The following is a 566778-nucleotide window of genomic DNA, read 5'->3' as shown; positions in this document are numbered from 1 at the left end:
ATTCTTGCAACCATGTACACTCTTCACACCAGCCACCAATAGTCCTATAGGCCTCCAAGTAAATGTTTCCCGAATTTTACTCCAATAAAATTTACATGATCCATCTCCATCGCCATCGCCATCGCCATCTTTCATCAATTGTCTAACTCATTTTTTGTTGTGACAAAAAAGGAGATCACATGCATGGATCTTGAGTGGCCGCCTGTTTGGCACCATTTCATTATTTCTATTAATTTCCAAATTATTCCTGCCCTACCATTAATTCTACTTTTGATAAACATGATCACCAATGGTGTACAGATGTGAGCCTAGCTAGCCAGTTCTCAGTAAAATTAAAATATGATGATGCAGTTCTACAATATTCTTATCTCGATGTGTGGATAATGATTCCCAAAGAATTTGAAAAGAGAAACAAGTTGAGAATCATGGGTCTCAAGTACTCTCAAGCAAGGATGAAAATATCGGTAATCATAAATATATCGGTACTTGGATTTTACTGATATATCGGATATATCAGCGGATATTTTAATATAAAATATCGATAGACAAAAAATTCATCAAAACTTATGAAAATGTAAGAAAAAAAACTTTTAAAAATGAAATTAGAAGTATAATAGACATTTTAAAATTATTTTGTTGAAGAAATTAATATACGTATGATATGATTTGCGATATTAAATTTAATTATATAGTGTTAGCTAATAAGAAATGTAAATTTTGTAAGTGTTGACTCATTATGAAGTTAAATTATTACAAATATACTAATTATGTGATTTAAATATATTACTATGTTAAATTAATTTACTCACCTCTATTAAAAATATATTAATTAAGTGTAAAAATGGACTAATTCAAATTCAACGTTATACTAATTTAAAAATGTACTAAATTAATTTATTCTCAATATACTATTATTACACTTGAATATCAAAATAAAATAAAATTATTAATTTAAAACTAAATTATTGCAAATATACTAATTATGTTATTTAAATATATTTATTATTTTTATTTAAAAATATTGGTACATTTTGATACAAAATATTTTTATTTAAAAATATTTATAATTTTATTTATGATTTTATATTTGTTTTATATTTAATTAGTATACAAATTTAATTATAAGATAATTAAAATTAACTTATTTATAATAATTTAATTTTTTATCGATTTTTCATCAATATATCTCTTATATATCCAACATATCTCCGAAATTTCAACGATTTTTTCTCATTTAGAGCCGATATTTTGCTTATATCACCGATATATCTGTGATTACCGATATATCGTCGATATTTACCGATATTTCCGTGATGATATTTCTTACCTATATATCGTATCCACCTTCTCCGATATATATCATATCGCTGATATATCCTGCTATTTTCTTCTTTGCTCTCAAGTAGCCATGCCTTTAAACCTTACCATTCAGATTAGCCCAACTTAAAGCTCAGCTTGCTCTGACACTTATTATCAATTCTACACTCTCATACAGAACCTGAATCAAAAGCTAGGTTATGTGATAGATAGGATTTCATAGGAGGAGAAATATTGTTGTTTAATATTTTGTTAATAAAAATATTTTGTGACGTATTTCAGTAAACTTTTCACTGTAATCTGGTGAGTAGTAAAACCTCCTTTTTTACAACTTCATGATTGAAGCAGATGCACCCAGAAAAGTAAAGCAGTCAAAATGGTTCTCTGGAATGAACCCTTCTTAATCATGGAGCTTTTACTTAGCAACCTGGTTGGGTTCAGTCTACGTTTTATCTCTTCCTCTCTGCTACGAGCCAGGACATAGCAGAATCTCACTCAAACCAACCAGAACGACGACTATCATTGTTTTAAGGCAGTACTGTTTCTGGCAGTTTCTGTATATTGTCTGTGATCGTTCTGAATCCAGGAATATCAGTACAAGCCTCTCTTGGCAGTACTACCACTCGTGTCTTTCCCTTCATCTTCTTCTTTCTTTTTCTTGTTATTTTCTGACATATACATTACACCATACACGTCACATTATCTTGCAGAGCTTCTGCAGCACGTGCTAAACAGATTAGATATCATCCATGATAGAATTCACAGGATCTCTGATTGCGGGGAGGCTTCAGGTCTTTTTCCATCCATCTCTGTCATGCACGGTAATTATGGGTACATATTTAATTTCTTGGTCTCATTTGAGACTGTCCCTCACTGATATGTCTTCATATATATACCTGCAATCAAACCCTGATGGTGACACCGGTAAGAGACATCCACTTTCTCGGAATCTCAACAGCTTTCATGGCTCTTAATTTTTTACTCCAATTGGCATCGAAATTCTTGAGGCAATCATGTACTACTCACTGTTTTAGCATCTTGTTTGTCGAGGAAATAGTTTCTTGAATATCTCAATCAATCATAATCATAAATAGTTCATCCAAATAATATCGCTCGACACTTGTACAACGACAGAATCAAGGATCCTTTTTATTAATTCAGTCTTTTTTAACCTCGCTTTACCAGCTTTCTAAGCCTCCAAAATCCATGCTACTATTCAGCACACCCTAATCATATATACAGTAATACTAGCTTTAATTTTCTTATGTTCATGCCACTATTTTTTTATTAAGATCCTGAGCTGTACGTAATTGATCAGCCGTGTCACAGACGATAAGGTGTAAAAAACTTAAGTGAAAAGTGACGTGGACTGAAAGCTGAGAGTGATCGGAAAGTTTACGCTAAGACTTTGTTTGAATTCTGAAAAGTTCTAAGAAAAATTATGAGAAAAACGAAGAAGGAAAAGAATAAAATAGAAAGTGAAAGAGAAGAGAAATTATGTTTGATGCTAATGAAATTTTTTTCCAAATTTTTTCTTGGTACTTTAAATGATTCAAAAAGAGCTTAAATGATATTATTACACAGAAATTTCACGAGAGAAAAAAAAAGGTGCATGCAGTAGAGATAAGCATAATACACTGTTAGAGGTTGGATGCTTGGCCAGCTCATCCTAGCCAATTTCTTGGTGCCATCCTCAAATTGAAACAAATCATAGTCCTTTTTGGACATGTCGTTATTTGTAGTAATATTACAATATTCCCTGCCTAAAAATGAATGTCATATGTCCAAAAAGATGTCACAAATTAATCTTTATGAAAGGGCATTTTGGCTGTAACCAATCGATTCAACAACGAAATCTAATGAAAGCTTGATTAATAATACATATTATGAATATTATAATATGGACAAAATCATACGAAACGTGTTGGGCGCCACATGGCCCACATCACATCCGTCATGGGATTTACCTTATGATTATTTAGTACCTTTTATGTTTCCATAATTGAACTTGTATTTTACCTAATCATTCCTTAATACATTTTGTTTTTCCATTAAAAACCGGTACATTTCAATACAATTCTAGTAATAACATGCTCTCAATAGTGTAGACATCATCGATTTAAGGGGAAAATTTTTTTGATGTTATATATGCACAAACTTCTCTCAATTATATAGATGTGTTTCAAAGTTATAATGATTTTTTGGGCTTAAATAAGATAATATTTATATAATTGAAAGCATATTATTACAAATGATATCAAAGTTGATCCCTCAATTTAATGTCAGCCTCCATAATAACCTATGAAGGGTGTTTATTTGTTTAATCTCACAATCTTGTGAGATACAATGAAGATACTGTGTCTATATTGAGGAAATGGGTGATTGTAATATCACGCATCGGAGAAGAAAAAAATATTTTAATTTTATGTATGTATAAGATTGATCACACCAAATAAAGTGTAAATCGTAAAACGGATCTCTAAGTGTATGTAGTTATAGCTTTAAAAACCTGGTAAGTTGAGTGTTGAACCTAAGGAAGTACTGATCTTGAAATGTAGGTAAAGTAGAGAGATTCAAAGAATAAAAGTGGAAAACTCTTTCTTGAATTCTTGTTTTCGGTAAGAAAGTTGTTGAAAATTTGATTAAAAAAAAATCTTAACTAATTCGTAACAAACGGGTGAGGAAGGATGATTCCTTAGGGTCTTTCCTTACTATGGAATAATCATTGTTATCAATATCTCATCTAGAAGTGAAACAAAAAAGAAATTATATTTCAACTTAATGAAATTTTCTTCTCTCATTTGTTTGTCAATACAAAGAATGAAAATTTTAAAAAATATATGTTTTAATTATCTTAAAAATTATATATATGAAATTTCATGAGAAATAAAAGTGCAGTAGAGATAAGCATAAGATATTGTTAGAGGCTAGATGCTTGGCCAGCTCATCCCAGTCAATTTCTTGGTGCCATCGATCCTCAAATTAAAACAAATAATAGTTCTTTTATAGATATGTCGTTATTTGTAATAATATTACAAAATTCCCTGCCTAAAAATGAATGTCATATGTCCAAAAAGGTCTCACAAATTAATCTTTTCTGAAATGGCATTTTGGCTGTTACCAATCAATTCAACAACAAAGTGTAATGAAAGCATGATTAATAATACATATTATGAATATTATAATATGGACATAATCATACTTAACGTGCTTAGGCCACACCATTTCCATCATGGGTTTTACCTTATGATTGTTTGGTACCTTTTATGTTTCCATAATAATTGAACTTGTATTTTTCCTTATCATTTCTTAATACATTTTGTTTTTCTATTAAAAATTGTACATTTTGATATGACTCCTTGTAATCACGCCCTCCCTCTCATGTAGTTATTGTTTATTGTAGGTCTAATAGGCTTTAAAAAATATAAAACACTTATACTTGATTAAGAGAATTTTATATATATATATAATGTTAGAAATTTTTTTCTCTGTCTAATATGGGATATTACAATCACCTCCTACATAAACACAAAATCTTTAACCTGACAAATAGAGGATCATATGCTCTGAATGGTGTAGACATTATCCACTGATCAAGAGGCTTTTATAGTTTTAAAATTTGTCAATGTAGTTCATATATATATGGGAAAAAGTTCATGAAAGTTGTGATTTCTTAAACCTAGATAAAACAATATTTATATAGTTGGAAGCAGGTTATTATAAATGATATCAAAGTTGATCCTCAACCTCGATATGGACTTTTGTTTGTATGACATATTAGAGATGTTTATTTGTTTGACCTCACAATCATGTAAGATACAATGAGGACATTATGTCTACATAAAGGGAAGAGGTAATTGTAATATTATATATCATATAGGAAAAAAAGTTCTCAATACTATATATGTATAGACTTTTTTTAACTATATACATATTTTAAATCCATGAGAGTCTATTGGACTTAGAAAGAACACACTATCTATATGGGAGAGAACAGATCATTACAACCGCTTTATCTTAAAAAATCATTCCAATGGGCCATTAGTAATTGTAGCAAATATTTTTCTGTATGTAAAATCTTCTCACTATATATATATATATATAATCTAAACTTTTTATTAACTTAAAAATATATTTATTTGATATAAAAAAAAAAAGTGCTAAAACTTTTTGAATAATTTACATTTATGTCTTTCTTTTTTTCACTTCTTTTCACCCAAGTTCATAAGTGACAAATATTAGAATAAATAATTATAAATTCCTTAATCAATATTTTTTATAGTAAATACATGATAATTTTACTTTTTTTAAAAAATAAATTTCACACTATGTGTGCTTAATATTGATAAATTAATTTTGTGATAAATTATCTAAATTATTATACCATAATCCAATAAAATAATTCATTTATTGTTTTATAAAATATTTTGTTATTTTAATCATCTTTACTTTTATCAATAATTATGTTATTTAGTGGGTGTTTAGTAAACCAACTTAATAACTTAAAGTGACCTAATAACTTAATTTAAATCATTAAACAAATTAAGTATGTTTGGTAAAATAACTTAATAATATGACTTAAAGTAAAAAATAACTTTAAGTAATAAATAAAAATAATTAATTTTTTCTTAAATCTATATCTTCATTTTACCTTTTTATTTTTATTTGTCATAATTACCTTCATGATATTTTTTACTATTCCACGACCTTCATTATTACTGAACCTCCTTTACCTTAATTATTATTTATGATAATAAATATATCAATTTGATAATTTAAAATAATTTTTAAGTTAATTTTATCAAATAACTTTATATTTAAAAGTAAAAAATTAAATAATAAATTTTAATTCAATAACTTAAATATAATTTAACTTAAAGTCAACTTAAATAATTAAATAATAAGTATTAAGTTTTACCAAACACCCTAAATTTCAAATCTCATTAAAAAAAAAAAAAAAAAAACTCATCTTTGTTTTCTTTTTTAATTTTTAGGTTACTTTTATTTTATTAAATATGTTAAGTTGGCGGGTTCTTCTCCGTAGACACAAAGAGCGTCAATAACCATCATTTTATCAGAAAAGCAATAGATGATGATGTAAACCAGCCATGTCAAAGTATCAAAAGCCCAAAGTTATAAAATCAGCCCAATCAGATTGTCAGCAACCCAACTAACCAAGGGATCCCAAGAATTGCTGAAGTTAGTCTCAAAAGCCCAAAGTTGTAAAACCAGCCCAATCAGAGTATGAGCAGCCCAATTATAACCAAGAGATCCCAAGAATTGCAATTCACCACCGTTAAGGAAAGGGTGAGATGAAAAACCAACTTGGTGAATGACAACAAGCATTTCGATTGTAAACCTCCTACAATTGAAGCAATGTGGTATTATTAACTTCTAAACAGAGCAATTCAATGTCAATCAAAGGGGTCCTCCTATTCTCGAAAAGATACCGATCAAAAGGTCGGCTTACATTTTGATTTTTTTGCTTTGTATCGTTGTTTTGTAATTGTTCTTATATCTTGATCTCGTTTATTTGTATCTACACCTAATGATTAGATTTTTTCATGTACTTTTAAAAGTGAAAATTGAAAATTCGATAAATACTTGTTTGGCAAGTTAGGGTAAACCAACTTTTAGTTACGTTGTTAATACCACAATGATCTATATGAGAAGCCATCTCAGCTCCACGTAATAGAACATATTGCCATGTGGTCCAACACCTATTTGCAATAGGTACTAAAGTCAACAGCATGATTTATTGGTCATGGACGAATGTAGTCCCTAAAGGTTTGTCATAGTGGCCAAATATGGTTGATCCATACTTTTCCTTATTTCCATATTTGTATACAATTTGTCCGCTATGGACCCACGTAGTCCCAAACATTTTATCATAGTGGCCAAATATACTTGAGCCATACTTTCCCTTCTTTACCCCAATTCTATACTTATGGTCCTGAACATTTACCTTCGTTTGTCATATGTAATAATCTTACAATTTCTGGGATTTGACCATATATCATTAGTCAGTGTTGATTTTTATTGGAAGTGCCAAATTAGAGATATGTTTTTAATCATTGAACTCATAGATGACAATTGAAGCACACCATGTTGTGGTCCTCATATAAATTCAAATAAATTTCCCTTGATTTTTGCATATTGTTTATGTATGAAACATAGTGGGCTAGGTTATATTGATTTTTTGCATAATTTTGATGTAGTTTGTATGACAACAAGCAATAATGAGGCAAAGCTCTCACACCCTACATCTGGAAATAAGATTGGTATAAGGTATAAATTGCTTTAAGCCTTACAGTTCTGAATTCACCTTTGTTGTTTAATACATGAATTGCTTGGAATATCGGATTGTTTTGTTCCTATCCTTATATCAATAGGGTGCATGAAATCTACCTCTAGGCTTCTCTACATTTAATCAAAGTGGAAATATGGCATCAAAAAACCTAAAAAGATTAACCGATCTAGTGAAATAGTGAACATGCCTATGATTTGGATGTTCTCAAATTGATTCCAAGTTGATGAAGTCATCGAAAGCATTGTGGTTCATCGACTTGATTCTTCTACCTGATCTCTCCTCACATGGATCTAGGAACAAGAAAAATGTGTTCTCTCTTTCTCCTTAAGGGCCTGAGGTTTCTCTTTAATAGTTATCTGAAAGACAGAATGACAAAAGTTTGAACCTTAAACCTATAAGAGGTTTTACATAGGGCTCTTTATGGCCTTAAATAACTTAATCTCAAATTATGTATGGATCACCTAAACGAATCTATCTAAATCTTAATTAATTAATTAACTCTATTAAATTCTAATTAATAAATTAGTATAATAAATAATAATAATAATAATAATAATAATTCATAAGATCTAGTACAACTTTACCGCTTTTATCAAAATAAAATGTGTCATCATGAATTAGGAGTATAAGTAAGGACTATTGGGACCCATAGAAAAATGTTATTTCCCTCATAATCCAATTTTAAAGTAATTCAAAATTTCATTAAAGAAAATCAACTACACTCTAATATCTTATCAAATTACAACGAAATAAAGTTTAGGTTCATGACCTACTATCCATTACATATAAATATCCATAATCTAACAAGGTAATACTATCAACCTGTCAAGATTGTTCTTCTAAAATCCACCTATTATTTAATTAATTAACATACTCTAACTCCAAAGAGTATATATCAAATTTTATTGAAGGAATTGTTATAACCATATTTTTCTTAATCATATGTTCTTTAGATTATCTGACAAAATACATTATCTCAATTCTATGAGATAACATGATGTTTATATTGAGAATATCTATTATTACTAGTCTCTATAAGGAATAACTCAATCCACAGGAATATATATATCATTTGGATCTAGAGCAAGACTATTGCCCTTATAACAAATCATAAAAAAAATGGGAAGATTGAAGACTTTTATGTTTAAGATTGAGAGAATAAAATACCCTTCAAGTGTACACTTCTCCACTTAAATACAAAAAATAAATAAATAAATAAAATCCCATAATTACTTTGTAATAACATCAATATACTAACATTTTTCCTAGAATAAAGCTAGTCAATTATAGTCCAAGTCATTTTCTGAAATGTCCCTTCCATTCTATGAAATATTAAGTTTGATTACAAGCATTTTATCAATAAGCATTCTTGTTATCCACCCATAGAGTAATCGATCAATTTCTAAATTCCTGATTTTTGATTTGTTGATGCTTTCATAATTGGTTTACGGAAAAAAATATTGAAAGAGAAGATATATTACTATCAACTAATTCGAATATGTCATAGTATTCAATTAAACCAATTATTTGGGTTTTCTATATTAGAATATTGTTTTGTATTGGTTTATCAACACAAAATGTCATATTAAGTGACGATTTGTGAAGGTTGATAGTTGAAGATGTAGCCATTAAAGTTTCCAAGATTTGTGATGATAGTTATAAAGATTTAGACCTTGAAATTTTCTAATAAAGACAACAAAAATTTAAAAAGTATATATATATATATAAAAAAAAAGAGAGAAATCCAAACCAAATTTCATGGATGGATTACAATGTTTTATAAATCAAAACCTAAATTGGGATGAAATGGAGTTGAATTGGCACTAATCAGGTCAAACCACCAAGCCCACTCATTGAAGACCTTTGTTTGCGAGCCCAACGTTCAACTAACTTTCCAAAGGACCACCTTTGGCACAGTGTTTTCCTTTGGCTCAACCGAGTTGAGCGAGTTGACTAACGCTTTCTTGAATGACATTTTTATAGGGTAGTTTGAGCCACTCTATTGCTGATGTGGGATTCAAAAGGGATAATGGGGATTGAACCTGGGCCTTCTGTGGTAAAAGCATCAAGATGTGTCAACAACTTTGTATGAAAAAAATATTTAAAATATATATGATATAATATAATTTCAAAACTTAAAAATAAATATAAAGATTTATGATTTATCTAATAAATATCAAAATAATACAAATAAAATAAGTAATAAATTTGAAAATAATAAAATATATAGTTATTAAAATCTAAATAAATTTAAATAATAAATAATTATAAGTTAAATATATTTAATAAAATTAAAAATACTCAAATTTTAATAAATCTTCACGTTTATCATTATCATAATTTAATTTATCAACATGAACAATGAAATGATGAAACGTGTTTAAATTTTTAATTTTTAATAATATATAAATTATATATTTGTGATGTTATAATCCAATCATTGAATTTTAATCTTTTTATATTTATTGATTGATTTGGTTATAGAAACATTGTACAAAATTCAAAATAATTAAGATTCATTTAATGATTCAATTGTTACACAATCACGGTGAATTTGGGTACATTGAACACTATAGAGAATCCAGTATTGGTTGACTTTTCCATACAATCTACTTTTTTTTGAATTGGAATTATTGTAAAAATTAAAACCAGAAATATTGATGATTTCTATTTGGAAAAAAAAAAAAAAAAACATTATCTACCCTGAATAACTATAGTCTCTATTGTTGGTGCATAGATCACAAAAGTGAGGTTCGTCCTGCTCTCAAAGTGGAGACAAAAGAAGTGTTTGGATATGACTTGAACAAGAAAATGTGATTTTGGGACTTGAACAATAAAATGTGATTTTGAAACCATGGGAGCATACTTTTCCTTGGATATGGGTGACTATTTATTCTTACTCAAATGTAACATCCCTTCAAGAGTTTTAATGGTTCTTTAATTGAGCTTGATTATGCATTATTGTGGCAATGATTGTCGGCCCAATTATCTTACCTTGATGAACCTTAAAAATTGATGTTTTATCTTTGTAACGATTGCATCAATCAAGGCGAATAATGGGTCAAAATAGCCTTCCTGAAACATAATGTTCAGAATGGCCTACTTTTCAAACAATTGTTCAAAATAGCCCTTTTGAGTCCACGTTAGCATACAAAGTAATTTTTTATTCTTTTTATTTTTTACTTTCCCAAACTTCAGTTGTATTTTTTCTTTCCCAATCCCAAACTTCGATCCAAGCTGCTCTCTTCCCCCGTGCTCTGCGTGTGGTTTTTTCGTTAAAAACCCTAGCCCCACCAGTGGGCCACTGAGGGAGATGTTGGAGCTACAACTTCCATCCGAGCTGTTCTCTATTCCCAGCCCGTGCTTATTTTTCCTTAAAAATCCTAGCCCCATCAGTGGGCCACTGAGGGAGACGTTGGAGGTTGAGGTTAGTGTTAATTTTTTTTCAGATCTGAGCTTTTTTTTATCATGTGTTGTTAGTATTTTTATTTTTCCCGTTGGATGCTGAGAAAAGTGGGGAACAAGAATGAAAACAGAAAGAAAAAAATTCTTGATTTTTCCCATTTCTCAGTTTTGATTTAGGGTTCTTGAAATTTAAATCCAATGGCACAACAGCAAAGAGACCCCTAAAACGGATCCAGAAAACACAGAGAGCAAAAGAAAAGCAATTTTTTTGGTTTTCCTTGGGGGTTTTGCATGGATTTTCTCGGAAATCAAACGAGGATGAATTTTCGCGGAAATCGAATGGGGCATGGATTTTCTCGGAAATCAAACGAGGATGAATTTTCCCGGAAATCAAATGGGGCATGGATTTTATTGGGAATCAAAGGGGGGTTGCAAAATAATAATAATAATAATAATAATATGATTAGATTAGTACCTACGAGGATTGAGAGTGGTAGAGTGAGAGAAGGGTTTTTTTAGGGATTCTCCCGGCTGGAGGGCAACTTTAGAAAAGGGGTTCTTCATGCCCGAGTGAGAGAAGTGGGTAGCCTTTTGATTTTTAGATTTAATAGAGTTAAAAAAAAAAAAAAAAACAAATCATGAGAACAATTTTATCTCATCTTAATAGAATATATTATAATTTTTAATAAAATTAAATATTAAATAAAAAAATATTAATAAAAATAATTTTATCATATTATTATTATGAAATTTTCCTGTGGAATTATTATTATGGGTTTGCTTTGGTATTGGTACATCAGCTTATCACTTTTCCTATGGAATTAACTAAATTTACTAAATTTATATTAATATTACTAAATTTTCCTATTGATATTAAGTAAATTACTAAATTTATAAAATATTTATATATTTGAATATTTAAATGAATAAATGAATATAAGAATTAAAGTTTGAAGGTGTAGTAGAGTCATTTTTATAAATATATCATATTTAAATACTTCACTTTTAAATAAATTTTATAAAATATAGTGTTATTTATTTTTATTTTCATATTTTCAATTGTTAATTTACTTAATATCTTGTTTTTGTTAAAAAATATTATTTAATTTCATAACAAGTCAACATAATACCACACTTATACGTGATGTTCATTAATCAATTATCAAATTTCAATTAGAAAATTTTCTCTTTATTTATCAAAAAAAAAATTCAATTAGATAATTGCTGGCTTTTGAATAAGACAAGGGGACCCACCCTAGTAATTGTTAATTATTCAAATCAAAAGGATAGTTGGTTGGTTTGAAATTTGAAACTTTGGAATTGGAATAGTTGTTTTATTGTTTGTTTTTTATATTGATCGGAAAAGTCAAAGTAAATACTTAATAATGGATGATAATAATATAACTATTGAAACCTTGGAACATCTTGATTCACTTGAGGTAAGCTAAGTTGCTAACTAGTCATGGTTTCACTTTTTATTTATTTTTCATCCTGCTTAGAACTCTTTGACAATGTTAAGTTTATCAAGAAACTTATTGTATCATCATGATCATTATAAGCCATTCAAAAGATGAAAATACGTACTTTCATTGACATTAAATTTCATTTGTGATTTGGTTGGTGATCTTTTGAATGTTGTGATTACATTTTGTGTGTAATTGATTGTTTGATATTTGACAACATTAGGATGGTTTTCTGTAATCAAATAGGCGGACTACTCAGCTAGATTTACCGCCAGTCATTCCGAGGGGTAGGCGGGGCTTACGTCGACCTAGATTGCTACCTCCACCACCACCTCTATTTCCAGCTCTAGCCCCATCACAGACAAATGTTCTTCATGTGTCACATGCAGTACCTGCTACAGTTAGAGAGGGGCGTCCAAAAAGGAAGAGAGTATCAGTTACACATAGGTTCTCTCCTTGTGGAGGCATATGAGATTATATATGTTTTTTATTTTCCACTATATTAATGCTTAGTGGATATTTTTTGTAACTTTAATTAAACTATTAAAAATTACATTTTGTAGTAGACTTTTTGTAATTAATTTCATTAACTAATTTTGTAAAAAAAATCTATATATGACAACTACGGGCTTAAGAGTATGTTATTATTTTGTTAAAGATAAATTTGTCATAATACAAATAAATTAATATCTTAAAAATTAACAAATTAAATATCTTAAATTAATAAATTATACAATTTTATATATTACTTATATGTTATATAAATTTATTATTTTAAGATTATTAATTTATTAATAAATCAAATATTCATTTATAATATCTTCTATTTATCAATTTATGTTTGTTGAAATAATACTAGATTTTTAAGTTTAAATATAAATAATTTTTTATTTAAGTATATTTTTAAAATTTCAATCATAAATTGTCATTTAATAGTTTTTAATTAAATTGGAAAGTAAAAAAAAAATATTATAATTGAAATCTCAGTTATTAACTACTATACTATTATTTCGATAAAGATAAATTTATCATAATATAAATAAATTAATATCTTAAAATTTAACAAATTAAATATCTTAAATTAATAAATTATACAATTTTATATATTATTTATATGTTATATAAATTTATTATTTTAAGATTATTAATTTATTAATAAATAAAACATTCATTTATAATATCTTCTATTTATTAATTTATGTTTGTTGAAGTAATACTAGATTTTTAAGTTTAAATATAAATAATTTTTTATTTAAGTATATTTTTTAAATTTCAATTATAAATTGTGATTTAATAGTTTTTAATTAAATTGGAAAGTAAAAAAAAATATTATAATTGAAATCTCAGTTATTAACTACTATACTATTATTTCGATAAAGATAAATTTATCATAATATAAATAAATTAATATCTTAAAAATTAACAAATTAAATATCTTAAATCAATAAATTATACAATTTTATATATTATTTATATGTTATATAAATTTATTATTTTAAGATTATTAATTTATTAATAAATCAAATATTCATTTATATTATCTTCTATTTATCAATTTAGGTTTGTTGAAATAATACTAGATTTTTAAGTTTAAATATAAATAATTTTTTATTTAAGTATATTTTTTAAATTTCAATTATAAATTGTGATTTAATAGTTTTTAATTAAATTGGAAAGTAAAAAAAAATATTATAATTGAAATCTCAGTTATTAACTACTATACTATTATTTCGATAAAGATAAATTTATCATAATATAAATAAATTAATATCTTAAAAATTAACAAATTAAATATCTTAAATTAATAAATTATACAATTTTATATATTATTTATATGTTATATAAATTTATTATTTTAAGATTATTAATTTATTAATAAATAAAACATTCATTTATAATATCTTCTATTTATCAATTTATGTTTGTTGAAGTAATACTAGAATTTTAAATTTAAATATAAATAATTTATTATTTAAGTATATTTTTAAATTTCATTCATAAATTATAATTTAATAATTTTTTAATTAAATTTTAAATTTAAATAAAAATGAACTAAAGCCGCATTTGCCAACCGCGGCTTTAGTTAAAAAATGAAGCCGCGTTTGGCAAACGCGGCTTTAGTACAAAAATGAAGCCATGTTTACCAACTGCGGTTTTAGTGCAAAAATGAAGCCTCATTTCCCAACTGCGGCTTTAGTACAAAAATGAAGTCACGTTTCCCAACTGCGGCTTTAGTGCAAAAATGAAGTCGCGTTTCCCAATTACGGCTATAGTGCAAAAATGAAGTCGCGTTTCCCAACTACGGCTTTCACTATAATGACGAAAAAAAAATATTTTTTTAATGATATGGCACCTACGTGGCATCAAAGAGGCCATTTTGAACAATAGTTTCAAAATGTGCCCGTTTTCAACATTAAGTTTCAAAAATGGGTCATTTTGACCCAAAACTCAATCAAGGCTCATTACCTGGTGTGCAATTAATCTACTACCTTGGAACCAAACGTACTATCCGCTTAGTCCTATGTTTCACCATCCAAACAGTTGGGTCATGGACGCAGACAAGGATAAGGTGTGGAATGGCAGTGAGGGGCCCACATCAATAATCTACATCCATTTAAAATAAAGACAATCATATAAGTTAAACAAAAATTTTAACAATTTTAAAATAAAAGATAAAAAAAAAGGTTGTTTCTTGTTCTAGTAAACATCTCTCAAGCGTCCACGTGTGAGATGCGGCCGGCGCCCTTTTTCTGGTAACCTATCACACTAGTCCGTATTTTTGTAATTTCTCCTAGCACGTGTTGGTTGAATTCTTCGAATATTTTTGGTACCCAACCCTCATACCCCTACAAAAAACTATAGCCTAACTGTGTTTGGCACACCAATTTATAAATTAGGCTAAAGGAATCCGCACCCAACAGGCCAAGAATAGTACACATTCCCTCATTTGCACATAAATGCAAATGCAAACGCAAACGTAAATGCCAAGCTAGTCTCATGAAAACTTCTTTGAGAAGGCTATGACCATAACGACCGTTACCCATAACAGGTTACATTATGTGGGCTAACTGAGATCAGTGCCTTCCACCGACCGCTCATTCTTTTGCATTGCTTTTTTATAAGACGACGGGTGACCTTCTTCTAAAACGGGAATTTAATATACATTAAATTTAGGGTAGGGTAAGCTTTTGTGAATTTTGCGACCCCATTGTCTCATCTCCGACTATCCCAACTGCCACTAATAATTTCCCAATAAAAGTGTCCTCTTTTTCTCATGGTTGGGTCGACTTCGTTATCCGGGCAGAAGGGTGTTGACTTCTAAACCGGAATCGTAATGTCTTTTCACCACGTCTCATCATGGAGTTGGGTTTCAATTAAAAAACCACCCCATGATGCCCTTTTCCTTAAATTGGGGAGAGAAATTCTTGATGAAATCCAAGAGCCATCATCCAATTTGTGTCACAAGACATCCTTGACGGTCACATTTCAATTTTTTATTTTGACTAATATTGTTTTACTATTTGCTGATTTCACAATCTTCTTTCCATGCTGGCCTCTCAGCTATTTGAATTTATCGAACATTTGGGATCAGTTTTTTAAAAGCTGTGAGGCTCTTTTTGTTCCGATAGAAGCTCTGATTGCTCCGCTGAGTTGAAACTTCCAATGGCCACTAAAAAAAATTGATAAAAAATCATTTTACTTGGTCCAAATTCTGCTCGCATTTTAGACCCGGAAACGAAGGAAAGGAAGGAAAGAAAATTCGAGCTAAAAAACAAATAAAATAAATTCTTGGCTCCAATTTCTTGTGAAGTTGGTAATAATATCCCTGTCAATGCCAACATAGAATGGATTTGTGTTGTGGAAATTGTACAATAACGTTCCTAATGGGTGCATGTAGATTCAAGGCGACAGGTTCCGTTTCTCCCAAGTTGACTAGTAAAAAGGCTTCTGGAAATTGCCCTTTTCTATGTTTTCTCCCTTTCATAAATGTTCCAAATCAATCTTCGAAAATGTAGAAGCTATGAATTCAAAAGACTTTTCATTGAATTTTACGATTTCCCCCTTTTGATCCTGCACGGTAGCTATTTGCCACCACCAATTATTTTATATAAATAATCATTGAATTTAATATGAACACCGACTGGATTATTAGACCACCAAATTAATAACAAACATATTTTATTTTAATATGGTTGATCAGTTTATTCTTTTATGAACTTAGAAAAATAATTAATAATTAATAATATTAATTACTAAAATTACTCCTTCTAGGTAAGCAAATTAATTTTGATGAAGTGAACACAATAAAGGTTCAAAAATATTCACCAAAAAAGTGATAAACGGATTAAATCAGCATAAAATTCCGAAAGGAAATGAAAGAATTCTTCGAAATAGGAAAAAGGAAAATAATAGGAATAAAATTCTCTTTTTATGTAAACTGTTATTAAGAAGTAATATTATATTACAGTGGTTCATCTCGAAACTGGGCGTGTTACACGTTCATAAGCACCGTGGGAAAAATCATTACAGCCCTATGAGTCCTTATCAAGCCATGAACTAAATAATCGGCTTTGATTTCAACTGGGAAGCTTGGCGTTAGCGCTTCCTGTGTATTAGGCTTCTTCATTTTGTATGGACACCAAATTATGTACAAGCAAGCAATTTTCTGAGCTTCAATCTCTAGCAATCACTCACATAATCTTGATTAGTGACTAAATCAATTCCCTACCAGCACTGATCCGTTTCCCAATTTCGGCGAGTATAGCCGGAAAATCCGGACATCGTCGGAGAAGAAATGCCGGCGTAAGATTCGATCGGCTGTTGCCGCATAAAAAGCGACCTGTCATAATCGGCGCGTTTCTCAGGATCAGAGAGAGTCGAGTAAGCTGCGTGGATCCTCATGAACTCATCGGCTGACGAATCCTTCCGGCTGATCGCAGCAACATCAGGATGACAAACTCTAGCCAATTTCCGGTACGCCGACTTGATCTCTTGACTGGTGGCGCCCATACGGATGCCAAGGATCTCATAAAGAGAGGCGCACGACGCCGTTTCGGCGAGGCTCAGGTAAGAGGGCCTCGCTCTTTCAGTGGAGGTGTAAACGGCGGAAACACAGGGCTGACGGTAGCTGACACGCGGCGGCGCCGGAGAAAAAGCTCTGCCGGTGAAGCGAGGAGATGGCCGGAGAAATGAAGGAGAAGATGCAGAGAGCATTATACAGTGTGTTAAAAAGTTATGATGGGAGAGCGGCGGGGAGGTGGGTTGACTATATATAAACGAGAGAGTAAAGATTTAACCATGGTTAAGTTTATGGACTTAAAACTTAAAAACAGAAAATAGAGTACAAGTGCTTATCCGGTGGCACTGTCGGGTGCTGCTGTGCTGCTGAGTCAGCAAACTGCTTATCCATTTCCATAATTCCATCGCCGGTTTTAATTGCGAAATTGCAACGCGTCTGACGTGTCCGTTCGCCCATTTTCCACACTACCACGCGGGTACAGCTGTTTATTTATCCTTTTTCTGTCTTTTTTGGATTTATTAGATCTTCGAGTGAGTTTATAATAAGATTCAGTTTGTCAAATAGACAATTTATTCACTTAAAGGTATGCACCGACGTCCAGAATTGGGTCTCCGTGGGAACGCGGCCAAATTTTCCCTTCATGCATGACCTTGTACACACTGCCCATACAAGGCCAATTGTGCCGACAACAACGTGACCTGAACAAAATGTCATACAATAAATTTAATAAACATAATACGCTAATTATGCGATTGGCAAATATATTTAATTTCGAAGCCACTTGTTTCCATCATTGAATTCGAATTACCAAGTCAATACTCACCCCAATACCCTCGCATCAAACAAACAAAATTTCCACTTAATAAATTGACTTTTCTGATTAAGTTACGTAGCCAGCACTTGTGGGTGCAGGTTGCTTTCACCCATCACACTAATTGATAGCAATTTTCAGTAATTTTTCTGGCACAAATGGTATCATCTGAGTAGTCTAAAAATCTTTAATGTAAGGAGATGGTGGAGAAGGAAGAAGAAAAAACAAAAGCAAATAAAAGTGAAGTGTGAACCACCCATCCAAGTTGAAAAGACACTAACAAAGAGGTGATTCTGCTCAACTTTATATCACCACTCGTCTCTTCGACAGCTTTGTCCGCTTTATAATCTTTTTCTTCTAGAGGGATAAAAAGTCGTCTAGCGTGGCTGCGACTAGGCGGCAAGTTGATGGTGCAACCCCTCTTCACATGTGGAGTTTGTGTATAAGGTTAGACATTCAATGAATAGAATATATTAAACAGCTTTAGGGGCAACTAAGAGATTAAAAGTCTTTTCATTAAGACCACGGACTTTGAGACTTTGGGGTTCTTCACTTTAATTATTTGTGTGCCCGCACCGCAGCCCACCTGCTGGCTCCCCCCCTCAAAAAATCTCTTGTTTGGGTGATCTTTTTCGTTCTTGTGCGGGGCCAAAAAATTTGATCCTGTGATGTACAGCTCGATTGAACAGTGCTACTATCCACTTCTGGTCACAGACAAACAAGGCCTTTCGGATTGGACCTAGCCACCAAAGGAACAGTGATTTGCTATGCAAAAAATGAAGGATTTTTGGAACTAATTCTCTCGTGTGATTATATGCACCATGACCATATTGTGTAATCCACACATAGAAATATACAAGATTTTAATATAATTTGACCGATCCTATTTACATCCATGGATAAAAGAAACTGTTTCATTGTACTATAAAGAATATTACAATTGAATTATAACTTTGTTCCATTCATTGAATGTTTTTCTTACTTTTTTATATAATATATATATATATATATATATATATATATATTAATTAAAATTTTGAGATACTTTCATCATACCATTGACTATATATACTATCATTTTAGTTTGCTAATTAGAAAACTGTCTTTTGTGCATTCTTAACCGTAATTTGACTATCAAGAGGTGCCGGTAAAAGCTAGTATCATCAACATTTTCGTAACATTGAATAATGAACCATTGAAGGTCTAGGATGGCTTTAACATCATTGTCAAGATGATATCTTCCATGGCGCATTGTATGCCAATTGAATATATCTATTTGTACATACGGCCGCCTTGTCATTGGAAATGACGGTCATCTTCAACTTCATGTGGCTGTGGCTTATGACATGAAAGTGTCTTGTATATTATCATCTTGATGTAATACCATTTCCTAATTTAACCATTTTAGGGATTTAATTATCCTGCCAACCCATATCATGAAGGTCAGCAATAAGATCCTAATTTTTTTATTTTTTTATTTTAAAAAGAAGATTATCCAGACAATGATCATAATCGTCCCCATCACACCATTCAAGAGTCAAGAACATTACAATCTCGATTTCTTTTTACATTGTTCTTTGTATGTTCATCACACAAAATTAAGAATCTGCATTTAATAAATGCTTAGTAATATTTATATAATAAATAAAATAAAATGTGTATAAAATATTTTTCATCCCTAATTGGGCATAAATCACCCAAAATAAATAAAATAAAATAAAAAATCTTTAGTCGTCCTGAGGGAAGTGAATCACTGAATCTCTTTTCTGCTTTATACTTTTATTCACATTTCTGATTTTCAGAAATCTATCTCTGGCTCTGGCTATGTATCAAGTCGTTTTCAATGGAGTACTTGTCTTCTGTCACCACCTTCACCTCCATCTTGTTGCTTTTCTAAACCAATCTCTTTCATCGTCTCTGATCATTCGTCTTACGCCACTTGTTTATGGATATCTATCAAATAATAGTAATAATGCAAAGTTTGAAGAAGTTGCTGAAGCAAACAGACCTGGTAGTAATCCATGAAATCATTGAGTAAGAATTCAGGTTGTGTAGGCCCATTTCCATTTCCCCTTATGTCCTATTAGGCGTCGTGATTGCTCCAATAAGGCCAGACTAGTTTGGAGCCTGTAAATGTGGAAATTTTAAGTATTGATTGGTGTGGAGTGTAGAGTCTAGAGGGAATATGCATTTACAAATGGGGAATCTGGGTGCTGATTTTATAGCGGAGGGGGTAATTGATAGGCTGTGGGTTAACGATTTTAAGCTTGGGTTGGCTGCCCAACCTGGGGAGTTAACCCACTCATTTGTATACTGAGATCACATCCCTATCAGTCATTAGGCCCATTTCCCACCCAACCTGTGTCGGACGCCATGTGCATCAGCTCATGGACCATGACCTCCAATTAAAGCACCCCATCAGCGATGACTATTACAGCTCCAACCACCATGGCCACGCCCTGTTGCTGTCACTGTTTTTGCCCACAAAACCCTCCAGGGCCTCCACCCCTTCTCTCCTCCGGTCAATGTTGCTCAAGTGTACAGGTGTCCTTTCTTCATCGAAACTTAAGGGGAAAATCACCGTTTGGTTTTTCTTGCGACGAGTGAATCAGAAAGAGGCTCTCTTGGGGTTTTCACTTCTCAGTTTTCAACTTTCTGTCGCAACGACATCCAATACGATGTCGTTTTCCCTTGCTCAGGCATCACGAAGTGTGAGTTTGCACGTTCTCTCTTTCCTTTTCGTTTTCTGAATTTTCTCTTTGATGATGTTTGGTGTTGCTTTCCTTTCACCACTTCATCAAAATCACAACCATCATTTAGGAGTTTGTTTTTTTTTTTTTTTTTTCAAAGGTGATAATTATCCTAAAAGGTCACCAATTTTAATTAATCTACCAAAAATAGCATAAAAGGATCATTAGGATTCTATTGTACATCAATGGATCATATTATACTTATTATATAAATACATTAATATTATAATATAAAAATATTATAACTATGATGCATTACACATGATCAAATTTTAAAACCTTATTTTGTTATCATCAAAATTGAGATTAACCAAACCTTGGTTTCATAAAAAACACATTTCTAATATGAATACTTTATTACAAAATTTAGTTATAAAGCAAATGCAGTACACCTACAATATAATTATAATAAATTTACGATATACTACGATACAACATAATTTAAAATTTTATGATTTTTTTTTAAGAAAACGGACACTCATAATGTGTATTAATATTAATGCCAATGAGGTATAAAATAGTGTTTTTAATACTAATACTTTTATTATAAAGTTTAATTATGACACAAATACATTGTTCCTACTACACAAATTCAACCTACAGCACATATACACTAACATTCAAACATATCATGGCATTACCTAATTTAATATCTCATGAACTTTTTTACAAAATTAAGAGTCGTGGGTTATCATGTCATATTCTTTAGCATCCAGCAAATCCGTATTTTTCACTTGCGTTCTCATTCGATGGTGAGACACGTTTTTTATTGGTGGAAAACTTATTTTTAAAAAGTTAGAATCGTCACTTATTTTAGTTTATTTTTTAAAAGAGATTATCTATCGGGAAAGTACAATGATAAGTCGTAGCACTCCTTTAAATCATATATAGTGTCTACAATTGAGGAAATTATGGTAATTGATTAATAAAACATGAATACCAAGAAAAGTAAGATACAAGTGAACATACAACATGAGATTGGGTAAAAAATAAATTACTTGAATATACAAAAATGATATAAAAAAATTTCACCTTCCAATAATTTCCAAGATTTCAATTTATATAATCTAATTTTCATAGTTTCAACTTCTCAAATAATTTTTAATTCTAATTTCTTTCAAATTTAATTTCCATTCCAATTCTTCAATTTAATTTTCAAAACTTAAATTTTCAAATAATTTTAAAAAATTCCAATTTCTTTCGAATTTAATTTCCAAGTTTCCAATCCTTAAATTTAATTCTTAAGACTCCAATTTTCAAATAATCTTTGAGACTCCAATTTTTAATTAAATTTCAAAAATCCAATTTTCTCTCGAACAGTTTTAATTCCACTCTGATTTTCAAATAATCTTCTATTTTTCTTAATTTTACATAAGCAAGAATGATTTTATATATATATATATATATATATAATTTTAAAACAATAGAATTTGTGAGACTAATTCATGAAAGATAAATTGAGCTTTGGTGGAAGCCCAACATCAAAGAAGTTTTACTTACAATAAAAATGAACTTGAGTGAAATGTCATGTGTGCCATTGGTGATTTCATATTCTGTTTGATGATGCATTGTGATATATTTTACATTCATTCTTGTGCACTAACCTCATTTCATGATAGCACATTACTTGCTTGCTGCCAAGGTACATATCCGCTCTCACTCTGACCATTCTCCATGCTTTGTTTTGGTTCCCAATGTACGATCATCTTTTGGTATCAACGTTTAATTAATCAATTATCACGTGTGCTTCATTTTATTAGTCAATACCTATTTTTAGGGGCTTAAAAGGGTATTATGGTTTTTACCGTACCTTCCCAATAAGTAACCTGACCCCTGAGCCCCGTTTTGATTTTTCACAGACCATCTTTTTAGAATAAGGAGTCACATTTAAGGTTTTCTTTCTTATTTTGTTTACCATTTTAAAAATAATAATAATAAAACAAAATAAGTGGTGACTCCTAGTCATTTTTTAATTTTGAATTGAAAATGATTAAGAAAAACTATTAATTATTTGAAACATGAATTTGGAAGTTTTCTTTTTGTGCTAATCAACACCACCTTGGTTGAGAGGCATTGGCTTAACGGAAAGAATGTCAAACTTGGGAGCCAAAAGACAACAGGTGAAACTAACTACCCCTATCGGTGCACAACAAATCCACATCACCCAAGTATAGAAGAATTTGGTGTCCTACTTCCTTTTGAGAGTGACATATATCATCTTTGGAGGCAACCTAGGAGCCACTAGCATTATCCTTTGTAACTAACCCAAGACTATGTATTTTATAAATAGATGAATAGAAAAGAATAAAAAAAAATGGATAATTTGATCCGAAAAAACTGCCTATGCGGGAAGATGAACAAAAATTTAGGTAGTCCGTTTGGTCATGTTTTTTAAAACTTATTTTAAATTTTTTAAATTCTTTAACTTAGAAACAAATTTTAGAAAATATGATTAAATGGAGTAATATTTAAATTTTATTTTTTTTAAATTGATAAAATTTTAAAACAATATTTTGTTTTTAAAAATAAAAAAATAAATTATTTTTAAATCATACTACTAAACATAACAAAAAAAAGCATCTTTCATATTAAAAGTTGAAATACATCTCAAAACTCAAAACTTTAGTAACTTAGAACTAAGGAATTGATATTTATGGATAAGAGTTTTCTATTTTTAGTCTTCATTTATTTACAATTTTATTAATTCTTATTATTATTTAAGCTTTTTATTTGTGGGTAAGGTTTGGTTGACTCTGGTACAAAGTCACAACAACCACTCTCCACTTAGCTATAAAATTAGGTTCATAATTGTAGATAAGTTTATCCATTTGACTTTCTTATTTTTCTATGTTTTATAATATGGTTTTTAGATAAACATGTAAAAAGATTTTCTCCTTTAATTTCGTGTGGAATATATTTATGTCATTATTAATTCAAAAGGTGTATTCTAAAGTTCAATCTAAAAATTGATTGACAAGGGTTCAGAAAAAGACTATGTCAAAAAATTGACTTAGAAATAGCTAAAATGTAAAAAATAATCAAATAGGTTATTATGTATTGAAATACAAAGGCTCAAAGTCCATCCTTTTTGTTATGGATCATCGAGAATTTGAAATCGTCATCCCACTGCTTGGGAAGTTGAGGACCAACAATGCAGGTGGTGATGGGTTCTCAACTCCTATCAGCAATTCATCCACGCCGAACATGCGTCTCCGCCTACCGTCGGAGCCCTACAAATGGGACAATTCACCGACTTCACGGGCACCCACTGTTCGATGCAGTCCTTGTGGAACATGTGCTTACATCGAGGCAGAACACTCACGCGCTCCCCATTCTCGTACTCACACAAACATATGGCGCAGGCCTGTAACTCATACGACGTCGTAGCAGCGCACGAGGATGACGGTCCGGGGCCGTATATGTGCACTGGTATGGCAACCACATGCTCGCGGCGGCGTTGTCCCGACGAAGAAGCGGCCGATGCGGTTGAGCCATGATGTTGTGATTCGTCACCGTACCCTCGGAGCCTTCGGATTGTGCAACTGACGATGAAGGCACCGAAAACAAATGCCATGCCGAAGCCTGCGACGAAGGCGCATATGGTTGTGGTCAGGCTTCTATAAATTGACTCCTCCGATGATGACTCGAGAAGCCTGCGAATTTCATCTACCGCGGAAATCATGGTTGAGAGATGGAATAATGGTTGCAACTCCCTCACGGTACATCAGTCTTAAGAGTCTTGGGCGAGGCCAAATTCTAGATATTCCAAAAGGTTATCAGATTGAAAAAGGTGACGGAAAATCTAATTTTGGGAATTTAATCCTATCATTTTTCTTTTTTAAATTTTTTGTTTTTATTATTTTTAAAATATTCTTATAAATACTTAAAATGAAAAATAACATTTATATTTAAAATAAATTATTTTTTCAATAAAATATTAAAAAAATTAAATTCACAAATTTAACATTATTTTATCATTTTTAATCAATTGATTTTATCCAAACTCGTTTATAATAATATAATATTTATCTTTTTCTCCTCTTTTTCTTTTTCCGTATCATCTTTTTTCCTTCCTTTTCTTTTACCCTTTATGGTTCGGTGGGATGAGTCATGCCATAAAATCATTGGTGAAATTATTATTAATACAAAATTAAAAGAAATTATTATAAAAAAATCTTAGATTTTAATGATGATAATCCTGGTAAGTGTTGATGATGATAGATCGAGAAAGGATATAAAAACGGTAATACCTCTGACATCGTATTAAAGGAAAAATTAAATACGAGATATGAACAGGAATACCTTTTAGCAACACAATTTTCCCAGAATCTAATAATCTGCCTGCATCATCAAAGGGCTACTACTAGATCAAGGCTTAGTGGGGAATCGAGGGCTTCAGATCCGTTCAGCCAAAACTGTCAGAGACTGACCAGCCGGCAAATAATTAATCACCAGCGTCATCTGTGCCTAGATTTTGAAGCAGCCCACTTGAAGTAACCGCAATTTGTTTCAGGATTAGACGCTGGTCCCTGCCATTAAAAGGGTGAATCAGAAGTTTTTGTTAGTGTGTACATATTCATGACTTTCCTTCTGCACTCTACATGTATAGAAGAGCAACTCAAAGGAAGAAAAAGCCTAGAAATACCAGTTTTCATCACAATTCAACCCAAGAAAAGCCTTCATCTCTAAACATATCAATTTTTTTTCTTTTTTGGATAATAAAAATTACAAAAGATCTCTCCCTTTAGCTATCTTTATAATGTCAAAATATCTATATGTTTCAATATTAACAGAGCAGCTCAAGAAATACTCGTCAAGTGAGTAGAAAATATAAAAAGCATGCTGACATAAATATAAACACAAGCATAATACCTCAGCCCGAGCACAGACATAAAACCTGCGTCCATGATTTGGACCAGGTTTCTTAGCTAACCGAGAAACACAGGGTTCACCATGGCCCTTACAAAGAGGTATGCTGTTCTGCATGAGTTGTTGAATCCTTTGCCACTCCACTAAAGCTATATCATTTTTATCCCTTTGCGGGGAACTGCCGGAAATTACCACACCTTGTTCCTGATTGGATGCACTAACATCCAACTCCACCATCTTTGAACTCTTGCTTTCATCATCACCCATAGAAGTCTTGTTGGGGTTCTGATTAGACTTTGACTCATCTGCCTGATCAAGTGACGCATCAGCTGCAGCATTATCAACACCATCTTTAACGTTGGAACTTTTCTGGAAAAATGACTTCAGAGAGAGTTGGGAGCATTGACTTTGTCTTGCTTTTTTCTTTGTTACTGTGCCAGGCGTTGATTTTGTTTGCCTGATTATTGAGGCGGTTATAATTCTATTGGAAGAATCACTAATGGAACATATGGAGGGCCCATCCAGTCTTGGAATGACACCTTCTGATTGCAGATTTGAAGAAGACAGAAAGTCGCCTGAAGGCAGGTCAGATATACAGCAGTCTTGGGATGATCTTTTCAGAATCTCACTGCAACTTCTAGTTGTAATATTTTCATCTGAAAATGAACTTGATACCTCGAAGGTCTTTACTTGCTCAGCCTTTTGTCTTTTCATTAATACTGATGCTGCATAAAAACAGTGACTACGTGAAAATTTGAGAAGTGTATAAAAAGGAAGCAGATGCAAACAAAGAACAGGACAGAGACGTCACACCAATAGTTTGCTGGAACCCATGAACCGTAGGAACATATCTAGCAGACAAAGATGGAGTACTATGCTGCGCAACATCAGGGATATCCATTAAACTCATAAAAACAGGAGCATGATCAGAACCTTCTAGTTTGATGCTTCTCCCTCCTTTCCACCTGTTATTGGAGAAACTAAGTGAAGGTTACATCCAAGCCTTTCATATGAACGTGCAGAGCAATAAACATGCACATTGTATTCATGAAACCAGATCCTGAATAATTTGACGAAGAATAATGAGAAACTACCACTCAAGGATTCTAATTGCAGTGAAATGCCTGTATTTTCTATTCAACATGAACCACTATAACTCTAATGGAGAAAAGGTTTCTCTTTTGGTAGAGAAAGAATAAGAGGAAACCCAAACCAACCCCAGCCAAAATCACCCGTTAATATTCATTGGAGAGGGCATTTGGAAACACATGCCCATTAACCAAACAAAATTATATCCATATGTTTACTTACTTTTGGTTTGACCACAAAGAATATTAAGAAACAATAGCCATATCCTTAGTGTAGCAGAAGGCATGTAAGGCTTAAAATTTGAGGCAGAACTTTAGGGCTTGTTTGTAAAAACATTTTTCTGTTCTTTAGAATAGAAAAGAGTTTTCTAACTTAGAGCATATGTTTGACAAATTTTTTACAGGAAACATTTACTTTAGAATTTGTTCTGAAAATAAGGTGGTTTTAGTTGTTTTTTGTGGAGTGCTCTAAGCAACAATTGAAAATATGAAAAATACTTCAAGAACATTTGCATTATACATAAGTGTACAGTACTTTCATGGAGAATAAGCTAAGAAAACTATTTTTCATATTTGAGTTCCCAAATAGAATTTTGATCTTGAAAACAATTGAGAGTTGATTTTAAGAATTATTCTTAAAAACTACTTTTTGATAATTGTTTTTGAAAACAATACCAAACTGGCCCTTAATATCTCAAATCCCAATCAAGTCTTACACACACATTAAGAGTTATTTGCATATACCTCAAGTTCTTTTATCTTCCTTCATGTGTCCTTATTCTTAATTACTTTTTACCACACATCCAAGATTTGTATGCTCCATCTGGATTAAGGAAAGAATGTGCAAAAGGAGGGAAGTGCAGAAAGTTACATAAAAGTGGATTCCTTCCAAGATCTATTTTTGGCATTTTTCTTTCCATTCCCTCCATCTTTTTGATACTCAAATCAAACCTTGATACCTTATATCACACTTTTTCTTCTAACACAATGTCATTCTCAAGATAAGATTGTGCACGTACATGTTTGTGTATGGTAAGAGAAGAGATGTGTACAGAAAATTGTATACACAGGTGTATGTGCCTGTGCTATCTACTAAACAAATTTGTAAACCCTAGTATCAAATCATTATTCTATAAAATTACGTGGTACCTGGGTTTGTTTCCAGGCTTCCATCGCTTAAACTGAGTCAATATGTCACATTCTTTAACATGGCAAGTAACAAAGATACGATCTTGCAGGCAATGGTCTTGATGTAAGCATGACCCAGAACTGAGAATATGGTCAATTCTTGACCCATAATTGAATTCCTCTGCACCTGTGCTCGATGACCAGCATGTGTATGCTTCTCTTCTGTAGAAAAATCCAGATGGGAACACAAAAAGGTGATTGGTGAAGAGTTTTTAACCTTTGTAGAAATAATAAATATTACCCAAAATTCAAGTCATAGAGAACAAACAACAAATTTTAAATGCTACAGCTAATGAACCAATATTACAAGACGAGAGCTTCAAAATTAATTCAAGTGTTCAGTGTATAATATAAAAACAACGCTGGTGAAATCCAAATTGAATCTCAATCCAAGTATCAGCCAAAAACCTGTCAGGATGTTTTGCTCTAAAAACATCAAAGAAAGGGCCTCCACATTCCACTAGCATAGATCTAAACCATCTCCTGAACCTACAAGAAGATTCATATAGTAAATCAAATATGTGAGAAAATACTATTAGGTTTTGCCTGTCCTAAGCCATATTTAAATCAATTGTAAAATAGAATACACACACACATATATATATATAGACACACACACACACATATATATAAAACAACTCCAAACATAGACACATTTGTGTAGGTGTATGGTTGGGGGAAGTTAGGGTTGAGGGTGGTAAAGGCACTACATAGAAATTTGCCAGCAACTTACTCATTCTTCTCAAAATCTGGTCCAGCATCACAGCGATCTATAGCAGCAGGAGCAATATTAAGATCACCAACAACAAATATCCTCCTCCCCTGCTGCTGGAGAGTCTCCCATCTTTTCTACAACAAAGCTTACCGATATCAATCACAGAGTATGAAGATGAATTATTATAACAAGACCCTCCGTGATGCTACAAAGGCAGCTAAAATGCACTTTCTTCATTTCCACAAAAACAGATGGCCATTCAATCAATGACTGACTACAGAAACAGGACATGCATCATTATTTAGAGGGAATATTATGTTTCCAATACAGTACTTATACATGTATGACTTACATATTTAAAAACAATGGAAGTGATCAAAAGTTAATAGATAAAAGCATAAGAGACTCTAAAAAGAAAGAGAGAGAGAGAGAGATGGTCATTAATTGTAGCAGATAAAAGGATTCTTAAAAGGAAGAGATGTGGTGTCAAAACTTAATGTCCTGAAGATAAAAAAAAGTTTCAACTAGAAGATAAAGGTTTCAAGTACAAAGAAAAGACAGATAACTTTGGATGCATATTTTGTGAAAGAGTTGAATTAAGAAAATAAAAATTGTAAATAATTACTCAATACTATATTATAAATTTTTGTTTGCTAATTTTTATGTACTTTATCAATTATTAAATCTAAATTTCCTTGAACCCTTAAGAATTTCTAAAAAATTATTATCTTATGCATTTGGCTAGGTCATTAATTTATCGACCATTTACTTATCAAGGTTTACTGTACTAAGTACTAACATTCTAGTGATTCATGCAACACCAAAAAAGAAGACAAATCCCAAGAAATTGCAATCCCTTAGATAATACAAATTTTCCAGAGTTAGCTACAAGTGCATTTAGGCACATGAGAGGCACATCATCAATTTGAAATGCTCACACAAGAAGTAAAGATATAACACAATTATTCATGCATAAACTTTTTAGTAAGTACAAATAATAACACCCAAAAACAAGATTTTACACAGAATAAAACTCTCAAATTTCACCGCCCATTATCTCAAATATGAGGAAGAATATTAGGCTACCTGTAATATCTGGAAAAAAGTGTGCTTAAACTGAATCCTTTCTGTATCCTCAGAGTCAGCTCGGGGCCCATATATATTGAAAAGAACTGGCCAATTCCCATAATCAGCTCCATTGAAAATTTACATACAAACTTAAAGATTAAGCCTTCTCAAACATGAAAACTTGAAACAACACCTGCAATACGGAAAATCATAGAGGAAACAAAAATCCAACTTCGAATCTGATATACCTTGGTTGACAGTAACACTAAGAATCAAGGCTTCAACAATCTATGTAGGCAATTACTTAAGATAGTGAAATTTAATCCCACGAACTATAATACAATATCCTATTTCGTGGTGCCTCCAGTATGATGCTTAATTGATCAATATCATGTTTAACTCACCAAAATGACCATGATCCGTGATAATGCAACGGCCCTCACTGTCAACCTTGAGAAGCTCATCTTTGGCAAACTCTTCAAGACCTTCTGCTTTTACAGGGATTTCATCCTTTCCAGTTCCAAACCCTCCAGACTTTTCAAGGAGGCCGGTGAAGCCTTCTTCTGCTGCAATTGGCAACGCCACTTCAGTGCTCGAAAATGCTGACTTCACACGGCAAAATGTTGCAACACCTACATAAATAAAGGATTAAAAATCCCGAGGATTCAAATAATTCCCCCAATACATAGACTCCTGCAAGCTAATTACAAATAACGGAATGAAACTTATAAGATAAAGCGACCATTGGATCCCAACTGGTGATGATAATCAAATGATACCGGTTTATGAGTAATGTGCACAAATTCTGGTCGAATCATTTTCACAAACACTTACCGGAGTAGCCCACCCGACCTTTGCTGTTCGTGCGGGTGCAAGAAAAGAAGGATTCGTATCCATCCGCCATCACCACATCTGCCGTCAGTTCATGCCTCGATAGCTTCGTCTCCTGCATTCGAAAACGATATAATTGATCCAAAACATGAATTTATAGAGTATCAATACAGAGAAAGAAATCGGAGCACCTGAACGCAGATGATGTCGGCGTCGAGGGAACTGAGAAATTTGAGGAGAGAGCCGAACTGAGAGATGCGTGGCCTTAGGCCATTCACGTTATAAGTCACTATCTTCATGGCACCATGAGCTCGCCGGAGATTGAACGTTACTCCTCCGATCACCGACGGACCAAGGTAGGGCTGCGAGGTATTCCCCTGAGATAAAGAGACAGAACTCGAAGCGACGTCGTTTAAAAGGGGTATTTAGACGACGTCGTTTCAGAATTGTCAAACACTTCCATCGTTTTCCCTTTACATCCCCAAAGTTTTGAATTATTACGCTCAATTCCGTGACTTGATTTAATTATCACGCTGACAAACCGGAGGCAACCCGTCAGGGGGAGGTTTCTGGTACAACAGCTACACCGTAGACCCGCGCCAAATTTGGCGTGGTCCCCACAAGGGTGAAATCCGAATGGATAAGAAACCACGTGGAGGGCACAACAATTGATCCAGATTGGCGCTGCCTCTCGTGGAGAGCACGAGGTGTTGAATGTCAGCGATGAAAGCCGCAGGAAACTCAGAAACCCTAGAATTGAGGTGAGAGAGTTATGATGGATCAGTGGAAAGCTGATGATTTCACGCAATCAGTTGCACCAGAGTTAGCCCCTTCCAATCCTCTTTCGTTGCCCTCCTCCAATAATCGCTTGCCGGAAGCCAGGTTTGATGATTTTTCTGATTTTGCCCTCTGAATTTTTCAGATTGTATTTGATGGAATGTATGGGATGAGGATGGATTTTTCACCCTCGCAAGTTCATGGTCATGAACGTTGATTCGACATTTGTTAAGTAGAATAATCCGAACAGAGAGTCAGGAGATTAGGTTGGATTTTAGGAATTACAAGTGCTCAAGTGAAGAATGTTAGTGAATTTTGATTTTACATGGGTAACGTGAGCATTATGACGGGACTAGAGAGACTAGAAGCTTGTCCAAGAGCCAGTTTGTGTCTGTAGCTTTATTCTTATTACATTGGATGTTTGTGTTGACATTTATGAAATGTAACTTTGTTGTGTTTGGGACATAGTTTAATTAGAATTTGGAAGTTCTACATTTTCTTCGAAAAAAGGCAAAAAGAAAACCCCAGCAAATTGTAACCCTACTTGGGTTTGCAATTTTTGTGTTTTTTTAGTGGATTAGGAAGAATAATTTGCTATTTCTTTACTATGCCGCTTAATGCTTTTCCGTGTTTTTTTTTTTGGTTTTTTAAATCTCTTTATTTGGGGTTTGCAGACAAAGAACTGAAGTGGAAGCAAAGGATTCAATTGCAGCAAGAAAAGTTCAGAAGGCAGACCGTGAAAAGTTAAGGAGGGACAGACTGAATGAGCATTTTCTTGAGTTGGGAAACACATTAGGTAACTGCTCCATACTGTAATTAGACTCACCAGTGACCTAGGGGAGGAAGCTCTCTGTTTGAATGTAAGGGTTGGATTGGGCTCTTTATGAAGGATATTGAGATGTTGGTTTCATTTGATTGAGATGTTTGTGCCATTTTAAGCATGAAACATATACATATGTAAAGGTTCTCATGCAATTATGAGATGATAAATATGGTCTTACCCTAAGGAGGAGCAATGCAATTTGAAGTTGGGAAGACATAAGGCCAATTGATTATTTATCTTACAAATACAAGGGAGGTAAACAGTTCAAAAATTCATGTTAACTTCAGACTGGTTCAACAAGAAAGCAGATGTAGGAATAATACTTAATGATCACATGTACTCTTTCTTATTGGTGTTTGAATGAGTAAAGCTTTTTTGTTACAATCTTGTGCTGATGCGCTATTGTGTCATTTTTTTTATTACCCTTAGACGGTGGTTTAAAAGAGTGCATCCTGACTATTGTGTTTCTCCAGAACAGCAATTCAAACTCTGCTCTAAGATTGCATTGAGCCCTTTTTCTTCCTTTTAATGCGTTTATTATAATGCTTTTGGTTCTGTTCCCAGTTCCACTTTGTCTCCTGACACTTGGTGGTGTTGCAGTCTTGGGTTTAACCATAAGGAAGAGAGGTTGCAACTTTTTCTTAGAATCTCTTCAAATTCAACTTCCTTCTGCTTTACAGTTTCCTTTATGTCAACCATGTTTGGCTTTAGATCTCTAGTTGCCCTCATGGGTTAGTAGCTTGGCCATCATCACCTTTTATTATCTTGTCTGAATTATATATTATTCTGCTAAATGTGACTAGCTGATCATCACCTGAGAAAATTCCCTGATTTCCAGGATCCATTTTTTCAAGTCCCTGTCATTCTCTTCAAATTGTCTTGTTTTTTCTGATCCTAATAGGTTCTTTAAACTAGTTAGTTTTGTTCATTTCCTTGACCATAGAAATTTCAAGTAAAGATCCATTCATCTTGTATTATGGACTGTGTTTACAGTCATTGTGAACATTATCAATGTGCATAAGTGCATCTGCCTTATTTGGTACCACCAATTTATGATTGATAACTAAGAGATGTAAACCAGGTGTCTGTTTATTGTGTTCATTTTATTCAGAGCTTGTGTTTGCTTATCTGTTGTCAGATCATCCCTCCAGCACTTGCTAGATCATTTGTTTGGCCTACGAAACATGAGTATTATCATTGTACAGTTGTGTTCCTCAACTGTTGCTATTCATAATCCTTCCTTAGAAAGTTTAAAGTGCTTTTATTTAACTAACAGAAAGTTCAAATGCAGACCCAGATAGGCCCAAGAATGACAAGGCAACCATCCTTGCAGATACAATTCAAATGCTGAAGGATTTGACTGCTGAAGTCAACAGACTAAAAGTTGAGTGTGCTGCACTTTCTGAAGAATCTCGTGAGGTGGTATTTCTTTAATGTTTTTTCCCAATTTTATTGGCCCATTTGGTCACCTGCCTCATCAGTTGCTAATGTTCTCTTTTTATTACAATCAGCTAGTGCAGGAGAAGAATGAACTAAGAGAAGAAAAGGTAGCTCTAAAGTCTGATATTGACAATCTTAATGTTCAATATCAGCAAAGGCTCAGGGTCATGTTTCCATGGGCTCCAATCGATCCTTCTGTTGTCATGGGTCCTTCACCCTATTCTTATCCAGTTCCTGTGCCTGTTCCTTCTGGTCCAATTCCCATGCATCCATCTCTACAGCCATTTCCTTTCTTTGGAAATCAGAATCCTAGTGGAATCCCCAATCCCTGTTCAACTTTTATTCCATATCAAACTCCTGCTAATCCTCCTACTGAAGTTCCATCTGCCCAATATGCATCTGCTTCTCATGTGTCAAGCAAACCAGATTCCAAAAGCAAGTCATCAGATCGTGAAAGGAGCAGCAACACTGAAAAATGCGATGAATCTAATGATGTGGCAACAGACCTTGAACTAAAGACACCTGGATCATCATCACAACAGGTTAGATTTCGCTTGATCTGTAACAGGAACCCATTGCAGAAACTCCAAGCACATTAAAGATAGAAAATATAACTGAATTTTGTGTTTGTGCAGGATTTGCTGACAGGGGAAAAGAAGGGCAAACAATCACAAAGGAAGGAAAGAAGTGCTACAGATGGAAGCTGTTCAAGCAAGTATTCTTCTTCTCAAGCTCTCCAGGACAGCTCCTCCAACAGTGTGGGTGACCTCCCAAAATCTGATAAGTAATTTCTGGTTGAATGTGCCATGGACCATCTCCAACTGCTAACCTCTCAAGGTAGCATTTGATTTGTTGTGACAAACTGGTACTAGCACTCTGGATTTGGGTACAACTGCCCTAAATTCCAATGTCCCTCCTAATGGGGTCTCTACTATAGAAGAGAGGAGATTGTTGTGCTACTAAGGGATAAAAGGGAAATACGTTGCTACTTGGTTTATCTTGGCATCAAGGAGGACTAGGGCAGATGGTGTTCCCCGTTTTGATTGGAACTGAATAGAAACAAAATATCTTCAGTCTGCCTTCACCCCCCTATAAGGTTGAGAGACTGCTAGTTGAAAATTACAATAGTTGGTCAGGTTGGATTCATCCATTTGTAAATTATGTATGTCGAAGGTGCCCAGCTCTCTAACACGTAAAACTTATCAGTTGTAAATTTCTTGGTTCAGTTGACAATGCCCACGGTCGTTTACCTCTCATGAATTTTCCCACTTGGGTTACCGAGGTGTTGGTTTTCTGTTTTTACTCTCCGAGCCTGGAAAAAAGGACAAAACAAAACAAGTAGGAAGGCTTTCTTCTGTTCAGAAACCATTTGGCCATTTGACAACTTTTAAAATCAATCCAGATACCTTATTTTCAGTTCCGTCAACAAGCCCAAATCAAATAATGGGGATTATTATGCCAATTTTGCTCGGATAAGCTGGGTTTGAGATCAGAATATGGAAGTACATAAAATGAATTCTAATACAACAAATTTTCTTTAATAATTTATTTAGTCACACGTTTAACATTTTGTAGGGCACAAGCAAATAACCCCTGACGGTAAGAAGGATGTACACTAGTGTAAACATTTTAAGCCATCGTGGTAGAGGAGCCACATGCATGGAAGTGGAAGTCATACCAACTCATAAACACCCTTTGTGTTCTTGAGGCCTTTGCGGATTCCCATCAGTGATTACTTGAGTTTCCAAACAGGCTCTTCAGGATTGTTATCAAGACAGACGCAGATAAGGGCACATACAGGATCGATTACAATTTTCAAATGACGTAAATCTGAGAAAACAAACCACAAAAGTGCACTCTCCCACCTCTATTCGCCCCTTTCTTCTCTCCCAACCTTAAAAAAACCCACTAACATCTAAATTTTCCGAGGATTCCGAAAACCAGATGAGCTAGGTACTTGTCGCGAACTAATACTTGCTGTTCTTAGAAGCCTTCGGAATTCTGCCAAGCTTATCCTCCCATCTTTGTCAATATCAGCTTCCTCTAGCAGTGGGTCAATTGAGCCTCTTAAGCCCGTGTGCTACACAGCAAAAATGAAGCAATCTCTGGTCAGGCCGTGTCTTTATGTCAAAAAATAATAAGATCACAAAAACCAAGCACATGAAGCTGTCTACAGGAAAAACACAAGATGGGGTTTCACCCCAGGGAAAACGGGCCAGCAATCACTCACCAGCTCCCAGCTAGTAAAGTTTTCATATTGCCAAAACAGGATGACAGGACTACTATAACACTTCCAAGCATTATTTAGCACATCAAATATACTGATGAGTGACTGACATCCCATATCAAGTGTTCAACTATTTAAGTATCTGGGTTTTGATTCTTCCATTTTCAAGTGAAGATATCCTAGTCAATAAATATTTATAGATCATACTGAAAATATATGTAAATATGATAAAAATAGTACCAGGAAAGTCTATAGAGGAAAACCTATATATTCTAATGTCGTTGGCATGAACCTATAATTCACGTATGGTATGCTTTGATAGGGATACATTATTAATAGTAGTTTATATGTAGTCTGTCTTTGACCAAAACAAGTCAACCAAAAACCTGAAACCCAGGTAGACTGATCGGTGCCCATGGTCCAATTGAATGATGCAATCCAGGTTCCAAAAGTCCAGCATGATTTGAAAGCAAAGCATATAACCTTTTTGCTTAGCTTTCATGGCCTATTTCTTTGCAAGATTTAATGGGCATAGATTTTCACTGGCACGGGAGAACAGAATTATTGGGATATCACTCCCACAAAAATAATGGCTTAGAAAACTACTAACACCAAAATCTCACCACAAATTTCTTATTTTTTACAAGAAACAATTGTTAAAATCATGTGGTGGATCGTTAGTGGCTGGATCTCAGCCAAAATCTGGACCTTGTCTCTTGTGTTCAGCCAATCAGAATGTACTAATTACTAAAAAAGGAATTAAACCCTTGAACAGTGTGAGTGCAGGATTGGGCTGGGTGGTTGGAGATTCAATATAAGGTATAAAACTCACCAGTTTAAGTTCCTCTGGGGTTATGAACCCATCCCTATCCACATCAAATTTGTCAAAAGCAGCCTGTGACCGCTGTCGCCACTTATCAGAGTCATGTTCCTCCAATTGATGCACGTGTAGAGTGGCTGCAACAAACTCGGTAAAATCCACAAGCCCATCTGTATTGCTGTCAATCTGCCTCAGGCAAATGGTAGCTCCCATTAGGATACCAGACCATAGAAAGGAAAAAATATCCACAACATAAAGAGGGAAGTAGGGTGATGAACATTTGTCAAGTTGCCAAATGTGGAGTAGGGTGTTCCAGAAATGTTGGTTTCTCTAGGAGTTCTAAATAACGCTAATGATCACCCTCCAATGATTCTTCCTTTTTTTTTTCTAGTGGGGGAAAATGGAGAAAACTCTATAACATTATAGATGAAAATTGCAAGGATGAAATGAATAATCAACTGACCAACTGGAAGTTTCTTTTTCTGGAAAATATATACTTACTGCTTGAAGAATCTCTAAAACTCGTGATTCCTTCATCTTCCAAGGAAGATCTTTAGCAAGGGCCTGTATAGGAAACATCTCTGTTATGAAAAAATGGAAAAAGAAGTCCCTGTTCATATGAAACTGACATTTGTTCAAGGATGGATATTAAATTGTAGAGTTGCAACATCCTAGGCTTGAGAAACAAAAGTAGAATTAGAAAGAAAAAAAAAAACCTGTCTCATTTCTTCAAGGCTAATAGAGCCATTTTTATCCACATCGATAGCATCAAATTGATCCCTAAGATCAGCCAGTTCCTCATCATCAAGCGTGCTCGCCAATGCCTATAGCAGGAGACATCATTTTTTGACCAGTAATGAAAACAATTATGTATATTCTGCCACAAAGATCTCACAAAGAAAACCATACCCTTAAAGCAAACTGTTTCAAGTGACTGTACTTGACAAATTCACGCATGTTGGACAGAACAGAAATATCAATCGGAATCTCAGAGGCATCTCCTCCTTCTCTAACCCATGGATGTGCTGAAAAAGTTATTCCCAGTCAGGATGCTAAATCAAACACAGAAGGCAAAAAACATAGAGGCAAACCATAACAGTCCAACATAGATCACATATAATAACCATAATGAAAGAACTTTGAAAGAAAGCAGCCTTGATAAAAACTTCAGTAACCAACACAAGAAGTATTTTGTTAAGACACATGTTCCAATTTCCAGTAGACTGTAATAATCATCATTTATATTCTCCAGGAGAAGAACTGGATACTCACATAGGGCCTGAGCAGCAGTAAGTCTTGCCCGAGGGTCTTTCACTAGTAACTTCTTTACAAAATCTTTAGCACCATTGCTTATGGTTGGCCATGGTTTGCGGCGAAAATCAGGCTTGTTCTTAAGGACCTGGATGTTAGGCAGACCAATAAGCATACTCAGGAAGAGAAAAAATACAAGCACAACAGAACATCCAATATAGAGGGGGAAAAACACTCAAGAAAGATTTCATCGACGAACGTAACATGGCTCAGGAAATGAATGGAGAAAATGGAAACAAAAAACCTTTGTAATGGTGCTGGTCTAATTTTCCTTTCATACAAAATGTACCGAAGCTAAAAGTTTGAGCGTAAATAGTGAAAGATAATTGTTGGCTGAAAAAAGAGGTAATTTTGTGAACAAATTAACATGTGAGGCAAAGATTGGTACAAGCCTATAATGTACATGCAACTTTATACCAAATTAAAGAAAAAGTAAAACAACCAGTATTAGTCCCAGGGAAAACAGGAAAAAAGATAGTCAGTATCCAAAATTAAGAATGCACCGCACCTCCTTGAAAATTCCATCCTCAGTCTTATCCCAGAAGGGGCGCTTCCCACAGAGCAAAATGTAGGTAATGACACCAATACTCCAGACATCTGATTCAGGTCCCGATTTCCGTCTCAATACTTCAGGAGCAACATAGTAGGCACTACCAACAATATCTTGAAACTTCTTCCCTGTGTTTATTCATATTCAGTTTTTCCAATTCAAAAGCTAGAAGCATATGTTGTAATTGTTTGAACAACAGAAACCCATGAAAATATGGATTTCAAAGTCCATATATTGAGAAGGCGAAATTTCACTTACCAGGCTTTATGAAGTCTGATAGACCAAAATCCGTGGCCTTCAAAGGCGAGTCCTCTTTGGTTGACTTGAAAAGAAAATTCTACATGCGATAAAAAAATGTAAGGGAAGCACCATTAGGCATAATGGCTACAAATTAAAGCCAAAATTTTGATGTGTGCCAGCAAACTTCATTATACCTCTGGTTTCATGTCACGGTGTACCAGACCATGTAAATGACACTCAGCTGCAACTTTGAGCATCTGCCTTACAACTTTTGCTGCATCTTTCTCACTATAACGGCTATCCTTCCTGATCAAAGAAACAAAGCAAAGATAAGTAACACTGTATTAAATAATAATGTCCTAAAGATAACTGTATAATAGAATGACAATTCTGCTGTTATTGAGAAGAACTATAATCAAAATTTAGCCACAAAGATGTGGCCAAAGATGCACCACAGAGAATCCATTTTACCCCAGGAACAATAAAATTATATCCAAGAGTTGAAGATTCTTACTTGGCCAATATCCGATCCAACAATTCACCACCCTCACATAACCTAATAAGAGATATTAAGAAACCACATTCAGGAAAATGTTGGTAGTGATATAACAGACAATAATTTTGTGAAAAAAAAAAAAAGGATAAGTAGACAGAAGAGAGAAATAAATGTACTGCCAATACAGAGAATTAACAAAAGAATAGATAAATTAATAGCACACAAAGCAATCAAATGAATGGCACAGACAATTAGCCAAAGAACGATTTTAGTAAGAAGCTTCAAATCACAAAACATACTCCATAACTATATAGACATAAGAATCATCCTCAAATGCATTATGGAACTGAACCACATTCTCATGGCCGGTAAGCGCTTCTAATATTTTGACCTCTCGCTTAACGTCTTCAACAGCAATAGGAAGAATCATCTGCCATCAAATAAAACCATTTGCTGTAAACATGATAACAACAAAAATGCATAGAAATGTCAAAAAATTGAACAGAAACTAAACAAAACATTCTTTGCCCCATTTTAAAGATTTCATATCTTTATCATATCAATAACCCATATCAATTATAATGATAGAACTAAAGATTCCTTAACGGGATATATTTTGAGGATACTAAACAGGAGGTGAAGATATCAAGGAACAAATTTGGAAATTTCTTTCTCAGTTACAATTAATTGTTCTGTATGTGATTAACAAATTCATGTTCATCAGAGAAACCCAAGAGAAGAAAAACATGAAATTAAAATATATAAATAAATAAGTTAAAAAAAATAAAAAAATAAAAAACCCAAGCACAAAACAAGGGAGCTCCTTAAAATCTCGAGAAATATCGAGTCTTGTACCCATTGTTGACATCTGAGAACCTATATTTGACTACCAGTGTCTGTGCTGTTATCGGAATTGTCTGCTGTCTCCAACATACAAGGAATCCCCATATGGCTATTATATTGAGATCTAGGCCACGAACCCTATGAGATCCAGTAAGGCCTACTGAAGAAACAGTTCTCAAAATGCAGGAGAATTGGATAAAAACAAGCACAGTACATCCTCCATCAGCTCAGCAGGTGTCTAAATTAAAACCAAATTTCCAGAAATATAACTTGAACCAAACAGGAACACTGGAACAGTGTATCATTTAAAATTTGGGAAAAACAGAAAAAACCACCCAACCGAAGTGATCTACACACCAATTTTGAAGAAAGGTTACCTGACTATGAAGTTTGATTAGCGAAAGAAAATTATATGTACATGGAAAGCAAATTACCCTTCAAAGATTAAGCGATCAAGATCAGTTCCATTATGACAAAATCCTAATATTTTCCCTCCCCAATTGACTAGAGAAGACCTCAATGAAACCAAATCACCCGATAAAAAGGAAAATTTTCTGATTAACCCATTTTATCATCAAATTCAGGCTATAAAGTTCACAAAATCTCCAACGAAGTCAACCGAAAAATACAAAACCCAATTGGATGAAGAAGATGAAGAAGAAAAAGGAACCAAACCAGACCTTATTCTTCTCAATTCTCTTAACCGCAACTCGATCCCCATTAGCCTTATCGGTGGCGACATACGTATACCCAAATTGGCCGTGGCCCAACAACTTGCCGATGGTGTAGCGAGCATCAAAATCCTTCGCGTACCCAAAATCGGTGCGCTTCCCACAAGGGATAATCCCAGTCCCCCTCCTCCCATTGGCCCTATCCTTGACCTTCTGCGGCTGAGGATTCCTGTGTTGTTGATTTGACCGATTCCTGTCTCCCTCCTGCGGCTTCTTCTGCTGATTCTTATTGCTAGTCTTGGAGCTCCCTCTAGGGCGGGTATTCTTGGTGGCTGCGGCGTTTGCGGTGGTGTTGCTGTTGGAGCTTCTGACTTTGGTGGCGGAGAGGCACGCCCCCATGTTTTCCCTCAAAGATTTTCACAGATCAAAACCATCCAAAATTTCAATAAATACTAGCTCACCACCATAACACATACCCAGAAGAGAGATAACAATGAGATCATGTGAGGAAAGTCTACAGCAGATGAGAGGAAGAAGAGAAGAAGGTGATGGTGGTCTGGTGGTGGTCAAAAGAGACTTTTGAAGATTGAGAGAGAGAGAAGGAGAGAGAGAGGGGGAGGAAGGGGGGTTCAAAAGCTCCCCGCTATATTTTTTTTTGGACGGAAATTATTAAAGAGGACAATTTTTTTTCTTTTTCCAAATTTAAGTCCAAGATCACACCCCTTATTATTTTTAGTTAAAAACCTGGAAAATCCTCCCTTCTTCGTCACTTCGTTGATTCCCTCCATTATCATTCTTGTAAATCAAATATTCTTAAATTTCGCTAAATATCTTTAAAAATAATATTTTTAAAATTACTTTTCTAAACATATTAATTTGAAAATGCCAAAATGTGTTTCACTCGTGTGGAAAAATTACAATATTTTAATATTTTAATGTGTCGGAAGAGTCATGCGATACGGCTCGTGTTTTTACTTTTACTTGTACGATTTGAAAACGTGGAAGGCACACATTATCTTCGAGGCAGTATGTAGCTACGTTTTGCTATATACGGGTAACAAAAAAATCCTCTCAAGAAAGAAAGACATGTTTTAAAACTGTTTTTAAAATTTGCTTTTTAAAAATAATTTATAACTATTTAAAAAGAAAAGCATTTTTTTCAAAATTGTTTTCTAAAACAAATTTTGCTGCTGTCGGGTTTTCACACCTGGTCAATCTCACTAAAAATGAAAAGTATCCAATGACTTTTATTGCCTCTCTTTAGGCATGTGCGAAATTCCACAACAAGAATAGTTTTTTTTTTTTTTTTAAAAAAAAAAAAATTGTCGGAAAGTCCCCATAATTTTCCCTTCCAGTTCTTATTAATGATTCCGTTCTAATCCTTGTTTGATCAACCCAGAAATCGAGGCACCAAGGAATTGGGTGATACGCTGATTTTTATTTTTCATGCATTGTCCACGTGGAGAAAATGGATCATTGGGCTTATGATGAATATTTTCAAAAGCACCAATCAAATTTCAAAATGCTTTCATTTCAGCTTTTCGGCTTTTGATTTTGAAAAGTAGATGGATATCGGCACCCCCTTGCCCAATGGGAACTGGCTTTAGTAGTAGGATGTCTATACTTTCAAATCTTGGGTTGGTTCTAATTTCTAAGAGTGTTGGCGTAAATAATTAAATTATCTGTGGATATTTCAACTGATATGATATTGGGATAAGGAGCCTCAATGTGGACGGAGGATGTAGAGGGAACGGGCGGGCCGGTCATGTTCCACCCCTTTCCGTAGGTAAAACGAAATAATATTGGTCGAAGTATTCATTATTCAATTTCCCAATGCAACTAGTACATGGACTTTTTAGATTTTGATGTGGAAAGCTCATTCAATCTTCTACAATATCACCCAAATATGATACCCATTTGAACTTCCTAACTCCGCTATTGATTATTACACGTTCAATTTGGGCATTTGTTAGTGATAAGAATGAGATGAGTTTTTCGGATATTTGTTTAACATTTAATGGGATGGGTTTATAATTAAAATAAGTAAGTTAGGAATAAGTTAGGGCTTTTGAAATTTTTTTTCAAACGGGAGATGGATTTAAGACAAGTTCAAGTATTATTTTGTCTCGTCTTTTTTATTCTAATTATACATATTTCTTTCTTCAAACCATAAAAAACATCTTTATCCTTTACGACATTAAGTTATGCAATTGTGTCATTTTCTTTTAAAAGTTTTCCTCTCTTATAATTTTATAATCATATTTTCTTTTTTAAAATATCTTAAATTTCAATATATTATTTTTTTTTTATCATATCTACTGTTTTTAAATTCATAAGTCATACATATATAATTACTCTTTACTATAAATATAATATTCTCTCTAAATTAATAAACATTCATTAATTTGATAAATTAATAAATCATTCAATTATTGATAAATTAATAACTTCATTAATATAATAATTTTTTTAATCTTTAGCATATTATTTTATAAGACTATCTTTGGTTTTTAGAAATTATTAAAAAAAAAAAAATTAAGTAAAATAATTTTTTCATATTTGATTTCACTATAAAAAATAGAAAAAAAATAATTACAATTAATTAAAAATTTATACATTTTTAAGTTATTTAATATTTAAAAAATGAATTTAAAATCGTATATAAAAATAATTTATTGATTTTAAATCAATTTTTTATTTTTCTTCATTTTTTTTATTTTATTTTCCTTTTATTTCTCTTTAAACTTTCCAAAACTTTACATAGCGTAAAAGTTTTGGTACCTCCAATACTAATTTTGATTTTTAGCATAATCAAATCTTATTAGAGAGTCAAAATAATTGGAAATGGAACAATGTTGTGCATCTCCCAAACAAGAGTGGGGTATCTATCTATGCAGGTAGACAGACGTAGGAGTCGAGTGTTGACCAGGTCACGTTCCCTTTGGTCAAATCCGAAGGTGGAAGTTATCCTCTACGTATCCACACTGCAAATTAAATACATGCGTCTGCTGTCCATCCCCTTCCATTCCAAATGCATGTAGATTAGTAGTTGGGACTCGGAGGATGACAAAACCACCCTTATCTCTTTCGGCTTTACCGGTTGCTCAAAAGTCTCTTTCAAAATTAATTCACACTTTCATAACCAGTGCTATAATTTTCCAACCCCAAAAAAAAAAAAAAAAAAAAAAATTATTCTCCTTTTTGTTGATATCAAAACTGAAAATTAATATTTTAATCCATCAAAAAAGAAAAGAAAGTTTCTGAAATTAAAGTATTAATTAACACTTTTAAGTTTTGAGCAACTTAAAGCTTATTCTACCCTCAAACCGAGATGGCTTAAAACGTCATGTCCCAATGTGAAAGGATGCTTTGAAGGCGACAAAACGGAGAAGAAAATACTTAGAGGAAAAAATATATATTAAATGAAAGAAAAGACTTTTGACTTGACTCTCTATCCATAAAGATTTGTAAGGTAACTAATTTCATTTTATTTTATTTTTGGATGCAAAAAAGTGCAAAAACTTTCGGCCAGCGGCTACAGAATCACAGATCGTCCGTTACACAAGATTCACCAGAAAGCGGTGAGCCCAGGCGCACCTTCTAAGGATAAGATTCTATAAATTTTTTGCCTTTTTGACACTGTCTAATAGCCGACAGTTGCATGAGAAGACTATTCACTAGTCATCTTAAAATGGGATTTTCTTTTTCCCTTTTTGTAAAATTATTGGTAAAAGCATGGCAACCATCACATGTTGAACTGGTAGACATGCATGGAACACGTGGAATCATGCAGGCAGACTTAGAGCTAATTGTAGGAAGGGCTTTACAGAAAATGGATTGGTATGAACATGTGTTGGTGGGTTCACACCCAGCTTAACTTTAAAATATATAGGCACGTGTAAGGGAAGTAGAGGTGGACTAATGAAAATTGGGAGTCGGTGTGAATTTTAGAGAGGCGAATGCCAAATCCTTGTCCTTTAATAAGGCAACACGCGTCTCTTTTTTTTTTTTTTTTTTTTTCTTCCTTTCTTTCTTTTCCCCTTTCCTTTCCAGCGGTTTCACCGGATTTCTTTTTTTCATGCAACGGAAAAAGGGAGAAAAAGACATTCTGCCGGATTTTTGTAACAGATCAGCTCTAATTAGCGTGTAAGGAATCCCCTGCTTTTTCACGGTTACTTCCCTTTCCTCTCTCCTTCTAAATTTTAAACACTTGCAATGAGGGCAATTTCATGATATTACAACACGTAAAGAAAAATGGAAAATTCATTTTATTTCCCATTCATTATTATTTTGATATGATATAGTGTTTCATTTTATTTTTAATCATTATTTTTTTATATTAAGAAAATGTTTAGAATACGGTTTGATAATAATTTTAGAAAATATTTTTAATTTAAAAAATATTTAAATAATAATAATAATAATAATAATAATAATAAATATATAACAAAATTTAGGAAGCATTTTTAAAAATCTGAAAAATTATTTATAATGTTAAAAATTCACTTATAGTGTTTTTTAAAGAAACACTAACCGTATAACAGTAATTTTATGAAATATTTTTAACATAAAAAATATTTTTGAACAAAAATTAAAAATGTGTTTAGTAGTAATTATAAAAAGTATTTTTAACTTTTTTTATGTTAATTTTTTTTTTAATCTTTTATATATTATAAATATTAGAAACACTTCCTAAAATTACTATCAAACATGTTTTAAAAGTTTATTTGATAGTAATTTTATGAAGTGTTTTTAACACTTTTAATATTTGAAATTTTTTATTTTTTTAATATTAAAAATATTAAAAAAATTTCAAGTGTTATAAATATTAAAAACGTTTAATAAAATTATTATTAAATACACTATTATTAAATATTTTTTACATTTTTTTTCACACATTTAAAATCCGTTTGATAATAACTTTAAAAAGTCTTTCTAATCTTTTTTATAGTTAATTTTTTTTTTCAAGTATAAAGAAAGTGTAAAAACATTTTTATTTTAAAAAACACTTTTTAATTTTAAAATACGGTCAAATTTTAGAGCGTTGATTATCGTTGGGCTGCCTGCTGGAGTCCAACCATTGAATGAATTAGTACTTACCATATGGAGAAAATAATGATGGGCAAGGTTTGTTCAAATTTATGTATTAGTGGACTATACAGTGTACAGTGTGGTCACCGCCGGGTGCATTCACCAAGTAAATTATAAAAAAATATTTGTGGCAGGATGACGTGTAAACCCCTTTCTATTTTAATCAAGGTAAGATGATCTGTGACTTTCACAATATTATTGTGATGTGGCCTCCCACAGCCAGAATGGACCCGATATATAAAATTTTAATGAACACAATCATTGGTCCGCCTCCTCACACATTCACACGCCTAGCTGCCTCCAAAGTTCTAAAGGGAAAAACGGGTTTTGACTCGTTCAAAACATACCAAAAAATTAACATATATTTATTTTAAATTGACGAAGATAATACTGATTTAATAAATTTTAAATTGAAAAGAGTTTTTGGCTTCTACATGTTAATTCAAACCAATTGAATTCTACTTACATGCTAATAAAATAATAATAAAAACATATGATTAAGAATGGACACTCCCATATGTAAAATAAAATTAAAAAATAATTAAAATATAAAGATATGAGCAAGGGTATAAGGGGAATATAGTTGGTGTAAAAGAAAAGCCATGGAGAATATGAATCTATCAAAGAAATCACAAAAAGAACATGACAAAGTATCATATTCCATTCCAATCCAATCCAGTAGAACATTCAATCAACCCAAGTAAACTCTAACGAGTCTTAACTTATTTTAGTGAAAATTAAAATGACCAAATTTGCAGGGCCCATGAGGCCGTGAGGCCATCAGGCCATCAGGCCATGGCGCCATCCTCTTGTCACACATAAAACAGAGCATTAAAGTCTGAGAGGGCCCAGGCGACAAACCGTGGCCCCACTTTCATGGCAGAATGAAGAAAAATGACCTGTAACACTTGGATTAGGATAATCTTCCCATCCTATATCCCGCGGTAGATCGCCTTTTCAAAAGTGTATTAAGCTTGTGGTTTGAATCTCTCTTAAAAAAGATGAGCCCCCACATATGAAATATGTTAGAATACCTAAATCACTTGATTAAAAAGATCAATCATTGTCAAATTAAAAAGATGAGCATAAACATGTTTTATGTATCGAAAAGCTAATTCCTTGTATAACCTATTTAATAATTGAATTAGATTTTGTTTGAGTGATATGTTTAATTTATTAATTTGATATATTTATAATTCAATTCATTAAAAAGTACATTTAAAATAAGTTAAATGTGAGTTAAATAAATTATGATTATAATTGAGTTAATTAGTGAGATTATTAAATAAATTAATTCGAATTAAATTTGTATTATATTAATTAATTAAAAATAAACTTGTTTATTAAACGAGTTAAATTGATATAAATTTGATCAAAATGCAATTATACTCGATTTAAACTTATAAAAAACATATTTGATTCAAGTCGTGTAAGTAAATCGTATCAAACTTTATAATCTTTGATCAAAGTAAATATATATGTGATTAGGGTGATAATTTGTATTAGTGGGTTGTGTCAAAATCTAAGTATTCTATTGCATAATTCAACCCAAACTTGATACGAATAACAATCATATAAAAAACATAAATTTAAATACTACTTAATCATTAAACAGGTAACACATTGTGTAACCCATTTAATAATCAAGTCATATTTAATAAGCAGGTTGAGTTAGGTATTGTATATATCTATATGATTAAGGTCTCAATAAAACATATTTATGAATCAATTGACCTATTTATTTAAAAACAAATTTAAAATGAGTCAAATACAATTAAATTATTTAAAAATATAATGAGATTATTAAAAGTTCGTTTGAGAGTAATTTTAGAAAGCGTTTCTACCATTTCTAATATAATAAAAAACCTTTTTATACTCAACTCAAATTCACTAAAAAAGAAAAAAAGTATTTAATTGGTGTTGTGTTTGTGAATCGTCTCAAATTTGGCCCCCCCCCCCCCCCCCCCCCCGGCCTCAACGTGAGAGAATCATGACATTTTACCAAATTATAATGGAGGCCATTCCATCTTGGCTTCCACTTTCCATTTGATTAACTAGAAAAAGTAAAGACAGGACTTGGTCAAATGTGACCCATTTAGACATTCTTTGTTGGCTATTTAATTAATTATTTTCATATTAAAATAACATGGTGGAATCATACATAGATGCGAAAATTCCACCTATCACTTACTAGATTTAGAGACCAGCCTAGATTACCGGGTCTTAATACACTGCGTTACGCTACTTATATATATGCTAAATGACACATTTGCTTGTTCAATAATTTTTCATATTAGTAAATGCATTCTAGACTTAGATTTGTTCAAAGGGCTAGTCCAAGATATCCAATCTTCGGTCCAATTATACTTACAAAAGCAATTCTTATTTTTTATTTTAATAATATTTTCTTTTTATTTTGCTCGTGTTTTTTTTTTTTGATATATATATATTTTTTATCATAACATTTTGTACACTAAATCATACTTTTCATCCATTCATCACATTTTTTTATGGACTATACCTACGTGTTGTCAATCTTCTGCAACTACAGACTTGGGAAGGCCCAATTGGCGATGGAGTGGGTAAGAGGCCAATTTTCTAATTTGCTTCCTCGGCCCAACCCATTTTTTCGTATGCTTCATGGCCTTTTGAATACACCATTAGTGGCGCATTCAAAAGTATATATATATATATAAAGAGAGAGAGAGAAGGGCACAACCATAGGAGAGAGGAAAAGGTTGAAATAAAAATGAGCGGGTGTTAGGTAAATTAACTTAATAATTGAAAATGACTTAATAATTTAATTTAAATCATTAAATAAATTAAGTATGCTTGGTAAAATAACTTACAGTAAAAAAATAAGTTTAAGTAATAAGTAAAAATAATTAATTTATTCTTAAATTCACATCTTCATTTGTACCTCTATTGTTACTCAACCTTCTTTATCCTAATTATAATTTATAAAGAAAAATATATCAATTTAATAATTTAAAATAAATTTTAAATTAAATTTATTAAACAACCTTAATACTTAAAGTAAAAATTAAGTAATAAGTTTTAAATTAACAACTTAAACTTATTTAACTTTAAAGTCAACTTAAATCATTAAGTAATAAATATTAACTTAAATTTTATACTGAAAAAGTAATGGATTAAAAAAAAAATTTACTACCTCAAATTTTAAATTTTAATTTTTAAAGATTTAAAATAAATTCATACTTTTATACAAAATATTTTATTTTATATAAAAATTTATGGTTTCAAAAATTAAAAACAAAAAATATATTCCAACAAACACTAAATAAATAAAAACTCAAGATGTAAATGCACCAAAAATTTTAAGAAAGAAAATATAAAAATTATGAATTGGAAAACAAATGTGTGGACCCTGCATTTTTCATGTGTGTTCCCACTCGACGACATGACTCGTTCTTTATTTAATTTGTAAAAATTTATGATTTTTAGAAAAAGACTTGGAGTTCTCATTTATTTTTGTTTTATTTTTTAAGGGAAAAACAAAATAATAAATAAAAACTTTAAATGTGACTCCTGAAGGAAAAACAGGTCTGCGAAAAACAGAGTCTAGGTCCGGGAGTCAGGTTACTTATTGGGAAGGTACAGTAATGAGTCATATCACCCCTCTAAGCTCGTATATGTACGACCTCTACTAAACGAATTAAAGGAATTGTGGATACCAAGAAAAATAATCATGTAAATGAGTATGTATAAGTCATGGTGAAAATCAATATACATAAAAATAATGATGAAATCTAATTAGAAGAATATACAAAATAAATGACAAGAGAATTATGCAAAACGATTTATTGAACTAAAAAAATATTTCAAAAGAATCAGTTTTCAAGAAATTTCAAAGAATTTTGTTAAAAACAATTTTCAATTAATAATTTCAATTTATTTATTTATTTACAAAAAAAGGAGTCAAATTATTTCCTCAACTTCATTTGTATTCAATGTTCAAAAAAAGTTATTTACACTTATTGTATCAAAAAAATTTATTGTAAAATTTCAATTTGGCAACAAAAATTATTTTACTTGTTTTTACAAAAAATGAATGATTTTTTACAATTTTATTTTAAAAAAGTATTTGCATTTATTTTCATTTAAAAAAAGTGTTTTATACAAATTATTAAAAATATATATATAAATTTATTTGCAAAAGAATTTTTAATTAAAAATCAATTTTTAGGACAACTTTATTTACACAACAATTTTTGGACAATTTTTATTAAACAAAAAAAATTTTGGAAAATTATTGTTAAAAACAAATTTTCAAATTCTATAAAAAACAATGTTTTGGATTTTTCTAAAATCATTTTTTTTGAATTTTTATTAATAAAAAAACTTTCTTTTATTAAAAAGAATATTTTAAAATTATTATTTTATTAAAACATATTTACTCAATTATACCTCTTATTTAAACAAAATTTCTGGTTTGTTCAATATATAATTCTATATACACTCAATAAATATATATAAACGAATATTTACAAGAATTAATAAAAATAAAAACAAAAAAAGTGGGAAATAAAATGTGTACCCCGATAAGCTTACAACAAGTTCAATGCTCCATTTATAGCTTTTCGAGTCTCACTTTGTTCCATGAAATTCCGTGCTCCACGTGTCATAAATTTGTACTCAGCCAACAGATTTGTAGAATGAGCCCATGCAAAAACAAAAATAGTCCAAAGTAAATATCTAGAAATGTACAAAATCCTAAACAAATATTCAAATCCAAATTCAAATTTCGAATTAGTCCAATAAATTTCAGCAATTAAAAATGAGCCCAAATTTAAAAATATAACCCAAGAAAAATATCTCACATATCATAGACCATAATTTAAAGTTTTCAAATTAATAGTCAAAATATAAGCTCAATTAATCAAACTTAAAAATGATAAATTAAAATAAATCCAGGCTTAAATTTAATATCCCATAGTCCAAGCCCAATTTAATATGCAATCTTAAATCCACAACCAAAATCAACTCAATTTAATATGCAATCCCACATCCAAAATATACTACAATGTTATATCCTATCCAAATTAAATAATGAAAATGAGCATAATCATATAAATTATCAATTAATCTACCCTAAATTAGCTAATTCTAAATTAATTCACTAATAATATATTATCCCAAATTTCACATTAATTTACCAACAACAAATTAACCTAAATTTCATACTAATTAACAAAGTTCAAACATAAGGCCTATAAACAAATATAAATGCACAAACTCAATTTCAATAATAATTACTATTAAAATCAAATCAAGAAAAATAAAGAAAATAATAATAATAATAATAATAATAGAAAATGGGTATGATGGGAAAGTGAGAGAATGAGATAAAAGGGGAGGAAGTCACCAGTCAGACCAGTGATATTCTCGGCGGCAATTGATGGCTTTTCTAGGAAACAAAAAATAAAATAAAAATAAAGAAAGGAAAATGAAGAGTAGAAAAAAATGGAGAAATGAGAGGAAGATGGGAGCAGAAGGGATAAGAGAATTTTCTCGTGTGGTGCGTCTCTAGAAGTGGGGTTTGGTGGAGGAAGAAAAGGGAAAAAGATTGGAAGAAAAAAAGGCTAGGAGAAGAAGAAAAATAAAATAACAAAAGAAAAATGGGGGAAGAAGTGAGAGAAGAGGCGTGTGGCTGGAAATTGATGATTGGGGAGAGAAAATAAAGAAGAAAATAGGGAAACCCAAATGAAGGAGCCAACTGTGAGTGGAGTGTGGTGAGTAGTGCTGGGGAAAAAAATGAAGAAGAAAATAGGGGGGAGGGGAGAAGGGGGAGTTGGCTGCCTGAGAATAGGGGGGAGAACAACTAATAAAGAAAGAGGGAAGATAGTAGGGGGAGTGTGGTGACGTGAGGGTATGTGGAGAGGTACGGGAGGAGAAAGAGAATGTGAGTGGGGTAGGTGGGAAATGTAAGAAGAGAGAGAAGAGAGGAGAGAGAAAAAAATAAAAAAAAATTAAAAAAAATAAAAAATAAAATAAAATACAAAATAATAAAAATTAATAATTAAATAGTGAGTGTGTCAAAAACATCATATGTAATTGAAATTTAAAATCTAAGGACAAAATTGAATTCAAAATTAATGTAAAAATAAAATTGAGATAAATTTTGAGGTCTACAAAATGGTTGCCGAAAGAATACATTGTTTGATGCTAATATTATTTCTTAATATAAATTGAATTATAGAAACCAAATCATTGGAAAACTAAATTACACAAGTTAGAGTATCTAATAAAAATTATAAAAAGAGAAATTACCATAATAAAGAATAGCTTTAAGAGGGGTCCCAAGGAAAGAATGGGACGACCAATTGGAATCATTTGCATTATTATGTCTGCAAGTTTATTTTTTTAAATTATTTGATTAAAAGGATAAAATAATAAATATCCTTTTGTGGACCCTGTATTTCTTGTATGCATTTCTAAGACTCATTTTTTATTAGAAAATTTGAGTTTTGAAAATTGTTTTTGGAGTTTACACTTGTTTTGAAGGAAAAAACAAAATAAGAAAGAAAAAATGTGACTCATCAAGGAAAAACAGGTTTACGAAAAACAAAATATGGGTCCAGAGATCATGTTATTTATTGAGAAGATACAGTGATAAGCCGTAACACCCCTTTAAACCCCTAAAAATGAGTCTCTAATAATCAATTAGGGCAAACATAACAATTGATTGGAAAGTCAATGGATACCAAAACAATATTAATCTAAAAATAAATAAATGAACAAGAAAGGTAAAAAGTACTGTACATGAGTAGTGAGTTGATTGCTTCATGAAAACAAGGTTAATGAACAAGTACAGAATGATATCATATGTTGCAAAACAAATCAAAATCAATCAATATTTAATCACAGATGTTGGGTCTCACCAATACCCAATTTATTTTACATGAAAATGCTAGTAAATTTTATTGAAAATGAATTTTGATGACCTAAAAAAATTCTAAGGAAGAAAGAAAAGTTATGGAATTGAAATGATTTAAAAACATGATATATATATATATATATATATATATATATATATATATATATATATATATATATATATAAATCAATTTTTGAAGGCATGTATGAAGAATTAAGAGGATGGAAACATGTGGCCTATGGAATTGCATGGCCAAGGTGGCCATGCATGGGTGCAGAAGTGGGCCTGGGGAGGTGGAGGTTGGAAGTTTGTGGAACTTTGATGTGACGCATTGAGGGTGCATTCCTGTCATGCAGAGTACATGGTGCATTTATCTATTGTTCATGGACTGGTACAACTCCACATTCTCAAGGATCTTCCACTACTTTTCAACTTGATCTCCACAAATTTCTTTCTCAAAACCTCACTTGCAGAAATGCCATACCACCACGACAGTCCAGCAGTGTTGTTCCCACTGTGTTTGCTTAAGTGGTGGTTCAATTTTGCTCCTAGCCAATTGACTATTTCCAACCTCTCGGGAATATGCACACGATGTTCCTTACGACAGAATTGGGAATGTAAGTGATAGATTGAGCTGGGTATGTATCCATCTAATGATGAGAGGGAACTTGTTTCGAGTTCTTACTCAGGTCTTCAATGTCCAGTATTCTGCACTGCGCTATTTGATCAGAGGGTTCTCGGGATAAGACGGGAATTTGAGACTTTGATGGAGGCTTGGGAGGGTTGTGTTCAGGGAGCACGTGAGCAAGGTGGCCATGCACAAGGCATTCATGCACATTGAGGATGAATGAAACGGAGTTTGTTGGAGACAACATCAATTTCTAGCACATCAGATCACCAACAATCACTATTATCCTTTTCACCATTGACTAGGTTTTCACCATTAATTCTTATATTGGATTCTCCATGCCATCATTGATGCCTAACAGTTTCACATAAGTACAAGACCCAACTCAGAGTTGTCATTTCTCCTCACTTTGGCCAGCCAAAACTACTTGTAGATGAGCCATATCATGTCTCCTGCAACAACTTCTTCTGAGCATGGACTGTGCCACCATCGAAACTGAGATACTCAATGATAGCCAGACCTACACCACTGCATGAGTAAGATGTTCAAGAAAACTATGAACATAAATGAAGAAAAATTAAAAAGAATTTAAAAATACTTTTCAACATGGTTCTTTTATGGAAAAAAATGGTGAAAAAAAAAAAAAAAAGATATTTAGCTTTACACATTCAAACTGGACTTAATTTGAGAAGGTTATACACAAGAATGTGTTACCATGGTTCAAAGTCGTGGTAGCGTTCATTAACTCGGACGGTCCCGAGGCACATCGGTCTCGGTGTCTTAGCTCGATATCGTATGATACACAAAATATGATAATTAAAAATTACAAAAATATTATAAAAAATTTTAGAAAGATAAATTTAATTAAATAAGTTTTAAAAAATTAACAAATAAAATTTATTTCACATTTAACATTACTTAAACAATTATAAAGCCTTTGTAGAAAGCAATTTATAATAATATTAAAAATTTAAAATTATTTTATTTCACATATAATAATATTTTTAATAAAAGACATAACTCAATCATCAATTCCATTTTTAATTTTGATTAAATGATTTTAATAATGTTAAAATAATAACAAATTAAATGGTTTGAATAGATTGTTAATAAGAAATTAATACACCAAATATGCTACCATTACCATATAAAATAATGCACTACATATCATTTATATCACACTATTAATATATAAAACAATAAATCATTATCGTATGAAATAATAGTTTAAAAAATCAGTTAATATATTACGAATATCCTTTCTCCAAATACCCAATTCACACCCACGACCCTTTTTTCAATATCACCAATTCACTCACAAGATTCACCCACACCACGGTGAGATAAGACAAAAAAAGCAGAAACAGAAAGGCAACAACTGTTGTTGCATTCCCAACGGCACTACTGAAGGCTCTCCACATCCATTCTGCAATTAGTGATGTCCTCAACCTCCTCTTCTTATACACCTCCAACACTCATGGTTAGATTGATGCCTTTATTCTTCTTCATAATGGGTCATGAGTATTGATTGTTGAAAAGTTTTTCCTTTTGAAGGCAATCTTTGATTTTTCAGAGGTTTTTTAGGTTTAGATCTCAATTGTTGTTCAATTGCTATTATTTTGAAGTGGAAAAATGATTTCTTTTGGTAACTCGGAAGGTTCGACCTAGTCAACTCGGAAACCCAAATCAAGTCAACTAAGGTTAAAACGATTCTTGATTTGAGTATGAGTTTTAGATCGTATCGGGTATTAGGTATCAGACTCGACACGAAGAGGCTCGAGGTGGATACGACTAGGCCGATACTTTGAACCGTGTGTGTTACACATGTGTGACACAACTAAGAATTGATAGACTTGTATTTTAAAAATTGTGTCATATGCTCACTATTAAAGGACAATTATAAGGGACATGAAATGTCCCTATAGAGGAGATGGTTGAATGAGCACTTAGGGGTAGACTTCATTAGTGATACAAACTTAAGAAGTCAATACATGAGGATATATGATTGTGCATAGTGTTCCAAATTGTGGTTACAAAGGAAAAGGTAAGAGCACAAAGGAGGTGAATTGAAATATTAGAAGTTTGTCTACTATTATAATATTAATAGTTCATAAAATTGATGAGTTGATTAATGTGCTTTTAAACAATAAAAAGATAGCTAAATTGTAAGCTCAACTTAAAGGTGTGTTAAGTAAAATTGAAAGCCTTGAAGGAATCCAACTTTTTAGAGTTACTAGCATATTAGAAACTAGACACAACTTGTTGAGAGTGTTTTTCATCGTGACTAAAAAAAGAAAAAAAAAAAAAAGAAGAAGCAGGAGAAATTCTATGTTTTGTGAATTTTAAGTTACCATAATTGAATTCAAATCGAAATTTCACTTTCCTAAATTTAACTACTATCAACTTTATTGCCCAATCCAAGTAATTTCAATATCTATTTGGAATCAAAGTTAAAACTTAAATTTAAATTTTACTTTGTAAAATACAATTCAATTCCCGAATAAGAAATCAAATATATCAAAATATAAATATAATGTTGAAATCTTATTTTGTTATATTATCTCATAATTTTAAAGATTCTATCCCAATAAGACTAGTCTCATAGTGATAGTAAAAGTGTGGACCCCGCATTTCGATCTATCTCAATGCGTTTCCCACTTGATGGCGAGCTCGATTTTTATTTGAAAAAAATTGATTTTTATTGATTATTTGAAAAAGGACTTGGAGTCGCCACTTATTTTTGTTTTATTTTTAAAGGGTAAACAAAATAAGAAAGAAAAAACCCTAAGTGTGACTCCTTATTTTGGAAAAGGCGGTCTGTGAAAAACCGGATCGGGTTCGGGGGTCAGGTTACTTATCGGGAAGGTACGGTAAAGACCGTAGCACCCCTCTAAGTCCCTAAAGTCGGGTCTCTACTAATAAAATGAAGCTGACGTGGCAATCAATGAGGAAATCAGCGGATACTCAAATCAAACTTGCACATATGAAAATAAGAGCATGCATAGAGAATAATCAAAATGAGAATGAGTGCGTACCTGGACCTCTAGCGACAAATGCGCTATCATGAAGCAGGATCAGTGAACCATAAATATGTACATATACTTATACGCATGTCAAGAAACAGAATAAAATCAATCATGCATGACAATTGAAGCAATTAAATCAATCAATCAATCAATTAATTATAAAATCACCTATGTGGGGCCCCCACCAAAGCCCGTTTTATTTTGCATGAATTAATCCCATGAAATTCCATTATTTGGAATTACAGAATTTAATCCTTGCTTATTTAAAACATTTTGAAAATCAGAGGAATTGTGAAAGTCACTGGCCAAAAGAAAGAATGGCAGTGAATTTTATTTGAAAAGTGAATTTTTGAGACCTAAAGCCCTAAGGATGAAATTTCAAGAAAAGAATTGAAGTCATTTGAAAAATATTTGAAAACCGGAATTTATGGGATTGCTTTGAAATTAAAAATGGTGAAAGATGAAATAAAATAATAAACAACCCTAAAGGTGACCATGCTTTGCTGCTTCAGTTTTCTCAGTTTATCAAAATAATTATAAAATGGCTCATTGGGTGTGATACACAGATTCCTCCATGGATGAACCATCTCCTTCAGCTTGGGACAGAGGGCATCAGGTGAAGTATCAGAATCTAAATGGGGTCATGGCTCTTTATTCCGTGCTTTCTCACCTCGAACCACATGGACTGCATCAAAATCTTAGTCCATCCGCCCACTGATCTCTGTAACAATATTCATCAACCGTTTTGATTTCCATAGTGCATGCCATGACCTCTGAATATACTGGGCAGCTTCCTCTTCCCTTTATTGACTGGCTCCTTCTCTGACTGACAAGTCAATTGATTCACTTCTCCAGATCAAATGCACCGAGATGGGCGCGAACCGGCAACACACCAAATCCACGTGATTGCATGGGTTCATAGCACGACAGTAATTTTCTATAACGCCCCTTTCCCTTTGATCTCCCTACTTTCAGCATCCTTTCTTAACCATGACAACATCTTTAGCCACTGAGGAATGACTAGCAGCCAATGAACCATCAATATCCACCTCGCCAAACTCGTCATCAGAAAAATGTCTCGGCATGCATGGCATCCACTGCTCTAATTCAAAGGAACGTGAAAGTATCTCAACAACATTGAAAGTTCCTCAAGATATCCCTTCAAATTCAATGCCCTTGGAGTTTTTCAAGCATCTCAAAACTGCATCATAATCCCCAAGTTTGTAGACACAAGGTAATCCCATAGTTAAAGCATGAGATGGACGAGGCAATGTAGTGGCTGCCCGTGCTCCGCCGATGGTGCATATTCACGAGTAGCAGCTGGAAAAATGGCTTCCAAGATTATCCCTGACCACTACCACAGGACGAGGAAGAAGAAGATCGGATTCGCCTAAACACCAAACAGAGATAGGCTTCCGGCGCCGCCAACAGTGGCCATTGGATCAGACTGTTGAAAGTGGAAGGACATTGTCTGGTGGGCGTAAACTGGTGGCTGTGATCACAATGGAGCCAAGCAGGCACCGTTTTCTGTCATTCACGCACTTAACCTCATAGCAAGAGCCACAACTCAACCCATTGTTGAGCGGAGCTGTGCTCAAAGCTGCTGTGTTCGTCCCATAGATCAGTTCATGAGTGAAGTTTTGCTCTGAAACCCATTTGCAATCTTCACGTTTTACTTCATCTCCGACAGAACCTTGATGCTATCGCTGAAGACGCGAAGATTAATGACGGCAGACTGAGACTTGTTGGACTAGTCTTTGAGGTGCATGACGAGCAGAGAGGTTGGGATAGATGAACAGGGCTGGATGATGGATGATGAATAAGGAGTGGTGAAATGGGTATGAAAGAGTTTGAAGAGAGAGAAAAGGTGGTAATGTGGAATGGGTTTGATGGGTGCATGCATGGGGCATGAAGATGAGGGTTAGTATGGAAGTGTGGGTATGATGAGCGAAAGGGAGAGATGAGATGGGTGCATGGTGGTGTAGAGAGAGAGTGGTGGTAATAGAAATGGGTATGAAAGGTCTCGTGGGTATCAAACAATGGGTAGGATGGGAACTATAATTGATGCCTGGATCTCTGTAAGAGAGGTTTGGTTGCATAGTTGCCCAATGATACATAACAGTTCCACTAAAGAATACTCCCAGCAATTTGAGGCACCGCACACACATCGGATATTTCAATCATGACTCCTCTTGGTCTCGGAAACTCAGATTTTCGATATCAAATGGCATTCAACCCTCACAGTCAACCTAAATGCCAAATAAATTTTAACAAAACCCAGTGGCTTTGACAATCCCTTCACGGATTTCATCCTTCATGAAATTCTTTCATGGACCTTGATATTTCAAGTGAATCCAGCTTTGGTCATCTCACTGTAGATCGCCACATGCAGCTTAGTCCCAGTCACTCCTAACCTCACGACCTTTTTGATATATGTTCAGGGGAAAAACAGAGTAACCGGAGAGTAGCTCTTTAACATCATATTGAATCCATTTCATCATTTATCCATGGATACAATAATAGGTGAGTCGAACTAAAAGTATTTGCGGGAATGAAACATGAAATATAACAAGCTTTCAAATATTAAACCAAAGAAAATCATCAAGCTAAAACAACCCAACAAAACACAGTGAAAGTTGCAGAGCATGATATATGAAGAATAAAAATGTACTTGAAGACAAAAAGAAACCCCAAACCTGAAAATCTCTTCCTCAGCTGGGTGCTTTCGGCTGTAACTCACTGCTCCGCCTCGTGTCGATATTCAGCTCATAATTCTCCTCAATAGGTTCCTCAAGCAATCCTCCCTCCTCTCAAGCTACTAGCCTCTCTGCTCCAACCCCAAACCTCCCTGTTCTCTCTCTCTCCTCTAATATCTCCAGGCAGCACTCTGGTTCTCTCAGCTTGCTTCTCCAATAATCTCTCTCCGAAAAAAATATCTCTAACGGCCTCCCTTCTCAAACTTGCAGCCCAAGAAAGTTCAAAACCTCTGATTTGCTCTCTCTCAAACTCTCCTCCCCCTCTCACCCTGCAAGCCGCAGCCTAAAACCCCTCAAAATATCTCTAACGGACTCTGAAAAGCACCTCCTCCCCAGCTGCCAGAGACGCTCCTCCATTAACGGCTTCCAGATTCCCATGCAACGTGTCCCCTTTTGATTGGCTTCCCAAACCACTATTATGATTCTCTCATGGCTTCTCAGGTGTTGACACGTGGCTGACCAAGGCTCTTCCACATGGTAAAATTGAGCTGCAAGGTAGGAATGACCTAAAAGGGGGTCTACAAAAAGCTAAACCATGAATGAAAACATTAAGATGATGTTCGTTTTTTTTTATAGAATAGAAAAAACTAAAATATTTAATTTTTTTTATTCAGTTAAAAGTAACATGTTATATCAATTAACATAACTAAACTAAACATATTAATAACAAATTCATTTTAGTTATGTTAGTTGATATCAACAAATTATTTTTAACTGAATAAAAAAACCAAAATATTTTGCAAACATCACCTAAAACTAACGTTAGATATATAATAAAAAATGTTTGCATAGAACATTTGAGTGTTACACAACCCCTCAAACACAAGTTAGAGGCTCTTATCGCCTCACATAGACAATGCATGGGAAATTTCGATAAAAAAATCTCTTATAAAAAGACTCTATGCTCAGTAGAACAAAAATACTATTGGAAGGTCATCCGTGGCATATCTAAGATGTACAAGAGTATGTGCATGAGAAATTGAAAAAGATAAGGCATGAGTCCTTCGGGTACTACCCATACCATGAGCCATGGAAGAAAAAAAAGAAAAAAGAAAAAAGAAAAAAAGAAATAGAAAAGATAAGGACTAGAAAAATGAAAGAAATAGAGAAAACATGGATCAACTCGAGCAAGAGCAAGTAATCAGTTAGAAATATCTTGGACTCTATATTGGATGGACGTATGAAGTAGGAAGTATGGGAAAAAAGATGAGTGTTAATTTGAAGCTTTTTAAAATGGTGGCATGCAAATCAAAAGAAAATCATTCCAACGTCCATGTCCATTTGAAAGGTCTAAATGGGTGTTCAAGCAACCTTGTATCATTCAAAAAAAAAAAAAAAAAGTTCAAATCAAGATCCCATGATATTAATTTATTCTTAATCCTAAAGTATTTTAGATATAGAAAACCCTCCAAGGACTATGATTTTCAAAAGTTTAACTAGCAATCTTGAATAATTTGAATTATTTGGACATGAAAAACCGTTCACAAGTTTATTAAAAAAAAACAAGATAATTTAATTTCTAGAAATCAAAAGACTTTCAAAACTATAACAAATAAGTCATTTTTATCGGTAGCAAAATTAAAGACATCATTCACTTCTTAAATTCCTTAACTTATCTAATTTTATTATTTCAATTGTGAAACCAAGGTTTGATCAATCTTAATTTTGATGATAACAAAATAAGGTTTAGAATTAATGATTATATTTCAAGTGTGATTAGACAAGATAATTTCCAAAGTGACAATCATAAAGACAAATCAAGTCAAAGAAAAATCATTAAGAAGAAAAAGATCTCAAAGAGAAGTGTTTTTCAAGACCCAAGCTTCATAAGATCTCTTTATAAGATTGTTGATGCATTAGGATTTTATACATTACATTATTTACTTATGCATCAAAATCATCTAAGAGTTTTTCATTTTTTAAAATTGGATGATTTCATGTTTTCAATTAAAATCTTGTGTTAAATGTTTTCTAAACTTGTTTAAAAAATTTTAAGTTGAAAAAGTTGGTTATTAAGCCAAAAACAGCTCAACCGGTTGAACTAGATAAGGAATTGGTCGACCTCATCTCAATCAGTCGAGGATTGTAAAAAACATTCTCTCTCTTCCAGAATGGTTGTTTAATTGGTCAATGTTGAACCTCAACTGGTCGAGCTTCGGTTAAGGGGTGGTCGAGGTCCAACGGTCACCTGCCAAATATTAAATGCTAACGGCTAGTCAATCGGTTGACTCCTAGCTCAACCTGTCGAACCCCAACTCAACCTGTCGAACCCCCAACGACTAGTTTGACATTTTTCCTTTATAAAAAAGCTCTAATCTTCATTGTTTCAAGAGTTTAACCTTCCTAAACATTTTTTGAATATATTTGAGCCTTGAAAGAGTATTTTTTAGTGCACCATTGTTCTAAAACTTGTATATCATTAGTACACCATTCAATCCTAGTTTTCTTGTATTATTTAAACTTTAAAGTTTTGTACTAGGATTTTGTAAGATCATTTATTATCTTAATTTGTAAATCTTTGAGATGAAGAATCTAAGTGTGAGATCTTAGGGATTCTCAAGTGTGGGGTATCACTAGAGGGGTTATTTAAGAGTGAGGTATCTCTTGAGGTTTGTAAAGAGTGCTTGGAGTAAAAAATCCAAGAGGGTAGATTGAAATTATAATTTAATTGTATTGTTTAAAGTCTTGGTTTGGAAGTCTTAAATTAGTGGAATCTCAAGCTTGGGATAGAAGTTAGAGGAGAGTGGATGTAGGTCGAGTTGTGCCGAACTACTATAAAAATATTGTGTTTGCATTCTCTTTTTCTTATTCTTTTACTTTATATGCAATTATTTTTTTTATTGTTTTATTATATATTTGCATATAATTGTCTCTTGCATTCATACAATTTAAATTTGCAAAAAAAGACTATCACCCTATTAGATTGGATTAGCCTCATTTTTCTAACATCAATAAATTAATCTAGGTTCACAAAGTGTGAGAATAGTCGATTTGATTCCATTCAACCCATCTTAAAGTCACTTTTCCTTAGCAAAATTTTAGCCTATTTTTCCCATCAATATTACTTGTGAGACAACTTGGATATAGTATAAAAATTACCTTTCATCTATTTGTTTCAAGAAGGGGATATTCATATTTCTAATATTGCAAGTGATATTAAACGATATACAATTCTAGGCATGGCCAAGGTAACCTTTTCACTTCTAAAAATTTTAATATTTTTTTTTAGAATTGCAAGATTAAAAGAGAAAAAAAAGAAGAGATTTCATCCAATGTGGACAAGTGGGAGATATTAGAATTTAAATATTTTCACCGTCCATATGTGAGTTTAAATAAAAAGGAATGGAGAAAATTATCTATTTACTTTGCAATCTTATCTTTCATCAATAATATTGTTTATAAATAGTAAGCTCATTGGTGAGTCGATAATATTTTCTCCATAAGGTTTGAGTTTTTCTATCTCTCTTCTATTTTCTCCCGCTCAAATTCTTCTTGGTGTTCGTTTACACCCTAAATTTGGAGAGTACAGTAATAAGAAACTTTAGCAGTTTCTTCGATAAAAGAAGTTAATAAAATAATTTCATTAACTTTTTTTTACATAACTTATTCTCATAAGAGATCATAAAATAATTTTTTTCATAGCTTTGGGACATGAAATGTGCTCCATAAAGTTTTTGCCTATAATAAATATTTCATGATAATGATGAAGGTTACATGAATATCAAGTTTACTCATTTACAATAGACATCAACAACAATAATGATAATAATAAGAAAAACAACCACCACAACAATAACAATAATGATAATAATAAAAGTTTTGATTAGTGAAAATTTCAATTGAGAATGAACTCTAAGTTAGGAATAGATCAATTCAATAGTCACAATCATGGTTGAAAATTTCGGGATATATCGCCGATATATCCCTGAAATATTGGTAGCCACCGATAGAAATATTGGGAAGATATATCCGTGTGGACAATATTTCCAACCCTAAAAAATTCAACAATTTTGGCTTGTTGCAGGCGTTGGGCCTCAAACCCAGGCCAAAACAGCAAACTCAACTTGGGCTCACTATTGGGCTACATTACTTCCTCAATATATTGCATGCACCAAAATAACCATATACTAAAACCTTCATAAAACAAAATATTAAAAAAAAAATTAATAAACAAATTAATTCTAATTCTTTTATCTTTAAATTTCATTTAATTGATCACTAAAAATAGACAAAATTATTGTGATAATTTTCTTAACAAATTTTTTATATAATTTATATATTAATTAAATATAAAAAATATGAATATTAAATTTTTTATTTATATATCATTATTTATTTTATATTATTTAATACAATTAAATTAAAATGAATCATAATTTTAATATTAAATATATTTCAAAATTAAATATATCATAATCAAATATCACAATATTATTATCAAATAATATTTGATGGAATTTAATAATAAATATCAACTTATAAAATTCATAATTTTTTATCAATGCATACTATATTATTATCAAATATAATTAATTATATCATATGCATATATCATTTTTTTTATAAAAAAAACTTTAAAATGTTTATTATTATTTATTATATCATTTTTAGATTTTTTTCTTAATATTTTCATGAATTTTAATTAATTTTAGACTCATCGATATTTTGTATCAAAATATCTGTCGATATATTTTCGATATATCTATAAAATCAAAGTATCAATATATTTATAATTACAGATGTTTTCGTCTTGGTCACAATAGAGTTGAATCTAAATGGACCCTTACAAGTGGAATTTCTTCTCAATATAATAATATTTTTAATAGGAAAAAAGTGCATAAATGTATTAAAATATTATTTTCCAAACTTATTCCTATGTGATCAAAATTAGTAATTTTGATGCCAAAAAAAATTGAATAAAATTTTAATTATTTTTGGATAAATGTATTTGAATTTTCAAATTTGTGTTATTATTTAGGACACATTTCCCCATGCATTAAATAAAAATAAATCAAATAAGAAGGGCATCCAGAGGCCTCCTATCATGAAGATTGAACGGTACGTTTTTCGTAGCTGATCCTCACACGAAAAAGAGACTACTCCGCAGGTCCCCTGAGTACACACTACACATAGAACTTTGGCAGGAGAACAACAAAAAAGGAAAGGCCAAAAAACACACACGCAAACGCAAGCGGGACATGAAGAACGCAGTTGAGTTTAAACGAAAATATTCTCAGCAAGCTTGGGGGCCAGTTTGGATTGATGATCAAAATCATAAGACTGGTGATCCTTGACAGGCTTCTTTAGCCAGGGACGGTTGACGTCCCGGTTCATCTTCCTCACGTACATCTCTTGGAAGGTTATGGCCTCCTCCAACACTGCCTTCTCTCCTTCTTCTATCTTCAGAGGATAAACTATTGCTTCTGGTGCCGGATTTTGGAATGTTGCTATCGAAAATCGATCACAGTTGGAGTTGACCACCACTTGGTGTTCCGCGCGCTTGAATCTTCCATTGCTCATGAACTGCATGCATGCGTACGCTCAGTCAATCAGTTCAACGTTTACTCATAAATCAATTTGTATTACGAGCATCCCCTGATGAATCTCCAGTTTCATTATTTCAAAGCCATTTCTCGTGAATGAATGGAAATTATAATAACAGGGGGGAAACATAAATATATATATATAAAAAAAAAAAGGAAAATTATAGATGAAGACAAAAAATGACTTTAATTTGTAACAAAATATTTGTTTAATAGCTCTATTGTTTTAGAGGATATATATTACTTTTAATAAGGATTGGTAGACCAATATTGTATATAGAAACAGAGAACTTTAAGAGCTTAATTAATTGTACTCACATGGCCATGATCTCCAAGGTTGGCAACAAAAGCTCCTTCAACAGGCTGAACGGTGATCCAAGTCTTTCCACCATCCCTTGTAGCCTGAAGCCCACCCACCTGATCCTGAAGCAGCAGCGTGATGGTACCGGGATCCGTATGGCGCTTGAGTCCGAGAGTGAGGTCCGGTTGTGGACATTTGGGGTAGAAATTGACCAACACTGTCACGACCCAAATTCCGGGCGACCCAAAATTTGACCCGTGACCCCAGGTCAAAGGTTTGACCCTAAGGATTCCTCCTATTCCATGTTGGCAGTCAACCAAAACACTCTGGATTTTTTTTTTTTTATACATCTCACTAGAATTCTCATAAATTACAATATCCCAAAACTACTCAAAACAACAAGATTAAATAAATATTCATTATAGTCCAAAATAAAGGTTCACAATTAACAACTTAATCAAATAAAGCTTCATAGCAAATCCATGAGTCATAATTGCTAAAACAAATCCCCAAAATCCAAAAAGGAACACAATAACAAATAAATGCCACGCTCCACTAGGCCGCTCCAGGAGCATCCTGAAGTCCTCCCTGTCCCACCTGTGGATCCTCAGGAGAGATATCTGCATCTAAAAAGGTGTAACAAGGAAGGGGTGAGCATTTCCACATTGCTCAGTAGGGTGCCTAACACCCAAGGGGTTAAAGGGATTACTAAGTTCAAAGAATACGAAAAGAACACTTCAACACCACAGGAACAATTCAACAGTGTCAATCAAACCACATAGTTTAATATATATAATTTTATACCCAATTTCACAATATTCAACAATTACATGAATGCACATGAACGTGTGACACACAGTCATACAATGCACTATTGTTCTCGGGCTTTCACTGAAGGATACGCGTCCGCACCCAAATACACTCCCCATTCGGAGTCTTCCCGGGGTAAACTTTTGGGTCTTTCACCCTAGGGATCTCTCTCCCTTCTTAATTCGCCTCACACGGGCTTCCACTTCCCATCTCTATTTCATTTTTTTTTCCATTTCATACACTTTTCACAATCTTCATGATTTTATTTATTTATTTATTTTTTTCACATAACCATGATGCAATGAATGCCACAATTCCAATGTTCCTCAATAATTCAACAATCTCAACATTCCCCAATAATCCAATCAAACAATTTCACACATTACAATTTCCAATAATATCCCAAATAAATATTAAAAAAAATTGCATATCAACAATCTTGAGATTTTACCACACTTACAAAAGTTTTCAACCATTATAATAATTTCTAATATCCAAAATTAACTAACTATTTACCCTAAAATTTTCGAAAATATTCTAACCAATGCCTAAAAATTCACAAATCATTATATTTAAAATTTAACCCAAATTTTGGAATTTTCCAACCCATCTAATAATTTTTAACCTTTCAAAACAATTAATTATCAATCAAAATCAATTTCCCGAAATTCCAAAAATTCCAAACAAATCCCAAATATTCTAGAAAAATTCATACAACACTTATAATTCCTAATTAACTCAAAATGACAATATCTATAATTTTTTTCCAAGGGAAAAACATAAAAATTTAAGTTTTAGGGTTAGGGTCCCCTACCTCAGATCTGAAAATTTGACCGTTAAAAACAAAATCAGCCACCGCAGGCTTGTTCGTCTAGTCGAATAGAGTACTTCCTCCGAATTTGGGCCGAAACGGAGATCGTTTGGCCGTCCAAACGTCCGATCAAAATTCCGGCAAGTGCCCTAATTTGCACAGTGCCCTTTTCTGTTTCTCTCTCCCGCGTGCGTGCTACTGCCAGTTCTCTCCCTTTTCATTTTTTTTTTTTTTCTTTTTACTAACAGCCCAGCCCACTTCACATGGCTTTTTTAAAAAAAAAAACCACCAGCCCACTTGCTCCAAGCCCAACTCAAAAACTAAGCCCAATCCATTATTATTGTTATTATTTCTTTTCTTTATTCTAATTGTTTTATTTAATTTCCAATTCATTTTTCATTCATTTTTTTTTCATTTTAACACACAATTTTATTTATTAACACCAAATAAAAACTAATTTTCTCAATATTATTATTCATCAATTTAATTTAATTAATTAATTAATTTTTCTTAATTAATTCTAATTAATCTTAATTTATTTATTTTTCATTTTTCGTTTTCGTTTTTCGTTCCCGTAAATTTCCAATTTCTAAAATCCTAAGAATTTTCTATCCTAAGGCTGACATGGCATAAAATTTCAACTCGTTTAATTGACCGACGCAATAAAACGAAATTCACCAATCCGAAATTGACACGTGTTCTCCAAACGCTTTTCTTTTTGACTTTTCAACCATCACATAAATTAAGACTTTTCAAACTAAAATTGCTAACGTGGCATAAAATGCCCGGTCATTACATCCTACCCTCCTAAAAGAAATTTCGTCCCGAAATTTAAACTAGCTTACCTTAAAATTCGTAGAAGAGTTGCGGATAGTGTCGTCTCATTTCTTCTTCAGGTTCCCAAGTGGCTTCTTCTATCCCATGGTGTTGCCACCACACTTTGACTGCAGGAATCACCTTGTTCCTGAACCTATGCTCTCCAACTTCCAGAATTCGTAAAGGTTCCTCCACATAAGATGTATCTTCACTAATCTGAACATCTTGCATGTCCACTACCCAAGTTGGATCTGGAGTACACTTCCTTAGCATCGACACATGGAAAACATCATGCACAAGGGACAACTGTTGAGGCAAAATTAACTTGTATGCCACTGGGCCAACTCTCTTATCAATCTGAAATGGTCCCACAAACCTAGGGGCTAACTTCCCCTTATTCCCAAATCGAAATATGCCTCTTCGAGGGGACACTTTTACAAACACCCAATCCCCTTCCTCAAACTCCAAGGGCCTTCTCCTTTTGTCTGCATAACTTTTCTGTCTATCTTGGGCAGTCTTAAGTTTTTCCTTGATGAGTTGTATCTTCTCTGTAGTCTCTTGGACAATCTCAGGTCCCAATAAACGACTCTCACCCATCTCTATCCAACACAAGGGCGATCTACAAGGTCTCCCATAGAGTGCTTCATAAGGTGCCATGCCAATACTAGATTGGTAACTGTTGTTATAAGCAAACTCTGCTAAAGGTAAGTAATCTGCCCAATTTCCTCCAAAATCCAAAACACAAGCCCTTAACATGTCTTCTAAGATCTGGATCACTCTCTCTGATTGACCATCTGTCTGAGGATGAAAAGCGGTGCTAAAATTCAGTTGGGTGCCCAAAGCCCTTTGTAAACTCTGCCAAAACTGAGAAGTAAACTTAGGATCCCTGTCAGACACTATAGATACAGGTATCCCATGCAATCTCACAATCTCCTGTATATACAACTTAGCCAAAGAGTTCATGGAATCAGTAGTTTTCATGGCTAGAAAATGAGCTGACTTAGTAAGACGGTCCACAATCACTCAAACTCCATTTTTCTTGCTTCTAGTTCTTGGCAACCCTATCACAAAGTCCATAGTGATATTATCCCACTTCCACTCAGGTATAGGTAAAGGTTGCAACAACCCTGCAGGCCTCTGGTGTTCAGCCTTCACTTGCTGACAAATCTGACAATTAGCTACAAACTGAGCAATATCTCTCTTCATCCCACTCCACCAAAACTGCCTCTTTAAGTCTTGATACATCTTGGTATTCCCAGGGTGGATGGTATACTTCGCCCTATGAGCATCTGCTAGAAGTTCATTTCTCAACTCCACATCTTTTGGCACACACAATTTCCCTTTGAACCTCACACTCCCATCTTCATACATAGACCAATTTTCATCTATTTCACCTGCTACCAACTGGGCTTTAACCTTTTCTAAAAACTCATCATGAACTTGGGCCTCCACTATTCTTTGGATAATCATTGGTCTAGCTGATATGCTGTATAAGCATGGACCACGTCCTTCCTGACTAAGACATAGCTCAAAGTCCTCAATAACTGCATGCATCTCAAACTCTCTCAACCCCAAGCTAGACAACTGGCCATAGCTCTTTCTACTCAAGGCATCTGCTACAACATTCGCCTTCCCAGGTTGGTAATGAAGGGCAAAATCATAATCTTCCAATGTCTCCATCCATCTCCTCTGCCTAGAGTTCAAATCCTTTTGAGTGAAAATGTATTTCAAACTCTTGTGATCAGAGTACACCTCAAACTTCTCTCCATACAAATAGTGTCTCCAAGTCTTTAGGGCAAACACCACTGCTGCAAGCTCCAAATCATGTGCTGGATAATTCCGCTCATGCTGCTTTAATTGTCTTGAGGCATAAGCTACCACCTTGCCTTGCTGCATTAGCACACACCCTAACCCCACTGTGGAAGCATCACAATAAATGGTAAACAACTCTCCACTAATAGGAGCAGTTAACACTGGAGCAGTGGTCAATTTCCGCTTCAATTCCTGGAAAGCATTCTCACACTCCTCATTCCAATCAAACTTCACCCCTTTTCTAGTCAACCGAGTCATTGGTGCTGCAATTCTAGAGAAGTCTTCCACAAACCTCCTATAATATCCAGCCAACCCCAAGAAACTTCTAACCTCAAATACATTGGTAGGCCTTTGCCACTCCTGTACAGCTTCCACCTTTGAATGGTCTACTGCTATTCCTGCCTCAGAAACCACATGGCCTAAGAAGTTCACTTCAGTAAGCCAAAACTCACTTTTGTCCAACTTCCCATACAACTGATGCCTTCTCAAAGTTCCAAGGGTGGTCACTAAATGCTGCTTATGCTCCTCCAAACTCCTGGAGTAGATCAAGATGTCATCCACAAAGACAATCACAAACTGATCCAAGTAAGCACGAAATACCCTGTTCATTAAATCCATGAAAGCAGCAGGGACATTAGTTAACCCAAAAGGCATGACTAAGAACTCATAATGCCCATATCTCGTTCTAAAAGCAGTTTTAGAAACATCTTCTTCCCTAACCCTCAGTTGATGATACCCAGTTCTCAAGTCAATCTTACTAAAATACTTTGCACCCTTCAACTGATCAAACAAGTCATCTATCCTTAGAAGATGATACTTGTTCTTCACAGTAACTCTATTCAACTTCCTATAGTCAATACATAATCTTAGTGTACCATCCTTCTTCTTCACAAACAACACTGGGGCTCCCCATGGCGATGTACTTGGACGAATAAAACCCCTACCCAACAATTCATCTAACTGAGTTTTCAATTCTTTCAACTCAAGAGGGGCCATCCTATAAGGGGATACTGAAATAGGATCAGTTCCTGGGTATACTTCAATAGAGAAATCAAACTCTCTGTGCGGTGGTAAACCTGGTAACTCATCTGGGAATACATCCTGAAACTTCCTCACCACTGGAATTTCTGTAATGTCCTTCTGGGCTTTCTCCTTACCACGAAGGCAAGCTAGGAAATTTATTGATCCCTTCCTCAACACATACTGATAGCACGGATCGGACTGCGAAAAAGGCAAACTAACACACTTCCCTCCAACAAAACAAACCTCAAATCCCTCTGGCAAACAAAATATTATCCTGCGGCGATGACAATCAATAACCGCTCTATACACTGCCAACCAATCCATTCCCAAAATAACATCATACCCAGTCATATCCAAAATCCTCAAATCCACATTTAGTGCTCTATCTGCCAAGGTAATAACACACCCCTTGCATATTCTATCAACTCTAGAGTTCGTACCCATAGGAGACTCAATAAGTAACAAATTCTCTACCCTTTCCGATTTCAACCCCAATGCATTAGCACAAGATGCAGAAATGAAAGAATGAGTTGCACCAGTATCAAACAAAACACGCACCCAAGTACTATATACCAAAATCATACCTTCCACCAAAAGGGCATCCTCCTCTGGCTCTGTTGGGGTCAAGGCAAAAACTCTTCCTGCTGCCTGCCTTCCCCTACCTCTAGCATTCGACCCCTGAGAAGAGCGGGTCTGACTCGTGGTAGTTGTCCTGGTTCCCTGCGCTGCTGGGGGTAATTGTGGCATCTGATAGTAAGGCAACTGAAGCTGAGGGGGCTGGAAAGACACTACTGACTGTTGCTGAGAACTTCCCTGAGACTGAGGTCGAGTCTGCTGTGCGCCTCGCAATGGGCAAGCCCTCCATAAATGGTCTTCTGCTCCACAACCATAACATACTCTATTAGCAGCCGCCCTCTGAGCAATCTGCCCCTCTCCTGCATAGAACGAGGGACGCCTCTCAAACTGCTGAGTCCTCTGCCTCTGCTGTGGCCCCTGGGAACTTTCCCCCATTCTTTGTTTCCCTTTTCTGTCCCCCTTTTACTCTCGAATTTGGTTGGTTTTGTCAATGTCCTGTTCCACCAACAAAGCCCTCTTAACCAACTCAGAATAATCCCTTATTGCCAGTGGGACTAATCTGTTCCTAATAGCAGGCCTCAACCCCTGTTGGAACCTCCTAGCCTTTTCTCCTTCCTCACTGATCATCCCCAAAGCAAAACGAGACAACTCTGAGAAACGTGACTCATACTCCAGCACTGACATGGTTCCTTGGATGAGGTGCTCAAACTCCATCCTCTTGGCATGCTTAGCCACTTCCCCAAAATACTTGCCTAGGAAGATTCTCTCAAATTCCTCCCAGGTCATAACCTCAGTGTCATACACCCTTTTCATTGATTCCCACCAGAAATCAGCTTTGTCCACAAGCATATATGTTGCCAGACCTACCCTTTTTTCCTCAGGTATGTCCAGTCCCACCAAAATTCTTCTCATCCTCCTCAACCAATGCTCAACTGCTTCAGCACTGGGCTCTCCATTAAAAGATGGAGGCTGCATCACCATGAACCTCTTCATTGCTTCCATTTGGCTCATTACTGGCCTCTCAGTGCGGCTCCTCCTATGTGAGTGGCCTGAATCCTCATGGCCCTGGGTACCTCCTGCTCTCCTGGAACCTTGGCCTCTCATCAATTCAACAGTTTCTCTCAACTCTCTTCTTACTTCTCGGAGTTCTTCTCTAACTGTCTCCAACTCCTCATTCCTCTCTGATCTTCCTCCTCTGGTCCTTCCCGCCATTTCAAGTTTAACAAACCCTAATTCAATCACATTACTAAGGTGAGCAAAAATAAATTTCACATATACACACTTAGCAACTTCAACAATTATCAAAACTTTCACTTTCATACGCTCTCAATACATAATTAAATTAATCATCAACTTGATAATTAACACATACAAAAGTTATAACATCACAACACACATAAACACCCACAAACATTGACCCCAAGGTATTATCGCAACCTTGGCTCTGATACCACGCTGTCACGACCCAAATTCCGGGCGACCCAAAATTTGACCCGTGACCCCAGGTCAAAGGTTTGACCCTAAGGGTTCCTCCTATTCCATGTTGGCAGTCAACCAAAACACTCTGGATTTTTTTTTTTTTATACATCTCACTAGAATTCTCATAAATTACAATATCCCAAAACTACTCAAAACAACAAGATTAAATAAATATTCATTATAGTCCAAAATAAAGGTTCACAATTAACAACTTAATCAAATAAAGCTTCATAGCAAATCCATGAGTCATAATTGCTAAAACAAATCCCCAAAATCCAAAAAGGAACACAATAACAAATAAATGCCACGCTCCACTAGGCCGCTCCAGGAGCATCCTGAAGTCCTCCCTGTCCCACCTGTGGATCCTCAGGAGAGATATCTGCATCTAAAAAGGTGTAACAAGGAAGGGGTGAGCATTTCCACATTGCTCAGTAGGGTGCCTAACACCAAAGGGGTTAAAGGGATTACTAAGTTCAAAGAATACGAAAAGAACACTTCAACACCAAAGGAACAATTCAACAGTGTCAATCAAACCACATAGTTTAATATATATAATTTTATACCCAATTTCACAATATTCAACAATTACATGAATGCACATGAACGTGTGACACACAGTCATACAATGCACTATTGTTCTCGGGCTTTCACTGAAGGATACGCGTCCGCACCCAAATACACTCCCCATTCGGAGTCTTCCCGGGGTAAACTTTTGGGTCTTTCACCCTAGGGATCTCTCTCCCTTCTTAATTCGCCTCACACGGGCTTCCACTTCCCATCTCTATTTCATTTTTTTTTCCATTTCATACACTTTTCACAATCTTCATGATTTTATTTATTTATTTATTTTTTTCACATAACCATGATGCAATGAATGCCACAATTCCAATGTTCCTCAATAATTCAACAATCTCAACATTCCCCAATAATCCAATCAAACAATTTCACACATTACAATTTCCAATAATATCCCAAATAAATATTAAAAAAAATTGCATATCAACAATCTTGAGATTTTACCACACTTACAAAAGTTTTCAACCATTATAATAATTTCTAATATCCAAAATTAACTAACTATTTACCCTAAAATTTTCGAAAATATTCTAACCAATGCCTAAAAATTCACAAATCATTATATTTAAAATTTAACCCAAATTTTGGAATTTTCCAACCCATCTAATAATTTTTAACCTTTCAAAACAATTAATTATCAATCAAAATCAATTTCCCGAAATTCCAAAAATTCCAAACAAATCCCAAATATTCTAGAAAAATTCATACAACACTTATAATTCCTAATTAACTCAAAATGACAATATCTATAATTTTTTTCCAAGGGAAAAACATAAAAATTTAAGTTTTAGGGTTAGGGTCCCCTACCTCAGATCTGAAAATTTGACCGTTAAAAACAAAATCAGCCACCGCAGGCTTGTTCGTCTAGTCGAATAGAGTACTTCCTCCGAATTTGGGCCGAAACGGAGATCGTTTGGCCGTCCAAACGTCCGATCAAAATTCCGGCAAGTGCCCTAATTTGCACAGTGCCCTTTTCTGTTTCTCTCTCCCGCGTGCGTGCTACTGCCAGTTCTCTCCCTTTTCCTTTTTTTTTTTTTTTTTTTACTAACAGCCCAGCCCACTTCACATGGCTTTTTTTTAAAAAAAAACCACCAGCCCACTTGCTCCAAGCCCAACTCAAAAACTAAGCCCAATCCATTATTATTGTTATTATTTCTTTTCTTTATTCTAATTGTTTTATTTAATTTCCAATTCATTTTTCATTCATTTTTTTTTCATTTTAACACACAATTTTATTTATTAACACCAAATAAAAACTAATTTTCTCAATATTATTATTCATCAATTTAATTTAATTAATTAATTAATTTTTCTTAATTAATTCTAATTAATCTTAATTGATTTATTTTTCATTTTTCGTTTTCGTTTTTCGTTCCCGTAAATTTCCAATTTCTAAAATCCTAAGAATTTTCTATCCTAAGGCTGACATGGCATAAAATTTCAACTCGTTTAATTGACCGACGCAATAAAACGAAATTCACCAATCCGAAATTGACACGTGTTCTCCAAACGCTTTTCTTTTTGACTTTTCAACCATCACATAAATTAAGACTTTTCAAACTAAAATTGCTAACGTGGCATAAAATGCCCGGTCATTACAAACACCTTCTGGTCTATGTCCACACAGGCCTTAAACAAGGCCTCCTTCTCCAAACCCATAGCCTCAGACATCACCTCCAGCAACTTGCATGCCAAACCCATGAGCTTCTCGCTGTACTCCTTCATCACTGCCGTCAATCCCTCCGGCTTTTCCGGCCACATTGAGTAGTCCCTCTCCCGAAGTGGGTATGAGAAGTAAGTTAAAAACTCCCGCCAATTGTGCACCGCTTCTCCCTGTAATTGAATGGTTAATTCGAGCATGTTTAAATTGAAGATACAGAGAAAAGAGAAGACATAATTTTTCAATTGAGTTGTGGAGAAGAAAAATGTGATAGATGGAAGATTACTCGAAGGTGGCTAGAGACAAGAAAACCGCCTTTTTTGCTGCTTGACATGTCAAATCGAAGTTTCTCATCTGGAGGAAGAGCGAAGAACTCTCCAAAGAGACGAAACATCTCTGAAATGAGATGAGAATCAACGCCATGATCAACCACTTGGAAGATCCCCCACTCCTCACACGCCTCCACAATTTTCTGGCAAATGTCCAACCTACGGCCATCGGCTTCATCGATACCGGCGAGAGATATCACGGGAATGGCGTCGCTGAAATGGTTGTATGCCACCTTGGGACGCTCCTCCTCGTCGAGTACGAAACTGGGATGAAGCCTGGTTTGAGTCTCAGAAGGGAAAGACTCTACAGTTGTTGGCTCCATTGATGCTTATTAGAACTGAGAGAATAAAGAGAAAAAGACCCAGGAGAAATCTGGAAGAAGTTCTTATTAAATCCTCTGTTCTTTTCTTTACGGTGCAAACCTCAATATTTATACCACGTTTCTACCCACTAACAAACTTGCTTACATGTGTACAACACTGTAGGGACCCCTCCCCCTGATAAACACGTAGCGCGCTTTGCTATCCGGAGCAACTCTATCCAAACTCCCCAAAGAGGGACACATGGCGCGCTCCTCTATCCGGACTCCCTCAAGAAGAAGCACACGTCACTCGCGAATGTCACACCCGGACGATAACATATCCTATCCGGATCATTGACCGAAGTGAGCAAGTCTTGCTACATCATTCTGACAGCTTGCCACAGCCCACGTTCCGCTGCCTGCAGAGCGAAAGGACAGGAATGATGGCAAGTCGCCTCCCACGATCTCTGATAGTCATCTATAGAGTGATGATGACTCTGCCACCACCTAAAGGCATCATGACGAGCCAAAAAGTCTTCCCATCATTAAAGAGGGAGACAGAGCTTCTGACACTATATATAAGGACCTTCACACAAGGAGGAAGGTAAGCTTGCTATACCTAGAAAAAGGTCAACTGCTTAATCTCTCTAGACATGGCTGACAAAACTATCGTGTCCGGACATCTTTTGCAGGGACAATTGAACCAGAAATCTATCTTGGTTGAAAGCGCGCGTCCACTTGACAGTTACGTGGATCGTCGGGACGCAAGGCCTTAACAAACACTAACAGCATGACAAACCTATTTTACAATCCTAACAGTGCTGCATGCCTTGGTATTGCTAGCTAGATCCCTCATACGTACAGGGATGGACAAGTCTTAAGTCACAAGACAGGGTATCATGGGGACCTTTGGTGACGGTCCCACCCCATAGGTTTGGGATTTCCTTTTATTTATTTATTTTTATAAATTTTGGATCTGGCACCAAAAACCAACTCTAGTATCAATATCATAAGTATTGCCACGTGTACAAGGTGTAATAAAAAAAATTAAATTATTTATTTGTTTTATATATATTTTTATTTTAATTTTTCTTGTCAATTCAAACATCCAATTGAATTGAACCTAGCTTACAAATCCTTGATTAAACATAGCCGTTGGACTTGGAGTCCTTGATTGAATGCACATTACAAATCCCATATTTGTGTGTGCATGTATGATATATATATATAAATAATGTTGGATGAGGAAATTGTCGATATGATCAAATCACTTATATTTAATAATAACTTGTGAATTACATTGAAATCTAATTGTGGTAGACACCTATTAATAGAGGCTTCATTCCCTCATTCTATACATTCCAAAGTTGAGAGAAAAAAAGTGGTGTAACTCTTTAAATGAAAAAGGGAGATTCTCTTAAGAGTTACAAAATTATTATTCTCTAAGTATAATTGAGATTTGAGTTATGAAGAGTGAGTGTTTGTAAATACTTGTTATTTTTTCTCTGAAGATTTAGAACGACTTCATGGATGTAGCCTGTTTTGAGTGAACCACGTAAATTATGTATGTTGTTTTGTCTACTTTTATTTGTTATTATTTTCACATTGTTTATTTATTTATTTACTTCATTAATTTGGTGTTTTTGGGAGGTTTGTTTCCTATTCTCATACAAATTTAAAATAGAAAAATTGTCATATAGGGTGGGTTGAGTGTGATAAGGAACATGAAGGGTTATTTACTTTGATAAATCTTCAAAACACCTCAAAATACGAAAAGTTAAATATACCTTCGCACTTTTCATTTTAAAGTCAAACATAATCCTATTTCGTCTTTTCTTCATTATTTTCTTTTTCTTTTATTATTATTATTATTATCATCATCATTATCAATAACCTATCACATAAGAAAAATATTAATACTAATACATATAAATAATATAATAATTAATTACAAATTATTTCCAATAATTAAAAAATAAATTTATTATATTTTTTATTATAAAGATTTCATAAGAAAATATTAATTTAAAAAAAAATATTTTTCTTAAATAGATTTCAAAAATTTTGAATTGTTTAACTTTATAAGATAACTATAAAAAATTATTATAATAAAAAAATGTTTTTATAACACAAAATTTTATTTTCTAATTATTATTATTATTTTCATCATCATTATTATTATCAATAACCTATCAAAAAAGAATAATATTAATAATAATGCATATAAATAATATAGTAATTAATTATAAATTATTATTTTAAAAATATTATAAATAACTTAATGTACCCTTTGACTATTTCTCTTTGCTCTTTGCTTACTTTTTATGTTCTTTGTCTATCAATCCTATACAAATTATATATATATATATATATATATATATAAATTTTATAACTAAATTTTTATTATGTTATTCCATATATATAAATAATATTAATATATAATATTTTACAATATATTTTAATTTTTTAAAACATTATTAATTTCATAGTAAAAATTTTATTTTGTAAAATAAGTATATAAAAAAAAAACCTAATAAAAAAATAAATAAATTTATGATGTAGGAAATATGTATATCTTACATCATAACTTGAGATTAATGTATCATAGAAGAGATATAAAAAAATAGGTGGATAATAAATATATTACACAATTAATTTTATTTTTGGTGAAGCATCGGATATGATAAGTGAAATGATAACTTATTTTATTTCATCACCAATAAAAAATGAAATAAAATATGATATTTTTCTTTTATCTTATCTCATATTATATCCAATCAGATAATCATGATAATATATATTTATAGAGCCTTAGAGAGCAATCTTAAATCAATAATTTTATTTAATCGTAATTATACTTTTAAAAAAATTATAAAAACAAACTTTATAAAGATTCACTTTTTTAAAAATAAATAAATAAATAAATGATATGAGTAAAATCCCAAGAGATTCATCGCTGTGGCTCGTGATTCAGCTCCTGGCTGTTGTTTCTCCACGTCTCTGATGTTAATAGCGAAGTAGTGGGTAGGTAGGTACTCAAAAGCCCATTTTTCTTTCAGTTTAAGTTTTGGTTACTGATTAATGGGCAGGGCTATGTGCCATCCTTGCCCAGTGGCCCACGCAACAAACCATGGTCCCTACTTTAATGGCCCAACACCCAAAGTAAAACTGGGATAATTGGATCATCTCTTCCGTACTCTCTGTCGATGCATGAATCTTCATTCTCTTACCAACAACAACAAAAAAAAGGGGCTTTCAAGAGGGCCCGAAGATTTTTTTTCCAAATGAAACATGGTTTGCAAGAATTTTTTTTAAGTTATTTTTATTTTTAATTTTAATGAAACATGCTTTGTAGGAATGTTTTTCCCTTTTCTAATTTTTTGTTTTCTCTGAGTCTCAAAATATACATGCAAGGGATAAACTCCAACCAGCCATTATTTATAATATATATATATATATATAATTTTTTAATATTTAAAATAGAAATTAAATTACATTTCAATATTTCTTATTTAAAAAATAAAATTTCTTTTACGTTTAATAGTATTCATAATTAAAATATTCAAATTTCATAAATAATTTTTTTTATATAATGTTATTCAGTATATAAAAATAATTTATAAAATAATACATATATTAATATTATTTTATAAATATTTTTTTAGTTTTTTAACCATAAATTTAATTTTATAATAAAAAAAAATATTTTACAAAATAAATAATGTAAAAGAAAAAATTTATGATGCATGAAATATGCATATTCCACATCTTAGTATATGATCAATATATTTAATGCGGAAGGAATATAAAAAAAATGGTGGATATTATATTTTACCATTTATCGTATCCATGTTTAATTGAACATAAGATTATATAATGATGAGATCAATTATCTCATCACCAACCAAATATAATATAAGATATATGTGGACCCCGTATTTCGGCTCAATACGTTTCTCACTCGACGGCGAGCTTGATTTTTATTTCAAAAAATTGATTTTTATTTATTAGAAAATGACTTGGAGTTGCCATTTATTTTTGTTTTATTTTTTTAAAGGGTAAACAAAATAAGAAAGAAAAACCCTAAGTGTGACTCCTTATTTTGGAAAAGGTGATCTACGAAAAACCGGATCGAGTTCGGGGGTCAGGTTACTTATCGGGAAGGTACGGTAAAGACCGTATCACCCCTCTAAGTCCTTAAAGTCGGGTCTCTACTAATAAAATGAAGCTGACATGGCAATTGATAAGAAAATCAATGAATACTCACATCAATCATGTATGTATGAGAATCAAAATATATAAAATGAATTATCATAACGAGTGAATGCGTACCTGGGCAGCAATCTCGAATGCGCTATCATGAAATAGGGTTAGTGAGCAATGAACAAGATATAATTAAGCGCATATCAAGGAACATAATAGATCAAACACACAAGATAAGTAAATCAATCAAACAATCAATCAATCATGAATTCACATATGTGGGGCCCCCACCAAAGCCCGTTTATTTTGCACGAATCAATTCCATAAATCTCATCACTTGAGAATTATGAAATTTAATTTGTGACTTATTTTTAAAACGTTTTAAAATCTGGAAAATTATGAAAATTGCATGTTGAAGAGAGATAGCAGCAAACTTTATTAAAAACAGAATTTTGGAACCTAAGGAAACCTAAGGATGAAAAATGGAAAATATTTAAATTATTTGAAAATCGATGTTTAAAAAGTTATTTGCAAGAAAAGATGTCAGAAATTATTTTTTAGGGAGAATTGTGTTTTGGGCCCAGCTGGGCCCAAAAATTAACAAATGGTCCATCTATGTAACAAAATTAATAAGAAGGCTATGAGATATTAACTGACCAATATACCCTTCATTAGTTCCAAGTCAGCTGGTTGGTAAATTAAAGTGGTTACACTTGAAATGCCATGTCATGCTGACTGAAAAATCTCAAATAATGGCAAAAATGGTCACCACTCTCCTGCCCCTTTCTCTCCCTCCGTAAACACCATGGTTAAAGACGAAGCCAACTATGAATGTCCCCCAATCGTGCAGCCGAGGATTGTGAGCAACTCAGAAAAGCCTTCGCATGTATGTGATCATCATCATTCCCAAATCGAAATGAGGGTGGGTGTGATTAAATTTTCTGAGATTTTGATTTCATGTTGGTTCATTTGATGATGTGGTGGATGTTTGTTTACAACGTTTGAGGAAAGACGTCCGTTTTGATCTGGTGTTGGGGTGTTCTTAAAAAATTTTGAACTTACTAACAGCGTGTTTTAGGGTTGAGGGTGGGGTATAAATGAGGCTTTGATCATATCCATCTTGCCTCATACAAATGAAGCACAAGCTAAGTAAATGAAAGAAACTTCCAGTTAATTCGTCGGAAAAGATATCCTCAAAATTGGCATTTCAGCTGTTTGAAAATTCCTCACTTTATAATCTGGTTGTTGGGTTTATATTCTACAGAATAAATGGGTATGGTGCAGAAGGTGAGTTGTGGGGACTAGTTAGTGCACTTATGATGAATAGGAAACCAAATTGAGTTTCATTTTCGCCCTTTTCACTGAGCCATGACATTGGGAAGTGGTTAACCGACCCATGTGCAGTCATTAAGGTGTACCTAGGTCAATTTCCTGCAACTGTACAAGGCATTTACACTAAGTGTACAAGGCCAATGTACTAAATGTACAAGGGTGTACAAGGGCGTGTATCTTAAGGGTTTTCAAGTGATTTTGAAAAACTTACTGATTTACTTTTTCCAATCTTCGGGGACATTCCTCACACATATTGCTTGAATGGTGCCTCATTGCACGCATTTTATGTGATGACTACCATGTTAATTAATTTTATTAGCTCCCCTACTAATGATGCATATGAAGCAAAACGAGGCTTAACTTTTTCATCATTTTCCCTTATCCATGAGAGTGGAAGCATTGTTTTCCCACCCATATGCACTTGTTTGGTTGTCCCTATTATGGATTTCTCCAACTGTACAAGGCATTTACACTAAGTGTACAAGGCCAATGTGCTAACTGTATAAGGGTGTACAAGGCTACCTAACTTGAAGGATTTCAAACGATTTTCGAAAAATTCTTTGCTCATTTCTTTTTTCAAAGGGGGACATGCCTCGTACTCCCTCCTCATTTCCCTTTATACACATTCATTGGAATATGCTAGCACACGTATGATGAATGGGAACCTAAATTGGGTTTCATTTTCCCCCTTTTCACTGACCTATGACATCGGCGAGTGGCTATCCCACCCATTTACACTCATTCAGCTGTAGCTATGTCGAATTTCTCCAACTGTACAAGGCATTTACACTAAGTGTACACGGCCAATGTGCTAACTGTACAAGGGTGTACAAGGGCGTGTATCTTAAGGGTTTTCAAGTGATTTTGAAGAACTTACTCATTTACTTTTTCCAATCGTCGAGGACATTCCTCACACATATTACTTGAATGGTGCCTCATTGCACGCATTTTATGTGATGGCTACCATGTTAATTAATTTTATTAGCTCCCCTACTAATGATGCATATGAAGCAAAACGAGGCTTAACTTTTTCATCATTTTCCCTTATCCATGAGAGTGGAAGCATTGTTTTCCCACCCATATGCACTTGTTTGGTCGTCCCTATTATGGATTTCTCCAACTGTACAAGGCATTTACACTAAGTGTACAAGGCCAATGTGCTAACTGTACAAGGGTGTACAAGGCTACCTAACTTGAAGGATTTCAAACGATTTTCGAAAAATTCTTTGCTCATTTCTTTTTTCAATATTCTTTCAAACCTCCCTCCTTCCTATTTTATATTCCTTACTTTCGATGTCAGATAATGTTGCCTACCATGACAAATTAATTTCGAGTGACATAGTATCTTCTAAATGCCTTGATTTATGTAAGTGTTGTATGTGTGCATAAAAAATGGGAAGAAAACATCCAAGTTGTGACATGATGTCATATTAATTTATTATGAGTGATTAATTCCTACTGTTTCAAGGCACCTTGGAGGATGCGAGACTGACTTTACGTTTTTTGTTTTGTTCGCTCTCAGATTGAATTTTTGGTTCGCACGATCGAGAACTTTTATGAGGTGATGGTTGCTACAGCTGAGGAAAGCGAATGTGGAGACTACAAGGAACAAAACTGAATTAACATGTTACGATCATAGTTGTGTTAGGAGTTTTCAATTAAATATAAACAACAACAACATATCAATTGATATACATATTTCATAATGTTTTTTGAATTATTACCATTACTTAAGTCTTGACATAATGGACATGTTGATCTATTAGTTACTGTATTTAGAATCTTGAAATTTTATCTGAATGCATTATATAAACTGGATATAATTGGAAGGACCCCTTCCATATATGGTTGCATAATTGAAGTAACCCCTAGCCTTTATGTGAGGGCAGTGATAACTTTCGAATGGTGCCTTCTATTATCCCCTTCACCGGCCCTGTGTCAGGCCCTTCGGACATGGATCGAAGGCAAATCAAATTGAAAACTTAAAAAGCGATGTCATTTCAATATGCATGATTTCTAGTTCATAATTTAACCCCATTTAATGCAAAACCACAGTCATACACTGTTGACTCCCCAAGATGCAAGGAACTACGTGAGAGATAATGAGTGGGCCACCTCGACCGGTACACGACCGGGAAAGTGTAACCGGTCGACCGGTCACCTATCTGGACGCCCCGTCGCACACACCCTTGCCTGTAACACCCGATCAGATGGATCAGTTGAAAGATGGAGGTTGTACTATATCATACAAAAATTTTTAGCACCCACATAATTTTTTGACATACTTAATGTTTTGATTTTGGAAACAAATAGTTAAAAAAATTGCACTTGGGCCCCTTAAAATGATAATCATTAAAAATAATAATAATATTAATAATAATAATAATAATAATAATAATAATAATAATAATAAAAACAACTTCTCTTGAGTATGCCTTCATTGAACCCATAAATGAATTCATTGATTTTGCAACCAAACACCGATCACCCACTTCTCTGGAGAATTCATTTAATGCCCTTTTTTAGGACTTTTTTCTCATCTTGAGTTGCATTGCTTTGTTAGTTTATGTTGTGTTTTTTTCATTCCTTTGTGTTGTACTGTTTATTTCGTCATATCCCTCTTTGAAGGATAATTGTTATAGTTCAGCCTAGTTTTTGGTACTGTTACATTAGTTTTCTATACAATGAGTAGTCTGTTTCTATTTATTTTTTTAAAATCCCATTAGACCAACTTCCTGACAACACAAAGCTTCACCTATAATTTTCCAGTATTTATTAGAATGAGTTCCATCACACGATAATCCATTTATCACGCGTTAATCAAAGGCCATATAATACTAATAAAAAGTAAACGTATAATTCACATAAGACAAAAGAAATCATATATATATATATATATAGTCAACTGAAATATAGAGGAAACATAGACATATATAGACATAAACATAGACATATATATATATAGTCAAGTGAAATATAGAGTAAACATAGACAACAGAAACAAAGATGGCAATGATTTGCATCTACGTATGCTAATCCTAAATAGCTCTCGCTGCTATCACGACTTAGGAGGTGGTGGTGGAAACACCGATCGGATGTAAGCCATCATGTCCTCATGCTGACTGTCCTGGCGATCAAGCCTCTAGAGGATATGCGCAAAGGTAGCTTGCTGCTGATCCATGCGATCCTCAATACTCTGAAATCTCTGCTGCATACACTGGAATTGCTCGGTGAAGCCTGTCTGATAATGATCCATGCGATCCTCCATAGAGTGGAATCGCATATCCTTGACAATTGCTAGCTCCTCAATCCGAGCGCCCAGTGAGCTGATCTGAGCACCTAAATCGATCCAAGCCTGACTAGGTCCGTATGGAGCTTTATGAGGTGATGTATGCGCATGAGGTGGATCAGTGAATGATGGCTGCGAAGATGTTCCCGCTGTGTGCATTGCCTCAAACGTCATCCCCCCTGATACAGTCGGCCCCAACTGGCAGCCCTCGGACTACTGTGCATGTATATCAAACTCAGTCTGTGTATGCTCATAATCTCTCTGAGGGGCAACCCCACCCTCCATCTCCCCAATCTCCGCCTCCTCCTCAACGGCAGGCTGTGGTACTGGTCGCTCCACTTTCCTAATCCATGATCCATCGGGGCCCTTCTCAAACTTCATACGGGTCAACGATTGCTCATCATATATGTCATAACTACTTGAGGCCTCAAAGTCCTGCTCCTTGCTCAAATCAACCCCCGCATCCTTGAATACTTGTGTCAGAAAACGGCCATAGGGGAGAACACGTGTGGAGCTCTCGCAACATGCAAGCATGTGCATCATCATCACATATCCAACGTCAATCCGTCTCCCCGTCATAATCAAATCAATGATAAATGCCTCTAGATATGATACCTCATCTCGGTGGCCGCCTCGTGGCAAGAGAATGTACAGGATCATGTGGTGAAGGATGCGAGATCTGACTGTCAGGCTATGTGTTGATGGTTTGCCCATCCCCCGCGCATCAGCAAGGCCGCACATCCTCTGTATCGCCTCTCTAGGCTCGAAACCCGCCAGAGTGGGCCAACCCTTAGACTCATATACCCTGAGTCCGACTGGAGCGATGTCTAAAATGCGGCATATGCTCTCCGGGTCAAGCTTGATCTGCACACCTCTAACGGTCGAAACAATCGACCCTCCGTGTCCATATGTCACTCGTGAATAGAATGCCCTCACTAATGTCGGAAATATCGGCTCGGAAATAGTCACTAATGGCAGCCACCCCATACGTGCGAATAGTCCCTCAAAGTCGAAATGCTGTAGTTGGGAGAAATTAATATTTCTCCCTGGAACAACCTTCTTATGGGAAAACTTCTGCTTGTACCTTTGATATTCCTCCATTGAAGTGAAAAGACCGGTGTCAAACCTTGCCTTTCGGCGAGCCTCCGCCTCACCGGGCTGAGATGGCTCAGCAGGGCGCTTGCCCTGTGCCCTAGAGGCAGCCGTATCTCTCCTAGGCAGCATGAGAGAGTCAAACTGAATGGGACGACGGTGGTAGAGAAATAAACGAGCAGATCAAAGTGATAACAAACCGAAGCAAAGGAGATTGGCGCGCGGGAACAGGTGAGAAACCGCCTTTGACGCGCGCTGATCAAGGACCCCTTCCAATACACACGACCGACCTCCCAAATATCATTCCACACCCTTCAAAACCCACTCCGAAGCCATGAAATAGTTGCAATGCCGTTCAAAGTAGGTTTCCCACCAAGCTGAATACCCAAAACCCTTGAAGCCTGAGATTGTCAAAATGCCGCGCGGGGGGTATTTCAAAAGACAACCCCACGAATGGCTCGATCGCTCCACTCGCGGTTGACCCCCTCTATAAGTAAGAAGTCGAACAGTCGCTTTGGCTTGGAAAGTGTGAGAGTTGCTTTGGGGTTGGCTTAATGTTTATTTTCTATTTTAAATCTTATTATTGAATATAATAATATTGATTTAATGGATATTTTGTTTTTATTCTTAAAAAATAACATTTACCACTCCTAAATTTTTAAAAATAATTAAAATGTTACAAACTAAATTGTAAATAACCATTTTAGGATCTTGGACTAACTTAATATTTAATTTTTAATCAATTTCTTTATATTGGATACTTTCTATTAACATTAATGACCATTTTTTTAAAACAACACAAATCCTCTATTTCTTAGCATCACATTTTGCTTAAATCATAAAATACAACATAACGCTAACCTTTTTTCTCTAGCTATTATATGTTTTATCAATAATTACATACAAAACATCAATTTTTTCATAGCAAAAACAATGTCAAAAGTAGTTCGACCGGTCGAAGAAATGCGCGCCAGGTGAACCAACCGGTCGACCGACCCACTTAAACCGATTGATCCCCGGTCGCAATAGCGCTTGTCATTTTCTCTCTCTCCCAGTAGCTGTGTGTGACCGGTTGAGGAATCAGATCGGCCAGTCGAGTGTCGATCGATCATCGGTCGAGGTACGGTCGAGTGCATTTTCGACACTCTCTCTCTCCCAGTGGCTGGTTGTTACCGTTGATCAACCGGTTGATACCCGGTCGAATACCGGTCGGAAGTATTTTTTACATTCTCTCTCTCCCAGTGGCTGTATGTGACCGGTCGAGGATGGTGGCTTCCCAGTCGTGTGTACACCATTGACCGGACGTGAACCGGTCGAATACCTATCGCGGGTTTATTAACCGGTCGACCGGATGTGGTTGGCCGGTCGGAAACCGGTCGATATCCGGGCGCGACAACTGTTATCTTTTTTTTTTTTTTTAATTTTTTGTATGAAATTTTTCTTGCTGACGTAGTAGCCCTCAGACAGTCTCTCCTCCAAATGCAAGTTATCAAAGTGAAAATACTTATGTAAGATAAATGGATAATTTGTTTTTTATTTGTCAAATATTGGAATGTTTTGTTGGAAGGGGAATGCAATTAAATGGTTAAAGCAAGGTCATGGGACGGTTCGTGGGGTCGCCATACAAACACCTTCACACTGAATAAATTGTAAACGCTATGTACGCGTGTTGATGCATAGGTTTTTTATAGTTTGTAATGGCGGTGCCTTTTATTAGATGTTTTGAGAGAGCGAGGGAAAAAACGACTTCATCAGAACCTTCATTAAATATATAAGCCATAATATTCGCAATACATTGTCATGTGTATATACTTTTTCGTGTATAATGTACAATCAGCTTTAAAAATCCTCGTCACATCCTATTGAAAAGTGTATCTCAAACTACCATGAATCGATGCCGATGCACATTATGTGATGAAAGCAATAATCTGCCTAGTAGCTTCAATCTATACTTCTTCATCTTGGCCTGCACTCATTCATGTTTAAAAGACATATAAGGAAAGGTTAAATAAGTTGTCGATGCTATGCAATTTTTATATAAATGATGGCATAGTGAAAGCCTATATGTACATACCACATCGATCGATTTGGAGAGTCCCCCATTGGACCAGTTGTCCATGAATTTCATAATAAAAACGCCGCAGTCATTGCTAACACAAATAGTAATGTGTAAGAACTTAATATGCGTGACATGGGGAGTATAAAATTTGGAAAATGCTATGAAATCAAATTAAACTTAATTGTGGTAAACACTAACTCATTTGGTTGGCATGGTACGTCTGGCATGACAAAACTGTACATGTTCAAGTCTACAGCAACCATTTCTTTCTTGTCGGCAACAAGCAATAGAACAACCTTGGCCTTAAAGAAGCAAAGTAATTGACATTCAAACTTACAGTATGTTGTACAATGCAACTAATATTAGGGGAGTAGAAGGAACCTTACCAATTTTTGTTGTATTCCACTCATACAACTCCTTTTTCTTCCAGGCCGAGAATCCAGGAGCTGGATTCGCTTATTATGCAAGTCATAGACATAAAGTGTCCAATGGTTTTTGAAAAGGACCGGTAAGTAGACCTGCATGATGCCACATACAATGGATTAGAAAATATAATGGGTCAAGGAGATCAGATGATGCCACATAAAACATTGGAATGCAAGTCTGACCTGAGTAACATTCTGATACGAACCATCAAAGGCATACATATATGGATCAAAACGCGCAACAATTGCATCGTGCGTCAAATGTTTTGCATTGGAACGAATCACCATGTCCTGTATATCAGATGAAAGTACTTAATGCATGGAAACATGTGCAAACGTGTGGACATGTTATCATAACAAGGGAAATTCAGATGTAGTGGCCATTAAAAGCATTCATTACAGCTATGTAGGGGGAGAGAAATAGTTTTGTCCTTGATTCATCATCGAATTGCAACATTCGGCAAAATGCATCCACGACCTAAAAGAAGAAATGATTAAAATGTAATCGATATTCAGATTGACTAATGAGATGTTACATCACATTAAAATTTAAAATAATGCAAACTAGTGGAAAAATTGAAATATTAACATCATTGCCAATCCAACAATCTCCCTGGAAAGACGCGAGGTTGCCTCTGGTTAAACTTGTGTCGTGCATGGAAACAAGCTCCTCGCTGCCAACAAAACCATATATGTTAGGGTAATACCATTTGTTGCATGTGGAAACACTTGAAATTGGAGTAGTATATGATATAACATGCCTGGGGTCCAACTCTCCATCAAATACAGTTGCAGCTGCCGCTTTTAGGTCCATCTTTATGGCAGAATGTCAGGTTTGTGCCTGCGCTATGAATGGTGACAATACATTGGGAGCCATCCGATGCACTCTCCGTTGCCTCCCAATGCTATGGGATCGGGCCACAGTCATAGAACGCAAAGGTAAGGGGTCAAGGACGACTACTTCGTCATCAGCTGTTTGTTTGGAGTATTAACAGATTAGTTAACTGAACCCCAGTACAATTTGACATATTTTCTACCCACTAATATAGTAATGAATGTGCCCCAAAATGTTACCAATAATAGGTGGATGGCGAATAGGAGTGTCCGGTACTTGTTCGGTGCAATGGGGTTGGCATGTCATATCGGGCAGCGGGTGAATCATGCTCGGCATCGGGAAACTCATCCGCTGCATAGCCCGAGTGACCAGCAGTAGGTGAATGTACACTTCTTTTTCTTCGAGCATCCAATCTTTGGATCAGACCACGCATGATGCCAAGCTGGTGCTGAATGCCCTTTTGATAAGAATTTATTTGGCGTTTAGCTGCGTAGTACTTATCCAAGATTTCCTGTCACATGAGAACGAATTGGCATAGGCAAATTTAATTTCAAACTAGTTAAAAGAAAATTGGTTAGAAGTTATTAACAATATAGCAATGATAACCAAATTGTTATGTGATTCAGATGGACTCAATGCGGAAAGTAACAAGTAGTTTTAGCATACATTACTACTTGTCGGTCCACTGTCATCCTCGACATGTGTACGGGGCGGTGACGATTCATCAAACGCCTGCATTATGAGAACATCATGCATGTTAAGAACATAGAAACATTGGAGGTATTCAAATTGCATGTAAATCAATATACAACAAACTTCATGCCGAATAAATGACTACCTCGCCATGTCCAAAACTCCCAAACTCACTTATCTCAGCAGATAAGCGCTCCTTTATCAACTCATCTGACCATGTTGAGAGTAGGGGCGCTGTCATCGGAACATGAACGGAAGGAATTTTGAATTTCATTACGTAATGGAGCTGCACAATGGAAATAAACATATGTATAATTCTTACTTGTTGGTACTGATGTTAACAAATTCAAAGTTACCAATTAATGAATGTTAAAGCAGGCCAATACCTGGAGGAAAATAATGCAACCATGAACCCAGACGCTGTTCCCTTGCTTAAATCGTCTTATACCCTCCACAAGCTGGTCAACAACAAATTGGCCCCAATTAACATCATTTCTGAAACCATCTTCATGGATGGTATGCCACAAGTTTCGGCATCCATCAATCCTTGAGGTGGGGGCTAATAGCGTCGCACAAGCGTAGTAAATGAAGCATCTACGGAACTCCTCCCCAATAGGTAAGTTGAGGAGTCTCTCCTCACATGTGTTGAGGGTACCGAATGGATGATTAGACGGGGTAGTAGCAATATGTAGAATCCGGCCAGTCGTCGGGAGGCCAAAGACAAGGCCGACATCAGCAGCTGTCAGATCATACCTTCTGTGGGATGTAATCTCAATGCGTTTGTAGCCAACATTAAAATGGGCAATCAGCCATGTACAGATATTATGCCGGATCTCCTTGCAATTTAAGTGAAGAAGACCTCCAAATTGAAAGTCTCGAACCACGTCCAATTTCTCATGTGGGAGCCTGTTGCATAGTTTTAGAAACCTTGAAGATGAACAACGTGTGTATAATCTGGTGGACTGCATTGAAATGGTTGGAGGTCAGTAGTAGTTTACACATGAATTTTATATATGAAAAAATTAACATCAATAGGAATACGTAAGCGTTGTGAATAAAGCAATAAAATTGAATGAACAAACAAACATATTCATGTGGAATCATAATTTACGATTGGATGTTTATGTTATTCAATCTTTAACATAAAAAACAACTATAGGTCGTAAGTTGGGAAAAATATGAAGTATCCGAAATAACTTATCAATATTTAAAAACAAGAAAGAATGCATCACCTCCGTAGTGGCCATAGAAGAATGAAATGATTGTTGTAAGATTCAACCTTGGAAGAACGGGCACCTGGAAATGCATGTTATAGCAGTTAATGATGACCTGGAGAAACTAATAATAAAGGGAAAGGTCAATTGACTATTTGGACAATTAATCTGTTTGATTAATTTGGTAATGGTGTTCCATAATCATAGTTGTAAGGGAAAAATAAATGAAATACATAACAATATGACATTTTACGAAAACGCTTAGAGTTTGGAAGCAAACACGTGTATGATCGATTATCCAACCAGCAACCAGATAAATTACTAGATAATAACCATATGGACAACGTGTGTAACAAGTATATCTAATTGAGGACAAATTGAAAGACAATTTTTATGACGTCTTAGAAATTGATGGCACATTAAAATAGGTGCAAGCAGAAGATAATGTGATAAGAGGACTAATTCACAACTTGGAAATAAATATAGGGGAAGTCTCGCTTTATTGGAAAAAAAAATTTGTCACCCCTATACGTAAAATAATGTAACAGAAATTGTCATCCTTAATGAGGCTCCAAATAATAAATGCTCGATAATGTAGAGACAGAGATGGAATTAAATAACAACTAAAAAGAAACCACATTCAAAGTGCACTTTCAATTAAGTTGGTTATTGAAAGCAACTCTAAATAAGAAAAATTCCAAAATAGTGCATCGTGCCTATAAATAGGGCAATATATAAAAACGAGAATCAACAACCCCATACCATATACCATACAACAGCATGTATGGAATGATACAAAATGAGAAAATTGTACAACCAAATAAAATGCAAATGTCACGGCAATGGATTATTACATTTAGACCGGTTGTGACCTATTCCATTGCATCGAGAGCAATGAATTGCTCTCTTATGAAAAAACTGTGATTCAATGCGCAATCGTCGGGGTCTTCCTGGAGGGCGTCTCACATGAGGGGGTTGGCAAGCAGGAAAGGAGTTGCCCGCGCAATCTATAACATATCCTCGATCGTCACAAAGTTTCGGCATATTATGTGTTGGTAATGGTTGAAACTGACCCGAGTAAATCAAATCATGCATGGAGACATGAAAACATGGGTCAATATAGTCATACACGTCGTGTCTCAGTGTGCGGATGACAGCACATACGTGTGCACATGGCAAACCGGACATTTGCCATGTCATGCAAGTACACGTCCGTTGATTCATATCGACAACCAAATAAACCTCTCCAGTAAACACCTTAAACGTCCCTCCCAAATAGGGTAGCACACTAATCGGACCAGACCTCATGATATTTGACATTAACTTCTCTTCAGTTTTCGGTCCAACCACGCTCTTCCACTTTTGTGTATCACGCATTGATTACTACTCAAAACATGCTATTTTGTAGCTTGTAATTAGCTCTTTTAAACACCCTTGAGTAGTAATTATTACCTTTTAACCCAATTAACATGTTAGGGACCCTTGCAATCGTTTCTAACAATTGTGTTAAGTTTTGGTGCTTTTTGATAGCTTTATGCTCACCAAAGCAATTTAAGAATGAGGGAGAGCTATTTATAGTTCATGGCAAAGCTTTTGAAAGCTTAAATTTATGAAGAAATCAAGCTATGGAGCCTCATAATCCTTTGCCTTAGTCGTTCAAAGTATACAAGGAAGAAACAATGGAGAAGAGGAAAACAGGGGACACAGCTACAGTCTTTCATTGCACTTTTGGAGCACTTCCCGAAGTCCATTTTTTACATTCTATATACCATTTCAAAGCTCAGAAAGTCAAGAATCCAACGGTTCAAACCATGTACGATTTGGAGCTGAAATGAGAAAGATATGGCCTTCGGAAGACAACTGCATCAAGCTGAGGGACAATTTCGCACGATGGAAATCAAGGTGCGAATTCCTCAGTCCACTGTGCGAAAATTTCGCACACCTCAAATCAAAGTGCGAAATTGGAACTCCAGCGTGCGAAAATTGGATATTTTTGCCGACTCTTTTTCTTTTGATATTTTTGTGTCTAAATTTCCATTTTCTCCTTGTATTCAACCACTCATGTAATTCCTTAGCTAGGAAGTATCCAAGGAAGGGTAAAATTACCTTCCTATATAAATTCTCTTGTAATCACTGAAAATGAATCTTTCGGGGAGCTTTCTCCAGGAGACCAACTGATGTAAATTTGATATTTAGTGAAATACAGAGATCTCTTTTGCTTTCTTTTTCTCTCTTCTATTTTCTATTTTCTTGCAAGCCAAACACCCTCTGAGGATGTTTTCCCAGAGGATGAGAGGCTAAACATTTAGTTTCTTGGAGTAAAGGAAGCTAGGTGAAAAGTCCAGATTAAAACATGGAAAGTTTCTGTGCATTAAATTCAGGTAGTTGGAGTCCATAAATGGTTTTTAAAGCCAAGGTTTTGCCTTAAATCCCTTCGAATCACTTTGACTGGCCAATACATGGTAAGCTTAAGGTCTCTGTGGATGCTTATTGCTAGATCCATATCAGTCCATTAGTTATCATGTACGAGTCATTGGAAAGTGATTCAAGGTGATAGCCCATAGTGTCTTAAGCCATTAATGGACCTTGACCACCATCTCTAGTGACTTTTTATGGATTAAAACTTCATTGTCAAACCTATACCGGTTCGGGAAATAACTATAGGTTAAATCCCCAATGCGAGGAGAAAAATCCGGAATTTTCCACTTTGCATCTGGAACTTGAACCTAGCAACCTTTAGCTCCGGGAGACTTTCTTTCTTCCACTTTTTACTTAGTTCTATGTAAGTTTAGTTTAAATCACCACTTTCAAAACAATTTTATTTTCTTTTAAATTTCAAGTTTGTGCTAAAGGAAATCATCAGAATCAATTTCTAATTTAGAGTCTGTCACTGATAGAGTGAAAACTCATCCCTGAGTTCGACCCTAGAACTGCTATACTATAGTAGTTTTGCTACGCCAGTATAAGGTCATAGGTTTTATAAATGTTTTTGATTAAAAGACCCGGCTGGGCATCGAATCAAATGGCGCCGTTGCCGGGGATGGTGCCACAATACAGTGATACAACCTTTTAGAGGCTACTTGTGATTTTCATCACAACCAGGGTGAATTCCTTTTTCACTAATTTCATTTTCTTTCATTTTCCTTTTGTTAATTTTATTTTCATTTTCTTCCTAACTTTAACCTTTTCTTTAGTTTCCTTTTGTTTTTACTATTACAGGAATTGTAACTTGTGCATGCCCTATTGGATTAGGGACCAAGAGGGAAGATTAGTAAGGATTGAGAATCCTCAAGACACAGAGTTGGATATCTGTGTAAATATCATGGACTCTCCACCAGAGGATCAGAATTCTCAACAAGGTCAAGGGGGTAATCCCAATGCATACCTATCCATGAGGGATAGAATGCATCCCCCAAGGATGAGTGCACCCTCATGCATCCTGCCCCCACTTGAGCAGTTGGTTATAAGGCCCCATATTGTGCCTCTCCTACCAACTTTCCATGGAATGGAGAGTGAGAATCCATATTCTCACATCAAGGAGTTTGAGGAGGTGTGTAATACCTTTAGAGAGGGAGGAGCTTCAATAGACTTGATGAGACTCAAGCTATTCCCTTTCACTTTGAAGGACAAGGCAAAAATATGACTTAATTCTTTAAGGCCAAGAAGCATAAGGAATTGGGTTGATCTTCAGGCTGAGTTTTTGAAAAAAATTTTCCCCACCCATAGGACCAATGGGTTGAAGAGACAAATCTCAAATTTTTCTGCTAAAGAAAATGAGAAGTTCCATGAATGTTGGGAAATGTATATGGAGGCCATCAATGCTTGTCCTCATCATGGTTTTGATACATGGCTCTTAGTGAGCTATTTTTATGATGGAATGTCTTCTTCCATGAAGCAAATTCTTGAAACCATGTGTGGGGGAGATTTTATGAGTAAGAATCCTGAAGAAGCCATGGACTTTTTAAGTTACGTGGCTGAGGTGTCAAGAGGATGGGATGAGCCCAACTCAAGAGAGAAAGGAAAGTTTCCCTCTCAACAAACCCAAAATCCAAAGGCTGGAATGTACATGTTAAGTGAAGACGTGGACATAAAAGCTAAAGTGGCAACATTAGCTAGGAGGTTGGAAGAACTTGAATTGAAAAAAATACATGAAGTCCAAGCCATTTCCGATACCCAAGTCCATGTTATGCCATGCACCATTTGCTAATCATGTGATCATGTGGTAGATGAGTGTCCAACCATGCCAGCTGTGAGAGAGATGTTAGGTGATCAAGTAAATGTTGTGGGGCAATTTAGGCCCAACAACAGTGCATCTTATGGAAACACCTATAATTCAAGCTGGAGAAACCACCCAAATTTTTCTTGGAAACCAAGGCCACCTCCATACCAACCACAAGGCCAAACCCAAGTACCTCAACAACCATCTTCAGTGGAGCAAGCCATTGTAAACCTGAGTAAAGTCATGGGTGACTTTGTGGGTGAACAAAAGGCAATTAACTCCCAATTGCATCAAAAGATTGAAAATGTTGAGAGTTCTCAAATAAAGAGAATGGAGGAGATGCAAAATGATCTATCTCAGAAGATAGATAATATTCAGTACTCCATCTCTAGGCTTACCAACCTAAACACAGTGATTGAGAAGGGAAAGTTCCCCTCTCAACCAAGCCAAAATCCCAAGGGTGTTCATGAAGTTGAAACCCAAGATGGTGAGTCTTCAAATTTGAGAGAGGTCAAAGCTGTGATCACTTTGAGAAGTGGGAAGGAGGTTGATCAACCCTTGCCTAACGTGGAGCCTGATGAAGAACTCAGGTCAAAGAGACCCTTGATTAAAGAGAGCAAGAGCCAAGAAGAGAAGAGTGGGAAGAAGAGTGCATCCAAATCAAGCATCGAGGAAGAACCAAGGATAGTGATTAAGGAGGATATGATGAAGAAACATATGCCTCCCCCTTTTCCTCAAGATTTACATGGAAAGAAAGAAATCAAGAATTCATCAGAAATTCTTGAGGTTCTGAGACAAGTGAAGGTGAATATACCCTTACTTGATATGATCAAACAAGTCCCCACATATGCAAAGTTTCTAAAGGACTTGTGCACAGTCAAGAGAGGTTTACAGGTAACAAAGAATGCATTCCTCACTGAGCAAGTGAGTGCTATCATCCAGAGTAAGTCCCCAGTTAAGTATAAAGATCCGGGATGTCCCACCATATCAGTCAACATTGGAGGGACACATGTGGAAAAAGCTTTATTAGATTTGGGAGCAAGTGTGCATTTGCTCCCATACTCTGTGTATAAACAATTGGGACTAGGAGGATTAAAGCCCACAACCATGACCCTCTCTTTAGCTGATAGGTCTGTCAAAATCCCAAGGGGAGTGATAGAAGATGTTCTAGTTCAAGTGGACAAATTCTACTATCCTGTGGATTTTGTGGTGCTTGATACTGATTCCACTGTCAAGGAAGAAAATTATGTACCAATCATCCTAGGGAGACCTTTCCTAGCTACCTCCAATGCTATTGTTAATTGTAGGAATGGGGTGATGCAGCTCACATTTGGAAACATGACATTGGAATTAAACATATTCCATTTATGTAAGAGGCATCTTTACCCTGAAGAGGAGGAAGGATTCGAGGAGATGTGCTTGATCAACACTTTGGTTGAAGAGCACTGTGACAAGAGTTTAGAGGAGAGCTTGAATGAAAACCTGGAAGTCCTTGAAGATGGGTTCCCTGAACCCTTTGATGTGCTAGCCACAATGTCTCCTTGGAGGAGACGGGAAGAGATCTTACCACTGTTCAACCAGGAAGACTCATAAGGAGTTACTGTGGAGGACCCTCCAAAGCTTATTTTAAAGCCACTTCCTGTGGATTTGAAGTATGCATACTTGGAGGATGATGAGAAATGTCCAGTGGTAGTTTCCTCAACCCTCACTAGTGATCAAGAGGATAGTCTTTTAGGAGTCCTCAGAAAATGTAAGAAAGTCATTGGATGGCAAATTTCTGATCTGAAAGGGATTAGCCCTTTGGTGTGCACCCACCATATTTATATGGAGGAAGATGCAAAACCAGTGAGGCAACCCCAAAGGAGACTGAATCCTCACATGCAAGAAGTGGTGAGGAATGAAGTTTTGAAGCTACTTCAAGCTGGGATCATATATCCCATCTCAGATAGCTTGTGGGTGAGTCCCACCCAAGTAGTCCCAAAGAAATCTGGAATCACTGTGATCCAGAATGAGAGAGGGGAGGAAGTCTCTACACGTCCTACCTCAGGATGGAGGGTGTGTATAGACTATAGGAGGTTGAATTCAGTGACTAGGAAGGACCATTTTCCATTGCCTTTCATGGACCAAGTCCTTGAGAGAGTCTCAGGACATCCTTTCTATTGTTTTCTAGATGGTTATTCAGGGTACTTCCAAATAGAAATGGATTTGGAAGATCAAGAAAAGACGACCTTCACTTGTCCCTTTGGTACTTTTGCATATAGGAGAATGCCCTTTGGTCTATGTAATGCTCCTGCAACTTTCCAAAGATGCATGCTAAGCATCTTCAGTGATATGGTGGAACGCATCATGGAAGTTTTCATGGATGACATCACTGTATATGGAAGTTCTTATGAGGAGTGTTTGATGCATTTAGAAGCTGTTCTCCATAGATGTATTGAGAAAGACCTAGTGCTAAATTGGGAGAAGTGCCATTTTATGGTACAAAAAGGAATTGTCTTAGGACATATCATCTCCAAAAATGGCATTGAGGTAGATAAGGCAAAGGTGGAGCTGATTGTTAAGTTGCCACCTCCCACAAATGTTAAAGGAATTAGGCAATTCTTTGGACATGCCGGGTTCTATAGGAGGTTCATTAAGGATTTCTCAAAAATCTCAAAACCTCTGTGTGAGCTTTTGGTAAAGGATGCCAAGTTTGTGTGGGATGAGAAGTGTCAGAGAAGTTTTGAGGAATTGAAACAATTCCTCACAACTGCACCAATAGTGAGAGCCCCAAATTGGAAATTACCTTTTGAGGTAATGTGTGATTCAAGTGATCTTGCTATGGGGGCTGTTTTGGGGCAAAGAGAGGATGGAAAGCCCTATGTGATCTATTATGCAAGCAAAACTTTGAATGAGGCTCAAAAGAACTACACAACTACTGAGAAGGAGTTGTTGGCAGTAGTTTTTGCCTTGGATAAGTTTCGCGCTTATTTGGTAGGGTCCTCTATAGTGGTGTTCACTAACCATTCTGCTTTGAAATACTTGCTAACCAAGCAGGATGCCAAGGCAAGATTGATAAGATGGATTCTTTTGCTCCAAGAATTCAATCTCCAAATCAGGGATAAAAAGGGGGTAGAAAATGTGGTAGCTGACCACTTGTCCAGACTTGTGATAGCACATGACTCACATGGTCTGCCTATCAATGATGACTTCCCTGAGGAGTCTCTCATGTCAATAGATGTAGCTCCATGGTATTCTCACATTGCAAACTTTTTGGTTACTGGAGAAGTACCAAGTGAGTGGAGTGCTCAAGACAAGAGGCATTTCTTGGCTAAGATCCATGCCTATTATTGGGAGGAACCTTTTCTTTTCAAATATTGTGTAGATCAAATTATAAGGAAATGTGTTCCTGAGCAAGAGCAATCGGGAATTCTCTCCCATTGCCATGATAGTGCATGTGGAGGTCATTTTGCCTCCCAGAAAACAGTTATGAAAGTGATCCAATCAGGCTTCTGGTGGTCCTCTCTTTTCAAGGATGCCCATTCTATGTGCAAGGGATGTGATCGGTGTCAAAGGCTTGGTAAGCTAACACGTCGAAATATGATGCCTTTGAACCCCATCTTAATAGTGGATATCTTTGATGTCTGGGGTATAGACTTCATGGGACCATTTCCAATGTCATTTGGACATTCCTACATCTTGGTAGGAGTGGATTATGTCTCTAAGTGGGTAGAAGCAATCCCATGTAGGAGCAATGATCATAAAGTGGTACTTAAATTCCTCAAGGACCACATCTTTGCAAGATTTGGAGTGCCAAAAGCCATTATAAGTGACGGGGGAACCCACTTTTGCAATAAACCTTTTGAGACTCTTCTAACCAAGTATGGGGTTAAGCACAAGGTAGCTACACCTTATCACCCCCAAACAAGTGGCCAAGTTGAGTTAGCCAACCGAGAGATCAAGAATATATTGATGAAGGTGGTCAATGTGAATAGGAAGGATTGGTCTATCAAGCTCCTGGATTCCTTATGGGCTTATAGGACCGCTTACAAGACCATTCTAGGAATGTCTCCCTATCGCCTTGTTTATGGCAAAGCGTGTCATCTTCCAGTAGAGATTGAGTATAAAGCATGGTGGGCAATTAAAAAGCTCAACATGGATTTGACAAGAGCCGGGTTAAAGAGATGTTTGGATTTGAATGAATTGGAGGAAATGAGGAATGATGCATACCTCAATTCAAAAATTGCAAAAGCAAGATTGAAAAAATGGCATGATCAGTTGGTAAATCAGAAAAATTTTACCAAAGGACAAAAAGTTTTGCTTTATGACTCTAAACTTCATCTCTTTCCAGGAAAATTGAAATCCAGGTGGACGGGTCCTTTCATAATTCATGAAGTACACCCCAATGGAGTGGTGGAAGTATTCAATCCCACAGGCAATCAAACCTTCAAAGTTAATGGTCATCGTCTCAAGCCATTCATAGAGCCTTACAGTACAGACAAGGAGGAGATCAACCTCCTTGAACCACCACAACTCTGAGGGAAAGCAGGGTATCATGGCTAAATAAGTCCATGAATTTTTTGTTATAATTTTATAGTTATATCATTATTTTTATTTCTTTTTATTATAATTTTTCCTCAATCTTAGTTTATTTTGTCTTAATTCAAGTCAATTTTGATGATAAATTTCAGAAAAAAATCATGAAAGATGGGGAGAACTCTTCAAAAGCAAGAAAGGGGAGTAAAACCAAGGAAACAGAGCACCTGATTTCAAGGTGCGAAAATTTCGCTCACCTGATTCCAAGGTGCAAAAATTTCGCACACCCCAAAACCAAGGTGCGAAATCCTCGGTCCAAAGGGCGCCATTTTCGCACACCCCAAAACCAAGGTGCGTTCCTAACCTATTAAGAGTTGATTAATTTTGCCAATGTTCGAGAAAAGCTTAGGTTGGAGGGTGAGGATAGTTGTATATACTATATCCGGAAGCTAATCTCATTAACACTTAGCTTATTATGGAAGAGTTTGATTTGGAACCTTGAGAGTAGAGATTCTTTTGATACTTAATTGCATAATCTCCACTCTTTGTACTTTTTGTTTAAGTTTTAAGCTTTGACAACTCCTATTGCATTTTGAATCTTCATATCTTTAGTTCACCAGGTGAGATGTGTTTGGATATCAGTCATGCCTCTCAATTATTTTTTTGGAATGAATTGCATGACCTCTTTTATGTATATTATTACGTTTGCTTAGTTTTTCTCTCCTTAATTGCTAAGGGACTAGCAATATGTCGGTTGGGGGGAGTGATTACTACTCAAAACATGCTATTTTGTAGCTTGTAATTAGCTCTTTTAAACACCCTTGAGTAGTAATTATTACCTTTTAACCCAATTAACATGTTAGGGACCCTTGCAATCGTTTCTAACAATTGTGTTAAGTTTTGGTGCTTTTTGATAGCTTTATGCTCACCAAAGCAATTTAAGAATGAGGGAGAGCTATTTATAGTTTATGGCAAAGCTTTTGAAAGCTTAAATTTATGAAGAAATCAAGCTATGGAGCCTCATAATCCTTTGCCTTAGTCGTTCAAAGTATACAAGGAAGAAACAATGGAGAAGAGGAAAACAGGGGACACAGCTGCAGTCTTTCATTGCACTTTTTGAGTACTTCCCGAAGTCCATTTTTTACATTCTATATACCATTTCAAAGCTCAGAAAGTCAAGAATCCAACGGTTCAAACCATGTATGATTTGGAGCTGAAATGAGAAAGATATGGCCTTCGGAAGACAACTGCATCAAGCTGAGGGACAATTTCGCACGATGGAAATCAAGGTGCGAATTCCTCAGTCCACTGTGCGAAAATTTCGCACACCTCAAATCAAAGTGCGAAATTGGAACTCCAGCGTGCGAAAATTGGATATTTTTGTCGACTCTTTTTCTTCTGATATTTTTGTGTCTAAATTTCCATTTTCTCCTTGTATTCAACCACTCATGTAATTCCTTAGCTAGGAAGTATCCAAGGAAGGGTAAAATTACCTTCCTATATAAATTCTCTTGTAATCACTGAAAATGAATCTTTCGGGGAGCTTTCTCCAGGAGACCAACTGATGTAAATTTGATACTTAGTGAAATACAGAGATCTCTTTTGCTTTCTTTTTCTCTCTTCTATTTTCTATTTTCTTGCAAGCCAAACACCCTCTGAGGATGTTTTCCCAGAGGATGAGAGGCTAAACATTTAGTTTCTTGGAGTAAAGGAAGCTAGGTGAAAAGTCCAGATTAAAACATGGAAAGTTTCCGTGCATTAAATTCAGGTAGTTGGAGTCCATAAATGGTTTTTAAAGCCAAGGTTTTGCCTTAAATCCCTTCGAATCACTTTGACTGGCCAATACATGGTAAGCTTAAGGTCTCTGTGGATGCTTATTGCTAGATCCATATCAGTCCATTAGTTATCATGTACGAGCCATTGGAAAGTGATTCAAGGTGATAGCCCATAGTGTCTTAAGCCATTAATGGACCTTGACCATCATCTCTAGTGACTTTTTATGGATTAAAACTTCATTGTCAAACCTATACCGGTTCGGGAAATAACTATAGGTTAAATCCCCAATGCGAGAAGAAAAATCCGGAATTTTCCACTTTGCATTTGGAACTTGAACCTAGCAACCTTTAGCTCCGGGAGACTTTCTTTCTTCCACTTTTTACTTAGTTCTATGTAAGTTTAGTTTAAATCACCACTTTCAAAACAATTTTATTTTCTTTTAAATTTCAAGTTTGTGCTAAAGGAAATCATCAGAATCAATTTCTAATTTAGAGTCTGTCACTGATAGAGTGAAAACCCATCCTTGAGTTCGACCCTAGAACTGCTATACTATAGTAGCTTTGCTACGCCAGTATAAGGTCATAGGTTTTATAAATGTTTTTGATTAAAAGACCCGGCTGGGCATCGAATCACGCATATGGCTGTCCAACATGGCTACAAGTTTATCCATGTGCATTAACAATAAAGTATAAATTGTTTGGTGATGCTCTTCTCTTAACCACGCATTAAACGCCTCTGCAATGTTAGTTGTCATTTTATCCCAGCGCTTTTTAAGAAACTTTGACATTGCCCAATGTTCGGGATTGTTTTCCGCAACCCATTTTGCTAGGTTCTCATTGAAGCGCACAAGTTTTTCAAATGCCTCATTGTAGTCTATTTCCAACCTAGCATACGCAATGCTGTCCAAAAGTAGCAAAGCATCTTCTTTTCCTTTCTTTCCTCGAATGGTTTGCTTATTGAAGAAGGTAGAAAAGTTTTCCTTCACATGTCGATAACAATACGCATGATTTCCTGTCCCAAACAACTCGGAAACACTACGCAAGATTCCCTAATGTCTATCTGATATAATAACAACTTCTTTACCATCTAATACCCCTTTTAATTTATCCAAAAACCAATACTAGTCCTCATAATTTTTTGAACTTACCACACCAAGGGCTAGAGGGAACATTCCATCATCTGCATTATATGCAATGGCAGACAAAAGAGCTCCCTTATATGGACCGCTTAGGTGGCACGAATCAATAGCCAATACAGGTCGACACCCCATGATGAACCCTTGAATTGAAAATGCATGGGCAATGAACAATTGCATGAAGTGACCTTCTTGGGAAGTGTACTCCGCAATTGTGCCCGGGTTTATTTCTCTTAGCCTATGGCATAACCAAGGGAGAAACGTGTAAGAGTCGCGTGGTACTCCAAATATGCGCTCTTTTGCCTTCTCTTTAAGGTGCCATGCTTGGTTATATGTCAATTGAACCCCATGATCACGTTCAAAATCCTTACAGATTTGACGAGGAAGATAGTCTGGAGTGGTTCTAAACACATCTTCAACAACAACCGCACCTCTCTTTGAAGAAACCTTCACCTTAGATGAACACTCATCCTGAGCTATATGATTATGATTCACTTGGTAAGTATGAACTCGCAAGATGACATTTCCCTCGACAACGTGAGCTGTTATCTTCCAAGGACAACCATCAACCGAACACTTGACAGACATATGCGTAGGGGAATTTTTCTTGTACTTGTATTCAAACCTTCCACCTAATGACATTTGGTAAATTGCATTGCGAAACTCCTCGGCATTTTTAAATGTATGTCCCGACCCTAATATTGCCTCACGAAAACGAATCGATTCCAAAGGGATGTACTCAGTATCTGCAGAACGCGACGCAAAACCTCTTGATAGCATCATAGTGTTAGGAATTGGATCGCATGATGCATTAGAGGACGGGAATGTGATAGGTGGATCTCTGCATTGACATATATTAACATAATTAGACTACGTGATGCGTAAAATTGATATTCACAATTTTTTAAATAAACATTGATGTTAAAGTCCATTACCGAAATGCCAACTGTGAATTCGGGATATTTGCTTCAATGGCTTCCATATAGGGTAAGTCTACTAGGTATACATTTGCAAAGTCATCACTATGGGAAACCACGTTATGCAAATCATCCTCATCTTCTAAATCTTGGATGACTCTGGGATTGAACTTCAACGTGTAGTGCATCTTCATCACGTCAAGGGAAATGTCAAATTTCTCTATGATTTTTTTGGTGAAATCTTCAAATGCCATTCCTTTATATATGTGAATACCTTTGCTTCTTCCACCCAAGTATTCCCATTGCCCATCATTTTTTTGGACAAGTTTGCCACCCACGAAAATGTAACAATATATCATATTAGTTGCGTCCATTAACCTATACAAACATAGCACAAATATCATATTATAGATCAAACAATTATGCATATTATAGAAAATGGCCTTCATATTTTCTCTCATTTGGCCTTTTGCTTTGAAGTTCACACTATTACTAGTCGCCATGTCCAGATTATCACGCATCATTTATGCATATACTTTTCCAAATGTTACTTCACTTATTCTATTTTTCACTGGTTGGTCAACTTTTCCTCCGTTTTTTGCAGATTGCTATGACCCTCTAGATCCCAATAGGAACATCACAATTACTTTTCAGACTTATAAATGGACAGATCATGCCAATGTCATTCGTGTTTTGCCTCATACTCAATAGACAACTTCAAATTTAACTTAATTTCAATTTGCTTCAATTGTATGCTGAAAATAATATTGAGTTGCATGCATTTGATATTTAGCAATTGTGAATAGTAAACATGGAAAGAGGTATTTGGCCACTACAATGATTGTTGGAAACCATTCTGGATTTCAACGAGAAATCCCTTATTGGTTTCTTATGTATTGACTCCCTTAATATTGGATTTCAAAAATAGAATTAAGACTCATTAAACTGCCTTTGAACTGATCTGTTTCTTTATTTCGCATTTATATTCATGTTAGCTACAGATTTCATGAAGTTCGAAATGATAATCTATCTACACATACTAGGTATCCCACAATATCTCATACTAGAGGGTTCAAAGAACTTGAGTTTTTTTCGAAAATAGGTAACAGGCGAACTAGCGAACTCAACTAGACTGCCACACGAGGAAGTAAATATAATGCTCAATGATATAATTTGAACGAAAGGACAAAAAATATGTTTGCAACAAGAAAATCTATTTGCATTTACTTATCATATATTAGAATAAAATTGCACCTATAAAACTAACTTTTCAATTCAATATGCAATGCTAAACCAAACAAACATAAGTGAACCAAGTAAAATGCATGGAAAATCAAAATATATTTTTATGTCATCTTCAGCATCACAATTATCATGAATGGCAATCGAGGGTTCTCATATTCATGGAGAAACAAGTGAATCATGGTGACATCACAGTTTAATAAAAAGAAGTGATTTTTCCATGTCAAGGCTATCAATCATGTAAATCGAACACAAACATAATTATCTAAACAAAAACTTTTTTCATACCACGACATGCATATGCAATTAGCCCATGCGGATCCTCACTATTTCAAACTGTGAGCCATGTCTTAAAAACATCATAACCCACGCCATGTCTTAGAGCCAGTTACGGGGTTTAAGCTTTAAGCTTAAAAAAAATACTACTTTACCTGATGGTCAGAGAAGCTCCCTCCTCAATGCTCAGCACGGGACGACACCCACGGTGAGGATTAATGGCACACTGAAATCACCAGATAAATTTGGGCAATGTATTTGGGCTGAAATGAAATGGTCGGGATAGCCGAAATGAAGCATAAACTGAAATTGTTGAACCAACTAACCTCAACTCTCAACTACTTCGCCACGGAACCCAAATCCAGTGGTGATCGTCGACACCAATGGATTGACAGAGATGAAAAACTCCACCGTCTACACCTAAAATCGGATGGCCGGGGAACTCCAGATGAAGATAGGATTAGGGCATTCTTTGGGCGGAAACGAGGGAACACTCAGGAATGTGAAAACGCCTCTCAATTTTGGGGAAAACGAAATGGAAATCCAACGTCGATTTTGTTTTTAATCGGATGGTCGGCAAACTCCAGATGAAGAGAGGATTAGGGCATTCTTTGGGCGGGAACGAGGCAAACACTCGGGAATGTGAAAACGCCTATCCAACGTGGATTTTGTTTTTTTTTTTTCCATTAGCCAGCCAAAGGGCATTTTCGGCATATTATAAATTGTATAGCCTTCTTATCAATTTTGAGACTTTGACTGGGTGTTGGGCTTAATTTTGTTACATAGATGGACCATTTGTTCATTTTTGGGCCCAGTCGGGCCCAAAACACAATTCTCCCTATTTTTTAAGCCAAAAGATTGATGGAATGGGAGGTGATACGTGGCATAGGGATGACTAAGCAAGCCATGCAGACTAGAAATGCAAACTTGGGGCACCTTGAACACTGACTGCACATTATTCTACCTCTGCCTCTGAAGATGTTCCCTTGTAATTTCCTATATGTCTCTAATACCCTTCCCCAAGCATGAACACATGAATTACTCGATCTGCTGCTAACATTGCTGGAACCTTCCCTTGCATCAACATCTCGGCCATGTAGACTTGATCCTCAACTCACTTGGTATCCCAAACCTCTTTCTTGCAGTCATCAGCCTGGCATCACTATGCTAGAATCCCATATTCATTCTCAGGTTTTACACGCCAACAACCATCAGTCTTCACTGGTATCTCAGTTACATCTTCTCCGCAAGACACTTCCTAGAACGTTGGTTCATTTCCACAAAAATTCTAAGGTCAAAGCAGGCCATGTGATGGGATGAGGTGTTAGAATAGTCATTTGGTCTGGCAAATAGCATTGTGGGACCCTACTCACTCCTCCGCTTGTAGCTACTGAGTAGTCATTGGGAGTGACTATGAATACTGACATAAAGGAATAAACCTGACCCGTTGTCTGATTTATGCAATACCACGGTTTACCCACTCCATACTGGATTCAATACGTTTTAACAGGATTCAGCATTCAGACGCAAGCACAAGTGATGTTCGTAACTCTCGAGGGACATGCTGGCCACGATCAGCAACAACATAGAGACTTTCACATGAAGAGAATTCATCTGTATCCCAAGCATTTCTGGTGCACATGGTCCATTCAAACCTGAGGAAACCCCTGAAGATCTGAATTCTGTTGCTGATAGGATCAAAGGAAGCTTGGCACTTCTCACCATATAGAGCACAGAGAAGAGCAATCTTCAGATTTGACCCACACACGGAGATTCTGGGATGGACCTATGATAAGATCTTCACTCTTGGATGGTCCACTGCTCCAAAATCAGTTTTCCTAGGACTGCATATATTGAGCCGCGGAGTGCGTATGGGAGTATGACGCTATCAGATTCCAGGTCGCGGTGGCCACTCCTATTACTGAGTGAATACTGAATCAACATTCAGTTTCATCAAAACTGGATTGGCACGCATCAAGCTTCGGAAGAGACCCAAGGACAAGGGGAATGGTATCCAAATCGAATTCTTCTAAAACGTTGAATTTTGGATGAGCCACTTGAGGGATGAAGGCGCATGAGAAAGAGAGAGAGAAAGACATGAGAGATAAAGAAGCAATATTCCTTTGGTGAGGTGAACGGAAAGATAATGAAGGAGAAGTTATGGGTATGAGAAATGGGTATAGGCTATGTGCAGGATTATGGGTATGTGCATGGAGTTAATGGAATGGGTAATGGGGATGGGTGTGAAGAGTAATAGGAATAATGGGAATGCATGAGGAGGGTGGTATGGAGGATGGGATAGCATGGCAGTGGGTATGAGAAATGGGTATATGCGCGGGTAAGGATAACACGGGTGGGAACGTGATGATGAACTGTAGGCATGATATGGTAATGGGAGTGTGAAGGATAGCCTTGGATGCATGCATGATAATCACGTACACACGGGACCCATGAGCAGGTAAGAATTTTGGATTTCAATGGAGACTTTTGAGGGAACTTAGGGCGACGTGTTGCTCTTTATATTCTTTAACATTTCTAAGGCCTTGTCAGTCAACCCAACTTTCAGATACCCACTTGCTGTAGCTGAATATATATTCTAATCAACAGAAATATGGGGATTCTCCCCCATCCGATTCAAGAACCCTTCCATTGCAGAAATATCAGATGCCACAACATAAGCAAACACATGATTCCTTACTGTGAATGCATCACATGGAATTGCTTTCCTTTGTATTTCTTGAATCAATGCCTCAGTCTTGCCATGATTTCCAGTTTGAGAGTAAACGTGGATCAACATATTGTAAGGAAAAGATGATGTTGCAAAATTCATCTTTCTCATTTTCTGCATAGTGGCTTCTGCTTTCTACACAGATTTCTCTTGCACACAGCCACTGAGAAGAGCACCATACGCACTGGAAGTCTCTGCCTACCCTTGTCCATGAACCATGAGGATCAAGTCCAATCTGATTGCTGCCTCACTCGGAGTTAATGTGTAATACCGGAAGTCAGTCATACATGGAGATATCTCTTGGGCATGATGGAAGCGTCTGAACTCTTTCATGATCCGAACAAGTGATTGGAGTTGGGGTTTGCTAACTATTTGCCCTTCTTCTGTGCATTGATTGAGGAGTGGTGAAATCGAAGCCTTAGGGTAAAAAAAAACGATATCCTGGCCCTTGGGAAATTGTCACTCCTCCAACAACACAAACGTAACAAAATCATGGATCTGATCCCCAGAATACGTCCTCTACCACCATGGACAGCTTGAGAATCCAGACATATTAAGCCAATACCCTCTTCTTCACACATAAGGAGCAATCTCCTCATGATCAAATACTAGGAACAGAGGAGGGTTGCAAAAAAGAGCACAGAGCAGGAACAAAAAGGACTCATGAAAGCTGCGTTTCATATTTCAATTAACGAGCTTATGACGCAGAGGTGGATAAAAAAATTGGGTTTCAAATGGTTTGCAAAGAGATCGAAATTAAAACGAGATGCCAACAACTCATAAAACAGAGTCCAGAGGACAAGTTAGAAACCAAATGCAGGATGAGGGTGAGCGAACACAAGTATTGAAAGAAAATAGGTAGGATTTTCACCTGCTTGCATAGATATGTCAAGATAGAAACTCATGATAACCAGTAAACATAATAAAATGCCATGAACACAAAAGAAACCTCAGATTATATGAATAATACCTGTATCACCCTCTTCCAAGGCTATTCCTCTGTGTCTTTCTTCAAACAGCTTTCATGAACTCTCTCTAAACAGCTGAAGATATCCTTCTTCTGTTCACTTACCTTCTCAAAGATCTCCGCTCCAGACTATGGCTCCTTCCTTACCCTCAAAACTTTTTCCTCTCATCAAAAATGACGACTCCTCCCAAAATCACCCAAACAAAAGCTCTCTCCCTATTCAGATTTTCTTGACGCCTCCCTCAAGCAACCTCTCTGCCCATATCTCTTTTCTCTCCCGGATTTGCCCCTCCAACAATCTCTGCAGCAACAGCCACCCCCCTGCACCACTACTCTGCAACCCAAGCTTTTCTTTTTCCCTCAAAAATATCTTCCAACGGCCAGAAAAAACACCCTTCTCTCCCCTGCATGCAGCTGGCCATCCCTCCATAACAGAAAGCATGCTCCTTCTTCTAGAATCTTCCTCATCTTTACAGGTGTAGCTCTCCTATTCGTCCTCCAAATCCACTAATCTGATTCCACTAATAGCCAACCCGAAAGTGACACGTGGCCAAATATCCTGCAGCAAAACAAGCCCCACATGGGGGTCTACAATATAATATTCCTTTTTATACTTTATCCCATGTCATACCGCCCAACCAAATATCTCCAAGCTTTAAGGCCATTAGAGTATTGTTTATGTTGGACCAAGCCCACCTTAAAGTGGGCAGGCCAGCTTGTTAACAGATAAGCCTCATAAGTAATATAATACTTGACAACAACATAGCTTCATTCTAACAACATCACTAATAATGAATGGGGAAAGGTTTTCTAGACATACGTGTAGTAACCAAAAATATAAAAAAATGAAATAATATATATCATTAATTATCCTGTTGTGTCTAATTGTTTAAAGAAATATGATTTATATTATTCCAAAAACAATTTATTAATTGTATTTTTAAGAACATAAACTCTTTTTTCTTAGTTTTCTATTTTTTTTTATACTTTTTTTCATAATTTCTATACTTATAGATGATAAATGAAGATTAAAAGTTCGTTTGATAGAGATTTTAGAATGCGGTTTTAACTTAAAAAGTGTTTTTGAAAAAAAAAAACCTAAGGGCCTGTTTGGTTGCTGTTTTTGAAAACTGTTCTGGAAAACAGTTTTTGAGAACAGTTTTTAAGAATAGTTTTTGGTGTTTTTAAAAAAAAAATTATGTTTGGGAACTGAATTTTGAAAAACAGTTTTTGTTCTCAAAAACAAAAAAACATGTTTGGTTGAGTTAATAAAAAAAAAAAATTAGAACAAATAAAATAAAAAACACGTTTGAAAGATTTTTTTTTTCTTTTCTAATTAATAAAATATTTTCTTCAAGTAATTTTATATTATAAATTTATAAATAATTTTTAGATATATAGTTCATTTAAATTAAAAAAATTATTTATTTTATTAATTTAAAAATAAAAATATTTTTTATATATTTTTAAAATAAATCAAATATAATAAAATCATTTTTATTAATATTTTTTTATTTAATCTTTAACTTTATTAAAAATTATAGCATTTTCTATTAAATTGAGATAAAATTGTTCTCATGATTTGTTTTTTTTTTTTTATCTTTACTAAATATAAAATTCAAAATGCCACCATTCTCTCATCGGGCCTCAAGAAGCCCTTTTCTGAAGGAAGCCCTTTTCTGAAGTTGCCCTCCAGCCGAGAGAATCCCTAAAAGGCCCTATTTTCCTCTGCCACTCTCAATCCTCGCAGGTACTAATCTAATCATGTTATTATTATTATTATTATTTTTGCAACCCCCGTTTGATTCCCAAGAAAATCCATCCCTCATTCGATTTCTAGGAAAATTCATCCTCGTTTGATTTCCGAGAAAATCCAAGCAAAAACCTTGCAACCCCCGTTTGATTCCCAAGAAAATCCATCCCTCATTCGATTTCCGGGAAAATTCATCCTTGTTTGATTTCCGAGAAAATCCATACAAAAGCCCCAAGGAAAACCAAAAAAATTGCTTCTTTTTGGCTCCCTGTGTTTTCTGGATTTGTTCTAGGGATCTCTTTGCTGTTGTGCCATTGGATTTAAATTTCACGAACCTTGAATCAAAACTGAGAAACGGGAAAAATCAAGAAGAGGCCATGCGACTGTGCTAGAGAAGAGATGAAAACGGGAAGAAAAAAAAAAACACGGAGAACAAATGGTTTTTTTTGGTTTAATTTTGTTCTGTAAACAAAAAAAAAACGGGGAAAACAACATTTTGTTGTTCTCTAAACAGTGTCATTTTGAGAACACGGGAAACAACAAAAACAAAAACGACTCTCTCAACCAAACGAGTTTTTGGTGTTTTTTGTTTTCAAGAACAGAAAACAGTTCTTGAAAACACTAAACAAACAGGCCCTAAATGTTTGACCAATTTTAGAAAACATTTTTAAAATTTTGAAAAATCACTTATAGTATTTTTTAGAAAAATATTTTATAGCGATTCTCCTTAAAGCATTTTTAGAGAAAATACTTTGGCTAAAAATATTTCAAGTAAAAACACTACCAAGTCTATTTTATAAAAATGAGAAATAGTACAGTGAGAACCATAATTACAACTTGTAAACAAAGGAAAAAGTAAGAAAATCTTAATAAAATATTTTATAAAAACTAATTACAACTTTTAAAATATTTTTCTTCTATTTAACCATAGATCAATTTTTTTTATAAAAAAAAAACATCTCATTTAAAATTTTAAAGGTCCTACAAGCCTATTTTCTATGAATAAAACACCTATTTTTATTTAAAATGTTTTTAATAAAAGTATTTTTATTTTTGGAATAATCATGTATTCTTTTTAGAAAATATTATAAATGATTTTTTAATATGTTTTTAGATTTGTAAAAGAGTTTATTAAATTCTATCAAATAACTATTTTTTTAAAAAATAATTTTTAAGTTAAAAACGCTTTTTAGAATTATATCAAACATATTCTAAATAAAAAAAAAGAAAAAAAAAACGATGAAACCGAATTCTATGTGAAAGATGAAAATGGAAAGGAATACGAGGAGTGCGAAAGGGGGTCCCAACAGTCTAATAAAAAAGAACAGAAAAGGGTAAAAACAAAAAACAAAAGAAGAAGAAGAAAGGGCTTTAGAAATGGTATTAAGGGATGAGTGATGGCGCTGATGGGTAGGTACCATGGACCATGGACCGTGGACGTGTGGGGATGAAGCGGACATGTGGGTGCGGGGGTAGGTACCGCAAAGTGTGGTGAACCGGCACCAAAGGTCCAATTAGAATTTGATTGATATACGTATACCTATAACAAAAACATTAACTTCCTGCTGCGTGGGACACACGGAAAATGACTAGTGATTAAAAAGTAGGTTGTTTTCATTAACATCGTACATTAATACATTGATGTGAAGTTTTACTAAATATCTTTCTTTTTACTAGACTAGAAAGTGAATTAAAATAATAAAAAAAAGTATATGATAAAATTTCAAATAAATAAAAATTATGCATATTTAATTAAAACTTAAAAAAAAGGTGAATGGAATTAATCAAAAAAATTATTCGTCACCATTTATTATCAGATTATAAATCATCTTTTCTAGAAGTTATCTCAACTTGTGGTTCTACATTGATAAAGGATGGATTAATATAAGGTTTACAAGTGTTTTTATTTAAAATATTTTGGTTTTAGAAATATTCACAATAGAATCATTTATAAAGTGTTTTTATTAAGAATTATTATTAAAATACATTTAGGAATGTTTTTATTTGAAACAAGTAGTTTTTCGGATAATTACCCATCAAATCTTTCTCTATAAAGTATTATAATTAATTTTTCAAATTTGTAAAAGTATTTTATAAATTTTATCAAACATCATATTTTTTGTCCAAGTGAAAATGTTTTCTAAAATCATTTTCAAACAAACTTTTAAATAATTTTTTATTTTTTCTTTTTAAAAAAATGTTTTCCATATTAGACATATTTTCTAAATGCATTGTAAAACAAACTCGATTTTTATTTTTATTTTTTATTATTATGAACTTTAATTGGGATGAACACTACATTTTTTACATTAACTACTGAGTGTGACATGCAATTCTAAATGCTATATGGTTCAATATTAAAATTAGTTTTTAATTCTTGTTGAACATGTCATCAAATGATTGATAATTAAGATATTATTAACATAATATAATAATACTTGTTGGATCACCAAGTTTTTTTTTCGAAATTGTTTCAAAAATCAAAAATTGTTTTTAAAAATTTCTAATACTGTATAACTATTGTTTTTTTAGAAACAATTTTTAAAAATAAAAAGTGAAATAAAGAACAATTTTTAGAAAACAAGTTAAACTTATTTCCAACAATTTTTTTTTTTTAAAAAAAGAAAACATGGATCTATTTGATCATATTTTTTAAACTTGTTTTTAAATACTATTTTTAAGTTAAAAAAAAGTTTTTAAAAACAAGTTTAAAAAAACATACCCAAACAGGGCTGTACTTGTTTGGTAGGGATTTTTAAAATAGTTTTTAAGAAAGTTCTTAAAAGCTTCATCCAAAAATGAAGTCTTTAATATATTTGCTTATCTTGTTTTATTACTTATTTGAAATTGTTAGGGTATGTATAAATATTTCGTTAGTTTCTAACTCTAAAAAAAATGTTGTAGTAATTTCATTTAAAAAAAAATTATTTTTGAAAACAACTTATTTTTTAAAACAATTTGAGATTTTTAGGCGCTTTTTTTAATTATTATAAATAATAATTGAAAATATGAAAACTATTTGAAAATTTTTGTATTATAAATAAATGTATTATATTCAAGATGAAAATATCGGTAATCACGGCTATATCGGTACTTCGATTTTATGGATATATAGGAGATATATCGACAGATATTTTGGAAAAAAATATCGATAAACCTAAAATTGATTAAAATTTATGAAAATATAAGAAAAACTTCATAAAAATGTAATTAGAAGTATATTGATATTTTTAAGTTGTTTTATTAAATAATTTGATATATGTATAATATGATTTATCATATTTGATAATAATATCGTATGCATCGATAAAAATATGAATTTTATAAGTGTACATTTATTATTAAATTACATCTAATATTATGATATTTGATTGTAATATGTCTAACTTTAAAATATATATTAATATTAAAATTATGATCCATTTAATTCAATTGTATTAAACAATATAAAATAAATTATGATATATATAGTTTTTTAATATTTAATTAATTATTAATGATATTAAAAACATTATGAAGAAAATTATGTAATTTTTATATTTTTGGTAATCAATTAAAAGGAAATTTTGCATTTAATCATAAAATAATTATAATTAATTTACTCTTTAAATTATTCTTTTAATATTTTCTTTATATAATCAGTTTAACTATATATATATGTTTAATGCATATTATATAACAAGGGTGAGTTTGCCTGGATGGTTAGTGACTTGAATCATGTTTTTTTTTTTAAGTTTTAGTTTTTGGTTTCTTATTCTTATAATTTTATATTATTTAAGTTATTTATCTAATGCTTTTTATTTATATATTAATATTCTTAATTTAATAATAAAATAAGATAGTAATTTCTTATAAATATATTAAATAAAAAATAATATTTTTAAAAATATAAAGATAATTTTTAATAATTTTTAATTATATCTTTCATTCAACCACTATTTCAATCAAAGTTTCAATCCATAAATATTTTTAATTTATCTAACCCCAAAACCAAGAGTTGGCCGCATAGATATATAATGTTGGGTATTTATATTTCCTTAAAGGCTACTTTCCATTGCTATGATAAGATAAATATATTTTATGATATTATAGCCTATTGGATAAAAAATGTTTTACTGAGATATGATATTTTTAAATATTAAATTTAATGGACATGATATCCTAATACAACATATCTCATAGGATATATTATGTTATGTTTATATTTAATTTATAAAATAAATAAAAAATTGAATATTTATTATTTTTTAATTTTTTTATATTATGTTTGTTAATCATGTATTTATATATATATATTAACATTTGGGTTGGGGTAACCTGGTTGTGAGATGGACACTAAAGGCCCTTTTTCGTCATGTTTTTAAATATTTTATTCTTTAACTTAAAAATAATTTTAAAAAATATGGTTCTACGAGCTCATATTTTCCTTTTATTTTTTAAAAATAGACATGTGTTTTCCTTTTGTATTTAAAAATTGATGAAAACAACTTCTATTTGCTTTTTAAAAATTATTTCTATTTCTCTTTTTAAAAGTAGATTTTTTTTTTTTAATTATACGAACAATCATACTTTAAACTTTTTGTATTTTTTTTACATACCTTAGTAAATACAGGTATATAATAATTAATTTATTAAAGATGGTCCAAGATGAACAAAAAGACAATGCTAATGCTTATATTAATTATTGAAAAAAAGAAAAAGAAAAAGAAAGAAACAGAGAGAAAAGTACAGTGGGTGTAGAAAGAGGTACAATTGGTAAATAAACAAGCGCAAGTAAGCAGGAGGAGTGGACAAAAAGATTAGGCCAAAATCTGGTCAATGGGCTTGGACTCTAACTTGGCCTTCTCCACGTCTTGCAACTGCTGCTCCTTGGCCAACTTCTTGAGCCTAGCAAGCTCCAGATCTTTGCTCATCTTCCTCCTGTACATCTCTGCAAAGGTGATGGGTCCCTCAAGCACTGCCTTCTCTCCCTCTCTTATCTTCAGAGGATACACGGTTGCCTCCGGTGCGGGGTTTTGGAATGTTGCTATGGACAGTCTGCTATGATTGGAGTTCACCACCGCTTGGTGATCAGCATTCTTGAACCTCCCATTGCTCAGATACTGCACCATACCAAACCAATAATCACTCTCTCTTTCGGGTTCGGGTAGCATGAATTTGAATACCATATCAGGAAGGACTATTGTGGATGTTGACCACATAAAGAAAACCAATGAACAAGAGAATTTCTACCTTATCTATAAAATTAAATTAAAAGACAAAGACAAAGAAAAGATTAGCTTCAGCCTTTCGCCGGTTATGATGCTTACATGACCGTGGTCGCCAAGGTTGACGACGAAAGCTCCTTCAACAGGTTGAACGGTGATCCAAGTCTTTCCGCCATCCCTAGTGGCCTGGAGCCCTCCCACCTGATCCTGAAGGAGCAGCGTGATGGTTCCCGGATCGGTATGCCGCTTGAGTCCGAGGGTGAGGTCTGGCTGTGGGCATTGGGGGTAGAAATTGACCACAACCTTCTGGTCCATGTCCACACAAGCATTGGTCAAAGCGTCCTTGTCCAAATCCATGGCCTCAGACAACACCTCCAGCAACTTGCAGGCCAACCCCATGAGCTTCTCGCTGTACTCCTGTGTCACCGATCTCCACCCCTCTGGCTTGTCTGGCCACCTCGAGTAGTCCCTGGTTCGTAGTGGGTAGGAGAAGTAGGTTACGATCTCGCGCCAGTCTTGCACTGCTTCTCCCTGCAATTAATTTTGAAAGTAACCATTTGGGTTCCTCATGAAAGAAAATACATTTTCTTGTAGAAAGGTAAAACATGAAAAATCAGGCCAAGACCCAAGGGTAGTTTCTAAACAGGGGTTCTGTTTTTCAACTAAACAAAATTCAGAACAACTCTCCATGTGATGATGAAGGTATGAAGTGGAGCAAAAGAATTCAGAGAATTACTTGAAGATGGCTGGAAACGATGAAGCCGCCTTTCTTGCCACCAGACATGTCGAAGCGGAGCTTCTCCTCCGGCGGAAGAGCGAAGAATTCCCGAGCCAGGCGAGTCATCTCCGAAATGAGATTAGAATCAACACCGTGATTAACAACTTGGAAAATCCCCCAGTCCTCGCAGGCCTCCACGATTTTCCTGCAAATCTCATCACGACGGCCGCCAACTTCATCGATTCCTTCGAGAGAGATGACAGGAATTTCGTTGCTGAAGTCGTTGTAGGCCACCTTGGGACGTTCATCTTCGTCACGGACGAAGCTCGACTGAAGAGTCTTCTCGCCTGCAAGAGCCGTCAGTGTCGTAGGCGCCATGGACGTCGCCTTCTTTCTCTATCAGACCTTTACCTCTGGGTTGCTTGAAGAGAGCGAGTCAATCGAGATCGTTGATTTGGTGGTGCGATCAAAACAAGCAGCTGCGAGTGCATTTATACTCCGCCGCGGGGTTTGGTGTGGTAGCTTCAGCTAACATCACCCCCCGCACGTGCTCCCCCTCTACAATCTCAACTGAACCGTAGGTAGGAAGGAGTAAGATTCCCTATTTCCACTTCACACTTTCCCTTACCCAACTCCAAACACGTGATCACCTAACTAATGCGCCCCCTGTTTCTTTATGGCTCACAAGAAACTTGCTTACACTTGTCATTTACTCATTTGTTTTTCTTTAATTAAATATAAATATTATTCCATTTTCTCATATTTCTTACTCATTTTCCTTATTTAATTATCAAATTTCCCTATCACAATCCTACCTAAATTTTTCATCCAAAATCAGATTTACTTGATTTTATTTTTTTTCCATTTTGAAATTAAGATATCACACTCCAAGTCATACATTTATTTTTAAAGATATATTACCAATCGTCATTCTATCAAATTTCACTAAAACATTAGCAAGTGAAAATTTTAAAATAGAAACAATTTTATAAGAGATCAAAGACTATAAATGGATGATGAATGAAGAAAATTAAGAAAAAAAAATTGAATACCTTCTTTTCATTTATCCTTTGGATTTGTTCATAGTGTTTACATCAAAGCTATAAGATGCTCAAAGAAGTTTGAACTCAAAAAATAATGCATTGCAAGTTGTTGGTTTGTCTTAAATGAGTTATAGTAGTTATATTTAGAGCATTTTGTGAAAACAATAGTCCTTAGCTACATTTTTCATTCAACAAGTTGATTGGACGATTAATCACTCAAGTAGTTCTTGGAAGCAAAATATCAATAGATTGATCAAACAATTGACCGATGCCTCAATAGATTGGGGTTCTCATGAACTAGTTGTGCAATCAATGGCTATTGTCTCTCTCACTTTTAATCCTATATTAGATTGGTTGAGCATTTTGGTTAACAAGTCAACCATTTTAGTCCATTATTGATCAATTATACAAAAAAAAAAAATTACAAAAGTAACCTTTTAACAACTTCCATAGTTTGATTTGAGAACATAAATTGAAAGTCTTTTTAATGATGAAAATGCATATCAAATTTTGGGTTTTTATCCTTTAAAGAATCAAACTCTTTTTTTTTTTTTTTTGGAAAAATCATATCCAAATTCATTTTATAAAAATAGTTAATAATACATAAATGGGTTCATTTAAAAAAATATTTGAAGAATTATTTATTTTTATTTTATAAAAGACTTGGTTTTTAAAGTTCAAACATAATTATCCTAATTTAATAGGAAAAAGTCATAAGTAAGCCTTAATTTTTCTCAACAGCCATTCCAGGTATTCAACAAGTCTTCCTTTGTTTTTACAAAAAAACATTTTAAGCTCCTTTAATGGTAAAGGATGCACAAGAGATTAATAACAAATAAAATACAAGCATTTAGATGATCATTAATTTTAATATATGGCATCAATCTTCCTAGGATTGATAAAAAAATATTATCAAATCACCAAAGAGCAGCCTAATACTACTTCTCTCTCTTTTTATCATCAACAAAATGCCTCAAGTAAGTATGAAAAATGGGGTCATTAGTATAGAAAATTATATCAACAAAAAAATTGCACAAAACTAATTTGCTCGATATTTTTATGTCAAGCTCTTGGATTTCACTTTAAACCATAAAAAGTCTTTTAATTGAAACCTTGAACTATTAATTTAGCATCGTTTGATAACAATATATAGAAATTAGAGCTTAGACTTAATATATCAAAAAATAAAATAAAAATCGACGACCTGGGTGGGGCTCCGGTGTCTTGGGAGGCGGCAACGGTTAGGGTTTGGAGCAGGAATGGAAGTCGACAACCACCAGCGGCAGTGGTCGAGCTAAATTTTTTGCTTATAATAATTATAAAAATCAATTTTTTTATTGTTTATAATAGTTACTAAATTACTTTTCGTTTATAATAGTTAGAAAATTCTTCATGACATAAATTTTTGCTTATAATAATTATAAAATTCTAATTCTTTTATTTGTTTATATTAAAACATTGAATATAATAAAATCATTTTACATAATACTTTTGGTGAAAAAAATTATTTTATAATTTATTATTTAAAGAAATTATTTTGTTTTAAAATATAAGAAGAATATAAAAAACAATTGAGTATGAAAAAATAAAAGAAATGAAAAGAAAAAAAACAAAGTTTACTTGGGGTGGGTGGTTGGTGGGTAGAGATGAAAAGGAAGATAAAAATAAAAGAAAAAAGAATGCTAAATTGTAGAGTGGGGGGTTGAAAAAAAGAAAAAAAAAAAAGAGGTGCAATTGGGACGCGAGGTTGGGGAGGAGAGAGGAGAGAAAGGGGGAATGAATAAGGGAGGGTCGTTCAGGAATGTAAAATGTTGCATTAGTAAAAATGGTATTACAAATAACATTTGAGTTAATCTTTAATTTATCAAAGTCATCTTATCATCAAATTTGACACTTTAAGATCATATTCTTCAAGTACTATCTGCATGCATATCTCTATCACAAGGGTTCTTATGTAGGAAACTCTATATATCTACTTTGATAGAGGTGACATAACCAATACATACTCCATTGTTTTAAATCAAAATTTCCTTATATCGAGAATAAAACATTTGCATTCAAATACTTTAAAAATAATTAATGATGTTTCAAAAAAATTTAAAATTTTTGTAACAAAATCGACATTTTAAATGATGGAATAAGTGTCATGAGATTTTTATTTTCCTCTTAGGTGTTAACACCTAAACAAGAGGTCAAACTCAAATACCGATTATGAAGTTTGCTAACAACAAACTTATGTTAATCTCCTAAGAAGAAGTGAATTGGGTAATGATCCTTTCTTAAAATCCCGTTGATCTAAATCTCAAATTCAAGAAGAACAAAGATTTTATCATGGTTTGGCAAATCTTGCCTACATTCAAGCTCCCGATTTGCTTTTAGGTCTTGAGAATTTTTCTTATTCCTTCAAAATTCTTCTAACCAAAACTCAAATGCATACATGGTTGTTTAGATATAAGGGACCTCTGTAAGCTCCTTGAGTTATCCTTACACTTTTGAAAACCCTCCACAGCCTTCACAACGATCTCATAAGATTTTTTTTTTTTGGTCCATAATTACAAGAACAAATATGAAAAAATAATTGGCATTTTGAAGAGTACTTGGAATTGAATGCAATGAATAAAGTTTGTAAGTGGAGGTTGTTAAATGTATTATAAAAAGCTAAAAAATAAAAAACTCAAAGTAATAATAATTTGCAAGTTGTTGGATTATGTTAAATTAGTTTGATGGTCACATTTATTACATTTTGAGGGGGGGGGGGGGGAAAAAAACGCCATGCATATTTTTTGCTAGCCGTTGGATATTTGCATGTGTTCATTGGATGTAAAAGGTCAACTAGTTGAGCAATCGATTTAATAGCACCGTCATGGTTCTTCTCACAAGTCACAACTAAATTCTAATAGATACTACCATGGTTCTTCTCAATATCACATTAAACCTGTGAACCACTTGGGTCAATTGGTCAACTACTTTAATGAACCACTGGTCAACCATACCAGAAAAACATAGAAAAAATGTTGCATAAGTCACCTTCAAAAGCTCTAATTTGTTCAATCTGAAAACTTAATATCGAAAAAGTCTTTTCTAATAATGAAAATGCATGTTAAAAAAAAAATGAATTTTTATCCTTGAAATAATCATACTCCCCCTTTTTTTTAAAAAAAAAAAAAAAAACTTTTTTACAAGAGTTTTTTATTTTGTATTTCTTGTTTAAAGAGGGTTAGTTTCGTAGACCCAATAATTGTAATTGATTTTTTTTTTATCCTAATTTTTGACCAAATACTACCCTTTTCAAAAAAAAATTGCTAGCAAATCTATAAAAATTGTTTTTATAGTAACATTTTCACTCTTGAAGGCAATTTCAAGGGCAGTGAGCTGTTCGAATTAATCTGTTCAATATATGCACTGATATTTATTAGGTTTACTTTAGTGCAATATTTAAAAAAAAAAAATAGAATTTAAATATAAAATAAAATTTTTAAGACCGTTTGTATAAAATTATGGAGTTAAATGCCAAGAAAAATACTTTTTAAAATGTGGAAATTATTTTTATTTTTAATAAAATATTTTTATTCTATATATGTATCAATATACTTTTTATTCTTATATTTTTCAGGTTATTTTGCATAAATTGCAGGCTGATTGGAAATTGCCTTAATTATACTAATTTCTAAAAAATTGTTTACCATAAAATTTTAGGTCAGATGGTAAAAGGAGTTTTGAGTAAAAATAATGTATTTGAAAAAGAAAATTTTCCAAACTAAAATAATTCCCAAATTAATGCATCTCTCAGCCACTTGGATATTCACTTGTCTTTTTTGTCATAAAATCGAAATTACTAACATCAATTTTGAAACTTTTTTAAATATAAAATCATAGTGGGTAATTACTACAATTTTGGACTTAAATTTAAAACTGTAATCACTAACTATAATTTTAACCATTTGAAAAAAAATTCAAAATCGGAATTACCAACTACTATTTTATGAAGTGGATATTCGTATGATAAGTCACAATGGTTTGAGAATTATTTTGAAAATCCAATTACTTTATGAAATTTTTGTTTTAATTTTAAAGTAATCATTTTTGCCCAAAACTATGGTAAAAAGGAGTGACAAGAAATTCCAAAAAGTGTTATGGTAATATATGATATTATTGTTTTCCAAAAAAAAAAAAAATGATATTTCCTTATGCGATTGGATTTTTAAAAAAATTCAACCATTATTTATTTTGAAGGGGATTACTAAGTTGCCAAGCAACCAACTCGATAACCCAAAACCCTAGGAAAGCACTATTTTAAAATAGAAACCACAACGGCTAGTTTTCGCTAGGGCACGCTCTAACGGTCATATTACCGTTCCAACCCTAACATGAATTCTCTTTAAAACCCTTACTCTCTCTGCCCGAAAAACATCTCCATTGATTTTTTTTCTGCTTTCGCTTTCTGCTCTCCTGCTCGTCGGCCCGCTTTCCCGGTCAACCAAATCGTTCTACAGCAACGTCTTTCTTGATTTATCTTCCATGGAGACTCCATCATCCACAAGAAGAGTTACAAGGTCGCAAGCCTTGGCCGCTTCAAACAGCAACATTCCCATCTCAAGTGAGTGTGTTCTGCAATTTGTTTTCTTTTCAAATATTTTTTTTCTCGTCTTCCAAGCAACTGAAGATCGCTTTAAATGGGTTTGTTTTGAACACATTTTCATTTGATATTCATTCTCCAGAGAAATTTGAAGAATCTGACAAGGGTGTGAAATCAAGAAAAAGAAGTGGGAAACAACAAGAACGGTATGCGCTCGTCGATGTGACGAATGATTCTCCCATTGTTGGAGTTGCAATGGGAAGCTTGGAAACCCCATTGTCATCCATGGCAAAGAATAAGAGCAATCAAAGCAAGATGACTCCCGGATCTGGGGAGGCATTGCTTAGGGGTCAGGTGAAGACCCTGTTGCAGAAGGTGGAAGAAGAGGCCGAGCATTCGAAACTCTCGTTGGAAGGCCGTCCCATTCTTCATGTTCAAGGTCTCATCAGTTCCCCTATGCTTCTTGCCCCGACTCCGGCTAACACACCCCAACTCTTGAATCTTTCGGTGGAGCAAATTATCAACAATAGTGGGGTGATGCCTTCTCCAATGGGCCAAGAACTAATGATCTCCGAGGTTTGATTTGATTGTCCTAATTTAATAATAGTTTTTTTTTTAAACCAATTTATAGAGGAACATTGCTTTTTTCATTAAAATCAAATAAATCTGTAAATTTGAAAAAGGGCAATTTATTGAATGTCAGGTGGTCACTGATATTTTTGACGGGAAGAAGAAAGAGAATATTGAATCGGAAGCAAGTCCGGTAACTCGCTCTCTACTGTCCGATTTCTCTGAGAAATCGGAAATTTCTGAATCATCAGAGTGCAAAAAGAAGACATTCCAAGAGGACGATGATGCATCAGTTTGGTCTATTCAGGTTAATGCAAGTATCAAGGATGAAGACGAAGAAGAGGCATTCGAAGAAGAAGAAGATTATCGCGAAGAAATTGAATACGAGGAAGAAGAAGAAGAAGAATATGAAGAGAATGGAGGAATTGTTGATGAACTGTGTGAAGGAATGAGCAAGATCAGTGTGAATGAGAATGGAATAGCCGCCAAGTCTAGAGGGAAGCACACCCGATTTGTGTACAACAGTGATGACGAGCTTGTGGAAGAAGAAGAAGAGAAAGGTTCGCCAGGGGTTTTGCACTTGAAGGGTTTGCCAACACCAAAAGGAAAGCACCTGCGTTTTCCAACGGAAGAGTAGAAGAGAGATGAATTTCTTGATGTGTCTTTCTTGACACTTTTCCTATGTCCTTTTTAATTTTGGAATTTTTTGGGAGAGCATTTTCTTTTATTGTCATAAAAAGAAGAGAGTGCAGCAAATGTTCTCTGAATAAATAAGATGCCCTCCATCATCCCTTTGATTCATCTTTGTTTTCCTAATTGCGAAAATTCAGTCATATCTTCTTTCTTACCAAGAAATATAGGAAGTCACCTCAACTTTACAGATCTGACCTCTTTCTGCGAGAAAGAGTACTTTTCTTGCCGAGAGGGAGGAGGGGGGGGGCTTTAGATGTTAGCCTTAAAATCAGAAAGAATACTTTGAAGGAAAAACGTTACTGAACCTCCTAATTTCCTTCAAACTCAACAAAAAGTTGCTTTAAAGGCAGTACCAAACGATACCTTTGAAAGAAAAATATTTAGGGCCGGAAAGATTAAAAACGTTTTAGGGAATCTTTGAACCTTCGAATAAAAAATATGCCTTTTCAATGCTTTTTATTTTGCTTCACAGCTGGTGGTTTTTTATATATTTGCAAAAATTATGGGTCCCAATGGAAGTGGGTGAAGAAGGGTTACATCATCGAACACCTGAGAGAGAAGCAAAGAGAAGTCACAGCGAAGGGACACAGGATAACCAGTAAGCAAGTCGACGATCAGATCCAGGTTAAAAGTTGTGCCGGACTGGCAAGTGACAATCATGATGATAAACTGGATGCAATGCCCTATCATGCACTTGTATAAAGAGAGAGAGACTCTGTATGAGGAGAATAATATGATGAGCCATTTCTTCAATTCACTCTCCTAAAATTTACATAAATGAGCAGCAATTCCCACAATTCAGTTCATGTACATAAAATTTACAAAGGAAACTGCTAGTCTGACGGCAGCAGATATATATGTGTGTGTGGTTAAAACCAGGGATGCCATGTGGGATCCATCATGCAAAGGTTCCTTGGGGTCAAGGCAGCTTCAACCATCTCTGTCACACCCCTCTGGACCGAATGCGGTGGGTCCACAGCATTCTCCTCCTACAAACCAGTACAAGCAATCAAACAAACAAACACATATATTCAGTAGAATCATTTCGGTAAATGAGGATTTGGAACACCTTCTGACACCACCACTCACCTCTTCAGAGAGATACTGAGGGGCTATTCCACTGATCCTGCCAATAACTTGCTCAACGTTGGAAGTGATCTTGTGCTTGAAGTCAATAGGGTTCAAACTACCCCCTCCTGGAACAGGACCCAAAGGCATCCCAAGTGGTCTTCTCCAAGACCAGGAGAGTAGCTCATCACGGAAAAACATGGCTAATTGATGCCATAAATGCTGGCTTTGCTGCAATTCAAAATTAAACAAAAGTTATAACATTTATATATATTGATATACAATGGTTAACCTAAACGTTTGTCCATATATTGAGAAAATCAACATACATTCCTGTAGGAGAACTTACTTTGGGAGAAATCACAGCTTGAGCAGCAGCACACATGGCTGACACAATAAGGCCTTCTACTCCAAAATGGGAGAAAAATGCCTGCAAGTTCCTTGTCAAACGGAAAGGGACAGGTTCACTAAACTCAATCATACCATTCGCATCATATGCTGGATGGAAATCTGTCTGGAATATTTTTCCAGTGTTCTTAGCAAACAGTATCTTGTTTGGAGACCTTCCCCCTATTTGTAGCATGAACGACATGAAACTTGAAAGGGCCAACTGGATGGCAAATTGCTTTTTGAAAGCCCACATATGGTTACCGCTCAGTAGAGTCTTGTACATGTACTGGGACAATATGCTGTCAGTCACATAATTTTTTGTTATGTCGTTATAAGCTTGGAGACGGAGATCAATAACAGCTTCTGGTGAGATTTGACCAGATATTGCTTGGTTCAATTGCTCCTTGAAAAAGGTAATAGGGAGATCCGTCTCTCGATCATTTCTTGCACAATGGTTCTCATACACCTCAAGGAAGCTGCTGTACATTAAATCATCCTCTACCATGCGAACCTGTTCATGCAACCAACAGCAATTGATCATCAGACTAAATGTTTTATCTTAGATAAGCACCACCTACTGGCTTAGCTGTTCATTTATCATGTGCAAACAATGGGTCACACCTAATTAAATCTAAAAACAAAGATAAAAGTGTATCTTCAAGCAAGGGAAGGTGCACAATACATAGATGATCAATCCTAAGAATGAAACCATACTCCAGCATTGCTGGAACTTTGCTTCAATTTAACAAAAAGGTTTAGGGCCTTTTTGATGATGTTTTCAGTAACAGTTCTCAAAAAACAGTTTTTTAGAACAAATTCCTAAACACAGTTCTCAATTTTCTTCAAGAACAAAATTATGTTTAGTCAAATCAAGGTTTTTTACAAATAGAGAAACCATGCAAACCTACGTTCTATATTTCTCAAATAGCTCAAAGCAAATAAATACTTCTCCTATTAGAAAAGAATCAAACTAGTAAAAGGCATAAATTTTCACCTGGGACCAAACAGGGATAATAATAGGAGTGTGAATGCAGATATGGCGGCGCCTCGATTCCTTGTGCTTATCAAACATTCGGTTCATCACACGGAAAAGCTGTAGTATGCGTTCATCACTTCTCGCATTAGGAGTCAAAGATGTCTGGACAATAAAATGGCGTCGAGAACCATCAGAGCCAATTAGAGTCAAACGACGGAAACTGCTTCCATGCCTTCGAACAATCGGAATATCAGCTTCAACCCTGTCTAACTTTACTGTATGATCTGGAGCAATTTCCTGAAAGTTAATTTGTTCACTGTTTTAGACAAGCAGCTTAGTAGGCACCACCCAGAGGATATTTGTGATAATATGCCAACTTATGTTTATAATTCATGAGTGCAACCTTGTTTTAAAAATTTTAGAAGGTTCAAATATGAGGTTTTTTTTTTACAAGAACTTCCCTTCCTTTTTAAGAAGAAAGAGTGATATTTTCCAACTCAGTTCATTGCAATACTACAGAAACAGTTAGCTTATCATGGGTAAAATTGAGTTCTCATTTTGACTGGACTTATGCAACGCTAATTTACCTGATCCGTAAAATACTGTCCTGGAACCTCCACATCAACCACATGGAAGTCCCGCAACACCCTGCTTTCTTCTTCCAGCTTCAAGACAGCTGGAAACCGGTCCTCAACATTACTCTGGAGAACATTTTTCCAATGTTTCAACCTCTCTGTCAGCTCAGAAAGGGTGGCTGGGAAAGTAGTTGTGCTTTCAGGATCAAGATCACGCTCAAAGTCCTGTTTGTACTCTCTCACAAAATCAACATGCTTGTTCACGGCATCTGCCGAAAAGCAAGCCCTGCAAACACCAGAGAGCTCTTTCTTGAGAGATTGGGGAACCTCTGCTGTAGTGGCAGTTGGATACTTATAACAACGGTGGAGCAGAGCATTAACCACTGCTAAAAGTCTCTCCTCTGGCAGGGTAACAAACCTTGAACCAATTTCTGTGAGCAGGACCTGCATAAAAAAATTGTTTTGGGTACACCACCATCTTGTTGAGAATATAGTATAGCAAATAGAAAGCTATTTAGAAAGTTGGTTATCAAAAAAAGAGAAAGCCATTTAGAAAGCTATCAAACCAAAAAATTGATGGTTGATGAAGTCTAGAATCATAAAATTCTAAACAATGCACATAGAGAAGCTATTTTCTCAACAATCCAAAAATCAATTGGACTACCATGTAAAAATGGCAGGCAATAACATCAATCAAGAAACCAAATCCCCCTTTATCTCAATATCCACATTCCAAAAAAGGATTATGACCCCAGCAACAGTTTGCCTTGTAAAACATGAGCTATAGATGGGTAGAAAAATTATTGGAGAAGCAAGCGTCTGTTACCTCAAGTTCACTAGCCAAATTGGCGTGCTTGCTTCTAAGAGCCTCCATGATATCCTTGGCAGCATCAAAAGCACTGGCAGCAGAAGATACCAAACCAAAAGCACCATTACGCCTTAATGCATTTTGACCACCTTCATTAATGGTTGAAGAATTCTGTTGCATAGGTTGGTCATTCCCAGCATGTGCACTGCCATCCACAGATGATGTTCTTTCAGGTTCCTGTGCATGGGTGTTTCCACCATCATGAGATCCAATTCCACCAGCAGATTGATTCCCTTGATTAACTTGACCATCTGAGGTTAAGGCACCCCCACCATGACTCTGCACTCTTGCACTTCCATCAGCCAAACCAAGAGAACCAGCAGTAGTGCCAGAGACATTTTGCTGCATTCTTTGCTGAGCCATTGCAATTCTACCTAGTTCAGATTTATTTGCAACATCACGCCGTTCAAGCAAATATGTACGCAGCCAGTAGTACAAAGCCTGAGGTTTTGGAACAAGCAAAAATAAAGAATATTAATGAAAAAAAATAACATACTATATATATTTGTCATGACTTGCACAAATGCAAATTTAATACTTACCTGTGGATATACAGTGGCAATTTTTAGTAGAACAAGTTTGCAATGAGGAGCTTCTGTCCTCTGCAAGGAAAGTAATAGCTGCGGAATCCACGAAAGCCAAACCCAGTGGGGTACTTGCTCCAGGTACTTGTCAAAAGCTCTTCCCACAGGTTCATTGGGAGTATCAAAGCTGAGAAGATATAAGACACGGGCTAGATGGCTTCTGGAGTTAGGGATGCCAAATTTGATACCTTGAAGAAAGCAACTGACAGCATATTCTAACCACATCTCTTCGTGGGTTTCTTTGTAAGCCTGTAAAAGTTAAATAGCAGATTATTACAAGTTCAAGTCATAAGTAACACCAATAACATGTTAAGCAGATGCAAAGAAATACCATATCACAATAATTTCCCCAGCTTATCCATCCTTTAGGCAAATTCTTGAAAAGGGTAATGGCATTAGAATATGAAAGATTGGCATTTTCACATTCATTTAGCTTTAACAGGAAATCGCCTTTGAGACGAAAAATTTCTGCTTTGTGTTTCACAGGAAAATATTCCAGGTTCGTACTGTTGATCAAATTAAGCCCATTGGTAAGCTCTCCTTTCATCTCTAGGTAAGCCTTGGCTTGTTCTCTTATCTTAACAAAGGCCTCCTGCAAACATGCAACATAGAAACCAATGAGACAACTACAGTCGCCTCCCCCTAGCAGCCACCACCAAAGACAAAAGTAAATAAAGAAGTAATGTCCAAAAGAGAAACGAATATGTTATACTTTATAGTGAAAAATATGGATATAAGCTCAGGAAGGTTGAGAAAAATTTGCCATTAAAACCAGTGAAGTTCTTTAGCAGAGGAATGGGAGATGATTTGTTCCAACCTCCCCGAGCTGAATTTAGTATAGTTTTTTTTGTTTAAATTTCAGATACCTGCACTTCCATGGTTGAGTGTCCATACATCTTTTCAAGTATTGTCACACAAACATCATAAAGGCCCTGCTTACGAGCAATGTGAGCAAGTTTGTTCACATTCCATGCTTTGTCACGATAACCAAGATGATGAAGTTGTTGGTTTGTGTTAGCAAAATCCTTGAATGCATCTATTACAGCATTATACATCTCATTCCTCCATTGAAGCAAATCATACCAAACAGACATATTATCCCATTCATTAGGAGTTCTCAATCTCCAAGTCTCAAGGATATCCTTTAAATCTGCATAGAGACTACCATGTACACTGACGGCAGAACTTCCAGAATGTTTGTTTCCATTGGCAATGTCTACTAGAATTCTAGCGGATTCTTGGACTTCAACTAGCTGTTGGAATTGCTGCAAAAGAGGTATTCTAGCATGAACAGACATTTCAGGCAATTGCCACCACTGCTCTAAAGCAAGATCAACACCCTTTCCCATTATGTTTTCAGCATCTCCCACACCATTCACATTTTTATCATGAAGAGCAAAAAAGGCTTGGATCAGACGAAGCTTCGGGGTTTCTTCTACCTGGGCCTTTGGAATTACATGATCCTTCATGTATGCCCAGTCAGGCATCTTCCACAGACTATCAAGCAGAATTTCATAATTCTCTATACTCTTGCCAAAGTCTACCAATGCATCCCACTGACTAAGCTGAGTAGCACAATAAATCCATTGCTCTTCCCAAAGACACATCTCAGCCTTAGGCACAGTATTGTTGTAAGTGCCTTGAGTTGCCTTAACCATGGCTTGGTAGAAGAGGCTCTGAGCACGCTGCCAGTAACCATGCTGAACAAGTGAAAGGCCAGCCCTGGTTTCTGCAGTAATCGACCTTTTCTTCCACAACCCACACCTCATATCTTCTTCATTAAGCAATCGATAAAGCTCAGCCAGGGACTCAGAGCACTTTGTATCATTCATGAACAACATTACATGAGTCTCAAGCAGAGCCAATGAGATGTGCCATGCATTATAAGTCTTTCCAATATATTTAATCAGCTCACTAGGCATACGGGGTTGGGGATGGCTCAACTGAAGTCCTTCTAGAAGTGCTTGCACAACATTTGGTCTGTGGGCCTGCTGCTTCTTGTGATAATCTTTGGATAGGAGAGTAATCATTGGTTTAGCTAGTGTTACCTGTTCTTCCTTTAGTAAAGTCACCCAGACAATGGGAAACACCAATACCCACAAATGGTATGCGACATTTGCATCTGTATGAGCCAGCTCTCTCAATGGAATAACCAGATCAGCCACCTATAAGATAAAAGTTAAAAGTTAACCATAAATGCAATAACCGACATCCAGATCAAGATCTTAAATTCTAACTTGGTAGCAATGCAAGATGGTCTTCCATCATCAACTGCCATGCGGCACCCATAAAAGCAATAGCCAAAGGTTTAGTCAATTAGTAATCATAATCATTTTATTGCTGGCATTCATTTTGGTGGATCAAAAAACAGCGAAAAAAATGTAAAATATAGCACCTATTGATATATAGTAACACTTTGGTCGATGGTAATGTCATAGTGCATAAACTCTTTGGTGAGGACACCACAAGGGTTGGTATAACAATGGTAAAAATCTTGTATATATAGCTGACAACCATCTTTTTTTTCTACTGTTTTACTAACAGAAAGAGAGATGATCCAGAACTTCCAGGATGGCACCCTATATATTGTTGGGCTTCAAAATAAGATGATAAAAGGAAACATCAAAAGGGAATGAAGTAACCTGAAGTTTGCTCATTTCGTTCAGAAATTTTGACTGCTTGAGGACAAGGCCATCAAATGTTAAAGGAGCTTCCTCAGGACCTTCAGGAACATCAGTAACTTGGTGCTGCATCCCAGAATGATCTGGAAGAGAACCTGAGACCACAAGGGGTGGCACCCTAGCAGAGTTTGGAGCAAGTGTAATTGGTTTATCCTCGACTAGAATTGCTAGAAGAAGATCTAGCCCTTGTTTGAGCCAGAAGACATCACTCAAAGCTTCCCAATCTTGATATTGGATAATGTACTGCAGCCTTGTGAATAATGTCTTCCCAAGAGATTCATGATAAAGTGAAAAAAATTTCATCCTAACTTCAGGATCCCTTGCCCTTAAACCAAGCATAAATTGCCTTTCCACCTTCTGAAACACTTCTTGCCGTAGGGACAGAGGATATCTGGAGGTCAAGAAAATTATTAAATTGATGTCCTAATCAAATCATTTTATAAATTCAAAATAAATCACTCACTTATTCAAATCAGCACAAATTCCATAAAGAAGCTGAAGATATTTCTGGTCCCACTCTTCTAGAGCACTTGGAGAGAAGTTCTGCTTTTCAACTTGTGAAAGCTTCTGAAGAAAGGAGACTATTTCCTTTGAAGTAAGAAACCCACTTGAGGCACTTGAAGTTCCAGGCTTGTTGAAGACATCTTCAATCCAGCCCTTTACTACATCAAGTATGCATAGAAGCACACTGGCATCGGTACCTTTCTCAGACAACAATGCATTCAGGATCTGAGTTATAGTTCGTTTGCACTCCGGAACAAGCATGACCCTTTCACTAATTAGTTTCAAGACAGACTTTAGATTAGAGATAACTGCTCCGATATCAGCACCTTGACGAGAAGAAGTGACTGCAGAATCTGGATCTGTTCGTTGACCCTGCCACAAAGGATAACTTCCTTGACATAGATACAATGGAAGGGAAAGGCAAAACCATGCATAATGTATCACACCAAAAAAGAAGAGGAAAAATACAATAAAATTATAGAAGTTCCCTTAAATATCCGATAGATGCTTTTTAGAAAAAAGATATAAAATAATAAAATAAAATAAAAATATGAAGATCTTTTGCAAATCCCCTCAAGAGCAAAGTTAAAAGCTAAGTTTGAATGTCACAAATTGGATCCATGTCCAACTTAGCGAACATAATCATTTAAGCCAGATATGCTAAAATACATAAGACCTGGATGTGGGCATTTCAGATTCAGCCTGTATTGCATGTTCAGCAACTGGTCTTGTATCCAAAAGAAACATCATTCTATTACATTTTATAAACCCTTTTTCAGGTACTAATTATGTACCAACCCAGATTTAATGAATGAATTGAAGTTTGGTTTAAATAGGAGTTTGCTTGTAGTTTCACTTGAATAAACGATGCAATAGCTTATAGCCTCCTTTTTTAAAATTTCTTGACCGTTAAAATAAAGGGATACTTTTAATTACTGTTCATTCACAAAAATGGCTTCTGTCAAAGATCACACATATAAATTCCACTCCAAAATTTGCAAGACAAAGCTAACAGGAAGATCTTCAGGGTCAAATGCTTGGGTATAAACCATGAAACATACTCTGGTTTAGTGTTTAAGAGAGGCTCCCTACGGAAGGAAAGAAATTAAAGAATTTTCATGATTTTTTAAGTCCTGAATTGTAAAGTTTTAACAGGAAAACCTTTTCTTTAGGGAACCTCAGTGGGATTTAGGGTGATTGTCATAGATTGGCTAAATAATTTACAGGTTTGATGGTCAAATTTTCTTGTTTTCATTAAATATATCATGTGTGCACATGCATTAGCCTTCTTTTCTTTTCTCCATTAAGTTTCTTTTAGTTATTAAGGAATATAAACACACATAAAAACAATTAATGAATAGAATTTATAACCCCAAGATAACACAAGAACAGATAGCAACATGAAAAACAAATAATATGAGAAAATAGTGGCGTACTTGTCTCACATGAGAACTAGCCGATGTTCCCATATCTCGTGCCAGGCGTTGAAGGATGCGAACCAAGATATAGGGATCAATAAGGTTCTTTTGCACTTCAGTCAATGTTTTAATGACGAACAGCACAAAGCTAATTGAGTTAGCAGAGTTGTCTTCACCCGATGTCTGAGGAGCTGTAACAGAAGCAATCTGCTTCTGTATCAAATCCTCAACCTTTTGAAACAACATCTTCACATCTTGAGGTGTATTGGCTGCTTCTATAGGAAAAGCAACAAACACCATCTTCAACAGGGAGCACAATGACTTTCCAGCATCCAACATTTTGTACTTGAAACAGGGTTCAAGAATCTGCAAAGCATATAACTTAAAATAATTAATACCGAAATTTGGGTTGTTACACCATTATTTGTCAGGGAAAAGAAAATTGAGTGGCATAGGGACATACTTGAGAAATTTGATTGATGTTATTTCGGATGAATAAATGAGGCTGCTTCTCCAAAACCTTATTCATGACATCCAAGCCTTGTGCTAGAGCTGTTGATGGGTCCTTCGACTGAGATGGTTGAATGCTACTCAGCAGCTTCTCAAGATAATTGAATTTAACATTGGCATTTGGCCACACCTCCAAAGCTTGAGATAGTAGATCCAAAGCTTGTTTATACATAAGACTTGCTTCCTTGTCCTTGGGCTCTATGACCAAGGCTACCTATTACAGAAATCCAAATAAACACATGTGCCTTCATGATAATATGCTCTCAAATACAACAATCCTCCGAAAAAACCAAACATGACAATCCTTTATGCAATTGATCCACAAGATGATTTCAAAAATCATATTAAGCTCATATTAAAGATGCCAATATCAAACCATAACTAAATTTCATAAATCGCAAGTTATATCATATATCCAAGATCAAACACAAACCTTGGCACACCCAAGCAAAAAAAGGCAGAACTTGATACAAACTACAGACCTATGCATAACAGGTACACTCAATTCTTCCCTTCGAGCTTTGCTCTCTCGCACTTCACATCCATGTCCAATACTTGAACATGTCTATGTCCTTAGGACACCAATATAACTTGTGTCTTCAACCAGAAATTAGTCAAATTTAACCAGTGCAAGCATAAAGATATGCTTTTGTGACTTGGTGCATGCATATGCATGTATTTTTCATGTGCTTTGTTTCTCTTCTCATTTTCATTTCAACTTCCTCTGTCAGTCTAGTGATCATGTGTGAAGTGTAACATTGGGGAGTACATGCACATTAGAGGAGAAGAAAGATTTTAGCCCATGTACAGAAGCAAAACTACCATATAGAAACAAATCAGCTAAATATGTACTGATACGATGAACCGAAACTGAAGAAAAAACACACCACCAAAAGTAATTGTCTGGAAAAAGTCTATAGATGATGCTCAAGTACTGCACTTATCCAAGGCAAGTGTTGCAATCATATCTGTCATACAAGTAAATTAGTTACGTATGTATTAATATGATGATCCAAAAAGTACACCTATAGATGGTGCTCAACACCTCTCCCCCCACGTTCATAAAAACAAATCAGTTACATATGTATTGATATGGCTTCTCAAAAACTAGCACTGCACTTATTCGCACACTCTCTCTTAATTTATTATTTATCTATTTTGGCAGGCAAGGATGCAAGTGGGATATTACTGGGTTAGAGCTTCCAAATTGAACCTGTGAGGCTTTGGAAGCAGCAATCACAGACCTTATCAACAATCTAATTTGGTATTTTTTATAAATCCAACTCAGAGATGAAAGAACAAATAGAAAGAAAAACTCACCCTTATGAGAAAATTTATAATCATCTCTTCCATTGCAGCATTTGGCTTGAATTCCTCATCAGGCTGACCAGTGGATCCCGGGGTTTCTATGTTAGGAATAGATGAGGCACCACCAGGAGACATGACACAAAGGGATTGAAGGCCAGGTTCAACCTTAACTCGTTTACTTGGGTCTTCAGGAAATGTAGATGCATCCACTGGACGTTTAGGTTCAACTCCAGCAGACCCAGGATTAAATCCATCAGTACTCTGACAAGCTACATCATTATCAGTTACTACTTTAATTTCATTTTGCCTCTGCCTTTCCCACCCAACAACCAGTCCAGCAAGTTCAATAGCAAGACGCCTGTTTTCTGCTGTAGTGTTATATGGCAATCCAAGGCGGCTAAGAGAGTTTACCATCTGAGGTACAAATTGTGCTCTGCAGCTATAAAAGAGATCTGAGTGGCGGACAATGAGCTGGAAAATGTGAATCAAGTTAGGAATAGAGTGACCCTCCTCGACCAGAATTTTTTTGGTGTAGCGTATCCAAATTGGCATACGGGAATCTCCAAGAGGCAATCGCTTTGGCAGTGCTGGCATTAGGATATCAAGGGCCTGCTTGACCAGCATTTTATTTTCTGGCTGACAAGTTCTAAGAAGTGCAACAAAAACCTGCATTACATCACCATATTATTTTTTTTATGTGAAACTGAAGTGCTAAAAGAACCCACAATTAGTTACCAAATTGGACAAAAGAAGAAATATCAAGAGAAGAGAAGGTCTTCTAAGAAGCAAAGCAAAGAAACTAATAAAACAATAGATAAAACAAACGTATTACAAGATAACCCCAGGAAATGATAAGGAACCAAGAAGAAACAATAAACCTACTACATCAAATTACCTAAAGAACCTCAGTCAAGATTCATCTATAAACAACCCCTTGTGAGACAATGTGGTTCCAAATATGTCATGAGTTTACAATAGCTCTCAGGTTGCAAATATTGTCAACAAGAACACCATAAAACTCATTGGCCACAAAAAAAAAAGAAAAAAAGAAACCAAAACAAAAACAAAAACCAACCCACCATGATAATGCAAATATCAAAGTGTTAAAAGGCAGTGGAGGCACAACCCCTAAGGCTCACCTCAAGGCAAAGAGCTGGAAAGCAGCCTCACAGCTATAGCCCAAAGACAAGGGAAGTGAGACTTAAGCCTCACCTTGTTGAGATGTAGAGCCATACTCAAGGTTATTGAGACATAAGCCTCAAATATGCAATGTGTTTCACTAAGTTTTGGGCTTTTGCTATTGCCAGTCTTGCATCTGAGATTTTGGATTTTGAGGTTTGGGTCCTAAGTCTTGGGTACTACAAAGCTTTGCCGTGAAGAGTTCATTCAATTAAGTATTCATAATTTAGTGCTTAGAACCATGAATACTTGATACTAATAATTTAATATCAAAAAAATAATAATCCAACAATTATAATCATGGTTGAAAGTCACAGTATCAGTCACCGACTCAGCAAGCCCCGAGGCACATCGATATCAGGTGGTATGCAAAAAATTATAGTTTAAAAGATCAAAACAATTTAAAAAGATTACAAAAATAAATACAAATAAATAGAGTTAAAAATTAATAAAATAAACTTCTATTATATATAAAATTATTCAAATTGTGATAAAAGCATACCTTCACAATGATTTACAAAAATATTAAAAATCTAAAAAATTTAATTTAATCACTTAATTTTACATATGCATTATTGAAGATGAAAACAATAAAAAGTGAATTTATTGCTTATAAAAAAAATTAAATTAAATATTTCGAATTTTTTAATAATATTTTCAATCATTAAAAAAATACATCTAGGAATCATCTTTAAAAAAAATAAACATCATTTTTCTTTTCAAATATATTCTAAATAAAACAATTATAAAAATGGAGAATTTTTATTTGAATGAGTATATTCAAATATATCCATTTTTATATTAATATTCATTTCCTATTTTATTTATGTAAACCTAAATACTCATTATTAATTTACTATAATCCTAATTCCCATCAAATTTCCATTATCCATTTAAATACAAATATTCACCACATATTTCATTAACTACTTTAAAAACAAATACCCACCCAAATTTGTAATCCTATCAAATACCTATAACCTATTCACCTAGCAAACACCCATTCCCCTTTTTTGCACAATACCCATTTTCCCTTTAAAATGACAACTTTGAGCTCTCTATTTCTCTACACATTACTCATTTTTTAAGGCTCACAAAATAGCCCTAAAAAGATGCAAAGGGTCTGAACTCCCATACTTCTTCACTTTCATGGGTTTCGATCTTCTCCACTTATCCACCATTTTCGTTCCAACATTAACATTTTTTCCATCACCCATCACTCGAAGAGCTTAGTTTGGACATAATCTCGGGGCTATTTCAAAGTTTCTATGTGATTCACCAAGTTTATTCACGAGTCAACCAAATATTGGACTCGAGTATCGGTCTAGTACCAATCATGGCCGAGGCGGATACAACTTGACCGAGTCATACCGATCTCGACTGATATTTTGAACCCTAAGACTAAGCTCATACCTGGGGAGAGTGGAGAACTTGGAGGGGTTGGCCTTTGAGTTAGGCTACAAATTGAGTGTACTCCCGACCTCTTATTTGGGCCTTCCTCTAGGTGCCCCTCATAATTCTTTGGATGCTTGAGATGGGATGGAAGAGAGGTTTTGTAGAAGATTGACAATGTGGAAACGACAATATATTTCCAAAAGGGGGAGACTAACACTAATTAGGAATACTTTGTCTAGCTTGTTGATTTACTATATGTCTTTGATCTGAATGCCAAGGATAGTGAGATTAAGGTTGGAACAAATTCAAATGAACTTTTTATGGGGAGGAAGGACCAAGGATACTGTTTGTTCAAATAGAAGGAAAAAAGGCTTAGGAGTTAGGCGTCTTTCTTCACTCAATAAGGCCCTGCCATGCAAATGGAACTAGGGCATTACAACAAAAAAGGAGGTTTTCTAAGGACAAATTATAAGCAGAAAACATGGAGAAGAAGAAGAGGATGGTGTTCTAAGGAAGCGAGCAAGGGCTATGATGTTTGGTTACAGAAGATCATATGAAAATTTGTGGGAGGTAGTTAGTTGTAGAATATCCTTCTCTTTGGGCAATGGGAGAAAGGTAAAGTTTTGGATAGATAATTGTGTGGCAATGAACCTTTAAGTGTTTCTTTTCCCTCCTTAGTTGCCTTAGATAGTTCAAAGGAGGCTTGGGTGGTAGACTTGTGGCATCATTCTAAAGAAAGATGTGTTTGGACTCCTACTTTCTCTAGGCGCCTAAATGATTGGGAGATTAAGGTTGTGGAGCACTTCTTGGCAAGGCTACAAGAGGGGGCGACAGTTAAAGGTGGAGAGGACAAGATGTGTTGGTTGGAAACAAAGTGGAACTTTCTCCATCAAGTCCCTTTACTCTAGCATGGAAGTGGGGAGATTAAAGCCATTCCTAGTAGGTATTGTGTGGAATGCTTGGGTTCCACCTAAGGTGAGCTTTTTCACTTGGAAGGCAACTTAGGGAAAAGTTTTGACTCTTGATCAGCTACAACGGAGAGGTTGGACATTGGTCAATAGATGCTTTCTATGTCACATTCGCTAGGAGTCAATTGACAACATCCTTTTGCATTGTAAAAAGGCAAGGGTGATGTGGCAGATTTTGCTCTCTTTTTGGTATTTCATTGGTGATTCACTTCCCTATCAAAGAAACTCTATTAGATTGCATGGCTCATTTGTTAGGAGGAAGTGAAAACAAGTTTGCGAAGCAGCTCCTTAATGCCTTTTATGGATGTGAAAAGAGAGAAAGGGAGAATCCCTAATTTTTGTTATTAAAAAACTGTTAATAATACACATTAGACTTGAGTATGTATATACATGTTAGTGGGACCCACAATACAATAAGGAAAGAAAAGGAAAAGTAAAACTGTACACTATCTAACACTCCCCTTCAAGCTGGAGCATATATGTTATATGCACAAAACTTGTTACAAATGTATTTAATTCTAGGACCTCTAAGAGATTTAGTAAAAATATCTGCTAGTTGATCATTTGAATTGACAAAACTAGTCGCCACACATCCTGATGTAATCTTCTCTCTAATGAAGTGACAGTCAACTTCAATGTGTTTGGTCCTTTCATGGAAGACTGGATTGGATGCAATATGCAAAGCGGCTTGATTATCACAGATGAACTTCATCTATTCATCCTTTCCAAATCTCAACTCCCGAAGAAGATATTTCAGCCATATGAATTCACATGTTGCCAGAGCCATAGCTCGATACTCGACTTCAGCACTAGATCTGGCCACTACATCTTGTTTCTTACTCTTCCAGGATATTAGGTTACCTCCAATAAAAACACAATACCCGGAAGTGGAGCATCTATCTGTGGGTGAGCCAGCCCAATCTGCATCTGTGTAACCAACAACCTGGATATGACCTCTGTTCTCGTACAACACACATTGGCCTGGTGTGCTTTTGATATATCGAATAATGCGGATTACAACATCCCAATGGCTATCACATGGTGACTATAGGAATTGACTAACAACACTCACAGGAAAAGAAATGTCTGGACAAGTAATGGTGAGGTAGTTCAGTTTACCTACAAATCGCCGATATCTCCCAGGATCTCCTAAAGGCTCCCCCTGTCCTGATATAAGTTTGACATTTGGATCCATAGGAGTGTCTACCGGTTTACAGTCTAACATACCGGTTTCTTCCAAGATGTCTAAAGCATACTTCATTTGGAAAAGAACCACACCGGAACTGGATTGAGCTATCTCAATCCCTAAGAAATACTTGAGTTTCCCCAAGTCTTTAGTCTAAAAGTGGGTGAAAAGGTGTTGCTTTAGTTTCTGAACACCATTCTAATCACTGCCTGTAATGACGATGTCGTCCATATAAACTACCAAATAAATACACTGCCCTGAAGAGTTATGACGATAGAAAACGGAATGGTCTGCTGTATTGCGAAACATGCCAAACTCCTGAACAACAAAACTAAAACGATTAAACCATGCTCGAGGAGATTGTTTCAAGCCATATAGAGAACAGCGTAACCTGCACACTAAACCAGACTCCCCCTGAGCAACAAAACCAGGTGGTTGCTCCATATAAACTTCCTCAGCAAGATCCCCATGAAGGAAAGCATTTTTAATATCTAACTGATAAAGAGGCCAAAAACGCATAGCAGCCATGGAGAGCAATAGACGAACAGAAGCTATCTTGGCAACAAGAGAGAAAGTGTCACCATAATCAGAACCATAAACTTGAGCATAGCCTTTAGCAACTAAGCGGGCCTTAAGGCGATCAACCTGACCATTAGGGCTAACCTTAACAGTGTAGACCCAACGACAATCAACTATAGATTTACCAGAGGGTAAAACAACAAGATCCAAAGTGTCATTGGAGTGTAAAGCAGTCATTTCATCTACCATTGCCTGTCGCCAGCCTGGATGGGAAAGAGCCTTAAGGGTGCTCTTGAGAAGAGAAACAGAAGATATAGCAGAAACAAATGCAGAATAGGGTGAAGATAATCGATGGTAACTCAAAAAATTGTAAATGGGATGAGGATTACGAGTAGATCGATTACCTTTCCAAAAAGCAATGGGTAAGTCAGCAAAAGGAGGCAGAGCCGGGGCAGGAGAAGCCGAAGGGATAGAAAGTGAGTCAGCAGGTACCTCAGCCAAAGAATGAGGAACAGCGACACGATGACGGCGATGATAAACCTGAAGTAAGCGAGAAGGCACTGCATCAGGTGGGGAGCTAATGGGAAGGAGTAAAACTTCAGAAACAGGAAAAGACTCAGAGGTGGAGAAGAATGGTGAGTCCTCAAAGAAGAGGACATCAGCGGAGAGAAAGTAGCAATGAGTCTCAAAGGAATAACAACGATAACCCTTTTGAAGTCTGGAGTATCCCAAGAAGATGCATTTTGTGGCTTTGGCAAAAAGTTTGTCCTGTCCAGGAGTGAGAATATGAACAAAGCAAGTACAACCAAAAATACGAGGAGGAAGGAAATAAAGTGGTTGGTTAGGGAAAAGAAGGGAATGAGGAATCTAATCGTGTAATACAGATGAGGGCATATGATTAATCAAATAACATGCTGTAAGAACAGCGTCCCCCCAAAAACGAGAAGGAACATTACTATGGAGAAGGAGAGTATGAGCTGTCTCAACAAGATGTCGATTCTTACGTTCAGCTACCCCATTTTGTTGAGGAGTATGAGCACAAGAAGACTGATGAAGGATCCCATGTTGGGACATAAATGAAGTAAATGGTGCAAAAAAATATTCTCTGGCATTGTCATTGCGTAACACACGAATAGAAATATTGAACTGGGTTTGGATTTCAGAATAAAATTTCTAGAAAATAAAGAATAACTCAACTCGATTTTTCATTAAAAATAACTAAGTACATCAAGAATAGTCATCAATGAAAGTGACAAAATACTGAAATACTAAAGTAGACGCGGTCCAACAAGGACCCCAAACATCAGTGTGGACAAGTTCAAAAGGAGACTTTGCCCGATTATTCAAACGCTTTGGGAACGGGACACGAGTATGTTTCCCAAGCTGACAGGACTCACACGCAAGCGACAACAAAGATGAAAAACGAGGAACCATTTTCTGGAACTTGGATAGACTAGGGTGGCCCAGGCGACTGTGAATGAGAAGGGGAGCATCAGTGGAAATGCAAACTGCAGGAGTTGAAGGCGAGGTGAGGTGATAGAGGCTTTGAGACTCACGTCCTATGTCAATCGTCTTCCCCGTACTCCGGTCCTGCAAGGTCACAAATTTATTAGAAAAAGTAATAGAGCAGTTAAGAGTACGAGTGATTTTGCTGATGGAGATAAGATTAAAGGAACACTCAGGAGTATAAAGGACAGAAGTGAGAGGTAGAGAAGGGAGAGGATGTGTCAAACCAATGCCTTTAGCCACAGTTTAAGAACCATTAGCTAAGGTAACAGTAGATAAGGCAGAGATAGTAGTAATAGAAAAGAAAAGATACTTATTACTAGATATGTGATCAAAAGCGCCAGAATCTAGAATCCAAGGTCCAAGAGAAGATGTGTGGGTAAGACAAGCAGAAGCATTACCAGTCTGGGCAACAGAAGCATTACCAGTCTGGGCAACAGAAGCAACAGAAGCTGACTTGGTGGCCTGATAGCGGAGATAGTCATCATACTCACTGTCAGTGAGGGAAATACCCTGAGATGTGGAGGAACTCGGAGGCTGAGGCGGCTAAGGATCAGATGACTGGGCCACGTGGGCAGTGCGGGGAGGCCGCCCATGTAACTGATAACACCGATCACGAGTGTGGCCAAGCTTATTGCAATAGGTGCAATGAGGACGTTGGCCTTTACCTCAGTTACCACTGCGTCCTCCTCGAGAATTAGTTTGAGAAACTAACACAGAAGAATCTGAAGTGTTATTAGATGGCAAAGTCTGAGTGGAGGAGATACGGAGGAGGCGAGCAAACACATCATCCAAGGATGGAATGGAGGAACTGCCAAGAATCTGATCGCGGACGGTCTCAAGATCTGGACGGAGGCCAATAAGCGTAAGAACCATGAAGAACTTGTCAATCTGTATTCGTTGATCCCCAACATCAGTAGTAAGAGGCATCACGGTCAAGAATTCCTCCTTAAGAGAGGCAATTTGGCCAATATAAGTAGATAAATCCATGTCTTGTTGTCTGACATTGACAATAGAAGAAGCCACCTTATAAAGACGTTGGATATCATTCGTGTATAGCCCTTTCGCCTGATTCCAAAATTTAAAGCATGTTTTGTAGGCCCGAAGATGAAGCAAAATCTTAGGATCAACTGATTGTCATAACACACTACATAACTGTGCATCTATCTTCCTTCATTGTACTCTGTCAACCTCAGGGATATCCGCCTCCTGCGTAACAAGGTGATCCTCATAACCTTGACCTATAAACCAAAGCTCCACAGAGGAAGACCAGGACAAATAATTTTCACTGCCAACCAATTTCTCCGAAGTAATTATAGGAGATCCAGATATAATAGAGGAAAAAATGGAACTTTTAGTAGTCATATCTACTTATCTGGAGAACGAAATATGTTTGGATCAAAGAGAGCCCTAATACGACTTCAGATCGTGCCTGAAAGAAGAAAAAACCGAGGATCCGTGGCTGTGAGAGACCAAATAGTAAAGAAAAACAAATGTGGCACTACTAGAAGGGTAGAAGAACACTTCCTAACACATGTGCAGGGCTCGAGGTGGAGAGGAAGTCATCGGAGGTCGCCGGAAAGGCTGTTTAGAGGGCTGGCAGAGACAAAAAAACCATAAAAAATGCACTTGTAGGGCTCGGATGGCACAAGCACAGATGGAGAGTGGCTAGACAGCGTCAAGCGAGGCTGGAGGTGGAAGCGCGTGGTCAGAAAGTGCTCCACGCGCCGGCATGTGAGGTTCAGGCCGCCGGAGAAGAAACGTGCGTGCCGGCGCGTGACTGAGAATCTCCCTCCGATGCTTTGACAAAACTTGAAGATCTCCTCCTTGCGCACCTGATGGTATGGTCGGTGTCGGAAAAGGACTTCGTCGGGAAAAGTCGCCGGCGGTGAGGGTTTTCTGACGGCGATACGATTGATCGGAAAGCTTTAGGAAATGGGAAAGGTGACCGGAATGAAACACAGTCACTGAAAGGTTTCCCAATATTGATTCACGAATAAATCGAAAATAATTAGGTTTTTTTTTCTCCCTAGGCTCTGATACCATGTGAAAAGAGAGCAAATGGAGAATCCCTAATTTTTGTTATTAAAAAACTGTTAATAATACACATTGGACTTGGGTATATATATACATGTTAGTGGGACCCACAATACAATAAGGAAAGAAAAGGAAAAGTAAAACTGTACACTATCTAACAATGGATAATTTGGAAGGAGAGAAATAGAAGAACGTTTGAGAATATGGAACTCTTTGATCACCCATCAAAAAAGAAAAAGAGAATGTGGAGCTCTATGATCAAAGATTGAAAGTCCTGTTTCTATGTTGTTTGATTTCATGGTCCAAATTGTTTATCAAAGAAAGATCGATGTCCTTATTTGATTTCATTGATTGGTTGAGTTCATTTTGAGGGAGTAGTTTTTTGTTTTCCCAATCCTTTTTTAGGCACTTTTCAACGACTATTGTATGCATCATGTGTGCTTTGGTGTGCCCCTTTTAGCGTTTTTCATTACTATTTACTATTTATCTATCAAAAAAAAAAAAGAGGTAGTTTCCAAGGCTTTGTTTAGGTTGTTGTAAGCAGGCTTGGTTTACAAGCAAAAAGTTCATCGTAGGGCTTTCTGATTTTTTCTAGGTCTTGAGGGTGTTTTTTTATTTTGGGTTGTGGTTTGTTGTTTCCCTCCCTTTGCTTGCCTTATGGCGCATTTTGTATTACTCCATGTGTACTTTGTGTGCCTTTTCCAAGGGCTCTTAATATATATCTGCTTCATTTATTCATCCAAAAAATTAAAAAAAAAAAAAATTGCCCACAAGACTGATTAGCCTAAAGTCCTATCTTCCACCCCTTTCTTCTTAGGAATGAGAACCAAAAATGTTGCATTAAGGCTACATTCAATAGCCTTCGAATGAAATTTCCCAACTAGCTGCATCACCTCTCTTCCTACTAAGGCAAAGGAAACTTCCAAAATGCCACTGAGAAACCACTGTCTGAGCCTAGCATAAACTTAACACCCCACTTACCTACCAAACAAAACATCTCAAGGCTTTCATCTTTACTTGAAAAGTGTTCTTCTACCTTTCCGGTCCATGACAAAATACGGAATGGCATCATCACAAGTATCCAGCGTCACGTCACCAGAATCAGGGGGCAGATCTGAAATTCCAAACCTTGGTGGCAATGATTCCTCTCCTATTCTCATCACAGGACACAAATTAAATGGCCATAACTATTTACAGTGGTCACAATCTGTGTTGCTGTTCATTTGCGGTAAAGGAAAGGATGAGTACCTCACTAGAGAAGCAGTCATGCCAGAAACTACAGAACCGGGTTTCAGGAAGTGGAAGATTGAAAACAGCATGATCATGTCATGGCTTATCAATTCCATGAACAATGACATAGGCGAAAATTTCTTGTTGTTTGGGACTGCAAAGGACATATGGGATGCAGCCAAAGAAACTTACTCAAGTTCTGAAAATACTTCAGAACTGTTTCAGATTGAATCAGCTCTACATGACTTCCGCCAAGGAGAGCAGTCAGTTACTCAGTATTACAACACACTCACAAGGTATTGGCAGCAACTTGACTTATTTGAGACTCACTCATGGAAATGTTCGGATGATGCAGCAACATACAGGCAAATTGTGGAACAAAAGAGACTGTTCAAGTTCTTCCTAGGACTAAACAGGGAATTGGATGATGTTAGAGGCCGAATCATGGGCATTAAACCCCTGCCAAGTCTCAGGGAGGCTTTTTCAGAGGTTAGACGTGAAGAAAGTAGACAGAAAGTGATGATGGGATCAAAAGAGCAACCTGCCCCAACATTGGATGCCTCTGCCCTTGCGGCTCGGTCATTTAATAGTAGTGGTGGAGATCGTCAGAAACGGGATAGGCCTTGGTGTGATTATTGTAAGAAACCAGGCCATTATAAGGAGACTTGCTGGAAGCTTCATGGCAAACCTGCTGATTGGAAACCAAAGCCACGGTTTGACAGAGATGGCAGAGCACACGTGGCTACCAACTCTGAGAGCACCTCTGTTCCCGAGCCGAGTCCATTCAACAAAGAGCAGATGGAGATGCTACAGAAATTATTAAGCCAAGTTGGCAGTGGCAGTACTACCGGTGTAGCCTTCACTGCTAATCGAGGAGGAATGAGGCCGTGGATAGTAGACACAGGTGCTTCTGATCACATGACAGGAGATGCTGCCATTCTTCAAAATTACAAGCCAAGTAATGGTCATTCATCCGTCCATATTGCTGATGGTTCAAAGTCAAAAATTGCCGAGACAGGTTCTATAAAACTTACTAAAGACTTATATCTTGACTCTGTCCTCCATGTTCCAAACTTGGATTGCAATCTTTTGTCCATTAGCAAATTGGCTCATGATCTCCAATGTGTTACTAAATTCTATCCAAACTTGTGTGTTTTTCAGGACTTGAAATCGGGGAAGATGATTGGCAGTGCTGAACTGTGTTCCGGGCTCTACCTCCTTTCATGTGGCCAATTCTCCAACCAAGTCTCTCAAGCAAGTTGCGTACAGTCTCAGAGTATGTCAGAGTCTTTCAATTCTGTGTCAAATTCTAAGGTCAATAAAGATAGTGAGATTATAATGTTACACTATCGCCTTGGTCATCCTAGCTTTGTTTACCTTGCAAAATTGTTTCCCAGATTATTTATCAATAAAAATCCAGCATCTTATCACTGTGAAATTTGTCAGTTTGCAAAGCATACTCGAACAGTATATCCTCAAATCCCATACAAACCTTCGACTGTTTTCTCTCTAGTACATAGTGATGTGTGGGGTCCCTCCCGGATAAAAAATATTTCTGGCACTCGATGGTTTGTGACATTCGTTGATGATCATACTCGGGTAACATGGGTTTTCCTTATGAAAGAAAAGTCAGAGGTCGGGCACATTTTTCAAACCTTCAATCGTATGGTTCAAAATCAATTCAATTCCAAAATACAAGTCCTCAAGTCAGATAATGCAAAGGAATACTTTACTAGTAGTCTCAGTACTTATCTTCAAAATCATGGCATTATCCACATAAGTTCTTGCGTTGACACCCCACAACAAAATGGGGTGGCCGAACGCAAGAATAGACATCTCTTGGAGGTTGCCCGGTGCCTTATGTTTTCCTCTAATGTTCCAAACTATTTCTGGGGGGAAGCTATTCTCACAGCTACCTATTTGATTAACCGTATGCCATCCAGAGTGCTTACCTTTCAATCCCCACATCAACTTTTCTTAAAACAGTTTCCTCACACCCATGCCGCCTCTTCTGATTTACCACTCAAAGTATTTGGTTGTACGGCATTCGTTCATGTGTATCCTCAAAATCGTAGCAAATTTGCTCCTCGAGCAAATAAGTGCATTTTTCTAGGGTATTCTCCAACCCAAAAAGGGTACAAATGCTATTCTCCAACCAACAAAAGATTTTACACCACCATGGACGTCTCTTTCTTTGAACATGTCTTCTTCTATCCCAAATCTCATGTTCAGGGGGAGAGCATGAATGAACATCAAGTTTGGGAGTCTTTTCTTGATGGTGTACCTTCTTTTCACTCAGAGTCACCAAATCCTTCCCAATTCGCGCCCACTGAGTTGTCCACACCCATGCCGCCATCAGTTCAGCCAGCCCAGCACACAAATGTTCCTTCTCCCGTGACCATCCAGTCTCCCATGCCTATTCAACCTATAGCCCCACAACTTGCTAATGAGAACTTACAAGTTTACATCAGGAGGAGGAAAAGACAGGAATTAGAGCACGGATCACAGTCAACATGTGGCCAATATATTGACTCCAATTCAAGTCTTCCTGAAGAGAACATAGGTGAGGATAGGGCTGGAGAGGAGTTAATTCCCAGCATTGATGATTCTACTTTGCCAATTGCATTGAGGAAGGGTGTTAGGAGATGTACAGATCATCCAATTGGAAATTATGTTACGTATGAAGGGTTATCACCATCTTACAGAGCATTTGCTACTTCTCTTGATGATACTCAGGTTCCCAACACAATACAAGAGGCATTAAAAATTTCAGAATGGAAGAAGGCAGTACAAGATGAGATTGATGCACTTGAGAAGAATGGGACGTGGACTATCACAGATTTGCCGGTTGGGAAGAGGCCTGTGGGGTGCAAGTGGATTTTCACCATAAAATACAAAGCAGATGGATCAGTCGAAAGATTCAAGGCTCGTTTGGTAGCTAGAGGGTTTACACAATCCTATGGGATAGACTATCAGGAGACTTTTGCTCCTGTTGCAAAACTGAACACTATCAGGATCCTTCTCTCATTGGCTGTCAATCAAGATTGGTGCTTGCAACAACTGGACATAAAAAATGCGTTTCTAAATGGGGACCTAGAAGAGGAAGTCTACATGGAAATACCACCTGGTTTCGAAGAAAGTATGGCAAAGAATCAGGTTTGCAAACTCCAAAAATCATTGTACGGCCTTAAACAATCTCCTCGAGCCTGGTTTGATAGATTCACAAAAGCAGTCCTGAAGCTGGGCTACAAACAAGGTCAGGCTGATCATACTCTATTTGTCAAGAAATCTCATGCCGGGAAATTGGCCATATTGATAGTCTATGTCGATGATATTATTCTATCTGGAAATGATATGGGGGAGTTACAGAATTTGAAGAAGTATTTGTCAGAAGAGTTTGAAGTTAAAGACCTTGGAAATTTGAAATATTTCCTTGGTATGGAAGTGGCTAGATCAAGGAAAGGAATCGTAGTCTCTCAAAGAAAATACATACTCGATCTTCTTAAGGAGACCGGTATGCTTGGATGCAAACCAATTGATACTCCTATGGAGAGTCAGAAGAAACTTGGTATCGAGAAAGAAAGTACACCGGTAGACAGGGGGAGATATCAGCGGCTTGTCGGGCGCTTGATTTATCTCTCACACACTCGGCCAGATATTGGCTTTGCAGTGAGTGCTGTAAGTCAATTCATGCACAGCCCCACTGAGGAACACATGGAAGCAGTCTACAGGATTCTTAGATATTTAAAAATGACACCAGGGAAAGGCCTATTCTTCAGAAAGACAGAGAACCGTGACACTGAAGTATACTCAGATGCGGATTGGGCAGGAAACATCATTGACAGGCGGTCCACTTTCGGATATTGTTCTTTTGTCTGGGGAAATCTTGTTACCTGGAGGAGTAAGAAGCAATCAGTTGTAGCCAGAAGTAGTGCAGAAGCTGAGTACAGAGCTCTTGCACAGGGAATCTGTGAAGGGATTTGGATAAAAAGGGTTCTTAGTGAACTGGGACAAACGAGTTCATCTCCAATTCTGATGATGTGTGATAATCAGGCAGCTATAAGCATAGCAAAGAACCCCGTGCATCATGACAGGACCAAGCATGTTGAGATTGACAGACACTTTATCACAGAGAAGGTGACTAGTGAGACGGTCAAATTAAACTATGTTCCTACCAAGCACCAAACCGCAGACATCCTCACCAAAGCTTTACCTAGGCCTAACTTCGAAGACTTAACTTGCAAGCTGGGATTATATGATATATATTCTCCAGCTTGAGGGGGAGTGTTGAAATAATGCCAAAGTTAGGACTTTAATTTAGGAATAAAAAAGGAGAGATCATTTAGGATATTTCCTTATGATTTAGTTTCCTAATTTTAGGAGAGAATTAAGGTCATTTGTGTATATATATGTGTATGGTGTGTACCGATTCATTATCAATAAAGGAGTTCAGAAATTCTTCAATCTTTAATACATACATAGCATCAGCAACCTAAACCACATTGCTTCTACCACTCTTCTTGGGGTTTTTTTGGCAACATCCACATAGCTGACTCCTTCCATTACTAAGGAGGTCCCCACTGAACTTCTCATTGGAGCATAGACTCGCCCTCTCCATTTTTACCATCAAATTCCTCTATACCCAGCTCTCTCAACTTACTACCCATGATAGCTCATGTCAAACCACTTAGGAATAATAATGAAGTATCTTCCCCCCTCCACTTATAACAATGATCAAGGGTCTCTAGAAGCCAAGCCCGCACCCCTGATAGCCTTTACCTCTTTCCACTATCTGCACCTTTACACGCCCATTTACCCATCCGGAACACAGATCAAGGGACTTAGAATCAACAAAGACCACCTTCACTCTCTTCGATCTTCTTGCTATAGTATTTCAATGCTGTCTTGGGAGGAACATATCATCCTTCTTCCAAAGCCACCAATTGAAGCTAAGATGGCTTTTTTTTTATAGCTAACTTCATTTTTTTTAGGTGCATGAAATCAAACTTGGAAATAAAAATTTCTAGGAATGTAAAACCTCTAAAGGAGCAATCTAGTTTATTCTATTATTCCAAAAGATAAAACCAAAAACATAATGGCTTAAAGGTGATCATTCACCTAACATTGAACATCTTCCAAATGGAGGAAGAAATACCCATGGACTTTATTATCCTCTTGAGCTGGAAGCTTATATGTTCCAATCCACATGTAGACAAAAATCAAAGCCAAAGCTTTAGTTTCAGGAGAAATATTGCCAAACCAAATGAACAAAGTGGGGGACATCAGATATTTGGAAAAAAAAAGTGACAAGAAGATCTAGGAAAATAAATAACCACTCACTTTAGTGCACAAACTCAAGCCTATAAAAACTCAAAAGAGAACTTTTCTACAAAGAAGAGATAGTCATTTAGTCTTTGACAGAGTTATAAATAAAGTTGAAGTTGTCAATAAGATATGGTGCACTCGGACCAAGAAAGGTATTCATGTAGCATAACCAACAAGCTAAATTGTCGCTCTCATTTTCCTTACTGCAAATTGGAGAGGCTGTGGTAATATTCTGAATTTTTAACTCCAAATAAATTTCAATACTTCAAGGGCAGTAATAGCAAATTTCCAAAGGAGAAAATAGATATATTCACTATTTAGCAGATGCCATAAGCATTTGTTAGCCAATGGATCAAAAAATATGAGCTAATAAATTTGGGCATGAAACAGTAACCAATTGAAAAATACAAGGTGAATCAAATTTATAGCCATAAGTGTGAAGGCACCTGGAGTATAATCTTTTCTGGGGCCTGATATGCCTCCAAGAAGTGGCACACGTTGACAAATGCCCACTGCTTGCTGGCACTGTCTTCACGTTTGAGATGATTCCAGCCAAACTTGATAAGTTCTTTCCTGTGATGAACAAGATCATTTTGAAGATACTTAAGAAGCAAGGTGGCGAGCTGCAAAAGCTCTATCCTTAAAGGCTCATCATATTCAGCAGAAACCTATGACAGAGGCACCAAAAAGTTAAGGAATAAAACAGAAAACATGAATATGTCCAGGACTGAATCTGAAAATTAAAAGGGCAGAAGGCAATGGTAAAGAAAAATCATGACAAACTAGAAAATGAAACAAAACAAGAAATCACCTCTTCTGGAGGATCCAGAAGTTTGTCAACAATTGTCTTTATAATAGCAGGGTCAACAACCTCCCAACTTTGGTCATTCTGGAAAGCATGTGCTAACATAGGAAGAATGAGCATTTGCATTACAACAACCAAGTGATCATGACCAAGTTGTTTTGATTGGAAAAGGTTCAAAAAATGCAACAGAAGTATTTTCTTCATATTGGGTGGATATCCCTCGGCAACCTGAAAGGGAGGAAAATGATTAATGCACTATCAACAGACAAAATAGACAATAAAAAGAGGCCAATATAAAATAGTTAAGCTAAGGCAAAGTAAGCAGGGCATTCCAAAATTCACATACCTCAATGATATAGAACTCCTTCAGAAAGGTATAATCAATGCGGGTATGAAACAAGAAAATGGAGAGGATATCAAAAAGAACATTGACTTCATTTTTATCATGACGCAGATAGTTCAGGAAGCATTTGACAAGCCACTTGCTTTCTTTCACCTGGAGTTTGTCAATCATGTTTAAAATAAGATCAGAGGCACACATAAAAATGAATAATTATTCAAGGAAAAAACATTTGCTCATGATGCATTTTTCTAAACAATAGAGCAGCAAACAAGAAAGTTTTCTCTATTGATCACTTTTAAAACAATAGGGAAAAATATGCATATGCCTCACCAGTTGAAGCATGAAAGAGGTGCAAGATGCAGCCTTAACTAATCAATGTTTTGCAAGGCATATAAACAGGAAGAGCACCACCTAATTTCAAAAACTCAAGGTGTTCTATAATTGTCTTGACTCATGGTGAGCCTTTAGAAATCATTCAAATATTTAAAGTGAAGATGGAATGACGACAATATCTAACTGTATTTTATCTAATGGAGAACAAACAGTAAAAAAATTATTGTCACACAAAGCCTAAATAGCAATCAAACTTACTTGCACCAAGTTCAGCTCCTGTTCATTGTGTAAACGAGTGATTCTTGCTGGTGATTTCCAAACAAGTACTAAGGTATCAAACACAACACGATTACTCTGCAACCAGCCAGGCATCAGTTTAACCATTGTTGAAATAAGAGCAAGTCCCTGAAAATAAGCATCTGAATTTGCACTGGAGCTTGAAGATGGTGGAATAGAACTCTCAGTTTGAGGGGTAACGAGGGCTTCATCACCCGTTATGGCAGCAGACGGATTTAAAGATCCTGGGGTCATTGATGCATCAGATCTTGGTAAGAATTCTGGAAAGGCACTTGCAAGTATCTTCTTTGGTGACTTTGCAAGTTCTTCTCTCAAGGGCTGACCAGCATCCGAACGTATTATATACATGAACCTGAATTTTACACCCAAAAGAGAATAATACTGAGCAAAGTGTCAATTTGATGGAAGACACACAATAGCAATCCAGAAACTTAACCTCACCGCCTGAAGTATTTTGGTTGACTAAGTCGAGCAAGAAAATAGTCAACAGCAAGAGTTGGATATTTATTCAAAAATTTGGTGAGAGGAAGACGATATGGACTGTTAATCTCACTGTAAAATTGTCCAGGGGGAAGAGCCCCTTCCAAATCAATAGTCAATGTAACAAGTTCATCAAGGAACTGTGATGCGGCAATGGGAAGCAAGTGAAAAAGCTCAATAATAGCTGCATAGAACAGAAAAATCAACCATTACATCAAGCATGTGGTGCATGCATGTGAAAGCAACTATTAACAGTAAAAACAAAAGATTATTTACCTGCTGCAATTTTAGGTTCTTCACCAGCTTTCCATGATTTCTGAGACTGTGCAAGCTTTTCCGGTTCCAACCATTTCTTTAGGTGCTCTAACAACTTACCACCCAAGGTAACATTAAACCACGTTGATAGAAGTTCCAGCAGGCGGGCCAAACCCTGAAGAAGAGGCATGCTCAGATTTTTGGTATGAGCCAAGTTAACTAAAATAGGCCTGAGGCTACTTTGTAGAAGTTCCTTAGGCATCCTTTGTTGGCTGATAACCTAAAAGACAATAAAGCAAGAATAAGTTCCTTGAGAATTCAAAGGAAAAGGCACACAAAAAAATATATATATACACATTGTAAAAATCCAAAAGAGAAACTTAAGATACTTAAATTGTATGCCACAAGAATAGCCTACCAAGTCATATTTCCCATGTACATGTTCCTGGAAAAATCACCTTTTAATCTGACACACATAGGATAACTGCTAATAAAATGATGGGAGACCAAAATGGATGTATCATATGGTAATCCATAATTCCTCAACCATCCACTATTCTTTTACCAGTTAAGCATGTGTTAAGAGTAGAAAATTAAAGATCAACCAACCAAATCTACGAAGGAGCAAGAGAACTTATGGGCAGAACCATCAAAGCAAGGCTGCATTATAACAATTGCTGTCTGTGTTGTATACACATTATGATCAAAATAAAAAAAAGCACAAACTAAGAAGCTCAACCTGTCGCAGGCCCTCCTTTGCTACAGCAACAATTTCTGGAGTTCGACATGTCAAAGACTTGAAAAACATGGAAATGATCTTTGCGCGCAATTCAGAATGAGCTGGTGTTTTAAAATCTGCCCATGCCATTGCAGTGCAAAGTAGTTCAATGCAAGCTGTTCGAAGTTTATTTAGTGATGTGGCCACCTTTGGGTTCATAAACTTCACAACCCATACAGTTTCATCAGCCTCAGCTATTTGCAATGCTTCTTGCAGGAAATTAACCAATTCTTGAGACAACTTCAGAAGAGGGGGCCTCAAAGACAAGCAGAAATTCAAAGCAGTAACAGTACCAACCTGAATTCCATTGAATTAAGTTAGTGAAGAAAATTTTTGAACTATAAAGACAATCATGTAGGATATTTTACCTGTTGATCAACAGTTTTTAATCGAAGGGGCCGCATTATAAGAGGCTGAAGCAAAGGTTGATATAAAGGCTCAAGCAACTCAGATACCTCACTACCTGTCCTACTAGCCAAAAGTTCCAAACACGATTGCACATTCTTTCTCACATTAACAGATGCATTGGCATTGAACAATTCTGAGGCCAGATACTCAACAACTCCTTGAAAACTTTGCCTGCGGGTTTCATTATTTGCTTCATCAACATTATTCACAACACGAAGAACCTGTGTAAGCACCTGACTTGTCTCTTCCTGCTCTTTGTTAGCATAAATAGGAAGTCTTTTAAGAACATATACAAGCCCCCGTACTATTTTTACTTGAAAAAGGCATAAAGTCTCAACAGTGACCTTTCCAACCAAAGCACCAAGTCCCATAACACCTCCCATTTGTGCTTGCCATGTACTTCCATAGCAACAGTGTAAGAGACGGGGCAGAAGCTGCTCAAAAACAAGGATGCGAACACTTGGAGGTGGTGAATATACGGGATTCATTGATGGACTAGAGACAATCATAGGAGTACCAGGACCTCCTCTTGACATTAGCACATCAGCATGTTTTGACCGAGCAAGGAACAGAAGAGATTCTGCAAACACATTTAGTGCACTAAGAGCAGCTTTAGCATGGAGCCTATTTTCATCAGCTAGCACATCAACCAATGCGTCTAAAAATATCAAAGGATCCAACTCTTTCAGATTAGAACTTTTTGACCGGGAACTAACATTGGCACTAGATGAATGCATAGGACCCCCGCTAGAAGCACTCGGAATTGAAGTATTGGTTGAATAATCTATATGAAATATCATTGCAAAATGGCGACATACATTCACAACAAAATCGTCCTTAGGATCAAGGAGATCTGGTTCTGCACTGGCAGCAATTATTGTCATCAAAAGAATCTTGAAAACAGATTTCTCCGCCATAAGTTGAGTTTTTGTCTTTACACCCAAGTCAGCCTGCAACAGATTATTTAAAGAAATGGTGATGAATTTTATAGGATTATATATTTCATTTTTTAGTAACTCACACCAAAGTCAATCAGAAAAAACCTAACATCAATTATCAAGCAAATAAATGCCTATTCAATATTCAGTAAAGACAAGGGGAGTGTCTGTACATGTGCACAGCACACAAAGTAACAATACCAACAACAAAAAAAACAATAATAATACTTTAATAGGAGGGCTTTATGAGCAAAGACATAATCATAAATTATGGACAAGGGGACCAACAGAATGTTTCACACTAATGCCACTATATTCAAGATACCAACACCTTTTATGACTAAGTTCAATTTGGAATATATAAGTGAAGAAATAAATAACACATTACTATCATGAAAATACAAGATTTAAAAGAAGAAAGGATCTAGAAATTAAAACATTAACGGTTGTAGGTTTCACACACCAAGCCAGATGGCTGTACTAAAAAACGAACCTTTATATCTGATGAGTCAGTCCGGCGCCAAGAAGCATCCACAGAGGAAACTAACAAAGTTGACAATTGTCTCTGTGTAAATGCCTCTTCAGTAACAATTCCTGGCAAATTTAACTGAGATGCTAAGCATACACGAAGGAACTTTAAAGCTTGCTTTCGGTAGAACGCATCCATGCTCCCATTTTTGTGCATGACTGCTGCTACAGCAAGGTTGATGCAACGATCCAGAGGCACCAAAAACGGGGTCGAGGGCTCAAAAGTAAGAATCAGGCGAAGCCCATGCTCTGGGTTCTCCTTGCACTCAAGGGCAAGGGGCTCCTTGAGAAAGCGTCTGTTACGGCCACCTAATTTCCCAAGGAGCTGCAATGATCTTCCTCCCCAAGGATAGGGTGCTGGCCTTAAGTGAGACCACAAGGCTAAAATTACCTCGGACATAACATTTGCCATACTAGGTTCCAGGAAATCAGGATTCAAGCTATCCACCCAAAACTCAAGTGTTCTTAACCCTAAACTCACAAGGTCATCACCTCCCTTGAGACACAAAACTAGAGGCTTCATAAGGCGGGGAAGGAAAGGCAATAACGAACTTAAGCGTGAAGGCAAAGTTAAGCAAAGCTCAAGCAAGAGGTCCCTCATATCTTCTCCAGTAGGTCCCTCAAGCATACCCAACAACATATTTAGGCAGGGTTGCAAGGTAGGAATCAAATCTCGCAGTAGTAGTTCAAATTTTCCTCCTGCAAGTGCTCGAAACATTGTTCGGAGTAGTTGTATATAACCAAGGGGCCTCTCAACTTCAGTAGCATTTTTCATGCAAACTTCCATAATGACAGGCACATGAGGCTGCAAAATACGTTCCATATCTGAAGGGGCCTTGGGTACAGCTCCAAATAGAAACCGAAAGAGGTGCAAAACAAGTTTTGATGCAGGTGAATCTGGATGCTTCAAAACATCAAGTTTGCTGCTCACTAGGAAATTTACCAAAACATCTGCAAATGGGCGGAATACCTTAGGAGCTTGCAAAAGCGTAGAAAATATATGAACTAGCTGAGTGTTGCTAATCATGCACTCAAAAAGCTCTGGCATGCACAATGAGAACATGTCCATGAGATCTCGAGGTTCCATAATAGCCAAAATCTGAGAAAAAAGATTGAGCATTTCCCTCTCCTCATCCTTCTCCTTGAAGAGAGCTAAGCAGTGAACCCCACTCTTTAGGACACCAGATGCTTTCCACACCTATCAAAAATTGAAGTCAAACAAAGCTAGCCATGACAAGAACATATTAAAACTCATCATTTTGTGCTTAATACCTCATCTTCTCTCATCCCTTTGAATGCTTGAGGTGCTGGTAAATTAGATGTTGGTGAAACAAGCACCTGTTGATGTGTACCAAGTGTTGAAGGGGAAACCTGAACCATAGGAACCACCACATAAGGTAATGAAAATCACACCTACTAGTTATGGATGAAACTCATTTGGCGCATAGAGAAACCTGAGATCGGGGTAGATGCGCATGAGTGATGCTCCAGATAATAGTCTTCATTCCTGCAGAGCATCCAGCCATAGGTTGTTTGGTGTCAAAAACACGATTCATATAATAACAAAAAACATTATTCAGCGGCAATTTTGATTAGTAAAGGAAGAAATTTAAACAGAATACATTTGATACTTCATCTATGAAGTTACTAGAAATGATCTGAAAAAAGAATGGAAGAGGATCAAATACCCATGACCAAGGTCTTAATCAGATGCTTGCAATCACTGACTTCCTTAGAATGTTCCATAGGGACCTGCAAGTTCAGAACAGCCTGCAACCAAAATAAATGCTAAGAATGGTAATGGGGACCCTAGACAACCAACATAGTGATTTTAGAGAAGAATTTTAAGACAAACTACAGAACACTAAGTTGATTTTTGAAATCCAAGAAGTTGTCAAACCTGCACAGGTAGTTCAAGCTTGGACCTCAATGTGGCTCGATCTTTTCCCTCCTCGCCTTCTTCCAGTAGCTAAACCAAAACTGGAACTAATTAGTATTAACAAATTCATAAAAGCAAACATCAGGAAAAGGGACAAAAACCATTAGTGATACAACAAGAAAGGCTCCCAAAAATGGAAAGAAAGCCTTATCACAGGTACCTATTCAAATGTAGCCTTCACACATTAACATGCTAAAAAGTGACTTGTTCAACAATAAATGGAGATATGAGATTTTGCCCAACAATTTGGGATCCATAAATATGTAGAAGAAAAAAAATCGAGACTTTTGCATTTAACATGAAAGGGCAAACATATCTAATTTCGCACTCATTTTTCTGGTAGTTAAGTAGCACTATCATCACATTTGGACCAAGAACCAAAAATAAGAACAAATGCCAAAAATAATGGAATCCTATTATACACACTAAGGTTGGAAAACAGTGTCTGTGATTTGAACATTTCATGGACAATGGCAACTGTTTCCAAGAAATGTGTGGATAAACAAAAATGACCCTCTCCGTCTGCAGCTACCCTTCTTAGAGTCTAGTTTTCTGTATCTATATATAGCTCCAGAATCAAGTGATAACCAATCTCTCACTCTCTAACACAGTAGACCTACAGCATAATAAAGTCAAAGGCTAAGACAGGCCAATTGCTTAAATTAAATAAATTAACCACCAACTATGCTCCAGCTCAAAAGCATTCCCCGAAAAATTGAAAAATTAGAAAATCAATTTATCCATACAGAGGAAAGAAAAAAAAAACACAACAAGAAAACTGATTGGACGATTAAGATATGTCAAGTGATAACCAATCTCTCATTCTCTAACAGAGCAGGCCTACAGCATAATAAAGTCCAAGGCTAAGACAGGCCAATTGCTTAAATTGAATAAATTAACCACCAACTATGCTCCACTTCAAAAGCATTCCCCTCAAACAAAGACATGTACAAAGATAGAAATTTAATGATTATTCTTCATTGCAGAGCAATAGCAAGAGTTTGCAAGTAGGTTCAGGTAAGCCCATACTCTAAGCCAAGGGCTCTTTGAGAATAAAGAATGTAAAGCTATGTGGACAACCAGACAGTCAACCAAAAGTAAATTTTGAAAAAGGAAGCCAAGTTTGCCCTTAAGAGTGCTTTTGGGCAGCATTTGTGGGCAAACCTATGGGTATTGGGTCAAATCAAGAATTCCTGATCCCAGATTCCTTCACTAAATCAAGAGAGTAAACAACTACTGAAACTTAACTAAATGTCTAATCAGGAAACCGCTAAAGGAAGATAAAACTGTAAGCTGATCTGGTGCCACATAAGCCTACTCTTTTTTTACAATTAAATTGTTCATAGTCTACATGTGCTAACAACACTTGAAACATAGAAAACATTTTTCAGCCACAATTTATATTGAAACAAGAGGAAAGAAAAAAACAAAGAGTCAGAAAAATACTAAATGGAAACTTGAAGCCACAATCATAACATTTTGAAATTGTAATCAATATTGAGTACCTGAGGAATGGTGCGCTTGAAAGTACTAAATTTCCCAACAAAAGCATCCAAAATTCGCCCCTATGGAGTAGACATAAGAGTCGTTCCCAAAAACATTAATATAAATTCTGCAGTAATACTAGTTGAAGAAAATAGAGCATAATGATTAGGTTAATCCCCAGACCAGTAAAATCCTTGCTTCATCCATTGATGGTTGATCCACACCCTTCTCAAAAATTGGCTCCACCTAAAGCCCAAGAAGATAAATATCCATAAAAAAAATCGATCTAATGTTTGATTATAACACAACAAACACCTGACTTGTAAGAGCCAGGTCAGGAAAAAATGAAAATACAATATGTGGCTCGCTTGAAGAATGGGTAAGAATATGAACCAGATTCAACATCAACCGAGCACAGGTGGTATGAATGCTGAGTGATAATGAGGCATCATGCATATTACTTGAGAACAAGTAAATAATCCGTGATAACTGCATCACAATTATATGAATGTGTCAGTAGGCAAGAAATTAATCCAATAATGATACATGATAGCAACACCATAGACAAGTATCCGTTAGCAGCAACAGGTAAAGAACAAAAATAACAGCAAAGGATCAGTCCAAATGATTTTTCCTCCCTTTTCTGAAGAGAACTAGAGAAGAGTATACATTAAAAGGCCAGTAGAGGGCAAATCCTAGTAGACAGGAAGCATACAGAGACCAGTCAACCAGAAAGGATCAGTTCAAATGTTGACAAGGACCTCAAACAAGTAATGAAAAAAAGTTTTAAAAAAAAATGTAAAATATAAAAGCAGGAAAAGTAAAGTTGACAACAAAAGACCAGCAACAATGCCAAAGTAACACCCAGCAAAAAGCTCCAGTATTAGCATAGCCATGTGCAACTCAGCATTATTGAAATTTTAATTTAAGGGTTATTGATGCAATCATGATAGGCAGCAAGTTTGTAGTCTCAAAAGACAGAAAATCAGGCCCCTGAAGGAATACTTTAGGCTGATTGACTTAAGCTTTAGTATATTTCAGTTTTATAGCCTTTTTCTCTTGATCAGAAACACATATTTTGTTACCATTAAATTAACAAGTATAAAGAAGGATGACAAATCTTTCCCATATTGCGCAAACAACAATACAAAATAAAATCGAAAGCAGAAACGTAGGTCTATACTGCTCTGGAAAGCAAAACTAACTGCACAACTAAAGATGGTTGCAACATTAATCCAAAAAGTCACTCAAGACCACTAAGGGAGGTAGTTTTATAAATTTTCTTAATTTAGCTCAACAGAGCTTGCTGTGTTAGGCATACTTTAGGAATTTTGCCAAGTGTCGATTTGGAGCAGTTTATGATCTTTTTTTCTGTTCTTTTTTCTTTTTTTATAAGAAGAGTATTTGTATTAAAAAGAGGCACTAAAATAGCAGCCCATGATATACAAAAAAGATACACTCACCCCCTTACAGCTGAAACAAAAAAACTATCCAAAAAGATATGTAAGAGACAACCGCTCCCTCAAAGGGAGCCCACCCAATCAACAAAATCAATTAACGTCGAAGGACCATCTTTTATAAACATCTTAGTCTCCAACCATAATAAGTATACAAAAGAACCTTCTAGCCTTGGAATGGACAGCACGTCATCTTCAAAGCAATTCTATTTCTTGCCTTCCAAACTGTCAAAAAAATGCATAAAGGACCTGCTCTCCAAACTTTCTTGCTCTTTTTACCCACAAAAGACCCATTCCAACTCAAAAATGTTTCCCTAACCAAAGAAAGAAACACCCACAAAACTCCAAAAAGAGTAAAAAAATCTCCCACAAAGCCCTTGTCATTACACAATGGAGAAGTAAGTGATCTATGGATTCCTCATTCGTTTGACAAAGATAACACCTATTTGCTAAAGCCCAACCCCTCTTCTGGATTTGGTCCAAAGTTAAAGTTTTTCCCCATGAGGCCTCCCAAGCAAAGAAGCTTACTTTTGGCTGCACACAGGAATTCCAAATGATCTTCATTAGGAAATAAACTGAACAGTTTGGCTCTAAGGCTTTGTAGAGAGACTTTACAGAGAATTTGCCACTCATCATTGCCATCCACTACTCTCCAAAGTTAAAGTTTATGATCTTTTGTTAGGATGTCTTTTAAATCAGTGTAATCGGCTGGGACTAAAATGTTTACAAATATGTTGAGGTCCAAGTAAAAAACAGGTTTAAGTTACTTATGGGTAAAATAGCTTCCAGTTCCAGAAAGTTGGAGATGGAGTATGCATCCATACCTATATGCTGTGATAGGTTAGATAACGTCAGATTGGAGAATAAAAAGGTACTATTTTCCTTTTCTCCACCATTTTTTCTGTAGACATTAATTTTTTGGCTGAATTTATGTTGATACCCAGCCATTTTTACTGGGAATTGCAGAAACCATTTCCAAAATCATATTTTTGTAAATGTTTGGTGATAGTAAGGGTTTATATGAATCCATTATTGACTTGTGACCATCAGAACTTTTTCCGGGCTGCATAAATTGTTCCTGGTTCTGGTTTATATCACACTGCAATCCAGCATTAAAATCCATATGTTACGTAGTTATTTATAAGCACGGACTTTCTTCCTCTTAACTGTTCAAGAAAGTCCACCTCCTCAGTAACAACGAGCATTACACAGATTTTCTACTTTATGATTAACATACAAAGAGTAAAAAAATAAGCTAAAGAGAGATAGATACACCATGATGACCAATGGTTTCATATCAAAATACCAATCTGTTCCTATCCTATGCAATTATATATTTCAATGTTGTATCATAAAATAACATGTATTTGAATTCCAAAAATGCAAGATAACCAATACCAACAACAGCACATTCAGTGCTATCAAAGGTGATGGCGAAGGTTGCCTAGGCCACCAGGCGAGTTGGGGCAGATAAAAGTTGCCTCTTGAAGACCGAAGCAAGGCAGCTTCAAAGAGAACGCCTAGGAGTCACCTTGGGATAAGGCTTGAGGCATGGAGGCGGTTGCCTTAGACCATCACTTAAGATTAAAGATACTTGGATGAAATATTATATTATCAATAATAGCGACAATGAGATGGAGGACTATGAATCTTGGCTTGATAGAAGTGATGATAATTTTAATTTCAATGATGACTATGATGATGATACCTAAAGCTTCTCTAGGATGTTCATTCTCTTACTTTGTTTTTTATTCTAATTTTTAGATGTTAGGAAAATTAGAAATATACATTTTGATTAGATGAATTTCTCTAAACAATATGATATTTCTTATGATGTGAGGTATAACATTTAACACTTAGAATAATTATTACTATTTTGCTAATTTTATAAGACACCATGAGGGATGAAAAATTAATAGTATTGATTGTTGAAGATGATGCTTATAGTGGTCAAGTAGCAAATAGGTAAATATATGTATATGCTTTATTGCCTTGTTTTTCGCCTTTCGTCTTGGGCTAAAAGGAGTTCTATTGCCTTAACATTCCCTCTTGCTTTTGACAACATTAGGCACATCGAACAGCAAATAAATACTTCATATTAAATCAAAAGAAGCCCATAACATGTGATAAAATAACCTCAAAGCATGACAAACAGAAAGAACAAGTAAACACATAAACACCTGCAGCATCTAAGTTACAACCAATGCCTAATATCACAAGTCAAAGGGAAATAGAATAACAAAAACAGAATAATGTTGCTTAAAAATTCCCAGAAAAAGCAACACCTGTGATAATGAAAGGTCCCCTCGAACATGATGAACAATCTCTGCCAGTAGACTATAAGCCAATGGTCTTAATGTCTCAAAGCATGCCCGGCCTGTTCCCACCAGAACCCTATTTCAAAAAGAAAAAGGCATTGACCAGAAAATGCTTAATGCAAGAATGAGCAAAAAATAGACTCCTATTTGTATCAAAACAAAAACAAAACAAAAAAAAAAAAAAAACCAGAATTACATAAAAGACTTGTCAGGAACCCAAGATTACAGTCCTTAAAAAACTTCAACTAAAGCACAAAGATTTAGAAACACAGCAGTGCTGACTGGGCTTTCAATGTCTCTGAATTAAATGGTAGCTCAATGGAAATTGTACAAGTAGCCCTTGAGGCCAGGGTCAAGTGATAGAGGCCCAGGATTTCCTATCAGGAAAAAAAAAATGGAAACTGCACAAGTATGTTGCCTGAAAGAAGAAATCATGTGCAAACACAAATAATGAGTGTAAAAGAAAAAAATTCACCCCAACTAAGCAAAAGAGTTTATATCAGTCTCAGTTTAATTGAGGTTTTTCTTTTTTGGTTCCAGATCATTAAAACAAAGATGCAAAAAGTCTTAATCCGTTTTTTCCTTTTCTAAACTTGTCTCACCAACCAAACAGATCCATAAAAAATTGGATGTCTTAATATAACACACCCAATGAGTGTATGTTTGCCGAAGGAGACACTATCAACCAATTCTTAGTTTTCTAAGCATTTTCATGCAAAATAACAAAAATGAAAATCATATTTCATGTAATATGGAAAAACTACAGCCTCAGCCATCATGATCTCATCAAATATCCATTGAAACTTCTTCTATCTTGACCATAATATGATAGAGTGAGACTATAATGCACCTGCCTCTCATTGCTTTAAAACCTTCAAATTGATAAACACACCACTTGATTAATTAAATCAAGCATCTCCCTTCATGGAGAGATTGGTCACTCTTGAGATTGACTACTCAACAACAGAGCATGGGTGATCATCCAAAGGAAAACAAATGCGACAAACAATAGAAGACATGAAAAAAGGAAAGGGTACACGTAATTATTTAATATGATACAAGGAAAGGGGAGAAGATAGACAATTAAGGAGGAAATAATAGAAATCAACAATGAGAAAATATGGAAAAGCGAAAGCAAAGTGAATGTAAACCTACTTAATAGTTTTCTTTTCAGTAAAAAAATGTATAAAATAGCACCTAACAAAAAGGGGAAGTATACAAAAAGCACCTAAGGCTACAGCTATGCCCTTTTCCTTAATCCCTACCTAAAAAACCAAAGAAATCAAAGCAGGAGCTGAACATACAATCTGGAACAAGCGTACACAGTACTAAGGGTACAATGAATATACAAAATTAGATTTTAGCATCACCTCCAATCGCTTCAAATCCTAAAACATTTCCCATCACACTCTCTCCAAGTGAATCACAATGAACAGAGAAGCATGGGTGATGAAGTTCGTAGAGAGATGTCTGAGAGCGAGAGAGAGAGAGAACGAGAGAGACTAAGAGCGAGAGAGCGAGAGAGATCGACAGCGATGGGAATGTGCGACGCGCGGAGAACAGGAGGAAAAGGAAGACAAGCAGCTTCGGGGTGGAATCTAAGACGTTTGAGTTGGAAATGGTGGAAAGGGGAGGAACAACCCTAACCATAACGGAAAGTAAGAAAGGGGTATCGTCTTGGGTGCGAATGGGCTTGAACAGCGTAGGGCTTTTCATGGAAGGCCTTCAACAGTGCATCGAGGATATGAGGGTTGGAAGCTGGGAGAAGAGATGGAAGGAGAAGGGGCGAAGCCTCTCCCTGGTGCGTGTATCTAACAGGGCGGGCTGCTTCCTGCGGTTAGGGGTTGTCGATGTGGAGTCGAAGAGATACAGTATTTGTATCCCGAAGGGCAAAGGGAATAAGGGGGGTTGGACGGCGATGGTGGAAGCGTTGCGCCAGATGGATATCACTGTTGGCAAAAAGGTACAACAGGAAGAAGTGAGGGCTGTGGGAAGGCCGCGTCCGGAAATGGTGAAGGGAAGGTCGTTTGCGGACACGGTGAAGGGTTGGGGGGACAAGGAATCCAATATCATTCGAGTGGAGGTGGGACGGGAGGAGTTAAGCAGAAACTTTAGCAGGCTGGAGCATTGCTTGATTGGAAGCTGGAACCCTAGCAACGAAAAAGGGGAAGACTTGGAAAACTTGGGTTGGAAAATGGCAAAGGCATGGGGATTGAAAGGCAAAATGGGGATCGCAAGCATGGGTAAAGGACGAGCTCTACTGGAATTTGAGTTCGTGGAAGAAGCAAGAAGGGTTCACCTTTCTGATAATAAGGTGGTGGGAGGTGTTCAAGTGGGTTTAGAGCGGTGGAATCCAAGATCGGGGTGTATGGAAGAGGGAGAGGTAAGAAGGGAAGTGTGGGTGAGGATATTGGGGCTACCAGTTTCGCTATGGGTCCCATCGGTGTTGAGAAGGGTAGGAGACGCTTGCGGCGGGTTCTTAGATGTTGACCCAAAGACGGAGAGCATGGAGGATTTACAGTGGACAAGGATTCTGATCAGATCAGACGACGTGAACATCCCTGGGTCACTGGTGATAGGGGTTGAAGAGATGTCTTACTCCCTATCCCTATGGTGGGAGGCGGTGCCGGTGTTAAGGCAGGACGAGGGATGGAAGCGTGGTCTGAGCAATCGTCCAAGAGGGGAGGTTAGGGGTGATAAAGCTCCACGCGCTGGGTCGAGAGTGGAGGAGATGGTGGGCGCGGGGTTCAAGGCGCAGCGCCAGTCAGAGGACGGGACGGGTCGCCTGACGCAGGATGAGGGCTCAGCAGCAATGGACTCTCTGTCGCAAATGGGCCTGCTGCGGGGGCCCAATTCGCTTGCTGGGTCCGCGGGTTCAGGCCGGATGATGGATTGGGCTTTTGGGCCTTCATTAAAGTCAGGATATGAAACTCCAAAGGGGGATCAGATCGGGCCGCGGCAAATTAGAAGCTTGGGGCGGGCTGCAGACATTGGACTGGGCCACCTTCAGAAGGGGAAAGCCACCTTAACACAGGCCCATTTATTGGACAATGGGCCCCTTTTAAAAACTTACTCCTCCGGCCTCAACGGTAATAATAAAGATGCCATTATGGAGAATGAGTTCATCAGATGCAGAGAAGAAGAAATGGGGAGAAGACAGCAGACGGCCATAACATATCAGGGAGCAGAAAGGATGCTGGAGGAAGAAGCTGCAAGGTATGGCTTAGATGTCAATTTGGGGGGTCTCAGGGCACAAGGGGCTTCTTCCTCTAATTTCTTTTGTTTTGGTCGGTCTCCGGAGAGGGAGGGTTACGACCATTCTGGGGTGCGAAGGGAGGGGGTATTGATTGGAAGTGGGTCACGAAAACCAAATGCAGAAGAACAAATAAAGAGAAGGGATGGCTGTTGGGACTTGGTTGAGATTAATAGTGTCGATCCTCTGGGAAGAAGCTTGGGGTGGAATGTAGACCAGACGGAGTTCCAAGAGGGTAGTAAGGAAGATCAGCTGAATTAGGAGGAGAGTAGCCTGATTAAATTCAGTCATTTCTTAGGTTTTTCTACGGAAGGCTTGGAGAAGGAAATACTGAGCTTCTTGGGCAAAATCAGAAAAAGAAAGGAAAAGATTGTAGGTAAAGGCCTGTTGGAGGTCTCAAGGTTTGAAAGGGAGCTTAAGAGACTGGAGTGCTCTGTTAACTATGAGGGGGAATCTAAGAAGAAAGGCCCTATGCAGGGTAGAGGGAACCAGAAAGTAAGTGTCTAATGAATTTAAGAAATTTGAGTTGGAATGTGAGGGGTGTGAATGATAGGTCCAAGAGGAAAATTATTAAGTCAGTTATCAGGAATCAAAAGGTGGACTTGTTCTGTATTCAAGAGACGAAGGTGCAAGTGATGTCTGAAGAGATGGCGAGGAGTTTAGGGCCGGGGAGATTTCTTGATTGGAAGGTTTTGAATGCTAAGGGGACAGCAGGAGGTGTCATGATTTGTTGGGATAAAAGGTCTTTGGAGATGTTGGGGGTGGAAGAGGGCCAGTTTTCCATTTCCTGTAGATTCAGGAATGAGGGTGATGATGCAATCTGGGTCTTTACGGGGGTTTATGGGCCTTTCTCCAGAGAAGATAGGGAGTGCTTATGGGAGGAACTTGGGGCAATCAGAGGATTGTGGGAGGAGTCGTGGTGTTTAGGAGGAGATTTCAACACAACATTGTACCAAGCTGAAAGAAATAGAACTGGGAGAATTACTTCAGCTATGAGGAGGTTTGCCCAGATCATAGACGAATTAGGGCTAGTTGATATTCCATTGCAAGGGGGTTCCTTCACTTGGAGTGGGGGGCTCAATAATCAATCGCGGGCCAGGTTGGACAGATTTCTAGCGACTCCTAGTTGGCTAGACCAATACAGTAGGGTTCTTCAAAGAAGACTGCCTCGTCCAACATCGGATCATTTCCCGATTCTGTTAGAGGGTGGAGGGATAAGGAGAGGCCCGTCCCCTTTCAAATTTGAAAATATGTGGCTCAAAGCTGAAGGGTTCAAAGAGCTGATAGAGGGGTGGTGGCAAGGGATAGTGGTTAGAGGCAGGCCGAGTTACAGATTAGCGACTAAGCTGAAGGGGTTGAAACAAAGTTTAAAAACATGGAATAAGGAGGTTTTTGGAAGATTGGAGAAAAACAAAGCTGAAGCCCTTCAGCAAGTGGAGCGGTGGGATTCAGTGGAAGAAGAGAGGAACTTAACAGAGGAGTTAGGTCAAAAAAAGGAAGCTAAGGAGAGTTATGCAAAGTGGGTGTCGATGGAAGAAGTGCATTGGAGACAACTTTCTAGGGAACTATGGTTAAGGGAAGGGGATAGGAACACGGGGTTTTTTCACCGCATGGCCAATGCCCATAGGAGAGTCAATGCCATGGCTAAAATTAAGATAAATGGGGTGAGGTTCACAGAGGAACAAGATATGAGGGAAAGAATAGCAAATGCGTATCAGCAGCTCCTTTCGGAAAATCCGGGCTGGAAGGCGGATATAGGGGGTCTCTTATTGAAACAGATCAGTCCCTCAGAAGCGGATGGCATTGAGGTTCCTTTTTCTGAGACTGAAATCTACGCAGCATTAATGGGGATGAATGGGGACAAAGCCCCGGGCCCGGACAGATTCACAGTAGCCTTTTGGCAAAGTAGTTGGGAGATTGTCAAGGAGGACATTTTGGGTTTATTCAAGGAGTTCCATGATCAGAACTCTTTCATTAAGAGCCTGAATCATACCTTTTTGGTGCTGATTCCGAAGAAAGGGGGGGTGGAGGACTTAGGCGATTACAGGTCAATCAGCTTGCTTGGGGGTCTTTATAAATTATTGGTTAAGGTGCTAGCCAATAGGCTTAAAAAAGTTATAGGAAAGGTCATATCTCCTGATCAGAATGCTTTCATCAAAGGGAGACAGATTCTTGATGGTTCCCTAATCGCAAATGAGGTAATAGATTCTTGGCAAAAAAGGGGAGAGAAAGGTATAGTTTGTAAATTGGACATCGAGAAGGCGTATGATAGCATCAATTGGCAATTCTTGCTAAAGGTCGTGCAAAAGATGGGTTTTGGGTCAAAATGGATAGGATGGATGTGGAATTGTATCTCCACTGTCAAATATTCAGTGCTGGTGAACGGGGTCCCAGCTGGGTTTTTCTCAAGCTCAAAAGGGTTAAGGCAAGGGGACCCCCTTTCCCCCTACTTATTTATCATGGGTATGGAAGTCCTAAGTGTGCTCATCACAAGGGCCGTTGAAGGGGGATTCATCCATGGCTGCAGGATGTGGAGAGGAAGAGAGCAGGCTGTTAATATGACTCATCTTCTGTTTGCGAACGACACAATTGTTTTTTGCGAAGCTAAGAAAGAGGCTTTATTGCATTTGGGCTGGATCCTTTTTTGGTTTGAAGCAGCTTCAGGTTTAAAGATTAACTTGGACAAAAGTATGGTAATTCCGATAGGGGAGGTGGAAGGGGTGCTGGAAATGGCGGCTGAAATTGGGTGCAGGGTGGGGCAGCTGCCTACTATTTATTTGGGGCTGCCCCTTGGGGCGCCAAATAGGGCCTCTTCCGTTTGGGATGGGGTGGAGGAGAGAATGAGGAGAAGGCTTGCCCTTTGGTAACGTTAATTTTTATCCAAAGGAGGGAGAATTACTCTTATAAAGAGTACGCTGTCCAGCATCCCCTTGTATCAAATGTCGGTTTTCCGTATGCCTAAGTCAGTGGCAAGAAGGATTGAAAAGCTTCAAAGAGACTTTTTGTGGGGTGGAGCCAATGGGGGGAACAAGGTTCACCTTGTCAGATGGGAGGTGGTGTGCGCGGATAAAGAAAAGGGAGGGCTGGGTTTAAGGAAAATTACTCTCTTGAACAAAGCTCTCCTAGGCAAATGGATTTGGAGATTTGCGCGTGCTAAGGAGGAGCTTTGGAAAAAAGTGCTTGAGGCTAAGTATGGGAAAGAGGAGCTTGGGTGGAGGACAAGGAAGGCAAATGGGGCGTTTGGAGTTGGAGTTTGGAAGGAGATTCTGAAGGAGTCCACTTGGTGTTGGGAAAATATGGGGTTCAAGGTGGGAAAAGGCAACAGAATAAGGTTTTGGACTGACCTTTGGTGCGGTAACAATGTGCTGTCCCAAGGCTTCCCGAACCTTTTCTCCATGGTTGTCCATAGGAATGTCACAGTGGAGGAGTGTTGGGATCAGAATGTGGGTCAAGGAGGGTGGAACTTAAGGCTGTTAAGGGATTTGAATGATTGGGAGTTGGGCTTGGTGGGCAATCTCTTAGTTGAGTTGAGGGATTATAGTGTAAATTTGGAAGACGATTCGGTTTTTTGGAAGAAAGGTGAGGACGTGCTGTTTAAAGTCAAGAAAGCGTATAATGTTTTGGTAAACTCTCAAGGGCTGGATTTTCCTCATAGCAATGTTTGGGTGGACAAAGTCCCAACCAAAATTGCCTTTTTTGCTTGGGAAGCTACTTGGGGGAAGGTCCTCACTTTGGATAGGCTGCAGAGAAGAGGGTGGCATTTACCTAATCGGTGTTTTTTGTGTGGGTGCGAAGAGGAAACGATCAATCATATATTAATACATTGTACAATGGCAAAAGGGTTGTGGAACATCATTCTTGCGTTGTGTGGTGTACAGTGGGTCTTTCCAAACTCTGTAAAGGAGGTTCTTAGTAGTTGGAAAGGCTCTTTTGTGGGGAGAAAAAGGAAAAAAGTGTGGAAGTCCATCCCGTTATTCATTTTCTGGACTATATGGAAGGAGAGGAACAAGCTAGCTTTTAAGGGGGGTGTGTTGGCTTATCAGAAATTAAAAACTTCGCTTGTATACATTATTTGGGGATGGGCTAAAGTGTACATTGATATGGAGTCGAAATCCCTAATAGGTTTCTTGGAGTGGTTAGCCTCCAAATAGGGTTTGGGTTGTGTTGTTTTTTGTTTGAGGGGTTGGTAGCCTTGTATACTTCCTGTATGCCTTGAGGCTATTTGCCTTTTTATATATATCGTTTGCTTATCAAAAAAAAAAATGAACAGAGAAGCATAATCCTTCATGTGCACTTCCTATAATCTGACACAAAGTAGCATAATGGAACTGGTGGAGTGCATGATATATATTGTGAGCCCAAATCCTACAAGCTTACATTTTTAGAAAAATTGGTTGTCCAACGCATATCAAAGCCTCGTTTGGTGGGAGATCATGTGTTTGAACCTCACCACATGTTTATTTCTCCACTTTATTAAGCCCAAAGGAGGCTATTTGTGGTTTGTTTATCTATGGACCTGTGTGTGCCAATGTGTCTCTCCACATGCAGGTACGTTGCAGGTGAGGGAGGCTGTTGGAGTGCATGATATACATTGTGAGCCCAAAATCCTACAAGCTTAAACTTGTAGAAAAAGTGGTCTCTAACAGGGGGAAAAAACAACATAGAAGTAACAATTTCATGGTCAAAGTATTATGTTACTGAGAGAAGGTAAGAGCCAAGGCTACCAAAGAATGGAAAATGTGGCAAATGAAACCAATGATGCTCAATGAAACCCACTTATAATTCATAGTTAACTTTGATTTTAAGGTATGCTGCTATGCTAAACAATGCCAGGTTCACAATCAAATGAAAGATCTAAACATGTTTTTGATAGACAAACAAAGATACAATAAAAAGTGTGCCTAACAATTCAAAGGTAACCTTTACATCAACCCAAACAGTATAGTGGAAGTCCAAGTCTATCATCATCAGAAAGAATCCATCAAAAGGCTAACTTCAAATAATGTAGTTATCCAATCTTCATCTATCAAAAAAACAAATGCGGTTATCTAATCTTCATAGATGAAAACATTACCTCTCCTCCAAGAGTGTGTCAATCAAAGGAAATAAACCCCTTTTGAAATCTGTCCCAAGAACATGTTTCAATGCTACTAACAATTCCTGCATTGAGCATGTTTAGAAATATCAAGTCTTAACAGTACAAATGAAATAAGGTCAAGAAAGAATACAAAACAAAATCATGAATTACCTACCTTCCGAATGGAAACAGAGTCAGAACATGTAACAAGCAGGTTCACAATGCTTTTGCATATGCTTTCTTCATGCGGCCTGATATAATCAGCAAAACTCTTCAACAGGTAAGTTAAAAAGGATACTGTCTGCAGCAATTGAGAGAGAAATTAGTATGCATTAAAGGCAAATGCATAAGAAAATAAAAGAAAAGGCCAAATCCATAAAACTAAGTTAAAAGAAGTTTAACCATATCGATCCCCTGTTTTTAGTTTCAGTAGATTTCTTTCATGAGTAGATTTTTTTTGTTTTTTTGATAAATAAATTATTATATTAGATTAAAGAAAAGAGCCACCAGAAGACGGCCGAGTAAACAAGATAACAAACCTCCCTTCACCACCAAGGCTCAACCACAAGAGCACAGAAAGAACTTTAACATACTCAACCAGTACCCAGCCATTCAAAAAATCCAACTAAAGTCAGTGGGCACTCATTGACAAACAACTTAGCCTCGAATCACAGAAAACAAACAAACACCCTTCTCAGCTTTTGAATAGAAAAAACCTCATTACAAAAAGCAATATTGTTCCTGGTCTTTCCACACCATCCAAAACAAACACAAAGGGATTGCTTGCCAAGCCTTCCTTCTCTTTTTACCCACAAAAGAACCATGTCAACCCAGCAAAGTATCTTTAATCGACGAAGAAAGCACCCAAGACACCCTAAAAAGTACAAAAATCAGCTCCCATAAAACCCTTGTCATTTCACAATGGAGCAGCAAGTGAAATGCTGTCAAAACGTTATCCATATTCCTTAATTGGGTGTTTCTATCTCTCTGGAATAACCTCAAGCACCCCTCTTAAACTTTCCATCCCACTCCTTCCCACTCTTCTCTGTTACTCATTTCTTTCCATTCATTGTCCCTATACCTCTTATTCCTTTCTCTAACAAATGTTATCTCAAAGTTTCATAGGTCTTGCCATTCCAGTCCTAGGACTCGAACAGTCACAGGGCATACAACTCAGTGACATGGCATTCAAACTTTTGAGTATAATAAAGCCTTACACAAAGAACGAGGAAACCTTGTACAATAGCTAGTCAAAGAAACACACTGCACTACAAGCTACAAACTCATTACTGAGAAAGCTTCCCTCTCAATATCTTTTGAACTAGTGTAGTTAGATGTCCACAACATGGTTAACAAAATAAACTCCTAGGGAATTTGACAAATTTAACTCTCTTTAAATGCCACGTAAATTGAATCTATTTCCTAGAAGCATCCCCCACATTGACTATAGACCTGGTCCATAATAAGAATTCTAGCTGTGGGAATAGGAACAACTAATCTCCTACCTGGTGCTGATAAAATTTCTACTCAGCCGCAAACTGAAGGCAGGCTGAAAAGAAATACAAAACAGAAAACATAATTCTACTATTCAAGCCCAATTGATGACCAGCCTAATGCATTCCATAATCTCATCATCCCAAGAAAAACAAAATAAATAAATAAATAATGTTTCCCCAAAACCAGACGCAGTTTCATGAACAACCAATTTTGTACACTTTTTTTCTTCTTTTTTTTTTCTAATGATTGGAAAATAAAGGTATCATTGAGCTTCCTTCCCAAGCTGGTATTCCATCAAAAACACACCCTGGATCATGTAATTGTAGAGTACATTTGACAATTATCAGATTCAGAACAGGCCACCCATCGCATCAAAACAATACAAGTTGCCAACTTCCCCAAAACTATGTTGCCCACGTGGTGTTATTTACCACAAAGAGATGAATAACATTAAAACTTCATACTATAAATAAGATTGCAAATTTCCTTTTAGATTCTATTTCAAATCAAGTATCTTCATAACAAGCATTCGTTAAATAAATTATCTGACAATCATCGGTTCACAACAGACCATCCATTGCACCAAAAAAAATATTATAATGTTTAAAAAGGAGTCCCAACTAATGAACAACTAAAACTAATATAAGTCAACAACTTGCGCAAAAACTCCATTGCTCACATGTCATTGCTAAAATTGACAATGCTATTATATTCTTTATATGATTATGGAGAGGGTTGATTTTTAGAAGACCAAATCCTAGAACTACAAGCTGTTCACCCTTCTAATATTGAGAATTGAGCCAATACAGTTCTTAAATCAATATGTAGCAACAATAAAGATAATGAAGCACGTGCTGGAGAGAATATGGAGGCAGAGTAAGGTTCAATTCTACCTCCTAGAACTAGTAGTCTTAGGGCAATGGGTCATTTCAAAAGGCCCCAAGCTATTTTCTTATACACAGCGAATAATGTAGTGGAGTTATGTCTATATGAGAACATGGCCAATATGATATGGGCAGTGACATCATGAAAAAAGTACATGTCGAATAACCAGATTTTTCAGATTAGTCGGCTACCTTGAAAAAGCACCAGCTTTTTTCGATCCAACAATACACAAGTAACTAGAAATATTTTTTCTAAACATGTATCATATGGATACCAAAGTCCATATTCCACCATGTTAATTGCCATGCCCATTATGCTCACTATTATTCATTGTTTTTCCCTCGTGAATGTATGCCACAATGTCTCATATTAGCCAACCTTCAACAAGGAATGCATGGGCCACAAATGAATGATAGCAACACACAATGTTTACAAGAATCAAGTGTCCCAACTTGTATGCTAAACTCCTAACACCTACAAGAATTATAAAACTATAGTGTCAGACAAGCCTACGCAGAGAACAAATTCTCCCTCACAATCCATCAGTGCACTAGTGCTACTGCATCACCCTTTTATATGGACTCCAGTATAGCTTCCCACAAGTTCAAATTTGAAACCAACCCATGACAATCTAACAACTCACTCAAGCAGTTGGAGGAGAAGTTAGAGCAGTTAAGTAACCATCATAACCACCTGCCTACTAATGGGGGGGGATGCCAACACAATAGTTAGGTGGTAACATCGTTGCCCATAGAAGGCTATTAGTACAAATTTCACATAATTTTACCAGGTACACTCGATTTGAGGTGGGAGATAGGGAGAAAATCCATTTTTGGCAAGACTTGTAGTGGGGGGATCAACCTTTAGGTTCTCAATTTCATGACTATTCAAAATAGTCACCGTTAAAAACCTCTCTATTTCATCAATCCTTAGGTCTATTTATCCTTTTTCTTGGAACTTTAATTTCCATCATAACCTTTTTAATTTTGAGATAGAATATCTAGAAAGACTTATGTCCTCTCTTGCTCATTTGCAATTATACCCATTTGTTCTAGATGCGAGAATTTGGTCTTTATCTTCTTCAGGTTTATTTACCGTAAAGTCTTTTGATCTAGTTCCTTTTTTCCCTACTAATTTTGTTTCGAAATCTTAAGTCTCTTTTAAAGTTAAGTCCTTTATTTGGTTAGTAGCACACAAGAAGGTAAACATCAATGACATGTTACAATTAAAAGGACTCTACAAGGCCCTTAGTCTTGATGTTTGTAAGTTATGTATGAAGTATGGAGAATCAGTAGATCATCTCTTTTTACATTGTCCTTTGACGTTGGGATTGTGGTACAGATTATTTAGATTGACCAAGATGGACCGGACTCCTTCGAAGAGTATTTGTGACACGATGACCATCACATATAAAGGATTGGGAAGCTCTAGGAGAGGCCTAGTACTGCGGCAAGCCACTTGTCTTGCTTGGATTTGCGTTATGTGGCGGAAAGAAATGTTAGGATTGTTTAAAGCAAGGCAAGGACTTCAAAGATTCTTCAGGATACCATTCATTTCCTTGCTTCTTTTTGGGCCTCTTGCTTCACAACTTTTAAGGGCATTCCCCTTGATATGGTTCAATTTGATTAGTTATCAGTGTGTAGTTCCAAGGGTGTGCATTAGTAAGGAGAGGCTGCTATTTATATTTACCATATGGTTTATGTTATCAATTTGATATGGTTCGATTTGATTGGTTATCACGTTATATTTAGGTTTACTTACTACTTTGGAGGTTCCATTTGTTTAGCTTTTGTTTGTGGTAGGATTCCTCATCCCTTCTATTGTACTCCTTAAATCCTAATTTAGCATTTTACATTGTTGTTTCTCATAAATAAAAAAACAAAAAAAAAGAAAAAAGAATCACCTGCCTACCTTCAACCTTGTGCCATGAGTCCAAACAAGCCCTTGCTTGGTGTTGTGCATTGCAGTCCCTTGTCTAAGTCTGCTACCAACCAACTGTTGTGACTCGTCCCAATAGATGCATGCATCTTAATTGGACTAACTTCTCTACATGTGCATGCCAAGCAGCCCTTACCCTACTACCAGTCCATGTTGCATGTTTCATTTCATACTTATTGCACATCAGCCTTGAATTGGCTCAGCCCATGGCCTTGCATTATTTTTTCTTTATTTTGGCATGCCACCCTTATGCCTTAAGCTATATATGAGTGCAATGTGCCATCCACATGCCTTGTGCGGCATTGTGGCCATCAAGTGGCAAACACTAGCCACATACCTAATGCATCTCCTGATGACTACCAAATATGACTTTCTAAAACCACTTGATAACTATCAGACAAAACCGCACAAAATGACAAAGTGGACCAGCTGGTTATAAAATAGAGAAGATATCCAATGATGCTTCTATAGGACAACTAATCTGCTTCCCTCCTTTTCAAATCACTAAACTTCCCTTCCTAATGTTAAAACCAATTTTGTAGGAAGCTTGAAAGGCCAACAACTCCACCAAAAGGCCATAAGAAACCATCCACTAGTCCCCCATTTCTATTCCCATCATCAGGACATAAATACCATAAAATAACCAAGTCTAACCATCTTCACAATTCTTGAATTGGCAAGAAATAGAAAAAGATCCTACCTCCAAGTCTAGAGACTAATACTCAAAGTCCCATGTCACCTAAACACCACTAGCAATCCCCTTGCATCAAGGGGACCCATTGTAAACTCTGCCCCACCATAGAGTTCACATTTGTCTCCAGCAAACAGTCTAGATCATGTTTATGAGGGTACAAAAGAGTTTTTATTACTTTCCTTTTGTCAAATTATTTCAGCCTCAAACATTCCATGAAACAATATGAAGCTTTATAGTCAATCTTTGTCAAAGACCAATAGTCCACACCACCATCAATTGCTTTCCCTCCACAGCCATCATGGTTTTACAACGCTAAAACAATTTTTGAAGTTCTCTATCCTTGCTTGAGCTGGTTCCCACATCCTTTTTCTTTGAATTTGCAAGCCTATAGAGACTTCCCTTGCCTCAATATCCATCTAAATCTTTATGATATCTTTCTCAAACCACTCTATAGAAACACCGCCACTTCTGTAAAACCAAAAAAATTTCCCATTCACCCAAGAGCAAGGCTACATCCCAAAATCCCTTTCCATTTCCTGAACTGTTAAAGGAGTTACAATGGAGAATTAGGGGTTGCTGCTGAATAGACCCCACCATCCCCTACAGTTTCCAGCTTCAACCTTGGAGAAAAGTTCAAACCATAATTAAGGAACTCAACTTTAGACAACTCTGGTTGCTTAAGCTCTACTGCCTCCAATTTCCCCTCTCCTACTTCCTTGACCCAAGCATTTCACATAATGCCACCCAAGCCCAAGAGAGAAGAGAAGAAATTGAGAGATACACAAGAAGCTCCATCACCCTACACTCTATACCCAAAAGAATGAATTTGGAACAATCAAAATCTTTGTGTTCTTATCAATGAATAATTTTTTGGAAACAAATAATTTCAAAAAAAAGATCATTGTTCTGTGGCCAAGAAAATGAACATCAATAACTTATTCCATTGTCTGTCAAAAAAAAAAAAACAAAATCGATAACTTATTCCAACTTCCACAAATATTATTTCTTCTCTATTTTTGTGTCTGCAAATGAACATAGGACTTGAGAAAAAACAGGCCAAATTTGTTTTCATATAGGGGTCCTTTATTTAGACACAGACTTATGAGAGAAAGCTTCCGATTTTATAATTGAAGAGTAAGCCTATCAATAAATTAAATTAAATTGAAGAGTAAGATTGCAAGAAATTTATTTCTTTTAGGTTCTTTGGCACAAGGGACTGAAGTGACAACTGGTCTTTTATGAATTGAGATATTAGATGATATTGGGCCTTTGCCCGACAATTTTTGCTTGTTCCTTTCTATTGCTTCTTATTTACTTAATAAATTCCTGGTTCATAAAAATAGTAACAATAATAATAATCAAAAAATCCTATGTTCTATTTGGTGGTGGGATAATGTAGATATGGATGCAACACCAATGAAGTAGAGAATGCAAGGACTATGTGAACTAAAGTGCTCATTCTCCTTCACAATAGAAACAAGATGTCCAACCCACCATGAAATGATCATCTCCTGTTTTACACTATTTTTTCCTATTTTATTAACAGTTTTTATCTAGTGTGGTATGAAAAAGACCCATAATTCTAAACTATTAGCATTCACTATCACATGATAACTAGTACCACTGGCCTTCCACAGACAACAGATTGATATGTTCAATCATTTTATACAACAAAAATGCTAAAGGTCCATGTGGGTAGCAAAGTACTTTCTACCATGAGCTCAGATGTTCCGATACCTTGCCTCTGGCCTTTACAACCAGATGAAACAAAAAAAATCAGTCTTCCAGGAAACAAGATGGGAGAAAGTACCATGACTTATTATCATATCCTGTTTTACACTATTTCTCCCTATTTTATTAAGAGTTTTCATTTGGTGTGACCAGAAAAAGACACCTAACTCTAAACTAATTGCATTCATTCCCACATAATAAATAGTTCCACTGTGCTTCAATGGGTTTATATCACAATCCTTTTAAGAAATAAAAGTGTTAAAGGTCCATTTGGATAGCAAAGTACTTTTCCCATGTGTTCTTATACAGAGGCAAGGTGTAAATCAGCTTTTCAAGGAAATGGTTCTGAGAGAAAAACACACTTACCTTAACCTGTGCACCCTTCAGCTCAATGAAGTGATTCTTTAAGTGGGGATGGACCTTTTCTGGCCCTGGAACAGATATAGCAGCCACCATCAGTGGTAACAAGTGAGGTATGTTGGTTTGAACAAGCCGGCCATACAACTGAAATAGAAACATAACCACGAGGGGGCTCTCCGTAACTATCTTGAATGAGCGTGTGCTGGGGTTTAGCTGCCCAGCCCCAACATACCCTGTAGTAGTGGTAACAGCTTGATCTGAAACATCCATGGGCTTAACATCTTCCCCGCCCACTGGTACTGAAACTGGAACTGGAACTGGCACTGGGACTGGAACTGCTGCCCCATTTTCAAAGAAATGGCTAACGGTTAATCTAAAGTTCTGGTAAATTTTGCACACAAAGTCCAAGAATGGCTGAACTTCATTTTCAAGGGTAGGTCTGAAGTTTCTGAGGAGGTCAAAGATGATACGGATACAAATTAAGCCATTCTCTTCATTATCAGTGGTGAGAACTTGCATGGCTACCTTCAAGAGGTCCTGAACATAGGGACGGAGGACCTCACTGTGAGGAAGGCGATTGAGAACTTCGACAGCAATGTTCCTGAGTTTGTGTTCAGGGTTATCCGTTAATTGTGGCTTTGTAATTTGTAAAAGAATTACTGAGAATGCTCGGAAGTAACATTTTAGGAAATTCGAGTATTCTGCAGTGTGAGCAATCTCGAGACTGTCCCGAACTTCCATTGCCATCTGAAGCCTCGTTTGGATTGCTGTTTCGAAGAACAAAAACACATAGATATCAGCATCGTCATGGAGTCATAGTATGAAATTGAAGTATGTGTGGAGAGAGTCGGAATCTCAGTTTTAAAAAGAAAGATGAAAGCACTAAAATCATAAAATCACCGCTTCCGTTGGGGCTATTTGTTCATTAAAAAAGAGTGAAAATCAAGAACAAACAATTTCCCAGTTTAGTTGCTCAAAATGCTGGAAAAGAAGGTACACCCGATTTTATAAGTAGTTTTTCATCAACATAACGCAATGATACAAAGACAAAACAAGAAATGAAAGAAAAACCTTGTAGCACGGTGAATTGAATTCCCACTCTCTAAAAACCAAAAGAACAAACAAAAAAAACAAAACCCTCAAAACTATCTTGTTTCCTTCTTTTTTTTTTCCTCCATTTTTCTCAGAAACCAAACTAGAAGTGGAGAAAAAAATATTAAAAAAAAAAAAAAAAAAAGCAGTGTAGTAGTTGAGGTCAAGAGAGAGATAGAGGGAGTACGGAGGTCGGGCTCGACGAGATGCCGAGAGTGCTGTTCAAAATTCTGAATAGGACTCATCTTGCAGTCAAGAGTCCCAGAAACCCTAGCTCCGCGGCCTCAATAGCCGAACAACTCCGGCTCGATTTCAGACTTCTCTGTGCCTCTAGGGTTTCAGAAGATAAATCCCCCGCGCGGCTCTACGACTTGAAGACTTCTCTGTGACGGTCACTGACGCTTCTTTCGCGGGAAATAAGATTGTTTGGACCTGCCTACAACTACAAAAACTAGGGTTTGAAATGAGATGAGGATTTTTCCGGTGATCATTCGATAAATAGGTTTATTTCTTCTTCAGTTAAACTTTCCCTCCCCCTTTACCCTCCTCGCTCCGTCCGAGGTTCTGCAGAAGTCGAGACTCGGGACGGACGTTTTCCTTCTCTCTCATTGGGTTTGGGCCTATTTATGCTTTCTCCCTTTTTTTCTTTTCTTTTTTTTCTTTTTTTTCCTTTTTTTTCTTTTTTAATTTTATCGTTCGTTATAAATTTATAATCTGCATGGTAACGGGCCCGCGATCATTTTGGGCTGATCGGCGCAGGTGGCGGTGGTGCTGACGTAGGCATGATGATTTCAACTTTCCACATATTGGGACCCATCTTTTTTTATTATTATTATACAGTCTAATTATAATAACAAAGTTAATTTTTGGAATATAACATGGTATGCGCCACTTTATGAGAAGTTATGTTGCATTGTTGTTGATTTTTCTTGTTATTTAAATGCATTTAATATTATGTACGGTATAAGTAATTGTGGGAAAACAAAATTTCAATTGATATTTTGGAAATAATATAATTTTTAATAAAAAAAATTAATAATTGGAAGTTAAATTAGTGGATGCTTATTTAAATGTCCATCCATGAGATTTGAAAAATAGTTAATAACATTAATCATGTCAGATCACGTTGTATTAATCACATGGATAAAAACTTAGGTAATGTTTAGTATAATTTAATACTTATTATTTAATAATTTAAATTAATTTTAAGTTAAATTATATTTAAATTATTAACTTAAATTTTAATTTAAGTATTAAGGGATAACATTAACTTAAAATTTATTCTAAATCATCAAATTAGCATATTTATCATATGGTAATACAGGTTGAGTAACAATAAAGGTCATGGAGTAGCAAATGAGATCATAAAGATAAATAGGGTAAATGAGGGTAAAAAATGTAAAATGAAAATATAGACTTAAAAATAAGTTAATTATTTTTATTTTTTTAGTTAAAGTTGTTTTTTATTTTAAGTCATATCATATATTGTTTTATCAAATATATTTAATTTACTTGATAATTTAAATTAATTTATTAAGTTATTAAGTTGGTTTATCAAACAACCACTTAGAGAGGTATGATAGCTGAATTTTGTCATGTCAACTTGAAAAATATACTAATTTTGTCCACCCACTATGTTAAAATTTACTAATTTAAAAAAAAAAAGTTACTTTAAATAATTAAGTTAGTTGATCAAACAACTACTTAGGGAGGTCTGATAGCTGAATTTTGTCATGTCAACTTGAAAAATTTACTAATTTTGTTCATCCACTATGTTAAAATTAACTAATTTTAAAAAGGAGAAGGAAATGAAAACTAATTACTTTATTTGACCTCTTTTTGGTCATTTGCTTTAGATTGAATTAAAACAACAGAGGAATGTTGGAAAGAGAAGCAAAGATACTGAATAAGGCCTCTAATATTTTTCTTGTTTTTTTTTCATATATTAATGTATAAAAGTTTATAATTGTATACAATTGATTGTAACTGCTTTTAAGGTTAAAAGATGCTACTAGAACTACCCTCGACACCCCCTACCCCACAAGCACAAATGTTTGTCACACACAATAAGCTTGGACCTTAGTATTTCAAATTAGTTTGTGATATCGATTTTGTTAACACATCTACAATTTGATTAATAGTGGGTACAAACCTTACTTTAAGTTCTTTACGAGCTACCTTATTCTTTATAAAGCATATATCAATTTCTATATGACTTGTCCAAGAATGATATACTAGATTCTCAACTGGAGTTGTTGTAGATTGTCATTCTAAGTAATTGCACTTCATGGTAGCGATATTCTCTAGCTCATGTAACAAAGATTGCATCTAAGTGATGTTTGATGTTACTTAAACTAATGCTCTATATTCAAACTATGTGCTAGAATGAGCAACAACTCTTTCTTTTTTCCAAGGCCATGAAATCATATTATCACAAAAAAAAAAAAAAAATGTAGTAGCCACCAATGGAACAACGATCATCAATATCAATTTCCTAGTCAGCATCCGAATAGACGACCAGATCAAGATAAAGGGTTGGATGAAAGAAAAAACTAATGGTGAAGGTACCCTTGAAATAACATAAGACACGTTTGCAAGCTTGCCAGTGGAAAATGGTAGGTTGTTATTAATATTAACTAAGATTATTCATAATATAAAAGAGTTCAAGTTGTGTGATGGTGACATATTGGATAACATTGACGGTGTTACGATAAACAATAAGATTATAAATAAATAAATAAAAAATCACCATCTTCACAACTTAATTTCTTTACAGGGCATGCAGGAGTTGAAGCAAGCTTGGCACCAAACATTTTTGTCCATTAAGCAAATCATGAATGTACCGAGATTGACATGAGTGAAAACCAAAGGATATCTGGAGGGCTTGTATACTTAAAAAATAATGTAATGAGACAAGTCATTTCAAAGAAAACTATTGATGCGGATGATCAATGAGAGTATTGATTATGGAGGGATGACTATTAGTGACAAGGATGTCATCAACATAAACAAGTAACAAAATCAACATGGATCCCTTATTAAGAATTAATAAGAATGTGTCAACATGTGAATTACAAAAACCAAGATGAAGAAAACAATTCCGCAATCTTTCATACCAAGCATAAGGTGATTGTCTAAGGCTCTATAAGGCTTTTTGGAGCTAACAAACATAGATGGGCTTGGTGACATCAACAAACCCCTCCAGTTGTTGCATAAAGACAAATTCATTGAGCCACTCATGAAAGAAAACATTATTAACATCCAATTGTTGGATGTCCCATCCTCGAGTAACAATGAGACTTAAGACAATATGAATACTGGAAAGCTTGATCATAAGACTAAATGTTTTAGAGAAGTCAACCCAAAGAGTTTGATAAAACCCCTTAGCCACAAGCCTGACCTTGTGTTGTTGCACAAACATATTCAAATTGAGTTTCAATTTAAAAACCCACTTGATTCCAATCATTTTCATATAAGGTAGGTAAGGTATAAGAGACCAAGTATAGTTTATAGTTTAAGTCACATACTCAGACTACACAACTTGCTTCCACATGGGATAAGTCAAAGTTTAGGCAGCAAAAGTAAGTTATGTGGTATAAGGAGAAAATGTAATGGTAGCGAGGTAGAAAAAAATTAGGTTTGAATATGCCTGACTTAGAACGAGTTTGCATCTGGTGGGAATTAAAAGATAATGGTATGGGCACAATGGGTAGAAGAAATAGAGAACAAAAAAAATGAAGAATTCATAAGAAGATCCATAGGGGTTTGTAAGGTGGCAGGAGGGGAAAGAGAGGTTGTAAAGGATTAAGGGGTTGGAGAAGAAAGAACTATGATGGAAGACACAAGGAATGTAAGAATGTTAGGTAGGAAAGCATTATAAGCTCATGGAACCTATCCTACACCACAATCAATCAAATAAGAGCCTATAGAAGGGGACCTAAGAGAAGTATGTTCGGTGGGTGGTGAGGGTATAGATATGGGGAACAAGGGAAAAACATTGAACACATTGATATAGTGATGCCAAAATTGGGAAATAAAGGAAAAAGGAAAATTAGTTTAATTAAATATAACATTGGGTGTAATATAAACTCATTTAGATGAATCAAGGTGTTTATACCCCTTATGGACATCACTACACCCAATGAAAACACACTTCTTAGTGTGAAAGGTAAACTTATGGGTGTTATAGACATGAAAATTAGGAAAACAAGTACAACCAAAAGATTTGAGAAAACGTAATCAATTAGGGTGCCAAAAAGTTTATGATAATGATAAGACATATGTAAAACAAATGTAGGCAACTTATTGATGAGAAAATTTGTTGCATAGAAAGCTTCCCACCAAAAATAGAGAGGTAATTTTGCGTATGCCAATAAGGTGAGACCACACTTAACCACATGACGATGTTTTTGCTCAACACAACCATGTTGTTGGTGCACATGTGAGCAAGGATGACGAAAATGAATCCCATGTTTAAAAAAAATAAATGATGAAAAGGTTTCTACTCTCCACCCCAATTTGATTGTAAGGCTTTAATAAACAGGTCAAATTGTTTTTCAACAAACAATTTGAAAAGATGACAAACATTAAGAGCATCTAATTTAACTTTCAATGGATAAATCCAAGTAAATCGGGTATAGTCATCGACAAAATGTATATAATAAAGGAAACCAACACCGGACTTGATAAAATAAGCCCCAACAAATTAATGTGAACCAATTGAAGAGGTGTGATGGTTGTGGTTGGAGTTGGGGAAAAAAAAAAGGAAAATAATGATTTTTTCCAGATTGACATAAATTACAAAAACTTTGAGATAAGATTTTTGTTAAACTAAGGTTTGGTTAATCTCAATTTTGATGATAACAAAATAAGATTTAGAACTAATGTTTTACATTAAGTGTGTTTAAACAAGAAGATTAACAAAGTGACAAATACAAAGATAAATCAAACCAAAATAAACAATAAAGAAAACGAAAACCTCAAAGAGAATAACCTTTAAGACATTTCATAGGATCTCTTTATAAGGTTGTTGGTGCGATAAGTTTCTCATGCATTTTATTTTTACACCAAAAATCATCATTGTGCTAAAATGTTTTAAAATTCTTTTATACTTTGATGATTTATAATTTCATTTGAAACTTTGAGTTAAATATTTTTTAAACTTCTTAAAAGGGTTTGCTTAAGTTATTGAAGGTTTCACATCTAAAATTAGAGTTTTTAGGCAATTCATATTGTAATTGATTAAGGGTCCAAGGAATCGATTAAGTTGATTGGGCTCTACCAATTGAGGAGTGTTTTTACACACTCTCTCTTTCAGTAGCTTAGTGCTCTCGATTGAGGTTTTGCCTTTCTTAATCGAGGTCTAATTGAGAACTTGAACCCCAATGGTTACTTGTCATAAGCATTAATTGTTAACAACCAATTCAACTAGTTCACCCCTCAAATGTGCTTAATAGTTAGTTTGGGCTTCTCATTCTTATATAAAGGTTCCGATTTTCATTATTTTTTAGTTTAACATTCCAAAATCTTTTTAAAATATATTTGAGCTTTGGGGGAGTGTTTTTTAGTGCACCTTGTTTTAAAATTTGCATATTATTAGTGCACTTCAATCCTAATTTATATCTTTAAGCTTAACTTTGTACTAAGATTTTATAAGATAAAATTCTTTCTTGTAAGGGGAACTCAAGTACGAGGTATCACTTGAAGAAAAATCTAAGTGCGAGGTATCACTAAGTGTTTATTAAGTGTGAGGTATCACTTCGTTCGTGTTTATCAAATGCGAGGTATCACATAGTGTTTATCTAGTGTAAGGTATCACTTCAGGAGTTCAAGAGTGAGGTATCTCTTGAATATTTTGTAAGTACCCATTGGATCCAATTAATTCAATTGTAAAACTTGAAATTTTATATTAGAATACTTGAATTAGTGGAATCTCAAGCTTGACATTGAAGTTAGAAGAGAGTGAACGTAGGTTAGGTTACACCGAACCACTATAAAAATATTGTATTTGCATTTTCTCTTCCTTAATTTTTTTATTTTATATGCAATTACTTTTCATTGTATTTATTCTATATTTGTATATAATTGTCTCCTACATTCATATTGTTTAAATTTAAAAAAAATGGACTATTACCTTTAGAGTGACTGTAGCATAATTGGAAATATAACAAGATGGTATCAAACAATAAAGGTCATCTTTAATTGAACCGTGGAGCAGAATGTTCCCCAAGCTCTTGTCTTTCATAAAGTAATGATTCTATTGAAACTCAACATAAGCATTATTATTTGTAGTGATCTTATAAATGCTTAATAGATTTTTAGTAATTTTTATACAATACAAAATATTTTAAGTTGCAAGGTTTTAAGGAAATAAGGTAGAGAAAAATAACCAACATTTTGAATACACAAACCTTGACCATTGCCCACAGTAACCTTATCAAGACCATTAGAATAAGATTTGAAGTTCAAGTTGTCCAGATTATTGGTTATATGGTTTGATGCACTACCGTCAAAGTATCAAGATGGATTTGCTACTGTATTAGGTAAGGCAACCATAATAGCTAATGAATTACTTTACAGAAATTGAAAAACTTAATTAAATTTGTAGTAACAGTTTGTAGCAATGTGCCATTGTCGACCACAAACTTGACCAGTTGGGTGTGATGCATTACCTCTACCATGTCCATCATGACCACCGCCCTCGACCAAAGTCCTGGTTGCCATAAAAATTGTTACAACCTCTAATGTGTAATCTATTATTCTTATGAATATTTCTAAAGTCATGACCACCTAAATACTAGCTACTGTAAAATTAGCAAAGACATTTTGTGGATCAATTTATGTGCTATAATTCAAATGCTTAATACGGGTTTCGTGATTCTACAACATTACACACACTTTTGGTAGAGTGAAGATTTATGGTCGTGTTATAACTATGACAACCATCGGGTCATATTTAAATCTAACATCAACCAACGAATTCATTATAAGATCCTCATTAGTAAGAGTTGCTCCAAAATGCAACTAGATTGCATGCAATTGACCTGATATTGCTTATATACTCAACTATTGAGAAAAAAAACCTTTTTTTAGTTGTTTGCATTTGAATTCTCAACTGAAGTACCATTGTTTTTTAAAGAAAGGTAAAGAAATGCTCTAGAGCTTCCCAAACTTGTTGTGAAGTCGGATAACTCACAATTCGACCAACAATGCCTTCTCATATTGAGGCAATCATCCAACCAAAAATTAATTGATCTTGTCTTTGCCAATAAAAACACTGTGGATTTACTATTTGATTAATGTTAGAGGAATCACCTACAACACTTACAAACTCATTTGACCAATGTTTCATTCTAGTGATAAAACCATCAATACCATGACCTCTAATAATATGAAGGAATTATGACCTGCAAATGAGGTAATTACCTCTTTACAACTTGGTTGGCAAAGTGAAGTTGGGATTAGATATAAATGAAACAAAATTAACAAAGGAGGAAAACGCCATTGTTGGATTTGTGGTTATGGTTGGAGTTGCAATGGTGAACATGGTAGGAGTTATGATTCTAGTCTCATGGTACTCTGATACCATGATTGGATTCAAATACAAGAGAAATGTTTGAGAGAGAAGTAGAGAATGAAAAGAGAAGGGAGTGAATAGGGCCCATAATATTTTTCTTCATATATATATATATAAGCTTGTAATAGTATATGATCAATTGTAACCGTTTTTTATGTATATTGATTTTCTTCATGTCTTGAGTTGGTGCTTTATATCTAAGATTAAGAGATGCTTCTAGAACTAGTCTCAACATTAAGAGTAGGTTGGCCTCCACTAGTTACACTTTTCTTTTCTTTTTTTCTGTTATAACTAGGAAAGAGAAAGGTGCTTGATATTGCAAATTACCTCAGAATAAATTAAAAAATCATATGTAAGAACCATAGTATTTCGTGACTCATATAATTATATTTTAATTCTCTATCAACCAATGATGTGGTACCATTAACATGGTTAATGTTAAACTGTTTAAAGTCCAGGCCCAACATGGTACTCTTTCTACCACTATATTAATGTAGAGGTAGTTTCAAAATGAATAGTTTAATTTTTATTTTTTTGGTATGGAACACTCATGTTAATAAAATGATTTGAACTATTTATTGGGAAAATGGTTATTTTGTACTTTTAATTTAATTTAATTGTATCGAGTGTTTGAATTAATGACCTATGTCTATGTTTATAGTATAATTTGAGATGGATGAGATGTTTGATATAATAAAATATGTAAATGGATAAATTATAGGAGTTCAAACACATGGACTTAGTATTGTTTTTGGAAAATGCTTACAATATAAAAAACATTTTTGGATGGAGTTAGTATTGCGTTTAGGAAATGCTTACTGTTTAAAAAACATTTTTGGATGGACTTAGCGTCTATTTGATAGTGCTTTTAGAAAATGTTTTTGATATAAAAGGTTTTTGGAGAAAAAAATTTACTATTTGATAAAATTTTAAAAATATTTTTAAAATTTGAAAAATCACTTATAAAGGCATTAAATAGATGATTATCTAAAAAACATTTTTAGGATAAAAACACTTCAACTAAAAATATTATAAATCACGCTCTTACCATACATAACAATGCTAAGAGCTATTTAAGAAGAAAATGTTACAATATTTTAAGAGTGAAAATCTTGGAAATAAGTATTGCCAAAGCCTTAAGTAAATAGCCATGCAAGGTGAGGAAGGTCTAATTCAACCATCTCTAATGTGAAAAAAAAAAAATAATAATAGACTCTGTTTGGGAAATAGTTTTGAAATGAAAAACAATTTTTTAGGGTAGTTTTGAAAATTATTTTATGATGTTTTGTAGAACAAAATCTATTAGAAACTTGAAATGCTTTTAACTTATTTTCTATGTTTTTAAAATAATTTTTTTTGTATTGTTTTATTTTTAATTATTCTTCATATTTGTACAATTATTTTTTAAAATAACCTTTATAAAACAAATGAAAACAATCAAAATATGTTATTTGAAAACACCTTATTTTCCATTTTCTAATTGTCAAATGAGTTTTCCTTTTTTTTTTTTTTCTAGAAAATAAAAATTTGTTTTTAAAAAACAGTTTCAAACAAGGCCATAGAGTTACAATGACCTTGCAAAAATCCAAACATGTCTCTAACCTAGTAACACGACAAAACAAGGCAGAACAAACCCTAAGTAGTCCTAAAGAACTATTAAGGATGTCTTTGGAATGTGAGAAGAACAATGGAAATAAAATGGAAACGAGGGTGAAGTAGAAAAGAGAAATCAAAATCCTAGATATTTAGGATTTGTTTTTCACAATAATGAATTTTTTATTCACATGCTCATTCTAAGAAGTAATCTTAGCATATTAATGAATGGGAATGAAATTGATTTCTCATTTTCGTCCTCTATTCCAAATATGGCATAAGAGCAGAGCACTCCCTATTAAAAGACATGGAATCCCTAATATTCAAATAGGACAGAGCAAACAGGCAATTATGCCCAAGATGATTCATCAATTCACAAGCACATGGACCCAACAATGAGCCTAGAATCATTTTGAAGGGAAATGAATCAAAACAATGTTTATGCACAAACCCCATGTACCATACACAAAACCATAAAAATGAACCTTTTAGTAACTCCGAGAGCCAACACCTCCCTGGTGCTCACATACCAAATAAGAAAAATGCTGGAGAACAAGAGACAGATCCATTTTCCGACATTACAAAGCTGCGAGAGTTCTTGAAGCAAAGAAACAGATTGGATGAACAACAAAATAAGACGACTGAGTGGAGATCCCCCATTCTCATTCTTGCTTTTCCAACTCCCCCATTCTCTCTATTATTGCCTGCAAATTTCAGCATAAAACCAACTCCACTCAAAAGATAACTCAAAGATCTCACAATTCAAGTTTTTCTTAACATATTTTTTTCCTCAGACAAAATACAAAAAACTATGTAAAGAGTTATTTTAATGGAAATCTATCACTAAAACACATGGGGAATCCAAGCCATTCACCCAAGAGCAATAATGGCTGACAAAAACTGTGGTTTGTACAAAAACTCCAATTCCCCAGTGCCATACCACTATTTCCATATCAAAAATACTAAAAAAAATGCAATTAAACATTAGTTTAACGAAAGAATTGGACTTCGAAAAAAATACAAAAAAACAAAAACAAAAAGACAGACTAAAAAAAATAAAAAATAAAAAAGTAAAAAAAGAAAACCAAAACAACAGAGCACACACAACAGAAAAACACACACCTTCTTGCTTGTTTCCTGGAGCTCTCCAGCAAGAATGAACTCATCAAGTATTAGATATACCTATATGCAACGAAAGAAAAGCAGTGAGCAAATGGTGGTCTAAACACCTGGAAGCAAACCAATCTACACGTTATAGACATTATACATGGCTCTATTTTTAACTAAACCAAGCATTAAATACAATAGCTTTCTGAAATAAAATTGGAACAGGTATAGCCAACTATGATGCAAAGTAAAACCAGTTGAAGGGTCAAAGAAGCTGCCATAATGACCATGCATAAGTTAAATTAGCTAAACTTGATTAGAACCAATAGCCATGGCACATTCATTGGCTTTTACTGAGTAGAAGGTATGTTGAATATCCAACATAATTATGGAATTTGTTCAGAATTAGCTCAATTCCAACATGTTGAATGATTTTGTTTCAAAATTCCTTGTACTTCAGCTTAAATTTCCTTCTATGCCAATTATTAGATTACAGAATTTCCTTACTTCCACACACACATTCAATGAAATCAAACTATCAGTAGAGTAACCTTACTGCATCAATCAACTGAATAGGTGAATCAACAAAGTAGATCCAGCAGTAAGTAGCTTAGCTACAGAAAGCAATGGCCAAAGCATTTTCATTATGAGATATGAAAATGCATATTCTGATCCATGCTGTGCTTTTCTAAACCAACAATCTGAGAATGTCCGGGTATATGAAATAAAGTACTTTCCCCTCAAAGTGCATTCAGCATACACAAACTAATTTGGATACAAAACCGATCAAATAAAACATTGCAACACCAAGAACAGAAAATAAACGTATGTTTAGGAACTGTTCTCAAGAACAGTTTTTTTCATTTTTGAAAACAAAAAGAACATTAAACAAGTTTGGTTATCAATTGTTCCCAAAACAAGTTTTTGAAAATTGTTATGAAAATAGGATATTTTTTAAAATCATATTTTAATTGTTTTTAGTTTTTTTCACTTGTTTCCTAGGGGTTGTTTTACAAAATAATTGTACAAATATGGAGGAGAATTGAAAATAAAGCATTAAAGATAAAAAGTTATCTTTAAGAAATATTTGAAAATACAAAAAATAGGTTAAAGAACATTCAAAGTTCCTAAACAGACTTCTTAGAAAGTTTTAGGCCCTGTTTGGTAACCGTTTTCGAAAATAGTTCTAAAAAATAATTTTTAAAACAGAAAACTGTTTTATAATGTTTTGTAAAACAAAAGTCTGTTTAGGAACTTGAAATATTTTTAACCAGTTTTTAATGTTCTTAAATATGTTTTAAAAATAATTTTTATATTTAGTGTTTTATTTTTAATCATCTTCTATGTTTGTATAATTATTTTTTAAATCAACCCTCATAAAACAAATGAAAACAACTAAAAGATATTCTTTGAAAATACTTTATTTTCTATTATTAAAAACAAAAAATAGAAAACCATTTTTTGATTATCAAATGTGTTTTCTTGTTTTTTTGTTTTGGAGAATTGGGAGTTGTTCTCAAAAAAAATTGTCAAACAAGGCCTTCAAGTCTATTTCAAAAGTGTTTTTCAAAACAATTTTTGAAAACTGTTCTTTCATGTTTTGTAGAATAAAAGTTTGTTGAGAACCTAAAATGTTCTTAACTTGTTTTCTATTTTTTAAATATGTTTTATATGTAGAGTTTTTTCTTTTAATCATTCTCCATATTTGTATAATTATTTTTTAAAATAACCCTAAAAAAAAGTGAAAACAACTAAAAGATATTTTCTAAAAACACCATGTTTTCTATTTTTTGATTGTCAAACATGTTTTTCTATTTTTTTGTTTTAAAGAACATAAAATTATTTTAAAAAATAGTTACCAAACAGGATCTTAGACAATTGTTTTCAAAGTTGTTTTAAATAATGTCCCAAAACAAACTCTTAAGTGGTCAAAGATATGCCAACATATCTTTTCATAGACAACAAGTGAAATAATTAAGGACTACACTTTCTTGTAGTGCAAAGCCAAAGGTAGGGTAAGATAAAAGGAAGTTTTAGAGAAAGTGAAAATAAGAAGTTTGCAACATAAAGTTCAATTTTATTTCCAAATTCCTTCATGGAGACATTAGACTCCTATGCAATGACCCAAAGCAAATATTTCATGACCCTTTCTTGTAACTAAGAGAATTTGTATTGTGATAAAAAATGCTATGTGGGAGACCCTAATCTGATAAGAGTGTTCTGTCATGTCAACAATATCGATTAAGTGGGTGAGGTGGCTTAAATGAAACAACATGTCTATAGTAGACCTAGTTGATTATTTGGGCATTGTGTAAGGGGATGGGTTATTTATTTATTTATTTTTTGTATATTGCTTGCCTTGTTTTGATCTTGCCTTTCAGTGCCCTTGTATATGACCCATGTACTCTAATGCACTCTTTTTGAGAAGGCGCTATTAATATAAGATTTTTGCTTGCTTATCCATAAAAAAAATGAAAAACAATATTGATTAAGTGAATGATGAGAGCCCTTAAGTGCTATCATATCAATTACATAAGTTCAAAATAACAGATATGAAATAAGTAGGCAATATCCATTTATCATTCAATTAGGACAATTCAGAACCAGAAAAAAGAAGTAACCATAATTGCACTAACCTTGTGAAAGTTAAATACCAAATCTAGCTCACACACATTGCTGAAGAAATGGTCCAATATCTCAACAAAGAGATGGATGCACTCCAAATATGCTAACTCATTATCAGTGATATCAACACACAATGAGAAGAACAATCCAGCATATCGCCTGTAGATGACCTTGTGTGTACGGAACTGAAAGGAAAATTAAATCTCCTACTTAATCATGCTCAATGGACAGCTGCTACACAATGATTTAATAAAATAGTCACAAAGGACCCCCTGCTCTAAATCTCTGTGTATCTCATCTCAAACAAACAATGAAAAGCAAGAAAAACAACAGAAGTGTAGGTTAAAAGAATTGTTGAGTTAGTATATGAGGCAGTATGGTTCTCTCCCTTCAAGGCCCTGTTTGAATTGGGCCCTGAAAAGCAAAAAGCTCATATTTTTAAGGTAAATAAGAGCTTTATATATGTTTGAGTGATTCTTTTCAAAAAGAAAAAGTCTATAGAACTAAAAAAAAAAGTTTAATATAGGAGTCAGAAATTTGTTGCTTTCTTTAGAAGCTTGTTTTGGCTTATAAGGAAGTTGTTTCATTGATTGATGAAACTTTTATAACATCAATATCATGTCTTTAAAATTATAGCTTTTGGTTTCAACTTTAGCTTTGAGTTAAAGCCAAAAGCAACTTAAAGCTATTCCAAAACAGCAAACAGGCCGAAGGTATCAGGAAAACCAAAAAATTCCCCAATAATGTCATCAATAGGAGACATCTAAACAATGTCTCAGAATAATAGACACCATAAACATAACCAGGAGATGAAAAAAAAAGTAGAATCTTCAAACAACAATTTGGGGGTTTTAAAGTCATTCTTACCATGGAAATTTGAAGAATGCTCCATCAAAATATCACAAGAACCATCTACATAACCTACCAACTAATAAATTTTTCATCCTTCCAAATCTAGAAATGTGCAATACATTGAGCCTACACCTGCAACTTCTAAAATCGATAGAATCAGAATTATCCACCCCCTCCAAGCTTCTACCAAAAAGGGAAAATTCATGGTGTGCCACACCTTCCCTTAATCAATTCTTTAAGCTGATTACAACTAGGAACAATATATACAGCTAAGACTCGTTAAAGCAAAGTTGCCATCAAATGAAAAGGGATTATACATTGTCTAATGAAATACTGCATAAGAATTTTGCTGCAGTGAATTAAAAATTGCTTACCTCTACAAAGTTTGTATGTTTGGGATCTCTGTTGACCACCAACCGATGAACCTGCAAAGAATGAAAAATTTGAACCAAAGAACAACAAAATTTAAACCAGTTGAGAAAGAAAAAATAAATAAGTAAACAAAGAGAGAGATCGGAAAGAAGAAACCCACCTCGTATTCGACCTTGTGTTTCTCAGATTCCTCGAAAGGAACGTAGTACTTGGCTAATCGAGTCTTTCCCTGCCTGTTCTGCAACAATATGAATCGGATCTGCCACAATTTGTGGGAAAAGAAAAATCAGAATTTCAGGTTCCACTCAACATCAAATCCAAAAAGGAAAAAAAGAAAGAAAAAAAAGAAGAAAATTTACCATTATTGAGTAAAATTAAAATGGGGTTTTTTTTTTTTTTTTTTTCAAGCTTTGCTCTGTTATTTCTCTCCTTTTTTTTCCCAGGAAGCCAAGAACGAAAGCTTATTGTGACGGTTATTGTCAGGTCTGACCGTTGATTTGAATGAAGATTGGGGTTTTGACCGACTGTTCTTGACTTCTTTCCTTTTCTTTTTTCTTTTGAGATTCACAATGATGGGCCAGCATTGGGATGGGCTTGGTTTCGACCCGGCCCATGAGTCCGACCGGAGTCGGATGGTGACATTGGATCTAACGAATGAAGATGGTTCAACCACCGGCGTCACAGTCAATTAACAAAATACCAGTGAATTGGACGCGAAGAAAGTGGCCCCATGATTGCATTAAGTTTCTTTAACTAACCAAAATCACCCCCCGCCATTACTAACGACCTTTCTTCTCCCACTTCCTCCACTGTACATATAAAGAGAAATCCTTGTCGCCATCTTCATTCATCCACATCTCTGTGTTTGAGCCATTCACTGGGAAGCATGGAAAGAGCAGAGGGAGTTGTAGTGATGGGACGGGCTGAGATTGACACCAGGGCACCCTTCCGGTCGGTTAAAGAAGCAGTTATGCTGTTTGGAGAAAGAGTTCTTGCTGGAGAGCTATATGCCAACAAGCTCAAAGAGGTCCACTCTCATCACTCATGCACTCTCTATCAATCTCACTGAAAGTTGAAACCCCTGGTTCTAGTTTGAAATGAAGCCAGCTACTTAAACCCATGCTCTAAAACAGGGTTAACCCAGTTGGATATCAAATCTTACATTATTTTTAATTGGGTAATTACTTTATTATAATTTCATATAGAATAAGATAAGCTTCTTTCGTATATTAGGAAATAGTCACTGTGTATGATATTCATATCCATCTGGGAAATTAATGAGTCTAGGACAATATCTATGTAGAAAGAAAATGTTTCTTTATGGTTTATTTGAAGAAGCAGAGGAAGAAAGCCATTTGGGCCATTTAGCATTTTCCATCAAAATTGCATCTGTGTTGTCAAAATGAACTTTTCAATTAGAAAATCTTCAGTTTTTTACTTGTGAGAGATGGTGTGAATGGGGATATTTTTAATGCATCTTGGTTGAATTGATAGATGAGAGACAGGGCAGGTGAAAATGCACAAGTTCAATCCAGATATGGAGCAGTGACAGCTGAACTCGAAGAAACAAAGCAAAGCCTTCAGAAGGCCAGAGAAGAAGGTGACTTGATGGTGAATTGTCTCAGATCTCTGAGAGAAGAGCTGGAAGAAACAAAAAGAGAGCTAATCAAGTTGAAGTCGAGAAACTTTGATAAACAGCTGGTTGATCCCGAGTTGGAAGACCTTAAATTCATTGAAAATGCCACCAAGATTGAAATAAACACACAAACTGAAGACGCAGAGGAGTTCCAAAAGAAGAGATACGTCACATTTGCAAGTCCCCCTTCCGTCACTCGAATCATTACCAACCATGACAGTAGTAGTGAAGTACAAGAGAAACCTCCGCTTCAGAAGAAAGCGAAAAAGAAGCCCTTGATGCCCTTAATGGGATGGATCTTCTCAAGAAAAAAGAGAAGCCAAGACCCTTAGGCTTTAGCCCGACCCCTATCAGATTTAGTTCACGACATTTCCTTATGGGCTGCATGGGAAGAAAAATCAAGGCAATGCCTGAGGAGGGAGTGACCCAATAAAGTGGATGAATTGTGTTTGGAATTTTCATTCCTGTTTAAGGAAGATGTTTTGTCATTTCAATCATAAAAAATAAAAAAATTAACTGCGAAGAGTCAAATCAAATTGAACAAGGAATTGAATCGATTCAACGAAAGAAGAAGAACAGACCGACAGCAAATCCCATGGGAAGCATGGTGGGGATTCACCATCGCGTACCATGGTTTAAATGCAGCCTCCATCTCTGGCACTCCATTTGCTCATGTACCCAGCACAGAGGCCAGAACTCTGCGAGTGTAAATGGCTACGTGATGGGACTGTGGGAGAACATTAAACATTAAATGAAATGTCGTATTCCAACACCAACAAGAGGAATTCGATGGTCGGTAAGTCGGTTGAATTGAATAAAGATGTGGCAGTGAATGCATGAGTGTAAGCTCATTAACTACCCCAAATTAAATATATATGCACATGTTCCCATGTGAACTCTGCCGCCTCAGGACAAATTTCGCTAACTCCCTTCCATCCTTCAAGCCTTGGCTCATCAGCCGCATATATTTTAATATTTATATGACTACAAAATAATTTGTTTGTCAGATTGCGTTTAGAACCGAATCTCTCCTTGTAAGACATATTTAAACCGTAGTCTAAAAAAATTCAATTTTAAAATTCATGTCAGTTTCCAATGACATTCACCCCCAAGATAGGATAGCGTGACCAATAAAAAATATCATCTATATATTTTGGTAATTTATATCTTAATCTAGCCTCTAATTTTTACCATACCTAATTAAATTATCAAAAAGATGATTTTCTGATGAGTGTTGACTAACCACCGATTTTCCCGAGTTTCCAGTAGAAGTTTCTGACAGCTTGCGGTTTCTTTGTGAGTTCAGGGTCCCACACCAAACATCCTAATACAGATGTCAGAAGACCCATTTGATCATCATGATTAAACCATCAGGGAGAGCGGCCATTAGAAATTTTAAAAGAATGAAAAGGCAAATTACAAGTCTGCTCCTGTTATGTGGCAGGCTGTTACTGGATAAAACCTCCTAGGCAGAAAAGACGAAAGTTCTAGAGGCTCGGCCACAAGCCACATGCGTTACATATAGGCTTTCGAGCCAGTCAGCCAGATTATATTTGAAGCTCGCAGCCTCAGCCCAACCAATGCATATAGAGTAATAATATAAGAGCTGTCTCGTGGATTCTCATTCACCTTCCTACAGCCTATTAACAAAGACCAACGCCCACCGCCAAGATGGAGAAATCCAAAGGAAGAAGGAGGAACATGATGAAGAGCCACTTATGCATCCCCAGGCTCATGAGGAGCAACACCTCCTGCAAAAGCAGCAGCAGCACCACCAACAACCGGTTGTCGCCAGCGATGTCGCTTCTGGAACGTTTCCGGGAAGCGGTGTTTCGGTTGATCATGTTGACTGCTCTGTCTAAGGCCACAAGCCATAGTGGATCCCGCGACGTGCCGCGGTCTTACTACCCAAATGAACCCCACCACAGCGAAGCCGTTGCCGACTGCATAGAGTTCATAAAGAAATCTGCGTCGCCGGGGGATAACCGTGACTCCACTGCTAGCAGTTCCATGGATACGGCCATGCCCGTGCCGGTCATGTGATCATAGGTGGTATTTCGACCGTGGCTCGCAGTTTATCAAATTTGTCTGACCTTTTGTTTCCAAGGATGGTTATGCCCATTAATTCGCCTGGTGTGAGATGATAGATTGTAAATTGATGTGTATGAAATTTACAGGGGGAAGGAAATTAAGTAGAGGATTTTTCTTTCTTTTTTTTTTTTCTTTTTTCTTTTGTTGGTTATTGTTGTCAAAAGTGTTTCTAATTAAGTCTCTGAAAATGAAAAATCCAAGTAAAGGCTTGTTTGGATGAAAGTGTTAGAACTTATGCGTATTCCAGTGCGACACAGGTGGACTGTGGTTGATGTATTCTAATAGGATTGATGCAATGGATCAACGCACATGAAGTTGTATTAAAATTTGGGAGAAAGGGACCCACGTTTGGAACGGTAGATGAAACCGTCGATTTGCTGTGAACCATACTTTGTCGGCCAACACTCATGCAAACGTGACAGGCCCAGCTGCTTCGCCCATCCCATGATTTCCGATTCAATTTGAAGTGGACCGGCCCAACTCAATGTTTGATTGGACTGCGCCTAGGGCCCGGTGTTTTTGGGATAGTGGCACCCTCGCATTAAAATTCGGTTTCGTTCTTAGGGTGTCAATCTGTCGTGTCAGGATGAGTTTGTCGCCTTGAGGTAGGACTGTAGGAGTGCGACATGCGTTGGTCGGATCCAATTCAGGCTGTACTGAGCCAGTCAGCCTTTGGGTTAAAAATCGACCAGAGATCAGATTCTATTTGGATTTATATTTGGGAGAATCACGCAAGTATACGTTATTTCCAAAAAAAAAAAAAATTAGCACCCCAAAATTTGCTTTTCATGACAAGTACACAATGAGATCAAATAATCATTGAAAATGGACTCCAACCATTACCTTCCTACAATTTCAGAATTGCCCCTCAAACCAACGCTTTTTTCCACAAATGCCCATATCATATTTCAACTAATTTGAAATGGTCATATAAATTAACCATCTTTTTTCTTAAATGTCCATAAGTACCTCAACAGAATAATATCGAGTTGTTCATTTTTTTAATAAAAATAATATTCTAAAATTTTTTTTATTGTTATTAATAAATAAATAAATTACAATCTCTTTTAGATTTATTTGAATTTTTTTTAATCACTTTGCTCTTTACAAAAAAAGAAATATATACATATATATTGCAACTACCTAAACGTAAAATCATAATTTTGAAAATAAATAAATAAATAGAATTAATTTGATAAGGGTATAAAAGTTATTTTTTGCTTTTAAAAGTTTTACGTATAAATTATATATTTTTTATTTTCTTTATTCATAAAACCTGTTTACATAGAGATGGGAGGGAGATACAGAATGTAGGGCACCATTATGATTAAAAATTTGAATGTTTATGATGTTTAGGATCTGAAAATCAATTTTATGGGTAAAAATTTTAATATTTGAATTATTAATTTACATTTTTTAATTAATTTTGAATATTTTAAAGATCTCAACCTAAATTAGGGTTTATATATTTAACTTTTAGATCAAAAACTTTGAAAAATTATGAATATAGATTAAATTATTGATAAAAATAGGGAAAATCTGAATATTGATCATAGGTAGACCTAAACAACTAAAAAAATTCAAAATAAGTAAATAAATAAATAAAATGATAATGAAAAGTGTATAACCATTTGAAATAAAATAAAATGTGCTAGGTGATGGGTTGTGAAATAAAAATTAAAAATTAAAAATCAAGTGGGAAATGAAAGAAAGTTAAGACATATTTTAAAGTTAAGATCAACCTTTTGTAAAGAATTAAAACAAATAATATCTTAAGGTTTATAAATGAATTTTAGCTATAATAAAGGATAAAATGTTATTTTTATCTTTTTTTTTTAATTATTTTCTCTTCATGTGATTAACTCACGTTTGAAAATAAAAAGTGAAAAATTAAAATTATAAAAAAAATGAAACGATAATCTTTTATTTATATTACATAAACAAGTATATATAATTTTTGAGAAGTTAAACTTTCAGGTCTTGGAATACGTACAAGTTCAGAAAAATAATCTCTGTCACATGTACTTCAATGGTAATATTACCATAATTTCAAAACTATTCAACTTTTTTCTATTCTCGATCGATTATCTCAATTTTTTTTTTCTTTTGAATTTGACATGACAAGTTAAGTGGATCAAAACCGACTTATCAATTTTTTTTGCCTCCTCCGTGTTACCTCCGAGTCAAGTTTCACCTTATTTTTTAGGAACAATTATCTTTTGGTTTAATTGGATCGAAAAATCAAGATTTGACTCATAAAAGTTACATAATTAATGAAAATAATATGAAATATAAAAAGATCAATATACCCTTTAAAACTATTTTCTATCATAATATTTGAGAAATTTTTTTATCTTAATTTTTTTTAATAATTATTCTAAAAATTTATTATTTTAAGAAAACTAATTTAAAAAATATATATATTGTAAAAATATATCACTTAAAAAAAATTAATTTGACATATTTTCAGTTATTTTTTATATACATAATTTTAAAAATATATATTTTTCAAGACATTTGATTTTTAAATAATAATAATTCATTTTTATTTTTTTGGAAAATGGTGTATTTTTTTTAAATCACTAAATTATATTAAATTTTATTGAGGTTTGCAAATAAAATAAATTTAAATTAATGTTTTTCTACTTTTTTTTCATAGTTAATAAAGATCATTTTTTGAAAGATAAAAACGTCATATCCTTTTTCTCAATTTCCACACTTGCTCTAGGTCTTGAGCTTAAATAGTGAACTTATATTAATCAAAGCTTAATTTTTGAGTCCACTAGGTCCAAAACACAATTATCCCTATTTTTTAATATGTTGGCTATATGTTCTCTCTTGAAACCTTTTTAATTTCATTTTTTTTTTACCTTTTCACATTTTCATATGTATTTATTTCAATTATTTATAGACACTTTAAATACAAAATAATAATATATAATAAATAAATTTAGAAGTTTAAGACATAAGGCTTTCAATATTCATGCTAAATACAATATTTATTTATTTAATTAATAAATTTCACCATATTTAGATTAAATAAAAATATATTTATCATATTTATTTCATTATTTATATTATTTAAACTTTTTTAAAATTTCATGTGAAAATCAAAATAAATGATAAAGGTTTTAACTTTTTGCTAGTGTTTTTAATTTGACTATAGTTATAACCTTTTACTTAGTTAAAATATTAAAAAATTTTATTTATATAAAATAAAAATTTGACAGTAATTTTAACATTTTGTTTGACTAAAATTTTAACTTTATAAAAAATAAAAAAATAAAATGTGACTTTTTATGAAAAGTGTATTTAATATTTAATATTTTTTAAAAAAATTTATTAAGAATTGAAATATTTATGGATTGAAGTTGCACACCTTACAACTTACAAGTACTATAGGCAAAAACAGAGCACCCCTTAAAACACTAAGTTGACACATCTTAAAATAATGCATAACTTAAGTTGTGCATGTAAGGACTCTTCGTTGTATACTTAAGAAGCTATGTACTTCTAATACCACCCATGATGTACTCAACGTCTACAATAATAAATAAATAATGTGAAATACGTGAATATTATTGTGTCTAAATACCATACATCCGATCCTCATAAATGAGATAATTTTTATTTAAGAAAATATCACTTATGTCAATAGAAAGTTGTTGGAAAAAATATTTTCAAGTACTCGAGACAAACGGAAAAAAATGGGAAAAAAAAAAATAATAAATAGGTAAACAAAAGTAAAATAATAATAATAATAATGTAAAAAATACACTCTAAGAAATCGATACAACAAAAACAAACACCACCTTAGTTGTATACTTAAGAAGCTATGTACTTCTAATACCACCCATGATGTACTCGACATCTACAATAATAAATAAATAATGTGAAATACGTGAATATTATTGTGTCTAAATACCATGCATCCAACCCTCATATATGAGATGTAATTTTTATTTAAGAAAATATCACTTATGTTGATAGAAAGTTGTTGGAAAAATATTTTCAATTACTCGAGACAAACAAAAAAAGAAAGAAAATTAAAAATTAAAAATAAAAACTAAAAATAAATAAATAGATAAATAGGTAAATAAAAATAATATAAAAATAATAATAATAATAATGTAAAAATGGACTTTCAACAAATTTTAGGGACTACAGACATTAACTGTTTTTTTTTTCATAAATACACTCCAATAAATCAATATAACAAAGTTTAAGTTTTAAAAGCTAATCTATGTTTTATTTCACTAATGATTTTATATTTTTAACCTTTTAAAATTTTTAAAGTTTCACTCTTAAAACTCTAATTATTAAATTTTGTTTGATTATAATACAATAATTAAATAGAAAAAAAAAAATTGGTAAACTTCTTTTACCATTTTATTTAATTTAAAATCATAAAATGCCAATATGTATAGATATATTAAACTATTAGATTACATCAGTTAATGGAGTACAAATAAATTCAAGATCATAACTAAAAATTTTATCTTATATTCTTAATTAAAAACTCTTTTCAAACTTTTAAAACCTTGAGAAAATAAATTTTTTAATTTAAAAAATATTTTAAAATACATATTTTTTATACAAATTTCTATAGTTTATAAAAGAATTTTATTTTTAAAAATAGGAAAATATATAAAAAATACACGGGAGGGTATTTGTTTTTTGTTTTTTTAACTTTTTGTTTAAAGTAATTTGTTTTTAATCTTTAAATTGTTTATTTTTCTACTTTTTATGACTTATTATAAACTTTTTACCGAATAAAATAAAATAAAATATTTAATTTTTTTATATGAAAAAAATAACATATTAGTTTTATTTATTTTTTCATATTTAATAAAAATAAAATACTATAAAAACAAACAACTGAATACTTAATACTATTAAATATTAAAGTTCTATTTAAAATTAAGTAAAAAAACAAACTGGTTACCGAAAATATTAAAAAAATAAATTTTTGTATTATGAAAAATATTAGAAAAGTTAAAATATAATTATGATTAATTAATTTTTTTTATATATTTTAAATTTATTTAATCTTTATATGTCCTCGGCCTATACTTGTGGATTCAGGGGTACAAGAAGAGGGATGCCATTTGCTGCGCAAACCGCAACAGGAAATGCTATTCGTACAGTAGTGGATCAAGGTATGCAACGAGCAGAAGTCATGATAAAGGGTGTTCGAATAAGTAAAATAAAATTAAAATAATAAATAAAAATAATTTATTAATTTTAAATTTATTTTTTTATTTTTCTTTAAGTTTTTTCTTCGTTCATTTTCCTTCCCATACATTTTCTCTCAAAATTTTTTTTTGGAACCGAACATGGCCTAAGATAATCTAAAATATACTTAAACCCTGGGGTTTGGGAAAAAGGAATAGATGGAATGGAAGACGTTAGTACAATTCGGAAGTTAGCAGGGCTTTGCCGCCTTTATGCAAAGCTGTAGAATTCGAAGGCTTCACAACGACAAATCAAATGGCTGGTATGTGGATGGATTACCATTTCTTTACTCCAATCTGCACCCGCAGATTTGTTCTACAAATTTTTAAAATTTTTGAAATTATTTACATTTCGGTGTATAATTTACAGGAGGGCAGGGCCAATCAGAAAGAGAAGACAAGGTTGCTCTAGAGCTCACTGAAGAAATCTTTCAGAGCATGGAAGTTGGCATGGCTTTTCGTGATTATGTAATTTTACTACTCTAATTTGTTCTTTGTTCTCTCTTTCTCTCGTATTTGGGTTTTTATTCCATGTTTGGCTGCTCAGAATTGGAAACGCCTTCCATTCCCTCAGCCACCGAATATTTTAGGGCTTTTGTAATACATTCTTGTGGGGGAAATCACAAGTAATTGTTTCTTTGAGGATTTGTATTTTGCTTTAGGGCTCGTATTGACTGTGTAATCGGTTGCTTGGGGAGATTATGCTACAGAGCACGCTTTACTAAGGCTATATTTTGTTTCTGGGAAAATTTGGGGGAGAATGGGATGGGAAGAAAATATAAAAGAAACGAAAAAGCAAAGCAAAGAAAATAATTTGGTTTTAATTGGAAATGGATCAGTTTCTAATTAATTTCAGTAATATTTGATTTTTTTTTTTCCTCATATTTTTCTTGACAAAACTGAACATGAGACGAAAATTTTTCTTTTGACATTTCTTTTTTCATTCCTTAGTACTTCCTTGGAACCAAATATAGCTTTAAGTGTACTTTTAAATGCCTCTTTTACTCTCTCATTGCCATTTGCAGAGTGGTAGGATCAGTTCAATGGATTTTCATAGGACATCAAGTTATCTAGTGACTGCTAGTGACGATGAATCCATTCGCCTGTATGATGTCGCCACTGGAACGTATGCCTCTCAATTTTAGCTTATTATTTATGTATAATTTTCATTTTTCTTTATCAATTTAAGTCTCTTTGACCACACATTTTAGTATCAATTAAATCATAAGTTTCTATCATGGACAATGAGCTCACAGTGTGCTTGCATTGTATGCTGACTTGTCAAGAAGATGCAACGTTGATCATACCATGTATCTCCTTGGCACTGGGGCTTGGTTCCCTGTAAATGTGAAACTGGAAATTTTTGCCGGTGTTTCACAATTTTCTAGAGCAATGACAAGCACAGGACAGTATTTCAGTTTCTGGAAATTTAAGTTGAAACAAATGTGTTTACCAGCATTAGTGGAGGTATTGGCTCACATGTTTGTTATAGAAAGGTGAAAAGGATTGGAAAGGTTATGGGTTGTATTTTTGTATCTTTCTTTAGGATTTCTTTGCCTCATTTGATATTCTATTTGTGCTACATTTAACTTATTTTAGACTCAAATTTCAAGTTGGCTAGCTATTTCTTTCTATACCAGCATGAATTGTAGAGACACCTTCCTTTCATTGCCAGATGTTTGAAGACAATTAATAGCAAAAAGTATGGGGTTGATCTGGTCTGCTTCACTTCTGATCCTACAACAGTTATATACTCCTCAAAAAATGGTTGGGATGGTATGCTTATCAATTATTTATGTATTTATAGTTTAGTTAAAAGTCAGTTTTTACATGCTTAAGTATTAATTGGTTCAGAATCTTTGCGGCTTCTTTCATTGCATGACAACAAGTATTTGCGTTACTTTAAAGGTCACCATGACAGGTATGGTCACTGATGCAATTGACACATTTCTCTCAATTGGTTCAATTTGCTTATGCTGAACTTATCTTTGTGACGACAGTATCATTTCTCTGGTTGTTTTTAAGGGTTGTCTCTCTTAGCTTGTGCTCTCGAAAAGAATGTTTTATCTCTGGCTCACTTGATCGAACTGTTTTACTTTGGGATCAACGAGCTGAGAAGTGTCAGGTGGAGTCCATGGCATTTTGTTGGTGCTCAAATGCTGAAATTAATTTCATCATAAAGTGAATTTGTATTGTGTTTTCTGTACTCTAGGGTCTTTTACGTGTGCAAGGAAGGCCTGCTACAGCTTATGATGATCAAGGGTTAGTCTTTGCAATTGCATTTGGAGGATACGTAAGACTGTTTGATGCTCGCAAGTATGATAAGGTTGGTGATCAAATGATTGTGAAGGTTTAACATGGTTTAATCAATTTGGTGATCAAATGATTGTGAGGGTTTAACATGGTTTAATCAATAAATGATGGTTTAAGTGCACACTAATTTGGGTGAAATTTGAATCCTTAAAGGGTCCTTTTGAAATCTTCTCTGTTGGGGGAGATATATCTGATGCAAATGTTGTCAAGTTCAGTAATGATGGGAGGCTTATGCTTTTAACTACTATGGATGGACATATTCATGTACTTGATTCATTCCGTGGCACGCTTGTAAGCTATTTTCCGCCAACACTCAAGAAATAGCTTTTGTATTTAGTTTCCTTGAATTTAGCTGATGAAAATATTGAATTGGCAGCCTTTTGTCCTGTGAATTGTTCTTTCTAACGTGTCTTATAATCACTGCTTGTTTAGCTATCCACATACAATGTCAAGCCAGTTTCAAGCACTTCCACTTTAGAAGCATCCTTCAGTCCCGAGGGAATGTTCGTTATATCAGGTAATGCAATTGGCTTAACCAGTTCTAGGAGGAAAGCATCCGGAACTATTTCATTGGTCCCTTTTCCACTTTGTGTTGGTTGTTTTTTATTAATTTGTGTAGTGCATTTATGTTGTCTTGAGATCTCAAATAAGTTTTTTTTATACCAATCAGTATCAGTCTTTCAGTTTTAAGATGAGGCTTTGGAAACTACCTTCTTGGGGCAGTAAATGACGTGTGACCTGTGGTTCTCCTTAACCTCCACTAAAGGACTTAGGGGCTGATGGATTAAAAATATGTCATATAGCATATTTTGAGAAACCTTTGAGGTTGTTTTGCCTGGCATAAAAATTTATGCTTCATTGTCTAATATAAAAGAACTCCGTCTTGAGTTCAAGTGATTGTCAGAAACAAATTATTTCATTTGCAATCTTGTTCAAGCTGTGTCCAGTTTCTTGCCATTCTAGCATTTTTTCAAAAATCTTCTTCTTCTTCTTCTTCTTCTTCTTCTATTTCTTTATCTATATATAGATATGTATCACCATAGTCTGTTTCTGTTCACAGCAAAAACTGATGATGTCTTTTTGCTTAGATATGTTGTCTAGCATTTGGATCCAATTAAATAGAGACTTGGGGCTCCCTAAATTGTATTGCACTACACTGAAGAAAAAAAAATCAGCTTCATCGGGAAAATTCTTGCCAGTGTAACTTTCTTTGTTTCTGCTTGTTGGCAGGCTCAGGTGATGGGAGTGTCTATGCATGGAGTGTACGGAGTGGCAAAGAAGTATGTTAAATAAATCACATTCCTTTATGCTCTTGTATCTTTGAACTTAACCCCATTCCCTATTTCCCTTTGATTCTTTGTATTAAAGACTCATGATTAGCCTTTGGTTGAGCTGTGGAGCTCGTCCATAGGTCCAGTTAAGCTATGGTTTTGACATTTCCTTGTGATATCCTGTTTTTTTTTTCCTCCTCATAGGATATACAGATATCCTATGTAAATAGAATATATGGCTGTAGTATGTTTCATATCCAAGAAAGAGGAGCATGATATTGTTTTTGGAATACACATCTATTCCACATTTCATCTCACCTTCCATTTCTTTTCCTTTCTCTTCCTGTCAACCAAGTATTGCAGAATGCATAATACTTAATCTAGGGAGAGATGTGTGAAATTATAACTAGAAATGCTTTATATATGTGTGTGTGTGTCGATTTATACATGCATCTGTACATGTGTACATTCATATTTATGTCCCTGTCAGTGTTTATATATATGTTATATCTGCCATGTTATTTTGCTCCCATTGGAAGTTGACACTTAAACGCTTGCTTTTACTTTCTGTCCAGGTTGCAAGCTGGATGAGCACTGAAACTGAACCTCCTGTCATAAAATGGGCTCCTGGAAGTCTGATGTTTGTGACTGGCTCTTCTGAATTATCATTTTGGATTCCAGACTTATCTAAATTGGGAGCTTATGCTGGAAGAAAGTAGAGTTTCCATGTACAACCACCTTGTAATCCTAAGCGTGAGATAGTCAAAAGGTTCACCATCTTTTCTCATCCATTATTGATGAAAGTTTTGGTGGGAATTTCCATGTGCACCATTTGTTATCATAATACCAGTTGGCTTTGCAGGGGCAACATAAAGAACTGACTACAGAGGACTGTGCCCAGTACCATAAATTTATATGTTATTACACTAATGAGGGAGCCACTTCTTGAAATATTAGATGCTCCAGTGGCTTACCATCCTTGATAATAGCATACATTTATCAGAAACCCTGTTCTGGAGGCAACATCATGTACTTGAGGTACTAAAATGTGAATCCCGGCTTTAGATCTTCTACCTGAATCTGAGGTACTAATATCAACATTTAGCCTTTTGCTTGTATGGTTTTACCTAAATCTGAAGGTTTGCATCATCAAGATCTCTCTTCTTACATAAACAGCACTGTATTGTATTTCTTTTATTAAATTACAATACAAGTGTAAATCATCTATTAAATGCTCTTTTGATTCTATTACCTAATTCCGGTGTAGGCATGTTGGTCTTGAATCTCCCATGTATTAATCATATTAAACCTTATGTCCTGCATCAATAAGCAGTTTACCTTAATTGAAAAGTAAATGAATGTGTGTGTATATATATATACATATATAACTTGAAACACAGCAGAGAGGTGTCCAAAATGGCAAGCAAATGAAGCAACTGGTTATGGGCCTTGAAGAACTTACACCAGGGACATAAAAGAGTGATGATGCATATGATGCCTCACCTTACTAGTAAGGGAATTACGTACTTGGAGCCTCAAAAAGCTTTAAAGATCTCCTTGGATCTACCACTAAATCTCAATATATCTGTCTTCTAAGAAATGAAGCATAGTCCATATAATTTCCTCGCTGAGGCCTCTCTTTAGAGCTCCAATACCCTGAACGACATGAGGGTCTTCTCTTGCTATAGAGTGAAAATTTGTCAAACCAAATAAAGGAAGCCATCCATCCAAAATCTTCTTGATGGGGACCTTTTCAATTACTACTCTGTTCATACGGTGGCCTCGCACAGGGGAAAAAAGGTAGCTGCCAAGTAAATACAGAAGCGGCTGATTTTTGTAAGAGAAATATGCTGGTCATTGAACATCCATGTGCGTCAACTCCAAACAGTCCGGTGACAAAAGCTGCATTACTGCAGGACCCTCAAGATTGAAAAATGATCTCTTCTTCTGAAAGAGTAATGCTAAGTTATTTTCATTGATTCACCAGAGCGAACCTGTTAAATTCTCATTATTTCGGGTAAATTTTGTTTTCTTTTTTCTTTTTCTTTAAATTTTTTTTTTTAACCATAAAAATTAATACAGTAAAATGAGTGAAGAAGAAGAAGAAGAATGGAGCGAGCAGAATGGCAAAAAACCCATTGGCGGGGGGAGGGAATTGGGGCAGAGCTGATGAGGGGACAGGCAAATAATTTGCGACATTCACGATGTGGGGGGTTCAAACTCCAAAATATGTACGCTCCTTTTATCTGTAACGGCTGGAGTTGGGGTTTGGGTATTATTCAATTCACATACTTTTTCATCTCATCATCATTTTTTCAACACACACCGCCTTGTTATATTATATTCATGATTTATTTTTGGGGTTGGATATCATTGTAGTATCTTTTTCCCAAGTACTGTGCTGTATGATTACGATACCGATGAAAGCCCCTCACTGTAGCGTAGGACGCACTTACCTCACACCTCGGGGGGACCCATTTCAGTCTCTTATATTTAGGAATTCGCCCATATGTTTTTTCTTTTCGAAATTTGTATCCTTAATTATAGTAGGCAATTGGCAAGGTGTTTTTTTTTTTTTTTTTTCTTGTTAATATTTTTATGGTTTAAATTATTTCTGTTTTATGTCATTTAAAAAAAAGAAAAAAGAAAAAAATTAAAATCAAGGAATATATGTTTAAAAGAAGGTGATGAGACGTGTCAAATGCCCAGCAGGTTTAGAGTGAAGAAGTGTAGACTGTAGAGAGACATTCCAACGCCACCAACCCTTGAGCATATACAAGCCACAATTACTGTCTCTAAGTACAATTACTAAATAAAGTAATGAGCCCCAAAATATATGGCTAAAATCTGCTGAGCATGGAGGAATATTCAGGGGGAATCCGGGGACCTGCCGGCGTAGGAGTTGAGGCTAAGCTCAAGAGAAGTGCGGGAACTGGTCTTGGCGTCGGCGGGCCTGTACCAGCCGGAGTAGTAGGCGTCGGATTCGGGCTTAATGTTGCAAAAGCCAGTGATATCCTCAGCGTGCATGGGAAAGAGTGGGAGCGTTTCAATCTCCGGAGTTGCTTCTTCTTCTTGCTCTTCTTCGAAGCTTTCACCCATTGTTTTTCTCTTGTCAAAGAGTGCATAAGATGAAGAATATGGGTCCATGCCAACCCATTCGAAGCTCTGGTTTATAGATCCACCAACCCCACCACGACCACCACCTGCTGATATTGAACAGTCCTGGTCCCAAAGGAAGAATCATTAGAGAGTACAATAATGAAAGCTAGCTTCAAATCTCTCTCTCTGCGTTTCGGCTTAAAGAGAAAATGGGTTTTTTTTTTTTTTCATGAGCTTTTCCCTATATGTCTTGCTTGTTTACAAGAACACCAAAAGGATTCTTCCTTTGTATGGATGTTTTAAAAGGTGGAAAGTAAAAGTGTGTATGTTGTCTCTCCTTTTTATTGTTAGAGAAGAAGAGATCATTTGAGTTGGTGTGTTATTATATTTAGAACATAAACCCTACACTATTCCACACATGGGGATTAAACTTGGTGTCTCTTTCTTGCCATATATTCCAATTTAAGAGTGCAATCAAAGATATATATAATTAGAAATACAGTGACACTTATTATTGTGGTTACCAACTTCACCATAGTTTATTACTTACTGTAAAACTCCTCTCCACAGATCCATATCCAAAGCTTCCCATCTGCCCAACAGCAAGCACACTGGGTGAAGAAGAAGAAGATGGGGAAGATATCCCTGCACATCACACACACACACTGTCACTAAGAAAACAAGTAATATGGAATACCCAGAAAAGAAAATGAAACTTTTAACAAGAAGAGAGGAAATTGAAGAAGAGGAGAAGGGAAAGGATAGAGAAAATTAAGGAGTAAAATGGAGGATTTTTGGAGAGACTAGGTTCACCAGGAGTGGGAATGGTATGAAATTTGTTGTGAATGGGATCATCAGGTCTCCAACCGGCATTTCCAAGGGATCTTTGCATGGGCATATCAGTAGTGAATCGCTTCTTCTGCCTTTCACGAGCTTTATGGTTCTGAAACCAATAAAAGACGTTCTTGCCTTCGATCTTGCCGTACTGCCTCAGCCTAGCTGAGATCCTCTGAATCTGTTCAGCACTTGGGGACCTAACTCCATTGTTGTAGTAAAGGTCCTTCAATATTCTTATCTGGTCAGTTGTAGGAGTCCAGCGTGTACTGCTTTGCCTGCACAGAAAACTGCCTTTGCTGCTGCCGCTATCCTCGTTTGGCTGTTGTTGGTTTTGTTGCTGCTGCTGCTGGAGCTGTTGTTGAGGTTCCATGACAGAATGAAACAAGAAGAAAACAAAGGGAAGAAAACAAAATTCCAAGAGAGAGAGAGAGAGAGAGGTAGGTGAGGGTGCACAAAATGCTGAGAAGGGATGGTTATAATAGGGGGAGATGAGGGCACATGGAAGGATGTAGAGAGGATATCAGAGAAATATCTGGTAGAGAAGGACTGAAGTTGACAGAGTGAGGATTATAAAAGGGAAGGGACAAAAGAGGGCATAGAAAGGGAGGGTAGCAGAGGAATTACTTGGATGAAAAGGCATGACGAGGTATGATTAATGAGAGAGAGAGAGAGAGAGAGTGAAGCTGCAGTGAAATGTAGGTGATGAGAAGGCATGAAATGAAATGATATGTTGGATGGAAAGAAAGAAAGGAAGGAAGGAAGTGGGTTCTGAATGAATGAATGAATGCAATAAAATGATGTGTTGTGATTTAGAGTTCATGAGGGTTCTCCTTTTAATGGAGATATGGTCCTCTCTTTTTCCAGTCCCAAAAGCCAGACCACAAGATATTCTTGTACTTACCTCTTCCTCTCATGCTCTCAACCTTAAGTTTCTTCCTTTCTATGGGTCCCCTCCACACCATGCTACATGGGTCTACATACTGCGCTTTGAAACAACTTTTTTGAAGCTATTAACTCAGTTTACTTAACAAGCCCATCATTGCAGATGAAGAACTAAATTTGTGGAATATGTAAACAGAAAAGACTTGTTGAAACTTTGACTGCATATATACTCCAAAATTGCATTCAAATTAACAAATTAATTCCTTCCTACTGTGGACAGCATTCATAATATTGCTTATAGAAGGGAATCTTGTATCATGTCCTCTTTCCCTACAGTATGTATGGTTCTTATGGCAAAAGAATCAAATCTTAGGAAGTCCTGGATTAGAGGGGTGAAATGCCTTGGCTTCCATTAACAAGACAGCATATGGTAGGGAGAAATATATTCGAAAAAAAGAAAAAAAAAAAGAAAAAGAAAAAGAGGGGCAGAATGTTTAAAGAATTCAATGTAATCATGTCTATAGTCCTTTGTACTAGGGAGCACGCGCCCCAAAAATAAATGCAAAAGCAATTAATGGGGAAATGGTTTCTGGAGCATTTTGGAACCTGAAAAGCTCCATCATTCTTCCACTTTCCCACTGCCGCTTTCCATATCTCTTTCTCTCTCTCTCACAAACCCCAACCAGTCTCTGATCCAGCACTCCATCCTCCAATGAGCCCCTGTCTCATCTTTTGAAGAGCAATCCAATTTTCATAATTTTATATACGAGGATATCACCACCAAAAACTTCATTACTTGCATGCTTTGTTTGAGGAACCATCTTCCCTAAAGTTGAATATTCCACTTTTCAAGAATATTACCAATTGTCTCATTCCATGCACGATCATTTCCTGTGCCCCAGTCAGCCAATTTGGCTTGTCATCTATGTCCTTGAATCTTTTTATGGACTTCGAAATCGTGCACCCACAACCAAACGTTTATTATCGGACTTCGTACAACATTATGAGAAGCTACATATAAAAGATCAGTAAGAAATAGAAGAAAATTTTATTCAAAATATGTTTATAATGGGAAACTTGGAGCGCATGCCAATAAGCCATTGCAGCAATCAATGATACAAATTCAGTATCAATTCATCTCTGGGGTGAAAGAGTTAGGTTTTTACTTTCAAGTATACATGGTTTCTCATATTTGAAACTTAAGGTGAGAGAAGACTGAGGAAAAAATAAAAAGGGTTAGGGTTCTTTTTGTCCTTCAATGGAAGCTTTGTAGAAAAGTTATGGTGTTGAGTTCATTATTCCATCATAAATTAATAGAACTAGATGTTTATTAGGAAATTTTTATTTCCCATTTCCTTTTGATGCTACTTCCAGGCTTCCACAACATCTGCATGGTTGTTGTCTCATGTGGAAGTACAGAATTTTTGTTTTTACTATGAACAAAAAATTAATTTAATCGTTATTGTGACCCCATGCCAGAAAATTCTAGCCTTGTTTATTTATTTATGCATTGAATTGTCTATAAGAGAATGGGTAAATGGAAATATTCAATCCCTCCTTGAATTCAAGCTGTATGAGTCTCATTCCCTTTTTCTACAAATCTGACAGTTGCAGACTCTCTCTCTCTCTGAGAGTTCCAAGTTCAACTTTTGAGATTGCGTTATTTGTGTGATTTTGACACAACCATCATGAGATTTTGCTTTCCTTATCATGCATTTACATTGGTTTTGGGTCTCTCTTTCTCTCTCCCTCTCTCAGAGTTGGGTGTGGTTCTTGGAGTAATAGTCACAGTCTTGTGCTGATGAACAACTTAGACTTTGATTTGCCAGTGAAGCTATATCTGACCTCTTATCCAAAATCCTGAGCTGCTTACCTCATTGGAGGTGCCCTAGAGTGCATGCAGCCGCAGTGGTACACTCCCTTTTCTTTCGGGTAATCATCCTTTTGATGTTATTTTCTCCCCATATCTATAAAGATACATCACCATATCATTCCAAATCTCTCCCTCTCCCTCTCTCTCTCTCTCTCTCTCTCTCTCTCTCTCTTGCTTTCTTTCTTATTGATTATTAGAAAGAGACTAGTAACCCATATAGAGCAAACCCTAGCCAGAAGCTTTTCCTTTTTGTTTTTCATTTTTGAAACATTTCTTTACTGTGGTTTTGAAACTGAAAACCCAAACGCAGTGCTAAGGTGGCAAGGTTATCATGAGTGGAGGAAAGGAAGCACACTTTACTTAGAATGGGTACTCCCAAGTACGTATAGACTCTCCAATTCTCAAGGTTCTGATGGCAGATGTTACTTTCATGTGGTTCATTGCGTTTAATTTTGTCTTCAGTTATAGGGTTTTAGGGTGGACCCCAAGAATTTTGATCCCATTAGGATTTAAGCTTATAACTCGACTCTGATGTTGGACCACAACAACACCCAACAGGTAGTATTAACCTCAGATTTCTCTCTTCTGATCATGTTAAATGCTACCGCCCCCTCCAGTTGACTGAATCTCTCTTCAGGACCACAAGACGTGTGCTTATTTTTAGTTTCAACAATACTGTTCCTTGTAAAATCTGCTCACTACCATACTCATAAATATTGACTTCAATCCCTCCATTGAATGCACCAAATGCATATTAAAAATCAACTTACTGAAATGAAGTTCAAATTAATAATTAATAATTAAATTTTCCCATTTTGGACATACACGTTGTCCTGATAAATGACACCATATGATAATCAAGTCACGGGAAGGAGCCAGGAATCATAAATACAGATTACGGTTAAAGAACAACAGGATGGAAGGTGGGTTGTTGGAGTAGATATTTAAGAAGTTTGAAAGACTAGCTGCTACCTCTCTCTCTCTCTCTCTCTCTCTCAACCCCAAAGAAGTTGGCCTTTGTAATTATCATTAATACAATCTATTGGTTCCCAGGCTTTTGCAATAATCCCAAGTTCAAGCCTGAACCCAAAAAGCACATAAACGAGACTATTCAGACTCTGGAACCCTATGCAGTTAGAACTTAGGACATAGAACAAAACAAGTAAGTTCTGAATGGAGACATTTCCGGAGGGGCCTTAGTGAGGTAGACGTGCCTAGAGGCCAAGCTCCTTTGGAGGCTTTTCCTCTAGTCCAGTCTAGTCCATATTGCAACCTCCCAGAAGTCCATTGAACTTGTATGAAATGCAATCCAGTTTTGAATGACAAGTCATAATGGAGTAATTAATTTATTAAAAAAAAAAAAGGTGCAGTAACAAGGTGAAAGATAATTCAAACGTGAACAGTTTAAATGAGTAATGGTCTCAAAGCATGCAGCTTCGCAGGAGTTGATCAAACCATACACATTCCCAGATCTGAGCCCAAACTACAGTACAGGCCAGCTATATGATATCATCCTTTGTTTTCAAATCAAATCCAAACCTACCAGAGTTATAGGCACACAAGCTGAAGCTTACAACCATTGCCACTGGTCAGAGGCTCCAACTACTAAAACCAAATAAGCAATTCGTTTCCATATTGCTACTGCCCACTTCCAAATACTCAGCTAATTTCAGTTTTCACCTATGGAATAGGCAGCACACCGATATATTTCAAACATCTAAATAGATACACAAGATATAAATGAAATCGTGCCCTTCTCATTCATGCTCTTTCAGACTGAGAAAATGAAGGAAACTCAATTAACAAACTCCTCAGCAGTAGATTTTGCGTCAACAAACAACAATGTACTCTGCCATTATGACATATGCTTCAAGGTTAAATGCTAATGTTGATGCAACCATCAATCAGCCAAATTCATCCTGATCCTCCGCCTATTTGCAGGCCCTCTTGGAGCCCGACTTGAGTAGTGAGACCCTGAATGGTCACCTCTCTCCATAAAACCCCTCGCTTCTACACTACCCTCTCTTCTAACTGCCTGTCTGTTCATGCGGCGCTCTGGTTTTTGAGGATTTGATATCTTTGATCTGTCCATTTCATAGGATACTGGCTGAAGTCCTTGTAAATCAGGTTCAGGAAGATACCCAATAGGGCGTTTAGATTCATCCATTTTCCGGAAAGTAATTGATATCCTACAACAACAACAACAACAATAATAATGAGACAGGAAAACAGAGAGAATGAGAGTTACTAACCTAATTAAGCAACAATTGTGAAACAATCAGAATATCACATAGATGTTGAATTCATACCTTTTACTAGGAACAGCAGGCACACAATGCTTAGCTACATCAGCGCCATTTCCATTTAAGACAAGAACAGAACTGGAAAAAAAAAAGGTTTCTTACTTTAAGATTTAATGTGATAAAATTTCCAAGCATACATGGGAAGTAAAAACTGCAGTAAGATGAAACCAGAAAGAAAGAGGAATGTGGAAGAAAAGAGTAATCACATCATACTTACCCCACAGGCAAGGGAATTGCGAAGGGACCAACAAACTCACCAGCACCCAAAATCTTCAGGTTTGTTCCAAAAACAATATCACACTCACTGAGAAATGATACAGTACAAAAAGGCCGAACAAAATCATGGTTGTCGATGTGAGGAGGTATGCAATCCCCTTCTTCATAGATATTGACAATGCAACTGTCAGGCACACAGGATGGAGGAAGAACATGCCATCTAACCAGCCTCCTAATGATCACCTTGAAAAGAGGAGGTATAGGATCTACAACCTCATTTTGAAGGATGCCTGGTGGATTACCATTTTTATCCTGCCACCATAGCATAGAAATTTATAAGGCCTTTTTTTTTTTTTTCCCCTGTTTTTTCTTTCTTTCTTTCTTTCTTTCTTTTTTTTTTTTTTTTTAATTTTTTAGAAAAAGAAAAAATTATTATTATCTTTCAAAAAGGAAAAAGATTTACTTCATGATTCTAAAGTTGTCACCAAACTGTCAAAATTAAAAGTCAATGGTTTGAGGAAGAGACATTATTTTGGAGAGGTCAGAAAAGAGCATGCCATTACACCAATCAAGGCTGCTACCAGCCAGCAAAGGAAGTGAAGGAATTAAGGGTCATTCTATCATTTGGCAAGAAGCAAACTATTATAACTACCAGACCTCCAATGTAAAGTGCGATTAGAAATATGTAGGTTCAGCAACACAGATGGAACATGTTAATAGAAACTTACTGTTGCATAATTATAGCAGCAACCAAATTGGATAGTCACACGTCCCTTGCCTCTCATCCACTTTTGGGGAGCGGAATATGTGCGCTCTACAAGAAAAATTCAAATAGGCATGTGATAGTACATCAGTATAAGCATTCCAAAATGATTATTACAGAATGAAATAGAAGAATAAATAAAAAGGACCCTTTTCAAGAAAACAAATTCCAACCTACTTTAATGAAATATAAATTTGATCTTTAGACCAATAGAGCTTTATTTTTCCCCAAAACCACATGTATATGCAGAAAAACCAAATTCCAGGGTTATGTTAAATCATCGGTCATCTACTCTGAAAATTGAGAATTAAAGTGTATACCTTTTTTTCTTGATAGGTAAATAAGAGATTTATATCTTAAGTACTTCTTCATGAGAAAATAAGAGATTTAATTATTCTTTGCTTTGAAAATTAAGGTATCCATAAAATGTATATCTTAATAGTCTAGTTAAGATCATTTTTTTTTTGGGGTAGCAAGGAATTAAGCAATAAGTCACATAAAGAATCTTAGCCCTTGAACAGAATAGATATAAGAGAGAAAAGGGCACAGCAAGGACTTGTTCCAGCAAAAAACAAGGTGACAATCATCAACGATGATAGAAATATAATAATTGGGCTTAACAACAGCCTGCAGAGTAGATTAGAGAAGAACATTTCACATGATCGGATTGATCCTATCAGGGCTTCCATTATTGACATAATACATGGTAAGTTCAATATGATATGATATATTCTCAAGCATATAGATAAGATGATATATGCACATTTGACTATATGGTTATCAACAATTGTATAAAATCAAATGTGAACTTTTTTTTTTTATTAAAAATATTATCGTATTATTATCTAGAAGGCACCTCTAAAACTTTAGAAACCGTCTTTTGTTTTGTTTTGCCTTAATAAATAAGAAAGAAAAAAAAAATTCTATGGACCTTAAAATCTAATGTCATTTCATGGTTCTTTCTATCTTTAGTAAAATAAGATAAAGAGAGAATGATCCTACGTATGCTGTTGAAAGCATGCATGGAAAATTAAAGCTCAAGTATTATTACCATTCCATCACATATAGAGAATGTTCACCAAAAGAAATACATGTTATTCATGTGACTTGAAAGCTAACTACAAGCTGACAATGACTGTAGTTAGAATGAAGGCTTTTTCTCAATATATTAGCCTTCCCTTTTTGAGTTTTTTTCCCTTTTCTTTAATTAGGGTTTGGGTGGCACAATGATGAACTTTGAAAAATGAGAGCTTTGAACATTGAATATGGTCACATATGCATAATTATACTTTCACATGCTCATAATTTCTTTTTTGGTATATTTGTGGGGGACTTGTCGAGACATGGAAATTTCAGAATTATGATAATTGATATTAACTGACAGACAGTTTCACATTAGAGCTTAAAATTAGAGTTAAAAATTTATCTTTTAGTTCCTTATGTATTCAAATGTAATATTCTGTTTGATTTTTATTATAACTCTAGCATTTAATTTATATATATATATATACATATTCCATCATATGTAAGTAAGAATTTAGGTTACATTATAAATGCACTGTTTGGACAAATAGAAAAAATAGGTGTACAGTACACATTTATGAGTTGACAATTATGTAATTATATCACTCTAATGTATCTTGTAGCCATAAACAAGCAGGATGTTCCTTGATTGATCTGTTCTTGCAGACCATGAATGGGATAAATGATCCTTAATAATAGTTTATGACATGTTTCTTATAATCTCAACATAAAGTGTCAATTACTGAACATTTTTCACCAGGTATCAACAGAAGTAATAGATCTCTAGGATGAAATGACTAACCTTTCAATTGGCCATTCCTTCCCATCTCCTGAAGTTCATATATAAAGTCAACTATCCTTTTCTGCTCTGCTGCACTAAAAATACCCACATGGAGCTCAAGCCCATCAAGAATATTAACAAATTTCCCTTTAACTCTCTCCAGACAAATAAAATCTTTCTTCCTTTGGACATTCCTAAACCGAATATACTCTCTCTGTTCCCTTGGCAGTTCAGCCTTTCGTGGAACCTTTGAGACACCAACTTCCCCTGTTGATGAATTCTCATCAATGGACCGCTTGTTAGCTTCATGTTCCTCTTCCTCCTCGAGCTCGTCTTCCTGTGCCATATCAGCCCAAGATATGCGGGGACTAGGAGTTTCAATTGAGGGGGATTCAGACGCTAATTCACTTGTAGAAGCTTCAGGGACAGGTTCAGACCACTCGTTCACCTCATCTTTAAAACTCCCAACCGAATTCGTGTCAGCATCGTTATCTTTCCAACTGCCCAGCGAATTGGAGTCACAATTATCACAATGACTGTCAATGTGCTTCTTCAATCGCATAATATCTGGGGTCGAAACAGTTACATTCTCATCCTTTGGCAAATTTTCCGCGTCACCATGAACCTCTGCAACCCCACGAAAACATCACCGCAGATTCAAGTAAGAGAACAGGTACAGTCATCAGAAACCCTAAATTCATCTAAGAAACATAAATAACAACACAAACTTTAATCCCCATGTGCAATTTGCAAACCAAGAAAAGAGAAAAAAGAAAAAAAAGAAACCCTAATCGCTGTTTGGTTTCTGAAACAACATATCAATGAAAAATAAATATAAATTCTGAATTAAGTTTCTCGCCCGCTGAAATTGGAGAAAACAAAAAACCACCACCTAACAGAATGCAAATTACAAGATTTTACAAAAAGTTCAAAACTGCCCAATTATCTGGGCATCCAGACACTGGGAAAGAGCGTAGTACCAGGGCCAATAGAACGGATTCGATCGGAGAGAGTTTCAGCGCAGTGGTGACAGAGATCTCTAGAGAGGAAAGGAAGCCACGTGGTGAGGAACTCGGATGCGATTCTGAGTTCGGATCGCTGGTAACCCCGCAGGAAAGAGTCAAGGGTTTCCACCCGGGGATCGCTCATAGCTTTCTGAGGTAAGTCAACTGGGAGAATTGAATCTGCAGGGAATGAAGTAAAGACGATTTGCAAATTGTAAATTTGGAAGGATGACAGAGAGAGCGTGAGAAAGAAGAGGCCTAAGTCCTAACGCAACTGACTTGAAGAGAGAGAGTAATAATAAAACTTTGTAGTAAATAATGGATGTCGTTTAGTGGTTTACAAGAGGTCGTTTTGATGAAACACATGCGATTATTATGAATGTTTCCAATTGGTATGGAATTAGGAAAGCTTTCCTAATCTTCACTTCAAGCCCATCCAACCCCCACAACTTCCTTTATTTCTCCTTTTAACCAAACCTGCCCATATCATCATCCCTCCCCTCTACTGTTTTTCACTTCCATTCCACTCTTCTCTGCTATTAAATCATTTCAGGAAAAAGAAATAAAATTTAGTTAATTATTCCAAAAACATCTACATAGATTTTAATATTTTATGACCAAAAAATTTACGAGGGTCTTCATCTCAAGACAGGATATGAAAAGAAAAGAAAAAAGTGCAAGGAAAATAAAATAGGCAAGAAGTTTAAATTTTATTTTAAAATTTATTTATTTGGCAGTTTCGCAGTAATTCTTGAAGGAGACCAAGGGTTAAAAGAGTGGAAGCATTTGGGTCGTCGGACCCAGTAGAATAGGAGGAGATAAGACCCTGCAGGGTGTCCCATTCTCCATCTCAACCATCACCACCAAAAGGATAAAAGGGATCTCCTCCATTGGCTTCTGCTTTTCCTCCTCCTCCTCCTCCTCCTCATGGCGATGGAAACCAACCTCCTCCAAATCCCATTCCTCTATTCGAAATCATCTTCATCCTCCTCACCTATCCTTTCTCTCACAAAACCCCACCTCCAGATTTTCATCCGCTCTCAGCCTCATCGTCTCCGATCACTCACAGTTACTCCCATCAACAGCAGCAGTAGCAGCGACGTGCCGCCTCCGGTTCCGCCCCCAGTGACGCCGCCTGAGACCGTGGAAATCCGGTTTCGAAGAGGATCGAAAAAACGGAGACAGATGCAACAGCAGGATGGTGGAGTAGCTAACAAGGCAGCAGAAGCTTCTTCTACTACACCTCCTCCTAAAGATTGGAAGGACATGAGCATTACAGAGAAGGCGATAGAGCTGTACGTGGGAGAGAAGGGTGCGCTCTTCTGGCTCAACAAGTTTGCCTACGCTTCCATTTTCATTGTGATCGGTGCTTGGATACTCTTCCGCTTTGTGGGTCCTGCCCTCAACCTTTACCAGCTGGATTCTGCTCCTCTCTCTCCTTCCTCCTTGTTCAAGGGCTCCTGATTCATCTCCACCGTCCTTAGGTCTGTGTTTTTGTATAAATAGAAGTTTTTCTTTATAGGTCAGAGACGCCATCAATGAAATATGATTAGGGGTACCAGGATTATCCTATTAGCTCCATCAACATGCAATCCAACTACAAGGGCAAACCCTCTTATACAGATTTTGAGGCATTTTGATAAGGGTGTTATCAATCATGCAATGATTCCTAAAGAATGGAATGCCTATTAAGGCAAAAAAAAAAATATATGAGAGGTGACATTATGATTTATGAACTTATTTCAGAAACATAAACATAAAAAAAGAAGCAATTTTACAAATTTGTGCCTGAAACAAGCTTAAAGAAGCAATTTTACAAGTTCGTACCCAAAACAAGCTTTTTTAACATGGAAGTACTAAGCTGACTCTCACTCTCTCACACTCACTTGAAAACCATTATGCTGTTAATTACATACATGAAGTCCAAAGTATACTACTGTGTAACGGAACTGACAACCCAATAGAATAAGATGAGCATGTAGCCGCCAATAAGATACATAATGAAAATCGAAAACAAAGCCTCCACAAATGCCAACAGAAGTTTCGGATGGTTTAAAGCCTCCAAGTCCACTGGCTATGCAACGCTGACAGGCTGCGCGAGGGCGTCTCTTTGAGTTTTACACCTAGAAAAGAAAAGGCTTCCAACATTGAGGGCAACTTAAAATGAAATGATATACATATAAAATGCCAATAATACTCTTCAAAGTCCATGCTATAAACTCGGCCAATTCTTTGTATAATGGAGCGATGTTTGGCCAATAAACATTGAACTAATCAGTGCAATTCAAGTAGCAGTTAACGGACGACAACATGCTATTGATATATATGAGTGTCCGGTGTGTAGATGGGATCATTTGTGGAAATTTTTGAAAATATCCATACACCAAGAGTTTAAATGACATAAATAGACTCTCTTTTAAATAAAGTCATAAATACAACTGAATCTGCATTAAATCAAGTACTAACCTATTGCACTGGGATCGAGATGCAAAATTATGATTGTTGCAATTTGTGCACATCCAGTCCCCATCACGCCATTGCTTTGCTCTGCAGAGTTCATGGGCACAAAAACATTTTGGAATCTCATACCACAATATGGCGTGCACTTAATGTACAGATTTCAATATTCCTGATTTCAGGTGTGCCTGACCATTTTTCATGTCTGAGCAGAGTTTAAATGACAAAAACATTTTTTATTTGTTTATCCACAAATAAAGAAAAGGATTGTGAATATAAACACAGTTGCCGAACTTGATGGTAGCATTAGATATTCTCATGGATAACCTTTCCAATTATTCTAAACAAATAGAATGCATAATCTTACCCTTTCCCAAGGAGTGTAGGTGTTGTTGTTTGATGTGGGAACTGCATTGGCACTTGCAAATTTGGAGGTGCCACTGGGGTTACACTAGGATAGGGGGCATAAGCCACACCTTTTGGATCAACACTGGAACCTGCCAGTTGCTCAAATCCTGGGTATGATGGCTGCTGTCCATTTGCCTATACATTTAGTGGATGGAAGAGTTAAGAAACCGTGTTACAATAACAATTGCATTATTTTTACATGTGATACCAGAAAATGATCCTTTACATGTCCGGCATTCAATCTCTTGCTATCCCAGTCACGAACAAACTCTTCTGATGCTAATCTCTTCATTCCAAGTGCTTTATAACCCAAAACAAAGATACACAATCAGTTGGAGCCTATGGGGCTCATTCTAGATGTTAACCAAATTTTTTAGAAGAATAGAAAATACTCATGATAAGTTTGATTAACAGGAAATAAAAAGAACAGCATTTAAAACTTTTTAAAAAATGCCAGTAGTAACCATTTCAGGTGCTATGTATATGAGTTGGCACTTGCCATTACCAGAAAACAGTAAGGTTGGGTGGGGAAAGTTTTGTGACCATTGAACTTTGTAAAATTATCACTGTCCTCTATGTGAGCAAGTAATATTTGTATGCCTGCTCAATTCTTGTTTCTATTGATTATGTGGACCTACGAATAATTGTATGCTCAATACATGCACTTGGTGTGGAAGAGAATTCCACCCTGAACTGAAAGATGAAGCAGTCTAGGATGTCACTTTTCCTTCTTCAATGAAAGGAAAGATGAAGCGGTTGAAGGTATTTGCCCTAGCTTAAGTAAAAGGAAAATAGATGTTTAGTTGTGAAACCATAGATAGAACTTGAAGAAGAGGAGTTGCTATTGAACTAGGAAGCGCAGGCACAAGTTTGAAGTTGGAACAACAGTTCTTGTCACTCTTCTGCCTCTTAACACATTTTTCAAGACATAAACACTCTTTTAGAACCAAATCTTTGGCAAAAAAAATTAAATTAATAGGTAGGAAAATAAGGGAATTGGATCTTATTCCTTTCTTTTGTCTAGCAATTGAAATAATTTAAATAATAATGAATTTGAACTTTTCTTGCCTCTATTCTTGTAAATAAAAGGGTAAGATAGGAAAATGGAGTGAAGTTTGAAGTGTTAAAACAAATTCATCAAACCATACTCACATTTCGGAGGAATTCAAACATGCATTCAAAGCCCTCCAACATTCCCTCCCAAGTCCTTTTGATCATGAATTTCAGTGGTTCCAAACAACACAATTCAAAATTTTTAAGCAAATCCTTCCTCTCCCCCCACCAAATCTCCCCATCCCAAACATAGTTTAGCAAAGAAAAATAAAGAAGAATTTATCCTACACATTCCCCAGTCAACACCTCCAGACTTCAGATAAAAACCAAAAGAAGACTTCTAACAATAAATAATTATATATGGACAAATGACAAGAAACAAGAAACATTATGCACTATCTCTACTGACTGGTAAGCAATGTTATCATATCTCTAAAAATGGCAAAGCAACATGGTAAAGCAAAGTGAAACAAATAAATAAATAATCAAGGACAAAATAGAACATTTTGGACCTTCATATGGATCATGGAAAGATTAAGAGAAAGGAAAGGAACAAAAAAAGCGTAGGAAAATAAAAGATGAGTTAGAATTCAATAAATCTTTCTTGGATTCTCTTCTCCACTTCTATTCCCCCTTTAAAAAGTAAAGAATTTAGAAATGTTCAAGTTTTAAAATGATTTTAACCCTGTTTTGATTTCCTTTATATTCTCAATGGTAAACCAAACAAGAAAAGTTAAGGTTCGTGCATTTTTTTTCCTTTCCCTACTCTTTTGGAGGATCCAAAAAGAGCATTAACCATTAATTTTTTTGATAGGTACATAGAGCATTAACCATTAATAACATTGTTTCTTAGCTTATACATACAAATAATCCATAGCCATAATACAACTGTTATGCAAAGGAGTGATTTCCATGCCCAGAGAAGAGGGTGTACCTGGTGGCATTGAAGCATTGCATTTTTTGCACTGCAAATAAACAAAAGCAAGATCAGATATGTAAATAATGTGAAGAAACAGCCTACTGGAGCCTTACACTATTTGTTCTCAGTTTTTAAGAATTTCAACTCATTAGATGTCCGGATAGCTTGGGTGTACCTGTGCACGAGAAGAATAATTATGGAAGCCACAGTTGCATATCCAGTCACCATTGCGCCATCCTTTAGGAACCATAAGGAGCTGATTTGCATGGTTTGGAAATGGAAGTGCAGGGCTAGGGTTTCCACCTAGGGGCCATGTTGGAGCTGGTTGGCCTCCATATTTATCAGGACCTCCTACAGACCAGGTCGAGCTCAAAGGAAGTGGCTGCTGAAGAGCACCGTTGCTCATTAATCCAATGTTCATCTTTTGTTCGGGTCCTCCTTGCGCCCTGGCAAAATAATGCGCATAAGTTGGGAGAGAAGCTCCAGGCATTGCAATCGCTGGCATTGCTGCTATCTCCTTTGGTTGTCCGCACTTTTTGCACTTTTCTCGTGACGCATAATTGTTGTTAGTGCAACCTATTGATCCATTGCCATACACACCCAACCCAGAATCCAGCCAGGGAGAGGAAAAGGAAGCCAAGTATACGCACACCAACCAGCCCATCCCAGACCAAAATACACATACAAAAAACACAAACCACTCAACCTAATTGATAGCAAGTTCCTAATCTCAATTTGACAAAAAAATGTGCATATCATATAGGTAGCTCCATTGATAAGAAGAAAAGACAAGAATAGATCATGCTTTTGTTCACTAAAGCACTGCACATATATCAAATTATTGACATGGAAAACAGTTAAAAAGCATGGGTGGCAAATCGAAAGTATGACTAACCAATGGCACTCTCGTTCACATTCATTAAGTTCCCAAGAAAAATAAATTCTAAAGATTTAACGAAAAATAAGGAACTTTTAAAGCCAGTAAATGCGTGAATAACTAAAGCAACATTTTTCTTCTACTATAGTACCCAATTTTGTGGTAAGACAACAATTCATGAGTGCATTAAGCTTTCAAATACCCGTGTTTATATACCTAATTTATGAACTAGCAACAACAAGAATATTTTAATGGCCCTTTTTCGGAAGCTTATTAAGATTTCCACATAAAGCAATATCCCAATAAATGATCTAATAATAATTAATAATGGAGCCATTAAAGCTTTATAGCTTTAAAAGATCTTATGCACCTAAACACAATCAACCAAGGACATGTCTTTTTTACGAGGATGCTAGAGGGCTTCTAAACAACTAAATTTTTTGACAAATTAACAACTATAAAATTCAAGAATCAAAAAAATGTTTAGCTCATTCTCACAACAGTGTTATTAAAGTTAGTTTGTAGTTGTTCCATTCAAGACAGCCACAAAATATTTCGTGTGGGTAAAAGTCATAAGTACTTATTAAGCAATAGAAGAATTGGGATCAGTTTTTGGACACATACAATGTCATAAAAGGTTAAGAGAGGGCTACTCTCACAGCCATTTATCCACTCCCAGTGTTCATAGCGTTTTGAAGAACTTCTTTAATAATTTTTTTTTGAAATGGGGTTATTTTTAGGAAATGTAAAAATATAGAAAACAGAATAACTTTAACAATCGGAAACCATAAAGGATCTAATGACCAAAAAGTTGTGAACAGTTTTTGAATATGATGATTTTTTTTTTTTTCCCTATTTCATTTCCGACAGTGGGAACAATTTTCAAGAATCATTTAATTTTTACTGTTACAATCATTTTGAAGACAAAAAAGATTCACCTAGAATTGGAAACAGAAGATTAAGCACGATCAAATCCTTCATTTGGGTTTGCGGCAAAACAAGTCTCGAAACACTCAAAACCCTAAAACTCTAATTCCACAAAAACAACACCATCCAAATCAACAGATCCCGTGGATGCAACCTTGTCCAATAAATCCCACAAAACTCAAAATTCCAAAACAAACACATAGAGGGAGAGAAAAAAAGAAAAAAGAAAAGAAAGAAAAGAGAGCTAACCGGTGCAGATCCAATCTCCGATGCGAGGAAGCCATTTGGAATCGGCGGGGGTTTTGGTGTCGACGAGGAGGCGAGGCTGCTTGCATCGGTTGCAGAAGGATCTGAAGGCGTAGTTTCTGTTTCTGCATCCGCTGCACTCCCAATCTCCCTCTCTGCCTTCGCCCATGTCGTTGCTGCTGGTCTACCTGCGCGTGATATTTGATGTGGATTTCGAACTCGCAACACCTTGTTTGAAGACAAGGCAATCGAAAGAGTGGGGTTTTGTGGGAGGAGACGGACGCAGATTGGTTACAAGTTAAAATACCCAATGAAACATTGCTGGATTATTGGGCTCAACCTGGCTCCAGTCCATGAAGCCCAACTCGGTGTTTGAGCTATGATTGACGGTCCGGTCCGTTCACTCTACTTTCCTTCATGTTTTTATATTTTAAAGGCCTGCCAAGGATCGATTACAACTTGCTAGAGGCAACAAAAAGTGTGATGTTGATTTTATTTTTAATTTAATTTCATAAAATCAATACATAAAAATTAAAATTTTCTTCCAATTCATTTTCTCATAAACCAAGCACAACAGAGAAAAAGTAAAAGATAAAAAATATGAAAGAATTTTTTTTTAAGTTAATAAATTATTTTTATATTTAATTTTATTATTTTTAATAATGTTATATATTATTTTATAGTTATTTCATTTATTTTAATAGTTCCATATAAAGATTAAAAAATTTGAAAAAATTTGATTTGATTTTATTTTTGCATTGTAAAACCAAAAGAAAATCATTTTTTTCTATTTGTTTTTATTTAGTATTTTCTTGGAATCAAACATAGTGTTAGTGTTCAAATATAAATTTAAAAAATATGTAAATAATATTTATGATAATGTAGAAGCACATTATAATACTTGAAAACACTTTCTTATAAAAACAAGGGACATGTTTAAAAAGTGTTTCTAAAAACCGGTTTTTGTTCTCGAGAACATATAAAACACTAAAAAACATTTCATAGAACAACATAAAAGTATTTCTTTTACATTTGTGTAATGTGGGACAATGATTTAAGCATTTGTTTTCAATTGTTATATGATGGAGCTTGAGTGAAGTTTTCCCCATTTAGTTATGTATATAGGAGCAGGTAGAGATAAGCTTTTTTGCATTTTGCTTTCTCTCTCTCTCCTCCCATCCCAACATTTTTTTTTTGTATCTCCTTTTGTGGGTATGGAGTATGGAAGGAGGTTTCGGTTGAAAACATTTTGGTATACCTAACTAAATGGGGACTTCGAAGTGGAACAAAGAGAAGGAAATAAGAGAAAAATAAATAAATTAAAAGCAAGAAAAAAACGATTACGAGAAGAAGGGACAGAGACCTCATGCTACTAATCCAAGTAGCATTCAATCAACCAACAAAACATGTTTTTATTGTATTTGAGAATAAAAATGTGTGGACCCCGCATTTCGGCTCATGCGTTTCCCACTCGATGGCGAACTCGATTTTTATTTTGAAAAATGATTTTATTGATTAAGAAAATTGACTTGGAGTCGCCACTTATTTTTATTTTATTTTAAAAGGATAAACAAAATAAGAAAGAAAAACCTTAAGTGTGACTCCTTATTTTGGAAAAGGTGATCTACGAAAAACCGGATAGGGTTCGGAGGTCCGGTTATTTATCGGAAAGGTACGACAAAAACTGTAGCACCCCTCTAAGTCCCTAAGTCTGATCTCTATTAATAAAATTGAAGCAATCATGACAATGGATGAGTAAATCAATGAATACCCAGAATAAATCATGCACATGTGAGAATCGAGACATACATAGACAATGATTAGAGGGAAAATGGGTACATACCTAGGCAACGAGCCACCATACGCTATCAATAGAGAGGGTTAGTGCACAATTTAGGAATAATCTCAGACATGTCAAAGAGTAGGATAAATCAATCATATATGATAATCAAATCAAACAATCAATCCATCAATCATAAGGTCACTCATGTTGGGCCCCCACCAAAGCTCGTATATTTTGCATGAATTAATGTCACATATTCCATTATTTTGGAATTATGAAAAATTCATTCATGCTTATTAAAATCAAGAGGAGCAGAAGATTGTTTGAAAACCAGAGTGAAATTAAAACTATTTGAGAGAAAATTAGATTTTTGAAATTTATTTGAAAAATTGGAGTCTCGAAGATTTACTTGAAAATTGGAGTTTTTAGAGTTTATTTGAAGATCCGACTTTTAGAAATTAAGTGTGAGAATGAGGATTTTAGAAATTAAATTTGAAAGAGATTAGAATCTTGAAAATGATTTGAGAGTTCGGGATTTTTTTTTAAAAAAGAAAAAAAATTAAATTATGAAAATTGGGATCTTGGAAATTAAATTTTGAAAGAAATCAGAATTGAAGGTTATTTGAGAAGTAGAAACTATAGAAATTGAATTATAAAAATTGGAAATCTTGGAAATCATTCGAAGGTAGAATTTTTAGAAATGATAAATAAAATAATAGTGATGATGGTAGTAATAAGTGACGGGGTAAAATACGAGAATTGGAGTATGGGAAACTGAAAATTAAGTTCGAAAATTAGAGAATTTGGAATTTCAGATAACTAAATTTGGAAATCGGAATTTTGAGGAACTATTTAAAGACGGGATTCTAAATAAATGAATGGAATAATGATGATGAAGTAATAATGATTGGGTAAATAATTGCGGAAGTTAGGGGTTTCGGAAATTGGAAATTGGACTTAGGGATTGGAAATTTGATGAATTACTTAGGGACAGAATTTTAAATGAACGAACAACTAAATAAATAAATGAGTAAAATGACGAAAATAATAATGATTGCATAAATAATCACGAAGACTGGAATTTTGGAAATTGGAAGTTGAATTTAGAGATTTGGAAATTTGAAGAATTATTTAGAGGGGGCATTTTAAACAAGTGGATAAGGGGATGAGTGAATAAGTAAACAAATGGAATAATAACGATGATGAAATAATAAAGATCAGGTAAATAATTGCAAAAGATGGAATTTTTAGAGATTGGAGATTAAACTTAGAGATCGAAAATTTAAGAAATTATTTAGAGATGAGATATTTGATATATGAATAATTGAATAAATAAATGGATGAGATAACATTAATAACGAGAATAGTCATTAAACAACGGGACATGAACGGTGGTGTTTTTGAGACTGGAAATTAAATTTGGAAGTCGAGTTCTGAAGAATTGAACTTTTATGATTGGAATAAATAAATAAATATGGAATAATAATGCTAATTGACGAAAATAATATTTAAACGAATAAAAAATGAATAGTATAATTTTTGAGATTGAAAATTAAATTAGGATGTTGGATTTTTTTGAAGAGTTGGATTTTAATGAATGAGGCTTTTAAAAGAGAATAAATAAATACATACGAAATAATAGTAATAATTAACAAACACAATATTTAAATGAATGAAATTGAATAGTGGAAATTTTTGAGATTGAAAATTAGATTTGAACGTGGGATTAGAATTAAATTTTAATGACTGAGATTTTTAAAAGGTGATAAATAGATACATACGAAATAATAATAATAATTAACAATCATAATATTTAAACGAGTGAAATTGAATAGTATAAATTTCGAGATTGAAAATTAAAATTGGGACGTTGGATTTTTGAAGAATTAGAATTAGACTTTAATGAATGAGATTTTTAAAAAGTGATAAATAGATACATACGAAATAATAATAATAATTAACAATCATAATGTTTAGACGAGCGAAATTGAATAGTATGAATTTCAAGATTGAAAATTAAATTTGGGACGTAGGATTTTTGAAGAATTGAGCTTTAAATAATTAAATAAATATGGGATAATAATACTAATTAGTGAAAATAATATTTAAAAGAACAAGAATGAATAGTGGAATTTTTGGGATTGAAAATTAAATTTGAAAGTAGGGTTTTTGAAAAATTGCTTAAGGATCTAAGTTTTGAAAATAAGATTTAGTTCGGAATGTAGAAGATTCATTGAGATCAACATAATCTAATTGTATAAGGATTTTCACATAGGATGATCATGTGCAACTAAGGAAGAGAAGATAATATATGAATTATTTTAAGTTTTGAAAAGGATATTCAACCTTCTTTTAATTGTCTTTAAGTTGAGTTAATTAAATTGGTAAAAATAAAATAAGATAAAAATAAAAATGAATGAATAAATTAATAAATTACTAGATTAGAAGTTTAAAAACTTATTTGGAAATGAAGTAGCCAAATGGGCTATCCTGAAATGGGCATGGGCCATGAGAGTGATTGGCTTGAGGAGCAATGACGCCCTTCATCAGCAACTTTGGGCCTGGGCTCCAACTTAAACCCATACCCATCACCATGGGCAAGCCTAAGACTCCAAACTCCATCACAGCCCACTTATTGGAGAAAACATTGCCTTCCTTCAACATGCTTGGGCTGGGTTCCAACCCAAACCCAAATCCATCACCATGGGCAAGCCCAAAGGCTCCAAACTCCCTCACAGCCCACCTCTCCAACCGGGCATCATCAGCTCCACCAGCAGCCTTCTTGGCAGCCACCTTCAAGCCCTTTCTCTTCACTCTCCCAGGGCGACCGCCTCCAAGGGGGCTCGTGAGGGAGAAATCGCCATGCTTCCGGGAGTCCATCCTCACCAAGAATGAGGGTTTTGTGAGTTTGGCAGGAATGGAAAGATGGTGAGTGAGAGATGTCCGCGGGTATGGGAAAGACGAGTATGAAATGGATGTGGCGTGATGGAGGTGGCCTTGCGCATGGGACATCGTTTGCATGGGAATCCAGGAGTGTGAGGGAAATGGGTATGAAGACGAATGGAATGGATAAGGCACGGTGAGAGAGATGTTTGATGGGTATGGGAGGGTTTTGGCTGATGGAAAACGAGCATGGTATGGGTATGGTGATAATATAGAGAGAGAAGTGGGATGTGGGGATTAGTATGGGTGAGGAACAAGCATGATAGGCACGAAGGGTGCATGTGAGGGTGTTTGGATTTGATGGAGAGGCACGGGTGATGAAAGGAACACGGGTTCAATGGGTATGAAGGTGGGCATGGTGGGCTTGATGATAGAGAGAGAAAAGGTGATGGGGAAAGGAAATGAGGAAGCTGGGTCCTGAAGGGAGGTGATATGTACAGGCATTATGGAGGAGATGGCCATGAGCATTGTGGCAGTGAGGCTTGGCTGCGCTGAGCCACCGTTATGGGAAGAGGTTGTGGAGTACATGCTGAATGTGGGTTCCTGCATATGGAGCATGAGAAGAAGCAAAGCTAACTTCTTCATAATTGTGTTTCTGTTTTCTGGTATGATCTCTATGAGTAGGCGGCTTGGTGAAGTCTGTCAATGGAAGAACCCTGTCACTTCAGCTCTAGTTCACGTTGTGTTTTCCATATTGATCTGCTACCCAGAATTGATACTCCCAACCATCTTCCTTTACATGTTTCTAGTCGGGATATGGAACTACCAGTTCAGGCCGAGACATCCTCCACACACGGATACTGAGCTTTCATGGGTAGAAGCAGTTCACCGAGATGAACTAGATGAAGAGTTTGACACTTTCCCTACGTCTAAGCCTCAAGATGTAGTGATGATGAGATATGACAGGCTTAGAAGTGTGGCTGGAAGGATTCAAACTGTGGTGGGAGACATGGCAACATAGGGGGAGACGGCAAACATAACACAAGTAATGGAACCAAACGAACCCTCACAAACCTCATTTCATCGATCAATCCATGAACTTAGACATAGGAAAAAGCCAAAGCAGATTTCAAATGATTTCAAAACGAAATCAATACTTAAATGCCGATATCTCACATGAAACCTCAAAACAGAGGACATAAAACAGGTTATGGATCAAGCATAATGCAAATGCAAGCAAGCTCAAAGTTCCATAAAAACAAATGAGGGTCCCCAACAAACGCATTCGAACACCAAAATAGAATCTCAAGATATCCATAAAACACAATAAGATGGCACGAACATGGAAGAATCAACCTGTAGAAATAATACCTGAACCTCTTTATTTCGAGATGCTCCCCTCCGGCCCCCAAAAAAAACTCCTCCCCCATTTTTATTTTTATTTTAGTTTTAAGGGGTCTACAAAACGGTTTTTTAAAATTCAGTTTTCAAACTCAATTTTATTTTTAAAAATACCAAAGACTAATTTTAAAAATGGTTCTAAATTTTTTTTTTTTATAAATGTTTTAAAAAACTATTTTTAAAATATTTTTCAAACAAGTAATAAGTATTTAACTATTTTTGAAAATAAATTTTAAAAGTCTAGATGATTCAAAGTGATTTTTGGACAATCACTTGATTTTTCTTTTAAAAATCATCAACAATAACAAATAATGCATTGTCACAAAAAATGTTGGATGCTCAGCGCCTCCATTGTATCGTCACCAAAAAAACAAAGGAAACTTGTGTTTTCAGTATGTGATAAGAAAATCATATGCTTTTGGAACCCTAAGTATATGAAATATGAGATTTCCTTATTAATGGGGAAAATATTATCGTCTTCATGCACTATGTCTTGTTTACATTTTCTCTTCCTAGATTGCCCCTCAATGTCTCCATGTCATCAATGAGTCAACTTCCATGTCAACAAGACTTTTTGAAATTAAACAAGACACAAAAATTAGAATCCGAAAGTTCTCAAAAAATACTTGACCTGACAACACCTCTTATTTCCCAAATAAATTTTTTTTTCCTCTTTCTCATTTGGGAACATTTTCTCTCATCTTTCTGCACATCCTCACCTAATCGAACTAGAGAGACTACTTCTCAAATCCAAAATTTCTCTCATTTCAAAAAAGAAACCCTTAAAACTCCAATCTACATATTTATATCTTCTCCAAGAATATGAAACTTCTCAAATCTGAAACATAAAAAACACTCAACCCAGGAACCATCTCAAATTTCCCAAATCTGAAACTTCTTCATCTTAAAGGTTGGGAACATTTCTCTCTTTCTCTTGGCTTCATTACCCAGACAATCCCAAAACCCATCCAAAATTTCTCTGATTTGAGAAAAGAAACCCTTAATCCAAAACTCCAACCTACATTTTTCTTTTTTATCTACTTTCTTAGCAACCAAATGGAACACTCCATCTTAAGAATGTCCAGTTAAAAGCAGGCTTCAATAGGCGAAACTATGATTCAGATATTGCTATAGTAGAGTGTACCCAAAGAGAAAGTTGAAATCCAAAATATTGGCTTCCACAAAAAAATGTCTTATCTTTCTGTCATTCTATCTCATTTTTCCCTAACCCCTACCCGAAATTTGAAGGTAATTAATTTTCATTTATTGTTCTTTAGTATTTATTGTACCTTAGGTACTACCTTAGTAACCTTTAGGTACTACCTTATTAACCTTTAGGTACTTAATCTACCTTAGAATCTATCTTAACCGATCTTAGGTATTACCTTAGTTAAACTTGAGTACTACCTATGTGAAGCCTCAAAACTTCATTTGTGTACATTAGAGCATAACATTATGTGCACCTTTGATATAGTGGTGACTGTACCTTAGGTACTACCTTAGTAACCCGTACTTGCTTAATCTACCTTAGTTACTACCTTAGTTAGACTTAGGTATTGCCTATGTAAAACCTTGAAACTTCAGTTGTGGATATTACTTACTTCATTTGTGGATATTACTTACTTCATTTGTGGATATTACTTACTTCATTTGTGAACATTAAAGCATGACATTATGTGCACTTTTGATATAGTGGTGATTGTACCTTAGGTACTACCTTAGTAAAACTTAGGTACTACCTTAACCAACCTTAGGTACTATCTTAGTTAAACTTGGGTACTACCTGTGTGAAGCCTCGAAACTTCATTTGTGGACCAAAATAGTGACATCTTAAGTTAGCAAAATAAGTTTGGATAGAAGAAGTCATCAGTTGTGAGTGTATTAGTACTAGTTTATTCTAAGTGTATAGATCTAAATGATCAGTTGCTCAATGTCTAATGTTTGGTTTTCTTTTCTTATTTAGGACAATGTACTTTTGACTTACCTTGTTTAATAATCCCAACAACTTCTTCTACGTGGAAGGCAACCCATGTTGTAGAAACATCTAAAAGTTAGTAAAAACCATGCACTTAGATTGCCATATGTTATATTGTCCCGTTTTTTTTTTTTTTGGCATGGCTTTAGATATCTTACAGCACATGCATTATGCTGGCATTGTAACTGTTGATCCAGAATGCTAGCTTATCATGTATGGCAGGCACATCAAATGGATTTGTTTGTGCATGGTAGGCATACTAGGAATCAAGTGTTATTACCATTGGATCTTGTGGAAGACATGCTTTGAATTTTTGAGGCACGACCAATTGACATTTTTCTTTCTCTTATCGTTTTGTATTTTCTGAATTCTTCATTGTTTCTAAGGTCCAAGTTCTTTGATTTTGAACAACTTAATCTATAGACTTCTATATCCTACTTCACCGCACTACTTAAATTAGATTCCTAGTATGCACCTAAATTCTTCATAATTGGAAAGTTGAAAATTTTTACAAACAAACAACACTATTAGATTGGCAGACCTCAGTATCACAATAATCATTTTTTTCATTGTTTTTTATAGTAAGATTTTGTATTGCACCTAAATTCCTTTCATTGATTTTGAATGTTTAGTTGGAATATTGAAGCCCATGCAATAGTGAAGAAATCTTTCTGATTCAAATACATGATCTTTCAATTTCCAGGGTTTACAAGGTCTTATGTACTTGCACCATGAAAGACAAGTAATTAATAAGGACATAAAACCATCCAACCTACTGGTAAACCACAAAGATGAAGTAAATATCATAGATTTTGGTGTGAGTGCTATGCTTTGATTAATTAATGGGTTCGAGGGACACATTTGTTGGGGCTGATAATTACATATCAGTATGTGGTTAGATTAATTATGGTTCAAACTCTTGTAGTCTCATGCATGCTATACGTTCCAGAATTTGAAGTATGATGATAAACATTTTTGTTTTTGTTTTGTTTTGTTTTTTTTTTTTTTTTTTCGGTCTGAGAGAATTAAAGGCAACACTAGCAACTACAACAGTGATATTTGGAGTCTAGGCATGGTGGTAGTTGAATGTGCTATTAGACATTTTCCTTATATGCAATATGAAGACCAGAAAAATGGGCAAAGTTTTTTCGAGCTCTTAGAGGCAATCGTAGAAAGCCCTCCACCTTCTGCTCCCCTAAATCAATTATTTCTACAAATTTGTTCTTTTATATTTGTCTATTTCATTCCTACTCTTACCAGTGTTCCTCATTAGTGAATTTGAGAGTTGTTTTGTCAATAGGTTCATCTAGAGCAATCTATGTTGTGTAAACAATGATTTTGAATGTGTACCATTATGAATATCAACCCCCATAAAAAATGAGGTACAATTATGATGTAGACAGAATAAGAACTATACTAGGTCAAAAACCTGTTAATGGTTTTAATTTTCTTTATATAGTTTCTTATGCATCTAATGTCATTTTGTGAACTACAAGTTGATAATAATAATCACATAGTACCTATGAACACTACGAAAACCACATTACTAGACATTGATATTCATAACACATGTGCACAACCTATGTTAAAGTAGATGTTACAATAAGCAAAACACATGCTATAAAGAAGCCAACAAAGAAATTGATTACATATATATGTATATGAAACATTTTGCAAGGATTGATGATCGTCAACTGCATGTTCAAACTTTGGTTTGGCAGCTGATGAACATTCATCATTTCTTTTCCATCTTGGTTCATAGAACATTCAAGCTTGGATAACTTCCTTTCTAGAAGTATATGCTTTGTAAACATTCTTCTTATAAAGGAACACATTCTTTTGACATTCAACTCAGGAATTGTACACTCCATGTCTACGCCCAACAAACACTACATAGTATGTTTGCATGTTCGTCATCTGATATAATTGTTGTTGGTTAATTTCTAATAATCAATCAAGTAATGACTATTGCAAAAGATAGTATAAAACGTATATAATTCACACATGTATACCACATTTTAGGATAATAATAGTGATGGTTAACTAAAAAATTCAAAATATAACATGTCAAAGTTGCAAATGAAGTTTTGAGACTTCACACAAGTAGTACTCTAGTCTAACTAAGGTAGTACCTAAGGTCGGTTAAAGTAGTACCTAAAGTAGATTAAGGTAGTACTTAAGGTAGATTAAGATAGTACTCAAGGTTTGAAATATCGAGAAAGACAGATATATCGGTATATATTTTGACACAAATATCAGTGAGAAGAAATTTATTCAAAATTCATAAAAATGTTTAAAAAAAACCCTAAATAAATAATAAAATAAACAAGAATACACATGTTAAAGTTATCTTATAAGTGTAATTTATTAAAGTATGATGAAGAAAAATATCGGTAAATAAGAATATATATGTCTTAATAATTTATTATTTATGTTATCAAATTAATTTTAATATATAAAATATTATAATTTCATTATTTTTTTAATAAATTTATATTTTTAATTTTTTAAAATAAAAACATTCAAAATTAAATAAAATTAAAAGGATAAATATACAAAATTTAAAAGTAAAGTGATAATAAGTTTTAAAAATAATATTAATGACATAAATGGTGATATATTTAATATTAAAACTATAATTTATTTAATTTAAATGCATTCAATAATGTAAAATAAATTATGATGCATATATGATTTTTTTAATTTATATATTTTTATATTTAATTATCATATCAATGATATAAAAAAAAGACTTGTTAATAAAATTATAATAATAGTTTTTATAATTTTATTAATTAATTAAATAAAATTTAAAATAAAATATTTAGAATTAATTTAGTTATTCTTTTAATAATGAATTTTAACAAATTGATTGTGAATATACATTAACAAACACAATTGTGGCCTAAAGGTAATTGGGCTCAACTCCAAGCCTTTTGACTTGGAAAGGTTTTGGGTTCGAATCCCCTCCTATTGCAAACGCGTCCCACTCTATCAGCGGCGTAAGTGCAGGTGGCCACGTTGACTCTTTGAAAAATTGGAAAATTTCAAGAAATATCGAGGAAAATGTTGAAATGTCAACAATATTTCCGAAAAATTAAGGAAAAATCAGCCGACTGACTTTCAGTGTAAAATATTGTGTCGACCCCCTATGATATCCGAAATTTTAATGATATTTCGTTGAAATATCCCGACATTTTAAACACTGGTAGTACCTAAGGTACAGTCACCACTATATCAAAGGTGCATATAATGTCATGCTCTAATGTTTACAAATAAAGTAAGTAATGTCCACAAATGAAGTTTCGAGGCTTTACACATGTAGTATCAAATTATATATTTAATTTTAATTCTTCATTAATAATTTTAATTTTATATAATATATAAGTTATATATTATATATTTATTACATCACCGGTTCAACCACTGATTTGATTAGTGAACCGTGAACCGATAACTTTCTAGTTCAATGACTAGTCCGATTTTGAAAACATTGATTTTTTATGTTTCAGATTTGAGAAGTTTTAGATTCTTAGAAAGATATAAATATGCATATTGGAGTTTTAAGAGTTTTTTTTTTTTTTTTGAAATGAGAGAAATTTTGGATTTAAGAACTAGTATCTCCGATTCAGCTAGGTGAGGAAGTGTAGCGAGATGAGATAAAATGTTCCCAAATGAGAGAGATGAAAAGTTTTTGATTTGGGAAATAAGAGGTGTTGTCGGGTCGAGTGTTTTTTGAGAACTTTCAAATTCTAATTTTCGTGTCTTGTTTAATTTTAAAAGGTTTTGTTGACATGGAAGCTGACTTGTTGTTGACTTGGAGACATTGAGGGGCAATATGGGAAGTGAAAATGTAAACATGACATAATGCACGAGAAAAATAATATTTTCCCCATTAATAGGGAAATCTTATAATTCATATACTTGGGGTTCCAATTGTATATAATTTTCAAATCACAGGATGAAAACACAAGTCTTCCTAAAAATAAGAGTTTGGAGCCAAAGTAATTGTTATTAAAAAGCAAAGAACCAAAATAGTGCATATTTCAAAGTAATTGCCAAAGTAATTTTTTGAGTCGACATCAATAGTTTTTCTTTTACTTTTCTTTCCCATTCAACAGGACTTTTATCCTAAAACTCTTGTTTTTTTATTTGAAACCCTAACTATCATTTTCTCTCCTCACCATCTACGACTCCCACCATCTGCGACTCCCACCACCAGTTCCCACTAGCAGCGTCTTGCAATGACAGGTAAGTTTTTGAAGCAATTTATTTTTGGGTAAAATAATAGCCAAATGTTTGGGTAAGTGGGTATGAGGACACTAATGGTTCATGAGTTTGTTTGCCATCATTTTCCTCAGCTTTCTCACTAACCAAATGGAGAAAAATGAAACATTAAAAACACTGAAAATAAACAAAGAATCAAATCCTAAACAATAATTAACGTTTTATGCCCACTTTCCTTGCAATTACCAACCTCCTGTTTTATGCCCACTTCTATTTTAATTTTTTTTAAAAAAAAAATTAATTTCATTTATTTTCAATTTATAAGTGTTATTTCTAAGTATGTGACATATATATATATATTTATTTTAGCACACCCAATATTTAATATTTATATTCCATTAATATTTATTTTAGATTTCTCATTGTGGCCAACTTATTAATTACAAAATTAAATTAATTAAATTACTACTTATGAAATGATAATATATTCGTACATAGATCCTACAAATCTTATAATATTTAATAGAAAGAAGAAAGAAATTTGTTGACAGATCGGAGGGTTGGCCGCGTCCATCAACTCCCCTTGTGTTCGTCGTGGACGCTTGGATGAATGCACTATAAGGTTAGGGTATGCGTCTTTCCTAACAACAATTGTTTTTAGAAGAGTTGGTAGCGCCCGAGGTCCTACAAGTGCTATCAGAGCCGAGGTCACGGGTTCGAACCTTAGGGATGTCACTGGGGGGGGGGGATTGTTGGCAGATCGGAGGGTTGGTCGTGTCCATCAACTCCCATTGTGTTCATCATGGGCGCTTGGGTGAATGCACTATAAGGTTAGGGTATGCGCCTTTCCTAATGACAATTGCTTTTAGGAGAGTTGGTAACACCTAAGGTCCTACATGAACAATTGCTAGAAATGATATACTCAATCATTGACATCAATAGAGAGCTGGAAATGATATACTCGATCATAGACATCAATAGAGAACGTTTTCAATTAATTCTTAGTTGTAAGTATCCTATGAAAAGATGGAATAAATTCCAACATTGCCCACTAAAGAATGATAGTGGCGTAGCTTGAATGTTAGAAATGCATAACAGATTTGTGATGAATGAAATTGAGTTATTTGTTGAACAAGTACTGATTGACTTACAAATGAATTCACCAATTGGTAATTGCATACCTTCGTTACTTGGTGAAAATGATGGTACTAGTAATGTTCAAAATCCATTTACTTTTGAGCATAAAGTGAAAGAAGATGAGGAAAATGAAGAAGAAAGGCAATGTGATGATGACAATGTAGGAGCTGAGAATGTTCATAATGATGATAATCCTGATAGAGAATGTAATTCATCTTTTTTAGTTGTTCGTGAGACAATTGAAAAAAAACAAATGAGATATGTGGTTGTGGGGGGAGGGAGATGTAACTTGTCAAACAATTCAAATATAGAGGATCTAGATGACCCAATTGAATTATCTCCAATGCAATATCATTTGGCACCATCACTACAATTTGAAAATATTGAAAACATTGGTCATGTTGTATCAAGTGATTGGACCCTATGAGGAAACACTCTTACGGGATATCCAATCGAAGAGTTCACATTTGACCAAATATTTAATTCCAAATGAGATTTGAAACATGTAAAGATGTACTCTATTAATTCGCACCAAGAGTATATCGTTTTGTCATCCACAAAGAAATTGTTGGTCCTAAGATGTAAAAAAGTTGAACAGTCTCAATGTCCTTGGAGACTTTGTGCTACAGTTGTTAAAAAGACATCTTTATTTGAAATCAACAAATATGGTCATCTACCGTAGATGTTCATAGCGAAAGAGAAAGATTCCATCATGTGGGACACATTGAGAGCTTTTTTCATGTTTGTAGAACTATTATAGTTTGGTTGATTCATTTAAGTTTATATAAAATGTCAATTCAAATTCGTGATGTTATGTTATTCACTTGTTTCATTGATAATTCAAACAAATAAAACTCAAATGCATACTAAAACCTAAATGAAAGAAATTTTAAATAAACAAATTGTTACAACTATAACCTATTTTTCTTTTATATAATTAAAAAATTGTACATTTTAACTAAGACATAAGTTCAAATCAAACTTAATAAGGAAAAACCTAAAATCATAATCATTGACATTAATTTTCATATGAAAATATAAAATTTTAAAATAATATAAACAATTTGTTTTGTTATTTAAAAATTTTAAAATAATATGAAAAAAAATAATTTTCTTTAATTCATATGTGATAAATTCATAAAACAAATAAATATTTTATTTACCATAAATATTTAAAATTTTATAGGAATGCATATAGGTGAAATTATTTTCTCAAAATTTCAAGGAAAATTTGAAAAAAAGAAAAAAAAAAATTTTAAAATAGTACTAAAGAAAATTTTTGTTAAGGATAGTTTTAAAATCACAGTTAATAACCGTGGTTCTAAAAAAATTGTAAAATCACAATTACCGACTGTGGTTGTGGTTTTAAGGATATTTTTTTTATTTTTAAAACCACAGTTATTAACTATTGTTGTAAAGAAGATTTTAAAAATAATTTTAAAATCACAATACTAACTATTGAAAATTGTTATGGGATGTGGTTTAAAGATATTTGTAAAATCATAATTAGTAACTATGGTTCTAAAGAAAATTCTAAAACCATAGTCCATGATGGTGGTTTTCAGGATATTTTTCAAATTATAGTTATTAACTGTGATTTTATGGTTATTATGATAAAGAATATTTTAAAAATAATTTTAAAGTCACAATATGACCATTAAAAATTAAAATAGGGGGTGATTTAAAAATATTTTTGAAATCATAATTACTAATTGTGGTTTTAAAGAAAATTATAAAACTACAATCCATAACTATAATTTTAAGAATATTTTTGAAACTTTTAAAATTATAATATGGTTTTTTACACTAATGACAAAAAAAAAAACTCTATGGATGATTATATGGGTAGAAAATAATAATTTAATAAATATTTTGAAGGGGACAATATTCTCCTTACTTTTTTCTTCAAAAGGATAATTTTCGACTTAAAACTCTAAAAACAAGGCCCAGTCAAATGAAACGTGGCATGTGTACAGTCCTCTCGACGACGTGGCAAATAATGATTGGTTATAGAACCCGGAAAACGTACTTGCAGCCTTCGATTGTGAGGTGAAATACATGGACAAGCAATAAAAATCTTCCACTTTTTCTATTTTGAGCTAAAACGACGAATCGGCCTGTCGTTTTACGTGGTCAGTGCATGTATGACTTGAACGGTATCTGTGGCGGTTTGATCCTGCTGTTAGACGACAAGTTGGGGGCAATCCAACCGGAAAACTCGGATTGAAATCTCAAAGTGTCTTTTAGGCTATTTGTGCCCTCCAAATTGAGACCTGAAAATAGAGATTTTCTTAGGCCTGTTTGATCTCCGAGAAAAATTTTGGAAAAGATTTTACGAGGAAAATATTGGCTTCCAATTATCTTCTCTCCTATTGATCTTCCCTGGCTTTTCTCAGCAAACAAATAGAGTTTCGGGTTACAGCATCAATCTCAAAACCCTAAATCTCAATCCTTTTTTCATATACACTTGGTGTTTTCAGAGTGATCTGAGCTTCATGAATTGTTTCTTTAAAAATTGAAATATAAAATATTATTAGAAGCGAAGCTTTTATTTGTTTTTTGAGTATTAGATGGAAACTGAGCCAAAAAAGTCGAAAGGCTGGTGCTGGTGGATTTTAGTGTTAGCCATTGCGGCTATGGTGGTGGCATCGGCTACACTAACTATTTGGAGTAACGGTCGCCACTCCAAGGTGTCCTCAGTTCCAGATCGTCCGGGCAAAATTGCAGAGAACTATGCGGATGCTCTTAAGATTGCTATTCAGTTCTTCGACATCCAAAAATGTGTGCTATTATCTCTGTGTTTGTTGTTTTTTCTTCCTGCTCTGTTTGGTTTCTGAGAAAGTGAATCGGAAGAAATTTAATTTTGGGAGTTTAGGCAATTCAAAGTTATGGCATGTCTGAATTATCTTTGCTACTTTGCTACTTCGTTTTTGCAGCTGGTAAATTGGTGAATAACAAGATTGATTGGAGAGGTGACTCGGGATTAGAAGATGGACGTGAAGAAATGTTGGATCTATCAAAAGGAATGTATGATGCAGGGGATCATATGAAGTTTGGATTCCCCATGGCTTTTACTGCAACAGTGCTGTCCTGGGCCATTCTTGAATATGGAGATCATATGAAGGCAGTGAAGCAGCTGGGTAATGCCCAAGCTTCACTTAAATGGATCACAGATTACCTTATCAATGCCCATCCTTCCCCAAACCTGCTCTATGTTCAGGTTGTTGCAAACTTTTTACTCTCAATTTTGCGAGCCAAACAGTGGAAATGCTCTCTGAATTGCTGTGTTTTGTGTATAATTAAAGGTAGGTGATCCAGAATTGGACCACGAATGTTGGGAAAGGCCTGAAGCCATGACGGAGAAAAGGCCGGTCACACAGGTGAACACATCATTTCCAGGAACAGAGGTTGCAGCAGAGACAGCAGCAGCTATGGCATCGGCATCTCTAGTTTTCAAGAAAATCAACTCCAGTTATTCAAATTTGCTCCTTAAGCATGCCCAGCAACTGTTTACCTTTGCTGACACTAACAGAGGTTCTTACAGTGTCAGCATTCCCCAAGTGCAGCCATACTACAACTCTACGGGATATGGAGATGAACTCTTGTGGGCAGCTTCCTGGCTCTTTCATGCAACCAGAGATGAGTCATATCTCAGATACGTGACTCTACAAAATGGGGATGCATTCGCTAGATGGGGAACTCCCACTTGGTTCAGCTGGGATGACAAGCTTGCTGGGACTCAGGTATTTGTTTAGAATGCAAAATTTCGATCGTCTCATTCTTGAATATTTTTACATTTCCAGAAAGTAGGTGCGCAAGAAAAGATACAACAGTCCATTGTTTGACAAAAAATTCAATGATTTTTAATAGAGTGGATTGGTAATAGCCTATTATGATATCCTGTATAAAGAAAATTTTTTTTTAGGATATGTTTGAACTCCTTTTATAACCTTACCTACCTGTTTTAAAGCTTTGAAGATCTATTGGATCTAAAACAGATAATATTTACATAGTTAGGAGCAGGTCATTACAAATGGTATTGGTCTCCAGGAGAGTGATTGTAATTTCCCATATAGCCATGAGTACCAATTGGGACACTATATACATCCCACTGGAAACAGGCCGTTACAGTGACCCCTAATGGTTGGGGGCTTCTTACATGTTAACAATTTTGCAATTCCTCTCCAGGTTCTGCTGTCCAGGGTAAACTTCTTTGATACAACAGAGATCTCAGATGGAGAAAATATTGGCCTGCAGATGTATAGAAAAACTGCAGAAGCTGTTATATGTGGGCTTTTACCAGATTCGCCAACAGCCACATCCAGCAGAACAGACAGTAATATTCTTTTCTGATATTCCTTTCCAGGTTCTAAATTCTACTGATATTTTGCCACAAGAGCCTTTCATTTGATGGATCTTTCAAAACAAGTCCTACAATTCGAAAGTGTTTGTCTGGATCCAAAAGAGAAACAGTCAATCATAAAACACATAGAGCATCATATTTCTGTTTACTTCTGAAGGCAGTTTCTCCAGACTCCTGAGCCAGTGGATAATATCTTTCTGATGCAGGTGGCCTGATATGGGTAACCGAGTGGAACCCTCTGCAGCATTCCGTGGCTTCTGCCTTCCTAGCTGTTATTTATAGTGATTACATGCTTACATCCAAGACAGAAACCCTCTACTGCAGTGGGAAACACTACAAGCCAGCAGACCTTCGCAAATTTGCCATTTCGCAGGTATGCTCTTCATTGGCAACAAGGTCTATACAGTTCTCATGCATAACAAGCAGGCGCTGGAATTATCATTCAGCGTATTCTAAAACTAATTCCAACTTCTGTAAATCTATCTGTTACATTCTGAGTTTTTCTTGCTTCTCTTTGTATCTCCTCATCTGATGGAAAAAATACCTACAGACTGAGTATGTGTTGGGGAACAATCCCATGAACATGTGCTATCTTGTTGGGCATGGGAGCAACTACCCACAGTATGTTCACCACAGGGGAGCTTCAATTCCTGTTGATGCGGAGACTGGCTGCCACGATGGGTTCAAGTGGCTTGAGTCACTTGACCCCAATCCAAATCTAGCGGTGGGAGCACTAGTGGGCGGGCCATTCCTGAATGAGACCTACATTGATTCCCGGAACAACACAATGCAAGGTGAGCCAAGCACTTACAACAGTGCCCTCCTTGTAGGCCTTCTCTCAGGCTTGCTCACCAGTTCTTCAGTAGTATCTTCTTTCTCTTGATATGAGCCCCCGCCAGTGTATGAGGTGACTCTAACCTTTCTTTATAATGTGTAAATATGACCTGAAATTACTAAATTAGTGATGATTATTCTTCCTTCACCTGGACCCAATTGTCGATCATCTTTTTAGTTTATGCTTTGGATTCATGTTTGGAGAGAGTAGTGTGTCAGCTGGAAAAATATTGATTCATAACTATTATCAAGGTATGTTTCTTAACAAAAAATAAGAATATTTGAAATGATTTCGTGAAAGAATATAACAAAGGCAAGATGTTTAGAAAATAGTTTTTTTTTAAAACAAAAACAAAAAAGGCTCGTTTGGATGGAAGAATTTATTTTGTTTTTAAAAACAATTTCTTACTTTTATTTTATGAATTCAATTTATAATAATATGAAATACAAATTCATTATTAAAAAATAAAAATTAAATCTACAAGTATGGGTTAATGCTAAATATATATTTTTTAATTATGAAATAATTTTTTTATTTTAGTGAAATAAAAATTAGTATAAAATAAAAATAATTTTAATATTCATTTTTAATATAAGTCAAATAAGTACTTTAATTAATTTTTAAAATTTTTTATTTGACTATGATTTCTCATGCTTGTTTTTAGAAATTGTTTTTAAGTTAAAGAACCCAAAAAAGTTTTTTAATGTTTTATAAAAATAAGGATATTTGAGAAGTTATTTTTTGTAAAAGGATATAAAAAAGAAAAAAAAAACCAAAACAAAAAGACTTGCTTGGGTAAGTTGTTTTAAATTTTTTTTTTGATTTTGTAAAAACATTTTAAATTCAATTAATATAAAATTAATTAATTAAATTTAATTGAAGTCTTAGTGAAAATGAAAATAATTTTGTAATTACAAATAAATTTAAAAATAAATAGTAATATTATAATAAAAATATAAATTATATTTTTAGGAGAAAATATTCTATTTTATTATATGTTAGAAATATAAGAAAATTAATATCTTTCCATTTTTTTTTGTCAAAAATGAATAATACTAATTATAAATAGTATGTTATTTAAAATGAATAGTTAATAAAGTTTTACATTTTTAATGTATAGATGAACACACATTTAGTATTCTATATAATAATTTTATATAGAAGAGAAATATTAAAGTTATTTTAAACTGATTTTTATTCATAAATTTATATTATTAATGAGTTTATTATTTAATTTTTAAATTATTTTAAAAAATTAATAAACTTGTTAACAAAGGCAACATAATAAGGTTTTTTTTTTTTTAATTTGAAGTTAATTTGCTTAGCAAAAAAAATAAAAAATAATGATTTTATGCAAAAGAGAAATAATCAGATTGTGTATATTTTTCTATTATTTTTAAAAATTAATGAAAATAATATTTATTTGTTATATAAAAATTATTCATTATTTCATTTTGTTTTTAAAAACTGGAAAGAGAGAATAACAATCGAATAGTGTTATAAAATTTTTAAAATTGCTTTCTCTTTTTAAAAATACAAAATCGTTTTTAAAAACATAAAAACTGTTTTTAAAATCTCCGCAAAAACAAGCTCATTTTTTTTTATATATGTTTTAAAATGTTTTTTTTTTCCTAAAAAAACAGAATATCTTCTATTTTGTCCAAAAATCTTTGTGTTTATGATGTTTCTTTGAAGGAGTTTCTATCACATTAAAAAGGAATTATTTAAAATATCTTATTTTCCAAGCTTCCTATTTTAATTAAAATAATTTTTGAAATATAAGAAGCTTTAAATCAAGGAAAATATCATAAACCTTTTCTAAAATCTCGAAAGGGTATTTACGTAAATTGGGAGAAAGCACAGTGAACAAAAGCGACCCACCACCATCGCCATTTGCTCGTGTCACGCTTTTTAGTTCTACAGAAACGCGTGTTTGGACGAAGACGAACACCCGCACCTTCGCAAACACCCATTCTCCACAGGGAGTCAAACCCCATCGAACCTGCTTCGTTTCACTCACGATCACCAGGTGTCGTCTCTCCATCCCACATTATATTGCTGCGTTAAACCAACAAAATTTTTGATCAAAAAGTCCTCAATTGTCCATACTCGCACTTTGTTTTGTTCTGTTTTTTTTTTTTGTTCTCTGTTTTATTAACACTTCCGAAATTGCCAATTTTGTGACGAGTTAGGGTTTTGATCGGGATCAGGTGTGATTTCTTGGATTTGATTAGTGTGCGTTGAGCATATTCTTCTTACTTTGTGAATCTAGGGTTTAGTGAGTTCTCCTAGGGCCTTTTTTTTTTTTTTTTGTTTTGTGACCTTTGAGTTTTCAAATCTTGTTTCTCGTTTTCTTTGTGGCCTTTATTGTTGTTGGTGGTGATGTAGGAGATGATTGTAGAAGTTTTAAACCTAAAACAGCTTAGATTTATGATTTTATTTTTATTGAGTCGTTGTTTGGGATAAAAAAAGTTTTGTGTGGATGGTGTAAGTGATCTTGTTCTCTGAGCTTGTAGGAATGCATTTTGTTTTTATGAAGTAACAAAGTGGTGAAATTAAGTTCATGGGCTGATCAGAATTCCCCCCCTTTTTTTTTAATGGGAATTTGATGTTGTTATTACTAGTATTATGTGGAGGGTGCATAATTTTAACAACTGAGGTCTTGAATTTGGATATTCAAGACGATTCTCTAGTTGATATTGTTGGGGTTGTATGTTCCTGGATATGTGTTAATATCAGAGGCAAAATCTACAAAACTCAGAGATTTTTCCTTAATTTGCCACTGATTCATTGTAAATGTTCAAGGTTTAAAGTTTTTGACAGATTTTGTGTTTGGTCTGATGCTAATTCTCCATTTTGTATTTTTTGTTTGTGAATTTTTGAATAAGTGTGGATTCCGTTTGTATTTTGATCTTCGTTAATAATGGTGCTTAAACCAATTTGTATGATCTTTGATGACTAGAATGCAGACAGCTTGTACTGTTTTTCTTTCTTTCTAATGATATATTTGGAAGTTTGTATAGTTGTAACTTATACACGTAATAGCATAATGTAAGAGTTGTGACTGGATGTAGGAGTGATTGAATGTGCTTAATATGGCCGAACCTTGAACGAAAACTTTAGATTAGCATATCTCAAAAGCTTTGAATAGATAATACTTGTCTTCTTGCAGGATTGACACTTGTTTCTTTGTTTTCATGGACAGATATTTGAGGGCTGGTTTGCATTATCCTGCAACTCAGTCCTTATATTTGTGCCTTGATTGTTTTTGATTTTATGATTCAAAGTTCTGACATTGAGTTCTAACATTGTTTAGGGAATGACAGCAGAGGAAGATATTGACCTGTCAACTTTGACGTCTCAGCTAAGCCAAACACATCTAGTGTGGAAGAAGGAGATGGAACAGCGCCAAACCCAGGTGGATGTATTGCAAACAAAACTTGTGGAGGTAAGGGCTTGTATACAAGGGTCTGAGGAGGATTCAAAGAAGGAGTTAGATGTTCTTTGGCGAAGAGTCAAAACTATGGCTATATTATTGACATACTTGAAATCAAAAGCAAGAATCATGGCTGTTCCTCATTTGGCCCATACATCTTGTGGTATCAAACAATTAGAAGGGGTGGGGCTTGTTGACAAAAATGGCACACCATTGTCCAGTTGGTCTAAGAATGCTGATCTTTCTTCCTTTGATAGTTTAGATGATGAATCATGGCTTGAAATTCGTAAGCGGCATGGCTCCTTTGATGAACAAGATGGAGCTTATATTGGTGAAATACTCAAGTCTGTGCAGATGGTTGCTGATGTAATGGAAACTCTAGTAAAGAGGGTTATTATGGCAGAAGCTGAAACTGCAGTTGAGAAGGAGAAGGTAACTTTTAGTCAGGAAGAAATTAAAAAGAAGGCACACCAAATTGAAAACATGTCTTCAAAGTTAGAGGAGATGGAAAGGTTTGCCCTGGGTACAAATTGTATTCTAAATGAGATGAGGCAGAGGGTTGAAGATTTGGTGGATGAAACATCCAGGCAGAGGCAACGAGCTGCAGAAAATGAGCAGGAGCTTTCCCGTGTAAAGCAGGACTTTGAGTCTCTGAAATCCTACGTTAGTAGTCTCATCAGTGTAAGAGAGACACTGCTGTCATCAGAGAAGCAATTTCAAACTATTGAGAGGCTTTTTGAACGGTCAGTATAAATAGTTTTGCTTTCTATAGTTGAAATGAAGATATGCTATTTTTTTTATTATCAGGTGTTTTTTTGTGTATTGTTTGCATGGTTGTGTTACATCTTTGGTTCATATGCTAATAAATCTTGCTGAATTTGTATGCTTCACTAGCATATCTGTTGTTTACTCATGCTCTGTGTTCTGTATATGTTACATATTGCGTTCTTTATTGTGTGAAATCATATTATGGTGTGAATTAACTTGGTGAGGCATCCATTGGGGACTGTAGATTTAGCAATGAGAGAAAACTCATTGCATGGTCATTTGACTTTTCTCCTTGCTTGTTTATCATGAATCATATTTTTATTTTTCATTCTGATAAAAAAATGTTTTTATTTTTTATTCTGATAATTTATTTCTTTTGTATTTTTCGTTTTTATTATATTTCTTTCTGGAAATAGCACATCTGCAGCTAGTCTCCCAGTCTAAGAGACAAAATTTTCCGATTGGTTTCTTTCGATCTTTCAGATAACTCACAATGAGAATTCCTTAGGAAACCAATTGATTATTTCCTCTTTTCGATGATTTCTTTCATATGACCTGATAAATGTTTTAATAGAACTAGTACACTTCTCTCCAAGCTCAAATTTCATCTATTTGTAAAACTGAAATTACTGTTGAACTACTAATTTTCCTAAAAGCTTAAACTTATAGGATTTGGGCCTGCAATGTATATCATGTCCTTTAACTCCCTCCTTCACCTGATAAATGTTTCAACAGAACTAGTACACTTCTCTCCAAGCTCAAATTTCATCCCTTTGTAAAAATGAAATTACCATTGAACTACTAATTTTCCTAAAATCTTAAACTTGTAGGATTTGGGCCCACAATGTATATTATGCCCTCTAACACCTTGCTTTACTTGTAGCCTATTTTTTTTTTTTTTGGGCTTACATGGGAGCTTAATAAATTGGGAAATAAACATACGGTGGTGAGCTTGAACACATGACCTCTTACCAAGCTAAGCTTTGATATTGTGTTGAACTATCAATTTTTCTAATAGTTTAAGCTTGTAGAATTTGGGCTCACAATATATATCATGCCCTCTAGCAATTACTCCTCTCACCGTTTGCTTGTATTTGCATCACTTTGTTGCCTCTAAAAAAAATTGTGGCTTATAAGTGAATGTTCTTTTTGTGTTGCTTTCCTGTGTAAACAAGCTCATGATTGAGAGCACATGCTTGTTCTACTTTTCTCATGTTGCCACTGTGGAGCTGTCTGCTTGATTCCATATTGATACAGTCTTGCAGTTAGGACCCTTTTTGCTTGTTTGTGGGGTGTTTTGGGATTTTGAGTCTCACATGGAGGATTATTATCCTTCTTCGTACTTGGTCTTCTGTTGTTATAAAGTTTCTCTGTTTCCTGTGGGGAAAAAATGTTGCTATTGTATATGAACACAGTTCTATTCATAACCAGCTAGCCCTGTTCTCCATATGCCTTCTATTAGTAGTTATTTCATGGCAGGTAATCAAATTTGTAATTATCTTTCTTTACTTAAATGTTTTTGTTAATATGTGGCAGAATATCTGAGTATGCATTGAGTCTTCCAACCCTTTTAAATCATAATGCCTTAGTTTGAAACTTTGCAGGAATCTCTGATCCACAATTTCTATGTTTTTTATTGAAATTTAATCATTTCATTTCATTGATCTTGTTATATTGAAGATAAATTAATTATGTTGCTGAGTTATGTTATCAAATAACTGATTATTGTATCAAGGCTGTTTTGAGTAGCGTATCTGATGTTGCTTTGTTGAAGGTAGTAAAATGAATAATTCTTTTAAGACACGAGTGTAATAAAATGAATAATTATTATGTCTCTATGGCAAAGCCTTTTTGTACCCATTGCAGACATCCTGTGTACCTTGGTATATAGTCTTTTTGCTGATTATCTATAAATTTCTTGCTTATCAAAAGAAAAACAAAGAAGGAATAATTCAGGTAATGTCAAATATTTGCTCTTTAGTATTTTTAGATTTAATTTTGCTTGGATAAATAAAGCAATTTTCCTGACTTATAGTTGCTGTTCAAATTGGTGTTACAATGCTGACCCAGGTCACATCTCAATAACCATTGATATGTACCTTTTGAAGTGACTTCCTATTTTCAAACTGCTCCACTCCCCCCTATGCAGCCCCAAGCTGCAGAAGCTCCTTGTGAATTTGTCTCGCTATTTTAGGCCTTGGTATAACCATACCCAGCCTAAAATTGGGATTAGAGTTGATTCATAGATTTGTCGTGGTGAACTGGGATCTTTTCCAAATGGCATCCTGTGTTTCTGAGATTGGCTGAGGCTTGAACATTTAGGGTGGATTTATTCTTGGCCCAGCTGTGTATTTTGGCATCCTTTCTTTATGATATCCCTTACATCTTTTTTTTCACCTGCCAGATTGTGGCTTGGTGATAAGCCACACAATTAAGAGGCTCAAAGTTTCAAAGATCATCTCAATTACAGATCATATCACACTTTAGAGCCTGAACTTTATTCTTGGTCTTGTCTGGCACCATGAAAACCATGTTCTGGTTAGGTTTCGGCTCTGCCAGATTTGACCTGGCTTTTTGTATTGCTAGTTTGCTGGTGTTATGTTCCAGCAGTAACCACACCTTGCTCCAAGATTGTTATATTGAGGCCAGCATTACCTCAGGCAGAGTGTCATTCCAAGGCCATCTGGGGTGGTTGACTGGATATCTTGCAAGAATGCAAAAAATAGACCTCTCCATGATTGTAGTGATTTGTAAACCTCTTTCTCTGTGGTGGTTTCTATTTTTAGCCTTCCTCTTTGCAAGCTACTTTCCTGACTGATTTTATTATTTAATTTTGTTTGGAAGCAGGCTAGTTGCAAAGACAACACAGCTGGAGGGTGAAAAAAAGCAGAAAGAGACTGAAGTCCAGAAACTTATGGAAGAAAATGTGAGGTTGAGTGCTCTTCTTGACAAGAAGGAGGCCCAACTCTTGGCCATGAATGAACAGTACAAGTTAATGGCCCTGAGCTCTTCCAACATTTAATTTGGTAAAAATTATCCTTTGCGGTGCCTGTTGGCTCCCTCTGCAAGGTTGTTTGGCTAAAAGCCACCTGCTTGCTTTCTGGAGAAGAGTTGTGTGAGGAAATGAATGAAAGTGGATTGTGAAGAAGACTCCCTCGGATCTTTCCTTCAAAATGTAACATTGTGAAGAGCCTGCTGAGCTTTTATTATCTAGTGCTGTTACTCTCCTGTTGTTAAAACTTTGATTGGCATGTTAATCAATTAGTTCAGATGCCGTGTGCATCTTTGCTGAAGGTGCTTGGGATCTCAGTTAGGCCTGCAATGGTGTAGCTCTACCTTTTACCGAAGTGTTTACCCAAAAAAAAGAAGAAAAAAAAAAGAGGGAAATCTGTGTAAAGAAGTTTTTATTGACACCCTCTAATCTCTATAGAAAATAGGGATGAGAAGGTGGCAGCTTTTTGGGCTTGCGTTTTTCTCCACGCTACTCTGCCAAATGTCCACTGAGTTTTTCTAGACTCCCTTGGTTGTGGCTTTGACTCTTTGGCTTCACCAACCTTGGTTTAATCCACTTGGTGGGGAAATTGGACAGGTGGAGAATGTTTTATGCCTCATCCTCCCCTTATGTTAATTATAAAATTTAGAAAAAAAATCATTTTTTATTTATATAAAAAATATAATTAAGAAATGCATGAAATGATTTTACTTAGAAATGAAATAACAGTAATTTGGGAAAAAGGGGAAAAACATTCAAAGAATCTTATAAGTCATTGAAAAATGGTTTGAATTCATTGTTAAGATGATTCATTCCATATATTATAGAAACACAAAAAATAGGGGTTTGTTTAATAATTATTTTTGAAAATGGTTTTGAAAAATAATTTTTAAGAATTATTTTTTGATATTTAATAAAAATAAAATTTTGTTTAAAAATCTAAAATATTTTGAATATTTTAAAATAAGTTTTATAAATAATTTTTATGTCTAATATGTTATTTTCAAACATCTATATCTTTATATAATCATGTTTTAAAATATTTTTAAAAATAATTAAAAAAATGTTACATGCAAGTACTCTATTTTTTTTTTTTAAATAGAAAAGAATTTTTTATTATCATTTTTATGGAAAATCGTTCTTTGAAAACGGTTAACAAACAACAGGGCATAGAAATTTTAAACCTCCCAACTTTTTCGTATTTCAATGCAATTATTCCAACCTTCATTTCTTTTCAATCTTGACATGACTGCAGCTGTCCACCTTATTCTTTTCTGGGAAATACAGGCTTTGGTACACCAGTTTAATGGTTTATCATTTGATCAAATATCCCTAATAGTAATAACCCTTTATTTAATGGGTGGGTTGGTGGACTAGCGGAAGAGAATTGGAAAAATATAGTACCCACTGACCAAGCACACTATCCTGTGGTAACTCTCAAATGTGAAGATCCAAATCCTAATCCTAATCCTAAGGCACGAAAACGATTTTGGAACTGAAACCCTAATGGTATGAGTGATGGGTACCCTGGTATTTGAAGACCAAGTTGTTTAAATGCCTCATACGCCATCCCTTTCTTCCCCCAGGAATCAATCGGACGTCTCTGAATCCGCCATTAAACTGCAGCGCCTCGTTATGGGAAGATCTACTGACGATCCTGAGAAGAAGGTACTCACTCTTCTTTTACACTTGGTACGTCTGCTACTTTATGAACATTATACTTGTAACTTGGCCCTAGTTTTTAGGTAACACCCATTCAGTTGATTCATGTTTCTGGATTTTGCTATTTCGATCAAGCGACTGAAAATTGTCAAGATATTGGGATTTATTTCTGCAGGGAATGATGCCGTTTTTCAGCTGCATATGAATATGCTTTACTATTCTCTGTATCCTATTAAACAAGAGAGAGAGATGAAAGATTGGATTCGCTTAAGTTATTGAAAACCCAGAATTTAGATTCCTAGCTGCATAATAACCTTTTAATGCTGACTTTTGTGTAGATTCCGAACAGGAGACTCAAGGATGTTGAGATTTGCGTTCCAATATCATATGGGACAATCTCATTCTGGCTGGGTAGAAAAGCCAGTGAGTAAGTAACATCTTCTATGGATTTTGTTTGTCTACGCATGCTGCATGTTTGAATAACTTGCCCAAGTGTTTTTCAATCCTTTAGGTCTCAGTCGCATAAGTGGACTGTGTATGTTCGTGGGGCCACAAATGAGGACCTTGGTGTGGTGATTCGGCGTGCTGTATTCCAATTGCATCCCAGTTTCAATAATCCTATGAGAGTGGTTGACTCACCCCCGTTTGAGTTATCAGAATCTGGGTGGGGTGAATTTGAAATTGCTATAACCCTCTATTTCCACAGTGATGTCTGTGATAAACAATTAGATTTGTGAGTTGTTTTCTTTCAATAACATAATTTCTTTTTTAAAAATTTTCTCTAGCGTGCAGTTTTGATTGTTAATGGTGCCTTAATGCTTTTATAGGTTCCACCATTTGAAGTTGTATCCCGAAGATGAATCTGGTCCCCAGTCTACCAAGAAACCTGTTGTTGTAGAATCATACAATGAGATTGTTTTTCCTGATCCTTTAGATAGTTTTTTTGCTCGTGTAAAGGATCACCCGGCTGTAATTGTGCCCAGGCTGCCTGCTAGTTTTAACTTGCCTGCTCCTGGTAGAACTGCTTGTGCTGTTTTACAGACTTTTGCTTATATAATTCCTTGAAGTTTAATTTGTTGTATGGACTTTGGCAGTGCCAATAGAAAATGCCAAGGAAAAGAAGAGAGGTGATACCAAAGATCATCCTTTAAATCAGTGGTTTGTGAATTTCTCGGAGGCAGATGAACTGTTGAAACTGGCAACAGCACGTCAGCAGGTCATAATGGCTTTCTTGCCTAACCTTTTTCTGGTTTGAACATCTAGAATTCTTCATTATATCTGTACTTGCATGCAAATGAATATTTTGTGCACGGGTTGGATTGTAAATTGACGCTGACCTGAAACCCACCTGTTTCACCATAATTTATAGGGCTTTCTGTGCTTGAGCCTGATTTGAGCTGAGATTGGTTGATGTTTTTGGGGTCAGAGTTGACTCTGGCTAGGTTTGGACTATTCCTATCTCAACCAAGAGCCTGATTGATTCTGATTTAGAATAGGGGCTATTTGATATAAGGCGTTTAAACTTGGAACACCTTTGAAAACTTAGCCATTTTCCACTCCTCTTTCTGACTTCCAATGATATCCCACCTGCTTTTACATCACCATTTGATCTCTTGCCATGTATGCAATTAGAATTTATTGAAATGATGTATTCCTGTTGTATGCTGGCTAAATGTACATCCCAGATAACAAATCACTAAGTTTCTCATTTGAGGTGTTTTTCAGGATATGAGTTTTGAGTTTCATTCTATAGGCCATTCCTAATCACATCTGGTATCGATCTGTCAACATTAACATTGAACGGCCTCTTATGTTTATCTTGTATTGTGCATCAATGTTTTAGCATTTGTAGACTAGCGGAAAAAGTTTTTGACTGTGTTTGCAATGTGATAGGTGCAAGCTCATATTGTTAAGCTGAGAAGACAATTGAGCGTGATCGATGGACTGCCTCGGCCATTGAAACCAGCCTCTGATGAGTGAATGTGCGCATATCACGATAGAATTATTTGGAGTTTCCCCATCAGTTTGGAATATGTTTGATAAATGTTTTGAGATGTAAATATGTAGATTTGCTATGCTCTACAAACCTTGGGCCCATCTTTATTTTCATTGTAAATCCCTTCTTTTGTTGAGCTGACTGATCAAGTTTTTGTATCTATCCATGGTAGATGGTCATAGAGCATTGTCCTACTAGATATAGAGAACATTTTCCATTTTGATTGCTCTGCATGAGGCATTATTTTCTAGAGCTGAGAGGAATTTATTTACTCTCAATCACCTCTGGAATAATCCTTCATTCAGCAAACTGCTGTTATTAGCAACTGTATGTGCGATTCTGTGCTTCTGTTTGTGTGCTATTCTATGAATCTTGGTTTTCCTACCAAGAGAAAGAGGAAAGAAAGAAAGAAGAAAAAAGCTTCAAAGAGGGCATAATCAGGGAACAACTTGGGTGGTTTCAAATGAACCCTAACCTGAACTGAGTATTTAACAATTTTAATTAGATAATGATTTTTTATATATATAAATATATCCTAAATAATTAGGATTTATACTATATTATTTAATTAGTGATATTTAAACAAGTTAATTAATATTTAAACAGTTCATCTTATATAAAATTTAAAATAATTTATCATGTACCAAATTGTTGCATTAGATTAATGAATCTGATGTTGATGAGATTAAGAGATGTAATTTATTCATGTACAGAGTGAAATGTAAATTTTCATGGGTAAACTTTCTTTGGATTTTTCAATGTTGGGGTTTTTTTGTTTAGTTTTATTTTTTATTTCTTGGTGCAGTCCAACCTGAGTTTTAACTTGACTAACTCTTATAATCCAAGCCACTCAAACCTATCCTATATATTTTTCTTTAATCCAAGCTTTTATACCTTTTTCTTTTCTTTTATTGATTTTTGCTCGATACGACCTAACCCGAGTTTTGACTTGACTAACTCGTTTAACCTGATCAACCCGAACTTAACTCATATTTTTCTCTAATTCAAACCCAGCCTGATTTCAGCTTAAGCTTGAAAAAAAAAAGGTTTGAGTTGAACTCAGATTGGAGAACTTGGGTTATAAATAGGGTTGGATTGGATTGGAGATTGATGTTGAAAATCACTATCAACCTAATCCAAGTTGCTTGAGTGGCATCTGTCAGCATAATGAAACATGGGTCTTGCAGGTTTACAGGACCAGGAGTGAAGTTATGACTCTTACAGATGGTTTTCATCTCATATCATATGAAACGTTTCCTGTGGAATATTGGCTTGCATTTGTATGGCATGGGCTGCATGGAAATAGCTGTTGGCTCTATCTCTTTTTTCTTTTCTTTTTAGTTTATGTTTTTTTTTTAATTAAATTAATTTTATTTATTTATTTATTTTTGGGGTTGGGGTTTGGCATTGGCAAACGGTTGTTGAGAAGTCTATATGTGCTTTTGTCCATTATGTTTAGGGCTCAATTATGAAACAAAGTTTGTGAAGAATGTTGTAATGGTGGTGGAAGGTCATCTTCTGGTCTATGTTTTAATTTGTACTCCATTTCACATAAGGTGGGCACTCCATCCTTCCTATAAAAGTAGGCATCTTGATCAGCAATGAGGGCTTGCCAGGTCATGAAAGTGGTTTTAATTAAAGTTCAGTTTGATGTCATTCTTCCATTGAAAAAGCTTCCCATGAGACCTACAAGGGTCCACTTTCATGACAAATCTAAGATGGCTTCCTATACTTATCTGAAGCCCTTGAAAGCTTTGACAACCATTCCTACCAGTTTGTCTTAAATGCCCTGATTCTCCCCTTATAACCTTTCCTTCTTTCCTCTCTATTTCCTTCTCCAAATCAATCATCCTTTCACTCTTATTTTTGTGGTTCTATTTGGCATGCTAGGATTGATTCGGTCTATCTTGGGGATTAACTTTTTTTTTTTGTCCATTATCTACTCCTCATCAATGGAGCTAAAGCCAAGACCTAGCAACTAAAGACAAATAATGTCCCAAAACAGTCTTTGTATGGAAGATGCTCATGAGATACTCTGTTGGTAGATAAGTTTCTCTTTCTATTCCTAGATGCTTAGATTGGTAAGATCGAAGGTGTTGTAGGGAGTTGGGATGAGGTGATCTCTTTATATTATGTCTTGCTAAGAGTCTTTGGAGGCAAGAGTAACATGGCTTCCACATGCCAATCAACAGAGAGTCACCATCGGCCGAAAGAGAATTCCTTGTGTTGATTAGCTATGATGGTATCTGCCTTAGTGACATGGATTTGCTATCCACCAATTTCTATCATTCATATAACATGGAGGGAGCTGTCTTTGTAGACCATGGGCAGTGGTTGATTCTATTCTAGTCTCGTCTTCAGGACATTCTCTTGTTCCTTGCTATCTGGCTTGAGGTGGTAATATGGCATGTTTGACACACTAATGTGTCAACTCCACATAATTCACCCTCATGTGAATTGCTTCATATAGTGGAAAGGATGCCTGCTTGTCTGACCTCACTCTCTGTGGATGAGTGAGTTCTGACTCTAATGTGTATGCTGGACATGCCTTTAATGATAATGTCCTGGTGGTTATATATATACATATATATAAGGAATATATGTTACTTGGAATGAGAAAGAAAACAAGAGGTTAGCAGAGAAGACAGATAGACCAACTATACATAGCAGCCGTCTGGGGATAATAGCTTTCTCAGCCTTAGAACATGGGAAGGAAATTACTCCGGGTGATGGGAGCTAGGCTAGAGTTGCCAGTGGTGCTCATTCTCTGCTGATATATCTCTCTCCCCTCCTTTCAATTTTGATGGTCTAGGCTCTGGCAGCAGCACATGGGAAGTCAGCTGATGGTGTGACACCTTCTGCCTGTAACCTCTATCTTCAATACCTCCTACACTCTGTCTAAGATAGCTTTTATCCACAAGACCTATGGAAATTTTAATATCTATCAAAATAATGCTTCTTTCTTTAATGTGTTCAATGACAAATTCCATTTTGTAATTGCTACTCCATATCAGCATATGAAGGGGTCCAGCCACCATTAAATTATTCCTTCCGAGTAGACCCAGCATTATCAAATAGTGATTCTACAGAGACATGGTCTTTCTCATTGGCTCCTTAAGAGACCCTTTCTACTTTCTGGTATGGAAAAAATGGCAAGATTTATTGGTCACTTGACAGACAGCCACTGGAGGAGCCAAACCCAAGTTCTGTCAAGTGGAAAGCTACTAGCCAACTAGTAGAAACTATGAAAAAATTTTGGTTGCATAGTGGTCCATGGACCAGAAATTCATTCGTCAACAGAAGCTCCAATTACAATAACAATAACAATACAGGTCCATGATTTTGACACCCCATGATTTTCTTTCTACAAGGAATAGCTAATTCTCATTTGGACCTCTTCCATGCCCTCATTTAATAATGTTCTCATTATTAGTGGCCCAGAACCTGGTTGACCAGAACCAGCTCAGAGTTTGTTCTTTTTAAAATGGGTGACTTTGGTTCATCATCATCATTCCTCCCTTTATAATACTAGGTTACAAGCTCAATCTAATTGTTCAGTTGTTTTTATTATTCAGCTCCTAGTTAATCTGAAAGCTTTGCTGAACTGGGAACTTGTGTGGTTCACATGTTAGTTTTTTTATCACATGGGTTCCATGTAGTGATGGGGAAATTTTGCCTTCCTCACCAGCAATTGAAAAGTGACCCACTTTGACCTAAGTGGGTCAGTGTTCGGGTTTCAAAGCAGTGGATCTGTCCCTTTGTGCCATTTTAACATTGTGCCCCTAACTGAGAGAGGTTTCTCTTTTCTGAACTTAGATGTGTACTACCCTTTTTTTTCCCCTGATAATCTAGTCCATAGGTAGCTACTCCTCCCTTCTTCCAATGGTTGATTCCTAAAATTTTTCCCTGTTTGAGAGTTATGAGATGCCCTTTCTGCACTTCATGCAGAGGCTGAGAAGGAAAATAGTAATTTCTTTGGTCTTTATATTTACAACAATTTGACCAAAAGGTCCCTAGTCCTCCATTTTGATTGACATCAGGATGAAAAATAGAGTTAAATAAACAAACCAAAAAAGTTGTAGAAAAGAAAAATGATTAATCTTATAACTTATCTGCTCCTGACTTACCCCTTTGAATGATATGAAATTAGAATACTTGTGTCCAGTGCCTGTTGGTGAAGTACCTAATTGGAGGGTAAGGTGGCAACAGCAGCTGCTCAGGAGTGAAGGCGAAATTTAGTGAAATTATGAGTATCAGGGGCTCCCTTTTTAATGGATGTCTTTCCTTTCTAGACGGTTAGTTTTTATTGTTTGATAGCAAAAATAGAATATAGCAAAAATTTGGGGAGCTTCTTATTTGACTTATTAAGGAAATAAGGAAAACTTTAATGTAAATAATATTAGTTCAAAAACACAAAAATAAAATAATCCATACGACAGACTGACAATATTTTAAGATCAAATCACCCCACTATACTTTAGAGAATATTAAAGAGGACAAAACTAAATATAAATATATTTGGTTCCTAAAATATTTTATATTTCTTCACTCCTTGTAATTACATCTTGAACCACAAGTCTTCTCATTCTATCGAGTATCTTTCATTCTTTCTTATATCTCTATTGTCATATAATTTTTACTAGATTTATTTCTAATAACTTTCTTATTAAAAATATAATATTACAATAATATATAAACTTAGGAGATATTTTATATGATATCTTTTATACAAAATGAATGTAAGTTAATTAAGAATTTGGAACACTTTTCAACACTATTTTAGGAAGGAAGAAAAAAAAAAGAGCAACTAGTATCAAAGACAGCTGTTGCAACCATTTTAGCTCACTCTCATAATAACTTAAAGTATATTTGATAGTGATTTTTAATATTTTTAATATCTGAATAATAAAAATTTTCAGGTGTTAGAAACATAAAAAAAAATTGAAACGAGTTTTTAATATTAAGAAGATTATGGACTTCCATATTAGCTCATGCATCAACTGTTGGAAACCCAATTAAGTCATCCCATCCTTTAATATATCATATCAAGTAGTCATGACTCATGAGGACTAAAATATGGTACACTGTACACATAATACCATTAGTATCTCTTTTCTCCCAAGAGAAAGGCTTCACGTGAAATGTAGCGGAAGAGAGAGAAATATGGAAAGAATGTACGGTGAAAATTTTCCAAAAATGTTAAATGATTAAATGAAGATGAGAAGAAAGAGAGGTTGGAAATTCCTTCTTGGCAATTGGTTAAATGATTAGAGACAAAAATGTTAGAAAACTTGAAGTATATAGCTAAACCAAGCAGAGATGATAGAGAGAGAGAGAGAAAGAGGTCCCTGTTGTCTTTAGGAGATGGAACAGGGTAGGGTAAGCCCAATGGGGTAGGAACCTGCATGCACTTGTATACAGAAGGCGTATAACATCTGTGGTCTCTGCCTTGCCCCCACACTCCACATGATTTTGTTTCTCACTGTTTCTTCTTCTACCCCTCCCATAAATACCTCTCTAGCCCTCCGCTCCTCCCCCACCACCTTCACATCCCTCTCTCTATCCCTCTATCGCTCTCTCCCTTTTCCCCCCACCCACAATTCTCTTCCCCCCAGTCATCTCAAAACAGCATGGCTCTAAAGAAATCAAACAAACTACCTCAACCAGCAGCTCTGAAACAAATTCTCAAAAGATGTTCAAGCTTTGGGAAGAAACCTGGCTATGATCAAGGTAGCCTTCCAGATGATGTGCCAAAAGGCCACTTTGCGGTATATGTTGGTGAAAACAGAAGCAGATATATTGTTCCAATCTCATGGTTGGCTCACCCAGAGTTTCAAGGCCTACTCCAAAGAGCCGAGGAGGAATTCGGCTTTAATCACGACATGGGTCTTACCATCCCTTGTGAGGAAGTAGTTTTTCTCTCTCTAACAGCCATGATCAGATGAAAGAAAAGCTTTTCAAAGAGGTTGTTGGAGGGAGATGACAAAGATGAAGCTGAAGCTTCCTTCTTCTTCTTCTTCTTCTTCTTCTTCTTCTTCTTCCTCTTCCTCTTCGGATTAATAACTCAGTACTATAATGTTTTTGACCAAAAACCCCATTAACATTTTCCAGGGTTTCACGCCTGGTTGAGACTTGGGAGAACTAATATTGTTGAAGGAAATCATGGGAGCCTCCCCCATGTCTGTTTGATGGATCTCTCCTACGGTGTTTGGCCTTCTGTGTCTCCCTGAAGAGCAAGGCCTTCTCTTCACTTCTCACAGCTTGCATAGATTACAGATGTGTTTCTTCCTTGAGAGACCATTTCCAAATTGTAACAATCAACATGATTCAAGTGATCAGTTCTAATGATCTATTTTCCATAATCTGTACATTTTTCTCCTTTTTAATCTGGTATGCCAAGTTGTTTACATGTTTATGTATAGTTTTGAAGGAAAGAATCACTGGGAGAATTTTTTTGTCTGAATTTTTTAAAGGCTAGCTTCCATATTTTATATGCCTTGTTTATGTAAGGTCATTGTGATTCTTTCAATGGTTGGTTGGAGAAGAAAAAAAAAACCCATTATGGAAAATAACAAACAGCCTTTGAAAAGATTCTGAAGTGGTTTCCACTATTTAAAGAAAAATTGAAGGAATTTGCTTGAATTATCCAATCCAATCATAAAGCCGCCGGGGAGATGCTGACTGAATGGTGGGTATTAGAGATTAGAGATTAGAGATTAGAGACTAGAGACCAAAACCTTGCCATTCACCTGGCCAATGTGTATGTTACCTCTGGCTTCAATTTCTCTACTTTCCAATTTCACGGAGAGAAATTTTTTGTTCTCTCTTGATTGTGTTACCTAACCAATACGGAAAGCTAACACTTAAGGAATCTACAACAGTAGGGGAGAGGAAGCTTGAAGAGTCAAGTTTTTAGATTAAATTATCCAATCAATATTTATACTTTGAAACTGTTACTCTTTTTGTCCTTTTTATTGTGGTTGATGTTCATTTGTATTTTCTATTACTCTTGTTGTTATTAATTTTTTTTAAAAGTAGCTATCATGTTAATAGAAAGATTAAAAACAATTATTAAATCTTTGGTCTTTTTTTCATTACTTGATCACGGAGGGGTTAAATGATTTTTTTTTTTTGTCTTTTTTAAGATTATATTTGATAATAATTTTCAAAAACAGGTTTCTGTTTTAAAATATATATATTTGAAATAAAAAATTAATTTTTTTAAAACATCTTGTCTTGTAAAAACTGTTTCAAAAAATAACTATATAAATATAAAAGATAATTAAAAGTAAAAATTTATATATAAAAATTATATTTTAAAACATAAAAAACATGGTAAAGACGGTTTGCTTTGTTATACAAAACATTAAAGGGGAATATAAAGCAAAAGCTATTTTGGAAAAAAAAAAATAATACCTTTTTCTCTTTTTATACTAGAAGTTGCATAAAATAAATAAATAAAAAATAAAAAATATATATATAATATAAATATTTATTGAGGAATGGAAGACTAAGCCCTCAATTCATGTCCATTTGGGGCACATGCATGTGGGGCTCAACTGGCCCATTGGTGGAGCCCTTTGTCAGCATACTTAGATTTCACTCCTAATCCGTAGTCCATGCTGTCCTCCACCCCCTACTCTCAACTCTCAACTCTCAACTCTCAAACTCTCAACCAACACCTTGTTTGAGTATGATTATGATGATGGGTGCGATTAAATAATAATTGGGTTTTTGCTTAAGTATCTAGATTAATTAAAAAAATGATCCTAACAACAAAAGAAATGTAGAATTGTATGGAGCTTGAAAAGTAGGATTAGGGGACAGGGTTTTGATTGGGGTGGAGACAAAGCTCACATGTGAGCAGTAATCATCAACGGAAGACTCCATAATCTTTCACATCATCTTTTTGCTAAAGTATAATCCACCACCTCACAAGTCTCATTCTCTTAGCTTCTCTCTCTCTACTTTCCTTCCAATCAACAATATCCCCTTCTATATTATTAATTCTATCTATTATTAAAAGCTTTTCAACTAAACCTCCTCAATTTGTTCTTAAATCATGTGAAGAAAAGTTAAGACTGATGGTGTTTCTTAAGCTGTTTAATTATAATTTTTCTAATTTTAAATCTTGACCTATTAAAAAAATTCCCCAATTAAAAGCCACTAGGGATGACAATAGGACGGATTAAGGATAGGTCGCCTCCATCCTAACTTCATTCTATTTATTCAAAATAATTCTCATTCTCATTCCATTTAAAAAATTAAACAGGACGGGACAAGACAATATCCGAACCCGCCCCAAGTTTTAAAAAAATTCTCAAACTCGTTCGAAACCCGTTTATTAAAATTAAACCCCGTCCCATTAAGGACGGGGTGGGGCAAGTACAAAAAAAAAAAAATCCATCATATTATCATTCCTAAAAGTCATCTTGATAAAATCGTTTTTTCTTTTTTTCTTAGTTTATAAGTGAGCTTAAAGAAATTTATTTTTTCCTCTTTTAGAAATGAACTTAGAATCCGCTAAATTCAAAATGTAAAACTTCAAACTACAACATCTTTTCACGGGTTGCACGAACTTCCTCACTCAATCACCTTTCAAATCAAAATTTATATTTTGTTTTATGTCATGTTGTAATATCAAATGTTATATTTTTTTTTACAATATTAAATAGAATTTCTTTTATAAATACAAAAAAAATTAAAATCAATCAAATTAACTTTATATCTAAATTTTATATTTTATAACATATATATAAGTCCCATTACTTCATATTATCATCATTTTTAATATATTATTATTATTATTATAACTTATTTTTATTTTCTTATCCCATTATCTAATAATTTGAATTTCATCATATATATTTTCAATAGTACAAATGGGAAGTGCGGTTGGTGGATATATGGTACCTTATTTTTTTTCCTTTGTGGTTAAGGATGTGTAAGCTGTCATTATCCATATTAGCTTCAAGATTATTAATTATTGATTTGATATGATATTTGGACTTCCTTCCTAGCAGCCTAGAAAGGAGGATTTTTTATTCTTTCCTTTTCTTTTTGGGATTTTTATTGTGCCAGGAAAATGACATTCCACCATGCCGCAGCCTGTGCCCCTCTCAGTCCTCTCTTCCGCAGTTTCTGAAATTAGTGTTTCTTGCGACTGTACATTGTCGCTTCTATTTTCAATGAAATCTTTGCCGCCCCACAACCCAAAATCCTTGAGCTTGAAAATGAAAGCTACCTGATTTCTCCTCAGCCTCCCTCGCCTCTTCATCCATTCATTTTATGTATGTATAGATAAAGCCCTTGATTTATTTATCCACAGGCAACAATGCTCTCCCACAGCTCTGAAAAGTTAAAGAAGAGTTGGAAAAAGTAAGTTCGGGAAAATTAGTTACATGTCTATTTAGGCCTCATTGGTTTGTACTTTAGTCGATTAAAATTTTTGTGTGGGCTGTCAACAATAGAGATTGAGAGTTTTTCCAACTGGGTGATGTTATTTCTAGGAAATGGTTATTAATCAAGGAACATTCCAATTGATTATTTACCTTTCAGATCTTTCCAGAACCGACCTTTGTAAAAGTGGACTGAAGATGGGAGCGTAAAAATCCAACATGGAAGAGAGTGGAAAACTTAGATTTTTCAGACCTTGCATGGATGATATTATCCATGTCGACTACGACTTCCGGTATAAGCCTCTCTCTCCCCCTAAGTTGTTTGTTTGATGGGTGGAGGGACAAAGAGCAGCACATGTGGGCTGGGTGGGCTGAGTTGTGGGGCAGACGTGTTGGGTTCACAATTTCTGATCTCCCCTGCGTTCTACTTCAACATTTTTTTTGGGCCTCTCCTAACCGCACAGCTGTTACTCTATAAACCAACCAAACCAAGTGAAATGAAGAAAAATATCACTATTGTCTCCAACACAACTACACATTTTTAAGTCTTGATGTTCATCCTTGCTTTGTCTGGTGATGCTAGTACCCTGCTGGAATGATTTTTCTCCTCTTGCTTCACGTGTTTTCCCTTACAGATGCAGGCCTGGTTCCCTTCCGGAGACCCAATCACGTGGGTTTGAGCCAATTTGGAAGCTGGTGGGTCGAAATAAAAAGGCTTTGGTATCCCATGACTCATTTCAAAAAACCCTACAATTTTTATCCACACCATTTCGTACTTTCATTTGGCTGCCAAAATCATGATTTACAACCCAGAAAACATGGAGTTTGAGGACTAAACAAAGGAACATATGTGATGGTAATGTATGAAAAATGTAACTGGCCAAATCTAATATCCAGATACCATCTTAATTCTTGCCATTTACACAATTTAACAAAGGAATTTCCTATTGGTAGCAAGTGGCTATCCATTAAGCTAAGGAAAGTTGTACATCTTGGCTGATGCTGTGAACTTCTAAGCAGATCCATTTTACTTGAACTGCTATTTACTGCTCGGGGATGCTACCGCCCATTCCCCTTCTTCCCTCTTGAAGCAAAGAAGCTACTGAAACCACGGAGATGTTTCTCAGGCGCCAACATAGCAGAAGAGGAAGATGACTTTTTAGGCTTATTGTGATGGTGGCTTGGGCTTATTGGAGATCTTGGTAACAGGTTTGGTTCAACGTTGGATGGACTAGATGGAGAATTTGAAATATGCAGGAGCTTCTCACCCATGTCTTGTGTAGCTGTGGGACTAGCATGGAGCATATCAGCCTGGTAAAATTCACTGGAGTTGAAGACGGCTTGTTTCTTTGAAACACTATGACATGGTTTATCTCCTACTAAGCCCTCATTCGATTGAAGCCTCCTGCTATCCCGGGACTCAATGAACTTGCTTTGAGGTTGCATAGATTTCAATTGTCTGCCAAGAATGTCTATGGTCTGTTGACACTCTGCAAGCTTCTCTGCTGCAGCTGCTATCTCTCTCTCCTGCCATGCCAAAAAAAAAAAAACGAGAAAAATACAAAGAAGAAGAAAAAGAAAAAGATTAATTTATCATCATTCTTCTTAACAACAGAATGAGCCGAAGTTAGAACTCTACTAATATGTATACAGGAACAGGTTCAGAGACCAATATGAAAAGATTAGCCAAAGAAGCAAAAAAGGGAGAAAAATGCCCTCCAGTATGCTGCTTTGAATAGCATGCTCAGGTTTGCATTGGGCTCGGTTTGTGTGTTTTCTTTTTTGAGTACTCGGAGGAGCTTAAACCCAACTAATCAACTCAGAAGAGTTTCAATTTCCAAACTCCAACCTGAGTCACTCAGGCAGCTCTCCAGATGTCAGAAAATTACTTCATTGACAATGAAAAATTTTAAATAATTCAAAATGAGTATTGAACAGAAACCAGTACAAAAAGTAAACAGAGAATCACAAAGTAAGTTTGCAATTAAATGGTTAACCTCCACACTCTACGTGCACTTCTCATTTGTGGTCCATGAGTAAAGTGAATTCATGAAGTCACAATTTATTTTTATGATGACAAACTATGCTTATGAATATGCAACAAGCACGTGTTTTTATTCCAGTTTATTTTTATTCACATGATCAGTGCAACAAGGAATAAAAGAGCACTTGAAGTCAACTTCAGTTTAGAGAAAACAGTTCAGTTATAATCCATGCCTGTGTAGACTTCACATCAAATTCTGCAGCAGAAGATAGCAAGCTCATGGAATGGCTCTTGACCCTAAACAAAAGCGGAGCACATGGGGAGAAGTTATAAAGAATTCAAAAATCAAAGTGAAGCATTAACATATAAGCCATTTGATCATGCTACCAAAGATAAACCGATGGGATACTGCAGTATTACCACCCAACTGTACTACCCAGATGCATTGCTAAACCATAAATTTGAAGGTCAGTTCAATCCAAACCTTTGCAGTTGCTCTTGAAGATCCTCACACCTGGCCAAAGCATCCTGATGACTGTCCTTTTCTTCTTGAAGTTCATAATTTAGATTCTCCATTTTTTCTTGTAGACTGATCACCTCAGCTTCTAATTCCTGTGCATGCAATTCAAGTGATTTATAAGACTCTGTCATACATTTCAGCTGAGTCTCTGCCAGGCTTCTTGATTTTTGTGATAAAGCCAACTGTGATTTTAATTCTGTTAGAAGCTGCTCCATTTCCTTTAATTGCAACCTTGTGCTCTCAAGATCCTGAGTGCACCTAGCTAAGTCCATTTCCATGTTATCTTTACATGATTGCAGCAGTTCCAAATCCTTTAATGAGCATTTACATGATGAGAGATCAGACCAAAAACCTGGACTTAAGTTTTCTTCTTGCAGAATCTCAGGATCAGAAGTGGAATGAGAATTGTAATCACACCCTCTGGGAAATCCCTGTCTTGATGACTCATCCTTAACCACCTTATTCTCTAGCAAAGCAACCTTGTCAATGCAGTCAAAAGTAGTAGTTTCTCCTTCATGACCCTTACAGTCCAGGACACTAGATTTCAGCTCACTAGCTTTGATCAAAATATGAGAAAGACCAAGGAAAAATTCCACCAAACTTAGTTTGTTGAACAGGAATTTATCAACAGAGGTAGAGAAGTCCTCGATATTTTTAATTATCTCATTTCTCACAGTAGAAGTATCTGGAACTTGCATAGCTTCCTTGCCCAGAGATAATACAAATTGATGAATTTGGGAAACAGCAGCCACCAAATTTTGGTTTATAACATGTTCCTTACCTGTACAGGGTTTACCATCCTCACCCAACAAGATCTTGCTATCTTTGGTTTCCCTAGTATCTTGAGGACAAGCTTCCCAATTGTGTGAAGCATCATCAGGATGAGTTCCCTCATAAAAACAACTTGCCGACTGCTGATGCATAGAATCTTGTATATCCTGCATAGCACATTTGATCTCTTCCAAAATCTTACCCTTATCAGTGTCCGTGGTTTGAGACTCAAGTATAATTGAAATTCTTGATTGGAGTTTCAACAAGAGAAGGTGATCCACACAAAGACCATGTTCAATTGCTGAAGATTCCAAACAGGAAGAAACCTGATTTGGTGATGAATTTGAATCAGTTGGCCATTCAGATGGAAGGTTCCCACTCTTTGCAACATCAACTAATGTGCTGTGGCATGCAATATCACCCTTCTCATTATTTAAATCTTTTATGATGGAACTGACCCCATTAGAGTGATTTGATGAATGTGCCAATCTCTCCATCTCTAGAAAGTCATCCATTAAATCCAAATGATTCAAGTTATTGTGTTTCCTAGATTTTCCAAGCCTCTTGTTCCCCCTACAATGGGGGAGATCAGAGATCAAAGATGTTGCCAAAGACTCCACACAGCTTCCTTCTTCATCAATCCCATCTTCAGACGTTGAAGCTACACTGGCAGGATTGCTACCATTTTGACTTGAGGAACCTTCAGTAGGGACCCCATAATTTGATCTTGGAGAGCTTCTCTGTTGAAGAAGATCCTGTTGCGCTTCTAGGCTCTTAAGTCTGCCAGCTACCTTTGCACACATGCTTCTTGAAGTCTGCAGTTCATGGTTACGAGCAGCCAAAGCTTCTTTCAGCATCTTTGTTTCGTCTTCCATTGCCAATAAACGAGTAGTAAGAAACTCAATCTCCTTTTGGTTTTGCTGCAATGTTTCATTTGAAAACTCTGATAATTGAGACAAATGTAGGTTAGGACTCTTAACTGGAGTCCTTAGTCGAGGTTCATGGAAATTCTGGCCTAAATTCTCAACTTCCAGCTTCATCTGAGCCAATGCAGCAGGCCCAGGCAATTTCTTGCGGACGAGGCCACGAAGTCTTTGGCACTCTGCTTCCAGCTTTGCAATTTTCTTCCCACATTCCAAGTGTTGCTTGTTTGCAACTTCTGCTAACTTTATAGACATGTTCTTTTCCTCATTTCGAATATCAAGCTCCTTAGAAACTATATGCAGCTCATACTTCAATGAATTTATTTCTTTTTCATATGACTGAATGTTTCCCTTCAGATGTTCAATGTTGGCCTCTGCTTGAAATTTTTCTTCTTTGATTTTCATTAGCATGTTTGAATGATCTTGCAGTGACTTTGAAAGAGCAGCATTTTGAGCACTCGACCTAAGAAGTTCTTGATCTAAATCAACTATTTTTCCTTCAAGCTCAAGCTTGATCTTGTCCCATTGCTCGGTTTTAGTAAGAATTACTTCATGCAATCTCTGTTCATTTTCTTCCTTCACACATCTTACCTGCTTCATGCACTCTTTGAGAGCACCATCCAGATGGGAAGCTCGATCTTCAGCTGTAAGCCTCAAGAGTGTGATGGATTCAAGTTGAAGTTTCAGTGCGAGAGCTTCAGCATTAGCCTTCTCCCATCCTAAAATGCGATTAAGAACAAGTAAATTTCACCGGAGAACCTTTGCACAGAACAAAAAGGAAAGATCTAACTGCATTATGTGATGATCTTCAAAAAGGAAAAGGGAAATTAACTGAAGAATGAATATCATCCATCAATCAAAGTTCATTTATAAAGCTGACATTTTAAAAAAAAACAGAAACATAATTAGGAATAAGCAGGAAGGGACACATCAAATTTCCTTCCTTATTCCTCAATTTTCTCTTTCCATTATAGCAGGAGAGAAATATGCAATACCTGAAACAGCTTCTTCAGCAACTTTGGCATGCTGTTCAACTAGGCTTTCTTGCATAGTGATCTCTGAATGAGCCTCAGACAACTTTTTGTTCAAATCCTTTACTTGATCCTCCAATATTTTGACTTGTCCTTCCAATGTATTAACTTGAGCTTCAAACCCAGTCATATGTGTATACGAGTCCAAAGATATTTGAACATAGTTGACCTTGTTGTAGTTTTCCTGAAAATGAAGACAATTGAACAAGAAACAATTATCTTGAAGTAAAATGAAGAAGCAAAAGCTGAGAAGAAAAGAAAATCAGCTTAGCAAGTTCACACACACACACAAAATCCATAGATGCTGCAGTTGATGCGAATGTGGAAATGTAAGGAAAAAGTATCTCTTCACCCAGACCAACATAGCCACAAAAAAGGAAGGCAAAAATAAGATGACAACAAACTAATTTGGAAGAATGGATGCAAGAAGGTTAAAAAAAAAAAATTAAAACAAAAAAGGCATCACTCGATGTGAAGATCTAATTACTTCATCATCCTAACTTTGTCTTAAAAAAATGCATGGTTTTCCATCAACACCTCATTGCCTTCTTAATATCCTTCAAATAAAAACAAGAAAATGATTCCTGAAATCTAGATATTATAAACCTAAAACTGATACTATTACAAACCATTTGTGAAACTTGGCAATTAATGAGGCATTTGAGCTTTTGATGATATCCATTCCTAAGATTTGCTTAGTGGTGCTCTTAAGGACTGCAGAGAGCTTATGAAGGATTGGAACAGCCAATTCAGATACACTAAAGGAAATGCTTGGGCTGATAAGAACTGTCTCATTGCTCACACTCAATCCTGATTGGAAGGAAAACTCTTCTAAAACTTCTATAGGATGATAAATGAAAATCTGAAATTCTCTGTGGATTGAACCAAATAATAATAATAATACTAACAAAATTCATCGACATCTGCAGCAAGCAGAACTAAGAGATGAGTGAAGAATCCCAACAGGATCACTAAAATAGCACTGAAACTATATATGTCTCATTGAAATCCCAAAACAATTCAATGCCTCCTAAATAAGTATTCATACCTTTCTCGAATGTATAAATTGTATAAGAATAATAGCATATTCTCTTTTCTCATTTCTTTAGGATTAGTGTTCATGGGTGAAATATTTCGCAGCAACCCATGAAAGAAATGAGATAAGAAAAAAAAACTTAGAAGTGCACTCATGCTGTATCTGGTTTCCTTAATAACACTGGCATTACTTTTCAGAGATTTCACCCACATAATTAACTTTTTATTTCTTATAGATCAATCCATGCAAGATGCACCAGTATATCAAATTAGATTTCTCATGCATATTAAATGATATGACAAAAAAGAAAATATTCAAAAGTCATACATTTAATGAGGAAAAACTAACACCCGAATGATGAGGAATTAATTTAGTACATTTTTTAGGTTTTAGCTTCAATGAACAGACCTTATCACTTAGAGATGCAACTGAGGCCAAAGAAGCTTTATCAGAACCTGATGTAGCCGCTGTTTTCTCAGTTATGGTCTTATCAGATGTTTTTTTCTTCCAGGGCCAACCGCGGTCCATCTCAGAAGTCACAATGTATATTCTGCATTCAGAGCACAACAGTGTGAACTTGAGCAAGGAAAAGGGAAACAAATCAAACACAGAACACCCAACCACCCCCACACCTCCAAATAGAAAAAGAGAAAAAGAGAAAAAAAAAAAAAAAAAAAAAAAAAAAACAGGATTCAAGGGACAAAATATTCTTTATTTAATAATGACATCCAAAAATAAGTCTCAAGTAGCTAAAATACCATGGCAACCTTCACTAGACAAATGTTTATCAAAACTCCTCTATACTCTATAGTGCATGAATTTTTAAAATATTTATGATTGATCAAACATATTAATATTTTTCCATTATTAAAATTTAAAATAAAATAAAATTGAGGAGACTGCGACAATATATTGATAAAACTCTGAAAGCATAATATCAACAGGACAACATTTCATTTTATCACTGTACTGCTTTGATTTTAATCATCTAAATCATCAAAATTTTCCAAATCTCCTTTGCATTTTCTACCATATTAACAGAACACAAAAGCTAAATAGCCTTGTCCATACCGAAAGTTAATGCTGTCGAACTGCTCTCAAGGTATTTACAGCAATCCCCCTTCCTTTCCCTGGTTATCAACAAATCCAAATTAACTTTAGGTGGGGAAAAGGAACCAGAAAAATATAAAATAAACAAACACAGCAAGCAGAAACAGTGAAGCTATCCGTTCAGATTTCACACCTAACATTGAATTGTAAACATTATCCTAATAAAAAAGACAGCCAGAGCACGCCATTCTATGCAATTGAGAGTAATAAACAAGGCAAGGTTGACAAGAATTTGAAGCTTTGGAAATCTCAGAATCGTACTGAAGTTAGTTTAGTTTGTTCCCTCATAGACCCAATCCTATGTTCATGTGGTGTAACATAAGAGAAATTCGCCACCAACTATATGATCGAAGAGAAATAAAGATACACAAGAAGTTAAAAAACTAACACAGCGCGAAAGTCTTTTCACAACTTTCTCAGGTGCCAAGCAGAAAAGGGAAATGTGCCGCATTAGCTTCCACCAAATGCAAACTCAATGAAACCCAAAACAAATGAAGTCAAGAGAAAGATCAAAATCAACTACAGGAGCAATAAAAGAAGGAAAAAAAACTCCAAATCAAAGCAGAGTGATCACAGAAACCGTCAATACAACAAATCAAAAGCATTGGATAAAACAAAAACACCTGACATAACAAACTCGAAACGCTGACGCTGACGATTCCAAAACTCCACCCTCTGCAACTATGAATCATCCAAAAACCAATAGTCGATGTCAACTCCAAACTAAAACAGCAAACAAAACACGAAACCGAACATTGAACTCACAGCACCAAATGGAGATTATCGCACTGGAGAGAGAGCCACGATTTTGAATGTCTTCTTAACTGAGCTTTCTGGCTTTCAGATTACGAAAGGAACATGAATGTTTTTATATTTGTTTGGTCCTCTTTGTTACTTTGTATTTCTGCTCTCTTTAAGATGCCCAGACTCCAGAGTGAGAGAAAGGGCCTCCAAAGGGAACAAAAAAGGAAGACACGTCTCTCAAAATAAATGTAACGGAGTGAGATTACTGTTTTACCCTGGGGTTGGAATGCCATTACGCATGTACAGTTGGGTCGTGTCGTCGTGAGCTGTTTCTTCTGCATGGTGGGTGTATGAAATGACCAGTTACCCCCACATGATGAGTTGTTTTCTACCATCGCTCGCGCTAGTTTTGATTACCTCTCCAAAATCGAGACGATCACGACCGCTCATTTAAGAGACTTCTATGCATTGCTTGTCGGAGTAATCCAGACGTTCATTCACGTGGCCCGCGTTTTGCAGGGCCCAGGTGCGAGCACGTGCTGCTACTGTTTTTTAGTGAATTCAGTTGTTATGAATGGGTGGGTTTGGAGTCTGTGGACCCTTCTACCGTAAATCCATGCACATGCTCAAAGGAGAAATCCATGAGATTTATAACTAAATTCCGGCTGGACCCGGAATTTAGGCTCGCTAATAACGGGATTTTTTGAATTGGATGCCGGCACTGAATGCAGCATATCGCACCATGGCAGATGCTACTAGTGAGGAGTAAAAAGGAAGACGCTCTAAGCCTTGACTTTTTTAGTTTTTACAGTGGCCTCGGCATATGATTTAACAAACATTCATTTTCCTTTTGTTTTCAAATTTTGTGGGTGGCTGCGGCGTTGCGCCTGGTGGAGCCACAAAGCCAACGTCCCCATCAGGGTCAGCAGGCTTTTCAAATGGTGGGAAATGGGGAGCGCAGGCTAGGGGCGATAGTGAGAGGTTGTACGCGCCAGCGGGTCCCAGAAAAGGAGCTGCCTTTTGAAAACTACTTATGGCATAGGGAGCGTCCGTCCGCCTAGAACATGGAGACACGTGGTTCGTTCTCACTTTCTAGGTTTGAATTGCCTCTCATCTCATTTTCCCATTCTCGTTCAAAGGCTTCAGAGGTGTGGGTTCAGTCTGATAAGACAGGGCCTACTCAGACGGGTGTGCTGTACAAGTTTTGTTTGCTCTGGGGCCTTGGGCTGCTGGCTTTCTATTTTAGGGAGCGTGATATGAGGGGAAAAAGCAGGGGTCTTGTTCCGCACTGCAAGCACGCCAGTCATGACACACCCAAATCAGGAGGTCTCTGGGATACAATTTTGTGGAATGTCCAAGGAGCGGTTCCACGATCCTTTTTTCTTCAAATTATCATACCTTTCAATGCAGTTTTTTAATTTAAAAAATATTTTTAAATTAGTTTGAAATGTTTTTCAATGTTTTTTTAGGGTATTTTAAAAAAAAACTTAAAATATACAAATATATATTACCTTCAAAAACAATAAATTAAACACTATTATTTTATATTTGAATTTAAAAAAAACATATTATAAAAACAATTGAAAGCTGTTTTTATTAAAGAGATTCTTTGTTTGAATAAAATAATTTTAAAGACAAATCTTTTGCAATCCCTTTCTACTTGTAAAATGCTTTACACGCATTCCAGCTCCCCATGTCAAACTTTCAAATTGAGAACATGGGGATTAAGATTTTGTCTAACCCGAGCTGACCTAATTCAACTTCAGCTTGGGAAGAAAGGTTTGGGTTGAATTTAAATATATAATTGAGCAATTAAGGCTATAAATTGGATTAAATCGACTTCGAATAGATGTAATTTATTCTTAGATTGATTATCAATCCGACCCAATCCACTAACTTACACCTCCATGGATGAATAAAATCAATCATGATCTTTTTATATTTTTATGTCTTTATCAACTAATTAATACCATCTTAATTAAAATTTTCATATGTAATACGAAAAGACTATTATTCAAAGCAATGTTACTTATATTTTATTTCAAATTTAGTGATTGTGGTGTTATTTCTATTTTACTTGAAGTTTTAGTGATTATGATTCTTATACAAGAGATAACAGCTGAAAAAAAGATTTCTTCAGCTTTATATTCAATTACTTTTAAAAAAAATTCCAAAAGTTATATTTTTAGTGAAAATTTCTTATTTAATTATATATATATAAATTCATTTGAATGTTTTCTATAAGATTTAAAATATTTTTTAACATAAATTTTAATCTTTTGAGTATTTATTGTAATTAATGTCCAAAATTTACTGTTTTGTTAATGATAATAAAGCAACTATTAATTTTTATTTAAATTCATCATAATAAGTATATTGAATAATTTTCTATTCGATTCTATCACAATTTTTTGGTCCATAGCTATAACCCTGAAAGGTAACTCAATTGATTCGGTCTTGGGTTTGCTCTTTAATGGTCACCAGTTCAAGTCACCTTAAGGCCATTGGAGGCTTACCCGATTGTTAATTTTAGGGCCCTGTAGAATTAGTTGAGGTGTACGTAAGTTGGTCCGGATATCCACGGTTAGAAAAAAAAATGCAAAAAAATGGTTCACATCTATGTTAAGAAATATTCTTTCCATGTGATGGACATGAGACCAGCCAAGGACTGTAAGGAAGTATCTCTTATGGCCTGCTTCACATATTTTTTGTTAGGCCCCACTTCATTCACTTCAATGTACAAAAACTCTTATCTTGGAAAAAAAAAAGAACAAGTATTGATGAGTCCTGGCAAAATAGTTGATAGCAATTGAAGCATAGAGTAATTGAAAAGATATTATAAGAGGCCAACCAACAGAACGCAAGGAAGTGATATCTTATAGCCCATTTGTTATGAGATGGGAATAAGTACACGAAACCAACCAATAAATGTAGGGTCATCACTTCTTATAGCCCACACTTAACATATTTTTTTGTTGAACCCCACTTTATAATTGAATACTATCATCTTGGTAAATAAACATTGATGACCCCTAACAATATACTAGATAAGAATTGAAGAGCTATTCTTTCTATGAGATGGGAACAAGTACATGAAATCAACCAACAAATGTAGGGCCGTCACCTCTTATAGCCCACACTTAACATATTTTTTTGTTGAACCTACTTCATTCACCTCTCATCTTGGTAAACAAATATTAATGGTTCTAACAAAATAGTAGAAAACAATTGAAGGAATGAGTTGGTGATAAATGTCTCCTTTGAATATTGGTTGTAGATGATGCTTAAGTTAGGTTAATGTCATTAATGATGTGATTTTCAAGTTGTTTTTGTTAACAATACATAGTGTGCGATAAGAAATATTATAGGTTTTCAATTTTGGATGCATAAAAATATAGTGGATTAAAACCGATAGAGTAGAAAATTAATCAAGTAATATTAATTTTTATTTTCATGCATAATATACAAATGAAATATGAACTTGAGTCACTTTATAAACCAATGTAAGATCTTCAAGTGACTACTTTCACTTGATTGATCATTGAGGGAAAATATGTGGTATGTGGTTGCCCTCAAAATAATATAACCTTCAAAAATGTTTGGGAGTATGCCTTATGACCTTGATCGAAACTATAGATATTAGTTATTTCTTCTCACCAACGACCCTTTTAAAATTCATTGGATTACTTTTCAGTTATTCTATTTCACTATATATTCATTTAGTTTACCCTTATTTGAAAAAAAAAAATAGTGTTAGGAAAATGATTCAAAATCGTTCATAAGTAAATGAAAAATTGAGTTCAAAGTGACGCCTCTTTGGAAGAGACGTGATCTTTTAAAAAAAATATATTTAGTGCCTTAAGACACAATCCTTCCAACATGCATGTTTGGTGTCTCAACCCCCCACCCCCCCAATTATTCATTCTCCATTTAGTCAATCATCTTTCTAACATCAATTCGAAGATCTTCCTATAAATATTTGAAAGTGTGGAGGTGTCTAACTTAAGTGGTTGTTCTTAATCCTAAAAGGGTTAAAATAAAACCTAAAACCTTATGCCAATAATAGTAATACACATTAGTTCCTTCTATATAAATATTTATGAAAATACAATCATTAAATTAAGGAATGTCTTATTTTTTGAGAACCCTTTCCTTGTAAAACTACACTAGATAAAAGCAAGGAGGAAAATGTCGCAATATTTCGTATATCGGAGGGTATCGACATGACATTTCATGGAGAAATATGGATTTGAACTCCAAACCAAAAGGTTTGGGGTACACTCCACTTACCATCTGGGCAAGCTTGCCCTTGTTATATAATGTGCACTAAATTTATATATAGTTAAACTCATTATATAAAGAAAATATTAAAAGAATATTTTAAAGAGGAAATTAATTATAATTATTTTATAATTAAACACAAAATTTTCTTTTAATTGATTACCAAAAATATAAAAATTATATAATTTTCTTCATAATGTTTTTAATATCATTAATAATTAATTAAATATTAAAAATTTATATATATATATATATATATATATATATATATATATATATATATATATATCATAATTTATTTTATATTGTTTAACACAATTGAATTAAATGGATCATAATTTTAATATTAATATATATTTTAAAATTAGTCATATTATAATCAAATATCATAATATTATATGTAATTTAATAATAAATGTACACTTATAAAATTCATATTTTTATCGATGCATACGATACTATTATCAAATATGATAAATCATGTTATACATATATCAAATTTTTCAATAAAATAACTTTAAAATGTCTATTATACTTCTAATTATATTATTATGAGGTTTTCCTTACATTTTCATGAGTTTTTAACAATTTTAAGCCTATCGATATTTTTTTCCAAAATATCCGCTGATATATCTCCTATATATCCGATATATCCCCGATATATCCGTAAAATCGAAGTACCGATATATCCGTGATTACCGATATTTTCATCATTGGTTATAAATGTATCTTTTAGTGCAAATTGAAGGTTGATGGACCAATTGATAAGTACAATGCCAAATTGGTAGCTAACAATTTTAAACGAAGAAGAGGCTTTGACTTTTTGTGATTTATATTCATCAATCATAAGAATAATTTACATGATAGTGTTAATTCCATATGTTACATTACATAATCTTGAAATTCATCAATAGATATTAAGACAACTTTTTTTAAATGGTGAATTACAAGAAGAGATCTATATGAAACAACCCGAACAATTTGTTTTTCTTGAACAAGAGAAAAATGTGAGCAAGCTTGTTAAATCTTTATATGGATTAATGTAAACACCAAAATAATAACATGAAAAAATTAACAATATTATGATGTCAAATGGCTTCGAGATCAGTGAATGTGACAAATGTTTTTATGCTAAGCGCACACCGAATGGTTATGTAACAATAGATCTATTGTAGATGATATGTTAATTTTAGATAGTACTAATGATATCATTAGAGTTACCAAGAAATGCTGACCAATAAATTTGATGTGAAAGATATGGGTTTAGTTGGCATCATATTATAAATTAAAATCTCCAGGAAATCTAGTGAATGAATATTATCTTAATCATATTAAATTGAGACAATGCTTAGAGAATTTAATGAATATGAAGATAGTTCAGTAAAAACACTAATAAATTTAAACCTACACTTAGTTAAAAATATTGGTCAAACTATATCGCAATTAGAATATTCTCATGTCAGTCATGTAATGTTGGATTGTACGTAACTAAACATAGCATATGTTGTTAATAAATTAAGTAGATTTACAAACAATTCGAAAAAAAATAATTAAAATATGATAAGTAAGAGTATTAGATACCTAAGATATATTCTAAATTATGAACTGCATTAGACAAGATACCTTGTTGTACTTGTAGGATTTAATTATACAAACTAGATATTTGATATAAAGGACACCAAATCCACTGATAGATATGTATTCACAATAGGAGGAGGAGTTGTACAATATTGGAATAGAGCCCTTAAAAGTATGATATGATATGACAAGTTTGAAATTTATTATTTATTTAATGATATTTCAGTTTGACTTTTATCTATTTTTATATATCGTACTTTATGAACATTCTCACCTAGCATTTCTTACACTATACATGACTTGGTTGCATTAGGATTTATACAGAATATCCAAGTTGCGAGTTCTTTGCAAGTGGGTGCCTTGTTCATAAGAATTACATAGACAACCAATCATAGGTTATAGTGCACTATCTCCTAATTAGAGGGATAACTGGTATTGATCGTTAGGATGAGCTTCCCATAATAAATGTACTAGTATGTATAATTACAAATTAGATAGGATTGTGATAAGTTATAATACAGGTTATCAAATATTCATGATTTCACCAAGTTTATTGCGTTGTCTCTTAACTTTTGAGAGAATATTGAGTTTATGTCAAAGTTAGTAGTGACTTTGATCTACGAGTAAGATCCTAAAGTGATCATACAATCTCTATGGGTTGAGTTATTGTTGATGGAAGTCAATAATAATAATAAGTATTCTCAATAGAGATATAATGATATCTCATGGGATTGAGACAAAGTATTCCTTTGATTGATCCTAATGAGGTGTATTCATGTAAATTATGGTCATAGTAGTTCCTTAATTAGAACTTGACATAAGTTCTTTATGAACTAAGATATGTCAATTGATCACATAATAGAAGGATTTGTAACTCAAAGATAGTAAAGGTAGTCCTGAGAGATTGATAGCTTTCACTTTCAATTAGTATCATGGTGTATTTATATAAGGTATTGGAGTGTTATTAATTCTCTATAATGAAAAGTTGAATCAACTTTAAAATTGAATTATGAGGAAGTTAATATTGTCCTATGGGTCATAGTGGTTCTTACTCGAGCTCATATACCTTGTTTACATGATTTATGAGAATTGGATTGACTTTTGGTTTACTTATGTGCATGAGGGCATTTTCATACTTACGTAAGGTTGCATAGGAGGGTTAGTGAACGTCACCTTTGGATTAGGTTAATTGATTTATTAAATGATCCTATAAGGTTAATTAATCAATTAAGACCACTTTGCACTAGATTAAGTGACTCAAACCCATGTGGCCACCACACACAACTATAAATAGGATACCCTTATTTCCACTAACATTTTTTTTTCATTTAATACTTTTTTTTATTTCTTCTTATTCATTTTCTATTTGGTCATTTGTTTTTCAAGTCCTAACCCTCAACAGTAGTCAAACACATTCAATCAAATATTCAAAAAAATATAAATCATCAAGTAATTGGTTGTTTCTTATGATTAAAATGTTATTATTATGAAAAAATGATCGTTGTATCTTAGGAAACAATCACTTTTATACCATAAGCATCTAAACAGAGAGGAATTTGTCTTAATTAGAACATAAAGTCAATCTCTAGCCTTGATTAACCTATTGTCTATGAATTTTATGTTATATTTACTATTTTATTATAAAAATAGAAGTCCACTTATTTGTTGGTTTGGACAATGACCCTTTCATTCATTCTATCTCAACAAATCCATTATAGTCTTATGGATCTAATATTGAAATCTATAATATTTCTTATTTGACATTATGTATTGTTAACTATTTTGATATCAAAGCTTTCAACATTATACACACATATGTTGGTGTTGTGCCAACTTGATATAGGTCTATCTAGCTTTATAGGAGTCAGACGGACTTCTTCACTACACAAAATGATGTCCAGACAGGTGGTCCGGGTACGCTCCTTCGAAACTTAAGTCAAAATCTAGCAAAAGTGAATTCAATGCATTTGAATGGTTATATGTGTACGTACCTTTTTCATGCTTCTCGATGGGTTTTTATAGAACATATGACGCCCTCGTCACAATGTTGATTGTGCATTTATGCATGTCTTGCGTTGATGATAGTTGTCGTGGCGGATACTATGCCTTAATAAGGTAGTCAATGTCGTCATCTCAGTGCGAATTGGGCAATCATACTAAATAATAGTTGTTGATTGTTGTCATTTATTGGTTGTCGTGAAAGAATTTCATACCATGTTGTTGAATGTGCATTTACGTTTGTCAATATAGCTGATTGCGTGTAATGACGAATTAACATCGATTTTTGGGTGTAAATGTTGCTTAGATTGTTGCTCAGACATTGAGTGTGATTAATCACTTATTCAATGTCTGGAATTTCCGGTTGGGTTGGTTTGTTTGTTTGGAAGGTCCAATCAGCTTGGTTTGTCAATTCTGTTTGGTATTGGAAAAGAAGGAAATCTATTTTTCCTCTTGAGCCAGACAAAACTTATCTTGGTCCAAATAAATTGATCATAGACATATTATCTGTTTACCTTTAACAACCAAAGGGTCTTGAGCTTAGGAAGGACACATGGAGGGAAGCTTCCCACAACATATATACCATTATGTGTGAATATAATTATTTTATTTTGATAAATGGAAGGAAATTTGTAGTTTCCTACATTGTTAGTCTTCCAATGGAAAACTCTTGATGCCAATAAATTGGTTCATCTATCAATCTTTTGGCATATATTTGCCATATTAATAAGTCTAAATTAATTTGAGTATAATTAGACATGGGCATGGGTTATAGAAAATGATAACATTACTAAACTTTCATATTATGAAATTTAGAAGAGGCTTGTTTATAGGCTCATTTGTTGACTATAAATTAGGTATCGATACCATCCACTAAAATCATTCGATTTTGTTCAAAAAAGTGTTTTATTTCCCATTTTACTGAACATATCTTAAAACCTTAAAGAAACTACAGCACCTCTTGAACAATTTTTAGAAACTTTTATGATTAAATATAATTTATAAGAATTATGGTGTAAGTATAGGTTATGGTTAGGGATGGTAACATGGTGGGTATTTTAAGAACCCATTCTAACTTATTCAACCCATTTATTTGAGATATATATAAATGGTTTAGATATGTTTGAATATTTTATTTTATTTTATTTTTAATCAAGATGGGTTCGGGTATTGTCAGACGGGCATATGAAATAAAATTTTAATTAAATACCATTGGCTCATAATAGGCTCAAATTTCCTAAACATAGGCCCACAAAAAGTGGCAATGCCTTCAAAATATTTTCTCAACTTTCATTTGCTCAGAGCAGGAATTCAAAAAAGAGTTTTCCACCTACGTTTCTTTTGTTCTTTAAGGCTCTGTTTGGTTCCCGGAAAATGCGTGAGAAAGAAAATTGGGAGGAAAAATGGAAGGAAAGAAAAAGGGAAGGAAATGAATATAATTTTTTTCCACTTGTTTGGTTATCCATGGAAAATTTAAGGGAAAAAAAAAAATTCATTTTTTTTTGTTTGGTTAATCACAAAAAAAAAAAGTAAGGAAAAATGAAAGGAAAATAAAATCAACAATTTGTCTTAAATGGTTATCAATTTGTTGAATAATAAAATAAATTAATCCAATAAAAAAACTGTTGAAAAACGTGAATTTTTCGACATAAAACATTGCTCATAAAAGGCCTTTGCTATTATTTTTTTTATTAATAATTATAAGATTTATGTATAAAATTTTCATCATGTAATACAAATAAAATATATGAGTAAATAACTATTTTTTATTTTCAAGGGAACATTTATAGCTAATAAAAAGCTCTAAAAAAATTCAAAAGGATTTTCAAAATTAAAATTTAAAATATGTTCATATATTTTTACATGGAGAAAGGATTATTATATGCTGCATGCTACACGCACAATATATATATATATATATATATTAAAAAAAGAAAAGAAAAAAAAGGGTTAATTTGATGCACCTTTGTTGAAAAAAAGGGTCCTAATTGAGCACCAAAATGATACTTTTTGGGTGAGTTCCAAGAACACATAATACCCCACCAATTATTAAGTCTAATGTGTGTAGTCGGTTTTCATAATTTTGTATTTTATTACTTTATACCTAAATTTCATCATTTTTTAGCTAGGTGTTATTTATTTTTATTTTTATTTTTATTCAATATTATGAAATAATGATAGATATAGTTTTGAATTATGTTTATGAATTATTTTTTAAAACAGTTTCCTGTTTTATAAAATAAAAGATCAAAAAAATAAGTTTAATAATTAGAAAATAGAAAATAATTTTATATTTTTAAAAACATAAAATGATTTTCTTAAAATCACAAAATATGATATTTTTAAATAATATATTTGAATTACTTTCACTTATTTTTAAAAAAATTACCTTAAAAATAATGATAAATAATAGAAAAAGGTAAAATATTACATATAAAAATTATATTTAAAGTATAGTAAAAAAGATTTAAAAAAAAATTGGTTAAGAATAATTCAAGTTTCAAAAATTGTTTTAAAAAATAATTTCCAAAAATTGCCTTGGTTTTTTCTTAAAAAAAAAAAAAAATTGTTGGATTGTATAAAATTCTTTCTGACCTTTAACAGTAGCAAGGTGCTTTGAAGTCCTAAAGGAGAGGAGGCTGAGCAAAATTGATAAAAATAATGGGCACAATAGATCCCCCGATAAAATTTTCCCCCCCCTTTGCCCTTCTCTTTTCCTCTTATTTTCCTTGTTATTTTTTTGAGGAAAATAATAGGGAAAATATTACAATATTTTCTTTCATACTTTCCTTTATATTTATTTTCCATCTTATTTTCCATGTCATCCAAACTAAAGAAAACTATTTTCCTCTACATTTTTTTTCCTTTCCTTAGCATTTTCCGGGAACCAAACAGAGCCTAAATCTCTCGACTTCACCTGTATTCTAAGATCATTTCTACACATGTTGTTTCTTCCTTTAAACCCACCAAACTCCCCCCTTCTAAGCCCATATAAAGACTCTCCAATGAGGCCCAATTCGGCCTCTAACTCCTCGTTTTGTTACCCAAATCAACACTAGTTCGGGTAGTCTTGGCATAATAACCTGAAGTCCAAACGTGCAAACAATTCAAAATCTAGACTAAGCCCAGGGCTGCCCAATCAAAGGTTTGGGTCAGGCCCGAAATCACTCCATCATGGTGTATAATACGACGCCGTTTAAAAGTACAGTCACCCTATAAAAACTCTACCCTAATCGCCTCTTCAGCCCTGTATCATCAACCCAACTTCGCCGCCACTTGAGCTTCAGTTCCCGATCGCCATGGGGCGAGTGATACGAGCACAGAGGAAAGGTGCGGGATCGGTTTTCAAGTCCCATACCCACCACCGCAAAGGTCCAGCCCGTTTCCGAAGCCTAGACTTCGGGGAGAGAAATGGGTATCTAAAGGGCGTAGTCACCGAAATCATCCACGACCCGGGTCGAGGCGCCCCACTCGCCCGAGTCACCTTCCGCCACCCTTTCCGATACAAACACCAGAAGGAGCTGTTCGTGGCGGCTGAGGGCATGTACACGGGCCAGTTCGTTTACTGCGGCAAGAAAGCCACCCTCATTGTCGGTAACGTTCTGCCCCTGCGCTCTATTCCCGAAGGTGCCGTGGTCTGTAACGTTGAACATCACGTTGGTGATCGAGGTGTCTTCGCCAGGGCATCCGGCGATTATGCTATTGTTGTCAGCCACAACCCTGATAATGGCACCAGCAGGTATCTGATTGTTAATTATATTTTTTTGTTCTAATCTTTTCTTTTCAATTTGTTAAGTTTTTCATTGCTGAATTCTTCCTTCTTTTATGTGTAATAGTTCTAGATTTGGTTACATACAGGTAGATCACTGATTCTATAATTCAATTTCTACTAGTAAATGTTTAGGTTATGTTTGCCTCCTAGAAACTTTGAGAGAAAATGTAAGGGAAGGAAATATGTAGGAAAAGTAGAAGGAAAGAAAAAAAATGGAAATTAGATTTAAGATCAATGGATTATTTTTACACTTATTTTAACTCTTCAATATAAAGATTAAATAATTTGAAAATGCATACACATCTAATTAATTTTAAATATGCTTGATGACAATCCAGTTTGAGAAAATCATTTTCATTAATATTTTTTTCTTTCCTTGGAACCAAACATAACTGTGTCCTAACTGGTGTTGTTTGTTTAGAATTTGAGATTTGATATGTGGTTGGCAAGAAATTTGGGGGAGAAAAAGGATTTAAATCTTAAATTTTCTCTATCTTCTCAAAGAACTGCCTGATTCTAATGAACTTCTCTGTTGTTTCATCATCTTTACTAGTTCTTACGGAACCGTAACATGACATTTTTAAACCTTCTTTTATTGGCCCTCACATGTTCTTTATTGTAATTCTGCTTGGAAGGTTCATTTGCTTGGGAAGAACATGGCAACAATGAAAATTTTCTTTTCCTTTTTCTTTTTGTTTCCTAAATAGATGATACTAATTGAATTTATCCCCATGGTTCTTGTCGAAGAAGTAATCTTAGGTATATTCTCATCAGGGTGGTTTCTTTTATGATAGGATCAAGCTCCCATCTGGGGCTAAGAAGATTGTTCCAAGTGGATGCAGAGCAATGATTGGGCAGGTTGCAGGTGGAGGGAGGACTGAGAAGCCCATGCTCAAGGCTGGTAATGCTTACCACAAATATAGAGTAAAGAGGAACTGCTGGCCAAAGGTACGTGGTGTGGCAATGAACCCAGTGGAGCATCCCCATGGAGGAGGAAACCACCAGCACATTGGGCATGCAAGTACAGTCAGGCGCGATGCCCCTCCTGGCCAAAAGGTGGGTCTTATTGCTGCGAGAAGAACTGGTCGTCTCCGAGGGCAAGCTGCTGCCACTGCTGCCAAAGCCGACAAGGCATAGTGAGTTATATCTTGTTTGAATACTGTTTTTTTGGGGACTTCTACCTTTTATTTTTATCAATTTTCACCAAAGACAACTAGTAGTGCTTTATATTGGACATTTTGCTCAGATTTGAAGCTTTTGATAGGCATGCTACTCTATGTGGTTAATCGTTTAATGTGGAGAGATTTGTTTTCTTTTATATGAATGAATCAGTCCAAACACAAAGAACTTAATTTTGTGTAGAGGAACCTTAACTTGGGCTTATGAGCAAATATGCTCATTCCTCCAAAAGATGAACTACAGCCTGAACTGAAATAGGACCAAGGTGGTGCTGTTTTGGTACTTTATGGTTGGGTTGATGCATGTCCTCTAGCAGTGGAACATGTTGGTATGGATTGTTATTAAGCAATCATCTTTATTATACTTTATTACTTTGGAAAACTTGCCACCAAACCCACCCTAATGACACAAGCAGTGATGTAGGCAGCAATTGCAGTTGTGATGTCTGGTGGTGTAAGGTTGGGATCACCCTTGAAGAGGTGGTAGGAGTAGGATTAGCGCACAATGCCTTGGATCAAAATGATGTGAATCCTCTGAGGAGGTGTTTAGCACTTGACCCTGTAGATTGGGATAAACAAAATCAAACTCCCCTGCAAATGAACATTCCCTAAGGGTGCAATTTGGGCTGGTTGGCTGGATCTAACCTCAACCCAACAACGTTTGAGCGGGCCGGGGTAATCATTTTCAATATTGTTGAGCTTAGGTTAAATTTTTTCAATTTGAGCTCAATTTGGTTTGAGCTTGGATCGAGGTTCATACAACCCCATTCTAACCTGTATCATTTTTATAAGATTTATAAATATATTATCCTAAATGATCATTTCTTTTTAGATTTTCAAGAGAGAATATTAAACTATATTATATATCATATAAGTTTTTTTTTAGAAAGATATATAATTTCATTTTTACTTTTTTCTTGCCATCATCAAATTTTATTATATTTATTATTTAATTTTTTATATAAATATATTACAAAAAATATTATAAATGGATTTTGAATTGTTCATTCCTGTTATAATTCAAACTCAATTTGGACCCTGGAGCATTTGGACCTCATCATGTTGAGATGAACTTGTCGATGGCTAATCTCTGGTCAAGGTCCGACACAGCCCTAAATGGAGCCAGGTAAATCCTTGGGGCCTGTCGCCTGTGAGATCTTCCTCGTCGGATGCCATCCTTCATGTTAAGAGAGGGCATTTTTGATAGCTCAGTTGTGCCAAAGGGTGATTTGAACACCCTCTTAAGAATTCGAGGCAAAGGTAAAAAAATTAAAAAGAACCTAAAATAAGAGGAAGGATGAGATCACTTCACTTCTTGGCATCACGATTTCAATTCACTGTCATTAAAAGCCAAAATTTATTTTAACAATTTCTAAAGATTTAATTAAAAATATTTATTCACATATAAAATTAATTTTTTAAGGTGGTTCGAGTCTTTCAAAAGATAACTACTACATGTAAGATTCTTAGATGAAATCGATTCTCTTAAATTAAATGTAAAAATTAGATATACATAATTTAAAATTTTTAATAGTAATTAAATTTTTTCTTAATATTTGTTTTTGAAATTTTAAAATAATAAGGTAAATTACAGACTTGTCCAACCTCTGTTTGTAAGCTGCGGATTCAGGCCTTGGGCCCATTGGCCATAACTTCGATAAATTTAAATGGGCCTGGCTCACAGCCTGGCTCCGAACAATCGAAAATTGGGCAGTGGACACTGCTGCTGAAAATTCTCGGGAAATTTTGAAAAAGAAAGGGGAATAAATAAAAACTCTTCCTCGGCAGCTTTGGCCTTTGGGGGCAAGGCAAATGAAATGACGTTTTCGGGGAGGCATGTGTCTCTTCCTTACTCGAGAATCATATGCTCTGTTGTTTTAATCATTTTAACGGCCGAGAGAGCTGTGAGTATAAGATTTCCCGATCGGATCTCGGAAAGCGTGAAGGCTTCGTCCAATCAGCCTCTGAAAACGGCGGTTTTCGCTCTCGGAAGCTTTTGGAGATCCGAGGCCGTGTTTGGATGCTTGGATGGAGTTGTACGGACCACCGCGGGTTACGCCGGTGGATCCAAGGCCAACCCCGAGTACAGAAGCTGGGGCGATCATGCCGAGTCAGTTCAGGTTCAGTTCTCCTCCTTTTATTCTCTGGTTCATTATTTTGAGTTTGTCTTTCTCTTAATCTGGAACCCGGTTTTGTTGCTGCGAAAATGTAGGAAAAAGACAAGGTGAAGAAAGAAAATGTTGTCTTATTTTGGATTTCCAAAATTGTGAAAAAAAATTGACCTCTTTTAAGTGAAAAGAGTTGTTTGAGGCTCCGGGAATCTCAGCAACTGATCGGAAAAGCAGATAAATTTTTCGAACAAGATGGAAATATTCCATCACAAATGCTTCATAGGATCTCCTAAAAGAAAACCTAACATTGAGCCGGATCAGCGGGTTCATGAGTCATAACTAGGCCATAGTGGTGATGCATTATCCAGAAATTTGCCAATTCCTTGTTAGGTCGCTTGATACATTGTCCAGAAATTTACGAATTCCGTTGGTAGGCCGTAGTGTTGTTATATTCCTTGTTAATCATCTGCTTGCAACCTTCCATGAGCTGATTGTTTACATTTCTATTGTTATTCTAATTGAATCTTGCTTGCTGATAGACTATTGAAGTTTGCAATTTCTTTCCCGATATGTGCATACCCATTGAAGAATCTAAATCCTCAGCCATGGAAGTTTTTCATATTTTTTTTCTTTTAAATAAGTGAAGAGATGTAGAGTTTTTCCTTTTCAATTTGGTTTAGCAAAAGAAAGCCTTTGTCTTCGAGTCTCTAATTATTTGGGTTCATTTTATGGTGTAACAGTTCTTGTTATTTGAACCAGGAGGTTGCCAAAGCCATTCTTTTATAAGGTTCAGTAATTGGAAGGTGAATAAATCTGGTTTCAGGATAGATGTAGTTTCACTCTAGTTTAGCCAGTGTCCTATCTGAACCTTCAAAAGAAGTTGCTTGCCCATAAAAATTGTTAGTTCTGGCGAAAGGATTATATGTCAAAGGTCCAAGAGGATGATCTTTTTATAGAAATTTTCCATTTTACTGGATCTTTGAGAGCTTCCTTTCTTTTTCCATGATGGGGAGAATGCTGTCAAAGTTTGATTACTACCATATGTACCTGGGTCAGGGAAGCAATTTGCATAAGCTCATTCCAAAATCTGATATGATTCAGTTAGTGCTTTTTACCAAAAGAGAGAAATGTGCAAATTTTGAGCAGTACATGAGATTTTGGTGTTGTATTTGAATTCTTCTCATACCATATTTATGCCTTAGTAAGCAAATATATGGAAAGAGTAGGAATGACAATAAACCCCATTTCAATAATCTTTTCACCCTGATCTTCTTCTCTTTGTTTTTTTCCAGTGGGACTAAAATATATGGGTAATGTGTGTCAAATAATTGGCCCTAATAGAAAGAGCAGGCCTTCCCTTTTCCCCTGTCATTTGCTGATATAATCTTCACATTTCTCATCCTTTTGGCTTCCTTTTTCTTGCTTTTTTTGCATTATTATCATGGCTTTTATGGCAATAACATAACAAGGAATGGAAGAACAAGTAATTTCAGCTGGGACTTTATCATTGTTTAGGTTCAATGTAATATGCCCTATATTTATTTTCCTCTTTCCAAGTGGGTCAAATGCAAAGGAATGGAAGAACACCTTGGCTCCATTACTTTTATATGTACAAAGGTAGTGCGGTCTAAGTGATTTGATTCATCCATTGTAGCTTGATTAACAGTGTTTTGAAATGTGGCATTGATTGCTCAACAAAGAGATAGTCACCCGGTTGATTAACTATGTTTTGAGATGTAGAGTTGGTGGTACAAGAAATAGATAATCAACTAGCTAGCTAGTTGCATCATCAATGGCCCCCTTAAGGTCTAGTGTTCTTTTACATGCATAAATATGGATTGCCAAAATGCTGCAGTATTTCTAGTTCTTTAGTGACAATTTTTTTTAAACAACTAATTCATCAATGAAGAGTGGTTGGGCTTAGTGCTATCATTATTCTACCCAAGTGTGGTTCTTTCTCATGGCCAATTTCTGGGGAGCCTTAAGTTGTTTGTCCTGTTTGGCTATATACTTGGCCCAGAATTGTAATGCACTAGGGACCATCTGTTTGGTGCAAATTACATGAGGATTTCCAGAGGCTAATGTGCTTGTGGCTCAACAATTGTCTGGTGTGTAGTTTCTTTTATTTTTTATTTTTTTATGTTTTATTTATATTCAGTGTGATGAAATGGTGAAGCCTTAGTCTTGATGATTATGGGATGTGTGTGTGTGTGTTTTAAGGATTTTATTCTCATTGGTTGTGATTGCAACACATCATGTTCAGGCTATGCCATATCCCTTGCTGGTTCTAGTTGTCATTGGTTATCATCATAACCCTAGGAAGAATATTTCACTAATTTGCCACTGATCATCATTCTTATAGCAAATTTCACTTGTCACTTCTAGAAGATTCCCTATGCTACCTGTTGCCAGCTCCAAGTGCTTATCATGGATTAAAATATTGGGAATTTTGGTGAAATTTCAGTTGAAAATAGGGAGAGATATTAAGTCGAACTGAGTTTTGGTGATTTTTCTGATAAATTTCTGATTTTTCGACAATTTTCTCTATAAAATCTCCCCCATGTCAGCACAGAGAAAGGGGTCCCTTTTTTTTTGGTTTTAAAAAGGAAAGGGGCCACCTGGGTTTGAACCCAGGCTCTCCAGCATGCGAAACCATGGTTATTGCCCTTAGTGCAACTTGTTTTGAATCTGATTTAACTGATTATTAAAAATATAAAACCATTATGATAATCTTCTTAAGAAAATGAGATTTTTATTCTCTCTCTCTCTCTCTCTCTATATATATATATATATATATATATCATCATTTCTTTTCACATGTTAGGAGGTGAGTGTTTCCCTTTCTGTTTTTTTACATCTTGAGTCGCTATTTTAGCGTCTCTTCGTAATACAATACTTTTTTTACTTATAAAAAAAAAAAAAGCATTTCTTTTATATCCTTAAATATATCCAAACTAGATAGGTCATCATTTAGCATTAAATGCATTTTCAAGTTTTGTACATTATTATCAAATATATATATATATATATTTTATAACCAAGGAACCTTCTATGGCCAAGCCCTTAAGACTCTCCATGGGGAATCAAACCTCGGGGTGCTGACCATCCCGCAACAACCTGTGCCAGGTAAATTCAAGGTATCATCAATAATAGGATTCGAACCCAAGACCATGTGCCATTTATTGGGACCATACTTCCTAGTCGAACCCTAACCAACTCGGCTGCATATATATATATATATAATTTTTTCAATAAAGCGACTTTAATATGTGTATCATTGCTTGTTTTTATCATATCTTGGATTTTTTTAAAAAAATATTTTTATGAATTTTGATTAATTTCCATCCCATGAATATTTTTTGTTTGAATTTCCATCCAATATTTTTATAAAATCCAACCACCAATATTTCTGCAATTTCTGATATTTTAATCCTTGGTGCTTATTGTTAGGTCTAAGGAAAGAATTAAATCTTAGAACATCACTTGTGTGGCTTACTGGGACAATCCCTGGATTATGATAATTATTTTCAGGCTAATTGGGGGAATTACTGAATTCTGATGTTTATTTTCAGCATTGCAGTATTATTGGACATGGCTGTGTAGAAACATTTTGGAACAGAATTGAGTTAGTTATGTATAGCAATATACTGGCTTATGGATTATTTGTTCCTTCGATTATTTGGAAAATCTATGGAGCTGATTACTTTTATTTTTGAACTTGCATGGGTTAAAGGTGAGAATGATTGTGCACCAAAATTGAGATGGAAATCCTTTTGCTTAATGAACAAGAGCATGCCTATTTGCCTGTTACTTATACATTTAAACTTGCACGGCTCAAAGTTGGAAAGGGTTTTGCACAAAGATTGAAATGGAAATCCATTTGCTTAGCAACAGAATATGATTCTCAGGGACTCCTGGGATTGTAATTTTAGTGAGCAAAATGCTCTGTATTGATAACAATTTGAGTTGTTTTGATCATAGAAGTAAAGGGTAGACAAATTCTTGATGTTGTGCTAAAGGAAAATGAGGCCATAGACTCTTATGTTGAAGAGCAATGCTTGTGGATTCTTGTGTAAGTTAAATGTTGAAAAGTTGTATGACCATGTCAATTCGAATTTCTTGATCTTAGTTCTTAAAAAGATGAGTTTTGGCAGAAAATGGGTTCAATGGATTAAATGGTACATATCTTCTGCAAGGTTTTCAGTGATTGTTAATGATAACCTTCTAGTTTCTTTGAAAGGTACAGGGGCTTGAAGCAAGGGGACCCTATGTCTCCCTATTTATTTGTTGTTGCAATGAAGACCCTTAGCTATCTTCTCAAGAGAGCTAGTGAGGTTGGATGCCATACATGAGTTAGGGTGAGGGGGAGAGGCAGTGAAGGGGAGGTGTCTCACTTGTTTGCACATGACACTCTTGTTTTTCATGAGGCTTCCCAAGATCAAGTAGTCCATTTAAGTTGGTGGCTCATGTGGTTGAAGCTTTATTGGAGTTGAAAATTAACTTGGATGAGAGTGAGCTAGTTCCTATTGGTTGGGTGGAACATGCTGAGGAGTTGGTCTTGGAGTTAGGATGCAAAGAAGGCAAGCTTCCATTTACTTACTTGGGTCTTCCTTTGGGTTCTCCTTTTAGATCAATGATGGTTTGGGATGAGGTGGAAGAGAGGTTTCGTAAAAGACTATCAATAAGAAAAAGACAGTATATCTCTAAAAGGGTAGAGGCTTAAATTGATCAAGAGCACTCTATCTAGCCTTCACATATTCCTTTTGTCTTTGTTCAATTCCAAGGGAAGTCAGATTGAGGTTGGAGAAAAATTATTGGGATTTCTGAGGTGGGGTGTTGAAGAAAAAGATGCATTTTGTGAAATGGCTGACAATGTGCATGGAGAAGACTAAGGGGGGTGGGGGGTGGGATGATGAGCATTAGACGTCTTTCTTTGTCGAATAAGGTGTTTTTGTGCAAATGGAATGATGGTATGCAATTGGAAGAGGACCGTTTTGGAATTAGGTCATTAGTAGAAAATATGGGGAGGAAGAGGAGGATGATGGTTGAGTGAAGCAAGGAGGCTGAAGTTTTGGAAGGATAAATGGTGCGGGGATAGATGGGTATGGGGTTGGGCTATGAAAATCTATCAAGGAGGCTGAAGTTTTGGAAGGATAAATGGTGTGGGGATAGATGGGTATGGGGTTGGGCTATGAAAATCTATCATGGAGGCTGAAGTTTTGGAAGGATAAATGATGCAGGGATGAACCATTGTGTGTTTCCTTCAATTCTCTATTTTGCCTTAGCCATTTCAAATTTTCGCTAATGAATGAAACATTTTCTCGCTCTGCAGAAGAATAAATTGTAATTAGATTTTTATGGACTTGGCACGCAAATTTTTTCTGCTTGTGACTATGCTTTGTTCGAGAAATTCATTTTATCTAATGAATTAAACATTTTGTCTTGCGCTACTGAAGAATAAATTGTAAGTTCTTTATTGTATGATACTAGGCCAATTGCTTGTGAGGCTCACTGTACAGGGTGATCTGAATTACCCTCTAATTCACTTAAGCATTTCACTGCCACTAATCTGAAATACCTCCTAATCAATGCCAGCCTTTTTCTGATCCTGATGACCTTAAACCTTGCTGATATAATTGTTTGAACTCTTAGCTATAAGGCAACAGGTATTTGATTATCCATAGCCAGTTTTATATATTAGGGCCTGGAAGTAGAAGATGGATTGTGTTTTACTCTGGCTCAAAAATAAGGATTTTCTCTTCTTTTTGTTTTCATAGAACTTCTTTCTGTTCCTTATATCCAGAAAGATCTGTTTCTGTCATTTCTGCCTTGTCAATTTTATGGGAACTTGTTTAATGTGAATTTCTGAATGTTATGTAGATTGAATACAATCCCAGGCTGATTACTTTCAGGCAACTTTTAGAGGTTTTCTGGTCTAGTCATGATTCTAGGCAGGTATTTGGGCAAGGCCCTGATGTGGGTAACCAATATAGGTAACTCTCATGACCTGGAGCAACATCTTCTAGTTCATTTTAAAAGTCATACTTACCCAATGAACCGATCTATGTCTATAGGTCTATTATCTTTACTAATGGGACTGAAGAGTTGAGACTGGCTGCTGTCAGCAAAGAAAGAGAACAAACTGTGTCAAAGAGCAGTATTGTGACTACTCAAATTCAACAACTTGGAAAATTTTGCCCAGCAGAGCCTGAACATCAGGTTTGGTAGCTTGATCACAGTTTTCTTTATGCGCTTGTAGTTGATTTTGTTACTGTGGAACTCTTCTATTCTTCAACTTGATTTAAAAAAAAACTACTATTGATGTAGAGCTTATAGTTTATGTATAACTCAATTCTTTGCGAGTTTGTCTTAGAAGTCAGATTTGAAAGCAAAATTCATATTGATTTAAAGCTTGTATCCTATGTTGTATTAGGGTTGGGCTGTTAAAAAGCAAGCTTTTAAGTTGGATAATCACAACTGAGGTTCTGGAACTGTCTTGTTTGTTGACAACTAAAACATTTTTAAAAAAAAACAACAAAAACAAAAACTAAAAACAGAAACTGAAAAGAAATGACTTCCTCAGATGTTTAAACAGAGCAGACAACATACCATGAAATCCTATTTTTTGAACTAATACTTTCATTTGCTCTTTCTGTTTCTGGAACAGTGAATCAGAAAAGCATATATGTATATATAAAATATTTTATTTTATTTTTATACTTTCCAAATGCATCCCTATTCTTTTTCCAAGAAGCAGTGTAGTGTAGAACCTCCACAGTAATTCTTCAATATTCCACACTGCCAAACACTTAAGCTGATGATTCCTACTTTCATATTTTAAGAAATGGAAAACACATTCCAGTATACTGCCAATTTAGGAAAATTCCTTTCCAAGGCAAAAGATTTGTTTCTAACCTTATTGCATCACTGACAAACTTTTCGTGTTTCAAAATCTGCAGAAATTTGAGCTCAAAAGAAATCCTTTCCTCATTCAGCTGATGGGGAACTTGCCTGAAGAAGAGCTAGAGAAATCAACTCTGGCAGCAAAACTGAACGGTTTTGCAGCAGAGCTTTGCCCACCGAAGGTTCAGCAGCAAATTAATGCAAGGATTGAGGAGATCATTAGAAAAGGTTGGCCCATTTTGAGAGAAGTGTAGTTGACACGAGGACATAAATTCAGATAAACAGGGCACAGCAGACTGCACTTGCAGTAGCCTATCACCAATACGAGTCACCATGAACTGAAAGCTGTGCAAGAGGCGCAAGTGAATGGAAATCCATTGATTCAATCCACCATTGTTGTATGCCAGCCCCTGCTGTAGGTAGTGGTTCTTTGGCCCCTCTGTAGCTTGTATTAGTGTGCTGACCCCAAATCTTTTGCATATTTATTTGTAAGAAATCCCTGCTCTTGTGAACTCCATACAACGTTATTATCTCATTTTCCTTTTAACATTTGGATGCAGTTGAAATTGAATTTTAACGGACTCAGATACCAATTTTATCCTTGGAACTGCAGATGATTGTCATCTGGGTTTGTGTTGAGATTTTACCAAGTGTAAGAAATTTTGGTTTTTTAAAGAAACGCAATTCTAAGCTTGATAACTTTGAAGTCAAAACACGTGTAGATGTTTGACCAAACAGCTAGGCTCGATGCCTTAATACAGGCGTGACTTTTTTTCCTTTTTTTGTCTTCCTTGAACCCTCTCCAACCAGCCCTTCATCATTTGATTCAGAGTGAAATTTTTTATAAAGCAGTTATACTTATGAACGGTTAGAACCAGTCAGCTTTCTTTCTTTGATAAAAAAGATTCTGGTGTTTTTTTCTATGGTCTTAAATGTAAATAGTACTTAATAGTGTTGAAGTATTAACTTGTTTTTTTAATTTAAATTATTTTAAATTTTTTATTTTTTAAGATAATTTTATCTTAATAAAAAAAAATACTTTCCTAAAATTTTCTTTTTTACGTAGATTTTAAAATGTTGTTTTAAAAATTAAGTTATTCTTAAAATTATTTATTTTTTAATTTTCTATTTTTAGGACAGTCTTGTATTAATGAAAAAAACTAAATCTTAAATAACTTGCCTAGCAAAAAAAAATTCCTCAAGCATAGCACCACATGTATGCTCTATTCTCACGAAATCATTAAGAAAATCTAAAACAAATAATTATTTTTATGAGACAACAAAAACACCCAAAAGAGAGGTGAATTGAGTAGTTAAAAACTTTTCACAAAATAGTTAAATTAAAACAACAAAATATTTAATTACAAATGCAATAAATTAAAGAGTAAGGGAATCTATGTCTACTCTCTTCAACCTTCTAATCGAGTGAAGGTTCCACTATCCAAGGTTTTAACCCAAATCTTCAATCTTTTATACTTGAATTTATGAACTCCAATGGGCACTACAATCCTTTAAGTTCTCAACCAACTTAAAGTTTCTATTACTTAAAACAAGAATAGGAAAATGAAGAATCCTAGTATAATTGTAGAGCTTAATACAAAGGAAAGGCTAGGATGGATTTCAACGGTGCACGTAAAAATTTACAAGTGAAGGATTTAATGCACTTAAATGAAGAGTGTTGAAATAGAGAAAGTAGGTGAAAAAATATTCAATATTAGTGTTATCTTGTCAATAAATAAAAGAGAGTTTTCCAATTTATAAGAAAACAACTCAAGACCCCAAAACAATACAAAAAAGGCATCAATCAATTGAGCTCTAATTCAACATATTGACTTAGCCATATAGTCTTCAAGTGACATTTGGTGTTTTTAATGCTTGAGTGAACCTCAATTGGTTAGATACCAACTATTAAAAGAGAGAATTTTGTACAAGCTTAATCGATTCTCAACCAAGAAAGCCTAATCAGTTGAATTGATGTCCTAGTCAATTTGACCAGTTCAAGGCATCCTTAATTGGTTGCATAGAAAATAGACAAAAATACTTTCCTTTTAAGTTTTAATCTTTTAGTAACTCGAGCATTTCATTTAAAAACCTTTAAGATATTTTTAAAAGAATTAAACCCAAGTTTTTGAAGTAAAACACATTCATTCACTTTGAAGACACAAGGTTACTTTTAAGCTTAGGTGAGGATGAATGAAACAACATTTAGAAGTGTATAAACATATTTTATCCTAAGTGAACTGATGAGATTCATCTTATAGAGGTTCCTAGACAACTTGAGTCTTCAAGGATGTGTTTCTTCATGACTTTTGAATATCTTATAAGAATATTTGAGTTTTCTTTTGAATTTATTAATAAAACCTAAAAAATTCACTTGAAAAACATGTTAGTATACTTAGTCTTATTTTGTAATCGTCAAAATGTAACTAGGGAAACCCTTGAACTAATAATTTTGTTTAATAAATTCCTCATTTTGGTCAAATAATTTGTAATGACAAATTGTAATTCTCAAACCACATTTCTAAACATTTTCTTTTTTACAATTATTTATAATATTCTTTGTAACAATATTGTTACATGATAAACTCTTGATCATTTTTAGTTAACATCAAACTTTCTTTATGTAATACAACTTTAAAAAATATGATAAGATAATTCTCACAAATTTGCCTAGAATAGCCACTATTAGTCTTCATATTTTATCCTTAATAATTCCCTTGATAGAACATTTTCTTGTATTTCTTTTAAATGTATGAAAAGTTAATTTTATCCTGTTTTTATTAGAAGGAATTCATATAATAATATTGTAATTTTTAAATGTATCAAAATTTAATTTTAAGGAATTCATCAAATAATATTGCAATTTTTCTTTTTAACTTTATTATTGTACAAATAACCTATTTTTTCATGTCATCTTTATAAATGTAATATTTAAACATAAAAGTTGCCTTTTCAATAATAGAATATGAAAGGAGTGGAAATTAGAATAGAGAGAAAAGAAGATTGAGAAAATATAATATTGCATTCTCATTAATAATTGATGAATATGAAGATGAATTTCATCTACGGATAACACCTAGAGTGGGAGATGAATAGTCGTTATTAAAATACTTTGAGATGATATCTCATGAATGCTAAAGTCCCTTGATTTTTCAATTGTTTTGATTTTCTTTTTCAATCTTACTAACAAGTAAACAAATCACAAGTAATAATGGATGCATCAACACTCTAAGTTAGTCGAGCAAATCATATGCATATATATCAACACTCTCCAACCATGATATATAAGACATTGAATCAACTCAAAATCACGTATTCACATGTGTTTTGACATCCACATCAAAATTGACATATACCTTATTCTTTTAAAGTTTCAATAATCTAATTTCAACTTATATATCAATTAACGCAATGGAAATATTATAAGCTAATGAAAAAATCCAATCAAAAGATAAGATAGAATAAAGAGACAATAACACCAATATTTTAATGTGGAAAACCTTCAAAGAGATAAAAAAAAAAAATTAAAAAAACCATGGGCTTTAAGAGATCAAAACATCCATTATGAAGAAAATTAATTGAATATAAGGATTTACCTAACCCAATCCTTTAATCCCCACTTGAACCATTTGCCTAAAACCTTCAAACTCCGGCTACACACTTTCTTCTTTGAGAGCGTACTTGGAATCCACATCAAACTTGATCTCAATCTCTTGTTGAATCCACAAAAAAAATAAAATAAAAAAGGGTTTTGCCGCAAATATGATGGATATGAGAGTAGGAAGAATTTGGTATTTCCATCACCCTATTGGATTTTTATTTTTTATTTTTAAACATCCTCAATGTTTAGTTGAATTACCCTACTATCATTCTTATGACTAACTGTAAAATCTTGCAGCAAATTTAGCTCTTAATAGAAATTTTAAATATTCTTAAAAATATTACTAAAGACAACTCTATTCCAATTTATAGCTATAAACTTGACATTATCAATTATTATTTTTCAAATATTAGTAGCCAAAGGATCCATTATAATGACATTTTCAAGGTTTAAGACCATATCCTTAAAATTGTTAATTTTTTAGCCACATTGCATCAAAACTAAAAAATTTCCTTCAATCATATGCTTTTGATTTAATTTTAAGATGATAGTAGCATGGTTTGAGTTAATTAGAAAGAAAAGATGATGATGGGAAATAGAGCCATATAATGTCCTTTATCCATTTGTAGACAAACATGATTTAAGCGCTCTTATATAACAACTTGGCCATGCTTTTTCCCAAATGAGAGGTATCATGTATCGGGTACTGGGTACCGGGTGTACCAAGGTACCAACCCAAAGCATATCGGGTACCAATTGTACTAAGATGTCAACTTGTCCCCAACATGAATAATTTTTATAAACAAGGTGTTTTTTGCCTCATTGCACTCAAACCCATCAAAAGCCAGTGACCCATGTTGTTCAAGTTAACAACTACATTCATGTTCCTTGAACAAAGGGCAATAAGGTAGAGTAGTGCTTCAATGGATGCTTTAAAAGCACCTGACTCCAAAGCTCTTAATCAAAGAGACTTGCTCGTGAGAGGTTTAGGAAGGTAAACACCAATCTCCTGAACTCTCATTGCTCCCAGAAAAGCACATAAATCAAGAATGATTTGTGAATGCATACAAGGAATAAATCTCAAGGCAGTACCTGTCTCTAAACTTAACATGTATAGCCTAACATGAGTCAAGACGACCATTGACAAGTTTGGTGAAGGTCCCAAGTTTTGAATTCCTGACTCGCCAATCCCTGTAAGAAAAGTTGACTCTATTAGGATAAAAGCTTTTAAAAGCATGACATGAGGTAATAGACATGGAATTCGTTATTCATTCAATGATATTCTAGGTTCACTTTTATCTATCCTTATTCCATGCATTATTCTCTATGAGCATTTTGACCTAGCAATTATTGCATTGTATATGACCTCGGTACATTAGAAATTCCACGAAAAATTCAAATCATGGGTCCTTGCAAGTAGATGATTTGTTAGTAATCAATTCATAGACTTAGGCAATCTATTTGAAACTATAGTGAACCACTCAGTAATTGGAAGGATGGTTGGTGTTGGCCATTAGGATGAGGTTCCTATAGTGAGTGTATTAGTGTGTATGGTTACACATTTAACAAGACACACAATGAGTCGTGATAAAAGACTATTAAATAGGCATAACTTGACTAAGTTGTTATACTATATTGTCTCTCAACCTTGAGAGAATATTAAACTTGTGCAAAAATTAGCAGTGACTTTGACCTATGAATGATATCGTAAACTAATTATATATTCCCAAATGATTGAGTCATTGTTGATGAAAACCGGTAGTAACAAATATTCTTAATAGAGACACCATGATATCTCATGGACTTTGAGACAATATATCCTCTTGGGTGATCCTGGGGATATGTGATCATGAAATATGTGAGCCTATAATAATTCATTTGGTGGAATTTGACATATGTTATTTATATTAGAGTATGTCATTTGATCACATAATAAAAAGATTTATAACTTAATGATTGTAGAGGTAGTTTTGAAAAGTTGATAACTTTCACCTTGTTAGATTATGAACATCAATTCATTGGGAGACTAAATACAACGGATAGTAGGTTACGGATTTGAGCACTTGATGTCTTGTTATTATATAATACAATTGGCTCTCTGTAGTGGAATGTTGTATCAACTTCAAAATCGGATTTTAAGGGAGTCAGTACTGTCATATGGGTCCTACTGGTCCTAATTCAAGTTCATATTTCTTGATCGCACGATTTATGAGCGTTGGATGAGTTTTTAGTTCACTTATGTGCATAAGTACATTTTGGTAATTATACAAGATCGCATAAAAGTAAGCAAGAGGTATCTTCGGATTGGTCTGATTGATTAATTGAAGCCCTATATAGTTAATTAATAAATTAACAACATTTTTCTATTAAATTAAGTGACCTAAGTTCATGGTGGTCTCAAATCACTTAAGCCTGGTAGGAAGCATAGAAATACCTCCCCTAGGAGTTAAGATTTCTAATTCAAACTTTTGTCATTCTCTTTGTGCAATCCAGAGAGAAAACCCTAGCCTCTAGTCTAAGTTCTCTACTATCTTAGTATTTAAACTCAAGGAGGAGTCATCAGGTAGAAGATCATGACGTCTACGAGATTTGTTGCCGCTTTGGAGCTTTCTATACTGACAAGAATCAATTCGAGAACATCTAAATCATAGGTATGACATTTTCTCTTGATCTACGGTATCTTTATTGGTTTTTGAAACCAAGTTAATAGTTGTGCTTAGACCTAAAGAAGTTTAGAATAAGTTTTGATGCACCCTAATGATTTGAGGTATAGGAAAGAAGGAATTTAGGGTTCCTAGTAGACTCACCCTCCCACCAATCATGTCCTAATGGAGAAAAATTATGAAAGTAGGCCTAGGATTTAAGAAAAGAAAAGATAGAATAGAAAAAAAAAATTATCTTCAATTCTTTCACCATTTGCTTCTCAACCCAACAACACTTGGACCAAATCATGGTGATCGGTCTCTAGTAGCAAAAGACTTGCCTCAAATCTTCAAGGGTCATGCACCAAATACAAGTATGAACTAGACTTCTCTTTACCAAACTAAGTATAATTAACTGACAATAGTCATCGACACTGCAAAAATCTTTTATTAGGGATTGATAAGTTCCAATAATATGTTTTATATTCATCTTATATGAGTTCAAAAGACTCTCATGATAAAGAACTTATACATATATAGTATTAAAAACTTTTTCTCATATCTGAAAATCGAACGCATCTTCATGGGTAAAAGAAACTTGTACTTTTTCAGTTTTGCATTACCATTGATCCAAATATACTGCCTGCCATTTCTGTTCTTCCTTTTTACTTTCTGGTGTTGCGCCTTCAGAGACAAAAAAACCCATGACCCATGCCATGAACGGTAGAAGATTGGGGTAACACATATGATGGGGCTAGCTTAAAGCCTAAGCTCATTCTTCTCCAACCCAACAATGTTTTGGGCCGATGGGCTCCTACTAGGCCGGCATCTGAGGCCCTTTTTTCCAATATAAAGCAAAATTTCCTTTGGTTTGTTTTCACAATAAAATTTTAATTTTTCTTGATAAAAAATATGTTTTTTGAATCTTTAATTTTGATTAAAAATAAAATAAAATATCAGAAAATAATTTAAAATAAATTTTAATTTTCTTTGAAAACAAAAAAAGAAAGCAAAAAGGGATTAAATAATCAGCAAATGTCATTTTTATAAGAAGAAATAATTTAATTATTATTTTCTAAAAAAGGCAGCAGTAACCTCTTTTAATCTATCATCATTTACTGTATGTATATCTTTTAATTATTAGGATTTAAACCAACACTAATTCATATGGGTGGGCTGGCTATCTTACAATCAGAGAAAGCCACATCATTACCACAGTGGATAGGCTAAACGCTGTCGTTTTGCGGGTCACAGCATCACAGCCCCGGACGCCTTTATATTCACAGGGAGGTTTTCCAGTCGCAGGTCGCATTTAGATCGAGAGATCGAGAAGAGAGAGGGAGACAAAGAGAGTAGCGAAGATAGAGCCGGATCGAAAGAGGAAGAAAACTTCGATCTCATCTGCAGATCGAGCGGAGCACAACAAAAAGAAGGGGAAAATGTCGTCGAATCAGGTGAGGGCTTCGCACATCTTGATCAAGCACCAAGATTCCAGAAGGAAGGCGTCTTGGAGAGATCCTGAAGGTCGAGTCATAAAGGCCACCACCAAAGAAAGTGCCGTCACTCAGATTAAGGCCATTCGCGACGACATCATTTCTGGCAAATCTAAGTTCTCCGACGTCGCTTCTCAAATCTCCGATTGCAGCTCTGCCAAGCGCGGCGGCGATCTCGGTCGGTTTTTATAGCTCTACTCTCTTTATCTTCTTCTGTTTTGATTGGTTTTTTTGGATTAGGGTTTTCACTCCTGCCTTCTCTTTGGATGCTGAGAAAACTCAGGAAAACTAACTTTGTGCTTTGTGTTGTTTTGTGTTGCTTTCCAAAAATAAAAAACATTACACTAACTGCCAAAAAGTAGAGTGATAATATTTATTTTGTCTCGAAGAGTGAGAAATCTCAGGTTCAAAATTTTTAATCCTTTCGTCTCGACTGTGGAAATTACTTCAACTATGGCCTCAGCCGATGAATGCTTTCTGTGTATAACCGTGGTCTTTTGTTTGAGTAAGGGAAGGACGGTTAGCGTGGGATATTACTGTTAATTTTGGATTGTGATGAATGTTTTTCTGATCTGTTAGGTGTTACGAAAGTGAGATTAGGGTTTCTGTTGCTGAACTCAAGACATCTCCAAATCTTTTGACACTCTGATTTCAGAAGCTTGTGTGCTTACCTTTCTTAGGTTTTCCCCAGTTTTTCTGCCTCTTTTTCAGTGATTTTGAACACCATAATCGTTGCATCTGGTTCCTTATTCTTATCTTCTTTTCCCCCTCATTGACTTTCTTGTTATTGAATTGGATTCAAAGAATATCAGATTGCTCTGCGGTTGCAATGTGTTGTAGTCTGCCTCTGATGAGTTGGTCTCCTCAGAGTGAATTAGGGTTTTTCGCAGTTGAGATTTGTTTTTTCACATTTATTCTTGTTTTCAGATAAAAGAAAGTAGTAAAAAACTTGTCTCTTAGTTATGACAATCTAAAATTGTGGATTTCATAGATCTGAATTCTCAGTACTTTCAAGTTTTGCCATCTTGTGTGTTAGGATGAAGTTCTTTTCCATTGTTCATGTTGGCTTGGTTTTAATAGCTTGTTCATCTTAAGTGATATAGGAGATAAAGAGGCTTCTCAATGATTACAACAAAATTCATGCTCTTCTTATGCTGTGGACTCAATGAGATTATAATGATTAGCTACAATGTTAACTAGCAATTTGGATATGTTCGGTTTTGGAGTTAAGATTCCTTATGCCTGGTGAAAAAGTTGGTGTGTCACTTGTTTTTCAAGTGGCACATTGTTTCTCATACTCACGAAGACTAAACCTCAGCTCCAAGACTTTCCACTATCTCGAGCAACATTGTTTTTAATAATTCCATTTTATATTTTATAGGAGAAATTTTTTGTGGTCTGCTCCCTCTTCTGTAGGTACTTGTACCACCAGTTGATCTCATCAGATCTTTATCAGTAAAGAATGTTGCAAACCCTATATGCTTATATGCTATATTTGAAGTCCAGTGGTGCCCCTGACTCAGCCAAACAAGTTTTCTTTACTGATCTTGCAAGGTGGGATCAGGACAAGGAATGGAACTGGGATAAGTTTTGCAGGGGTTTTGTCCATGAGGATGGGATCAGAACAGGGTGCCCCATCCTGAGCATGCACGATTACCATCCTTATTTTGTAACTTTTGGGTCCCATGTGTTGGAATACCATCTTGCATGAAAATCGTTGGTAAATCAATATTTCTATATGGTTTAGTCCCATAGCTCCCTCTAGCATCCAAGAAATTCTCATGTAATCTTGCTGTCTCTTGTTTTGGTTTCCTGGTAGAACTGATACATAGGTTTTTGGCTCTCATCCTTCCATCCATCACTTAATTTTGAATGAAGGGAATTTCTGTTTTTATTAATAAAACCACCAAAAATAATAATAATTGTTGTCTTTGCTCTTTTTCCAATATTCATGATACAGGTTCAGGCTCTGGATCTGTACAGATGAGTATCATAAATATTATAATTTAGGTTTAGTGATAATCCAGAGGAGTCTGTTTCATGCTAAGACATTCTTCAGTCAAAACTAATGCTTAATAAACCTGTAGAATTTATTGAAAATGCCCAAATTTGTACTTTTGCATTTGCTACAGCTTCTGGACCCAGTTTTTTTGCTGCAAATCATCTGAGAGCTTTACAGTGGCCCTGGTTACATACTGAAACACCTTTAAAGCGTAGACGGTTTGAGGCTCATGCCAGTGCACTCTACTGAATGTGCTATGTACTTGTGTGCGTCTGCATGCATTTCCAGGCCTGCCTTAGAGAGTTTAGTTTGGTATGAAGTTTGAAGCTATTATGAACAAGAAAATTTGAATGTTTCTTCCCTTCTAGTATTTGTGGGTTGTTTAGATCTGGCCTTATACATGATCTTTTAGTTTGTGTTCACTATGGGACTTGTTACCTTGTTGAGCCCTTTGATTCCTTATGATGCACGTGTAAATGAGATTTCTACCCCCTGTGCATATAAATGTCTTTCCAATATATTATTTTTGTTTTTGCACAAAAAGAGTACGGGATGTACATGTGAGCGGTGCCCCATTTTGGCATTATGTTTCATTTGGCTTTGATTGATCTCAGGTCTTATCCTGATAAATGCAGGTCTTAAACAAAAGTACTTTGTAAATGTTGTTACAGGGCCATTTGGTCGGGGTCAGATGCAAAAGCCTTTTGAAGAAGCAACATATGCTCTTAAAGTTGGGGAGATTAGCGACATCGTGGAAACTGATAGTGGGGTTCACATCATAATGAGGACTGGTTGATCATCGCAGAAGAAGCTCTTGGTTAGACTGAAACAAGGAGTCTTCTGAAATATGGTTGTTGCTCTTCCAATATGGGCAACAATATGACCATCTTATTACAGGGCACGAGGCCATTGATGTGTGTGGAGTGTTAGAACTTATAATACCCAATTCTGAACTGTTTTGACCCATTCCTTGGGAACATCTAAAATTTTTACCAGGTTGTGGATTGATGAGATTTGTATTAACTGAATAAAAGCATGGTTTGATATACATCTCTCAATTTGTTTCACCTACAGGATTCCATGTATGGTGTGGCAGAAACTATGAGAGTGATTGGATGCTGCAGCATAGATATGAGCATTATTGTTCTTCTATGTTGCACTGGAACCCCTTCTGTAGTTTTTCACATCTATAATGATCATGATTTTTCTATTACTACATTCAACTTCACTTTTTTTTATCATGAACATATGATGATTATTTAATCACCAGGTGTATTGGATATCAATCAATTTTGTCATATTTGCTCCAATCGGTTCCATCTTTCATTTTCCCAAGTTTTAGCAGTTCTCATATAATCTGGTATTGCTGCTATATGGTCATGCATGCTATTTAATTGAAATTCCCCCCTTTAACAATGGCCCCATGGTTCATAAATGCAAAAATATCAGCAGCGATAGTGTCCGTGCACACGAAATGATCAGCATCATATGATTAAAAAAAGTGTGAAAATTTCTAAACTAGGATTTTCAAGTCTTAGAAAGTAAATGTAAGACTGTCAGTAAAAGTTCCTCTTAGACATTTTATTTTAACCTCTCAAGGAGGTGTTCTATGCACTATGAATGGGAAGATAAGGTAACGAGTGGGTGGTGCACTTGTGATTATGATGAAGTGCAACCGTGTAGTTTTATGTGGGGGATTATGGAAATATGAACCTACATAAGTTGAAAAACCATACCACCAGTTACCGCCTCGATTATTTTCTGCCTGTAATTTTCCCATCTAGTTTCATTCTCTTTGCCCTTTTATCTTCCAGCATGCTGCCACAACGCAATTGAGAGAACGTGTCATGCTGGTAAGGGCAATTGGTTCCATTTCGACATCCTGTTGGGCTGTTATAGAAGATGCAAGACTTCTGAGACTTCGGTTTCAATTCTGTTGGTTTGAAGTTCTGTATCAGTTCCATGCCTTGAAGGTAATTTTCATGGTTAGCATACTGTGGGATGATTTGATCCTGAGTTCCTTGCTTTTCTCCTCCGTGTTGCTTAACGAGGCTCTTATAGTAGTTGACGTCCTTCACATGAGATTTTATAGCTTTGAAAGAGGATGTTGGCAAGATGTCTGGTAAAGTTGGTGTTGTGTTTAAAGTTGGTTGTACTCCTTTCAGTATGTTGTGCAAGTTTCCATTTGTTGGTCTTGGTGACAAAACCCTAGGCTCTAGGACAGAAGAGCGAACCAAGAGAGGTGCAGGATTAAACCCAGATAATGGAACCATAGGCTCTCGAGAATACCTTGTGCTTACAGTAGATCCCGACCCACTCCATAAAGGGTAGAAGTTTTCATTTGCTGCCTTCTGTGTGGCAACCATATCAACTTCTATGCTGGGTAAAACGGGAACCGAAAGACTGACAGGCTTTGAACTAGAGACGGGAACAGTATCTAGCTGGGGAGGCCTGGAATTTGAGGCAGCAGCTAGCACCTCATCTACAAGAGAATACATGTTTCCATTTGCTGGCTTTGACCTAGAGAATTGGACAGCATCTGCTTGGGGAGGTCTCAAATTTATGGCAGGTTGCACATCATTTGGAATGGAACATAAGTTAACTTTTGCTGGCTGAGACAACAAAACCATATTAGGTCCTTTGCTGGGTAAGGGAGCTGGGGACAAAGAAACTGTAACAGTATTGGGTATGGAAAGCCTTGAATTTGAGTCTGGTAGCATCCCATTGGGCAGAGGATAAATGTTTCCACTTTCTGGCTTTGGAAGGGTGACAGGCTTTGAACACGAGATTGGAAAGTTATCTGGCTGGAGAGGGCTTGAATTTAGAGCAGGTCTCTTGTCGCCTGGTAGAGAACACATATTCCCATTTGTGTGAGGTAAGGGAACTCGATGAGCAACTTGCTTTGACCTAGAGACTGGAAAAGTATCTTCTTGGGGAGACCTTGAATCTAGAGCAGGCCGCACCCTCTTTGGTTGATAACACATATTTTCATTGGCTGGCCTTGGCTCCAATACCATAGCAGGTTCTGAACAGGATACGGTAACCAACTGAGTTACCGGTTTTGACTCAGAAAAGGGTATAGTACTGGTACCTCCAGGTTCTCGACAATCATTAATCAATTTCTCAGTCATTTTTGGGTTGGTAAGGATTTTAATGAGCAAATCTGTGTCAATCAAGCTTCCCTGCTCCTTGCATCTCATGACCATGGTAATGGCAGCAGTAGCTGCAGCAATTATATCAGCTTCTACATCCGGTGACAAGCCAAGTGCAGTTTTTTCAATGGCAGGTGGCTCTAGAACAGGCCTGTTGCACTGGGAGGTGTTTCCAGATGCCAATAAATCTTGGGACAAGGCTGGTGGCTTTGAAATCATGGAAGAGTTGATTGGTGCTGCCAAATCAAACAATGTATCCACTGTTCCTTCATCTTCCATGGATGTGATGGGGACAAGAGGGATGTCACAATCATCCTGATGGCATTCTTCTATGTCCAATGAAATAGAGGGGCTATAGGAAGATGCATGAGCCTCAGTTTAAGGATGAAGAAAGGAAGTAATATACAGATTTTCAGGGGTTAGGAGATTTTACCTAAGAGGTATAGCAGATATGCGAGGATAAACTGCTTCAACTACATGATTTTCTCTCAGCTTTTGAGCCTCTGCCTCTTGGCTTTCTTCACCAGATGCAACGAGCCAATTGGAACTCAAGACAAACTGGTTAAGAAAAAAAAACAGTTAAAATATAAGAATTCAATTCAGCAAAATTCAGTGCCCATGCCAGATGTATGCAGAAACTTGTAATGATACCCCCTCCAAAAGCATGAAAAATTTGCAACAAGGGGTTGCAAGTTGAGGTCTAACATCTAACATCAGCTTACCTTGGGTGGGCATTTCCATTTGATCTTAGGGATGTGCGAAACTTTCTTCTTCGATTGGTTCACACGAGTGTCTTTGAATCCATGAGGGAGGCCATTGGTGTCCCGGCCATCAGAATGCAATATCCATGATTTCTTTGCTAGAAGACCATCACGAGCTTTCAAGCAAACTTGTGAAGGACAATCCTTTGATCGAAACAGTTTTGCCTGTTTGAAAACAGGAATTGGTTTATTACACCAGGCTATCATTCATCAAATTAGTAACTGATTTATCAGAAACCTAGATGGTAGACTTCACAGGCTCCCTGGCTGAAGGAGCAACTACCACATTAAAATGGTAGCAAAAGCGTAACATACAAACCTAGACAAAGGGAAATAGAATTTCCAACCAACTTCATCTCTGATGGCCACCAAATGGCATCCATCTAAGATGCCATTTGCATCCCAATGCACACACGCCAAAGAAAATAGTGACTGTTGTGACTCCACCAGAAAATGGCCCAGCAAGATAACAGTCAATTGGGATGTGTAGCGACCATATTGCTGAATTCCTATTCCTTTCTCCCCAACATATTGTGGAAAAGGTGATGAAAAAAATAATAAATAACCATAATATTAAAATTAACAACCATGCTGAGATTAAGTTGTCAGTGAGTTAACATCGTTATAAAAGAACCGATTAGATCAATGCAAATCAATTTTTTTTTTTGGTTAGGCTAGATCAATGCAAATCATACTGATGGCCATCAAACAATCCATAAATTATTATAACCAAAAAAAAAATTTAACTCCAACAGCACAAGATTAAGTATCTCTCTATCTACACGAAGAGAACTGCAATTCTCAGGTACTGCAAAGATTGCATTTTTAGACAAAACAAACAGCAATTTTGCAATTTCGAACTTAATATAACAAGACACTGACCAACCATTCATGATGGCATATATTGTTCTCAGTTTAGCACATACGCTAAACAGAACCAGAAAATAACAAGAGGAAAGACACATATTACACACTCTTCGAGTGCAAATAGCTTCAGATTGCAATTTCACAAATAAATACCAACTCTACCCATTATTTTTACTGATATATCATTTAAGTAATAATGTAATATTAGTTGATATTGCCATTTCAGTTGACTGAGAAAGCAAACTGATTTTAAGTATCACAGAGAAAAGGGTTACCTAATATTTAAATCTTCCATTTTCTATGATTTGCTTATATATGTACAGATAGGAAAGCAAAAACAAGATTTTATTATCAGCACTTAGCCAAAAAGAGCACCAAAGCACACGGAAAGAATACAAAGGGACCCAAAAGGCAAAGGCAAATAGAGAGAGAACAATTACTATGATTTCCTTAGATATATCATGCCAATGTAGTAATTTTGACGCTGTACTTACATTGTCTGTCACACTGGCATTTCTATGTATATACCATTTTCCCCTTTTTGTATCATGCATATCATATCGTTTAATGGAAGTTTTTCACATTTTGGAAATAGACAGATCAAAAATCTCTATCATATATGAAACCCATATTTTCAAGAATGAATAATAGGGAAATGTTAAAACCAATTTCAAGACAGATATATCACCGGAAAAACACGCAAATATAGCATTCATCAATGCCATGCACATCAAAATGTTAAAAACTAGTGTTGAAGAAATCAACTCAACAAATTGACATTTTAATACATAGATTCATCATAAGATTTACAAGATAATTTTTTTCAACTTTTAACCATAATTTTAAGTTTCAAAGGACCTACTAGTATGCTAATAAATAATATCATACTGAAGTTCAAAACTTCAACTACTCTCCAATTAACATACCCAAACCAATAAAGAAAGATAAAAGAATTGTATACAAGTATTTACTTATGTGGACCATGGGAATATATGTGTCCACATGTTATGTTCAAAGTTTTAACTTCAAGTTCGTCATCCCCTCCCCCACCCCTGCTAACACCTCCAACATAGGAAAAGCAAAGAGAAACATAAAACTAAGAAGAAAAGATACAAACACCTCAATTCACTGTTCATCATCATTGCTCAATATTCAAACCATTTGAAAACCACAAGTTTCATTCAACTACCACCACCCAATATCTGCTGCAACTTTAGTTACGCTTGAACTCCAATTTTCCACATTGACTGTCAACATGTGTGAAATGTTCCAATGCAGGATTGTTCTCTCTTCCTTAGCTCTTTGTCATTCTTTTTAAATTATTAAAAAAAAAAATGAAGAAGAAGATTAAATAGAGGATAGAAAGCAACCTAAGATTTTGAGCACCACCAGAAGAGGGTTTTTTTTAATAGTTAATGTAAAAGAAAATAAAAGGGAGTTACTACTATTTTAGTTTCACATCAAAATGCCTTTTTAAACAACAGTAGAGCAATTGGTTAAAAGAAATCATATTTGATTTTTCCTATAAACTATTTAAAATAATAAAATGTGCACAGACTGTATGGATCAATTATAATGTATTCATGTACATAAGATACACTTACATGTGATATATAAAATGATTTACATGAAAAATGTATTATTAATGTAGCCTAGTTATACAATCTCTTGTTGTGGGAACATGATCCAAAGTTGCAATATCGATTACTAACTCAATAGGTCCCAAGGCAGATTGGTCTCAACATCTTGGATTGTTATTGGAAGATTATGCTAGTTAAAAAATCTAAAAAAAATAAAAATTAAGAAAATAATGAAAAAATTTTATATATTGAAAATATAAAAAGCAAACACTAAAAGGAAATATGATTGATAACAATTTTGAAAAAAAAAATATCAGTTTGAATTTATTGTTCTACTTATGTATTGAGGCATTTCTTCATGATCGATGAGGGGAAGACAAAGATTATCTATTTGTTTTTCCTTTTATTTTCATCTAATCTGATTTGTGGTGTGGTAACTTTGAATTGTTCCACAAGTTGCCCGAGTCAAATGATTCATATCTGAGTTAAAAATGACTAATTGTTGAACTACACAATATCGAGTCATGTCTTGGACTTGTCACAACTATAGTCAAGGTGAATACAACTTGGTCAAGACAAACCAATCTTGGCTGATACTTTGAACCATGGGTAAGAAGTTGGGGGGAGAGAGGGTGTGGAGATCTCTCATTTACCCTTTGTTGATAATCTTATACTCTTCTATGAGGTGTCCTAAGAACAACTGATTTATCTAAGATGGACCCTTCTTTGGTTGGATGTGTCTTTAGAGTTTGATATCATTCCACTTAACAATGGGTTCGTTGCTAAGATGTGGTGTAGGTAAGTCGTTTTCTACCTATTTAGGTCTCCCCCTAGGCATGGTTCAAAGTATTGGTTGACATTGGCACAACTAGATCAAGTCGTATCCCTCTTGGCTATAGCCACAATGAGTTTGAGACCCAAGTTAAATTATGCAGCTCAACAATCACTCAATCTTGACTTGGATATGAATCCCTTGACTCAACCAACTAGAGAGATGAGTAGGAGCCACTACACCAACAATTCAATCCCATGAAATGAGAGGAAAAGGACAAAGAATATCAACATTTCTCAAAGACTCCTTAAATTAATTAAGAAAAATGCCTCAATCCATTACTAGGAATAAGAAATTCAAAACGACTTATTTTCAGACAATTATTTTATCAATCACATCTCTTTTTACTATTTTCATTTTTTATTTTTTATTTTTAAAATAATTCTTATTAGCATGCTAAATTGCAATATGTTTTGATATACCAATTATCAAAATCGGTATTAGTATAAAAATGAGTATGATAATGTTTTAAGAGTTCCAATCCTTAATGCTATCATAAACTAATCCAAGCAAGTGCTTCTACAACATTTCATTCAATCTTAAATGTGATAGATAATTTTTTTCTTTAATTAAATTGTTGAGTTTGTTTTATTATAATTTTTTTTTTAAATTCTCATTATTTTTTTAGAACACTTTTAGTTTTTTAACTCGCATATTGAGCATATTGTCGATGTCAATTCGAGATGTAGAAACAAATCCACCTCAAGACTCATAGAGTGAGCAACCAACACCACAACTTTGAACCATGTTCTTGGGTGCTCCTTCCAAATCTTCCTCAATTTGGTATGCGGTGAAGGAGAAGTTTTACAAAAGGTTGGCTTCTTGGAAACATCAGTATCTTTCTTAGGATTGGAGACTAACCTTCTAAAGAGTATGTTGTCTAGCTCGCCTACAAACTCTTATCCTTTTTTGTTATTTTAAGGATGGTGCAATTGAGACTAGAAACTCAACATGAACTTTTTGTGGGATGGAAGTACTTTAGAGAATCACTTTGAAACAAATAAGTGTGGCTTAGATAATAAAAACATGTCTTTACTCACGAAAGCCTCTTATTGGAAAGTGGCTTTCAAACTATGGGACAAATAAGAATAGGTTGCAAAGACAAGTTATCTTTGGTATGTTTGGAGAAGTGGTAGGTGGGTGATGTGCTCAAGACGGGAGGGAAGTTATAAAACGGGCTTATGGAAAGCAATTAGGAGAGGGTTGGAGGAGTTTCAAACTACAATCAAACTTGTAGTGCATGATGGAAGGAGAGTACGGTTTTGGCATGACTTGTGATGTTAAATGAATAGTTACCATATTTATTTCACATTATCAATTTAGATAGCCAATGTTTGGGAGGAGGTAGGTGGCACTTGATGTTGGAAGCCTTGGGAGTTGCAAATTGTGGAGTTCTTTCTTAAGCTAACTCAAGTGATGATGGTTTTGTAAGGATTGTGAAATAAGTTGGTTTAAAGGATGCCAAGGATGGAAAGTTTACTATTAAATCTTCTTATGACTCAATGGAATCTATGTCCGGAGGTCCTTTCCCAACCATTAGGATTGTAATGAGTCATAAGGACTATAACTTGGGCAGGTTGGGTTGGGTTGATAGCTAACCCAAGACAAACCCAAATTAAGAAACATTCAACCCCAGCCCAGCCTAACCCAACCTGAACTTTAACCCGAGATACTCAACCCAAACCTAACACAATCCCATTTTTTTAAAACTCGGGTTGAGTTTAGTTTATGTTCAAGTTGGTTAGGTTGATAAAGTTGTATGATTTAAAATCCATACATAATGTTTTTAAAAACTCTTTTCTATATATTTATACCAAAACTTAAATAGTAAATGGAACAAAATTTCAAGATAATAGCAAAATTTAAAATAAATTTGGGTCCCTTTTGATCATACTATGCATTTATTGCTCAGATGGGTATTCCACACACTCCTCATCTCATATTTGGCAAAATTACTAGCCAGAAATAGCAACTATTAGATTTATATGGTCCTCAAAAAGTATTATTCTACCTATTCCCCTACATGAGTGATTCTACTTCATTAAATGCATATTCTTTTAATAAAAAGGATAAAGTTCTTGATTTGATAATATCTTATGGCAGGTAATGCAATGTCCTCATTGAGATTTTGGAATTGAAAGATTGTCTAAAGTCCTGGGTTAAAATGACACATAATCGAAGAGCCTAATAAACAAGGATTATTATTATTTTTTTTGGATAGGCTAAATACCGATTTTACACCTAATAGACAAGGATTGCTATGGATTGCCAAATAGGCTGTTAACCTATCATATTGTTGAAATTACTACATATTGTTTTTTTGTCCATATTGATAGGCAATTGTTCATTATTGATCTTCTCATTTTCCAAGAGTTACCACAAATCAATCTGTATTTCATAATCTCTGAATAGAGAGAAAGAAACTTATTACAAGTTTGCAACACTATCCAAGAAGTCCATCTCGGGAACCATAATCCCTTATTTAAGAACCCCTTTCATGAGTCCAAGGTATGTAATAATTGAAGTTTTTTATATTCCTAAGTATATTTAGGCTCTGTCTGAATTTCCAAAATAATGCAACAAGTAGAAAAAGGAAATTCTGAAAATAGCTTGAGAAAAAAATACATTTAAGTTATAGAATTTTCCTTCTTTTCTGAAGGTTTTTTTAATTTTTATTTATTTATTTTTGCATAGATGCAACCTAAGTCTTAAAGTCTCTTGGTGACTTGCATGATACAAATACTTATTATTGATTCTTAGAAGTTAAATCTTCACTAGCATTTAATAATTTTCCTTGACTGGAGGATAGGATATGTTTAGAAATCAGACAAAAAAATGTAGTTGGGAGTTGAAACCTTTCCAAAAAAAGGCTTGAGGGAACTATAAGCGATGAATGATTGAATGTTATACTTAATCAACCATAGGTTTTCAAGGAAAATTAGTTGTCTTGCTGGGTGTTCAGTGTGGTTAAAAATAGCACCTGGACATTGATCCATGATCACAAGCAGATTAAGCACTTCTGTTGCACCACCACTGTAGGAAGTTGTCCCACACAGGCTCCCAAAGAATTTTGTCTGAGATTTCTTAATTTCAATTTCAAGCATTCATATTTCTATTCTCATTTCTATGTAAATAATAAAATTGCACTAAAAATGATAATCTAAGCGATGAATTGTTCTGTGGTCGTTCTCAGTGGAGATCGTCTCATCTTAATTCATAAAAAATGACAACAATTTTTTTTTCTTTTTTTTTTTTGGTGCAAAAAAGAATGACTTAACTGACAAATCATCAATTAAAACACCATTTTCCAACTTTGTTAAAAATGAAAACCTTGACTTGCTGTGAAACATTCAGACTCCATATAAGAAAAATGTATAGGGAAAAAAATCATAATTGTGGATAAAATTTTACAATATTGGGGATAAGACTCTATTTTATATTCAGACTCCAAGAAAATAAAATTACTTCATTTACTTAGAGCCCAATACTACTATTTTACTTGGGTTGAATTATCAATTTCAAGAAACAAAAACAGTGCATAAGACTCTTACCTCTCTTTTACATTGTGTTTTGAATGAGAGGATTGGGGTGAAAAGAAAAGGATTCACATTAAAATTTTGAAATTCCATTATTAGCCACAAATGGAATTCCTAAGGGAATGAATTGGCGGACATTGGAGAGATTAGAAAACATCTATAAATTTTATTTTATTTTTTGATAGGTAAAAAGGAAAACGTGTATTAAAAAGAGAAACTCCAAAAGCGCCCCAAAGTACACAGAAAACATCTGTAAATTCCACACCCAGAAGTGGTCGAACCCCACCTTACGCTCGGGAAAAATGTGCAAATAGAAAATTCTTTCATTTTTCGATACTTCACAAAACAAAACACAAGTTGAAAGAAACAAAAAGGAATCTTCATTCCACTAACTAGATTCCTGATCGGCAAAGACAGGGTGTTCTTCCACTTTCTTTCCCGGTTTCCTCAGCAACCAAAAGAATGGTTAGCTAAAGAAACACATAAGCACCAGGGAATCAATAAACGAAGCTTAAAATAAGTAGACCATGGAACTTCAAAAACAGAACAACCGGCTAGAAAAACCATAGATATGAAGAGAATAGCTATAGAAGCACTAAAAAGGGAAAAAAGAACCACGTTCAAGTGCAGACTTATAACAAAAAAACATTTTCGAAACCCTAAAGAGAGAGCATCAAAACTGAGAACCACCTGCCAACGAAGAAATCAGAACCACGAACATAAAATAAACATTCAAATGTGATTTGATATGGTAACTAGACACTCCAATTGGAGATGCCGCGGCTATACCTGACACAGATTAGCATCGGGAGCCCAAGAAACCTTCTTCGAACTCTTCGATAGCTTCATACCGAAGACCGATTCCACAATGCAACCGAGTTTCCGAAACCTCGATCACTCCACTTGCGATAATGCGAGCCAGATCTTGCACAGTGGTGCAGAGCTTTTGAACAAGAACAGAAGAAGACGAGAATTGTGATGTTGCTTGATATGGAACCCTAGAGGCCACTTTTGTTTTGTTTGGAGTTTTTCTAATTTCGATTATTTTGATTTTGGTGCAGTGTTGTTTCCTGTTTTGCTTACGCGCAACCACCTAACAGCTGATAGTCGATGCGTTGGCGAACCCATACCAAAAGGGTGAGAATATTTAGTATATTTAGTATATTTTATTGGGGCTGCTCCCCTTTTCTTGTGAAATCTGATCACTCCACCTCTGATTCTTTCTTTTGCTTTGCTCCCTAAATCTCCCTTTTGCGTTTCGCCCAGGTTTCCTTTTGCTTTCGTGGGCCGCCCTGCCCTCCTCCCGATACCGTCTAATATATCATATATTCCCTTCCTTTCACCGCTTCCCTGATTAACGTTCTTTTTAGTCCAATTTACACATCAAAAATATTATTTTTAGTCCAATTTATTTGCAATATAAACTAGTGAAACTTTTTATTCGTATTAAGAATGATGATTTTATAAAGCACAAATTAAGTTTACAAGACCAACTATTAAATTTTGTAGTCATCTCTAAAAAGGAAAAATGGAAAAAGGAAAAAAGAAAAGAAAAGAAGAGGAGTTATCACTAGCCGCTATTTCATTTTGGGAGTTATGGTTATGTTGCTTCCAAGTTATATATCCTTTTCACCGCCAAATCATAGATCTTTAGGAGAGACCAAAGGGAATGAGCTCAAAAGTCATTATACTTCAAGCCTTCCCTCCTTTTCGGCCATTATACACAGGATCCATTGATAGCCGCATAAATGACTAGAATTTGTTTTTCAATTGGAAGTAGTGCATATTGTGGTTGTTTCGAGACTTCTGCAAGCCTTGCACCTTTATTGAGTAATGCCTGAGTCGCAGCATCAAGGTCTGATCCAAATTGAGTAAGGGCGACCACTTTGCGATATTGTGTTAATTCCAATTTTAAACTATCACAAACTTGTTTCATAGCTTTTAACTAAGCGGTAGACTCGACGCGATTGACAGATAAGCCAATGTTAATAGCAGGTTTAATTCAGCAATAAAAGAACTCTGTTTCCGAACAGATTTATCCATCCGTAATGGGGATCATATTAGTGGGAATATAGGTCGATACGTCTCTAACTTGTGTTTCAATGACGGGTAAGGTGGTCAAGCTACTTGCACCTGTCTGGTTCGATCGTTTAGTGGCTCTTTCTAAGAGACGGGAATGTAAATAGAAAACATTCTTTCATACCATATTGCTATTCTTCTTCTCACCTTGCTCCATATATCTAAGTATGACAATTTAGTACGATTCAATCCAAGTACAAACTAAACCCGCTAAAGCAATGGGCCTTCACTCACTATCCTCCACCCTATGGTGTATGACCTATGACTTGCTTTGACTTATTTATGAAGGGATTGACTCCAACTCGTTATGGGCATGAACAAATTGATTAAACATACATGATTTCCCACTATCCTTTAAGAAAATCACCACCATCCATGTGCACGGTAGAGGTAGAGGAAAGAATACTAAACTAATCAAAGTTATCAGCTCAACCATCATAAGCTAAGCCAACCATAGTCGAACCTATTTATAAATGGCCTTCATGACTTAATGATTAAGGGTATTCAATAAGTGAATATTCTAAAAGATACGAAAGATTATCTTAACAATATAAATATTTTCCATCTATTTACCCAGGGACCCCCTCTTATTCCATTCCTACTTTGTTAATTCCACCACTAACTAGACTGTTAGGAGCCATCAATTAATGGCTCACCATTGGAAAGCTTGGTTTTACTGGAGCAAGCAGAGTCGCCCATGTTGGATCACGAGTCATTGCAACCTACACTCCATGTTAGTTACACACCATGCAAAATGATCTACCAATTCCTAATAAAAATAATTATTTTTGTTATGTGGTGTGTTGCCTTGTTTAATTAAATAGAAATGTGTTATGCTCTCGTATTAAGCATCAAAATATGAAATTACAATTCAAAATAAACACATTGGAGATTTTTACTTAATTTTATTTATTTATTTGTAAAAAGTATTATAATTTAATTTCAAAACCAAAATTATGAAATCATATTCATCCGTACCATGAATGAAATTTTGATGCTAGACTACTATTTCTCAAGCATCAAATACGAAAAACTCTAACTGTTGAAGTTGGTTTGGGTGTTCAAGTGGATTGACTTGACCTGATCCAATTAATGGGAAGAAATGGGGGAGTAGTTTCTAGGAGTTTTAAAACTACTTAAAAACTGTCACTATTAAAAATAAATAAATAAATAGTTTATTTATTTACTTATTTATTTTTCTCAGTGAAAACTCTCTCGATGAGAATTCTCTCCTAAAAAACGAGATATTTTGACTTTTCTCTTCCTAAAAACCACAAAGAGAAGAAATATGTTTTATTCTCTCTCCGGAAAATATAAAAGTAAGAATATAATTCTTATAAAGAAACAAAAAGGCCATCTCTTGAAGTTATTCTTAATTTTCTTAGTGAAACAAGGTCAAGACTCTTGCCCTTTTAAAAACAAATGGTTCTCGTATTCGTAGTTTCATTAATGACTTGAGGCGGGAAATTTTGCTAGTGAAACAACCAATTTGGATCTTGGGCATTTCATAAGGTAATCGAAAATCTTATTATTCATCACTAACTAAAAATAATTGTAAAAAAATCCAATAAAAATTAACCACAAAAAACCTCAATAAAAACAGTGTAGAGGTTTAAATGAAATTGTTAATAAATAAAAAAATAAAAATCTAACAAAACATAATTATAAAAAACCCTAACAAAAAACAAATACAAAAAAAATCCATAAAAAAAGAAATAAAGAGAACGATAAAAAATATGAAAGATCTTGAATAAAAAAGAAAGATGAGAGAATTTTGATATATAATTTTTAAAATGAATTCGATTATGATCTTCATTTGCTGATCGTTGTTGAAATATTTGAATTTCATTGAAAAGAGAACGAACATAAACTTAGGTTTAAACTTCACTGAAAAAGGAAAAGATCATATTGAAGGAGGAGCTTTGACCCAAAATAGTGCGTTTTAAAAAAAAAATCCAAAAAATAAAGTTGTTTTCAAAATAATGTCCGATCTAATGCGTCTGTGCCACATAAGTTGTCATGTCATAAAACCGTAGTTGGTAATTACGGTTTTATTTTTCTAAAGTGGTTAAAAACCGTAGTTACCAACCACGGTTTTAACTTTAAGTTTAAAGCCATAGTTGGTGACTACGACTTTGATTTTTTTTTGTAAAATGGTCAAAGCCGTAGTCACCAACTGCGGTTTTAACTTTATATATATTTATATATAACTTTAATTTTTTAATAAAAATATTATATTATTTTGATTTTAAATATACTTATTTCATTATTTTAAAAATAATAATATACAAAATTAAATAATTGATATTTTTAATTTGATATAAAAATATATTTTTAAATTTTATTAAAACAATAGGCACTATATTTAATATAAATATAATTAATTAATTAAAATAAAATATAATAAATTATTTTTATTTAAAATAAATAAATTATAAATGCCTATTTAGAAAAATAAAAAAGTAATATAAATTATTATATTAATTAATAATTTTTTATATATTATATATAAGTGGTATATAATACCTCACACACACACACACATATATATATATATATATATATATAATTAAGTTTTGTTTTTCATTTTATTTTATGTTCTTGTACCGCCTACATGGTTCTGTTAAAATTAAGCATAATGCAGACAAATTCAGCAATATGGGTTTGGCATTCTAAACCTATGCCTAATAAGATGATGACCTTGTACTATGATCATTCCGATCCAACTAATCCAGTCAAGGCCACTTAGTATCCAGCCATTTCAGGGTCTCAGACCTTCAAGCAAGTCATTAAGGTTAATCCCTCTCAAAAGGAATTAACATCAAACTCCTTTTTTTCAAACAAGCAAATTGTGGTGGCTGCCAACCCCACACCTCTTTCAACAAAATCAAGATATTGGTAAAATGATTTAAATCAACCTCTTTTGGTTATAGAAAGAGAATTTTTCTCTGAAAACCCCAGAGAAAGTGCTGCAAAAGCTTTTCAAGAAAATTTTCATTATCCCTCTAGTAATATTTTAAGAACAAGAGAGTTTTATGAAGCAGTTCTTACAGAAACTGGTTCTGTTAAAATTAAGCATAATGCAGACAAATTCAGCAATATGGGTTTGGCATTCTCCACCTGCCATATCTATAAGATTCTTACTGTCAAGCAATGGGGAGGAAATCCTAATCTTTCAAGGGAATTTTCTGAACCATCAAAGCCAAGGTTTTTTAATTATTGGGATTATCAGAGAGCATGGTTTAATGCTTTTCTGATCCAGAATAGGGACTTCCATCATTCATGGATGTTCTATTTTCCATCTAAGAATCAGTTTTCCTCTTTCCCATTTTGGTTCTACAGTTGGTGGAATTATTATGGTCCGACTATTAAGATTCTTCCTAAGCCCATTCTGGATGGCTTTGTGCTATTCAGAAGTTCTTTTGATATCCCCAGAGAACTTTCAGCTTTTCCCCCTTTACTATTCTTCTTCATCAAATTTGGCCTTACTTGGATAGTCCAGTGGGACTATATTATTATTACAGATGAATCAGCAGCCTTTCCATCTCTGGGAAGGACCTTTAAAACATATATATATATATATAAGTTTAATTTAAGTTTAAAATTTATCACATTTTTATTTAAATATATAAATAAATTTTATTAAAACAATTGATACTATATTTAATATAAATATAATTATTGAATTAAAATTAAATATAAATAAAATATAATAAATTATGTTTATTTAAAATAAATAAATTATAAATGCCTATTTGGAGAAAAAAATAATATAAATTATTATATTAATTAATAATTTTTTTATATATTATATGTAAGTAGTATATAATATCACACACAGATATATATATATATATATAAAAGTTTAATTTAAGTTTAAAATTTAGCATATTTATTTAAATATATAAATAAATTATTATCATATCGATATAATATTATGAACTTAAATTAAAATATGATAAATTTTAAACTTAATTGAACTTATATACATGTGACATTATATACCACTTACATATAGTATATAAAAAATTATTAATTAATATAATAATTTATATTATTTGTTTTTTAATAGGCTTTCATAATTTATTATATTTTATTTATATTTAAATATAATTAACTAAATATATTTATATTAAATATAGAGTATATTATTTTAATAAAATTTAAAAATATATTTTTATCAAATTAAAAATATCAATTATATAATTTCATATATTATTATTTTTAAAATAATGAAATAAGTATATTTAAAATCAAAATAATATAATATTTTTATTAAAAAAATTAAAGTTATATATAAATATATATAAAGTTAAAACAGCAGTTGGTGACTACGGCTTTGACCATTTTAAAAGAGTCAAAGCCGTAGTCACCAACTAACCAACTACGGCTTTAAACTTAAAGTTAAAACCGTGGTTGGTAACTACGGTTTTTAACCACTTTAAAAAAATAAAACCGTAGTCACCAACTACGGTTTTATGACATGGCAGCTTATGTGGCACAGACGCATTAGATCGGACATTATTTTAAAAACAATTTTATTTTTTGGATTTTTTTTTTTAAACGCACTATTTTGGGTCAAAGCTCTTGAAGGAGGGAGAGAGTTGAATATTAAAAATGATAAGGAACTGAATTAGGAAAGAGAGGAAACAATATTTTTTTTTTGAGGAAAAAAAGGGTGAAAATGTTAAAAAAACAAAAAAAAAAATAGTAATAGAGGTAATTTTCAAATCTTACTCTATATGATCCTGAATCAATATCGAAGAAATTGCCTTTGAAAAGATAAAAAAATCATTTATAAGGTTGAATGGTTTTAGTATGATGATAATATATTGCAAAAGTAAATTATAAAGCTGTAGGAATACAAAGAAGAAGCACAGAGAATTTCTCAAGGCTTGAGGATGTTTTTTTTTTTTTTTTTATAAATTTAAAGTGAAAAATTTACAACTTAACAATAATATTATTATTAAACATGGGAATGCATTTTTTTTACCTTCTAGGTGTTAATTTTTTATTTTATTTATTTATTTACTCTTTCTATTCACATGACCGCGGTGCTTAGATAATTAAAAAAAGAAAAAAGTACACGCTGGCAGGCTAAAATGGTGTTGCAAGGAAACCGTGCAACCACGAAGGGAGGGTATAGAGGGGGGTTGAAATATAATGCTGACAAAAGGCGTCGCCCCTCCCTGGTTCCCCCAATCACATCCCACCGCACCAAAGCCCGAGAGGGTGGATTGGTCATTTAAGAAGCACAGCTGTTTGCGGCCACCACTCTGCACATGCTTTTGTCCACCCAAATTACATTTTTGACCTTAAATCCCTGATTTGGCGAACTGCTATTGACCACCTCAGACATCAGAGACAGGCCGACGTGTAGCATGCAGAAACTTTCTCATCACAAGCGCTCTTTATATTTCAACAACACCCTCACCGATTAAACAGACCAAATTCAATTTTAGTCTCATTTTCTCTCTCTCCCGTTTTTTTCTAAGCCTCGACACAGACGACGACTCAAAGCAATGGCGTCCGAAAAAGAGACGGCTGGGTCCGGATCTGCCGCGGCAATCAACGGCGGCGAAGCCCTAGAACCACCGAAGCGGAAGATAGCTCTGATCACCGGCATAACGGGGCAGGATGGGTCGTATCTAACGGAGTTTCTCCTGAACAAGGGGTACGAAGTCCACGGTCTGATCCGACGATCTTCCAATTTCAATACCCAACGCCTCAATCACATCTACATCGATCCTCACAACTCCCATAAAGCTCGAATGAAGCTCCACTACGCCGACCTCTCCGACGCCTCCTCCCTACGCCGCTGGATCGACACCATCGCCCCCGACGAGGTCTACAACCTTGCTGCCCAGTCCCACGTCGCCGTTTCCTTCGAGATCCCGGATTACACCGCCGATGTGGTGGCCACGGGCGCCCTCCGCCTCCTCGAAGCCGTCCGATCCCACATCATGGCCACCGGCCGATCTCACATTCGGTACTACCAAGCCGGATCCTCGGAGATGTTCGGATCCACTTCGCCTCCCCAATCGGAAACCTCTCCATTTCACCCCCGATCCCCTTACGCGGCCTCTAAATGTGCCGCTCATTGGTACACCGTGAACTACCGAGAAGCCTACGGGCTCTTCGCCTGCAATGGGATTCTGTTCAATCACGAATCCCCACGGCGGGGTGAGAATTTCGTGACGCGGAAGATTACACGAGCCGTGGGGAGGATCAAGATTGGGTTGCAGAGCAAACTGTTCATGGGGAATTTGCAGGCTTCGAGAGATTGGGGTTTCGCGGGGGATTATGTGGAAGCGATGTGGATGATGCTGCAGCAGGAGAAGCCGGACGATTACGTGGTGGCGACGGAGGAGTCACACACGGTGGAGGAGTTCTTGGAGGTGGCATTTGGGTCTGTGGGGTTGAATTGGAGAGATCATGTGGTGATTGATAAGAGGTACTTTAGACCTGCTGAGGTTGATAACCTTAAGGGTGATTCTAGCAAAGCAAGGAAGGTGCTTGGTTGGAAGCCTAAGGTGGATTTTGAGCAGTTGGTGAAGATGATGGTTGATGAGGATATTGAATTGGCTAAGAGGGAGAAGGTGCTTGTGGACGCGGGCTATATGGACGCACAGCAGCAGCCTTGATTCAACCTATTTCTTCCTCCAATTTTGCTTTCATATAAAGCCAATCTGCTTCTCGGTTGTTTGAATTCAAAGGTTTTAGGTCTAATATAGTTAGCTTGATTTCGAAGATGGGTATTTATTATTGGTGTTTATTGTAATTTCCCTATTTTTATTTGTTCTTTCTTGTTACGGGTTTTTAGATTTACTGTTAAACCCATTCATACAATTTCGGTAATTCCATAATTGAACTATTATTTGTATTCTGGGATCTGCCTACGCTTTGGTCATTTTTTTCCTCAACGAATTGCTTCTGGATTCGTCTAAAAAATGTGTTTGAAATCTATTTGAGATGCGTTTAGATATTGATAAACTACGCTCCAATTGTTACTTCCTCCATGTCGGCAAGATCAATGGCAGGGCATCCTGGTTCAACATGCCCTTACTAGGATGCATCACAAAAGAAAATTTGGGCGAATTCATTTGGACCCACTTGTCCTGAGCAATGTTTCTTGTTTCGCATACGTGCAACCCCCCCTATTCCATGTAGAAGCTAAGATGTCGGTGGGGCTTCTTCTATAGTCTTCTGCCCTTTTTATCATTCTCCTCTATTTTCATTTTTTTTTTAGTGGGAGAAAGAAAAAACATTAATTACATGTTTGCAATCCATGGTTTCATGATTCAGTTGTACTTTAGAAGGTAAAAGAAACCACAGGTGGATCGGTCTCCAACTAAAATATGACTGACATATTCATCTTCGCAATCATGTGAGGAAAAGATGCCCCTCCGGAGGACAATCTGGCAAGCTGAACAAATTGAAAAGACCATATTGCCGATAAATAACAGTGGAGGAAGACGAGCATCGATCAACTTAAAAACCCTTGAATATAAACACGAATGAAATAATGGAAATCAATTTGGTTTGGTTTCTGTAGTCGGCTGGCTGGCATCCAGAACTCTTTGTACAGAAGATGAGCGAAAGCTGGTTTCTAGATCAGAAGTGGCGGCAGCAAATGGTTTGATAGATGCCCGAAGAGATTCTGGCCCCTCCGCGGCAATTCTCTTGCATAAAGCATCACAGTTACTTATTACCTCCGTCAACCTCCCTTTCAGTTCACCAATTTCCACTTGCAATGCATGAACTACAAGCATATTCCATAAAGTTGGTATCAGCTCAGAAAGTAAGAAACATCAGCAGATTCCACAAAAGTAAGGTCCCAATTTACATGTCTCCCTTCATCTGGTATACAACTGAGATTCACCATTCAGTGGCCCAACCATACTTATATTACATTTCTGTCATTGAGCAACTGATCCGTTAATTAATTAAATTGCTCATGGCCCAAATTTTCATCCATGCTATGATAATGATAGGCTGAATAGTTACTATTATTGGGAAGGTGAGCTAAACTTTTAATGGGGATGAGGGACGGAAGACGGTAGGTTACCTTCTGATAGATGATGTGAAGTTGTCTTCATTGCTGAGACCGAGAAATTGAACCGTTGATGAAGTTTAATTGCCAGAGCATCTGCAACCTCTATCTTGTTTTCTATCTCTTCCTGCAACAATATTTACCACATTATAATACATGCACAATAAAAACATCCAAGTTTTTACAGGGAAATGATGGTAAACAAGTTATGTTCCCTAGTATCATATAAATCATGAACAATCCTAATTCTTTTTTTTTTTTTTTTGATAAATATGAACAATCCTAATTCTTAAACATCAGCAACACAAGCTTCCTAATCCTGCCAGCCACAAAAGGCATATTTGAAACACTGGAATAAGGAATGAGAATAGGAAATTTCCTATTTATTATTGCATTTTCATAACTTATTAGAAATGAGAATACAAATTGAAAGTTCAATCTCATGGAAACCAAAATCCACTTCTGTCAAGATTTTGATTCCTCTCTTTTAAATGTTTATGGTTCATCTCCATTCTCATTCCTATTCCTATTTCTATTCACATCTACCAAATGCACCCTACAAGGTTTTCACAGGTAGAGTCATCCACTTCACAAGCAATAAGAATCAGAACACCAGATTGTTTCAGATCAAAAGCAGCTTTCTTCCACTGGCTGATACTGACATTTAAATGCACCAGTTTCCACTGTTGTCCCCTTCCAATGGATTTAAGATAAGAGGGGGAAAAAGACATAGTGTTTCTAAAAGATTAAACTTTTAATTGAGCCTTTTCAATTCTGATTTTATTATCTGTTAAGTAGGTGAGAGTAACATTTTATAATTAGAGTGAGGTTGTTATGGCATGAGAATCTAATCCTGAAACACGGGTCCAAGCTTGGATCAAGTAGAATTTGGAAATTGGAATTGATGTCAGTAATGAAGTGAAGATTCAAATCAGATTCAAATCCTGTCATTGGGTTTCAATGGATACTTGCTATGGTGGTTGGATAAACCTTACATTAATTTTTCTAAGTATGTTATCAACAAAACATCCTTGAAAAGGATTAAAAACTAGGTTCTAAGCCAGATTAGATTTTTTCAGAGATCTAAAATCTATGTTGAAGCCTACAAAGCAGATGTAACTCCCAAAATTAAATTCTGATTTGTGTCCAGATCTATGCAGATAAATAGATTGAAAAAGTTTAGATTGTACAATCGACCCTAAGCCTTATCCATACCAAACTCTTAAAATGCATACTGCACTGTTCTTGAACTCCCAAAGAAAAAAAAAAGTGTCAGGGAAGACCTGTTCCTTGCTAATCTTTTGTGTTTTCTCCTCTTGCCAATCACGATACATCGAGAAGAGCTCCAGTAGCACCTTTGGATTTAAAGTACCTATACAGTCATAGAGAAAGAGAGACTAATAATTGGCTTTGAATATCTAATAATCCACTCAAACAAACACATGATGAGAACTTCTATGCATGTATGGTTAGAAGGATACACATGCAAATATATAGGAGAGTTCCTGGATTAGGGGTTGAATTCTCCATAGAAACGTTCTGTTTTAGTTCTCTAGGGCCATATATTCAGTTTTCTAGTTATAAGCCAATGTTTTTGAGCTGCACCCTGCCCTTATTATTCCTTCAACTTGAATCATATCTTAGAGAGACAGACAATTGGTCTCCGACTCTCCATTACACATGGTCAATCCAACATAAAAGCTTGTCTCATCTGATCCTTGGTTCGTGCAACCTTTAATTTCTCACAAAAGCAAAGAAGTAACCTCCATATAAATGGTGGTGGAAAACATTCCGACTAGGGTTTTTATTTGTTCATTTTCCAGAGATCCACAACCTTTTGTCAGTGTACCTCCATTTCCAAAGATCACTGAATTGTGCCATCTTACTCTCCAGAATTCTTATAAATAATTATCGGGAGTTGAATCGTTGAAAGAGAGAATTCCAAGTTCAGCAAATCAGCAACCCAAATTCTTTATATATCATGAGATTTGTGAATGAGATTACACTTTATTCTTTTAGGCATGTTTGCTTCTCGAAAGTACTAAGGAAAGGGGAAAAATGTTAAAGAAAATGATTTTCTCATATTTAATTTATCATGGAAAGTACAAGAGAAAAAAAAATATAAGTAAAATTAGGTAGAAACTTATATATTTTCAAATTATTTAATTTGTCCAGAGAAAAAAAAAAAGTGAAATGTAAACTAATTTACTAATTTCAAATCTATTTCTCATTTTCCTTTGCTTTTTTTTTTTTCTTCAATTTGCACTTTCTATTTTCTTTCCCAATCCTAGAGTGTGACCTTTCCCATTTTTGACAAGAAAATAGTACCAACTACCAAAACTTCCACAGTCAATGACCAAGCAACGAAAACAAACTCTTACTTCAAGTCCTAAATCTATAACTCCCAACGAAAGATCCATAGATCAAGAAAGATAATATAATTCACCTGAAACAGAAGAAGATGATGGCTTCCTCACCAATATATCCGTCAAGCTGCTCTCCGTTGGCAGTGAAGTCAGTATCGGTGTTGCCTGGAAACATTTATTAACATTGAAAAAAAAAGAATCACTAAACCCAAGTTGAACACTGGTACCATTTGGTTATCGTTCTGGATCTTTTTCTTCTCTTGCAAAATTTTGCTTCTAAAACCACTTGGAAAATCCAAACAGAAACCTGACTTTATCTTTTAATAGCGACAAGAATATGAATATTTTTTGTGAAAGAAACAAAAGAAGAATCTCACAATTTTGAGGGATTTCAGGCACTCCAAAAGGGGATCTACATCTTCTGATCTCTCGGAGACGGTGGTGATCTCATCGCCGACCCTCTTCAATCATATTGAACAGTATTGTGAAAGAACAACAAATCAGTAGAGGAAACGAGCATGGGAAACTTCAGAGGCAGCGGCGAGCAAAGAAATTCGATTGAATTTGGAGACTTACCTGGGGACTTGAGAGCATGGATTCTGAGGCACCCATGACTTATTATTTGATTCTATGGTTTTTCTTTTTCTCTATTTTTTTTCTTTTGCTGACATTTATTCAGATGAGTTGGAGTATGATCGTTGGGGGAAAGAGCTTCTCTGCCAACAGCCTCGGAAGAACGATCGCGGTTCACTCACTGGAACATAATACCGCTTGATGCTGATTTGCTGAGGCAGAAAATGAGAAAAAGACGTATGAAGAAAATATAGAATAAGATATTACACTTACCTCCCCAAAAGTTATGAAATTTGTGGATATCTCCACCGTGAATCTGTGACTATTGACTAATTGAGGGACCCAAATAGCAAATGCCACTTTTTTAGGGGCTTCTTTAATGTCTCCATAAATATATTTTAACGAGTGTGACCCAAATGGCAAATTGTATATTAAAAATGTTAATTATAAAAATGTTTTATATATTTTTAGCCGTTGGATTATCGTAACGGATGAAGTAACCAAAATTAATAACCTATTGTGGGCCATACCGTAAATCGTATAATCCCTGATGCTCACTTTGTCTTTGATCAGGCTTACCAAACAAGCAATCCATCCCTCTCTCAATCGCTAGGCAATTCTAGGGTTCCAAGCTCCTTCCCCAAAATCCTTTGATCATCCAGGGTTTCAATCTTCTGCTGCAAACCAGTATGAGAACTAGAAATGCCGAAACCCCCAAACCGGCGTCCAAAAAGAAGACGCCGCAGGCTAAGAAATCTGCCGGCAAGGCTCCTCAGACCACGCCCGAAACGGGGGCAGGATCGGTGACGCCGAAATCAACCGAGACGAAGCGTGTCTCTGCAACCAAAGGGAAGCAGGTGAAGACCAACGAAACTACACCGACATCGACACAGAACGCGGCTGCTGAATTGAACACTGGAGCATCAGGTATAACTGGATTCTGACAAGAGTCGTTTTGTTTGGTGGATATTTTTTAACATGTTGATCTATTTTACCATGTTAGTTTTGCGATCCGTTTGGCTGCTTAGAAGAAAATGAAGGAAAATAGAAGAATCATAGTTTGAAATTTTATTTCCTGATGTTTTGTGTAATTTTAGAAATGAACTGAAATGATGCAAATCGTTGGATTAGAGCTCCACAGTGGGGCCCTTTGATTCATTCATAAAAAATGAGAAAGAAAAATTCTTGGTTCTTTCTTTATTTTTGCAATATTTTTTCCAGCAGCCAGGAAGGGGTTACTCTTGATTTCCCTTACATGGATTGATAATTGCAAATGTGAGAGTATAGAGTATATATGTAATTGGCGGAGAATTTAATCTATTTATTTCCATACATCAGGAATTATATTTGAAATTATTGTTAAAAGAATCAGAATTGGAAATGGGAGTCTATTAGTATGTATGTAATTTTAGCATACGTTGGAATCATTACGCAGATAATTTTTTGTTTGATTGATTCAAACACAAACGGTTTGAGTTTTTTTTTTTATTGATTCAAACACAAACGGTTTGATATGTAGTTGAAGAGGTGAAAACTGCAGCTAATGTGTCTCTAATAACACCAGAGACGAAAGCAGCTTCAGGTGCCAAATCAGTGGTGAAGAAAACGCCGGGAAAAGCTAGAACTCCTCCTTCAGTAAAAGCTGTTTCTGCGAAGACACCTGCATTGGGGGAGTCTTTAAAACCAAAGGTCGAGGAGCCCGTGAAGAAGGAAGGGGTTGATGCTGCAAAGGAGGGGGAGTCTACAGAGAAGGAAGGGACTGAGTCTGCAAAGAAGGAAGGACCTGTTGTTAAAAACGTTGAAGATTCCAACAAGAAGGAAACAAGTTCTGGTCATCCAGAAGGCGTTCCTACCGAGAATCCTAGAGATACTTCGGAGCATGAAGAAATTGTTGCCTTGAATGTTGCAAAATCTCCAGATAATGGAGAAATCAGTATTGCCAAGGAAGTGCCGGATGTGAATGAAGAATTGGGAGAGGAGATAAAACATGTTGAGGATAAAGAAGAGACTAAGAATGAGCAAGTTAACATGGAAGCAGAAACAAATGAGGCTAGAGTTGGAGAAGATGCCCCAGTGAAGGAGGATAAGTACTATGGTGATGAGGTAATGGACTATGGAGATGAAGAGGGACTTGAAGAACCTGAGGAAGAACTTCCAGTAAGTGATGCAGTGGATCCTGGAGAAGAAACAGAGGCCTTGGAGGAAGAACACAGAGAACTGACTGCTATTGCAAAGGAGCGGAAGATATCAAAAGCACACGAGATATTTGTTGGTGGATTGGATAGGGATGCTGAGGAGGAGGATGTAAAAAAGGTCTTTGAGAGGATTGGAGAGGTAGTCGAAGTTCGATTGCACAAGAATTTGTCATCTAATAAAAATAAGGGTTATGCATTTGTAAAGTTTGCTAATAAGGAGCATGCAAGCCGGGCTTTGTCAGAAATGAAAAACCCCGTTGTAAGGATCTTTCTTTGTTTTCTATTTTTTTTTTTTTTGTACGTGTCTTTGTTGTTACATATTTTTAAAGTTTGTTCTGATTTCTTCTTTTTGAGTCCTTGACAGATTTGTGGGAAGCGATGTGGAACTGCACCCAGTGAGGACAATAACACATTGTTCTTAGGCAATATTTGCAACACATGGACGAAGGAAGCAGTAAGATTTCATGTGGTTGTAAAGTCTATTTAGTTCTTAGGCTTGTTAACTCATCTTGGTATTTTGTTCATTCACAGATCAAACAAAAATTGAAAGACTATGGCATTGAAGGTGTTGGGAACATCACTCTTGTCCCAAATCCTCAACATGAAGGATTGAGTCGTGGTTTTGCTTTCCTTGAGTTCTCTTGTCATGCAGATGCCATGCTTGCATATAAGAGGCTTCAGAAACCAGATGTTATATTTGGCCATGCTGAGCGAACTGCAAAAGTAGCTTTTGCAGAACCTTTACGTGAGCCAGACCCGGAGATCATGGCACAGGTTAAGTCTGTATTTGTTGATGGCCTCCCTCCTCACTGGGATGAAGACCGTGTTAGAGAGCAATTTAAAGGCTATGGGGAGATTGAACGAATTGTGCTTGCACGTAATATGTCGACTGCCAAGAGGAAGGATTTTGGTTTTGTTGATTTCACTACTCATGAGGCTGCTCTTTCTTGCATTGATAGTGTAAACAACACAGAATTGTGTGATGGGAACTCAAAGGTAGCAACTCTAGTACCATCGCTGTGTGCTTGCTGGCAGTATTTTCCTTTTTTGAAAAATGAAAATTCCCATGTCACATTAGAAAGCCATTTATTTAAAGACTTTGCATTGTTTTTAGATGGATAGCTGGTGAAGGGGAAGAACCTCTGTATAAAAGATGATTAACCTTCTTTTTCTATTTCTTTGTATAGTTTCCACAGTGCTATATTAAAATTTAATCAATATTCTCCTTCTATTCTGTAGATAATTGCTTAGAATTGCATGTTGTTTAATTTAGTATTAACATAGTGTATTATATTGCTGTTATGTACTAGTAGACAAAAGTGAAAGTCAGGCTTTCAAACCCTTTGCCCAAAACTCAGGCTGTGAAGGGGGGATTGTGTGGTGGATTTCGGATTGGTCATGGTGGTGTTGGATCTTCCTCAAAGTTTGGTAAGCCTACAGTTCTTGAATGATTGAATCTTCATTACTATAACTAAAAAGGAAAGAAAGAAAATTGAATCCTCATTACTGTTTGCACAATTTTGACTGTTATTGTTGTTTACAGGAAGGGGGGGTTTTGGACGGGGAGGACATCACTTCAACCGAGCACAATTTCAACGTGACAGGGGTTTCTATCAACGTGAATATGGTCCAACTGGTAGATTGGGGTTCCCCAATGCACCTGATTTTGATGGTCCATACCCTGAGTTCCATGAGAGACACTTTTTTGGAAGAGGTCAATGTTTTTAGTTGATTTTTCCGGTTTGTGCATGTCTGTTTGTTTCTGTGTGTGTTTGCATGTCTGTGCATTTGATATTATATCAATACACTCCAAGCTCCATGATTACATGTTGTTCTCAATTAGTATATGTTACTGCACAAAAACAGGAGGACGAAGGGGTTCTTTGAGGGGTGCTTATCAGGGATCTGGGGGAGGCTATCCAGCTGCTGTCCCACCAAGACCAAATCTTGATAGGCCCAGGCATGGTGCAATTGATAGGGGTCATGGGAAGTACTTCCCATTTAGGCAACAACCATTTTTCCCTGAAGAAGACTTTGACAACTCTTTTTCTGGGAGGCATTTTGATGACCCTTATCTTTATGAGGACAATGCACGTGGGATAAAACGACCATTTATACCAGTAAGTAAGATGGCTCTTTCATTTAAAAAAAAAATATAAATACACATTTTTGCGTCTTGAGTGCCACAGATAACATTTTTATTGATTGAAACTTTGCCTTTGGCTTTTAGGACTGGGACCCTGGTTACATGGAACCAAGCAGGTTTCGCCCTCGACTGGATTACTCTGACCCAGAGGTTGATTTTCATGGATCTCGTTATCGGGGTATGAACTTTTATTTCTCGTTATCTGGATTACTTCTCATTCATGCTGTCAATGCTTTTATCTCATTATCATTGATAAGCCTTTTTTGTGATAGATAATTTTGAAGCTGGCAGTAGTCTCTACTCACAAGATTATTATGGTCCTGATGTAAGCAATCATTGCTTCATTTATCCTTATTCACATCTTATATTTAACATACTCATTGTGCCTTCTAATTCATGTTACAGTATGATAGAGGTGCATATCCTTCCTATTACAGAGATGATCGGTCATATCGAGGCGGTTATTATTATTAAACTCAAGTTCCTCTGGGAGGCTATTGTTATTAAAGCTCGAGAACCTTCGGTAATTCAAATGCTTCTGAAATCCATTTCTCCATTCTGACAGTGATGTTATTTCTTCTATTAATTTCTCAAAGGTTCTGACCTTGTTTAGGTGGACCGGGAATCTGGGATGCACTGCATTAATGATGGTCAAGTTGGTTGCCGCTTGAAAGAGTAGTTGAAACCAGCCTTCCTTTTTATTCTTCTTTCCACCTGCTCTTTGTTATAAGCTGCAATTTCCTACTTTTTTTCCCCTTGATTTGGCAGATCATTCGGAGGTTTATGTGTCTAGTGTAGGCTATCTTTTGGAAGGATCTTGACCTAGAGACTATTTTAATTTTTGTATGATTAGGATATTGATAGATACTTGCTTTGCTTGCCATAGGTATGAAAAGCTAGAGGACATTAGACTATGGGCTACTTTGTTAAGTCACAGGAACTGATCTCTTGCCATGTTTATGGTCTATGTCCTGGGTTAAGTATATACGTGGATGATCCTTTATATTGATGCTTAAAAGGAGACAAATTGGGTGACTATTTGTTTCTTGGAAGTGAAAAGTTATAGACTCAGGTTTTTTTTTATTGATGGTGGCACAGAAGTTACAATTTTAAATATGGAAGAGATGGGAAGCTCTTGTGGAGATTATCTTGATGATTTTTCTGGAGATAAAGATGCTACACAATTGCATGCCTGACATATCGGAGTTGGATTTTCTTAATATAAAATCTTAAATTTGAAATATATTGCAAGTCTCTAACAGATATACCAGGATCTTGTTCCATACTGTTTTGGCTAGCTAGGTAAATATTGGGGGGACTTTGAGTAAAGGCAGCCTGGACATCATGGAAATAAAATAAACTAGAGCTCAATATCTGTTGTACCATATGAATGGATATGGTGTGGGTATTCCTCGAACAAATCCTGCCGTGAGGTGTATATGATATTATGTTAAATACATTTTGTTTTTGATGCTATTCTAGAGGACCACTAGTGATCATTTGGGTCAATTATGTCTTTTGATACTTATTCAATTTTGTATTCATTTTTTAAGAAGATATCTCTGGTATTTTTTCAAGATTGACCGGCACTGGATCGGGGGTTGATATTAAAATTGATTTTTAGGTGGGCTCATATTTGGTTATTATCCTGATAATAGTTGTAGATGTGCCTAGTAGTCTTGCAAGAAGACATGGTTTAATGTTAAAATGATCATCCTCCTAATCTGAGGTGGTTGAATTGTTTATTGCTCATTTTAGTATTCTAGCATTTCTGCTGGAGGTTATGCCCAAGGTTCTGATGCTAATTTAGAACTGGATCCTGAAGTTCTTTTGGTTCTTTTAATTGAGGATTTAGTTGTTCTGACAGAGATGTTCTGGATTTGTTTTGTCCTTTAGGCTTCATGGCTTTATAGGGGAATATGAAAGAAGTACTTTCTTCCATGATCATTGGGAGGTGCTAGTTACATATAGGAGAATGCACCTCTCTTTGTATTGGACAAAAAGGCAGGAAACTTCTGTATGATTTTAAATTGATGGAAAGTTAGACAAATGACGGGAAATCTTTGCACACAATTGAGTTTGCTGCAAGTTCAATTTTCCAAGTAAAGTTCAAGTGGGAGCAATGTTTGTGGAAATAAATGGAAAGGCAGGGACTCATATTTCCTCATTGCACCATACTTTCCATGGTCCTATTGCCTGCTATTTTGGAATTTGAAGTTCACCGCTGATTTTATTTGGTGGTTTTCTATATGTTTTTGAGTTTAAAGAACTTATGACTGGCATTAAGAGATCCTATGTTAGATATTTTTGTCAAACTAGCAGATCAGGCTGGAGACTGTCTGCAATGTACTTTTTCCCTTAACATTGAACTATTACTAACTATTGGTTAGTTGATCTCTAGGGAGTTCTTCCTTCAGTATGAATTGCTTGCTTTTTATTTCTTTTTTCTGAAATATTTGGTGATGACCAAATGGACTGACGGGTGATGAAAATTGACTTGTTTACTGCTGTTTACCTCATGCCACCTGGAGGCAGTAGCTGGGTATTGCCTTGGCAGAAATTGTTATGAGTTGTTTTTGTTGGATAGGGGTTCATGTGCTTGAGAATAGTGTTGACTATGATATTTGTGTTCTCCATGCTTGAGAATGATATTAATTACAATGTTGTTTTAAGGCATTCAGGAGGTTGTGTCTAGTTCAAATTTTGTGTAAGACAATGCTTGCTTTTTTTTTTTTTTTTTTTAAGGCTTTTGGATTAGAAATAAAAGTATTAAAATTAGGTAAAGCAAGTACATGAGAAGGATGAGGAATCCTCGGATTTACATAAAATGGTAAAAAAAATGGAAGATTAAACCTTCTCCATAAAAACTAAAGAGACTTGGACATCCATATAGGAACCATATGAGAATATACAACAAAAACCTCTTACCCCTCCGACCTCTGTTAGGATTAAGACAACTTCAAATAGAAATTGAAACTAATCTCCTCTTCTCTCTGAGCTAACCCTTATAACTTACACACCGAATGCTAGTCAAGCTGAACAACATTGAGAGGAATGCCCTTAAATGTCCTGGAACAAGATGCCCAAAAGGATGAATAGAAATGAATTAAATTTCATTGTCTCTGAAGTCCTTCTCTTGTCCTCGAAAATCCTAACATTTTTTTCTTTCTTTCCACACAATCCATATCAACATGAAACAAGCAATTTTCCATAGGACTTTGCCTTTGATGGAGCTTCCCAAACCTCTATATGAGATGAACATCATATCACATATGCTTCTCAAAAGAACCTCTATATGAATAGCTTGTGCCACATGCCTAAAGTCAACATGTAATTTAAAAAAAGATGATTGGTTGTTTCTTGAATTCTCATGCACAAAATGCACAGATCAAGGTTAAGGGTTTTATAAGGTTTTCTCCACTGTAGCATATCATTAGTATTTACATTCTTGTGAGCCACTAACCAAGTAAAGACTTTGACCTTAGATTAGACTTTAGATTTTCGTAGAAATTTAGCTATAGTGAAAAGAACCATGTCTATAGGATTAGGCAATGCTAAGAAAAGAGATTTTATTGAAAATAAATTAGAGGAAGATAATGATCAAGCTCTTGCATTTGGGATGGATGGAGTCAAGTGCACTCAAATGAGAGAGGACATGAGTATTTTTAGGTCCTCTATATCCAAATCATTGAGGTTGTACAATTAAGATTCCAAGAAAAAAAGGAAGAAATGCCTAGGATGGTTGAGATGGGAAGATTTTTTTTTATTTTTTTATTTTTTTTATTTATAGGAAACAACAAAGAAATATATTGATAGAAATAAGAAGTACAAAAGAAGGATGAGGAATCCTCCCACAAAAGAAAACCAAACAACAAGAATACAAAAACAATAAGCTAATTGGTAATTACAAAAAACAAACTCTCTTTGCTAGACCATCCTATTGGAACTACACACTGCTAGCCAATCTTCCCAAAAATGAATTCTTGCCCCATCATCCACCACAAAACAAGTATATTTGGAAACTCTTAAAAAAGCATGTGCAGTGGGAATGGTGTGACCACCTAACTATGATATTGATGTCGCACCCATTGGTGTGTGTCTCGTAGATGCTTAAAATAAGTTGATGCCAAAGAGAATGACTTTCATTAGAAAACCTCCAAAACCACTTTCCCAAAAGAGCTTGATTCCTTAAGGAAATCTTTCTAAAGCCCAAACCGCCTTCCACCGTTGACTTGCATACTAGGTCCCAACTAACAAGGTGATCCCTCTTAACCAAAAGAAATCCCTTTGCAATTTCTCAATCGTAGAAACCACTAAAGATGGGATCTTGAAAATAGAGAGGAAATAGTTAGGAATATGCAACAAATAGGTCTGTTTTAGAGTAATTCTACCGTCCAGTGACAAAAAAAGGTTTTTTCCACCCATCCAATATCTGCAAAATTTTGTCAATCAGGGAATCCCAAAAAGTGATTGCCTTTGGATTCCCCCTAATGGAAGACCCAGGTAGGATAAAGGCCAGGCAAAGACTTTTGCGTTCAAGCATTGAATTCGGACTGGAGATTTAATGTTGATTTATGTTAATATGGAGAGAGCTCTTGACTAAATTGATCTTCAGACCTGAAATCTGCTCAAAAATCAATAAGATTAACTTGAGATTTGCAATTCTTCCATACAGGCTCTAGAAAAGAAGATGGTGTTAGCAAATTGCAAATGAGACACTCTAGACCTACTCCTACCCACTATGAAGCCTTCCAATGAAATGCTCTCCACTCTAAACAACAACCTACTTAAAACCTCAACTGCAATAGGGAAAGGGAAAAGGAAAGGGAAAGGGAAAGGGACAGAGGATGATGAAATTTGTTCTACAGAAAATAAAGGTGCATATTTAGATGAATGTTTTGGGTTATAAGTACAGCTCTTCAAGATATTTCTCATATTTTAGGTTGAAAAGAGTTTATAAAGCTAACAAATAAGAAATAGCATGAGGTTTAACCTATTTTAAGAAAATACGTGATTGATATACAATTGCTCTTTTTGGTTTTGCTTGTGTCTTTTCCTTTTGGATGATTGCCTAGGTTAACCCATATTTATTCAAAAGAGAGGAAAAATATTTAATGACATTGTGGCAATAAGCATTGTCCTTGATTATAATAAATTGCTTTCAGCTTCTGTGGTTTGTAGTTGGCATAGGAAAAATATTTAAGTCTGGTAGAGGGTAAGGATGACTTTTGTTTTGGTACTTGTGGAGTGAACTATGATGGCTTGAATTGGACATTAAGCTTATGCGAAAAAAATGTGGTGTTATTGATTGTTATATGTTGTTTCTGTTGCTTATGGAGTATGGAAGCAAAGTCTATTGCCCTAGTTAAGTTGATAGCTAATGAATGTGTGTAAGATTCATTTGTTATCTTTTGTCTAAATAGAAATTCATTGTGTATATAAATGTGTCTCTATGTATTTATATACATGTGTTCGTATGTATGTATATGTCTATTTATATATGTTTTTATGCATATGCCACTTGCCACAGCTACAATGGCATCCTTATTTAAGGTTTATATATGTTGCGCCTCAAGTATAGTCATGCTAAGGGGTCTGGTTTCCACCCTACCTATTTCCAAAACCTAATGTCGATGCAATCAGTTGTACATACCATTCCAAATCCAGACCCTAGTAATTTTTAGTTTTAAGTCGTGTTTGCCCTAAGGATAAAGGGGCAATTGATCATGATCATTTGCCTCCTTCACAATGCATTTGTATCCAAGGCATCCATCCAGTGTGTGCACCTCAGCATTGGTCTATTATCAGAGTTTGAAAAAGTGGAAGCTGTATTCCTTCCTCAAAGATCTAGTCGGCACTCAAGGGTCTGTACTGCAAGCTAAAATCCTGGGGTCCATGTACAGGTTAGTTTGCTACATGCACACTTCTCACCTAGCTGTGATTTTACAGTTATTCCTCTCATATTAACCATTGGTTGGTTGAACTATTGAATGGAAAATTTAGAGACACCAAATGTGTTGTTGGCTGTCTGATGATTGGTGTGGCTGGGTTCCTTATATATTGTAATTTTCGAGTTTTCCTTTCTGTTACACTTGCTTATTTTCTAATTTTTTGAAACCTCATAATTAGATGTTAGCCCAACATCTGGTGTTGGCACAATTATCTCCCATAATTTTCTTAACTTTTAGCCATTGTTGGCTTTTTTTTTTAGACACCCCAGCTTGATTGGTGAAATATCAGAAGTAATTGTTGGCTCCTGTAGATGTATATATATAGCTAATAAAAAGTGTTGAAACAAATATGGTATCCAGTGTTTAAAGCATGAATCCAAACCTGGGGAAGCCCTATTAGGGTAAAAAGGTTCATCTCATTAGCAATCTTTGATTGATTCGATTTAATGGTGAATCTTCCGCTCTAGCTCTTTATGTATAATGTGATACATCCCTGTGTGAACGCTTAGCCTACAGAAATTAGTAAATCACTTCAAAACTTCACTGGAGTACACTGAAAAACTGTTATTTCAACATGAAACCTCTTGGAACTGCTAAAAGTATTCAATTGGGTAATATACTATAATTGACTAAATAACTGATTGATGAAAAGAGTCAAACACATACTAACAATAACTAACATTTACAAACGCAACTGAGCCAGCGACTAGTAATTTCCCTTTTCCACTTGCCAATGAACATATGGTTACCCCAATTGAAGTCCTGCAAGTGCCCCAAAAGACCAGTCTGCCCAATTATTTGGTTCCTTTGTTACCCTTTTTGGAAGATTTGGATGAAGACTTAAAGAAAATATGTTGTTCCCCTTTGTTTGCTTGACCGTCCTTGGCTCTTAGCATTCTCAGAAGCAACTGATGAAATCTAGAGGGTGTAACCCAATCTCATCACTAGCACCTTCACCCAAATGGGGTGGGAGACGGACATATATTGATGGTGGTTCATACGCCATCAATATGTTAAACATGATAAGAAATTTGCATAAGCATGGTACTTAACATATGTCAATATGCTGATATCTCCATCGATGTCAATGTCTTCTTCCAAGTGTGAACATGCTTTTTCTCATACTTTTATCCAAAATTTCCATATTTTGCTATTAATTCCTACCATTTGCTAAAGTGAAACCATATTCAGTTAATACCTTCACGTGATTGTAGATGTTGATACTCCATTTCATGGGCGTAGGAAAACTACGAGTCTGCAATCATTACCACTCCCCACTCTTCACCCTGTTCTTATTCAAACCTTACAAAAGACTAGGAGCAAACATCATTCCCTTGCATTTTAGATTAAGGAATCTAGACTAAAATTCCATGCCTTTCCTCATCTCTAATGTCGTTACCTGAATTCATAACCCTTTGAACTTGGCTATCCACTTAGCAACAATCAAATAGATCATTATTTTAAATCCCACTTGATATAGTTGTAATTCCATAGAAGAGTTTCTTCGCAAAGATCAAAACAAAGAAGAGACTTTTGCTTATGTTGTAGCAAAATTTTCCATCCCCCTACGAGGAATGATACTAAGTGAACCTATTAGTTTGATATTTGGGTGCGTTAGAGCAAATTTAATACTTATGAGTATTAGTATAGTCCTATTGAAGGAGTTAATCACTTTCCCTAAATATTCTAATTCCTCTCGACAAAGTATAGTGTACCTATCTTTCTTCCTCAGGTGATTATATGTGTATGTTGACACTCTTTACACATACTAGGTTCTTTTTTATGCTTGAAATCAAGACCTTTAAATCATAAAATTTGCACTAATGTTATGATCGACAAAATAGAAATAATCATTCATAAGGAGTATGGCTTACTGGAAGAATAACCTGGTTCATGGGGCTTCTTCATGGCTGACTCACTAGCCTATGATTACACAGATAAATTAAGATATGATAGAAGTTTTTTATTAATTCAATAGGAAAATTCTAGTGAAAACACCATATAATATTGATCCAACCATATTACACAAGACAATTCCCCTAAGGGTGGTTACCTTGATGCTATTTGTTGTATACTACTCTTATGGTATCCCAACTATAGTCTCCTCACCATAAGAGTAGTATACAACAAATAGCATCAAGGTAACCATAAGAGTAGTATACAACTATAGTCTCCTCATGAGAGTTCTTTTTCTTAATTGTGAAAAAAAGGAATGCCTAAAAAGTGTCTTCAATTAAATTAGATGAGGAGGGGTGAAGCTGGTGGTTCAAGGGGGGGGGGAAGAAGTTGCTTCGTGGTGGAGGCCAAATCTTTCGAAATCTTGATTGAAGAGGTGGGAGGCAAGCTGAGAGGTTGCATTTGGGAGAGGAGCAAAGGGGTCTTTTCATGGATTAGATTCAGGGAGGCTAGCTTAAGATGCTTACTAGATGGAGTGAAAGTTTGCTGTAGAGAGGTTAACAATAGTGCTTGGGCTATTGGCTGGGAGGAGGGGAATAGAAAGTATAGGTTGGAGCGCCGTTCGAATGGGGTAGGCAGGTTCATATTCTGCTCAGTTCGCGACATTGATTCAAAAAAGTATAGCATTATTGTCCCAGAGGGAAAGGGTCAGTCTTTTGGTTGGAATTCCTTGGCTGAGAGGCTGAGAGATCTTGGTGTGATCCCCTTAGGTGGCTTGCAGGGTCCTAAAGGGTCAGAGGACTTGTTGAGGACGAAAGGGGGCTCGAAGGTCCAGTGGAGGGAGAAAGGGGTGGAGCTGAAAACATATGCTGATGCTGTAAGGAAAAGCCCGGGAAGGGTAGGCCAGTCAGTTTGGTTAGAGGTGGGGGAAGGAGAAGTGCGTGGAAAAATAGAACAAATGAGTCAGTGTCTGGTAGGCTGGTGGGGACCTAGTTCAGCTCCTTGCCCTGAGATGGAGTACGTTAGAAGTTGGGCATCGAAGCATTGGGCTTTGAAGGGGAATATGTGGGTGGCCACGTTAGGCAGAGGATTATTGCTATTTGACTTCGAGTTACCAGACGAGGCTGAGCGTGTTTTAGCCAGAGGACTGAGAATCTTCAAGGAGAATGTTTTAGTCTTGGAGAGATGGAACCCTGAGGTGGGGTGTCTTCGCAAGGAGCCCATGGCAAAAGAAGTTTGGGTAAGGGTGATTGGACTCCCCTTGCATTTAAGAAGCTCGGTGGTGTTTAAAAGAATTGGAGATGAATGTGGAGGATTCATAGCTGCGGATAAATCATCTTTGCATGAGATGCAATGGGCTCGGTTATTGGTGAGGTGCGTGGACAGGGAGATGCCCAGCACTGCCCATATTGTTGTGGGGTCGAGTTGTTATTCCCTTCAACTTTGGTGGGAGTCTTCCCCCTGGTTCACGCAGGTGGTGCCGGCGGGATGTTCCAGCGGGGAAGGTAGCTCAAGGGAAGGAGAAGAGGCTAGTGGAACTGTTCGTGATCTCAGCCGTGGAAGTCAAAGGGAGAAGGTGGAGCAGTTGAGGATGCAGCAGGTAGTGAGTGCCGTGTCAGCCTGTGGAGGCGTCTCTACCCTCTGTCCCGCTGTGTTCTATGAGGCAGGGGATGCAGTGGAGGGTAGAGTAGGGTCAGCTGATGGACGGGTTAGTGAGGGAGACGGGTTCTTTTTGAATAAGCTGGAAAGTCCAGCTCTTGGGCCAAGCATCGGGCCAAAAGGGCTAGCCCATGGGGTGTCTCTGGGCCTTTCTCATTTAAGTGGGTTAAGGCAGGGGCCTTTTAAAGAAACCCAGGAGGAATTAGGCTGTGTCTTAAGGCCCAATGTCACTTACGGGGAGAAAGGAGAGGGTTTTGGGCCTGTAAGGCCTGTTGCAGCGGAAGGAGGAGATTTAAATGGTGAAGGAATCTCGAGTCCTCGAGTTAGGGCATAATCGCCAGGCGTGGAGAAAGGCTCAGGAGATGCTGACTTTTTTGTCCGTGGGGAAGCACCTTCGGCCTCTCGCCCTATGGCTCAGATATTTAGCTCGGAGAGTCAAGCTTTTATAGTGGAGGACCCTATCGTCGACAATTTGAGAGTTGCGTCGCGGTCGGAAGCCTTTGCTGTGCCGAAAAGTGGGTCGTTGACTGATGAAGCGCTGCGGGATGAAGCTTCCAGGTATGTCGGATTAACTTCGCCTTCTGTGGGGGGTCGGGAAACTTCTCCTTCTTCTATTTTTTCTGGGATCGATCGGGCGAGGACGAATGAGGGGGTCTCGTCGGGCTTGGTTTATGAGATTGAGGGAGAAGAGCAGCTCCCTCTTAGCATTATTCTGGCAGATGGCAGCAATGGGGAGATAGGCCCTGAGGGGGAGAGATCCTCGGGTGGTGAAGGAAGGGGGGATGAGTTCGAGTTATTATTACAAGACCTGGAAGGAAGAGGATGTCGATGGGATGATAGTTGCCTGGTGAGATTTAGCAAGTTCCTGGGCTTTTTGATGGAAGGATTTGAAGGAGAAATTTTGAACTTGCTTCTAAGGAACAAGAGAAGAAGGGAACAGAATATTAAGAAAGACATTTCGGGGTCCACTAAGTTTGATCGTGAATTGAAGAAATTAGAGTGGTCCATCAATTACAAAGGGGCGAGGAAGGAGAAATCTATGGTCAGAGATGGAGGGGGCAGAATCTCGAACCTTAGATGAAGATAAAGATTATATCTTGGAATATAAAAGGGGCCAATGATAGGGATAAAAGGAAAGTTATTAAGGCTTTGATCAGGTCCCAAAGAGCGGATTTGGTGTGTCTACAGGAGACCAAAATTCAAGATATGTCCAGAGGGATTGTTCATAGTCTTGGAGTGGGAAGATTCTTAGATTGGGGTGCTATGAGTGCAAGGGGGGCAGCCGGTGGGGTTGTAGTGTTTTGGGATAACAGGGTTCTGGAGTTAATGGGCATGGAGGTGGGTCTTTTCTCAGTCTCTTGTTGCTTTAAAAATTGTGAAGATGGCTTCTTGTGGACCTTCACGGGAGTTTATGGACCCACTATGAAATGGCATAGAGAGTTGTTTTGGGAAGAGCTAGGAGCCATTCGAGGGCTGTGGTCTGACCCTTGGTGTATTGGCGGGGACTTTAACGTGGTCAGATTTCCTAGTGAGCGTAGTAGAGAAGAAAGACTGACTGGTTCTATGAGAAGATTTTCAGAGGTGATTGAGGAGTTGACTTTAAAAGATTTGCCTCTCCATGGGGGGTTATTCACGTGGAGTGGAGGGCTGAATGGTCTTTCAAGGTCCAGACTGGACCGTTTTCTGATTTCGGAGGATTGAGAGAATCATTTCAGTGGGGCGATTCAGTGTTCTCTCCCAAGACCGGTATCCGATCACTTCCCAATCCTGTTAGATGGGGGTGGGATGAGGAGAGGTCCAATCCCATTTCGGTTCGAGAATATGTGGTTGAAGGAGGAGGGGTTTAAGGAGCTGTTAAAGGGCTGGTGGCAAGGATTTAATTATAGTGGGTCCTACAGTTTCATCTTGACAGAAAAATTGAAGGCCTTGAAAATTAAGCTGAAGGAATGGAACTCGGAAGTCTTTGGCAAAGTGGGGGTGAATAAAGGGTTGGCTCTGGATAAAGTATCCTATTGGGATAATCAGGAGCAACTTAGAGCTTTAAATGAGCAGGAGCTAGAGGCGAGAAAGGAGGCTAGGGAGGAATTTAAGAAATGGGCTCTAATGGAGGAGACTTCATGGAGACAAAAATCGAGAGAAATTTGGCTGAAGGAAGGCGATAAGAACACGGGATTTTTCCACAAGATGGCAAATTCGAACCGAAGGAGGAACTGTTTGAAAAAAATTAAAGTCAATGGCACCTGGCTTTCAGATGATCATGACATTCAAAGGGGAGTGGTGAGGGCCTTTAAGGACCTTTTATCAGAACCTGGAGGATGGCGCCCTTGCTGCAACAATATTGAGTTTGACAGAATTGGGGATGAAGAGGCAGCCAGGCTGGTGGAGAGTTTTTCTGGGGATGAGGTGTTCTTGGCCCTATCAGATCTGAATGGGGACAAGGCCCCTGGTCCGGACGGGTTCTCCCTTGCATTTTGGCAATTTTGTTGGGATTTTGTCAAAGATGAGGTCTTGGGTTTCTTCAAGGATTTTTATGAGAGGGGAAAATTCGTAAGAAGCCTGAACACCACCTTCTTAGTTTTAATCCCAAAGAAGTGTGGGGCTGAAGACTTGAGTGATTTCAGACCCATCAGTTTGGTGGGGGGTCTCTACAAGCTACTTGCTAAGGTCTTAGCCAATAGATTGAAAAAGGTAGTAGGAAAAGTGGTGTCCTCAACCCAAAATGCCTTTGTTGAAGGTAGGCAAATCCTTGATGCTGCATTAGTTGCTAATGAGGTCATAGACTCCGTGCTGAAAAGAAAGGAAAGTGGGGTCTTGTGTAAATTGGATTTAGAGAAGGCCTATGATCGGATTAATTGGGATTTTCTGCTATCAGTGATGCAAAGTATGGGTTTTGGGAAGAAATGGATTGGGTGGATCAGATGGTGCATATCCACTGCCTCGTTTTCGGTTTTGGTCAATGGTTCTCCTACCGGTTTTTTCCGGAGCTCCAGGGGGTTAAGGCAAGGAGACCCACTCTCTCCTTATTTTTTCGTCTTAGGAATGGAGGCCTTAAGTAGTCTCATTAACAGAGCAGTGAGAGGGGGCTTTCTTTCAGGCTGCAGGATAGGGGGAAGGGAAGGTATCGAGATCCAAGTTACGCACCTGCTGTTTGCCGATGATACTTTGGTCTTCTGTGATGACTCTCAAGAGCAATTGGCTTTTCTAAGTTGGTTATTAATGTGGTTTGAAGCCACTTCAGGACTGCGCATTAATTTGAACAAAAGTGAGATTTTGCCGGTGGGTAGAGTGGAGAATGCTGAGTTACTGGCAGCTGAGCTTGGCTGCAAAGTGGGATCTCTCCCTTCCACCTATTTGGGGCTCCCTTTGGGAGCTTCGCATAAGTCTGTGAAGGTTTGGGACGGAGTGGAAGAGCGGATGAGGAAGAAACTTGCCTTGTGGAAGAGGCAATTCATTTCTAAGGGAGGAAGAATCACTCTCATCCGGAGTACTTTGGCGAGCATGCCAACTTATCTTATGTCATTATTGCGCATGCCAAGAGTGGTTAAATTAAGACTTGAGAAAATTCAAAGGGACTTTCTTTGGGGAGGGGGAGCGTTGAAGAAGAGGCCTCATCTTGTTAAGTGGGCTATTGTCTGTACTCACAAAAAGATGGGTGGATTGGGGATTAGAAATCTCTCCATTCTTAATAGAGCCCTCTTGTGCAAATGGAGTTGGCGTTATGCGGTTGAAAGAGACTTATATTGGAAGCTTATTATTAGTTCGAAGTATGAGGTTGAAAGAGGAGGGTGGAGCACTTGCGGGGCTAGGGAAGGCCATGGGGTTGGGCTTTGGAAGGAAATCAGCAAGGAAGGTTTGCTACTGCTCAATAATGTATCTTTCTCGGTGGGGGATGGTAAAAGGGTGAGATTTTGGAAAGACATTTGGTGCGGGAACACCCCCCTTTGTGAGGCTTTTTCCTCCTTGTTTGATTTAGCGGGGTCTAAAGATGCGTGGGTTGCGGACTATTGGGACCCAATGGGGGAAGTGGGAGGGTGGACTCCACTTTTCCTTAGACCTTTCAACGATTGGGAGGTGGAGGAGGTGGAGAGACTCCTATCGTCCATTCAAGGGAAGAAGTTAGATGCTGATGGGGAGGATAGGATGTTGTGGAGAGGGACGAAAAATGAGATTTTCACTGTAAAATCTCTCTACAAGTCTCTTGATCATAGCTGTGCAGTCCGTTTCTGGGTAATATCATTTGGAGTCCGTATGTTCCTTCAAAGGTGAGTTTTTTTGCTTGGGAAGCTTCTTAGGAGAAAGTCCTTACTCAAGATCAGCTTAAGAGGAGGGGCTGGATTCTAGCCAATAGATGTTGCTTGTGTTGCGTTGAAGAGGAAACGATAAATCATATCCTTGTTCATTGTTCTAAGACGAAGATTCTATGGGATCTCATGTTTTCTCTGTTTGGGGTCAATTGGGTGTTGCCGTTTTCGGTGAGAGACACTCTATTAAGTTGGTATGTCTCTTTTGAGGACAAGAATCATAGAAAGGTTTGGCGGACAGCTCCTCTCTGTTTATTTTGGACAATTTGGAAGGAAAGAAATAGGATAGTCTTCGATAACGAGGCTTTATCGACTCAAAGATTGAAAAACTCATTTGTTTGTAATCTCTTATCCTGGGCTAATTCTTCTATAGTTGTAGGCCCTTTATCTTTGTTTAACTTTGTGGATTGGTTGGGTTCTTGTTGAGAGCCGGTGAGTGCTTGTGTTTTTATTGCTTGTTTTAGGTGTCTCTTGTATACTCCCTGTATGCTCTGGGTTGCCTTTCAAGCTCCCTTTCTCTAATATATCTTTGTGCTTTTGCCTATAAAAAAAAAACTATAGTCTCCTCACTGTGAAGCTTCACAGTACCTTTTGGAGCCAAGCATTGTGTTATTGATCAATACCTTATAGCTAGAGGGAGTATGGCATGTTTGCTAGTCAAATGGTTACTTTCCATTGAAGTATGAGGTGGACACTACAATAGTGTTAGTCTATTGGACTAATGTCGCATGATTGATACTAAATTGATGACTAAATATTCATCAAATTCCTTTCCCAAAGTTGATTAATGACAAAATGTTACCTCTCCACCTAGTTCATTAATTTTAACTTAGAAAATAGAAACATACTTTGGGATATGCCTCTATTGATATAACCATGACTTACTGTTACATTACACAAGACAACTCCCCTAAGGGTGGACACCCCGATGCTATTTGTTGGATACTACTCTTACGACTGTAGTCTCTCAATGTGAAGCTTCACAATAGCTTTTGGAGTCAAGCATTGTGTTATTAATCAACCCATATCTTACAGCTAGAGAGAGTATAACATGTTTGCTAGTCTATTGGTTACTTTCCATTGAAGTATAAGGTGGATATCAAGAAAGTGTTAGGTGGTGTTTGTTTTTTTACTTAATTCTAAATAGAACTTTAATGCTTAATAATATTAAATATTAGGTTGTTTGTTTTAGTAGTATTTTATTTATATTAAGTATTAAAAAGTAAAGAAAAACTAATATGTTATTTTTTCTATTTAGAAAAAATTACATATTTTGGTTTTTTCGATTAAATAAAAAGTTTATAATAAGTCATGAAAAAGTAGAAAAACAAACAACCTAAATTCTGAAAAGAAATTATTTTCGGTAAAAAGCCAAAAAAACAAATATCATCTTAGGTGGTATTTGTTTTTTTACTTAATTCTAAATAGAACCTTAATGCTTAATATTGTTATATATCAGGTTGTTTGTTTGTTTTTATAGTATTTTGTTTCTATTAAGTATTAAAAAGTAAAGAAAAATTAATATGTTATTTTTTCTATTTAGAAAAAGTCAAAATATTTGGCTATTTCTATTTAGTAAAAAGTTTATAATAAGTCATGAAAAAATAGAAAAACAAACAACTTAAATTCTAAAAACAAATTGTTTTCAGCAAAAAGCCAGAAAAGCAAACACCATCTTAGTCTATTCAACTAATATAAGATGATTGATGTTAAATTGATGACTAACTATTCATCAAGTTCCTTTCCCAAAGTCGATGAATGACTAGACGTTACCTCTCCGCCTAGTTCATTAATTTTAACTTCGAAAATAGAAACATAGGTTGGAATTTTTTAATTAACCATTACTTGGCAATTGGCATTTACCCTTGTTGACAATTCAATTTAATTTTAAAATTTACCCCCGCTTTATTTTTAGTCATCGTAACCACCCTCTTAACCATTAGCCGGATCATTATCATTATTAACTTATGGGGCCCTACTAATCAAATTGATTTCATTTTAGTCCTTTGCATGGACCCACATTAATTTTTCTTAAAGATATTTCACCCAATGGGAACCGCCTTCCTTCACCTGTCTCCTTTTTGCCACAGGCTACTTTGAATCACAATGCCCTAACGGCGCAATTTGCCACCTATAATTTCTGCTGAGCTGATTCCAAGTGCTTTGCTTTGACTTGAAATCAAGGTTCCAGTTTGGTGGATACGCGTGGAGGCCACCTGATTTTGGGCCCACCACTGAATTTTTTTTCCCATAAATTCCATGCAGTAAACGATTTAGGTGTCGACTGGGTGCACTTATTTTTCTTGTTTTTTAAAATAAAAATAATAATTTATATAAAAAATTAATGTTATAAAAATTTTAAAATTTAAATATTAATAAAATTATTTTCTTACATTTAAAAAATTATTAAAATAATTTTTAAGAATATAAGATAAATCTCTATTTTTTATGTAAAAGTTATTATATTTTATATAAAAATAATCATTGTTTTTATTTTTAAAAACGAAAATGCATGTAAACTAGCACTTATATAACAGTTTTTCTTTCAGACATGAAGATAAAAAATTAAAAAAAAAATCTTTATCTTTTTTTAGACATTTCTTAAAATTTTGATGCTTTTATTCATGAAAATTTATTTATAAAATATGCATTTTACAATAAAAATAATAATTTATATAAAAAATTAACGTTATAAAAATTTTAAAATTTAAATATTAATAAAATTATTTTCTTACATTTAAAAAATTATTAAAATAATTTTTAAGAATATAAGATAAATCTCTATTTTTTTTATGTAAAAATTATTATATTTTATATAAAAATAATCATTGTTTTTATTTTTAAAAACGAAAATGCAGGTAAACTAGCACTTATATAACAGTTTTTCTTTCAGACATGAAGATAAAAAAAAAAAAAATACAAATAAAAAATCTTTATCTATTTTTAGACATTGCTTAAAATTTTGATGCTTTTATTCATGAAATTTTATTTATAAAATATGCTTTTGTAAAAAAAAATTTACTTTTTTTTTTCAATAAACTCATTATAAACATGTGTAAGTTTTTATAAAATTTGTAATATCTTTGTTCATACCCATTCTATCTTATGCTCCACTAATCATGTTTAGACAATCTATTCAAAGTTGTCTAAGTGGCGTAGATGAGTTTAAAAAAGGGCTAAGAGCCCGTTAGACAATGATTTCAAAAAATGTTTTTAATTTTTTATTATTTAAATATAAGAAATATAAGAAACGTTTTTTAAAATTATTTTCAAAAGCACTCAAGTTTATATATATATATATATATATATATATATATATATATATATATATATATATATATATATATATATATATATTAATTATTGTATCATGATAAATGGGTGTTTTTCATAACAAAAGTATTTTCAATTCCTAATTAAACATAGAAAACACTATCACAATTTCATTGGAGAGATAGAACCTCACACTCCCAATCAATCCAAAAAATATATATATACAAATAAATAAACGAAAATGAGATGGGAAAATACATTTAAAAAACACTGTTGTTCTTCCATGCCTTGATATGAACCATATATTAACCATTTTAAACCCATTGAAACCGCATTAGAATCTGCTGTTTCTTAACTTCAATCCCACTAGATATCAAGAACAAAACCAAACAAAATCCATTGAAAATGAGGCGTAAAACCAGCAAGAAAACACAAGCTCCCACGCCATGAGAGAAAATACAAAAACCATAGTTCAAGCCATTCGGATAAGGACGCACATAGATTTTTTCTCATTTACCCACTACGAGTTATTTAAACAACGTCTAGATACTTCCCCACTTGTACCGTCCAGATCTTTCGTTAGAAAAGATAGCGATCCGTGGTCTCTCGGACTGACCAATCCGGGATCACTCCAGGTCTCATCACCGAACCACAGCCTTGCCTATAAATACGGGAAGGTCCCGTCAAATGGTTTTCAGCCAATTCTGTACCAGCTGTTGTTTAGTTTATTGTGGTGTTCGTGATGTCCACCGAAGGTGTCGCTGTCGAGCAACCGGAGCAGGAAGTGGTTGTGACGGAGCAGGCGGTAGCTCTGGAGATGCCAGCCCCGGAGAAGAAGCCAAAGGCTCGTAAGGAGAAGAAGCCCAAACAGGCCAGAGCTTCTTCTCATCCTCCTTACTTCCAGGTTTGTTAACAATTCAACCCTTCCGGAATCTTTATTTGTTTATATGTTCGTTGATTTTAGGTTTCTTAACCTCTGTTTCAATTCTGGAAAGTTTTCTACTTAACAGCTTTTCTTTGACAATAAGATTTTATTATGTTTTTGTGATCATTTATACAGATGATCAAGGAGGCTCTTTTGGCTCTGGACGAGAAAAGTGGCTCCAGTCCGTACGCTATTGCCAAGCACATGGAAGAGAAGCACAAGGCAGTCCTCCCGGCGAATTTTAGGAAAATCCTGAGTCTTCAGTTGAAGAACTCCGTAGCGAAGGGAAATCTCATCAAGATCAAGGCTTCCTACAAGCTTTCCGGAGTAAGAAAAGGAACGGCAAAGTCCGATGGAGCGAAGAGAGCGAAGGCCACCTCTGATCCTAAGAAAAAGTCGGTGAAGAAATCAGAGACTCCAAAGAAAGTTGCGGCCAACAAGGCTAGGAAAACCGTGCCATCAAAGGTGAAGCAACCCAGGTCCATTAGATCTTCTGCTAAGAAGGCTAAGAAGGTCACAACCTGAACATGAGAGACCAATAAATAAGGAGCTCTTTTATTGGTTTTAACTTTTATGTAAATACGTGAAGTGTGTGTTTTGTTTTGTAATTGGGCAGAATGATGAACATCTCTGTGTATTCTGCAATGTTAGGGGAAATGAAGAGTCTGCTTTTCATGTTAGCAAACCAACCCCGCTTTTTTTTTTTTTTTCTTCAAATTATTTATTTATTTGCCTCCACATAATAAAGTTGGATCGTCGGCATGGGAGAACCTGTTCTTCCACTGTGGGCCCGAGTGGCCAAGTGCTGCCTTGTGAGATGTATTGGCTGAGCGACCCATTAGGTTAATTAGATACATGGTTGGTTTAACACCAAAATAGAAAATGTTGGAAGTCCATTCTGATGCCGTGGATTAGTGGTGGCTGTTTCGAATTTCATCAACTGACGTAACCGACATTAAATGTTGTAACATGTAACATGTGCATGTGTTATATAAAGAATATAAGAATTTTAAGGATGATATGTTTCAGATTCTCTAAAAATTCTTATATTCTTTATATAACACTAATGTGGAGCACATTTTCATGATCGAGGTGAAGGAATTTTTAAATCCAGGTGTATTTTAGTTACGCCTCCTTCTTGTCCTCATGATTTCTCAACTTGAAGGCAAAATCCACTTTTGTAATACTTTTTCCTCTGTTTTAACTTTTTTCATTATCTATGTCAAACAGCATTCAACATGAAGATTTTGAAGTTTTGAGCCTTAATTAACGTCAGCGTTTCAACCGCACAAGTTGCTTGGCAACCTTTTCCCATGTCCAAGTCACTGCTGTTTTCGTCTTGTCAAGTAATTTTCCATTCTGTTTTGGTCCGTGTCCAAATTCCAATTCTGCTACATGTAAGGTGGAGTCAGATTCAGAATCTCAGGATCCTTCTTTAATTTATTTGAGAATTTTAGCTTAATAAATAAGGTTGGAGGCGGCTTAATAAATCCGTTACTCTGTGTATACTTACATTGAGATGGGGGACATTTGTCATGGAAGAATACACAACACTTCATACGAGAGGCTAGTTTGTGATAGGTTTAGCTCCATTCTTCTATAAGACTTGAGAGACATCCCATTGCTTGGGATTGCTTGCCTTCATAGTTAGCCTCAATTAATTTAATCCAGACTGTTTTGACCCTGAGACTGGACAATTTTATAAAGATTTACTCATTTATTTAAGATTTTTTCTTTTCTTTAAGAAGTTAAGTACAGGTGTATGATGCCAATTTATGATATATGTCTTCCGAAATGAATGGGGCCAAAATAATAAAGATAAGAGAGGCTTCATGTCGGATGATAAGACTGGTCTCAATAATGTGCCAATGTTGTTGGCCAGTTCCAACAAGTTGGGGAGTGTGTGATGATGATATCAAATATTGAATACTGTAGTGGAAAAATATGAGATGAAGCTTTACATTTATTACTAGGTGATTGAATAGAAAAGTTATCAAATTAGTGATATTATAAATAATAATTTATATATTATATAAAATTTTAAATAATTATAAGAAATTAAAATTATATATGAAAAGGTGAATCTCAATAGTGGAATACACCTAGAGGGGGGTGAATAGGTGTTTTGACCAATTAAAAAAAATCTCAACTCAAATTTGCAAACCTTAAAACTTTTTAAATATTTTCTTCTCTTCACACATTCTCAAAAACACAAATTATAAATCACATACATATATGAATGCAACAACATTGCCCGATAATATTAAAATGCAATTCACATGTACATGATCCAACACTCCTAAACTCAAACCAACTTAAACTAAATTCAGATAAATGCAAGATCAATATACCTCAAAATGTCAATGATCAACAATCAGAAACAACTTCAAAGATTATTCATAGTCATTTCTCTTCATCAATCAATCAAGTAGTAGACAATCAAAATTCTAACAAATTGTTGAAACTGAACAAATTGATACTAAGAAGAGAAAGAGAGACAATGTGACACTATATATTTATGTGGAAAATCTCCAAAGAGATAAAAAAAACCATGGGTCTACCATCAATTGAAAAACTCCACTATGAAGAATAAAAACTAAGTACAAGGTTTTACTTAGCTCAAGTCAACAAATCATTCCTGGACCACTTGACTAGTACCTTCACTTTCAGCTTCTCACCTTCATCTTCTAGAGCACACTTGGAGTCTGCACCAAGCTCATCTCAACCTCTTCTTGAATCGTCACAAGAAGAAAATGGGTTTTTGGACAAAACCAAGAGAATGAGAGATGAATGTTTCAAAAATCAACTCATATTCATTTTCAAAAAATCCATTTTAAGAAAAATTTCTTGGAAAACTTGGATGGAATTTTCTTGGAGCAAGCAACCTCAAAGAGAAAATGGAATGAGAATGAGAAAATAAAGGATAATCTTAAAAGAGAAAACACCCAAGAAGGGGAGAGGGGGGTGGGGAGAAAGGTGAATTGGGATTTAAAAAATATTTTTAAACACAACAAATTTAAGCACAAGAAGAGCAAATATAAAGAGATAAGGTTAGAGAAATCAAACTCAGATTTTATAGTGGGTATAACACTTCCTTGCCTACGACCACTCTCCTAAAGCTCCTAACCGAGTGAGGGTTCCATTAACTTGAAGCTTCAACCAAGCTTCTAATCACCTTTACACTTGGATTCCGGCTCCAATGTACTTTTACACAATCTCTTAAAGTCTCAACTCACTTGAAGACTTTATTACTCAAATAATAAGTTTAAGTCTCTCAACCTAGCTCAACAATGACTCAAATTCAACTCAAAACTAGGATGAATCACAAAGGTGCAGTAAAGAATATACAAATGAAGATTTAATGCACCAAGAAAAGAATAAGAGCTTTTAAGGCAAGAACAAGTAGGTAAACAAATAAATGCATGTGTTCTCTTGCTCATAAATGAGGTGAAACTCTCTATTTATAGGTTTTTAACATCGGGAACCAAAAAAATAAAAAAATAGCCTCAACCGGTCGAGCTAGGGGTTGACCGATTCACTAGTCGTTGGAGCATTTAATGTTTGGCAAGTAATCGTTACCCTTGACCGGGAAAGCAAATCCTTCGACAGGGAAAGAAAGACTATTGGAAGAGAGAGAGTATTTTATGCATCTCTCGACTGAACCTCGACTGGGAAAGGGTAACCAATCAACCGGTACCCTAGCCGGTTGAGTTGGTTTGGCCAGTGCCTCGACCGATTCATCATTTTTGGCCTGAAAACTTATCTATTTTTGGTTTTTTTGCTTCTAGCACTTAGGCAAGGTCTTTAGGTAAAATTATATACCAATTTTGAAACGTTTTGCCTAAGGTTCATTTGATAGATCTCAGATTTTGATGGAAATGTAACTTTAAAGCATAAACCAAGTTTTTCCAAGATGCATTAAATGATATGTAAATCTTAAGTGCACACATGCATTCATCTTACATATGTTTCTTATTATTAAAGGTCTTTCAAAAGTCTTGATCTTCCATTCATTAGGTCATTTGATGAATATCCAAACTAACACCTGAAATTCTTTATAATTCAAACCAATTAGTAACTGAACCATGGTTTGTTATCAACAAAACATGATTAGGAGAACCCTTGGGCTAACAGAGGAGAACAAGAACGACTGTTGCAGTCTCTCATTCTAGAAATGGGAGAAATTTTGATTTTAAATGAGAATGAAACCCTTAATTCAAGGGCTGGAAATTGATCTTAGAATCAGGTTAGTTGGATCGATCTGCCTTTGCACCTGGATCGATCCAGAAATAGGGGAATAAAAGTCTTGCACCAAAAACTATTTCTCTCAACTTTCTTAAATCATTTAAAGATGAACAATAAGGTTGATTCACATTCAATCACCACACACTCGGTTACATACCTCAGCCTCTTAGCAAGGTCTTAGTCTTCAAAGTCAAGTAGTCCGAAGAGGGATTGGTAAACCGAGATAGAGCACACTTAAGAATTTTGTTCAGAATTGTCAACCTAGCTAAACACTCACAATATATAATTAAAATTTTTAATAATGTTTCATTTTTATATTTGACATGTCAAATTAAATGATGAAGAGAAATGTAAATCTATAAATATGTTAAATTTTATTAAATAAAACATATATAATATTTAAATATAAAGATATATTTAAAATAAAAAATTATAATATTTAATTTTATTTGCATGTTTTTTGTATTTTATTATTTTCAAATTATTATATTAATTAATTGAAAATGAAAGAATTAACAAATTAAAATTTTTTTAGAGAATCAAGTCATCAACAATTTAAAAAATCAAAGAATTAAAGAATTTGAAATTTATTAATTATTAATTTATTACATAAAAATTTTTCAAAATGAGAAATTTACTTTCAAATCAAATATTTATTTAAAATTTAAAAATCAAAATTTTATTTGAAAAATAGCAAATTATTTTAATTCCTAAATCCTAATGTTTTAACTTTTCAATGATTTCATTAATTTATTTAAACTCAAATAAAAAATTTTAAAAATCAATATGAAATTAAAAAAAATTAAATTAAGTAATATATATATATAATCTAAAGTCTAAAACTCTAAACTAATTAAAATATAGAAATGATTCAAATTTTAATTGCAATAAATAAATTTTCAAAAATTTTCAATAAATTAAAATTTCAATATGCAATAAATAAACAAAAATTTATAAAAATTAAATATTAAACATAACATGAATTATAATCAACAAAAAATTAAGACATTAAATATAAAATAATAAAATATAAAGATATTAAATATTAAAGTTCAAAAATTGATAATGAAAAAAGTTTAAGAAACTCATAAAAATGAATTTGACCTCCTCGTCGATGGTAGCAAGGCAAGCCGGCGATGATAGCACTAGTGGCGGCGACAAGGTGGGTTAGTGGTGATAGTGATTGTAGTGGGCATTGGAGAGGGGTGGCCATGGGGTGGGGTAGGGTTTGTAGTAGAGAAATAAAACCTTTCATATTTATTAAAACGATGTCATTTTGATGGGGTGAAAAACAAGTATAAAAAATAAAAGGGTTGAATCGTTCGACTGAGAGGGAATCAACTAGTTCATCCAATTCATCAATCCGATCGATCCAGTCTGATTTTTAAAACCATGCTTATTACCATCTCAATGTAAACAATTGTAATACAATTTTGAAGATAATTTTTCACAACCTTTTTGAAATTATCTTGTGAAACTTTGGGTTTTAGTTTGAGAGTATGTAACATAATACATTTTGTGTGGTAATAAACAAGATACCATAATAATGGGAATTATCAAAATATGTAATAAGGGCAAGACCCAAATATTAGACTATAATATTTCAAGAAGTCTAGTACTATAAATAAAGGAAACATTTGTAGGTAGTCGATGACTTTTGTTCCAAATACATGAGTTACAATAATACAAATGATTAGATGGAAATAGGAAGAGATTGACATCACACAATTTTATTCAATATCCTAGATGATGGATGATCAAGGCAAGATATCATTGATTTAAGGAGACTATGATAGTGATAAAGGCTTATGTAGAAGTGGTTATGGATGGCAATGAGATAAGTCACTCGTAGATATTCTCTTTATTCGATCCTGATGAGTGATGCTTTCACTCTCGAATCTTTCATAACAAAATTTTTTGGAAAGAATTCAACATAGTTGCTATTATTTTTGTAAAACCAAGAAATCGAGATTAGTTCATAATGTGAGGTGAAAAGGATGAAAACAAAAGAATTCAAGGTGAAAAGATACATAATGAACGAATTGGATATTTTCAAATCAAATCACACTTTTTCTTTTCTTTTTAAATTAATTAATTTTATCTATTTATAAGATAGTAAGATATTAGCAAGTACTATTGTTATTGCTCCATGTTTATGAATAAGAGTTTTAAGCCATTCTAATCCATTTTTAATAAAAAAAATCAAAATGAGCCTTAAAAAAAGTCCAAAATAATAATAAAATGCAATTAAAAACTGAATTTTGAATATTTTATCATAGACAAAATCATAAGTCATAAGTTATTAGTCATTGACTACCCATTTTGAAAAAAAAAAATCAAAATAATATAACCTTATAATGATAAATATATTTTTATATATAGGCGAATGCGTGTTTAAGAAGTAAGAGTTTAGAAATTTTTTAGTTATAATTGCTATTTGAGGGATTTCTTCTTTATGATGGAAGTTATAGCGGTTCAAAAACCCTATACACAGCCATTCAGATTTATCATACTTTTTTAATTAAGCATCCAATCAAAATTAGCCGCATGAAACGTGTAGTTTGAAGCTTGAACCGAATCAGTCCGTTCCATAAAAGCCCAATACCTGACGTAAAATCCCAATTTTCCACATTGTTTCCACCTACGATTGCGGCGAGCTTCTCTTCTCTTCTTCTGGTAATCGAAGATACTGCAAACCCTAATAAATTTTTGTAGAATCTGTATTACTTCTTTCTGTAATAATTTTTCTGTGTTATTGAGCTTTTGGAAATTGGTTTACAGATTTTCGCGGTTTAATCTTCATCTCATCGGAATGGCACGTACGAAGCAAACCGCTCGCAAATCCACAGGAGGAAAGGCTCCAAGAAAGCAGCTTGCCACAAAGGTAGGGTTTCTCTGCTTTACGTTTCGATTTTTTTTGGTTTTGTTTTCTTCTTCGTCCTTTTACCCGCTGGTTTTACGATTTTTTGTCCTTTGATTTCGTTGTGTTCCTTTTGGTGGATGAAAATGTGAAAAATGGGGAGGCTGTGTGGTTGTTTTAAGATTTCAGGTTGTTTTTTCTTTGGCTTCCAAATCTGGTTGGTCAATCAAACAGGGTGTTAGGGTTTTACAACATCTCAATGGCTTTCTTTTGGATTTGATTAGGGCTTTGCGACGTTTTTCATTCTTGGCTTTTATTTTCTGTTAAGCTTCGTTTGATTCCAAGAAAATTTAGGAAAAGAAGAGAAATTATACTTTTGAATTTCAAATTCTTTGTTTTTCGAGTTCTATAACACAATTGTGGAAAAAACAAACTTACAAACTTCGGACGTGTTTGGCAACCTTTTCGAAACCTCAATCATTTTCAGGAATAAAATTTTGTTTTGTAACTCAAATATAAAAGCAGTTTTGTTGGCTTATTCTTCTTGAGGTACTGCACACTTATGTATGTTACTAAATTTTCCGAAATATTTTCTATCTCTTCAATTATTTCTTACAACATTCTACAAAAAAACAAGTCAAAACACCTCAAATTTGTTCTCAAAACAATTTGTTTTCATAACAAATTTTGAAAAAATTTCTGTCAAAGGTTTCTCAAAGAAACTCTCTGTTCTTTAGACAGAGAACTATGTTCAGCCTCCAAAAGGGAGCATCGACTGTGTCTCTATGAACATGAGAACTCTTTAACTGATAACCTTTTTTTTTTTCTTTGTTTAATATGTGAAGGCTGCCAGGAAGTCAGCTCCCACCACTGGTGGAGTCAAGAAGCCCCACCGATACCGTCCAGGAACTGTCGCACTTCGGTATCAATGCTTCATTCATTTTATCATTTACTTTCTTTCAATCTGCTAAATTTGGGTTTTGTTTGAATGTTGGGGAGAAAGTCCAAATGAGATGAAAATCATCTTTTTACTCACAAATGTTTTCTCTTTTCACAAATGTTTTCTCTTCTCAATGTTTTAAGTTTTCCTTTCCTGTTTTCTCACTGTGTCTAAGATTCAAATAGAGCCTTGAAAAGTTCTCAAGTCCTAATCTAATTTCTCCACAGTGAAATTCGGAAGTATCAGAAAAGCACTGAGCTCTTGATCCGCAAGCTGCCCTTCCAACGACTTGTCCGTGAAATTGCACAGGACTTCAAGGTAATAATTCTTGGTCTAGAGGCTTATCTTCTTTCCTTTAGTTATTTGTTTAATTTATGTAGGCTTAAATGTTAACTTACTTCTTTTCTGTTCTTGTTGTTTAGACGGATTTGAGGTTCCAGAGCCATGCAGTTCTTGCACTTCAGGAGGCGGCTGAGGCTTACCTTGTTGGTCTATTTGAGGATACCAACCTCTGTGCCATCCATGCCAAGAGGGTGACTATCATGCCCAAGGATATCCAGCTTGCCAGGCGAATTCGTGGTGAAAGGGCCTAGATGTATCTGTTTTTTAGTTCCTTTTCATGCACTCCAACTATTAGGTTTACTATGACTCTAATCTGAATCCCTGTATATTGGTTTCCCTACTGCAGTACTGAAACTGTTTTAGTTGTTCTATGAGGCGGCATGCTATTCTAAATTCCCCACATTTATTTTTTCTTTTTCTATATTCTGCAATGAATCGAGGTTCTATAATCTGCCCATGCTTTGGTTAGTGGGAAGGCAATATGAGTTTGAAGGGTGGCATGGATTTGTAGAATTTCATCATCCATAAGACAATAGCATGGTGTGTTCTATTTATAAAACACAACTGGGCTTGTTATAGAACATTGACCTTTTTTGGTTGTGTTTCAGCACTGGTCCATCCCTCTTGATTATTGATTGCAAGAGTGGTATAATTTGACATTCTGAACTGGGGAAGTTATATCGATTACTGGAATTATGATATGTTGAATCGAAGTAGAGCATTGTCTGAGTGTTGCTTCAAACCCAAAATGTTTGTTCTTCTGTTGGTTGTCTTGATAATCTTGGAGAAGGTATTTGTTTAGTTTGCTTGTATATTTTGATGCCGAAGTTCATTCCATGTAACTGTTCTAATTCAATTTTGCTGCTGCTAATTCTTTTTCAAGTTATAAAATCCTTCTTTTGGCTATTGGAGAGGGAGAATATGCAAATGAGAGAACCCTATAAATAGAGGTTTTGTGAACGGGACTGTCATCAGTGAGGGATGCAATTAGAGTAAAGACTCATTAGATAAGGATTCTAAACAGAAGAAATGACAGTATTATTCATGTTCTTGTGAATAGTGTTCATCTATTCATGAAGCTTCCCTTCTTAGGATCTCTCATATTTGCTGCCATTCCTACTCGTCTATTCATGAAGTCTCCCTTAAGACCTCTCTTATCTGAAAGCATCATAGACTGGTTCATGTCATTGCAGTGCCTACAGTTGATTCATTACAGCTACAAATCACCATTGATTGGATCAGGTCATTCAAACCTGCCTCTTCTTTAGGATTTAATTGTAGTTTTAAGGTTTGATGTTGTGTGGTTTGATGAACCAATTATGGGGAAGTTGGATCATTCCCTCTTCAAGATATTATTATGCTACTCGGTTAGAAGAGGAATTTTGTTAATCTTGGGCAATGGATTTCCTGGGGCCACTAGAGAATGAGTGACGACCTCCTCCAGCCCTGCTATGTTGAAGCCCAACTCTTTGGGTGGGTATTGTGCATAATAACCGAATGTGATAAGAGGATCGGCATGTTTTTGGAAACCTCCAAGCTGTTCTCTTAATTTAACCTCTGCTCTATGAATGAAATGGTCTTTCATTTCATCCTCCTAAGCTAATGACAATCTTTGTGAATTATTCTAATTCTGAAAGCAACACTGAGCTGAACTCTCTTTGTTCTTGCTGCTCTCCATCCAACACCGTCATTAGATTCTAAAACTCTTCTGTGTTGCTCTTAACGCCGAGAGGAAGATATAGATATGAATATTTCGTGGGTCTGCGATATAGTAGAATCATTTCCTTGTATGGTTCAAACACTTGTTAAAAGTCATTTTGATATTTAATTGTAAAAGAATTAGTTCGCCTTTTGGTGGTTCACAATTTTGACCATGAAGGGAAGTTATTTGTCAGATTTGCTTGCATCTTTTTCTGCATTTAGTGAAATATGGTCAATGATCTTCTGCACCTGGAGCAAGCGGTGGGGTATGTAGAGTCTCCAGATTGGCCCCTGCTGAATCTACGAGAAACCAAATTTACGAGCTCAATGTGAATATGGCAATACCTGCCACAATATATATGATCTTTATTATACGCGTGACAGAGGGCTCTTTCTCAGACTTATAGGTTGAGATTGGAAGGCGACATAAACTTAATTCAGAACCTTTTTTGCAATATCTAGGATGATGCTTCACCCAGAGCTTCATGCTATTTTGGAACTAACCTTAGTCAGCTCATGTAGTGTAACGTTCTGATAGGATTTCACTTACGGATGTTGCTGTTACTCCTTAAATGCCTTCCATGAATTGATCTTGCTTTCATCTCAGCTGAACCAGTAGGCCCGTTTATCAACTTGGGTTTTAAGTTTAGAATCACCATTTGTGGTTGCAAAGATCCCTGAGGCTTAACAAAAGATGGTTAGTTCCTTTCCAGTTTCTCGCTGGCCTCCAGCTTTTTCTCAGGTTTCAATGTTTTCTCCATACAACCTTTTTTTTATTTTTTTAATACTAGTTAGGATACCATGATTCTTAAGGAACAAATCTTATAGTTAACAGATCCATTTCCTATAATATGATTAGGTATGAAATTGATGGCTGTTTATAAACCCAATTGAAGTGGAGTTCACAGTGAGTTGAAAAATTGGCTCTCATAGCCCTTTTTTTTAGGTGGGTGGCACTATAATGTTATATGTACAAAATATTAATGGATTGTGGGTGCGGAAATTGAATGAAATTATGATATGAAGATGCGAAATCATGTGATATGGATGAAGATAGTGGAATCCATATTTGATCTATATGGAATTCCAGGCATTGAGGGGGGTCTAGACAAAATGCGTATGCCAGAAGGGATGGCTATCACCTGTGGTGTCACGACTCTCGCCCCAAGGTTCATCAGCACCTCAAATCATGGTATGATTGAAGGGGATATGGGCAACCAAATAACTATAAAGATTATTAAAATCAAATTTAAATATATTAGTGCCCAACTCATGATACTATGGTAACTCCAATTAAATACAATATCATTTTGTTTCTTGTCCTTTTTACACTAACACGGCGTGATGTGATTGGCCTCAGCTAAATTGAAGTGTGTGTAGCATGGCATCTCCCAAGTTAAAACGCTCCCAAATGATTAAATTATTGAAAATCTGAAAGACATGGTTTTCACCTCCAAACAATAATGAGAGAGAGAGAGAGAGAATTTCCATTGTCAAAATGTAAGTGGGGTTGTGGATAGGAAGGAGGGGAGGTTTCCCTTTTCCCCCATAGTAGGTTTTCTAAGCTTATCTTGCATGAAAAGCTCATCAAAGATGGGCCTGTGATGCATTGATGCGCACCATCATGGGTATCATTGTTCTTCCTAAAAGGAAGCCTTGTTTGGTCAACCATTACATTAATTGCCATTCATCTTCATTATTTTTTTTCCCTTTCTTTTTTTTCTCTCCCTTCGCTTTCCACAATTTCCTCACATTCGAAAAAGAGGGGAGTAGTTAAGGTGCAAAGCTCCGACCAAGCCTGAGATGGCATGTGTTTCATTTTATTTTCTCCTTAGACAATCAAGTGTGTCAATCACAATAGCAGAAATATTCTTTTTACACTGCTGATTAGTCAACATGGTTTCGCTCTACTCATTTAATGGAACGTGATTAGTCTGGCCCCCTCGGCCCAGCTGAGTGGGACGTGCCCTGGTGGAGGGGTCGCTTTGCCATAAGAATAATCCCGTTGAACTAAATCTATGAACAATGTACACCTATAGTCTTTGTTAATGGGTAGGTCTACCCTTGTTCATCTATGGGCAGCTTTCCTACCAGACGGTCCACACCTATATTTTGTAACATTCTATGATACTTAGGTCAGGTTGCAACAAATGGTATTTCTGGGGGCATTTTCTATTCAATGATTCGGCCATTTTGGGCACATTTGTTTTACTTGCCAAAGAGCATTTATGAAAAATTTTGGAATACAAAATATTTTTGTATATTAAGTCAAAATACAAAGCTATACAAGTCCAAATGGATTGTACTTGAAATGCCTCACTTGCCATCTTTGCAAAAACCATCCTCCATGTTAAAGCTATTCAACAAAATAAATCAACTTTTTACCCATTTTTCTTATGGCGTACGTTCCACTTTATTCTAAAGAGTTGGCTCGAATGGCCATAGCTCATTTTGTAGCTAGTTTTGAAGGAAGTTGGTGAAGGAAAAGTGGCTTCCTTTTAGTTAAAATGACTAGTTGGGGATGGTTCAAAGAGCTTGTACATGAAAAAAGATAATACTTAAACAAGAAAGCAAAAATGTCTTAGCAGGTGGAGAATATGAAAAGGTGTAAAATCAAATCTCCTTTGTTAGCCAAAATTAATTAAGAAAATTTTAGCTGTGATGTCAGTTTAGAGTGATGTGTCGCACGAGGAGGACATGAAGAGTGAAGCAAATAGGGTCAAATAAAATCCATAAAGAGAAGGAAGCATGCCCAACAGGAGCGCCACGGTACACAGCGCATGCTAGACAAGTCATGGGCCCACTAAAACCATATCCAGATGCTCCCATGCTCAATCTCTTCAATCAACCAAGCTTTCTCATCTTCCTATTACTTTGGTTGGTTAAGAGATTCCTTTATGCTAGGTTTGGTGCTTGAGAAAGAAAAAGTCAAAACAAAAATTCTCTTCATGCCCTGTTTGGTTGCCCAGAAAAGGAATTACAAAAAGTCAAATATTTCAACCTAAAGGAGTAATAGATGATAACATAGATGTGAATGTTTGGGAGCAACTTCAAAGAGAAATGGTTAATGCATCTTGGGATGAGTATATATGATGCCTTCATCAGTTTAGTAGTGCTGTTCACCGGGCTTAGGCCACACTTTTGTGCAGTGCTTTTGGGAGCTCAGTACAGTAGGAGAAAGCATTGTGTTCCTATAATCAGAGACATAAAATTCTTCTTCTCCTATATTTTAGTGAATGTGGGCGTTGGTCTAATAGTCTGTCCTCACAATATCATCAAACTTTCACGTTCGGTTTGAACCATATATTTTCATGGTTGAAGTGACTGATAAGAGCCTTGCCTTTTAGAAGGGGCCAGTTTGTAATTCTTACCTCTCTAAGTCAGCTGTCACTCAGTTCAACATGGTCATGAAAGTCGAGCATTTCCAATAGATGGTATACATTCATGATTGATCTTGATCATAAAACCTTTACATCACCATTTGATTGGGACACAGTCATCAGTTCGGCTTCTCCTAAGAATTAATTCTTCATTTCAATCCTTCAAAAAAAAATTGTTGTTACTTGATTAGATCGACATTCCACCCTCAGCCTAGTTTGTTGTGGAATTTTTATCAACAACTTAAAGAGTTCAGTATCCATTCTCAAAGCCTAAGAAACCAGCAAATTAAGTAGAGATGAAGTTGTTATCTTAGGTCTTTCTCATTTTCTCTATCTTGGTCTACGAAGATTGTTACTGTTAATATTCTGAGATGAAATATCATTTCTGCTCCCAATGTTACGTACGTAGCCATAGATGGGGTTGTGTTTTTTATAGGTCTATGTATCATTTTACAAGAACAAGAAGATTATGTAGAAGATGGTTGCTTGTTTAGGTCTGTATGTGCATCACTTCATATGTCGATTAACGTCATGGAATGGGTAAGCAAGAGAAGGAGAGGTATTTAACAACCAAATTTTTACAAATATATGTCCGAAGATTCATTAAGCCTTAAACATTGAAAATAATACCCATAAAAGTCTTCCGTCTTTCCACTCTTCATTTCTCAAATACACATATTCCGATGTCGCAGTCTGAGCTTGAATTCAAGAACCCATTTAGCTTGTTGGCTTCATCCCTACTACTCTGCAATAACAGCAACGCCATATCCGAATTATGATGTGCTCCAAAGCTTGAAACGCCATCACCCTCATATCTGTCTTCTTGACTCAACTGAGAAGCAACAAACTTGTCGAGGGCCCTCCAATCTGTGACTTTCTCAGCGTTGTTGCACCCTCTAGTCTGATCTTCCTCCTCATTGTTTTCTGATATTAAAGAAACTGAACTTGGCCTCTTCATTAATGGCAGAGATGGGCTTTCTAGCTGAGGAAGCTGCACAAAGTGTTCGGTAGCGTGCATGAAATTCAAATTATCTGCCTCTATCTCTTGCTTACACAAGAAATTCTGCCCCAGATAGTTCTGGGGCTGCCTTGAGATGTAATCAATTGGATCCATGACTGTGCTCACACCACTTGGTTCATCGTAGAAGTAGCTTGTGTCCCACCCTTCAATGCTCTTGCTTTGGCTGGTGGTTCTCTTTTTGAATGCTCGGCAGACTACCCATCCTTCTTCCTGCAAAAGCTTCACACAGAAATTTGTTAGATAAACTCAAAAAAATAAAAAATAAAAACTTTTCCAGTCTTTTCAAATTTTTTTTTCTCTAGCATAAAGGAGGTTGAGAAGTTCATCCTTATTCAAGAAAGAAAAGTGGTTTTCCCTTTCTCTTTTATGGTATATTTTCTTTAAGCTTTTGCGAGTCTTCTTTCTGTTTGGTAAAGAGAAATGGTAGCGGGTCAAAGGCTACTGATCAGAGTCTAAAACTGAGTGGAGAATTGGAATTTTTCTTTTGACAAAATGAATAATAACCAGAATGTTCCCACCAGAAAAAAGGAATGAAAAAAGAAAGGGATTCATATGCTTTTAAAATACAAGCTTTTGACTTGAGGTTGTAAACTCGTGATTGATGAAGTCATGCCTCTTTTTTCTGGCCAAACATTCACTGTAGTAAGATTGCAGATACATGAAAGCAAAAGCGATTACGTTTAGTTTGTAAAAAAAGGGGTTCTGGGATCCAATTAAAAGTGAAGAAAAAATATTGATTTCTTATTCAGGTTAGGTATGATGATGAATTTATGAGGCACTCACCATCTTGCCCCAAAACATGAAAGAGAGAGCTAATTATAGATGAACTGTTAGTAGTGAATTCCAAACCCTTGTCCATACACAAAAACTATGGGAAAAAGAAAGTGGCAATACTCATGTTCTTGACGACTATTAAGAGAACTTTCACCTTTCAGTAACATCTACGGGGTGAGACTTTTCTCAAACATCCCACTTAATGGCTAAATGGAATGATTGAAAGACAGGAAAGAGGTTGCATGATGGCAAGGGTTGATTAATTAGTCAAAAAAAGGAAGGTTATACTTGCCTGTGGAGGTCCATTCTCTTCCGATTCGAGCCTGTACTCGTGCATAATCCAGTCAGTTTTCTGCCCATTGGGCGCTCGCCCTTTGTAAAAGACGAGGGTTTTCCTCATGCCGATGAGTTTTGTCTTATCATACACTGCTTTGTCTCGTCCCGTCGCCTTCCAAAACCCAGCCATGGTCGCTCTATTGGTCCTCGTCCCCGTTGGATATTTCTTATCCTTGTGGCTGAAGAAATACCACTCATTCTGCTCTTCATACCCGATCCGGCATCTCTCTGTCCATTATAATTCAGATCAATTATTCGCTTTGAACAAGGAAAACACAACGGATTTACTTATCAGAAATGCGATGGCTAGCTTATGAAAGTGTTAGCCAGGAGCCTAGAATCGATTCCAGTTTCTGCCAATTAATCCTAGATCAACCACAGATCCAGGAAGGGCAGTCCAGGAAAAATCATCTGAATTATAATATGGTGCAACCAGTGACACAGTTGTGGAGCTAACTAGGGAAGAATATATGAAACACCACCCATGCTGAAGGTGAGTTCTTGGAGGCATTAGATTTGAAAAAGAAACCCATTATAGGTTTTGCAAAAAAGAAAAAGGGAAAATTATCCAGGATGACATAAACCCTAATGAGACTGATCTGAGCTAGACTGGGGTGGTGTGGGATGATATTCCAGTATAAAAAGACAAGAAGGAAAGGAAGGAAGAAGGTGAGTCAGTACCTTGGAGGTCCCAAGGTTCAATCCTATACAGATCGATATCCCTGATAACGTCGAGATCAATCTTTTGTGATGCGACCTTCTTCTTGAGGTAATAGCCAACAAGTTCCTCGTCAGTGGGGTGGAATCGAAATCCTGGAGGGACGCATGATTCCATAGAGTCCATCATATCCACTGCAACTGCATCAAATTCACCACCAAAACAAAACACCACCCTTTAGTCCATCATCTTTAAATCATAAGCGATATAAAAGAGAGAGGATAGAAGCCAAAAAACCAGAAGCAAAAGGCTAAAAAGGCATAACAAAAATTAGAAACCTCTAAAAGGAAATAATGAACCCTCCAAATCAAAAGGTGACAAGTGTTATCAGATATAATCATCAAGCCATTTGGTGGTGAGCAACACTCACCATGTATCTCCCAAAGGAATTAAGCGCGTGTTATAAACAAAACCTATTTTTTCACATTCAATGATTTTTCTAGGGATAAAAGAAGAAGAGATGAAAAGGAAAAGAAAACCGAATCATGAGAGTTTGTTTTTGATAAAAACCAAGAGGAGTTGGAGCTTTGCCACTGAATGTGCAGTTCTGAAGAAACGGACAAGTAGAGGTTTGAACTAATGATGTTGTCTTGTGTAGGTGAATGGTGGAAATGATGCATCAAGAACCGGGTTTTCATTACAATATTATATAAAAAAACATATTTTATCATTATCTAAATTAAATATAAACACACACCTAAAAGAGAAACTGAAAATGCCTAAATTACTTCAGTTGAAAATTCTTATTCCTAAATAATTTTTAAAAAAAGAAACCCGCAGCTCTTAGATTAGAGGGGAACTTATTCTTCCATTTTATATTAGAAGGTTCAGTGGCGAAAATGGACAAGGTGGATGACGTTATCACAATTTAGCATGCGTTTCTCGAAAGAGAAAAGGCTAAGATGCAAAAAGAAGGGCATCGTTCCAGAGGATCAAGGCTGCCATAGGTGGACAAGAAAAAGAGAAAAGAAAGCACTCTCAAGCGACTCTTGCAGGGCCTCATGTCTCACTCCAGAAACGGGACTCTGACCCTCTTGTCTCTTTGTCTGGAATTTCCATAGCACACCTGACTTTGATGGACTGCAGAGAAAAATGCTCATCTAATTAACAACAAAATTACTTTTTTTTTTCCCGGTAGAACTCCTTCTCAAGATGGGGCGAATTTATTCTGCAAAGGTGGGTGCCTGGGAGAGATGATCATCGAAACTGTTCCCAGACCTGAATTTTGCTTTGGAATTTGGGTATATGCTGAAGAGGGAAACAAAAATCTAGCCAACAGAAAACGCGTGTGCAGGAGAAGGGTGAGTTTGATGGGCGTACCCCCCATTAAATGAAGAGACATAAACATTCTAACCATCTTTCACCAAATCTTATCCTTGTTCAGGTGTCTTGTTCAATTTGTGTTTTTCCTCTCTTAAGACCAAAAGTGAAAGAGACAAAAATGGGTTATGAATCTAAAACGAAATCTAGGTGACTGAGGTGATGTGCTGAGGGAGGTAATGTGGGCAGAAATGATAGGAAAATCACACAAGGAAGAAACCCTTTGAATTGGGAATTGAAACAATTCTACACCCCCATGTAATTCTATCTTCTTTTCTTGATGTAAAATCTTACTCCCCAGATCTTTTGAAAGCTTCATTCCGTTTGTTGAGACTTATTGAGAGAGAGAGAGAGAGCGCCCACGTAAAACATGACCTCAGTAATGAAGATAATTAAGTGGCAGCAGTTATTATGGAATAAGAGAAGTGTTTGTGAAATCAGAATTTCATTTCCATGCAAAATACCAAAGCTAAAAAAATCAAAATAAAATAGAAGAGGCTTACCTGGGAGTGGTAGTGTAATTAGTAGTTAAAAGACAGGAGAAATAAAGAAGAAGAAGACAAGAGGAGGAGAAGGAGGAAAGAAGATGACAACTTCGGTTGGGACTGAGGAATATGAAGAGAATATAAAAGGAGGAGGGAGGACCGCTCGATTGCGCATGGCTTGATGGTTGTCCCATTTCATGACGTCACCCCCTAGTTCCCTACAGAAACACCTTTTTCTCTCTCCATCTCTTCTCGCGATAATTTCAAACACTCTTCAAGGAGATATCGGCCGTTGGACCTGATAATCCTTCCGCCAAAATTGTTTCTTAAGTCTGTTCGGTAAAGAGAACACCGCTAATCCATTTTTAAGAATAGTTTATAAAAAATAATCTTGATGTTTTATATAATAAATTTGAAATATTTTTATTTTATTTTTTATTTTTTTAAATATGTTTTTAAAATAATTTTTAATATTTAATATTTTACTTTTAATTATTCTATAAATTTATATAATTATTTTTAAAAATAATTTAAAAATATTATAAAATAATTAAAAGATGTTTTTTAAAAACATCTTATTTTATATTTTTAAGAGAAAAAATATAAAATAATTTTTTTTGTTATCAAATATATTTTCTTAATTTAAAAAAATATATATTTAAGTTTAAAAAAATTTAAATAAAATTAATTAATAATACATAAAATATATAAAATGTAAACCCTAGATGATTAATATAAAATAATTAAAATGAAAGACTCCTTCCATCCCCCTAAAATCGTAGACTGCTTGGTTCATCTTGTTATCGTGAAAATATCACGACATGGTGAAAAAAAATATATTTCCAATGACCTTTTTATGTTTTTCCGACTTTCTGACACATCTGCCACGTGGCACCACATGACACCTGCCGCCAGAAGACCGCATCTCTACGCCGAGTTATTCCCCGCTTTTTTCGTGAGTGACTAGCGGCTTTAGCATGGCTCGCCGCTCGGCTTCCTTCGAGTCTTTCCGACCAGGCAGTAAATTTACCAAAAGCTCCTTAAATCGGAAACACTGTGACAGAAAGACATCCTAGATACAAATCGAAACTGGCCAAACACGTTAACCCAAAAGAAACACATGGGGTTGGCAGTTGGGTTGCTTTCAGGGGCAGTCTGGGGAATTTGGAGGAGGAACTGCCGAGTCTAAATGATTTGAAGACAAGCATTTTGGAGAAGGAAGCGTAGAAAAAGCAGAAGAAACGTAGGGTAAGGGACACAATGGGGCCACGTGTAAGTCGGTGGTTGGTGGATAGACACAGTACTTTACGTAGAAGATAAACAAAAATATCCCAAGGCCACACTTTCGATGCTGAGGACCATGGTCTCCACTTCTCATTAATTTTACAAGCCTTTATATTTTCTATAACTATAACTAGTACTTGTATATGTGTAGTTGCGACCTTGTGCCGGCATTACTATATAAGATGGATAACAAGAATCTGTTTCTTCTTTTAATCTCTATAATTAATTATCCTCTTGGATTACTTTTATTGTTATTATATTTGAAGTGGGATGGAATGAATTTGTATTATACTTTTACATTGGCATATAATTCCTCTTCCCAATTCTATACTAAAATATATTTAATGTATGTATCTTTCATTTAATTTTAAAATCGAGCTTTTATGAGTTGATTTTTAGATGGAATATTATGAATATACCTTTCGAATTAATAATCATGTAAATATATTTAATTTTTGCATAGAATCCAAAGGAAACTAGAGAGAAAATGAAGGAAATTAAAGAAAAAAATGAAAGATATAGTCTTTCCATTAGAGTCTTTGTTGGTTTTCTTGTCGTAATTCTTAGTAAAAAAATTAGAAAAAAAAACAAAATAAAATACATAAATTTAATGTGATTCAACAGATTTGTCTAGATCAACGGAAATAGAAAGGAAAACTTTCATTATATCCAAAATTAGGATTACATAAAAAAATGTATTTATATTAATCCTTAGGTATTAAAAATTCAAAAATACATTTGAATCATACCGCGGGGACACCCCTAATCTAGGGTTCTCCCTTACCAATAAAACTATAAGTTTAAATGTCAAATGTTGTCGTTTCATTTTACTCTAACATTTACTCATTTTTCTTTATATATGTCTTTCACTCAATATGAGTCACATACTATAACAGTCTTCTTACAAAAAAAAAATATAAATAGCAAAAAAAGTAGTTTATATATCTATTTAAAAACTATATTATAAAGTAAACATAAATGATGTCTAATAACACAAAGATGAATCCTTCTTGTTAAATAAGATGAGTTGAGATATTGTCGTCTCTAAACATGTCAATTTTCCTCCACATTCACAAGTTGTTCAACAAAACAAAATATGAGTCTTAGTTTTAATATCGATGGTATACACTAATTTACATTTCTACTTTTAATATGGAAGACTCTTCCTTTGGTTTGCACTTTCTCAGAGCTATAAAAGAAAGAAGAAATAGAAGTGGAAAAATATCATTCATAATTAGAGTTGTAATGTGCAAAAACTCTTGTGGAAGTTGAGTTGGACCTTTCTTTATAAAGAATTTAGTATAGACAGTTATAGAAAAATGTTTAAATTATTTTTATTATACAAGAATGTGAAAGAATTGTTTACAAAGGGCATTATGTCATGACGGCAAACAGTGGGTTAAAAAAATCTGATTAAAAAACAGCCAGTATTTGGTTGTAATGATTTAACATACGGAAAATGGCTGTGCTGGGCGGAAAGGGTGGCAATGGAATAAGATGAAAAGAGGATAAGAGACTAGGAGCAATGGAGATGGTAAAGAAGAAGGGCTTGAGCCGGCTCGTGATGTGGACACGAAGGCCACGTAGGAGGGGTGGTGGTGGTCGGCCGTGGTCTCCAATCATGCGGCGGACCGCATCATTGAACTCATGACACCCTCGTGGGTCCCTACCATAAACAAACGCCTCTCAAAGCTGGGGCGGTGACCCAAAAAAAACGACCCAGCCTCTCCCTCTCCCTCTCCGCCTCTCTCACCTTCTCTCAAAGCTAAATGTATAATGTAACCCCCTTCAGAATAAATTTAAAAGAAAAAGAAAAAATGTAGAGATAGTGTTAGCGTAACCAGCAAAAGGAGATCCTTGGGGGTCCTATTAGGATCTTAACTCTTTTGACATGGACACTCCTCCAAACTCTCTCTCAGTAACCTCTAGAACAAACACCTTACCCTGAAAAATTTAATGTTTGTTACTGATTGGTATTTTTAATTTATGGGTTGATGGAGGTTGGTGAATGGAAATGACCATGTAAGTTATAACTACGCTGAATCGATTGTCTCGACCAAACTCTTCATCTTCACTTCTCTCTTTAGCCTTTATACCGAGGTGTGAAACACAAGCCTCGCTCTTTCTAAGAACATGCACTATCATTGCGCACCCCCTTCTACTTGTAGCTACTAATTCCATCATTTTTTAAAAAGTAGGGAGGAAGAATTATGTTAAAAAAAAGTACTTTTTGTCACTCCTAACATTCCACTTAAGATAAAAAAGACTGATTAAACGTGATAAATCAAAGCCAATCTTTTCTTGGTTTTTTATTTTTTATTTTAATTTAAAGCATTAATTTGTGATTGTATGGGATGATATTGATTGATCATCAGCATGTGAATTAGAGTGGCCATCCTACGGCTAATTAATGAATGATAAGGGTTTAGAAGCCAGTGAGTGATTGAAAGATGTAGAATACATTAATCTCAAATGCATGGTTGCATCTGTGGTAACCGTGGCTTTGATAATAGAATCATTAGAAGAGAAAGGAATACGTGGGAAGGGAGAGTATTGGAGGGTGAATTTCAATGACACACGGTGTCGCAAAGGAAGGAGAAAAGGAAAATGGATTCTAGGGAGCAAAGCAATGGATGAAAGAAATGCAGGCAAACGCCCATGTAATTTTAAGTAGTGTATATGGTAATATGTGTAGCATGGGGATTGGTGTGTGGACTGCACATCAGTGCGGTTGAGTGGTGGAGGATTAATGAAAAGTATGATACTGATGAAGAAGTGATTCAGTTGGAGCTGAGGCATGAATGTGAGGACGATGGGGGCATTGATTGAGAAAGAATGGGAAACACAAAGGCATGATGGTAAGAAGGGAGGAGGTGAGGTGAGAGGGGTCCTTGCAGTGGATAGATGATAGATGATAGATGATAGCTAGAAGAATGGGTTGGCTCCGACTCTGCCCCGTGTCGAAGAGACCTTTTCTAAGTTTTCTCAGTGGGGGGTCCAACTCACATTCATCATAAACGCGTTGGAATTGACTCCTTAGATCTGTTGCTTGTGTCGCACAGACATGCTTCTTTTGGTTCTAGACATTTTTTTCTTTTTTCTTTTTTGGCCCTGATAAGCTATATATTCTTTCCGCTGCTTTGTGTTAAAGGCTATGATTCTTCTTGCACTACCTTTTTCTTCCTCATGAATTTTCTTGGTATATGCTTGAAGCTTCCTTGTTTAACCTCAATTAGACTTGTGTTATGTCAACCCAATGATGGTAGGGCACCCGCTTTTGCTCTTCATTTTTAGCCTTTTTTCCCCATCTCATGCCAATATATGGGAGCCAGCCATAGTGCTTCTAATTGAAAAACGGATCGTGCATATATCGATCGCTAGCCACCTGCCTCTGATGAGATTCATTTTAGATTTTTTTTTCTCTCTCCCATGTTTGATTACACTATCAAAAAAAATATAAAAATAAAATTAAAATTAATTAAAAACTTATATATTTTCAAATTATTCAATCTTTATATTGAATAATTTAATTATATGATATAAGTTTTAAGTAACATGCTGAAATAATTTATTAACCTTAAAACTTTTTTTTTTTAAATCACAATTTTTAGGAATCCAACAAAGCTTTCGTGAATAGGGGAATATCAGCAAACTTGCTCTATGTCAATTTTTTTTTTTCAAATAAATTCTTCAATTAATTCTACAAGCATGACACACGGATTTTACATTTTTCTCACAATTTTTAGGAATCAAACATAGTCTTCATGAATGTTGGGATATGGTGAAACTTGCTTTATGTCTCTCTTTTTTTTTTTTTCAAATAAATTCCTCAATTAATTCTATTAAGTAAGCCATACATGGAAGATATTAATATTATTTGCATAAAATAGAATTGGGTTCGAATCCCGTAACCCCGATATGGTGATGCCTCGAACAGGCAAAGAAGTAAGATTTAGATATGATATGACACTACGAGAAAAAACCACTTCAGTAATATCATACTTTAATTTAATAATATAAAATGGAGCTATGAACTTTCAAGGGCAGGACTGATAGAGGAGGAGATAAAGAAAGTACATGGCTTATTACCATGACAACATGAAAAAATAAGTACAATATTAGGCATAAAAATAAAATAAAATAAAATGACTAATTTATCCTTATTCCTAAAAAGGCTAATAATTCTAATATAAGAAATGACTTCAAGGACTAATTTGGTTGCCACAGTGAACATGGGATCATTTTTATTTTACATAACCGTTTGAAATTACATATATGACCAAACCAAAAAATGAAATGAAATCATCATCAAAAAATGGGTAAATTAAATGATGGATCCTAAGAATGACCCCCATCCATGATACTGAATAAGACACACCTAAAAATCTAAAATGCTAGCTAGAGGAAACAGAATTGACCCATCACAAATGTTGTGTAAAGCAGAACCACTCCCATTAGAATGTCCACGTACCCCTATAATTATCCCCATTGATGCTCCTATGGGGCTAGCTGCAACTACATTGTTATTTTTTTACTGTCCCAAACATGTACGTGGCTTGAGATGCAATTCATAATGTTTGAAAATGAACGTGGGGCTCAATTTTTTTTTCTGGTATAGTGTCAAAAATAAAATGTGTGCAATTTCTGAAAGTTACACATGAGAATGCTCATCTTTAATTCATTATACAATCCTCAATAAGCATAATCAATGAGAAAAAAAAAATGTTAAAGCTAACTTTTAGGGTTTCAACAACATTTGTGCGCTATGAGCTTGATTAATGGCAATCATAAAAGCATAAAAATCATGTACACGTCTTTTTATCCGAAACCTAATGACAATGTTTGATTGTTAAGCATCCACCCATTTCTTCTATCCATTGAATTCTTCCCATGTCATTATATACAAAATCCTACTAAATTTTTTGAGCTTTTTCGGTTTTGTTCTTTCAACAATAAATTTTCGGAATTTAGAAGAGTATATTAAAGCTTCATCTTGAATTCTATTTCCCAGGCCCAATGTCGATATGGGTCAGGCCCATTTTTTTGCGATTTCAGGCTGCAGAGTCCACATTCCATAGGGCATAGGTTAAGCTCATTTGGGAACGGACTGGGCCGGGCATGTCAAGTATTTGATCACGTAAGCTCAACCGAAAATCGGCCCCAAAAGACGTATGGCCTAATCCGAATATGAAGGTTGCCTTCCTGGTGCTGAAAGCGTTTAGAAATTGGCCTGATGGGCTGACATCTGTGTAAATGAGGACGAAACGGCGGCGCTCCTGTTAGGGATACGTGTCGAGCAGCACCGCCTTCGGTGCAGATTCAGCAGCCTAGAATTTCACTTGTATGATTGTATCCACAAATTTCAAACCAAGTCAACAAACAAAAGCACCGACGTGTGACGTTCATTCGTATCTCTGTTTAAGCGACGTCGTTTGAAGGTGCTTACCAGTTATTAGTAGGGTTTGGAAGGTTTCTCTGATGGAAGGTGATGGGAGAATGGAGGTGGGACTCGCTTGGCTTCTGAGAGCGGCGTGGATTGCGGGAACATTGCCCATATTGGTCGCTTCAATCCCTTCTTCTCGGCTCAGTCCCGTCCATGGAGTTTTGTCAGGATTCGCAAGTAGAGGCAAGACTCTGCAATCTTCGTCCCAAGTATGTCTGCGTATCCTTTATCTGAGCTCCTTCAATTGGTGATTTTTGTCGGTGTTTTGTTCAGTGATTAAGAATTTCTTACGCTGTCTCAAGGTGCTGCTTTTGGTTGTTTCGAATTGGGTTTGATTTGGGATTACAACTCTGTGGAATTTAAACATCTTGATTTTCCAATGAAATTGATCTTGTGGATTTGAGTTATTTAAATTCAATTCAAATCAAAATTCATTGCGGCGTTCACTTCCAGTTTCAAATTTCCAATTCCATCCAATCAAATGCAGCCTTAGTATTTGTTTAGGATTGGTTGAATGATCTCCCAGCATAAGTGTTGCTTTGCTTTTGCAATCATGGTCAAGTTAATGACAACAGAAAAAAAATTCTGTAAGTGTAGAAGTTGACGGTGCCACAGAGTTTTTTCTCGCATTTTTACTTGGTGGCCGTGGTGTGGACGACAATCTTGCTACTTGCAACATGGTACTATGCATATAAAATGGCACCATTGGATTCTGTGTCATTGGATTACTCCACCATTGCCAGCCACTTGACTGGAGGTTCCCATATACTTTCACTGCACAAGTCTCGTTCTACCTCTGCACAGCACAGATACAGGGTATGGAGACCCGTGTTTTTGCTTTTATTGATGGAACTGCATGTCATGAGGCGTTTATATGAGACGCTATATGTCTTTAACTACAGCAGTTCAGCCCGAATGCACATTTTCGGCTATCTAACTGGCCTTTTGTGAGTTTCTCAAAATCTTTGATTCTTGTTGTTATTGCTAGTGATTTTCTTCTACCATCATTCATTGTTGACGGTTGTGGATGAAAGTTTCTGGATCCCATAAGTTAATTGTTTGGTAAATCCCATGCTAGAATGAATCTTCAATTGATCATAATTTCAATTATCGTATTATAAGTGATTCAACCAGGTGTCTTCATTAGAGTATATTAATGTATTTGGTGCTTTCTGATTTATGGCTAATTTGGATATTGTTACTACTCCTGCTTTTTGGTATATTAGTCTCCCCATAGTTTAGATTCCAGGGTTTGGATATGTGGTAGTTTTACATCCTTTGCTTATTAAGTTATTGTTGTAACTAGTTTAGCTGAGACATCCAGATGACATCTAGGTGATTGATGCTCCCTAGGCAAAATATGACCTATTTCATTAAGAGAACATGGGTTTTATTTCAACTTTCAAGAGAACTTTTTATCCTTGTACATATTATGGTTTGCATATTGTGGGAAATTTGCATTTTATGTCCTGCTCTTGCACTGGTGAAGTCTTTATTCTGCTTGGCAATGTGCAAGTAAGCTTCTTTAACCCCTTCATTGCCAAAGCAGCTAATTTTTCCAGAGATATCCTCATAAGCGTGTACTGTCTTCTTTTTATATTGCGGAACCATCAAGAAGATTCTTGTGTCATAATATTTAAATGTTGTAATGTTTGGTTCCATGAAAGTACTAAGAAAAAGAAAAAAATGTTAAGGAAAATGATTTTTTCACATTTGGTTTACCATGAAAAACATAAAAGAAAACCAAATAAAATTAAAATTAATTAGAAACTTATTTAATTTTAAATTATTTAATCTTTATATAAAAGGGGAAAAATAAATGAAATGAGTTTGAAAAAACATGTAAAAATAATGAATTTTTTATTTTCTTTTATTTTTTCTTTTCTTCAATTTTTCATCTCTAAATTCTTTCCTTGCATTTTCCTTCAAATTTTCCAAGAACCAAACATAAGGTAGAAGATCCCTTATTTTTCACTATCATCTTATGGGGTTCTAATTATTGGAACATTTTCTATTCAGTTGGAGCTTGCTGATTTTGACATTATCCATTCAAGATGATATCAAATTTCAGGAACTTAAGTTTTCAACTCTGATTGACATTAATGAGTCAGTGCTCTTGCAAATTAAAATACCTACTCCAATGTCTCATGGCTTTCATTGATATCTGATTTTTGCAAACTGCATTGCTTCTATCAGGACCTCTGCTTGTAGAATATTGTGAACAGAAATGAACAAGTTATCCATTTATTCTGTTTGGTCATGCACACCCTCTTGAATTATTAAAAACTTAATATGTGAGGCATATAAATGTTTTGATACTATATGGTATGATTACTTTGTTGATCTAGGATTTAATCTATTAGTTGTGAACAAACTGAAAAATTTTTAACTGATGACTTCCATTTTGATTTCGCAAGAGGTTGTCCCCATCTTGGATGGGTGTTGCTACCTAGAAGTGTTGGATGATGAGCCACCAATTTGACAGCAGTATTGCTCATCCGTGATAAACTTAACATGATTATAAATCACCCCCGGACTTACTTCCTATTTATATAAGGAAAACAAAGAGACCTGATAGTAAAACTCTTGCTCATTTACCCCTTTATTATTTCCTCTTTCTCCCAACAACCAAACAAAAGAAAATGCTTTCCTCTGAGTATTCTTTTCTTTTTTCCAATTATGGTAAGAAATTAAGGACCTGTTTGGTAGTTTTTTTTTAAAACAATTCTAAAAAATAGTTTTTGAGAACAATTTTTAAAAACTGTTATCTAATTTTTGTAGAACAAAAGTCTATTTGGAAACCTAAAATGTTTTTAACCTATTTTTAAAGATATTTTAAAAATAATTTTTATATCTAGTTTTTTATTTTTAATTATTCTACATATTTGTATAATTATTTTTTAAATCAACCCTCAGAAAACAAGTGAAAATAACATAAAACAACTAAAAAATGTTCTCTGAAAATACTCTGTTTTCTATTCTTATAAAATAATTTTTTATTGTCAAACGTGTTTTCTATGTTTTTTATTTTGGAGAACAAAAAGCTGTTTTTTAGAACAGTTCCCAAACTGGCCTTAAAGTTTTGGCATGGAACTTAAACCCAAAAAAACTGGGTTTTGAATTTGTTGAACATGTTCATATCCCACTTCATATTCATTTCATCCCCATCAAACTTTCAATGAGTCTGCTCTAGTCATGTCTTTCAAATATTACACTACATGAATTGATTTTAGAACATTAATGACTGACCCTGTTATCAATCTGTAATGTTGGAATAAATAGCAATATTTGTATAATTCTTCCTGCTGTCTATTAATTGTGTTAACCTTATTGCTTTGACCTATATGCAGAACTATGATTTTTATGTATTTTTTTTCCTTATTTTTTTAGTTTCTATATAGCAGCACCCCTTTCTCTTTGCACCTGTTGTGCTGTAGAGGTTTTTAACTTTACAGCTGATCAAGTGGCTGAGATCAATGTTGAAGGCAGAGATTTGTTGTCAATCACTGGGTCTGATTGGTGGGGATATGTGAAGCCTATTACAAAACTTGGATGGTTTGAGTGGATTGGTGCAGCTATATTCATTTGGGGCTGGGTTCATCAATGCCGATGTCATGCAATTCTTGTAAGTCTCACATCTTGTTTTTATCTGCTGATTGTTTTGACTCTTTCTCTAAAAATGCACCACTGGTTAATAAATGAATTTTCCATTTCAGGAACTTCTGTCTGTCTAATAAACCAACTATGAATTAACTAGATGAAACTTCAATCCTTGCATATTCAGCTTTTGCAATGTCTGTCCATATCATTGGCATACTCATTCTATGAAACTTTTTTTTTTTGTGTATTCCTTGTATTGACTTTTTCACTGCTAATTTGATATTCTTGGGTTTTGACCATTCAATTCTAGCATAAAATTTTCTTAGCTGCAGTATTCACTGAACAATAGCACTTGATCTTATTTTGGAGCTTAGGTTTTTTATCCTTAACATTGTACACTCATGTTCTGGTTGATTGGTGATGCATATGAGGAAATGTATAAAAAAATGTGAATGTTAAAACCATATGAACCTGGGATGCTATGGTAAGATTGCAAGTTTTCTTTATCTTTTGCCTTTTTAACAACCAAACTAAGCATAAATTATTTTGTCTTTATCCTTTTTTGGGCTAAGGATAATTATTCTCAAGTTAAAACTTGGACTTTTGTTTGTTACCTTTTCGTAGGCATTTATTTTAAGTTCATTTTCTCTGGTGAGAAGAGAAAGTGCAATAAGTAATGGTTTCTGCACATATATTGTCCTATTCACAATTTTCTGGCCTTGCCAGGGCTCAATACGAAAAGAAAGAACTGGTGAATATCGAATTCCTCATGGTGATTGGTTTGAACTTGTTTCAAGTCCACATTACTTGGCAGAGATGGTATTTCTCTCTCTCTCTCCAAGCTTCATTGTTTCCCCTTATAAGATGTTTACCCTTAGGTTACTATTCAAATCATAACTGGACTTCCTTTACAACATATCCTGAGATAAACATTAGACAATAGCCATGGATACCAACTGTTCTCATCTTAATACATGCTTGCCCTGCTTTTGCACAGGTTATATATGCAGGCTTATTGGTTGCAAGTGGGGCAGCTGACTTCACTATTTGGCTACTTTTTGTATTTGTGGTATTTATTTCCTCTTCAACTCCGCAGAGTATTCTTCTAAGATATATAAACCAGCCCCACCCACACATCTTACTCCTATTTGAACCAATCTTGGGATTTACTTGGTAACTATTTTTGGCAGGTGGCAAATCTGGGCTTTGCAGCTGCAGAAACACAAAGGTGGTACCTCCATAAGTTTGAGGACTATCCACGCAAACGCCGTGCTTGTCTTCCATATATCTACTAGCTGTGTAGTCATCCTTCACAGGCTGCAGAAGACATGGATGCTTCAGATGCTTTCGCATGATCACACAATGTAAACGACTTTAATTTAAATTAGAAGAAAAAATGGTATGTACAGAGAGTCAGGTTTGATAAAATACTAGGAGGTCATATATTGGGGTTTTTTTCTTTTCAATTGAAATGAACAAAGAGATTGGGCTATGGGAAATCCGTTTTCTCCTTGTGAAAATAAGTAGGCTTATACATTTTTTTCTAACCGTATGTTACTCTTTGGCAGTGCCGTAGTGCTAACTTGACAAGTTGTAAGGGCACGGGTGGCTCAGTTTTTGATTGTGATAACCGTTGACCCAAATTTTGGCCACTACCGATGTTGCTTTGGAGCTTCCCCCAATTATATTATTTGTTTGGGATTCCATAGTTTGGTTCTCGAGCCCTTCTATGTGACTGCTTTTTTTATTGGAATACATATATTTTATTTTGTGTAAAGAGATTGACCATCATTTTTTTAATATAATGATTAAAATATCATTATTTTAACACTATGAATGGAAAAAAAACTAACAAGCTACTATTACCCATGTGGAAGTTCTATAAATCAATTTTTTTTCACTTTTATTAAAAAAAGTTATTTGATATTTGATTTTTTAGTTGTTAAAATCAAAATAGATGTGCTTTCTCCAATTCCAAAAGGAAATATGAGAAGTTATTTTGTTGATTTTTTTTCCTTTCCATTAAGATTTAGATTTTGTGATTTTATATTTCATTTTTTGTTTGTTGATTTTTTTTTAAATTATTTTTATTTCTAATGTTTTTCTAGAACCTCGGGTTACCTCATTTATGGTAATACTTCACAAAATAATGGTTGTTAGACCTTTCTATGCCTTAAGTTTATCATTTAGAGGATATGGCTAATGAACTCATGTCACAATTCATTGTGTCATAGTTCTGACTTTATAGATCTAATCAATATGGATATGAAGTTGGGAAAAGTAAAAAAAGGAAGAGATGAAAGCAAATTTCATTAATGGTGATTGATCAATCCACTGCTAATTCACTTTGATATATATTGATTTCTTTGAATGTCATGGTAAAAGATAAATTGATATTTAGTGAATGATAAAAATATTCTTATTGATTGATAATATGTCATATGTTATCATTATATTTATTATTTTCATAATTTCACTTCTCATATGTTTTTCCAAAATATTATTCATATATAAAATTACATATATTATTTTAAAATGAATGAGGAAGATGTAGGTTTTGCAGATCATGAAACCACTCACACTCCGGATAAAAGATACTTTTTAAATTTGACATTAGTAAAGGCTAATGAAAGTACTATATTAGTAGTGTAAACTTGATTGAAGGTTCCAAAAGAGCAAATATTATGCTAACAAATGGAACTAGATTTCATATAAATGATGTTTTATATTTTATTAAATCTATAAGAAATTTGTGCAGTTTTAAAGATTTCCATAGAAGTGAGTATTTGATTAAAACTATTAATAAAGTAATATAGAATATCTTTAAACTACTTTCATTATTTCTAGTTAAAAACTTATGGCAGAAAAACTCTCAACTTTCTCCTTTGGGTTGAATCATACAACCAAAAAGCTGACCAAGTCAAATGTTATTGTGAACAAGAAGTTCAACGACCTAAAAATATTTATACTTTGACATGATCAATTAGGTCACTTAAGGTTTTCAATGATATGTCAAATCATAAAATATTCACATGCACATCAATTATAGAGCTAGAAGATTATTTTGTCTCGATGAATATTCATTGAGACATATTCTTTTAATGTAATAGCCATGAAGAGTTTCTTTTAATGTAATAGCCATGAAGAGTGTTATATATAAGCCGGTAAATGATCACCACATAAAATGACTTGAAGTTCATTTTAATGGATTTTCATCTACTCATCTTAAAAATGAGTATTAAATGGAGGTCATTTGTAAACCTTTCTCATCTCCCATATACATTTATCTCAGTATCTATATATTTCTTTTTATTTGTCTTTATAACGTGTATTTCATTTATTCTCATTTTATAACATTATCAAATTATTAACTTAATATTTTGTTTTTATAAAGTATTTTTTTTATTATCTTACAAATGAAATCTTCAATAACTAGTCTCCTTAGGTTAAATAAAATGCAATTTTTTTTTTTGAATTCAAAGAATAAAAAGTTATTCATATTTTTTGAAATATATTTATTGAGGATGCATGCAAGAAAGAAGATTGAGCTTAATGCAAATGGCTAAAATATCTTCACTTTATATGATTATCAATTAAATAAAAAGTTGTTTTCTTATTCTAATTTTTCCAAAAATATAAGTTTCATGTCTCTTTTAAAATAATAATTTGAAAGAGCCTTTTTTTTTTTTTAATTATGGATTATTATTATTTTTTCAATTTGAAGCCATGTTTGAAAAACATGGATTATGAGAATCTCAAAACTAAAGGAAAGAAATTACTTTTTTAAAATATGTTTTTTGAATTTATAGTAAAGTTTGCAATTTTAAGATGTGATCCATACAAAGTTTTGAAACCATAAATTTTAAGTACCATTTTAAACTAATGTTAAAAATAATAATAATAAGCACATATCATCAAAAAGGACTATTGTGAGTTGTTTTAAAAAGACCTAAAAAATATATCTTAATATTTTCATGGAAAGAAACATCAACTTGAATCAAAACTCTAAACTTTTGGTTAAATTGGTGATTGGGTAAAGTAAAATATTAAAATAGATAAAATAGGGTATGTAGTTTACGGGCATATTTTCATATATATATTTACCTATTTATTTGTTAAATATTTTAAAATTGTCATATGCCTATATAATTACACAAAAAGGGAAATTTTTTATTTTTATTTGGTTACTATCATTTTGTGTTCAAAACAGTTATTATTTATGCATTTTTTTTTTCTCGTCAAGTGATATTAGAGCTAGATTATTCTTTAGGTGATTTTTTGTGCTAATTAAATGGAGGAATGAAGTGTTTCTAATATCATGGTGCATCTTTTTTTGTACTTATAATATTCTTGTTCCGGTGTAAACCACATTAGCAAATAAGTAAAGGAACAAGACTAACATAAGAAATAAGAAAAATTGAGGGCAAATAAGAAAAAAAATAAGAATAATACAAGAAACAAAAAACATTTATATTTGATGATTCTATGTCCTTTAACCATATTAAAAATGATAACGAATGTGTTCTTGTCCACCTATATAACCTCAAGGGGAGGATCATTTGGATCAGGTCATGACACATAGCTCTAATAGAAACAAGTGTACTCAATAATATTTTATCACATCATACTTTGTGGCTCCAACTTAACCCTTAGTACATGAATTTCCTATAATATATATATTCTTGCATCAAAGGAGGAAAAAATTGTTACAAAATATTTTTATGAAATTAGACCTTATTTCACTGCGCATCTTTTCCATATCACTTCAAAGTTTTTTAGTTTTATGTTGGAATATATTCGAATCTTTTTTATCTCACTTCCAGCGTATGTAGATTGTTGTGAATCTATGTATATATGGCATGCTGCACAAGTATTGCACGAAAACTTAGAAGAGAAAGAAAAATAGATGGAGAAAAAAAGTGTGGGTTATTTGGCTCTATGTACACAATCCAATAGTAGTTTTTTTTCCTATTGGTAATTGTAAATCTCTAGTGTTTTTTAGACAAGAACTGGTTTGTCCATTATTTTCATAATGAAAAATTTTCTAACCAAGCTAGGTCTAATGGTTTTTTTTTTCCTTCACATTGGATGGTTTTTACTAGACAAAAATTCGATGTCTTGATTTTTCTTATTTACCTACTTATTTGTTAAATATTTCAAAATTGTCATATGCCTATATAATTACACAAAAAGGGAAAATGTTTATTTTTATTTCATTGCTATCATTTTGTGTTCAAAACAGTTATTATTTATGCATATATATATATATATATATATATATATATATATATATATATATTTCTAATGGCATAATTTGCTAGACTCCTTACATCAAGATGCGAATCACAACAAGACTCACAATTGAAATAGAAATAAGGGTACCTATGCAGTATTTTATTACATCATACTTTGCAGCTTCTAACTAAGCCCTTAGTGCATGAATTTCCTAGGATTAAGAAAAAGAAGACAACCCGAAAAAACTTTAGAAAACAAAAACAAAGATTGAACCTCATAGATATCCAAGTAATGAAAAACATTTCTCAGTTACACGTGATACTCACCTGATTAGTTTCTGCATTCTGATTTGCTAACTCAGCCCTTATCATAGCAATGACTTTGTTAATTTCATACTTGTGTTACAATGAATGTCATTGTCCTATTGAAGAAGTATAAAAAATATTTATCCTTACATCATATAAGGAAAAAAATGTTGCAAAGTATCTTTGTGAAACCAAACCTTAGTTCACTGTGCATCTTTTCTATATCACTTTGAAGTTACTCAGTTTCATGTTGCAAGAAAGAAAAATGATCTCACTGCTTTATTGTTTGTTGAGATTGAGTCAAAATACATGACATGGAATTGCTACTATAGTTTAAATGAAAAAACAATACATTCGAATCTTTTCTATCTCACTTCCAACATATGTAGATTGTTGTGAATCTATATATATATATATATATATATATAGTCTATTGCACAGGTATTGCACGAAAACTTAGAAGAAAAAGAAAAATAAATAGAAAAAAAAAGTGTGCGTTATTTGGCTTTGTGTACATAATCCAATAGTAGTTTTTTTTTTTTCCTATTGCTAATTGTAAATCTCTATTGTTTTTTCGACAAGAATTGGTTTGTCCATTATTTTCATAATGAAAAATTTTCTAACCAAGCTAGGTCTAATGGGTTTTTTTTTTCCTTCACATTGGATGGTTTTTACCAGACAAAAATTCGATGTCTTAATTTTTCTTATTTACCTATTTATTTGTTAAATATTTCAAAATTGTCATATGCATATATAATTACACAAAAAGGGAAAATGTTTATTTTTATTTCATTGCTATCATTTTGTGTTCAAAATAGTTATTATTTATGCATATATATATATATATATATATATATATATATATATATATATATATATATATATATCTAATGGCATGATTTGCTAGACTCCTTACATCAAGATGCGAATCACAACAAGACTCACAATTGAAATAGAAATAAGGGTACCTATGCAGTATTTTATTACATCATACTTTGCAGCTTCTAACTAAGCCCTTAGTGCATGAATTTCCTAGGATTAAGAAAAAGAAGACAACCCGAAAAAACTTTAGAAGACAAAAACAAAGATTGAACCTCATAGATATCCAAGTAATGAAAAACATTTCTCAGTTACACGTGATACTCACCTGATTAGTTTCTGCATTCTGATTTGCTAACTCAGCCCTTATCATAGCAATGACTTTGTTAATTTCATACTTGTGTTACAATGCATGTCATTGTCCTATTGAAGAAGTATAAAAAATATTTATCCTTACATCATATAAGGAAAAAAATGTTGCAAAGTATCTTTGTGAAACCAAACCTTAGTTCACTGTGCATCTTTTCTATATCACTTCAAAGTTACTCAGTTTCATGTTGCAAGAAAGAAAAATGATCTCACTGTTTTATTGTTTGTTGAGATTGAGTCAAAATACATGACATGGAATTGCTACTATAGTTTAAATGAAAAAACAATACATTCGAATCTTTTCTATCTCACTTCCAACATATGTAGATTGTTGTGAATCTATATATATATATATATATATATATATATATATATATATATATATATATATATATATATAGTCTGTTGCACAGGTATTGCACGAAAACTTAGAAGAAAAAGAAAAATAAATAGAAAAAAAAAGTGTGCGTTATTTGGCTTTGTGTACATAATCCAATAGTAGTTTTTTTTTTTTTGCTATTGCTAATTGTAAATCTCTAGTGTTTTTTCGACAAGAATTGGTTTGTCCATTATTTTCATAATGAAAAATTTTCTAACCAAGCTAGGTCTAATGGGTTTTTTTTTCCTTCACATTGGATGGTTTTTACCAGACAAAAATTCGATGTCTTGATTTTTCTTATTTACCTATTTATTTGTTAAATATTTCAAAATTGTCATATGCATATATAATTACACAAAAAGGGAAAATGTTTATTTTTATTTCATTGCTATCATTTTGTGTTCAAAACAGTTATTATTTATGCATATATATATATATATATATATATATATATATATATATATATATATATATATATCTATATATATATATATCTAATGGCATGATTTGCTAGACTCCTTACATCAAGATGCGAATCACAACAAGACTCACAATTGAAATAGAAATAAGGGTACCTATGCAGTATTTTATTACATTATACTTTGCAGCTTCTAACTAAGCCCTTAGTGCATGAATTTCCTAGGATTAAGAAAAAGAAGACAACCCGAAAAAACTTTAGAAGACAAAAACAAAGATTGAACCTCATAGATATCCAAGTAATGAAAAACATTTCTCAGTTACACGTGATACTCACTTGATTAGTTTCTGCATTCTGATTTGCTAACTCAGCCCTTATCATAGCAATGACTTTGTCAATTTCATACTTGTGTTACAATGCATGTCATTGTTCTATTGAAGAAGTATAAAAAATATTTATTCTTACATCATATAAGGAAAAAATTGTTGCAAAGTATCTTTATGAAACCAAACCTTAGTTCACTACGCATCTTTTCTATATCACTTCGAAGTTTCCCAGTTTCATGTTGCAAGAGAGAAAAATGATCTCACTGCATTATTGTTTGTTAAGATTGAGTCAAAATACCTGACATGAAATTGCTACTATAGTTTAAATGAAAAAACAATACATTCGAATCTTTTCTATCTCACTTCCAACATATGTAGATTGTTGTGAATCTATATATATATATAGTATGCTGCACAGGTATTGCACGAAAACTAATACCACCTCTGCGATCCAGTTCTTAGCTTCTTTTTCTTCGCCTTTTGGATATTGCAGAAGATCTGATTATCGGTCGTTTTCTCAGTTCGTGAAGTCTAACGGAGGACGATTTTTCCTAGTTGACACATTGGCTCTGATAATCATATTCATATTTTCTTTGTTGTTTCAGTTTTTAGTTATAATCTTGATTTGCATTTTCGTTTTCCAAGAAAATAAAAAAATGATATTTAAATTGTATTTCCAAGAATTATGGAAATAAGAACTAGGCTCATTTTTCAGTGTAGATTTTATTTTCTAGTATGGAAACTAAAGAAAAGTTGTATGATTCAAGAATATAATTTCTATTACTTCTCTGCAACCAAATTAAGCAAAGAGTTTAATCTCGGATGGAATTCAAGAATCACTAATGACATGGTGTCTTGTCTCAGGTTAGGAAATTAGAAGTTCAGGGCATACCGTCAAAACATGCTGAGGCCATAACATCTACCATAACTGAAGTCTTGAATGGTAGTTTGGAGAATGTGGCTCAGTCCTTGGTTTCTAAGGGCGAAATACAGAAAGTAAGGTTTATTGATTCTGGGGTGCCTATAGGTCCATGGCTTGTTATGCTCCATGTTTATATATAAGACATGTCAACAGCTTTAGGCTTTTATAATTACAATGTTAAATTTCATTTTCTGGTATTGTTAATTCACATGCATTCATGTTGCCTACAGATTGAAATGACTCAAGAATCCAATTTGTCCAAATTCAAATCTGAAGTTGAAAGCTCTCAGGTACTGGCTTATTTAGCAAGTGATAACCTTTTTCATGACTGAATATCTATTCTGGAATGGTATTCTGTATCCTCTTTCAAAATCTATTGGTTGAGCATTGTTTCTGGTGTTATAGGGAAATTATTTAGTTCCAGATCATCACATAACATTTTTAGTGCATTTCCTGTTGAACCAAATTTTAGGATTATTTGTGATGATGATATCATAGCATTGTAAGATAAAACGTTAAGACGTTAATTACCTCTATAAACCTTGCATCTTTGTCACAATATTTGTAATTACATTTGTAGTGAAACAAATGTTTAGTGTTATTGAGATACAACCAGTGGTATTTGACTTCATTCGAATCTATACATATTTTTCTTTACTTATTATATTCTTGTTCCGATGTAAACCACATTAGCAAATAAGTAAAAGAACAAAATTACCATAAAAAATAAGAAAAATTGAGGGCAAATAAAAAAAAAAGAATAATACAAGAAACAAGAAACATTTATATTTGATGATTCTATGCCCTTTAACCATATTAAAAATGATAACGAATGTGTTCTTGTCGACCTATATAAGCTCAAGGGGAGGGTCATTTGGAGCAAGTCATGACACATAGCTCTAATAGAAACAAGTGTACCCAATAATATTTTATCACATCATACTTTGTAGCTCTAACTTAACACTCAGTACATGAATTTCCTCTAATATATATATATATATATATATATATTCTTACATCAAATGAGGAAAAAATAGTTACAAAATATTTTTATGAAATTAGACCTTATTTCACTACACATATTTTCCATATCACTTCAAATTTTTTAGTTTTATGTTGCAATACATTTGAATCTTTTCTATCTCACTTCTTGCGTATGTAGATTGTTGTGAGTCTATATATATATGGTCAGCCGCACAGATATTGCACAAAAACTTAGAAGAAAAAGAAAAATAAATAGAAAAAATCGTGTGGGTTATTTGGCTTTGTGTACATAATCCAATAGTAGTTTTTTTTCCTATTGGTAATTGTAAAGCTCTAGTGTTTTTTAGACAAAGAATTGATTTGTCCATTATTTTCATAATGAAAAATTTTCTAACCAAGCTAGGTCTAATGGTTTTTTTCTTCTTCTTCACATTGGATGGTTTTTTCCAAAGAAAAATTCGATGTCTTGATTTTTCTTATTTACCTATTTATTTGTTAAATATTTCAAAATTATCATATGCCTATATAATTACACAAAAATGGAAAAAGTTTATTTTTATTTCGTTGCTATCATTTTGTGTACAAAACAGTTATTATTTATGCATTTTTTTCTCATCAAGTGATATTAGAGCTAGGTTATTCGAATCTTTTCTATCTCACTTCCAACGTATGTAGATTGTTGTGAATCTATATATATATAGTCTGTTGCACAGGTATTGCACGAAAACTTAGAAGAAAAAAAAAATAACTAGAAAAAAAAAAGTGTGCGTTATTTGGCTTTGTGTACATAATCCAATAGTAGTTTTTTTTTTCCTATTGCTAATTGTAAATCTCTAGTGTTTTTTAGACAAGAATTGGTTTGTCCATTATTTTCATAATGAAAAATTTTCTAACCAAGCTAGGTCTAATGGTTTTTTTTTTCCTTCACATTGGATGGTTTTTACCAGACAAAAATTCGATGTCTTGATTTTTCTTATTTACCTATTTATTTGTTAAATATTTCAAAATTGTCATATGCCTATATAATTACACAAAAAGGGAAAATGTTTATTTTTATTTCATTGCTATCATTTTGTGTTCAAAACAGTTATTATTTATGTATACATATATATATATATATTTCTAATGGCATGATTTGCTAGACTCCTTACATCAAGATGCGAATCACAACAAGACTCACAATTGAAATAGAAATAAGGTTACCTATGCAGTATTTTATTACATTATACTTTGCAGCTTCTAACTAAGCCCTTAGTGCATGAATTTCCTAGGATTAAGAAAAAGAAGACAACCCGAAAAAACTTTAGAAGACAAAAACAAAGATTGAACCTCATAGATATCCAAGTAATGAAAAACATTTCTCAACTACACGTGATACTCACTTGATTAGTTTCTGCATTCTGATTTGCTAACTCAGCCCTTATCATAGCAATGACTTTGTCAATTTCATACTTGTGTTACAATGCATGTTATTGTTCTATTGAAGAAGTATAAAAAATATTTATTCTTATATCATATAAGGAAAAAATTGTTGCAAAGTATCTTTATGAAACCAAACCTTAGTTCACTACGCATCTTTTCTATATCACTTCGAAGTTTCCCAGTTTCATGTTGCAAGAGAGAAAAATGATCTCACTGCATTATTGTTTGTTAAGATTGAGTCAAAATACCTGACATGAAATTGCTACTATAGTTTAAATGAAAAAACAATACATTCGAATCTTTTCTATCTCACTTCCAACATATGTAGATTGTTGTGAATCTATATATATATATATATATATATATATATAGTATGCTGCACAGGTATTGCACGAAAACTAATACCACCTCTGCGATCCAGTTCTTAGCTTCTTTATCTTCTTTTTCTTCGCCTTCTGGATATTGCAGAAGATCTGATTATCGGTCATTTTCTCAGTTCGTGAAGTCTAACGGAGGACGATTTTTCCTAGTTAACACATTGGCTCTGATAATCATATTCATATTTTCTTTGTTGTTTCAGTTTTTAGTTATAGTCTTGATTTGCATTTTCGTTTTCCAAGAAAATAAAAAAAATGATATTTAAATTGTATTTCCAAGAATTATGGAAATCAGAACTAGGCTCATTTTTCAGTGTAGATTTTATTTTCTAGTATGGCAACTAAAGATAAGTTTTATGATTCAAGAATATAATTTCTATTACTTCTCTGCAACCAAATTAAGCAAAGAGTTTAATCTCGGATGGAATTCAAGAATCACTAATGACATGGTGTCTTGTCTCAGGTTAGGAAATTAGAAGCTCAGGGCATACCGTCAAAACATGCTGAGGCCATAACATCTACCATAACTGAAGTCTTGAATGGTAGTTTGGAGAATGTGGCTCAGTCCTTGGTTTCTAAGGGCGAAATACAGAAAGTAAGGTTTATTGATTCTGGGGTGCCTATAGGTCCATGGCTTGTTATGCTCCATGTTTATATATAAGACATGTCAACAGCTTTAGGCTTTTATAATTACAATGTTAAATTTCATTTTCTGGTATTGTTAATTCACATGCATTCATGTTGCCTACAGATTGAAATGACTCAAGAATCCAATTTGTCCAAATTCAAATCTGAAGTTGAAAGCTCTCAGGTACTGGCTTATTTAGCAAGTGATAACCTTTTTCATGACTGAATATCTATTCTGGAATGGTATTCTGTATCCTCTTTCAAAATCTATTGGTTGAGCATTGTTTCTGGTGTTATAGGGAAATTATTTAGTTCCAGATCATCACATAACATTTTTAGTGCATTTCCTGTTGAACCAAATTTTAGGATTATTTGTGATGATGATATCATAGCATTGTAAGATAAAACGTTAAGACGTTAATTACCTCTATAAACCTTGCATCTTTGTCACAATATTTGTAATTACATTTGTAGTGAAACAAATGTTTAGTGTTATTGAGATACAACCAGTGGTATTTGACTTCATTCGAATCTATACATATTTTTCTTTACTTATTATATTCTTGTTCCGATGTAAACCACATTAGCAAATAAGTAAAAGAACAAAATTACCATAAAAAATAAGAAAAATTGAGGGCAAATAAAAAAAAAAAGAATAATACAAGAAACAAGAAACATTTATATTTGATGATTCTATGCCCTTTAACCATATTAAAAATGATAACGAATGTGTTCTTGTCCACCTATATAAGCTCAAGGGGAGGGTCATTTGGAGCAAGTCATGACACATAGCTCTAATAGAAACAAGTGTACCCAATAATATTTTATTACATCATACTTTGTAGCTCTAACTTAACACTCAGTACATGAATTTCCTCTAATATATATATATATATATATTCTTACATCAAATGAGGAAAAAATAGTTACAAAATATTTTTATGAAATTAGACCTTATTTCACTACACATATTTTCCATATCACTTCAAATTTTTTAGTTTTATGTTGCAATACATTTGAATCTTTTCTATCTCACTTCTTGCGTATGTAGATTGTTGTGATTCTATATATATATATGGTCAGCCGCACAGATATTGCACAAAAACTTAGAAGAAAAAGAAAAATAAATAGAAAAAATCGTGTGGGTTATTTGGCTTTGTGTACATAATCCAATAGTAGTTTTTTTTCCTATTGGTAATTGTAAAGCTCTAGTGTTTTTTAGACAAAGAATTGATTTGTCCATTATTTTCATAATGAAAAATTTTCTAACCAAGCTAGGTCTAATGGTTTTTTTCTTCTTCTTCACATTGGATGGTTTTTTCCAAAGAAAAATTCGATGTCTTGATTTTTCTTATTTACCTATTTATTTGTTAAATATTTCAAAATTATCATATGCCTATATAATTACACAAAAATGGAAAAAGTTTATTTTTATTTCGTTGCTATCATTTTGTGTACAAAACAGTTATTATTTATGCATTTCTTTCTCATCAAGTGATATTAGAGCTAGGTTATTCTTTAGGTGATTTCTTGTGCTAATTAAATGAAAAAATGAAGTGTATCTAATATCATGGTGCATTTTTTTTTTTGTACTTATAATATGCTTGTTCCGATGTAAACCATATTAGCAAATAAGTAAAGGAACAAGATTGACATAAGAAACAAGAAAAATTGAGGGCAAATAAGAAAAAAAATAAGAATAATACAAGAAACAAGAAACATTTATATTTGATGATTCTATGCCCTTTAACCAAATTAAAAATGATAACTTTTTTTCTTTTCTAGTTTATAATAATAGTAAAAAAGAAAAAGAAAAAAAATGTCAATATAAAAAAACAAAAAATTCAATGTTATGAAGGGAAAAACCCGGATCTTTCCATTTCCCAAGTCCGAATCAAGTCAGAAACATGCATAACTATCCTAGACTTTTTCTAAATCCTATGCACAGTAGAAAAATAACATTTTTATTATTTAAAAGGATTCACAAAGTGCTAACGAAAACCATACCTCATATTCGAGTATTCTCAAATCAAATCCAGATGGTGAAGATGAAGATCAAAATCGCAGAAGTCTCGTAAACTCGAAGTCTTTTGCCCGATGACTCTAACCTTGATCTTGGCACACTTCCAATGAGAAGGAAAAGAAGGTGGAGGCTATGACCCTCTATCTTTCTAGATGGTGGAAGACAAAAGTTATAAAAACCCTAACCCCTATAGGGTATTTATAAGGTTCCTAAGTGGGATTAAGTGATTTGAACATATATGAGCTTAGGTCACTTAATATAACCTAAAATAAGTTCCAATTGATTAATTAATCCAATAAGACCTACTAATTAATCAATTAATCCAATGTAGAGACCTTGTTCACTTACTCGTATGCAACCTTACGTAATTACTAAAATGCCCTTATGCATACAAGTGAACCTAGCATCAATTTGAATTTTTTTAATACAAAAAATAATTTTTGTTTTTATTATAGTCCTACCAAAAAATTATTTATTTTTTAATTTATTTATAATTATAAAACTATTTTTATTTTTAATAAAACTTAAATTGAATTTAACTAATATTATATAAATTGAATTTACAATATTTTTATAAAATTTAATAGAAAAATAAAATGAATGGTCGAATACTATTATTTTTATAAAACCTTTTTTTTTTTTGGTAAAAACAATTTTTAAAAATAAATATTAGAAAATATAGAAAAATACAGTTTTTAGATTTTTAAATTTATATTAAAACCATCATTTTATTTTTTATAAAAATAAAATAAAAGATAAAAGGATGTGAGAGAATAAGTAGATTTTCAAAATTGCTCAAAAGTATAACAATTTAATGGCAAAAGGGAGTAGTTTGAAGCGAGACTCATTAACTCCGAGCAGTGGCCTCCCAGCAAATGTCAACCCAAAGATCTGACAAGACTCATTCAAGTGCAAGTTATAATGAAGCGTTCTTGGTGGAGTTGGCCAAAAACATCAATTCCAATGACATTATTATTATATTCGGCAAGCGGTGAAAATGAACGAATGAATATGGGAGGATGGAGGATGCTTAACGGTCACTGCTCCAGATTTGACAACACTTGTCCACTTCTCAATGTCATCCCTACTTAATACTCACCTCATACTGTTGTTGTTTTTTTTTTATGCCATTTAAGGAGAATCTTTTCATATACCTGCCTGTTGCCTTCATGCATCGAGGACGAAGCCCAACTGGATTTGGATTTGGATTTGAAAAAAGTGATTGACTCCCTCAAAAAACCAAATGAAAACAGTCGCAACCGACGTGTATGTCCTCAGAAAAAAATGAAGATTAGATGACAAAACAGATACACATTTCAATAGAATCCCTGTCCCACAAAAAGTTCAAAGTAATTTGTGCTGTAGGCCACTATTTTCCCCCCTTCTCTCTCTTTACCCATCAGCCTGTGGGACCTGAAAATTTGGGATGGGACAGCGCAGAAACCGACGTGGCAGCAGCTGAGATAAAAAACACCTTGAAGCTGTAACTCACGCGGTTACGAATATTGATGCCTCCTCTGGGAAAAGACAGTCGTATTTGTTTGTTTGTTTGCCAGGGTGTCGCTCTGGCCCCACAACATTAACGGCTACTTTTTTTGCTAAAGTGAGCTAGTTACGGCCACGTGACGCAACGAGAGAAGTTCTCTCTGCTCCTTTCCTTGGCGGGAAATTAGCTGATGCTGGGCCCCACCCTGCCTACTTTCGTCCACTTTCACCGCGCCTCTCCCAATCGTTGACCGAAATTGTTGACTGTTACTCAAACCTCATCCCCTCCCCCCTCCATCAACATCACCAGCCGGCAACAGAGCGTAAAACAAAATTAAAATAATAGAGAAATAAATTAAAAATAAGACTAAACCTACTGTTACAATTTCGAATAAAAATTGTTATTTTTTCATGCCGGCGAGGGTTGGGATGTGGGATCGGCCGACGACGGAATATCGGGTCCGACACGGCAACCTTCTAGCATGAACACTGTGTCCGCCATGGTGGGTCGGTCGAGAGGGTCTGGTGCGGTGCAAAGCAAACCCACTTTCACTCCCAGCAAGAACTCTTCCCATTCTGATGATTCGGGATCGAGTTCTAGGAGTCCTGGCTCAAGCAGTTCTGAGACTTGACCCCTTTGCAATTGTCTCTTGACCCACTTCACTATGTCTTCGTCTTGTGTAAACATCACAGGTCTTTTTCCGGTCAAAAGTTCCAGCAAGACAATGCCGAAGCTGTAAACATCTGATTCCTTTGTGGTTTCCCCTGTTAGGACTGCTTCCGGGGAGACATACCCTAGCGTGCCAACAGATGTGGAGGAAGTGGAAGCTTCCGCTGGGGCAGCAATTGTCAGCCGGTCGAGACCGAAATCTGATAAATGGGCTTCAAAATCCGCGTCAAATAGGACGTTTTGTGGCTTGACATCGCCATGAACCATGGAAGCTGTGTGTAAAAATGCTAAGCCCCGAGCGATTCCAAGTGCAATAAGGTGGCGCATTGGCCAATTGAGGACATGACCATCTTGGTGGGATGCTTCTTGTAGGAGGGTTGCGAGGTTTCCATTGGGCATGTAATCGTAAACCAGGAGTCTGACATCAGATGCTCCAGCATAATAGCCGCGGAGGACAGTTAGGTTACGGTGTTTCACTTTCCCTAGTGCTTCAGCCTCTTTGCGGAATGTGTTTTCATCTAGCAGTCCATCAGGGAGTCGGCGAATTGAGAGAACCATTCCATCATTGTAGCAAGCCTTGAAAACTAGACCATATCGCGTTCTGCTCAGCACATTTTCCTCATCAAATTGCCTTGTTGCTTCACTTGTTTCTGCAAGTGTGATGTTGTTATTGAACATAACAAGCTTTGGTCCACCATTATCAGTACTGCCACGGCCCCCACTGGCTCCTGAACTTGCCCTCGCAGGGCTCCTTTTCTTCTCCCCCGCAGCCCCCTCTTTGAGCCTCTTGCGCCACCTCAAGAGGCTGAAAATATAGAAGCAGCAGCATAATGCCATGAGGCAAGCTCCACTTGCGGCCACAGCAAATAACAGAATCAGCCTCTTCCTCCTACCACCCGTGTTTATTTCTTTGCATTTCCTATCCAGGGGCTTCCCACATAAGTTTTCGTTCATGGCAAAGACAGATGGATTGTTGAATCGAGAACCCAGTAGTCCTGGAATCTCTCCTTCTAGATCATTTCGCGAGACATTGAAGTTTACCAAGCCAGAGATCAGTGTAAGATTTGCCGGAATCTCCCCAGTCAAGTTGTTTGTAGAGAGATCCAGTGTTGTTAGGTTTGACAAATTAGACAATGAGTTTGGAATGTGACCAGAAAGATGATTAGTATCCAGCAACAGAGAAGTTAGTGCCGAGCATTTTGAGATTTCTTCAGGGATTTCACCTGTTAAATTGTTCCTACCCAAATTAAGCTCATTCAGATGCGAGAGACGAGAAAGATCAGCTGGAATGTCACCCGACAAAGAATTTGATCCCAGTTCAAGGACTCTGAGCTCGGAGCAGTTGCCTATCTCTGATGGAATCAACCCACCTATAAGATTTTCAGACAATGAAAGAACAACCACTGACTGAAGAAAGCCAAAGGTGGCTGGAATATGACCGGAAAAGGAATTGGAACTGAGGTTCAAATAACGCAGACTCACTAAGCTACTGAAACCTTCAGGAACATCCCCAGATAACATGTTCTCCTGGAGAGCAATAAGTTGCAAATTGGGCAAGCCTGAAAGCTCATCCGGCACCTCACCAGAAAGTTTCTGCTTGCTCAAATCAAGGGTCGTTAGCTTGAATAAATTTCCCACCGTTGCAGGAATCTTCCCTGAATATGCGTTACCACTAATATTCAGAACAAGTAGCTTACTCAGATTCCCAATATTTGCTGGAATTTCACCCGAAAGCTTGTTCCAGCTTAGGTCCAATGTAGTCAAGTTACTCAATCTCAATAGCTCCTCCGGTATCGTTCCGGACAAATTGTTGTGCCTCAAGTTCAAGGTTTCTAGCTGTGAGAGCTTACCAAAAATCGGTGGAATAAGACCGGAGAAGAGATTCTCCCCAAGGGACAAAGTCTTCAAGCTTGTCAGATCACCCAAAAACGCAGGAACCGCCCCTGAAAATTGATTTCCTTCAAGATCAAGAACACGCAAATAACTACACTTCCTCAACTCCTCCGGAATCTCACCGTCTAACGAATTATTAGCCATCTTTAGTTCCTGCAACCTCAAGAGGTTTCCGATCTGAACAGGAAGCGCGCCGGCGAAGGAGTTACCTGAAACATCCAGCATTGTTAAGGAAGTGACAAATGTTAACCACAAAGGAAACACGCCGTGCATCAGATTCTGTTGAACATCCAGAACCTGCAGAACACTAGAACACGTCGCTGTCCCGGGCGCGACAATGTCCGTGAAGGCATTAAACCCTAGCTGAACGATCCGAAGCGAAGAAACGTTGCAGAACATAGAAGATGGGACCGCACCAGAGAGATTATTGTGCGAAAGCGAAATCACTTGAAGCTTCGGCAGAGACGCAATCGCTACCGGGACTACGCCCCGAAGCGCGTTGCCCTCCACACTCAAATGTATTAGGGCTGAGCAGTTGGCGATCGCCGAAGGTAGAGTTCCGTCCAAAAAATTGTAATCAAGCCAGAGGTACTGAAGCTGTTGAAGCGCGCCGAAGGTCACTGGAATCTCTCCGGAGAAGTCGTTGTACGAGAGGTTGATGAGCTGAAGATCGGATGCGGCAGAAAAACTCGCTGGAATTTGACCAGAGAATAAGTTGGATGAAAGATCCAGGTATCGCAGAGTCAGAGGAAGATCGCCAGGAACTTCACCGGAGAGAAGGTTCTGGGCAACATTGAAGACTTGAAGATTGGTGAGGTTGCCGATCTCCGGCGGAAGATTGCCGGAGAATGAGTTGTACTGTAAGAAGACGGCACGAAGGAGAGTGCATTTGGAGAGGGAAGAAGGGATTGTACCATTGAAGGCGTTGGAACGGAGACTGAGCTTGCGCAGCTGGGTCAGGTCACCAAGGTGATCAGTGAGTCGACCGCCTAGTTGTAGACGAGGGAGGCGGAGGTCGCTTACTCGGCCACTGCTGCAGCCCACACCACGCCAGTCGCATGGAGCAGACGGCGTTGACGAATCCCAGCCGTTCAACACTCCAAGCGGATCATGAAGATTGAGTTTGAAAGCCGTGAGCGCTTCAATCTCAGCCAGAGTTTCAGCACTCCGTTGAGCGCAAGATAAGAAGGGGGTGAAGCTAAGCATGAGGAAGAAAAGAGGAGTTAGTGTCACAGCCATGGATAGCAGCAATGGCATAATGAAAATTTAGTGGTGGTGTGCAGTGGGTTGGTTGAGGTTTTTGGAAGCGTATGATAGCAGTGATCGGGAGGAAGAAGGGAGAGGCGTTGCCATATGGTGCGGCAGAGTGTGCATTGGTCAGAGTCCCAGAGAGAGAGAGGTGGTGGGGATTCTCCTGGGCTTCTCCCTTCCCCAAAACCCTTTGAGCAAACACTTTTCAAATAGTGAGTGTATGGTGTAGCGCTTTCCCACTTTTTAACCTCATATGGGTTGAATCATTGAGCCCTGCTCTGATCTTATCCCTGCCCTTCTTTTAACCTATGTGCAAAACTCATCACTGCTCACTGCCCATTCTTCACCCTAGGATTTGAATACTCCCCTCATCAATTGATTTTGACATTATTTTTAAAAATGTTTTCTTCAATTTTCATCTTAATTGATTTTGTAGGAAAGGAAGCTTCCACTAAACACTAAATATGCAGACAGCCATCATTCAAAGGCTTTGTTGCCACGTCAAAATGTCATGTTTTTATCTTTTCTTCTTCTTTCGGCCTTATTATTTCTTCTAAATGTTTTTTCAAACTTGGATTTTTTTATTGGCTTTCAAAATCTTTTGATTTGATTTAATGGTCAAAAAATGTCAAATGGCATGTGAAGAGAAAAAAGGAAGATTATAATCATATTCTTTTGAATTCTAAGTTTGAAAGTATAAAGTACGTGAAGTAAACATGCTCTTGGTTTAAATTTAAAGAGGCGGATCCATCGAAGGGAGGGCAAAGAGTTGGGGTGGGCCAAAGAATGGTCCCGACGTTTTGACTAATGCAAATAGAACCAATGGCACCAATCATACGTAACACAAATCCACCACAAATTTGAATTAATTTTTCCTACTGGGCCTGCCTCCACATTTAAACTTCTAGATTAAATTTTTCAACACCCAATGGATAACAGGTGTTATGACTTATCAGACAAATTATTAACAACTTGACCAAACCTCCTGGCCATTCTGACTTGCCATCACTGGTTTTGACATTCTGACCCAATTTGTTGTAGCTTCAAATTCATTTAGGAATGGGAATGGCTTTTATTTTCTCACATAGGATATAAGATCACCTAATCTGTAAGATGTCTTTGTAATCGGTGTTTTTGAGTTTCTAATAAAGTCTGCCGCCCTAGACCCGGAATCAAGGTATGCTTTTCTCTCAACCCTTTTCAGACGCCTCTTTCGTTCTGGACTGGAGCTATGAGAAAAAGGGGGGAGAGTAAGAGCGAAAGAGACATGTAAAAAATGTCCAAGAAAAGCCTGGGTTGATTTTCGGATCAATTTTGACTTAGGAGCATGGGAGCTTTTTCATGGAACAACCCCCCGCCTAATTTTGCAACTTGCAGCAGGTGATGGTGATGGAAACAGGGAGATACTGACAGAAATTTACCCATATGGATGTCGAAGCTTTTAAATTAAATGGTCCTTGTTTCCATGAATAGCTTTATAGGGTGGACACAATGGAAAAAGACCATGAAATCCTAGTGCGGAAGTGAGTTAGTTCTAGGCACATTTTTGCAGTAGTTCGGAAGGCTGGACCACCAATCGTCCTTGGACTCACCCAATTCTTAACCACTGCTCGCTTCTGCGCTTTCCCCATCTCCATCTAAATGATGCCACTGATAAAAGTGACCAAACGCACCATCCCAAGTGAAAAAAAGAACCAAAGATCCAGACATTATTTAATACTCGCCCACTGGCATCATACTACGCATTATCTTAGTGTTGCTGAAACTTGAAAGCTACCCAGCGGCAGCGCTGGAACCTTAATGCAGCTTTGCTGGACTAGTGTGCCAGTTAACTAATCCTCCCTGGGGTAGTTTTAGTTGTTGCACTGACCTACTTTTGAAGAATACAACAGTAAATGCCCTTTCGGCCTTTCCCACCTATTCAACCACGGAGTGAACCTTATTACTTTAATTGATAATTTAACATGAATCATAGCCATAGGGCAGCAACCACACATCTAATAAAAGTAAAGGGCGGTAGTCCCCCCATACTGACGATTCATAAATTGGACACATTTTGGTCCCGTGGGGCAGCAATCTGGGACTTATTCTCCCTTTCTTGGGTTGTTTGTTGGGTTATCTCTATCAAAGGCTAAGTACAATTCATCAAGCCTAATCAGAACAAATTAGGAAAACAAACAAATCGAAAGCAAATTTTGGTACCCCACTCATGTACTGAGTAGACATGCCTATCATGAAAAATCTAGCAGACTTTTTGCCCTTTATCCCAACCAATTATGCTTATCAATCAGGTCATATCATCTTTCCCCAACTGGGTAAAATGTTTGTTCCTCGATATCAGTGGGCTTGGATTTTCCAAGATCATGGTGGGGGAATAGAAAATTTCGGTTTCCGGGTAATAATATGCTGTCTACAACCACGCTTGTGACAGCCTTTTGGCATTGGGCCATGGCCATGAATTAACCGGCCCACATGTTGGATCTGTTAGCTTAAACTTTTCGGTCCAAGCCTAGACTCTCTTGGGCTGGCTGGTGGAATTAATATTAGTTTAATCATATACTTATTATATATACATATATGGGGAAAAAAATGCTTCTAAAAAAGAATTAGGTGGCATATTATTAAATTATGAAACATGGGTTACCAAGTAATAATGAAGTATATAATTGAGGATTATGTTCTACTAGATGTTCAATCGTGAGGTTATGGTTATGCAATGATGACATAATTTAAATTTTGTAAATTCTACTCACAATTAGATTTAAAAATGGAAATATAAATATTTTATTATGATAAAATTTTGGATAATATTGCAGGTTTGTGATAATCTCTATTATTTTTCTCAAATTTATCTCTTAATACTTATCTAAATTATAATTTTAATTTCATGAAATTAAGAATAAAACTTAGAAGAAATAAATTAATAAATTGTTATAGTCCCTACTGCATCATCTCGCTTTTTCTCGCCTCCAACGCATAATCAAATCAAAAACTACAAAACCCAATGAATATTACCTTCTTCTAAAAATCCCTAAGAAGAAAAAAAAAAAAAAAAAAAAGAGGATGGAGCTATACGAGGGAGGAAGTCCTTCTGAAAAGACGAAGGCGACGGAGCTGCAGGCGGACAAATTCGACATCCGCAAGTACCAAGGCGACTGCAATGCATTCCAGAAAGAAGTATAGTCCCAAGGAGGCAGCGTTCCATTCATCATACAACATGTAGCATCCGATCAACAAGCAAACCCCGATTGATGCATGGGATGCTGCCACTATACCTCCCCGTATTATTTCCAGAACTGGGCTCCCTCCCTCCCACTCACCTGCTAAATTCATATATATGTAGCGTATTGATCAATGAATAATTTTTTTTTCGGAAAGAGAAAGAGAATGAAGCATGTGATCATCCAGACTACGTACCCATTATCTCGGCGTCCTGAGGTTTGACGAGGTAGAGTGTATACAGGAAAAAGCCGAAAGCCACAGCTGCTACGACGAGCATGGAGATAGCCAAAGAGGAGGCATAGGATGCGTAAATCATAGCCCATTCATCAGGCAATTGAGAAGTGTATTGTACGGGAAATTCCAAACGGTTCGCTATATCTCGAGTTATGAGATTCAAAGCAAAGAAGAAGCACAAGTGAATCATCGATCCCAGTGCGTAACTCCATGCTGTATATTCATGGTCCTCCAACTCCGACCTGTACATATCCATGCCTCTCAACACTACTCAACACAACCACAAACTCACGCCATCAACTCTCAATGATAGCACAAATAATAATTGCATATATAAAAAAATAAAATAAAATAAAATAAAAACCTTACATTCTTCACAGGCGTCCATAAGCTCTGTGAAAGATACGGGAGAAGTGCAGGGTGATTTCCCTCTGCTTGGTGTCTACGTTTCAGTAATGCTACTCGTATATGCATTTCACTTTCACCCTAATATTCGACTCTACTTCTTTTATGCCCACCAATCATTTTTTTAATGTACATGAGAAAATATCGCAATTGAACGAAATTTCCTTATCGATAGAAAGCTGTTGTTACTAGTATGGAAAATCTTAAATTATTTTTAACCTAAAAATCAATTTTAATAACATCATGTCCTTTTTAAGTTAGGTTTGGTTCAAAGAAAATATTAGGTGAAATGATTCACTAATGTTTGACTTTATTATAAAAATAAATAAATATAATTAAAATTAGTTAAAGATTTATATAATATTAAATTATTTAATATTTATAAAAAATTATATAAAAGAGTTGAAATAAGTAAAATCAGTTTGATATAGTATATAAAAATATGTTATTAATTTTAAATTTATTTTTTCTTTTCATATTTTTCAAGAATCAAAATGTGTTGTAGAGGAGGATGTAAGTACACTAATTTTGGATTGTCTTTTTCTTAAATGTTCTTAAATATTTATATTTATTAGGAGTCTACATGTCATTTTTCGATTGGAATAGATAATAACTTCTTATAACAGAAATGATCCCATTTTAGTTACATAATTGTGTTCTCGAAAATACGGCATCTAGTTTGTTCATGTTCTCAAGAATACGATAATTGGTTCATTTCTTCAAGAACAATATTTAGTTCGTATTCTTATAAATACGAATTAATTTGTGTTCTTATGAACATGGTTTGATTTGTATTCACAAGAACACGACTACTAGATATCATTTAATGTGATCAATGGGGCCCTTTTATTAGTAGCTACTTCAAAGGAAACAAAATTCAATTCTATTTTGAGCTATAAAATAATAATACCAAACTTTACCCTACTTTATCTACAATCAATTAATCAACTTCTATCATCTTTTTCTCCAAGGCTTAAAGTGCTTGACTGCTGATATGTTTGATGCTTTTCAATTTTTAGGCAGTACTAATAAGTTGAAATAAAATGTAATTGATTTTAGAATATTGGAAACTCAAATTTTTTTTCTGTTTGAAAAATAGAATGACTAATTTTTGCAATCACCATGCCTTCTTGGGCTGGAAATTGAAATATTAAGGTGGATTTACTTGGTCGTGGGCTCGGAAGAATCTGAATGCCCTACATTGGCAAGGTGATGGTGGACCAACGTTGGGGAATGGTAAGCTTGGGCCAGGTTCGGGCCGGTCAGACACCATCAATTTAATAGAAATTGGATCTCGAGGCGAAGTATTGCGGCCCAAGCCTGACCTAGAAACACAACAACGACCTTCGCCATACAATGAAATTTAGAAGTATAAGAATGAATAAGCATTCAAGGTCCCCCGCTGCAGCAACAACAACACTCAAATCATGTTACCTTGTCCCCTTGAACAAGCCATAACCATACTCCCTGTCTAGCCTGCAAGGATTGACATTGTCTTGGTTCCACTAGTTGCCTCCTGAATCATTAGGAGACTTTATGAGTTGGGGGTGTTGTTCGCCTCCCAAAAGCTGCAACACGGCCTGATAGATAAAAGACCTAGACACTATCTTTATCTTTAAATAGAAAAAGCTCCAAATAAATCCCTACGAAGCTACGTCTGAAGATTCAACCTTAAACATAAAGATCAAGGAACAGAGTACAACCCATTAAATGTGTCTTAAACCTGAATCATGCAGAAGGTCAAGAGAATAAAAGGTACATGAAACCATCGTCACTCCTAGGGATGCTAGGTATCATGAATCAAATCAATATTGCAAATATCATGAGGAAAAAGATGGCACTTTGGATCTCAGAGAAGTAAACTAGCCGCTCCAACCATCATTAGTTTACAAATCCAAAGTTATCCACGAAATCACGAGCATTTAAGGCATATTTAGTGTTCTCCATGTTGTGAATGATAGTAGCACCCCAAGCATGCCATCTTACCCCCTTGAATAAGTTGTACCATACTTTCATGTGAGCGACCCCAACTATTTCCCAAAGGTAATATTTACAAAAGAAATCCTCAAGAATGTAGAAAAAGTAGGACATTCAAAACTCCTCTCATTGTTGTGAATTTGTAAGTATTATTCCTTCTCACATTTAAGAATTAGAGACCCTATGACCAACAAGGGCCAAATGGACTTACCATTTGTTTCCTTTTGCAAGAATGTTTGGAGCCAGTCTAAAAGGCTAGACGAAGTTTTTGATAAAGATGATGCCAACGGTTGGATACATATATATACACAGACTATACTAATCAAGTATGAAGCTTTGAGAAATAGATTTTATTAGGCAAGTTGGCATAGTATTAAAAATTTATGCATTGAAGGTGATTCTCGGATTGTTATAGATATTCTTAGCATATAAAATTAACTTATTGACCAATATTGTTATCTTAATCAAGGATATTTCGTTAATAATTAGTGAGTTTGAGGTTATTAATTATAAACATATTATTTAAGAAAACAAATAGGCTAATTGATTATATTGCTCATCTGGATTATAAAATTAATAAAGAAATGATATGGACATTTCCTTTCTTATCAACATTAAATGAAAATTTAATGTTGAATTCTATCTCTTGCTTCTGGTTCCAGCAACTCATATTTTCTTTCTGTTTGGCCTTCCAAATTTCCATTCTGATCCATGGCATTGGGTGTTTGAGTTTATATTATATGGAAATAGCCTCCATTCTCAGTGGCATATCTGAATGAATGGGTCAAAATTTAATCCAACCTAAACCTATAAGGTGAACAAAAGTGAAGAAAGAGAAGAAAACTTGTAGAATAGCTTACCAATGATATATTTCTCAGAGGAATTACATAATTCGTTTCCACCTTGATTATTAGCATTAGAGAACCTACCTTACAGCAAAAGCAGGAAGCATACCAAGGGAAAAAAATACAATCAATTGCAATCAAAATCAGAATATACAAAGTAGAGAGCTATAAAATTAGAATCACCTATACTTTTACAGAACGACAAAGTATTTTCTAAATGGGGATGGCCACAAGCTTACAAGAATGGCTTAATGTTAAGTTTCCAACTATGGGATCTCCTACTCATGCGCCTGGGCGTGAAGTTGAGCCCAAACATCTCCTTGAAGGCCTCCTCTGGCTGTACAAACCGCGTCAACCTTGCAACAATATTGGCACTCTCTGAAATGTGGTTCATGTCCTCTGTGTCAGTCCACAAGCGGTAGGCTAACTGTAGTCTCCTATTCTTTGCATTCAGCTGGACACCCCACTTAAGGAAGAGGCTCATTCTCTCATCTTCTGATAGCTTTTTCTGCATTTGCTTACACAGCATCTCCCTCTCACGACGAAGTGCTCTCACGCTGTTTCCAAGGGAAAGATGTGAAGGTGCCATTGTAATATGTAATTAATTAATGCAGTCCTAATTGTTAAGGAAATGCATGCAAGCCAAATGAGAACTCCAGTCAGTGCATTCACCAGTCTGTTGCCAATCAAAGTGCACCATATCACAATATAAAGGCATAACACCATTTCACATGGGTTTCCCATCACCCTGAAATGGTCCCATATAGTGATGCAGCACACTAATTTTTTACAAGCTGGTGATTGCACTGAATGAAAAAAAGGAGTTCAACACTAGCAAAGGTGCTATTTTTCCATTTTGTATTCTGAAAAGATACAAATGTTGTACCTTGAGGCGGGGGTGAGAGCGTGACCATCAACTACAGTCTGATTACCCCGAGAGAATGTGTCCTTGAGGAAGGATAGCCTTCTAAGCTCTACCTCCATGTAAATGGAATCTGCTGGATCCCCTTGAAACAGTAGGAAGAAGTACGTTCTATGAACCAAGGACACATTGCAAGAATGCCAGAGTTCAATAATCTCTTTTTGGAGTCTCTTGAATTCGAAAGGCCATCTTGAAGGACTTGCCAAATCATCTTGTATTGGATCCAAACCAACATCTTTTACATTCTTTACAGATTTGTTGGCTTCTGGTTCTGACTCCTGCAGTTGAAAATATGTTTACATAAATGGCAATAACTAAATTCACAAAAAAAAAAAAAAAATGATTTTCCTGAAGTTTCCCTGAAAGGGCAGAAAGTGATTTTCTAGAAGTTTCCATTACAGGGAAAAAGTAAGGAGAAAAAAAGAACTAATTCGGCGTGTCCCACTAAATTGCATTGTAGGTTTTGTTTCTAGATTCCAACCAATGGGTACACACTCCAGATATTGTACATGGATTCCCTTTAATTAGCATTCTAGAAGGGAAAGTTCCAAATGCCCTATTCGCCAAATCTCTTAGATAAACGGCAGCCTGTAATCCTAATAGAAACTAGACGTACACAAGAAAAGGGTATAACAGAAAAAGAAACATATAGGCATGTCTCTAGTTCTTACCACACAACTGAACATTGTATAAGAATGTGAAGAGAATTCATATAAAATGGGATATAAAATGTTTATTCACAAACATGCTTTTAGGTATGCATATTAGTGTTTTACAGCCATGACATGGTTTGTGCCATAGGCATGAAACTCTGAGTTTCTTGTGAGAAGAGTGAAATGTGGTTATTGATATATGAAAATAATATCGGACCTCGCTTGCTCCCACCTTTTTTAGGTTATGATGTTTGTAATAGATTGATGAACAGGATAGGAATGCAGATGGATTAGAGCTTGGTCCATTGGTTACCATTTTACCATAAACTAGACCTATGTTTACGATACTATGCAGAAGAAGTGACAAAAAGAAAGGCACTCACCTGATCATCAGCAAGTCGTTCCTCATACTGAAACTTGGCCATTTCCTTTAGTCCTGCAACATAAGTGTTGAGGCTGGTAACATCCTCATCAGTTGAAGTTGTGACAACTTGTTCTTTGAGTTGATCTACAGAGGAACTCCCTCTGAAAGTTTGACCACCTTTCCTTGATAGCTTGTCAATTTCAGTATCATAATTTAATGAAGCAAGTTTCTTTTGGAACCCCTCAGGTCTTCCTATAAAGTCTTTCTCAAACACATTGGATGGTGTGTACTTGTCCTTTTCTTCCTTCTCAAACCAGGGTGAAGACGAGCAATACATGAAACTTGCTTTACAACTTCTACTCCTTGTTAACTTCAAGCTTCTACAACTAGAATTTTCCTTTTCCAGCAGCCATGGTGAGAATTCTTGGGGAGAAGGAATGACCACAGTACGCTGGTTGCAATTCAACTCTTTATCCTCCTTCAACAGGGGTGAAGTAAATTCCTGGTTTGCTCCATCTCCATTCCTTACCACCTTCAATTCTAAGGCATCTGTGTCTCTTACAGGTGACAATGTATTAGATTCTATATCTCTTTTCATGATTGAATGCTCTATCTCAATACATCTGACTTCCTTGCAAAGATCCTCCGAGTTTGCATTACTCTGTTCTTCAATCTTGTCCCACTGTGAGCTCAGATCAATTGCAACATGATTAGGGGTATTAACTGACACCAGTGCAGATGTACCATTGTGAAGAAAATTATCTTCAGATTCAGGAAGTGGTGGATAGTGGTCGTCAGAATCATCCACACTGTTTCCATCAGAGTACTGAGATGTATCACATGTTCTGAGACCAACATCTGGTGTTTGATCATCTGCCAAAGCAAATGTTCTGAGACCAGAAGCTGGTGTTTGATCATCTGCCAAAGCAAATGTCTCTGATGTTGGATTTTCAGATTCCCATGATCTCCTCACTCTTAATTTTGGGTAGTGATCATCCATATCTGCCTGGAGAACAGAAAAGAATAAAACTTAGCATTGAGGAAGCACATTGACATGGGATGACATGATTCAATTAAAATAACTACATATACCCATATCATTGGAAGTCTATCATCTCCAACGACTCCCAGTAAATCCTCAACTTGAGATTGAGCAAGATCTCGTTGCAGAGTCAGCTCTCTTAACTCTTTCTCCAACTGCATCACAGGGGAAAAAGGTGGTGCCTTCAAGCTTACAGACATTAAAAAAGTTGCATCTTGTTGCATTAAAAGCAAAGTTCATGGCATGTCCTAGTACATATGCATCAACTCATGCTTCAGTTAAACTGAAAATTTTGCGACAAAAATTGCTTTGCTTCAGAATCCAGGGTTCCAGATCCAGAACATATTATATGCAATACAATTTTAATGTGAATTAAGATGTTAAATTGACATACTCTAAAAATTAATTACTGTAGGAGCAACATGTAGCACCACAAGAAACAAAGTTCTATAAGTCAACAAAAAGAACTTCCATTTTCTCTGAGTTACAATGCCAAGCAATTGACAAAGTTGTTGTTAATAAAAAAAATATAAAAAAAAGAGACCATGATGTTCATTTTCTCTCTTTTTCCTTTTCATGTAGAATGGAGAATGAGAGGTTTTTCTGAAAGAAGAGTACAGATCTAGTTATAAATGGATGAGAAGGATGCAGGGCTTGAAGTCAACTACCAAGAAAAGGATTCAATAGCAGAGGTGGCACTTAAAATGATGACCAAAGTTAACTCACTCTAGTCAGTTTGATTTGATTCAGTTAAATTTCGCTTTACAAGTATTTTCAACCTAGTTTAGAAGAGGAACAAAATTTTATATACCTCATACAACCATCATTATTTAAGTAAACATCTAAACATTTATTAGATTCCAGCATTTCCGAAAAGTTATTAGACATCAAAGGAATGAATTCTTGGATTTAATAGGTATAGAAATCTGGCACTAAGAATCAAGAGTCATTACCTTTTCAATCTGAAGGTCTTTATCTCTCAGTAATGTGGCAGTATCAAGACAGATAGAAGTTGGTTCTGGACTTCTCAATGAATTCTCCAGTCTAGCCAATTCTCTCTGCAGGTGTTTCACTAATGCTTTATCAGACATGACTACGTTAACCTGTGCATTGGTAGTCACTTCCTTAGCACAACTCGCAAACAAGAGGGTGTTTCTTGATTGCTCAACATGGCTTCTTGCAGGACTCATAGTACATATGATAGCAGTTTTGGCATTGCCTCCTAAGGAGGACTGCAATATGCGGGTTAATTTTGAATCTCTATAAGGAATATGTCCACTTCTTCCTTTGCTGCATCCAAATACCCAATTATATAACTAGCAGATTTGATAATTATCCTTTCAGCTGCAGAATTCAACTATACAACCACTAAGAAATGAAAGGGAAATTCAAAAAAAAAAAAAAAAAGGGGAGAGTAAAAAGAAAATTTTAAGCTCAAAACTCCTCAAAATAACATAATAACCATCAGAATGTAATTCGAGAATGCTAAAGCAAAAAGTTTTTATGTGAAGCGACCATTTACTGTATCCTGAATTGCTGAATAATTAAAACTACAATTTGCACTTAATAAATGTCCAAAGGAATTTTCAGTTAAGTAATATGGCTAACCATTTAGACACATTGAGTTCAGAAGGCAATTCTAGCCACATTATTTGTAGTTCAGCAAAACTTGATACATCATTGTTTTCAACAGCAGAAAGTGTGTTCAAAATGATAGCAACCAAATTGATACACATTGTCCAGGACCAAATTAAAGTGCAAAAATTCAATGACAAAATGTTTAAGACTTGTACTCTGTTTTGAGCTATAACTATATCAAGGTGAAAACAATTATTGAGGAAGAGTTCAGGAAGAAGAGTTGAGAGTCCTTGATTTACTGAATGAACCACGAATGTTACCAATAAATTCATTTCTACTTTTTAAGTTCACAACCAAATTTGGGTCATTTAGCTACTCATGCTTTCAAGATAAAGATGTGCCAATCATTTTTACTCCCTGAGATAATATTTTGCATACTGTCTTCCTCATGTACAATTTTGTTCTCTTTAGCATGCCCAGTTTGAAGGTGATATGTTGATCTCTGGATGAGGTGTCTCTTCAGTGCCTATATAGGGGCCATGTAAAGCCTATGGATTGGTTTCAAGTAGCAAATCCCACAAAAATAAAATTAGAGAATAACAAAATGAAGGCTATGGTGATAATTTGCCCTATTTCCTAGCTTAGTGCTGTGACACCTACTGTCAGAATTCTATTTATATATGTTCCTTTTGGTAAAAAATATTGCATAGAGTATTTCCTATATTGATATTTTCTTGTAAAGATAGGTTTTCTCATAAAATAAGGAAAGATGTTAAAGAATATCGGGAAAGAGTGGAGAAATATTATGAGATTGATATGGGCTTGTAAAGATTAAATTGGTAGGTAGAGATGTGAGAAAGAGTGGGAATAAACAGTGAAGCAAGGCTCAGATTCAAGTGTAGTTACTAAAACCTGGGAGACATGGGATGTTTCCGAGCTCGGAGGTTGTATCTGTTTTCTTTTTCCTCTTTCCTCTGTAATGTTGTCCATGGAATAGTAAATGGTTTTCACTTATCTATAGATATAGGCATGGTTTGTGAAAACACATTAAAACCCCATGCACCCTTGTGTGTATGGATGTTTTATTCTTACCACGCAACTTATGATATCAAAGCTTCTACTAGCACAACACCTACAACTTAGCTCTATTAACTAACTAGAAAGATAACACCTAAATAGTACAATGTAAGTTGTAACATACGAAACAAGAAGACTGATGGGCTTATAGAGAACAATTTTTGGTAGCTCTATTAACTACCAAGCAAGATAATACCTAATACTGTTCAATAATCGATGGATTCGATGTCTACATAGAAACATAAAGAAAGAAGGAACCCAGCCAGCACCTGCTCCAATAGTGGTTCAATATAATATAAATTACATGCAGTAGATACTGCCAGAAATGAGGTCAGAAGTCTGTAAAGCTGCAACGATGCATTTGTAAACTAGATGTGTTTAAGGAATCATTACACCACATCTGATATCATGAATACATGGACTGATTCTCGGGGAACAACCAGATGCTTACTTGTAAACAAAATGAAAAAAAATATATAAAAAAAAAGAATAAAAATAAAATCTAACCTTAGCTTACGGATAACAGTTCCCAGGGTTAATAAACTGCGGTTTATGTGGCAACCTTCTTTCAGCCTTGTGCCAGCTGATAATGACTGAGATGCACGCTCACTTCCAGCAAGATCAACAAAATTCTATACAGGCAGGGTTAATAAGAGTGAGGATTGCTATATGCCTATCATTATTTGTTTGTTTTCTGCAAGTATTAGCTGAACTATTGGTCTATAATAAATTAATGATCCATACCACAGTAGATGTAAGAACACTTGAATTGTCATTGCCTAAAAACTCACGAGCAGAACTTTCAACTGTCTGTAGAAAACTACAATTAAGTAAGAGGAGATATCTTGCATCTGAAATTCAGCTATGTCAATCAATGAAGGTCATAGTCATACCAGTCTGAGAATTTGATGAGATCTAGAGCTTGTTTCATTAAGTGCGGTCTCCCCTATTTGTCTCTGGGCTGCAAGAATTCGCAGGATATTTAATATTTGCGTTCATCAGTAATAGCTGGACTGCTTTCAGAATGTTGTTACCTTCGCATAGGGAAAGGAGCTCTATTAGATGGTTCCAGTCTCTCAGAGTTTCCTCAGTGAGTTTCTCAACAATAGTTCCTCTCTGTTTAAATAGTGGACCATCAGTATTTGAAATATAAATATACTAGTTGGTACATTGAGAAGGGAACTAACCTCTGGATCATCCAGAAGTCGAAGCGGAGCAGTATCTGAGCTGAGAAGGTCTCTGACAGATTCATTGTAAATCTCCATAGCAGAGAACTTCAAAAGAAATTCTCTTTCCTTGTGCTACAAATGTATAACAATTTTTTTCATCAAAGGAAATGGGAAATTATGGAACTGAAAGAGAGGAAAGGGGATGATATAGTGGTGTTTTGATTACCCTCTCTATATGGTCATATATATCTGCCATGGTATACTCAGTAATTCCGCTCATAGTGAATGTCTTTCCACTGCTTGTTTGTCCATAAGCAAAAATACTTGCTGGAAAATATTTTGTTGAGTATTTATCAATGAGGTCCAAGTGAAGTTCAAGAAGCAGGAAAAGGACACAAAAAAAAAAATGTTTATACTCACAATTAATACCACTGACAACCGAAAGAGCAACTTCCTTGGCTCCTGCCTCATATACCTCCCTCGTAGTGGAATCAGACCTAAATACTCTGTCTAGAACCAAAGCAATAGCACAGAAAAAATAAACAGAAGAAATATCAGAAATCAGAAGAGGCCCTGAGAGTTTTGCAGAATGATGTAAAATTGTGGGAACAATTGTCTGTACAAACTTCTTTGCTATCAAAATCCCACAGTAACAAACACAGATATTAGATCTTTAAAGTCTGAACAAGATTTTATACGAAATAAATTCTGGAAACTAGTCAGTTAATCGCCACTTTTAAGACTGCTGCAAATGAAATTTCTCAATGCTCTAATTTGTAGCCCAGGAAATATGGGAGATCAAAGAAGTTGAGTCTGAGGAATTTTGTCATGCAGAAATGAAGAATAAAAAAAAAACCTACACTCCAACGAGGGCAATAAAATTTGGCTTGTTTGAGTCAATTTCATACAAAAACAGAAAAAGAAAGAAAAGAAAAAGATCCAATTTGAGGCTATTCAGGAAAAAAAACTGGAATTCAGAAGGAAATTCCAAACACCCAAAATTAGAAACTAATTCAAGCAAAATGCTCCATTGTCCATCGGAAATGAGTTGTTTCATATTTAAATTACTTCAAACACCCTATATTCCTTCTAAATTCATATTGGAAATTTCCTTACCAAATGTATAGGCACTTGGGTACATTGATCTCTCTGGAATAGGAAGGTGGTTCTTGAATATTATAGTGGTGTCATTGATGCATTCCCAGTCCAATGCATCATTCCTTGAAATCTCCTTCTCATTCAAAGGTCGCAGCCGAACTGACACAACAACCCTCTCTCCACGGCCGCTCGGTCCTCGCATAACCTCCTCACCACCAGCAGACCCCATTTCTCACCCTCCAAACAAGATCGAAGATGAGACCAGAAGTCAATAATTCATATTTTGATGAAACTATAAACCATAGCCTTCATTCTGCAGACCATTGCGACCTTTTCCCCCACTATTCTAAAAGGCTTAACTTGTTCATCAAAGCAATGTATGTTGAATTGTTCTGATCATACAAAACATAAGGGCCACCCAACCTCCTGCACCCACAATCATCTGCGTCAACAAACTAATCATGGGTTAGTACTAATTTACCCATTCTTTATTCACTGTCTTGTCTCAAGTTTCAGCCCAAGGGTTCCTTATTTGTTTTTTTAACTCAGAAACGGCGGTGTTTCTTGTATTTTAATGCCGATTTGGATTCTTCTGAGATGGTCCCGCACTACAGACTGTCTATGTCTTCTTCTCCTGTTCGGTTTTTTGTTCAAAATTCACAAGCTTGAAAATGGAATTATCTTTTTATTATTATTATTATTATTGAAACAAACAAGAAAGAGAAATTTTCACCTGGGGAAACGTAAATTCTCAATCGCTTTCAAGGAATGTATGTGATTTCAACAGAGTTTTCACGAACTCCTTGTGTAATGAACCTGAGAGAAAGTTCTGAATCGATCCTCCGAAATGTGGGTAGATTCTCCGGCGACATTCGTCTTGCGGTTTGTCTCACGGACAAAATTTTCGCGGCTTTATCTCGTTCTGCAACAACAGAAGCCCAACAGAATTTAACTGAAATTCCCAAAAATTGAACGACATCAATGTATTTATTTCTATATTTGAGACAAATTTGAGAAAAAGTGAATCATAGTTACCCGAAATAAAAATTCAGAAACTTTCTACCTTCTTGTCCCTTGGGCTGTCGAACTTCGGAATGTTATCAGATTCCAAGTGTTTCTCTTTTCCTGCAATTTCTCCGGAAACAAACAGGACAGCACAAGACAAGACAGAACGTTAACCAGAGGTTCATTAAGGTTTTCTAACGGTGTGAATCTTCAAATTTAACGTTTGAAAATGGAGAGAGGACCACGAGTATTCTAGATATCTTCTCTCACCTCATGCAACACCGTGATCTCAATTGAAGCTGAAACATAAAAGAGAAAATGCAAGAAAGTTAGGTGGCGATCTTTGGCAATGTTTTCAAAGACACAGCCAAAAGCATGGGAGAAGGGGATTTTTTAGTCTTTTTATGGCGTGGACATCTGTAAATGATTGTTTTTTCGCCGCCCTGCTTATTTCTAGCCTTTGAAATAAAACTGCCGCGCTGAACCAGAGGAATCCCCAATCATGGAAATGACGGTTTTAGCCACAACGTTGAAAATCAGGACAAAGCTTACTCGGATCCGGAAGAAGCAAAGAAAAAGAAAAGGTGCGAGGTTAAACTTAGGCTTGAAAAAGAAAAGAACAAAATAGCTTAGAGAACAAAACACCTTTACAACCATAATTAAAAATAGAGTTTTCTCTTCCCCTTGTCCCCATGTCCAGAGTTTGAAAAGTGAGCGAGTTCATTTATTTCATAATAAATTATAATATTTTGTATTTATAAATTATAAATATTATTAAAATTTTATTTATTTTTTTAAATACGAGATATTTTTTTTTTTTAATTTCAGATATTGAAATATATATTTTTTAAAATTTTTTATAAATCAAATAAAATATATTATATTTTGAAATGATCTCATTGAATGAACTAAAATTAAAGACTATAAATAATCATTGAATTAAGATTATGACTGTTTTTCTAATTTGTGGGATACAATAAGGATGTTATATCTTGTAACATCCCACATTGGATAGAAGGTTCCTAATGTTATATAAGTATAAACTCTTTTTAACCTTACAGGTGCACTTTAAAGCTGTAAGATCCATTTGAAATAAAAGCGGAAAATATTTACATAATTGGGAACTTATTATTAATAAATTTAATTTAATTATATTGATTGATATTATTATATTATTTTTAGTTAAATAATTTTTTTTAAATATTTTAATTTTTTTATTCAGGATAAACAAATAGCAAACACAAGGGGATTAGAGATACAATGGATATACAATGTAGCCTCAATTTTTGTCTGGTTTAATGGTGATCAAATGGACCAACAGGTTGGAAGTTTTGTCACTGTGCATGCCCTGAAGTAATTAAGTCAAACAAAACAAGTGTAATTAACCTTATGTACTAGCACTTATCATACTTAACCAAAATCTCCCTTTTTTTTTTTTGGTACAGCCCCAAAGCTATATACACATATATAGTGAATACGTTAAATAGTACAATTTTTGTCATATCTAACACACAAAAGTCTCCATGGGACCAAAAAAATGACAACATGTCTAACTTTATTACATGAAGTCTAAAATTGGTTTTAAGGTGAAAAGCATGATTACCTCGGAAATTCGATCTCTTAAAGTAAACTCTCGAGAAAGATAGAAAGGGAAAGATGTAGATATTATTATTATTATTATTATTATTTTCTCCTTTTCAGGACAAGACCATGAATCCTCACCGGTCATGGGAAATAGTTTTCCAACCGTTACGGTGTTTCTTTCCGAACGGATAACAATATTTTCGTGACATCTGCCCCTTCAATTTAATGAAGCCATAAGCAAAGTTGGTAGGCCACTGGTCACATATTGATGTAAGTGTAACCACAAATAAATAAAAAGGTAAGGTGGGTTGCCCAGACCTCAAATTGAAGAAAGAAAAAGCTGCCAGGGGGACCGCCTTTTGACCGGAGATTTGTATTACATCCCATGTGATGAGAGAAGCAGTGGCGGATCATTTCCTCCTGATTGGAGGACCCCCCGCAGCAGCCCCGCTCATGCATGTGTGGATGCTGTGTATACAGAACTTTATGAGAGCAAAGAAACTGAGCAGATATAATTAAATTAAATTAATAAAGCATATCGTACGGTTGACCAAAGCTTCAGACTCATGGAGATGCCTACATGTGCCCTGGCCCATTATCCAGTGGTATTTTTTTAGGGTAGGTGGCTTTTTTTTTTCTTTTTTCTTTTTGGTTAAATTATTTTCATTTTATTTGCCGACAGTGTCAAGGAATAAGTTTGGTCTGGCTAGTATTCAAAAATAATAATCATGATAAAAGAATTTATCCTATCTATTCATTGATCTCCGGCTTCTAGCAACCATGGAATTTTTTTGTTTGATTGGCAGGATTTACAATTAAAAAGGTAATAATTCCATTCCACTGTATTCTTCAATTATTGTTTTCAATGGAAGTTGCGTCGTTTCATGCATTATTATTATTATTATAAAAGAATATTAAATTCAATTTTATGTTTTTTTTTTTCTTTTATCTTAAGACTTTAGGATTCAATGGGGCTCTTTCGTTTTTGGTTCAATGGAGGCGAAAATGACAACAGGAGGGACCAACAAAAGAGGAAAGAAAAAGAAGCCTAATTTGAAAGTTCAAACAAAGTGGAGGCAAAGCAAATCAGGCAGAGGCCACAACCTTTCAAAATAATTCAACAACTTAGCCTTTGGACTGAAATGCTGGGTGTCCTCCTACCGCCTGCAGGCTGCCCTGATGTGAGAGCTCTATTATTTAACTCTTATCAACCAAACCCAACTGGTTTTAAGACCCCATGAACTGAATCCCACTTGCAATGAATGTTTGCAAGTGAGACTATTTGTTAGGAGGATCCGCAAATATGGATCCTTTCAGTAACGCCATGGACTATTCAAAACAGAGACAAAGCAAGTGATACCTTTGAAATCAAGGGACATGTCAAATGAGGCCTGTGCCCTCTCTGATAGCATGATACCAGACATTGTAGCATAGCCTAGTCAAGCCTTTTCTGCATCTGGGTCCCTGTGTATGTAACGAATTTATATATATATATATATATATATATATATATAGTGTTATTTTTAATTAATTCAGAGCTCAACTACCTAGATTTACTATATGTAACCTAAATTAATATCATAGTAATTTGTAGATTAATATATTTTTAGTGTATTAGGTTTTGGCAAGGTGGATTAGGTTCCCCATGTCATCCTTTATCGGGTTCATCTACCACTTTCGAACCGACAAACATACTCCTAGTAGGCCATTGCGTCATCCACTAGGGTGTCGTTACTCTTTATGCTGTTGTGCAGCCTGGCATGCCCCAGGCCAATTCTTAGGGGCCCAAAGGACAGGGCGACATGAACGGATTGGGCTTGGAAATGGGCCTTGTTCTTGTACTAGCTAAATCACGGCCTGCCCAAGCCTACATGGGTTCCCAAAGCAGCCCAATTGGTTTGCCCAGATTCTACTTTACTTCAAAGAGCCCATCCAGTTGGAATAATTATTTTACTTCTGACAAATTGCACTCTGACTTTCCTTTACATTTGATCCCAAAAGAAGTGATATTAGATTGCTTTTCTTTAATTGTTCCTTGAATAATTGAATCGCCTTTCCAGTTAAAAAGAAAGGCAAAATTGTAATAAAGAAGCAATTCGAAAAACATGTGGTTTTTCCCACCGCACGGTAGATATCAAATCAGGTTGTGGCTGGAGTGAATAAGACCCCCACTCAATGATCCAGGCTATCCTCGATAAAAACATGCGGAGTCGGAAAGGATCCAAATGGATGAAAGTTAGAAACCACAAGATGAAAAATCTTTATTGGAAATATAAGGGCGTTGGCAGGAGCGATGATCTCCGAACTTGTGTTGGAGGAGTGTAACATCAGAGGCATGTCACGATATGTGTGCGTTACGGTGTCAAAAAAGGACGAGTTCAGCTCTCGTTATCCATTGTCTGTTTTGAGTTAAACCTCTAAGAAGGAGAGCAGAAGAGGAAGAGACTGACTTGTGAGACGAAATAACAATGAAATTTCTGGGGTTTTGGAAACTAGCATCTTACATACGATTTCAGGTGCTAGCAATTATCACGTTTGCTGTAGAACGTTGATAACTACGGAGCGCACCGCTCTTTTCTTTGGTTTTGCTTCCTTCCTTCTGTGACAAGCCGCAAGGTTTTGATTGTCAAAAGTGAATTTTGGTTAAGGGCTTGAGATTCTTTCAACTTTGGGATTTGTATTCATATGTTTTATGTTAATAACTTTTTTTTTTCTTTTCTTGTGAAAAAAAATTGAATAACAATGTCTAATTTTCAATTATCTCTAGGAAGGATAAAAATTAAAACTTGAGTTCTACACACCATTTAAAAATGAAATTTGGTGGGCACCACCTAGTACATAGTGGACTGGTTAGTGAGCGGGGTGAGGTCTGTTGGAATTTAAATGAACACCTAGCCTCTCCCCGTGCCCCCTACCATTGAAACTATCCGTGATTGTGACAACATTGTATTTGTCCGATTGAGTCCTGAGAATCTGCCAGGAAAGTTCCTCGGTCCCAGAATCCGAAGGGCAATCGAGAGTAAATTTGAATGAAATCAGGGAGATATTCTGGACACACTTGCTTATAAGAAGGGGCAGAGCCTAGTAATGAAGCATCCAGCACAAAGAGCTAAAGCAGAGAACGAAAGCAGAGTGACAAGAGCCATGGAAATCGAGGAACTGAACGGCCTTGAGTCACTGCCCCTGCTCTCATTGAACCATGTGTCTCTGTTGTGCAGATCGGTGTGGAATTCTGTACGATTCTATGAAGACGTTCTGGGATTTTGTCTCATCAAACGCCCCACTTCTTTTGATTTCACTGGAGCTTGGTTAGCGTCCTCTTATTCCTTTCTTTTAACGGCATACTTTCACTAAATTTCTATCCCAACTTGAGTATTTAATTCCTCTGTTTGTATGAAGGTTGTTCAATTATGGCATTGGGATACACCTGCTGGAGAACCCGGCAATGGAGGAGTACGACCAAATCAATGATCCTCGACCCATTAATCCCAAGGATAACCACATCTCCTTCTTGGTAAGTATTACGTAATAAGAACGAAGATAATCTCTCTTGAAATTCTTTTTGAGCAGAGAACTGAACATGGGATTGCTGTGAACAGTGTACTGATGTGGGAATTGTGAAGAAGAGGCTGCAAGAAATGGGGATGAGGTACGTGACAGCAGTGGTGGAGGACGACGATGCGAACAAGGTGGATCAGGTGTTTTTCCATGACCCAGATGGCTACATGATTGAGATATGCAACTGTGAGAACATCCCAATCATTCCCATCTCTTCCTGCTCACTCAAACCCAGGGAGAGTCTGTACAACAGCACCACTGCTGGATATAAGTGTGGATTCGTGGAGACTGTGATGATGGACAAGTGTGGATTCATGGAGACTGTGATGATGGAGTCCCTGAGCAAGGATATGATGAACTTCTCATTCTAAGTTCTCTCTGCTGAAGAGATGATCAATTACTCTGCTGCAAATGTATTTATTATTAAAGGGTCTTCCTTGGTCTGCTGTTTGGTTTGATACAGAGTCTAATGGCTTTGTGGTATTTGTGATAAAAGATTCGTGAATTGGTTGAGATGTACTTATTTCCTTTCCTTTTTCTTTTCTTTTTGAGAATGGGAGAAAAATATGGTGATGAATAATAGAAATGGTTGAGATGTACTCACTTCTCTTCTTTTTGAAGAAGGGAGAAAAATGTATTAAATGAATAACAGTCTTCTACCCAACAACCTCTCTAGTCTGTCTTTATTTCTTCATATATATATATCTGGTCTATTCTCTTTGGAGGGTGTCTGTGTTGTACGCCTCTCTGTGAAAAAAGTAGCTTTTAATTAGAAAGACAGTAAAGTGGCTTTTCCTAGTTGAAATTGGTGGACAAAATTTTCAGGGGGGTGAGCTGGGCTAGAAGATGAGGCCCCAAATTGTTTTTTTTTTTATAGTTTGGACTAAATTGTCATACTAGTCTTGAAGCTATTGCTGCAAGCCCACAAGTAGGATTGGTTGAGTCCGACTCTGCCTTGGGGGTTTTGCATCGCTTTAAGGTCTTGCATACGATGTAAATATATTATCATTCTATATATTTTATGCCATATTTTAATATTGTTGAAGTATTGACATTTTAGGTCAAAAATAATATGAGAACTTAAACTGAATAAGTGGCCAGCGTCCATATATGAGCCGAGTATAGTTTGATATAATAGACATATTAAAGAGTTGTGAAACCCTAAACCTAAGGTTGGGGTTAACCTTGTCAATTTCGCTTATCCAGTATAAGGGTCAAATAAAAAAAAAATTAAATAGTAAAAAAAAAAAAAAAATCCTAGAGATTTTCATTTAAAAGTGAGTTCGTAGGGTTTAAAGTATCTTTTATGTTCAAGTTAACGTGATAGTTAAATCGTAACATATAATTTAAATCAACATATGTTTAAACAAAGGCGATTAAGGCCAAATATAAATTGAACTAACAAGAACCCTTTTTATTCCCAACGTCAGTCATCTACATTTGGGGTACTTGAAATGGGTCTTTAAAAGCAAATATAGTGAGTTTTAACTCAATAATAAATATATTACTAATAATTTATTTTATAAAAATAAAAGTAACATAACATGTTATGATATAACCTTCAAACGTACAAAATATAAACAAATTTTTTTTTTCAGAAATTAGTGGGACCTTAAAAAACAGAAGACTTTTCAACTTGGAAGGGACTAGTCAATCAAATGACATTATCATGTCAGTGACTACCTCCTAATAATTAAATTTTTCGATCCTTATATAACTAAGCAATGAACATCAACAAGGTTAGATATTAGAATATATAACAAAAGTGATATTTTCCACAATATAAAATTTTCTTATTATGGTAATCCTTTTAGAAAAATAACATTTTAAAAAATATTTAAGAGTCATAATTCATTACCTAATGTATAGGTAAAAGTCGAAAAAAACAAAGAAGTTAATTAAACTTATGTTCCATCTAAACAAATAAAATAAATCTCATTAATACAGACATATTTTAACCTAACAGAAATTTTATATTACATGTTATTAATTTGTTCTTATTATAATTAATTTTATATTCAAGAATTTATTCTTTTCTTTTTCATATATTTTCTTGATTTACATTATCATGTCAACATATATTTTTTTTCCAACTATACTCATTAATAATCTTTTTTTTTCCTCTACAATACACCTCATATTTTATTTTCTTACTTTTATCATTGTCCACCAATCACATCAAAGCAAAAACATCATCATTTTTTTTCTCAAACTTTTCCACTATATCGTAAATTATATTTATCCATTTTTTTTCCCTATTTCCCCTTATTATTCATATTTTCTTCACTTTGAATATCCATTTTATATTGCATTCTTTCACTGAATAACTAAAATATAATTTCTATGTATTTATCTTTATATTTTTCTACAAAACTTTGTAAATCTATAGAATGTTCTACATAAAATAAGAAATGATAAGACATGTACAAGCAAGGATAAAATATCGGTTTTTACTTAAAATAGTTTAATTGTATGGATATATCGAGATACTAAAAAATATTGATAAAAATTAATCAAAATTCATAGAAATGTTGGAAAAAACTTTAATAAATGATAAAATAAGTAATAATATAAATATATTTATACATATGTATGTATGTATGTATGTATGAAAAAATTTGTAACATTTTGACAATAATAAATTAAACTTGAAAAGATATTTAACACTAAAATAATGATGTATTTAATTTAATTGTATTCAATTATATAAAAGAAATGATGTTATATGTATGATTTTTTTAAAAAATAATTTATATTTATTTAATATACAAAAAATATAAAGAAAGACTTGTTAAAATAATTATGATGATTGTAATTTCTATATTTTAAACCAATTAAATAAAATTAATCAATTTATTAAAATTTTATTTTAATATGTTATTTTTTCATGGATATATATATATTAAAATTAATTTAATTAAAGCTAAAGCCTAGGGGGACAAATAACACATATAATTATGTTTATATATACTTTAAAGGGTTAAGGTATCTAAATTGGTTAGCTAGTTATCAATCACATAGAAGACCAAGGTTAATTTTTTATCTTGCTCGTCTTTCCTTTTATTTATTTTTTTATTTTTTATTTTTTTTTGTGGCTTTGACCAACCAACTATGGCTCAGTCATTATGTATATCCTATCCATATATTGGTGACATTTTTGTCCATATGTACAACTTGATTTATGACCATTACAAAACAATATTTGTGTGCACACACTCATTCAATGAATTTGTATTTGTACATTATAAATAAAAGATTTGTACTAAATAAATAATTAGGAGGTTGTCTTAAAAATGGGTTATTAAATATATCATATCCATATATTAATAACATTTTTGTCAATTTGCACAACTTGATATATGACTATTACGAAACAATGTTTATGTGTACACACTCATTCAACGAAATTGTATGTATATTATGGATAAAGAATTTGTACTTAAAAGAGGTAAGGGATTTGTACTTTACATATAAAAGGAAGTTGCTTTGAATGTTCAAGGCATGTGCAAGACAACTTTTTATTTATTTATTATTATTATTTAATCTTCAAGGCTAAGATGCTAATTTTTGTCTTAATTAATGAAAATGTCATTGACATAATTTCAAATTATTATAATATATTTGGAATTTGGTCAAAATTATTTGAAAACCTTATTGAGTTAAGTGTAAATATTACTCATCGTATTGATGAGAAAATGAGAATGATAGGTAATATTTATTTTTCTTTTCACTCACCTTCCTTATGGTTTGAACTTTGAACTCAATATATTTAATTGTCATAAGTTTGAAATTGTATCAGATACTTCCATTGTTTTTAAATCAAAGAGGATGTAACTAAAATATAGTTTTTATGTATTTCTCTTTATATTTTTTCACATAGAATTTTCCTTCGAATTAAATATTTATATTTATTTCATAATTTGTTGTATATAAATTTCTCCCAAATAATAACAAAACTCCTTGATCATGGTTTAAAATTTGTAGTTTTTTTTTAAAACTTTTTTTTCAATGATGTATCATCATCCTCCTCCTCATTAGTATTATTATTAGCCTTAGTATTAATTCATATAAGCATCTATAACTATAAAGTCTAAGGAAAAGAAGTATAATGTCTAAGGAAATGAAAAAATAAACATATATTGTTAGTTTATTTACATTTGCATGTTGTGTATAAAATGTTTATACTAAATATATGTACAAGATGACTAATTTTTGCTTTCCAAGGCCAATCTTTTTCCATGAACATGGCTTATAATCTATCATGAAAGCTAAGAATATGTAATTCTTGAGGTCTTAGTTTTTTAAGTCAACTGTTAGTCTATTACTTATTTGGATATATTGTACATTAAGTTTTTTTTTTTTTAAATGCCATGGAGATTTGATGGTTGAACCCCACAAGCAGTGGCAGACACAAGATTTAAAGTTTGGGGGGCGATTAGCAAGTACAGGTGCACCACTATTTAGGATAGAATTAGATTCTTCCTTTGATCTCTTGAGGCAAGTTTTGACCTCCAAACAAGTATGTTTTGCTTCCTTCCCATTACCTCTGGGTGGAATTAAAGTGCACCTTTTTGGGGGTTGAACTTTTGAGGTAATTTGAATTAGGGTGTATTTAAATATTGCATCTGCCATTGTACAATGAACTGGTAATCATAGTAATTGAAGAGAAAAGATAGGGAAAAATAAATAAATAAAAATGTACTCTAGGGGGCCACATATTATTTCTTTTAATATTACTTATATATTTTTTTTCCAAGTTGGGGTGGGGGGTTGCCTATGGTAACAATGTTTTCATTAATGCTTACAAGCTAGATTAACATGATTGCATTTACTTATTAAACAATTATACTAAACGTATAAGACATGTACAAGGATAAAAACATCGAGTTTTACTAAAATATTGGTAATTGAGTTGTACAAATATATTGGGATATCGAAAAATATTGACATAAATTGATCAAAATTCATAAAAATGTTTGGAAAAACTTTTAGAAATGATAAAATAAGTAATATTATAAATATTAAAGTTGTTTTATTGAAGATGTATATGTATGATAAAATTTATAACATTTTGACAATAACATATTAAACATGAAAACACATCTAATACTAAAATAATGATGTATTTAATTTAACTATTTTCAATAATATAAAAAAAACGATGTTATTTGTATGATTTTTTTTTTTTAAATAATTTATATTTCTTTTGTATTTATTTAATATACAAAAGATATAAAGAAAGACTCCTTAAAGAAATTATCATATTTATAATTTCTATATTTTTAACAATCAATTAAAATAATATTTAAAAATAAAATTTATTAATTTATTGAAATTTTATTTTAATATATTATTTTTCCATGGATATATATATTAATTAATTTAATTAAAGCTAAAGCCTAAGGGGACAAATAATACATAAAATCATATTCATATATACTTTAAAGGGTCAAGTGCCTAATTGGTTAGCTACTTATTGATCACATAGAAGACCATAATTAATTTTTTATGTTATCTTTTCTTTTCTTTTTCTTTTTTTTTTTTTTTTTTTTTTTTGGTGGTTGTAACCAACCAAACATGGCCTGGTCATTATATATATGAATATATCCTATCCATGATCAAGGAGTTTTATTACTATTTGTATTAAAACTTGAGTGCTACAACCTTAACACAACATGAATAATGTAAGATATTTGTAGTTGCATGAAAGGACACCTCGATTTGAAATGGTGTTTTCATATGGGTGGTTGTGGTAGTTGCACAACCACCACCGCTTCCTATCATGTGTATAAAAGCCTCCTACATGATAGAGATAGAAATTTGAATTTGTACATTATAGGTAGGGATTTGCACTTAATATATAAGGAGGTTGTCTTAAAAACCGGTCATAAGATATATCCTATCCATATATTGATGACATTTTTGTCTATGTGCACAACTTGATATATGACTATTATGAAATAATGTTTACGTGCACACATTCATTTAATGAATTTGTATGTATCTTATGGATAAAGGATTTGTACTTAAAAGATAAGGGATTTGTGTTTTACATGTAAAAGGAAGTTGCCTTGCATGTTCAAGGCATGTGCAAGACAACTTTTTTCTTATTTAATCTTCAAAGCTAAGATGCTAATTTTTGTCTTAATGAATAAAAATTTCATTAACATAATTTCAAATTATTATAATATATTTTAAATTTGGTGGAGAATATTTGAAAAACTTATTAAGCTAAATGTTAATATTATTCATCATATTGATGAAAAAATGAGAATGATATGTAATATTTATTTTTCTTTTCACTCAGATTCCCTATGGTTTGAACTCAATGTATTTAATTGTCATAAATTTGAAATTTTATCAAATACCTCCATTGTTTTTAAATTAAAGAGGATGTGAGTTAGAATAACAAATGAAAAATGGAGAGACAGTATTTAATGAAATTTCAAACTAATGATGATTAAGTGTATTTAATTCATACCTGTTGCCTCTTTACATTGCTTTTGTTGGGACATTTGGGAAAGATTGGCTAAGAAGGGTTCTTAGCATCGCATATTTAAAAAATAAATAAATAAAATTGGTGGTGATTTTACGAGGTGTGACACTTATCATGGAAAAATGAAAATGATTAAGGTTGGTGTTTGCTCTTTCTTAACAATTGGTCTCTTATGTGAAAAAAGATGTAGACTCTTTTGTGGTAAATAAATCATAAGATTATTATTATTATTATTTCTGTTATATAATGATTTATAATAAAATCATTTTTAAATACTTAATTTAAGATAATAAACATGAAATTAAATATATTAATTTTTAAAATAATAAAATATATAATAGTTGAATCACAAAATATGTTAATAATAAAACTACATTTCATTCTTTCATATATATATTAACACATTAATGTTTTATTCTATCTTAATCATAATTTAATGTATTAATATTAATTTAAAGATAAAAGATAAAACATCTTTAAGTTTTTTAATTACTTATATAATTTTTAGTTTCTTATAATAATTTTAATTTTAATTTTAATAGTATATAAATTATATGTTTATGATGTAACGACCCACTCCCAACCCTATAGATATTGTACGCTTTGGGCCTAAAGGGGCCCTCACGGCTTTAAAACGCGTCTACTTGGTTAAGAGGGGTATTTATGATGTCCCACATTAGATAGGGGAGAATGTTCCTGACGTTATATATATAGAGGTTTCTCTTAACCAAGTAGACGCGTTTTAAAGTCGTAAGGGCCCCTTTGAGCCCAAAGCGGACAATATCTACAGGGTTGGGAGCGGGTCGTTACATATGATGTCAAGTTATCATCACAATTCGATTGAGATTAAACTACTTGTCCAACTAGTGAACAATAACTCAATAATTTTTCAAGTTCAAGGTTCTAAAAATATTGCTTAAAACCTTTATATCTAAGTTATTTTACAAAGCTCCATTTATTATTGTTATGAGTTAATTTCATCCTAACTTGTATTATTATTCAATTACAAGAATAACAAAATTGCTTTAAGTGTCCCAACACTTGTACAGAGTCAGAGAATCCACCCCTCAATGCTTTACAAATCAAACATTCTTTCTCTATCTCTCTGTAATGCAGAAGACTTTTATACACATGATAACAAGTGATAGTTGTGCAACTGCCATAATTACTCATTTGAAAACATCATTTCAAATCAAGATGTCCTTTTATGCAACCACAACTATCTCACGTCCCTCATACTGTGTTAAGGCCGCAATACTCGAGGTGTCTCCTCTTAATGGGTACTAAATACTCCTTTCAAGGTGTCTCTTGTCAACAAGTGTCAAGCAACCCTTTCAAGGTGCCTCTTGCCAACAGGTGCCAAGTAACCTCTTTCAAGGTGCCTCTTGCCAACAGGTACCAACCACTTCAAACCAACATTTTGTCTTAACCATCTAATCATGTCTACAACCCCCTTCAATACATCAGTGTGCTTTACCTCACACATTGATGCCCACCCCTATGCCATGTCAAGGTGCCTATGGCACATTAGGGTTTTGTTTCTGTGTTAGGAACCATCTGTTGCAAGGCCCTCTTGTGTCTTGTCCAATCCAACCACGCATCACCATGCCTATTGGTGTAGTAGTATAGCAACACACCATGTCGTGCCCAAGCTTTCTTGGTCACGGTAATGAGCCATAACATTATGCTCACGTCTTAATTGTTCTTGTACACAGGGCATTATGCCCTTATGCCATACAAAGTCATTCAGTTTGAGTCGATCATGTATGATGTCGTACTATCATGCTATGACATTGTGCCCATGTCTTCACAAATCACCTCAATGCACAAGGTTAAGTGTGCTTGTGTCAGTGCCTAGGAAGGATAGGTCGTACTACACCCCTTGCCATTACGACCCTAGGTTGCACGCCACACATGTCGTGGAGCCCATGTGTGCATGCTAACATGTTGTCCAAATGTCAAGGTCATGTCCAAGGCCATGCCACAGTACCTCCTTGGTGCGGTTAAGGCTTGACCTTGATGCCCCCCTTAGTCACCTACCTCCCTTTTCAAAGAACATTTTGAGCTGTTTTGAAAATTTTGAGCTACTTGAGAAATCATAATAGATTTATTTATTAAATAAATAAATAAATAAATCATTTGTAAACTTCACTTTGCATCAATATCATTGTTGTGGTTGTGTTTAGGCTTGTGTCTAGGTGTTGAGGATGCTCAAAGGCACGGATGTGTTGCAGTGCACACAACCTTTGCACATGGGCATGCCAACCTCAATTGTTGCCTTAACACTTGGCTTCTAGAGTGATGTTCTACTAAACCTCCATGTCTTCCTTACTTCCCTCTTAAGGTCCTTATGGGTGCAAAGCCAACCCATTAGGCCTTTAATGTCATTTAAAAGGATATCGGGCTAATAGTAAGGGCATTTTGAGGAGTCCTCCACAAGCCAAATATTACTTAGAATAATGAGCTCTATTGAGCAAATATTTCAAAAATAGTTTTGAAAACATAATTTTTTAGAATAGTTTTTAAAAATTGTTTTGTAGAATGAAAATCTATTTAGGAACCTATTATGTTTTTAACTTCTTTTTATGTTTTAAAATATTGTTAAATATTTTTAAAAATAATTTTTATATATAATAATTTATTTTTAATTATTCTCTTTAAACAATTATTTTTTAAAAAAATCTTAAAAAACATTTAAAATATATTCTCTCAACATATCTTTTTTCTTTTTTTTTTATCAAATATGTTTTTTTTTTTTTTCTCTTCTAGATAACAAAAAATGTCCTCAATAGTTAACAAAATGGCCATGTAATTCAATAGAATTGCTGCATGAATTTTCCTACTTTGGCCGCCGTCGGCCCTCTCGTATTAAATTGAAAACTCTTAAAAAAATAAAAAATAAAAATCTCCATCACTCAAAATGTGGACCAATCGCCATGGAGGTTCTCTAGGGCTTTCAAAATGACCCGGGATTGGGGGAAAGGGGGCGGCAGGGGTGGAAGATTAAACGTAAACGAGGGAATTAAGTAGAGAAAAAATAAGTATAAATGAGATGGGCCCAGGGGAGATATGTAACTGGTGGGCGAGAATAAAGAGAGGGCCATTTTCAGCCCCACTTCCTTTCGAGTTTGTGGCCAGCGTGCTGCCGAGTGGCCCTACTCCTCATTACCCCGTCTTTTCTTTTTTCTTTTTTTCGCACTAAACTCCACACGATGTCTTCTCGAATCTCCCTGAGGCCCCCCAATCCGTTTATCCCACCCAATAATCCTAGTCCAACTCCGTCATCGTCATTATCATTTTCAAACCCAACACCTCCACCACCCACATCAAAAACATTTGAGACAATACAAACTATATATTTTTATTATATTATGATATGATATTCCCGTAGAGTTATTGCAGAGAGATTTGTTGACTTGTATCCCACTTTCTCTCTTGTGCCGTGTTCTCCGACCGGTGTTTTCTGGCACATAGATGAATCGCTATTTGGAGAAATGAGAGTGGAAGGCAATAATAATTATGCGAACACTTTGTGACGTCTGTGAGAGCGCCGCTGCTATTCTCTTTTGCGCTGCCGATGAGGCTGCTCTGTGCCGAGTCTGCGACGAGAAGGTACCTCCATTTGATCCCTCGTTTTTGTTTTGATTTTATTTGGAATGATGAGAAAACCTCTTTGGTGCAAATGGACGTATGCTTGGTGGGCATATAAACAGTTTTTTTTTTTTTTTTTGGTGATTTTTATGGTAAGAGTGTCTTATATTTACTAGGGGAATGTGAAGTAGTGTAGGGGAGACTAGAAATTGTTGTAGTTGCTTGAGAGTTTGAAACTGCTCGATCTGGTGTCTGGTGCTCAACCACCAGGAAATCCAGTTATGCGTGAATTTTGGGGTCTAATTGTATATGCTGATGAGTGGCTATGATTTTTATGTATAAAATACTGAGTAGCTTCAGGGTTTACTTTATTTTTGTTTCATTTTTTGGTGTGGTTGGGGGAAGGGAACGAGGGAAATATAGGATTGGTCTTGCTGCTTAAACCGGATTTGCAAAAACCACATTGTTCTGCGTAGACTTGGCCTTGTGCTTTATGTCAACAATTACTTGCAGAGAATTGCTGATTTATGCTGAAAAGGGCCACTTTACAATTTGATTTAAACTTTCTGCTATATGCTTGATGAAAATCAGTTGGCTGTTCTCCTACAATTAATATTTGACGATTCTTATGCTTCTAAATGGCTGATGATCTCAGATTCCATCTGAATCTGTAATAAGGACCCAGTTGCAGCTTATTTGTTAAAACAGTAGTACCAAGCTTCATGTTCCTTGGACTTCATATATTTCAATTTTATGAGCAAGTCTTTGGTCATATTTGAAGTTCATGGGTCCTATTGAGAAAGCCCTTGGATGTTGCAAATATTCCCAAAGGAATTTTATGAGCTGTAACCAGAAGTTGTGGTGATAATTTTGTTGCAACCAAAATGGTGTTTGATGTCGTCTATGGTAAATGTCTAAAAGAAAAAGTAGGAAATTCCTCTGGTAAACGCTTCTTTTACATTCTCCACCAAAGGATCATTCTTCAAACACGTCACAATCCAAATTTCTGTTTCGTTTTCTCCTGGCTGCCACTCTATATCCGTGCTGTCAAGTAAACCCCTTAACTGGAATGGCAGGTCCACATGTGTAATAAGCTTGCTAGCAGGCATGTGAGGGTAGGGCTTGCTGACCCCAGTGATGTTCCCCGGTGTGACATATGTGAAAATGCACCAGGTATGCATGTTTCTCTTTTCTTTTCTTTTTATTTTTTCTGAATATATGGTTTTTTTTTTCTTTAAAAGGGGTTCAAACTTATGTTCTCTCGTTTGGAAACGTGCATACAGCATTCTTTTACTGTGAGATAGATGGAACTTCCCTTTGTTTGCAATGTGATATGATTGTACATGTTGGAGGTAAAAGAACTCATGGAAGATATCTCCTCTTGAGGCAGAGAGTTGAGGTTTGTTGCTTTTTACCAGAGAGGACTGGGTCACATCCCTCCTGTTGCATAAGAGTCCTCTTAGAGTTTACCCTTTCTGGTTTCTTCTGTAGTTTCCAGGAGATAAATCTGGGAATCTTGAGGACCCAGCCTTGCTACCAATGGAACCAGGTGAGAACAGGAGAGGACAAAATCAGTCATCTAAACCAACAGTGGTAGAAAACCAGCAAAATCGCAGAGTCTCTCCTGTTCCCACAATGGATGCTAATGCTGATGGGCATGCCAAAATGGACACTAAATTGATTGATTTGAATATGAAGCCACACCGAATACATGGACAAGCTTCAAACAATCAGGTTAGAATGCTTTCATAGTCCATAACTCTGGAACTTGTATTTGAATTGGCTTTGGTTTTGAATGGATCTCTACTTTACAAGGGTTGGTTTGGGCTTCCCACAGAAATGGAATGGTTTCATATTTACCTGAACTATGAATGCAGGAATCTGTCCTTTCAAATGGTTTCATACACAAAATGCTGCCATCATTAAATATTATGGTGACAGATTGAAACAATATCAATTCATAAAATCCTAAAATTGATTATTTTTCAGCAATGAGACTGCTCTTATTTCAAGCATATAACAAACAAATGAATGTGTAATCTAAGCATAACCAAGGCTTTCAGATGTATTTGGACCAATCTTTCTTGAAGCATTAATTTTTCAAGGTTTCTGAGTTTACTTAGGAAAGTTGGAATGCAGCTGAAAATTATAGCATTCACAAAGAATTTAATAGTTGCAATTTGAAAATTATAGATTGTCTTGGAGAAGATAAGATCAAATACCTTTCTCCTCCATTCTTCAGCTGTAATTTTTTGGGTCTCCTATCATTAACTCCATTTTCTAACAATTCTATTTATGATTACATAGCAATTCTGATTTAGTGGTTGAATTACAATTTGGGATGTGGATTTTAGGATCCAAGAGTTCAGATTGCAATTCTAGCAATTTTGTTCATGATAAAAAGAAAACCATTCCATTTCCATGGGACATCCAAGCCAAGCCCACCTTGATTAGATAAGAGTAGTTGTTTAATGTTACTTTCACACTCATAATGGCTACTGACATTCTAAGGAACAATTCATTGTTCCTAACAGCATTGATCATGAAACAGGAGGCATGCTTCCTGCTGGATTTCAGCACAAAGCCTGGAAAGTGAGGAGGGTTTCATTTATACATATCTTTTCTGCTGGTTTGCCTGTCACTTAATTTCTCTCTGTCCCATTTTTTTAAGTGAAGTGGATTTAGGCCTGAAGAATAGATTTGCTATTGTTAATGAAGCAGATTTGTTTGGACTAGTAGTTTGACAGCACAGGTAACTTATATTATGAAGCATAAGATTGTACCTCAATGCAATTAATTGCATGGTTATTACTCATTGTTGTGATTTTTTGGATCCTTTTTTCCCCCTTGAGTGCTGGTATGTGCAGAAATTAGGATTTTTGTTGGAATGGCAGAGGAAAAGCTGCCTTTTGGGATTTCTCAGCAAAGGTTTACTGACTCTTAATTTTGCAGCTATTCTTTGTTTTGGTTTTGATTGGGAAACAATCTATTTGCCTTTGAAATGGACTTACTGGCCCTTTTGAAATAAAACCACTGGTGAAATAGGACATTCATATACTTAGAGGGGAAGACTTGCCTTTCACAACAGCTAACATTTGGATGACTGAATCAAAATCCGGAAGTAATGACAGTGGGCTGTTCAGGCCAAGATGAGTTATCCCACCAGCTACACAGGACATGCGTTGTCTACATTCCAAATTTCACTCAGGATCCACACAGTTGGGGAGCTTCCGCTGGCGGAGGATGAAGGCTCTTTTGACGGCATTCATAATAATTAATACCCCTCCACAGATGCGACAACAATCGGTTTTGTGGGACCCGTCTCCACTCAGCGGCCAAAACTCTAAGAAAAGAGACATCATTTCTTATGTTTGATTTCACTATAAAAAAAATTAATAAATAAAATATAATTAAAATTTTCTATATTTTTAAATTATTTACTTTTTATGTAATAGTGGTGAATGAACGAAATGAGTTTAAATAAGTATATAAAAATAATTTATTAATTTTAAATTTTTTTTTTATTTTTAGTTTTTTTTTATTTTATATATTCTTCTTTATTTTTTGTCCTTCAAATTTTTTCTAATAACCAAACATAGCCCTTAAACACCAGTTGGAGCAATAACCAAACATAGCCCTTAAACACCAGTTGGCTCCAACGGGGAGAGATTGGATACAAGTAACCATTGCCTCACATAACCATTATCTCTAGTGCCTGTGTTGAATCTTCACTCATCCCACCATTATGTTTGTTAATGTTTTGTTTGGTTGTAGAGAAAATGAACACTAGACAGCCAAACACATCCTTCTTTGTACTTTTAACTATTATACTAAGGCTAAGTTCAAAATATGACCACAAAATCGCTACCTTTGTTCTGTATTTGGTGGATGTACAAGCTGAAGGACGTGTATCTGACAAACACGAAATCAGGCTTCTTGAGATGGAAAAACGACACAGCAAGATCAAGAAGTCCTATTGGGCTTACCTTGATCATTTATGCAGGAAAGGAACAAATTCGAGGGGCCGTGGGAGTACCGTGACCCAAACAATTTGGGCTTGATTTTCACCAAATAAAACCAATAAAAAAAAAAAAAAAAAAAGGAAAAGTGAGTTTTAACTCACTAATATGAAAATATATTAAGAAAGAACTTACAAATTTTTAAATCAGAATTATCTTTATCTATTTAAAAATAATTTAAAATAAATACATTTTTTATGGGTAATTTAATTATTCTTTAAAATGTCTTGTTTACTTATTATGTCATCAACATCAATTGACAATTGGACTTTTTAATGTAAAAATTTTCATTCTTTAGACTTATTATTATTATTATTATTATTATTATTATTATTATTATTATTTAGGATTTTTTTTCTCTCTAGAAACAAACAACTCTTAAGAAAAGTCGAGACTTTTTTTTTTTTTTTTCCATGAACAAACGTCTCATTACAAAAGTGAGGTACTTTGAAGAATGTGAATATTAAAAGTAATGAAAAAAATCCCAAATAATAATAATCATAATAATAAATCTATAAAAAAAATAAAACATTTACGTGAAAGAGTCTAGTTATCAATTGATGATGATGACATGACAATTGAAAGCGGTATTTTAGAGAATAATTAAATGATTCATTATAAAGTGCATCGTATTTCAAATTATTTTAAAATAAATAAAAATGATGTTGATTTAAAAAAATTCAAATTATTTTAAATGAATGAAAATAATATAAATTTAAAAAATTGAAGGTTTCTTTTTTCATATATTTTTATATTAGTGAATCAAAACTCACTTTTTCTTGAAAAAAAAATTCCCTCATGCCTGTGAAACATTTAAGATACATTAAAAAAGTTCAAACTTGGAGAATTGTTTGTGGTACAACCAAAGTTTGTTACTTTTGGTGGAAATTCCTTTCTATCTTATGCCTAAAGCTATGTTTGGTTCCCGAAAAGTACAAAGGAAATAAAAAAAATGCTAAAGGAAATGATTTTCTCATGTTTGGTTGTCCTGTAAAAAATATAAAAGAAAATCAAATATAATTAAAATTAATTAAAAACTTATGTATTTATAAATTATTTAATCTTTATATTAATGAGTTAAAATAAATAAAATGAATTTGAAGTAACAAAAAAAATAATTTATCACCTTTTAATCTATTTTTTTATTTTCCTTCACTTTTTCTTTCCTTCTACTTTTCCTTTGTATTTTCTTTCCCTCGCATTTTCCCTCAAATTTTTCGGGAACCAAACATAGCCTAAAGCTATTTAGTGTCTTTTTTGACAAAGGTTTTCGAGAATAATTTTTTGTTTTTTAAAACAAAAAAATTGGAAAACATGTTCAATAATTAGAAAATTATTTTCTATTTTTTGTTATTAAGAATAGAAAATAAAGTATTTTAAGAAAATATCTTTTACTTATTCTAAGTTGTTTTAACTTATTTTTTTAAAAATTGTTGTAAAAAATAATTATGTAAATATATATAATGATTAAAAATAAAGTTCTAAATATAAAAATGATTTTTTAAGCATATAAAAATCTTAAAAGCAGTTAAAAACATTCAAATCTTCAAACATATTTTTGTTCTACAAAACATGAGAACAATTTTGAAAAATAGTCTTAGGAAACGGTTTTTAAAAATTTTTATTTAATTTTTGTAAAACAAAAGCCTATTTAAAAATTTAAAATACTTTTAACCTATTTTTAATAATTTTATATGGAATGTTTTATTTTTAATCATTCTACATATTCTATATATTTTTCTAATTATTTCTTAAAACATCCCTAAAAAAAAATAAGTGAAAACAATGAAAAATAACTAAAAAATATTTTTTTTAAATATTATATTTTTTATTCTTGAAAATAGAAAATAGAAAATAAGTTTTGGTCAATAAACTTGTTTTTCATCCTTTTTATTCCCAATAATAGAATTTTTTTCCCAAAAACAGTTTCAAACCACTCCATAGGCTTTGTGTTTTCACTTTTCACCGAGAAGAGCTGTTGCTCAAACTTCCACCGGGGTAAATTGGTAATTTAGTCGTGTCAAAATGATCCACTATTGTAGACTCGCCACGTAGGTAGTTTTGATTACTAAAACCAATAAATACAGGCGCTGAGGATGTTTGGAGGCTGGGTAACTGCGAAGACAAGGCTCGAGGAAGCTTCGACTTGTGTTGAATCGAACAATCAGAGAACTGAGAGACATGAGGCTGGTCCTCATTTTGACAACGTTTTCGTTGCTGTGCTTGGCCTCCAATGGCGCTATAACTTCTCGATTGCTTCAGCGCAATTCTCATAGCAGCAATTTCTTGACCACCGACGAACTCTGGTTCAATCAGACTGTCGATCACTTCTCCCCTTTGGTATGTATTTCTCTCTTGCTTATGTACCTTTTTAGGGCTACTCTAATTACTCTGTTTTGGTTCCATATGAATTGAAATGAAATTGGGCCGTATATACACGATGAATCCATTTGTGTTATGTTTAACCTTGTGCTGTTGTGCTTGAACCAAACACAATGGTTGAACTGGTTTGTATATGATTACTCTTTATTGCATACGCGACAAAGGATGGATGACTCTTTGTGGCTGAAATTTTAGGTTATGGGACCGCAGAAGGGAAAGTCCTCAACAGAAGCTTTTACCTTTTTTTTTTTTGGTTCATTTAGGCTATCTGGATCGATGTTATATTTAGAAAAAAAAAATGGCATCTTTTAATTGGAGCTACTGTTCTTTCTGAATTTTTTTTTTTTTTTGGTTATGCTTTTAAGCGCACTTTCATCAAATTTGAGATGCCCTTGTGCTCTTCTTTTTGGTTGCAGGATCACAGTAAGTTTCCGCAACGGTACTATGAATTCACTGACTACTTTCGACTTCCTGATGGACCGATTTTTTTAAAGATATGTGGAGAAGCTTCATGCGATGGGATACCCAATGATTATATCAGTGTAAGCAATAAGAGTTCTCGACCTTTTTCTTTTTTCATTTTTTTTAGAAGCAAAATTTGATGCGGCCTTGAAGCCTTAGGGAGGTCTGTTTGTTGATACTTTGTGAAGATATTGCTTATTTCTCACTAATGTGTCCCATGCAATAGTTGACGATATGTTGCCATGAGCACAAACTACACATGATAATTTGAAGATGCTTTGGGTGGTCTATAGATGCAGTTTGAATGAATATTTTCAATTTCTGTGACTCTGGGAGTCGGGACCTATAACCTGTTGACTTGGACATGAGGGTTGCATGTGGTATGATCGTGGTGTGGGGTGTTAGACACGAAAACTCACAATTTCTAGAAAGGGGGCCTATCTAATAAGTCTCTGATTGTGAATGTACAATGTCAAATATGTATAGTAAGTTCCCCCATGTATTATAAATTCCAGAATGCAATGGCATAATGCACTTCTTTTGCTTATTGCTTTCAGCGGGTAGAGTTGGACACTTTCTTAGGATGTTCAAACTGGTAACATGAGTGTGTATCAGCAAGTGTGGCATAGAAATCACCTTGTAATTTTAGCATAAAGATTTTCACTATTTATCACGTGCCTTTGTCTCCCATTCTATCTGAGTTTACTGTCTCTCTTTCTATGAAACAATCTGGATATACCTCAAACTCTTTTTGGTGGGGTCACCAAAGAGTGATGACAAATTTTTTCCTTTTTTCCCTATTTTTGTTCTGTCAGATCAAATCACCCATCAAATATTGAATGACCAAGAACTCAGATCCTATCAAGAATCATGACACATAATGTCTTCCGTCCTTTACACAATTTTTATTTGGATTTCCTATTGGCACATTTAATCTAATTCATGACAGTCAATAGATGCTACACTAGTAGAGTAAGTTAGGTAATTATGAAGGGCTCAAAACTAAAATCCATCCTCAGATTGTAGGAGCAAGGAGGAGTTTTACTTGTATAACAAACTTGCTGAAAAAATTCTGAACCTTGTAATGTTGGACAGGTTTTGGCAAAGAAATTTGGAGCAGCTGTGGTTTCTCTTGAGCATCGCTACTATGGAAAGAGTTCCCCCTTTCGGTCTCTGAGAACAGAAAATCTGAAATATCTTTCATCTAAGCAGGCACTTTTTGATTTGGCCGTTTTCCGTCAATATTATCAGGCAAGTTTTTTGCTAATTACCATATATGCTGTTCAATACAGAAGATGAGCTGACTCTGCTCTTGCTTAATAAAAATGTTGTTCTTATTCCCAATCTCATCATAAGACTTGTGAAGCATTGCACTGGATAAATTTGACCAGATTAAAATATACAATGTGCATAAGATCATGGATCAAGGTGAGCAGTTGGTTAAGATTGACAGGTAAGTGATATCAATTATGCCTGATTTTGGGGCATAGCTCGAGTAACAAGGATTTGGATGGGGATAAAGGGAGTTCCCGGTTTGATATTTTATAACATAAACAATAAAGAAGAGAGATAAATAAATAGATAGAGATAGACAAAGATAGAGGGAGGGAGGGAGGGAGAGAGAGAGATGTATTTAGTTAAGTGAATGAAGTGGAGACCTGCTCTAATTATATGACACATGGGTACTAGCATTATAAGCATACAAATGAAAGAGTTCTTTGTGACACCAACCACAAAATACTACTAGTTGTACTTCATGGTATATAATATTTTCCAACTAAGAGGTGACATTGTCACCAGAGAGCAGTAATAAAGATGTGGATATTGTAGCAGAGAGCTTAAATATTTGAAATGAGTGGGAAGACCATAGAAGTGGTCCCAATAGGTGTTAAAAGAGTACTGATTTTGGTGCTTTGGCCTTGCTAGAAAGATCCCAATATTCCCAAAGAAGAGTGATTAAGTATGCTCAGATCCATGTCATCATATTGTAAGGAAATGTAGTGTATTTCTTATATGTGTGTATGCATTTCTAGATGCATATGCATGTACAAGCAAAGATACAAACTATATGTAAGCTAATGGTAAACCTGGTTGATTTGTTTTTCAATTTCTCATTGTATGCCTTGATATATTGTCACTACATTATTGTTCTTTTAATTTTTATAGTTGCTTTAGGGTATGAAGTCGACCATGTTATTAAACTTCTGTCTCTGAGTTCTCTGCTTTGATTTTTCTATTAGTGGGATCTTAATTTATCCTTTCCTTTAAATAACATATTGTCTTGCAGGAATCCTTGAACGTAAAAGTCAATCGATCAAATGTTGAAAATCCATGGTTTGTTTTTGGTGTTTCGTATGCTGGTGCTCTTAGTGCATGGTTTCGTCTAAAGTTCCCACATTTAACATGTGGAAGTCTTGCCAGTTCTGCAGTTGTCCTTGCTATTTACAACTTTACTGAATTTGACCGTCAGGTGAAGATAATCATATTATTTTTCATGTATGCTGATTAAAACGATATATCCTGTCAATTTGGAGTTGAACGTTCATGCTAGCAAACTTTTATTGCCTCTCAGTTATGTGTTGCTTTTACTCATCTTACAGGTGTTTCTTTTATGTGCTATTTGAGAAGTCCTATCAATTTAGTTTTTTTAGTGCAGATTGGAGAGTCAGCTGGTGCTGAATGTAAAGCTGTATTACAAGAAGTTAATGGACTTGTTGAACAGAGGCTTGCAGTTGATGGAAATGCTGTGAAGTCATTGTTTGGTGCTGCTAGTGTATGAATCCCTTTTAGTATTTCGTTTAATTGATAAAAGGATATTTTACAAGTAGAGGAAAATATAAGGCTTATGCACACAAGTAAATATATACCATTTAACAACTAAAAGACTAGGGAAGCACTAGAAAGAAGTAAGAACTATACAAACAGAGCCAAAGAATATAATGGGGTTGCAGTACATCAAGCTTTTCAAATATGTGTCTTTGGCCCCTTATATACCCATTCAACAACCAAAAAGTTAGAGAAGCACTAGAAAGAAGTAAGAACCACACATACAGAACCAAAGAACTTAATGAGTTGCAGCACATCAAGCTTTTGAGGTATGTAGTTTTGTCCCTTTAATTGCCTTCTGCTAAAAGAAGCTCTCCAGACCTCCGCCGAACATGAAAAAATAGCATTAGTAAAATAACTGGAGATCAATGCAGATCAATGCTCCTATAGAAAGGAACAATCAAATAATCCTCTAACCCCTTAGACCCTGTCTTCACACTTTCTTAACATATGCAACATTATTCAGGAGCCTCCATTTCATGCTGGTAACAGAGAACTGTAGTTATATTTGTTTAACAAGCATGCAGTTAATATGCACACTTGAAAAAACTTTTGGAGGACCATAAGCAATTACTAGAGAATTTTAAGTAACTATTAATTTGTTACAATGAATCTTCTGACAGGTGTACGATAACTGCATTTGCACGACATTTGCTATGCCATATTTAATGACCTCCTTTCACATTAAAAATAAATACAAGATCTTCATTGGACTACACTTATTTTCTCCAAATTGCAAAAAGTCACTTCCTTCCTTGCTATGTTCTCAAAGCCATATAATAAAATCTAATGACACCTGTTGACAAAAAAGCAAGTGTCTCCTTAAAGTTACATTGAACAAATAATAAACACTTAATTATTTGATCATTGCTTAATTGTAATTATTATACTTATGTGAGGATTTCTTTTACACCTTAGTTAAATGTGGACCTTTTATTTGCTTTTGCAGCTCAAGATTGATGCTGATTTCCTGTATCTTCTGGCAGATGCTGCAGTTACAGCAGTAGGCGCAGTTGCTATTTCATTTGTATTGCTTAATGTATAATTATTTCAAATTAGTGATCATTCTGTTTACAAACCTTGCAGTTTCAATATGGTAATCCAGATATGCTATGCTCCCCTCTTGTTCAAGCGAAAAAGGATGGAGAGGATCTGGAGGTATGCTCCTTTTTCTTATCATCCATTTGATTCCTTTGGCTAGATTATTCTTAAAAAGGTCATATAAAGCATACTCATTACACAAATAATGTCAAAATGCCTATGCTAGTTCTAATTGCTAGTTACAATTTCAACATTTATTTTGGCTATGCATTTCTTGGATTTTGCTATAATTTCCAGTCTTATGTGTAAATTGGGAAACCAGCTTGTCCTGGTACCTGAATCCTGGTACTTGTATAGAAACGTGAGCAATGCTGATATACAACTTCTTGCTAATGCTTTATATTGAAGACCTCTTGCATTTTGCTCTAGAAGGTGTCCTTTTTGTGATGCTTAGCAAAAATGTTTTATGCAGAATGCGTATGCCACATATGTAAAAGAGTATTATCTTGGAACCTTTGGTGTCAGCATTGAAACTTATAATCAGCAGCATTTGAAAAGAACTAATTCCGCTGGGGATACATCTGATCGGTTGTGGTGGTTCCAAGTTTGCACTGAAGTTGCATTCTTCCAGGTGGCACCCTCAGATGATAGCATGCGCTCTTCAGAGATTAATACAAAGTGCGTCTTCGCACCTCTTTACGTGTTTCACAGTTTCTACTTACCCAACTTCTTTTTTATATTATTAAAATGCTATGGCATGATTATTTGTGAGTTATAAGTATTTGGTTTTGCTTACTTTACTCTTTTGTACATGTATGATTATACAAATTGGTTGCTCATATGTGGCAGGTACCATTTAGACCTATGCAAGAATGTCTTTGGCAATGGCATCTATCCTGATGTTGATGCAACAAATATATACTATGGAGGCACAAAAATTGCTGGTTCAAACATTGACTTATTTACTTTTACAGTTGTCTAGTTTTTTCTTTTTTTCTTTTCTTTATTTGCCCCGTACTTTATGCTTTAGCATTCTAGCCCATATTTGTCTCTTAATCATAGAGTTCCTTCATTTTTGTTTTATTCTTTCAACTTCATGCAATATAGTCTCTGATGCATTATTCACTCTGCAAGCTTTCCTTGTGAATGCCCTGTTATATTTTAGTAAGATACCAATCTAGGTGAAAATAATAAAACAATATGTAGAACTCAAAGCACATGAATGCAGGTTTGGGAAGAAGCCCACTATTGTTTCCCTAAGAGGACCAGTTATTTAATTTCATATTTGGAAAGGACAATTACTGTTCTTCTCTTGAGTGTTTGCACACAGAAAGCATGACAAATTCAGCCAAGGCAACTTGCAAATTGTAGTTACATTCTTATTCTAAAGGATTACCAATTAAAATCGACCTATTTGTATGACATGTGATAAGTTTAGTTAACGATCATGAAATATAATGTACTGAGTTGGATTGAGAGGTGAGTATTTATTTTTCTTTTAGTCTCACCAAACAAATCTTATGGGCATGTCAAGTTGCATTAGTTGCTTAAGCATTTTTATGTTCTATTTTACCATCATGGAAGATGAATATGTTCTGAACTTTCTTAGCTGGGACCAGTCATGGTTCCCACTTCTAAGACTTGATCCTTATGAAAATTTTAGTGAAACCCGCTTCCAAAATCTTTATTCTTATGACAACAAGTGAATTTGAGGTCTCCCTAAGGTGTCTGACACAATTGTATTACATAACACGTTTTCCCATCAAAGTTGACAGTTGTTTCAATCTAATTTTCCATTCTTTTCGAGGGTGCATCTTCTATTTCCCTCCCCTGCTTCTCTTCCTTTCCTATTCAGCTATGTTAGATTGCATCTGACAATTTTTTTTTCTGGAGATTGTATGCCAGACCGTATGCAATGAAGTTAGTCATATGGAGGGTTATTGAGAGTCAGATAGATTATATTAGTATTATTTAGTAATAATGCTGTTGAGGTCCACTTTATTATTATTATAATATAATTGCCAGGATATATTTGGCTACATCTCATGTATTCTTTTGGAAATGTAAATTGCCAGGTTCAAAAATAATTTTTACGAATGGCTCCCAGGACCCCTGGCGACATGCATCCAAACTGACCTCAACCCCGGACAGTGAGTTCTAGTAACTTAAATTAGAAATTTTATTATTATTTTTTCAGTTTATATTTAATTCACTATAATGCACAGCACTGTAGAGTACCTTGTCAACTGAGTCTATGTTCTGGAACAAATATGTAGTCCACCTTGTAATGATTTGGAATTTTCAGTTGATAGGCTATCTTTTGATAGATGACATCTAATAGTTCTGAGTGGTGATTGATCTAGACCTTTCATTGTAGGTTAATCTAGCTATGCAACCTGATCTACTGCATTGAACTGTTACATACGAGCACTTTGCTGCTTTGCTTTTTCAGAAGAAATCTTTGTGTGGTTTCTGCTTAACAAATCTAGTTTCTGGTTCCATATTTATATTCTTACATCAATCACTCATTTTCATCAGTGTATTGAACCACCATTTAAAGTATTAGTTTTCACAAATATGTATTATCATATTTCATTATTTCACTGAAACCTTCTTTTGAATATTTTCAGTGCCTTCCTTCCTTATTTCTTGTCATAATTGTGGCCATGGAACTGATCTGCGAGGATGTCCCCAATCTCCTTTAAGCCCTGAAGGTATGTTAACTGGTTTCAGCTTTTTATGTTGCGAATACTCTCTGAGGTTTCAAATGAAAACCTTGTATGCCTCAAAAACATGGTATACAAGTAACATAAGGTTGAGTTTCAACAAAAAGTCCACTTGACTCCCTAACTATTTATTCTATCCTCTCTTTTTGTTAGTGGTTCAAAATTAATTATGTTTCTCATTCACCCTTTCACAAAGAGATCCATGCAAAAAAAATCTCTTATCACTAGTATATCACGAACTCTATTCAGTAATAATGACTTCTAGATAACGCCATATTGGGTTCTAGCTTGCGATTCCAGGCACATGTACTTTTGAATTATTGTTATATTTGGCAGTCCTTCCACTGATGAATTGCAGCATGACACATTACTTTGAGTTCCTGTGAGATTCAAACCACTTTAGTTTTCCCTATTATGCACAAGGGCAGTTTTATTCAGAATTATCAATTTGTGCATCAAATATTTAACTCTAGCAGCTATTGGAAGCCACTTATTCTCAAAACAGGGCCCATACGAACTGGGACCACTTCTGCTTCTATTCAACCATAAAATTTTATTGAACTGCTGCTTTGTGTGGCATTCTGACAAATTATGCAAAGATAGCCGTCTCATTGCTCCTCAGTCCCATTCTATGAATGATTGGACTTACATCTTCTTGCCTTTTGGTTTCAGGTGATGCCAAGAACTGTAGCTCTCCTGATGCAGTTCACAAAGTTAGGCAACAGATCATAGAACACATAGACCTGTGGCTGTCCCAGTGCCAGGCCACAGGTAGGAGTTATATGTGATAGATTTATGGCAGAGGTACATGTATGTGACAGCTTTTTCTTTGACTAACCTTGATCTCCTGTATTACCTTCTCAACAGATGTGTAATTGCTCACTTATGAAAGATGAGTGCCGTATCAATCTTCTTATGTATGTAAGACCAGTATGAACAGAAAATAATATCTATTATTTATCAATATCTTGTTTATACTTCCCATTATCCCATCATGGTTGTAATCCTATTACATGACAGAAAACAGTTCCAAGTGCTGTGTTATTTCACTTATTTGGAGATAGTCTATATGTTCAGACACTATTTGTAATTTATCATTGAATTATGAATGATAGCAGAGGCACTTGAGAGAGAACTTTGAAAGACTGGTAAACTTAGAGAGGAATGCTTTCAAGTATTCAAATACTCATCCATCATGAAAAGACAAATCAAGTCATATGCATGGACTGTTTGCTGAATGCCTTTCCTAGTTAAATAAGTACTGTCTGGAAGAGGATGTTTGGAAGATGGAAGCTTTGTTGCAAGAAAATCATGAAAATGTGAAAGTTGGATTGTTGAGCTGTTGGTTATGATAAGGGTTGAGGTTCTGGGAATCTAGGAATGATGTCCATGTGCAGTTTAGAGGATCAATGTAAATTTATAGATTGTGTTTTTTACATTTTTTTTTTCTTTCTAATGATTCCAGCTACCTGCACTGGCTGTTAGTTTTGAAATGGCAATAGATTATAGGCTTTATATATAGTAATCTCACTGGCAAGAAATTTATTAGAATTTGGTAAGTACATGCTATGAACAAAAATAGTCCCCATTGGCTATTAAGCATAAAACGGAGAAAGGCCTCTGCCCACATCCCTGCATCTTAACCACTATCTGGTTCATCCATGCAATAGATTGAATGGCTTAGTAGACATAACCCTTCACGAACATTCCTTGCTTGGACTCCTCAGACTCTCCCTCACCGGTATACTTGCCAAGCTGAGCAAGAGAGTTGGCCTTTGCCCTGAGAAGAAGAGTATCTTGAGCCTCCTTCACGTTCTCAGGCCTTCCTCCCCACGTCTTCAAGCAAGTGTTCTGAAGGGCTCTTGCGTATGAGAAGGACACGTGCCATGGGTTAGGAGCTTGGTTCATTGCATTCAGGTTGAGGGTAGCTTCCACCTCAGATTGCCCACCAGATAAAAACTGCTCAATCAAAAGATTAACGACTTAGATATTTGAGTTAGTCGTTGAGTGTACGAGGGAGAGAGAGAGAGAGAGAATAATTGATTGATTGATTTTCTCCGGATGGACGCATACCATGATTCCAGGGACAGCTGGGGGGATTCTTCGGCTGAGGAGCTTGAGGGTGTATTGGGCAACCTGTTCAGGTGTGGCTTTGTCCTTGCACTCGGCCCCAGGAGTAACCATGCTGGGCTTGAGAAGGATACCTTCAAACATGACATTGTTCTCAGCAAGGTAGAAGAAAACCTCAGCCCATACCTTCTGGGCCACTTCAAAGGTCCTGTCGATCCCATGTTCCCCATCAAGCAGAATCTCCGGCTCCACGATTGGCACCAATCCATTGTCCTACATAATCCAACACCGATGTTTCACAATTTATAAATCATCAAAGGATGAAAAAGGAGATTATATGTACTACTCTACATCTTGCTAAAAATTACCTGAGAGATGGCAGCATAGCGAGCCAGACCCCAGGCTGCTTCCTTCACAGCAAGGGCAGATGGGCCGTTGGGAATGCTCACAACCGTGCGCCTGTCATCGTCAAAGAAAGCAAGAGCAAATCTGAATGAATGGTACAAGGAGCATGAGTATGCATCATAGTGGAAAGCAACCGAAGAAGGGATTTGTACCATTTTGCGAAACGAGCACCCTGCTGATAGTAAGCAGCAGAGCGGGAGGCGAGGCCATCTAGACCCTGGCACCAAGACTCGTCGTTTGAACCGACCAGAGGAACTAAACCCTGTAAATTAATCATCGTTATTATTCACCTCTCACTGCTTTCCATTCTCACTAAGATCAAATCAACTATATGTAACTGGACTTTGTTCACTTACCTTGTCAACCTTAATACCAGGCACAATTTTCTGCTCAACAAGCACATCAACCATCTTCTTCCCGTCAGTGGTGGATTGGTAGAGTGTCTCCTCGAAGAGGATAGCTCCTGAGATGTAGTTGCCAAGCCCAGGTGCCGTGACCAGGAGTGTTCTGTAAGCCTGGCGGTTGGCCTCCGTGTTCTCTAGCCCAATTGATGCCAGACGCTTCCCGCAGGTAGCATTTGACTCATCCATCGCCAAGATTCCACGCCCAGGAGAGGCAATAGTTTTCTACACTCACCCGCCCCAGTTAACAAATAATTGTATATCACAAATGTATGTATTTATACATTTTTAGTTTTCTCACAGTCCTTGTCTAAATTATTCTCAAATCCATATATATAAATACGATATGGTTATGCCATAAGAATTAAGATGTGAATTTAACAATCCACATACAGTGATGGGAGACGTACCGCGGTTTTGACAAGCTCATCAGCGTATGAGCCAGCTCGAATGGTTAGCACTGAGGGAGCAACAGGGTTGCAGCGGACCACGGAAACGGAGGGTTGGCGAAGTGACTGGCCCTTCACCCACTCCGACTTGTCGAGAACCGGAGATGACTTGAGAAGAGAGGCAGATGCCATGGCCTACTCTTGTTATCTTCTTATCTTTTTCTCTCTTCCCCAGGAACACCCTCTTCTGCCTCCTCTCTTTTAACACTCTCATTTCCCTCTGCACTGCGTTTTATACTCCTACTCTCCACCCATAGATATCTCGTTTGGGGCTGTGATGCATTGGCCAATGAGCCAGTGCCGGGTGGGTGATAACTTTCTGATTTGGCATGATGCAGACGTGGCTCTACTCCGTGGATTACGATGGTTTGGGAATTAATGGCTGCCTTTTGTTCAATGTGCAATACCAGAAAAATTCGAATTCTTGGGAAACCGGCAACGTAATGAAAAAAAGTACATGTAAATTTTGAGTTTGAATTGGAGGCCCATGTGGTAGCTTCTAATGCCCCGGCATAACTGGAAGTTTTGTTACATCAGAAATTTTCCTGGGTAAAATAATTTTGGCAATTTTTACTAAGTTTAAAATAACTGGGTATCATCATAACCTGAAAATAAAATAAGTGAAAAAAAAAATTCCTATAAATATACTTTAAAAAAAATCATATGTTTATTCTATCCCCAAGAACTTAATGGTATCTTTGCATGGCATCTTCTTGTCAGTCAAATTTCTACCTCGATATAATAAAAAGTATTTTTTCATTTATTAATTTTAAAATTTGTGGATATTTAATCGCTACAAACCACATAGTACCATTGTAAAAGTTGTGACAAATATTTTTTAATTAAATCTTATATTTGGGAATTATATTTTAAAAATATTTTTTATAAAAGAAAAAATAAATTATGATATGTCAACATTTAGGAGTTGATGCTTCTTCAAAATACAAATCAACAGTGTGGAATAAAATCTATTTTTGCGTGATGTTTGAAAAGTGCATATAAATCATGTTGGGGAAATATAGAATAAAAATCTATTTTCGGATGAGGTATGAGATTTTATACTATTTCAAAAAGTAAATAGAGCTAATTTCACTCCCTTATTTTAATATTTGAATAATAAAATTTTTCAAAATATTAAAAAGATTATAAACTCTTTCTAAAATCATTATCAAACGAATTCTAAATATGTTTTGTTAACACCTCGAGATAAATGAATGAAATTAACTCAAAAAAATAGATTATCTTTGATAAGTGTCAAACTGGTTCTAAACATATTTAGAAATTCTGTTTTAATTGTCAAAACTTTAATTATAAGTATACATTTACATCCCATTATCATTTTTGGACAAAAGCCATTTTAAAAACTAAAAATTAAAAGTTGTTATAATTGTAGTAATGAATGCCACTACATTAATGTTAATTAAGTATTATTTATGACTTCCATTAATACTCATTAATGGAAGCTATCAATGTTATTTATGAGTTTCATTAATATTCATTAATGGGGATATTAATGGAAGCCATTTGGAAAACCTATAAAATGGCTTCCTGTCTCCTGTAATATATATCCCGAGAAAAGAAAGAACTTATCTTCCTCTCATTCTCTCTATTTTTCATTCTCTCAACTTTCCCAACTCTCTTATCTGATTTATTCTTCCTTATTATATATCAAAGTAAAATATATTTCATCTCTACTACTTTGATTTGCATTGTATTTGTCCTTATTTTACAACTCGTTATCAGCACGAATTGCTCTGAAGGTAATTCCCGTATCTTAAACTTGAAGTTATTTATATAGAATAAAATTTTGCATATTTATATTATTGTTGATTTGTTTTGTTACATATTGTTAAAAGTTATAAACAAATTATTTGATTTTGTTTATAATCAAAGTTATACCAATGCTATCAAGTTTTTATAATTGATTCTAATAATATTGTTTTGTCATATATTTGAAATTATTTGATAATATCAAATCTCACAAAACTCAAATTTGTGGCATTGGACATTTCGAGAAAGAACTCTCTATCTTCGATCCTTGATGTTGAATACATCTTGATGCAATAATCTTGGAGCTATGATCAAAGAATGAAATCAAGCATCCCTGCAAGATCGCACAAAAACACTAATTTTCCTTCATCATCATCTCTATGAAGGTTTAAAAAAAAAAAAAAAAGTTTCTGATGAAAAATCACCAGTCTCATCCAACTAGATTTGAATCATTCCCTGAAGTGAATGCAATATCGTCCCAAACTCGTGGACGTGGATGAGAACGTGGTTGTGGTCGTGGAAGAAATCCCCAATACCATGGTTCTTATAATAATAATTCTCATAAAATGAAAGTCTCATTGCACCACCAGAAGTGGAACAATACGAAATGGAACAATATTGAGGCAAAACAAGAAAATGGAAAGCATTTACAAGATAAACCTCCTAAGAACCATGAGAATAATTGTTATAGATGTGGTATGAAGGGGCATTGGTCACGTACCTGTCGTACGTCCAAACATTTGGTTGACCTTTACCAAGCATCAATAAAAGCAAAAGGAAAAGAGATAGAGATGAACTTTACCGATGGTGATGGATTGGATCTAACCTACTATGACATTGATTTCTTTGGAGGTCCCAATGAAAAAACAGACCATTTGATAAATAATGAGAAAATTAACATTGATTGATGTTACTTTATATATGAAATAATATATTATTATGTCTTATATTTACGTCTGATTTACTTTATTATTTACATTATGCCTTGTTTTTTTTGTTATATCTGAAATCCATGTGTTATTTGGTCTCAAAATGAATGAGGATGATGTATGTCTCATAAACTGTGTGACCACACACACAATTCTTCGAGATAAAAGATATTTCCTCGAATTGACATTAATAAAAGCTAATATAAGTACCATATCTGGTACTACAAACTTAGTTGAAGGCTCTGGAAGAGCAAACATAACATTGCCAAATGGAACTAGATTCCATATAAATGACGCTTTATATTCTAGCAAATCTAGAAGAAATTTGCTCAGTTTTAAAGATATCCGTAGAAATGGATATCATATTGAAACTATGAATGAAAATAATGTAGAATATCTTTACATTACTTCCACTATATCTGGCCAAAAGTTTATAATAGAAAAACTCCCGGCTTTCTCCTCTGGGTTGTATCATACAACTATAAAGCCTATTGAATCATATGTTGTCGTGAACCAGAAGTTCAACGACCCAAAAGTTTTTATCCCTTGGCATGACAGGCTAGGTCACCTAGGGTCTTCAATGATGCGTCGAATAATCGAACACTCACATGGGCATCCACTAAAGAACCAGAAGATTCTTTCGCCCAATGAATACTCATGTGTTGCCTGCTCACAAGGTAAATTGATAATCAAACCATCTTTTACTAAAGTCATATCTGAGTCACCAGTCTTTTTAGAAAGAATACATGGGGACATATGTGGATCTATCCATCCACCATGTAGACCATTCCGTTATTTTATGATCTTAATAGATGCTTCTACTAGGTGGTCACATGTTTGTCTCCTTTCTACACGTAACGTTGCCTTTGCTAGACTCCTTGCACAAATAATTAGATTACGAGCACAATTTCTAGATTATTCAATTAAGACAATACGTCTTGATAATACTGGTGAATTTATTTCTCAAACATTCATTGACTATTGCATGTCAGTAGGGATAAATATTGAGCATCCTGTTGCTCATACTCATACCCAAAATGGTTTAGCAGAATCCTTCATCAAACGTCTCTAATTAATAGCTCGACCATTACTAATGAAAACCAAATTACCTACTTCTGCCTGGGGACATGCTATTATGCATGCTGCAGCTTTAGTCCGTATTCGACCTACAACTTGCCATGAATACTCTCCTTCACAACTTGTGCTTGGAAAACAACCAAATATCTCTCACTTACGAATCTTTGGTTGTGCAGTATATGTACCAATTGCACCTACACAACGCACTAAAATGGGTCCCCAATGAAGACTTGGGATTTATGTAGATTTTGATTCTCCATCTATCATAAGATATCTTGAACCTTTGACAGGCGATGTTTTTATAGCCCGCTTTGCAGATTGTCATTTTAATGAGAGTGTTTTCCCGTCATTAGGGAGAGAAAAGTCGATTCCTGAAGAATAACGAGAAATTAGTTGGAAGGCATTTACTATGACCCATCTTGATCCTTGTACAAATCAATGTGAACTAGACGTTCAAAGGATCATTCATTTGCAAAATCTTGCAAATCAATTACCAGATGCATTCATTGATACAAAGAAAGTGACAAAGTCACATGTCCCGACTGCAAATACTCCAACACGGATTGATGTCCCTGTAGGATAATTAACAAATGAATCTAAGATACACCTGAAGCGTGGTAGACCTGTCGGTTCAAAGGATGTAACTCCTCGGAAGAGGAAAACCCAAGAAAAACTTGGCACTCTAGAAGAGACTATCAAAATGATTGATTAGTTTAAAATTGATAAATCTATAGCCCTAGAAGAGACACAAATAATGCAAAAAGCCCCTAAATAGGCACATATTGAATAAGAAGCCCCTGAAGAGGCACAGGTACCTGAAAATTATGAGATCTCAGTAAGTTATGTACACACAGGAGAAAATTGGGATCAAAATAATATTGTTATTAACAATATTTTTTCTTTCCAAGTGGCCTATGAAGTCATAAGAAATGATGAAGATCCCGAACCACGAAATATGGAAGAATGTCAACATAGAAATGATTTGCCAAAATGGAAAGAAGCTATACAGGCAAAGTTAAACTCATTAACAAAACGAGAAGTTTTGGACCTGTAGTCCAAACACCTGAAGATGTAAAACCTGTTAGGTACAAATGAGTATTTGTACGAAAGCGCAATGAGAATAATGAGATCATAAGATATAAAGTGCAATTAGTAGCACAAGGCTTCTAGCAGAGACCTGGTATTGACTACGAGGAAACATATTCTCCCATCATGGACGCAATCACATTTCGTTTCTTAATTAGTTTGACAGTCTCAAAAGGATTGGATATGCATCTCATGGATGTTATTACAACATATTTATACGGATCCATGGATAATGATATATACATGAAAATCCCTGAAGGATTTAAATTGCCTGAAGCAAATAATACAAAGCCTTGTGGCATGTACTCAATCAAGTTACAACGATCCTTATATGGATTAAAGCAATCTGGACGCATGTGGTACAATCGCCTTAGCGAATACTTGCTAAAAGAAAGGTATGTTAATAACCCTATATGCCCATGCATCTTCATTAAGAAATCAGAAACCAGATTTGCAATTATTGCAATATATGTTGATGACTTAAATCTTGTTGGAACTCTTGAAGAGCTCACAAGAACAACAAATTACTTAAAAAAGGAATTTGAGATGAATTCTTGGAAAAACAAAATTTTGTCTCGGTCTGCAGATCAAGCATTTTCCAAATGGAGTTTTAGTACATCAATCAACATACATTAAGAAAGTTTTGAAGCGTTTTTATATGGATAAAACGCATCATTTAAGTTCTCCAATGGTTGTCCGATCACTTGATATGAAAAATGACTCATTTCGTCATTGCGAAAAGGATGAAGAGTTACTTGGTCCTGAAGTACCATATCTTAGTGCTATTGGTGCACTTATGTATCTTGCCAATTGTACATGTCCAGACATTGCTTTTTCTGTCAATTTATTAGCAAGATACAGTTCCGCTTCAACTCAAAGACATTGGAATGGTATCAAACATATATTTCGTTATCTTCGCGGAACTACTGATATGGGTTTATTTTACTCACAACAATTGCTTGGATATGCAGATGCAGTATATCTTTCAGATCCACATAAAGGTAGGTCACAAACAGGGTATGTGTTTAATTGCAATAATACTGTTATTTCATGGAGATCTATCAAACAAACAATGGTGGCCACATCATCAAATCATTCAGAAATATTAGCAATTCATGAAGCAAGTCGTGAATGTATATGGCTAAGATCTATGATCCAGCATATTCGGAAATCATGTGGACTCTCCTCTATCAAAGGTGACCCGACAATATTATTTGAAGATAATGTTGCATGCATTACACAAATAACAGGGGATTATATTAAAGGAGATAGAACTAAACACATTTCACCAAAATTCTTTTATACACATGAACTCCAGAAGAGTATTGAAATTGATGTGCAACAAATACACTCAAATGATAATCTAGCAGATTTATTCACAAAATCATTGTCAACCTCAACATTCAAGAAGTTAATACACGGGATTGGAATGCGTCAACTCAAGGATATCGACATGAGGGGGAGTATGCTTGTAAAATGGTGTTAGTGTACTGTACTATTTTTTCCTTCGTCCAGGTTTTGTCCTACTGGGTTTTACTGGCAAGGTTTTTAACGAGACAGTCCTAATATACCAAGAAAATAATATTGTACTCTTTTTCCTTCACTAGGTTTTTTTTATAGGATTTTTTACTAACAAGGTTTTAATGAGGCATATTCTTTCAATGTGGTGGACATCCAAGGGGGAGTGTTATAATTGTAGTAATGAATGCCACCACATTAATGTTAATTAAGTATTATTTATGACTTCCATTAATACTCATTAATGGAAGCCATTAATGTTATTTATGAGTTTCATTAATATTCATTAATGGGGATATTAATGGAAGCCATTTGGAAAGCCTATAAAATGGCTTCCCGTCTCCTGTAATATACATCCCGAGAAAAGAAAGAAATAATCTTCCTCTCATTCTCTCTGTTTTTCATTCTCTCAACTTTCCCAACTCTCTTATCTGATTTCTTCTTCCCTATTATATATCAAAGTAAGATATATTTCATCTCTACTACTTTGATTTGCATTGTATTTGTCCTTATTTTACAACAAAAGCATCATTTTGATAATATATATGCTCAACATCTTAAAGAAGGGCAAATTGCATTTAAAGGAAAAAACAAAGAAAAAAAAAAGGAAACACAGGGACTTATGTTGCTTTCCCTTCCAGTCAAGCATCTGGCCAAAGGCCTGTTGAGCATTCGCCCCTGAGAGTATTAGGTACCAAAAAGATCATTAACCAGGATACTTCGTCCACATCCAGTTAATATTGTACTTTTCCCTCTATTTTTTTCTAATAAAAAATTTGATCTGATCGCCACTCGGGTTATATGATTGTTATCATTTTCTTTATTTTCTTTTACCATGCATGATTGATGGTTTTTCCTGCCATTAATTAATGGAAGAAGAATGAGAAAAGGTGACACCCGGAACAGGAAACTCGAATGTCACCGTGAAACGACCGTGCGCTCACCACCTCAAGTTTGCGTCTGGTTCATAGACAGTGATGGGGCTTTGGCCCAAAATATCAGGAAATTTTGTTTGTATTCTCCTTTGTCACTAACAGAGGAATTTTGAGGAGGCATCCACTTGCACACTTGCACGTCATGGGAACCAAAAGGCGTGGTGTGAACCTTTGTGGACAGGGTTCCACAATTCCCCCTCCAAAGGCCTAAGGCCCAGAAGTGTGAAGACTATCAAAAGCACAGTCCTCAGCCACCCGATTGCCAGGACACCTCTCACCTCAGGTGATTAACATGCTACATTACAAATCTCACGTAACCACTCAATCCACCCCTACACATCTATTGTCTTGGTCTTAATATGCATTGGAAGTAGACATGGCTCTGAAGCTGATTTCCTTTTTCCCCCAATTTACAGCTAATCTTTTTGTCACAATTCATTTCCAATATTTGCAAATATTCAAAAAAAAAAATGCTAGAACAGTAGAAAGGAAAAAAAAATACAGCAATTAAGGAACAACATGTATAAATGAATCATTTCGAAAGATCAGCTGTCCAGAAACAGAATATAGGCCACTAGAATCTTATGGAAGAAACCTAAGTTATTTTTTGCTCTTCTGGTTACTGTCTCACAGACCAAGAATACCTGTTAATCACTCCAAAACTGGGGTCTCAAAGAGGAAACTGGCACTATTTTAGGTATGTAGAAGTGACCCAGAGAAGCACATAGGTTATCAGTGAAGTTGAAACTTCCAAACTCCTTGGACCTTTGAGTATAGGTGGAACCACAGACACCATCAAGAATGTTCCCAATAGCCATGAGATGATAAAAGCTCCAGCCCTGAACATAGCAACAACTTCATTATTTAAGAACAATCTGCTGATGTAACAATTAAGAAATTTTCACTTTATTTCAGTGGGGAAAACCAATGCAGGTGTCAACGACAACCTGTTTAATTTGAAGATTCACTAAATTTTGGAGAATTCTGCGAGTGTGTGGGGAATAGGAATAAAAAGGAATTATTTAATAATGAAATGGATATAACAACACATACCCATAAAAGAAAGCTCTCATTTTGCTCTTCAGCCGATCATATATCAAATACATGGTGGCGATCAGGGAAATGGCTACCTGAAGGGTCGGCCCTTCTTCCGTAGGAAAGAGAACAGTAAGAACCCCAAGTACTACAAATGCAATGGATGTTTTTATAATGAAATTTTTTGATGGAGTTCGGAACCTGCTTGTGATAGCCTGCATGACACGGGACTGAGTTACTTCCCTAACCTTTTTCTTTAAGTCAATTTTTGGGTTCTTCCTTTCATAAAATTTCTGCATGATTATCTTGTCATGGGCAGATTCAATTGCATCCAGACTTGGCTGGTGCCCAGCATATTTCTGTACCAGGAAGTTCCTTGCAGCTTGGATCTCTTCTTCAGAAGCCTCCCTGCTGATACCAAGTCGTTTGTATGGGTCTCTTATATTGATTCTAGGAAAGATAGCTGCAAAAAGGTAGACAGTTAAGTAGAAACTTCAAGGGACTAAAAGAATGATCATTTATCCTAATAGCTAAGAATCAAAATCACAAGCCACATAACTCAACAAGAACTCTGTGTAAATGTATATTAGTGTTGGCAGTTGGTTTTTCTTTTAAGTTTGTATCTTTTGTATCATATCATCTTGAGTTTCATGACCAATCACTAAAGAAGACATCATCAAGAATTCAAGGTTGGTGGACAATGCCCAGTGAAAACTGAAGATCGGGTATGCTTGGTTTTTAACACACTTCATACATGGAAGTTCCTCAAGAGGAAATCCAAAGACAGAAAAATTGGTATCGACTTGATGCTCAAAGGATGGGAACAGTGTGCAAAACAATCCACCAAAAGGTTGGAAAGTTGCGTGGAAATTCAGCTTTATTTTGGAATTGTTTTTGAGCTGAGATTGCACATGGAAAAGTGCCAGGCACTTTCTGTGACTGGGAGTAGCACTTTCCAGTAGGTACTCTCTCTGGAAAAAGTGCCAGGCGTTTTACATGCACTACTAGGTAGCACTTACATGCTGGACTACTCTTTTGGGAATTTTGCAGAGCACCAAGCACTTGGATTGCACCAAGTGGTGGCACTTTGACCATTTCTGAGCAAAAGGATTTTGGGAGCTATGATTTTCATATTTCAGCTTCAAGATTTGGTTTTTTATATTCAAATGCATTAGGAAAGGTGTAAAATACATTCCAGTAATGGTTTTTGGCTATAAATGGGTCAACTGGCTCCAAGTTGGAAGTTCTCTCAATTTTAGAATTTCATAGAGAGAATTCTTGAAAGAGTCGGGCCTTTTTTCTGGTTCTTCATCGAATGATTATCCGGATTGTCTTCATCTAGTCAGAATTCTTATAGGCTTCATCTTCTCATCATTGAGGTCACCAATTGTAAGAAGTTTGAGAGAAGAGTTCAATATAGATTGAAGATTTAAAAAACATTCTTGGGAAATCAATCTGAAGCAAGTTCAGATCAGATCAATGAGTGATTCCAAGGTTGAAATGACTTCAACATAAAGTCTCAGACTTTGTTATTCAAAAAAACTTCAGAGAGTGGACTGGTGGAAGATCAAGGAAAGTTGCAAAAGGATTGTTCAAAGAGCTTTGATTAGTGATTTGGTTGAGGAACACTTCATTTGTTAAGACCACACTTTGTAATTTCCTTGATATAGTGGACTATTCATGGATGAGATGGCTACCATGGTTTTTCATCTTGTGAAGAGGTGTTCCATGTAAGTTCGGTATCCATCTCTGATTGCGTGGGTTGATTTTCATTACAGCAGCATCTCACATTAACACAAAAACTGGAAAGCATTGTCTAAGTAATTTAATAATTAAGTCTGATTAATTGACTCGACTGAATTGGTAACTAGCTTGTAGATTGAAAGGAATTATATTTAAATTAATTTGGTTGTGTATCAAAGGCTAATTAAAGATCGCTCACAGCAAACAAGACAAGATGCACTATACAAAGCAAAACTTGGTTTTTCACTCAGCGATCATGCAAACACTTGGGCAAACTGATAAAATAAACATGATTTATGCAAAAGATAACTATGGTTAGATTATGGAAATTGCAACTAAAAAGGATTTATCAACGTATATATTTAACCCATAGCGTTGGTTCAACTTGGTTGCATGGTTCAAAGTTGCAATATTAGTCATTGACTCAAGATGTCCTGAGACGCATCAATCTAAGCATCTTAGGTCAGCAATGGGCTCAAGAATTTTTTTAAAAAAAATTATGAAAATTATTAGAAAAAGAAATAAAATTAAACAGACTAAAAATAATAATAAAATAACCTTATACTAATGTAATATTATTTAAATAGTATAAAAACATGTGTTTGGATTAGTTTATGATAGGATCTAGAATTAAAAACTTTTTTTATTTAATCATTTCATACTAACTTTAATTTTGTTTATTTAAGGTTCTTACATGTAGGAAGTCAACCACAAAGGACGATGAGGTATCAATAATTTGAGGGGAGAGTGGAGTAGAGTGAAAGGTGAGAAGGGGTTGGAGAGAGTGGCAGTGAATCAAGGACAGCACCAAGGAGCATTGGAAAATCCTCCTTTTGTTTGGTAGGAAATGAAGCATTTTTGGTGTACTCTAAAATAGTAACTCTCATAATAATTGATTATGATAGGGAAGCTCTTGAAGATGATACATGTCTCAAAGACACAATGGTCCCCTCTAACTCTCATTCTAGTCGAGATAGGTTTGATGCATGTTAATCCCACCTCCATAAACCTCCAATGTTCCAATCCCAAAATGCTCAATGGTGGGAAGGACAATTTCTCTATTGAGATGTGTCAAGTCCATTTTGGATCCCTCAAGCCTTGCTCTTGACTCAAGCAAACGTACTAGCTTCAGGGCGCAATGTCAAGGGCAACACCTTCAAGGGGAATGTAGAAGATCATCTAGCCACAAATATTCTAGAGGTAACATCCTCGTTGTAGTAGGAGTGAAACAATCAATCCTCTCGGGTGCACAGTGTCCACCTTCACAAAGGGGTATCGTAGGAGAGACCCCTCACCATTTGCCATAGGTGGACATCCATGTTTCATAGGCATCCGAATAACCAAGAATATATTTGGAGATACGCCTCGAAGTCCAAATGGTGCAGCATTATGGCATAAGAGCTATATGGGGAGAACAGGGATCCCTTCGTACATTAGAGATCAAGGACAAGACACACTATGTGTCATGTTAGTGGAGAGTGGTCTTGAGCATGTATTATTAGATACAAAGACATGTGATGGCTTGTAATTGTTGTGCAATAATGGAGCTCGCATGGCATATATTAGACATGTGGTAGACCATGATTGATTCATGTGGATTTTACAAAAACAGGGCAAGAACAAATTAATTATAATTTTTAAAATTAATTATAACCTGTGATTTAGCATTGCTATTAAGTAATTATTAATTTCCTGATATTAGTTTATATTAAAAACAACTAAATTAAACTTATCTCAATGATGTAATTGTATTCAAATAAATTATAATTAGTCTCATAAAAAACATAGTCAAATTAAAATCTTATATAACTTTAATTTCTTATTTTTATTTATTTAGTTAGTTATTTTAATAAGCAAAGTAAAAGAGAGCCAATGAAAGGGGCATACCTATTTAACGTATAGCCAAATTTTCATCATATACCCATTGCCAATTTAAACCCAAACACCTAATGATCCAACTTCCCATCAAATAAGTTCCCACCAAATACCCATTTGCCCATTTAAGCCCAACGACCCTTCAAATAATACCCATTACTGCACAAATACTCATTTCCTATGTCAGCTTGAACTAAAGCTTGAGATGAGTGAATCAACAATAGCAAAGAGGATCCCAAAGGTACGCTACTCCCATCTCTCCTTCAATATTCTTCATTTTCATACCTCTTACTTCTCTTCATTGCTCTTCTCTCATTCTCAACCTAGAAATACAAAGGCAATGAAGGGTTCCATAAAGGCTTTTTTTTTTTTTTTTTAATAGACAACAAAAGCATGTATTAAGAAACGCTAAAAAGAGGAGGCGCACCTTACGTATACAGGCAATATACACAGAATATACCAAAGCAAGCACCAATTAAGACAAAAAAAATCCTAAACAAGTGCAAAGCTAGCCACAATAAAGAGCATCTAAGAAATTCAAAATAAAAGGATTCTCTAATTCCAAAGATTCCTAGGACCACTCTAAAAGTGACCGGATGAAGAGATCCTTAAAACTTTGACTGGATTAAGAGATCCTTAAAACTTTAATCTAACAATTCTTCATCTTCGAAAGTATTTCAGTTGCGTTCTCTCCAAATACACCAAAATAGGCAAATTGGAGCAAAGCGTCAAACTACTCTTTTCTTCTTCCCTAACCCCTTAAGTTTCCATTCTAGGAGAAGGTTTCTCACTAAAGCCAAGAACACCCAAGCCAAACCGAAAAACAACAAGGTCCAAAGCTCTCGTCTCATCACAATAAATCAAAATATGATCAACTAGTTCTTTACTATCTTTAAAAATGCTACATCTACTAACCATGGACCATCCCCTCTTCATTAACATGTCTACAATTAAGATCTTCCCCCAAACAACTTTTCAAACAAAAAAAAAAAACGAGATCTAAGAGGAGCATGGGATCCCCAAATCTCTTTGGCTGGGAATATTAAATTATTTTCAACCCTTAAAGGATTACAATATGACTTGACATTGAATTTTCCCCTCCTATCATCTTTCCATATTAAAGTGTCCTCCCCTTCTTGCACTTTTAATGGAAAAATGTGCTCCAAAAATGGGTCACCTTCTCTAACTCCCAATCTTGGAAGGGTCTTCTAAATTGAACCTCCCAACAACCACCTTCGCCCCGTTCCCTTTCCCATAAGTTTGCAACTATAGCATTTTTGTGGAATGTTATTCTGAAAAGTGTAAGGTAAACGTCTTTCAACTTAGACTCCTTATCCCAATTGTCCTACCAAAATCTTGTACATCTACCATTTCCTATTAAGATATTAGCTCTAAGATTGAACTCTTCACTTTCTTAGGGATTACAAAAAGAGACATAAAATAGATAGGGAGGTTTTATAAAGAGCTTTTAATAAGGACAAGTCTTCCTCCTTTGGATAGGTACTATTTTTTCCATGTAGCCAATTTCCTTTTCAATCTCTCTTTGATTGCATCCCACACACCACAAGACTTGTGAGGGGTTCCAAAGGATAAACCTAGATAAGTAGGAAGCTTCCCTGCTTTACACCCAAAAAGATAAGTTGCTCTATCAACATTCGTCATCTCCTGCACTTCCAATATTTCAACTAATTTCATTATCCTTGCAAAAAAGAAGAATGTCATCTACAAACAATAAGTGTGAGACTTGAGTCCCTTCTTCCCCTCTACCTTCAATCTTGAAGCCCCTAATGAAATGTCCCTCCTAGGTCTTAGCAACTAACCTGTTGAGGGCTTCCATAATCAACACAAATAGATAAGGTGAAAAAGGGTCCCCCTACCTCAAACCTTTATAAGTTGAGAAGAAGTTCGTAGGAGTATCATTAGCTAGTACTATCAACCTCACAGAAGAAATGCAAAAGTGAATCCACTGCCTCCATTTAGGATCGAAACCCATCTTTTCTAAAACCAAAAGAAGGAACTTCTAGTTTATATGATTATAAGCTTTTTCTATATCCAATTTGCAAAATAAACCCACATTGGAGCTTTGCTTCCACAAATCAATAGCCTCATTTGCTACCAAGGCTGCATCTAGAATCCGTCTACGGGCACAAAGGCATTCTAACTATTTGACACCACTTTGTCAACCACTCTTTTTAGCCTGCTAGCTAGGACTTTTGCAAGAAGTTTATAAAGGCTCCCCACAAGACTGATTGGCCTGAAGTCCTTCCCTTCACCTGCCTCTCCTTTTTTCGGGATAAGCACTAAAAACATTGCATTAAGGCTACAGACCAAGGTGTTCTACGGACAGGGTTCCAAAAAGGCATTGAGCTATCAACTTGAGCGCATCTCGAAGTTGTCTCAAATTCATCATGTGAATCATCCCGAGAGTATCAAATCATATTTGAGTTTGTCAATTCCCTTCACGATTCAACAAAATACCAAACTCAACCGAGTCACCCTGATCTTAGCTAAGATTTTGAATCTAGTTGAAAAGCTCATATCACATTGAGCTAATGCCATGCAAGCTTGGGTTTCCAATAGCCAAAAATGTCAACACAACCAATGTAATTACATATATTGTGAATGTTTTGGTAAGATAGGTTAGCACACCAAAAAAGGTTTGCAACAATGACCACCCTAGCTCCCAACTTCTATAATCCTTTTAACTCTTTCTGAAACTAATCATCACTTGTGCATCCAACCATAAAAAATAAATGAAAAATGATATGGAAAATGTGTTTGATAGTGTTTTTATGTTTTTGAAAAAATTTCCTCTAAATGGTTTGTTTTCAACAAAAGTCACAATGTTGCCTTCCATGTTTCAAAAGTGTTGGCACTTCAACAATTGAAAGGCACCTAAATAATAAGTTTTCAAAATTCCATCTTCATTTGAGAATTTGACGAACCTCAACAAAGTAAAGTTCTTAGCCTTACAGGAAAAACAAGAGCTATCATCAGTGTTTTACAATGCCCTCCTCCAAGTTTCTTTCTCGTAAGAAAATTAAGAAGGGCAAGAAGATTCTTGCAATTTACTCGTTCCACCAAAAGTTTCACCAAATAACAGGCATACTTGTTCAATTAATATAAACATGCTTCCAATAGAATTTTAACACACTCGAGTACCAAATAGTAATCTCCAATGAGGTAATAAGAAATAAATATTATAAAGTCATAAGTCAATCACAGAAATAAAGCAGAATGTAAGTTGTACCAGTTGGGTCATCAGCCATATCACCGTAGGAAGCACCCATTGAACACTTGATCAAGTGAGCCTTTTTTATGCTATATCCATGTGTAGAAATATCCCAGTAACTTCTGTACAATTGTTATAATAGGAAGAATCATGATACGTCCATCCACCATAGGAAAGGTAAATAATTGAAGGTCATGAAACTATACCTTTTCAGACAATGCAATGCCATATTTTCTCCAAATTTTACAATATTACGAGAATCTGAAACTTGCCTACTCAGTGACCCTAACCCTTGTGCAGGTACATGGAGACAATATCTCGAGGGACTACCAGTTAATCCAGACACAGTCATCTCCATACTCAGGTAGCTGTTGTCACACTGCTCACCAGAATTTCATGCAAAAGAGGACAATGGGAGGACAATGTCTCAAGGCTGTAACAGATGAACATATTAGATTGTATTAACAACAACTTAAATCATCCTTATGAAGTTAAAAGAAAAAACTACTTTGAGAAGCTTGGATTTATCATGGATCAAGAAATGTCTCAGATACCAGTTGTGTAGATCCAATGATGGTCTGCCCATGCCATCCCCATTCTTTTGCACAATATGTCAATGAATGTGACTGATGCTATTTTGATAATTGCATCAAAAGAATTCAAGACCAATAAATTAACTTGATAGATGACTCCAACAATCTACTGTTAGGAAATTTTGGATGGAAAACATGTCTCTGTGTTTCCCTTTATGGTTGGGGAATAGTTAGTTGTTAGATTGTCATTAGTCAGAGAGAGGACTAACAAGGTGTTCAAGCTCCTAGCAAACATGTCAACAGTTCAGCATAGGTAAATTTTTGGCAGTTATTGATGGGTAATCATGTCCTGTATCATGAATTGATAAGGGGCATTTGAATACACTTTAGTTCTTATACAGTAAATGCTGAATTGCCTTCCTCGTTGGAATTTTATCATATATGTCTTGGGTGATGATAGTTTCTTGATTAAAGAGTAATAAATTCTAATGCAATAAAACGAAATATACAAAATGGAAAAAAAGCAAACGGAGCATACAAAAGGTACGGCTAATGGAAATGCTCCGTAATGGGGAAGATTATCTCCCAATAAAATTTCAGTTGCTCTAAGCTCCTCTCTTAGTCAAGAAATATGCGTGTACGAGAATTAAACCCCAATTGAGATTGAGTTTCAGAACCTGATTTACAGGGAAGAAGGAATCATACGACAGTCTATTACATAGACTATAAGAAGCATTGAACTGAGAAAACCTTATTTCCATGTTTCGCTGGTGCTTTCTACACTCCATCTCATCCTACTAACTGGTGTGTTAAAACGTCAATTTCTGAATCCGTTCAAATTCGGTTTAGGGCCCCTACCGCCATTAGCTCTTACACAATCTTCACAGCTTAAACCCTAACCCTAACTTGCACACGGAAAAATTAAATCAACTAAAAAAATATAAAACAAAAATAACAAGGGATTCGAAGGGGAGCAGAACTCTGAATCACCAAATAGATGAAGTACAACTAAAAAACAATAAGCAGAGCAAAATTGAGCTTTATCCTCTACTTCAGAATACTCTCAACAACATTGAAGTGAAAATGGAGAAACCTGCCTGATTGATAGAAGATTTTCAACAAGGACAGGGGCTTCAGATGACACAGAAGGAGCGCGCCTCCACAAAGTACATGCAAGAGCGAGTGTAGGTCCAAGCACCGGCACAGGCAACGTGTCACGACGTGATTGGAGGCTGTTTTACATATATTGTAACAGCCGGCGGGACTAGAAATAGTCTGAGAGCAAAATAAACGGATTCTCTTTTTCCCTAGTCACCATGAGGATAACCCAAGGCCTGTAGCCAAACAAGTCCAAGTAATTATGGATGTATGTATATGATGCTATTTATTTACCATCATCACCGTATTTTATCGTCTTCTACCACGCCTCTTCCCAAAACGTACCTCTTCCTTGTTCTTTTTCTTGGCAGATTCACACGGGCATGATTTTCCAGCCAAGCCAAGCAGGTCATGATTTTCTACAGTCAATCATAACCGTTCGTTTTGCATTCCAACCATCAATGGCTGACCAGATTTATATACATCTCTAGGTTGAATAACAAGATTTGGAGCCCCTTGAATAGTTTTGAAAGGATTAAAAAGGCTTTTTCAAATGAGTAATATAGTGTATAGTACCGTCAATATCATGACCAAACAATTTTGGCTTTTCTTCTTACATTTTTGTCGTCTCTATCGTAGTTGTCATTTGCAGCTGCAGGCTCCATTGAAGTACACACATGACACACCATGGTAATTTGCAATTTTACAGTAGTGTTGTAGCGCACCGGCAGCAGCAGCGCTTTATTTTTTTTCTTTTATATATATTTGTACATGCATAGCAGCTCCTCGGTCCTCGGCAGCCGAAAAAAGACAAGAAGAAAAAACAGGGTGAGTAAGTAACGAGGTGGAATGAGTGTGGTAAGAAGAGATAACTCACATATGGCCATATTCGCACTGCTAGATTCCTCTGCGCTGCCCTCCTTTGTGTTCAAATTTAAACCTCCCATCTTAGTACTCATTTCTTCCAACCTTACCTCTAAAGTTTCAAACCAGTATAAATAAGTTTTTTTCAACCTGTTGTCATTTTCCCTACATTATCGAATCCTAGTAAACAGCAGTATTGGTATGGCGATGATGATGCCGAAGCTGCTGTTGTTGATTTTTCTACTTGCAAGTGCAAGTTCAACGCTTAATGCAGATGGGTCTAATGAGTTGGTGATGACTGAAGAAGCCTACCGAAGTTGGGTAAAACGAGTGGGCTCTTTTAAGCACTCTGTCTTCCAGAAAGCAAAGAATAAGTTGAAGCCTTGCCTAACCATAAAAGTGGATAAAGACCAGAGCTTGGGTCATTTTGCCTCCGTGCAAAAGGCTGTTGATTCGCTTCCAGTCAACAATCCATGTCGGGTGGTTATCTCAATTGGTGCAGGGATTTACAGGTAATGTATCAATGGGATACTTCTCTTCACTCTGTGATTTATATATCAACTGTTTTTCTTTGGTTTTATAACCTTTATATGGATGAAATCTATGTGCTAAAATTCATGGATTCGAAGGGAGAAGGTGGTGATTCCTGCAATCAAGGCTTATGTCAGCCTGGAAGGTGCCGGTGCAGACAAGACCATTATTGAATGGAACGACACAGCAGACCTTGTAGGCCAGACTGGACGGCCGCTGGGCACCTTCGGTTCTGCAACATTTGCCGTTAATTCTCCTTACTTCATTGCAAAGAACATCACTTTCCAAGTCAGCCAATCTTCAATCTTATCATTTACAATTGGTTTTATAATATATATATATATATAATCAATATGGGTTCCAATTAAGCTTATCTATGACAGAATAAAGCACCGCCACCACCATCAGGAGCTCTAGGAAAGCAAGCGGTGGCACTAAGAATCTCAGCAGATACAGCAGCCTTTATAGGCTGCAAGTTCATTGGAGCTCAAGATACACTATACGATCACATGGGCAGGCACTACTTCAGGGACTGCTACATCCAAGGCTCTGTGGATTTCATTTTCGGGAACGGCCTCTCCCTGTATGAGGGTTGCCATTTGCACGCTATCACCAACAGCGTGGGAGCCTTGACAGCTCAGAAGAGGGATGGCTTACTTGAGGAAACTGGCTTCTCCTTTGTTCATTGCAAAGTGACTGGTTCAGGTGCCCTATACTTGGGCAGGGCTTGGGGTACTTTCTCTAGGGTGGTTTTCGCTTTCACTTTTATGGACAAGATCATCAACCCTAGCGGATGGTATGCCTGGGGCAACAAAAGCAGGGAAATGTAAGTTACTCTCTCCCTCCCTCGATGGTTAATTCAATTAGATATAGTTTACAAACGCTACATGACGATTTGGATTTATTTCTAACGGCAATGCTCTGCAGGACTGTATTTTACGGACAATACCAGTGTTCCGGGCCAGGGGCTGATTTTGGAAGAAGAGTTTCATGGTCAAGGGAGCTGACTCAACAGGAGGCCAAACCATTTATTTCAATTGGCTTTGTTGATGGCTATGAATGGCTTACAAACTTGTGACCAAGAAATAGATGTAACAATTTTGAACATAAATATCAACCCTTACTGCCATTAGGGCAAGAATTTTCTAAGCCACCAGCATGTTCATCTCGAAGCTCATGTAGCACAAATGTCTAGTCACTGAGGAATTGCCTCAGATGCTGGAAGGCATTGCAGACAATTTTCCATTCAATTTACTGGCAGAGGATACCTGGTGAATTACATGTACAATACTTTGAATAAACTGTACAAATCATCACACAACTGTACAATTATTTTACTTGCTTCCCATCAAGAGGATTTGGAGCAGTATTTACTGTTGAAACCTTGACTGTACAAATCATCTGCTCCCTGCAAAATGGTAGTGTCTAATCAGTGCTGATGGACATGACATAATCAACATTGAAAAATCTCAGTGTGTCAATAGCCAGCTCTCGAGGTATGTGTGCGTCGACTGTGGAGAAGAATAGTTTTTCAAAATTCAAGGAGACAACATTCCAAATGAGGACCGACAAAGCATACCATTCAATGTTTAATCACGACTGGAAGAGAGTTACAGTTGCAATATATCCATTCTTCATTACCTGCAGTATCAGCAAGATCTTTGTTAAGAATCTCCTCACCCATAAACTGAAGAAATTGAAAATTGATTGTGCCATTTAACGAAATACATAAAGCAATCAGAACATGGTGGTGGTTGCTTTGAATAGATAAAGAAGTTTCCAAAGCAAAACACATGGATTGAGTATTCATCAATAACCCACCTCAAATGCAACATTTTGATAACCATACACAAAAGTAGATCCAAATGGATTGTTTGTAGAACCTTGCGTTTGAATAGCTGCACGGCCACAGTCCCCAAGGATTTCCTACAGGAAGTTCATTTCTTTTATTAAAGCCATAATTTGAAGCATGAAGAACAGAAACGGAGAAGGAGCAACCTGAAACTATATAGGGAATGAATCACTTGAAAGAATGAAGAAACTATTACGGCAAAGAAAAGCCTAAGGCTATGTCTGAATTCTGGAAAATTTGAGGGAAAGAAAATAAAGAGGAAAAGTGAAAGAAAACAAAAAAAAAATGAAGGAAAATAAAAAATAGATTTAAAATCAATAAATCATTTTTTATATGATATTCAATCTCATTTCACTCATTTTAGCTCTTCGATACAAAGATAAAATAATTTGTAAATGTATAAATTTCTAACTAATCTTAATTATATTTTATTTTCTTTTGTATTAACCTTAATTATATTTGATTTTTTTTTTTTGTATTTGATTTTCTTTGATATTAGTCTTAATTATATTTTATTTTCTTTGGTATTTTCTTTAGGACAATCAATAAGCATGAGAAAATTACTTTTCTTAACATTTTTTTTCTTTCCTTTGTATTTTTTGGGAACCAAACATAACTTAAGTGAACCATGTTATTGCACTCACACCCATAAAGAAAAAAATTGGCACCTAAGGTCCATTGCCAGATTTCAGCATAAAAGTAATGGATGGAAACTACCATGAAGCTCTGTTTGATAGTGGATAGCACAAAAAAGGAATTTTCAGAATATCATCTCCTCAGCCAACAAATGATATGAATAGAAAAAGAATATTCAAAATAAATGAGACTATTAGACCACACCCTGCAATCATTCTCCTTTGGTCCTGCACTCTGATCATCTGTTTTCTTGTTCTAAGTAAAATATTTTAAGTTAAAACATCTGAACAGCTAAGGGAAGAACATTTATACCTTCACTTGCTCCCATTTTGTGCTTGGCGTAATTCTGTGTTTGGACATTTTTACTTCCTGAAAAGAACCACCAACTATATGCAAGAAAATAAAAATAAATAATTATCAGCCCTGTTGACAAACTTTATGTGAAATGATTAAAAATGAAAACAGAACTTACAATCAGAACCATAGATAACAAAGTTGCATTTCATGTATGAATTAAAATCTGCATGCCCAGGATAGTTTGTGTGCAAGACAAATTTCTTGATTTTATGAGTCTGCAAATCCAATACAATAATCTGAGAACTTTCAAGTACGATGATATATATGCACAATATTATTGAAGTAATATATATTTTGACACACAATAAAAAGGAGTACCTGCCCATCAAATAGTATGTCCAAACCACGATCAAAATAATTGTAGAAGTAATCACCACAGAGAGTTGTCCGTGGGCGAGGATCTGAGGCAGAGTGAATTACCATTTGGTCAACCTGTGTTACAAGCAAAATCACCCTCCATCAATACCATCAATAGGTAACATAAATAATAAATACTCAGAAGACATTGGATTAAGCATATATAAAGTTTAAAAGGAAAACCATCTTCAGGTAGTTTGCATATAACTGCGAGAATCCCAGACTCAATGATATAAAAAATTAGAAACTTGTCCAGGATGCGTAATAAGTCATCAACACTCTTATGAAAACTCAGCAATACCTGCTTTTGATGGATTCCACAAGGACGGCCTAATTCAGTCCACACATCCTGAATAGAAAACAAGAAATATGAGATCATTATACACTGAATGAATGAACCACATAACATCAAATTGCTTGACACAAGAATAGAGACGAGATATTTTGGAACAATAAAACTCAGTTTTTTATAAGATTTCATGTAGTCCTGAAAACAAATGAAATAAATAAATGATATTAAAGAAGTATTTTGTGCATAAACAAGGCATGGCCATACCTTAAATACAGCGACAAAGTTCTTGAAACATTCCTAAAACAACCTAATCAGCCTAACTTTTCTTTTTAAAAACAATAACAAATAAAGTTGGGGGTGGCCCTACGTCATCATCCAATAAATCTTTTTACCCATAAAATTCATAACTCCTAATTTATTCACAGATTTCGAAAACATAATTAAGAAATTCCAAATTACAGTCAAAATTCTTAAATTATTCAACTTTGTAACACTTTATGCTTCGTTTTTTTGTATTGCTTTTCTACCTTTCAATTTTATTCTTTAGGATTTTCCCTGATTATTCCAGACATTTCCCAACCAACACTCACATTAAAAATTGTTCCAAGGCAGAAAGTTCCCAAATCATGAAATTATCACCATGCCATGAACTTAGCAATGAGAAGAAATAGACAAGATAGAAGTACCAGCATGGTGCCAATCTACCTGACAAAAACCAAGGGAACTAATTTCTTTGTTCACCATGAAGGAAGATATGATGATCCTTTTTACCCATGTATATATGCAATGGCCTGTTCTAGAGAGTGGATTTCTATCACACATATACCAGAGAACCCTGGGTCCCATACTGCAATCTATACTTTCTCAAAAAAAGTCTGTAAGAGCCTGTGGTGGGACTACCAAGAATAAGATAGTGATAGCATACTCAAAACAATAAGATATAACTTGTTTGGGGCAATACTTGAGCTCATCCACATTAAATCTAAAGTTACCTGTGGTGATGCACCAAAGGGAATATGCTGACCACCAACAGTAAACCGTAATTCTTCCCCAAGCTGGATAACAAGGACATTGAAACAGAATCAGATCCAAGAATAACCACCATTTTGATTCAAATAATAAAGTTTAAAAGATAAAATTAACTCCATTTTGAAGGGGGGGGGGGGGGGGGGAATCAAGAGCTATAAAACCCTATCCCTGAAACTAATCATTTTAGTGACGCCCCACCCTATTCCAATAGAGGAAGGACAGGGCAGGTCACCAGATAATCCCATGCCCTTGCCTTCCCTAGCTGTGCCAAATGTAAAACATGCATAGGCAAGGCTTAAAACACATATTAGGAATTTGATGCAAGTAAGAGGAAAGAAGTAGGTAGACACTCACAAAATAAAAGGTCCAGAGCAATCTTCTAGACAAAGTAATAGAAGTAATGCAGGGATAGCAAGAGGTCAAACCTTAACATGCACTTCTTCCATGTAGAGGCTGCCAGCAGGTAATGGAGGAGCAGAAGCTTTTTCCATTGAGGATCCCACACCAACCTTACTGTCTGTAGAACTATCATATATAGACACACGGCATGTAACTGGAGTAGTACCATCTGGGAACTCTAAAGGCAACTCCGCTGTTGGGGATAATACATTAGTGAAAATAAACAAATTGATTAAGTAGATGTAAGTGGGCAATTATTGATATGATACCTTCTCCATCATGGCAGCAATCTGTATACTGGGTGGGAATTGGAAAAGCGAAAGATAAACCCTACAAAATACAGACACCAAAGAAATCTCAGCATGGAAGAAAACAAATTTTCAAAGAAAAATGAACAAAATTTTGCTTAAATATCTTCTTGTATATACCGGGTAGAACAGAGTGTAAACACCTCTATCTTTGTCGTAACTTCCTGGAAAAGTTGGTCCAAAAAGTGCATATACAGCTACAAAAGTAGCTAGAGTTGATGGACCCCTGAAATTAGAAATGAGGATCAAGAATAACTTATAAGCACATAGATAAGAAAATTAAGGTAAATTGAGCACCCACCCAATCAGAGAAGTGGCATAGCGCATTTGAAGCCGTTTGACATCAAAAATCTCGATAAGGCGTAGCCTCTGAAACAGAGTTCAAAATAAGATCAATCAAACCAAACGATAAACCAGTCATAGACATTTTACTAACAACAACTTCCATTGAAGAGCAATCCATTGTAACTCATTAAATTATTTGTTTAATTTATGCTCAGATTTGTAAGCAAGCATTTGTCTTTAAACATACAATTGTTTGGAAAATGAGAAGTTCTCAATATTTATTTTTTCATTACATTTATTAATCATTTCATTTTATGGGCAGAGATGTTGCCTTTATACATCAATCAAAGTGATGTTTCAAGCATGGCATTTGATGCAAGAATTTCCAGTGATGTTTTTTTCTAGCTCGTATGGAAATTAATCTTACAAGCTGAATATTCAGCCAGATTTCTGCACTGGTCTCCTTCTTTTCCAATAAGGCACATGGAAATTTTTAAATCCATCCACCTTCAAAACTTTGATATTAGTACCAAAAGTAATTTAAATTTTTAGTTGCGTGAAAAGTGTGGGTGTGTGCACTTTGTTTCGGGTAAAAAAATAGCAGTATGCACAAAAATTACCTGCGACCAAGGATCAAAACGAAGATGAAAACCATGATCTGGAAAGCTAATGACTATATCCAGCTTTAATGGCTCCTGTATAAATTGTCATATCAGTGAGATGTTTCAGTAGCAAGATCCTGATATGCCCCTTAGCAATGCTGGAAATGCAAGATACTTAACAATAAGATGACACTAAAAATGGCATTTTCCCATACGAGTGGTCAGTTTGCAATAATATTATACTGTATGGATCAAGCCATCAGGGCCACAAAAGTAACCTATGTGCATCACTGGTATACATCTCAATTCAAAATTTGTCCATATATTCTTCTTTGTTCAACTATTTTTTTTTTACCTTTATTTCAAATAGGAGGCATCCAGCAATTGGGAAAATAATTAACCAGGTAGCCAGCACTGGCAATTGCAATTCCTCCTTAAAAAAAATTAAAATAAAACTATATAAAAAAAGGATTACAGAAACCAATTTTCAGCTTGAAAATATTAAAATTTTCATGTTTAATTTGGATGCCAAATATGTAAAGAATCTTCAATTATGTTTAGAATGCTACATATCCACCTAAATAGTATATGATTTTTGAGCTTGTTTTAGTGCAGCAAACAACAGATGCAAATTGCACAAAATATTCTTAAGAAACTAGATGACAAAACGATCTCTTATTAAATCTCATGGTGCATACCTCGTCAAAATACTTGACGTGGACAACATCGTAAATGTTAGGCTGTTGCTCTATTTGAGCAAACGCTTTGGAGATCGGCATCCCTGAAACAAAACCAAATCAATTAAATACAGCTCCGGATGAAAAAATGAATAAGCACAATAGGATAGAAGCCACAGGAAATTGTCAAACAGAGTCGATATTAGGAATAATCCTTGGATTCGGCTGATTTCCTCTTTCACTACCCAATAATCAAATCAACGGCAATCCAATACACAAAAACACATAATCAGAATCACAAAATCTGCAAACAATTCAAACACAAAGCATCGATACTTTCACATAACTCGACTCCCTTGCGATTGCTGTATCGGAAATTATTATTTAATTGAATCATGAGCAAAAAAATTGGGAAAAAAAAGAGGGGGAAGGAATTACCAAGGGAGAAAGGCCCTATTCCAAGTCCGGGCTTAAGATCCAGAACGATGGCACCCATGGCCGTGCCCTCGCACCTTCGTCTAGGTCTCTGCAACATGCTTTGTTGTTTTGTTGGGTAATCTCCGTTTCTTTCGCGTGAGAAAGACACAGTTGAGTCGTTGATGGCTTATATATCAGTCACGGTCCCCGCAATGGCCCGCACTGCACGAAACTCTATGAGTTGGGGGAATCGGATGGGATCGACGTTCTACCTAACCGAGTCTAGGAGATTTGAGTTATGAGATTGGGGCGTACGGTTGAAGCATCACATGGTAGGAAATTACAAAAATAGACAGGACTAGTGAAAATTCTTTTTATTCATCACCAAGATAGGATATTTGATTAAAAAATCCACCTCATTTTTTTTAAGTAATAAAAATAATCTTTTTTTAATTCAAGTACTTTTTATAAAATATTATAAAACCTATTTTAATCAATTTTAATAATATTTATAATTTTAAATATATAGAAATTACTTTTTAAAGTGAGAAATATATTGACATTTTAGCATAAATATTTCTATAATTTACTGATGCAAATTTAAATTGAGAGTGCAGTTCAATAGATTGACCTACATGTTGATTGCATTTTGTTCTAATTAATGGAATGTAAAATCATGTATTATGATTAAAAATATTTTATTAAAATGAATGCTAGGAAAATACTTAAATTAACTTTTATTATTGATAAATGGATAATTTTTACTATTTTTTTTTAAAAAAAATAGTTGAATAAAATACATTTTCACGTCTTATTGGTAATTATGAAAGTCACTCATGAATTTTAAGACCAGTTCGATAACTATTTTTGAATTATTTTTTACTTTTTAGAATACAAAAATTAAAAAATCTGTTTTTTATTTATAAAAAAAAAAAATCATAGTGTTTTATTTTAAAATTTAATTATACAAATATGGAGAATGATTAAAAATAAAACATTACATATCAAAGTTATTTTTAAAACATATTTAAAAATTTTAAAAATATGTTAAAAACATTTAAAGTTTCTGAATAGATATTTATTTTACAAAACATCAAAAAAATAATTTTTAAAAACTATTTTCAAAAACTGTTTTCAAAGATGATATAATAATTTTGGCTCCATCAAAATAAGTATCTTATTATATATTATCTTAATTTATCATAAAGAAATATATGTGTATACCCCATTCTAGGGCTATTCTTTATTCCATTTTATGCAGCTCGTTCTTACCAGGTGGAAGGCTCTCAAAGAGCCACGTGTCACCTCGTGGTTGGTAGTAAGTGAATCAGGTCGTGATTTGGAGAAGCAATGGGGAAGAGACACATATGAAGGAATATTCTGAGGGGGACTGCGATTGTTAGAAAGGAGGTGTCTTTGTTGCTGGTTATAGACGGGGGGGAGCAGATTCAGTTGGGGGATATTTTTAGTAGCTTGGGAGAGAAAGCAACGAAGGGCAAGAGATATTTTTATGAGGTGGATATCTTCTGGGCTCTTACAGAGGGGGGGAGTTGGCTAGGAAGTTTTGGAGCAGAGAGTAGAGTTGGAAGGGAAATGAGAGGGATAGCTTGAAAAAGACAATAATGGAAGAGGGGAGTTGAAAACGAGAGAGAGGTAAAGGTTTAAAGTGAGTTTTCACAAATGAAAGAGAAAAAGAACTAAGATAAAACAGAAAAGGAAGGGAAGTGGGAGACCATGGTGAGCTGAGTTTGAAAACCATGGGAAAGCAGCTTGAAGAGAACTGGCTGGACAGAGGAGAAATGGGATTTTCTAGAGAAAGCTGAAACAGAGGAAAGAAATGGAACGTTCTCAGATACGTTTGCTAAACCATATTTTGATTGCTATTGATATCCTTTGAGTTGTTGTGACTATGTTATAATATATTCGTTCCTTGTTCTTCACGTGAAATTTGTTTGAGAGTGATCTAATTCCTTTTTAGCTCTCCTTTAGGTGTCTGAGTCATGTCTTTGGATCTTATTTCCACTTGGTTTTTCCCACCTATACATAAGCCCATTGACTTCTATATGAGATGGGGCTTAGGTCAATGTTTTTTTGGTTCGTTTGATGCTCTATTTTTTATGCTTGCTCCCTTATTGTTTATTCTCTATTCTCGATGATTGTTTGCACCCCCAAGGATAAGGGTTTTGTTAGCATGGCCATTGGTTTTCATGTGGGCCCAATTTCTAAATTTGGGTAGATGTTATTTCATTGCTCATGGAGTCGCTTGGTTGCTCTGCTCAAAATTAGTGACTGCCATATCAGGGCATTAGTGATATCTTTCGACTGTTGATGATTCTGGATACTTAATTGGGTCTCAACAAGGGTAAGGTTGTTGGCTACCCACCAGATATGAGACACTAGCACTTTGGGAACAGGGGTTAGATGTTCAGCTAAGAGTATTAGCAGAGAATAAGGATGTTATGGAAAAATTGAACCCAGATTAGAGAGAGGGTGCACATTTTTGTTTTCTAGGAAATTGGTGGGAATCTCCATTACACTCACTTTTGAAGGGACCCATGGATCATGATTATAGGGTCCTTCTCGCGACCTTGTTCTTCTCATGTTTCCAATGGTGATTAGAGAACTGTCAAATTCAAGCTAGGTCATTCTCCAAGTTCCTTTGCTCCACTCCAGATTTCAAATAATGGAATAGGAAGATTTTATACTATGAGCTTCCAGTCGCATCTTACAAGGTATCATGTTAGAGGTATTCATGAAGTCTACACAAAGAGATAGGCTACTAGGACAGGGTTCTACACCTTGTAGGAGGAACTTGATGTCAAATGACAATCCCATATCATTGTGCTTTATGCACTGCAGGGACTGGTCTCATTCTACTCCTCTTATTCAATCTTTCATATCAGTCTTGGCCCTAAAAGAAGGCATCCCAGCAGCAAAACCACCTGTTGACTCTTCCATCTGCACCAATCACTTCCCAAGAGTTGGTTTTGGTTGTATACTTTCCTTCAGCTGAGTAAACTACAATTTATGCATTGAAGAGAGCGTTAAGTGCCTTAAACACTCACCTTGTTTCAAACACTTACATGGTTGGACACTCTGTGACATTAGCTAATATTATTATGACATGCAACTTGGTTATGGGATTTAGTCGGATCATGACAAAGAGCTTTACCTCAGAGTTCCCACGTGTTGAGAGATATTTCTGAACCATGGTTAATCAGCTAAATTTTCGTAAGATATTGGGTGAGATGAAACAAGCAGAATCTGTTCCACTTGTTCAGTCATCAAAGAGACCTTCACAACCAGAAGAACCTAAGCACAATGATTAGACCATCACTTCCACCCGGTGTCATTCCCACCTCCCACTCCATCATAGCCATCATACCCATGCCATACTCACCTCCATTAGCCTAAACCACTAAACCCACCGAACATACTCATCATACTCACCAAACCCATCCCGTTTCACCACCATTTCCCAATATCCACTAATTCATTTCTCTCCTTATCCACTCCCCCAATGATTACCCACACCCTTCATGCCCGTCCATCAAACCCATCAATGCATTCTCCCATAAGCCCCTTTCATTCACCCCCATCATACATGAACCTATGTACATCACCTTACAACATCATGCCATTAATCACTCTTCATACCTACTGAAGTTGTCTTCATACCCATTTCTCTTTTCCATCTTTTTCACTATGGAACCTACTTTCTCTCTCTCTAAACAATGCATGAAACCTTTCACGTTCAGCGTGGGCAATGTGGGAACCCGATCGAAGCCAAGTTCTGGGAGGTAGTCTGCGCTGAGCACGACATTGATTCCACTGGGCGCTATGAAGGCGACACATAACTAATTCAAACTTATGCATCTATGGTCCAAGTAGTTGAAGTTGGGCTGTTATCCACACAATCAAAGGAGCATGTTGAAGGGTATCCAGTCCGCCCAGTCTGCAATGAGCCATGCTGCCCTAGATGAGGTAAGGGAAATATCAAAAAGTGTTTAGAATAAGTAAACTGATGGCACTACTGCCATGGATGCTGATGTTGCATCAGCCTTGCATAAACGGGAAGTTGCTCCAACAAATGATTCCTTCAAGTTCACATGGTTCTAGGACCATGAAAGCATAAGCTATATACTCTGGATCTGAGTTCTTGGAAAGTGCTTCTACTAGGAATGAAGTTGGAATTTTTCTAGAAACAACAAGTTTTTATGCTGAACAAGGTGATCATATTTTGATATTGGGTCACTTGAGGAAATCTCCAAGACATTTCAAGTCTGTAATGTTCAAATTTAAGGTGGCATCAGTCTTCATATTGGTTCATTTACTGAAACATCTAGTAGAATCTTCTGGGCATAGGTGGTGAACCAACGACCATTGTTTCTTGGGGACTCAGAGATTGATGAAGTGTTCAAGAGCTTCAGGGTATTGGACACACCAAATGAGGACACATGGCCAGGAATGATTTCCTTGCCTGATTTTCCTAAGTGGCCTCTTAAGGATCTTACAACTGTTATCCCAAATCTTGAATCAACTTGCATTGATCTTTTTTCCAAAATGTTGTACCTGGATTCCAATAGAAGAAGCATGAGGGCATGGGTGTATTTTACGAGGGGTTCTCAGCTGGTTTATTCAAACAAGCTACATACATCACTGCATGACTTGGTTTGTTTAGAATTTTGACGGCCAAAGCCACTAAAGCCAATGATAGGAAACTCCTAACTCGGTATCAAAAAACTCTTTATGGGCCAGCTAATCGAGATAATCAGTTGCTTGACTTAGTCATTCATATCAGCTTATTCAAATGTATTTAATTGTATATATTTATGTATTTAATTGTATTTATCTATCATCCATAGATATAGGATTCAGTTTGTAACCTTCGTAGTTTGTAGGATCTTCAACCACTCTTGGATATGTATTTATACGTTGTTTCATTAATGAGAAGTATTCAGCTTTGTAGTCTGTTATGGTATCAGAGCAAAACCAGAAGTAACAAATTCCAATTTTCTCCCAAAACTCCTCCTCTCTTCAATCTCAAAAAGCCATGGCTACCTCTTCCCCCTCCATTCTCACCACAAATGATTCCCACAACACCCTTATCAGCATTAATGTTGCTGCCCAAACCCCTCTAAAACTCACATCCACCAACTACCTCTCTTGGAAACTACAATTCCACACCCTCTTCATTGGCTATGACCTCTTAGGATATATAGATGGCTCCAAGCCATGTCCTTCAGCCACTCTCACACATAATGACACAACCAGATCCAACCCTACTCATACCTTTTGGATCCGACAAGACCAATTGATCTTGAATGCAATCATTGGCTCCATCTCCCACACCATCATACCATTTATTGCATAAGCCAAGACAGCCCGTGAAGCATGGACAATCCTAGCCACCACCTACGCTAAGCCTTCTCGTGGCCGCATCAAACAAGCCCAAAGCCAACTAAAGCTAATCACCAAAGGCTCTGACAGTGTCACTTCATTTCTGCAATCCATCAAGGCAAAAGCTGATGAGCTTGCCCTTCTTGGAGCCCCACTCAACGCAGAAGATCTCACTGACAAGATACTTGATGGCCTTGGTGATGAATACAGAGAACTCACACGTGCTATCTAAGCTAGAGACATGCCTATAACCTTTGAGGAACTACATGAAAAGGTTCTCAATTTTGAAGCTTCGGTGATCACCCCCAAACCAGACCCCCTTTAGTTTCCTGCCACTACTAATCCCACGAGCAGGAACCCAACACCTAGGCGCTCACCTACACTTTCAGGCACCACCAATCATACATGGCACCCCTCCAACAGCCACCAACACAGGTATCCTCCTACATAAACCAGCGGCCAACCCACACCTCAAGGTAATCGCCCATTTCGACCATACTTGGGTTATTGCCAAATCTGCAGGATACAAGGACATACAGCAAAATAGTGTTCCTCTTTTCGGCTAGTCCCAGTGTGGACCCGCATTTTTCACGTGCGTCCTCACTCGATCGGCGAGACTCGCTTTTTTATTGGTGAAAAATTAATTTTTAGAAAAAAGTTGGAGTCGCCACTTATTTTATTTTTATTTTTGAAGGGAAAATAAAACAAGAAATAAAACCCTAAGAAATGACTCCATGAATTTTGGAAAAGCGTGTCTTTGAAAAACCCGAGTCTAAGTCCGGGGATCAGGTTACCTATTAGGAAGGTACCTTTAAAAGGTAGCACCCCTCTAAGCCCTCTAAAGGTCTCTATTAACTAAATTAAGGGAAGCGTGGCAATTAAATGGTTGATCATGGATACCTAAGTAGGCTAGGTGATTCCAAAAACATAGCATATCAAACAAGATCAAATCACAATTAAAGAAAGTTAAAAATGCATACCTGGACGGCTTCCCAAGCGCTATCATAAAACATAAGAGATTAATTTGGAGATACATCATACAGCACGTGTTTTATTAGAAATGATCAAACAATGAAACATGTATATTAGAACACTCAAGCATTATTAGACATAAGCATTATTTCACAATGACAGACATATTCACAGAATTCAGAAAGTAGGTGATAGAGGACATACCTGGATAGCATAGATAATTTGTAACGTGCTTCCTCAAGTTGTAAGGGGTTAGATAATAAATAATAAAATATAGAAATCCTAGCATGCTCGTTATCTAATTAGCATAGCAAAAGTGATCACAGTATACCGATTCATTAATTATCACTTACATCTTGTATATAATTCCTAAAAAAATAGATAGACATGATTTCAACAAGTGTCAAATGTGGCAACAAAAATAAATTTTGAAAAGATTTTCTTATGTAGGGGTTTCACCAATTCCCCAATCGATATACACGAATTTAGCTTAGAATTATCCCATTTATTTGGGACCACAAGCTTTGATTCGTGTTTTATTCAAAACTGTAATTTTATTTGAAAGATGTGAACCGATCAAAACATGGTTGCACATTATTTTTAAAAAATGAGATTTTGATTCTAAGAACTCTAAATGAATTTTTGAAATGGATTTTTAAGGAAAATGAGATTTTGAGAATAGTGTTGTATTTTAAAAATAAAAAGAAATTAATTTGAAAGCAATAAAGTGTATGAATCAAAATACCAAGCAAAACAAAAGAGAACGAAATCACAAAGTAGAATTTTTGACAACCAAGAAAATTGAAGGTGAGAATGGAGGCTAATCTTCACTATTTTCCGATAACCTCTGAAAAGTAAATTTCACCAGAGACTACCAAAGCAATAAATTATTCAAACTTAGGTCAAATAAGCTAACGAGGTACTTACCAAGAATTAATGACGAATATTCAAGAAACACATCCATTAAGAATAACAATCAAGAATTAGCATGAGATCAATTAAACACACAAACGCATCTAGATTGATTAAAATGAGCCAAATTAAATCAAAGCAAACAATAATTTTCAAACATAGAATTGACTTCATTAATGAGCTAGTATTATATAAAATGCATAAACTGAATAGATGTGTGAAACTAAATCAGAGTAAACTAAAGGCATGAATTTTTAAGTATAGAATTGATTTTATTAATGACCTAAAATTATAAAACACCTAAAATAATTAAAATGAATCAGATTAAATGAAAACAACTAAAAAAATACGAATTCATGGAATCAATTACATTATTAAAATGAAATCTAAGTTTAAAAATATTTTTAACACCAATTATGGCAACCCTAAAATCAAATATTTGACACTTAATATTAACTATTTTAATGAACACAAATTTCTCTTAAACCAAAAATTAAATTAAAGAAAAACTATCTAAGACAAATTTTAAAACTATGTCTCTAGCCTATAACACAAATCTTGTTAATAAATAAATAAGTAGTTAGCATACAGATAAATAGAAATCAAGCTTAACAATGACTTATAATGACATAACAGTAAATCTACAAAGAACTTTTAACATATTGTATTGATGGATAAAAAAAATATAAGAATAGAGAAGCTTACCCAACCGGATGTGTACGGGTAGTAGTCTTCCCAAAGTGGCAGCTGCTTGAATGATTCGACTGGCCAAAACCAACTGGTTGTGCGTGCTCCAAAACAACCCGTAATGGTGCGAGGTTGACATGAAAGGGCTAGCAAATGAACTCCGGCTTCTATGCTTGATACTAACCTGCTGTGGCGCTATCAAAACAGCCCGGATGTGTGCGTTTGATTCGATGAAGGGCAAGCAAATGACCAGTTGCTGTGCTTGGAGCAAAACTGGATGTGCGCGGCTGGTTCTTCTCTTGTCTTTCAATGATGCGGCTGTTCCGGAAATCTTCCTCTCAATGGTGCGGCTGCATCCTCTCACATTCCAGAAAATAATCTTGCTCCTCTCACCCGGATTCCCCTTAGTGCGACTGCTGCCACTTTTTCTTTTGGTGTCACCCTTTCTTCTTATGCATGCTGAAAGCGTCTCAAGTATGGTACGGCTGGTCGTTCTTCCTTCCCTAAAGGCATCAAACTCTCTCAAAATAAAAAATACCTCTTTTCTCTGCCTATTCTCCCAACCTTTGGTAAAGGAAAAGAAAAAGTTGTTGTTTGGCTCTTTTGTTGGTGCGGCTCTCTGATGCAGTAATGCTTTCCGAAACTTTTCTGGTGCGGCCCACCTCTGTTCTAAAACACGGACTGATCCTCTTTGAAAACAGCAGCCCCGAATCACTCCTAAACACAGACTGATTCTCTTTGAGAACAGCAGCCCGCTCTTCTCCTCTCTCTGAAAATCACAACCTCACCCTTCAAAACACGGACTGATCACTCCTATTCTCCAGCCACCGTGATGGAAGACACCGTAGGAAAAGTTCCTTCCTCTCATCGTTTTCCTCTCTCTTGAATGCAAAAATATTTCCTTTCTTTCACGGTGCAGCTGCCACTTCCCTCCAGAGAATCCTTTCCTTCTCAATGGTCCCGTTGACTCTACCAACATGGAAAAAATCCCTCACCAGTCTAGAGAAAACCCGTAATCTTCCGCATCAGTCCAACATGATTAGAACCCTCTCATTTTGAACCTAGCCTTCATTCCATTCCTATACACACCGAACATCTTCTTTTCACCTGCCAAATCAGCTTTGGTAAGTTTCTAAACCTTCCCATCTCTCTCTTTCTTCCCTTTTTCATATCTGTCTTGGGTTGAATGCTCTTTCAAATCACGGTCGAATCTCCCTTCCATAGAACCATGCAATAAAAATAGTAAAAACAAAATCATCCAATTAAATAGTAATAATAATAATAATAATAATAATAAATAAATAAATAAATAAATAAATAATAATAATAATAATAAAGATGATTAATCATATACATGTACAAGATAACCAAAATATTATTTCATGATAAAGAAACATAACGTTAGTATCTTATAATCTCCTAAAAATAAATAAATAAAAGAACAAATAAACTAAAACCCACTTAAAACAAAAATCAAACAAATAGAATTCCAGAAGACAAACCTTAGTGTACTAAGCTTAAAGAACTACCCAAGGGATTCTAAGTGGGCCTAAAGTGTACTAAGTGAACCTAAGGTGCCTAAGTGGGCCTAGGGTGATGCCTAATGGGCCAAGTGCGTCTAATGGGCTTAGGGTGTACTAAGTGGGCCTAGGGTGGCTAAATGGGCTTAAAGTGATCTAAGTGGGCCTAGGGTAACTAAGTGGGCCTAAAGTGATGCCTAATGGGCCAAGTGTACCTAAATGGGCCTAGGGTGCCTAAATGGGCCTAAAGTGATCTAAGTGGGCCTAGGGTAACTAAGTGGGCCTAAAGTGATGCCTAATAGGCCAAGTGTACCTAAATGGGCCTAGGGTTACCTAAATGGGCCTAGGGTGCCTAAGTGGGCCTAGAGTGCCTAAAAGCTATCCTAAAAAAAAAGCAAGAAAAGCCTAAGTCTAAGTTAGGGCTGCCAAGGTCACAATAAGAGGTCAAATCATCCCTCAACCAAAGTCTCCAAGGTGGCTTAGAAAAGATAGGCTACACGAGTATTAACGAGCCACCAGGGAATTGCTATAAACGACATGTGCGAGGAAGACAAAATAGAGGGTCTACACCCAGTCAACACATCCAACAGTCTTTCTCCTGTTTCAAACAATCCCTCTGCCACCCCATGGCAACCAAAGGCCCATTATGCCTCCTACACTCCCAGCCACACATCTTGGCTCCTCGACAATGGCGCATCTCACCATGTTACAACTGATCTACACAATCTCTCCATGCATACTCCATACAATGGCTCGAATGACATTATGATTGGTGATGGCTCGGGTCTCTCCATTACTCATACCGGTTCTTCCTCTCTCTACACAACTCATAACACTTTTAAATTGAACAATGTTCTCTATGTTCCTACTATGAAAAAGAATCTCATTTCCATTTCTCAATTTGGTACCTCAAATAATGTCTCCTTTGAATTCTTACCAACTGCTTTGCTTGTAAAGGACATTCAAACGGGGATAACACTTCTGAAGGGCAACACTAAAGATGGCGTCTATGAGTGGCCGGTATCTCCACACTTGCTTGCATTTTCCAGCCTCAAAACAACTTTAGCCGAGTAGCATCAAAGATTAGGACACCCAACTTTCAAAATTCTGAAACAGATTGTTTCCAAAAATAAACTCGATTTCTCTTCTTCATTATCCAATAATTTTTCATGTAATGCTTGTTTGAGTAATAAAAGCCACAAATTGTCATTTTCTAAATCCACCATTGTCTCTTCTCAACCCCTTGAAACTATCTTTTCTGATGTTTAGACATCTCCAATTATATCAAATAATGGATTCAAATATTATGTCATTTTTGTGGATCACTTCACCCGATATATTTGGTTTTATCCTTTTAAGCAAAAGTCAGAAGTCAAAGATATTTTTATTCGATTTAAAGCAATTGTTGAGAAACACTTTGATAAAACCATCAAAACACTTTATTCAAACAATGGTGGTGAATATATTACCCTTGCCCATTTTCTTTCAACAAATGGTATTTCTCATCTCACTGCACCACCTCACACACCTGAACACAATGGATTTTCTGAACGTAGACATCTTCATATTGTAGAAACTGGACTAGTCTTACTCTCTCATGCATCTCTTCCTTTAAGTTATTGGTTTTATGCCCTAGCCACAACAGTTTACCTAATAAATCGCATGCCAACACCCACACTGAACCTTTCCTCTCCTTATGAAAAAAATTTTACAACAGCTCCTAATTACTCAAAACTCAAAATTTTTGGTTGTTTATGCCATCCCTAGCTTAAACCATATACTACCCACAAACTCCACACTCGATCCAAACCATGTGTCTTCCTTGGATACTTTTTAACTCAGAGTGCCTACTACTGCCTTGATCCACCCACGTCTAAAATATATGTCTCTAGGCATGTTAAATTTGTTGAGTCTGTCTTTCCCTTCTGTCATCTCTCTGCTCCTTCCTCTTGTCCTCCATCAGATTCCATTGCTACTTGGCTTCCACCACCCCTTCGCATTCCCAACTTGCCTTTGGTACCACCACTCAATCCGTCATCTACCGTGGATGCTCAACAGCAATCCCCCAATGCCGCTTCACCACCACCAGACCTGCCTGCCACATCACCTCCATCACCATCACGTGAACCTTCACATCCCCACAATCCCCAACACCCATCACCACATATAAGCCCACCCGAGCCTCAGCCACAACCCATTCACCCACCCCATGACTACTAGAGCCAAAAACAATATTCGCAAACCCATCACCAAACTGAATCTTCACACTCAATTAACCAAAAGTGATGATCATGAACCAACCACCTTGACCCAAGCTCTCAAATATCATAAATGGCGTCGAGCCATGTCTAAAGAGTATGATGCTTTAGTAAAGAATGGCACATGGGCTCTAGTTCCACCGGATAACAGTCAATATCTGGTTGGTTGCAAGTGGATTTTTAGAACTAAACGCAAATCTGATGGCTCTGTTGAAAGGTTCAAGGCCCGATTGGTGGCAAAAGGCTTCCACCAACATCCTGGAATAGACTACCACGACACATTCAGTCCCATTGTAAAACCAACTACTGTCCGCATTATTCTCAGTATCGCCGTCAATCGTGGTTGGTCCTTAAGGTAACTTGATGTTAACAATGTCTTTCTTCAAGGACATCTATCAGAGAATGTATACATGTTACAGCCACCAGGATTTGTTGATAATGACAACCCCTCTTATGTCTGTAAACTCAACAAAGCAATATATGGCCTGAAACAAGCCCCTCGGGCATGGTACCATGAACTCAGAAACTTTCTTCTATAGTTTGGCTTTCAGAATTCATATGTTGATCATTACTCTTTGTCTTTCATGCTGATGGCCACACTATGTATCTCCTTGTTTATGTTGATGATTTAATTCTCATAGGTGATAATGCTACCAAAGTTAATCACTTCATTGTCATCCTTGCTCAACGATTTTCCATCAAAGACCTTAGTTTACTAACTTACTTTTTGGGTGTGGAAGTTGTCCCAAACAAACATGGCTTGTTACTCTCACAAAGGCGATATATTCTAGATCTTCTCACTCAAACCAAGATGCAAGATGCCAAGACTGTTCCTACTCCCATCCCAACCAGTCCGACTCTCATGTTAAACTCAGGTTTTTCTCTGTTTGATCCCACTGAGTATCGCCAGGTAGTTGGGAGCCACCAGTATTTGCTCATAACAAGACCAGACATCGTCTTTGCTGTCAACAAATTGTCCCAATATATGCACTGCCCAACAACTGCACATTGGTCCTTTGTCAAACGCCTACTACGTTATCTTGTTGGCACCGTTGATGATGGTTTACAACTCTACAAAGACTCTACTCTCAACTTGCATGCGTTCTCAGATACCTCTCTCAGTCTCCAAGCCTTTTCTGATGTTGATTGGGCAAGGGACAAGGACATTTTTTGCTCAACCGATGCTTACGTTGTTTATCTTGGTATAAATCCAATCTTCTGGAGTTCTAAAAAACAACGGACTGTTGTTAGATCCTCCACTAAGGCGGAGTATCGCTCAGTTGCAAATACAGCTGTTGAACTTAATTTCATTTGTTGTCTCTTGACTGATCTTGGTATTTCGCTTCCCTCCTGCCCTATCATTTACTATGATAATATAGGGGCCACTCAACTCTGTTCCAATCCAATTTTTCATTCTCGTATAAAGCATGTTGCAATAGACTTTCATTTTATCACGGATCAAGTTCAAAATGGAGCTCTTCATGTAGCCCATGTCTCCTTTGAAGATCAGCTTGCAGATGCTCTTACCAAGCCACTTCCATGACAACGTTTTCTTCAACTTAAACACAAGATTGGACTTCTCTCCCAAGCTCCATCTTGAGAGGGCATAATCGAGATAATCAGTTGCTTGACCTAGTCATTCATCTCAGCTTGACTTAGTCTTTCATATCAGCTTATTCAAATGTATTTAATTGTATTTATCTATCATCCATAGATATAGAATTCAGTTTGTAACCTTCCTAATTTGTAGGATCTTCAACCACTCTTGGATATGTATTTATACATTGTTTCATTAATGAGAAGTATTCAGCTTTGCAATTTGTTACCAGCTGCTGGAATGATTGAAGTTTGCGCTAGTAATCCAACATATTTGGCACTCATTCGTATGCAGGCTGATGCCACCTTACCTGTCACTCAATGCCAAAATTACGTAAATGCATTCCCTGCTCTTTATTACATTGTTGAAGATGAAGGGGTCCTGGTGGAAAAATGCGGGCCCTATCGTAGTGAGAGTAATGGCACTGAACATGAGCATGCTTGTCTCTTGTGATCAAAGGGTCGAGTTTTTCAAGGATAATGTGGGTTGTGTGAGACCTTACGTGGCTAAACTTGGACTTGTTGCTGAGAGTCCTAACAACTATCATATCGGGCTTGGAGGAACACCTAATCAAACCTCATTGGCAATGATGGATCCGCAGATGCGTCAAACTGTTGCATGGTTTGCATGGTCACCCTCCCTAAGCTCATTTTTCACAGCCCATACCTGCATGCATGTCTTTAAAATTGATTCTTTGAAAAATCCAATTTTCCAATAATTTAATTCTCAACTCCTCATCCCTCTTTAATGTTCAAGTTCATCAAAATTCAAATTTTAATAAAATTTTGCCGTCATTTTTCTTTCTGGCAAGCAATTTTCATATTTCCTCTGTTTTTTAAAATGTTTTGAAATAAGCAATAATTAAATTTCGTAATTTCAAGTGATGGAATTTTTTGAAATTGATTCATGCAAAAATAAATTGGGTTTTGGTCGGGGCCCAACATTGGTGATGCTTTCTTTAAAATAAAAATTAATCTAAGTGAAGTGTTCTGAGTGACATTAGTGGTTTCATATTCTGTTTAGTGATGTGTGTAACATATTTTATGCTCATTCTTGTGCATTAACCCCATTTTCTAATAGCGCATTGTTGTTTGCTGCAAATGTACACATTCTCTCTCCCTCTGACCATTCTCCTTGTATGCTTTGGCTTTCAGTATGTGATCATGTTGATATCTATTAATCTCCTTACTAATTGCCATGATTGTTTCATCTTATTAGTAGAGACCCATCTTTAGGGACTTAGAGGGGTGCTACGGTCTTTACCATACCTTCCCAATAAGTAACCTGACCCCAGAGCCCCGATCCGATTTTTCACATACCATATTTTCCAAAATAATGAGTCACACTTAGGGTTTTCTTTCTTATTTTGTTTACTCTTTAAAAATAAAACAAAAATAAGTGGTGACTCCAAGTCATTTTCTAAAAAAATAAATCATTTTCAAATAAAAAGCGAGTTCTCCATCAAATGGAAGCGCATGAGCAGAAATACGGGGTCCACAATATGCTAAAAAAACAATGAAGAAGATAAAAATATTTCATGATGGAGAAAATGTAAAAAAAAAAAATAATAATTTATATTATTGTTTATTAATGGAGTGACATGGACTGGGGAGCTTAAAGTAAAAATTGAAAGAAAAAAAAAGTTAGAGAAAATGGCAAATTGTGGAGCGTTGAGGTCCAAAATTACATTATTGCATGAGTTAAAATAAAATGTTTATAAAAAATAATTTTTAAATTTTTATATTAGTTTTTTTATAGCATGTGCTTCTTAAAAGAAATTAATTAAATAAATATAAAAGTTTTTATCAAACTTAAAAGTTAGCTTCCACATTTTGTGAGGGCAACACCATTATCCGTTCAAAGGTGTAGCAAATAATAGCAATTATTTAGACTTTATGAGAGTATTTGATAAAACTTAATACTTATAACTTAATAACTTAAGTTAGTTTTAAGATAAATTACACTTAAATTGTTGATTTAAAATTTATTTTTTAATTTTTACTTTAAGTATTGAGGTTGCTAGATAAAATTAACTTAAAATTTACTATAAATTATCATATTAATATATTTATCCTCATAAATTATAATTAGGGTAAAGAAAATTGAGTAATAATTAAAGTCGTTGAGTAGTAAAAGAGATAATGAAGATAATTAAAGTAAATAAAGGTAAAAAGGTAAACTAAGTATATGGATATAAGAATAGATTAATTATTTTTACTTATTACTTAAGGTTCTTTTTACTTTAAGTCATACCATTAAATTATTTTATCAAATATATTTAATTTACTTAATGACTTAAATTAAATTATTAAATCACTTTAAATAATAAAATATGTTTACCAAACACCCCTATAACTATAGTTAATTGCTCTCATTTAATGAAAATTTTACAATAATACTATATATTTATTTATAATAATTCATTTCACTATGTAAATAATATCCCTCACTTTATTTAAAATAATACCACTTCATTATCATATAGTGGCTTTATTTTTTACTATTAAATATTAATAATGAAGGGCCCATCAATGAATCTCAACAACCATCTCTTTATTTTTTATTATAAAATACTAATAATGGAGAGTCAACTCAATAAATGTCAACATTCATATCTAAATTTTCAAAACTTTTTTATTTATTTGCATTCTATCATAATTTTTAAGATAACTTAATTATAAAATACTCTTTATTTTAGCGAATTACAAAAATTAATCTTATATTTTCACCAATAAATATTTAGTGGCTTTTTGTTTTTTTTATATGTGATATCAATTTGTCTTTTGATTTTAGACTCTGTTTTCATTTTGTTTTTTTTTTTTTTTTCTCTTTTTTGATTTGTAACTCATTTCCAAATGTATTTGACTTAATAGAAAATTTCAAAATATTTTATTTTTATTTGAATACAAAAATGTAAAATAGTGACTTTCGACTTTTCTAACCTCAAAATTCTTAAAGTCCACTCATCATCTCACACTCAAGTCTCTTTTGATGATGGTCGTTGTTGGTGTCCTTATGTTGCCAACTTCTTGTTGCCAATATTCTATTTCTAACCTTCACTTTCAATAGGATCTAAATAATTGTTTTTCTTCTTTATTTTCCCTTTTTATCTAGGTTTCTTAAAATAGGTTTTTCAATCGTCTTTACTCTTTCTTTATTCTATCTGGGATTTTATTTTCTTTAAGGATATATTTGGTTCTCAGAAAAATTGAGGGGAAATGTGAGAGAAAGAAAATAGAAATGAAAAGTAGAAGGAAATAAAAAAAAAATTAAAATCAATTAATTATTTTAATATGTTTTTTCAAACTCATTTCACTTATTTTTTTTCATCATATTAAGCTTAAATAATTTCAAAATGTATAAATTTTTAACTAATTTTAATTATATTTAATTTTCTCTTTTATTTTCGATAATGAAACCACACTTGAGAAAACCATTTTTCCTAACATTTTTGTTCTTTTCTTAGTATTTTTTGGCAACTAAATATAATCTAATAGTTTTTCCTTTTCTATTTTGTCTTTTACTTAGTTCATTTAGATGTCATCATTTTCTTGATTTGTTCGGTTATTGGGTTGTTAGAAAGTGTAAAAGAAATGGCAAGAAAATTTTGGGGTTTTTGGTTGTTTGTAGACTCTTCATTAGTTACCAAATGTTTAATGTATAGTTGGATGTGTTTAGGTTATGTTTGGTTCTCAAATAGTACTAAGAAAAAAAACAAAAATATTAAAGAAAATTGTTTTCTCATATTTGATTGTCTTATAAAAGATACTAAAGAAAATAAAATACAACTAAGATTAATTAGAAATTTCTACATTTTGAAATTATTTAATCTTGATATCAAATAGTTAAAATTGGTTAAATGAGTTTAAAGTAGCATATAAAAATAATTTATTGACTTTAAATCTATTTTTTATTTTCCTTCACTTTTTCTCTATTTTCTTTCCCTCAAATTTTCTTGAAACCAAACATAACCTTAAAGAATGTAGGGAATAGACATGTTCATATCATTTTGCTTCTTTTTCTTTTTTTTTAATAAGAAAGGCATTCATGTTGTTGCATCTTGGTTGTTTCTTGAAATGTCTAGACATCATCCATCCATAAAAAGAAAAGATTTGGACAAAAAAACAAGAAAGAAATAGAAATGATAGTCTTGCATTTTTACTATTCCTTAGAATATGCACAAAATAATAACAAGAATTAACCTATCAATAATTTAAACATCTCTATATTCAACAAAATCCCATTGACTAGAAGATTTTAACAGCACCATTGAATCATTGGACTCATTCGCCAATCTATGAATATAAAAATGAAATAAAGGGCAATTCACGAAGTTGGGCCCATTCACCCTTAATGAGAATTGCTTAAGTCAGGTAAGGGTCACAAAGATTGATATGTTTAGGGTATCTAGACAAACAATGCAAATAGAGGATTTGGGATTTGAGTTTTGTCATTTTTGTACTTGCACTTCCTTGAAAAAGTAAGGAAATGATGCAAGTTGACACAACTCAAATGAATTCCCTAGATGCATCCCTTGAGCAAAGCCATGGATAGGAATTGAACCCATAAAAGAACTCTCTAAAGTCTTAAGCAACAAGTGATCTTGAAAATAGAAAGGATATGAAGGAACACCCAAATGAACAACATTGATTACATGCTTGAAACGATTTGGGGAAAGGCAATCTACCAAATGCCAACCATGGCAAAGGGAAAAATACCACAAAAAAAAAAAAAAATGAGATAGAAAGACTTTAACCATCCAACTCCTATGGAACCTAAAATCGAGTTCCACTCTTATCCATTCCTTCCTAATCACAAAAAAAATCAAAAGACAACCATTTCTCTCCCAATCTTTTTTCAAAATTAGGAAGAATAAACACCAAACTTTGGGAACAAGTTTTAGGAGCACAATGCCAATTGTTACTTTTATGAAGCTTCATGTGGTGAAAGAAGAGTATTTGCCCTAAACTCATACATTAACTCTCAACTAAATTCAAGATGTTCATACTCATCAATTGATGAATCATGTTAGGATGCACTTGAGAGCAGCGTGTAGGGAATTAAATCGAATTCCCAACCCGTGAGAAACAAAAATTAGAGAAAAACACACGCCAAAGAAAAACAATCACACGCACAAGACAGTATTTACGTGGTTCGGCAATTTGCCTACGTCCACGGAGTGGTAGGGATATCACTATTATCAGGGAAGAATACAGAGTACTACATAGCGGCTACAATATTCTCTATATATATATATAGCACGACAACCCTACCATACTAAAAAACCCTAATTACAAAAGGTGGTTCCACAATGGGCTAAACAGGCCCAACAGGCCTCAATAAATCTCCCATTAAAAAGCCATGCAATATTATTCGGGTCGGGTCGTCAAATCGGATCAAACAAAACTAGGCTCCACAAAGCCCAACAAATCTCCCACTTGGAGACTAGTCCAATCACCAACATCAAACCGCTATCCTTCAAGAAACGATCCCTCATCCCTACAACTCATCCTCCTGTCCTCAAGCTAGAAGACCAATTGAAGTTGCGCACAGCTTCAACTTCTCAATAGTGACACCCTTAGTCAACATGTCTGCCGGGTTCTTAGATCCACAAATCTTTTCAAGTATTACCAGTTTATCTTCAACAAGATAACGGATAAAGTGGTATTTTGTTTGTATATGCTTCGACTTTGAATGAAAATCCGAATTTTTGGCAAGAAAAATTGCACTCTGACTGTCACTGTGTAGAATGCCCATCTCCTGCTTCTTACCCAATTCATCTAAGAAACCATGTAGCCAAATCATCTCCTTTCCAGCTTCAGTTGCTGCAACATACTCAACTTCTGTAGTAGACAAAGTAACAATCTTTTGTAGATTTGAAGCCCATGATATAGCTGTACCACCTAGAGTAAAAACAAACCCAGTAGTACTCTTTCTACTATCAATATCACCAGCAAAATCAGCATCTACATAACCCTGCAATTTCAAACTTGCACCTGTGAAGCAAAGACATGTATCTAATGAACCCTTCAGATATCTTAAAATCCACTTGACTGCCTCCCAATGCTGCTTTCCAGGCCTACTCATGAATCTGCTCACAACTCCCACTGCATGTGCAATGTCTGGCCTTGTACACACCATAGCATACATCAAGCTGCCAATAGCTGAGGCATAGGGCACCTTGCTCATATGGTCCCTTTCTTCTTCTGTCTTTGGTGACTGTTCTTTGCTTAGTTTGAAATGACTACCCAAGGGTGTGCTCACTGGTTTAGCTTCATTCATGTTGAACCTGCTGAGAACTTTCTTCACATACTCTGACTGTGAAAGCTTCAATGTACCATTAGCCTTGTCTCTAATGATTCTCATACCAAGGATTTGCTTTGCAGCTCCCAAATCCTTCATTGCAAACTGTTTGGACAATTGCTTCTTCAGATTATTAATCTTCTCAATGTCAGACCCTGCAATAAGCATATCATCCACATACAACAGTAATATGATGTAAGAGTTGTCAAAGGACTTAACATAGCAACAATGATCAGCTTCACATCTCTTGAACCCAATTCTATGCATAAAATTGTCAAACTTCTTGTACCACTGTCTAGGAGCTTGTTTAAGGCCATACAAGCTCTTTCTCAGTTTGCAGACTAGATTCTCTTGTCCCTGAACAATGAACCCTTCTGGTTGAATCATGTAAAGGTCTTCCTCCAAGTCACCATGAAGGAATGCTGTCTTCACATCTAACTGCTCAAGATGTAAGTTTTCTGCAGCCACCATTCCAAGTACAAGTCTAATTGTTGACATCTTCACAATTGGAGAAAATATCTCTATGTAGTCAATGCCCTCCTTCTGCTGGAACCCTTTAACAACTAATCTGGCCTTGTAACGTTTGCTACCATCATGCTCATTCTTTATTCTATATACCCACTTGTTGTGCAAAGTCTTCTTTCCTACTGGCAATTCAGTCAGTTCCCATGTCTGATTCCCCAATAGGGAATCCATCTCATCCTTCATGGCTAACTCCCACTTACTTGAATTCTCATCTTGCAAGGCTTCATCATAACACTCTGGCTCACCACCATCAGTCAACAGGAGATAATTTAAAACAGGTGAATAACGTTGCGGAGGTCTAATGTTCCTGGAAGATCTACGAACTTCAGCTACAGGTGTACTCAAATCTACCTGTGAATTTACATTCTCCTTATCTTCTTCACCCCCTTTTTGGACAATACTTTCAGTCAATTCATCTAAGTTGACAAACTTAGATTTCTTTTGATCTATCTCTGTAACATCTGACGTTACAGTTGACCTATCCTTGTACATAACCTGTTCATTAAATATCACATTTCTACTTCTGATGATTTTCCTGTTTTGTTCATCCCAAAACCTATAGCCAAATTTCTCATCACCATAGCCAATGAAAAAACATATTTTTGACTTTGCATCAAGTTTACTACGAGCATCAGAATCAATATGAACATAAGAAACACAACCAAAAACTTTTAAATGTGAAAACTTCACCTCTTTACCGCTCCAAACCTCCTCAGGAAGTTTGAACTCCATGGGAACTGATGGTCCTCGGTTTATCAGGTAAGCTGTAGTGCTAACAACATCAACCCAAAAAGTTTTTGGTAGTCCAGCATGCAACCTCATACTTCTAGCACGCTCATTGAGAGTTCTATTCATGCGCTCAGCCATACCATTTTGTTGTGGTGTCCCAGGAATGGTCTTCTCCATCCTAATTCCCTGTGCAGCACAATACTCACTGAATCCTCCATCTATGTACTCTCCTCCATTATCTGACCTCAAACATTTTACTTTCAAACATGTTTTTGTCTCAACCATGGCCTTCCACTTCTTAAAAGTTACAAATACATCAGATTTATTTTTCAGAAAATAAACCCATACCTTTCTACTTGAGTCATCAATAAAGGTGATGTAGTACCTTGAACCTCCTAGGGATGCAACCGGAGAAGGCCCCCACAAATCAGTGTGTACTAGTTCCAATTTTTCAGCCTTCGGTGTCTTGCCAGTTTTCAAGAAGCTCACCTTTTTTTGCTTTCCTAAGATGCAACTTTCACACATGTCAAAATCAATGGACTTCAATTCTGGTAGTTTTCCTTTTGACAACAACATCTTCATCCCTTTCTCACTCATGTGACCAAGTCTGCGATGCCATAGGCTTGTATCAGTACTTGCATCAGCAACTGCAATTGTGTCTCTTGGACATGAGGTCATATACAGAGTGTCAGTCTTCTTTCCACAAGCCAATACCCTAGCTCCCTTTGTAACCTTCCAAGTACCACCAACAAATAGTATTGCATGTCCTTCATCATCAAGTTGTCCAACAGAAATCAGATTCCTCCTCAGGTCAGGAATATGTCGAACCTTCTCCAGTAACCAAACAAACCCATTGGGCAACGATATCCGGACATCTCCCAGACCCACAACATCCAAGGCTGAACCATCAGCCAAATACACCTTACCAAAATCACCTGCAACATAATTTTGTATGATTTCTCGGTGTGGAGTGGTATGAAACGAAGCTCCTGAATCCAAAACCCAATCATCAAGTGGACTGTCTACTGCAAGAAGTAATGCATCCTGTACCTCTTCTGTTACAGCATTAGCAGAATCATCTTCATTCTTCTTCTTAGGGCTTTTGCATTGCCTTTTAAAGTGACCTTTTTTCCCACAATTCCAGCATTGTACTTGTTGGCCTGATCTAGATTTGCTTATGTTCCGATTAGAATTTCTGGAATTTGATCTACCTTGATTTGAATTTCTGTTATTACCTCTACCTCTTGTCTCAAGGTTTAGGGCAGAACCAGATCCTGAGGTTTCACCTGCATCTCTTCGGCAAATCTCCTCAGCCAGAATTAAATCTCGTATATCATTGTACTTGAGCTTTTCCTTTCCCGTAGAATTGCTTACTACCATCCTCATTGCCTCCCAACTGTTTGGCAAAGAAGCCAAGACGATCAGAGTACGAATCTCATCATTAAAATCAATTTCTACAGACGACAATTGATTAGTGATTGTATTAAATTCATTCAGATGTTGTGCTACTGATGCATTCTCTGCCATCTTCAAATTGAACAATTTCTTCATCAGATGCACCTTATTGTTTGCGGATGGCTTTTCATACATACCGGACAAAGCCTTCATCAGATCTATTGTGGTCTTCTCCTTTACAACATTGTGTGCAACAGACCTAGACAGAGTTAACCTAATAACTCCTAGAACCTGTCTGTCAAGAAGCGCCCATTCCTCAGCCTTCATACTCTCAGGTTTTGTCCCCAAAAGAGGCAGATGCAATTTCCTCCCATAGAGATAATCTTCAATCTGCATCCTCCAATACGCAAAGTCTGTGCCATCAAACTTTTCTATTCCAGACGCCTTTCCTGCTTCCTCTGCCATTGCTCCCACTCAAACCTAACCCTAGGCTCTGATACCAGTTGTAGGGAATTAAACCGAATTCCCAACCCGTGAGAAACAAAAATTAGAGAAAAACACACGCCAAAGAAAAACAATCACACGCACAAGACAGTATTTACGTGGTTCGGCAATTTGCCTACGTCCACGGAGTTGTAGGGATATCACTATTATCAGGGAAGAATACAGAGTACTACATAGCGGCTACAATATTCTCTATATATATATATATAGCACGACAACCCTACCATACTAAAAAACCCTAATTACAAAATGTGGTTCCACAATGGGCTAAACAGGCCTAACAGACCTCAATAAATCTCCCATTAAAAAGCCATGCAATATTATTCAGGTCGGGTCGTCAAATCGGATCAAACAAAACTAGGCTCCACAAAGCCCAACACAGCGAATACCATAAAAGCATGGAAATGCCTTATTAAAGGAGGCATTGAAAGATGAAACCCTGGCCTTGAAACAAGCAAAGGGAAAGCAAACTTCATCGCAACCAGGGATGTCCTACTAGGCTTTCAAAGAGAAGAACCTATTCAAAACTATTAGAAAAATTAGGCTAATCCAACCTATGGTAATCACCTAGAGGGAGGGTGAAAAGGGTGATGGTCTCTTTTTGCAAATTTAAACTATGTGAATGTAAGAGACAAATATATGCAAGTATATAATAAAACAATATAAAGACAATTGCATATAAAGTAAAAAAGTAGGGAAGAGATAATGCAAACACAAGATTTTATAATGGTTCAACTCAACCCGCCTTACATCCACTCTCCTCTAGCTTCAATCCTAAGCTTGAGGTTCCACTAATTCAAGGCTTCCAAACCAAGCCTTCAAGCAATACAATTGGATTATGGTTTCAATCCACCCTCTTGGACTTTTGGCTCCAAGCACCCTTTACAATCCTCAAGAGATATCCCACTCTTAAACAACCTCTCAAGTGATGCCCCACACTTGAGAAACTTCCTCTCAAAGATTTATAAATAAATGATCTCACAAATTCCTAATACAAAAACTTTAAGCTCAAATGATACAAGAAAACTAGAATTGAAAAGTGCATTAATAATATGCAAGTTTTAGAACAATGGTGCACTCAAAACACTCTTTCAAGGCTCAAATATATTCAAGAAAGGTTTGGGAAGGTTGAGCTCTTAAACAATGAAGATTCGAAACCTTTTTATAGAGGAAAAAAGTTAAACTAGCCGTTGAAGGTTTGACCGATCGAGTTGGAGGTCGACCGGTTAACTAGTTGTTAGCATTTAATGCTTGACAGGTGACCGTTGGACCTTAACCAGACCTCGACTGGTTGAGATATGGGTCGACCGGTTCCTCATCTGGTTGAACAACCATTCTAGAAGAGATAGGAGGTTTTTTGCACTCCTTGACCGGTTAAGCTAGGGATCGTCGATTACTATTCACACCATTGACCGGTTGAATTAGAGGTCGACCTGCTCCTAGGTCGGTTGAGCTGGTGGTCGACCAGTTCCTCATCTGATTCAATCGGTCGAGCCGTTTTTTTGCTCAAAAACCAACTTTTTCAACTTAAAACCTTTTAAACAAGTTTGTAAAACATTTTATACAAGGTTTTAATTGAAAATATGAAATCATCCAATTTTAAAAAATTGAAAATAAAATAACTCTTGGATGATTTTAGTGCATAAGTAAAGAATGTAATGTATGAAAATCCTAGTGCATCAACAACCTTACAAAGAGATCTTATGAAGCTTGAGTCTTGAAAAACACTTCTCTTTGAGGTGGTCTTCTTTTTCATGATTTCTCCTTGGTTTGATTTTTCTTTGTGATTGTCACTTTGGAAATTATCTTGCCTAATCACACTTGAAATATAATCATTAGTTCTAAACCTTGTTTTGTTATCATCAAAACTGAGATTAACCAAACATTGGTTTCACAAAAACCACACTTTTTGGCATTTGAAACTCCTTAAAGAATTACACCATGAACTCTCAGTTCCTAAACATGGATAACTACTTGCATAGTAGTTTTTTTTTATATTGTTGTCAAACTCTCAGATATATAGAAACTTTGAATTTATTAATTTTATGGCTTAATCATCCTAACGTAATCACCCAAAAGGAGCGTGAATTAGTTTTTTTGTAAATTATACAATTATGAATTATGATGAATGTAAGAAACAAATAAACAACAATATATTAAAAGAAAATAAAGAACATTTGTATATAAATAAAGAAAATAAGAAAGAGAGAAAGGTAAATTTGAGATTTTATATTGGTCGAGCACAATTCAACCTACATCCACTCCCATCAAGTTTCAAACCAAGATGAGGGTTCCATTATGAACAAGACTTCTAACATTAGTTTTCAAACATACAATTGGATCATGATTCCAATCAAACCTTTTGAACTTGTGACTCCAATTACCCTCTTAAATTATGGTTCAAAGGAAGCTTCTACATACATCTCGAGATAACGACTCTTGAATCCCTTAAATGTTACACCACACTTGAAAATCCTCTAGCATTATCCCACACTTGAACCCACATCAAAAGGTGTACAAGAATGAGGTTGATAATAATACAACTTCTAATTTATAATTTGACACAATAGAATATAAAGAAAGTAGGGTTGAATGATGCTATATATAGATATATAAGATTTTTAACAAAGATGCACTCAAAAACATTATCCCAATAAATGACAATCAATATTAGGTCATTAGAATAATAAAAATAGGAGTTAATGACCCTTTATGTAGAAATTAAAGGGCAACTAGTTGTTGAAAACATCTTGCAAAAGGTTTGGTTGATCATTCGAACAACCGCCTAGCTAGTTGTTGGGTGTAAAATGTGTTGCTGGTGACAATTGGGAAAGACACAAATGATCTAATCAACCAAGCATGACTATTGGAAGAGACACAAATGATCTAATCAACCACTTGGTTAAGCCGAAAAGGTATCCAGAACTCACAACACGAGAACAAGAAGTACCAACACAATTTGCTTCATTCAACCATATTTTACTCATGTCAATTCACAAACTGTTGAAGCATTGAATTGTTGTCAAGCTTTGAAACCGTATGTGGCATGCCTTATAATTCCCATGGGAAGTTATCCAAAATTTAGTGCAAAGTTAGAGTTAATTTTCTTTCAAATTCACTCATCTTGCTTCTTCACTTGATTTTTTCTTCAACTCATTTAAAATAATTTTCATTCTTCCAATAATATCCATAGCCTTTTTCTCTCATCTCTTATGCTTATTCTTTTTTATTTTGTTTGGCTCTTATATTCCTCCAGGAACCCTAAACATTTTATTTTGACCACTACACCCCTATTCCTCTACCTTTGTTAAAGATGAAGTTTTCACCTAACTTTTTTTCTCCTCATCTCTTCAATACATGCGGGTCATTGGAGCATATCTCTTTTACTCTAAATCACCTCATTTTACTCTATTTGACCCTTTATGTGATTTTATAATGTTCAAACATTAAGACACTTGAAATTGCATACATTTGAAAACCTTTTTAAATTTAAAAAAAATACTTTAATAAATTCAGGTTTTCAAAATTTTTAAGATGAATACTTTGAAATGAAATTTTAAATAAAAACTAAATTTAGGTCCATCTATAAACAATAATAGAAGTGTTGAGAAGAAATTTAAATGTATGCACGTCATCCTAATTAATGATGAAAATGTCACAATTTATTGGTGATATTTTATTGAAAAATCGAATATTGGATTGCCCCATACAATAAGTGACATGAATATCTCACTCCTCCTACTATTTTCCCATTTAAAGTCAAAATTCTTAATTTTTGGGAAGTGGGCCAAGAGATGGGCCTAAGCCCAACCTACTTACATATTAGGTGTGAAAAGACGAGGGATGCCACCATATTATGTTTTTAGAATGTGGGATTGCTTTTACTTGAACTCAAGTAAAAACAATTAAAAGCACATATAAAAACAAGGATTAATCCTTGGGTATGTAATGTATGGCCCATGCCACTAGACAAATCTTAACAAATCTTAATGCATGGCCCATGCCACTAAACCAAATCTTCTTTAGTGTTATATATCATATATACTTTTTACAAATTGTAATAACTTTTATATATTATAAATAAATTGTATATATTATATTATGAATTAATTAAAATAAAATTATTATAATAAGTTAATTTTGATTATATTATTATGTATTTTGCATTTTGATTATATATATGTATATATTGCATTGGCTTGAATTCCTCCTAGGTGCACTCCAGTATTCATCATACATTAAGTTTCTAGATGTGAATGACACTTATGCATTCATTTGATGAATAACTTGATTTTCCAATTGAATTTTACAATTAACACTCGAAACTCATCTTGATTTCAAGTCATTAGTAAACTAACCATAATTTATTATCATCAAAACTTACTTAGGAAAGATGTTGGGTTAAAATATATATTGCCTTGGCTTTGCAGATGAATGAAGAAAAAAATGATGAAAATAGGAAATTTATATATAAAAGAAATTGCTAACTATTTTCGTTGGTGCAACCTAAGTTGCAAATGTTTATTGAATATAAAAGAAAGTAATTTTTTTTAAGTGGATTGTTTTGGACCAACAAAAAATAAATAAATAAATTTACAAGCACTTGCATATACAACTTAATAATTAAAATTAATTTGTAATTATTAAAATATTGATATTTAACATATTTAAACTTAGTATAATAATTTTCAACTTATCTATTAACATAATCAAATATTATTGCATATTGTTTATTATTATTATTATTATTATTATATAATATACAACCTTTTTTTAATGTATTCAAATATTTTTAAAATCTCTTTGGCTCTTAATGAAAAAATATAAATAATTTTAGAATATTTATAATTTTATTAAATATTCGGAAATGCATTTTAGCTAAAATAAAGGATGAAATATCATTTTTATATTTTTTTTATTATTATTTTCTTTCGTGTGTCTAATTGAAGGTTGAAAGAAAAAAAAAAGGTGAAAAATTATACATGGCTAATAGTGAAAAAATGATGGAAAAGATGAAGGAATTTTTTTTTAATTTATGATTTATTTTTTGAAGTTTGAAATGGATAAGGAAACTTGTTAATTATAATAACAACATTTTTATAATTTGATAAATACATGGGTAATGTTTATACTTACAAAATTATGTAATTATCTAATAGTATAATTTAATACTAGAGGAGGGTTTTTGGCCATTGAGGATTCTTCTCATTATTTTCTTATAAATAAAAGACTTCCTTTCTATTTTTTTAAATTTATAATTTTATTTTTCACTTTCTTTTTCTACCTCCAATTAATCACAAGATGAGAAAATAATCGGAAAAGGGATTTAAAAAAGAAACCATTTTATCCTTTATTATAGTTAAATTTCATTTCCAAATATTTAATAAAACTATAAATATTCTAAAATTATTTATATTTTTTCATTAAGATCGAAAAAGATTTTAAAAAAATATTGAAATAGATTAAAAAGAGGTTGTAGCTTATTTATTATTAATAATAGTATTTTTAGAATATTATCTTAATTAAAAAAACCCAATATTTTTAGGGTTGGCTACTTATAGGCATTTGAGAAAAAAGAAGATTAACCTCTCTTGTCATTCCAAATTACTTGAAATATGACTCATGAGTATTTGAGGAAAATAATGTATGTCATTAAAATTAAAAAATAAAATAAAATTCAAAACAACAAATTTAGGTGGTGTTTGTTGTTTTTTTTTTTTTTACTTGATTCAAAATATAACTTAAAACTAAATAGTATTTAATAATGTTAAATATTAAGTCATTTGTTTTTGTAATATTTTATTTCTATTAAGTATTAAAAAGTAAATAAAAATTAATATATTATTTTTACTATTTAAAGAAAAGTTAAATATTTTAAATTTTTTTATTCAATAAAAAATTTCAAATAAGTCATAAAAAAAATAAAAAAACAAACATCTTAAAATTTGAAAACAAATTGTTTTAAGTGAAAAGTTAAAAAAACAAACACTCTTTTAACTATATAGTTTTTAAATAATGAAAAGATAAGTTAAATAAAACCTTTATAAAAGAAAACTTTATCATGAGGTTATAAATATGTACATAATACTTGCTACTTCTCTAATATTCTTGGATGCTCAAGTTTGATATATTAATCATAAGTAAAAATATAAGGTATATATATATATATATATCATAAATTAATTTTTTATTTTTTAAAATTACTTATTTTGCAAAATAATTTTTTTAATTATAAATTAAATTTTTGGTGGAAAAAAATAACAAAAAAATATTTTTAAAATAATATTAACATTTTCATATATTAGTAATATAATATAAAAAATTATTTATAAAATTTGAATATTTTAATAATAAATATTGTTAAAAGCATGAAAATTTTCATATTTTTTTAAATAAAAAATATTGAAATATAAAAAAAAATTGTTTTAAATATTGAAGAAACCATTGGATGTAATATCTTAAAATATATATTTGCTATATTTTTGTCAAACCATTTAAATTTCATTATATCATTTCAATAAGATTGAAAGTTTGATTGATATGGAATTATATTTTCAAATATAATTTTTTTAGGTTTTTTTTAGTTTCGTAAAATGTAAAAGAAAATATAAAAAATAAAAATAAAAAGTGAAGAAAAAAAAACATATTTTTATATATTATTTTAAACTCATTTTATCTATTTAATATTATCATATTGAAATTAAATAATTAAAATATATAAAAAAACTATTAATATTAATTATATTTAACTTTGTTTTGTATTTTACATGATATAATAAAAAATTATATCTGGAACCAAACGTAGCCTTGTTTTACATGACAAGTGAGAACGTCGAAAGGGGAGAGAATGCATCAAACCATATCTAGAACGCGGATAAAGGGTAAGGAAAAGGGCACTAGAGCAAATGACGTTGAAATGTCGGCCAGGTTGTTGTCAAGAAAAACGATGGCTGGAGTCGGCACCGAGTGAAATGCCCATTCATCATTATTTTCAATGCTACATGTGCTGTCCAACAATCCATCAACAGGGAGCGTCAATCCACCATCGATGAAAGTTTCCACAATGGACTCATTGACGTACCTCTTTGGATACTGTCATTTATATATATATATATATATATATATATATATATTATTAAAAAAAATGTTTTTTTTTTTTTTTTGCTTTTTTTGAGTTGTGTTTTTACTTTTATAATATGTTTTGTTATTTAACATTTTCATAAAAGTATTTTAAATATAAGTTTTTGTTCTTATTTAATTTTTTTATTTTAAAAAATAAATATATGTTTGATAATGGTATAATCAAAATACACAATATAATAAAATTTTAGAGCTTGTTTAATCACGTGATTTAAAATTAAATTTTTATTTTTAAAAACAAAGTGAAATAAAGAATAACTTTTAAAAATAAGTAAAAATTATTTTTACTAATTCTTAAAAACAAAAGAAAAACATGAGTTATTTTTATCATATTTTCTAAAATTTGTTTTTATTCATTAACTTAAAAACATTTTTAAAAAAATTATGGTCAAACGAACTTTAGTAATTTTATAAAGATTTCATATTTTTACGGTTAATTATTTATCCAATGAACAAGAATAAGTTATGGTTTTAAAAATTTAAAAGTAAAAAAATAAAAATAAAATTTGTCTCCTTTATTTTAGAAAATATTACTTCATTTTCGAAACAGAAAGTAAAACCAGCTAATTTTTAAAATTTTCCAAAATTTCATTTTAAATACAAAATTTGAAGAATACAAGTGGCACTAATGCACCTTAAATCACGAAAACAAAAGTACCATCAATATGACAACATTGGCATGATATTTTCAAATGTGATGTACATCAATACCAACATGCTTGTCAGAAATTTAGAACATGTGAATAGATTTTTGACTGAAGACATTAGTGGGTTCCTTTCAAGGAGCCATTGAAGGATTTGAATGGAACCATTGTAAGTTGACATTTGTTCCTTCTTTTCTACACGCTTTTGTTTGAAGTTTTATTATGACAAATGTGGTAAGAATATGGTATTCTACATGCACCACGACACATCACTTATTTATAACAGTATACGGTTGTATACTATTGTCTTGTTATAAACAATTTCAAAGTCAATCTTTGATTAGATACTTGTACTTATGAAAATCATATGTGCATGGAATAGTAAATGTAACATCCTTGAAAATTTATAAATTTTGGCAATTTTTTATGGCTCATAAATCATGTGAAGAGATGAATTTGATGTCATGTGGGTCACAACGAGGATATCGTGTCTAATAAAAAGATACTCATCATATCTTTTAAAATATATAAATTGACCAATAATATACTTATATACTCATTTATTGTTGGGTGATGCTCATTCTCGAGTGACAAGAGTATAAAGTGCCTTAAGAGTATGCACAAGAATCTCATACACCAAAGGATGATACTCTCCTTAGTTGCCATCACCGAATTATTCGATAAATAATTGAGATAAGACTATTAGGTGTCTTTAATGCATGTCTAAGAATCTTAAACAATGGGGAATGATACTCACCATGGTTGCGGTCAAGGAATTAATTAGGCAACCATAAGCTTAAAAATAATATTTTATGAAGCAAAAGTATAAAAGTTAACTAACTTGAATCTAAGTTGAGTTTAAGTTTGTTTGACAATATTTTTAAAAAACATTTATAGTATAAAAAGTATTATTAAAGAAAAATTAAATGTTTAAAAAATTTTAAAAAACATATTTAAAAAGTTAAAATATAATTCGTAGTGCTTTTTTGAGAAACACTTGATAGATGCAAAAGTATAAGAAAATGTTTTTTAAAAATATTTATAGCATAAAAACCTTTTTTTTTTTTTTTAAATAATCAAGCGTTTAAAAAAATTTAGAAAATGTTTTTAAAAAGTTAAAAAATTACTCGTAGTGTTTATTAGATAAACATTTGATAGGTTTTAAAACACTTTTATTAAAACCTATAGAAAAAACACTTTTATTAAAAACACTTTGAAGAGTAAATACTATTAAATATACTCTGAATCGCTTTTTATGAATAATTGTGGAATATGTTGAGATGTGACGTACAAATAGGGGTAGAAATTCTATATTGATATTTCAAAGAAATGAGCAAGAAAGAATACAAAATGCAAGTTGAAGTAGTAGGGGGGAAATTGGGAAATGAACTTAGAGAAGCATCAAAAGGCAATGGTCATTGTGATACCATAAACGCTACTAAGATAACGATTCAAGATAAAGTATTGATTGTATTTCAATTTGACACCAAAAATTGATTTTAGGCTTTTTAATATTTTAATACTATTATGTTCCATAATTTGTAAATAACTAATTTTGGTTTTATTTTAACTTAACTCTGGATGATATGACACGTGTACCCTACTCCAAATGGGCTTCTTGTTAGTTGGTACATCTTTTGAGACTTTTGGAGATACATTAAATTTATTAAAATTTTTTAATTTTTTTTATTTTATCAACTACCAAACATAATAAAAATGTCGTTGTCCATCACGATTTGTAGTTAACCTTTCAACGATAATTGTCAAAGACAAAGATTATCACGAAAGATATATTAAATCTCAAGTTAATTTCATCTCGAGCCATAAAATTTAAAATTTATTGGTTTTATTTTAAAAATATTTTGGTATATATTATGATTTTATGATTTTTGCGTTGCTTTGCTTTGAAAGCTTTGACGGAATAACATGTATGACTTCAACGTAGGTAGGCTTTCCAATCCATGAGTTGGAATTTTTGATCTCGTGACTCAAGCCTTGTGTTGATAATTGAGAGGCTGTCGTAAAGCACAAGGAAATGGTTTGGACTTTACCTTATATTGGAGAAAGGAGACGGGCTTGCAAAATGTGGTAGATATGGATACGACATATAAAAATTCTTTCCGTGCTATGCTGGATGTCTTCAAACAATAGCGTCAAAGCTTTTATAATGGGGTATGCTTATATAGGGTGAAGGCTTGCCTGAGCTTGTTATCATTATTTGGAGTATTATCCATATTTCCCACATCGTTCCAAACATGAACATCATAAATATGACACTCTCTTATTGGGATATGTTATATTACTTCTAAAAATATTGTTTTAATTCTTTGAGTAGGAGTGCAACTTGACGAGTTGATCTGACTTGAACTTAATTCGGTGTTTTGAGTGGGCTTAGATAAACATTTTTTATACTTGAGTTAAACAAGAGTTAAGTTTTCTTAACTTGAACTCAATTTAGGGCTGGATTCGAGTTAAGATTTTGATAATTTAAGTCTAACCTCAAACTCAATTTAATATTTTTATTATATTTATAATATTTATTTTCATGTATAATAATATTTATTTATTTTTTAGATTTTAAATAAAAAATCAAATTATAATTATATCATATATTTTTTTTCATTTTTTAGAAAAATATGCATGTTTATTTTTATTTTTTAATTATTATTTTGAAATTTTATTTTATTTATTATTTAAATTTTGGTATATTCTATACATAATTTTTTTTAATTTCACTATAAATAGATTTTGAATCATATAACCCAATCAATCAAAGTCTAAGTCGAACAACCTTAGTTTAACTCGATTAACTTGAGTTTAATTCAATCAACCTAAATTCAACTCGAGTTTAAAAAAATAAGGTTGAATTGAGGTTTGAGTTGAGTATCTTGGGTTAAAGATCAAATTATATTTAATTTGAGTTAATTGTTTCTTAATTTGAGTTAGACTTGAATGACCGATGAATTTGACCAACTCACCCAAATTACAATTCTAACTTTGAGATTCTATTGAAAATCATTAATATTCACAACAATGTTCTTCACATCGTTTGCTTTTTTAATAGTGAGATGCATATTTATCTTAACCAAAGGATCGGGGGATTAAATATTATTAATATTTTATTATTTTTTATTTATAAAAATATTAATAAAAGCGATCCCTATAATTTAATTTTTTTCTATCTTTTTTATTATCCTCATTATATGTATGTCTTTTGATTATTTCCTCTCATAACGTGGTAGACCTTCTTTTATGAAAAATTCAATATAAATGAATAAATAAACTTATTTATATTAATAAATTTTTAATCATACAAGACTTCAAGAATTTTGTTGACTTTTAATTCTTATTTGCTTGTGGGATGAAAAAAATAGAAAAACCGAACAAATGATGACAGTGAATACTAGTATTAGTGAAGATTAATGAATGTTAAAATTTAATTCTTGATAATTAAAGATAAACTTAATTCCATTATGTTTTAATTATTGATTTAAAATTTATTATTTAGTTCTTATAAAACATGCTAATACTTTATAATGCATTCACATTAACTTGATTTTAAGTCAAATGATGTTTAAATTATTAAATCATGTTAAATCATCAAGTTGATTTATTAAAATTATTTTTGATTTTACATTGCATTATTAAAATATTTTATAAGACATATTTAAATATTTAATGATTTAAATTAAATTATTAAGTCATTAAATTGATTTACTAAATGTCATTTTAAATCTTGTATAAATTATAAAAAAATTAAAATAAAGTATAAGAAAATAAAAAATAATCTATTTATTTGATTTATAGAATAAAATAAAAAGTAAAATTAAGAGAAAAGTGTGTTTTATATAGATAAAAAATTATTATTTATTTATTTTTTAAATGTGGACAGTGAAAAAGGGTTTGTTAATGCAACTTTTGAAAAACATGAATGAGCAGGTAGGTTTTGGAAACCATTTTTATTTTTTGAAAAATAGTTATATTATTTGAAAATAGAAACACAGATATACTCTCTTAACAAAATAATTAATTTTATTTACTTTTTCAAATAATTAATATGGTGGAGGTTTCGCAGATGTAGGAAAATAAAATTGAAGTTCATTGACCCAAAACGATATTCTCTTGAATGGTGAATACAGTTAAATATTTAGATATGCTTGAATGGAAAGTGCACCTTCTGAATTTTGGGCTTTAATAAAGTATTTTTATTTATTTATTTTTATTTTTAAAAGAAGGGGGAAAAGTGAAATACCAAAAAGCATTTGTATAATAAAATAAAAAGATTATTGGTATGAAAGGGTTAGGCTAATACAAATTGACCGGGGCGGGGGAAGGTTTAGCTTTTTAGAATCAAAAAGTTTATTGAGAAAGCTTATTAATCACTGGAAACGCGCCTTTCTATCACTGACCAAATGTTCCAAGTGGACCCACCTCCAATCTGGTGCCCAGTACCCACTCTGCGAAAATGATAATCACGTGGCACTTGGAATTCGAGAATCCAAGAGGTAGAGCCGGGTCCGACGCTCCATTCCGCAAACCTCCGCAAACCCTCAGAGCCTTACCAAACGGGGCCGTCCTTCGATGTCGTCCTGGACTGGACTTCATCTAATCTGATACACCCTCCCTAAACGACGCCGTCGCCATGATCCTGAAACCACGTACTCCAATCGATTTCCCAAATCTAGGGTTTCTGCGCAGCGTTTTCGATTAAATACGGTCTCCCCAATTCGCCATGGAAGGAGGAGCAAAGCAACAGGAGCTACCAGTTTCGGCTCTCTACAGACCTCACCTGCAACAGGAGAACCCTAGCTTCAACAGTTTACAACAGACGCAAGCGCTTTTGTGCTTCAACCAATGCGAACCAGCTCATGAATTGGACGATTCTCAGCTCGTTGGAGCGCCGACGGTTGTCGCTGGTCATGCTGAAATGGATGTGAAACAAGATGATCCTGTGGCGGAGTCGGAGACGCTGACGGAGGTGAAAGTTACGGATAAGAACGCCGGGAAGCGAAAGCGAGGTCGGCCGCCCAGGGGTCAGGCGAAACCGCCGCCGCCGAAGAAGAAGAAGGACGAGGAGGACGTCTGTTTCATATGCTTCGATGGCGGTGATCTCGTGCTCTGTGACCGCCGGTGAGTGATGCCATCCCAATTGTGGAGAGTTCGTGCCTATTAGGGTTTACTTTGCGTGCTCGGCTTTATTGTGCTTTTTTCTGTTGGTGTTCATTCATTTCCACTCTTTTTTGCGTTTTTTATATGTTAGAGGCTGCCCTAAGGCATACCATGCGGCTTGTATTAAGCGGGACGAGTCATTCTTTCGATCAAGGGCGAAATGGAATTGTGGTACGTTGTGGTTTATTAAACTGTAGATTCACTATATTTATTGTGTTTGTTTGAATTATATTAATTTTAATTTTTAATAATTAAAATTTTGTTGCATATTCACTTTCCATAGTATTTGCCCTGAGGTTTTTGTGATTGATGGGTTTTTGACTTAATAGTTGTAAATGCGGAGAGCTCAGAATAGGGCAGTAAGTTCTATCGTTAAATATCCACATAATTTCCACATACGAAATACAATGACTATTCTGATGGTTGTCATCCATATCACAATGGAAAAGCCCATTAAGAGGACTCCTTGCCACAAGGCTTCCTTGGATTACCAGTTTTTGGTCCAAACTGTAACTCTTGCTTCATCTACTCTCATTGGGTACCATGTGTGGGTCCTATTGACAAAAGTTCAAATCCAAACTCATTATAATGTGTGTCCAAATTTTATGAGCTCTCTTCTAAATTTGTTGGCCCATGTTATGTGCTAACTTTGAGTTCCACACAATTGCAATGGTTGTGCTGGAGAGTTCCAACCACTCAAGTATTTGGATTGATACCGTTTCTTGTATTTCAGATTCACTTAATTGTAGCATCTGGTAGCATATGCATATTATTCCACTTATTTGTCCTTTCTGAATGCATTTCCAAGTTTCCTTGCAAAATCATCAAGGTATTTAAGGGATTTCTTCTCAAGGAGCCTATTAAAAATGGGATTTACTTGGAAGTAAGTGTAGGGCTATAAATGAACCAGGATGTTTGCAAACTACTTGGTCTGAACTTAGTAATGAGCTTGGTCAAACCCATCAATTTGTAAAACAAGCCAAGCTTGAGCCTCTTAATCTGAGCTCATCGTCCTAATGAGCTTGGTGACTGTATGAATTATATAAAGTTTGGAGCTGTTTTGGATAGCTTTCTAATCTATGCTAAAACTATAATTTTTCGAAAGGTAATATTTGGTATTGTGAAAATTTCAGTAAATATGAAATAATTTTCCCTATAAGTCAAAATAGTGCTTCTATTAGAATTGGCATTTTCTTAACTTCCATAATAAATTCTTTTTTTAAGCAATTAGCTCTTTTAAAAGGCCTTAGTATGAAGGTTCCACTGAAACAAACACAAGGTAAACTTAAAAGCCAACCTCTTTTTTTTTTTGTCTCAAGTTTGCCATTTATATTATGCAATTCCTGGGCATATGGTGAATTTCTTCATCATAATTATTATTATTATTAGTTTTTTTTGATAGGCAAAAGAGATTATATAATAACAGTAAGCGAAAGGTGCATCAAGGTACACACGATGTATGCAATAAGTACCAAAAGGCGAGTAAAAAAAGAGAGAAAAAAAATAAAAACAAGCTCCTCTCCTTACTTGGAGCTAAGCCATTCAACAAAGTCTAACATGGTTAGTGAATGATCAACTATGTGCACTTTGACCCCATTCTAAAAATGTACTCATGGAAATAAATTTGATTGCTTGGTCCGATTGTTCAATGTCTTCAAATGGTTTGATATTTTTTTTTCTTCCATAGAGTCCAAAACAAGAACAAAGGGGTGACCCTTCAAGCCTTTTTTCTGTTTTTTTGCTTGCAAAAGATTTGTGCTAATTGAGAAGGGTTCCTCTTATGGTACAATGCAGCACCCAAGCTACTCTAAATAGAGAAAAAGTGAGTTTCCAAAGAACGCTTGCTTTGGGATAATGAAAGAGCAAGTGATGGCTGATTCCTTATCATTTTGTACATAAGACATCTATTCGGCATTATTCATCCTCAATTTTTGAATCAATTGCTTGTCAAAACCTTCCTCATGTAACTTTGCAAGCAAAAAAACCTAATTTTGTAGGAGCTCAAGGATTTCATATTGTACTTGTGGGAAAGGGTTCCCTCCTTGCCCCTTGGGCTAGGGAGGATTAAAGAAATTTAACTGAGAACTTTCCATCTTTGAATACCTTCGAACTCATTCTATCATCTTCATCATTTCTGCAAAGCTTGTTTGTAATCTCTGCAAAAAAGCTACCATGCCTTATAGTTCCCAATTATGGAGTTATCTTGAGAAGCGGAGACTCCATTGACCTCCCTCTCCTAATTGCTCCGACACCTTCGCTATCCAGGAATCTTTAGAAGTGGCTATAGAGAATGATGTTGGGAATGACTCTTCCAAACAAAGGTCATCTTCTTCTTTCCCTTTGTAGTTTAAAGAGCTTTGAGGAAATTCTACTCTAGGGTCCTGAAGTTCTGAAAGTAGGACTGACCTTTTGAGAATCTTCCCCTCTGGTGAAGGAAGTTTCATTAATGTGTCGGGTTTAAGACATGGGAGGAGAGTTGGGTTTGGATAGATTTGAACATGGGAAGAACAAAGGTAATCAGTTCTAGGGTTTGAGAGATTTGACCATGGATAGATTCAATTGGTTTCTTATTTGATTTGGCTGAGGTGGCAAGTTTTTAATTTAATAGGTGAAGAAAGCGTGAAATTCAACTTAGATCCTCCTCTAAGTCAGCTATTTTTTCTTCGTTTCTTATTTACATCCACCAGGCCAGGCGGGAAGGGGTGAAGCTGTTTTGAGCCAAACCGTGACCATTTCTATAGTTGTTGAACTCTTTTGATATCTGAGTTCCTGAGCTGGAACATGCTTGCTTGAGTTGAGTTTGAATTTGAATATTATGTAGTTTGGTTAAACTGAGCCTGGACATCTCAAAACTTGACTTGACTAGACTAAATTTCTTTGTGGTCCTAGTGCTGTAATCTTCTGTAAAATGCTAAGGATTAAGAGTTGTTTAATCACTCTTTTAAATTATTTTCTCATTTAGAATGTAATGTTTGCATGCATTTGTCTGTGTGTGTGTGGATCGGGTTGTGGGTATTTCCTAAAGAGATACAATTTCAATCAGGATGTAAGCATCATAGTCCATGCTTATATGAGTTTTGCTTGCATTTTTATGAATATGTTATGGGTTATGGCTTTCATTTCATTATTTTTTGATAGGCAAATAAAGTGAGTGTATTATATAATAGGCACCAACAAAAATAGTGCACCAAGGTACATGGGACGTGTTCAATGGTCACCAAAAGGCAAAGCTTAAAAAGAGGGATATAAAAAAAAAAACTACACTCCTTACCTCTATGATAACTTTTTTTTTTTGATGAATAAATAGCAGTATATTAATAAAAAGAAAAAAGGCACATCAAGGAATCGTCCCAAAGTATACAGGTGGTATACAAAAAAGGTTAAAGAACCCCTTAAACAAAGCCTAACCAATCTACAAAATCCACATAGGAAGGGAGGCTAGAGTCTAAAAACCCCTTGACCCACACCCAAAGGTTACAAAGGAAAAAAAATTTACACCCTTGAACCGAGTGACCCTTATTTTCAAAAGCCCTACTGTTTTTTTCCTTCCAAACTATCCAAAAAAGACACAAGGGAGTTGAAAGCCACACTTTCTTCCTCTTCTTTCCCACACAAGACTCAAGCCACCCCAATAACGCCTCTCTAACTGAATATGGGAGAACCCATGACACCCCAAAAAGGGAAAACAGTAAGTTCCATAAACTTCTTGCCAGCGCAACCAATCAACAAAATCAATTAAAGACATTGAGTCTTCATCTATATACAACTTAACCCAAAAGAAAAGATTATGTGCTTTTCAGCCTTTGGTCTGAATGCTCTTCATTTTCAAATGATTTTTGATTTTTTTCCTTTCATATTGTTCAAAAAATGTATAAGGGAGCAACTCTCGACAACATTTTTTTTCCTTTTTTATTCCACAAAAGAGTCATGCTAACCTAAAAAAGTCTCTTTGATCTTGGAGGATATCACCCAAGATAAGCCAAACACAGAAAATAGCTGCAATAAACTCCTTGATAAGGAAGGTGGTGTGGGGATTCTTTGTTGTGTGTATTCTTCCCTTCCTTGTTTGCTTTAATTGATGATAAGGAAGCATGGGTGGTGGATATTGGGACCCTTTGGCTGAGTGGGGTTGGGCGGGATGAAACCCTTGTTTCTCAAGAGCCTTTAATGATTGGGAGGTGGAGGAGGCGGAAAGCTTCTTGGAGTGGCTGCATGGGAAGAGAGTGCACAGAGATGTGGAAGACATGGTATTTTGGACCGAAACAAAGAGCGGAAAGTTCTCGGTCAAATCCCTCTACTATGCTCTTGAGCCGGACAACGGACAACCCTTCTCTTTTTCCTTCAAGTTGCATTTGGAGCGTGTGGGTGCAGCCCAAGATTAGCTTCTTTGCTTGGGAGGCTACATGGGGCAAAACTTTAACCTTGGATTTAATTCAAAAAAGAGGGTGGGCCTTGGTAGATAGATGTTGTTTGTGACATGAGAAGGAAGAGACTATAGACCATCTTCTTCTTCATTGTAGAAAAACTAGGGTCTTATGGGATCTACTATTTACTTTGTTTGGGGTGTCATGGAGCAGCCTTCCAGTTAGAGAGACTCTCCTTAGTTGGCATGGCTCATTTGTGGGCAAAAAGCGCATAAAGGTGTGGAGAGTAGCTCCTCTTTACATATTTTGGACGGTTTGGAAAGCGAGAAATAGATTGACCTTTAATGATGATGTGCTGTCAATCCAGAGACTCAAATACCTTTTTGTTTTTTCCCTTTGGTCAGAGGCCAAGTTGTTCATAGCTGATTGCCTTCTAACTATAGTCAATTTTATTGATTGGTTGGGCTCTAGCTAAGGTTGTTTTTTGACCCAACTGGGTGCTTGTTTATTTGAACTTTTTTGGCCGGTTTGGCGGTGGGTGGATAGGTATTGTACACCTCGAGTCGCTCTTTTGGTGCCTCTTCTTAATAGATCTTTTCTTACCTATCAAAAAAAAAAAAAAAAAACTCCTTGACTTGGCACAGTGAAGGAAATGTAATCATTTCATTTTGAGTGGTGCATGGGTTAGTTTTTGTTGTCATGTAATGCTTATGTATGTGGAGTAACGTATTTTGCTATCTATCCTCATTAATGTTTCTTTATGTGAGTGCCAATTGTCATTTCTGTCCTTTATCATCTTACTCTTTCTTGTTTGGAAACCTTATTGTTAAAGACGTGGACATGATTTATTAATTTCCTGGCATCATGATTGTTGTACATTTCAGGTTGGCATATATGTAGCAACTGTGAGAAGGCTGCCTACTATATGTGCTATACTTGTACATATTCCTTGTGCAAGGGATGCATTAAAGATGCTGATATATTGTGTGTAAGAGGGAACAAGGGATTTTGCACGACATGCATGAGAACTGTTTTGCTGGTCGAAGATAATGAGCGAGGGAACAAGGAAATGGTATGCTTAATTCTGTATTTTGGAATGTCATACTCACGCATATGCACACTTATTGCTTTTTGTATGTTTGAATGGGACTTATGTCCTTTATTATGACCTCTCTTAGCCTAGAGAACTCCCGAATTTGTTTTGCTCTCAGCCTTGTTCCAGTGTTTAATCCTGGTCATATTCTCATGGCTGTGTCCTTGATTTTGGGAACATGTGTTTCATTAGTTGATTCATTAATAAAGGCATTGGATGGTGGGTGATAAAATTGTTGGAACCATCTACTTGTATTGGTTGTGTGTTTTAAAAAATCCTAAGGTTGAAGAGGCTGAGGCATAATTTTGAAAAGGTGCAAAGGTCTTTTATGGCTTAGGGGCAAGGTGCGACCCAAGGTGTGTGCACAAGCAAACTGAAATGCAACTTAGGGCATAGGTATAATCTTATAAAATATTGTAGATTTGGACGTTTAATATCCATACAATATCACTAACTCTATTCAAAATTCCTATTCATGTAACAAAAAAATAAAGTTTTCTAGCATTTGCTCAAAGCGTCCAACAAAAAACTAATGCGGTAGTATATAATTTAATTATACAATGAGAAATTTTAGAAATAAATGTATGGAAAAAAATTCATTTTTTTGACTATTCAAACATTGATCACAACTTCACTTGGAGTCAAAATGCCATGAATCAGTTTTGATGAAAATGGTTGGAAAACAAAAAATCATCTCTGCATATTTCTGCACATGAATTAAAAAAATGCATCAATCCATGATTAGGAGCAAGAAATTAAAATGACTCATTTTTGAACAATTATTGACTTGTTATTGATCATATTTCTTTTTATTATTTTAAAATTTTATTATTATAAATAAAAAATAATTCTTATATAGAAAGCTACAATTCCGTATGTTTTGATATATCAATTATCAAGAATTGTTGTTGGATGTAAAAATGGCTATTGTAATAGTTTAAAAGTTTTCAATTCTTAATATATTACAAACCAATTTGGGCTTGTGCTTTTACACCTATCTAAATAATGTACTATGTGATACATGTTTTTTCATTAGTTTGTTGCAATCATCTAATTGAAATTATATTTCTAGAGAATTTTTGTTTTTTTTTAAATTTTTTTTATGGGTTTTAATTAGTATATTTTGCTTATCACCTGATACCAGCTGTAGATGTTGAGATTGATGCCTTTTGAATCAACTATCAATATTGGGAATTTAAATTGTGTTAGAAAGTTCGGAGCCACAGGAAAGGATATTTTGGCAAGGGATATCATCCAATGGAGGGAGTAGATTGAGGAGTTCCAAATTGAAAGAAAGGATAAGTGTAGCGGGCCTTTGCTTTTGTCTTCTAGTGCGGGTTTGTCTCTGGTTTTACCAGAGACTCTGTGACTGCGGACTTGGTTGGGTGCGGTGAAGATGTGGGTGGGAAGGATGTGGAGTCAGAGGAGAACTTTGTCGATTCTTACAAGAACTTTGTCTCCTTTAGCAAGTACTTAGGTTTGCCTATGGAAGGCTTTGATAAAGAAGTTGACTCCCTTTTGAGAAAGTTGGAAGCTCGAAAGGGTCAGAGAGTGGTGGGATTGACAGGTAAGAGGAGGCCTTCCCATGCTTCTTGGTTTGAAAGGGAACTTCGAAAGTTGGATTGCTCTGTTAATTACAACCTCTCAAGCAGCAAATGAAGACGAAGTAGGAAGTATGGGTTGGATTTGGTTTCTGAGTGCCTACGATGGGGCTTTGGGTGGGGGGATGGGAGGTGGAGAGGAAAAGGTGGTTTTCAGTCTCTTCTTGGTGCGCTAGGCTTTCACAGTGGGTGGATTCCTCGTTTTTCTTGGAATTGTGGGGTTGGGAGCCAGACAGTGACTTGGTTTTGTTAGTCTTGTACTCCTTAGCTTGTTAGGGTTTGGTTTTGTTGTTTGGGAGCCCTTTGGCTTGGGTTGTGGTTTGTTGTTTTCTTCTTTTGCTTGTGTGTACTTGGTGTGCCTTTCTCTGCACTTTTAATCTATTTGCTTATTTACCTATCCAAAAAAAACAAAGGTTAGGAACCATAGGAAAACATAAGATGTTATTGGGTGCTAACATTTTTTAGCATAATGTCATAGGACAACCATTATTCCGTAAGTTTTTTCTAATATAAATAGTGCTTTGGCCCCTTTAATTTAGAAAACAAGGTCATGACAATGTAGTTTTCCCATGAATTCAAAAAAAGAAACAAAAATGAGACATGCTTTTTCAACAAGAGGCAATCCTTAACAAGTGAGGCGCTACGATTAGTGCACCTTAGGCCTGGGTGCACTTTTAACACCTATAGACACGAGATAAGAAAAGGAAAGAAGAAGATAAATTAATTAAAATCAATCAAAAGCAAAGATATCCTTAATGAAATCCCCCCTCTCCTCTTTTATTCTTATTTTTTCTTTTTCATCTTTAAATGTTTTTATAAAAGTTTGCTTTTCAGCAAGCTTTCTCTCTCTTCAATATAACTATGCTAAGAAAGTCAAAAATAGAAAAAAAAAATCAATTAAAATCAAGCAATCATATCTGCACTAAATAAAGTAACTAACAAGGATCCTAGACACACACACCCATATTAGGCTGTGTTGACACAGGTATGTGTGGTAAAGTTGAAGATTTTGTGTATTATAGATTATAACGAAAGTGTGGGTGATGGACTCATATTTCTAAGTTGCACTAGATTATTTTACCTTGACCAATGTCTTTTTTGGCTAAACAATGCATTATTTGGTAAGAGATGACTTTCGCATCATTTATAATTAGGTCTCATTTGACATTGTATTTGATTGTGTAAAAGCTCTTTCTAACTATTAAATTTCTTTATAACATGTTTGATTAAAATTTAAAGTGATTTCAAGTAAAAATGACTTGAGACTTAAAAGCTATTTGTAGTAAGGATTGGAGAATATTTTTGCATGAGTACTTACAAGGGAGGGTTATATACATATATATATGTCTATCTATCTTAAAGAACAATTTCCTTTTTAACTAGAAGGTATAGCTGCATCTAAATGGGTCCAAAATGGTAAATAATAGATTATTTTATTACTAGAGAATTCAGTTGGGAAAACTAACCATGATGATTTATTTTATGGTAATTTTGAAACACTATCTTTGTAGGTCCTATTTTGATGCTTGGGCAATATCATAGAGGTGTTTGGTTATGTCTTTTTAGCTTGCTAGGAAACTCTTGTACCTTGACCAGTTTGCAGTTTGTTGGCTACTCCATGCTGCCAGTTTTATTTTTGTCCTTTTTTCCATGTGACTTGTGCAGGCTCAAGTAGATTTTGATGACAAAAGTAGCTGGGAGTATCTTTTCAAGGTGTACTGGATTTACTTGAAAGGGAAGCTATCTTTGACTTTAGAGGAGCTCACTCGGGCTAAAAATCCCTGGAAGGGAGCTGGTCTTATGGCTCGTAAAGGGGAATCTTCAGATGAACTTTATGATGCTAATGATGACAAGGGTTCTAGTTCAGACAGCTCTTCCGGACATCAGGAAGCAAATACTTCTAAAAGAAGGAAAACCAAGAAACAGCCAAAGTTCCTCAACAAGGACAACTCTCTAAATGTGGGAAGATCAGATGATTCCAAGAGGACATGTTTGCCTGAAGGCACAGAATGGGCATCAAAAGAGCTCTTGGAGTTGGTTGGGCACATGAAAAATGGTGATACATCTGTTCTATCTCAGTTTGATGTCCAGGCTCTTTTGCTGGAGTACATAAAGAGAAACAACCTTCGTGATCCTCGCCGGAAAAGTCAAATCATTTGTGACATGAGGCTTAGAAACCTATTTGGGAAAGCACGTGTGGGTCATTTTGAAATGCTAAAGCTTCTCGAATCTCATTTTCTTATAAAAGAGCATTCTCGGGCAGATGATATCATGCGGGGGGGTGTTGTTGATACTCTAGCTAGCCAGGTTGATGCTGATGAAAACAATGACTACCAACTAATGATAATTAAAGATAAGAAACGTAAAACACGTAAAAAGGGTGATGAGAGAGGACCACAGACTAATCTAGATGAATATGCAGCCATTGATGTTCACAACATTAACTTGATTTACTTGCGGCGTATTTTGATGGAAAATCTAATTGAAGATGTTGAGACATTTCAAGCCAAGGTTGTTGGTTCAATTGTACGAATAAGAATTTCTGGTAGCGATCAAAAGCAAGATATGTATAGGCTTGTCCAAGTTGTAGGTATTTATTATTATAAGCAGCATCCTGGATTATTTCTAACATGTCAATTATAACATAAATTATGCAAAATTGTAAAATTGTTGACAATTATGCGCACAGGTACAAGCAAGGTGGATGTACCATACAAAATTGGAAAAAGGACAGCAGATGTCATGCTTGAGATATTAAATTTGAACAAGAAAGAGGTCATATCAATTGATTCAATTTCAAACCAGGAGTTCTCTGAGGTGAGATTGTACGCAATGCTTTCTCCACATGCATATGCACATGTGAGGGAGCAGCCATATACATAGAACAAAAATATCAACTTTTGTGAAACAAAATGAAGTATTATCAACTTCTAATCTTTTATTTATTCTGTCATTACATCCCTCCTAAGCCCCAAAACCCAGAAAGGAAAAATAGAGAAAACAAAAGAAAAAAAGGATATATTATTCTTGTTTGCTTCGCATATTTCTAGGAGAAGGGTTTCTACCTGTTGAAGTGCACCATGAGGAATCGCAAGTTGCAATTTAGTTTATAGAAAATCATGTCAACTGGACAAAGTTTCTTCTGAATGTGGGGTCGTTCAAGTGTTTCTTGCTCTCTCTCTCTCTCTCTTTTCTTGCTGATTACAATCTTCTTTTTTCTTCCACTTTAAGTTTTTGCATGGATCTTAGTTTGCTATCTGATTTTCCTAGATACATAATTTTTTTCCCAACCACAGGGGAAAAGATCTAATCTTTTTTGTTATTTTCCACTTCTGAAGCTAAAAGGTGCATGTTTTTTCTTATTGAGTTGGACTGGCATCAACTTTTATTCTTAAATCTGTTATTTGAGATAGACTTAAATTCAAATGATGCATTTGATCAATATAGATTTACTCATACATGCTAGCAAAAGGGTTAATTTTTCAGAGTACAATATGGGAAACTCAAGGATTTGGAAGGTTCTACAAAATTCTTAATATAGCATAGATGGCAAATCCAAATAACTTTTTCAATCCTAGTTACTGCTTCATATTTGGCTAAAATCATCATTTTGATTATTGTTGGCAAATACATCATAATTGCAATCTTGAATGCCCAGCTAGAAATCATATGCATATCTTCCTTGATCCCTTTGTTTGACATCTATTCAAAATAATGACAAAACAAATGTTGAATGGAGCATCCATGACTTGGTCATTTTTTTTTTTCGAGTGCTCAAAATAATAAAAATATTGGATATTTTTTGTAAGAAACTGTTTGCTGTGTTGATTATGTTTTCAGGATGAATGCAGACGCTTGCGCCAGAGCATAAAGTGTGGACTTGTTAACCGGTTGACTGTTGTAAGCATGCATAACTACATGTTAAGTTCAGTTGTATGATTTGGCCTAAACATTTGTGGCAGCATATTCTAAAATGATCCATACCTTGTTGTAGGGTGAGATTCAGGAGAAAGCAATGGCACTTCAGGCAGTTAGAGTGAATGATGTAAGTTCTTTACATGTTAATTATAATGCATAAATCATGCTAGTTTGTCTTTACTTTGTGAGGAGGTTGGTCCTATTCTGTGTGTTCTATTTTGATTCAATCTTTGTGCTCTTTTATGTACCCTACAACTTGTTGTTGTCATTTCTATAGAAACTCTGTAGTTAATTTCTGAAAACTTGCTCTGCTGCTGTTGATGTTGCCATTTCTCTGATGTTAGTGGCTTGAAACGGAGATATTGCGGCTTAATCATCTACGTGATCGAGCGAGTGAAAAGGGGCACAGAAAGGAATATCCTTTGTTCTCTGGTGCTTTTCTTTTAATATCTTGCATGCAAATTTTTTCTTCATTTAGGATATTATTTTACTCTGATTTAACAATGCTCTATGATAATAAGGGCTAAGACTGGTTAGAAGGGATGAAGATGGAGGTTGTGCAAAACAAGCTAATATTATATGACCTTAAAATCCATGGTAGGCATTTGAGTTTTTCATTTACTTCTTGCTGAACTCAGGGTGCTTTACCCAAATGACACCATGGAATTTTTGTTTAATGTCTTTAGGTCAAAGATCAACTCATGTTAATTCATTTGAGTGACAAATATTATTAATAAACACCAATCAGAAAGGGGGGACCAAAGAAACAAAGGGACTAGATAGATGCCTTTAGTGATTGAAAATGACTTCTCCAAGCTTTTGAAAGTCCTTTTCTCTGTAGCCATATGGTCTACTACAAACAGAACAGGGCCATCCTCCAAACCTTTCTTCGCTTCTTAGTTACTGTAACCGAATCAAGGTAATTCTCAATTCCCTTGTCTTTATTAGATGAATAATACTTGTTTATATATACAATTGAGAGTCCTGAATTAGGAAGGTATTATCCCTAAGGAAACAACCAAATTATGGTATGTACAGATATATACAGCTAACACTCCCCCTCAAGCTGGAGCATAGATGTTGATCATGCCCAGCTTGTTACAAAAGTACTCAACTCGAGTTCCATTTAGAGCTTTTGTAAAAATATCCCCAAGTTGCTCTCCAGTCTTCACATAGCCAGTAGAGACTAGATTTTCCTCAATCTTTTCACGAATGAAGTGACAATCGACCTCAATGTGTTTGGTTCTTTCATGATAGACTGGGTTCGCAGCAATATGAAGAGCGGCTTGATTGTCACACCAAAGCTTTGCTGGCATTGTGCACTTCATTCCCACTTCACATAAGAGTTGATGTATCCATATGATTTCACAAGTAGCCTATGCCATGGCCCTGTACTCAGATTCTGCACTCGAACGGGATACAACACTCTGCTTCTTACTTTTCCAAGCCACTAGATTCCCGCCAAAGAATACACAATAACCTGTAGTGGATCTTCTATCAAACTTAGAACCTGCCCAATCCGCATCAGAAAAACACTCAATGCGAGTGTGTCCCTGACTACTATATAGTATGCCTAGACCAGGAGCCTTCTTTAGGTAGCACAAAATCTGCTCTAAAGCCGCCCAATGCTTTATTGTAGGCGCAGATGTGAACTGACTAACAACACTTACTGCATATGCAATATCTGGTCGCGTCACGGTGAGATAATTCAGCTTCCCAACCACTCTCCGATACCTTTCAGGGTTGTAGAAGGGATCTCCATCATCTGGCATAAGTTGTACATTAGGAACCATCGGGGTAGTACATGGCTTTGCTTCTATCTTACCGGTCTCTTTAAGCAGATCAAGCACATACTTCCTTTGTGATAAGAACATCCCTTTCTTGCTCCTTGATACTTCTATTCCCAGGAAATACTTCAGTTCACCCAAGTCCTTTGTATGAAACTTGGAATGCATGAATGTCTTAAGATCAGAGATTCCTGCATGATCATTTCCTGTAATAACTATATCATCGACATAGACCACAAGAAGTATGATACCGGCAGCTGATTTCTTGTAGAAAACGGAGTGATCTTTCTCGCTCTTGTTCATGCCAAATGCTTGAATCTCCTTACTGAATTTTCCAAACCAAGCACGGGGACTCTGCTTCAATCCATAGAGAGCTTTTTTCAGACGACAAACCTTCCCATACTCCCCCTGAGCAACAAACCCAGGAGGTTGCTCCAGATAGACCTCTTCCTCTAGATCACCATGAAGAAAAGCATTCTTGATGTCTAACTGATGTATCATCCACTGTTGGGAAGCAGCAATAGAAATAAATAGTCGAACTGAATTGAGTTTGGCAACTGGAGAGAAAGTATCAGAATAGTCTACTCCATATGTCTGAGCATATCCTCTAGCTACAAGCCTGGCTTTCAATCGTGCCACAGAGCCATCAGGATTAACTTTTACCGCAAAGACCCACTTGCAGCCAACAACTTTCTTTCCTTGAGGCAAATCGACAAGTTTCCATGTATGATTATCCTCCAATGCACAGATTTCTTCAAGCATTGCATTCTTCCAACCAGGATGATTCAGGGCCTCTGTAACAGTTTTAGGTACGGAAATAGAATCTATAGAGGCTACAAGGACACTGGAGGAAGATGACAGGTGATCATAAGACACAAAGTTAGCAATGGAATAGATAGATTTGCAGTGCCGTTTACCTTTCCGAAGACTAATAGGAAGGTCGAGATCACTGGAAGGATCAGATGACGAAGGAGCTGGTGCAGGACATGTATCGGTTGTCACTGGGCGCCGAGAGTACACCTGAACAATTGGTGGTTTGGCTGGAGCAGGAGGAATATGAACAACAGGACCCGAAGGAGCAAGAGATGCATCAGAATCGACCACACTTGATTGCCCAACAGTTGGTCTTGAATTAACCACTTGATACACAAGCCATTCTTCATCCTCCTCACTTGCAGAACTCGTGGGTGAAGAGAAAAATGATGTGTCTTCTGAAAACACAACATCCGTTGATACTAGATACTTATTGAGATCAGGCGAGAAACATCTATAGCCCTTTTGCAGTCTTGAGTACCCCAAGAAAACACATTGTAACGCCTTAGGATCAAGTTTAGTAACAAAAGGCCTTGTATCTCTAACATAGCATGTACATCCAAAAATTCTTGGGGCCAGTGAAAAAAGTGATTTCTGTGGATGTATTACTTTGTACGGAATATCACCTTTAAGCACTACAGTGGGCATACGGTTGATCAGAAAGCAAGCTGTGGAAACTGCATCAGCCCAAAACTGTTTCGGAACCTTCATCTGGAACATGAGGGCACGAGCTGTCTCAAGTAAATGCCTGTTCTTTCTTTCAGCAACCCCATTCTGAGAAGGAGTATCAACACAAGATGTTTGATGAAGAATCCCATTTTGACTCATGTAATTCTGAAATGAGTTAGACACATATTCTTTTCCATTATCGCTTCGTAATATTTTCACAGACACATCATATTGGGTTTTAATCTCAGCAGAGAAGGCACAAAAATGAGAAAATACTTCTGAACGATTCTTCATAAAATAAATCCAAGTCATTCGAGAAAAATCATCCACAAAGGTAACAAAATATCGAAACCCAGTTTGAGAAGTAACAGGACACGGACCCCAAACATCAGAATGTACTAATTCAAACAAAGACTCAGCCCGTTTATTAAGCCTTGGTCCTAAAGAACTACGATGATGCTTCGCAAAATGACACGACTCACAATCTAATGAAGGTAAAGTATCAAACTGAGGACATAATTTCTTCAACACCGGTAGAGAAGGATGTCCTAACCGACAATGAGCTTCAACAGGAGAGGCAGTACTGACACACGCAACTGGTCGAGGTACCCACTCGTCAAGAATATAGAGCCCATCAGATACATGTCCTTTACCAAATGTCCGTTTCGTCATAAGATCCTGAAACACACAATGATCAGGGAAAAATGAGACACTACAATTCAAATTTTTGGTAAGTTTACTGACAGAGATTAGGTTAAAGGCCAAATTTGGTAAGTTTAACACAGAAGATAACGTAATAGAAGATGTTGGTTTCACAGTCCCAGACCCTTTAATCTCATAGGTAGAACCATCAGCAACAGTAACAGGAGGAGCAGAATGTGTTCTGAAGGTAGAGAAGGTTTTATGATTACCTGTCATATGATCTGTGGCACCTGAATCAATTATCCATTTGTTTGAGGAGGAGACAAGACATGTTTTACCTGACTCTGCCAGAGCACTAACAGGAGTAGATGCTTTCAGTGCGTCTTGATACTGTGAATATTTAGAAAACTCCTCTGCTGTCATTGTGACGATCTTGTTTGAGGAGTCTGAAAATGTAGCAGTATCAGATGTAGCAACATTGGCAGTTTGAATTCTCCGATTTCGATTTTGCAATTTCCTGCAGTTCTTCTTGGTATGGCCAACCTCATGGCAGTAAAAACACACAATTGTTGTACTTGAATCATTGCCCCGATTTTCAAATGCCCTGTTTCCGCCCCTGTTATTCACCCTTCTTGCATTTTCTGCATTTTCTCCTTTTGCAACAAGAACATTGGTGTGCTGAGAAGATGAGACATTCTCAGTTCGTAGAACTCTACTGAAAACTTCCTGAAGGGAACCAATGTCAGAACCAGAAAGAATCTGAGATTTTGCAGTCTCAAACTCAGATGGGAGACCGGATAAGAAACTCATAACAGCCATCTGTTCCCGTTGAGCCTGTTGTACTCTAACATCCGGACTGAAAGGCATAAGTGCATTCAATTCCTCATATACCTTCTTGAAGTCCATAAAATATGCAGTGAGGGATTTAGCTCCCTTCTCAGGACAATGAAAAGCATTCCATACATCATACATCCGAGATACATTTCCTTTTCCAGAGTACAGAAAATCAAGATAATCCATTAGCTCTTTAACAAATTCACAATGACTCAGCAGACCAACGATATCACTATTAATAGAGTTTTTCATCTGCAGAAATAACCGTGCATCATCTTGCATCCAAAGTTTTCTAGTGTGATCATTAGGAGGTTCCTCAGTCAAGTGGTCATCTTTAGCAACACTTCTCAAATAAATTTTGATAGTCTTGCTCCATTCAATATAATTAGACCCATTTAATTTGTGTTCAGTTATTTTTGACACAATAGGCACTATATCAGCAACAGAATTCTTACTCTCTTCCATGACAATAAAATTTAATCTTCAAAGCAATCAGCCAGACCAGAAATTGCAATTTACCACTCCAAGAAGAAAAAGACAAATACCTCTCTTACAAGGTGACAAAAGGGTAAAAGGGTCAAAAGCGTGCGTCAAACCCTTGACTCCCTCTCTTTCTCACCCTGAAAGTCGTGAGTCGTGGCGACCAAGGCGGGCGAAGAAACTCAGATCGGTCCGGCAGCACGAGCCGGAGACAGAGCAGGGCTGCTGACAAACGTGGGTCGTGTGTCGGGCCCGAGAAGAATGGAGGCCGGGGCTTTCAATGATCTCGGACGACGCCGACTGTTTGATTTCTGGCGTGGATTTGGGCGCAAACACGGTGCTGCCGATGAGGAAAGGCGTCGTGCTGAGTTTTCGGTGGGGGGCTTAGGGTTCCGGCCGAGGTGAAGACCGCGTTGACGGAGAACGGGGCGAAGAGAAGGCGTGAGAGGGTGGCGGGATCTGAGAAGAAGGCGACAGCGATTCCACAGTCGTCGATGAATCTTTGCGATCCCTCGACAGTTGATCGAACACCGGATGAGAAACGTCGGAAAGTCAGATCGAGAGATGTGAAACGTCGGGACGTCAAATCGGTGAAGAAACGGCGGCCTCAAGCAACGTCGGGACGTCAAATAGGTGAAGAAACGACGGCCTCAAGCACTCCCACGCTCCGGAAACGAGAATGCGCTCCTCCCTGGGTCGGCGGTGACGCAATCCAGACCAAACACGTAACAGGTTACTGTTCCAGATTGTTAGGAACAAAACCCAAAACCCAGAAAATTCCCTTGAACCAAACGTGGCTCTGATACTATGTAACCGAATCAAGGTAATTCTCAATTCCCTTGTCTTTATTAGATGAATAATACTTGTTTATATATACAATTGAGAGTCCTGAATTAGGAAGGTATTATCCCTAAGGAAACAACCAAATTATGGTATGTACAGATATATACAGCTAACAGTTACAAACTCCCATGCCGCCTAAGTACACCTTGTTTATTGACCGAGGAGGTACCAGATAAAAACTGAATTGTGAGGATAATAGATGGCCTAAACTCCTAGTTACACCACATTGAAGCAAGATTCATCAAGCCAACTCCTCATTATTGCACAGGTAACAAAAGCTGGTTAAAACCCATCCTCTTCTCTTTGCTGGTTTACATCAGAATTCTTATCCAAGTAACCTCCCATGCAAAAAAGGCCCATTAAAGCTTGCGAAACTGATTTTTCTTTGGTTAGAAAAGGACCTCCAAAAACTGACTCCACTAAGGCATAAGAAGATTTAACAGAAAACATACCATCCTTGGCTACCAGCTTTATCCTCAAAATCCCTGTGAACCACCATTTCTGAATCAACTTAAGAAATGATTTATACTTTGCAACTCCCAATTGTGAAAATTCATTAAGCAACTAGGGTTTCAACATCCAACAAAGCAACACCACCGACCTTCTTCCATACATAAGCACCCAAGCATCTTTAGCAGCAACCGATGAAAAACAAAGATGACAACTAGGCACTTAAAATAGAATCACCACACCGCAAGGCATGCTAACTCCCTTCCCATCATCCCTTATGAACCTGGTTCTATTCCTTTTATTATTTACTATTGGTATTTATTAATTAAGTTTAAAAAAGAATCTCAATTATTAGGCAATGTGTTTATTTTATGGACTTTTGTTTCTTTATTGTAAAGCATGTGTGGCATTGGAGATGCCTTACTGAATTTTCTTCCTTTTATGCTCCATTTGATGACCAAGGAGTGTAAAAGAATGGAAGGAAACTTGGAATGTTACTACAGCCTCTCCAAAGTTTACTGGGTCTTGTTTATTTTCTTCTCATCTTTGTGGTAGTCAAACAGAGCACTAGGTGTAATTTTATATCAGGTATTCCTTGACCATGTTGCACGCTTAGAGAATGTGTAGAGAAATTACAGCTTCTGAACACACCTGAGGAACGTCAGCGAAGGTTTCGTGAAACTCCAGAAGTACATGCTGATCCAAATATGGATCCAAGTTATATGTCTGATGAAGATGCTGGAGAATCAGACGATAAGAAACAAGGTTTCTTTCATTGCCCTTCTTTTTGTTATATTTTCTTTTTGAAGTTTTTTTCACAGTGTGAACTTTTTGATTGATAAATGCAGATGTTATACCTAGATTTTCTGGCCTTAGTAAAAAGGGAAGAGAGCCATTCTCTCCAAGAAGAGGAGGTGATATTCCAAATGATATGGGGAGCAGGGCACTTAAAAATTTGGTCACCACTAATGAAAGAGGCAGAAACAAGTGTACAACATTTCTCCCTGAGAAAGAAGAAGGTGCTGCTAAGGCTCATGAGAGAGAGAAAGAATCCTCACAGAATCAGGGAGGAGATGCATATGGGTCCAACTGTTGGGAGAAACCAAGAAACCAGGTTGATCCTATTGGTTCAGTAACTGGTGGTTGTACTAATCAAGCTGTGGTGAGATCTGGATTGTCTTCTGGGGTTGCATCAGAAACTTCCACCACCACTCTTTCTACAGGGACAGTACTATCTGCTAATAATGAGAATGACAAAATATGGCACTACCAGGATCCAGCAGGGAAAATTCAAGGACCATTTGGCATGGTGCAGCTGCGGAAGTGGAGTGCAAATGGATTCTTCCCACCTCATCTGAGAATATGGAGGATGAATGAAAAGCAAGATGACTCTATACTTTTGACTGATGCAATGAATCTGCAGTACCATAAAGAGCCACCTCTGCAGAATAACAGCCTTTTACAGTCTCAGCAAGTTAGAGTTGTCTCAAAGGATAGAGAAAATAACTGGGATGGTGGGTTGAATGGTAGTATGAATGCTACTTGGATAGGGAATAAACTAAATGAGGGGCCTGGTAATTCAAATGATGCAACCATTTCTAATGGTAACAATGAACTTGTGAAGAGAGATGGGTGGGGTTCCTGTTCTTCTAGTTGGAGTACACCTGCAGATATCATGAATTCCAAGGAGGTAGAAATTGGAAGTTTTTCTCAGGGTTGGGACTCATTGAAAGGCAACAGTTCTTGGTCTGATCAGCCCCAGGTCTATAGTTCACTTTCCTCGTCCACATTGTCTGGGAAGTCATTTGGAACTGGGTTGCATCAAGGAAGAGAAGGTCATGGTGTTGAAAGATGGGACCCTGGTCAGAATCATGGAAACTTGAATTCACACAGAACAGCAGTTGTTCAAGTTAACAGTGGACATTCAGGTCAATCTCCCAAAGAAAACTGCAGACCTCTGTCCATAATCAGTTCTTCGAGTGGCTGGGATTCCAACTTTGATGTTGTATCTGTGGCTAAATTATCTAAAACATTGGAGCAGGATCATGACATAAACTTCCCAAATCTACCCAGTCCCACACCAAAGCCAAGTGATGGGGACTGGAAAGGTCAGGCTGCTGAAAGCAAACAGTCCGTATCATCAGATGTTCCTGTTCAAGATTCAGGTCCTAGCTGGAGCACTGCTTCCAGTCTAGTGGGCGGTGGCACAAAACTTCCTGAAGTAGCTAGTGATTGGGGAGGATATTCTTCCCCTACTCCAATGAAACCATCTGTTGAGGAATGGGACTCCACTCTAGCATCTGTTTCTTCACTGAAACCGACTGAAGTAGCCTCTGATCATGCTGCTACTCCTACTTCAGAAAGTGTCCAGCTGACTCATTCTTCTCCACCCTATCCAACACCTAATGCATCTAGTTGGCAGCCAATTGATACTGGGCCCACTGAGATTAGCTCTGTAACTGAGGCATCGGTTTCAGATCTCTTGGCTGAAGTTGAAGCAATGGAGTCCCTTGATGGCCTGCCTTCCCCTACTTCAGTTATGAAATGCAGTGGGGAATTGACCCAGGGTTCTAAAAATGATTGTTTTAATTCTGTTGAGGGATTGAGCCCAACACCTGATCCAGCGAAAAATGATGCTTTGAGCTCCACTGGCGATTTCCAATTAACTTCTCAATCGACTATGAGTGCTGAACCTTGTGGGGCATCTCATACTGATGTTCTTGATCCTGATAAGAAGTCTGTGGGGCATTCCTCTTCTAATGATAAGGTGGAGGTGGAAAAGAAGCCCAGTGATGGTTCTGTCAACCAATGGGAGGCAGGTTCAGATATCCAGCCTCCTGCACCATCCACTGACGTTCCAGTTAACCAATGGGAAGCTGGTTCAGATGTCCAGCCTCCTGCGCCATCCATGGCAAGTTGGAACGTGGCTGCCACGGATAATGATGGGAGAGCAGTGTCAGAAACTACAGATACTGGTTGGAGAGCAGTGCAGGGGAATTCAAATTTGGAGTGGGGAGGACCAACTCAAGGGAATATAGAAGTGGGTTGGGAAAGCAGTCAGGGAATGGCACAAGGAAATGCAAACGTGAATTGGGGCACTTCCACTGGGAACCTCGCTGTGTGGGGAGGACAATCTAAATACAGTGGGGGGAGATTTTCTGGTCCCAGAGACCGGGTTTTTCAGGTTGGGGATTCAGGTTTTGATAGGGGTAGAACTTCATTGAACAGGCAGTCAACATTTGGTGGAGCCGGAGGTGGAGGATTTTCTTCCAGGAATCCTCCCAAAGGGCAGCGAGTCTGTAAATTTTTCGAGAGCGGGCACTGCAAGAAGGGAGCATCATGTGATTATCTGCATCCATGATTGCTGGCTTCCACAGAAACCGAGTGCACATTATTATCTGTTGTGTCATCCTCATGGAGGTTTGATCTACCAGTTGCTGATGCTAAAATTTGACCAAAAAAAAACAAAAAAAACCTTTTAATGTAGCGGCATAAAACATGCTTTTATTTCTTGGACAGCTTATCGGTCCCGGAAGTATATGGGGGATTGAATCATATCCCCCTCCTTGTAATGTGCATACAAGGGAATTGCCCTGGACTTAATGCCTTATTTTTGTTAACTCATAGCCCCATTTTTTGTAATTGATACCAATCAAGTGGATGGATTGTACTTTTAAATCTTATGTAAAATTGAATATAATGATCCTTGGGATGCCTCCATGAGTCATGTTGTCAAGTTATCTTTCAAACTTAGGCGCTGTATTCCAGTGTCAGCATATCCATCTGCCAGAAGTTAGAACTTAGATCTCAATTAGCCCGTTTGGAGTTAGCTTTGCTACTTGTCAAGCATTGGAATCTGGGGAGAGAAAACTGTGGCATATATATATATATATTTTGCTTTTGCTTTCTTGCTGGATCGTGGTTCAGTCTTGCCCCTTTCACTGATTCCAGACACTCTGACATCATGTGCTCCGTAACATGACACAGTTTGTTTAAGAATCAGATGGCTGAAACATAGAATCTTACTGTAAATAGAATTCCCTATTTTACAAACTAGTATTTGTTCTCATTCTATGGAATGATTCAGATTAACCTTTTCAAATCAAAAACTTCATACTTAATCACATTATGAGTCGTCACCCAATAATATTAAAATGTTGAATTGGGTATTCGGCTTGTATACAATGCAACACGTTACACGGGGACGAATAAATAATTAAATATTGGCTGCATAATGTGACGTCGTTTAATGTAGGAGAATGACTAGAACAGGTAAACCACCAGGATTCCGATCTTGTTATAAGATGGCAGTGGCACGAATAATGGCTTAACTTCTCGGGAACCTGAGAGTGACGGCAATGTCATCGTTCTTGACGCCGACGCAAAGGTACGCTGCGGGGGCATTGTTGGGACTGGCCCTTCAACAGGCCCAGATCCACCAGACCCGCCCTTTGGGCTCCTCCATTGAAGAAGATGAGCGCATCAGCAGTGGTAGCAGTTCCGACTCCGTCTCCGAGGACCCTCAGCTTTGGGTCCACGAAAACTCCGGCCTTCTCCGTCCTGTGTTCAAGTGAGCGATCACCGCTTTCAATTTAATTGCAAATTCATAAAAAATATGACCCAATTCGGAGGTTTTTTTTTTCCCTTTTGTGTGGGTTCAATATGGCTGCGTTAAATTCTTGTAAATTTGGTAATAACTTTTGTAATTGGGTAGTCTGCGGAGATCATTGGTTTGTGCTAGTCTGTGGAGAAATCGAAGGAAAACAAGAGGAGAGGAAAAACTAAAACCTCGTATTCGGTTTTCTCTGCCATCAAACAGAGGGCTAATGTGAATTCTAAGGGTTAATTTATCATTTTGGAAAACACATCGGAATCGGGTGGTTCTTTTCTGATAATCTGTTTGATTGCTAGCAAAAAAATAACAAGGAGGAGGAGAAAAAAAGGAAGAAAGGGGGGAAATCTGAACTTGAGGAAGCCGAACAAATTATTCGGCTTTGTTTAGGCTGAGTTTTTATTGTATTGAAACCAAAAAAATAAAACTTAAAATTCAATTCAAACAACTTGTCAGGCTTGTCTTATAGATATCTGTAATCGGCTGTGTTTTTATTGTATTGAAAACAAAGCATAAAACTTAAAATTTCAAATTTTTCCTTCTTCCAGCAACTAACTTGTCAGGGTTATCTTATTGATGATCTGATACTAATTAATTCAATTTTGATGTCGATTCTACCATAAACAGGTCTCTAAAGATTGAAAATAAGGCATGGACTGGGCTTGAGGAAACTGCTGGCTCTTCTCCAGCAAAGCACCATGTTGGAGCAGTATGTATTCTTTGTTTATACAACTTTTAAGGCTTAGAAGAGTTTTTGAAAACAGTTCTGAAGAACGGATTTTGTTTTTTAAAAACATTCTTTGAGGGTTTGTAGAATAAAAGTCTATTTGGTAACTTGAAATGTTTTTAACCTATTTTCTATATTTGTAAATATGTTTTAAAAATAACGTTTATATCTAATGCTTTATTTTAATTATTCTCCATATTTATGTAACTATTTTTTAAAACAATATTTAGAAAACAAGTGAAAACAACTAAAACAATTAAAACATGTTCTCTAAAAACATTCTATTTTCTTTTTTTAAGAACTAAAAATTGTTTTTTGTTTTTTGGTTGTCAAACATGTTTTATTGTTTTTTTTTTTGTTCTAAAAAATAGAAAACTGTTTTTGAAAGCAATTACCAGACAAACCTTTGCTTTTCCTGATAACATTCTAATGGTTGATGTTAAACACCCCGACTTTCTCTTTGAGGTGGGGATGGAGAGAGAAATGGTGGGTGTATTTAGCATCTCATTCTAATAGTTATTGTAGCAGAAATAATGGAAACTAATCACAATTTTAGTTCTAACTGTTATATTCTAATACATCTTAGAAGCGTTTAAATTTATATTTAAGCTTATATAACATCCATTGTAATGGCTAAAATAGCCTTTTTCATATTTCTTTTTGTACTACCGCTTTAAGGTGTTGAATGTACGAAAGTGCATTTCCATTTCACTTGCATTATATAGTATTCCATATAAAGCTTCCAAGGAATTCTCTTGTAGTTGGTGAATTGTGGTATGGGCAGAACCATTTTACTGTTGAAGTACCTACATGAAAAAATTGTATGCTAAGAATATTGGGGGCCCAATGATGCTTTATTTTGCTCCTCTTTAATGAAAGGTCCATTGTGGTTTTGAAACTGCAAATAAAAATTTAGTGTTCTCTATATTCTTTTGCACCAATGTTTCTATCATTTTATTTGGCATATTTTTCTTGACAACCATATATCTTCGTCTTTCTACAGTTCTTGAGGTTAATCTCAGAAGAAAGTGCCGAGTCTTCTGCAGATATGAAGGACGCAGAACTTGCTTTGTCAAAAGCTGTTGATGTTATGGAATTAAGCATGGAAACAACTTCTGAGACATCCATGTCTAAGAAGGAGAAGCATAGAGAGTATGAGAATAAATGTCGGGAGAAATGTTCTCCTGCTGACATGCAACCAAACTCTGAAGTGGTAGATGTGCCTTTACAAGCACAGGAGCTAAAAAATTGTAACGAGCTTAGCATTGAACAGACACCTTATGGTTCCAGCAGTAAATTTGATGAGAAACCTGTGGAAGAGGTAGCAATGCTTAATTATCCGAGGAAAGTGACTGTTTTGTATGAGCTTCTTTCAGCTTGTCTGACAGATACACCTGAGGATAACAAAAAATCTACTCGGAAAAGAAAGGGCTATGATGCTCGACATCGTGTAGCTCTGAGGCTGCTGGCAACCTGGCTTGATATCCAGTGGAAAAAAGTGGTTTGTATACTTTATTCACATGCTGGCTAATGCCTATCATATCCAATTTATATCATAACTGTCTTTCTAGTATGTTACTCCCCAATAATACAACTGGTCAAATCATGCTAGACATATATCAGAAATATTGTCCTAGTTACAAGATTTTATAGTAGAAAATGGTGTTTGGTGAACCACCTTGGCCTAAAATAGGTGAAGAAGATCTATCAGTCAGAGTAACAAATGACCTTGTTGAGAGAGAGAGAAAGAAGAAAAACCTTAATTCTCATTCATGTGATTAACTCCTTACAATTGAGAAATATATATATATATACAAGCCTAGGAGAACTAACTACCATACATGTAACCTATATTAAAAAGGAAAGACTGTACACTATATATACATTATATTCAACACTCCCCCTCAAGCTGGAGCATATATGTCATATGCACCAAGCTTGTTACAAATGTATTTAATCCTAGGACCTTTGAGAGATTTAGTGAAGATGTCTGCTAGTTGATCATTTGAATTAACAAAACTTGTAGCAACACATCCTGATGCGATCTTCTCTCTAATGAAGTGACAGTCAACTTCAATATGCTTAGTCCTTTCATGAAAGACTGGATTAGATGCAATATGTAATGCGGCCTGGTTATCACAGATGAGTTTCATCTGTTCATCCTTTCTAAATCTCAACTCTTGAAGAAGATGTCTCAACCATATGAGTTCACATGTTGCCAGAGCCATAGCTCGATACTCGGCTTCAGCGCTAGATCTGGCCACTACATCTTGTTTCTTACTCTTCCAAGATATTAGATTACCTCCAATAAAAACACAGTACCCTGAAGTGGAACGTCTATCTGTGGGTGAGCCAGCCCAATCTGCATCTGTGTAACCAACAACCTGAGTATGACCTCTGTTCTCGTACAACACACCTTGGCCTGGTGTGCTTTTGATATATCGAAGAATGCGGATTACGGCATCCCAATGGCTATCACATGGTGACTGTAGGAATTGACTAACAACACTCACAGGAAAAGAAATGTCTGGACGAGTAATGGTGAGGTAGTTCAATTTACCTACAAGTCGTCGATATCTCCCAGGGTCTCCTAAAGGCTCCCCCTGTCCTGATACAAGTTTGACATTCGGATCCATAGGTGTGTCTACCGGTTTACAGTCTAACATACCGGTTTCTTCCAGGATGTCTAAAGCATACTTCCTTTGGGAAAGGACCACACCGGAACTGGATTGAGCTATCTCAATTCCCAAGAAATACTTGAGTTTCCCCAAGTCTTTAGTCTGAAAGTGGGTAAAAAGATGTTGCTTTAGTTTCTGAATACCATCCTGATCACTACCTGTAATGACGATGTCGTCCACATAAACAACCAGATAAATACACTGCCCCAAGGAGTTATGATGATAGAAAACTGAATGGTCTGCTGTACTGCGAAGCATGCCAAACTCTTGAACAACAGAGCTAAAACGGTCAAACCATGCTCGAGGAGATTGTTTCAAGCCATATAGAGAACGGCGTAACCTGCACACTAAACCAGACTCCCCCTGAACAACAAAACCAGGAGGTTGCTCCATATAAACTTCCTCGACAAGATCACCATGAAGGAAGACATTTTTAATATCTAACTGATAAAGAGGCCAAGAACACATAGCAGCCATGGAGAGAAGCAGACGGACAGAAGCAATCTTGGCAACAGGGGAGAATGTGTCACCATAATCAGAACCATAAACCTGAGTATAGCCTTTAGCAACTAAGCGGGCCTTAAGGCGATCAACCTGACCATCAGGACCAACCTTAACTGCGTAGACCCAACGACAGCTAACTGTAGATTTACCAGAGGGTAAAAAACAAGATCCCAAGTGCCATTAGAGTGCAGAGCAGCCATTTCATCCACCATTGTCTGTCGCCAGCCTGGATGGGAAAGAGCTTCATGGGTGCTCTTTGGAAGAGAAACAGAGGATATAGCAGAAACAAAAGCAGAATAGGGTGAAGATAATCGATGATAACTCAAAAAATTGTAAATAGGATGAGGATTACGAGTAGAGCGAGTACCTTTCCGAATAGCAATGGGTAAATCATCAGGAGAAGGTAGAGCCGGGGCAGGAGAAGCCGAAGGGGTAGGAAGTGAGTCAGCAGGTGCCTCAACAAAAGGGAGAGGAGCAGCGACACAAGGGCGACGATGATAAACCTTAAGTGGTCGAGGAGGCACGACATCAGTTGGGGAGACAATGGGAAGGGGCAAGACTTCAGAAACAGGAAGAGACTCAGAAGTGGTGGAAAAGAATGATGAGTCCTCAAAGAAAGTGACATCAGCGGAGATAAAGTATCGATGAGTCTCAAGGGAATAACAACGATAACCCTTCTGAAGTTTGGAATATCCCAAGAAGAGGCACTTCATGGCTTTGGCGGAAAGCTTGTCCTGTCCAGGAGTGAGAATATGAACAAAGCAAGTACAACCAAAGACACGAGGAGGAAGGAAATAAAGTGGTTGGTCAGGGAAAAGAAGGGAGTGAGGAATTTGATCGTGTAAGACAGAGGAGGGCATACGATTAATCAAATAACAAGCGGTAAGAACAGCGTCCCCCCAAAAACGAAAAGGAACATTACTATGGAGGAGGATAGTACGAGCTGTCTCAACAAGATGTCGATTCTTGCGTTCAGCTACCCCATTTTGTTGAGGAGTATAAGCACAAGAAGACTGATGAAGAATCCCATGATGAGACATAAACGAAGTAAATGGGGCTGAAAAATATTCTCTGGCATTGTCACTGCGTAACACACGAATAGAAATATTGAACTGGGTTTGGATTTCAGCATAAAATTTCTGGAAAATAGAGAATAACTCAGCTCGATTTTTCATTAAAAATAACCAAGTACATCGAGAATAGTCATCAATGAAAGTGACAAAATACTGAAATCCTAAAGTAGACGCAGTCCGACAAGGACCCCAAACATCAGTGTGGACAAGCTCAAAAGGAGACTTTGCCCGATTATTCAAACGCTTTGGGAACGAGACACGAGTATGTTTCCCAAGCTGACATGACTCACACGGAAGCGACGACAAAGTGGAAAAACGAGGGACCATCTTCTGGAACTTGGAGAGACTAGGATGACCCAGACGATTGTGAATGAGGAGAGGAGCATCAGTGGAAATGCAAACTGCAGCAGATGAATCCGAGGTGAGGTGATAGAGGCCTTGAGACTCACGTCCTATGCCAATCGTCTTCCCCGTACTCCGGTCTTGCAAGGTCACAAATTTATCAGAAAAGGTAATAGAGCAATTAAGAGTACGAGTGAGTTTGCTGATGGAAATAAGATTAAAAGGACATTCAGGAGTATAAAGGACAGAAGTGAGAGGTAGAGAAGGCAGAGGAAGGGCCAAGCCAATACCTTTAGCCACAGTTTGAGAACCATTAGCTAAGGTAACAGTAGGTAAAGCAGAGGTAGTAGTAATAGAGGAGAAAAAGTCCTTATTACCAGATAAGTGATCAGAAGCTCCAGAATCTAGAATCCAGGGTCCAAGAGAAGATGTGTGGGTAAGGCAGGCAGAGGCATTACCAGGTTGGGCAACAGAGGCAATAGAAGCCTGAGATGTCTGAGATGCGGAGGAGTTCAGAGGCTGAGGCAGCGGAGAATCAGAGGACTGGGCCATATCCACTTATCTGGAGAATGAAGTATGTTTGGATATAAGAGAGCCCTAATACGGCTTCAGATTGCGGCGTGGCACCACCGAAAAAGGGAGACGGCCTCAGATCGCGGCGTGGTACCACCAGAAAGGTAGAAGAACACTTCCCAAGGCACGTGCAGGGATTGGAGTGGAGAAAAAGTAGTCGGAGCTTCGCCGGAAAGACTGTTTGGAGGGCCGACGGAGACAAAAATCCCCAAAAGAGGTACGTGCAGGGCTCGGATGGGAGAACCAAGGAGGTAGGGAGGCTGGTCGGCGTCAGGCGAAGCTGGAGGAGGATGCGCGTCGCCGGAAAATGGCTCACGCGCCCTCACGCACCGGCGCGTGAGATGCAGCCGCCGGACGGAAAATGGCGCGTGATCGGCGCGTGGATGCTCTTTTGGTGCCGGTGCCTTCACAAAAGTTGGAGATCTCCTCCAGGCGCTCCTTCTGGTATGGTCGGTGTCGGAAAAATAAGTCGCCGGAAAGTTCGCCGGAAAATTTCACCGGAAAATTTCGCCGGCGGTGAGTGGTTTCTAACAACGATCCGACTGACCGGAAAGTATTGGGAGATGGGGAAGGTGACCGGAAAGAAACACGGTCACCGGAAGGTTTCCCGGAGTTGATGACACGGGAAACAGGAAAGAATTAGGTTTTCTTCCTTGGCTCTGATACCATGTTGAGAGAGAGAGAAAGAAGAAAAACCTTAATTCTCATTCATGTGATTAACTCCTTACAATTGAGAAATATATATATATATATATAAGCCTAGGAGAACTAACTACCATACATGTAACCTATATTAAAAAGGAAAGACTGTACACTATATATACATTATATTCAACAGACCTTTTTGTTGATTTTGGAATTGTCAAGAAAGGGAAAACTTACTAGTTACATGAAATGGTGCTCATATATCAATAATCTATGGTGAGGGAAGAGTTACTAGTGGTAAGAAAAGCATCACTACCACATGAGCTAGCCTGATGGTTGGATTAATTGATGGATCTTTGGTGCTGCTGTCAAGTTTAGAAGCTGCAATTTGATTTTCAGAACCATTGGTATTATTGGAATTGCTGTCTATCTGCTTTCTTTTTACCTTTATCTCCCACTGAACCTCTACCATGGCCTTATCAATCTCACCTCTATCACAACCTACAGAAAATGATGCTGATGCACCACTAGAACCAGTCTAAGAGGAAGACACATTAACATGCTACATATGACAGTACAAATAGCTGAGACAAGATAGTTTTTCACTGGTGACTATATTGTTCTTTGGCTCATGATATTCTGAATCAAGCCCAGAAAGGAATTTGACCACTGTAAACTCCTCTCTTTATCTTCATTGCCCTTCGATATCATTAAAGTGCCTGATGGATGTTCAACTCCTCTCTATTGAGTGGGCTACCATTTTGGTTGACAGCAATGTTTTTTTTCATACAATTGATATGTTCTAGAAATATGTGTCTCTTGTGAATACATCTCTTTGACAGCATTGGAGATCTACTTCTTAGTATCCAAAAATGTAATTAGAATTTACATTTATCTCCATACTACTCCACAACCAGGTCATAATTGTGTTGTCATTTTGCTGCCATTCTTCAAATCCTTTTTGACTCTTTTAGAGGTGGATCTTCAGTCAGATGCTTTAAGTTTTCCTTTGGTCCAATTTAAACCTTCACAGTTCTAGCTCACAACAATTTGAATCCCCATGTTGTTGTTGGAATTAATTGTCTTCATTAGTTGCAGCAGTGCTGCTGTAGTAATAAAAAAAATTCAATCTGAAATGTACCTTTACCTATCCATATATAGGTAGGGCAAGTGAAAAAACCAATGCACCTTGAACACCACACTGACACTCTTACGACATGGAGAACACACATCAGAAAGGTGACCACAAAGACTGAAACAGCCACAACAAGGGGATGGGTCACCAGAAGATCAGCTCCGAATACTGATTAATAGTCAATGAAGATTAGGTTTTTAGTGCTTCCAGCAGCTAAGGTAGGGTTTGTGGCTACTAGAACTTAGTTTATAGAGGTGGCTGCTAGGGTTTATGATAACAGCAGCTAGGTTTTGAACATGTTCTAATACCATGTTAGAAAAGAGAAAAACATGAAAAAGGGAAGACAAGAATGAGGGTGAACAAATGTGAGGCTACTACCTATCGTTAGTTGACTCTTTCTTTATATCTTAATATAATACAGTATAGAATTGAAAAGTTACCCTTTAACTGATGTAAGACATAAATGCCTTTTATATTACATTTTAATAACTATGAAACTAAATACTTTTAACAGATTTTTGTATTTCCTCATAAGATGTGCTTTGACTAAACTAAGCGGATTGTGCAACTATTTCATTTGCCCCATTCCATGTTTTGGTTTAACTTAAAGTTTTTGACTTTCCACTTAAACTGCTTTGTACACATACAATGGTAGAAAATGTTTGGAAGACTTCTTTGTTTTTCTTTTTTTCCTTCTTTGATAGTCCCCGGCCCCACTTCCAAAAGGCTTTGGGACATAGGATTGTTCCTTGCAGATTGTGTTACCACCTGCAAGCCCAAATGTTTGGACAACTCTTATGACTACCAGATTTAGGTTTAAATACAGAAACAAGTTAACAGATTTTATCTGGATATGATAAGCCACATAAGGTGTTGGATCCCTTGTCGGGCACCACTATCTCAAGGATGACAACTGCATCAAAGGAGTAGCTTTTTTCCTTGGCCTCCATGTGGTTTTTTGCATGCAAAAAGCGTACTACTGTGCAGATACATTTGTATGTTTTACACATATGAGAACTAACAATAGTTATTGTTTTTATGATTATCAATTAAAAATACAAAAATATAAAACAAAAGCAAAGTTACTCCACTTGTTATGTGCATAAGCAGAGGTTTAAGCCGCTCTGAGACTTTCTATGAATGCTTTTTAGCCGATTCTTCTGTGCTTCTTCAAAGCATGTCTATTTTTGTCATGAAAAAGTGGTGCACAAGACATCTAAAGAGTAACAAATATGTCTTCTGAAAAAATTATGCTTATTTTCTTAAAATGATACATGTGTTGGAACATGATTTTGGGAGGGCAGGCTTTTTTCTGGAATCATGTACCTCCTGCTATCAAGCAATGCATATCTATGACTATGACTTTGTTAAAGGTCAGTGTGGCCAAATGCCTTTATAATGTTCCTGTATCCAAATCTTAGGTCATTCTAGAGCTTAGCTGTGCCCTTGAGCTCTAAAATTCTGCAATTTCTTTTCTGAGTTTGCAATGCCAATCAAAATTCACTTTAATTTATTGTGGTAATCAAAACATGGAAAAAAAAATGGTTTGTCTTACAGCTTTCTGGCATGAGATCTGTGCCATGGAAGTTTTGTTTGTTATTGATTAAAGATGTACCATTGATACAGGGCTGATACCAAGTACTGACCAAACAAAGGGGATTGATAGTGCCATAATCTAAAGTACTGGATGTATGTTGTAGAACCACAGAATCACATATGAATAGAAAAATATTCCTCCCAGAATTCTGAATTTGATTCATTTGTTGAGGATGATGACAACCACCATGCTTGCAAGACTAGTACCTGCATCCAATATTTTTTCTACTGAAGGGACTATGTTTTTCAGGAAGCCATGGAGATTATGGTTGCTTGCTCTGCAATGGCTTTGTCAAAAGAGCAAGCATCAAAGGAAGAAGAAACCCAGTCCCCAAAAAGCCAATGGACTAAATGGAAACGAGGAGGTATCATTGGTGCAGCTGCATTAACAGGAGGAACCTTAATGGCTATTACCGGTGGTATGGCACCCTCAAGATATTCTCTCTACTTTTAAAAAGCTTGATTTTCTGTCTTTGTTTCTTTGTTGTGCTAGGATTATCTGAGTTATTTTCCCCCCATATTCCATTGATCAAAATGAAAGAAAATGTAATTTTCAAATTTCTGTGTCCTGCTTTTGCTTTCATTCAGTTTTTCTGCAACCATAGTAGGACGTAGTAAATATGAAATTTCTCTTCAAAAGCTTCAGACAGCATGACTGTTTTTGACTTTTCAGTTCATTTTTCACTCTTCAACAGGTTTGGCTGCTCCAGCAATTGCTGCAGGATTTAGTGCATTAGCTCCTACTCTAGGCACAATAATTCCGGTGATTGGAGCAAGTGGGTTTGCAGCAGCTGCCAGTGCTGCAGGAACAGTTGCTGGTTCTGTTGCAATTGCTGCATCATTTGGAGGTGAAACAACTGTTACATTTTTTGGGCTTCTTGCTTCTGGAATCCTGGTTTCTTTCTACTAATACTTTCATCAACCCAGCTGCTGGTGCTGGACTCACAGGGAGTAAAATGGCTAGAAGAACTGGAAGTGTCGATGAATTTGAGTTCAAAGCTATTGGAGAAAACCATAACCAAGGCGTGAGTTTCTTAGCTTCTGTTTTCCAATTTCTGGGGAGTTATTACTGTCTTGCAGAGGGGTCACTTACAAGTTCTAACCTGGATAAGTTTTTTTCTTTCTAATTTTATTATATTAACATGCAACCAAAGGATTTACCCCCGATTAAAAAAACTCCCCTTTATTTGTTTTAGCTCTGCCATCCCTCTTTTTCTTTTTCTTTTTGTTGGTCCATGAGAATACCTTGATTTGCTTGTATAAGTTATGAACTCAAACTTCAACTTTCAAACACCTTCTCTTGTCAGCGGCTAGCAGTTGAGATCCTGGTATCAGGATTTGTATTTCAGGAGGAAGATTTTATAAGTCCTTGGGAAGGACAAAATAATAACTTGGAAAGGTACGCAGCACTTTACCACCTTCTTGATGTTGGATTTTTATTCTTCATTTTTCTTAATATGTTTAACTCTTTTATTACTGCTGGGTCCTGCTTGGTACAGTTTGGTTCTTTACACTTCAGGCAAATGGGCCATGATTGTTGTTTTGTTCTGGCTTTTATTTTCTTGGTTCATTTGATTTTCTATCTGCCTGTAAAATATTTTCCCTAGTTTAACTGGTTTGTCTTGATCCACTTTTACTTAGCAAGGTTGCCATTTTGTTGTTAAGGAGTAAAAGGGAAGTTTTGGGCAGTATAGGTGTACTTCTTTTATTGTTTTTCTACATGTTTTTGTGAGTTTCTTTTTGTTGCTTTACTTAGTATGACCTCTGACTAATCATTGGTATGCTGAAGGAGTTTTCTGAAATTAAGTTAGGCCAATTTTTTTGGGTCTGAAAGATATGATGATGTTTCCACTTGGAATAATTGCTTGCTGCAATGAACTCTTTCTTCTCATATTCCTTTCTGTTTGATATGCTTTTTAAGTAAATATGTCTTCCTTTTCAAAATGAAAACTTATGTGCTAGAGGTTGGGCAAAGCCTACATATAACATTCAAAACATGAGTATTTCTTATGTATTTCTTATGACCTGTCGAATCTTTTAGGTATGCACTACAATGGGAGTCTAAGAATCTGATTGCTGTAAGCACTGCAATCCAAGATTGGCTTACATCAAGTAATTTGTTTGGAACTCATAGCTGCTACTGTTTATTAATAATTACTGTTATGGCATCATTTGTTTGTGATCTTCAGATTTCCGTGAATTGCTGCAGGCATTGCACTGTCAATGATGAAGCAGGGTGCCATGTTGACTGTATTAAGCACGCTAATGACAGCTTTGGCTTGGCCGGCAACACTACTTGCAGCTACCGATTTCATAGACAGCAAATGGACTATTGCTCTGGACAGGTTTTCTTTGTCTTTTTGTTGTACTAGGAATGCCTAGAGGAGGAGGCAAACATTGTCAGTTTCATTTCTCTCAAAATGCTTGCATGCAGTGGTGCTTTGTCTTAATTAATAGGCAACCTAGGTTAAAACTTGTAAGAGTTGATTCTAAATCATAGTGACCTTCAGATCTGGGACCTTTTAGGCATCGCTTTGGCAAACTATTGGAGTAACTTGGTGAAAACTGAAGAATGAATTTGGGAGTTAGAAAGGCAATGCATCAATAAAATTATGTAAGCCAACCCGTGACTTAAAAAATGCCTATTAAACATATTACCTTTTCAAGAAACCTGTAAGAGAGTAGTTTCAAGTATTTCAAAGTTTGGCAGCTAATCACATCTGACAAGATTATTATTACAATCCCCAAATAGATCGATAGTAAAAAGCTTTTCCTTGGTTGAACCATCCCATCTCTTCAAATGGACCAAGCTATCCATGAAAATGATTTGTGGATGTTAGCATGTTAGATAAAATTTTAACCTTGACTACAGGATGGAGGATGTTGAACGGTTTTGGTTTAGCTTCCTAGATTAAATTTCATACTTTTCTAGAGAGACAGCCTTTTCCGTTTCTTCTTTCCATTCTCATCTCTAACTATTCCTTTAAGAACAATTTGCCAAAAATAGATGACCATAGTTGCTTCCTACTTGAGTCTCCAGCCAGATCCCTAATCCATTCCATTTCTAGGTCAGACAAAGCAGGAAAACTGCTAGCTGAAGTCTTACAGAAGGGATTGCAAGGGAACAGGTAAATGGGTGGTATCAAAGTTAATGATGTGGTTTATTCCATTCTTATTAGTTCTAAGAGTTGAATGACTTAATTAAAATTCTCTCTTGGGCTTTCCTTGGATTTTTCAGGCCTGTGACACTCGTAGGTTACTCTCTTGGAGCACGAGTGATTTTCAAGTGTCTGCAGTATTTGGCTGAAACTGAACAAAATGGTAACTGGTACCCTCAAGCTGTTTGTGATGGATGGTTTGTATTGCATTAATGATGTGATACACAAATTTTTGCAGCTGAACTTGTTGAAAGAGTTGTTCTTCTTGGAGCACCCATTTCGTTCAGAGATGAGAACTGGGAAGTTGCTAGAAAAGTAAGTTTAGAACACATTTTCCCTTTATCTTGTGCATATTCTCAGGATATATATTTTTTCCCCTGCAAATCAGCTTTCATGAAGTAGTCCCACTATCTTCTATGCAGCCTTATCACCTCCTGCTATTTTGCAGATGGTGGCTGGAAGATTTGTGAATGCATTCTCTACAAATGATTGGACACTTGGGGTTGCCTTTCGTGCTAAGTATGTATCATTTACAATTGAGCTCCATGAGAATCTTCAACCATGAAGAAAATGGTAGATGTGCAATTGATGTGCCATAAATAATCAATGGAGCTATTGCTGATAGGAAATGGCCCTTGTATGTCTTGGTTTGATGAGTCATTCTTATCATTGCTTTAGTTAGGGCTGCTCCTTCAGTAGGTTGGTTCCCAATTCATCATTATCTTTCTTGGGCGGGCTTTGAACATTACATGAGCTAATCAAACCAACCAATCCTGATAGTCCTATTATATTTACACAATTTTGGTAATACATCTACTTCAAGGAGAAGATAGCTTCAGAAACTGATGCTGTCTCATATCATAATATGATTGTGATGTTAATTTCATATATTTTCTGTTGGAACACGTGTGCTGAATTGCTGATGTGTAGTTTACCCAAAAAGATTTGAATGTTACATTGCATATCACTTTAGTTCATGCTGTTTTTCCAATTTAATGGCTTTCTACATACAATTTTGATTGGATTTCTCTAGTTCATAGCTATCTTGTCAGCAGCTCCCTGCTCTTTGTCATATGAAATTGTGAAGGATTGCATTGCTCATGTGGCAGGGTAGCCAAATCTTGAACTTTTGATTTGAAGGCACTGTCTTTTCATTCTGTATATTGTCAAAAATTGATTTTTGATTTATCCTAGCATTGGAGCTTACCGATAATCTTTTCAACAGTCTACTTACTAAAGGGTTAGCTGGAATTCAACCAGTTGATGTTCCAGGGATTGAGAATGTAAGCATCTGGTTGCCATCACAATCTCTTATTTATTTATTTTCTCTAAACCTGTTTATTTATTTATTTTATATATGTAAATAAATAAAACCAATCATTCTTTGGCCCGGCAGGTTGATGTAACAGAGTTGATTGAAGGCCACTCTTCGTATCTATGGGTTACCGAAGACATCCTGGATCGGCTCGAACTGGATACTTACTATCCTGTTTTTCGGGGCAGTCCTACGGAACACCAGAAGTGAATCAAATTGTGTGGTTTCAGTCAGCCCAGCCACCATTCTCATGAATAGATATGCTTCTTTGTCAGTTTTCTGGTCAATGACATTGAAGCTGTGGTGTGAGAGAAACTCGGTTCTTGCAAATCACCGGTGATGAGTGATGAGTGGCTAACTTACATAACCAGCTGCTTTGGGGCTTCTTGGCTTCATTTCTTGTCAATCCTTCTTGTTCACAGTAATTACGAAAACTAAAATGAAAATAAAAGAAAGCGATGATTGGTCGTTCACATGTCCCAGAATAATTGAATGAATGAATGAATAATTTTCATTTAACTATTCAAATGATTATGTCTGTCTATTTATTTAATTTGTGGTAATGACTATCGGCCCTGTAGTTTGATGGCCGATGGTCTGCTTTTTCAATCTTTTTCCTTTTTCAATTGAGAGATTTGTAACTTCAAATGACCATCATATGTTTAAGTCTGTTGCCTGCACATAAAATGGTTTTTTTTCTCTTTTTTTTGTCCTTTCTATTTTGGGGTGAAGATTGAAGTTTCGTTTGGACTATTCATATTTCCGAATTTTGGATTTCTTGATTTAATAATTTTGGGTATATAGTTTTTTGGGTTTTAAATTCTAGTAGAATGTAACCTTGGTTGATCTTACATTCTTACCCTATTTGTGCTTGCAATTATTTGTCTCAACTTCTTTGATTCTCATTTATTTTCGTACAAACAATATTTGTGCATCATGTACCAGGTTTTAATGTGATTTGGTCAATTTGTGTACATGTTTATGAAGAAAAAAAATCATTTTATTAGGTAATAAAAATATTATAAATAGAAAAATAGATAACTCTTATGGAATATTTAGACATTCTATTTTTCTCATGAAAAATGCTATGATACTCTATTGTGCCCATCGAACAAGTGATTCGAACTATGATGAGATTTAGGTTTGTCAAGTAAGGGTACAAACGAATGAAATTTAGGTATAAAGATACAAATAAATAATACTTAGGTATAAAAATCTAAATAAATGAGACTTAAAAATACATACATGATATTGTTTAATTGATGGTAAATTTTTTATGAATTCATGAAGTATACTTCGATACTATAATTATATCATTTTTTATTTTTTGTATTTATATCTCCCGTGAAGGAGTCTAGAAGATTCTAGAAAAAGTTAGAGATGTCCATACATCTTTGAATAAATGTGAAAGACAAAGAAAATATGTGGAAGAATCTAAAGAGTTCTAGAGAACTCTTGTAGATTTGTATTAGAGTTTCTACAAAGATGGAGGGAAATTTTGGAAGTTCCAAAAAGTTACTTGAGTGCTTATGAATAGATGATGATTTCATTTGGCCAAGACATTAAACACTTGAGAATACAAGTTTCGTTCTTTTAAACTATAAGTGTTGCTTCCTTCCTATTCGTAATTTCTAAGTTGTGCACAATTAATCACATAGGGAAAATGTTGACTTAGTAGTTGTGAGTTGACATTTAGTTTTATCCAATATTTTCAGAACCGGACTAATGATCGAATCGGAAAAGTTACCGGTTCACGGTTCACTGGTCGGACCGACGATCGAACCGCTATCGAACCGGTGACGTTATAAATATATAATTTATATATTATTAAAATTAAAAATAATTATAAAAAATTTAAAATATATATGAATAAATTAAACATCAATAATATTATTTTATATCTTTGATATTATCAAATTAAATCATATTAATATTTTAAATTTTATTAAAAGAAATATGTATAATATTTAAATGTGAATATATAAAAAAATGAAAATTTAAACTAATTTCATAATTTTTAAAAATATTATATTATTTTTATTTAATATTATAAAAAAAATTAAAATCTAATATATATTGTTTTGTTTAGCATATTAGATAATAAAACATATGTAGCCGAGTGGTGTCCTAAATGGACCATAGTAAAAGATTGGTCCAAGGTTCAAATCCTCTTGGTGGAGTTTTGTTATGTTTTTTTTCATTGATATTTGGCAATCCCACATCGGAAAATGAGAAGGAGTCAAATAACTCCTATAAAAGCCATCCTCAGCAAAGGCTTGGCATGGTCTTGTGGGCTCAAAAAAAAGCCCATAGTAATTGGAGTGGGTATGTGGGTTGTGTCATAAAACAGGCCCAACATGGAATCCTTCCTTTCATGCTTACAATGAGAGGGTAATATTTTTATTTTGTAATTTTTTTTTTAAAATTTAAATTATTTGCATCGGCCGGTTCAAGTGTATCTTGGACCATTTTTCCATATTATGCAAAATTAACAAAGTTATCCTGACTTTCAGCTTTGGTAATTTGATATGTTTTCATAATTTGATATGTTTTTTTCTTAAAAATCTAAAAGGAAAATTAATATTATTATATGAGATAATATATTTTATAAATATTATAAAAATATTAATCAAGTTTGAATTAGACTTAAATTATTTGAATTTTGATCTAAATCTAACTCAAATTGAGTTTGGGTTGAAAAAAATCTAATCAAAGATTAATTTGAGTATTGAAAGTGATTGCTCAAATTTGTTAAAATGTTGAATAATGGGAAATGATCGAAGTTCCAAAGAGTTGTTTAACGGAAGGCTTTTAAGGGATATTTAAAAAGTTTAAGGGTAAAGTTGTATTTCTCTTATAAACCGGTAGGATCGGCGGGTTGATATAAAACCAAATTCGTTCCAAACCGATAGCGGTTTTCAAAAAGTTCTCCGATCCGTTCGGAATCCCAGTGAATAACCTAACCCAATAGATGTGCGGCGGGCCGGGTTACGCAAAAAGCCCCATTGCAAAACCTAGCTCCGTGGATATGAACCCAATAGAGGCTCAACTACTAGCCTATCAACGCTTCAATGTTGGGTGGCAAAAGATCTGAGGGGAAACCCGTTTTCGACTTTGCTTGTAAGGGAAAACAAGATAAAACTAGAGAATAATGGGCGTTTTAGGGGAGAAACTGCCCAATGAATAGAAAGCCGGTGTCGCAATTTTTAGCATCAAACATAGCTTAGTAAAATAATCAATCAAGTGAAAACCTAGCAGAGGATCTCCGAGTCCGAGTTTTTCTTTCAAATCTTCATACATTAGGGTTTCGAGTGAATTGGGGCTTTGTGCTTGCAGATTATTTGGAATACGCTTGCTGAATCGAATGACCGCATTTGCGGCTTGTAGGTACGCCGGGAAAATTGGGACAGTTTCAGGAATCGGGACTGCTCTTTACAAATTCAAAGCGTTTAGTGTGGAGGGGAAATCGAATACCACCTCTGCGATCCAGTTCTTAGCTTCTTTATCTTCTTTTTCTTCGCCTTCTGGATATTGCAGAAGATCTTATTATCGGCCGTTTTCTCAGTTCGTGAAGTCTAACGGAGGGCGATTTTTCCTGGTTGACACATTGGCTCTGGTAATCATATTCATATTTTCTTTGCTGTTTCAGTTTTTAGTTATAGTCTTGATTTGCATTTTCGTTTTCCAAGAAAATAAAAAAATGATATTTAAATTGTATTTCCAAGAATTATGGAAATCAGAACTAGGCTCATTTTTCAGTGTAGATTTTATTTTCTAGTATCGCAACTAAAGAAAAGTTATATGATTCAAGAATGTAATTTCTATTACTTTAAGCATGGAGTTTAATCTCAGATGGAATTCGAGAATCGCTAATGACATGGTGTCTTGTCTCAGGTTAGGAAATTAGAAGCTCAGGGCATACCGTCAAAACATGCTGAGGCCATAACATCTACCATAACTGAAGTCTTGAATGACAGTTTGGAGAATGTGGCTCAGTCCTTGGTTTCTAAGGGCGAAATACAGAAAATAAGGTTAATTGATTCTGGGGTGCCTGTAGGTCCATGGCTTGTTATGCTCCATGTTTATATATAAGACATGTCAACAGCTTTAGGCTTTTATAATTACAATGTTAAATTTCATTTGCTGGTATTGTTAATTCACATGCATTGATGTTGCCTACAGATTGAAATGACTCAAGAATCCAATTTGTCCAAATTCAAATCTGAAGTTGAAAGCTCTCAGGTACTGGCTTATTTAGCAAGTGATAACCTTTTTCATGATTGTATATCTATTTTGGAATGGTATTCTGTATCCTCTTTCAAAATCTATTGGATGAGCATTGTTTCTGGTGTTATAGGGAAATTATTTAGTTCCAGATCTTCGCATAGCATTTTTAGTGTATTTCCTGTTGAACCAAATTTTAGGATGATTTGTGATGATGATATCATAGCATTGTAAGATAAAACGTTAAGACATTAATTACCTCTATAAACCTTGCATCTTTGTCACAATATTTGTAATTACATTTGTAGTGAAAGAAATAATTAGTGTTATTGAGATACAACCAGTGGTATTTGACTTCATTATTATACTGATTAATTGTGTTGATGTTGTTCAAATTTAGTTTCTTTCTGTCGTAAAGATTCTGTTTTCTGATGATAAGAGAATGCACCTTTAGCATGTAACAAATGCTTTTACACAGATCTTATAAAGTAGTGCACTTGTTGTGTGTCATAATTCATGTAATCAATTGCCGCCTATTAGGAATAGAGGTCCACACATTAAAGTGCTTTGTTTTTAGTTTGAAAATCTACTGTTGAAAAGATTACAAAACTACTCTTTTCTCATATGCTCCCTAACTTAAAAGACCTCAATTTAGGTTTTTCTGCCTAGTGATGATCTAATGTTATTCTTGTCCATTCAACGATAATGAAAAGAGCAAGGTTGTTTAGTGTGAGGCAACCGACTGGCAACAGGGTTAAGCACAAGTGAGTAGAAAGCAGTCGAAGTCAGGGTTGCCTCTGTGTGTTCATGTCTACTTCCTCAATTTTTGAAAATGCTTATATATAGCCATGTATCATGGCATAGTTGCTGATAACAACTTGTTAAAGCAAAAAGCAAGGTTATTGAGTGTTGGGCAACTAGCAAGCAACAGGGTTAAGCACTAATGAGTAGAAAGTGGTCAAAGTCAGGGTGGCCACTGTGTTTTCGTAGTTATCTAGTTATCTAGTTATCTAGTTATCTTTGATCTTTCATTAACTTTTAGAAATGCATATGTAAATAGTCATGTACGATGACATAGTTGCTGATATCAGCTTGTTTTTTCTGCTGAGTTTTATTGTTAGCCATTGATATAAAAAGCTAGTTCCTTTTCAAATAACAACAGTACCCAGCTTTTATATATTTCCTCAAATTATTTATTTATTTATTTTATCCTTAGTTCTCACAAATGCTTTCATAATTTAGCGTGTGGTTTTCTTGTCTTGTGATTGACCCACATAGCACTTTCACTTTAGTGACACATTTTATTAATATGTTGTTTCGGTGGACAACCAATTTTCACCTCATGCATCCACTTTAATTTACTTTAATTTTTGATATGTTGTTTCGTCAAACAACCTTACACCTCATGCATCTACTTTAATTTTATGGATAACTCCTTTTAACTCTTTTTTTTTTAATGGACGGTGGATAGTTACTTTTTAGGTGTATCATGGCCAACAATCATCAGTTTTCTTTTATTTGCATTATTTATTTTGTAAAACTAGATTTTCTTAATTGCTTTTTCATTTAAACTATAGTAGCAGTGTCATGTAAAATATTTTGACTCTGTCTCAACAAACAATAATGCAGGGACATCATTTTTCTGTCTTGCAACATGAAACTGAGAAACTTCGAAGTGATATAGAAAAGATGCGTAGTGAACTAAGGTCTGGTTTTACATAGATATTTTGCAACAATTTTTTCCTTATATGATGTAAGGATATATATTTTTTATACTTTTTTATAGGACAATGACATGCATTGTAACACAGGTATGAAATTGACAAAGTCACTGTTGGACAACGTTTAGATTTAAATCTTGAAAGGGGGTAAGGAAAACAAACTATATAAATTGTTTCTTGAATATGATAGGATTATGTTTCAATTAGATAGATATCTTTGTTACTGAATGTATCATTTCTTACTATTCATCATCAGGAGGATACGAGATGAGTTAGCAAATCAGAATGCAGAAACCACTAGCCTCACTAACAAACTAGATCGGGTGAGTATCACAAGTGTAGTTGGATATCTATGAGGTTCAATCTTTGTTTTTGTTTTCTAAAGTTTTTTCGGGTTGTTTTCTTTTTCTTAATCCCAGGAAATTCATGCACTAAGGGCTCAGTTAGAAGCTGCAAAGTATGATGTGATAAAATACTGCATAGGTACCCTTGTTTCTATTTCAGCTGTGGGTCTTACTGTGATTCGCATTTTGATGTAAGGAGTTTAGCAAATCATGCCATTAGAAAAAAAAAAATCCAAAAGGCGAAGAAAAAGAAGATAAATAAGCTAAGAACTGGATCGCAGAGGTGGTATTCAATTTCCCCCCCACACTAAACGCTTTGAATTTGTAGAGAGTAGTCCTGGTTCCTGAAACCGTGCCAATTTTCCCGGCGTACCTCCTACAAGTCGCAAATGTGGTCATTCGATTCAGCAAGCGTATTCCAAATAATCTGCAAGCACGAAGCCCCAATTCACCCAAAACCCTAATGTATGAACTCAAAATTTAAAAGAAAAACTCGGACTCGGAGATCCTCTGCTACGGTTTTCACTTGATTGATTATTTTACTAAGCTATGTTTGACGCCAAAAATTGCGACCTCGACTTTCTATTCATTGGGTAGTTTTTCCCCTAAAATGCCTTTTATTCTCTATTTTTGCATGTTTTACCTTTCTCTTGGATATGCAAAATTAACAAAGTTACCCTTGCTTTTGGCTTGGGTAATTTGATATGTTTTTTTCTTAAAAATCTAAAAGGAAAATTAATATTATTATATAAGATAATATGTTTTATAAATATTATAAAAACATTAATCGAGTTTGAGTTAGGGTTAAATTATTTGAATTTTGAGCAAAATCTAACTCAAATTGAGTTCGGGTTGAAATAACTTTAATCAAAGATTAATTTGAGTATTGAAAGCGATTGTTCAAAATTTATTAAAATGTTGAATTTGGTTCATATTAATGGAAACGATCCAAGTTACACCAGTGGTTCGAAGAAAGAGTTGTTTAATAGAAAGCTTTTAAGGGATATTCAAAAAGTTGAAGGGTAAAGTTGTAATTCTCTTATAAACCAGTAGGATCGGCAGGTTGATATAAAACCAAATTCGTTCGTTCCAAATCATTAGCAGTTTTCAAAAAGTTCTTTGATCCCTTTGGAACAATAATGAAAATATCGATAATTACGGATATATCGATACTTCGATTTTATGAATATATTGGAAATATATGAGAAATATGGACGGATATTTTTTCACAAATATCGGTGGAGTAAAAATTATTTAAAATTCATAGGAATGCTTGAAAAAACTCCAAAAAAAATGATAAAATAAGTAAGAATACACATTTTAAAGTTATTTTATAAGTGTAATTGATATAGATATGATCAAGAAGAAAAACATCAGTAGATAGAGATATATTGATAGATTCAATATTTGAATTTGAAGAATAATAAATATGAATTTTGGAAGTGTATAAAGTTAGAATTAAGTTAAAAAAAATATTTGATTTTATTGAATAAAAACAATTTATACATAAATATAATATATATGACAATGCAATAGTCTTTGATATCAAAATGAAGATCGATGTAATTTCATCATATTGTGAGATGAAGGGAGCTCATCTTGTTGAAAACAATATTTATTTAAAAAATTTTAAGATATTTTTATTAAAACATATTTTAATACATTTTAAATAAAAAATTAAATTAATTTATATAAAATATTTTATTTAAGATTTAATTTCTAAAATTTTATTAAAAAATATGTGATAATAACTTTTTCTATTAACATTAATTTATTTAAATAACTATAATTATTAATAATTTATTATCAAATTAATTTTAATTTATAAAAATCACCGATAATAACCGAGATTTAATCCAAAGATGGATAATTAATAATTATTTATATAGGGAGAGGAAAATTGTTCTCATGATTTAATTCCTTTTTATTTTTTATTTTTATTCCTACTAAATCTAAAAATCAAAAGGGCCGCCCACTTCACTCACTCGGGCATCAAGAAGCCCTTTTCTGAAGTTGCCCTCCAGACGAGAGAATCCCTAAAAAGGCCCTATTTTCCTCTGCCACTCTCAATCCTCGCAGGTACTAATCTAATCATGTTATTATTATTATTATTTTTTTTTGCAACCCCTGTTTGATTCCCGAGAAAATCCATCCCCCATTCTATTTCCGGGAAAATTCATCCTCGTTTGATTTCCGAGAAAATCCATGCAAAACCCCGAAGGAAAACCAAAAAAGTGCCTTTTTTTTTTTCTCCCTGTGTTTTCTGGATCTGTTCTAAGGGTCTCTTTGCTTTTATGCCATTGGATTTAAATTTCACGAACCCTAAATCCACGATTTTTGAGCCAGGCTGAAAAACACAACCTTCGCCTGCAAATCATGATCAGATTACCAAATAGCATCTTATGTATTTTTTTAAAAAAATTGGACAGATTTTGTATCCTGTGCGCGGGCTGGACTGGTAGGAAATATCGGGAAATTTTCCGAAAAACCGGTAAAAATGTCGATAAAGGACGAAATATCGGCGATATTTTTTAAAGTTACCGAAATTTCTATCGACCGATAAGCTCGCCGAAAATTTTCAACATTTCAATCCTCACTTCGGAATCCCAGTGAAGTACCTGACCCAATAGATGTGCGGCGGGCCGGGTTACGCAAAAAGACCCATTGCAAAACCTAGCTCCGTGGATATGAACCCAATAGAGGCTCAACTGCCAGCCTATCAACGCTTCAACGTGGACAGGGTGGCAAAAGATCTGAAGGGAAACCCGTTTTCGACTTTGCTTGTAAGGGAAAACAAGAGAAAAATAGGGAATAATAGGCGTGTAGGGGAGAAACTGCCCAATGAATAGAAAGCTGGCGTCGCAACTTTTGGCGTCAAACATAGCTTAGTAAAAGAATCGATCAAGTGAGAACCGTAGCAGAGGATCTCCGAATCCGAGTTTTTCTTTCAAATCTTGAGTTCATACATTAGGGTTTCGGGTGAATTGGGGCTTTGTGCTTGCAGATTATTTGGAGTACGCTTGCTGAATCGAATGGCCGCATTTGCGGCTTGTAGGTACGCCGGGAAAATTGGGAAGGTTTCAGGAATCGGGACTGCTCTCAACAACTTCAAAGCATTTAGTGTGGAGGGGAAATCGAATACGATCCAGTTCTTAGCTTTTTTATCTTCTTTTTCTTCGCCTTCTGGATATTGCAGAAGATCTGATTATAGGCCGTTTTCTCAGTTCGTGAAGTCTAATGGAGGGCGATTGTTCCTAGTTGACACATTGGCTCTGGTAATTATATTCATATTTTTTTTGCTGTTTCAGTTTTTAGTTATAGTCTTGATTTGCAGTTTCGTTTTCCTAGAAAAGAAAAAAATGATATTTAAATTATATTTCCAAGAATTATGGAAATCAGAACTAGGCTCATTTTTCAGTGTAGATTTTATTTTCTAGTATCACAACTAAAGAAAAGTTATATGATTCAAGAATGTAATTTCTATTACTTCTCTGCAACCAAATTAAGCATAGAGTTTAATCTCGGATGGAATTCGAGAATTGCTAATGATATGGTGTCTTGTCTCAGGTTAGGAAATTAGAAGCTCAGGGCATACCGTCAAAACATGCTGAGGCCATAACATCTACCATAACTGAAGTCTTGAATGACAGTTTGGAGAATGTGGCTCAGTCCTTGGTTTCTAAGGGCGAAATACAGAAAGTAAGGTTTATTGATTCTGGGGTGCCTGTAGGTCCATGGCTTGTTATGCTCCATGTTCATATATGAGACATGTCAACAGCTTTAGGTTTTTATAATTATGATGTTAAATTTCATTTTTTGGTATTGTTAATTCACATGCATTGATGTTGCCTACAGATTGAAATGACTCAAGAATCCAATTTGTCCAAATTCAAATCTGAAGTTGAAAGCTCTCAGGTACTGGCTTATTTAGCAAGTGATAACCTTTTTCATGACTGTATATCTATTCTGGAATGGTATTCTGTATCCTCTTTCAAAATCTATTGGTTGAGCATTGTTTCTGGTGTTATAGGGAAATTATTTAGTTCCAGATCATCACATAACATTTTTAATGTATTTCCTGTTGGACCAAATTTTAGGATTATTTGTGATGATGATATCATAGCATTGTAAGATAAAACGTTAAGACGTTTATTACCTCTATAAACCTTGCATCTTTGTCACAATATTTGTAATTACATTTGTAGTGAAAGAAATAATTAGTGTTATTGAGATACAACCAGTGGTATTTGACTTCATTATTATACTGATTAATTGTGTTGATGTTGTTCAAATTTAGTTTCTTTCTGTAGTAAAGATTATGGTTTCTGATGATAAGAGAATGCACCTTTAGCATGTAACAAATGCTTTTATACAGATCTTATAAAGTAGTGCACTTGTTGTGTGTCATAATTCATGTAATCAACTGCCGCCTATTAGGAATAGAGGTCCACACATTAAAGTGCTTTATTTTTAGTTTGAAAAACTACTGTTGAAAAGATTACAAAACTACCCTTTTTCATATGCTCCGTAACTTAAAAGACCTCAATTTAGGTTTTTCTGCCTAGTGATGATCTAATGTTATTCTTGTCCATTCAACAATAATGAAAAGAGCAAGGTTGTTTAGTGTGAGGCAACCGGCTGGCAACAGGGTTAAGCACCAGTGAGTAGAAAGCAATCAAAGTCAGGCTTGCCTCTGTGTGTTCATGGCTACTTCCTCAATTTTTGAAAATGCTTATATATAGCCATGTATCATGGCACAGTTGCTGATAACAAATTGTTAAAGCAAAAAGCAAGGTTATTGAGTGTTGGGCAATTAGCAAGCAACAGGGTTAAGCACTAATGAGCAGAAAGTGGTCAAAGTCAGGGTGGCCACTGTGTTTTCGTAGTTATCTAGTTATCTAGTTATCTTTGATCTTTCATTAACTTTTAAAAATGCATATGTATATAGTCATGTATGATGGCATGGTTGCTGATATCAACTTGTTTTTTCTGCTGAGTTTTATTGTTAGCCATTGATATAAAAAGCTAATTCCTTTTCAAATAACAACAGTACCCAACTTTTATATATTTCCTCAATTTTTTTTTTTTATCCTTAGTTCTCACAAATGCTTTCATAATTTAGCGTGTGGTTTTCTTGTCTTGTGATTGATCCACATAGCACTTTCACTTTAGTTAAAATTTTATTAATATGTTGTTTCGGTGGACAACCAATTTTCACCTCATGCATCCACTTTAATTTACTTTAATTTTTGATATGTTGTTTCGACAAACAGCCTTACACCTCATGCATCCACTTTAATTTTATGGATAACTCCTTTTAACCCTTTTTTTTAATGGATGGTGGATAGTTACTTTTTAGGTGTATCGGCCAACAATCATCAATTTTCTTTTATTTGCATTATTTATTTTGTAAAACTAGATCTTCTTAATTGTTTTTTCATTTAAACTATAGTAGCAGTTCAATGTCAAGTATTTTGACTCTGTCTCAACAAATGTAGGGACATCATTTTTCTCTCTTGCAACATGAAACTGAGAAACTTCGAAGTGATATAGAAAAGATGCGTAGTGAACTAAGGTCTGGTTTCACATAAATACTTTGCAACAATTTTTTCCTCATATGATGTAAGAATATGTATTTTTTACACTTCTTCATAGGACAATGACATGCATTGTAACACAGGTATGAAATTGACAAAGTGACTGCTGGACTACGTTTAGATTTGAATCTTGAAAGGGGGTAAGGAAAACAAACTATATAAATTGTTTCTTAAGTATGATAGGTTTATGTTTCAGTTAGATAGATATCTTTGTTACTGAATGTATCATTACTTACTATTCATCATTAGGAGGATACGGGATGAGTTAGCAAATCAGAATGCAGAAACCACTAGCCTCACTAACAAACTAGATCGGGTGAGTATCATAAGTGTAGTTGAGAAGTGTTTTTCATTACTTGGATATCTATGAGGTTCAATCTTTGTTTTTGTTTTCTAAAGTGTTTTCGGGTTGTCTTCTTTTTCTTAATCCTAGGAAATTCATGCACTAAGGGCTCAGTTGGAAGCTGCAAAGTACGATGTGATAAAATACTGCATAGGTACCCTTGTTTCTATTTCAGCTGTGGGTCTTGCTGTGATTCGCATCTTGATGTAAGAAGTTTAGCAAATCTTGCCATTAGAAATATATATATATATATGGTATTGATTTTTTAGGGCATTGCAAAAGGGGTATGACTATCAGCCTTGAATTTTTTTATTTCTTTTTATTGGTCTTGTTCTTTTCTTATTTGCTATTATTGTAAACTGGAAAAGAAAAGAACACATTTGCCACCGTTTTTAATGTGGCTGAAAGGCGTATGATTATCAAACCTAACATTTTCTTGTTTCTTATGTTAGTCTTATTCTTTTTCTTATTTGCCCTGAATTTTTATTATTTCTTATGTTAGTTTTGTTTTGTTTTTTTTTCTTATTTGCTACTATGGTTTGCATTGGAACAAGAATATTATAAGTAAACAAGTAGGCTGCATTCTTGCTCTCTTTGCATATTACCTCATAGAATAGTCTACAGATTGCACATTAGAAAAGGGAAGAGAGAATGGAAGAGGAAAGAACACCAACTAAGAATAGATTTCGCTCTTGTATATTTGTCATTATAGAGTGATGGTCCTCATTAGTCCTATTTAATTCATGCAAAAAACTTATTTATATTTTTATTCAAAAAAAAAAAAGTCTGAATTAAGCAACTTCAATGGCACCTACATAACCGAAACCCAACATTATAAATTGAAATAGTAATGAAAATTATGAAACTAAGTTGAGATATTACTTCTCAATGAAATTGAATAATCGGTTTAGGTTTTGTTTTGTTTTTTTTTTTTAAATAATGTTCAATACAAAATTTCAAGTATGAGCTTCATAAAGAAAAAATGGAAACTTATACCGAATTTGGAATAAACAACTTAAAAGGCACCTGGATAATTGGGAACAAACAACTTAAATGGTATTTGCATAAACTAAGCTGAGATATTACATCTCAATGAAACTAAACAATAGGTTTTGATTTTTAACTTAAATGGTATCTGTGTAAACTAAGTTGAGATATTACATTTCAATGAAACTAAACAATTGGTTTAGGTTTAGATATTTTTTTTAAATATTTAATGCAAAATTCCAAGTATGGACTTCATGCAACCAATGTAATCATAAAATTTCTAAGAATCATTTCTTGTTGCATCCAAATGTAATCATATCTTTTCCCTTTTATTATAATAATTTAGTCTAGTCTTTTTGTCAACATATATTTTTGATTCATCTATTATTATTATTGTTGTTGTTGTTGTTGTTGTTATTGCTATTTTACCAAGAAAATTTCAAGCCAGGTCTATGTTGAATGCACTTCTTTGCCTTGTGGTCGCTTTGTTAAAATATTTTTGATTCAGCTTGAGATGTACCCACGTTGGTATGGCCACATAGCCACCTCAATGCGAAGAATTGTTGTATTACTTTATCTTGTATAAGATGTATTCTAAATTTTGTATGCGCTGATTTTGCCCTTCAAATTATTACTTTTGGATATCAACTAAATAGTCTGTTGGGTGGACTAATAAAATTTGTAATATCTGGGGAAAGAGCGTCCAGAATGTTGTCATTCACCTGTGTCCCAAGCATCGTTATTTACACCAAAATGAACAACCCCTCCCCCTATGGTTCTACTTCTACCCAAATCTCTAGCTCACGTATGCAAAAAAAAATGAAAAAAAAGGAAGAAAATAATGAAAGAGACAAAAAAACACCATGGACTCAATGCCCGACTCCCTATTCACTTTCTTATACTTTAAATGTTATCGTCGAGTGAAAATAGAGTAACTCTTAGGAGATATGCTGAGATGACAAAGAACCTTAACCCACACGCTCCTCTCCTCTCCTCTCCTCTCCTCTCCATCATAATTAAATCACTAGAAAACAAAGCAAAAGGATTCATGTCCCAAATTCCATCTCCCCCACCTTCAACATTAATATTAGCTGACTAGACCTTCCTCTCCCATCTCCATTTATGTCACAGCACTACAATGTGATAATCTGGGTCCATATTCATTGCCATAATCTGCAGCTGCCACCAAAAGAAGAGAAGAGAGGAAGATGCAAGGAAATATAAGAATACCTTTCTTTTTCTGTTTTTATATGTGGCCCCTCAGGTGTCACCCTACACTTGCCTACGGTCTATTTATTCTACCTCAGTGCCTTATTTTCATGGGCTACAAGCCTACAACTACAAGATCCACTTCCATTGAGATGTGAGAAGAAAATAACCACACCAAGAATATATGCAACAATTTTTGTTCCTTAATCCAAGTGAAATTCTTTTTAATATAATTTTTATTTGATGATTAACAATACAAATCTCCTGTTCAACATCAACAATAAAGAAAGAGAAATCAAATTCTCATATTTGCCCATCTCCCTTCAATTATTTTTTGGGGCTTCTTCTCCCAATTCATGAAGCAAAATCCATGCATATTTTCACCCTTCACTGTATCATTGCCCTAGTATTTATGGATCACCCCCAAACAGTCCCTCCATGATCTTGATCAAGAAAGAGGACACTCTAAGCGAGGACTCGGTACCGCAACGAGTCGAGTCGCTCTTGGCGCAGTGAGTCCGAACACGTCGCCCATGTCGAGTTCACTGGGTTTCATGCCGTCAGGCAACTCCCACGTGAAGCAGTGGAGAAGGTGCACCACGGCCAACTCAAGAGCGTAGAGTCCGAGTTGCATTCCCGGGCACGAACGGCGACCCGATCCAAATGGAATAAACTCGAAATTGCTTCCTTTGAAATCGGGTACGCCCGCTTTGAGAAACCTTGAAGGCTTGAACGTCTCTGGTTCGTCCCACGAGTTCTTGTCTCTGCCTATAGCCCAGGCGTTGATCATCACCCTTGATCTCGCCGGAATGTGGTATCCGGCGACTTCGGCGTCCTCGGCGGTCTCATGGAGGAGCAGTGGAATAGGTGGGTGGAGTCGGAGAGTCTCCTTCAATACACACTTGAGGTATGTCAGCTTCTCGAGGTCGCTCTCTTCTACTCTTCGGTTCAGACCCACGACGTCGGCGAGTTCCTGTTGAACTTTCTTGAGATCTTCTGGGCTTTTCATCATCTCTGCCATGGCCCACTCTATTGCAGACGCCACAGTCTCTGTACCACCGAACATAACGTCCTGAAATATATAATATCACATCGACTTGTCAAAACCTAGAATAGAACAGGTGGCTCTTTTTATCAGGTTGCAAGTAAGAAACTCGCAATAGTAGAAATTGAATTCTGGAAAATGTTCTTAAGCGTGAAAGATGGCAAAATTTGTTGTATGTGAGTTTCATCCTTACCATGATGATAGCTTTAATGTTATCTCTGGTGAGTTCGATGGCGTTCTGTAAATCTTCGGACTCGTTGACTTTAGCCTCTTCACTGTAAAAAGCCAGTAAGTCATCCACCATGTCCGTGTCGACTTCATCTGAGTCGTTATTCAACTTCTTCTTTTGCATGTGATCGTCGATGATGTCGTCGATGAAACCATCTAGCGATTTACGTGCCTTAGCGAGTCTGGCGTTGAGTCCTTGTGGATCGACCCAGCTGAGCCAAGGGATGAAATCAGCGATATTGAAAGCACCAAACAGTTTAGAGAACTCCTGTAAAATAGATATGAACTCGTCCTGGCCTTCCTTTGAGCTCGTCCCGAACGCAGCCCGGTATATGATATTCTTAGTGAGTGTGAACACCAACTCTCCGATGTTAACAGGGGACCCGATGCTGCTCGCCACCGTCCGGACCGTCGACTCAACCTCTTCTCGTACGGACTCCCATGACTCCGCCCGTTTGCGGCTGAAGAGCTTCATAACACAAAGCTTCCTCATCTGACGCCAGAATGGGCCGTAGTGAGCGAAGGCCATGTCGGCTCTGTCGTAGGTGAGGTAGCTAATAGCTATGGTGGCCGGACGGTTGGAGAAGATGTTGTCCTGAACTTGCAGAACCTGGCGAGCTATGTCAGGTGATGAAACCCCCACCATATGCAAATAACCCATCCGAAGGTGAAAAATACCACCATATTGCTTGGCGATTTTCGCCAGTCCCCGGTGAGTTAACTGGTCCATCATATTCATACTCCCGATCAACGGTAAACCCTTGGGCCCAGGCGGGTATGGTCGCCTCCGGCGAAGCCGGGAAACTAGACCCAACAAGAGGATTAAAGGAATAATGAATAAGAGTGTCATTTGCAAAGGTTGCAAACCTTCCATAATAGAATCCATGGCTTCTCCTTCACTCCCCGTGTGTGTCAACTCTGCAACTCAAAGGATGTTGCTAGTTTTGGGTAGATATGTAACGGGCTTTTATACACAATTTTTGTGAGCATGTTTCCACAACCGGCCAAACCATGCGTTATCTCACTGGACACTGTTCTTTATTTTAATTTATATTTCCCTTTTTAAATTCCTGGGGGCTGGTCGTAGGCTCTTGTGCACACGCCGTGTATATTTATCTCATTCACGTACGAGTATTTATTCAGCTTTAGGATCCATGATCTCTGTCTTTTCTCCAACATATGATGAACACAGAAATAATTTTGTACTTTTTTCTTTTCTTGTCTTCAAATTCTGAAAATAAAAATAAATATAATTTAAATTATTTTAACCTTTTTCTTTAATTTCTATAAAATTATGACGTCATTAAAAAAAAATTCTAAAGTTAGAAATTAAAAAAGTTGCTTTTTCTTCTACACAAAAAAAGTCTTTCTTTGTAATAAACCAATATGCCTAACGTAAAGTGTGACGCTCTTCAGTCTTGACAAGTCAATTTTTCCTTCTTGCATTGAAATTTTCCATTTAAAAATAAAAAAAATAAAAAATCGGGTTCTGTAAAATACAACCATGAGAAAGCAAGCAAATGGTCAGCTGATTTTGTGGACTGTTTATTGCATTCATTGTTTTGTTTTTTGGCTTCGTTGTATGTTGTCGCTCACTTTGGTCCCTTCTAGATGACTGCAAATTTTCAACAATTTCTAATTTTTTACATTAATTTTCTGGCCTAATACCAACCCCAGGTCAAATGTTAGTGATTGATTATGGTAAAAAAGTCAATTATCTAGTAAAACGGTAATGCAATCGTGACAGGGAAAGTAAAATTTTTTTTCATTAAAAATAGAAATGAGTTCACATCAATTTAAGTACAAAATAAGCTAATGAAAACCATAGACCCTTTCCACAATAAGCACTTTCTCTCCCACCTTTCTCCTCCATCCTTTGGGAAAATACTAAGTAAAACCTGGGTATAAGAAGCGGATGGTGAGAGATTTGATGCCAGACCTTAACAGTCATTTTCTTGGTTAGACATTGGAACCATTGACGGTTTCATTTCACCCTCTATATATATATATGTATATGTAGTTGCTTCCTTTTAAAATAATTCTTTTCCACATCGAAATCATAATTTGATTAAATCAATGATTATCCTTAACATCTAAGATAAGGTTTATGGTCATTGAAAACGTTGCGTGGTTTTTCATCACTACGACGTCATTACGGGAAGTGATAACTTCAAATCTTCTCAGTGTTGTAGCATTTTCGTAGCCAATGGAATAAAAATTAAGTAACGTGGCAGATGTATACCACATGAAGTTGTCAAGTCACTCTATGTTATAGCAATGGACTTCCTTTTCAATGGCTTCCCAACTTTTCAAGCAGCCCCCCTACAAAACCCTTTCAAACGTGAGATCATAAAGCTGATCCATCTACTACCCACCATATTTAATTCTTTGCTTCATATGATAAGAAACCAAGACTTTTTTAACAATTATTTAATTCTTGCCTTGTAAATATTCAAGCTTTGGTGGGAAAAAAAAAGAAAAGGAAAAGACAAAAAAAGAAAAATCCAGGTTTCAATAATATTTACATTTTATGGTTATGACGACAATTTGACAAAATGATTGATTAACATATACCAACTTTCAGTAGTTTAAGAATTGGTGTTGAACAGCATACAACACAAAGGACCCAATAATTATTCATCATGTATTGTTGTTCTTGTTTGGCTGCTACCAACCTCTATAAGTCAATATCGATAAAGGTGGAACAGGATGGGCCTTTGGTTATTCCTTAGGTACTGGGCATTGTGATTGTTTATATATCTCATTCTTTATTAGTTAATGCTACCAATGGAGTAATTGGGTTCCAAAGCATGACCCACTACAACCCAATGTTATAGTTTAGCAATTCCTAGTGAAAGATCACTCAAGAAATGTTTTTTTTGTGGATATTTGTTTATTTTAAAATAAAATTTCTAATAACACGTGGTTCTTGTTTGATTAAATAGTTTTCTTGTTGAGTTTGTATACTCAAGTGTTTGGATAATTTGTAGAAAAAGGAGTCATATGTGACTCCTTTTTGTTTCATTTAAGGAATTAGGATGCAATTGGCGTACATGGTCTCACAATTTTCAATATAATTTATTTAAGTTTAGAAAAAAATAATTAAATCTTTAATTTTCTTGAGTATGGGAAGTAAGCTCTTCTTTGATGAATTTTTTAAAATATTGAATCATCCACATTTCTAAGAAAATATGTTTAAAATAAAGTTTTTCGATATAAAATCAATTAGATAGAAAAGTAATCGTAATTAACTTTATTATTTTAATTGTTGAATGGAAGAAACTATCTCATATAATATTTTAATATATGTAAAGAGATATCAATTAAATCATGCACGTTATTACTTAAGATACGATTGGCGTATATGGTCTCACAATTTTCAATTTAATTTTCTTGAATATGAGAAGTAAGTTCTTATTTGATGAATTTTTTAAAATATTGAATTATCCATATTTCTAAGAAAATATGTTTAAAATAGATTTCTTCAACATAAAATCAATTAGGTAGAAAAGTAATCGTAATTGACTTTATTATTTTCATTTGTAAATGGAAGAAACTATCTCATATAATATTTTAATATGTGTAGAAATATATCAATGAAATCATGCACGTTATTGCTTAATAGAGACTAATGGTGATGTGGTAACCCATGACGCTCAAAGTCCACATATTTGAAGCAAGAAACCAACATCACTTCTTATGTGCTCCCCCTTATAATAGAATGAACGACATATCACATACCATTCTTAAAGGAGAAGTTCTTATTAATAATAAAATGGTAAAATGATTAATTTATAATGCAAATAAAACAAATCACTCATCAATAAAATTATTGGTAATGCGTGACCTCAAAAAATGACATAATCCTCTCCTTAAAAACTATGAAAGGAAATGAAAATGTGCATATAAAGGTAATTAAGTAATATACTTTATTTGTTAATCATCTTATAGTAAACTATCACCAATTTGACTCTTTGAGAGGAGAGGGATCAACCTAATTGACTTGCCCTTTTCTTTGCAAGTTTGTACGTAAGATCAATTAAGGATGACTTTGAATAAATAGAGTAGCAAACAAATTAACATCATTTATGGGACTGAGAAAATATCCAAACTCAAACTAATGGCTAGCAAATATCCATGAGATGATCCTTTGCAAGTGTCAAGGATAAAGAATGAATGGAGGAAATGGAGAGGTGTCAAGGATAAAGAATGAATGGAGGAAATGGAGAGGAGACTCCGTAGAGAACAAAAGTAAATTTTACATAGCATGGAAGAACTCAACAAAAGAAATGAGAATTTCATGTAAGAAAATCTGCAACTAAGAGAAAAATTGAATAAAATTAGAGTGTATTTGATAGTAATTTTAAGAAGCGTTTTTAGTATTTTTAAGAGTGCATTTGATAGTTATTTTAGGAAGTATTTTTAACTTTTACAACACTTAAAAAATTTTATTTTTTAAGTATAAAAAATAATATAAATATTTTTTAAAATCATTGTCAAACATATTTAACTCTTAAAAATTTTTATCTTTAAAGTATTAGAAAAGTAAGAAACACTCCATAAAGTCGTTGTCAAACATACTCTTAATCATCATACCAACTCACCTAGGCCTAGCTTGGAAAGGTTACAACAAATTAAGGTGCAAGAAAATGACAGAAATGAGTATTTCATATAAAAAAATCTGCAATTAAAAGAGAAATTGAATAAAATTATAGTGTATTTGATAGTAATTTTAGGAAGCGTTTTTAGTATTTTTAAGAGTGCATTTAATAATTATTTTAAGAAGTATTTTTAACTCACTTGAAATTTTTTATTTTTTAAGTATTAAAAATAATATAAATATTTTTTAAAATAATTGTCAGACACATTTAACTCTTAAAAATTTTTATCTTTAAAATATTAGAAAAGTATGAAACAACATATAAAATCGTTGTCAAAACATACTTTTAATCATCATACCAACTCACCTAGGCCTAGCTTGGAAAGGCCACAACAAATTAAGGGTCAAGAAAATGACCACCGACAAATTAAGCCAAGCCAGAATGAAAGTCTGCTAATGCCAAGCAAATGCGACCGATCCCACCCCTCTAAGCTATGAATGCATGCCCATTCAACCCATGCGACCTCCAAAAGCTGTCGAATCCATCACTCCAGATCACGTTCACAACTTTTACCAACTTAAAGGAAAAGCCCCGGCAGGATTCAAGATGTTCAACAAAACAGGCAACCCATCGGAACATCTCCTGCACACCAAACAAATGATGATCGTGAGACAAGAAAATGTTCTGCTGTTGAGTAAGGTTTTCGCTTTGAGCTTGTATTAGTAGAGTCATGAATGCAACATTTACATTTTCATGGTTGTGGACCATTTGGCCATTGTACCAACTTTCAACAGTTAGCATCAGTGGGAAAGTAACAAGAGGAGCCACTAATTACTATATATGCATTTGACATTGCGCTAGTTTCACTTGTACCAACCTTGATAAGTTAACATCAATAAAGGTGTACTGGTTATTGTTTCTATTTCTCATTCTTCATTGGTTATTAGTGCTAATTATGGAGTGACTGAGTGAGTATTGCCTACCAAAACGTGACCCACGACAACCCAATGCTACAATTCAGCAATTCCTAGTGAAAAAAGCGCTCAACAAATATTTTAAATCTTTTTTTTAGATGTTTGTTTATTTTAAAATAAAATGTTTAATAACATGTGGAACATGTTTAACGACCATGTGAAAAGCAAACATGGATAAAGAGTTTAAAAGCAAATTTTGATATTACGTTAAATTATTAATTTTTTTAAAAACTTAAATTTATAAGATTTTGGTTCATTACCAAAAATCACGTCACATTAAAATAAAGTTATTCATCTAATCCCTTTTCAAGCATCGGGTCTAATTAAGTACTAAATTAGCATTTATTGAAAAGAATTATTAATTAGGTTATGTTATATGTATAATTTAAGTCTTATTATTTTATATTTGAATTTTATTACTTTGTATTTGAATTTTATTACATTATGTCTTCATCTTATTTACTTGTATTTTGATATTATTTGTTTGTACCATCATTTAATAATTTACATTTTATTATATATTTTTAATTATTCAAATTTGACTTTTAATAATTTAGAACCCGTTTAACCATGTTTTTTAAAACTTATTTTTAAAAATTGTTTTTAATTCTTTAACTTAAAAACAATTTGTAAAAATAAGTTTAAAAAAACATAACCAAATAGACTCATATTTTTCTTTTATTTATAAAAATTTATTGAAACAATTCCTACATGTTTTTTAAAAATTGTTTTCAGAAAACAAAAATCAAACAATGCTAAAAAAAATTAAAATAATTTTCTATTCTTAAAAACAAAAAAATATTTTTAAATCACACGACCAAACAAACAAACTTGGGTTTTTCTTAATGCAATACAAAGTCTAATTAGAATTATTGAATTTGACTATAAATGTATGTTGATCATTTTTCTTTTCCTTTTATTTTTCAAGGTTCTTTCCACATCTATATATGCATACTTGGATATTAGCATTATTTTATTTTGGACAACTTTTTTCAACCTTGAAAGAAACCTTTGAACATTAAATACATGATTAAAAATATTTGCATATGAAGCTCTCACGTATGTGGTGAGACACTTCTCCATATAATTTATTTAGATTTTGACTATCGCGTGACAGATGAAATTTTTTTGAATTATAAAATTATGAGAAAAATCTTTTTGAAATAAATTATTAGTCATAAAATCAATTAGGTAAAGAAAAAGGTATTTACTTTTGACTTTATTTCCTTTCTAGTAAGATGGAAGCAACTAACTCAAATAGCATTTTAATATACTTATATTGACTTATCAAAAATAGTAGAAATAGATAATGTATCGAATTAATCAACCAAACACAAGAAAAAATTATGTAAAATGAATGGTTCAAAATTTTATAAAAATATTTAAAAAGTTAATTTTAAAATATATATATAAAAAAAAGATCTTATGAGAAATTTTTTAATGATTTTAATAAATTTTACTAAAAAAAATTCTTAAATCTTTTGGAACAATTTAATAATTTCTTTGATGAATGTTAAATTTATTTCAAATAATTAATATAAATCAATTGAGAATGACAGAACTTTTGTTGAAGATTTATTTATAATCTAGAAATTAAGCGTAATTCTAAATTCATTATTATTTAATTAAATAATAAAGTTAAAAAATATTTGAACTTCTTAAAATTAATGAAAAACTAAATTAAAAATATATTTAATATAGCATTAGTGGGAGGGATGGAGTTTTTGTCGAAGAATTATTTATGATTCTATGATTAAGTGGGTATTTAATAAGTCAATTTAATAATTTAATTTAAATTATTAATTAAATTAAATATATTTTATAAAATAATTTAATAATATAATTTAAAATAAAAAAAATTTAAATAATAAAAAATAATTATTTTATTTTATCTTTTTATCCTAATTTCCTCTATGTTCTCTTTTTTTATTCCAGAGTCTTCATTATTATTCAACTAAACATCCTAATTTTTTAAATTATCAAATATATTTTCCAATTTTTTTATTTTAAAAAACAAAAGACTGTTATGAACAATGCTTACTAAATATGCCTCATATTTCCGATTCTTTCATTAAATAGACACCGCAATCCCTGCAAAATTGTGCTCTCATTGAAAGCATCTCCTTCTCTGTTTATTATTATTATCTTTGTCTAATTTCAAGGAATGGTTCTTTCAAGTAAGGTTGTCTAAAATTTTCAATTTTGTCCTTTTGGATTTTCTTTTCTTTTTTGAAAATTCCTGTCTATTTTTTGGGTTTTTCTTGGGCATGTCTTCATAATAAATTAAATTGAACTCTTCTAAATCCATGTTTAATCATTGTGTTTGACCATATCTTGCTTTCAAATTACACGTCTAGTGGGGCAGCCGACAGCTCCAACTCATCTCACTTATGTCATAAACCAGTTCAGAAGGTGGTGCCCACTGCCAACTACTCACTTTCAGTTTCAGCTGGAGAAAAGTCCCACTTCTAGACGGTGCCCAATGCCCATCCTCTCTACTCCTATATCAAACCCCAACTCTTTTTTATATAAATTATCTGATATATTTAATTTAATGATTAAATTCCTAAAATATTCGTATAATTTATTTAAATCAATTAATAATTTAATTGATTAATTTATTAAAAAATGAGTTAAATATGATTTAAACATACTTGAGTTGTAATTAGGTTAAAGGATATAAATTAAGGGAAGAACGTTCTGAGCGTGTCGGTCCTTAAAAAACAATTTGAAAAAGTCACAAAAGTGATAATTAATTTTTAAGTGGTTCAAAAAGTAGAGTAAAATTTATTATAAGTTGGAAACGTTTTTGAGGTGGAGTCAGAAGTTGGACGAATCTATTGGGCATGAAGTTGGTGAGTCGCAAGAGCATAGAAGACGATAAAAAACGGCCGGCGTTTTTGACTGTCGATACAAAAACGAAGGATCAAATCAAATTGAAGTGCAACTCTGTGAAAGCTAATCTGAGATGGGACCAGATGGATGATGGACCACAGCATTCGACAGAAGGAGATGGGATAATTAATTTACGAAAAATACGATTGAAAGGAAAGCTGAAATCTAGATGGCTGAGGTGGGTAACTTGTACAAATTTGGATACTGTTTTAGCCAAATGAATAGTGTTCTTCTACGACAGCTATGGTACTACGGTGTTGTCTACCTGTGAGAAAGAAATATGGAGCAGAGGCACAGAAGAGACCCGAGTGACCATACTTTTTTCGTACTCTATTCAAGTACTAGTACTAACTACTAACTACTGATCCTTTCAGCCCTGCCATGACTGCTTTTCTATCTTTTCACTTCACCTGTGTTCGTAAAGTCCTTGCTTGCAGTAGCATGTGATCTTTCAAAAGCTGAAATGGGAGAGTTTTAAGGCCAAAATAGTATTTTTAAGGAAAAAAATAATCAAAATTGATGCCCTGTCAAAATATTTTTCAATGTAGCTTTTGTAACCACGTGATGATTTTTTTTTTTTTTTTGTGTTTTAAATATAAAAAATCATAATTATTGACTCGAATTCTAGCTTTAAATTTAATCACGTAACAACTTTTTTTTTTTTTTTTAGTGTAAAAAATCATAATGTGTGATTGTGGTTTTATTATTAAATTTAAAATCATAATTAATAATTATGATTTTAAAATAAAAAAATAAAAAATAATAATAAAATAGAACTTAATGTTGTACAAATGTGCTCCTTTGATAAGTATTTTTAACATAAATTTAAATTAAGAATTTTTTTGACAAAATAGGTTACTTTAATTGGAAACTCAAAATAAGTTTGACCTTCTCTAATAAAAACGGATTTTAAATGAAAAATAAAAAGT

The 566778-nt window shown here is 35.2% G+C and overlaps 47 protein-coding genes and 1 long non-coding RNA gene across 82 annotated transcripts; 24 read left to right on the top strand and 24 right to left on the bottom strand.

Moving 5' to 3' along the window:
• Positions 1–16902: 16902 nt before the first annotated feature.
• LOC100247204 (chaperone protein dnaJ 11, chloroplastic) lies at positions 16903–17971 on the bottom strand. The gene has a single exon (XM_002265808.5). It carries the CDS (start codon positions 17707–17709, stop codon positions 17221–17223), a length of 489 nt encoding a protein of 162 aa, XP_002265844.2. The 5' UTR covers positions 17710–17971; the 3' UTR covers positions 16903–17220.
• A 6085-nt stretch (positions 17972–24056) lies between these two features.
• LOC104879151 (E3 ubiquitin-protein ligase Os03g0188200) lies at positions 24057–25486 on the bottom strand. 2 transcript variants are annotated; one of them, XM_059736454.1, is made up of 2 exons: positions 25379–25486; positions 24057–24742 (listed from the first exon to the last, which is right to left on the bottom strand). In XM_059736454.1, exon 2 carries the CDS (start codon positions 24648–24650, stop codon positions 24258–24260), a length of 393 nt encoding a protein of 130 aa, XP_059592437.1. In that variant the 5' UTR covers positions 24651–24742; positions 25379–25486; the 3' UTR covers positions 24057–24257. The 2 variants fall into 2 exon arrangements, with proteins under 2 accessions (XP_059592437.1, XP_059592438.1); XM_059736455.1 differs by having other exon boundaries at positions 24057–24658; positions 25379–25467.
• On the bottom strand, positions 25312–31274 carry LOC100264349 (DNA-(apurinic or apyrimidinic site) endonuclease 2). Of its 5 annotated transcripts, XM_002265890.4 has the most exons (10): positions 31027–31254; positions 30839–30950; positions 30409–30636; positions 30023–30108; positions 28955–29070; positions 28630–28710; positions 28183–28383; positions 26759–26910; positions 25949–26670; positions 25312–25605 (listed from the first exon to the last, which is right to left on the bottom strand). In XM_002265890.4, exons 1-10 carry the CDS (start codon positions 31132–31134, stop codon positions 25534–25536), a joined length of 1878 nt encoding a protein of 625 aa, XP_002265926.1. In that variant the 5' UTR covers positions 31135–31254; the 3' UTR covers positions 25312–25533. The 5 variants fall into 5 exon arrangements, with proteins under 5 accessions (XP_002265926.1, XP_019074974.1, XP_010649028.1 ...); XM_019219429.2 differs by lacking the exon at positions 25312–25605 and having other exon boundaries at positions 25755–26670; positions 26759–26925; positions 31027–31274; XM_010650726.3 differs by lacking the exon at positions 25312–25605 and having other exon boundaries at positions 25755–26670; positions 31027–31264.
• Positions 31275–31363: 89 nt separating this feature from the next.
• On the top strand, positions 31364–35131 carry LOC100259173 (transcription factor bHLH121). The gene is made up of 5 exons (XM_002265924.4): positions 31364–31717; positions 32287–32408; positions 33727–33854; positions 33947–34417; positions 34511–35131. Exons 1-5 carry the CDS (start codon positions 31608–31610, stop codon positions 34661–34663), a joined length of 984 nt encoding a protein of 327 aa, XP_002265960.1. The 5' UTR covers positions 31364–31607; the 3' UTR covers positions 34664–35131.
• A 256-nt stretch (positions 35132–35387) lies between these two features.
• LOC100248850 (calcium-dependent protein kinase 28) lies at positions 35388–41727 on the bottom strand. The gene is made up of 12 exons (XM_002267063.5): positions 41043–41727; positions 39819–39949; positions 39538–39579; positions 39218–39329; positions 39042–39120; positions 38742–38911; positions 38195–38321; positions 37832–37947; positions 37639–37746; positions 37424–37486; positions 36935–37108; positions 35388–35955 (listed from the first exon to the last, which is right to left on the bottom strand). Exons 1-12 carry the CDS (start codon positions 41430–41432, stop codon positions 35791–35793), a joined length of 1677 nt encoding a protein of 558 aa, XP_002267099.1. The 5' UTR covers positions 41433–41727; the 3' UTR covers positions 35388–35790.
• Positions 41728–64379: 22652 nt separating this feature from the next.
• LOC104879126 (naringenin,2-oxoglutarate 3-dioxygenase) lies at positions 64380–75608 on the bottom strand. The gene is made up of 4 exons (XM_010650732.3): positions 75126–75608; positions 74785–75012; positions 65294–65494; positions 64380–64955 (listed from the first exon to the last, which is right to left on the bottom strand). The coding sequence occupies exons 1-4, from the start codon at positions 75489–75491 to the stop codon at positions 64650–64652; spliced, it is 1101 nt and encodes a 366-aa protein (XP_010649034.1). The 5' UTR covers positions 75492–75608; the 3' UTR covers positions 64380–64649.
• On the bottom strand, positions 72750–74509 carry LOC104879125 (uncharacterized). Its single transcript, XR_785651.3, has 2 exons — positions 73987–74509; positions 72750–72988 (listed from the first exon to the last, which is right to left on the bottom strand). It is a non-coding gene; the product is annotated as an uncharacterized LOC104879125 (long non-coding RNA).
• An 11525-nt stretch (positions 75609–87133) lies between the features above and the next one.
• Positions 87134–88684, bottom strand: LOC104879127 (uncharacterized). Its single transcript, XM_059736452.1, has 7 exons — positions 88460–88684; positions 88271–88348; positions 88054–88161; positions 87832–87963; positions 87644–87747; positions 87461–87536; positions 87134–87352 (listed from the first exon to the last, which is right to left on the bottom strand). Exons 1-7 carry the CDS (start codon positions 88682–88684, stop codon positions 87263–87265), a joined length of 813 nt encoding a protein of 270 aa, XP_059592435.1. The 3' UTR covers positions 87134–87262.
• Positions 88685–88737: 53 nt separating this feature from the next.
• On the bottom strand, positions 88738–108779 carry LOC104879128 (uncharacterized). Of its 3 annotated transcripts, none has more exons than XM_010650736.3 (8): positions 105019–108779; positions 104848–104918; positions 90631–90694; positions 89785–90360; positions 89544–89684; positions 89372–89437; positions 88945–89216; positions 88738–88842 (listed from the first exon to the last, which is right to left on the bottom strand). In XM_010650736.3, the coding sequence occupies exons 3-8, from the start codon at positions 90643–90645 to the stop codon at positions 88839–88841; spliced, it is 1074 nt and encodes a 357-aa protein (XP_010649038.1). In that variant the 5' UTR covers positions 90646–90694; positions 104848–104918; positions 105019–108779; the 3' UTR covers positions 88738–88838. The 3 variants fall into 3 exon arrangements, with proteins under 3 accessions (XP_010649038.1, XP_059592434.1, XP_010649037.1); XM_059736451.1 differs by having other exon boundaries at positions 104848–108291; positions 108391–108779; XM_010650735.3 differs by lacking the exon at positions 104848–104918 and having other exon boundaries at positions 108391–108779.
• A 6117-nt stretch (positions 108780–114896) lies between these two features.
• Positions 114897–116467, bottom strand: F3H (flavanone 3-hydroxylase). The gene is made up of 3 exons (NM_001281105.1): positions 116084–116467; positions 115450–115878; positions 114897–115242 (listed from the first exon to the last, which is right to left on the bottom strand). The coding sequence occupies exons 1-3, from the start codon at positions 116441–116443 to the stop codon at positions 114940–114942; spliced, it is 1092 nt and encodes a 363-aa protein (NP_001268034.1). The 5' UTR covers positions 116444–116467; the 3' UTR covers positions 114897–114939.
• A 5037-nt stretch (positions 116468–121504) lies between these two features.
• LOC100266022 (uncharacterized) lies at positions 121505–123055 on the top strand. The gene is made up of 3 exons (XM_002267746.4): positions 121505–121705; positions 121827–122260; positions 122388–123055. Exons 1-3 carry the CDS (start codon positions 121627–121629, stop codon positions 122889–122891), a joined length of 1017 nt encoding a protein of 338 aa, XP_002267782.1. The 5' UTR covers positions 121505–121626; the 3' UTR covers positions 122892–123055.
• A 554-nt stretch (positions 123056–123609) lies between these two features.
• On the bottom strand, positions 123610–178698 carry LOC100255847 (transcription-associated protein 1). Its single transcript, XM_003631847.4, has 35 exons — positions 178253–178698; positions 176980–177740; positions 170044–170169; positions 169866–169951; positions 161506–161614; positions 158157–158252; positions 157947–158009; positions 157784–157843; positions 156240–156308; positions 156028–156109; positions 155794–155846; positions 155612–155710; positions 154305–155537; positions 152834–153823; positions 152427–152762; positions 151709–151967; positions 151394–151616; positions 150914–151304; positions 150326–150475; positions 149986–150207; positions 149621–149842; positions 133842–134495; positions 132475–132735; positions 132030–132377; positions 130553–130965; positions 130051–130480; positions 128275–129573; positions 127740–128000; positions 127367–127657; positions 126783–127265; positions 125969–126400; positions 125400–125678; positions 124365–124916; positions 124037–124246; positions 123610–123936 (listed from the first exon to the last, which is right to left on the bottom strand). Exons 1-35 carry the CDS (start codon positions 178308–178310, stop codon positions 123817–123819), a joined length of 11721 nt encoding a protein of 3906 aa, XP_003631895.1. The 5' UTR covers positions 178311–178698; the 3' UTR covers positions 123610–123816.
• An 8834-nt stretch (positions 178699–187532) lies between these two features.
• Positions 187533–192721, bottom strand: LOC100260819 (AP-2 complex subunit sigma). Its single transcript, XM_002268009.4, has 6 exons — positions 192550–192721; positions 192351–192449; positions 192193–192243; positions 190978–191151; positions 188357–188416; positions 187533–187938 (listed from the first exon to the last, which is right to left on the bottom strand). The coding sequence occupies exons 1-6, from the start codon at positions 192550–192552 to the stop codon at positions 187897–187899; spliced, it is 429 nt and encodes a 142-aa protein (XP_002268045.1). The 5' UTR covers positions 192553–192721; the 3' UTR covers positions 187533–187896.
• Positions 192722–192944: 223 nt separating this feature from the next.
• Positions 192945–194345, top strand: LOC100250667 (uncharacterized). Its single transcript, XM_002266200.4, has 2 exons — positions 192945–193217; positions 193685–194345. The coding sequence occupies exons 1-2, from the start codon at positions 193077–193079 to the stop codon at positions 194156–194158; spliced, it is 615 nt and encodes a 204-aa protein (XP_002266236.1). The 5' UTR covers positions 192945–193076; the 3' UTR covers positions 194159–194345.
• A 6864-nt stretch (positions 194346–201209) lies between these two features.
• LOC100255744 (protein ANTHESIS POMOTING FACTOR 1) lies at positions 201210–205991 on the top strand. 4 transcript variants are annotated; one of them, XR_002029848.2, is made up of 12 exons: positions 201210–201414; positions 201522–201619; positions 202177–202277; positions 202827–202927; positions 203006–203072; positions 203177–203276; positions 203364–203477; positions 203618–203755; positions 203897–203981; positions 204695–204744; positions 205311–205504; positions 205598–205991. XR_002029848.2 is itself a non-coding variant. In XM_019219186.2 (11 exons), exons 1-11 carry the CDS (start codon positions 201408–201410, stop codon positions 205452–205454), a joined length of 1005 nt encoding a protein of 334 aa, XP_019074731.1. In that variant the 5' UTR covers positions 201210–201407; the 3' UTR covers positions 205455–205991. The 4 variants fall into 4 exon arrangements, 1 of the variants encoding a protein (XP_019074731.1); XR_002029849.2 differs by having other exon boundaries at positions 205586–205991; XR_002029850.2 differs by having other exon boundaries at positions 201235–201414; positions 202827–202918.
• Positions 205992–207476: 1485 nt separating this feature from the next.
• LOC100267850 (protein WUSCHEL) lies at positions 207477–209381 on the bottom strand. The gene is made up of 3 exons (XM_002266287.4): positions 208648–209381; positions 208385–208479; positions 207477–207957 (listed from the first exon to the last, which is right to left on the bottom strand). The coding sequence occupies exons 1-3, from the start codon at positions 209039–209041 to the stop codon at positions 207604–207606; spliced, it is 843 nt and encodes a 280-aa protein (XP_002266323.1). The 5' UTR covers positions 209042–209381; the 3' UTR covers positions 207477–207603.
• Positions 209382–212811: 3430 nt separating this feature from the next.
• On the bottom strand, positions 212812–218333 carry LOC100250563 (RNA demethylase ALKBH9B). The gene is made up of 6 exons (XM_002268410.5): positions 217493–218333; positions 216534–217139; positions 214674–214759; positions 213947–214257; positions 213736–213807; positions 212812–213615 (listed from the first exon to the last, which is right to left on the bottom strand). The coding sequence occupies exons 1-6, from the start codon at positions 217659–217661 to the stop codon at positions 213327–213329; spliced, it is 1533 nt and encodes a 510-aa protein (XP_002268446.1). The 5' UTR covers positions 217662–218333; the 3' UTR covers positions 212812–213326.
• A 110-nt stretch (positions 218334–218443) lies between these two features.
• LOC104879130 (uncharacterized) lies at positions 218444–219159 on the top strand. Its single transcript, XM_010650745.3, has one exon. The coding sequence runs from the start codon at positions 218444–218446 to the stop codon at positions 218978–218980; it is 537 nt and encodes a 178-aa protein (XP_010649047.1). The 3' UTR covers positions 218981–219159.
• A 116-nt stretch (positions 219160–219275) lies between these two features.
• On the bottom strand, positions 219276–224797 carry LOC100245437 (uncharacterized). 4 transcript variants are annotated; one of them, XM_059736450.1, is made up of 7 exons: positions 224407–224797; positions 222529–222799; positions 222369–222399; positions 220608–220681; positions 220341–220516; positions 219983–220063; positions 219276–219639 (listed from the first exon to the last, which is right to left on the bottom strand). In XM_059736450.1, exons 1-7 carry the CDS (start codon positions 224532–224534, stop codon positions 219591–219593), a joined length of 810 nt encoding a protein of 269 aa, XP_059592433.1. In that variant the 5' UTR covers positions 224535–224797; the 3' UTR covers positions 219276–219590. The 4 variants fall into 4 exon arrangements, with proteins under 4 accessions (XP_059592433.1, XP_002268619.2, XP_010649046.1 ...); XM_002268583.5 differs by having other exon boundaries at positions 222529–222929; positions 224407–224693; XM_010650744.3 differs by having other exon boundaries at positions 220590–220681; positions 224407–224693.
• Positions 224798–239947: 15150 nt separating this feature from the next.
• Positions 239948–243152, top strand: LOC100267758 (endoglucanase 24). The gene is made up of 6 exons (XM_010650746.3): positions 239948–240590; positions 240746–241029; positions 241115–241552; positions 241998–242145; positions 242379–242545; positions 242723–243152. Exons 1-6 carry the CDS (start codon positions 240380–240382, stop codon positions 243053–243055), a joined length of 1581 nt encoding a protein of 526 aa, XP_010649048.1. The 5' UTR covers positions 239948–240379; the 3' UTR covers positions 243056–243152.
• A 1692-nt stretch (positions 243153–244844) lies between these two features.
• On the top strand, positions 244845–250504 carry LOC100262595 (uncharacterized). 2 transcript variants are annotated; one of them, XM_010650747.3, is made up of 3 exons: positions 244845–245036; positions 246324–247186; positions 250059–250504. In XM_010650747.3, the coding sequence occupies exons 2-3, from the start codon at positions 246327–246329 to the stop codon at positions 250231–250233; spliced, it is 1035 nt and encodes a 344-aa protein (XP_010649049.1). In that variant the 5' UTR covers positions 244845–245036; positions 246324–246326; the 3' UTR covers positions 250234–250504. The 2 variants fall into 2 exon arrangements, with proteins under 2 accessions (XP_010649049.1, XP_010649050.1); XM_010650748.3 differs by having other exon boundaries at positions 245026–245217.
• Positions 250505–251324: 820 nt separating this feature from the next.
• LOC100257470 (transcription initiation factor TFIID subunit 14b) lies at positions 251325–254078 on the top strand. Of its 2 annotated transcripts, XM_010650750.3 has the most exons (7): positions 251410–251712; positions 251790–251871; positions 252204–252292; positions 252377–252598; positions 252693–252880; positions 252960–253081; positions 253759–254078. In XM_010650750.3, exons 2-7 carry the CDS (start codon positions 251839–251841, stop codon positions 253843–253845), a joined length of 741 nt encoding a protein of 246 aa, XP_010649052.1. In that variant the 5' UTR covers positions 251410–251712; positions 251790–251838; the 3' UTR covers positions 253846–254078. The 2 variants fall into 2 exon arrangements, with proteins under 2 accessions (XP_002269156.2, XP_010649052.1); XM_002269120.5 differs by having other exon boundaries at positions 251325–251871.
• A 10037-nt stretch (positions 254079–264115) lies between these two features.
• Positions 264116–271598, bottom strand: LOC100247095 (filament-like plant protein 4). Of its 4 annotated transcripts, none has more exons than XM_059736447.1 (8): positions 271400–271598; positions 271258–271315; positions 270596–270654; positions 269933–270074; positions 268453–268672; positions 265728–268176; positions 265477–265540; positions 264116–264786 (listed from the first exon to the last, which is right to left on the bottom strand). In XM_059736447.1, the coding sequence occupies exons 4-8, from the start codon at positions 270050–270052 to the stop codon at positions 264319–264321; spliced, it is 3321 nt and encodes a 1106-aa protein (XP_059592430.1). In that variant the 5' UTR covers positions 270053–270074; positions 270596–270654; positions 271258–271315; positions 271400–271598; the 3' UTR covers positions 264116–264318. The 4 variants fall into 4 exon arrangements, with proteins under 4 accessions (XP_059592430.1, XP_059592431.1, XP_059592429.1 ...); XM_059736448.1 differs by having other exon boundaries at positions 271258–271309; XM_059736446.1 differs by having other exon boundaries at positions 271258–271598.
• Positions 271599–282376: 10778 nt separating this feature from the next.
• LOC100247214 (large ribosomal subunit protein uL2) lies at positions 282377–284325 on the top strand. Its single transcript, XM_002269373.4, has 2 exons — positions 282377–282974; positions 283802–284325. Exons 1-2 carry the CDS (start codon positions 282535–282537, stop codon positions 284142–284144), a joined length of 783 nt encoding a protein of 260 aa, XP_002269409.1. The 5' UTR covers positions 282377–282534; the 3' UTR covers positions 284145–284325.
• Positions 284326–285466: 1141 nt separating this feature from the next.
• On the top strand, positions 285467–293748 carry LOC100241959 (peptide methionine sulfoxide reductase A5). Its single transcript, XM_002269437.5, has 4 exons — positions 285467–286305; positions 292177–292289; positions 292371–292515; positions 293256–293748. The coding sequence occupies exons 1-4, from the start codon at positions 286003–286005 to the stop codon at positions 293451–293453; spliced, it is 759 nt and encodes a 252-aa protein (XP_002269473.1). The 5' UTR covers positions 285467–286002; the 3' UTR covers positions 293454–293748.
• A 6795-nt stretch (positions 293749–300543) lies between these two features.
• On the top strand, positions 300544–303985 carry LOC100242075 (peptidyl-prolyl cis-trans isomerase Pin1). Its single transcript, XM_002269595.4, has 2 exons — positions 300544–301113; positions 303609–303985. Exons 1-2 carry the CDS (start codon positions 300882–300884, stop codon positions 303731–303733), a joined length of 357 nt encoding a protein of 118 aa, XP_002269631.1. The 5' UTR covers positions 300544–300881; the 3' UTR covers positions 303734–303985.
• Positions 303986–304401: 416 nt separating this feature from the next.
• On the bottom strand, positions 304402–314956 carry LOC104879131 (zinc finger CCCH domain-containing protein 30). The gene is made up of 4 exons (XM_010650751.3): positions 314455–314956; positions 306812–307015; positions 306523–306647; positions 304402–306441 (listed from the first exon to the last, which is right to left on the bottom strand). The coding sequence occupies exons 1-4, from the start codon at positions 314512–314514 to the stop codon at positions 304692–304694; spliced, it is 2139 nt and encodes a 712-aa protein (XP_010649053.1). The 5' UTR covers positions 314515–314956; the 3' UTR covers positions 304402–304691.
• Positions 314957–320732: 5776 nt separating this feature from the next.
• LOC100264358 (GDP-mannose 4,6 dehydratase 1) lies at positions 320733–322630 on the top strand. The gene has a single exon (XM_002269805.5). The coding sequence runs from the start codon at positions 321267–321269 to the stop codon at positions 322386–322388; it is 1122 nt and encodes a 373-aa protein (XP_002269841.1). The 5' UTR covers positions 320733–321266; the 3' UTR covers positions 322389–322630.
• A 460-nt stretch (positions 322631–323090) lies between these two features.
• LOC100259183 (uncharacterized) lies at positions 323091–326959 on the bottom strand. The gene is made up of 6 exons (XM_002269920.5): positions 326740–326959; positions 326541–326624; positions 326244–326328; positions 325081–325169; positions 323813–323924; positions 323091–323506 (listed from the first exon to the last, which is right to left on the bottom strand). Exons 1-6 carry the CDS (start codon positions 326773–326775, stop codon positions 323277–323279), a joined length of 636 nt encoding a protein of 211 aa, XP_002269956.1. The 5' UTR covers positions 326776–326959; the 3' UTR covers positions 323091–323276.
• Positions 326960–327227: 268 nt separating this feature from the next.
• Positions 327228–332115, top strand: LOC100259067 (uncharacterized). 3 transcript variants are annotated; one of them, XM_002266543.5, is made up of 11 exons: positions 327228–327663; positions 328256–329190; positions 329296–329385; positions 329463–329927; positions 330245–330359; positions 330475–330645; positions 330798–331051; positions 331162–331255; positions 331350–331402; positions 331483–331600; positions 331691–332115. In XM_002266543.5, exons 1-10 carry the CDS (start codon positions 327426–327428, stop codon positions 331549–331551), a joined length of 2484 nt encoding a protein of 827 aa, XP_002266579.2. In that variant the 5' UTR covers positions 327228–327425; the 3' UTR covers positions 331552–331600; positions 331691–332115. The 3 variants fall into 3 exon arrangements, with proteins under 3 accessions (XP_002266579.2, XP_010649055.1, XP_010649054.1); XM_010650753.3 differs by having other exon boundaries at positions 327289–327663; positions 328301–329190; XM_010650752.3 differs by having other exon boundaries at positions 327289–327663; positions 328277–329190.
• Positions 332116–348244: 16129 nt separating this feature from the next.
• LOC100254064 (histone H1) lies at positions 348245–349767 on the top strand. Its single transcript, XM_002270205.5, has 2 exons — positions 348245–349061; positions 349218–349767. Exons 1-2 carry the CDS (start codon positions 348900–348902, stop codon positions 349605–349607), a joined length of 552 nt encoding a protein of 183 aa, XP_002270241.1. The 5' UTR covers positions 348245–348899; the 3' UTR covers positions 349608–349767.
• Positions 349768–355735: 5968 nt separating this feature from the next.
• On the top strand, positions 355736–357888 carry LOC100248958 (histone H3.3). The gene is made up of 5 exons (XM_002270313.5): positions 355736–356003; positions 356109–356211; positions 357033–357109; positions 357355–357445; positions 357550–357888. Exons 2-5 carry the CDS (start codon positions 356140–356142, stop codon positions 357718–357720), a joined length of 411 nt encoding a protein of 136 aa, XP_002270349.1. The 5' UTR covers positions 355736–356003; positions 356109–356139; the 3' UTR covers positions 357721–357888.
• A 5199-nt stretch (positions 357889–363087) lies between these two features.
• On the bottom strand, positions 363088–367316 carry LOC100243701 (NAC domain-containing protein 37). Of its 2 annotated transcripts, none has more exons than XM_059736444.1 (4): positions 367223–367316; positions 365363–365539; positions 364634–364909; positions 363088–363777 (listed from the first exon to the last, which is right to left on the bottom strand). In XM_059736444.1, exons 2-4 carry the CDS (start codon positions 365526–365528, stop codon positions 363209–363211), a joined length of 1011 nt encoding a protein of 336 aa, XP_059592427.1. In that variant the 5' UTR covers positions 365529–365539; positions 367223–367316; the 3' UTR covers positions 363088–363208. The 2 variants fall into 2 exon arrangements, with proteins under 2 accessions (XP_059592427.1, XP_059592428.1); XM_059736445.1 differs by lacking the exon at positions 367223–367316 and adding an exon at positions 365770–367134.
• A 6366-nt stretch (positions 367317–373682) lies between these two features.
• On the top strand, positions 373683–379051 carry LOC100243811 (polyprenol reductase 2). 2 transcript variants are annotated; one of them, XM_002270400.5, is made up of 6 exons: positions 373683–374140; positions 374529–374878; positions 377322–377556; positions 378258–378350; positions 378529–378600; positions 378722–379051. In XM_002270400.5, exons 1-6 carry the CDS (start codon positions 373967–373969, stop codon positions 378824–378826), a joined length of 1029 nt encoding a protein of 342 aa, XP_002270436.2. In that variant the 5' UTR covers positions 373683–373966; the 3' UTR covers positions 378827–379051. The 2 variants fall into 2 exon arrangements, with proteins under 2 accessions (XP_002270436.2, XP_059592426.1); XM_059736443.1 differs by having other exon boundaries at positions 373705–374140; positions 378529–379051.
• A 13951-nt stretch (positions 379052–393002) lies between these two features.
• LOC100854147 (probable LRR receptor-like serine/threonine-protein kinase At4g36180) lies at positions 393003–397294 on the bottom strand. The gene has a single exon (XM_003631848.4). It carries the CDS (start codon positions 397040–397042, stop codon positions 393632–393634), a length of 3411 nt encoding a protein of 1136 aa, XP_003631896.2. The 5' UTR covers positions 397043–397294; the 3' UTR covers positions 393003–393631.
• A 6424-nt stretch (positions 397295–403718) lies between these two features.
• Positions 403719–413180, bottom strand: LOC100854194 (kinesin-like protein KIN-7F). Of its 5 annotated transcripts, none has more exons than XM_010650760.3 (16): positions 412898–413180; positions 412658–412747; positions 412356–412544; positions 411641–412064; positions 410945–411034; positions 410751–410851; positions 410543–410656; positions 410390–410471; positions 410249–410316; positions 410100–410165; positions 409863–409987; positions 407654–407990; positions 406751–406855; positions 405678–406664; positions 404606–404919; positions 403719–404276 (listed from the first exon to the last, which is right to left on the bottom strand). In XM_010650760.3, exons 4-16 carry the CDS (start codon positions 411849–411851, stop codon positions 403955–403957), a joined length of 2922 nt encoding a protein of 973 aa, XP_010649062.1. In that variant the 5' UTR covers positions 411852–412064; positions 412356–412544; positions 412658–412747; positions 412898–413180; the 3' UTR covers positions 403719–403954. The 5 variants fall into 5 exon arrangements, with proteins under 5 accessions (XP_010649062.1, XP_010649068.1, XP_010649066.1 ...); XM_010650766.3 differs by having other exon boundaries at positions 412356–412574; positions 412686–412747; XM_010650764.3 differs by having other exon boundaries at positions 412686–412747.
• Positions 413181–417283: 4103 nt separating this feature from the next.
• Positions 417284–418436, top strand: LOC100852802 (glyoxylase I 4). The gene is made up of 3 exons (XM_003631823.3): positions 417284–417519; positions 417611–417725; positions 417811–418436. The coding sequence occupies exons 1-3, from the start codon at positions 417299–417301 to the stop codon at positions 418138–418140; spliced, it is 666 nt and encodes a 221-aa protein (XP_003631871.2). The 5' UTR covers positions 417284–417298; the 3' UTR covers positions 418141–418436.
• An 8952-nt stretch (positions 418437–427388) lies between these two features.
• LOC100852825 (B-box zinc finger protein 19) lies at positions 427389–430680 on the top strand. 2 transcript variants are annotated; one of them, XM_003631824.4, is made up of 5 exons: positions 427389–427877; positions 428933–429029; positions 429140–429255; positions 429348–429590; positions 430391–430680. In XM_003631824.4, the coding sequence occupies exons 1-5, from the start codon at positions 427785–427787 to the stop codon at positions 430394–430396; spliced, it is 555 nt and encodes a 184-aa protein (XP_003631872.1). In that variant the 5' UTR covers positions 427389–427784; the 3' UTR covers positions 430397–430680. The 2 variants fall into 2 exon arrangements, with proteins under 2 accessions (XP_003631872.1, XP_010649070.1); XM_010650768.3 differs by having other exon boundaries at positions 427395–427877; positions 430408–430680.
• Positions 430681–433815: 3135 nt separating this feature from the next.
• On the top strand, positions 433816–442276 carry LOC100854228 (probable serine protease EDA2). 3 transcript variants are annotated; one of them, XM_003631850.4, is made up of 13 exons: positions 433957–434215; positions 434674–434799; positions 435815–435970; positions 437007–437189; positions 437376–437492; positions 438495–438548; positions 438632–438703; positions 439059–439264; positions 439436–439530; positions 440662–440736; positions 441217–441300; positions 441985–442083; positions 442180–442276. In XM_003631850.4, exons 1-13 carry the CDS (start codon positions 434057–434059, stop codon positions 442185–442187), a joined length of 1434 nt encoding a protein of 477 aa, XP_003631898.1. In that variant the 5' UTR covers positions 433957–434056; the 3' UTR covers positions 442188–442276. The 3 variants fall into 3 exon arrangements, with proteins under 3 accessions (XP_010649071.1, XP_003631898.1, XP_059592424.1); XM_010650769.3 differs by having other exon boundaries at positions 433816–434215; positions 441985–442276; XM_059736441.1 differs by having other exon boundaries at positions 441217–442276.
• A 553-nt stretch (positions 442277–442829) lies between these two features.
• LOC100852851 (fructose-bisphosphate aldolase 1, chloroplastic) lies at positions 442830–444870 on the bottom strand. Its single transcript, XM_003631825.4, has 6 exons — positions 444599–444870; positions 444144–444413; positions 443940–444049; positions 443751–443841; positions 443386–443655; positions 442830–443271 (listed from the first exon to the last, which is right to left on the bottom strand). The coding sequence occupies exons 1-6, from the start codon at positions 444767–444769 to the stop codon at positions 442993–442995; spliced, it is 1191 nt and encodes a 396-aa protein (XP_003631873.1). The 5' UTR covers positions 444770–444870; the 3' UTR covers positions 442830–442992.
• A 7582-nt stretch (positions 444871–452452) lies between these two features.
• LOC100852880 (protein CHAPERONE-LIKE PROTEIN OF POR1, chloroplastic) lies at positions 452453–461926 on the bottom strand. 4 transcript variants are annotated; one of them, XM_010650770.3, is made up of 5 exons: positions 461468–461926; positions 460044–460270; positions 459856–459959; positions 453006–453450; positions 452453–452791 (listed from the first exon to the last, which is right to left on the bottom strand). In XM_010650770.3, exons 2-5 carry the CDS (start codon positions 460193–460195, stop codon positions 452641–452643), a joined length of 852 nt encoding a protein of 283 aa, XP_010649072.1. In that variant the 5' UTR covers positions 460196–460270; positions 461468–461926; the 3' UTR covers positions 452453–452640. The 4 variants fall into 4 exon arrangements, with proteins under 4 accessions (XP_010649072.1, XP_010649074.1, XP_010649075.1 ...); XM_010650772.3 differs by having other exon boundaries at positions 461121–461470; XM_010650773.3 differs by lacking the exon at positions 461468–461926 and adding an exon at positions 460392–461461.
• A 354-nt stretch (positions 461927–462280) lies between these two features.
• Positions 462281–463941, top strand: LOC100854283 (probable pectinesterase 53). The gene is made up of 4 exons (XM_003631851.4): positions 462281–462844; positions 462962–463151; positions 463247–463689; positions 463791–463941. Exons 1-4 carry the CDS (start codon positions 462534–462536, stop codon positions 463939–463941), a joined length of 1095 nt encoding a protein of 364 aa, XP_003631899.2. The 5' UTR covers positions 462281–462533.
• A 20-nt stretch (positions 463942–463961) lies between these two features.
• Positions 463962–470369, bottom strand: LOC100852920 (PHAF1 protein At3g51130). The gene is made up of 15 exons (XM_003631827.4): positions 470096–470369; positions 469679–469761; positions 468999–469073; positions 468395–468462; positions 468214–468319; positions 468055–468115; positions 467812–467978; positions 467350–467412; positions 466367–466414; positions 466027–466140; positions 465824–465923; positions 465664–465737; positions 464685–464789; positions 464443–464504; positions 463962–464271 (listed from the first exon to the last, which is right to left on the bottom strand). The coding sequence occupies exons 1-14, from the start codon at positions 470190–470192 to the stop codon at positions 464457–464459; spliced, it is 1209 nt and encodes a 402-aa protein (XP_003631875.1). The 5' UTR covers positions 470193–470369; the 3' UTR covers positions 463962–464271; positions 464443–464456.
• A 34702-nt stretch (positions 470370–505071) lies between these two features.
• LOC100252322 (zinc finger CCCH domain-containing protein 44) lies at positions 505072–527046 on the top strand. Its single transcript, XM_010650776.3, has 10 exons — positions 505072–505790; positions 505921–506000; positions 511078–511265; positions 514553–515477; positions 515577–515704; positions 516728–516787; positions 516882–516932; positions 517150–517220; positions 523934–524088; positions 524172–527046. The coding sequence occupies exons 1-10, from the start codon at positions 505393–505395 to the stop codon at positions 526682–526684; spliced, it is 4569 nt and encodes a 1522-aa protein (XP_010649078.1). The 5' UTR covers positions 505072–505392; the 3' UTR covers positions 526685–527046.
• Positions 527047–527236: 190 nt separating this feature from the next.
• Positions 527237–542209, top strand: LOC100245553 (uncharacterized). Of its 2 annotated transcripts, XM_010650777.3 has the most exons (15): positions 527237–527893; positions 528563–528644; positions 529666–530163; positions 537459–537627; positions 537904–538056; positions 538136–538233; positions 538516–538607; positions 539250–539320; positions 539418–539553; positions 540277–540336; positions 540447–540529; positions 540605–540681; positions 540815–540885; positions 541592–541649; positions 541763–542209. In XM_010650777.3, exons 1-15 carry the CDS (start codon positions 527682–527684, stop codon positions 541889–541891), a joined length of 1989 nt encoding a protein of 662 aa, XP_010649079.1. In that variant the 5' UTR covers positions 527237–527681; the 3' UTR covers positions 541892–542209. The 2 variants fall into 2 exon arrangements, with proteins under 2 accessions (XP_010649079.1, XP_059592423.1); XM_059736440.1 differs by lacking the exon at positions 541763–542209 and having other exon boundaries at positions 540789–540885; positions 541592–541651.
• Positions 542210–544618: 2409 nt separating this feature from the next.
• Positions 544619–548605, top strand: LOC100247201 (protein FMP32, mitochondrial). Its single transcript, XM_059736438.1, has 7 exons — positions 544619–545297; positions 545576–545709; positions 545866–545923; positions 547535–547611; positions 547717–547773; positions 547883–547949; positions 548046–548605. The coding sequence occupies exons 1-7, from the start codon at positions 545046–545048 to the stop codon at positions 548163–548165; spliced, it is 765 nt and encodes a 254-aa protein (XP_059592421.1). The 5' UTR covers positions 544619–545045; the 3' UTR covers positions 548166–548605.
• A 1277-nt stretch (positions 548606–549882) lies between these two features.
• On the top strand, positions 549883–554354 carry LOC100242062 (protein FMP32, mitochondrial). Of its 2 annotated transcripts, XM_059736439.1 has the most exons (9): positions 549925–550049; positions 550400–550875; positions 550975–551245; positions 551538–551669; positions 551826–551885; positions 553469–553545; positions 553651–553707; positions 553817–553883; positions 554001–554354. In XM_059736439.1, the coding sequence occupies exons 3-9, from the start codon at positions 551003–551005 to the stop codon at positions 554118–554120; spliced, it is 756 nt and encodes a 251-aa protein (XP_059592422.1). In that variant the 5' UTR covers positions 549925–550049; positions 550400–550875; positions 550975–551002; the 3' UTR covers positions 554121–554354. The 2 variants fall into 2 exon arrangements, with proteins under 2 accessions (XP_010649081.1, XP_059592422.1); XM_010650779.3 differs by lacking the exon at positions 550400–550875 and having other exon boundaries at positions 549883–550049.
• A 1945-nt stretch (positions 554355–556299) lies between these two features.
• Positions 556300–558453, bottom strand: LOC100267863 (cytochrome P450 84A1). The gene is made up of 2 exons (XM_002272608.5): positions 557345–558453; positions 556300–557178 (listed from the first exon to the last, which is right to left on the bottom strand). The coding sequence occupies exons 1-2, from the start codon at positions 558263–558265 to the stop codon at positions 556555–556557; spliced, it is 1545 nt and encodes a 514-aa protein (XP_002272644.1). The 5' UTR covers positions 558266–558453; the 3' UTR covers positions 556300–556554.
• Between the last annotated feature and the right edge of the window lie 8325 nt (positions 558454–566778).

Source organism: Vitis vinifera, chromosome 4, assembly GCF_030704535.1.
Source record: "Vitis vinifera cultivar Pinot Noir 40024 chromosome 4, ASM3070453v1".
NCBI lineage: Eukaryota > Viridiplantae > Streptophyta > Magnoliopsida > Vitales > Vitaceae > Vitis > Vitis vinifera.
The sequence above is the reverse complement of the archived record's forward strand: the minus strand, read 5'-3'. Positions and strand labels throughout refer to the sequence as shown.

What these genes read in the sequence shown, in the direction of transcription:
- LOC100245553 (XM_010650777.3), top strand. Translation starts at nt 527,682, where the DNA reads ATGTCATCGTTCTTGACGCCGACGCAAAGGTACGCTGCGGGGGCATTG. An exon ending in CTTCTCCGTCCTGTGTTCAA is followed by an intron (nt 527,894 to 528,562) that starts GTGAGCGATCAC and finishes TACCATAAACAG; the next exon opens with GTCTCTAAAGATTGAAAATA. An exon ending in AAGGGATTGCAAGGGAACAG is followed by an intron (nt 540,337 to 540,446) that starts GTAAATGGGTGG and finishes TGGATTTTTCAG; the next exon opens with GCCTGTGACACTCGTAGGTT.
- LOC100245437 (XM_010650743.2), bottom strand. Translation starts at nt 224,572, where the DNA reads ATGGGCGAAGGCAGAGAGGGAGATTGGGAGTGCAGCGGATGCAGAAAC. An exon ending in ATTATTCTTCTCGTGCACAG is followed by an intron (nt 222,400 to 222,528) that starts GTACACCCAAGC and finishes GTTTATTTGCAG; the next exon opens with TGCAAAAAATGCAATGCTTC. An exon ending in CAATGCTTCAATGCCACCAG is followed by an intron (nt 220,682 to 222,368) that starts GTACACCCTCTT and finishes TGGGTTATAAAG; the next exon opens with CACTTGGAATGAAGAGATTA.
- LOC104879131 (XM_010650751.3), bottom strand. Translation starts at nt 314,514, where the DNA reads ATGAAGCTATCGAAGAGTTCGAAGAAGGTTTCTTGGGCTCCCGATGCT. An exon ending in AATGGAAATGCCCACCCAAG is followed by an intron (nt 306,648 to 306,811) that starts GTAAGCTGATGT and finishes TTTCTTAACCAG; the next exon opens with TTTGTCTTGAGTTCCAATTG. An exon ending in ATATCTGCTATACCTCTTAG is followed by an intron (nt 306,442 to 306,522) that starts GTAAAATCTCCT and finishes ATCTTCCTATAG; the next exon opens with CCCCTCTATTTCATTGGACA.
- LOC100248958 (XM_002270313.5), top strand. Translation starts at nt 356,140, where the DNA reads ATGGCACGTACGAAGCAAACCGCTCGCAAATCCACAGGAGGAAAGGCT. An exon ending in GAAAGCAGCTTGCCACAAAG is followed by an intron (nt 356,212 to 357,032) that starts GTAGGGTTTCTC and finishes TAATATGTGAAG; the next exon opens with GCTGCCAGGAAGTCAGCTCC. An exon ending in AAATTGCACAGGACTTCAAG is followed by an intron (nt 357,446 to 357,549) that starts GTAATAATTCTT and finishes CTTGTTGTTTAG; the next exon opens with ACGGATTTGAGGTTCCAGAG.
- LOC100267850 (XM_002266287.4), bottom strand. Translation starts at nt 209,041, where the DNA reads ATGGAACCTCAACAACAGCTCCAGCAGCAGCAGCAACAAAACCAACAA. An exon ending in TCATACCATTCCCACTCCTG is followed by an intron (nt 208,480 to 208,647) that starts GTGAACCTAGTC and finishes TGTGATGTGCAG; the next exon opens with GGATATCTTCCCCATCTTCT. An exon ending in CTGTGGAGAGGAGTTTTACA is followed by an intron (nt 207,958 to 208,384) that starts GTAAGTAATAAA and finishes CTTTGGGACCAG; the next exon opens with GACTGTTCAATATCAGCAGG.
- F3H (NM_001281105.1), bottom strand. Translation starts at nt 116,443, where the DNA reads ATGGCGCCTACGACACTGACGGCTCTTGCAGGCGAGAAGACTCTTCAG. An exon ending in TCGTTTCCAGCCATCTTCAA is followed by an intron (nt 115,879 to 116,083) that starts GTAATTCTCTGA and finishes AATTAATTGCAG; the next exon opens with GGAGAAGCAGTGCAAGACTG. An exon ending in ACCTTGGCGACCACGGTCAT is followed by an intron (nt 115,243 to 115,449) that starts GTAAGCATCATA and finishes GGTATGGTGCAG; the next exon opens with TATCTGAGCAATGGGAGGTT.
- LOC100255847 (XM_003631847.4), bottom strand. Translation starts at nt 178,310, where the DNA reads ATGAGTCCTATTCAGAATTTTGAACAGCACTCTCGGCATCTCGTCGAG. An exon ending in AAGCTGTGATTTCTCCCAAA is followed by an intron (nt 124,247 to 124,364) that starts GTAAGTTCTCCT and finishes TTTGAATTGCAG; the next exon opens with CAAAGCCAGCATTTATGGCA. An exon ending in CTCAGTATCTCTCTGAAGAG is followed by an intron (nt 123,937 to 124,036) that starts GTGAGTGGTGGT and finishes ACTGGTTTGTAG; the next exon opens with GAGGAGAATGCTGTGGACCC.
- LOC100241959 (XM_002269437.5), top strand. Translation starts at nt 286,003, where the DNA reads ATGACGTTTTCGGGGAGGCATGTGTCTCTTCCTTACTCGAGAATCATA. An exon ending in ATCATGCCGAGTCAGTTCAG is followed by an intron (nt 286,306 to 292,176) that starts GTTCAGTTCTCC and finishes AATGTTATGTAG; the next exon opens with ATTGAATACAATCCCAGGCT. An exon ending in GATGTGGGTAACCAATATAG is followed by an intron (nt 292,290 to 292,370) that starts GTAACTCTCATG and finishes CTATGTCTATAG; the next exon opens with GTCTATTATCTTTACTAATG.
- LOC100243811 (XM_059736443.1), top strand. Translation starts at nt 373,967, where the DNA reads ATGGAAGGTGATGGGAGAATGGAGGTGGGACTCGCTTGGCTTCTGAGA. An exon ending in GCCGATGTCATGCAATTCTT is followed by an intron (nt 377,557 to 378,257) that starts GTAAGTCTCACA and finishes TGGCCTTGCCAG; the next exon opens with GGCTCAATACGAAAAGAAAG. An exon ending in CACATTACTTGGCAGAGATG is followed by an intron (nt 378,351 to 378,528) that starts GTATTTCTCTCT and finishes GCTTTTGCACAG; the next exon opens with GTTATATATGCAGGCTTATT.
- LOC100852880 (XM_010650770.3), bottom strand. Translation starts at nt 460,195, where the DNA reads ATGGAGATGACTGTGTCTGGATTAACTGGTAGTCCCTCGAGATATTGT. An exon ending in TATGGCTGATGACCCAACTG is followed by an intron (nt 453,451 to 459,855) that starts GTACAACTTACA and finishes ACCTTTTTGCAG; the next exon opens with CTATCTTTCCTAGAATCAAT. An exon ending in ATGAGAGCTTTCTTTTATGG is followed by an intron (nt 452,792 to 453,005) that starts GTATGTGTTGTT and finishes TGCTATGTTCAG; the next exon opens with GGCTGGAGCTTTTATCATCT.
- LOC100854283 (XM_003631851.4), top strand. Translation starts at nt 462,534, where the DNA reads ATGGCGATGATGATGCCGAAGCTGCTGTTGTTGATTTTTCTACTTGCA. An exon ending in ATTGGTGCAGGGATTTACAG is followed by an intron (nt 462,845 to 462,961) that starts GTAATGTATCAA and finishes ATGGATTCGAAG; the next exon opens with GGAGAAGGTGGTGATTCCTG. An exon ending in GGCAACAAAAGCAGGGAAAT is followed by an intron (nt 463,690 to 463,790) that starts GTAAGTTACTCT and finishes AATGCTCTGCAG; the next exon opens with GACTGTATTTTACGGACAAT.
- LOC100262595 (XM_010650747.3), top strand. Translation starts at nt 246,327, where the DNA reads ATGACAGCAGAGGAAGATATTGACCTGTCAACTTTGACGTCTCAGCTA. An exon ending in ATTGAGAGGCTTTTTGAACG is followed by an intron (nt 247,187 to 250,058) that starts GTCAGTATAAAT and finishes GTTTGGAAGCAG; the next exon opens with GCTAGTTGCAAAGACAACAC.
- LOC100854194 (XM_010650760.3), bottom strand. Translation starts at nt 411,851, where the DNA reads ATGGGGTCTGCTGGTGGTGAGGAGGTTATGCGAGGACCGAGCGGCCGT. An exon ending in GGTTGTCAGTGGTATTAATT is followed by an intron (nt 410,852 to 410,944) that starts GTGAGTATAAAC and finishes AATATTTTCCAG; the next exon opens with CAAGTATTTTTGCTTATGGA. An exon ending in ACTGTTATCCGTAAGCTAAG is followed by an intron (nt 407,991 to 409,862) that starts GTTAGATTTTAT and finishes ATTTGGATGCAG; the next exon opens with CAAAGGAAGAAGTGGACATA.
- LOC100854228 (XM_059736441.1), top strand. Translation starts at nt 434,057, where the DNA reads ATGAGGCTGGTCCTCATTTTGACAACGTTTTCGTTGCTGTGCTTGGCC. An exon ending in TACCCAATGATTATATCAGT is followed by an intron (nt 434,800 to 435,814) that starts GTAAGCAATAAG and finishes AATGTTGGACAG; the next exon opens with GTTTTGGCAAAGAAATTTGG. An exon ending in AGGATGGAGAGGATCTGGAG is followed by an intron (nt 438,704 to 439,058) that starts GTATGCTCCTTT and finishes TGTTTTATGCAG; the next exon opens with AATGCGTATGCCACATATGT.
- LOC100255744 (XM_019219186.2), top strand. An exon ending in CTCAAAAAATGGTTGGGATG is followed by an intron (nt 202,928 to 203,005) that starts GTATGCTTATCA and finishes TAATTGGTTCAG; the next exon opens with AATCTTTGCGGCTTCTTTCA. An exon ending in ATGCTCGCAAGTATGATAAG is followed by an intron (nt 203,478 to 203,617) that starts GTTGGTGATCAA and finishes GAATCCTTAAAG; the next exon opens with GGTCCTTTTGAAATCTTCTC.
- LOC100242075 (XM_002269595.4), top strand. Translation starts at nt 300,882, where the DNA reads ATGTCGTCGAATCAGGTGAGGGCTTCGCACATCTTGATCAAGCACCAA. An exon ending in CAAGCGCGGCGGCGATCTCG is followed by an intron (nt 301,114 to 303,608) that starts GTCGGTTTTTAT and finishes ATGTTGTTACAG; the next exon opens with GGCCATTTGGTCGGGGTCAG.
- LOC100257470 (XM_002269120.5), top strand. Translation starts at nt 251,758, where the DNA reads ATGCCTCATACGCCATCCCTTTCTTCCCCCAGGAATCAATCGGACGTC. An exon ending in CTGACGATCCTGAGAAGAAG is followed by an intron (nt 251,872 to 252,203) that starts GTACTCACTCTT and finishes ACTTTTGTGTAG; the next exon opens with ATTCCGAACAGGAGACTCAA. An exon ending in TGGCAACAGCACGTCAGCAG is followed by an intron (nt 253,082 to 253,758) that starts GTCATAATGGCT and finishes GCAATGTGATAG; the next exon opens with GTGCAAGCTCATATTGTTAA.
- LOC100264358 (XM_002269805.5), top strand. Translation starts at nt 321,267, where the DNA reads ATGGCGTCCGAAAAAGAGACGGCTGGGTCCGGATCTGCCGCGGCAATC.
- LOC100267758 (XM_010650746.3), top strand. Translation starts at nt 240,380, where the DNA reads ATGGAAACTGAGCCAAAAAAGTCGAAAGGCTGGTGCTGGTGGATTTTA. An exon ending in ACAAGCTTGCTGGGACTCAG is followed by an intron (nt 241,553 to 241,997) that starts GTATTTGTTTAG and finishes ATTCCTCTCCAG; the next exon opens with GTTCTGCTGTCCAGGGTAAA. An exon ending in CACATCCAGCAGAACAGACA is followed by an intron (nt 242,146 to 242,378) that starts GTAATATTCTTT and finishes TTTCTGATGCAG; the next exon opens with GTGGCCTGATATGGGTAACC.
- LOC100266022 (XM_002267746.4), top strand. Translation starts at nt 121,627, where the DNA reads ATGGAGACTCCATCATCCACAAGAAGAGTTACAAGGTCGCAAGCCTTG. An exon ending in CAGCAACATTCCCATCTCAA is followed by an intron (nt 121,706 to 121,826) that starts GTGAGTGTGTTC and finishes TTCATTCTCCAG; the next exon opens with AGAAATTTGAAGAATCTGAC. An exon ending in AAGAACTAATGATCTCCGAG is followed by an intron (nt 122,261 to 122,387) that starts GTTTGATTTGAT and finishes ATTGAATGTCAG; the next exon opens with GTGGTCACTGATATTTTTGA.
- LOC104879130 (XM_010650745.3), top strand. Translation starts at nt 218,444, where the DNA reads ATGGCGATGGAAACCAACCTCCTCCAAATCCCATTCCTCTATTCGAAA.
- LOC100267863 (XM_002272608.5), bottom strand. Translation starts at nt 558,265, where the DNA reads ATGGATTCTATTATGGAAGGTTTGCAACCTTTGCAAATGACACTCTTA. An exon ending in ACATTAAAGCTATCATCATG is followed by an intron (nt 557,179 to 557,344) that starts GTAAGGATGAAA and finishes TATATATTTCAG; the next exon opens with GACGTTATGTTCGGTGGTAC.
- LOC100259183 (XM_002269920.5), bottom strand. Translation starts at nt 326,775, where the DNA reads ATGGGTGCCTCAGAATCCATGCTCTCAAGTCCCCAG. An exon ending in AAAAGATTAGCAAGGAACAG is followed by an intron (nt 323,925 to 325,080) that starts GTCTTCCCTGAC and finishes ATATTGTTGCAG; the next exon opens with GAAGAGATAGAAAACAAGAT. An exon ending in TTCACATCATCTATCAGAAG is followed by an intron (nt 323,507 to 323,812) that starts GTAACCTACCGT and finishes ATATGCTTGTAG; the next exon opens with TTCATGCATTGCAAGTGGAA.
- LOC100247214 (XM_002269373.4), top strand. Translation starts at nt 282,535, where the DNA reads ATGGGGCGAGTGATACGAGCACAGAGGAAAGGTGCGGGATCGGTTTTC. An exon ending in CCTGATAATGGCACCAGCAG is followed by an intron (nt 282,975 to 283,801) that starts GTATCTGATTGT and finishes CTTTTATGATAG; the next exon opens with GATCAAGCTCCCATCTGGGG.
- LOC100248850 (XM_002267063.5), bottom strand. Translation starts at nt 41,432, where the DNA reads ATGGGGGCGTGCCTCTCCGCCACCAAAGTCAGAAGCTCCAACAGCAAC. An exon ending in AGAGAATTGAGAAGAATAAG is followed by an intron (nt 39,950 to 41,042) that starts GTCTGGTTTGGT and finishes ATTTGATGGCAG; the next exon opens with ATGATTCTTCCTATTGCTGT. An exon ending in TATGTCTATATAGTTATGGA is followed by an intron (nt 39,580 to 39,818) that starts GTATGTTTTGTG and finishes ATCTCTTATTAG; the next exon opens with GTTATGTGAGGGTGGTGAAT.
- LOC104879151 (XM_059736454.1), bottom strand. Translation starts at nt 24,650, where the DNA reads ATGGCATTTGTTTTCGGTGCCTTCATCGTCAGTTGCACAATCCGAAGG.
- LOC100852851 (XM_003631825.4), bottom strand. Translation starts at nt 444,769, where the DNA reads ATGGCATCTGCCTCTCTTCTCAAGTCATCTCCGGTTCTCGACAAGTCG. An exon ending in ATGAGCTTGTCAAAACCGCG is followed by an intron (nt 444,414 to 444,598) that starts GTACGTCTCCCA and finishes GGGTGAGTGTAG; the next exon opens with AAAACTATTGCCTCTCCTGG. An exon ending in CTGGTATTAAGGTTGACAAG is followed by an intron (nt 444,050 to 444,143) that starts GTAAGTGAACAA and finishes ATTAATTTACAG; the next exon opens with GGTTTAGTTCCTCTGGTCGG.
- LOC100247204 (XM_002265808.5), bottom strand. Translation starts at nt 17,709, where the DNA reads ATGCTCTCTGCATCTTCTCCTTCATTTCTCCGGCCATCTCCTCGCTTC.
- LOC100264349 (XM_019219429.2), bottom strand. Translation starts at nt 31,134, where the DNA reads ATGAAGATAGTGACTTATAACGTGAATGGCCTAAGGCCACGCATCTCT. An exon ending in CACGGATCATGGTCATTTTG is followed by an intron (nt 30,109 to 30,408) that starts GTGAGTTAAACA and finishes GGAATTGGCCAG; the next exon opens with TTCTTTTCAATATATATGGG. An exon ending in AAGCCTGGAAACAAACCCAG is followed by an intron (nt 26,926 to 28,182) that starts GTACCACGTAAT and finishes ACCTTCACTTAG; the next exon opens with TTTCTCCAATAACAGGTGGA.
- LOC100250563 (XM_002268410.5), bottom strand. Translation starts at nt 217,661, where the DNA reads ATGAGCGATCCCCGGGTGGAAACCCTTGACTCTTTCCTGCGGGGTTAC. An exon ending in AAGGAATGGCCAATTGAAAG is followed by an intron (nt 214,760 to 216,533) that starts GTTAGTCATTTC and finishes TTTTTCTTGTAG; the next exon opens with AGCGCACATATTCCGCTCCC. An exon ending in GCTGCTATAATTATGCAACA is followed by an intron (nt 214,258 to 214,673) that starts GTAAGTTTCTAT and finishes CTATGGTGGCAG; the next exon opens with GATAAAAATGGTAATCCACC.
- LOC100852920 (XM_003631827.4), bottom strand. Translation starts at nt 470,192, where the DNA reads ATGTTGCAGAGACCTAGACGAAGGTGCGAGGGCACGGCCATGGGTGCC. An exon ending in AATAGGGCCTTTCTCCCTTG is followed by an intron (nt 469,762 to 470,095) that starts GTAATTCCTTCC and finishes GTTTTGTTTCAG; the next exon opens with GGATGCCGATCTCCAAAGCG. An exon ending in TATGCCACTTCTCTGATTGG is followed by an intron (nt 468,320 to 468,394) that starts GTGGGTGCTCAA and finishes TTCTAATTTCAG; the next exon opens with GGGTCCATCAACTCTAGCTA.
- LOC104879126 (XM_010650732.3), bottom strand. Translation starts at nt 75,491, where the DNA reads ATGGAGCCAACAACTGTAGAGTCTTTCCCTTCTGAGACTCAAACCAGG. An exon ending in TTGTCTCTAGCCACCTTCGA is followed by an intron (nt 75,013 to 75,125) that starts GTAATCTTCCAT and finishes ATTCAATTACAG; the next exon opens with GGAGAAGCGGTGCACAATTG. An exon ending in GTGTGGACATAGACCAGAAG is followed by an intron (nt 65,495 to 74,784) that starts GTGTTTGTAATG and finishes TGGGTCGTGACA; the next exon opens with GTGTTGGTCAATTTCTACCC.
- LOC100250667 (XM_002266200.4), top strand. Translation starts at nt 193,077, where the DNA reads ATGGAAAGAGCAGAGGGAGTTGTAGTGATGGGACGGGCTGAGATTGAC. An exon ending in ATGCCAACAAGCTCAAAGAG is followed by an intron (nt 193,218 to 193,684) that starts GTCCACTCTCAT and finishes TTGAATTGATAG; the next exon opens with ATGAGAGACAGGGCAGGTGA.
- LOC100254064 (XM_002270205.5), top strand. Translation starts at nt 348,900, where the DNA reads ATGTCCACCGAAGGTGTCGCTGTCGAGCAACCGGAGCAGGAAGTGGTT. An exon ending in CTCATCCTCCTTACTTCCAG is followed by an intron (nt 349,062 to 349,217) that starts GTTTGTTAACAA and finishes TCATTTATACAG; the next exon opens with ATGATCAAGGAGGCTCTTTT.
- LOC100247095 (XM_059736446.1), bottom strand. Translation starts at nt 270,052, where the DNA reads ATGGACCGCGGTTGGCCCTGGAAGAAAAAAACATCTGATAAGACCATA. An exon ending in CTTCAAGAGCAACTGCAAAG is followed by an intron (nt 265,541 to 265,727) that starts GTTTGGATTGAA and finishes GCTTTTGTTTAG; the next exon opens with GGTCAAGAGCCATTCCATGA. An exon ending in TTGATGTGAAGTCTACACAG is followed by an intron (nt 264,787 to 265,476) that starts GCATGGATTATA and finishes TTGGCATGGCAG; the next exon opens with GAGAGAGAGATAGCAGCTGC.
- LOC104879127 (XM_059736452.1), bottom strand. Translation starts at nt 88,684, where the DNA reads ATGGACCTAAAAGCGGCAGCTGCAACTGTATTTGATGGAGAGTTGGAC. An exon ending in GTGGAATACAACAAAAATTG is followed by an intron (nt 87,748 to 87,831) that starts GTAAGGTTCCTT and finishes TGCTTCTTTAAG; the next exon opens with GCCAAGGTTGTTCTATTGCT. An exon ending in TCTCCAAATCGATCGATGTG is followed by an intron (nt 87,353 to 87,460) that starts GTATGTACATAT and finishes GAATGAGTGCAG; the next exon opens with GCCAAGATGAAGAAGTATAG.
- LOC100852825 (XM_010650768.3), top strand. Translation starts at nt 427,785, where the DNA reads ATGCGAACACTTTGTGACGTCTGTGAGAGCGCCGCTGCTATTCTCTTT. An exon ending in GCCGAGTCTGCGACGAGAAG is followed by an intron (nt 427,878 to 428,932) that starts GTACCTCCATTT and finishes CTGGAATGGCAG; the next exon opens with GTCCACATGTGTAATAAGCT. An exon ending in CATATGTGAAAATGCACCAG is followed by an intron (nt 429,030 to 429,139) that starts GTATGCATGTTT and finishes ACGTGCATACAG; the next exon opens with CATTCTTTTACTGTGAGATA.
- LOC100259173 (XM_002265924.4), top strand. Translation starts at nt 31,608, where the DNA reads ATGATGGATCAGTGGAAAGCTGATGATTTCACGCAATCAGTTGCACCA. An exon ending in AATCGCTTGCCGGAAGCCAG is followed by an intron (nt 31,718 to 32,286) that starts GTTTGATGATTT and finishes TGGGGTTTGCAG; the next exon opens with ACAAAGAACTGAAGTGGAAG. An exon ending in CTGGATCATCATCACAACAG is followed by an intron (nt 34,418 to 34,510) that starts GTTAGATTTCGC and finishes GTGTTTGTGCAG; the next exon opens with GATTTGCTGACAGGGGAAAA.
- LOC100247201 (XM_059736438.1), top strand. Translation starts at nt 545,046, where the DNA reads ATGACCGCATTTGCGGCTTGTAGGTACGCCGGGAAAATTGGGACAGTT. An exon ending in TGGTTGACACATTGGCTCTG is followed by an intron (nt 545,298 to 545,575) that starts GTAATCATATTC and finishes GTCTTGTCTCAG; the next exon opens with GTTAGGAAATTAGAAGCTCA. An exon ending in CTGAAGTTGAAAGCTCTCAG is followed by an intron (nt 545,924 to 547,534) that starts GTACTGGCTTAT and finishes ACAATAATGCAG; the next exon opens with GGACATCATTTTTCTGTCTT.
- LOC100243701 (XM_059736444.1), bottom strand. Translation starts at nt 365,528, where the DNA reads ATGATGGACTCTATGGAATCATGCGTCCCTCCAGGATTTCGATTCCAC. An exon ending in TGAACCTTGGGACCTCCAAG is followed by an intron (nt 364,910 to 365,362) that starts GTACTGACTCAC and finishes TATAATGGACAG; the next exon opens with AGAGATGCCGGATCGGGTAT. An exon ending in GAATGGACCTCCACAGGCAA is followed by an intron (nt 363,778 to 364,633) that starts GTATAACCTTCC and finishes TTTTGCAGGAAG; the next exon opens with AAGGATGGGTAGTCTGCCGA.
- LOC100242062 (XM_010650779.3), top strand. Translation starts at nt 551,003, where the DNA reads ATGGCCGCATTTGCGGCTTGTAGGTACGCCGGGAAAATTGGGAAGGTT. An exon ending in TAGTTGACACATTGGCTCTG is followed by an intron (nt 551,246 to 551,537) that starts GTAATTATATTC and finishes GTCTTGTCTCAG; the next exon opens with GTTAGGAAATTAGAAGCTCA. An exon ending in GATTTGAATCTTGAAAGGGG is followed by an intron (nt 553,708 to 553,816) that starts GTAAGGAAAACA and finishes ATTCATCATTAG; the next exon opens with GAGGATACGGGATGAGTTAG.
- LOC100259067 (XM_002266543.5), top strand. Translation starts at nt 327,426, where the DNA reads ATGAGAACTAGAAATGCCGAAACCCCCAAACCGGCGTCCAAAAAGAAG. An exon ending in ATTGAACACTGGAGCATCAG is followed by an intron (nt 327,664 to 328,255) that starts GTATAACTGGAT and finishes TTTGATATGTAG; the next exon opens with TTGAAGAGGTGAAAACTGCA. An exon ending in TCATGGATCTCGTTATCGGG is followed by an intron (nt 331,256 to 331,349) that starts GTATGAACTTTT and finishes TTTTTGTGATAG; the next exon opens with ATAATTTTGAAGCTGGCAGT.
- LOC100260819 (XM_002268009.4), bottom strand. An exon ending in AACACAAGGTCGAATACGAG is followed by an intron (nt 192,244 to 192,350) that starts GTGGGTTTCTTC and finishes CATTCTTTGCAG; the next exon opens with GTTCATCGGTTGGTGGTCAA. An exon ending in TGGTATTTAACTTTCACAAG is followed by an intron (nt 188,417 to 190,977) that starts GTTAGTGCAATT and finishes CGTTGCATATAG; the next exon opens with GTATATCTAATACTTGATGA.
- LOC104879128 (XM_010650736.3), bottom strand. An exon ending in GTTGCATTATTTTCCTCCAG is followed by an intron (nt 89,685 to 89,784) that starts GTATTGGCCTGC and finishes TCCATTGTGCAG; the next exon opens with CTCCATTACGTAATGAAATT. An exon ending in GGAGTTTTGGACATGGCGAG is followed by an intron (nt 89,438 to 89,543) that starts GTAGTCATTTAT and finishes CTCATAATGCAG; the next exon opens with GCGTTTGATGAATCGTCACC.
- LOC100854147 (XM_003631848.4), bottom strand. Translation starts at nt 397,042, where the DNA reads ATGCCATTGCTGCTATCCATGGCTGTGACACTAACTCCTCTTTTCTTC.
- LOC100852802 (XM_003631823.3), top strand. Translation starts at nt 417,299, where the DNA reads ATGAAGCATCCAGCACAAAGAGCTAAAGCAGAGAACGAAAGCAGAGTG. An exon ending in TTTGATTTCACTGGAGCTTG is followed by an intron (nt 417,520 to 417,610) that starts GTTAGCGTCCTC and finishes GTTTGTATGAAG; the next exon opens with GTTGTTCAATTATGGCATTG. An exon ending in ATAACCACATCTCCTTCTTG is followed by an intron (nt 417,726 to 417,810) that starts GTAAGTATTACG and finishes TGCTGTGAACAG; the next exon opens with TGTACTGATGTGGGAATTGT.
- LOC100252322 (XM_010650776.3), top strand. Translation starts at nt 505,393, where the DNA reads ATGGAAGGAGGAGCAAAGCAACAGGAGCTACCAGTTTCGGCTCTCTAC. An exon ending in CTCGTGCTCTGTGACCGCCG is followed by an intron (nt 505,791 to 505,920) that starts GTGAGTGATGCC and finishes TTTATATGTTAG; the next exon opens with AGGCTGCCCTAAGGCATACC. An exon ending in TTGTTAACCGGTTGACTGTT is followed by an intron (nt 516,788 to 516,881) that starts GTAAGCATGCAT and finishes ACCTTGTTGTAG; the next exon opens with GGTGAGATTCAGGAGAAAGC.